The 478585-nt window shown below is 48.7% G+C and overlaps 4 protein-coding genes, 1 long non-coding RNA gene, 2 other non-coding genes and 1 pseudogene across 35 annotated transcripts; 5 read left to right on the top strand and 3 right to left on the bottom strand.

The window, feature by feature from the left end:
* Nucleotides 1-8936: 8936 nt before the first annotated feature.
* LOC111775352 (mitochondrial import inner membrane translocase subunit Tim22 pseudogene) lies at nucleotides 8937-9371 on the top strand (annotated as a pseudogene).
* A 6606-nt stretch (nucleotides 9372-15977) lies between these two features.
* Nucleotides 15978-28551, top strand: TIPIN (TIMELESS interacting protein). 10 transcript variants are annotated; one of them, XM_070271300.1, is made up of 9 exons: nucleotides 16042-16160; nucleotides 16470-17072; nucleotides 18791-18931; nucleotides 19057-19135; nucleotides 19357-19432; nucleotides 21866-21988; nucleotides 22223-22286; nucleotides 26179-26388; nucleotides 27948-28551. In XM_070271300.1, exons 3-9 carry the CDS (start codon nucleotides 18799-18801, stop codon nucleotides 28136-28138), a joined length of 876 nt encoding a protein of 291 aa, XP_070127401.1. In that variant the 5' UTR covers nucleotides 16042-16160; nucleotides 16470-17072; nucleotides 18791-18798; the 3' UTR covers nucleotides 28139-28551. The 10 variants fall into 10 exon arrangements, with proteins under 10 accessions (XP_070127536.1, XP_070127401.1, XP_070127356.1 ...); XM_070271255.1 differs by having other exon boundaries at nucleotides 16470-16901; XM_070271472.1 differs by lacking the exon at nucleotides 19357-19432 and having other exon boundaries at nucleotides 16045-16160.
* On the top strand, nucleotides 22731-22864 carry LOC111769755 (small Cajal body-specific RNA 14). The gene has a single exon (XR_002802565.1). It is a non-coding gene; the product is annotated as a small Cajal body-specific RNA 14 (non-coding RNA).
* Nucleotides 28552-30060: 1509 nt separating the features above from the next.
* Nucleotides 30061-58102, bottom strand: DIS3L (DIS3 like exosome 3'-5' exoribonuclease). Of its 7 annotated transcripts, none has more exons than XM_023655018.2 (17): nucleotides 57842-58102; nucleotides 56188-56341; nucleotides 47750-47878; nucleotides 45826-45961; nucleotides 43105-43281; nucleotides 42051-42129; nucleotides 40881-41060; nucleotides 40103-40272; nucleotides 38824-38985; nucleotides 36886-37133; nucleotides 36229-36321; nucleotides 34104-34637; nucleotides 32977-33131; nucleotides 32703-32881; nucleotides 31054-31199; nucleotides 30497-30671; nucleotides 30061-30409 (listed from the first exon to the last, which is right to left on the bottom strand). In XM_023655018.2, the coding sequence occupies exons 1-17, from the start codon at nucleotides 57978-57980 to the stop codon at nucleotides 30101-30103; spliced, it is 3165 nt and encodes a 1054-aa protein (XP_023510786.1). In that variant the 5' UTR covers nucleotides 57981-58102; the 3' UTR covers nucleotides 30061-30100. The 7 variants fall into 7 exon arrangements, with proteins under 7 accessions (XP_023510786.1, XP_070126364.1, XP_014589420.1 ...); XM_070270263.1 differs by lacking the exon at nucleotides 57842-58102 and adding an exon at nucleotides 57343-57571; XM_014733934.3 differs by lacking the exon at nucleotides 57842-58102 and adding an exon at nucleotides 56946-57512.
* A 32061-nt stretch (nucleotides 58103-90163) lies between these two features.
* On the top strand, nucleotides 90164-426920 carry MEGF11 (multiple EGF like domains 11). 14 transcript variants are annotated; one of them, XM_070270268.1, is made up of 27 exons: nucleotides 90247-90393; nucleotides 154009-154160; nucleotides 204671-204776; nucleotides 209397-209498; nucleotides 213637-213737; nucleotides 250748-250840; nucleotides 347831-348077; nucleotides 349361-349481; nucleotides 356575-356711; nucleotides 361386-361598; nucleotides 368656-368830; nucleotides 391629-391749; nucleotides 392622-392785; nucleotides 393885-393987; nucleotides 399170-399316; nucleotides 399691-399825; nucleotides 404696-404824; nucleotides 405825-405953; nucleotides 406422-406550; nucleotides 407055-407183; nucleotides 408721-408957; nucleotides 410517-410635; nucleotides 413070-413136; nucleotides 413762-413863; nucleotides 416385-416441; nucleotides 422994-423200; nucleotides 423820-426920. In XM_070270268.1, the coding sequence occupies exons 3-27, from the start codon at nucleotides 204679-204681 to the stop codon at nucleotides 423978-423980; spliced, it is 3423 nt and encodes a 1140-aa protein (XP_070126369.1). In that variant the 5' UTR covers nucleotides 90247-90393; nucleotides 154009-154160; nucleotides 204671-204678; the 3' UTR covers nucleotides 423981-426920. The 14 variants fall into 14 exon arrangements, 13 of the variants coding, with proteins under 13 accessions (XP_023510809.1, XP_023510801.1, XP_070126392.1 ...); XM_023655032.2 differs by lacking the exon at nucleotides 154009-154160 and having other exon boundaries at nucleotides 90194-90393; XM_070270270.1 differs by lacking the exons at nucleotides 90247-90393; nucleotides 154009-154160 and adding an exon at nucleotides 129422-129560.
* LOC111776163 (uncharacterized) lies at nucleotides 362975-411307 on the bottom strand. The gene is made up of 3 exons (XR_002812111.2): nucleotides 411145-411307; nucleotides 366775-366922; nucleotides 362975-365477 (listed from the first exon to the last, which is right to left on the bottom strand). It is a non-coding gene; the product is annotated as an uncharacterized lncRNA (long non-coding RNA).
* A 5133-nt stretch (nucleotides 426921-432053) lies between the features above and the next one.
* Nucleotides 432054-451033, bottom strand: RAB11A (RAB11A, member RAS oncogene family). The gene is made up of 5 exons (XM_023655053.2): nucleotides 450602-451033; nucleotides 443831-444026; nucleotides 443398-443591; nucleotides 442138-442218; nucleotides 432054-433822 (listed from the first exon to the last, which is right to left on the bottom strand). The coding sequence occupies exons 1-5, from the start codon at nucleotides 450639-450641 to the stop codon at nucleotides 433683-433685; spliced, it is 651 nt and encodes a 216-aa protein (XP_023510821.1). The 5' UTR covers nucleotides 450642-451033; the 3' UTR covers nucleotides 432054-433682.
* Nucleotides 451034-451091: 58 nt separating this feature from the next.
* On the top strand, nucleotides 451092-451163 carry TRNAQ-CUG (transfer RNA glutamine (anticodon CUG)). The gene has a single exon. It is a non-coding gene; the product is annotated as a tRNA-Gln (tRNA).
* Nucleotides 451164-478585: the final 27422 nt, after the last annotated feature.

The following is a 478585-nucleotide window of genomic DNA, read 5'->3' on the forward strand; positions in this document are numbered from 1 at the left end:
GATAAGGAATATAATCCATTGTCTAGATGTTTAAGCTCCTATGAATTTGGCAGCTGTTGCTATTGAGTATCGGAGTGAAGGGTCACGGTGTGAGGGGTAACACTACCCTCCCCTCTCCCTGCAGAGAAGATACATCCGCTTCCTCAGTTCTGGATGTCAGACATTCCAAACGCAATGAAACCACCGGGTTATTTTGGGAGCCACTTTTTATGGTCACTGCCCTCCATTTGAGGGAAAGGATGCCTCAACAAGGTGAAGGATGATGCAATTTCAATTGCTGTCTAAGGATGTGGCTTCGCCCAGACAGGATGTCAGATCTGGCACCTTTTTTTGGAGAGGAGTGTGGGTAGGCACCTCGCCCTGGCTTGGCATCAAGGAGGGGAGACATGCTACTTGGCTTTTCATTCAGGTCACGCAGTGAAAGAAGATATGCTTGGGACGCTTCAGCTTCCTAGAGGGCAGCTGTGGAGAAGGAAGTCTTGACTTCCTTTGGAATCACAGTCCAGGATTCCAGATACTCTTATTCTCAAATTTGGTCTGAGATTAAACAAGTCTCTTTCCCAGGACATTCATTTGAATGGTTGTCATCGTTGGTCTTTTTTTTCACGCTTTCTTCCACTCAGTGGAAAACCCCTGCATCATCCTTTTCCTGCCAAGTGCTTAGCAAAGATTACAGGCAGGAAATTTAAAATAAGAGTGACCATTTGACCTCCGGTGACCTGGGAGCTGTGATAAGAGCATATGGGGCCTACACAGGCAGGGTCATCTTAAGTCTATCAATCTTTTTTTATAATTCACGCTCTTGTTCAGAGGCCAGGTCAGCTTACAGAGAGCTGAGAATTTGCCTGAAAGAGTTTTGTCTCCAACAATGACACATACTCCTGGGTTTATGTATACATTAAGATATTGTAAACTACAGTTATGATATATAGATGTGTTTTGTAGTTCTATATATTCCTAGGGAGCAAGGGATCTCTTCTCTGCAATGTGCCAGATTATTTTAATTGTACAGTTTCATAAAATACAAAGTATAGTATTGTTATTTTAATGACAGCATTGTCATGTCATCTTAATTACTACTGAAGCATATGGCTGTGTATCCTTGCCCCTGTGTGTGCTTTCTCTGAATAGACAGACCTTTATAACAAGATCCTACACTGGCATCTGATATGGGGCTTCGGCATATGGAGAATGGGAGACTGAGTTCATTTTAGAATTATAGAGGTCAGGGTGTTTAATGGTGTCATTTTATAAAGGGGGAAAACTGAGCCTCAGAGGGTTCAGTGGTGTCCTTCGAGGTCACACAGCTGGTTAAGGGTAGAACAGGGACACATCTCCTGATTTCAAGGTCAATGATCTTTTAAAAAGTCTCGGTACCTTGCTCATAGCAGACAGGTGAACTTCGTTTTGTTGACAGTCCTCAGGCCACTTTGACCATGATATTTTCAGTTATCTCCAATTATAAAAACACTACAGATCTTGGTAATGCCATAAACAACAATAATATGATTTTTTTTCTTTATCTACCATCCCTTTCTCTAATTTTGATTACTTACCTTCAATTTAAGTGATATCAAAACTGTTTTTGGCATAAGTTCAATAGATTTGGGTAGATCATAATCCACACTACTTTTGAGTTCTGCGAATTTGGGGCCAAACTTAGAAGCTGACAAATCTAGGTGCCGTTCAAACTTAGTTTATAAACTGTTAAAAAAAAAAAAAAACACAATTTCATATAATGTCCATAATGCATAAGTTCAAATTTAGGAATTTATTTTAGGGAAATAATCAGAGATGCGCACAAAGGTTTATGTGCAGCAGGGATGTTTATTTCAGCATTACTCGTATTAACAAGATGTAGGCACAAATTAAATTTTCTTTTATACCCAACTTGTTTGGTCTCTTTTATTGAATACAATGTTTATTTTTTCTTGGAAGAAACTATAAGAATTTGTTAACAGTAATTATCTTTAGAAAGAAAAACTTGGGGCCGGCCCCGTGGACAAGTGGTTGAGTTTCTGCGCTCCCCTTCAGCTGCCCAGGGTTTCACCGGTTCAGACCCCAGGCACAGACCTAGCACCACTCATCAAGCCATGCCGAGGCAGCATCTCACAGAGCAGAGCCAGAAGGACCTACAACTAGAATATACAACTATATACTGGGAGGCTTTGGGGAGAAGAAGAAAACAAAAAGAAAGAAAGAAGATTGGCAATAGATGTTAGCTCGGGTGCCAATCTTGAAAAAAAAAAAAAAAAGAAAGACTTGTTGAGTGGAAAGAAAAGCTTTCACTTTTCATTTTGTACCTTTTTGTATTGTTTGATTTTTCTGTCCATGTAGATGTACTACTTTATTTTATTTTCCTCAAAAACATCAAAAGATCTTTCCTAGGTGGGAAGATTATGAACAATTTTTGCCTTCCTTCTTTGGATTTCTCTGTGTTAAAAAGTAATAAATTGGAGGCAGCCCTGTGGCATGATGGTTAAGTTCCTGCGCTCTGCTTTGGTGGCCCAGTGTTCTCTGGTTCGGATTCCAGGTGTGGACATAGCACTGCTCTTCAAACCATGCTGTGGTGGCATCCTACCTAAAATAGAGGAAGATTGGCGTAGACATTAGCTCAGCGACAATCTTCCTCAAGCAAAAAGAGGAAGATTGAGCTAACAGATGTTAGCTCAGGGCCAATCTTTCACACACACACAACAGTAATAAATTACATTATCTTAAAACATTTCATGTCTAAAAATATAGGATTTTATGACGTATCTACACGAAAGAATTCAATGTATCAGTTTAAAAATCTCTCTTTAAAAGAGTAATGGCAATGGCGTGGGAAAACGTTCCAAAAATAGTAAGTGAAAAAAGCACTTATAAAAAGTACGTACATATGAACACTATTTTATACTTAAATACAGTATGAACATGTATGGCAGAGAGAGAGATGGAGAGAGAGAAGATAAGGGAAGTATCTCAAAATGTTAACAGTGTTTATTTCTAGGAGGTGCAAGTACGGGTAAGACTATCTTTTTTTTTTATTTTGTGCTTTTCAGTATTTTCCAGATTTTGTTGGTTGAGCATTTATTGGTTGATAGTGCCTCAGACCTGGTCCCTTTTTTGCTGACACTCTCTGCTTGGGTGACCTCTACCTTCTGTACACTGATGAGCTCCCGATTTTATTCCTGCTGGTCTAGACCCCTCCTCCTGAGTTTCGGCTCCTGCCTCCTTGGAATTTCTACTTGGATGCATCAGTGGGCATCTCAGACTCAAAACATCTAAATTGGAGCATTGTATTCCACTCCGTCACCCACAGTAGCCACCTTCATGCTTCTCTTGCCAGCACAACTCACACTGAACCTGTCACAAAGCTCTGAGCAGTCCTCCTCTGAGCCCTGGGCTTCTGAGGCTCCACTCTGGCCCTCATCTGGCTACACTCCTCTCCATGTTGTGAGGAGTCCACAGGGCCAACGAGCCATGCTTGAACGGAGCCTGTGCTCCCCCTTCTAGACCAATCTCTGGTCACCCAAGACTCCAGAGTTCCCTGTCCGAACAATACAGGGAATCTAAGGCTTGCTCCCAGCGCCTGTAGGGTGCTCTCCCCCTGGTCCACCCTCCTGAAAGCAGAGTGGCAGACTGCACCCAGGCACAGACTCCCCTAGGTTCGAGGGGTGGCCGAGGGCCTATATGAGGAAGATGTGGACAGAGCTTGGCCGGTGGGCTGGATGTCCATGCACCGGCGGGTGAAGGTCTTTGCAGTGTGGGATAGGGTTGAAGATGGGAAGAGAAGGAGAAGCAGACAGAGGAAGGAAAGCTAGGGGCCACCTCTCCCCATGTTCCATTATGGCATTCCAAGGAATCTGAGAAATCTAAATTCTAATCTGGACTTCCACATTGTTATAAAAGTATATTTTTCAAGATAGGAGGATAGAACATATTTTATTTAGTGATCTGCAGGTTAATTTACAGCTTTACATATGTAAGCATTTGGTATTGGGCCTCCATTTGTTCTCTAGCTCTGTGTCCTGCAAACATTAGGGGTGGGCCTGCCTTTAAGTTCTATCTCCAAAACATGTCAGGAATCCTACCTGGCCCTCTGCTTTCCCTCTGGCCTCCTGATAGTCCATTCTCCACACAGCAGCTAGAAGATCTTAAAAGACAAACACACATTAATCTACTGCTTAGGGCCCACCAATAGATCCATCTCCAAAACCCTCATCAGAACTTCCCAGCTCTGCCTCCTCTTCCCTCACCTCATCCCACTTTCCCCTTGGTCACCAAATTCTGGGACGGTGACCTTCTTTCCTCCTTCGGAACACACCTGCTTGTTCCCAACTCAGGGTCTACGGGCTTCCTGTTTACTCAGCATAGGGCAGTCTTCCCTCAGGCCTTTGCTTGCCTGCCTACTTTTTGCCGTAAGGACTCTGCACAAATGTCACTTCCTCACTCTTTCTACATTGTCCCTCTAGTCACTCTCTGTCACATTACCACCTTATTTTCTCCTTTTATTCTTCTTTGTTTATTTATTTACTTATTGTCTGGTTCCCTGTTGGAAGAGCAGAACCTCATCTGTCTTGTTCACCATTTCATCACTGGCTCCAAGAACCATACTTGGCATATAGACAATCAGTAAATACTTGTTGAGTGAATAAATCTCTCCCTTCTCTTTCTGACCAGATCGTGTAAACAATATCTTGAAGCACATAAATTAAGTAGTATGACCTCTGTTTTATAGAAGATATTGGTACCCAGAAAAGTTTGGGTTGCACTATAAATCAGTAGCAGATATTGGATAGGACCCAGGCCTAGCATCTCGCTGGCCCCAGGCTCTTTCCACAGCAATGAGCCACTTACCTGAGAGCTCACTGAAACCAAAGAAGCCACCCTGTTCATGTGCTTTCCTGTGCTCTTTGTATAAATATCTGTAGAATCATACTATTTAAGAGAAGGAAAAATCTTTAGCGAGTTTCTGAAAAATTCTGTTACATGCTGCAATGTTACATATTATATTATATATTATATTACATATAATATATAATTATGTATATATAATATATATAATTATGTATATATACAAATATATATGTATATATTATATATATAATTACGTATATAATATAAAAAAGAAATATTCCCTGGCTTTTACTCAAAACTTTTTGTCACAACTTTTCAACCCTTAGCAGCAATAAAAAAATATGGTTTCTTTTCATGTGACATTTTGTTTTATTTCAAGCCATTTAGCTAGTTTGCAATGTAAAAATAAAAGGAAACGTTCTCACCTTGAAGTGTTAAGACTGCTGGAGAGAATAATTCTAAAATGAAATAACCAGCTAATTCACAAGGCCCTTTTTCTTCCTCTCCTAATAACTGTAGTACTTGTTTTTTTTGTTTGTCTGCTTTTTAATACAAAAAAATTAAAAATAACAATAAGAAGATAAAAAGTGATTACTCGTTCGATTCCTGTAAGGTAACAGATCCAAAATTCAGCGCTATATACCCTTAATAACTGGAAACTTTAAATATAAGCAAGTTAATTGAAATGCTATTGAGGGAATTTTCTTCCATATTTTAAAAACTTATCCTTTCAATCTTTCTTTTTACATATTTATTGAGGCATTATCACATAAGATAGATGACATACGTTTGAAAGTATAAAATTTGAACAGTTCTGACTTACGAGGAGAAACCACGAGCACAATCAAGGTAATGAACACGTGCATCACCCTCCAACAGTTTTCTCTGGCCCCTTTAGAATCTCTCCCTCATCTGTCCCTTGCCCCCACTATAGTTTGCACTCTCTAGAATTTTATATAAACGGAATTGGACAATGTATACACTTTAACGTGCCCCTTTTTGTCTGGCTTCTTTCATTCAGCATAATTACTGAGGTTCACCTATGTTGTTGTATATATCGATAGTCCATTGATTGCTGAGTAGTACGCCATTTTATGGAAATACCACAATTTATCGCTCCACCTTTTGATGGACATTTGCATCATTTCCGGTTTTTTGGCTATTCCAAATAATGCTGCTATGAAGATGTGTGTACAAGTCTTTATAAGGATATGTTTTCATTTCTCTTGGGTAGATATCTAAGAATAATATGGGCATATGTTTAACTTTTTAAGACACTTACGAACTATTTTCCAGAGCGTTTAAACTATTTTACATTCCCATCAGCAGTGTAGGAGAGTTCCATTTGTTCCACATCTTTGCCAGTATCTGGTATGATCAGTCTTTTTAAATTTTAGCCATTCTAGTGGATGCATAGTGGTTTCTCATTGTGGTTTTAATTTGCATTTCCCTATTGCCTTCTGATATTGAGCATTTTTTTGGTGAGGTCAATGTTTAAATCTTTTGCCCATTTTGAATTGAGTTGTTTGTCTTATATTGAATTGTAAGAGTTCTTTATATACCCTGGATACAACTCCTTTGTCTGATAATGACTTGCAACTATTTTCTTCCTAGTGGTGATTTGTCTTTTCATGTTCTTTGAAGAGCAAAAGTTTTTAATTTTTTTTTTAAGATTTTATTTTTCCTTTTTCTCCCCAAAGCCCCCTGGTACATAGTTGTATATTTTTAGCTGTGGGTTCTTCTAGTTGTGGCATGTGGGATGCCGCCTCAGCATGGCTTGATGAGCAGTGCCATGTCTGCACGCAGGATCCGAACCAGCGAAACCCTGGGCCGCAGAAGCAGAGCGTGGGAATTTAACCACTTGGCCATGAGGCCGGCCCCTTTTTTCTTTTTCTTTTCTTTTTAAAGGTTTTTTTTTTGATGAAGTCCAATTTATTGATCTTTTCCTTTTGTAGTTCATGTGTTTGGTATTCTAGCTAAGAAATGTGCCATTTGAATGCTATCAGGGAAAATTTCTCCCATATTTTGAATAATATCTCTTAAAATTTACACTTTAAAATATGCTCTTTAGTCACGAAAACGCTTAAGAAATGCTCCCCAGCTCCCTCACCTGGTGAGAGTGCTTTTATAAAACATTTGAACTCAAATATTTAAAATTGTGAGAATCAAAATAACCTGAAGTGTTTTTATTTTTTTTAATATTTTTCAGAATTGCAAAATATCTTACTACTGGGAACACAGAAGAAGTAATTAGAAAATGTGGGACATGAAAATCAGATAGTGCTGGCCTCAATCTGTCAGTTGGCTGAGTGCTTGCTTCTCCTCCACCCCACCTTGGGAATACTTTCTTATCACCCTTTGTTTCCATTAAATTCTATTTGGATGGAGATGAAGAACATTTCACTACCTTAATGGATAGCACTAAAGTCCTCTTAGGGAAAGAAATGTTCTTGTTGGAAAGAATGCTACATTTTAATTAGTGCTTAAAGTTGGTGAGCACCCACATGCACTGCCTTCTACTCCTATCCTGAGGCTATCAGTTCGCTCCAAGCTCAAGAAGATGGAAAAAATGGTCTGTATAACAGAGGAGAGGGGAAGGAGAGAGAAAAGTAGGGAAGGTGGCATGGAGATGAAGACTTTGCCAGACATGAGTGACCCTCTCTCCAAGGACCCCACAAAGTGTCTACATCTACTGAATGAGTGACTTTTATTGAAACTAGAGAAGGGGCCTGAGAGGAAATGGCCCAGGACAGAAAGAACATGTGAGATTCAGGAACTCAGAGGCCCAGGTGACCCTGAGAAACTAGGTCTCCCTGGGTGTTGACTAAAATCTTGGGAGGGCCCTCGAATTCCACAGGCAGTAGAAGTGATGGGGATTTGAGTCAACTGTACTTAACCTTTGACAAATAGAAATGGCAAGCAATGGGACATTGGAGTATATGAGGAAGCCATTTGGTGTAAACCTAATTCGGCCTGACCTTGTTTTTCCAAAAGGGCCTAACCGAGGCCGTTGAGCATTGTATATCTGCTTTAGACATTCCCTATGGCAAGAACAAAGGCCTGTGAGATAAAGGTGCAACTTCCCTCCCCCTCCCAACGTTGGCATTTCCTTAAAGATTAAGCATCTTTCCTTAGGCTAGGAACTGATTGCCCTGCGCACCTGTGACCACCCAGCTCGAGACAATAGACTTGCTTCCTGCTACGCCCACCAAGCAGACCCACCACCTGCTGTGTCCATCAAACGCTGTGCGGACAGGGCAATCTTGTGACTATTGTAAGTGGGACATTTCAATCATATGTGAAACGTCCTTTTTGAGGGTCTATAACCACCCCGCATACCCCTGCTTCTTTGGAGCGCTCCGTTCCTTTGTGGAGGGACTCTACCGGGCCATGGTCCTAACACTCTAGCTCAGAATAAACTCTCCCAAATTTTCATTTATAGATTGGTTATGGATTATTTTCGTTGACACCTTTAAGGAGTAGGGAGACCGCAGTTGATATCCTGAGGCTTTGCATGATTCTGAAATGGTACAACCTCCAATATCACAAATGTAAACACTCTACCCTTTGACCACAATGGGCTCGCTTGCTGAAGTGCTCTCCTGGAAACAAACCTTAGGTCCCATCCAGGGCTCAAATTCATTTAAGCCTCTGCCTTCACACAGTCTCCTCCTGTCTTTACTTTTTCCAGTTCAGATTCCAAGGTCCATCACTTCCTGCAAATACTTCATGCCCCAGTCCCTTGTCACTTTTTCTTTCCATTGTATTTTCCTGGGAAAACTTCAACAGTGAAGTGACTCAGTCATTTTTTCTGATCCTTAACTTCCTGTCACAAACGTAACAACACGCCTACATCTAAACTCTTTATCTTTCATAGGAGAATGGAGAGAAGTGCCGCACATCCTCCCAGAAAAAGCTATCCCTTTCACCTGTGATCTGGATCTCATTCCCTCCTATCTTCTCAAGGTCTTTGTTCCTCTGATTTATATATATATAGATATAGATAGATAGATAGATATGTATCAATCCATATATAACAATCAATACATATTTAACAACACCTCTCTAAGAATGCATATATAAAATACATATATATGAGAACACTCAGCTACAGTCATGGGGCAACTGCTCCCAGTGCCAGGGGCTCTGCGCCTGAAGTGGCGAAGTCATTCTGCAGTACAGCCTTCTTCCGCAATACCTGGTGGGTGACAAGCGTCAACCCCAGCTCCTGGAGCCTAGTAGCCTGGGCGAGATCCTAACTCTGACCAAGAGTGAGGAGCAGAAGATGATCGAGAGCTGTGCCTTCAAGGCAGCACTGGCCTGCGTGGGAGTACCGGGGAAAATCAGATTGGAAGAACTGTGTCATTAGCGTCCGCATCACTGGAGGAGCCGTTGCTTTCAGAGCTGGCTTAAAGGCTGGGGTCGTTGGTTGTGGAGGTTTTGCTTCTTTCTCCGCAGGATCGCTTATTACCTACAGTGAGAGCAATTGCTTCTGGGGAAGGACTATGCCAGCCCAGGATCAGAGCTGAATTGTGGAGGGCAGTTTCTGCACCACTCCAGGGCACTTGCTTCAGAGACTGAAGATATTTGTTTTCCCCTGTATAGTTGGTATCAGGAGGGAGCTGCCTGACTGCTGTCTGCCTCCATCCTCTGGGCAGCTACACTTTCTGCTCCTGGACTCCAGCCAGGCTGTGCAGGGGATGTGTCATGCCAGCCTCTCTCATTTGGGCAGATGAGGAGACAGTGCGTTGACTGACTTGTAGGAATTGAGCTCCACGAAGGTTCAGCCCTGACCACAACTGGCCCTCTGGTTGTTTGGTGCTGTGGGAACAAAGGTGACTTTACACATACCCAGGAAGCTGTTCTGCCTTGGAACTCCATGCTGTCATCCATCGCATGTATCAGTGCAGGGCAAAGTAAACGTATGCCCTCCAACCAATTATGTCATCTGGCTTAGCGTCCTGATGTCCTTGTTAAAAATACATAAACAAACAAAGAATGCTCAATAGCGCACTGTTCACAGTTGCAAAAAACTTCAAACCATCCCAAATGTTTATTGACAAGAGAATGATTAAATAAATTGTGCTAAATTCAATATCAGAATAGTATATAGCAATGAAAAATTTCCAAACCACAGCTGTATGAAACAATGGAAGAATCATGGAGCAAAATATGGAATGACGGGCTGCCCGGTGGCCGAGCAGTTAAATTCTCCAGCTCTGCTTCTGCGGCCCTGGGGTTTGCCAGTTCGGATCCTGGGCAAGGACACGACATCACTTGTCAGGCCATGCTGAGGGGGCATCCCACATAATTCAACTAGAAGGACGTACAACTACAATATACAACTATGTGCTTGGGGGCTTTGGGGAGAAAAAGAAGAAAAAAAGAAGATTGGCAACAGATGTTAGCTCAGGTGCCAATCTTTTTTTTTTTTTTTTTTAGGAATATTAGCCCTGAGCTGACTGCTCCCAATCCTCCTCTTTTTGCTGAGGAAGACTGGCCCTGAGCTAACATCCATGCCCATTTTCCTTTACTTTATATGTGGGACGTCTACCACAGCATGGCTTGCCAAGTGGTGCCATGTCCGCACCCAGGATCCAAACAAATGAATTCCAGGCTGTGAAGCGGAAGGTACACACTTAACCCCTGAGCAACCAGGCCGGCCCCTCAGGTGCCAATCTTTAAAAAAAAAAAAAGAATGAAAAAAACAAGCCCAAGCAGATTGTATACAGTTTGATACGATTTTTAAAGATTTTATTTTTCCTTTTTTCTCCCCAAAGTCCCCCAGTACATAGTTGTGTATTTTTAGTTGTGAGTTGTTCTAGTTGTGGCATGTGGGATGCTGCCTCAGCATGGCTTGATGAGCGGTGCCTTGTCCGCACCCAGGATCCGAACCAGTGAAACCTTGGGCCACTGAAGCAGAGCACGAGAACTTAACCACTCAGCCACGGCCCGGCCCCAAATACCATTTTTATAAAACTCAAAAACAAGTACTCTTAAACAACATATTGCTTATATTGTTTAGGGCTATACAAATATACTAAATTTATTTATTTATTTATTTTTGAGGAAGATTAGCCCTGAGCTAACATCTACCGCCAATCCTCCTCTTTTGCTGAGGGAGACTGGCCCGGAGCTAACATCGTGCCCATCTTCCTCTACTTTATATGTGGGACACCTACCTCAGCATGGCTCGCCAAGTGGTGCCATGTCTGCAACTGGGATCTGAACCAGTGAACCCTGGGCCACCAAAGCAGACTTAACTTAACGTGCGAATTTAACCGAACTTAACCGCTACGCCACCACACTGGCCCCTAAATTTATTTTTAAAAGGAATGGAAAATACAAGATTCAAGGTAGTGGTGATCTCAGCAGGGTGGGAAATAGAGCAGAATGGGAGAAGGATAAACATACAACTAGATGTAAGATATTGGCTAGTTCTTAGGTTGGACGGTATGTTCACATGTGTGTATATTCTATTGTGCTTTATAACGTAGATAAATATTACATGTTACTTTATAGGTATAAAATATTATATAAAAATAATATTTAAAACCTTTTAGGAGCTATAAAAAAAAGAATTTATGATGAGCCTTCTCTGTTCAAAATAGCTATGTTAACCTTTTCATTTTTTCCAACAATACAATCTGAGTTAAGGCAGTCTCCTTACTGACGCTTAATCATTTTTTTATGCTTTTGTTATTTCTCTTATTTTAGGGCACCTTCCCATACATCTATCCAAATCCCACCTAATTCCAAGATTCTGCTCAAGTTCCGGGTCTTTCCAGTCTTCCCTGAATATTCAAGCTCTTGTTTGTCTTTCTTTCCTCTAGCACTTGTCAACTTTTGAGTTTCAAGCAAATCAGCATTTAATTATATATTGCTTTACATCATTTACAATCAGTCAATGTGTATCACCCGAGGTTCTTCATTGCAAATAACAGAACGCAGTCTCATTACTAGTTTAAACAGAAAAGAAATTTATCAGAGGATACAGATGGCTTCTAGAATCTCTGGGTGGGCAGAAAATGAGGCTTGGCTGCTACACAGGACTAGCGCCAAAAGTGTGCTCTCCTGCTGCTCTGGTGGAGACCCTACTGGTACCACCACTGGGCAAAAGTGGACCTCCACTCTCACCACTGACAATGGCCGCTGAACATGACCACAAGCATGTCTAGCCCTGCTGCCTTTGGAAGCTGGTTGGGTTTTTTTTTTGCTAGAATGCATTGCCTTCATCTTCACTTTACTCTCTTCTGACCTGAAATCACATTCAGTTGTGGAACTGGGGTACCCTGTATCCGCCTAGCCATATGGAACCTGGGAAGGTGAGTTTTTCACTTCCATCTTAGGGATGAATTCATACAGTGGTGGTGATGCGGGGTCGGTGAGCCGAGGAGTCGAAAGAAAGATTTCTTAGACTCTCAAGATCTGGCAGTAGTGCTCTTTTATTTAGAGAATAGTGTGGAATAGCATGGGGACAGGACCCATGGGCAGGCAGAGCTCCTGCTGCTGCCACCGCTGGCATGGGGACAGGTCCCATGGGCAGGCAGAGCTCCTGCTGCTGCCCTGAGTTGAGGGTTAGGGCTAATTTTATAAGGCATGGGTACGTGACTTATTTTTACTGGAAAAAAAAGAAAAAGATGATGTAAAAAGTCATTAAATGATTTCAGTGCAGATGGGGTCTGGTTATTGTACGGTCATATAACTTTAGATACGAATCTGGCCATATAGATCGGCATGCAGGTGAGGATGCCCCGGGCTTCTCTCCCTGGGGCAGTCCTAATTCATACCATAAAAAAAGTCCACTGGGTCATATAGTTTGGCATGTAGGCCAGGTCACCTTGGGCTTCTCTAGCTGGGGCAGCCTTAATCCACATCAGTGGGAGTTCCCAAACATAGAAATGATGTTCAAAGGTTATCTTATCTTACCAATTTGGTTTGTTACCTAAAACACAGAATACTCAATAAATACCTATTGATTTATTACTCTTCAATCTCCTCCATTAAAATAGTACCTTTGGGATGATCTAATCCACACCTTTTGTATCACAAAAGAGCAAACAGACTCAGAGCAATAAACTGGTGTGCTCATGGTCAGACTTTTAGTTCTTCATAGAGCTGATATTGTGGTTTGAGGATGTATTCCAGGAAAGAGTCCCAAAGGCATAATACAACGTACAGTGATGTATTAGTCTTCTTGTGCTGAGAATTGCTTGTGGTGTTATTGTGAAAGTTCTGGCTATTCACATTCTTAATATTTATTTTTGGAAACACCCCCAAATTGTAGATTTGCAAAATTAATACATTAGTTTAGTTTTTTCTATTTTGTCATTTGTGGCAGTCTGCTAGTTGTCCCCCCACATCTTTTCACTCCTTCTTCCACAATAATAGAAACCCTGAACTAGTACTGGGCCGTGACCATCAAGAATAAAGACTATATTCCCAGCCTCTTCTGCAGCTGTGTATGGCCATGGGATTACATTCCGGATGTAATCAGCATTGTTGTGTGCACCTTCTGGGAAATGTTCTTTAAATGTGGGGCCATCTCCTTTTCTCTTTCCTCCTTCCTGCTGACTGGCATGCAGTTGGAGCTCTAGAAGCCATCCTGGACAATGAGGTGATCTTGAGAATGGAATGTTCACATGGTAAAGCAAGAAAACAGGAGACTGGATTCCTAACACCATGGAGCATCATTCCAACTGTGGACTTACTACCTCCAGACTTCTTGTATATGAGAGAAAAATTTTCTATCTTGTTTATTGTTATTTTATTTTAGTTTAGTTTTTTCTGTTATTTGTGGCTTAATCAGATCCTCTTTCATAATCCCTGGCCTGGCCACTCAATTGCTAATGCTAATGCAGACTTGACTGCATGATATGCTCCCAACTGTCATGTACAAGGCAGGAGCAAGTAGATGTCATAATCTTGAGATGTGGTCCTCAAGTACCCAGCAGACCACTACCACCAGCCAGCCCAGTAGTTAGCTAGGTGATAAGCCCGAATAACACCAGCCAATCAACGAGACTCAGAGACTCTTTTTTAATGTGGGATATAGTTCATGGTCTTTTGGCTTTCAAAGATTTACCCCATTTCTCTTCTTTCAAACCTCTTTTCTGGGGCCAGCCCCATGGCTGAGTGGTTAAGTTCGCGCACTCCGCTTTGGAGGCCCAGGGTTTCGCTGGTTCAAATCCTGGGCGCCGACATGGCACCGTTCATCAGGCCATGCTGAGGCGGCGTCCCACATGCCACAACTGGAAGGACCCACAACTAAAAATACACAACTATGTCCCAGGGGGCTTTGGGGAGAAAAAGGAAAAATAAAATCTTTAAAAAAAAAAAATCACCTCATTTCTATACTGGGTTCCCTGCTTGCCAGGAAAATTTTCATACTCCATACTCCATCTTTGGTTGTTAATAGACTATTTTTTTCTTTAACACTATTCACTTTCAAAAATATTAAACTGGTTCCGGCCCGGTGGTGCAGCAGTTAAGTGTGCACGTTCTGCTTCGGCGGCCCGGGGTCTGCCAGTTTGGATCTCAGGTGCAGACATGGCACCGCTTGGCAAGCCATGCTGTGGTAGGCATCCCACATATAAAGTAGAGGAAGATGGGCACAGATGTTAGCTCAGGGCTAGTCTTCCTCAGCAAAAAGAGGAGGATTGGCGGCAGATGTTAGCTCAGGGCTAATCCTCCTTAAAAAATAAAAAACCATTAAAGTGTCTTAAGAGCTTTAATGACATGGTCTACAGGAAAGCTATCTTATATATCTTTGGTGAAATTGCTAAGGAAAATATATTTCTAGTATTTCTCACATATAAAAAAAGAGACAGTCTTAAACAGTAATATGTCAATGGCTTACAAGTGTAGTTATATTCACATGGGCCCATAAACAATTACTTACCAAAATCTTTACATTTTCTAAAAGGATGAAAAATTTCTAAAAATTTTGTCGATAATAATAGTTAACATTTATTAAGTACTATCATTTAATCCTCTTCCTAATCCTATGAAGTAGGTACTGTTATTAATAATGAGGAAATCAAAGCAGAAAAGTCACTAAGTAGTAAACGATGGAACTGAGATTCAAACCCCAGAGCTTTGCTCTGGGCGTGTGTGTGTGTGTGTGTGTGTGTGTGTGTGTGTTTATGTTGGGAGGAGGGTTATATAACTTCTTAATTTCTCAAAGTGCTTTTATATTTACTTTATTAGACATTAAGTGGAGAATATAGATTGTTATCCAGATAATTAGAATGCCTCTTGCTTCAGTTATTCAGACTATTGAAGTTGACATATTTCCTGTTTGAATTAATTACATTTTGCTAATTGCTTAATATTAATGTTGTCTTGCATGTATAGAAATAAAGCCATAAAATTAAGAAAAATGTGATAGGTATACATATTTGCATACATAATTTTAGATAGAGCTTGCAATTTACCCCTCTTTATCATATTCTTTTCACACATTAGATGTATTCTCTTATAATTTTAATTAAATATTTCAAGCTACAGAAAAGTATTCATCTTCTTGGTTTGTCAAATCTTGGTGCTATATCTGCTGCAGATAACTTTTTTTTGAAGTTTTTTGAATAGTTAACGCATTTATATGTTCACAAAGGTATGGAGTTACGTCCCCATCCCGCCCTGTCCCATACGCCCAAGTCCCGTCCCCACAGGTGTTAGTTATATATTTATTTTCCCTGTTGCGTGTGCGTGTGTGTGTGTACCCGCGTGTATACAAGCACATACGAATATATGGACTCATCTTAAAAAAAACATTAAAGGTAACAAATTTTTGGCATTCTTCTTCGTGGCTACATTTTCTAACACTAACTTTTTACCACTTCTTTTCTCAGCTCATTATTCAGTAAACAATAAAACTACGTTCAAGGAATTCTTTTATTTACTCCGAGTAGGTAGTCTCTTATCAAATTCTGTTTGCCTCTGCCCTTTCTACTGCATCTGCAATCTAGCCTTCTAGAAAACCGAGACCTCTTTCCAAAGTCTAAAGTGCCCAGAGCATACAAGACCTTTAAGCAAATAAGGAAGTTTAACTCCCCTGGGGCACTCCGGTGGGCGGAGTCGGGTGGCGGGGCGTGGCGGGAGGGGCGCGGTGGGTGGGGAACCCCTGGGAAGGCGGGGCCGGGCTGGGTGGTCGGGATCTGGGAGAGGCGAGGCCGGCTGACACCGCCCAGGTCCCGCGCAGATTTGGCGCGAAACACACAGGGCTCTTCTCGCGGCGGGAACCTCCCGAGTCTCGCGAGAAGCGCGGTTCGCCCGCGCGTCCAGCCCCGCGCCGTGGTGGCTGCAGTCTGCGTGAGGTGAGAGTGGGCCGGCGTGCTCGCGAAGTTCCTGGCGGGGACAGGCGGCCCAGGGAGGCCGGCGGAGAAGCGGGGCAGCCGGGGAGCCGCAGGGAAGGACTGAGGAGGCTGGAGGACAGGCCCGAGGCGGAGCGGGGCTGGAGAGGAGGAGGCCTGCCCGCCGCCGTCCGCGGGGGAGGAGGCTGGGGACCAGTGGATGGGCACGTTGACTTCTCGGGCGGGTTTCTGGTCAGCGTCTCACGAGGGGGAGCGTTTTAGCGGGAGGGAGCGTGTGTCAAAGGCACGTTTCCATTGCCGTCTTCTGTCCAGGGCTCCTGAACGGACGCTGTCCCGTGAACGTGGCATGAATGAATGAAAGCGAAGCGGGACAGCGAGGACGAGGAGAAGGCGGGCGGAGCGGCATGGGCGGGACGTCGGGTGTCTTCAGGGTGGCCAGCAAGGGGGGACGTCGAGGCGGTCTGGTGGGACGCTCCTTGCCGCAAGGGCTTCTGTTGGATGACTCGGGAACCGTTAGACGTTGGACACCCAAGGGTCTGGGCGCCACTGTGGTTGCGATGTTAAATTCCTCGGGGAGTCTGAGGACTGGAGGAGGACGGAAGAGAATATCATCGATGTCCAGGAAGAGACAGTGTGCGACCGCGGTCAGGAGGGAGAGACGGCTGTCTTCTGCGCTGCCGGTTACGGACAGCCCGCCTCATGCTCGGCCGCTTCCTCCCACTGCATCTTGCTACACTTAGTGTGGTTCGTGCCCTGTCGTCGGCCTCAACCGTGAACCCCATTTCCTCCCAGGGTCTTAACTGGAAGGGGCCACACGCACTTAGTGTAGACACGAAGCTACGTTAGATTGTGTCACCTCTACCTGCCTTTGCAGTTTTGAAAATCTGTGGTTCTGCAACCTGACTCGAAGATACAGTGGGTCATCAGGAGTTGATACTTTGCTTTGTTTTCATGTACTTATGGTCATGGAAATTTAGAATTGGAGAGGGTTTAGAGATTATCTGGCTCCCGCAGTTTTATAGTTTTGGGGAAGCTTTGGAATTCTTTTCTTCATTCCTTCATTCAACAAATATTTATTGAGCACCTGCTGTGTACCGGCCGGGGCATACAGTGGTGGAGCACAGGGATCCCGCTGGCCTGCCCTTTTAGAGCTGCCATCTAGTAAGGGAGACAAACACTAATCGGATAATCACAAATAGAACCTGAGATTGAAACTGCCTAAGTGCTGTGAAAGTCATACTTGGCACTTTGGACGTGTATTGTAGGAGGATTTAATTTAGAGAAATTGAGGCAGACGTTTCTGAGGAGGTGGTAGTTGAGGTCTGAAAGAGATTAGTAGCTGGGAAGAGCCTTCAAGATAGGAAACAAGCCTTTGCAAAGGTCTAGTGGCCTGAGGGATTTGGCTGTTTCAAAGAACTGAAAGCAAAGGGCTCAGAGAGTGGTGTGGAGTGAGGCTGGAGAACTAGGAAGGTGACAACCCATGCAGGGCCTTGGAGTTTAATCATTAACAGCAGTAGGGAGCCTTTGAGATATTTGAGCCAAGTGATAATGTGATCAACTTTGTATTTGCAAAGGTTCAATCTAGCTATAAGATGGAGGATGGATTGAAAAAGGCGAAAGTGGATGGGAGTAATGGAGTAAATCCAAGCAAGGAATGTTAGGAAGTGGTTGTGGAGATCCGGAGAAATGGACGGACTCATGTTTAGGAAGTAAAAACGACTGGATATGGAGGGTGGGGGAAGGAAGTGTTAAGGATGACTTGTGGTTTCTGACTTGCATAGCTGGATAGATGTCTTTCAGTGAACTGGGAAAATTTAGAAGTTCGATTTTGTACATGATGAGTTATAGGTACCTTTGACAAATTTTAGAGAAGTAGAGATCTAGAGCTCAGATTTGATGCCTAGGGTGGGGGAAAAATTACTGAGTCATCTGTAAATGATTATTAAAGCCAAGGGCATAAATGAGTGAAGAGGGCCTAGGATGGAGTCTTGGGTACTAACTGACTAGGTTAGAGGAAGATGAGTCTGCAGAGAAGATGTAGGAGTGTCCAGAAAGGGAGGAAAGTCGGGTGAGTACTGTGTTTGAGAAGTCAAGGAAGATAACTTTTCGAGAAAAAGGAGCTCATGAAAAGTGTCAGATGTTGCTGAGAGGTCAGGTAAGATGGTATTGAAAAGCATTCTTTCAGGTGATCAACCTGAGGGTTATTTCCCTTTCTTCAAAGGAAACCTTACCTAGAAGACCAATATATAGACAGATTTTTTTAGAAAGCTGCTCTGGTTGAAGTGGGGGTGAGGTACCTGTGTTCTGCCTATTTTACATCCATTTGGACCACAGTTTGAAACCTTCTGAAAAGTCAGAATCACCATGGGGGAACTCAACAGTTGAGGTAAAATGGTTTGCTCAAAATCGTATAGTTCTTTAGTGGTAGAGTGTACATGAGAACTCACCACATCTCATTAATATATAGCCCAGTTCTTTTTTTCATAACTGTTATCGTCTCTACTTCTTTTCGTGATATGTGAGTTTGAAATATGGTTTAACTGACTGAAACATGCATTTTGCTGCAGGTAGAACTTGACTGTAATAAGAAGACTACTTGGATGAATAAACATGTTTCCTTTTTTTTCCTGTAGAGGAGAAGATGCTGGAACCACAGGAGCGTGGCTTGATTGACCTGCCAGATTATGAGCATGTAGAAGATGAAACTTTTCCTCCTTTTCCACCTCCGGCTTCTCCAGGGAGGGAAGATGGTGAAGGAGCCGAACCTGATGAAGGTCTGTATAGAGCTCCAAAAAAAGTGTCCACGTTCAGTTATCCATCTGTCAGCTTAGAAATGATGCATTTTATAAATGGGGCTTCGATTATTTGTACAATATTAACTCTTGGTATATTTCACCAGAGTCGGGGAGGGGAGCGCCTGTTCCTGTGCCTCCAAAGAGAACAGTTAAAAGGAACATACCCAAGCTGGATGCTCAGAGGTACATTTACTATTTCCTTAAAGTTATACTTTTCTTTACATCCTTTTTTTTTTTTAAATTTCTTCTCTTACAAGCTTTTGGTGGGATGATTTGGAGATCAGATATTTCTAAAGACCTTTTTTTTTTTTTTCAGTTCAGCAGATAGTATTTTTTCTTTTTATAGTCTTGGTTTGGCCTCAGTGGCTCTAGAAAACTTCAAATTCAAACATTTCTATTCACAGATTACTTTCAGAGAGAGGGCTTCCAGCATTAAGGCATGTGTTTGATAAGGCAAAATTCAAGGGTAAAGGTCATGAGGTAAGAAATGTCTGATTTTTATTTTAGACCTTTGTTTTTTAAAATATCGGTAAAACTGTGGGGCCATTATCGTGTTCTTAGGAATCTTAGAATGTTTCCCAAATACTGTCATTCATCGTCATCTCCCCTGAGAAACTGACTTAGTGCAAAGGGCACTGTTTGAGGAATCAGAAGACGTGTCTTATAGTCTCATTTTTGACACTGTGGCTTTAGGAAAGTCACATCTGGGTCTTTAAGCCTGAGTTTGTACTTTATAATTTCAAGGAGTAAAATTTACTTTGTCTACCTCAAAGAGTGATTTTAAGCTTTATGAGAGCAAGGACTTTACCTGTATTGATCACTTATGTGTCCCTAAGATATGACACAGTCCCTGGTTCATAATAAGTATCAGTTAAGTTTTGTTGAAAAATGAGGACATTTAAGAACTGTCAATCACTGTACAAATGTACATTTTAAAATTCTCTTATCTTTGAATGATGTGTAGTGGAGATTCAGTTTTTTGCAGATGGTATCTTTATAGAGCTTTGCAGTTTGTGAGGTATTTTCAAATATATTCTTTAATTCTCAACATGTGGGGTAGGTGTTGGTCCCAGTATCTAGTTAAGGAAACTGATTTTAGGGTTGTAAGTGTCCAATGCCAACAGTTAAGGGCAGAGCCTAGACTTCCTGTTTCATAGCCCAGTTAGAATAACGTTAATATAACAACAAGCACCATCTTGGTGTGATATGCAGGATAACTGAAAAGAGGGAAAAGGCTGGAGGCAGACAGCAGTTCAGAGGCTGTTGGTTTACCAGGGGAACAAGGTGAAAATACCCTGGAAGAGTAGTAGCAGAGAGATGAACAACATATAGTACTTCAGGTGACCGGATATAGGGAGGTAAAAAGGGAGTCAAAAATAGCCCCAAGATTTCAAACCTGGGAGGCTGAAGAATTATAGTACATTTGCTCATCTTCACTGGACAGGAAGAGAGAATATAGACTGTCCTGTTTTGCCATAAAACTGAGCGTAAATCAGGATATTTAAAAACCATAGCCAGCTCAGTTGATTCGTTGCCCTTTTTGGAATTTTCAGGTAATAATGATGAATTGGTGCTTTGAATTTATGAAGTTTTCCTCATTCTCATAATAAGTACTTTATTAAAATAAATAAACTTATATGAAGGATAAGTGTTTTGTGTTTCTTCACTGGGTGAGGGTAGGCTCTGAGAAAGTTTACTTTTATCTAGTCTTCTGTACTTTGCCCTTGAAAATTCTTACAGTTTATCACAAGGTTGAATCCTCACTGCTTTTTTCTTCATGTATGACTCAGCACTTGCCACTGTCTTTAGGTGTTTCTCTTCTTGTGTCCCTTGGGTCTAACAGGACATTGTGAGGTGGCTGACCAGCTTACCCCCAAAAATTGGAAAATGATCTTAAGTGATTGAATTTTTAAAAGAACTCTATCTTTATTAACAGAATGAGAATGATAAGACATTATTCTCTCAGCATTACATATTTAGTCATTGGTAGAGTTGATTGTCTCAGCCATTGTTGGCTTGTTAGACAAGCAAGATCATATAACAACAGCAATAACAGCCAACATTTGAGTGCCTGCTTTGTGTCAGGCACTTTACTTGTATTGCTTAATCCTCATAACAACCCTGTGGGTATGCATATTATTATTCTCATTTTGTACATGAAGAAAAAGGTACAGAGAGATAAAGTGATTTGTTGAAAGTCACACAGCTATTAAGTGGTAGAATTGAGATTTGAATCCATGCAGTCCTATCCAGAGCCTGTGCTTTTAACCACTCTCCTTTTTCAATACTGTTAAGAGAAGAATAAAATATTTTGCAATAAAACCAGGAATTTGGAACTTTTCTCATTCATTAGTCCCGTATATTAAACTTTGTTTTCCATTTTATTTTTTAAAAACTTTAATGTTAAATTGAAATTTCACGTGTAGAGATGTATTGTGGTCTGAGAATGTTTGAACTACTCTTGCTAGTGTTTGGTACTTTGACCTTGGGATTTTTAAATGTATTTTCACAGTGCTGAATTCTCAATGCTTTCTTCTCTATATGGTTTAGGGACCTGTCTCTTTGTTTAGTTATTCCTGAGAGCTATCTTGACATTTTATTAAAACTTATTCTCAAGTATTACTGTGCAGTTCTGAGAAGGCGCACCTGACTATCTTTTAACTTTTTAAGTTTTCGCACTGAGTTTTTTTCCTCTGATTTTTAAATATCTGTATCCAGTGCTCTTTTAGACTGCAGTCCTCTAACCCCTTAATAAATATTTTTCTTCATGAAGTTTCTTCTGAAAGTTTCTTGATCTTATAAAATATAAAATGACACCAGTGACTTTGGCATTACTATTCAATTCTAGAATCTGCTGACAAGGTCACTGTGAGAATGAGTCTTCTCTTTAGCATTTTTATTTTTATGTGCCAGGCTGAAGACTTGAAGACGCTCATCAGACACATGGAGCACTGGGCACATCGGCTATTCCCTAAACTGCAATTTGAGGATTTTATTGACAGAGTTGAATACCTGGGAAATAAAAAGGAAGTTCAGGTAGGTGTTGAGATTGTTATGAATATCATTCTCAGTGCTAAATAGTACAAGGAGAGATTTAGTTGAAGCCGAGTAGCTGTTTGGGGTCTTCATTTTGAAATTTGTCTTGGTAGAAAAAAGGAAAATTAATAGTAGTTACTTGAAGAACAACGTTTTTGAAACTAAGAGTTGATAAATAACCATTTTCCCCCAAATATTATTGGTGAAAATGTAAAAATATCTCTTTATTTGCAGACTTGTTTAAAACGAATTCGACTTGATCTCCCTATTTTACATGAAGATTTTATTAGCAATAATGGTAAGACTATAGGTTTGTCTGCTTGATAACAATCTTGCTTTTAGAAGTGGATCTAGTTGGGGTAGGCGGTACTACGGGACTGGGTTCCCAGTCTGTACTGAGTATACATTAAAATACAGTCAGTAGGAATGAGTTAAAATGCCCTGGCACATCTGGAGTGTTGTCTGTGGTATTTGTTTCTTAAAGACATGGCTGAAAGGCTATTAAGAGAGGTAGTAAAAATATATTCAGCCATAGAGCATAAGCTTTTGAGAACTCTGATGGTGACCCATTGGTCCTTTGTAGTGTTTGTTCATACAAATGAATGACAAGATAGAGTGTTCATATACATGCACACCGTTAAAAAAGTGGCTCTGGGCACTTAGGCAGAATAATTGGATGATGAATAGTTTACGTTTCACTTTGGGGCGTAGGGCTTGGACATGGGGCTTTGGGGGGAGCTCCGTGACTGGTCCTGGTGTTGATTGCTCTCGTCAGTTGTACGGTGCAACCATAGGCAGTCACACACATCAAAACATGGTTCCTGCCGACAGGGTCTGCAGAGTTATCAGATTCTCTGTGCGATGGCTCCATACATGTTTGTCTGTTTTTGTTTTTTAAACTTTTAATAGACGTGGTAAAAATACAGGCTGTATATAGAATCTCCCAAAGTTATTTATAAATTGCTTTTAAAAGTGTGGAGGATTGTCATTTAAGTAATCCAAGATTTAATTTTTTGGTAAGATATGGTGCGTTCTGATGGCATGGGATTTGGCATATGGAAAGGAGTTGGTTTTTTTTTAAATCCCTAAGCATACACCAATGGCATAGTTAGTTTATTCAGCAGCACTTTTGAGCTGCATACTGCGTGCTCAAGGTTCAGGGATAAAGGATGCAAGGATTTTTGTTGAAGTTTACTAGCAAATTTTCGTCTACCCTTTTTCAGTCAATTGATTTTCTTAAAAATTAATCAGGGCTTATATTTTTAAAAAATGTGTAGTCATATTACTCCTCAGCTCAAAGCCTTCTAGTGACTCCTTATTTCACTCAAAGTAAAGCCAAATTCCTTATAATGTCCCACTTGGCCCTACAGAATTTGTCCCTGTGTCCTCACCCCATTCCCCTTGCCGCTCTGACTGTATCTTTTACCGTTCCTCACTCGCAGTGCTTCAGCCGCACTTGCCTCCTGGCTGTGCCTTGAACCTTGCGGGCACATTTCTGTCCTAAGGCTTCTGCACTCTTGCACTCTGCCTTGGACACTGTCCTCGGTCCTAACTCCTGCCTCCAGATCTGCATGGCTAACTCTTAGCCTCTTCAAACTGTGCTTAAATGTCAACTCAGTGAAGTCTTCCCGACCACCCAGTTAAAGTTGTATCCCTTCCCTCATTCCTGGTTCCTCTATGCTTTTTTTTTCATAACACTTATTTCCTTTAATTATTATGTAGTTTGCTTCTCTACTAGTTTATGTATACCGAAGTGATGGCGTCCTATAGAGCATTGAATATTTTTGACTTGAGCTTCTTTGCCACAGTAGCTTGCCTATGAAGGTTGCCTTGAATTAATTTCAAGTGTGGTTCTAATTTTTTCTAATCCCACTTTTATCCTAGTCAATGCCCTATCAGTGGTTATATTTATATTGTTTTTCCATAAAACATTGTTATATTAAAGAGGTCATTTACTATTAAAGGTGTCTTTCCTTTCATGGCCCATAAAAGGAGTAGTTCTTTATTTATTTCATTACTATTAAATCAGAATCCTGTAAGGCGAAGCATATTAGGAATATATATAAAAATATATGCCCTATATATATATATATTGCATAATTGGTTCTAATACTTGTTTCTTAACTTCTCCAGCAATGTTCTCTACACGTACTCCATCCATATTTCCTGACAAAGGAATGCATTTTAGTTTCTTGCCACATTTTTTTCCATGTCAGGAAGGAAAAGTGTATGGCTTTTTTTGTTTTTGTTTTTTGAGGAAGATTAGCCCTGAGCTACCATCTGCTGCCAATCTTCCTCTTTTTGCTGAGGAAGACTGGCCCTGAGCTAACATCCCTGCCCATCTTCCTCTACTTTATATGTGGGACACCTACCACAGCATGACCTGATAAGTGGTGCGTAGGTCCACGCCTGCGATCTGAACAAGCGGACCCCGGGCCGCCAAAGCAGAGTGGTCGAATTTAACTGTTACGACACTGGGTTGGCCCCCAAACTGTATGGCTTTTTATCTTTCACTATTAAGGAAGAAACCTCAAAGGGATTTGGGTTGTAAAAGGCTGGTAAAAATATCCTATGATTTTTAAACCTCACTGGAATAATTGTAGAAGTTTATCTTTGTGTCTTAAATGTTTTGTTAGTTGTGATGGTTTTTACTGTCATTAGCTAGTACCTCAAGGCACAGTATATAGATTGGACAAGGATAATATGTATAAATTCGTATTTCAAATGGTGGTCTTAATGATATAAATCTTTTGTTTTGCCTACTTGTCAGATATGATGAGGTTATCATGTTTTTTAACCCCATAAAGTGAATGGTGTAGAGAGAAGGTGAAATGTCAGCTTTGCCATTTTCTTGGTCTTGCTTGTGCTTCTATTATCTTCTGCCAACAGGCGTTTCGTTTTTTGCAAAAATCTTTTTAAGCTACCACTTGTGCATTTCGTTGGGATTGTTTTGGTTAAAACTAGATAGTCTGTCAGTCTGCTTAACTGGGCAGTTAGAATCAGCTCTAAGTCTCAATGTGCTGAAATTAAAAAAGGAGTGAGGGCCCAACTCCCCCACCCTTGCACAGTGTGGAGCTGCCTTTAAGGTAGCTCACACACCAGACCATAACTGTCACATGGATAAGAGAGAGTTCATCAGTGTCAATCCTTATTTTAAAAATAAGCTAGTAAAACTTAATTTTTCTTAATTTTTTTTTTAAAGATTGGCACCTGAGCTAACATCTGTTGCCGGTCTTCTTTTCTTCTTCCTCTTCCTCCTCCTCCTCCTCTTTCTCTTCCTCCTCCTCCTCCTCTTCCTCCTCCGCCCTCCTCCCCCTCCCCCCCCACTCTCCCTCTCCCCCTCCTCCTCTTCCCCACCCAAAACCCCCCAGTACATAGTTGTATACCCTAATTGTGAGTGCCTCTGGCTGTGTTATGTGGGACACCACCTCAGCATGGCCTGATGAGTGGTGCCACATCCACACCCAGGATCTAAACCCATGAAACTCTGGGCTGCCGAAGCAGAGCACGTGAACTTAACCACTCGGCCACAGGGCCGGCCCCAATTTTTCTTAGTTCTTAAGTGAAATATAAGTTGATCTAATATTTACTTTCCATACCACTGTGGATCATTTTAGGGGCATTGTACTTTGAGATAACTGGTGTACAGGACTTTAAGAATTTATTAAGACTAATAATGTAGAGAGCACTGAATTTTAAAAAAATTAACTTGGAAATATGTCCACAGATCTCTAATTTCTCTTCCTTTTTCACTTTGTGTCTAGCTTTTACCCTATTAAGAAAAATAGCCTATATATAATTATTACTGTTTCATATAGACACTGTGGCAAGCTATTAAAATGCTTTTGTTTAATGCAAAACAAGAATATGCCTTGGATTCTTTAAGTTCTTTTATTAGCCCAAGCATAAAATATTTCTAATCATAACTCAGAACTTTTGCTTTCCATTCATGCATATTTTTAAACTATTATTTCCATTTGAGTTATAACGCCTCTTGAAAGTGATTTATAAATATTCCTTTTACTTGTTTGAATCAAACATGTATTTGTAATGTTCTCATACCTCACAAAGTGTTTCTTAAGGTCTGGCACCTTATCACTTTAAACTGGCTTTCAGTTAATAGCGGCATAAGCTCTTTTTCTGGCTAGTTTAACACTACAGATGTACTAACTTTTTCTTTTCTACTGCAGATGAAGTAAGGGAAAATAATGGCCATGATGTAACTGCTACTGAATTAGATCCCTTTTTGACAAACTCATCAGAAAGTGAGAAGTTTGCTTTTGAGTCCAGTAGAAGCCTAACAGAAGAGCAACAACAAAGAATTGAGAGAAACAAACAACTGGCCTTGGAAAGAAGGCAGGCGGCAAAGCTACTGAGTAATAGTCAGTCTCTAGGAAATGGTAAATTTTATGCTGGCTTTTATTTGCTAACATTAATATATCAAGGGCATGTTAGAACTGTTTACTTCTGTACTATCCCCCCAAATAAAATAATTCTAGGAATAGAAAAATGTGATGTAGATATTAAGTTTGTGTATATTAGAGAAGGAGGGAGGGAGGGTTAAATAAGTCTAATGGTTTTCTGGATAGCTGAATACCTCTTAAAAAATTATTTTGATCATTTAAAATTGATCCTGACACTTTCAAAAACATATTCTTCCCTGACTCCTTAAAGCATAGGACACATAATTTTATCTTTAGGATCATAATTACGAACATTAATTATTGTGGTGCTTTCCTAAACATAAAATGCCTTTGGCACCCATCAAGGATATTAGAACCATTTGCTGCCATGAATATGTCCTAAAATGCTTTATTTATTTATTTATTATTTTTTTTTTTTAAAGATTTTATTTTTTCCTTTTTCTCCCCAACGCCTCCCGGTACATAGTTGTGTATTCTTCGTTGTGGGTTCTTCTAGTTGTGGCATGTGGGACGCTGCCTCAGCGTGGTCTGATGAGCAGTGCCATGTCCGCACCCAGGCTTCGAACCAACGAAACACTGGGCCGCCTGCAGCGGAGCGCGCGAACTTAACCACTCAGCCACGGGGCCAGCCCCCTAAAATGCTTTTTATTGCATTGTGTCACTTTTGTTGTTAGCTGTCAGTTTGCTTATGTGTTACATTCCCTTCTTTCTATAAAACTGCCTTAAAATTTGCTGTTTTTAAAATAGATTATGGGTTTGGAAACTAGACAACCAAAGCTATATTTTAAAATAATTTTGTTAAAACTGTATTTAAAAATAACTGCAAATGGGTTTTGAAGGAAGCAGGATTGCTTACCTTTCTCAATTTCCAATACAGTTTTTCCTTCTGAAATGGGAAAATAAGAGTTACAGTAAGGAGTGAAGATACCATGTTATAAAACAAGTTTTGCCCACGATAATAATTCTCAAGTAAAAAAATTAGTGTGACTACATTATCATGATTTTTTCAATTAAAATGAAATTAATTTTTAATTTTAAAAATGAATGTTTTATTACTACCATGTGAAGAATTACATGAAGACACAACTATTGTTGATGGCAGTGTCTTCCTTGCTGTCGTTATCAAAGTATACCTGGCAATAAGCATTTTAAGGTTCATCTTCTATTTATAATATACAATCTTAAAATTTGCCCAAATAGAAGTATCTTAAATTTTTTTTACTCTACATCACTTTGACGTATAACTGTTAAGAGCATTTGATTTTAAAAAATTTTTGTCTAGTAGTTTTGATTTTGAATGAGAACAGTTGCATTTGGCTATGCGTTTGAGGTCAGTACCTTTCAACATTCTGGCATTTCTTAATGGATTTTATACATGTATAAAAATGGCTTTATTTGGAAGAAAGTGATCATAATTAACATTAACTAAAGTGACCATAGATTTCATTTCTACTGATGTAAGCTCCTGAAGAGATTTGTATTAGGTAAGACTGGATCAGCTGCTTATAATGAGTAATAATGATGAGTTCTTTCAGACTTGTTAGGGAACACACCCAGGGCACAGACGGATGAAGAGGTTAACACAGGTGAGGATCAAGGCGAGGAGCAGTCAGACGGCGTGGACAGAGGCCTTCTCGACAGTCCACTCAGTGCTGCTGCTGCCAATACTGTGAATGAGGAGGAGGAGCCAAAAGGGGAGGAAACGCAACTGGACCACACCTTTTAAAATGTACAGTAGTAATTTGACGCTTCATCCGGAAACGTACTTGAGGGTGGATAGGCCTCAACTAGAGGAAATGTATTAACTTGCTATCCTCCAAATTTGAGATTACTCTGTATTGTTTACTCTTAGTGAAAATCCTTATGTAGTAAAAACTTGTGCAAATGCCTGTTTAAAATCTGGTATTTATAATTATACTTGTTTCTTATTAACTTTAGTTAAGTCTATTTATTCTCTTTTGTATTTATTTTTATACAGATAGGACTTCATAAAAATGATTAGTAGTTAATAAACAGTTTCTGCTGCTAGTGTGCCATTGAATGCCTTGTTTTCACTAAATTGGGTGGTGTTTTAAGATGTAACTATATGATGAATATTAATTTCCATTTTTAAAAAAGAAATAAAAACCTTACAAACTATCTCTAGAGGCTTTATGAAAGTTTCTCATTGCTGTTCTGCAATTTTCACTTTGGTAAAATGTTTGTGGCTTTTATATATATTTTGAGGAGTCATTTTAATGTTTAGGGGGTCACCTGAAAGGCTGGTATATTGCCTGACCTGCCCAGGTGCTAGGGAAGTTCAGATGCTCTTTGGTACCTTATTGACTAGTTGGAGAGAAACTTGCAGTTTCATGGGGAACACAGAGCGCCCAGGGTGGATTCACAAGAGACCTTTGAGTTGGTGGAAGAGATTCCAAGGATTGGGAAAAACATGTACAATAATGATATAGAAATGAAAATCTAGGAAATAAGAAAGATTTGGGAATGGTGACTATGAGGCTAGAAGCGTTTGGCCAGATGGTGAGAAGACCTGACTGGAGTTTGTTCTTGCCTGAGTTTATTAACTTGGTGGAGGAGGTAATTCCAGATAAGAAAGTACCATGTTGACAACCAAGTTTAAAGAAGATCTAGTTCGTGGCAGGAGACAGATTCCCAGCCGGGAGAAGGAAAGGCAAAGCTAGTTTTTACAAACTAGGGGTTGGGAAACTTGCTTTTCGTGATGAAGATTGGCAGAGTGATGGTGCTAGAGTGGCTTCTATCCAAGAAGCTGGGACAAGCAGGCATCCTGTTCTCTTCAGGCATGCCGACTTCAGGTGGAAATGGAGAATGACAAGGATGTTTTGGCTGAAAGGCCAGGGTGTTGAGCACAAGAACATATGGGGCGAGGGGCGGTGTGCCCTGTAGGCTTGCTGGGGACTGGCATAGTGAAGGGCCAAGAGGCATAAGCCTCAGAGGATTGTGGTTTATTGCTCCTAATAGGGGATCAGCTAGAAGATGGAGCCCAGTCTCTTAAGATGCAACCAATGCCTAGAGAAACTGCTTCCTCAGAAGGGCCTGTTTTAGCCTCTGCTCACCCTCAAACTGGATTAGAAGAGAGGATTAAGAGAGGCCAATGCAACTCATCATGCGAGGAATACTCAGCAAAATGAGAAGGTGGAAAGGGAGGTTTCAAAGAACAGACCTTACCTGTGCATCCCACCCCACTCCCTATGCCCTGTCCCCAACTGGTGCTGGGGACAGCTGGGAAGGTTTGAGTCAAATAAAAACTATTTTTTAAAATGAGTTAGTGGACAGGACTAAGTCTTATTATCTGAAAGAGACTGAACAGGTAATCTGACAGATGTCAGAGGGGCCTACGATCCTAATGGCCCAGTGTAGCAATTACAGGAAAAATTAAAACTTAGTTTTAAAGAGCGGATTTCAGGCAAGTTAAGCAAAAGAGACTGGCAACCTGACTTAAAAACCCACCATTCACTATCCACTTCTGAAAAATCAGTTTTGGTAGTAATCTAATTGCACCCTATTTAAGGCAACTTTAATGATGAGAAAACATTTTACACGTATGTGAAATATCTATCCAATCTCAATTGACTAGAATACTGAGTGACACAGAAAATTAGATGTTAATGTTGAAAAGAAGGCAAAACATTCACATAAGACAAAGCTCCTTTAATGAAGTAAGAGTATTTCATACTCCAGAACTGTTTGAAACATCCAGGAGAGCCAGGTCCCTGATTTCCTCCAGAAGGAGGTACAGGCTTCTCCCCTTTGTTTGGCAGTATTTTTGGTAATCTTCCTGAATGACGTTTACTTGGACTTCTTGGGCAAGCTGAGCTTCCTCCACGGATCTAGTTACTTCTTTCACTAACTCACTCTTTAGCAAGAGGACGCTCTGTTGGAAACATTCTGTGTCTGGTATCATGTATGGTTTGTTGCTTATTATTTCAAGCCTGATCGTATCCGAATGGCAACGTGAGGCCTGTACAGATATTCTCACCTATCACAGAGGAGAAAATGCACATTACTAAATCAAATTCTTTGTTCTTTACATTGAAACCAATACTCAATCTAAATAGAGACTTACTGTTACATGGTCAAACAAATGGAAAGTCACAGATGCCCCTTCTGTTGTGGTTGAGGTGATTTTGTTTTGAAATCGTTGAAGGGATCCTGGTTTCCATTCAGAACGGCTGTCTGCGCCACATGAGATCACCAAACCATCTTTATTTTTTAGATAAGCAGCACCTTTGATTCCAAACCTGAATCATTGCCAGAATAAAAATGCAGAGGAAATGTATTCTTAGTATGCAGATCCCGTCTACTTATCTAGAATGTTAGTTTTTCTTCTAGATTAAAACTTTTCCTATGTTTTACCTTCAAATATTCATTTCATTCACCAGATAGAAACATATTTTGCTAAATAAGACAGTAAAATCCTATCCTAAGACTGATGCAGATGTGCTAGGCTCTAACCTTTTATACTTACATAGTGAATTGGATACTACATTATGAACGTGTGGTTAACTACAAACAGTTGCTAAAATAAATATCTTAATAAATTATATCTAATGTACTGTTTGTGTTCTACACTTTTAGTTTAACTATGATTTCTTAACAACGATTGTGTTAGACGTAACATACCTTGGTATAAACACAAGCACACCATTTGTTCTAATTGAATAAATGACCCCATCAGATATGCAACGCTCCTCCGTTTCTGGGTCTTTGTCTTTAAAATACATGCACTGGAACAGCTCTGTAGACTGCTTCTGAGAATGCTGGGCTGCCTGTAAGAAGCACCACCCCAAAGCATGATGACCCCAGAAGAAACAGGGTTCCCACAGAAACAACGTCTCTAAAAAGGCTAGATTCTAGGAAACTATTAATTCAAATATTCTTCTCTATTATGAATTAAATCAATTTTTGTGGGAACCTAACCATCCAGCATCATTCCCTCAAAAATGTCTTAGAAAATTAATTCATTAAAAAAACAAACTGTGGGGCCAGCCCGGTGGCGCAGTGGTTAAGTGCACACGTTCTGCTTCAGCAGCCCGGGGTTCACCAGTTCGGATCCCGGTACGGACATGGCCCGACTTGGCAAGCCATGTTGTGGCAGGCATCCCACATATAAAGTAGAGGAAGATGGGCACGGATGTTAGCTCAGGGCCAGTCTTCCTCAGCAAAAAGAGGAGGATTGACAGCAGTTAGCTCAGGGCTAATCCTCCTCAAAAAAACCCCCCAAAAAACCAAACTGTTATTTAGAACCCATTTACAGTTCATTCAGGTAGAGGAAAAGTATCCATATCTATGTCTCTACTGTCAAGTCTGTCCTACCAAAATCCTGTTGGTGGAAGTGTAAATTAGTACTACTATGCTGCGGGGCAATTGAGTAATACGTATCAAAGTTTCATTGGTGCACACCTTTGACTCAGCAATTCAGTATCGCCAGGAAGTTATCGAGGCAACGACACACAAGGATGTATACACAAGGACGGTTGTGAATTGGATTGCCTAGAACAGTGCTACCCAATTAGATTGCCTAGAACTTTCTGCAGTGATGGAAATGTTCTATATCTGTGTTGTCCCATAGGTACCAACTAGCCACACACGTCTGCTGAGTAGAAATGTGGCTAGTGTGCCTGAGGAACTGAATTTTTAATTTTTTTAAATTTTAATTCAAATAGCCAACATAGCTAGTGGTTATAGTGCATAGCACAGAACTAGAACACTGGGTATAGAAAATTATATTAAACATTTAGGTAGTTTCTACTTTTCTGTATCATCAAATTGTTTAGTTCTATGCTGTACAATATTGTAGCCACTAGCAACAATATGAAATAGAATGCAAAGCAGCTTCTAAAACAATCATGTAACTATATTAACATGGGGTGCTATCAATAACAGATGTGTTGAGTGAAAAAAGGCAGATTTCAAACAGCAGCTATGGTGTAATATTTTTATAAATAAAAAGCATTGTCTAGCATTGCTAATAATGGTTATCTCTGGGTGGTAAAATGATATATGGTCTTTTACATTTCTTTATTTTGAGAAAAACATCTAACCTATTGTTAAATCTCCCAAATCTACATTGTTACTTCAGAATATTTATAAATGTATTAAGAATTACTCAACAAACTATAATTTTTCATGTTATTTCATTGGTTAGAATAATTCTAGAATTTGCCAGAACTTGCCAGAACATTTGGTACTTCATTCTACTACAAATAATTAAGCTGATATTCTTTTAGCAAAAGAGATGAGGGGTAAGAGAATTTAAAATCCCTTCTTACTCGGTTTCTGTTGTTGATATGTCTGCATAATTCCTCAAGATCTTTGTTACTGAACAAATTTTCCTTAATTTCCATTTTCTTATCTTTTGAAATGGCTGCCATTAACAATCGGTGTACTATAATATCTGAATATCTTCTTATTGGAGAAGTAAAGTGAGTATATTTATCTAATGCAAGACCTTTAAAAAGAAACCAAAAGATAGAAATTTAAAAAATATACTTTCAGCAACTTGCTCAAGGTTATGGCCATGCAAAGGAAAATTTTAATATTTACCATAATGATGGAACTCTTCCTCTGCACATGATCCAGTGGAGAAATACAGTGCATTAGACATGGCCTGTGTAGCCATAGATCGTAGCAACCTGTTTACGATGGGGTCATTGGGGTCATTTGCCTTATCCAGAGAATCAGCCAGTGTTTTGTTGGACCTGACCAAAAAATGGAAAAACTTTTATTTAGCTCCCAGTAATAATTTATAAGTCAACACCCAGTCTGAATACTTCCATCTGCCTGTAGTTAAATTTATTTTGGACACCTGTCAGAAGCAACTCTTTTCAACTATAGAGATATGGTTTGCTTTTAAAGTTTAAACAAAGAAGGTGTGTCAAAATTTAAATATGTTGCTTAAACAGTATAGAGCAATGTGCTGATACCTACAAGGTTCAGTTAGTCTTGGCACATAGTAGGTGGTCAAATACTTGAATTGAATTCCTAACACCCTTAACCTTAAACATTCTGTACAGGTCAAAGAATGGAGTTTTTCTTTTTTTAAATCAAGAATTATTGAACCAGAGGGAGTTAAAAACACAACTAAACTATCCCTGAGGTACACAAAGTAAAAAACCTAAATGATTTTCCTTTTTTTAAAGAGAAAGAGAGATACGAAGGACTCTATTTACTCCCAAATAATAATTTTTTTTTTTAAAGACTGGCACCTGAGGTAACAAGTGTTGCCAATCTTTTTTTTCCCCCTGCTTTTTCTCCTCAAATCCCCCCAGTACACAGTTGTATATTTTAGTTGCGGGTCCTTCTAGTTGTGGCATATGGGATGCCGCCTCAGCACGTGAACTTAACCACTCCGCCATGGGGTCGGCCCCTGCATTTTTAAAGTACTGAAATAAATGGGATTACGTCTCAGTATTTGCCTAACGGGTAGATGAAATTAAACCGAGGATAATAGGTTCTTTTTCTGTATTACAAATTGTAGTACGTCAAAATTATGCCTAAATAAACTTGTGTAAATTTTAAGGCTCTATACCTACATTATAGTAAATGAAGAGAGCCAATAAGTTTTCTATTTTTGGTCAAAGATCTGGCTGTCACATTTAAGAACTACTGTAAGATAAATAAATCTCCAGCACTCCCTTCCATTCCTCTTGCCCCTAGGAAAGAGGAATTACCGTGTGTCTATGACGAAACCTTTTGCTTTAGCACATTCTCGGAGTTCGGAGAAAAACTCCTGGTGTGGCGGAGGGTGTTGGCGCAAGAGGGCTTGATGAGGGAAGCTCTCCCAGATCTTCTTGGCTACCCAGTGGTTGGCCAGGATCATGCACTCAGCCACCGTCTCGTGGACCTCCAAGGGCTGCTTGGGGATGAGGTCATGAATGTTCTTTTTCTCGTCTAGCTGGACGCGAACCTCCACCCCTTCCAGTTCCAGGGCACCACAGCGGTCTCGTTTAGCTCGGACGTGGCGTGCTATGTCAGTCAGCTTTCCGATTGCCCACACTAACTCCTTGAGCCTGGCTTCTCTGCTCTTCTCATCCAAGTTTCTGAATTCTGGAATATCATCAACAATGCTGACATTTCCATCCAGCAGTTCCTGGGCTGCTTCATAAAAGAGTTTATACGCTGATCGAATAATGGTTCTGCCATACCACACTTTCTTAATTTCATAGGAGGTTTTATCCAATTCCCACATGACGCTTACAGCATACCTACAAAACCAGTAACACTGACATCGTTATACAATTCTTCCATTTCTGAAGTGAGCAGACCTAGACCCTAAATGTAACTTGAAGGAAACGATATTGCTACAGGTTTCTGGTCTAATGTCTCAATCCAACACTAAATCAAAAAGTATTTAAAATTAAAACAACAAAGTTCGACTAGGGTCTGTTGAGCTCTGAGCAAATCTGCAATGAGTTTACATGTAATGTTACAAACCCTATCTTACAGTTCTCCATTTTCATTAGAAGAGCAGAGCACTCACAGAGGCGAGCCTGCTGGGCTCTCTAGTAAGGAATAACAAAGCCTTTCAAATCGCACAGGATGACAGTGAATTGCGATATCAGTGTTGATGGCAGGTTAATTAGCAAAAAGTTCATTTTGTAAAGAAGCATTTTGCCACGAAATCACTCTGTTTAAAAACATATACAACTCGTATAAAAAACAAAGGGCTAATTTTCCTAATATACAAAGAGCTCTCATAAATCAATTAGTAATAGATCAAGAACTCAAAGGAAAAATGGGCAAGGAAGGTGAAATCGTTCACAGAAAAAGATACATAAATGACTGTTGAATGTCCAAAAAAAGTTTCATTTTATTCATAGTAGGAAAAATGTAAATTAAAACCTCAAAGATAGCATTTTGTCTATCAAATTGGCAAAGATAAAAAAACCCAGGATATTGTCCTGGCAGGGCTGTGGGGACACAAGCACTCTCCTCCACTGATGGTGGGATAGAACTGGTGCAACCTCTGTCAGGGCAATTTGATTCTACCATCTAATCACAAATGCATTTACCCCTTGACACAGAAATTCCACTTCTGTGGATTTACCCTCTAGATATACTGTACTTTTAAAAATGTGAAATGACTTAAGTTTCAAGTAATTCAGTACAGTTTTGTTTGTAATAGCAAAAGATCGGAAACAATCCAAATTGCCATAGATAAGCAACTGTTATTAATGTGGAATGGTCTTCAAGATACATTGTTAAATTTAAAAAGATACGTGAACGGCATATATATGATGTTACCATTTGTGTAAAAAAGACCACATGTCCCTATTTGTATTATTATATCTAAAAACATATGTAAGAAACTGGTAACTGAGGAAAACTGGTAGGAGGGAGCCTTTCACTGAATAATTTTTGGAACCTATGAATTTTGGAGTATATGGTTTTATTACCCAGTCAAAGACAGATATAAACGTTAACTAAAACAAACAAAAAACACCCTAAGTTCATTATCCTCATGCAAAACAGCCTCAACAGGGAATACATACGCACAAAGTTGTAAGCATTTGGTCCCAGACTTCAGCTGACTTCAAAAAGCCAACAACAGAGAGAGAAGCAGCCTCACAGCTAGACAGAGAGAAGAGAGGAGAGGAAGGGAAGGGAAGGCTCGAGAAAGAAAGCTGCTGACAAATAAGTGGTGCAGGGGGATGTAGAGGGTGCAGGGGGCAGGGGGGTGGGGAGTGGGGTGGGAGAGCGTATTAGAGAGAAGAGAAAGAGGCCGGAAGCAAGGGCACCAGGCAGCGCGGAAGGGCCGAGACAAGCTCTGAAGATAAAAATAATGAACAAACTCACCTATCGACGCCTCCCAGGAGGGAGCACAAGTCAGCGCTGAGGACGGAGGGCAGCATGTCATAGCGACGGTCTGCTAAATAATAAGTGGTGGCCCTGTGAACGACACACATGCGAGTGCGTGACCTTCAGCGGCAAGAAGCAGAAGTGCTGACTGCGTGGGCTGCAGTGAGGTAAATGGCCAGGATGTCCGCACAAATTCCCCAAGGCTGTTGCCTTTTCATAAAGTGCAGCAGACTGGGTAATAAAGCCATTCCCACGGTCCCACTTCTCAGAGTGATACAGCTTTGGGCGGAATATTCTTCCACTGATATAAAAAGAAAGAAAAAGTGACATGAATCTTAGTCGTGTAAAAAAAATCAGAGTGTAGTGATCCAGTATTTATATAAAATAGTATATCATTGCAGGAAAAATTTAACCCATTTCAATTTAGAAGGAAACAACGTGTGAAATGTTGTTACAAAAGCAACGGTAAATTGATCAAGGTACTATTTTTCTAAAGGGAAAGGGGAAGTGAACCTCAATTATTTTTTTCTGGAAGGGATCTTCAGAATTGCACAAACGTGAACTCTTTGTTTTGAAAACCTGAAACTAACATAGTTACACAATACGTTACAGTCACATATACATAATTACAGTGCTGATTTCAAAGAGCATTACCTTGTTCTAGCTTCAATATCAATATAGGAATTTGGTGCCACAAAGTGAGTTACGTCTGCAATGTGGACCCCAAGTTCCAGATTGCCGTTATGTAAGGTTCTGACTGAGAGTGTGTCATCCACATCTTCACAACCTTTGGGGTCGATGCTGAATACAAGATGGGTTTTCCTCAAGTCTCTGCGTTCTCGTTCGTCTTCAGGATTCACCTTCCAGGGATTTTCGGGTGTGTTCACTGGCATCTCACACATCTGTACAACGAGAGGCCCAATATTCAGCAATTCACGCGCCACAAGTTTCCTATAAAAATCTATTCTCTAACATTCTCAATGTGACCTCATAGAAATCTCATTCATTCCCCATTACCTTCTGCAATTAACCTGTTTGCTTTTTGATCAATAACTATTTATTAGGTACCTAATATGTGTCAGGAACTGTGCTAGGCTCTGGAAAAGTCAGGAGTCAATAGGAAAGACACAATTCCCGGCCCTTGAGGACCCTGACAGTCTGACAGGAAATGTGCCACAACTTTCACGAGCCCCTTAGTTACAGGGGCTGGAGCAAGAACAAATGGGTGGTTTTTAAAGAGTCCAACATCTACCCCATTTTCAAATGATGAATTTGTTTAAATGTAGTTAAGCTCTTAATGCAAGTCAAGCCTTGAAAAAAATAATCAACAAGTCTCAAATATTAAAAGCTTATCTATCTTCCTTAAAGATAATTTAAGCAGGACCAATCTAGGGCATTTTCTCTCCATTATTACCTGTGTAAGCCATCAATTTGCAGTTAAGTAGGCTAAAAGAGAAGAGAGAATTCTAGTCCTGTGAAGTCTAATCCATGCTTTATTTTATTCTAACATTTTCACTTAAGTGCTGTCAAAACAAGTCAACAAGTAATTTCCAGAAACTAATGTTTTAAACATAAAAATTTAATAATGAAAATATTTGAAAATATTTTTCTATTATAGCTACTGTTCTGTCAAAAACTATAATGAAAATAAGAACAGCCATATGCTCTTGATGGCAATGCAAACTGGTCCAATTTTTCTGGAGAACAATCTGCCAATACATAACAAACAAAAGCTATTTAAATTTTTATGCCCTCTGACTTGGCAATCTCACTTCAAGGATTGCATTCCAAGGAAAATGATCAAAAAGAAAAAAAGCAATGTTTATAAAAATGTTTGAAGTAGCATTTTTTATAATACTGAAAAATTAAATGGTCCAATGTCCAACAACTGAGGAACGATTAAGAAAACTAGAATACATCAATACACTGTAATTTGCCATAACTATTAAAAATAAGTAGGCTAAGTCAATATACAGAAATAATTGTTAAGTAAAAGAAGCAGAACAGAAAATAGAATGTGCACACTATGAATATAGCTATGCAAGAATAATAAACACGATTTATAAGGATTTTAAAAGATCATAAAGTGATGGAAATAGCTAATGTTTTATGTCCATGGAATTTCTGTTTTCTGAAAAGCTTACGAAACTGTTTCATAATGAGCATGATTTTTTGATCTGTGGGTCAGAGATGCGTGGAACCCAGGAAGCAGCTCCCTGCAGCTTTCTGCAGATCTCTGGTGAAAGGATTACGACAGGGAGTGGAGCCCCGTGGGTCTGTAGCTAGGAACCCTTGTAGGTGCTGGGGATGGATGTATACTGACTATGAGACATTCACGTGCCATTTTCAAGCCCAGTTGGAAAATGTAAAAATTTAAGAGTTGTGAGTCTGTAGGAAACTAAGATTGCACTTGGAGCTGACTTCAGTCTGGTCCAAACACAGAAGAAAAGAGTGAGATTTTTCTATCATCTGTGGCTTCAGACAGTGGGTTGTTACATAGTACAAAGATTTTTCTTTCTTGGTGAAACAAACAACAACAAAAGCAGAAAGAAAATGTCTTTCACCAGAGCAAAGGACTTGGGGAAATCTGACCTGGGCTTCTGAGAAGGGGACAACTGAGATGCTGTTTTCCACCAGGATGGTTGCAATCTCCGCTTCCAGATCTCCGATTCTTCCTAAGACACGCACAAAATGTCCGTTTGGATACACGGATGTCGACTCCCAGGAATCTATGCGCACAACCACCCTGAAGTCCTGTAGAGGGAGGAAGAACACCACCAGCCGAGCACCAGGAGTTAAGTGGGTCCCTTAGAAGCACCAAACAAACAAGATACACAGCATCCGGCTCCAAAGAGAGTGGGCAATTCCTAAGTAGTGCGGTTTGTGTTTGTTTGATTGGTTCTTTCTGTTTTACTAAACTGCCAGACGGCTTGTGAATGCTTGGCCCAATGCGTTTTAGGGAGGCGTTACATCCCTACATCAATTAAGTGGGCTGGCAATTTTAGTCTGTTAAAGAAAGCCAATCGTAACACTGTCTAGTTAACCTTTGCAACACAAGGGAAAAACCCGATTATGCATAGTCCAAATTAAATTTCGAAACAGCAACCTCAATTTTTTGTGTGTGGGAGTTACTTTCTAATTCTAATTTCTTTTAAGTTACTTTCTAACTTCTTACAGCATCTTTTGGTGGGGAAGAAGGTATCAGTGTGAACTGAACCCCACTGCCCCCAAATTCCTGCAAACCATGGAGCTGGAAAGCAGTAGTTGCAACTGCCCTGGGAGAGGCTGCACAGGGCTTCAGGATGGAAAGGTCCACAATGACCAGGCTCCTGGCTGGGGACATCCTCCTTCAGTGTCTCATTAGCAAACTGCAAAACATCACGCAAATCAAATTGGGCGATGCCTGTACTCTTCGCTACAGTCAAGGTTAATTTTGAACTTTCTTGTTTATGTCTTCTCTCCAGGGCTATATATTCCTTTATGGATAATCGATTCTGTGAAGTACCACTATATCATCCCCACAGGGCAGAGCGATCGTATTTCTGTATCCCTTGCTGGAAGAAAGCTTGTTAGTGTTGGCAAAGTGTATCTATTGAAAGTTTCTGTGTTGGACAGCTGGATAATATATGTTCTCTCCAGTTGTCCTACACAGCTCTTTTTAGGACAGTTTCTCTCTGGCCTTCATTTATTAACCAAGGACTACTTAATAGATGGTTCTATATATTTAGAATTTCAAAAAAATAGGATCTCAGAATGCCAGATGCCATCTATAATTTATCCCTTCTTACGCAGAGGAATTAACAGTGTTTCCTGGTACTGCTCAGAAGCGGGCACAGACAGAAGGAGAACAGTAGAGCACAGTATCAGCTACCTGGAGGGCTTCTGCTTGCTGGGTGCTAATTCGGATTTTGGGAATTCTGTAATCCCAAGGCGTGACTAGGATTTTCTGAGCATTTTTGCCCTGAGATTGGACCTCTTCTTTGGATGGAAATGTCACCACATAATCCCGCCAGTTCTTCTGAAGGATGCCCACCACTCTGCCTTTAGGAAAACAAAACAAAATAAAGCCTTAACTGGTGAGATGTCACCTATCTGAATTTGACCAGTTCAGCAGTGAGGAAGAAAACAGGAAACACAATGCCCCATTTTTCAAGCACATCCACACAATTGAGAGATATTTAGACATTTGCCTTCCTAGCATTTTATTAAGATGGATAATTTTTTTAAGATAGATTTTTTTTTATAATGTCAGTATGCCCTTTCTTCTGTGGGGCCCGGTGTGATGTTTAGAATGCATTAGTCCCACTTTCTCTTTTGCCCTTACCTTATCAATCTCAGGTTTGGGTATGTTGGGAAAAGTCAATGATTTTCACTTTTTTTAACCTATGCCCTCTACTGTGCCATTTTCATTGTGTTTCTTGCCTTTTCCCACCAACCAAGATCATTTGGCCCAACGTTATATACAGAAAAGTGTACAAATCATAAGTCTGATGAGAATAGAATAAACCTGCAGAGAGGGGAAACTGACAATGTAGGGAAAGAAAGGATATCGTATATTAATAACGGCAGTATTTCTGGATTGTTAAGGAGAGGAAAAACAAACATTCCACAACAAAGATGGATAGCGGGTGACTCTCCGGTGGGCTCACCTGTGGGCATGGGCTCACTCGGGGGCTCGCCCGAGGCCTTGTCGTCACCGTCATTCTCGCACAGGGCGACGGTTCTCCCTTTCCAGTCATTTTTAGGGAGCAGCTCCACAACGACCACGTCCCCGTGAATCGAGCGGTTTCGAGCCTTCATCCCATGGATTAGGACGTCGCTGACTAAACCTGTGTTTGGGGCAGCACAGAGAAACCCCATAAAGCCAAGGGGGATGCCACAGCAGTGAGGCATTTCAAGCATCAAATATTTGAGGTCTAATCAGCATTCCTGCAAATAAAAGCTTCCTACTTTCAAAGGTGAAGGCAAACTGTTTGTTCCGTAGATTAGGAAGGAAGAACCATGGCCGCCGCGTCAGACTATGTAAGGTGCTTTCATAAAGGCCACCCTCAGCCATCTTTTTAAGTAGGTGACAGTTCCCTGCATGACACTATGTAAGCCTGTGCTGGAATTCTGTCCCACACCTGCAGGGGCCACCCAGCCAGGGAGTGGTCAGCAGGCTGAGGAACCGTGGACACTGCAGAGTTGAGAGGGGTAATTCTGAAGAGCAGAAGCCCAGAGAAAGCCATTGCTTCTCACTCTCCTTCAACCTAGCCATGCCCTCTCGACTATCAGGACTCTGTCACCTGCCATTGCAGAACTGAGAACCACACTCTATGATGATACAACTTACTTACACATTATTTTCATTTTTATTACTTTAGCAATGATTCCAATAAGGCAATCTAACAGACGGAGGCAGTACAGGGCAATGCCTCACAGTCTCAGCCAACTGCCACAGCGCAGGCTCGGCCCCACCACTCACCAGTTACTGCGCTTCTCTGTATGTTAGTTTCCTCGCCTGGAACCTTGTGCATCCTCATATACCAAAGGTGGAGAACAATAATAATGCCTACATTCAGTGCTTAGAACAGTACCGGATGTATAGTACGCACTCAATGAAATATTAGCTATTATCATTTTTTAAAGTTGATTACAATAAAGTCAGAAATTATAGACAAAAAGCTAGGGGAAAACCAACCCACGATCCCACATACCCAGTGGATGTGGGGACAAGTGACATGGCATATAGGATGTGACAATTTCAAATTTGCTTTCTTCATTGTGTAATATCAGAATATAAAAGTAGTATGGAAATTTATGTAAGGCTTATACTGAACCTGAATCTTTACTGCTGGCTCCTTGAAGTCGAACAAAAGCTTCTATTTGAGCTCTGTGTTTGTTGACGTTCAGAGTTCCCTAAAATCATAAGAAAAATCATGTGACCAATTTCTTTTCTGCCTGCTTTACCTCCAAAAGGTACAGTTTTTAAAGACTATAGGAAAACATCCTCATAATATTCTTATAAGGTTTGTGATCTCTTTCTTTAGGAATAGCATTCATTATGAAGGTTTCTATTCTCCAGAGAAGATACCGTTATTTGGAACTATTATTAGCTATACCTAGTGCTGAAAGTGCCAGGATTTATCTCAGCAAAGTGATGAGTGGTCTTTAAAAAATCTTCTTCCTCAAAATATCCTCCCAGGAACACTGTAAACTTTACCACCAAGTTGGCAAACCCCACTCTGGGCAGACTCATTTAACACACCCACACCTAGGGAGGGACGTTAGTGTGGCATCCTCAAACTTCAGCCTGCATGAACACCGTCTGAGCTGCTTGTCAACAGTGTAAAATCCAGGATGGAACAGTTCTGCATCTTGATTGTGGTAGGGGATACACAAATCTACACATGTGATAAAACTGAGTAGACACACTCACACACGAGTCTATATAAACAACTGCTGAAATCGGAATAATAATCTTATCTGACACCTTCTCAAGACCCTGACAGCATCTGGGTTCTGGGTCCTAGGAGATCACGAAGGGGCCCTGAAAGGAGCAGGAAAATGGCAAAGGAGTGAAGAAGCCAAATTTCACAATTTTGCCAAACCTCCAGAACTTGATTCAAAAATATATTCTCTTTCCCAGTGACAGGAGGCATTTACGAGGCTGCTTGTGTGATGCTCAGTATGCAGCCCAATTAAGAACATTACAGAGTAGCTCCAAACCGGACAGCAATGTCTACAGGAAGAACGAGTCCCAGTCACCTTAAATGCCGACGGCCCTCGCCTACTCACACCCATCTTGTTTCACAGCTTTTGAAATTAGAGGCTGTGACAGGAGGCAAGTGGAGAAGAGAAGAAAACACACCGGCTCCTTCCTCCTCACCTCACCTGGATATAGCGTCCAGATTTGATGCCGGCTTCTAACACTTCCAGGGGAAGATGTTCTGGGTACTCCTTGCCGTGGCCCTCCTGACTCTCATTCTCCCTTTCCCGTCGAGACTGAAGGATAGAATCACAAAGCTCATGGGCCGCCTTTAAATCAGGCCAAAAATTGTCCAGGTAATTCTGCATTTAATAAAAGCACAAGAGAAACACGGCCATTATAGTCAAATCACAAAAAGCCCTGCACAGGAAGTGCTGGCCTGCAGTTCTGAAGGGGTGTTAAATGAGCAGGACCGTCCCAAGCCTCAGCTACTGCTTCATTCTCTACCAGCTCTTTCACCCCCGAAGCCTCACCAAATGAACGCCAGGGACGCTGTTGCCACCACGGAACACGTCCATCTCCCTGACTACTCCGCACTTGCAAATCTCCCTCTCTCCACACCCCCCAACGTGTGCCCATACACACGTCGTCTGCCTGTCTTTACATTATCTCATTGCTAGACAATGGCAGATAGTGAATGGAGAGGAAAAGCTCCTATGTGTACATTCTTGTCCTTTTTTTTCCATCTGGAAATGTTTGAAATTTATAAGAAAAGAAATTTAAATAAGCATGCAAAAATGGCAAGGAGTAAAGTGCATAAGGAAATGTCTCCCCACCCCCAACCCACTGGCAATGTGAGGCGAGCTGGGGAAAGCAAAGATGTTTCATTCTGTGGTGTTAGGCTTTCTCCCCCTCATAAGCTCCCAGAGGACAGTCTTCTTGTTACTATGCACAGACTAGTAACACGCCCCATGCAGGTGACTCTCGATGTTGCTATTAGTGATGACCTAACTTTGAAACAAGCACTCAGGCTCCCCTCCCAGCAGACTATCACTGAGCATCACTGCGCCTCTTGGCGTAATTCTTTCAGAGAGGCCTCAGACAAAACACGGCGGCGACGCCTACAGAGGATGCTCTGGGGAGGCTGGCTGTCCGGCATCTACTTCCTGTGTCCAGAGTGCATGCCCTTGGATGGCTGACGCTCACTAAACAAAGTCAGATTTACGGGAGATTTTAACTCAGCTTTAAGCCTAAGGTACAGTCTAGCACGTTATCTTTTCTCAATTTAAAAAGAGAATACGTTATCCTGATTGTCAACTTCCGCATTCCTCCCACTAATTTCAGGGGCCTGTTCAAGCTGCTTCCTTTCTTTCCCTAGTCCTTCCAGAACTTCCGTCTGTGCTAACTAACATCAGCACCTCAACTCTGCGGTCACCCACCACGTCTCAACACCAAACTTGTGCCACTAGGAACTAGCTATTCAGGAAGGGTTTGCAGTCTTCACTCTTCCCCATCTCACTTCAAGTCCCCACAGAAAATTCTGGACTCCCCTCTCCTCTGAACCTCACACTATCTCTTTTTTCCTGCTATCACTCATCTCTGTGAAGCCCCCAGTCACAGTGTGCTTAGGAAGCACTGTACAAAACAAAACTGTACTACACTTCTGGGCTACAAAGAAAAGTAATTTCCACAAAAAGTAGAAAAATGTAATTTTAGTCAACTGTCTTCTGCAGGAACAAGACATGATGTATTACAGCAGAAAAAACAAGTGACACTGCCATTAATATCCAGGGCCCATGGAATTCTCTGGCATGCCAGAACACTTTTTCATAGCAGGGCCAAGAAAATTCTATTGGCAAATCTTTAGCAATGCACGCACCTGGGAACCCTTACAGAATCTACAATTCAAAATCTGTCTAGACTTTCTGTAAACTGACAGGGTAACGGAAGCCCTCGTTCTAGCTTCTGAGTCAAAAAATGATGTCAGCCACTAGAACTTGATTGACCAACTGGGCAGGCAGAAGAGACCAGTAACCTAGTGAGAGATGAACAGTCATCCTACTCTCCCAACAGGCACCTAAGAAATAGGGGAACTGAGTTGCTAAGATAGCCCAAGAAACTGTCACCGACTATGCTGCTCCCGTCTGACAGCCTTCACATTAAAATATCACATCGCGCCCCGTCCTTGACCCCTATTCACCCCCATGCACATTCACAAGCAGGAATGAGGGAGGAACAGCGAAGAAACAAGATCGGGCTTTCAAACTGTGTTTTCTGTGCATTCAGAAAAATAGTTTGGGAGGCAGTGAAGCATGGTGGTTAAGGGCCTTGGAGTCAGACTGCCTGGGTTCTAATCTCGGTTTTACCACTTTCTCCCTGTGTGATCTTGGGCAAGTTGCTTAGCCTTTCTGTGCTTTAGTTTTTTCATCAATGAAATGGGGATGATATAACACTCACCTCATAAGGTTGTTGTAAGAATTGGATGAAATAATACACCTAGAATAGTCCTGGTATAGATAAATGTTGGCGATTACTATCAGGTGGAACCTTGTAAAACTGCCATTTTCTAAGTCAAAAACAACAGAATATTGGCAATTTTATAAGATTTAACCTATCATCATCATTACTAATATTGTTATTGTTATAACTATAAACATGAGCTTACAGTCAACGGTAGTTTATTGGGCTGAAGTCTTGATGCTGTGGACCGTACAGTCACATGAAGTTTGCCCAAATTTGCTAAAGTCAAGATTAATTAGTTGGGGAGTAACAAAGACATGGAACTTCTTGAAGTCTGCCTTTTCTGTAATTTTCCCTTTTCTGTATCGTCAAAGGGATCTAGAGCCTTATGGGAAGTACTTAGGAAATGAACACACACACATTTATACACATAACACTGGAAATACCTTGAAAGAAATCACAAACACTCCTTCTGTTTCGCTTCCATACTGCTGGATTGCCTCCTCATCTTCTGTCACCATAACGATTGGCATCCTATCCTGGCAGTGGTGATAGTACCAAACGGCTGCATTGTAGATGCTCCTAGAAAAGCAAAGGGCACGTGAGCCCTCCCAAGGCACGCAAACACAAGCTATTGTTCAGAATTCCTCACCTGGCTTTTCATCTGCTGTCCTTTGATTCATGCAGACAACCACTCATTCATTCATTCAACAAATACTTCCTGAGCACCCATTATAAATACACCCTGGGTTGGGTGCTCTAGGGGTTACAAAGATGAATCAGAAAGCACTTGACATCTCTTCTTCCCTAAGACATCCAACCACCACAGCAGCCTTTTTTATTCCTCGACATGACCAAGAAACCATGAGGCTGTGCCACCTTTTAACAGCTTTTAATTGGAGAGTTGAGCCAAACAGCACCACACAGATGACAAGCTAAGCTATGAGGCTTCAGAGATGAAGAAACAAGCCTTTGGCTAAGAGAAATACCAGGTTGCGAGTAGCTGAAAATCATAATCCAATAAGGTCTGATATGGAATCACACGAAATGTCTGAAAATCTTCCTGAAAACAATCTGAATTGGAAACAGAGACTAGGTCTGGAGACGTGTGTTCAAGACTGGATTACGTTCCCAGTGAAGTGCACAAACTTGGACAGCCAATTTCTGTAGGTATCTCTCTCCCCTTCTGCAAATTAAGATGCTATGTAAACTTCCTTTAGTTCTAGAATTAAAAAAAAAATTCAGCCAACATATCCTGAGTACCTACTACGTGCAAGGCTGTGCAGTTAGTGTGATCATTCTGAGTACTCACGTGTGACCCAATCTAGAGAAAAATTTGCTTTTTCCTTTCTGGTACTGAGCCCTGTGGGAACTTGGGGCCTATAATCAAGAATTCAGTATGTATCAGTGCTTATTTTGCTCTAGGGAATTTAAATATTTAATGGCTATAGACATAAAGAATTACGAAAAAAAAGATGATTGGAATGTTTTGTATGGATAAGGCATTTTAAAGCTTAAGGCCTCTTTTGCCCTCTACAGAAGCGTGTAGCAGAGGCTATCAGTGCCTGGCAGCTGCACCCTAGGCCCACCTCTGACTTGAGCTACAGCTGGGCAGGCAGCTCCATCCCACCTCAGGGGCCCTCACCTCTAGGGAATGACCCCCAGCTAAAGGGGGGGACTGACTAAATGCCCCCGCCTCTGCCCTTGGAGGTGACTTCTGAGGCACACTCTCCACGGCTTCTCAGAGGTGCCCAGCAGGACCGGCCTTGGTTTCCCGCGGCAGGAACACATCCTTTACCGCTTCCTCTCTTCTCTGTCTGTCTCCCCACTTCCTCACTCTTGCTTCTGGGAATTACCTACCCTGTAAACAACCCACATCCACGTGCCTGCCTCAGGCTCTGCTTTTAGGTGGATCTAAACTACAGCACTGCTCTTCCTAAAACAGCTCTTCCGGAATCAACCTACCAGTTTCAGTTCAGTAAGATTGGGGGAGGATGTTAGAGCAACCTGTACCAGAAAAACTGAGATGATCTTAGCTTAGAAGTAGGATGCCCTCACCCCAAACACACACACAAGCAGTAAAGCTATGACATTAGGATCATTGGAATGATCCTGTTAGCTGTCAGGGTCTGGGGCAAACTTACTCTGGGTACCTGTATCTCCCTAGTTACAATTTCTAAAATACATCAATTATGTATTCAAATGGCATATCTAAAACACTGACGCAGTAAGCATTTCAGGATTAATCACGGCTCCCGAATAACTGTTGGCTCGTTTTGGCAGACTCCTTAGATCAACTCCCAAACAGCCAACAATAAAGAAGGCAGAGAAGATGCTCGCGTGAAGACTCGCAGCCACGTAGCGCCGTACCTGGTCTGCCACTTTTCCAAGGATTCTCCTCTCTCCCGAGGGAGATAGCAGTGCTGCTGGAATTCATTAGCAAAGAGAACGCAGTCATGACGCGCATCCTTCAGGAGGTTTCGCAATTTGTTATACTGTCTGTGACACAGAGGAGAAAAATAAATCTAACATCGCAGGTACTCATCTACCGCCAGCTCCTGCTAAGAATCACAAAAGATGGGGTATTTTAGAGCAAAAGATTGATTAGTTAAAACTCAAGAAGCCTTTATTTACACTGGCCTTAGCGTGTGCAGTGCTACTGGGCTGCGTGTCTCAGTTCTGCCTGCTGGAATGTGCTTCGGCAGGGCCTCGTTGACTAGTGTGCAGATCAAACGCTCCCCTCCCCTTTCCCCTTCCGAGGCTTCCGGCCATTTATTGTGTAATTATAGACCCTGCCCCACAGAGCCCCCTCTTCAGAGGCCCGCAGAGGACACAGAGGTTAGCACTTTAATTTTGTACCTCACTTTGTTCTATAAATGGCATTAGGCATTAGCACATTTTATACTTGCCGGCAGCCATAGAAAAGGACGTGTAAGGTAAATAAGCTTGGGGATTAATCTGTGAATTTTATTTATGCAGCCATCACATTTACACGAGTGAGGGCTAGCTTCATCTGCTAGGTAACTAACAGAAAGTTTCAATTTTTCCCATGGGGAGGTCCTTCCAGTAATGCCAGCCAAAGTCGCAAAGCAAATACGCAGTCTTGCATGGCTCAGCCTCTAAGGAGGGCTTTTTAATAGTCTAGGTGATATGAAACACAGAAAATATTCAGTTATTTTAAAGGAAGTCAATTGTTCATTTAAAAATGGATTGATGTTAAACCAGATGTTAAATTAACATATCAATTATCCAAGGCAGATGACTGGCATTAATATAACAAAATTTGTGCCCTTCCATTCCCACCTCCAACCTACCTCTATGGATTTAAAAAAATGAGTCTTTTCATTAAAGCAAAGGGAGAACTCTCCAACTTATCCTCTAAATAAATGCTAACCACCAATATCTGTGTTGTCTCAACACTTCATTAGAAAACAAGGAAACACTGATTTTAATTTCATAGGAATTCTAATTTTGAGCCATCTTGAAAAGAATCATCAAGTAATAGCAACTTGTAAAATTTCCTAAGAGACAAAAAGATTGTTTCATTTCTGTGAATGGCAGCTTTCCTTAACAGAATTCCACTTGTGGAAACAAATTTTTGCCGTGCCACAAAGTGCCTAGAACATATTAAATCGGTAATTTTCCCACCTTCACAAAGATACACGTAAAATCATTTTTATTTTAATTTTTCTTGGTGAGGAAGATCGTCACTGAGCTCACATCTGTGCCAATCTTCCTCTGTTTTGTATGTGAGATGCTGCACAGCATGGCTTGATGAGGGGCGTGTAGGTCTGTGCCCAGGATCCCAACCTGCGAACCTCGGGCCCCGAAGCGGAGCGCGTGAACTTAACCACTACGCCACAGGGCTGGCCCCTTGAAGTAATTTTTAAACCTCTCAGACTACGCATAGAGGAATCCACACCACCCTGTTAATGATGGTTGTCTCCAGTAAGGCAAAGACTTTCTGCTTTACACATTTCTGTCATGCGTGAGTGTTTTTTCAAATGAGCACTTATTTGTCAAGTAATAAAAAGATTTTAGAAGAGGCTTCATAAATATCTGTAATTTATTATTTCAGAGAAGACACTGAGAAACCGTTGCCTGTTTTCTGACCCTGTCCTCCCTAGTTCTTGCTCTTTTTGTCGCCCATCCTACTCTATACGCCCCTAACAAAGCACCCGAGCTCAGTGCCGCTGTGTGTTTACATACTAGCCCCCTTACTAAACATCCTTCATTCAGCACGTATTCACTGCACTCCTTCTATGCATCAGGTCTTTTCTCCACTGAATGCCCCCAAGGGACACCAGCTAGACATCCCACGGCTGCACTTGGGCAGCAGTCCTGCTCATGGGGACACAGCAGAAGCACCCATTCTTCAAAAAAATCAAAACTAGAACTACCTTATGACCCAACAATCCCACTTCTGGGCAGAGAACCCAAAGAATTGAAAGCAGGGTCTCCATAAGATATTCGTCCACCCAAGTTCATAGCAACGCTATTCACAATAGCCAAAAGGTGGAAGCAACCCAAGTGTCCATCGACAGACGAAGGGATAAACAAAATGTGGTGTATACACACAACAGAGTATTATTCAGCCTTAAAAAGGAAGGAAGTTCTGACACATGCTACTATATGGATGAACCCTGAAGATATTATGCTGAGTGAAATAAGCCAGTCACAAAAGGACAGATACTGTATGATTCCACCCATCCGAGCTATGTACAGGAGTCAAATTCCTAGAGACGGAAAGTAGAATGGTGGTTGCCAGAGGCTGGGGGAGGGGGAAATGGGGAGTCAGTGTTGAATGGGTGTAGAGTTTCAGTTTAGGAAGATGAAAAGAGTTCTGGAGATAGATAGTGGTGAGGGCTGCACAACAATGTGAATGTACTTAATGCCACTGAATTGTACACTTAACAATGCTTAAAATGGTAAATTTTATGTTATATATATTTTACCATAATTAAAAAAAATCACTATGTTAATTGACAAAACAAAATAAAACAAAAAACAGAACCACCCATTTCAGTGGGATAAGTGCCCTGACAGGAAGAGTGCAGGGTTTGACCAGGACGTGGGAGGGATGGGGAAGGCATGTGGGAGGAAGGGACACCTGGGACCTGAAGGACGAATGACAGCTGACGGCAGACAGTATGCTTTGTCTTTGCCTCTTTGGTGCTTAACCCACAGCAGGCACCCAGCAAACATTTTCCAAATGAGTAAAGGAACCCACAACCCTTTGTGACAACAGTGATCCAAATACCACACGGTAACGTCTCGGAACAAACCCTGGCATTTTTAGAACCCAGTGACTCCCTTGCTGAGCTCCACACCCGTCACCGCATTTGTTACCACACCCGCACTTCGGACCCAGGGGTTCTCGAATCCTGTCCTCCCCAAAAACTGATGTCCCACCAGCCAGACCCAGGGGGTTTACCACCAAATGAGAGTAAAGACAATCCTTCCCAATGTTTAGAAAAATATACAACTGAACAAAAAGAATTTTCTCCATTTTAAGTTTCACTCCCATAAATTTTCCTTAGACTTTAGTGTGTGCTTCCATTTGTCAGCTCCCTATCAGCCAGATAAAACAAATGAACAAATGGCACAGAATATTAATGGAGAAAGCGGAGACGAACAGCGAATCACTCTGCGTGTGACAGTCGGGTTGTCCTGTAGGCCTGGGCTCATGGCTATAATTTAATAGTGTACACACACCACACAGTCGTATTTTTTGCCACTCAGGGTTGGTGGTGCATATGATGGAATGAGATATACGAGCATCCTGCATGGAGCCGGCAAAGAACATCATGGTGCCTTGAACAAGTTTGGCCTAAATGACAGGAGGACAACAGATTCAGAGAGTCAAGTTCAATCAAATTATCTTTAAGTTTTTTAAAATTTCCGTCTTACAGACGAGTAGAGAGAGTAGAGGAAACTCTACTTTCCCTGAACTGACTTAAGTCTTTTCAAAATTTCCATTATCCAAACATCTCGAACAATTTCTTAGGGGGACAGCTAAACATACCTTCTTTAGATGGATTTTTTGCTATTTTCATTCAATGACGGCCTTACCTACAGATGCAACGTCCCTTCCCCTGCTGACTGTACTCTTTGGGGATTGGAAGTGGGTGGCCCTAAACCAGCAGGGAGATGCACAAGGAATGAGTCCTGTATCCAACATTGCATTTCTTCGACCAGTTTTCGCAGAGCCCTGGTAGGGTCTTGTAAACTTGCTTTCAGAGGTCCTTGAGTTTCCCACAAGAATTTTAAAAGTTTGTTTCCATTTATAATATGCGATAATTTTTAAGACATTTTTAATAGAGTATATTTTGGACAAGCTGAATGACTACCTTCTACCTGCAATGCCATTTGGTGTCAGTGCCCGACCTTTTGGAGTCTCAAGGACACCTAGACTCATGACCTCCACCCCTCCCCCTCAGACCTCCTGCAGCGTTCCCTCGCTATCCAGTTCTGTAAGCTAGAAACCTTTATCCCTGACACCACCTTCTCTCTCACCTCACTTACCTAAATCCATTACTAAGCTCTCGAGATTTAAAAAAAATAACAGCTTTACTGAGATACAATTTACATACCATAAAATTCACCCTTTGAAAATGCACAATTTAATGGTTTTTAGTATAGTCATAGAGTTATGCAACCATCACCACTATCTAATTCTAGAACATTTCATCACCCCAAAAAGAAACTTACACCCATTAAGCAGTCACTCCTCACTTCCCCTGACCCCCAACCCCTGGCAACCACTAATCTACTTTCTGTCTCTTGGATTTACCTGTTCTGGGCATTTCCTATAAACGGAACCATACAATATACGATGTTTTGTGTGGCTGGCTTCTTCAACTTAGCATATTTTCGAGGTTCATCCATGTTGTAGCATCTATCAGTACTTCATCCATTTTTACGGCTGAATATTTCATAGTGTGGATAAACATATTTTCTGCAACCATTATCAGTTGTTTCCATTTTTTTGCCTACTATGAAGAGAGCTGCTACGAGCATTTGTGTACAAGCTTTTGTGTGGGCATGTTTGCAGTTCTCTTGGTCACATATTTATGAAGTGCTATAGATTTTACTTACTAAACAGCTCCTGGAAATGTCTATTTCTCTCCTTCTCTAAGCTACCAACATCTCCTATCTAAACTAAAACAATAACCCCTTCTCTTCTTTTCTCTATGCCTCTTCTCTACTGGCCTGGTAATCTTTCCAAAATAGCAATCTGATCATGTTATCCCACCCTGTTACAACCCTTCACCGACATGCTGAGGTCCATGAGGCCCAGCATCCAATCCAGGGCCTTCTTTCAGGTCCTGAGCATGCCACATTCCTCTCCCCATGACCTTGCATGGCAGTTTCCTCGCCTGGATGGCTTTTCTCCTTCCTTTGCCTGGTTTACGCCTACTCATCCCCGAGAGCTCGGTATAGGCAGCTCTCCCAGGAAAGCCCTTCCTCGTCTCCCCAACTAGTTTCAGCTCTCCTGGAGCCGCACCTTCAGCACACTTGTCACAGCGCAGATCTCCATCTGCTTGTGCAATTACCCGATCGCTGCCTGTCTCCCGCTCAAGACCATGTCTGCTTCTGTTCACCACTGCACCCTCAGTGAAAGCACGGCCTCTGGCACATTAGTCTCTCAATACATATTTGTTGAAGAAAGGAACACCTGAATATATGAATGAATGAGGTGGACAAGACAGCCTGAAAGAGTTATCAAGTGACCCCTCATTAAATAACCATTTGAGGATTGTCAGATGGCAGCATGTGTGATTATCCTGAACAATTAAAAACCTGAGGGGCCGGCCCCATGGCCCAGAGATTAAGTTCATGTGTTCCGCTTCAGCAGCCCAGGGTTCGCCAGTTCGGATCCTGGGCGCGGACCTACACACTGCTCATCAAGCCATGCTGTGGCAGCGTCCCATGTAGAAGAACTAGAAGGACTTACAACTAGGATATACAACTATGGACTGCAGCTTTGGCGAGGAAAAAACCACACAAAAAAGAGGAAGATTGGCAACAGAGATTAGCTCATGACCAATTTTCCTCACCAAAATACCCCGACATTTTTCATACTGTTTTGTACAATATGAGAACAGGCATTGCTATTATTGAAATCAAATTAAAAATCATATTAAATACAGAATCAGATTAGAGGCTATGACTTTCTATTGTTAAACTCAACTCTGGTGATTTCATTTCAGTAAAATAATGTTATCTGTCACTTTAATGTTCATTTGCAGTCTTCTGATTTTGTAGCTTTGTTTATTTAATCTGAAGATTCAATTTGGTTTTAGGGTTGTATTAAATACTTAAGCATGAGGACCTATACCTAGATTTATGTTTAAACATGTTAGAGTAACAATACAATAAAATAATTTAAATTAATGCTGGGTGTCCATGAGAATTTTTTTCTCTTAGAAACAAAGCTGATAACATTACTCATGTTGAGTAACACTGACATATTGGATGGAGAGTTAGCTCATGTGGACCCCAGATCCTCTCTAAACCCGTGATAGTCTATGATTACAGTCTTATGTTACACACTGAGAAACTGAGGCACGAACCATGAACTTTTGACACTCTGAAGTTACACAGAAGAATTCAGGAGGGGGTCAAAAGTAGAAAGCAAGGCATCCTTACACCAGACACTGACCAGATGAGGTATTTCAACTGACAAAGCTTTCCTAAGCAATAACACTCCTAAAAGCATATCAAATAGGATGAATTATTTACTAGCATCTCAAAAATCTCCAAGGAAGGATTGAAAGACAAAATGTTCCCCAATACTAAATGAAGCAGAACACCACAGAGCCTCTGCTAGGCCACATTTGGTTAAACCTAAGAAGTCAAATCACTTACGCTTAACACTATGGAGGCCAAATTAATAAAGCAAATCTGGATGTTATATAGTCTATGGCTATCATCAATTCTAAAGTTAGCTTTCCACATATGACACTTTCTAGGGTTTAGGTAACTTTGGTCATTGAGCTGTTTTAACCTGTTTCATCAGTTGGTTGCTTAACAGGTAAACAAAACGCCCAGTCCCAAACCTGCCTGATTCCTTTCTTGTCTTTTCTTCCTCTTCATCAATCACATTCATTATCTTGTTTTAAGACCAGTCTCAAACCTATTTTCTTCACAGGGCTTTCTGGCCTAATTCCCACACCCCATATTTACTTCTGCACTTTGCATGGTCCACATTAAATTATCTTGCACATGTCCAAGGTGTGTCATAATTACCTTCTTGCGTCTAACCCCAATAAGACAACAGGTTTGTTAAAGAGAGGGATTAAGACTTCTTTTTCTAACTCCAGAAGGAACTAGGAGCTCAAAAAGTGCTTACCAAATAGGAAAACCAGGGTGTTATCATATGGGTCTATTTCATAACTCTTCATCTTTAGTTTTCACATTTAGTGTATTCAGAGACATGGTAAAGCAATGGAAAACCAATAGTTTTTCATCAAGTTAAGTATTTTTGAAATGTTCAGGAGAAAAAAACATTTAAATTTCAATTCTTTGCTTTTGAATGTCTCAGGAATTGGTTTTTAAAACAACCCTTAATATTAAAAATATGTTAGAAAACACAAGTTGAAAAGGCTCAGCAGTGTGTTAGCAATCCAAATGATAACAACAAATTGATTTTAGTAGCAGAAATTGAAATATGACACTTGGAGCAGCATTTAAACCTAGATATGCATAAACATCTATATCTTCGTGTCTGAACGAAATCAACTTCAAGCTCATTTAAAAATATTCTATCTGAAAAACCTGCACCCAATCTAGATAAACGCACATTTTTTTGAACTGAGCATACGACGACAACTTATCATTTTCATATACAAATAAACATACTTCATCTTTTACTACCAAGGTCTGAAAAAAACCACATTTAAAAAAGAATGAACACATAGTTTCTGCTTTTTAAATAACTTGGAGTGTTAAGAGGTTGAATATATAATTCTAATATGCTGTTTCCATACAGTCCTTAAGTTCAAATCATAAATCTTTCCCAATGTTAAATGAAGCAAAACCGCTTTGTGGAGCACAGTGGGCCCTCCATATCCGCGGGTTCCGCACCCGTGGTTTCAACCAACCGCGGATGGTACACGTACGTACCCTGTTCATGATCCGGGGTTGGTTGAACCGGCGGTTGGTGCCGGAACCAAACCCACACTGACAGCGAGGGCTGACTGCATTTGTTCAAAAGGTGAACAACTGTTCTTCATTGAGGTACAAGGCAAGCATTTTAGACTGATTTCAATCAGAAATCTTTTGTTTAGCAAATACAGTTTACTATGGTTGGAAGTTACACCAGTAATCTAAAAATAAAACAAGTTAATTCTGGTTTCACTGAATAAATCACTACAAGTACAATTTGCATGCACAATAAAGGAGTCTAAAATTTAAAAAATACTCTTTTTCCCAAGGGGGAAAAAAGTAAGCTTCTGAAACAATGTATCTATAAATAAGATTATACAATATGTGTTACCAACAAGAAATAAGCAATAACTCTGCTATTATAAAAATGCAAACCAAAGGCCAAGAACCTTAAATTCCACATTTTGGGGACACTGCAGTTTACTGATTTTCAGTCAGATCTTTTAGCCAGGTGTTGAAATAGAAATATAAAATGTTACTGCGTTCCTCACTAGCAAAGAGAAGACCAAATTAGTTCAAAAAGTCCTTTCTGACAAAATAATGAATTCTTCCCTTCCCCCTCCAACGAGGGACCTTTTCCAAAGGGGAAATGAAAATCTATGCCATAAGTAAATAAATAAATAACGCAAACCAGATACCTCCGGCCTCTTTGATGCTGCACAGCTTGACAAGCCGTTTGCATGAAAATAATCCCCTTCAATTCCGCAAACTCAAGGATCTCCAAGTAATCTTGAACAATTTTCCAATCTGGGATCACATAATGAGTCACGTCACTAGACAAGAGTTTCCCATCTGAAGAATAATCCAAAATGAAAGAGATTAGATGACACTTGCAAACCTGGTTTATTTACTATTTCAATGTCTTGGGGCCCCGGTGTGCAAAATAACTTCCAATCTTAACTACACGGTGAAGTTTTTAAAAGACAAGATCAATCTACTTTGGTAGAGGGTCAAAGTTCAGGTAGATTCAGCACCTTCATGTTTCCAAACTGCGAGAAATAAAAGCTCAACGTGGTTCATGGTGTTGCCAGTGGAGAAGGGGATGAGTGATTTTTTAAAACAACCAAATCGTCAGCACAACCTGAACATTTCTCTAACTCGCTGACATACACTCACATTCAAATGGGGCACCCCAAAATATACATGTTAACCACTTGTTTACGCCCAGCAATTTCAAGTCGGTTCTGTCTCAAGTTTGTGGACACGCTCAGAAGTCTCCAGGGACCAAAAAGACGGAATTGACTAGAAAAGATGTTCAGTGCAAGGAAGGGCAGTGGTAGGGTTTCCACCCCGCCCGTGCGTCAGGGGAGCTGGGTGGCCAAGCTGTAACTAAAACCTTCACCTTAACAGAAGCTGAGGATTCCAAATACTCGCTGACAAGGACCACCACGCTCACCTCCCACCAGGGGGAAGAGATCCAGGGACCTTCCTCGTTAAACCGGCCACCCTTGCGGCCTAGAAACCGACTGGGGAAGGTCTAGGGCACAGCAGCCCCAAGCCTAACTTCCCACGACCTTCCTGTACCACGAGGGCCCAGACCGTTCACAAATCCCGCATGAAGAGGGCCGTCCTCTTCTGAGGGGCACGACGTCTGAGGCATCGGCGCTGGCAGGTCAGAATATTTGTGGGGAGCAAAGCAATGTCAAGAGGGCGCCACCAGATCGCGTGCCGCCTCTCACTGCAGGGCCAACAGCTCAGGACCTCCCCATTTCGCCACCACACGGTGCCGGGGACAGCGGCGGGCGGGCTCCCTCGGGGCAGGGGGCGCCCGGCTCTCGGCCGCCTCACGTTACCGGGCGGGCCCGTGGGGGCGTCCGCGTGGAGGCCCCGCAGCAGCGACCAGGCCCGTCTCCGAAGCTCTGGAGCCGCCGGCCCCTCGTTCCCGGCCCGCAGCCGGGCAGGGTAAAGCCAGGGCGGCGCCGCGGGCCTCGCGCTCCGCCTCGGGCAGTGCCCTTCCGCCTCCGGGCGGACGCTCGACCCCGGCCCCGCCGCCCTCACTCCGCCCGGCCCGGCTCCCTCACTCCGTCCGGCCGCCCTCGCTCCCGGCCCGGCCGCCCTCACTCCGCCCGGCCCCCCTCACTCCGCCCGGCCCCCCTCACTCCGCCCGGCCGCCCTCGCTCCCGGCCCGGCCGCCCTCACTCCGCCCGGCCCCCCTCACTCCGCCCGGCCCGGCTCCCTCGCTCGGCCCGGCAGCCCTCACTCCGCCCGGCCCGGCTCCCTCGCTCCGCCCGGCCGCCCTCGCTCCCTGCCCGGCTCCCTCGCTCCGCCCGGCCCTTCCCGTTGGGCCCTCACCGCTGCGGCAGGCGGCGGGCCGCGGGCAGAGCGGGCTGTTGCAGGGCACGCTGGGCCGCAGGTAGTGCTCCCGCACGATCCGCAGCGTGCGGCCCCGGAAGGTCCTCAGGAGCAGCACTTTCTCCCGCTTCTGCAGCATGCTGGCGGCGCTCGGCCCGCAGCGCTCCGGCCCCGCGAGGCCGCCCCGAGCGAGCGGCCGGGAAGCGGCGGGCGCGGCGCGGCGGCGGCGCAGGCGAGGCCGAGGCTCCGGGCCCGCCCCCTGGGCCAGGCCGGCCTGGGCTACGCGGGCCCCGGGCCGGGCGGCTGCCTGAGCGCTCCGGGGCGAGCGGGGGCGCCGAAACCGCGGTAACGGCCCCGGTCCCCGCGTTGAGAGCAGGAGGAGGCCCGCGGGATGGGAGCTCCAGCCCTTCCCCGGCCGGCGCCCCCACCCCGCCTCAGTTTCTCCCCTCCCACCATTGCTTGAGGGCAGCGGGGGATGGAAACCACTCAAAGGATTTAGGGGAGATAAAGATATATGTGGAAGCTAGTGTGTGTAAAGTCTTGTGAAATAAGATTTGGTGCAACTCTAAAGGATTATTATATTTTGTTTCTACCCCCAGGAAATGGGGCTGCTGTACTAATATGGGTAATTATTAACGTTTCCTGTTGGTTTTTCTTGCTGTCTCTGAAAGAGCTAAAAGATTAAGCAAGTAAGCCAGCGACTCTGCCCGCCCATTTTTTTCCCTTAAAAAAGTTATATTTATTTTTAATTTCATGTATTTTTAATCCATATAAAAATGCAAACGATGCAGGTAAAATGAAGACCAATCCCTTCCCTTGAGGTAAACACGATTCAACCCCAACTTTATGGCCTTTGCAGCTTCTGGCAGAGGATTCTCCTTTAAAGTTGTTGGAGGCACATGGTTTCTTCTGAGATCACACGCTTGGGGTTGGACAGAAGCCACAGTTCTTCGAAGCACTCAATGAAGACTTTTAAGCTGCACCAGAAGCTTTGTGTACAAGCATCCCATTTAATTTCCACAAGTCAATGGAGTTGGGCATTATTATCCCCATTTTACAGATGATGAAACGGGATTTGGGAGGTTAAGAAGCCAGAGTTACCCAGTTATTAAGTGGGGGAATCAACATTCAAGCCAGAATCTGGCTGAACCCAAGCAGGCTCTTAACTAATTACTGGGCTATTCCCAGATGAATAAAATACAGCTCTTGTATCTCAGGAATTTACAGTCTGCTTGTTGAGCTCTGGTTAAGGCAGCTCAACCAGCTGGCTAGGAAGATCAAAGCTTCCTCTTACTCTGAAGTGAGCAGAACTAGGCTGTCCTGTTGGATCACTTACTTTAGGGGAACATGTTAAAAAGAGTTATGGTCCCTCACTCATCGTATTTTTATGTCAAGCTATCTGCAGCCCGGGATGATATGAGTGAGATCCGAGACAGAACTGCACAAGCTAGGAAAGCGTTACAGCGCTGGTTCACAGGCCAGAGCATTAGGAGGGCCCAAAGGCAACCAACTGTAGGGGAGGCCTGCCTAATTCAGGAGGTCAGTGCAGGAGGCCCTCCTTGATTCAGGTCAGTTCTAGAGATCCCAGAGGGCGAACCAGTAACCAAATTTGTGCCTTACATAAAAATACTCCAGACAGCTGCCTACAATTCCCTGCAAAGCTCACCCATTTTCATTTTTCTTTTACTTCTGATTGTATGCCCTTAACATCTCTCTAGCATTTTGTAGCTTTAAACTTTCTCTGAATTGGAACTAATTATCTTTTAAGGAAGAGAGTATGTCTGGGGCGCTATTGAAAGTTGATTTTATCAGTATTTAAAATAATCCAAGGTCCGTCAAACACTTCCTTTGCTTGCATTGAGGCCATAATGTACAAATTACGTTCTTAAAAGCATGATCCTTTAGTTCTTGGAACTCATGATCTAAAATGGACAAGAATGTCTTTTTGTTGGTTGGTTTGTTCACAGACCATCTGATGCCTCTTGCATGAAAAAAAGATTTCTATATCAATCAGAATAAACTAGGTTATGCTGCGGTGATAGACAACTTCAAAGATCCCAGTGACTTAAAACAAGATGTTGCCTGGGTGCCTCGAGGCTCCATACTGTGTTGTCCATCTCCAGGACCCAGGCTGAGGCGGACAGTCCTGTGTAATACTGTTTGCTGTTCACTGGCAGAGAGCAAGAAGACCTTTAGACAGCCTTACACCAGCAGTTAAAAGCTCAGTCCAGGAGTGATACATGTCACTTGTGCCTGTTGGCCAGAGCTAGTCACATGACCACACACCCAACAAGGGGAGTGGGTGGGTGAGAGAATGGGCATGGGGGTGGAGAGGTGGGGAATGCTGGCAGGAAGTGCATTCCCAAGTCATAGCCTGAAGGCATAGTGCTGAAACCCTTTGGCAAATAGCATTAGTGTCAAACCCCTTAGTCCTAAATCTGTCTGCTCTGCCGTCACCTTAACGCTTGTACCTGTGAATATTCCAGCTCAGCGTCTTCTTGGGCATTCTACTGCTCACCTCTTTTTACATCCTTGCCCCCCTCCCCAATAGCCCCAATGAGCCAAGCATACATCACACATCACCTTATTCCTTATCACAATCCCTTAAGGTAAACATGTGATTTCTTGCGGCAGAGACTGGCTCTCTGATCACTGAATGCATGTCCTCTTTTTCTCTGGGCACACAGATGAACCACATTTCCCAGCCTCCCTTTTGCACACAGATAGGTGTGGCCACAGAATGTAATGGCACCGTTTCCAGGTCTGGCCCATAAAAATCTCCCACAAACACTCTTCTTTCCTGTTCCACCAGCTGGGTGCCAAAGCCCAGGGGATCTTGGAAGCCAGCACTGAAGACAGCAGACCCCCTTCCCCAATCAACTTGGGTTCCAGAAGGACTGTGCAGAGCAGGACCCTGCCTCCCCACCCAAGAGCATGCACAGGGAACTCTTGTAAGGGGAAATAAACTTTCGTTTTAGCAGCTAGCATTACCGTAATTAATACACCCCCACTGTTCAAAGGAGATTAAGAAACTTGCTGAAGAGTTGCCTTCTTGTTTAAAAACCCCTCTGGACATACTAAACATCCTGATGCAGCTGCTTGAGGATTCTACAGCAGTTCTAAATCGTGCAGTCCTCTGGGAGGTGGGAGAGCGGCAGTGGTCTCCGGTGCTCTGGTTTGGTCTGGGCTATGGGGCCACAGCAGTGCCACACTGGGAAGGAGGCTTGGCGGCTGGCATCTCTTTTCAGTTTTCCCTTTCTTTGCCAGTCCAAGTGCAGATGGACAGCCTGGTGCCCAGATAGCAGAGTGCTGTGACAGCTTTCAGCCCTGTGTTGCAGATGGAAAACCCTGATTGTGGCTTGGTTTCCCTGGTGCATGACTGCAGTCTTCTCCAGGCTGAGCAGCAGCGGCGCGCTGCCACTGCAGGAGTTTGTAGCGTCTGCTGCGTGCCTTTTTGCAGATGCACTCTGGGAGTGCAGACATCAGCAACCACGGATTATAACCAAAAGTTTAGCCTAGAGAGGGCGGGGCATCTTTTCAAAGGGCTAAGAGGACAGGGAGGTTAAAGGTGTAGAAGAAATTCTAGAAGGTGAGCTCCAAAGGCTAGAGTGGATTACTGAAGCAGGCTTTGAAATATTGTCTCTATTTATTTACTTACAATAGTACAGCACACTTGTTGCCATGCATTCCAACAATACTGAAGTATGCCAAGTAAAAACGTTGACATCCACTCCTCCCAAGTAATTTACCATTGTTGATAGCTGGTATGCATCTTAGAAGTCTTTCAATATAACCCAAAGTTTGCAACTTTTTGAAGAGCTTGTCAATCTATGCAGTATCAGCTAATTACAGCTAATGTTTCTCAAGCTTTTACGAGGTGCCAGGCACTGCTCTAAGCACTTTTTCTGTTTTCTCATTTAATCCTCAAAACAATGCCTTGACTATGATACTTGTTACTGTGGGGACCTGAAATTGGCCACCCCAAGATATGTCTCTTTGGCATCAGGATTATTTGAGGCTCCTTGCTTTTGATAAACTGGGACAGGCAAGGAGGCTCTGAGGAATGGAACTTGCCCTTTGTTAGGACACATTTACGTTTGTAAGGTAATCTCTATCTGTAAAAGGTGCCTCCCTCTCTGTACCAGGAAGAAGAGAGGCGATGACCTTCTCTCTAAAAACTCTTAATCAATACCAAAGGCAAGGACATAAAAATCTGCATTTTATTGTGCTAGTCTGGTAACCTCCTGTAACTGACTTCCCTCCCCCTCCCAACTTTGGCATTTCTTTAAGGATTAAGCATCTTTCCTTAGGCTAGGAACCGATTGCTGCGCTCACCTGTGACCGCCCAGCTCCAGACAATCCACTTGCCTCCTGCTACGCCCACCGAGATAGCAGACCACTACTTGCTGTGTCCATCAAGCCCTGTGCCAACAGGGCAATCTTGTGACTATTGTGGGAGGGACATTTCAATCACATGTGAAACACCCCGTTTGGGGGTATATAACCACTATGTGCACCCCACTTCTTCGGTGCCCTTTCTTCCTTCGGGAAGAAAGGCCCCGGGCCATGGTTCCTCATAAAGCTTTGTTTAATTTTCTCTTGCTATTCTGTCTCATGTGAATTTAATTCGTTCTCCGGCCAGATGAACCCCCATTTGGGGAGAGGAAATGTCCTCCTCCCCTACATTACCAACTACATTTTACAGGCAGGAAAATGAAGTAACGAAGGACTGAATAATTGCCTCAGGCCACACACTCGATGTGTGGCAAAGCCAGACCTGGAACCCAAGCAGTCTGGCTACAGAGCCAGGCACTAATGACACAGTCCTGCCACCTTTCAGCTAGTGGAGGGTGAGAGTTGAAGATGGGGTACCTTCTATAGTGGAGCAGGCATGAACTCAGTTATTTTAGGTTTAGAGAATTGGAAATGATGACATTCAAATAGTGACCCCACTACTTTCCTAACTCCCACGAGCCTTAGTGATTTCAACTGTAAAAGACAGCCAGCAGGACAGATGTTGCTGAGTATCGGTATTAACCAGTCAATGATTCTAAAGGGTCATGGAAGAGTCTAAAATTATCCCATTTGTCTGAAGAATCAGCCTCCTTTCATTTATGCTCCATCTCAGTGGCAGAGTCATTGGAGGACAGACGGCTGCTGAGACTCCTCTGCTACTTGTATTAGGGATAATTTAATTTCCAATATGTTAAAGGCTGTTAATCCTTGATTTTCACTTTTCCCAGCAGATACAATGGCTCCCTTTTGGCTTTCTAAACACCCTGTGAATCCCCGTAATCCACTTTGCAATGATTACTCTAAAATGTTCCACTTAACTCTTTCTAATTTTTTAAAGAGAAATTATTTTGTGCTTACCAATTTACATCTCAGCAAGATTTTTGCTGAACTGTTAACCTACCAGTAATTTTGTCCTTCTACCACTAAGGGGTGCTGTTTCATTGATTTTGGGGGGAGGGGGCAGCAGGCGGTTGCTTCCGCTGATGCTTGGCCTTTCACACAGTACCATTAAAATGCAGCCAATTATTTGAGACAAACAAACAAACAAAAAAACCTTAGTATTACACAATACCTTTATCCAAGGAGCTCAAAGGTCCAGATGCTCCAAAATTAATTAGACACCAAGCTTCATTGATTAATAACGGAAAAGAAAAAGAAAATCCTTTAAGTCTTGAAGCTGACTAGAGGAAAATTCAGTTATATGGATAAGCCGTTTATAATTCAAAAATAGAAATGTTACTATTAGTCATTTATTTTTTTTGTATTGATGTTAATTTGATGAAATTAAATTTTTATCTATCTGGTAGGATTATTATTACCAGTGGAATACCATTCATGGTATATAGTTATTCATTGGATGATATATTGCAAGGAGTTTTCTGTTTATTTTACCATTTTGTTACTGCGTATGTTTGAATTTGGGAAAGTGAATTCCATTTTATATCTTATAATGATAGACTATGAATTCTAAAACCTTATAATTACAATAGAAAGGTTGTGAAAAAATGGAAGAGAGAATAAAGAGTGCTTAGCCATAAGCCTAACCTCTAGGAAACCTTCCAGATTTGGGATAAATATAAACAAAATATTAAATTTTTAAATTTAATTTTTATTGTTTAATAAGGAAAAGGCATATTACACTACACTTTTGTATCTGATTCTCAAGGAAGAAGAATGAGGGCTAAAATTAAAATTACATTTATATTTAACTTTCTTGACATTCGAGGCCAGAGCAATACTCTATATCTGCTTGTATTGGATTTCTGCTGCTGCATAACAAATTACCACAAGCTTAAAACACGCTCAGTTTTTATCTCAGTTTCTGTAAGTCAGAAGTCTGTTCCCTGGCGGAATTCAGTTCCTTGCAGTTGTAGGTCTGAGGGCTCTGTTCTCTTGCTGGCTGTTAGGCAGGGACCAGTCTAAGCTCCTAGAGGCCACTCACAGTTCCTTGCCACGTGGCCCCTCCATGTGCACTCTCATACTCCAAATCTCTTTCACCAGAAGAATCCAGTCCTTTGGAGGGCTCGCCTGATTAGCTCAGGCCCACTAATGTTCTATTTTAAGGTCAACTGATTTGGGAACATGATTGCATCTGAAAAATCTCTCCACAGCAGCATCTAAAGTAGTGTTTGATAGAATAACCTGGAGAAGATGTGTGTACACCAGGGCACAGGAGCCTTGGGGGCCATCTCAGAATTCTGCCTACCTGTCTTAGTCCATTTGGACTGCTATAACAAAATACTACAGGCTTGGTAGCTTATAAACAACAGAAATTTATTTCTCAGAGTTCTGGAGGCCGAAAGTCTGAGATCAGGGTGCCAGCAGGGTCGATGGGGGCCCTCTTCTGGGTCGCAGACTTTCCCTTGTATCCTCATATGGCAGAAGGGGCTAGGGATCTCTCTGGAACCTCTTTCCCAGTCATGGGCACTAATGGCACTAATCCCATTCATGAGGGTTCCACCCTCATGACTTAAACACTTCTCAAAGGCCCCACCTCCTAATACCATCACCTTTGGGGTTGGGATTCCAACATGCGAATTTTGAGAGGACACAAACATTCAGACCATAGCACTACCATAATGATTCATGATAAACATTTGAACTCAATAAACTATATTTAAAGCTAGGGTATTTATTAAGTATCTTGAGTGCAGCATAAATGATTTTCTTAAAAAAGAAGAGAGAGAAGCAAGCCAGTAATCCAGAGGCTGTATGAAAGTAAATGAATAGTAGTGCTGTCTTGGTTGTTCAAGCTAAGGAGGAGAAAACCCCACCCATACTAACTCAGTTCTATTAATCTTAAGTAGCACTGATTCACACTGGGCCCAGAATTCCCTCCAGAATCGCTGCATAGAGCCCAGCCTCTTTTGCTAACCCAGGATCAACTTGGAGAAGGCAGTGTGTCTTGGGGGTCTTATGGATAAGAACCATCTTTTGTTTTACCCCTCAGTTCCTACCTTAGAGGAGTGATGCTGTATCCCCCAGATCAGAATTCTCTCCTAAAACCTCACTGTGATGCCCTGGCATTTTTTGAAGATTTGAATTTTAAATTTAAAATGTCATCATCATCACAGACGTCCTTCATTGTGTGGCTGGCTGCTGTCATCAAACCCGGGAGAGTGGGTGGCTGCCGGTGTTTGCTGCCGTCTTCCGTGTAGAATTGTGATGGGGTCAGGGCCATGATGAAGGAAGCTTCTCTGATTGCAGTGTTTGGGTGGGGGAAAGCAGGAGGGCTTTCTTTTCATTTTTTTCTATTAAATCTGACATTTTAAGAGATATCATTAAAAAATATTCTTCTGCCCAGGAGAGAAAAGGCTTGGATCTTCGATATCTTTCGTTGGAACCATAAAGCTCTTGTTATGTTTATCATTTCAGCCTTCAAGGCCTTATCTTTGCTGACTTGGAGAACTGAGGGCATTTGGATCCTCTTGCAGTTCTACAAATAATGTTCTTTAATCACCTTGAGGCATCACTGTTGATCAGAGAACAGCATTTCCTCCCTCCCTAAAGCGAACAGCACCTGCCAATCCCCGCATCCGGAAGCAACAGAGAAGGGCTGTTCTTTGAGCCCACAGAGCACTGTTATTTCCAGTGTATGTGAAACTGTAGAAAATAACCTGAAACCTCTTGCCTTATTAATAGATGCAGAGCATAGTGTTGTTTATAGATTTAAAAGCAAGAGCATGGACCCACATATCCACCAAACATTTATTTCTTTATAGCTAGTGTGATTGTTGTGATATTGGAAACACGGTGTTTCATTCCCACTGGCATTAAGTTCATCATCTTAGTGAAAATGTAAAAGGGATAAATGACTAAACAGGAAGTAAAAGTGTATTGTGAATCATATTGTTGATTAACACTGAGCAAGCTCTAATAAACCACACTTTTCTCTTTGAAGCTTCTTGTGCACATTATATATATATATGTAAAATCAGTTATGATTAGCTGGGTTATGCTGCAGTAACAAACAGCCCTCAAATCGCAAAGGTTTAAAACAACAAAGGTTTATTTCTTGCTCACATTGTCTGTTCCTCTGCTCTGTGTCATCCTTACCAAGAGATCTAGGCTGATGGAGACTCCCTGTCAGTGTGTCTGCGAGCCCTTGGCAGGGGAAAAGACTGAGACAAATTGTGTTCTCACTCCTAAAGCTTCCAGTTGAAAATGACACAGCGACTTCTGCTCACATATCACGAGCCAAAGCAAGCCACTTGCTCACACTCAATTCCAAGGGCGGAAGATAGAGAGCCAGAAATATTTGGTGAGCAGAACTTATGACAGACACACACATATACATATATATTTTTTAATGTGTAGATTGAAAAGGGGGGAAATAACTTCAATCGCAGCCAAGTGAAGAGAGTCGACTTTGATTTATTGTTGTAATATTGTTAGCGCAATAAGTTTAGAATCGGTGAAAACAATGACATAGGTTACGTTCATGAGATATACTGCAGTCAGTGAGAAGGATAAGGCAGATCTTTATGTACAGACATGCAAATATCCCCCAGAAATGCTGAATTTAAAAAAGAACAAGTAGCAGAATACCATGGTCTTGTTTATTTTAAAAGACATAGAAATATATAAATCTGTTTATGTGCACATTTGTGTGTGTGTGTTGAGTGCATAGGACAAGGCCTAGAAGGGTTGTTACCAGTTACCATCCGCGGTGAATACAGAGGGATTTGTGTGGCATGGAGGAGAGTATCGCCCTTTTTACGTTACATGATCCGGTACTGTTTGAATTAATTACATCTATTTATTCATGTGCTACTTGTGTTAGCTTCCTAGGGCTGCCTTAACAAGTTACCACACACTTGGCAAAACAGAAATTTACTTTCACAGTTCTGGGGGCCCGAAGTCAGGAATCTGCCATGGTCGTGCTCCCTCCAAAGGCTCTAGAGGAGGATCCATTCCTTGCCTCTTCCAGCTGCTGGTGGATGTTGGCGTTCCTTGACTTGTGACCACGTCACTCCAATCTCTGCCTCCATGGTCACATGGCTTCCTCCTCCTCCATGTGTCTCTTAGAAGGATGTTTGTCGTTGGATTTAGGACCCACCTGGATAATCCAGGATGATTTTCTCCCCTCAAGATCCTTAAGACTCTTTTTCTAAATAAGGTCACATTCACAGTTTCCAGAGATTAGAATGTGGACACATTTTTTTTTTGTATGTCAGGAAGATTGGCCCTGAGCTAACATCTGTGCCAGTCTTCCTCTACTTTGTATGTGGGACACCGCCACAGCATGGCTGATAAGTAGAGTGGGTCTGTACCTGGGATCTCAACCTGTGAACCTGGGCTGCCGAAGTGGAGCGCACAGAACTTTAACCACTCAGCCACAGGGCCAGCCCCCACAATTTCTTTTGGGGGAGGGGGTGGTGGAAGGCATGATTCAAGCCACTACACTTGTGTAATGTGAAAAAAAAATAGGAAAAGATTGGAAAAAAGCAATCATTATTAACAATGATTACTTCTAGGAGGGAAAATTTGCCAAATTTTCTATAATAAACTTATGTAACATTTATATTCAGGAAAAAAACAAAGAGACAAAATCATAGAGCAATAACAACCACCACCACAACAAAAGAAAGACGTGTGCAGGTCCTAACTTACACACACCCTATGAACAAACGGCCCTGACACATCAGAGAGGAGTGGAAAGGTCATATCCCCAGACTCAGTGATGGGGCCAGGCGGAGGGCTTAGCTTTAGGGCCCGAGACACTATATCAGCCTTGGGTTCTTAGAACCCCAGAAACATTAGTCATCTCTAATAAAAGGTAGAGCCTTAACCTGGGATTAGAGCCTGGGAAGAGCCACCTACCTCTCCAGAAGAGGGGAAATACTTTCCTGCTGTTGGCTTGTAGAAATTAAAATGCTTTTTTTCCCCAAGGAAGCAACATTATGGAGTGGAGGTTGCAAGCAGAGGCCAATTTCAGCCCACCAACGTGTCTTGTTTCATCTGCACTGTGTATACAATTTTTTCAAATTAGTTGCCAACTATTTTCCCATAAAATTTTGGTTTTGGCTTCTCCTGTTCTGCTGCATTGGACCTGCATTCTCCCGTGGCAGCCGTCCGCTGCTGCTGGGGAGTGGCTGCCCTCTTGAGATGGGGCATGCGCAGGTGCAGCATAGTCTCCATCATTCTGTATTTTCCTGACCTGACTCTCCTCCTTTACATTGTCCACCTAGCCACTACAGGCATTTGAGAGGCATTGCAACCCCTTGATGAACAGGATAAAAATTGCTTTGTGATATTATAGTGTAGTATATTATGGGTTAAGTGGGTTTGTGCACACATTCTTGCTTCCAGGGAAAAACACGTTCTATGTTCCAAATAGCCAACAAATGAACTTGAAGCATGCAACCTGTTCATAAATTGGCAACTCCTCTACAGTGATATTTTATAGTCTGCCTAAACAAGTAATGGAAAATGCATATCCATATATGCACTCAGATATCAGAAATTCAATTCCACAGGCTATTTGGGAACGAAGTTTCAAAATTCTGCTGAGGATGGTTATGTCACGTGAGTCTGTGTGCAGGCGGGCATGTGTGCACCCACGGGGGCATGGACGAGCTTTCACACACTGGGGCCAGAATCTGTCCTCCTAACCTGAGTTGTGGGCATTACCAAGTCATGAGCTAAAACGAGCCTCAGCATTATTGGGGAAGAGCCAGGACCTCTACAGAATTTCCTCACTGGGATCTGCGTTGGCTCCTGGTGGTGTTTCCAGTGAAGCTCTTGAATTTTTAATTTGAGCTGAGCCGCGGAGGGAAGAGGAAGTGGGTCTCGTAGAGTGTCGCCTCACCCGGCCTGGAGCCTTTTGGAAGTCAGTCCTTTTCTGTAACTTCCAGAACAGATTGCTGACTTTCAAGATCTCCGTGGAGAAGAATGTTCTTAAGATTTTCCCCTTCTAAAATGATAAGTATTTGGTGAGCACCTGCTTTGCTCAGAGCACTAGGCTAGGGCGACAGAAATAGTGGGACGTGGACAGTGCTTGCAGACCAAGGAGCTTTCAACCTGATCAGGAAGTGGAGGCACAAAGGAGCAAATCATGAAATCACAGCTCAGTGTCGAGTAAAACAGACGAGATGCCACAGGTAATGAGTCACGAATTGCTAAGTAGATGATAGAGACTCTAAGTGTACTGTCTATACCTTCAGGGAAAAGAAGTATCATTGCAGGCCAGGGGATCGCCAAGCAGTGGAGGTGGTGGCCAGACTGAGTCTCAGCAGAGCAGAAGGTGAAACACCAAGAAGACACATGGCAATGGGAAAGTGGAAGGTGGCTTTGCCGTGACAGAAAATTAGGTCAGAAAGGTTAAGACAGCAGGATTGTGGAGGATCTTGAAGGACAGGATACCCAATCCTGGGCTTTGTTGCATAGGCAATGGGGAACCCTGGAAAGTTTTTGAGCAGAGGAGTGATACGATCCAAATAGTGTATTAGGAGATCAGTCTGGAGGTGATGTCGGGGTGGTTTGGAAGAAGAAAGAAATGAGAGCAGGAGGTAAGCTCCTGCAGAGGAGAAATGGTTTATACTTGGATAGGCACAGAGGCTTGAATAGAAGAGATAGATGGGGGAGAGTCTTAAAGGAGTTGGTGGCAGGCAGATTGCAGTGAGTGGGGAGAAGGAGGAGGAGAAGCAGTAACAGCATCGTGGAGGGATGGCCCCAGGTTTGGAGCCAGAAACTTGGATGATGGGGGTGCCACAGGCTAAAAGAGCCAAGCGAGGCTGGAGGTCCAGTGGGAGATGGCAAGAAGAGCAGATTGATTTGAGTCCTGCTTTGAGGCCGTGATGGGGCATGCAGATGCAAGGATCCAGCTCTGGTCCCACATTCTCAACTGCTTGCTTGTGCTTTCCTGGATATGTTCATCTCTTTACTCACACCCTATGGGCTCAACACTAGTAATCAGATAGGCCCTATTGTGGGTGCTGAAACTCACTTGGTAGACCTCTCAGCACCCCATGCCTCCTCCAGCTGGTGGTCAGTAGTCTCAGAATCCGCAGACCATTCACCACGCAGCCTTGCCTGGTTAAGTAAGTGTTTTGTACCTGAACGACGTGAAGGATGTGCAGTGGTCATTCTAGCCCATATCTCCACCTTCAGGAAGAGCCACACCTCCGAAAGTCAACGAGCTCCTTTGACTATGCTTCCAGGGTTCCCCACTCCCCATGGTCAGAAAGTCCTTCCTTACACTTACTTTACGTTGCTCACATTGAGCTTTGACCTTCACTATGGAGTTCCAGTGCGACCCCCTTTCCCAACGAGGCACCCTTGAAGTCCATGAGCTCATGTGTGTATGGGGAGAGTAACTCCATTAAAGGAAATACCAAGCTTGACATTATTATACTTCTGCTGAATACTCATTAAGTATTCACCAGAATGGGGAAAAGCAAAGAAATTGGCCCCCTGACTGTTTGGGATGGTGGCTATATGCAAAGACAAAATCACCAAGGGAAGCCTGAACTTAGGTACAAATGAGGATGCTCTGTTTAATAGGATTCTGAGTAAACCTCTGCTTATTCCTTTTTATTCGTCTTATTTCTTTGTCCTCTTCAATTTTCCCCCATCGGGCATCAAGTCCCTTTTCTCTGCCCTTTGTGCTCCTGCCACTTCAATATCCCCCTTTGTTGCTCCACAACCAGTCTGCATTGATATTCATTCCCAAAAAATTACCCAGCCCATTTCGTGGTAGAAAGCCGAGACTGGTGACTGGTGCAAATGTTGGAATATATAAATATGACTCTTTTTCAGGTAGCATCTAAGATGTCAGTCTTAGCAGCTTCATTTTAAAAACTATTTATATTCACAAAAGTCTATAATAGCCTTTTTATTGTGTACGCCTGTGATTTGGATGCATTTTTTTCCCCCATGCCTGTTTTTTATTATCGTTCAACACTGACTACAGCCTTAAATGATAATGAAAACAGAAACACTCTTTTTAAAAGGCGATGACTGCTTTCCACATCCGTTAGCCGTATGTATGTGCTCCCCTGCCTGAAGGGCCAGGTTAGCGTTTAAACTGTCTGCACCCGACGCCTTCAGAACCCAAGTTCATGTCCTTGCAGCATTGACTCAGTCTTTTATTCTTCTGCAGAGAATAAATTGAAAACCAGGCTGTTTAATGTGTGGGTGTCTTTGGGTTTTATAACCCAGAGCTCCTCTGTGGCCACTGGGCATGTTGGAGTTCTTGTCCTGCTGTCCTGGACCCGGGTTCTAGAACCTGACTTGGCTCCAGATGTCACACACTTGTTTTTGAAAAGAGGCGTTTATTTGCACCTTTCTTCCCTCAGCTCCTGTTATTTTTTGCTTCCATGATGTGACCTCCTGCATTCACCCTAGTTTTCCAGTGCGTTAAAAAAATCAAGTAACAGAACAGTTTCCCTCAAACTGCTACAAATATAAGCTTGTTATCTGTGTTCCATTATTATGAATAACTCGCCGACTCTCATGCCATGTGTATGATTGACTTGCAATTACGGGTTGTGTTTGACAGCAGCTCTGGTTGGTATTCTGCCCTGGCTGTTCCTTAAGCCGAGCCTGGAACCCCTGGGTCAAATGAGAAAGGGTGGATTTTATAGACTCCACCCTATTGTTGTTTTTTTTCTTTTTTACCCTAAGCCTAGATATGGGATCCGTAATTAGTGATGCAATAATAATACCTTCCATTTGCCATTTTATGCCTTTTCAAAAATGCTCTGCATGTTCTTGTGATTGACTCTCACAAAAATGCTTTTGGCACAGGCAGTGCAGATATTATGGCCTGGTTTTATAAGGAAACATACAAAACGAGGTTAAATGACTTGCCCAAGTTCTTACGGCAAGTCTAAGATGGATCTGGGACTGGAACTAGATTTCATGATTTCAAGGTGCGTGGTTTTCCTACGGCCACTGCATTTGTAACAAACTCAAGTCATTAGCTTTTACATAAAAGATTTCATTTGATCCTATGATGACGTCACAAGATAGGGTGAGCAGGTATTATTATCCTCATTTTCCAGGTCAGGAGATAGAAGCCCGGAGAGGTTGAGTTGCCAAAGTAATATGGTGATGAACAAAAGAGGCAGGATTCGACCTCAAGGCTCCAAGCCCATTGCTCTTGGTGACACTTTGCGGGCTGATTAATGACACCATCACTCATTCAATTGCCTTGGCCAGAAACTTAGACTCATCCTTGACTCCCTTTTCTCTCTTACCCCATGTCTGAGCCATCAGCAAATCTTACTGATTCAACCTTCAAAATATATTCCAGATCAACCATTTCTCACCACCTCTGCTGTTATTATCCTAGTCAAACCTTTGTTTTTTCTTACCTGGATTGCTGTAATAATCCTACACGGCTAATTTCCAAAGATGGTCCCCAGTGAACCATGCCTTCCAGAAGTTATTCCTGTGTGATTCTACGACATTGAATCTCAGCTAGTCTGTGACTCATTTTAATCAACAGGATGTGGAAGACGTATTTTGTGTCTTTCAGGCCTAAGCATCAAGAAGGCTCTTGTACTTCTGAGAGGCCTGAGCCATTCATAAGAAGGTCTAGCTACTCTGCTGGAGAGACAAAGAGAAGAGACCACATGGAGAGCCCACTGAGGGAGGAGAGGCCCTGTGACTGCATGGGGTGGGAGGGAGGCCCAGCGGTCAGTGTCCCAGCTTAGCCCAGCCTTTCACTGCCCACAAAGGTGCCAGACATGTGAGTGAGGGTCGTGGGCATTTCAGCCAGGTGTACCCTCATATGACTGCAACCCAGTTGATACCACATGTAGCAGAAGAACCATCCGGCTGAGCCCAGCTGACCCACGGAGTCATGAGAGATAATGAAAGGCTTGTTGGTTTCAGCCACTAAGTTTTGGGTTCGTTTGTTATGTAGCAATAGATGCCTGACACATCTAAGGGGTCTCCTTGCTTCCACTCTTAGTTGCCACCAGTCTGTTTTCCACACAGGTTTTTTTTTTTTTTAATTGTGGTAAAATACACATAACATAAAAGGTCACCATCTTAACCATTTTTAGGTATAGAGTTCAGTAGTTAAGTACTTTCCCATTGTTGTGCGACCAACCTCCAGAACTCTTTTCATCTTGCCAATTCCCCTCCTTTCCAGCCCCTAGCAGCCACTGTTCTACCTTCTGTTTCTGCGAATTTGGCTCGTCTAGGTACCTCAGATAAGTGGAATCGTACAGAATTGGTCTTTTTGTGACTGGCTTATTTCACTTACCGTAATGTCCTCAAGCTTCAACCATGCTGCAGCATGTTACAGAATCTCCTTCCTTGGGTTGTTTCCACCTTTTACCTATTGTGATCATGCTGCTATGAACACAGGTGTACAAACATCTCTTTGAGACCCTGCTTTCAGTTCTTTTGAGCACACACCCAGAAGTGGAATTGCTACATCATATGGTCATTCTATTTTTAATTTTTTGAGGCAGCACCCTACAGAGAAGATTTTAGAAACATAAATTTTGTCACTCCCTTGCTCAAAACCCTCTGTTGACTTCTTATTACTCAGAATAATAGCCCAGACCCCTGCTATGGCCTACAAGGGCTGCTATGACCAGGCCCGTGGCCGCCTCACCAGCCTCATTTCCTGCTGCTCCTCTCCCTCCCTCTGCTTTAGCCATTCTTAGTGTCTTGCTGCTCCTTGTCACCCCAAGCATGATCCTACTGTAGAGATTTCACACTTTCTATTCTCTCCACCTACAATATTCCTCCTTGGTTACTAACATGGCTCACACCCTCACCTCATTCAGGCTTCAGTTAAAATGTTCCCTCCTTCAGAAAGGCCATTCCTGACTGCCCAATTTTAAATAGCACCTCAATCATCTATGCCTTTATTTTTTTATTTTTGAGGAAGATTAGTCCTGAGCTAACATCTGCTGCCAATTCTCCTCTTTTTGCTGAGGAAGACTGGCCCTCAGCTAACATCCGTGCCCATCTTCCTCTACTTTATATGTGGGACGTCTACCACAGCATAGCTTGCCAAGCGGTGCCATGTCTGCATCGGGATCCGAACCCGTGAACCTCTGGCTGCCGAAGTGGAACGTGGGCACTTAACCGTTGTGTCACCAGGCCGGCCCCTCTATGTCTTTATTTTTAATTTGTCATTTTATTTTTACCTGATAAGTGGGAAATCTATATTAATGGCACACACATATAATACTGTATGCCTGGCACTGTTCTGAACACTTTACACATGTTGACGTAACTGATCTTAATGGCAACCTGTGAATTAGGTATTATTATTATCATCTCCATTTTACAGATGAGAAAACTCAGAGAGCAGATGTTAAATAACTTCCCTAAGGCTTTCCAGGTAGTAATTGACAGAGGTGGGATTGAACTAAGGCAGTCAGGATCAAGAATCCACTATATGGTACCCGTCTCATCATAAATGTATACGTGTAAAATATGTATACGGCATCGTGTACATGCTTGTTTATTGTACATGCTCTCCCACTGGGTGTAAGCTCCACAAGGACAGGAACGTTGTTTTGTTCACTGTTCTCAGGGCTCAGAACAATGTCTGGTATGTAAGTTTTCAATAAAAACGTGTTGAGTGAACGACTGAATGAATTCCTGTATTAGATGGCCATGGACACCTGTCAACACTTTCGTGTTCCAAAGACTTGTACTGATAAAATTTATTATGGAGTGGATCTTGTTTTTGAAGTGTATGTGGGGCTTTGTAAAGCTCTCAGTTGTTTTTCTCCATGAATCTAGTTGTGTCTGAAAAGCACCGCCTACCAAATAGAGCAGTGACATATAGTAGATGCTCCATAGCTATTTATTCAGTAACCATTTCGTGAGCTGCTTGGGGATAGAGACCTGTAGCTGTCTCACCTCTGTCTCCTCCGCAGCCCCTGGTCCACCGTTGGGCTGCCCAACCTTTGTGGCTGTCGTAGAAGAGAAGACTTCATTGAGTGACTCTAGACTCCTGTGTTGTGGCAGAGTTCTTGTTTTCACAGAAGTAGGTACAAGGAAACCAGCGCGCAAATTCCAAGCCGAAGGCTCTGTGGAAGAGAGACCATTTCCAGAATCTCTTATTTTGTTTTTTGTAATCCTACACATCAAAAGCATCATTTTTCATAGGATTTAGTGTCAGCTTGTTTTAGACACTAAAACAAGTTTCTAAAACTGTTTCTAAAACACTGTTTTAGAAAATACCCATGATTTCCTTCGTCATTCTTCTCCTTTTAAAGAACCTCCGTCAGGCAAAACCTGTTTCCTCATCTCAGCTTTTGGAAAAGTCAGGCTGCAGAGGTCTGCTCAGTGCCTCACCCCGAGAAATTGCCCCACAAACAAATGCTGCATTAATTAACTATTTAATTAAGCATTCTCTTCAGAAATAGATACGAGGAACTTGGTTCCATCATTGGTTAGCTTTCTAATTGGGAGCCAGCTGTAATTCAACATGTTATTTTTTTCTCTCTGGTTTCAAATCCACTTAGGAGAGTCCTTCCAGCTACTTTTTCCACCAGATTGTCATCAAAATGCAGGTCAGAAATAAAGAAGACCAGCGTCTATTGAAGAGGGTCGTCAATGCATTAAAAGTTACCCTGGTGGCCTTAAAGACTTACTGCAGCTCTTTAAAATGGCTAATTTATACACTGGGCTACTCCAGCTCGTCCTGGTGCACATCACATTATACAGAAAAGTAGATGGAACACACATATAGCAGGCGACGGCTGGGCTCACTTATGACCTTATTCTCACTGATAAAGACAAATCTCATAATTCACTCATAGCAATGTCAGTCTTTTATCTCTTCCTGGACTCATGAGGACACAAGTCACATCCACTGAGCCTGCTCTGTGTGTGACGAGGAAACCCAGGCGGCCAGTCACCACAAAGGTGATTCATTCATTTGCATTCAGAAATCCTGTTGGTTGAAAAGCATTAAAAGTGTTTGGGTCTTTTTTTTTTTTTTCACTCTATAAAAAGTGGCTTGCTGGTGAAATATACGCCTTCACTCATCTTGCAGAGCTGCAGTGAAAAATAACATTTGGCAGTGGGAAGTGGGACTTTTGCTTGAGGAACTGATATATATATATATAATATTTGTACATTTCTTCGATGGCCATGGACACTTGTCAGTCCTGTCATTTTCCTAAGACTTGTATGGTTAACATTTACTATGGTGTGGGTCTTGATTTTTAAAGTGTACACAAGGATTTGTAAAGTGCGAGATTGCAAGTTGAAGTGATGAGAGAAACAAGGGGATCGGAGCAGTAGGATGGTGACATTAAGTGAAGTGTTTAATCTGACTCACACCAGTCATGAGAAAACACTGTGTTTTCTGTCCCCCACATTCCCTGCCTGCTCGAGCTCCATTTCAGTCTTGGTTGCTCATGTCCGCTTCTGCTCTCTGCACTGTTTTTTGAGCCCTGACTTCGGCTGTGTTGACCAGTTGAGGGCCAAGCAACCCAGACAGGGAGGGTCTCAGAACACCGAGCATATTCCAGAGGACCCGAAGTTGCTCAAGGAAAACGAAGAAACAGCATCAGGCGGGTGGAGGGTGGAACGTTCCCATGTTGCCTGAGGCTGGTTCCCCCTGCTGGGGCATCAATCCAGTAGGGGAGCCTAGATGTTTACTTTCAAAGCAGGAGCTGCATCTTCCTTTATGCTCTGTGCTGTGCTAAGTACAATGTTGGCACTGGATAAATGTTAATAACAGCAGCCTTAATGATGATGACAATAACAATCTGGTAACCCCACCTCCTGCATGCCAAGGGGGTTTAAGAGACTCAACCATTTCTTGTGATTGATGTTAGTATAACCATGGGTAGCATTCCTTGTCCAGCAGACCCCGAACCCCTGGTGTTCTTCCTGTTCTCCCATCTGCTTGGAAAGACTCCGGGGAGGTAGGAAAGAGGTCCCAGAGACCAGGGCTCTCGCATGTTCCTCTTCAGAACAGTTACTCTGAGAATGAGCAAATGCCCCCACATGTCTTGTCTGCCAATCGGGACCTTCTGTCCGCTGAGACCCTTTAAAAAAACAATCACGATACCTCCATTTTAATTATTCTCTTTTTTGGTCCCACTCAGGATTATGCCTTTTAAATAAACTACATCAAGCTTTCTTCCTTCTCATCTCGCTCCTAATTAAGGACAGTGGGGGGTATTCTTTGGTCTTATTTTCTCATAATTTTAATTACACTGATCTTGGCTTAAAACGGGACCCATTTAAGTGCTGAGAAGATATGTATTTTATGGTTCAGTGAGGGTTTTCCCTTCCCATGCCTCTTAGAGGAGGACAAAGTTGAGAGATGGCCCTTCTTGGAGCACCGAACCTAACTAAGCCTTCCTTGCCCCGGATGAAGGACAGGGAGCCCCCATGGGGAGTCTAGCTGCTGCAGGAGAGAGCCCTGTATCCTCAGGAGGACTGGCATTTTGCCATAAGGAGCAGCCATCATGGTGGGAAGTCGGAGTTGGGAAGGCAGCTCCGGGAAATTTTCCAAGAGGAATGGAGTGGTGGCTGTCTCTGAAGGTGAACCATCTACTGGTTGCTCTTCCCTGCCCTCCATAGCACCTGGCCTGGTCTCGCTTAGAAGGACAGTCTTTGTGCCATTTGCCTTCCTCCTCCTCTGCCTTCTAGATCCTGGTCTGGCATGGTCTTCTTGAAGTATTGCCACTCTCTGCTTCCTAGGGTCCACGTGATTCAGTGGTAAGAGATTATGAGCCCTGGAGGCCAAGGCCGAAGCCAAGGTTTGAATCCCAGCCTGGCCAACACTGGTGATACAGTCTTGGGCAAACGATTTTCCTGTTGGGCTCTGGGGACCTCTTCAAAAAGAGGGGATCAGGATACCTACTTGGCAGTGTGGTTGGGAAGGATGCCTACGGTAATGAACTCAAGTGGAGAATGCCTCCTGGCACAGGTAAGTGGTCCATTAATGTTTGTGGCCCTTTTTCTTTGTTAGACAGATGTGGGCAAGTACCTGAAAGGGTGGGCACATATTTGAAGGGCTGGATAATAAAGATAATAATTCTTGATCACACACAAACACACACACACAAAATGCCCTATCCTGTCCTCTCTGCCTGTCCCGCATCCCATCCTTTTCTCATGCCTTTTTCCACCGCCTCCTCCATAAGGTTTACTCTGATTGTTTCCAGCCTACAATGATCCTGCCCAACTCTTTTGTCCTTATTGCCTCAACCACACACCTTAACATTACATTATAAACTGTCGTGGTTTGTATGTTAAGATCTTCTGTCTCTAATAAGATAAGCTCCTCCTCGGGAAGGGACTACGCATGATTTTTTTTCCTGTGTCTTTGCAGCGTCCAGCACAGTGCCCGGCATGCAGTAAATGTTTAATAATTGATTATTAAGTGCAGTGCCATTACTAGTCCTACCTGAGGGCAGAGACTGTATTTTGTGTTTTCTGCGTCTCCACAGCAGTTTGCCCAGTGCTAAGCATCCAGACATTCATAGGCACTCGAAACACATTTATCAGATTAAAGGTACCTTTTGGTTTGAGGGGTGGTCAGCCATTGATAGGAAAAGTATAGCAAGAGACCTGGGGAGTAAAGGCTGAATCGACAAGGTTCTGAAATGCCTGGGATTCGGGGAAGGCATAGCTTCCTTTATAGCAGCTTATAAATCATGTCCTGTGAGGGCAGAAAGAGCCCTGTGCAGGCAGTTTGGAGACTTGGCTTCTGGTCTCCACTGGGGCAATTTATTTGATATGGCCTCATAGGCCAGGTCTGGAACCAGGCGGCCCTCTGGCTTTCAGTGAAAAAGTAGGTTTCCTCTTGACTCCAGTCCTTTGGAAACTTGTCACCTCTCAGTGACCCTATTGACAGCTCCCGGTTTCTTCTGATAGGTTTGATCTTGGCCCATAATCCTTAAATAGATAAAACTTTCAAGGAAGCTGATTTGCATTGGACTGAAAGTCAATTGGACTGCCGTAAGAATATGAAATTAGACCTCAGGGGAAGGAAAGCACTTATTTTTCAATTATCCACAGATCGGAGGCCGCAGTGGGGCTGCTCATCCTGGAGTCGCCCCTGAGAAGGTGACCCTCTGCCTTCCGTAAGTGTGACCAGGAAACTCAGCTGGACCCTTCTCTGGGCTGCTCTCTGTCCATCCCCTGGCCTGTCATGAGGCTCGTCGTCCTTCCACGTGTGCACAGCCCTGGCTCCATCCCCTTCCAGGACCCTGGCTGAGGGACCCCTGTGGCTGGTGGCTGACATGTTCCCTGACCTCGGGAGCTCAGTTCTGTAGGCCTTTGTGCCTCTAAGTGTCCACCTGACACAGCGGACACTGCAGTAACTGTGAGATGTAGCCTTGAGGCTACAAAACCCAGCAACAGGGCAGCCCCAAATTCTGACCCTGAGCTAGCTTCATACTGCTCTCATGGCAACGTACAGGCGTGGCCTTAAACACAGAGCCAGGGGATAGGGAAGTCCTGCTTTGTTTGTGGTGTTTCACACAGCCCTGTTTCTCTTTCGCCCAGCCTGATTTCTTTTTTAGCTTCCTTCGAACTATCCCAACAGTGAAGGGCCGAAGCCTTCTCAGCTGAGCTCGACGAGAGCTCTAGGGCAGCAACGGAGTCATCCTGGAGGAGGCTGTCCGAGTGCACAGCCCGCACTCTTTCCAGTACTTCACAAAGCTCTCTCCACGTGGGAGCCAGACAGGCAGCACTATTGTTATCATCTATCACCCGCACTGAAGAAACTGAGGCAGCTCAGGGACAGGAGGGCTGCCAGAGTGGGCTCGTCCAATGGGAAGAGGGGGTGGAGGAAGCGCTGACGTAGGCGCAGGCAGCCTCGGCCTGGCTCCCTCCGCCAGGGGCTCAGAGCAGGGCAAAGGGGTGAAGGGGGGGCCTGTGGGAGGAGCGTTTCAAATCAGGCACCCCACCACGGCCGTTTGCTCTTTGGGTCCTAAATCGAATACATTTTGATTCAATTTGGACATTCTGGATTAGTGGAAGGGAATGAGGCTTAAAAGAGGTCAGCTCCATTACTCAGCATTATTAATGATGTTGTCCGCCGTTAAAATCTCAAAAAACTAGGAAACTAATAAATTTTACATATTGAAAAATCACAGATGGATCAGGCAAATGGATAAATTCTTAAAAGTATTTAATATCTGTTAAGAGGACAGAATGATAAATTCAATATTGAAAACCAATATCAGATTCACAATTACAGGCCATTTATCATAACCAACTGCATGGACAGCATCTTATTGTGGGGAGAACGCTGTGATTCATAAGCAGAGACCCGGAACAAGTCCATATGAAACGAGAAATAAATCTGCTTTACATATTGGAAACTTATTTCCACTTCCTATCTTTACTGCCAACAATAACGTTAGCTTTCAAGAACAAATTGTTACACATTAAACTTATGCATAATGAACCCAATTGAGTCACAAACTTCCCTAAAAAGAGCTTTAAATTATTCCAAATTGGGTTATTAGCTTTAACTCTAATTCCTCTGAGAGGGCCCACCAATCTTATACATGGTAAGTTTCAGCATTTAACCAGACTGTTAGTTTCCCAGGTCCGGCCCCAAAGTTCTGAATTTGTTCTTTCTTCTCCTTCCCCTGAAGAATTAACACTGTCAGACTAAAGAACAAACATGATCGCATTTAACAGAAGCATTAATTAAACAAATTGCTAGAACAATGCAATTTATATTTTTGATTTTAAGATGAATTATTCTGCTTTCCTTGAATATTTGAGTACCTATGAGCAAATGGAATGACTTGAATTCCAACCATTGTATGTCACAGCTGGGACACTAGCTCAGTCAATGTTTTGATCCCCAGGCATCCTGGGCTCAAGTGGCAGGGAGGTGGTTTGGCTGTGACATCTCTCATTTCACGGACTGCCCAGGCTGACCCAGCTGACAACACTCTAATCAAGACACAGAATGGATTTTTTTTAATTTCATTTTTTTCCTGATTTCAAGAATGAAGTACTCAAATGTAGAAAATTTGGATTGTGTAGGAGGAAAAAATCCTAACCCCCTCACAGAGGCCACTGCTAATTACATCTGACATGTGTCTCTTTCATTTTTGTTTTTTTTGTTGTGTATTTTTTTCTTTACACAGTTGAGATTACATATATATACAATTTTCTGTCCTATGCAGTCATAATCGCAATGGTTGTATAATACTCCATCATTTTATAATGGAACCTCTCCTGATGTTGGGCACTTAGGTTGCTTCCAACTTCTCTCTATTATAAATAACATTGCAATAATCATCTTTGTGCATGCATCTTTGGGTGAATTTCTGACTATTTCTTTAAGATTTATTCCCAGAAATTTCATTACCGGGTTAAGGACTGTGAACATTTTAAGACTTTTGATATATACTAAAGCTAAAAAGAGAATTTTATGTAAAGCCCTGATTCATGAGTTTGTTAATTGTTTAGACAAGCTGCAGCCGCAGCCTAGAGGTTGAAATCATGGATTTTGGAGTCATCCGTCTTCATTCAAGTTCCAGGTCTGCTACAGACCAGCCAGGAGATTTAACCACTCAGAACCGCCATCGCTGCATCTGTAAAATGGGCATCACGATACCTACATCTCAGGGTTGTTATGAAGATAAAATGTGACAAGGCCTATCAATGCCTGACACCCAGTAAACACTCCATAAAAGGCAGATGGTGAAAGTATAAATACTTTTGTGACTGAGTATTATAACACATGTCCTTATAACAGGTATAATATATGCATAAAGACATCACGTAATTTTAAAAACTTTAGGCTTTAATAATATCCTTCATTATCTCCAGAATCAAATTCTAACTTATCAGTCAATATCCTTCCCCATCAGAGCCCAGCTCACCCTTACAACCTTTTTGTCTCCCTTTCCCCTGCAGTTACGTTTGCTCCAATTGCCTAGGACATGTGTCCTTCATGAGTGTGCCATCTGCTTCCTATCACTGTGCCCATGTCACTTCTCTTTCCCTTCTTTTCACTGTTTGTCACTCTCCACTCATGGATTTAGGCTTGGCTCAGGCATCGCCACTTCCATCAAGTCTTCCTTGTTACCTTCCCAGGCAAAATGAGTGTGTGTGTGTCCTCTGTGCTCCCACAGCACCTTGTGTATACCTGGGTTGCAGCATTTCTCAGTCTCATGTGTTACAGTGGGTAAGGTACATTTTGGTCTCTTCCACTAACCTGCTAGCTCTGTAAAGGCCAAGATTGTGTCTTATTAATCTTGGTTTTCTTTAGCGCCTACTACAGTGCCTGACACAATAGAAGGACTCAATAAAAGTTTGTTAAGTGTAACACAGGTAGTGGGCATGATCTAAGAAATCCGTAAGTGGCATTTAAAGGCAAATTGAATTTCAACTGACTTAAAAGCTGATTGAACTTTAATTTTTTATTTATCATGGGATTTTAAATGCAAATGTACTTTGTGCAATTGTGAAGTGTTTTCTAAGCTTTGAAATACTTAATGCTATTTGCAAAGTGTTTCTAGGCAAATCATTGAGATTTAAAAATGTACAAAGAATTTCAGAAGACCCTGTATAAACATTTATCAAAATATCTCATGGGAGACTACTGGACGTGTGCGTTATATAGGTAGGGACATTGAAGCCCAGAAAAGAGAGACTATTGAATTATTGGGATCTTGAATTTCCTGCCTTATTCAAATAATATTATGGTTAAAGCTAACATTTAAAACGGTCTTTGTATTGACTCCAAACACCGCTTAACTAGCCTAGTAAAATATCTGGGTCATGTCTAAGGAACAGCACTATCGTCATCGTTATTTTTGTCTGTTTGGCCCAGCACTGGATCTCCAGTACCTAGACCAACGCTTGGCACATGGTAGGCACTCAATCAATATTTGCCAAATGACCAAATGAATCAGTGATCACATTTAGTATGACCCAATCTGCATCCGCTTTGGGTTGTTTAGTTCAACTTGACAAATCTTTATAGAGTGGCTTCTATGTTCCAGACACCTCGCCAAGGAGCTGAAGGATGAAGATGAATAGCATATGGTTCCTGTCTTCATGATCTCAAAGTCCAGAGTGGGAAGCAGACACATAGATAAATGCAGTATGCTGTGGTTAGTGCTAAGAGAGGCCTGTGCTCGGGGTGCCAGGAAACTCAGAGGAAGGGTGTTTGGTCCAGCCCGGGCACTGCAAGGAAGACTTCCTAGGGGAGAATAAGCCTGAGCTGCCTTGCTGGATGAGTAAGAATTAGATTGAAGAAAGATGGAAGGGCCTTCCAAACAGAGGAGACATCACTAGCAAAGACAAAGGTAAGACATCTCATTCATTAATTCATCCAAGAAACATTCACTGATGGCCTACTATGTTCCAAGTGCTGTATATATGGTGGCAAACAAAACAAAGTCGCTTTCCTCATGGAGCCTGTGTTCCCAGGACCCACAAGCCCTTTAGCGTCGCTGGAGGACCAGTGCAGGGCAGGGAGCGATGGCCGAGGAAACTGAAGAGGAGGAGGCAGTTTGTCTTATGCTTGAGAGTTGAATGGATACCCTACCTACTTTCACAAAGGATTTGAGGCATTTACAAAAAAGCAAAGGATTAGCCAAATCAAGCTACCACTCAGCAGGAGTCCTAGACCCCTTCCTGAGGTGCAGATTCTTCTGCTTCCCCCACGTCTCTTGGTTGCTGCAGGAAGATGGCTAATAGTACAAGAGAAAAGAGGCTGCTTCTGGACCCTGTGCGCTCCTAGAAATCCCTTTGGTTTGATTCAGTCATTTGCGTTGTGACTCAAGGCAGTGAGTGGAGAGCCTGGCACATAGTAAGAACTCCAAAAGTGTTTGTTGAATGAAAACATGAGGATGACGTATTTAAAACAAAGGAAGAGGCTAATCTCTTTAAGCTTTGACTTGAGTTGAAGAATGAGTGGCATTATGAGCTTCCTAGAAAGTAAGATGGTTTCTACACCAACACCCTGCTCGACTCAAGTCAAAGGATAAAAAGCCATAGTAAAACTCATGTGTCTTTATTTCCAACTCTGACCATCCATCCATCCAACATTAGGCCGGGGTCTGTGCTAGACACTGGAGATACTAAAATGACTTTATGGAATTCATTACCCAACAAGGGCAGGTAGACCTGTAAACAGACAGTGTTTACAGTGAGACAGTGAGAAAAGTGCTAATCGAGGTAGGTTAAACACGTAGGGTGAGGGGGCCAAGGAAGGCTTTGTCAATGGAGCAGACTTTTAAAGGATGAAACTGGGGTTTGCCAAGCTTGAAAGAGGATAGGAAGGGCGTTCCGGCTCTGAGAACAGCAGAAATAAAACCAGGGGTCCCAGAGCACTGTGTTGAATTCAGGATGTGCAGGTATCACAGGATGTGTGGCTATCAGGCGGGATGTAAAGGTTGACAGGTTATTGAAGACGGGGAGAGGGGCAAGTGTTTAGAGGTACACTTTTTCCAATTGTCTGTTGCAAATAAAAGAAAGATGGTATGCAAGGAGTTTGACTACACTGACTTGAGTCAGGCTTACTCTCCACCTGATGGGTTTATTGTCATTACTATTCCTTGAGCAGCATTCATTTACATTTGCTTTGGATCCCAAATCAAAGCAAATCAGAATATGACAAAGGTGTGTGAGTGAGATGAGTTATTTGATAAGGAATGCATTTGCTCTCTTTTGTAAGTAAGCAGTTTATATCCTGCTGGGTTGCAGCCTGCTGTGGCATAAGGACTATTTCCAAGGATTTGACTTTGGGTCCCTAACAAACCACATTTTATAATTACCGATTACCCAGAGAGCATCATTAATATAGCTGTAACATGTAAAATCTGCATATGTGGATATGCTATGTTCATTTATTAATTTCCAGAGTCTCAAATCCTCTAAGGACTTTCACGAACCTCCATGATGCCTCTGAAAGCTGTGTTTTGCATCTGATTTTCTTATTTCTGTAAAAAAGATTCAGAAATTCATGTTGCTTGTCTCTAGTCCACAAAGCAGAGTTCCTTCTCTTGGACAAATTGGTCTAGGACAAAGTATACCACATAAATTGCTTCCAGATTATTTTGTGCCTGTGGGAGGACTACAGGCTTGAGACAAGATGCAGTTCACACCATCATGTTTGGTCCTTTTTCCTGGTAAACATGGAGGAAAGAGAACAGAGACCCAATCCAAGTTTGCCTGGATGCAAGGAAGTTCAATGTCTAAATGTCACATTTCGTGGGACTGTGTAATAATCTATGTTATAATAGTGGAGCGTCATAACAAATAATGGTGGAATAATGTCAAGATGATAACCTATAATTTAAATAAACCCTTGAAAATGTAGATTGGAGAGATCTCCAACATAGCTTCTCAGAATGAGTCACAAACTCAATTCTCAATTCAAAGCAATTGGCACTTCTGACGTTTATACATAAATAGATTTCCACCGGTCTCATTAAATATTCAATCCATATTCAAAGTTATTAAATATTGAACACAATTTAATAAATACAACTAAGTTAATCAAGACTTTGATTGGTAGTTATAGGTTCATAAAAAGCTTGTGAAAAGAGTCATTCCACTTGGGGTTTATTCTGTTCCTCCATCTCCTTCCTCTGCTTTTGAGCACAGGAATTATACGTGTGTGGAGGCGCTTTGAGTTGTGTTGGTGTGTACGTAGGTGTGTTGGGTTGTTATCTCTTAGCAATTTGTGTATTGGGCAGGATTGTTGTATGTGGGTACGTTTGAGGAGGTGTCCAGGTGTACTCTGTTGGTGTGTGTTATGTGAGCAGATATAACACTAGTGAGTTACCTGAGATCCTGGCTGCTTGTTGGTTTCCTCTTTGCATCAGGTCAAAGGCTAGGACACAGGGATCCCACAGTCCCCTATAATTTTCTGGGGGGTATCCAAAGATTGCTTTTGCTCAGGGTTGTGCAAGGGCAGAGCTGGTGCCTGATTGTGAGTGTCTTCTGAAGCTTTGGCCCTAGGCCTTTTGCTTGCCATTTCCTAGTCCAGCCTTGCAGTACAAGACACTATAGCATAGAGGAAAGATTTTGAACTCAAAGACTTGAGTTCAAATTTGGTTTCTGTCACGTCCTGGCTATGTGGCCTTGGGTAAGTTTACCGTCTTGGTCCCTCAGTTTCCCCTCTTTGTGAAAGGGGGATAATAATGCCTGTCATATAGAATTGTTAGGAGGTTTAAATGAAGCCATGGGAATACCTTATTAACACCTGATAGATATTTATTATTTTAACGAGGCAAGGCCCTGTGCTAGGCTTTGTAAAAGATAGGAAGGTGAATAAGACCCCGGAAGACAGACATTTTCTCAAGCACCCTAATATGTCAGGTTATACTTGAGGAGTTTAAAAGATCCTACAGGTTCTGAAATCGTTCCATCACTCAGCAAATTTCCGTCATCCCCAGTGTTGTGTGCACATCCCTGGTGTGTCCTCTGTGGGTATTCCTCCCTGGGACTTTGAGCCAGAGCTCTGCAGAAAGAGGGAGGCAAAAAGGTGGTCCCTCAGCAAGGAGAGGAGGGTGAGGGGAGGAAAACAAAGGGCATGTCCTGGACATCTGAGACAAGAAAGGAAAGGACCATCATGGTCTGCGGCCTGGACGTTCTGTCCAGTGTCCTAGCCTTCTGATAATTTATTTCTAAGAAGGAGGAGGTCCTCCTACCTTGGTCATCAGAGTTTTGGCCTCCTCACCTCCCACCCCCATCCAGGCTAAAGTGTGTAAACGGAGCTGGGGTTCAGATGCCATTTCATTGGAGAAGAGACACCTGGCACCTTGCAGGAAGAAGAATTAGAGAGGCAGAGGGGAGCACGTAGAGGTGGGAGCAAGGCCTATGAACTCAATTCTGCTTGGGTTCTCTTGACTTTCTGTGTGATCTTGAGCCAGGTAATTCTTCTCTCTGAGCCTCAGTTTCCTCCTCTGTAAGATGGGGATAGTAGCAGTGAGATCTCATTATCATTCCCACGTCGCCGATGAGAACACCAAGGCATGGAGAAATTAAGTAACTCACTCGTGGTCACATAGCTAACAAGTGATGGAGCCAGGATTTGAACTCAGGCATCCTCTTCCAGAGCCCCTGCTCTCAATGACCTCACTCTACTCCTCTGTTTTACTCTCTTGTAGTCCCAGTTGGAAGGTAAGCTTTTTGAGAGCAGGGTTTATCACTCAGAATAGTGGACTTCTGTTTCAGATTATGCCCTCAGATGAGGAGCCCGGTCTTTGATGTTACCCTAACCTCCAGATAAACTTGTTGCGGCTGGGTTGAACATCTATACAGCCGTGGGATGTGCAAAGCAGTGTTTCCCATAAGCGGGCTCTCAGGGCCTGGCAAATGAACAATGAATCATGGGCTCCAACGTGACCCCCAGCCGACCCTCAGAGATGTTTGCTAAAAGTGTTCCTGGCTCAGTTGGGACATGTGTCCTTGGAGGTCTGCCATCTGGGTGGAGAAGGTGCAGCTTTATAGATCTGTGTGGCTTTTTAGAATATGGCAGAAAACCAGGCAATCCCCAGCCCAGCGTGGAGGGGCTCAGCAGCCCTCAGACACAACAATTCACGCCTGGCAGTGTGGGAGTGTGGGAGAGAGATGGGGGAACGAGTTGCTTTCCAGTGCCTTTGCTGGTTGAGATGGGGTGGAATGGTTACCCGGGAAGACCTGCCCATGTCACCACACCTATTAGAACTGGGGTTTGAGAATTATAAATGGATGGCTACCATACAGAAGTGGGGGAGGTGGGTGTTGGGAGTTGCAACTCATTATCAAAAAGGGAATGTGAAAATGAAGAAAAGAGATGCTAAAACCACCTTGTATAATATTAATTGCTAATGGTTATCAAGTGCTACTATGTGCATTATTTGGTTTAATCCTCACAGGGCTCACAGTACTGTTATCATTCCCATTTTACAGATATGCAAACTGAGGTTCGAGAGGTTAAGTCACAGTTAGTAAGTGGTGGAACAGGACTATAAACCTGGAAAGTTAGAGCTCACTCTCTTAGCCTTTGGAGTCTCTGATACCCAGAAACTATAGCACCTCAGAGCTGGAGAAACCCTCACAGAACATCAGTTTCAGCCTCTTCATAGTCAGGAGGGGGAACTGAAGACCAGAGAGGGACAGTGATGGACCAAGGTCACACAGCTGGTTAGTGACAGCCCTAAGATCTGACTGCAGTGTCAAGGTTAGGGTGAGGCTGGAAGTTACCTAGGGTGCAGAGTTTAAGGAGGTGCCCACGCTCAGATGCTGACCCTGCACTTGCAGACCCTGAGAGTGAGCGCCACCTTAAACTTTGTGTCAGTGGCACCTCTCTTGCTTCACCAGAGTCAGAGCTCTGACCAGATGCTTCTGGTTTTGTGGCGTGAACAACAGAAGCCCAGCACGGGTTTATTTATTTGATTTGATGTCCCAAGGCAGGGAGCTTGGTATATTTGGAGTATTGTCAATATTGGAGTTTCTACCCAGGAGCTAGATGGAGGGTCTGCTTCTGGTTGGTGCCATGGAAGGGACACTTCTGAAGGGGGACAAACTGGAGGGGCCCCAGGATTAGAGCTGCAGCAGGGCTGCAGAGTGGGGTCATGGGAACCAGAAGCCTACATCTCTCCTCTGGACCTCACTGGGCTGAAACGGGGAGGTGCCAGGAAAAGCTTCTGGGGTGGGACTTGCCCAGTCAGACCCAGAATGAAGCCGATTATACACGTGGACCCCGGGTACTGGGCGTCCAGACACATGTACAGACATGAATTTCCGCAAGCCTCAGAAAATGCATTCACTTTATTTGCAAAAAAATTCCTCCCTGGAGGTGTGTACAGCACCTTTTCCCGATCTGAGCCTTCCTGCTCTGGTAGTTCAAGGAGAAAAGGAGACATACCACACAGGCAAAGGCCCATGCTGCTCTCCAGCCCTGGGAAGCGGGAGTGCATTGGGAAGTCCGCATTGCTCCGAGGAGTGGGGGTGGGGAGAAGAGGTTCCCTTCCCCACGTTCGAGAGCCAGGTCCTCCCCCGCCCCTGGGCTTGGCCCCTCTAGCGTGTTGAGGGGCAGCGAGGAGGCCCAAGGTGCTGTCGCAGAGGGAGACGCCTTCCTCCTGGTGGCCCTGGGGCCTGGGGCTTGGGGCGGGCCGAGAGGATGAAGGAGCGAATCTGCCTCTGGCCCCCTCGCATTTTGTGCTGCGGGGAGCAGTGGTGGTCCAGGCCCTGCCTCTGGGGCAGACCTCGGCAAGGCAAATCCCTCGCTCTCTTCTCTCTGGGCCTCAGTTTCCTCGTCTTACCAGGCGTGGCTCTGCCCGGCTTGCCCAGGGGCCTGACATTCCGAGTTCTTTGCCTTCTTGCCCTTTCCCCAGGCTCAGATGGTTTCTCAAGCCCTTGTGTGGAGTCCCAGACTCCAGCCCTGGCCCTTCCCTCTCTGTCCTCAGCCTGTTAGCAGCAAGGCCCGGGGGCTTCCCTGGCCCCTAAGAAACCCCCATCCGGAGCGGAGAGGAGGAGGCGGCACGCAGACCACTCTGACCCACCCGGAGGGAGAGGGAGAGTAGGGATGAGAAAGGAGAGTAGAGACGGAAAAGGTTAAAAGGGGGAGAAAATAGCAAAGAGAGACAGAGAGGGGTTAGAGGCAGAAAGGACTGATCGCAGGGAAGCGAGAAAAAGAACGAAAGGGGAGGTAGGGAGGTGGGAAAAGATGCTGGAAAGGGTTGAATCAGAGAAAAATGAACCCAAAGGAAAGCTGGAGAGAGAGACTGAAAGAAAGGAAAAAGAGCGAGCGAGCGAGCCGAGCGAGAGAGCAGGGTCTGAAAAGACCGAAGAGGGAAAAAGAGAGAAAAAAAGGGGGTGGGGGGAGAACAGAGCGAGGGAGCCGCGAGCAGGGAGGAAGGAGGAGGGGAGGGACGGAGGGACGGAGGGAGGGAGGGACCGAGGGACGAAGCGGGTGGGGGCTGGCTCGGCAGCAGCCGCCGCGGCTCCAGCCGCCCGCCGGCTCGCTCACTCGCTCGCGGTGTCCGCCGCCCGCCGCCCGGCTCCGGGCTGCCCGCGGCTCCGGCTCCTGGCCCGGCGCTCCGGCGCGGCTCCGGCTCCGGAGGAACAGGACCGCGCGACTGGCCGGCCGAGCCCAGGGCCGGCCGCGGAAGCAGGTAGGTGGCGGGGCGGGGACAGCGAGGACGCGGAGCCTCGGAGCGCTGAGGGCACAGGGGGACGGGGGTCGGGGGTTCTGGCGGCGGTGAGGGGGCTTTGCAGCCCCGGGACTAACTTTCCACCCGCTCGGTGGATCCCCGCTTCCCTGCCCGGGTCCGGGCTGCGGAAGCCGAGTTGGGCGCGGGGAGGAGGTGAATGCCGAGGGTTAGGAGAACGCCAGGGGGTCCGGGCAGGACGTGGGGCGCACCGGCGTGGTCGGGTGCGGGCCCTCTGGCCGCAGTCGGGACGCAGCGCCCGCGGCGGGGAAGACCCGAGCGCAGCAGCGCGGCGTGGTTGTCCCGGGGAGGGCGCCCGCCCACCCCTCGCAGTCTGGGGACTCCCACCCGCCAGCCGCTCCGGACCGCCCCGGGCGCGCCGGCTGCACGCAATGCAACGGGCGCCCTCCCTGCAGGGGTCGGGGCGCAGAGCCTGCGGGGCGCGGCCAGGTCCCCCGCCATGGCTAGCCGAGCGCCTAGCTGCCGCCAAGCCCCAGCCGGTGCCATGCGCGCTTTTGCTTTTTGGAAGCGCGAAACCGAACATATACCCCCTTCATTTCTTTTTCATCCTGTCACCCCGACTCACTTCGGGGAAGTCCGGAATAGCCCTGTGGGTCGATTCCCCGGACGTCTCTCCTACTCTCGGCGGCGACCCCTGCTCACGAAGTTAAAAGAAAAGCGAGTCACTCCCAGTGCGCGCCTGGAGCGCGGTCCCGAAGTTCCCAACTTCTCGCTCGCCACGGCCGGTGGTGTTGGAGGTGGGGAAGCGGGTGGTCGTTGTGGCTCCTTGGAGCCGCAGAGCGCAGCCGCCTTCCACCTGGACTTGCTTTCTTTTCCCAATTTATTAGAAAAAAACGCGACTTAAAAATATGCAAAATCGTTCCTCTCCGGCGTCAAGGTCTGTGAGTGGGATGGAGCCAGCACCCGAGAGGAACCTGGGAGCGCGGAGCCTCGGCTTGACCATTCCCGGAGCCCCCGAGCCCTGGCTGCTTTCTCCCGCACCTGGACTCCTGGGCTCCATCCTACGGCAGCCGCTTCTTGGGATCCGTCTCCAGCTAGCCCGTGCTGCGAGGCTGGTCTGACTCTCTCCCGCGTGGTCGTGTTCTCTAGAAAAATATTTCAAAGTGGCTCCGCTTCAGGGTCTCGCACTCCGTCCCCCCAGGAGCGCATAGAGCAGAGCTTCCGGCAGGTTGGAGGAGGCCTTTGGCTGGTTTGGGCTCCCGGCCATCTCAGCTCGCTCTGGCAAGGGTACTCGTGCCCGGGTATCTGCGCCCTCCCGCGCTCTGCCGCGGCAGCAGGGGTGGATGGCCGGGGCTGTTGGAGCCTGCCGGGCGCGGGTCCGCTCGCTCCCGGAGTCCCCGAGGCTGGATTCGCCTCCCAGGGCGGCTTCCTCGCAGCTCGCGACCCAGCCTCGCAGCCCTCTGTGTTGGAGTGCTGTTGGAGAGGGACTCTGGAAAGGTTTAGAGCAGCATTAGTGGGACCGAGAGCTGGGGGCTTGGCGGAGAGGGTCCCAAGGCCGACTGGCTATTGTCCCCTGCAGGTTTGGCCCGGTTCCTGGAGGGCATTGAGCCCACCACCCTGAGCACACCATCCTCAGCTCCTTTGGCAGGTTTTCTGTGGTGCCCACCACACACGGGATCTCGATGCTGGTATTATTTAAGCTGCTAGCAATTCAAGGTCCACGACTGCAGTGTCCAACTCTTCCTCCCATCTCACAGATCAGCAAACCGAGGCCCAGAGAAGAGTGAAAGGACTCGCTTAGAGCTGGTTAATAGGGAGGAAGGGAACGTCAGCCAGGTCTCCAGACTCCTAGTTCGGGCTTTTTCTGGTATCTACGCTGATGGTATCAATTTCTTATCACAGGCCCAGCATTGCAGTCAGGCCCCAGCGTGCCCTGGGCGGCTTGATGTGTGTGAGGTTAGAGGAAAGGGACTGTCTGGATTCTCTTGTTAGATGCTGGGCTGTGATCATCTGCCAGGATAAGTCACTTTGGTGGCAGTTTGTGGCATACCTATCCTGTGCCTGCACTGAAGTCTTGGGGTAAAAGGAGCCCTTCCAACCCCAAAAGGTGCAATCCACGGGGAAAGAGCAGCCATTGCTTCCTAGCCCGGGACTGGAGTATAGACTTTCTCAGGTGAAGCCGATTAGGGAAGGGGCGGGATGAGGGACCGCCTTGGGAGAAGGGAGGATGGAATTGAGTCTTGGGTAGCTTTATAGTTGAGGGAGGAGGATTGTGGGGCACAAGCCTTGAGTACTAAGAGAGAGGCAGGAAAGCTCTTGACTTGTTAAGTGTCTGGTCAAAGGACGACAGAGTCAGGGCCAGAAGAGAATTTGGCCTTTGAGTGAGAAGCGCTGGGGCAGTTGAGTTGAATCTTGTCTCATTCAACAAGACCCAGCTGCTCAGAGCTCCAGCTCAGCGCTCGGCCCCGAGGTCTTCCAGTTCTAGAGCTGGGGCGAGCAATTGGCTGGGAAGTCAGCACCCCATGAGCTCCCTCTGGGAAATATTCAGGCTTTTGCTTCTCCTTTCGCTCTTTCTCATTGTTCCCTGGGGTTTCTAGTAGTTCCTTTGCCCGTTCCCAACCATAACTTTTAGAATTTAGAGACTTGAGAGTTTTGGACCTACTAGGGGCAGGGCATTTACTGTGCTGGGAATCTCGAGTCACCAAATGGTTCCTTAGCTCCTACTTTGTGCCAGGCACTGGCCTGGGCCTTGGGGACAGGCAGAGTCCCATACCTCATGATGCTGACATTCTAGGCTTCCGTCCTCCATAGGCTTAAAGTCCAGTTGTAGAATGGAGGCAAATACACAAAAGATGTCTGAAGACGTGCTGAAATAGGACAGTGTGACAAAGAGAATCCCGTCAAGGCTCTGGATGATAAGGCTTGAAGCTGTTGGCTATGAGATTTGGAGAGTCTGTGGCTTCCATGACCCAGCTCCTGGTTGCCAAGGGTAACCCAGAGACAGCTGCATTGATGACCTTAGCTATGGCATTGGAAAACTGCTCTGCAGAGCTTCTACCAGTCAGAGTACTGCTGGAGGGAGCAGGTGAGTGTTGGCCACCGTGAGCTTGCTAGGTATCCATAGAGACTGGTGCCAGGTAACCATGTGCCTCTTAAATTCCAGCATCCACAGATACTTGGTGAACTCTGTAGCCCCATTGTACAGAAGGGTAAATGGAGCCCGGACTCTGCAGACTAGGAGAGCTATGCAGAAAGGAGCCCAGGCCCTACAGAGTCCAGGTGTCCCTGACCTCTGATTCAACTTAAAATGATGCTGTCTCCTTCCTATTCTGTAGACCACTGGTTCTCGAACTTCGGTGTGGAAGGCTTGTTTAAACAGATTGCTGGGCTCCACCCCCGAGGTTTCTGATTCAGTGGGTCTGGAGTGGGCCTAGTAATTTGAATTTCTAACAAGTTCGCAAGTGACGCTGATGCTCTTGGTCCTGGGAACACACTTAGAGAACCACTGTGGCAGAACAAGTGGCTCTACAAGTGATTTCCTTGAGATGATGCGATGGGGAGCCTGGAGCAAAGGCTGTGATTTAGCTCCAGGAACTCCCAGAATTTGCTTAGGTTCAGTCCCCTCTCCCTTACCCCCAGGAGGCCATGGAATTAAAAGAATATTTTATCTTCATCAGCACACACACACAGAGAATACATTGTGGTATAATTAGGGAACAAATAGGTGTCGTGTGTTGGATGAGGACTCCATGCCCTGTGGCTCCGTGGGGGTTTATTATGGCAGTGTTATAATGGAAAAGGTGTCATCCACTCGGACAGCCCCTCATGAAACTTTCATGGCCTGGGCGGTCATTGTCCAAAAAGGCATGTCTTCTTCATTTAAAAGGAAGAAAGTCAGAGAGATGGCTTTTCCTGCTAATGGGACTATCTGTGCTTCATCTGACAGTAACTATGCCATGTGTTCTTAAGGGAGAGAGAAAAAAATCGAACAGCCAGTGTGAACAGAGAGGGTTGGAGGAAGTCCACATCCCAGGTTTACAGATCGGTTTGGTGAACGTTTCAAAATGTTTTGAAACTGTCTGTGTGTCTGTTTCACCTACATTTTTGGGGTGAAGCTGTGTCTCAGCAGGACCGAGGGAGAGTTTGTGTTTGACTTAGCTGGTTGGGTAAATGGAACAACACACTTTATCCCCCATGTGTTAATTAGACCCAAAAGAAAAGAACTATAAAAGAGTTGTTCTCCTAAATGCTGGTATTTTTCATCTGGATTCTATTTATTGATTATTTTACAGTTGAGAAGGAGCAAAAAATCTATGTTTTTATAGCAAATAAAGCTGGCTGCAGTAATTATGCAGGCTCAACATGTCTGTTCTGGAGCAGGAAGTTGGAATTCAGCCTGACTCTCAAACATTTGGGTGAGATCTAATTGAGAAAGACATTTCAAAGAACAAATATTTAGGAATGCAGAGTTTCGCTGATGGTCCCTCTGGGCCAAGCACAAGTACCTTGCTTTTAACTTGATCCTCAGAGGTGGGGGGAGGCGATGAGGAAGGAGCTGGTCAGTAAGTTGAGACCCCAGTCAAAACGTGAGGCTGAAACTTAGAGATAATCAGAGAAGCTTAGTAAAGGGAAAAAAGATGCCTTCGGGGAATATATCCCCTGTAACTCGTGAGCAAAGGGAAAATTGATTAATCAAATATAGATTGAACACGTATTGAATGTTCAGTCTTGGAATAGGCACAATGAAATAAGGCACCAGGACTTTTACTTGTTATATATCTCCCATAATGCTTGGTTTAGGTATCTACGGTGACAAAAGCCTTTGACTGGAGTGGGTATTAGTCAGGGCTGCAAGCAGCAGAAAACTTGAACTCAACTGGCTGAAATAATAAGCAACTTTGTATCTTTCATGACAAGAAATGTGGGTTGTGTCTGTCCCAAGCTTGGTTCTTTCATTTTTTCAACAGCATCATCAGAGATCCCAGTTTTTTTCATCTTTTTTTGTTCTCAAGGTCACAAGATGGCTGCAACAGTTCCAGGTATTACACCCTTACAATAAAGTGCCGAGGCAGAAAAGACAAGAGGGGAGCCTTTCCTAGAACCCCTCAGCACACTTTCCCTTGTGTCTCTTTGGCTGGAATTGTGAATCACCCGTCCATGCGTAAACCAGCCTTAGGCAAGGGAAGGAGACCATCATAATTGACTAGTTGGATCTCAGAGATGCTTTTGGAAAGAAGAAAGGAGCAACTAACAGGGCCTGCTAGCGTTTAAGACCTGGGTTTGAATTCTCTTTCTAGTCCTTTTTAACCCTGTGACCCTGGGCAAAGTATTTCACGTCTTTGTGCCTCAGTTTACTCATCTATGCAATGGACATTTATTGGGAAGATATATCTGAATTAACCCAATACTTATACTTGATTGGTATATGAGAAATGGAAGATTGATCTCCGACGTCAAAGAATTATAATCTAGTGCAGGAGACGTGTGAGGACTAGAGCATGTAGAGTACCAAAGAGTCAGAGGACAGAACCAGAGAATAAATAAATAATTATGATTGGCAGACCGCCCATGGTAGGAGGAGCATGACATCAGTGGGAGCCACAGTAGTCAGGGCCGGCTTCCTGGAGGAGCTGGTTCCTAGTGCATACTGGAACTCCAGCAGTTAGTTACAGATGAGTTATGTGCTGCTGCTGCCCGACTTGCTTCCTCTTGCTTTTCTTTTCTCAGTGGTAAAATGGGACTGTTAGGCCAAGATGAGCGCTTATCTCTACAGTCAGACCATTTTTGACAGTCCAAATATAGCCAGTTGTGGTTCTGTGAGGCAGGTCCCAGTGGCTTCCTTGCCAGTCTTGGATTCCTGGCTTTCATTCCTGGATGACCCATCAATTTTCACCTCTCAAACTACATTTCAGTTGCTGATTAGATATTATTATTATTTGGATGTCTGGCTGCCATTGTACAATCTATATGCCTGAAATGAAATTGAATGTCTTCCCGTCTCTCAAGCCATCTGCCCTTCTGGATCCTTCACTTTTTGTTGTTGGCAGCACCATCTTCCCAGATGCTTGGGCTCAAAACTTTAGCAACACTTTTGACGCCCACCTCCTTCCTCTATTTCCAATCTTCAAGCACTAGCTTTCTTTTGTCTTCATTGGGTTTCTTTGATATGAGTCCTCCTTTCTGACACGAGACATCCCCTTTGTTTGGGTTCTTCCCACGTCAAGCTGGGCGATGGCACTAGCCTCTGGCTCTGATCTCCCATCCTCAGGGGCATAGTGCATGGGGGTCATGGGGACGTGTGTCTCTAGGAGCAGTCTCTGGGGCTCTGCAAATAGGATGGTCTGTAACTCTGGTGCAGAGGTGGCAATGAGTCTGGAATCTGGGGCTGCAGACACATGATGCTGCTTGGGTGCCGTTTCCCAGCCTCTCATCTCTCCCTCCTTCAAGTCATCCTAAAACATCATTTTTATCTACTGGTTTCCTTACATTTTTTTCCATACTACTCACTGGATGAAGCCCAGACTCCTCAAATAGACCTTTGAAAGCCTCCACGACCTGCCATGCCCTGTCTCCCCATCCCTACCTGCTAGAACTCACCGCCACAGCAGACTCTGCTTCAAGTTCTGCCCTTCTCTGTGTTTAAGCCAAACGGCCCTTCCCTTCAATTCCAGTGTCAGAGCTGCATCCTCATTAGACATTCCCTGACCACCGGAGCCCACAGTGATCTCGAAGCATCGATCTTTCCTTCCCCTGAACTTCTGTAGCAATTATTGCCTACACCACAAATTCGGGACTGAATAGTATGCTGCTGGGGTCATTGTTCAGCGTTTCGTTGGAATGCTTCTTGTCTTCCCAATCGGATGTTAAGGGCATGGAGGTCCGAGATGGGGTGGATCCTTCTTTGTATCCAGCGTTGTGGCCACCAAGCACATGGCCCTTCAGTGAGTGTTTATTGAATTTATAAATCACAGGAATAGGGGAAATAAGGTTATTTACCTGAAAAGTCAGTTAATCTTCACCCTTTTTTCCTTAACCTCAATTTGGGGAAGGGACTAAATTTGATGAATGCTTGCTCTGTGCTGAGCCCTACTTTAGGGGATTTTTAGGGACTGTTTTAACTCAGCCTTGTCACAACCTTGCAAAGTCAGGATTATTGTCGTCATTTTACAGACGAGGAAGTGGAGGCTGGGCGAGGCGAAGTGGCTTGCCAAGCTCACTGGGCCAGCAGGAGTCAGAGCGCGGGGCAAGGTCAAGTTCTTTCCTCTCCATTTCATACATCTTCTTGAGGTCCTTCCGACCCTGTGGGTGCCCTCTTCTCTCAGTCTTCCTTTCCCCATTTGCTGTGTCCCCTGCCTCCTTCTGTCTCCTGTCTCTGCTGAGACTCAGGCTGTCTTTTGTCCCAAGAATGTGTGTGTTTGGGGGCTTTTTAAACTCCAGTGTTTACCGTGACTCTTTCCTGAGGCCTTTGCCTCCCGTCAGGTTGTGGCTCGTATTGATCACTCACCTTTTTACCTTGACTATCTTTCCTGCCTCCCTCAAGCCTGGACCAGAGATTCCTTTTAGAGCATAAAACATTCTGCTAGTGGAATCAAGCTGAGTCTGAGCCAGGTTTTCTGGACTCCTCTGCCCTTCCTTGTCCTCCATCTGACACTTCGTATCCTTCCACCCTCACTGCCACCACTCCTGTTCTGTGTCTCAGGGGTCTTACCTGTGGAAGGAAGACACTGCTGACTTATCAACAGGAAGGTGGTCTGTTGGAGGTCTCTGCCACCTCTAGGAGCTATGACTGGCATTCTTCCATGCTCTATGGAATTCTTTTTTCCTCTCAATCATTCATTCATTCGTTCTATAAATACACAACATTGGCCACATGCTCAGTATAGCAGGGGACAAAACAAAGCCCTTGCCTTCATGGGGCTTGCATTGAAGTGAGGGGAGACAGGTGGTAAGAACAAACACATTATGTAATATACTTTGTGATTGTTACAATGAAGAAAAATATCAAAGTAAAGGGGTATATATGGTGATAGGAGGCTGCTGTTTTACACAATGTGGTCAGGGAAGGCCTCTCTGATGGCGACATTTGAGCAGAGACTGAGAGGAAAGATGCCATGTGGATATCTGGGGGTAGAGGGCATTGAGCAGAGGGAAGAGTAAGTGCAAAGGCCCTGAGGTGAGAACTCCCTGGTAAGTCTGAGGATTAGCAAGAAGGTGGTGGTGGAGAGGGGGAGGGGAGCTTGGTAGGAGGTGAGGGCTGCTCACCTTCAGCCTCTTCACTGTCTCAGAAACACTGTTGCCCTTATCATAGCTGTTGCCACTGGCTGAAATGGCCACTTCCCTCCACTTAGCCAGGTCCCACTCCACCTTCACAGCTCAGCCCTGGTCTCCCACCTTCTAGGGGGCTGCCATCTCTGCCATTTCTCGTTGATCTACCTCTCCTTTTAGTTCCTACAACTCTCTCCTGTCCACTACACGCCTGAGCCCTTGATTACTTACTGGCTGGTTTCCCTTCACCTGGACTCTGCCCGTGTAGGTCTCACCTCCCTATCAAACCAGCTCCTCAAAACTGGTTTATTCCCCCTCCCCAGGACTCAGCACCTAGCTGGGCTCAGTGTCTACCCGTTGGTGATGCTGGTGTCAGAGACGGGAAAGAGGGGGGCTCTGCAGAGATCTGTGGCTGGAACCTTCTTCACACTATGCCCACTGTCCCTTCACATTGGAAGGAAATCTTTTCTTCCGGGCATTCTTGGAGCACTTTGAGCTGGAAGCCTCTGCTTGGAGCTGGGAGAGGAATCCACCTTTCCCCAGGACCTGGGTCCAGTTTTTTCTCTAACGGGAGAGGAAGGGGAGCTGGGATGCACAGAAAGCCACTTCTTTATTAGGCGTTATTCTCAGTCAAAGAGGAATAGGATGGTTCAGGAGCAACGGAGGAAGGAATTCACCCAAGATTCCAGAGACCTCCCTGCTGTTCAAGGTAGGAATCCTGAGTGGGGAGGTTGACCTGTGAATGACCTTGGACAAGTCACTTAACCTTCGCCTATTATGCTTTCTTCTCAGCCAAACCTCTCCTCTCTCCATCCATTGTAGAACAATAATCCTGATTTTTAGGGACCCTTGTTCCTCCTCAGGTTGGTCTCTGCATTAATTTTTAGGGCAATGGTTTTAAAACTGGAGAAATGTACAGCTGGTTCCATTTTAAAGGCAGGGGGCAGCTTCCCACAGACCTCCAATATTGTCTTCAATTATTAATGTAATAATATTTAGATATATATAAACACAAGAGTAGGCATAAACACCTTATGCTTTTAACTCTTCCACAAGCTTAAACTCTAAACAAGTTTATAAATTAAAATGCACACTACAAAGCCAATCCCTTTCAGATTAACACGATTAACGTGATAGATGCTGCTGTGGCCCTCGGACTCCATCAGCCCTTGCTATGCCGTCGTGATTTTGGCCCCGTGGAGCTTTTTGGCTGCTTCCTCCACCACGTGCCCGGTGGTGACTCAACCGTCTCACTACTTTTTTAAGTTGGAATGACTGTGCAACCTTTGCTCCTACAGCCTGCGGAGGTGTCATTTGGCCAGCACTCAGCACAAAAGCATTTGTGTGCTAGGCTGCCGCTTTTCCCTCATTAGCCCAAACAATTAAAGGAGCTCTGTTTAATTCTCATGCAACAACAGACCCTGACGCAGAGCTGGACTTGAGACTGGGTGTCACTGGTTGGTCCCTGGGATGAAACACAACACTGGTTCTTACCGAGCCTCCGGAACTCCGGCTTGAGAACAACTGTTGCGCTCCCTGAAACGGCGCCCCCGGTGGTCTGAAAGAGTTAACGCCAGAACCGCTGTGAATTATTCTGCAATGATAATAATAGAAACCGTCTTGTTGTGCACCATGAGCTCGAGAGGTGGGTGGAATAGTATTAACCCCACTGGACAGAGGAGAAGGTTGAGGCTCAGAGGGGTTGGCCAGTCAAGGTCCCATCGGTGATGGGCAGCATCTGGATTCCACCCGGGCTGTGTGACTCACAGCCGGGGAACTTCCCACTAGGCTCTAGGGCGCTTTGAGTTATCAGAGTACAAGGACTTGAGAGTAATTCGGGGCCTCTAGATTCTCCCATGGACTCAGAGCTTTCTGGAGCCGTTAAGATGTTATCTGGTGCAGAAAAGAGGAGTGAAGCCAGTAGAGAGCAGGATAGAACTTAATAATGGTCCTCAGATCCTCCGGAGGCTTTAGATGGCAGCGGGGGAATGGAGCCTCCCGTGAGGGCGCGGGAGCAGTGGGTGCTGTTACCCTGAGAGAGAGGCAGGTGCGATACCTTAACGAGGACGACCTTACAGGGCTTTACACTTCAGCAAGCATTTTTTTGGTGCAAGTGTTTTCAAGTTTGTGTGTTTTTTTTTTAATTTTATTTTTAATATGCCACAACTAGAAGGACCTGCAGCTAAGATATACAACTATGTACCAGGGGGAATTTGGGGAGATAAAGCAGAAAAAAAAATTTTTTTATTTTTATTGTAGTAAAATACACATAACATGAAATTTACCTCCTTACCATTTTAAGCGTACAGTTCGGTGGTATTAAATTCAGTCATAAGGTGGTGTGACCATCACCGTAATGCTCTAGTGTCTGTTTTACAACAACTTTGCAAAACAAGGTATTGTCCTCAGAGACAGGGGCTCCAGTGACTTGCTTAAAGTCATACCCCAAACCTGGTACTTGCCTCTCAATGGTGACCTTGAGTGACAGTGGCAGGCTTGGCTTCCCAGGGGCTTGTCAGGGCCCCGTGAGGCGGTCCGGCTTCCTGAGGTACAGGCTCAGTGGGCTGACCCTGGAAGGGCTGTCCTGGTTCATTCTTCGGGTCAGCGTAGGGGTGACTTGCTCCTGTGTATCTAGGACCCACCTCTCCTTGGAGCAAAAATGAGTTAAAACCCGCTCCTTCCCCTGCCTGACCTGCCTGGTTTATCATCCGAGCTTAGAATAAATACAATAATGAAAAACACCCCGAAACTTTTTTATCCTGCAGTGGATGAGCAACGATCTACATATGCAAATAAATGGCATGCCAGTCTCCATGAATATTAATTTGGAAAGAGAGTCTGCGGCCCTCAAATACACTGAAAACTAACAATTTGGCATTTTGCAACTCCTGCAGCCTGCTCCCAGAATCACAGCCTTATCAAACGTAAGGGTCCCCTGCTCCCAGCTGACCTCCAGGTTCCCAGGGGGATGTAGAGTGTCTCAGGGGGGCAAGCCAGAGCCCTGGGGCCACTGGGTGAGCCTGACCCCGGGGCTGTGGCTGGCCTTGCCCTTTCCTGGTGGGGCCCCAGGCCTTTGCTCCTCTAGGTCCTGACATAAGCACGGAGTCCCCGAGGCCGGGGCAGTGCTGGGGAACACTGGAGGGCAACCATCAGCCTCAGGCTCTTGTGCTGCCAGGGAGATGGAGGGGCCTCAGGACTCAGCTTGTCTTGGCTCTCACAGGCAAATGAGGAAACTGAGACCCTAGGATGGTAGGTGACTTGGCCAAGGTGACACAGTGAATTAATGGCAGGAAGCGAGAAATCTTACTCGTGCGTTGCCCTGAAAAGCACATTTCTTTTTGAGTGTGTGTGTGGGAAGGGGTGGGCATGGTGGCATTTAAGGTGCATATGCTTTCGGGGAGTCATTCTTCCAGTGTGAACATTCACCCAGAGGCAGGCAGTGACTGAAAAACTTGCCTTGTATCCCATGCGAGTTGAAAGAAATGATTTCCTTCCTCCCCCAGGAGGTTTCGGAGTAAGATTTTACATAGGCCAGAATTCACGGGAGGTCGCAGCACAGAGCTCTCCCCAGCTGAGAGATGGAAGGGTGGGACAGAGATGGGCCGGGGGGGTCCCTGAGGAAGCCAGAAGGGACTAATGACTGGCTGGGGAGGGCCATGAAGGGGAAGAGTAAGAACCAACGGTGATTTCTGTGTCCCACTGTAGGGGGAAGGCTCCCCGGCGGGAGGGGGCTGTTGCCGCCTTGTGGTACCACCTGAAGTTGGGTCCTGTGGCTTACTGGGTCAGCTTAAGTCTATGGCTTCACCTTTGGGCCTCTTTTCCCTTGTCAGTAAATATTGGGATAATCACCCCACTTCTCACTGTCACTTCGTGAAGATTAAATGAGGATTTAAAGTTCCTGCTTCGTGTGTGGTACAAAATGGGTATTCAGTACATCTTGAGTTTGTTCTTTTCCAGACAGGTTTATCTGACTGGCTGCACTGGGTCAGCGTGGCTAGGTGTGCATCTGTGTCTGTGTTTCCGTGTGGGTCTGTGTTGGTGTGTTTCTGTGTGCATTTGTGTGTGTATGTGTCTGCTTTCACCCGTGTGTGTTTTTGAGTGTGCAGTGGAGCGGGTAGGTGTGTCTGTGCATCTTTGTGTTTGTGAGAGGCTGTGTCAGAGTTTCCATGACTGTTTGTGCGTGTTTCTCTGGGGGTGCGTGTACTTTAATGTGTGTCCACATGGTGACAGTGGTTGTGTGAGTGTGCATGTGTGTGTATGTAGTGCAGGGCTGGTGTGACCGGAAGAGCTCCGTGGGGCTGGGAAGGCTCGAGGTGCACAGAGAGCCCTGGACCTGGGGTGCTTTCTAAGGTGCTCCCACCCAAAACACTCCCCAGTCGCTGACCCGGGTCCCCGGGCCCTCCCTAATTGCCCTCTGTCGCTTTCCTCTGTCTCTAGGGTGCTGGGCCTCAGCCATGCATACACCCCGACCCCGACCCATTTGCATTCGCGTTTGCATATCGCATGCATATCATTTGCATTATCTACCCAGACTCTGCTTTGAGTTCTGCAGTTTTCATGGTAAATGTAGTTGCTCTTCTTGAAGGTCATTATATTAAGAATTGCTGCTTTTTGTTTTATTCTTTCTGGTCCAGAACTCCCTTTCAGAAGTGATGGGCTGGGGGCCGATGGAAGCCCCAGAAACCTGTTTTTCCCTCCGTGGAGCAGAGGGACTGGTTCAGTGGGTGGAGGCCCTGGCACCCTGGGAGGAGCAGCTCACGGGAGAAGACTTTCTCATTCCACGGGTGGTTGCTTCTGAGAGTCAACTATGTCGTGTCAGCCAGGGACAAATACAGTCCAACTGGTGCTGTCGCCGGCTTCTCCAGCTCCCACGGACTCCCCCCTGCGGGGAGGAAAAGGAAGGGCCACCCTGGATGCTTCACCACCTCTGTCCCTGCCCCTGGCTGGGGAGGGACTGTGAGGCCAGGCCTGGCCTGTGGGAAACCAAGGAGCAAAGGATGTCTTTTCTTTTGAAACACCTAATGTATAATTAATGATATTTCTAACGCCACAGAAAATACCAACCCAAAGAACTTCCCCAGGAGGGCTGTGCCCCCAAAGTATCTTCCTTATGGGCTGCCACTGCGCTCCGTGTTTCCTCTTCAGATAGTCAGTTTGAGTCCTCGTTGCATGGTCTCTGACAAGTTACCTAACCTGTCTGAGCACCCATTTTCTCATCTGTAAAAGGGGGAATAATAATACTACTTAATGCTAATAATAGTACATAGGGTTGTTGTGAAAATTAAGTGAACAGTGCAGGTAAAGGGCTTAGCTTAGTACCTGGAACATAGCAAAGACCCAGTACGTGTGAGCATCGCCAGTCCTCACAGGCTCCGTTAGAAAACAGGGGTTCCAGAGCCAGCCCTGATGGCCTAGTGGTTAAAGTTCAGCACTCACCACTTCAGTGGCCCGGGTTCACTTCCTGGTCGTGGAACCACACCACCCATCTGTCAGTAGCCATGCTGTGGTGGCAGCCCATATAGGAGAACTAGATTGACTTACAACTAGGATATACAGCCATGCACTGGGGCTTTGAGGAAGAAAAAAAAAGAGGAAGACTGGCGACAGATGTTAGCTCAGGGCAAATCTTTCCCTGCAAAAAAAGAACGAAAAGAAAACAGAGATTCCATATTATGTCTTTTACACTCTAGTATAAATTGCTCATCAGACGCTCCTGGGACTAGCAACAGGCAACACTGGAATCCCCTCAGTGCCTTTCAAGAAGTCAAGTCCCCAGGGAACTTGGGCTGCTTTCCCCTCCCCATGGGTGGAAGGATCTGCAGAGGCAGCTCGGGAACAGGAGATCTTTTGTGTCTCCAAGGATTCAGGTCCCCACTCTCCCCCATCAAAGGGTCGGCAGTATCTCATTTCCTTCTCAAAGTCAAGTAATTCATCTTCTCTTGTGTGTCTTTACTCCGAGCAGGTCCCCCCAGGCATCAAGGCCATCCATGGCTGAGTGGATCTTGGCTTCCCCAGAAAACAGAGCTTCAGGCAAAACTTGGTGCTTTACTGGGGGTAGGGGTGCAGCCTCAGTCAAGGAGAGTGTGAGGGAAGGGGAAAGGAGGCACGGAAGGAGGAAAAGCACGTGCCGGCTTGCCGTGGCTTCATCAGGAAGGAAAGCTGCTGTGTAGGCGTGAGGGATGTCTGCGGTGGAGCGGCGAACCCGCTGTGACTCAGAACAGTTGCTGAGAAGGGGGAGAGCTCACCTGCCACCACCTTGGTGTCTCACTGGTCTAAGTTTTCCCCGTGGGACATTAACTGCCTTGCACTTCTGGGTCATGTCACCGGGTCCCCTGGGCACCCACTGGAGAAGTCAAATCCGTGCCCTGGGTCATGACAGCTCAGCTGAGTCCAGGAGCGGAGAGAACAGCCAGCACCTCTGTACGGGCAGGGGAAGGGCCCTGGGACTGGAGCTGCTGCGCCTGCTGTGGTGGGTGCAGAGGAGGCCGTGCCCCAGCCCCGCCCTCACCACAGGGGAGGTGGAGATGAAATCATGCAGTGGAGGCGGCCTGGCTCTCCCTCTGGGAGGCAGGTGGGGTGGAGCAAATCTGGGAAGGCACCTAGATAGGGTCTGATTCAGCCCCCTTTAGTCAATTAATTAATCAACAATTGGGATCAGGTGCTGGAGTCTGGCCCTTGCCCTGCAGGCAGTGTGGAGCCATCAGCATTCCTGAGCAGGTGAGAGACCCGCTCAGCACTCAGCAGTGACAGGGTCTGTTGTCTGCTCAGGCTGCCATCACACAATACCATAGACTGGGGGGCTTAAACGACAGAAATTCATTTTCTCACAGTCCTGGAGGCTGGAAGTCCGAAATCAAGCTCTCTTCCTGGCTTGCTGTGTGCTCACATGGCCTCCTGTCCTCCACAGGTGCTTGCTCCCACCTGGTGGCTTTTGTTTTTTTTTTTTTCAAAGATTTTATTTTTCCGTTTTTTTCTCCCAAAGCCCCTCGGTATGTAGTTGTGTATTTTTAGTTGTGGGTCCCTCTAGTTGTGGCATGTGGGATGCTGCCTCTGCATGGCCTGATGAGCGGTGCCATGTGCGCGCCCAGGATTCGAACTGGCGAAACCCTAGGCTGCCAAAGCAGAGCGTGTGAACTTAACCACTTGGCCACAGGGTGACCCCTGATGGCTTTTGTTATAACGACGATAATCCTATCGGATCAGGGCCCCACCCTTATGACTTCATTTAACCTTAATTACTTCCAAATACAACCACACTGGGGGTTAGGGGTTCAACACAGGAATTTTGGGGGAACACGGACAGGGCTTTGGAGAGGGTCTGTTTTCAGTCTGCTTGTCTTTGCCGCAAGCGGTCAGACAGGAGCTGTTCCAGAAGCCCTGGCATTCCCAGCTCAGACCAGGGGACAGACGAGGCTCAGAGTCACGGTTGCCCGTGGAGTTCCATTCGGCAGTGGGGAGGCTGGGTCCCCCTAAAACACAGGCCCTGATCCGCGAGGGGAATGAACCTCCTGGGGCGGTCAGAGCACTGGGTCAGGGACCAGAGTGCTGGCTTTGAGCCCCAGCTCTGCCATCTAAGAGCTGGGTGACCTTGGGCACGTGACTCAACCTCTCCTCATTCAACAAGTGTTTCTTGAGCCCCTGCTATATGCCGGGCTTTCTAGCCGTTGGGGACACTGTGGTGAACAACGCAAGACAGACAGACAGAGATCCCAGCCTCTGGGAAGCTTACATTCTTGTGGAGGCAGCCAGACCATAAACACAATGAGCTAGGAGATGATAGAGCGTATTTGAAGGTGATGAGTGATGTAGGGGGAAAGCATGAGGGTGAAGAGGGAGGGGTGGGGTGGGGCTGCAGGTTTTAGTAAAGTGGCCAAGGAAGGTCTCAATAGAAAGCTGACATTTGGGAAATAGCCCGAAGGAGATGAGGGAGTGAGCACTGCCATCTAGGGGAGATCCTTCCGTGCCTCAGTTTCTCACCTGGGCAGCGGGGTTGTGCTGGCTCCAACCACACAGAGCTGCGTCGAGGGTTGACTAAGTTAATCCATACAGTGGACTTAGACCTGGCCTGGCACTTAGTAGGCACTCATTAATGTGGCCTTTTATTATTGTCACTGCTGCTCAGGAAGGAGCCTGTCCTTGCTGCCGCCCACGGCCCACCTGGGTTCCAGACTACAGGGGCTTCGGTGGCCTTCATCTCCCCAGGAGTGGGAGCGCCTCTCCTCATCTCCTCATTAAAAGGGGACACACAGCCTGCAGTTTGAGAAGCAACACATGCATTTTCTTTTTACTCGAGCATCTAACTCCCAAAGGGACTCGCAGAAGAGCCTTCAGCAAAATCCAGGTTTGGGAAGCAGCTTCGAGCCTTTCTCTGGAGCATCTGCAGACGGAGGTGGGCAGGCACGTCTGGCCCAGCTCAGAGCTGGGCTCAGAGGAGGGGTCGCCCGCCTGGAAAACTGGACCCCCAGAAGTAGAGACACGGGCCCTGCCCTGCTGCCCCACTCCTGTCTGGGTGGCTGCCCAGCTCTCATCAGCAGGCGCCGAGTCCCTTCAGCAATTGGGACGCCATTATTTACTATCGCGGAGATTTTTGTGGCTGTAATTTACCACCACTGCGAAGCCCCGGGACCTGAATCCCAGTAGCCCTCAGTGTAGATATTGCATCTAATCAATCCTCTATTACTATGCAAATACATCCTATAGGCTACTGATGTCTTTTCCTTTCAAACACTTAATACATAATTAATGATACTTCTAATGCCACAGAAGACACCAACCCAAAGAGCTTCCTGCTATAATTTATATCCATCCAGACAAAAAGATTGGTTTATGGGTTCACTGATTATTCGGGAGTGTACCTCCTCCCACCCTCCCCAGGAAGGGCCCAGGGTCGGTGGGGGCAGGAAGCGCCGGGCGGGCAGCCTGCCCTCCAGACAGCATTGAGCTGAGCGGGATGGTGGCTCTGTGTGGGAGGGTACCACTTGCCAGCTCCTTTGTGAATTGTCTCCCTCGGTTCTCTCAAACCACGCCGTGAAGGAGCTCTTCCTGTGATCCCACTCCCCAGATGAGGAAACTGAGCCCAGAGAGATGACCCAACCCAAGGTCACACTTGGGCCTCTCTGCACACTAGTGGACTTTGCAGGAGAGCTTGGAGATGCAGGCTTGGACAGAGAGCTGTGTGACTTGGGCAAGTGGCTCAACTTCTCTGAGTCTCAGGTTCTTAACCTGTAAATTGGCAGCAACAGTTGTTCCTCGGCAGGATTATGTGAGAACTAAGGATAATGGCACGTGTTAGCCTCTGAAAATATGCTTGCTGATTTCCGTATTCGGAGGTGAAGTGGTGAGAATGTCGCTTTTAAGGGTTTTGTTGGGAGCTAGGTGATCTTTTGTGGTGGGGAGGGGGAGATATCTGGAAGGACACAAGAGGTCGGACCCCACTGGCGTCAGGAAGCACACCTTCTCTGGGCAGACTGGGTGTCCTGACGGAGTCCCCACGGGGAGCCTTATCATCGGGCTTTGGCAGCACCGGTCTTGGGAGTGAAGGAACTAGGTCCCTGTCCTCGAGGCACTGCGTCCAGTGGAAATGAACAGACTCAGTATCTGGTGTGGCAGGGCGTACTGGAGGTCAGCGCTCAGGCGCCAGGACCCCGACAGCTGGGGGCAGCCCGATGGTGTTGTCAGTGGGCAAAGGAGGGGGTGCCGAGTGGTGGGTGGGGTGTGGCTCAGGAGAGGCCTGAGAATGAGGATTGGGGTGAATTTCGAGAATGAGATGGCGGGGACAACAGTCCAGTCTTTCCCCGGGGTTGGGATGGGTGGCCCCTCTTGGCGCAGCCTGCTGCCCCTCCGTTCTGATGTAGGGAAGTGGACTGCGGACGGCAGAGCCTCCTCCCCACCCCAGGGCAGGAAGAGTGGCTGGAGGCTGAGCAGAGGCTGGAGGGGCCGGAGGGGCCTGGGGGTGATGGGCAGCTCCTGCAAACGGCCGTGTGGCCAGGAGGGCACAGAGCCTCACGGGACCCCTCCTGGGCAAAGGACTGGGGTTCGAGTTGCTTTCCTTCCCTCCAGCACAGCCCTTCCCGTGCCCCCACGGAGCCCCAGGGTGCCCCCTCACTCTTCCTCATCCTGCCCAGACCCCATCTGTGGCCTAATATAGTATCGAGGGTAGAGCTGCTTGTGCCCCCAGACCAGAGGGCTGCTTCTCCCCTCTCGTCCCTCCCCAGTCCACACGGCCTGTGGCCTGCCGGGGGACCTTTCTAAAGTGCAAACTGGACCATGTCCCTGTCCTTCGGAAACCCTTTAATGGTTCCCCATCGCCCTTGGGATAAAGTCAAAGCTCATTAGCACAGCAGTGAAGGCCCAGCTGCCTCTCCCTGTCCTTTCTCCATAATCCACCCTGTATTTTGTGCCTTGGTCACACCAACCTCCCCCAGAACACACAGTGCTGTGTCACACCTCCGCACGTTTGCTTATGTTGTTTTCTGACTGCAGTGCCCTTCCCTATTTCCTTAGTCCTATTGACTCTTACTCATCCTTCATGATTCAGCCTGGGCACCGCCTCCTCCAGGAAGCCTTCCCTGAACTCTCCTCCCTCGATTAGGCTAAGTGACCTGTGTTTCTGCTCCCTTGGCACTCTGCTTATTACAGTCTTATAACTTCAAGGCCACAGTGAGAGCCTCAGGAGCAGGGACCTGGCCAAACAGGGACCCAGTCCCTGGTGCTGTCCCTGGCACATAGTAGGACTAAAGATATGTTGTTATACCGAACTAGGGTAGTCCTTGCCCTTGATACGAGATCCTGAGGCTTGCTGTGGTTCTTCCTGACCTGCGGGGCAGAGGTGGGAGTGGGCAGCTCATTTTGGGGCGGACTGTGAGAGGCGGGAGTCTTGTCTGCCCCGGGACCCGTCCCGGCTTTTGTTCGGAGGATCCGGGCTCCGCTGGCCTTTAGAGAGCATCAGTGTTCTGAGGACCTGAGAACATATTTTGACATTTGAATCGTTTTAATCAGCTCCCACTTGTATGTCCCCAACTTGATTCACTGGCTCCCCCATCTGTGGCAAAAGGGATTTAAGAAGAGAAGAATCTTCAGAAAGCAGGAGACTCTGAAATGGGTCTTCGGGGGACAGTGGCACCTTCTCCCCCACTTCGTGCCGAGCAGGGGTGGAGAGGCACATGCGTACAGGCAAGGGCCCCTGGCTTCTTGGCCGTGGGGAGGACAATGCAGTGACATCCCGGAATCCTGATCCCCGAGGTGGGAGGGCGGAGAGGGCCTGGTGAGGGGCCGGGAATTGCTTGGGGGCTCCCCAGTGGAGGCTCCCTGTCCTTCTGGGTAATTTCCACCTTTAATTTCTCAGTGTTTTATGAACAGGGAGTAAATCAGGGCCCTGCGCCGACTGCTCCATGTAAAGGATTAATAAACCAGAGATTTATGGGGCAGCGCCAGAGGAAGGCGGTGGAAGTGGAGAGCGGGACGAGACTTGGTTCCCAAGGGGCAGGGGCTGGCTCCAGGACCTTCCCTCCATTGTGGGGTGTCTGCTGATGGCCCCTGTGGGACCCTTGTCCTTCAGGGCTGGGAGTCAGAGCTGGGTGGCCAGGCTGGGCCTGCACCCTGGCTTGTGTTTTCTATGTAGGATTGAGCCAGGCAGGCACATGGTTGAGGGGAGAGAACCAATTCTGGGTCTGTCTAGGTCGATAGCCTGGTATCCAGTCTTTTGAGTAGCACACAGATATGAGCTCTGGGCTTGGACTCAAGCAGTCAAGTTTTGAGTCTGGCGCCAGAGAGTTCACATTCCCTTTGGCTGTGTCAGTTAGGCTGCAAGTAACAGAGGATCATGACATCAGGGGCTTAAACAAGAAGAAGCCAAGTCCTTTCCTCCTCTCTGGCTGCTCTCCTCAGCATGTTGGCTCATCCTTGTGCTAACGCCTCATGGTGGTGAGATGGCTGCTGTAGTTCCAGTCATCACATTCAGAAATGACAACATCCAGTGGAAGAAGCAGGGTGCCCATCTCTTGCTGGGCATCTCCTTTTACAGGCAAGGACACTTTCTCCAGAAGCCCTCTAGCAGCTTTCCTCATGTCTTATTGGCCAGAACTGGGTCACATACTCCTTCCTAAACCAATCGCTGGCACGACAAAAGGGATTACCATGATAATACTTGGCTCCAGTAATGACCATTCACTTGGATTATGCTTCCCTGAGTCCTGTTGAGCAGGAGTGGGCACCTGGACAAAAGTGGGGTGCCCTGGGAATGAGGAGGGGGCATGGCTTCTGGGCAGGTATTTACTGTAGTGACTTTGGGTGGTTTTTTTTGCTCGCTAAGACTTAGTTTCCCCATCTGTAAAGTGAGAGTAAGAATAATAGTGCTTTTCCTGTGGCGTTGTGAGGATTAAATGTGCCAAGGTGTGTAAGTGCTGCGTAGGGCGCCTGGCACAGAGTTTCTGCTAAGTGAGGTGTTAGCGTTGGTAACAGCTGGGTGACCTTGAGCGCACTGTTTACCCTGTATGGTGTCAGTGCTGTGTGAAATGGAGGTGGTACTGTCTCCTCTGGGGTCACACCTGCCTGTGTTAGCACTAGTGGTGGTGTTAATTTAGTCATAACCCTGTGTGAGTCAGAGGTCAGGTCCCCAAGGACTGGGGTGCCAGTCAGCTAACAAGGCAGAGCTTCCATATTATAGAAGGAGCCAACAGGCAGGGGCAGAGGGAAGACCCGAGCTCAGATGGTCCAAGGTGGCCCAGAGCTCCCTGGGGACTTTAGATGCTGAGTCTCTGACAGCTCAGCTGATTCTGGCTGCCACCGTCTGCCCTGACTGGGGCTGGTCCAGCTGCAGGGAAAGGCCTCCCAAAGGCAGGTGACCAGGACTGAGCGTGGGGGTGGGGACAAAGGCAAATGGATAAGCCAAGGGGCCTGGGAAATTGCTGGGGTTGGTCTCTACGGCGTGGGGGTCTTGGTGCGGCCATGCTGGCTGCCCCGCATCATCCCCGACTCTCAAGACCTGCCAGTGGGGGATCAGCTGGGTAGGCTCCTGACCAGGGAGCACCAGCTGAGCCAGCTTAGTGGAGCGGTTCTGAGCAGGGCCTCCAGACTCCCCCTGCCTGGGGCCAAAGCTCGGCTCTGTCACTCAGTTTGCCCATCTGTACAATGGGGCGTAGAAGAGAACCTGCCTCCTAGGGCCGCTGAGGGGATTGTAAGTGGAACACCCCCAGCACGGGGCCGGGCACGCAGGAAGTGCTAGCGAGGATTAGTTATTTTGCTTGAGGATGATAAACAGATGCGTTTCCAGCTTTGACAAAGCAAATCGTGTTGTCTCTTACTCCTTCTTCTATGGCCCGAGGCCTCGCTACCGAGGGGGAGAAGCGTGGAGAGGAACGTGATAAAACTCATGCCTTATTAGTGATTAAGCATCAGTGTAGCTGCCCAAAGGGCCTGTGAACCTGCCAAAGAAGCTGGTGTGAGCACAAAAGGGGCCGGGGGTGGAGGATTAGCTGGGAAGGGAGGGGAGGAGCTCAGCTCAGGAGAGGGTTGGTGCATCTGTTCCTGTAGCGCGTGCAGGGGCAGCTCGTCCAGGAAGGACGACCCCGGCCCTCCTCCAGGAGGAAGCTTTGTGGGGCCCCAGCATAATTTGGGAGGCTGGAGGGCCTCCTGTGCCCTCTTGGCATTGTTGGCAACTCCCGCTCTGACCCAGCCATTATCCCAGAGCGTCATCACACCCCATAAGAGCCCCCAGCCTCTGCAGGTTATGTTTGTCTGACATCTGCCCCCAGCACTTCACATGCCCGGCAGGGTCCATCCTCAGCACACCGTTTCACGTGGGTTTCCCTTGGCCGGGATTCAGATTTCTGGAAAGCTCTGCTCTGGGCGCTGGTGGGGATCTGGATGCACAATAGGGCTCCTCTGCGCTGTGCGTCTGAGGCAGCTCGGTGATTCCCGACTGTGTTCTAGGAAACACTAGTTCTACAGAATGCTCTATAAAGGCTCTGACAAGTCCTGCAGGAAATGGACCCGATTGCTTTGTTTAACCCTTCGTTAAACTTCTTTAACCACGGGATCTTAGTCTCTGTCGAACCCTTTTAACATCCCAAGGAAATGATGTTTGTGGGACCTGCTTTGGGTGACAGTGACGTAGGAAAAGAGCCCTCGACAAGGAGTGGGGACGCTCCTTCTTTAGGCGTGCAGGTCCACACAAACTGAGGCACTGCGGCAAGCCCAGCCGCCCTCTGGGCTTCAGTTTCTTCAGCTTTAAAATAATGCTGGTGACGATCGTGCCTCTTACTTCCAGACAGAGTGTTTCTTGGGAAACTCTTTACAGTGGAAAATCCCCAATAGATCGCCAAGTAGAGAGAACGGTGTAGGCCCCGTGTCCACAACCCCCTCCTCAGCAGGAATTTGCATTTCACCTGTCTTGTTTCATCTGTTCCCCCCCAACTTTTTATAAGGATGATTTTGAAGATGATATAAAATTAAGTCTGTGAACATGCTTTCAAACTTCAAAGAGCTCTATGAATGTCAGTCATCTATCATTACTGTTATTAGGGTTATTAGTTCTTATTCCTAAAGTTCAAAGTGCTGTGTAAATGTCCGACGTCTGTCATCCTTATTATTATGCTTATAATTTCTTATTACTATCCAGTCGGGTCCCCCAAAATTCCCAGTGATGTGGGTATTTATGGAAATCTATTTGTAGGAAGCTGGGCTGAGCCTAGAGGGGATATAAAGTTTAAAACCCAGCCAGCTGCCAGGGTGCTTCTAGTGGAGTGGCAGGAGGGGAGGTGAGACAGGAGAGCTGAAAACCAGCCTCACAGAACCTGTGGTGCCTGGGCAGTGCCAGCCGGGGAAATCGACAGTTCTGGAGCAGTTCGGGGAAGGAAAGAAGCGGAAGGCTGAGGAAGGTCTGGCTGGAGGCGTTCCCTCGTTAGAGGGGTTTGCCTCTGCCCAGCAGGTTTGGGAGCTCGGCTGGGCCTGGAGGCAGCTGGCGGGAGAAGGTGCCCTTTCTGGGACATAGCCCCCTAAGCACCCAGTGATTTGATGGTCCTGAAGGAGGGCCTCCGTGAATGACGCTAATTTCCCCCTCTCCCGGGAGCTAAGGACGCTGCCATCACCTTCCCTGCTGTGGGGCATACGCACCACTGCCACTTTCAGATAGAACTTGGTGCAGCCTCAAAACAGACAGAGCTTGGTAACAAACAAACCAATGAATGAACAAGCAAAGCCCGAATAGCCCAAGCCTTTCTGAGGCCAGCTCATTGTCCAGGGGGTCCCTCACTTCTTTTTTTTTTTTTCTTCCCAAAGCACTACTACATAGCTGTGTGTCCTAATTGCAAGTCATTCTAGTTCTTCTCTGTGGGACGCCGCCTCAGCATGGACCGTGCTGGCCCTCTTCCTTCCAGGGTGGACACTCAGAGCGTGCAACCTTGGCAGGGCCATCAAAGCTGTCATCCCCTGAATTGTCTACGTAGAAGACGGAATTTCGGTATCAGAGGGTAACTCATGGGGGAACAAATAACTCTCTGTTGGCCGCGGATGCGTTTGGCTCGCATTTTGCTTTTAAAACGTGAGCCAAGAGAAGATTTCTCATAAAAATATGTATTTCCAATTCCTTTGAATAATTAGAAGACTCTGGGCCCGCCTGCCTGCCTGGCAACAGTGGAGGGAGCTGAGTGGTGGCCTCCTGTTCAGCCGGGTGCGTGCCCTCTGGGTCGCGTGGCTTCCTGGGGTGTCTCGGACTTACTGGTATTCCTGACTGGGTCCTGGTGGGCATTCAGGTTGGGGACCCCACTACAGAGAGCTCTGTTGCACTGAGAAACCACAAGGCCAGATAACCCCAAAGCTGTTTCTGCCTGACCGCCTTGTTTCTGGTCATGACAATTTTATTATCATTTGACCAAGAACATTTTCTCTGGGGTCCTGACAGGAAAGAGGTGGCATACTCAAGCTGGGTAATTTGACGAGAGTTTAATAAAGGGATTGTTTACAAAGGTGTGGGCAGAGTTTAGGAAAACTGACAAAAGTCAGCGCGACACCCTGAGGCTGGCAACGGTGGGGAGCAGTTAGCACCCCCTGGCCCGTGGGGACTGGGAGAGGGTACCGTGTAGAGAGGGCCACCTGATAGGAGCGTGGACCTTCTGGAAGGGACCAGCCAATCACAGTGATCCTGCTCACTCGCCTCCTGTTCTGCCATTACCTGTGGGCTGTCCCATTGGCCAAACCCAACTGGAAGGCGGAGGTCAAGGAAGCTTCTGACGCTTCTGATGCTGGTCAGCCTCCTGCGGCCCCGAGCAGAGGGAGAAGTGTGGAGGGAAGATATGCAGGAGTAAATGGAGAATATCCAGTACAGGCAACGTTATACCAGGTCGACAAAGCCTGATCCCTCAGCTGGCTGTGGTGGGAGGTGGTTCAGTGTGTGGGGAAGCTGGCCTGATAGTGGGGAGCAGTCCCCTTGGGGCGGGGGGCTGTTATTTCTGGGGGCTGAGGCGCTCCTCCCCTGCAGGCCTGCCTGGCCTGGCTTTCCGTCCTGTGGGGTGTGGCTGCTCTCAGTGTGTCTGTGTGTGAGTGGTGGGCACCCCGCGCCCCCCCAGCGACCCCTTTCTCTGGAGCTCCACAGGATCCCACAAGCAGCTCTACAAGGAAACTCAGAGCAGGAGGGGAGCGGGCCTGGCTGTCTGCGAGGGCTCACGTGGCCGTGCGGGGACAGCCTTCCTGTGAGCTCTCGGGCAGGGCAGTGTCTCTTTATTGACTCTGTTACTTGAACACCCTCTGCGTGTGGTATCTTCTGAAGAGCTTTCCTGCTGTGATATGATTTAAAAAGCTCCCTCGCCTCAAATTATCTTCCCTGCTAGACTGCCTTGGATTTTGAGATTCTATGCAGCTTCCCAGCCTGGAGAATGTTACAGCCTGAAGGACTGTCCGGTCCCCTGGTTTGGCAGAGAGCAAGCTGAGGTCCAGAGAGGGGAAGGGACTGGCCCAAGGTCACAGAGTGATCCAGGGTTAGAGGACGGGGAACCTGGACTGGCTCCTGGGCTCGGGGTCTTGGGCCTCCACCTTAAGCACCCCGACAGGTGTTTTAGGGGTAAAATCTGGTGGGAAGTGGGGCAGTCTCAGAGACTGGGTGGCTGGGCCCAGGTGGTCTTGGGAGGGGGGGTCTGAAGCATAACAGGATCTGCTGCCTACTGGGCCAGGGCTGGCCCTTCACGGGGGCCTCAGGCAGAGCGGAGATGAGGCAGTATAAGGTAGGAGCCATTTCAGAGCGTATCTCCAACGGTGGGACCTGGACCGGGTCCGTGGGATGGACTCAGGAAGGAAGACGCTGTCTGCTCCTTCTGCTCTTCTCTCCCCACCCCCACCCTTTCTGCAGGGAGATGTTGAGAAGCAGGGAGAAGCTCAAAATGTGGGGCCAGGCGGGGAGGAGCAGGTCCCAGTGTGCGATGGGCACGGGGAAGTGGAAGGACTTCCCCGGAGGCCTGAACCGCGTGGCGGTGTGATCGTGGGCACAGACCATCTAAAGGCTGGGCTTTTATTTTCATTTGCACAAAATGAGGAAAATAATGCTTCACAGGATTGCTGTAGGATTTATCGTTGTTAATATTCAGTGTTAGTAATAAAGCCGAGGATAAAAGCTGTCGTTTACTGAGGCTCACTCTGTGGCAGGCACTGGACTTGGCAGTTTGCGTGCATTATCTCATTTAATCCTCTCAGCGACTCCACGAGCAAACTGAGGCTTGAGATGAGCGGGGGTTAGCAGGGCTGCAGGGGTTTGAGGAGAGAGTGTAGGAAGACGTTCCCTATACACTGCAAAACCCCGATATGCTTTCTCTTGACCCAAGAAAAGGTATCGCACCACCATCCACATGCCCCCCTCGGGCCGTGGACTGCCGTGGAGACCTGCTCCAGCACGGGGGTTTTCAGCGGTCCCTGTGGACCTGTGCGTTGTCGCTCCTCATGCCACCTGTCTGGGAATCCTGCCCAGGGGATAATTTTCAGAAGGAGGAAAAGAGCCTGGCAGATGGGAAAACAGTCTTCTGACTTAACTGCTTGCCCCCTGCAACCCGTGCTCTCAGCAGAGCGTGGAGCCCTGGAGGGCTGAAGGGCTGCCGTGGGTACGTGCGTGAGTGTGTAAGTATGTGTGAACGTATGCATGTGATTGTATGTATGTGAGAGTGTGAGTATAGGTGTGCGTGAGGATGAATGTGGATGTGAGTGAATGTGTGCATATGGGCGTGTTTGCATGTGCATGAGTGTGTCTGTGCATGTCTGACTGTATGTAAGCTGTTTATGTGTGTGTGACCACATGTGTGTGCTTGCAAATGAATGCCTGTGTGTGAGTGTGTGAGTGTATATGTTTGTGTATAGGATAGTGTATTATGTGAATGTGTGCACGCTCGTGTGTGTGTGTGCATGAGTGTGTGTGGGTATGTTATGTGCATGTCTGTGATTGCATATGTCTCTGGGTTATTTATGAGAATGTGTGTATGCTCAAAAGTGTGTGACATTTGTGAGTGTGTGATGCAGACGTATGCCTGTGTGTGACCGTGTGTATACCAGTTGTGACCAGACTGGGTCCCTGCCTCCAAAGGGCAGTCATTAGGGAAGTGTTTTAATTATCCCAACCTGATAAGGAGCCTGGTGGGCGCAGAGCGGTGTCACCCCTAGTGCTGGTCTCCCACCTCCTCGCTGGGGCTCTAATGGCCACGGCGCCCTCAGCCATCACCTTCCTGGGGAGAGAGCTGGTCGTTATTGCCATTCTCAAGCAAAACGGAGCGTGGCTGATGGGCAAGCGAGCCGAAGAGGCCTCTCTTTCGGGCAGGGCTGCCTGCTCCCACTCCTGACGGGAGAGGGCTCCTGCAGGCTGGGCCTTGGCGCTGCTCCCTCATGGGCACTCCGGAGAGGTGCTGGGCTGTGACCAAGTGCGCATCCATGCCGGGCCACTCACCTCGGCTGGAGAGCAGATGGCGGGGCTGGGCCCTTCTGGCTGGCTGCTCCGCCGGCCCAGGCTCTCCCTGCTGCACACCTGCCTCCTCGTCTCAGGGCCCGAGGATGACAGAGCACGCTGCCAGGGTCTTTCTTGCATCCGTATCCTCCAGCACTCAAACGAGCCAAGATCCTTTGCACTGAGAGGAGAGGGGCTGGCATGTTTGGGCTGAAGGGAGAGAGGGCTGGGGGAAGCACCGTGCAACTCAAGGAGAAATGGGCGCTTGGAGGTGTTGAGTGAGATGAATATGAATTTTGTAAGACTTGCCCATCACTAAAACAATTACCGAGATTCCCTCCCCCATCTTGTATAGCACTTATACCGTGACAGGTACTTATATGTGTGAATTCATTTTATCCACACAAAAGCCTTATGGGGGAGATAATATTGTTATTCCTTCACTTTATAGATGGCAAAACCAAGGCTCAGAGAGGTGAAGTAACTTGCCTAAGATCACACAGCTGGTCACAGGCAGATCTGGGGTTTGATACCAAGTGGTCTCCTGCTTAGTAGGAGTACTGCTCTTAGCCGCTACACTGTATTATACTCGGAGCAGTAAGTTGTCCTGTTGTTGATTAAATTTCTCTCATGCCGGTCGATTCAAAGAAAGAGGTCAGTCACTGTCCTTGTTGGGCCGAGCTGGGCGCTAACATCTTGAGGGAGGATGTAATAGCAGAAGAAGGATGCTCTATACTCAATGACCCTGAGTGGAGGATGTTCAGGGACTCAGGCTCCTGGGGCTCAGTCCTTCTAGCACTTGCCCCTGCCACTCAAAGTAAATGCCCAACAAGTGATTTTTAAAATAAAAACATTTTGATAACAGCTTTATTGAAATATAATCCACATACCATATAATTCACTGTTTAAAAGTGTACAGTTCAATGGTTTTTGGCATATTATTATAATTCAATGTATTTAGTATATTCACAGAGTTGTGCAACCATCACCATAATCAATTGGTGATCACCATGATCACCCCAAAAATAAACCCCATACCCATCCAAGTCACTCCCCATTCTCCCTCTCCCCAGCCCCTGGCAGCCACTAATCTACTTTCTGTGTCTATGGACTTGACTGTCCGGACATTTCGTATAAGTGGAATCATATAATAGGTGGTCTTTAGTGACTGCCTTCTTTCACTTAGCATATTGTTTTCAAGGTTCATCCATGTTGTAGCTTGAACGAGTGCTTCATTCCTTTTTATTGCCAAATAGTACTCCACTGTATGGATATGCCACATTGTGTTTATCCGTTCATCAGTTGGTAGATATTTGAGTTGCTTCTGCTTCTTGGCTGCTGTGAATAATGCTGCTATGAAGCTTGTGTGTGAGTTTTGCATGGATATATGTTTTTCACTTATGTTGGGTGTATAGACAGGAGTGGAATTGCTGGGTCGTATAGGGTGACTCTATGTTTAACATTTGGGGAACTGCCGAACTATTTTCCAAAGTGGCTGCACCATTTTGCATTCCCACCAGCAGTATATGAGAGTCCCAGTCTCTCCGCATCCTCGTCAACGCTTTTATTATTTGCTGTTCTTTTGATAGTGGCCATCTTGACGGATGTGAGGTGATATTTCATTGTGGTTTTGATTTGCATTTCCCTGGTGATTAGTGATGTTGAGCATCTTTTCACGTGCTTCTTGGCCATTTGTATATCTTCTGTGTATATCTGTTGAGATCCTTTGCCCATTTTTTAATTGGGTTCCAACAAGTTTGTTGAAGGAAAGAATGAAGGAGTGAGTGAGCCAGCCTACCACATGTCAGGCACTGGGAATGCCAAGATGAATAGGACCCGGTCCTTGCCCTCGGGTAACTCACAGCCAAGAGCTGGAGACAAACACACAATTGAGGCATCAGATAGCTACGGTAGGTGCTTGAACAGCAGTAGGTGCAAGAGGCTGGGTCAAGGAAGGAAGGCTTCCTGGAGGAGGAGCCATTTGAGCTGGGTCTTCAAGGGAGATGTGGGAGAGCAGGGATGAGGAAGAGCCATTCAGGTGGGAGCACTTGCTCTGGGCGGAGGAGGCACAGGCGTGGTTGGGGAGCATCCAGGAAATAAAGGGCAGTGGAAGGACGAGGCTGGGGGGGTGGTGGGGGCAGGTGGCAGGCATCTAGAGAATGGTTCTGGATCCACAGAGAAAGAACCAAGAGAGGTGCCTGCGTGGCAGGGAGGTTGGAGTGGGGGGAGCTTCACATCGGTTTCAGTCTGCCCTCACAGCCGTGCTTGTCCTCGAGCCCTCTAACAGAATTGCTGAAGCTGCTGCCATGGTCCTGAGTGGGTCCTTTTATGTTTTAGTAATTATCCTGTCACCCACCAAAAATAATTTCATCCCAGGAAGAAGGAAGGTTTGGTGGTATTGAAAACTGCTGCCGTGTAAGTGCAAGTGGCCTAATTGGGATTCATAAATCCACTTTTTAACAAGCACAATTAGGAATACTTATTGCAGGCCAGCTTGAGGAAATCAGGAAAGTGCTGTTCACAGGAGCAGCTTTTATGTGGCTTTGTTTAATGGGATGGAAGCTTGGTTTGGTCCTGGCTTCTCACTTAGTCATGAGGGGAGCAAGTCTCAACTTAAAAGTGGAATTTTACCCCAAAGTTTAATTCTGGGTAGGCTATTAGGCAATATTAGAATGGGAAGAGGGGTGTTCTAGGTTGTTCTTTGGGAGAAAGTGGCAAATCCCGTAAGTTTGAGAAAAGATAAGAGAGATCCCCCATAAATAAGACTGATAATACAGACAAACACTCAAATAAGGAGGGTTCTATCCCTCGGCCCCCCCCCCCCCCCCGCCCCCGCTTTTTCTTTCTATTCACTCAGCTCCACTCAGCTGTGGGAGGGGCAGTGGTCTGGCCAGATGGTTGAATAAGACTCCTGACGGTTGTGAAATCATGTGAGTCTGAGGGTATGGGGAGAACGAAGCGTAGAAGCAGCGGTGGTCAACGGTGGGAGAGACCTTGCGGACAAGAATCATCTGGAAAGCTCTCAGGGTGGAAGCAGGATTGGGCTGGGGCTGGGAGGATGGGCGGGATTCAGGAGGGTGGAAGGAGAGGGGAGCTCGGGACCCACCGTGAGCCCCTGCCCTGGGCAGCCCCCTCCCAGGGAGAGGTGCAGGAGGAAGGCAGGCAGGCAGAGCCGTCAGCGGTGATGGAGTGCTGCTGCGGTGGGACCTGCGTGGAGAGGGCTGGACACGAGCTGGGAGGCGTGGGGGCTAGTCCTGGCCCTGCCACTATCTCACTGCGGGACTGGAGGCAAGTGTCTTCCCCTCTGTTGGGGATATCAGTGTTCTCTTGAATGCTCTCCGAGGGTCATTCCAGCCTTGACACTGTGGAACGTGGACAAGACTCTGGCTCTCTACAGAGCTGGGGGAGGTTGAGAAGGGATGGTGGTGGTGTTGCCTAAGGCAGGCAAAGGATGTTCCAGTGAATTCCCAGGGTGGAAACACATGATGAAATGTGAAAGGGTGGAGCATTTCAGGGGATGTAGTGTAAAATGAACATCTGAAGATCCTCATATGTGTGGGGCCAGAGCACTCATGGGTCTGGTCAATTCAGGAAAACCCCACAGAGAGAAAGGATTTCCTATTGCTTCTTGATAAAAATGAATGAGTAGATGAAAGCAGGATGGGCTTTGTGCCTGGTGTAAAGGAAGGATCCCTGCTTCGGAGTCGGGCAGGCTTGGTCTGATTCCTCTTCTGCCCTTACTGGCTGTGTGTCATTGCATATGTTAACCTTTCTGAACTGAGGTTTCTTTGTCTGCAAAATGGAGATTTAATATTACTTGTGTCATAACCTTGTAATAATCAAATGAAAGAAAATAAAGTGCCTGGCACACAGTAGGTGGTGATCATGCTGATTCCCTTCTCTCCTTCCTATTCCTCACCTGCCTCCCTAATGTGCACCCCTTTCCATTTGGAAAATTGGGATGCTTACACCTGCTCTGCCTCTAACTGGGTTCTTTTTGAGGCTCTAAGGAGGTATAACATGTGTGTAAAAATACTTTGTAAACTATACTTTGCAACCATAAAGGAGTAACTCTTGTTTTTGCAGGACTATTTGGAATGCTACTAGGGTAATGATGGAGGGGAAGGGAAGGAGAGATGGCAAATGAGGTCTCAGAGCAGGGGAGAGTTATTAGCTGCACCCTATTAACTCTGGGGGCGAACGGCAGGGGAACTTCGCAGAGCCTGGCCGGGGCTACCAGAGAGGGTGTTTCTGCGGAGGTCTGAGCTTCAGGGCAGCCAAGCCCTTAGGGGGGCCCAGGGGAGGAGATCTGGAAGGCTGGCCTTCTAGAGGGACCTAGGTCCCCGGGAGAACCTTGTTTGACCTTGAAGGGTGGAATCAAACACAACGGCAGGTCCAAAAGACAAATTGGAGGAATTGTGCTGGTCAGGGTAAAGATCGGAACTAAGATTACTCAGCACCATCCATGTTCTATTCGTGGCTTCAGATGGTTTTACACACACTGCCTCGTGTGTAATATGTGCACTGAGTGTCAGATTCCTGTGTGAGAATTTACGTGGGAGGAGCCTGAGGCTCAGAGAGGTGAGGTGACTTGCCCTAAGCTGCAGAGTTAGTAAATGGTGCGGCTGAAATGCCAGCCCAGGTTTGTCTGCCTCTAGAGCTGGCTGGGAGTCAATTTTGAATAGTAACATGTTTTTTTCTTTGCGCTTGTAAGACATGTTGAATCCTCCCAACACTCCTTTTTAAAAAAGTTATTATTTTGAAATAATTTCAGGCTCACATTGAAGTTGCAAAAATAGAGAGTTCTTGGGTTCTCTTCACCGGGTTGCCTGATGATAACATGTGATGTAACCATAGTGGAAAACCAGGAGTTGACGTTGGCACCGTGCTGTTAACGAAACCGCAGATCTCATTTGGGTTTCACCAGTTTTTACATGAATTCACTCCGCGTGTGTCTGTGTATCTCTCTGAATTTTGTCCTAGTTATTGACTCATGGAACCACTACCACAATCAGGATAGAGAACTATTCGATCACCCCCCAAAACTCCCTTGTGCTCCCCCTTTATAGTCCTACCCTTCCTTCCCCACGTGCCTGGTGACCACTGGTCTGGTTTCCATGCCTCTAATTTTGTCATTTTGAGAATGTCATATAAATGGAATCACACCGCGTGTAACCTTTTGAGATTGGCTTTTTTCACTCAGCACGATTCTCTGGAGATCCATCCAGGTTGCCGCGTGTGTCCGTTTGTTCCTTTTTACTGCTGAGTGGCATCCCATGGCGTGTTAGTTTCCTAGGGCCACGTAACAAAGTACCACCTGGGGAGACTTAAAACAACCGAATTTCTTCTCTCACAGTTCTGGAGGCGGAGGTCTGAAGGCAGGATGTCAGCAGGGCCACACTCCCCCCGGAGCCTCCAGGGAAGAATCTTTCCTTGCTTCTCCCTAGATTCTGCTGGCTGCCGGCCACGCTTGGTGCTCCTGGCTTGTGGGTGCACCTCTGCAGTCTCTGCCTCCGTCATCACATGTCCTTCTCAGAGGGACGCCAGTCATTGGATTTAGGGCCCACCTTAATCCAGTACGACCTCATCTTAACTTAAATAATTGTATCTGCAAAGACCCTATTTCCAAATCCGTCATCTTCTGAGGTTCTGGGTGGACAGGAATTTTGGAGGACACTCTTTGACCTAGTGCGCATGGTACGTGTGTACTACAGTGTGTTTAACCATTCACTCATTGAAGACATCTGAGCGGTTTCCATGTTTTGGCTGTTACAAATAAAGCTGCTATAAATATTCTTGTGTAGGTTTTTTCATGAACATAAGTTTTTATTTCTCTGGGATAAGTGCCCAGGAATGCAATTGCTGGGTCATCTGGTAGTTGCTTGTTTAGTTTTTAAAGAAACTGCCAAGCTGTACCCCATTACATTCCCACCAGCGATGCATGAGTGATCCAGTTTCTCTGCATCTTTGCCAGCATTTGGTGTTACCACTAATTTTTGTTTTAGCCATTCTGATGTGAGATCTGAGTGATCGCTCATTGTGATTTTAATTTGCATTCCCTTGATGGCTAAGGATGTTGAATATCTTTTCATGTGCTTATTTGCCATCTGTGTCCTCTTTGGTGAAGTATTTCAAGTTCAAGTATTTTACCCATTTTTAAATTGGATTGTTGATTTCTCACTGTTGGGTTTAGAGAGTTCATTGTATATTCTAGATACAAGTGCTTTGTTGGATATGTGATTTGCAAATATTTTCTTTCACTCTGTAACTTGATTTTTCATTCTCTTAACAGTGTCTTTATCAGAGCAAAAGATTTTCATTTTAATGAGGTCTAATTTATCAATTATTTCTTTTGGAGTCATGCCTAAGAACTCTTTGTCCTAGGAGATTTTCTCCTATGTTTTCTTCTAAAAGGTTTTACATTCTGTATTTGTGTCTATCCATTTTGAGTTTAAAAATATGTACCTTTATATCTCTCTCCATAGACATATCTATACCTATATCTATATATCTAGATAAGGTTTAGATCAAGCTTCAGTTTTTTGCCTATGGATTTCACATGGTTCTGACGCGGGATGTTGAAATGGTTTTCCTTTCTGTCCCAATACTTTCAGGCTTCAATATGGTGGGATAAACGGGCACTTTAGACAGATTCTGCTGCTGAGAGCTAAAATCCAGATAGGATGAAGGACTAATTTGAAGTTAACTGCAAGTTATCAACAGACTGGGAGCTAACATCCAGGTTTCCATTGTCCGAGGACATCCTCATTTTAAAGATGAGAAAATTGAGGCTAGTTGATGGCAAAACAGGCCCTGTCTTCCTGCCAGGGGCCACTATTCATAAAGCAAGCAGACAGGCAAACATACAGAATGAAAGACGAAAAGATCAACGTTTGGGGCTGGAACCCAGGACCTCTGTCCTACACCCATTGCCAACTGAGCCTCATCCAGCAAGGATCTGAGAAGTTGGTCCTAAATGAGGCAATCAGGTTCAAGTGCAGAGTCCGGGGATTCCCTCCTCCTTGGCTTTGAGAGCATCCTGACTCTTGCTGGAGAGCACTGCCTTGGAGGCTGGCATCCTGGCTGCTAGCAGTGTCTGGGAGCCATCGCTGTGGCCCTGAGAGCAGGCTTTTAGCTTAATTGAACCCTACTTTAAAATGGCAACTCATCAGTCAACTTTCATTTTGTTCCTTTTGTTTAATTGTATTTTCCTCTAGGGACTAACCAAATCAGTGAAAATGCTAGGTGATTGTTTTTGTTTTTTTTTCCCATTTTTAAATTTTGGGGACACATAGACAGGTGATTGTCAACTGTAATAACCCAGCTGGTAACAAAAAAAGTATCTCTTTAGTTGAAAAAGGCTCCCAGTAAATCTCGTAAAACGGCAGCGCTTATGCCCGGTTCTGAGAAGGTTGCTGGTGAGGTGCGCCAAGAGACGCTGAGAGACCACGGAGCGAGTTTTTGACTTAAGGGCCCACAGAGTGACAGAGTGACAGCTGGGCCGAGTAGGGACCAGGGAGTTACCTTCCTCAGTTACTCACTGTGAGCCGAGCCTCCTTGTGGGGTACAATGCTTGCAGCCTTCTGGAGGGTTCTGGGGGAAGCGTGGAGTCAGGAGGCCTGAGTTCCAGGGGCAGCTCTGCCAGGGACTGGCCACGTGGACAGGGACACGTCTCTTCCCCTCTCTGGGTGCCCTTGGCTCTGACATGAGGGACTAGACTAGACAAGGGATCTTGTGCCACCTCCACCTCTGTGGCACCTGCCACATCAGGGCTTGTCTCCCTTCTGCCCTCGATATCAACACGTGTGGGGAGTGAAGGCAGCAAAGCGGAGCACAGGTAGCCGCTAGGCTGCCAGGCAGTCACAGCAGGGCCCTCGCCCTCCCGTGGGAGCTCCATGGCGGGGCCAGGCCTGCAGAATTGTGGCCCCTTGAGGCAAGGGGACCAGGCCTTTAGACTAACTAACCAGGCATTGGATGCAGCTGCCCCAGGTTCGGGATGTGACCTTGAGCCAGGCTGAGGGCAATTCCCAGACAGGGACTAGGGAATGAAGGGGGGATCTGAGTGGCCCACCATAGACTTTAACATGTCCCCCCCGGCCCCCTCTCTAGGTACCCCAGACTGAGAGACATCAGTCTCTGGGGTGGAAAACCTAGATTTCTACACTCCTGACTGTTAGCTGCCTCTGGGCTGGACCAGGGTCTGGGCGGAACTGAGTTCCAGGACTTGCCCGTCCACTGCCTGCCCTCTGTGGCTGGCCTGGGACCTGTGTTGTGCCAGAGAAGGACGAGTTTGGAGTGAGTTTGCCCAGTGTGGCCCTGAGAAGACAGGCAGCATCTCGTCTGGTCTTCCACAAACGTGGCTGTGTACCAGCTGGGTGCCGTGCACCAGGATGCTGTTAGTGTGGGAGGTGCAGGGGTCTAAGTGTGACCTGGCTGTTTTGAAGCTCTGTGCCTCAGTGTCTCCTTCTTGGGGTGATGGGGTATCTTTTAGAACCAAAACCATCCTCCTAGCATGTGGGTCCCCCTACACTGGACAGTGCATGGATTTTAAGGGGGATCTGGAGTCCTTCCCCAAAGACCCCACCAGGCCAGCAGCTGCCACTGAACCTCCACCTTGCCTTAGCATCGATGGAAATTCCAATTTACGGATGGTGGTTTTGGAGAGACTTTGTGACAGAAGCCATCAATCTCTGCATTTCAAATTTATTTTATTTTATTTTTCCAGCCTGGGTGCCTGTTCTGCTGTGAACTCGATCTGTGTAATCAGCGTGCAGGCAGTAGAAGGAGAGTGGGTGTCCCCTTGATCTGGGGGGTTTATGTGCATAATTCCCTTTAATTCATCTCAGACAGGGCTTGGCGAGCCAGGGTTGAGAGTGATTTTCAAAGTCTCTCGCTGGAGTTCAAAGATGCATCTCTCCAGCCCGACTAGTAAATTACTGGGGCAATTTGCCACGAATTTCCAATGTGGAGCGATTCCCAGGTGCGCTGGTGGGGGGGGGGGGAGGTGCGGGGCGCAGCCGGGGGAGGTGCGGTCTGTGGCTCAGTGTGTGGAGAGCACCTCTTTCCCATGCTGACTGGACCCTAGGTGCCCCAGTCCTCTGGCCTTTGCTGGCCCCTGATCCTACAGACCCTCCCGCTGAGCGTTTCAGTCTCGTCTTGAGCCTGTGCTGATGCCTCGTTTGTGGGGGACTCCGGGTCACTTGTGCACTCCGGTGCTGACAGAACCTTTATCCTGAGTGTATGTCTTCACACTTTATTCGCCTGTATGATAAATGCAATTTCCGCCTCAAGACTATCAGTCATTTTCTGATGTGATCTGTGCAGCGCTGCCTGAATTGGATCAGCTCCTGTATTATTGTGACAGTTTATTTGGTAGGAAAATGAAATCAGATGTGTAAATTAAAGTGGGGGTGTGCTTGGTGTAATGGGGTGGTTCCGGGGACTCAGGTGCACCTGCTGGGGCGTTCCCCTTCTCCTCTGCCTCCTGCGTGGGGCTCCCAGCTCTGCTGCCCTTTAAGCTCAGCAAAGAGACCAATGCAAAGACACAAGTGATGATTAGCAGAGGTGAAGATGCTGGCATGTGTCAAGGGACAAGAGGTTAAAAAGTCAAATGCACTGAGACTGGAATTCGGGTTTAGCATTACAGTCTCAAAGCAGAGGGCTTGAGAGAGAGCGTGTTTGTCTGTGCGTGTGGGGGAAGCCTTATGACTCCGAACTGGAGGTTAATGATAAGTAGGATGTGGAGACCATTTCCCCAGATTCCCTGTGCGTCTGCCTTCCCCAGCCCTTGACAGGCAGGGCCATTGCTGACCCAAGGCGGCAGTCCTTTTCTTCTCTCTTCCCCTTCCCTCCCCTCTCCATCGTCCATCCCCACACACTCAATTCAGATGAACTCTGAGCTGGGCCTGGGCACGGTGTTACCTGGGAGGGAAGAGCGGCCTCTGTGTGTGCCATCTATGTAGGAAGGATGCCCACAGCACCATGAGCTCCCTGGAGGAGATGCCAGGCTTGGGGGTGGCATGGCCAGTGAGCAGACAAGATGCTGCAGCGAGGAGGAGGGCATGCGGGAGCTCGGAGGAGAGAGGCAGCCACTCTGCCCCAGTCTGTGGCAGCAGTGGGTTCTACCTGGCCGGCTTCACGTAGAAGTAATCTTAATTAACCATGCCACCATTTCTCTCCTCCCCGAGGCCCGCCCTTTTCCTTTCGCTGTGTCATTTCCAGCTGCTGTTGAGTAGGCCTAGGCCAACCCAGGAAAACCAGGGCTTGCCCTCTGCACAGGACCTCCCAGAACACATTCCAGGAATGCTGGCCCCCTGCAGTGTGAGGACCAGAACTGGGAGGGGTCAGGCCTCCTGGGCAGAGGGAGAACTTGCCAGAAGCAAGGAGAGAGGCAAAGTTTTACCCTCAGCAGTAGGCAGCTCATGCGCAGTCTCTGTCCCCCGGATATTGCCAGCTGCTTCTGAGTCTCAGGAAGAGGGGTGGGTCAGGGGCCATTTTCTCCATCTCGGACAGTGGCGGGGATGGTTGCCCTGGTTGGGGAGCCGCCTTGGGGCCTCTGAGAGTTCCATGGGACAGTCGCTGGTGGTATTGTCCTGGGTGGAGGAGCTGGTCTGCTTAGCTACTGGCAAAGTGGAGACAACTGATTAACTGAGCTCTCTATAATGGCACTGTCCAATATTGTGGCTACTAGCCACATGTGGTTATTTAAATTAGAATTAACTAAAATAAAATTAAAGATTCAGTTCCTGCATGGAAAAAGATGTACCACACAAATATGAATCAGCAGAAAGCATGAGTGGCTATATTATTATCAAAGTCCACTTCAGAGCAAAGAAAATTACCAGGGATGGAGAGGGATATTACATAACGATAAAAGAGCCAGTCCATCGTGAAGATAGAGCAATCCTAATATTATGCACCAAACAGCAGAGCTGCAAAACGTATGAAGCAAAAATTTTGTTCTTTGGTCACACCAGCCCGATTGCCAGGGCTCTAAAGCCACATGTGGCTATTGACTACTGTATTGGACAGCAAGGTTAGAACTTTTCCATCACTGCTGAAAGTTCTGTTGGACAGTGTTGCTCTAGACTGTTAACTCCTTGTCTGTATTATTCACTGCTGTGTCTCCACCATCTAGACGAGGCCCCAGCACAGAGGTGGTACTCAGTATTTGGAGACTTGAGGAGTTTTGGCCCTGTTGCTGCCACCATCTTGCTGTGTGACCTTGGACATGTTGCTTGCCCTCTCTGAGTCTCTTCATCCATAAATCAAAGGGTTGGCCTTATCTCTGAAGTCCCTTTCAGCTTTAATGAGCTAAGATCTTAAGGATCTAGTTGGATGATTTCATTTATTTTATTCACAAGGAGGGGTCAGAGAGAGCAGGAAAGGATGAGGGGGCAAGTTTGGGTTTTTTCTTTTTTTAAAGATTGGCACCTGAGCTAACAACTGTTGCCAATCTTTCTTTTCTTTCTTTTTTTAATGGCTTTTTCTCTCCAAATCCTTCCAGCACATAGTTGTATATATTTTAGTGCAGGTCCTTCTAGTTGTGGCATGTGGGATGCTGCCTCAACATGGCTTGATGAGCGGTGCCATGTTTGCGCCCAGGATCCGAACCAGTGAAACCCTGGGCTGCCAAAGTGGAGCGCATGAACTTAACTACTCGGCCATGGGGCCGACCCCACAAGTTTGGGTTTTAATTTCAGGTCTGAGTTAGCTGTGCTCACCAGCACTCCTCCAGTGCTGAGATTTGCAAGCGTTGCCTCCCCTGACTTTTCCTTCCTGCTCTTCTTTGTGCTACAATTTTCAGATATCACCACACAGCTTCTTGGCCCTCCCCAGCTCTGCCTTAAACCCCCAGCAGATCTGCAAGCTCAGGAAGCCGGAGAGGGCTCCAGGGGCTGACACCGGTCGCAGAGCTTGGCCCTCCCTCCCTCCAGCTGTCTGGGGCTTGTGGCTCTTTCTCCCTTTGGATACCTCCTGTGGTTCACGGCTTCAGGTAACCTGCTCAAGCCCTTGAGTCCTGGCTGCTGGTGCTCCCCATGGGGGCCAACGGGAGTCCCTAGCTGTGGGGACTCTGCTGGCTGCTGCCTCAGAACATCTGCCAGCAAGCCTCTGGGGACAGCCCCGGCCAGGGAGATGCCATGTTTGTGGGTGGAGACCAGGCAAAAAGCTGGCTGCGGGGGCTGGGAGGAAGGGCATCCTTGTATGGCTGGGGGAAAATGTGCCAAGAGGAGGAAAAGAAATGTAATTACCTTGAGTGCCGGGCTCCCGGCAGAGTGAAGGGCCAGCCCCACCTGGCTCTGGGGCTCTGCAGGCTGAGGGTCTGGCCATGCTGGGAAAAGAAGTGCTCCTTCACCAGCTCTCTGTCCGGGGGGCCTAGGGCAGGGGCGGGCAGGCCCCCTGGCCTCTCCGTGGCAGGCAGTCTGCCCAGGACACACTATGCCTGTGCGATGGGGACAGGAGGATCAGGGGACGTCTCTGAGAGGGGAGGTGGGTGCTGAGTCCTGCAGGTCTGAGCCAGGCCTGTGGTTCTGGGTCTTGGCGCATAAGTGGCTGTGTGTGATAGGTGTCCTCTGTCTCTGTGGGTCTCTGATCGCCTCTTTGTGCCTCTTAGATTGCCTGCTCTTCTCTGCCCTCTCTGCCTGGAGAAGCTTGCTTTTGCACGGGCCCCCTTGCTTTCTGCCTCCTGGTTGGGTTTGGCCAAGGGGAGGCATGTATGGGAGACAGAGGGCGAGAGGAGACAGAGGTGGGGGATTTCTCCCCTACTCCCTCCCTGCTTCTTTCTGGCAGTGGCTGTGTCCCTCCACAGCTATCGCTCCCCCTCCTCGGCCCCAGCTCTCACCACCTCCTGCCATCCTGGTTCTTCACTTTGCTCTTTCAGGACTTGGGGTGGTAATGTGTTCCCACCACTCCAAATCCCTGAGTTTTTCTTCTTCTTTTTTTTTTTTTGGTGAGGAGGATTGGCCCTGAGTGAACATCTGTTGCCAATCTTCCTCTTTTTGCTTGAGGAAGATTGTCCCTGAGCTAACATCTACAATCTTCTTCTATTTTGTATATGGGATGCTACCCCACCATGGATTGATGAGTACTGTGTAGGTTCACCCCTGGGAACTGAACCCGTGAATGCCAGGCTGCCAAAGCAGAGAATGTGAACTTAACCACCGGGCCGGCCCCAAATCCCTGAGTGTTTTATCATTCTTGGTGCGTTCCCCTAATCCTGCCCATGCCTCTGTAAATAGTCCCTTTCAGTAAACTGTGCTCAGTTAAACACTTCTGAGTGAAATTCTGATGGTCTCTTTGAGTCTATGCTTATCTCGGGATGTCTGATTTTGTTTCATTAAGTCTCTGCTGGGGGTCTGTATTAGTGATTTGGGTCCTTGGGGCAACAAGTCAGTGTGTTTTTCTATGACTTCTCTGGCAGGGGGAGTTACATAGGGAAGGGAACATATCCTGGCATTCTGAATATATCCAGAGTACGGTGAGGAGCTGCTTCCAAGAGGCTCCCTCATATCCCATGTGGGTCAGAAGAGTGTCTTACCCAGCGTTATAGGCAAAATATTTGGCAGTTAGTACATCGTAGCACTGACCAATCAGAATGAGACATTGGCCAATGGGAAAGGGCTCCTGGCAGAGTCCAGAAGAGATGTGGCCTTAACACAACTGCTGACGCTGGATCAGTGTAAACTGCTGATGACCATCCTGGAGTGTGTCTTGGCTTTGCTTTCTTTCCTGTAAAATGGGGCTGAGTCACACACTTAACAAGATGCTGCTTATGTTTGTCTAATTATAAAGCTCACAGAGAAGGGCATGCCCAAGGAGACAGATAGGGACAAAAGGAGACACACAAAGTTACCCCATCATCCCCACAGCACCCCCCACCCCGCCCCCGCTGGATTGAGATGTGCAGAGAGAAAGCCCAAGATTGCTCCGTGCCTCAAAGGATAACAGCCAAGGAGACCTTTCTTCTCTCTGTTTGGCCGACATTTCTAATTCCCCCAAAGGAGGTATCTTAGTCCTGGCCCTTAGAAAACAGAATTTGAAGTAAAAACTTACTGACACTTAGGGAGGAGTGCCGTCCTGGGGAAGTAGGAGGGAGGGAGACAAGAAGAGGGGCTGGGAAGGAAGGAGAGCAAAGATAAGGCGGTGAGTCAGGGAGCCGGCACTGCGCGAGCTGAGGTGGGTGCTCCATCTTGCCTTCCGAGAGGCCGTGTGAACCCCTGTGTCTGGGGGAAGGGTGTAACCCCAGCCCCCGTCTCCCTGTGGCTATTACCTTCCCACACTTCCGGATGGCCCGTGTGTGGGTGCTGAGTGGCCGCTGGGGTATCTCATACCTCAGTGCCAACAGGGGAGCCCCAGGGCGGGAGAGGGGCTCATCGCAGGGGCATGAGGCCAGCTGCTGCAGGTCAGCAGAGGCTGAGCAGAGCCTTCCTTCTGAGGGTTACTGAAGACAGGTGAGGCCAGGAGGATCTGAGCCGCTGATTAGAGGCGTGGGATACAAAGGGGGTCTGATTAGGCTGGCGTCCTGCTTCCCTCCTGGGTGTGCTCCTCCTGAGAAGGGAGCCCCAGCTGGCTGGGAGACCTTGACTTCCTGGAGTGCAGCTCCATAGGGTGAGTTCCTTTCTTATGGCAGAGCCTTGTCTTAGAGAAAAAAACTCTGAAGAGAGCAATTCAGCGCGTGTGTAATGCCTCCAGGGGAATGGATGGTGGCCGCGGGAGAGGAGGTGCCCAGGAGGTTGTCAGAAGTGGTGGCAGAGCTCAAACTGTACTCTAAAGTCATCCTTGACTGCCACTTCTTTCTCGCCACTTCTGACCTGCCCCTTCCCCTTGTCCTGGGGGTTCAAGTCCAGCTCTTCCTGGATCCAACGGCCCTGAAGATGTTTGTTGCTGGGAACTGTTACCTGGGAGGCAGAGATGCTGCCGTGTTTGCCTTTCATTCTGATGTGCTTTCTGCTCATGAGAGTTGGACGTGGAGTCGTGGTGAGAACCCCAGGGAGAGATGCAGCTGTGTGACTCTCCTGGGCCTCAGTTCTCCAGATATAAGGCCAGATGATCTTGAAAGCCTTTCCTCTCTTTAGAATTGGATGCACTTGGTTCCCCCTTAAGAGTGGTGGATCACCCCACTCATACTTCCTTACTGGCATCCACATACAACCGAGGTTGCTTGTTGCAAGACACTTGGACTACAATGGTTGGGAGGTGGGTGGTGTGGAACATCATTGTGTTCCTGGCCCCCTTAGGGATCAAACTTTGGTCCTCTAGTTCTAGAATTCTCCAAGTGGGCCTGAGAAAGCATCATTCCCAGGCAGGGCTGGTTCTAGAGTGAGGCAAGGGAGGCACCTACGGTCAACACTTAAGGAGGTGCTCACTGTCAGGTACTGACCTTGCACTTGCAAGACCCTGAGAGTGAGTGCCTCCTTAAATTTTTTTGAATTGAATTTCTATTTTGAGATACTTGTAGATTCACATACAGTTGTAAGAAATAATATGTTTTACTCAGTTTCCCCCAGTGGTAATATCTTACAAAACTATAGTACAAAGCACAGCCAGGATATTGACAGATATTGACAGGATATTTGTACAGTCAAGACACAGTGATAAAGTTTCTCCACATCCTTGGCAGCATTTGGTGTTGTCACTATTTTTTATTTTAGCCACTCGAGTTGGGACATGTTTTTTTAAACCACCCTGCCAATCTCAATCCCTCCTCCTCTCCTTTTGATTTTTTTCAATCTCTCTTTTAATTGGTGTATTTAGGCCATTTACATTTAATGTAATTATTGATATCTTAAGTCTTAAGTCTACCATTTTATTTTTGTTTGTTCTTTCTGTTTTTCATTTCTCTTTTATTTTTCCTGCCTTCTGAGGGTTACTTAAATTTTTTTGGAAATCCATGTTGATTTATCTACAGTGTTTTCCATGTATATCATTGTAAAGCCTTTTTAGGGATTGCTCTAGGTGTTTCATTATTTATACATAACTTATCACAGTTTTCTGGTGTCGTCACTTTCCCAGTTTGAGTGAAGTATAGAAACCTTACCTCCCTTTATATCCCTATAATTTCATTTATAATATAACACTTAATGCCAACTTAATGTCAATAGCATAAAAACTTTGCTGTTATATTGTATAGCTCCCTTCCCTCCCTCTGCTTTGTGCTGTTATTTGTCATACAAATTACAGCTTTATACATTGTGTGCCCATCAACATGGATTTATAATTATTGCTTTATGCTGTTGTCTTCAAAACCATATAGGAGCAAAAAAGTTACAAACAAAAATAGATTTAAACTATCTTTTAAAAACCCAGGGAGGTCACGATCATGTGAGGTCTTGAGGTCCCTCGTTGGTCTGCTTCTTCCTTCCCCCTTTCACAGTCTTCTTGTGATTGTTTTATGTAGTGTCTGGGGCTTTTATTTGTGCTTAGCAGGATGAATAGGGCAAAGTGCACTTATTTTATCTTCCTGGAAGTAGAAATCTGTAAATTTTGTATCTCATTGCCTCCTGCTGATCTTATCAAGTAGGGGAAATGCAGAGAAAGGACAAGAATGAACATTTATTGAGGCCGCACGGGGCATTATGTGCTTCTACATGTAGAAGTTCATTGAGTTCTCACGACTTGGTGAAGATGGTTTCATTATTCTTGCTTTACAAATAAGAGAAACCTGAGGCTCAAAGAACATACATTCAGACAGACAGGAGGGGCTGGGCTGGCCCTGAGCCCAGGCTCTCTGACTTCAGTGCACATGCCGTGTTTCCTGGAAGTCACTCAGCAGCTAAAATCTGGGTTTGGCACTGGCACCACGAGGCCTGGAAGTGTTCTTTGTGCCTCTTTCCTCCTCCTTTTAAAAGTGCGTGTTTTTTGATTTGTTCGCTTTTGTTTTAACTTTTTATTATGAGAATTTTCCAAGGCGTAGAAAAGTGGAAAGAATGGTACAATAAAAATCCATATACCACCACTAACATTCGACAGTTGTTAACATTTTCCTAAATTTGCTTCATCTAGTATCTTTTTTATAGAACCGCTTTGAAGTAAATTACAATATCATGATATTTACTCCTAACCATGGTAGCAGACATCTCCAAAAATTAAACACACTTTCCTACATGATTCCAAAAATATTATCATAACTAACAAAATTGATACTTTCCTAATATCTTCTAATACCTAGCCCATATTAAAGCTTTCTCTGTTGTCCCCCAAATGTCTCTTATAGCTGTTTTTTTCCCCCAAACCAAGCTCCGGTTAGGCATCATGCGTCGTTGCCCTGCTTGTTTGGTCTCTTTATCCTATTAATCTGGGTAAGTGTTTCTAACCTCTGAAGAGCTATGTTTTGGTTAACTTGGGTGGGGCGAGGAGGAAGGAGCAGAGGTGCTTTGGGTCAGAGCTGGGACTGCCTGACTCAGTTTCCCTCTGGGGTCAGAGTTCCCCTTGGGACCATAGCCTTCTCGTAAACAGGCAAGTTGTGGCACAGGAGGGGTCTGAGAGGTCACCCCTCGCATTCTCACAGTTTAGGTGCAGGACAACCCAGGCCTGTGTGCTAGCTCCTGCATGGGACCCCAGAGTCTGCCCTGAACGCCTGAGAGCCCCACCCGCTCCCCAGTGCCAGTTCCGAATGAAAGAACAAAACTCTGCCTCCTGAGAAACCAGACAGAGTGGTAGGTGCAATTCAAAGTCACTTTCCCCTGTGCTGCGGAGGATTTACCACGCCCCATAAATAACTGCCCGGCGCCTGCAGGTGAGGCTGGTCTTCCGAACCAACGGATTGATGCTCTGATCTCATGAAGGTCTTGGCGGCTGCCCCGCGTGGGGAGGGGGCTGCGCAGGCTCAGGCGGGTGGAATTGCAGAAGGCACTTTGGGGTTGCGGCCGCGGCCAGAGAGGCAGGGGCTGAGGCCTGCGGGAACTGGGCTGAGGTTTGGGAGCTAAGGCTCCCTGAGGCCCTTGCTGTGGAGTGACCTGAGAATGGGGCTTTCTCCAGGCAGGAGAGGGTGTGGGCTGGGTGGGGGATAGCGGCTGTCTCACGTGGCCAGATGCCTCAGGTCAGTTCCTTTAGGCCCCTGGCAAGCCTGAAAGAGGGTGGTGTCTTTCTCTGTCACTGTCACACGCGCTCTTCATATGTCCGCTTCATTGCCAGCAAGGCCTGGCCGTCTCCCTGACAGGACACTCACCTCCCCTTAGGGACCAGAGCTCCAGCAGAGGGGGGCACAGCCCTGCCTGGCAGTCAGTCCTGAAGGAAACCAACCATAGGCACGAAGGGAAGCTTCCAGAAAGGGAAGGAGCTCCTCAGATCTGCGTTGGGTGGGAAGTTGGGGACCGGGGGTGTTGCTGCTCAGAGACACTGAGGGAAGGGAGACGGCGGGGTGGCCGGGTGGGCGTGGTGGGCAGGCTATAGGGAGGCAGCGGTCAGGGCTGCCGTTAGGTGCTGGGAGATAGGGGAGCAGCTTGCGGCCGGCTGCAGCGTGCCCTCCCCTCTGAAGGGGTGGGGGCGCTCCCCCTACAGAGCAGAATAGGACTTGACCTTAGTGAGGAGGGCCGTTCTGCCCACTCACTGCGGGCGTGATTGCTCTTCATGGCCTCTAAATGTGTCGTTGTAAATACACAGGGGTCCACATGGGCTGCCAAGCTGGCACTGGGCGTTGATTGCTCTAATGGCTGCTGACTGTGTTGAGGGCATGTGTATGTGTGTGGTGTGTGCACATGTATGGTATTTGTGTATGTATGTGGCGAGTGTGAATGTGTGTGCTGCATATGTGCATGTGTGCTTGTGTGGTGTGTGTCTGTGATGTGTGTATGTGCACACGTGTGCTTGCACGTGCATTAGGTCTCAGCACTCACAATGGCTCCGCCCCATCTGCCATCTCCTTCTGGATGCTGAGGAAAGCCTCTACCCACACTGGGATAACGGCCAGGTCTGGATGCAGGTTTAAGCTCAGGAAACAGTTCAGGGTGTTAAAGGCATCATTTGGAAAGCGGTGTCTGGGCAGGGGTGTTCGCGGACGTCGAGGGTGACATTGATTCTTCTGGCAGAGCTTCCCCACAGCTTTCACAGCTCCTCACACCGCCCTCTGTCCTGTCAGCGCTCTTGCACGGCTCTGCTTGGCCTCGGCACCCTGTGCCCTCTGTGCCTTCTCCCGCCGTTTTTCCTTCTGGGGTCTCCTTCCCTCTCCGGGTCCATCCTCTCCCCCAACCCCATTCTGATAGCAGCTGCGGGGTGGGGCTCCCTCCTGAGCCTGGAACAGCCTCTCTAGCCCCACATTCAGCCTGGAGGCAGAGGAGGGAGCAGGGAGAGAGAAGGGAGGAAGGGGGGCTGTGTTACTGCAGCTGAGGCCTGGAGGAAGAAGGGGTCATGGGGGATGGGTGGACCCGGGCTGGGGTGGGGTCAGTGGGAAGTGTGGACCTCACTGGGGCCCAAGGAGTTATGAGTGCGGGTTACGCAAGGCGTGAGGGCTTCTGTCTGGGCCTGTCATCGAGCATCAGGTGCTGCCCCTTCAAAGACCCTTCTTCTGACCCTGAGTGGCCATCTGGTCCTGGCCACAGCCCCCTCCCAGATGAGGTGTGCACAAGGGGACAGCCCAGCCAGCAGCCTCGGGTTGGTGTCTGGACACTGCTGTTTGGCGGTGGGGAGGTTGAGGGTGCTTTGGCTCTGAGCGGCCGTTATCCCCAGGGACATGACCCTGCCCAGGACTCCGTAGGGGCACACTGGGGTCATGGCACTGGAGGGAGGCTCCAAGTGGCCTTGCTCTTTGCCAGCCCGCTCCTGACCCCCCTGGAGAAAGGAGCCGCCCCACTTCATGCTGAAAGGGAAGTTCTGGCTTCTGTCTAACCTCGCTCCTTCCTGTCGGAGTCATAATCCTTTCTTGTGTCTGGGTGCCAGTGGGGATGAGAATTGGCTGCTGTGTCACAGGCACTTTGCTGGCTAATTTGGGCTCAGTTACTAATGTTCCAGGGGCTCTGGAACTCAGGGTAGGGAGGGTAACTGATGACAAGAGGTAAGATGCCTGAATTCCTAGGGAGAGTAACTTCTCAGGAAAAGCACTCCCATTTCTCCAGAAGAAATAATACTCCATTATCCCCTTGAGACTTTTACAAGGATAAAAAAATGTCATAAGCAAGCACAATTCAGATTTTCAAAACAGTCTTTGGATTTACAGTATAAGCTTTCATAAGAAAAATACTGTTTGGTTCTGCTTTATTTTTGTAAATGTAGAAGCAAAATTTGTTCTTTGTAGAAAACCAGAAAAAACCCAGAAATGTATAAAATAGAAAACCAAAGTCATCCATGATCCCATAAATCAGAGCCTTGCTCACTCCCGGGTGCGTAAGGAGCATTGACGAATACTTGCTGAGTTGGTGAATGAAGGCAGAGAAAGCCTCTAGTAACGTTTTGCTCTGTTTCCTTCCAGGCTTTTTTCTCGTGCATGTTCATTCATAGTCGAGATTACACTTATTTTTCAGGAAGTGATGTGAGATGTGATGTGTCTCCTAGAACCCCACCCATAGCGGGTACTTTTATGAACAAAATTTATACGCTCAAAGCCAGTGATCAGAGGAGCAATTTTCATTCTGGAATCATGGTTTTTTTTTTTCTTCCCACCATTGACTATATATTTGGAGATTAAGATTGTCTTGGAAAACTCAGCCTGTGAGTCAGAGTGCATGTTTCCTACATCCTAGCTGAAGAGTGTCTTCTGATCTGGTTTTCTCTTTTTTTTTTTAAGTGCGATATGGTTGACATATAACATTCTATTAATTTTAGGTGTACAACATAATGATTTGAAATATGTATATATTGTGAAATGATTACCACAAAAGGTTTAGTTAACATCCATCACCAGACATAGTTACAATTATTTTTTCTTGTGATGAGAGCTTTTAAGATCTGCTTTCTGGGCCAGCCCCGTGGCCGGATGGTTAAGTTCACGAGTTCCACTTCTGCAGTCCAGGGTTTTGTGGTTTCGGATCCTGAGCGCGGACATGGCATCACTCATCAGGCCACACTGAGGCGGCATCCCACATGGCAGAGCCAGAGGCACTCACGACTAGAATATGCAGCTATGTACTGGGGCTTTGGGGAGAAGAAGAAGAAGAAGAAGAAGAAAAAGAAGATTGGCAATAGATGTTAGCTCAGGTGCCAATCTTTAAGAAAAAAAAAACACCTACTCTCTTAGCAACTTTCAAATATACAGTCTGGAATTGTTAACTATGGTCTCCAGGCTGCATTACATCTCAAGGACTTATTTATCTTATAACTGGAAGTTTGTTATACCTTTTAACCATCTTTACCTATTTTACTCACCCCTCTCCCCCGACCCCCCACCTCTGGCAACCACAAATCTGTTCTCTGCATCTATGAGTTTGGTTTTGTTGTTTTTAGATTCTGCATATAAGTGAGATCATGCAGTATTTGTCTTTCTCTGTCTGACTTATTTCACTTAGCATAATGCCCTCAAGGTCCACCCACATTGTCACAAATGGCACGACTTCCTTCTTTTTTATGGCTGAATAATATTCCATTGCATCTACATACCACATCTTGTTTATCCATTCATCTGTTGGTGGACTCTTGTTTCCATATCTTGATTGTTGCGAATAATGCTGCCATGAACACAGGGGTGCAGATATCTTTTTGAGTTGGTGTTTTCATTTCCTTCGAATAAATACCTAGAAGTGATGGAATTGCTGGATCACATGGTAGTTCTATTTTTAACTTGCTGGGGAACCTCCAAAGTGGCTGCACCAATTTTCATTGTCACCAACAGTGCACAAGGGTTTCCTTTTCTCCACATCCTCGCCAACACTTGTTATTTCTTGTCTTTGTGAGAATGGCCATTCTAACAGGTGTGAGGTGACATCTCATTGTGGTTTTGATTTGCGTTTCCCTGATGATTAATGATGCAGAGCATCTTTTCATGTGCCCATTGGCCATTTGTATCTTCTTTAGAGAGATTATACTTTATATAGATTTTGAGGCCTGCCTTTGTACTTGATCTTATAGCTTGAGAATTTCCCCATATTACTAAAAATTTCCGGACACTGTAATTTTTAATGGCTGCATATTAGACCATCATGTACATATACTATAATTTGTTTTCCCAAAACCCTCCTGGTAGGCGTTTAGATTTTTCTAGTTTGGACTACATTATATAACACTCAAGGGACATTTTTATATTGTTGGTATATCTCAACTACGTAATTACCCACGTAAGTAGCGGCCTGGGCTTTGAGCTGGGCTGTGGGCTCAGGAACCAGGTCTGGATGTGGGAGCCTCTGAGACTGGCCTGGGGAGCAGGGTCCAGGCCCAGCTGATGGACAGTGAGTATACAAGGGCCCTCAGAAACACCAGAAGACTGGACGGAGAGCAAGCCAGAGGTCTGAAGCAGACAGCAACAGAGTGGAGGTCTGAGGGAGGTGGAGGCCAGAGAAACACGCAGGCAAGAGGGCAGGGGGTGGGAGGAAGGCAGGAATAGTGAGGAGGGTAAATGAAGGGGGAGTATTTTCAGCAGCAGCATCTACATCTTTTTAATTGTCCACTGCTCTTTATGAAGCGTTTTGAACTCCATTCTAATATATGTAAATTTATGTAAAATAATCAATGCACACTAAGTATTTAATAATTATTTTTCTCCTTTTAGGTAAAGTAATACAAATAGGAGAGGGTTGCTGGGGCCCACAGCCTTTGGCAAGACATCCAGGTGGAGAGAAAAGCGCCCGTGGGTGGGTTCAGAGTCACACCGCATGGGGTACTCCCACTGGACATGGTTAGTGAACATTTTTACATGTGACTTGAAAGTCAATATTCATGGTGCGCTCCAGGCTTGCTGATGACATCAAGATCACGTGGGTGGGGAAGTAGGAAGCTGGGAGCAAATCAACTGGGGGAAAACTGAAGATCTTTACGAAGGGTCAGAGACAGCAGATAAGGAGCAAAGTGAATGAGAATAAAGGGATATGTGGCTGTCATTTCCAACCTGGGGTCCCTTTAAGACGTATCTCCAAAATTTCAAAAAGCATCTCCCTTCTTCCTCCCATTGAACATTTATCCATCTTAACAGACCCTTTTCTCTGCTTTTATCTGAAATGCTGTCAAGTCCACATGGTGGGAAGTTTCACACTGATCAGAAGCTCCCGACTGGTAGTGATGAATGTCTTCGATTAATTTAAAGCTGGAAAACTATTTTAACTATTGCTTGGTAAATGTAACTTGTTCCGTGGGCAAGATTTCCTGAAACCAGGAGGCCTTCTGGAAGGGAGGGGCTCAGGGAGCATTAGCAAGAGGGCTCCTTCCAGGAGCTCTGCTGGGCTGACAGGATGTGACTCAGCTACCCATTCGCACACAGCCCAGGACAAAGGAATTCTGGAGACTTTAGAGATGTAGTTGGAACCTAAAAACATCAGCTCTGTGAGAGACAGTGGCCCAGAAGGCAGAGAAAATTTAATGGACCTGGAGATGAGGCTGCGTATATTGTCCTACTGAGATGACACAAAGCATTGAATTGTCGAATCAGACTCATGAATCAGAGAGATCCTTACCCAGTATCAAGATTTACGAATAATTTCGAGAATACAGGCACAGAAGTGAAGCAGGGAGAGGTCTGGGACGGCTAAAGCAGCCCACCAAGTCCTTCTCCACCACGTGCAGACATGCTCTGCCCAGATTGACACCTGAGGGCTCTGAGAACTGTACGTGACTGCATCACTTCCACCCAAGGGAGCTATTGTGGCATTGAAACGTGTCCACCTTATACTCAGTGAGCTACATAGCTTCTGTGACAAAAGGGATCCACGCTCCACAGCTTCATAGATGTCCATGTTTTTTACCATAAGCAATCCTGACACCCAGGTAAACCAGGTACAGCTGCTAAAAGCATTCCACAGATAAGGACAAACACTGCTGGTTTATTGCCAGAGATCTGTCATTAGCAAGTTGACTAGGAGTTGGGCCAGTCATCTTCTTTCTTTCCCAGGAGGCATGCCCCCCACCTTCCCCTGCTTAACCGTTTCTTTCCCAGGAAACCATTTTAAACCAGGATATATCCACAGTTGCCACAGGCAATAGTTCAATAGTTTCTGGTCTTAGTCACCTTAATTGTTGGTTGAAAGTGGGTGGGATGAATGCTACACTTCAGGAAAGTCACAAAATAGCCATTCTTTCTATCCTAAACCTGTCTCCACCAAGTAGGTAAACTTTTTAAACACAAATTTGTTATGGGTCTCTCCCTACCCCTGCTTAAAACCCTTTGATAACTCCCATCCCTCTTAGGATAATGTTCCAAATCCTTAATATGAGCCTGTATAGTTTGGCATCTGCCTGCTTTCCCAGCCTCTTCTCCCACCACTGGTTCTCCGCCTGAACTCCAGCTACACTGGCCTTCTTTTAGTGTTTTGAATGTTCTATGTTCCCTCCTGCCCCAGGGCCTTTGCACATATTGTTTTTTCTGCTTGGAAAGCTCTTCCTGCCATTACCTGTCTCCAATTAACTCCTATTCATCCTGCAGCTCACAGCTTGTACCAACACCTTTTGGGCCTCACTTTATACCCTCTCATCCCCACATCTTACTTCAGCCCCTGCTGTAGTGACCAGTTCCATCCCGGCTTTAATCAGCTTTGCATAGATATACTTTGATAGGGTCTTACCTTGGCCCATTCCACAGGTCTCTTGCTTCCTGTCCCTGGAATTTTCTGACACTGAGCTGAGAGACCCCCAAGGGAACCCAGTGTGGAAGTGCAGAGGAGTTAACACCAGTGTGGCCGACCCTAGCCAGTGGGGACAACAGTGGTGAATAAATGCTTCCCCATTTTGTTTCCTGGCAGACACTTCTGAGATGCTCCTTAGGAGTCCCAGCAGAATGAGCCCAGTTGCCTGTAGCTTTAGCCGGCTCAAAATGGGTCCTTGTGTTGGCTCTCTGCCCTCTGTTTAACTCCTCTCGTGACTCTTTCCTGCCCTCTGGGGTCACCTCCAGATAAACTACCTGCCCCCATGCCTTTGTCTCGGCTCTGCCTTTGGGGAGTCCAGGCTAAGACTCAACTCAAATGTCACTTCCTCAGCGAGGCCTTTAAGGGTCCCCCAGATAAGTAGGGTCCCTGTTCTCTGCTCTCATTGTTATGTGCCCCTGAACGTTTATTTCTTAGAATATTGTTATGAGCTGAATTATGTGCCCCCCAAATCCATATATTGAAGCCCTAACCCCCAGACCTCAGAACGTGACCGTATTTGGAGACAGAGCCTTTAAAGAGGTGATTAAGGTAAAACGAGGTCATATGGGTGGCCTAACCCAATGTGACTGGTGTCCTTATAAAGAAGAGATTAGGACATGGAGGAAGGCATGTGAGGACACGGGGAGACGGTGGCCCTCTGCAAGCCGAGGAGAGGGGCCTCAGAAGAAACCAGCCCAGCCAGCACCTTGATCCGGAGCTTCCAGCCTCCTGAACTGTGAGGAATACATTTCTGTCGTTTAAGCCCCCAGTGTGCGGTGTTTGTTCTGGCAGCCCGAGCAGGCTAATATATTGTAGTCAGTACTTGTACACTTACGTGACTATTTTACTGGTATCTCCCTCCTAGAGGTCGGTCAGCTCCAGGAGTTTAGGGTCTGTACCTACTTTGCTTAATATTGTACCTCTTGTGCTTAACACCGTGCCTGGCACACAGCAGGCACTTAGATTTTTGTTGCATGAACGAATGAATGAAGTGGAGAATCATTGAAAGGACTAGGGGAGTCCCTGAGCGCAGCATAGGGGCAGACATATGAACACAAGTGAATCGGCTTCAGTCTGGACCACGGGCAGCTGGCGGAGGATGTGGTCGCAACATCGAGCATCCCAGTGGCTTTGGAGTGAAAGGACAGACTTTACCGTAGCCCAAAGTACCTAAAGTCTTCATGAAATGATGAAGCAGGGTTTCTAGCACAGGTCCTACCTTTCTCTGCTGACAGTGTGTTCACACGTGATACTGATCTGAAAACAGAAATGCATCTAAGGACTTACACTGACCTGAGGATTGTTTGGTTCATTCCGATGATCCAGGGACGGTTGGGGTGTTCCGGGATGTCCTCACTATTGCCTTGGTGCTGACTCATGGGAAGCCAGAGGGCTGCAGGTATTTCCTGGCCCTGGAGGGAGGGCTGGTGTGGGTGGATTTCTACCCCCTGCCATCCCTTAAGGCCAGCGCTGCACAAGTGCTCGCATGGTCATCACATCGCAGTCTTGACCGTGGGCTTTTCAGCAGGAACAAACTACTTTCACATATGTGATTTCATTTGATTTTCTCGTGCCTCATTATTATTATCACTCCCATTTTAAAGATGAGGAAACTGAGGCTTGGAGAGGTTAAGTAAATTGGCTTATGTTTCACAGCTGGCAGGTTAAGAAGGTAGGGTTCAACCCAGGTGTTCTGACTCTACGTTTTGTGTCCTGGTGTCTTAGAGCCGGTTCCTGAGCAGCAGAGCTCGAGACAGGGATCTGGGAGCAGGGGATGCACTGAGTGCCCCTGGGAGAGGGGAGTGAGCCATGATGTTTCCCGTGAAGTCTAGTTCAGCCTGACCCTGCGGGGAGCTCTGCAGTGGAAGCTCTGCAGAGCCTCTGTCTTGAAGAAGGGAGCTGGGCTTTTATGCCATGATCCTAGTCAGTCGTTACCCACTGCGGGGGGGGGGGTGCGCTTCCAAGAGTCGCCATAACAGCAGCTCCCATCACCGAGGACGGTTCCCAGAGCAGACAGGGGAGGGGAGGGGCATATTAAACGGGAAAGGGACTCTGGGGCTCTGGGAAGGGCACACTGTGATAAGGGGTCGGGGAAATGGCGGGCAGGCACAGGCGAGGTCCTCACGGAGCATGAGGCCCTGGTCGATGGGAATGTGTGAGGGCTTGGGGAGAAGTGAAGAGCGCCACTGGTCGTGCTCCTCCCACATTCGGGACTGAGGTGGCACCTGCCATTCTCAAGTATCCCAACCCCTTGACTTCCACGGTGTCCCTCGGCAGGCATGTGTGCGCACGTGTGCATGCACATACACGTGTGTGTATCACCGGTGGCATTCTAGCACGGGAGCACTGTTTTCTTTTTCAGATTAACACTGACACATGCCCACTCAAGTGACCGCATGTTCCCCGGTGAATCAGCTCGTTTGGTGGGACAAAGGTCCTCATGCCAGTTTGAAGAACAGAGCAGGAAGGCCACAGAGGGAGCTCAGGGGCCACGCCTGCCTCTGGGAAAGCTGAGTTACAATTCGGTGAGGAGCTCGCTCATCATCCCCTCTGTCTCTTTCACTCTCTTTCTACTTCTTTCTAAAAAACTCAGCCCTCTCCCTCTGTAGTTCTGGTTTGGCCCAGGTACTGCAAGGATCCCTGGATTGCACTATCTTCATGGATAGGAACCCCCCTCAGATTGGGGACCCCCTCCAAAGCGGGGCTGGGGACTGAGGCTCCCACATCAGGTCGGTAGCTATTTCAGGGCAAGGACTGGGTCTTCCTGTCTGGCAGGTGCTCTCCTAGGGCTGGAGATGCATCTCCCCCATCAGACAGGGAGCTGCCTAGAGGCAGGGGCTGTGTCTCCCCTGTCAGACAGGGAGCTGCCTGTGCAGGGGCTGTGTCTCCCCCCTCAGACAGGGAGCTCCCCGGAGGCAGGGGCTGTGTCTCCCCATCAGACTGGCATCTCTGGAAGGCAAGGCTGTCTCCTCTGTGAAACGGGCCCAGTTGGTGGTGGTGCTGACTGACTCGCTACTGTGCTTTCATCAGGATGTGAAAAACAGGGATGTTTATTTCCAAAGCCAACTCCTTTCCAGGTGAAGGAGGCTGTGAGCCATTTAATTGTTTCCAGAAGCAGAGTTTCACAGCCTTTGGGTCTTTCTGTGGATCAAGAAGCAGAAGAGAAAACAAACAGAAGTTCCCAGCATCCTTTGAAGGCAGACGACTGTGAATGGTCTCCTGCCTGCGGTAGCTCCTGGGACGCAGGGTGGGGGCTGGGTTCTGCACCATGATGTAGCACAGTGCTTTCCTGCTAGAAGGGGAGAGAGACCAGGATCATGGTCACTCAGAGAAATGGAAAATGGCCTTCTTACGAGAAACACTGCTACCCGGAGGTGGGGGTAGGCTAGGGGCGGCCCACTGAGAGAGCTTGGAAATATTCCAGTGAGCCTGGTGGGCGAGGGATGTCACGCCCCAGTCTTTCCCTTACTTCTTTCTCCTCATCTAAACTCGCCTGTTTCTCTCCTGTGGGTCTCAGAGTTCTGCTTTGTACTTCAATATCCTTCATGCTCCTCATCCTCTGAGGTCAATGGACAGGAGGTGTTCTCCCATTTTTCAGATGAGGAAACTGAGGGTCAGGGAGATTCAAGAACTTGTCCCATGGGAGACACAGCTAGGAAGGATCAGAGCTGGGAGCAGAACTCAGGTCTCCCTGAACCAAAGCCCATGCCGTTTCTCCATCACGCCACCTCCAAAGACCATTTTGACAAATGAATAGCTAGCACCAAATCACAGACTCGTGTGATATTTGTAATATTTAAAAAGGCAGGGCGGTACAGTGAAAAGGACCCACAGAATCAGAGGATTTTGCCTGCCAGCCAGTGATCTGAGGTGAGTCTCTCAGGGTCACTGGAACTCGTCCTTCTTGTCACTGACACCGTGGATCGTCCCCGCTTTGCAGGACAGCTGAGAGGCTTACCCGGAGTAACGTGGTGGTGAAGAGCCCCACAGGCGGAGGGCAAATACGAGCTCTGTTACCTTCCACCATGTGACCTGGGGCAAATCACGCAGGCTTTCTGAACCTCAGTTTTCTCCTCAGTGAATTGGGATAATTATAAAGCCTCTATCCTAGGATTGTTAGGAAGATTTTAGCATTCTGCCTTTTCCAGAATAAGCCCTCAACATCTCTGAGCTACCGTTTAGTAGGGCTTCTTATCAGGAGTGTAACCCAGGCATCAGCTGGGGTCTCCCAGGTCCCCGAGGTCTAGATAAGACACACTCTAATGCCACTCTCCTGCTCTCCTCAAGGCTTCTGGGAGTTCACAGTGGTAGGGGGCTCATCTGAACGGGGTTGCTGTCTCAGTCTGAAGCCACGTGGACATCGGGCACTCTCACTGTCCCCCACCCCTCATCAGCCCGAGGCCTCATCCCATCTTGCCTTTCTCTGTGCTTGAAGGAGTACAGCAGACGACCACCCTCCCTGTGGCACCCTCTCCGTGGCATCCTCTCCGTGGCATCCTCCCCATGGTGCCCTTTCTCCGGAACCATCTCTGTGGTGTCATCTCCGTGTTGCCCCCTCTGTGATTGCCTGACTTCAGTGCCCTCGGACCCTCAGGGTCCAGGTCCCACAAGCAGCATATCAAAGGCTTTTCTTCCCCGAGAGACATTCCCTCCCTAAGAGGAATTCTGGTGCGGCTGTCAAGATAATGGATTTTTCCACTCAACTCTGTGATGCAAAGCCTCAATTGAAACCCCTGTGTACGAGCTGAGAGGCAGGAAGGGACCTTAAAAGTCAGCTGCATCCTTTGTGCTTTGGCCTTGACAGTGTGTCTGTAGTAAATGAAATGACCATTCGGAAGAGCGGGCCTTCCTCCAGCCTGGGCTCAGACAGGACTGTGGACAGCCAACTCGGGTTTATGCTCTGGGGGGTGCAATTAAAACAGTGAAACTGCTTTGATCCTCCTTCAGAGGCAGCCCTCCGTCTTACCCCTGGCCTCATCTGGGGGGAGAAAACTACTTTTTCTCTCTCCCTGGAAGTGTAGCCAGGCTGTGTCATCCGCCCAGCAGGTCCTCCCCAGGCTGCAGCGTGTTAAAATCCCGATGATAGGTTGGAATACAATGGCAGCAGGAGGGACAATAAATAAGCCAATTTATTTTATCTCACCTGCTTGGAGTTGGGGTCTTTCTTGAATCGAAACAAGCAAATTTATGCAAATGACCTGCAAATTAGACCCTTCCCAGATTAATAGAAAGGAAATTGAAGCTCTGGTGCCCAGGGCCTGGCACTGTGTAGGGTGTATTGTGAATCGCAGTGTGCCGTATGGGGTGGGTGAATGGACTCACTCCCGGGATGATGTGCACGTCCTGAGGTTAAGAGTGGTGCTGGGGCTGCCAGGTCCTCTGGAGTGTCCCTCTGGGAGTCTCATGTGGGCAAGGATCTCTGACAGGTCTGGCATTTTGAAGGGTGCTATCTCCTGGTCACCCACAACCCCTCTGTCCTCACTTCTTGCCCACTCTCCTTACCAGGGACCTTGCTTGGTCCCGTTCATACGCATCGGGGGAGGGCCTCTGGAGGGCCCCCAGCCTCTTCTTGCTTCCTCCTTCAGTCACAAAGGGCTCATTTCTGCTCTTACCGATCCCCATATAGGGACATTCTACATCTTCCCTTGGATCTGCCTTCTAGAGTCCTTTAGAAAAGCTCCACTTAGCGTTTACCCTGAGTCTTTCCAGCTGCAGAATAATCCACGTCTTCATGTTATATCCGAAACGGAGACAGATTAGCATGAAGGCCCTTGACCGCGACTGCACACTGGAGTCACCAGAGAGCCTGTAACACACTGAGGTTCTGATTTGATTGCTCTGAGGGCCCACGTGGGCTTCGGGAATTTTAGAATCTTCCCGAGGCTTAGTGTGCAGGCTGGTTGAGAACTATGGGCCTACCAGGTCTGTATAGGATACCTTTAGAACGGAGGCAGACGGAAGGCCCCTTGCCTTCCGCAGGTGCCCCTTGGAGCTATGAAGGCCCTGTCACTGAGCACCTGCTAAGTCTCAGGTGCCTTGGACACACGGACTCCTGCGCCCCTCTCAACAGTCCTGTGAGGTCAGGAAATAGGCTCAGAGAGGTAAGGCGTCTTTCCCAAGATCACCCACCGGGGAAGCAGCAGAGGCAGGATCAGACCCGTGTCTGTCTGAGTCCAGCGGCCCCTGCTGCTGCTGTCCCCCCTCACTGTCCTCCTGAGGCTGGTCCACAGAGCAGGGAGGGCAAAGGGCCCCAGGGCAGGGCTTGTTAGCTTTGCGACCTTGAGCCTAACCCTCCCAGCCTTGGCATCTCCATGTGTATACGGGAGTAGCAATGCAGGGCCCTTGGGTGGCTGTGAGGATTAAATAAAAATGAGGTTCTTTGTAAACCATGAAATGCGATACCCACATTAATTATGTTTCTGATACTTGCCCCCTTGCTGTCATCTGTGCCACTGCCCACCTGTCTCCCAGCACCTCCCCCCAACCCCCCCAACCCACAGAGGTGCACTGAAACTTTGATTCTCCTGCCTCCCGTCCTCGGTGCAGAGAACCTGCTTAATCCTCTCCGCTCAACAGAACACAAGCAACTGTCTCCCCGGGAGAGTGGAGTGGTAATTAGGTTAAATAATTTAAAGTAACTTTTAATTTTTAAATAATTCTAATTTGCATTTGTGCAATTTACTTTTCCTCCTCCTCATTCCTCCTCCCTGGCCGCCTTCCTTGTCTTATTTGTTTTTTGTTTATTTATTTATTTATTTAAAAGTTTGGGTGTTTTTTTTCCTTGGATAACCAATTGGCTCCTAATGGCAGCCAGCCAGTTTGACTCAGAATAGTCACAGATTGTAAGGCGCAGGCAGGAGGCAAAATCTGCTGACTCGGAAACTTCGGGAAGGCAACTTTGCCCAGCCCGGCAACCCACCTTGGGAAAGGAGGGTAAAGAAAAAACGCACGTGCGGTTCCCTTTCGATTTTCTGCGAGCGAGTCCACATGGGAGGGAGTCCGCCCGGCTCTGCGGAGGCTGGGAGAAGCCCAGCGCCCGTCTGTGCTGAGGGCCAGAGGGGTAGGTCCCCGGGGTGATGAGCCAGCGATGGACTCTCCGGCCCTCACTCCCAGCCTTGGGCTCCAACTGCAGAGTGGGCTTCCCGCATCCTCCTCGCCGACAGGAGCCTTCACTGCGTGCGCGTGTTTGGACACGTTCGGCGTGATCCTGGCTGTGGGATCCCTGACCTGCGAGCAAAGCGACTTAGGTCTTTTGGGGTGGAGATAGAGAGCTGGTAACTGGGCAAGGTCTTTCTCTTTCTTCCTTTCTTTTTTTTTTTTTTTAAATAGATTTTTTTCGTGCTTGTAGAATTTTATTTTTTAAAGCTTTTTAATTGGAAATTATTTCAGATTCATAGGAAAGTTAAAAAATTAAGGTTAACATTTTACCACATTTTCTTTCTCTCTGGATCTCAACAGGAATCAATTTTGCTCCCATTTGGCAATGTCTGGAGACAATTTTCTTGTCACATTTAAGTGGGGGATGGGTGCTACTGGCATCTAATGGGTAGAGGCCAGGGATGCTGCTAAACATCCTACGATGCACAGGACGGTGGTCTCCCCGATCCCCGCAACAGAATTATCCAGCCAAAGATGTCCGAGGTGCTGAGGCTGAGAACACTGCCCTGTGTGTGTGTATCTGAACTGTTTGATCATTGGGTGCAGACGTGACACTCCTTTACCCCTAACTGTTTCAGTGTGCATTTCTGAAGAGCAAGGGCAATCTCTTACACAACCACAGCTCAGTTATCCAAATGTTATGGAATCGACATTGATACCAGGAGGCTTAGGTTTGCTGCTGGCTGGGGGTCCTCAGGGGGCATGCGGGACTCCGTGTAAAGGGCACTGGAAAAGGACGCCGAAGTGGACAGAAGCGTGGGCTCTGGTCTGTTGAGATCGGGCCCCATGACCCTGGACAGTCTTTTGTGATCTTCTTCTCTGTAAAATGGGGCTGAGCACTGCTCCGCTGCTCTGCTCCCAGGGCTGCGGGTGAAACAGATAACAGACGGGAGAGGAAGCGCGTTGCACGTGAGTACACAAGCCTGCTGTAATGTCACCAGCTCCACCTGGAGCCTTCCTGCCGGCATCAGAGATTGGGATGTGAGGAGCTGCCTCCCTCCTGCTGCTCCCTGACTGTGAAACTCCAGCTGGGGCCAGTCTTGGGGTTGTAGACAGACTTCTACCTTCAGGGGCGGACCTGGGCTCAGCCATTGAACCATGCAGAGCAGGTGGATGTGCCCCAGTGGACAGTGAACCGGGCTTCTGTGCATGTGCAGGGAGGGGAGGGGGACCTGGGAGGGCCTGCTCTATCTGCCCTGTCATAGGAGGGAGGGGGGAAAGAAAGCTGCAGCCCCCAGGTGGCTGAAGAGAGACTTGCTTGGCCAGATATGTTCCTAGATTCTGCTTTCTTGAGAACAGGCCTCCTTTTTCACTGAAAAGTCCCATGTAACCTCCATGTTGGAGCTGTCCCAAAACACTATGTTCTAGGATTTGGAATTGGAAAGAAGAAACAAACATTTATTAACTGCCTGCTATGTACCATCACTTTCATATATTTCATCTGTTTTATTCTCCCTTGTACCTTGTCAGATAGATAGTCATTAATGCTTTTGTTAGGAGAGGAAACCGAGGTTCAGAGAAGTTAAGTAACTTGCCCAAGGTCACACAGCTGGTAGGTGGCTGAGCTAGGATTATAACGTAGATGGGATTTACTTCAAAGCCAGTGTTGCCTCTGGTTTAAGCTCTGGCTCAGCCATCACCAGCTCTATGACCTTCAGCAAGTTTTTTAAACTCTCTGAGCCCCAGTTTCCTCTTCTGGGAAGGATGATAATCATGTCTGTCCTAGCTGTCAAGTGGGACAGAGAGAAAGTGTTTTATAAACTGTCCATCAGTTAGCATTTTGTCATTAGCACGAGTGGCATTCACCTGTGGGTTTTGTTCCCTGTCCACTGGGTGAATGGGTGGAAGCTCAGCAAGGTGGCTGTGCAGGGTCAGGACCACTCAGTGATGGACAGCCTGGTCCCTTAGTGATATAGACAGTGCACACACAACTAGATCCATGACAGGTGGTCCATGCTTTTCTCCAGGACGATCTCCCACTATGTGTAGTTACCTTGCCTGCTCCCTGTCCCCTGCCTCCTTTCTGGAAGCTTCCTTCAGTGACCTGTCAGCCTTCAGGGCATGAGGCCACTCCTTCAGCATGGAGACCAATTCTGATGGCTTGTGGCAGAGAAGGGATGCCCACAGCATCGCCACCCTCGGGGTCTTCAGGCACCAGCCAGGGAGAGAGAGGGCTGCTCGGCAGTCCAGGGGCAGAGTGGACAGAAGCCACTGTGGCTGCCCAGGTGTCAGCTGCTCCTCTTCAGAACTCTGGGCTCCAGAGCCATGCCCCAGACCTCAGGGGCTGCTCCCCATAAGTCCCTCCCTTTGCCTCTCAGAGAGTCTGTGCTGTGAATTCCTTCTCTTCCCCTGTGACATCTCAAGTGATGGAGAAGCCTGAGAATTATGGGGATGTGCTGGGGAGGCCCCTCAGCCTGGGTCTGGGGCTCACGCACAGCTCATTTATTTCCATGTCCCCTCTGGTTAGGCAGAGCCGAACCTATGAGGGAAGGTCCAGAGGGCTGCCCTCCACGTCCCCCAGGTCGCTGCTGGGGTGGTCCTGACCCTGGACAGGACTGGGGCAGAGAAATGACCAGGGTGCTAAGTGGGAGGGGGCAGTGCTGTGGCAGAGAAGAGCAGGAGTGACGGTGGCTCAGGGGCTGCTTGGGGTTGGTCTACTGGGACTCTGCCTGCCTGGCTGTCTGCTCAACCCTTTGAGCCCAGCCTTGCCCTGCCTCTTTAATTCCTAGGGCTCCTCGGGTGGCCCTGCTGCCTGGCTCTGCTTCCGATGAGGTGGTCTACCTGGTGCTGGGCTGACCTTTGCTCCCATTCCTCTCCTGGTGCCTCTTCTCCTGACCCCTCCCCTACCACCACCCATCTTTAGGGTGACCTCCTCTGGTCTCCTGAGGCTTTGCCCTGGGCAGGGAGCCAGTCTGGAGGCCTGACTGCCTCCCCTCCTCAGCCAGGGAGCCTGCCTCGCTTGCAGGGACTTTGTTTGGGTCCAGATTGTCCTCTGAAACTTATCTTCCTCCTCTCACGGGCACTGGCAGAGATTGGGATGCAAGCCCAGAAAGGAAACGATTATATCCAAACACAGCAGTGTTGAAATCTTGGGAAGAAAAAAGCCCACAAAAGCAGATGTGCTGTCGACCTCATGCAAAGTGTTCTTTGAAAGGAGGGTCAAGTATCAGGTCGGACGGGAACTTTCAGACTACCTGCATTCCTCGGGGACACGTGGTACCTTGGGGCCCGCAGGGGCTGGCAGGGGGCAGTTCAGGGAGGGGGGTCAATGAGCTGCTGTCCCCAAATCCTAGGAATGTCTTTGCCTAGGGATGGCCAAAGGCCCTTTTGGAGGGTTCACTAAATGTTCTCTCTACCACCCCCTCCTGTGTGTCAGGCAGGCACCATGTTAGGTGCTGAGCAGAGAGGTGAGCGAAATAGACGCAGCAGCCCCTGCCCAGGCTTACAGTGCGGGGAAGAGACGAGCATGAATCAAGCACCCATCCTGGTGAGTGCAGGGGGACAGACCGAGGACATGCTTGGAAGGAAAGGAATGTGGTCCTAGGAAAGTGTGGAGCAAAGGAGCCTGGACGGGGTGGGGGGCAGTCCAGGGTGACTCTTGAGGAAGGGACACCTGAGCTGGGACTGAAAGATGTGTAGGAGTTCCAGGGAAGATGGGTGGGGGTGTGGGATAAGCGTTGTAGACAGGGATTGGGGGGGGGGGTGCTTTGGGAGAACTGAAAGACAGGCGGCATGGCAGGGGTGGAGAGTGAGAGGAGGGGGTGCTGGGGAGTCAAGGGAGTAGGTAGGAGGCCCTCAGGGCAGGGGCTGCCTTTTGGTGTTTATACCCTTCCATCCTGGAGGATTTTAAGGTGATGGTGGGAGGTAGAACGGATGAGGCGAGGAGGACAGGGGTGGGATGGGGTCTGGATTCCTAAGCAGGCTTGGGCTGGGATGGTGGCCCCTGGCCTAGGGCGGGAGCTATGGAGGAGACAGAAGGATGCGTTCCGGCCATGGAGCGCATTAGCTAGCTCAGCTTGAAATGCAAACAGGGCATCTTCAGTGTGGCATGGGGGGAGGAGGGACACAGATCCTTTTTTGTTTGCATTCAGTTTTGTTGAGGAAAAACCAATGCATAGGAAACTGTACGTATTTATTTAAAGTGTACAATTTGGTGAGTTTTGACATATGTATACACCTGGAAAACCCACACCATGGTCAAGAGGGTGAATATATCCATTATCCCCAAAAGTTTCCTTTGTAATCCATCCATCCTCCCAGCGCCACATCCAGGCAATCACTGGTCTGCCATTTGTCATTATAGATTAGTGTGCATGTTCTAGAAGTTTATATATGTGGAAGCATACATTATGATAATGTACTTTTTTTTGGTCTTTCACGCAGCACGATTATTTGAAATTTATCTATGTTGGACATGTAGACTCTTTCTTGGACTTGGCTGTTCAGTTTTCCTCTTGGGTAAATCTCTTAAGTCCTTGCAGCTCAAAGTGAGGTCCATGAAGCAGCGGCATCTGCGTCCCCCGGGAGCTTGTTAGCAATGCAGAACCTGGGACCCCACGCAGCCCTGCTGACCCAGGACCTGCATTTTCACAGGGTCCCCAGGACATCTGTGTGCACACTGATGTGCGAGGAGCCCTGTCTTCAGCTCTGTAGACTGTTTGCTGCTTTTCTTCCCGTGTTGGTGGAATGCAGACGCAGGGAGTTGAGTTAGTTACGCTCAGCGAATAGCTCATCGTCAGCATCAGGTTTGTATGGCCTTTCTGTGCGTATTTTTTCCTTCCCCCATCCTCACTCTCATTACCCGCCCCCGTCCGGAGTCACCCACTCTAATGTGTTTGGAATATGTCCTAAAATATGCGTGGATCGTTGTAAAATATGTAGTGTCATTCTGTGTGAGAGTGCTTTAAATTTACATACTTTTTTTGTGCTACAAACCTCCTTCCACTCCCAACTTTTCCCACTCAACCCCCTCTTTTGGGATCCAACATATTGCTCTAGGTACTTCAATCCATGCTTTCTTACTGCTGCTGACTTCTCTGTAGTGTTTCCACCACCCTATGCATCCTCCCGGTGGTGGGTGCAGGAACCCCCGGGGATGCCTCCAGCTCCCCTCTACCACAAGTGGCTTCCTCCTTGTAGGCTGACCCTGTGTCTCCATCTTCATGAAAGAAGTGCCTTTGACTAAACGACCCACGTTACCTGCGGTTCTGACTCCGGACGCTTATTTTGTCAGTGGAAAGACCTCAGCGAGTTGCAGGCCCCCAAACTGTCAGGCAGAAGATCTGAATGGTTATGTTTTCCTTTGAGTTAAGTTTCCGGCTGACACCGTCGATGGTCTGCAATCCTTTGATAGTCAGAGTCCCTGAGACCTTCTCTTTTCCCCTGAGCTCGTGAGGCGCCTTAACTTCTGAATTTTTTTCCCTGTGAATAACACACCAGCTGCTCCAGGGAGCTGAGTGTTGCACTAGTTTGCAGCTCTGTTTAAAATCCCGATTCTGCAAACTCCTTAGAAGGGAGTGACAGTTCCTACTCCTGTGTAATCATTTATAGATCAGGTAATGATTTCCCTCTTGGCTTAATGACAGTGCTATTCTCGGGAGGGCCGGTCAGCTTGTCAAATACTGCTGATGTTCCCTCTGATGTGGGCCCAGTGGAGCAAGCACCGTAGCTCTGTCTGCCATTCCTTCTCAGCCCTGGCACCTACAAGGGGCAGGAGAAGTCACTTCTTTCAAAGGAGTCTCAGGACCGGGGAGAGCCTGGGGAGCAAGCTCGTGGCGGGGCATGAGGAATGCAGACTCTATTTGCCTTTGGTTCTGAGTCACTGAAAGGCATGCCTGCCTCCCTCCCTAGTCGGCATGCTGGTTGTTCTTAGAGGGGCTGCCTTGCAGAAGAGGAGGCTGGGAATACCAAGGGGGGGGGGTCCTCTGTGGATGAGGGGGCCACCAGTGACTTTTCAATGGAATTCATCAACTAAGTGAGATTCTACCACGTGCCGGGCCCCGTGCTGGTTTTGTGGGGCTTAGGGCAGGAGGCCTGGCTGGTTGCCCAAGAGGACGTTCCTCTAGGAGAACTTCAGTGGTGCTCCACCTCATTGTGGGGCAAATGGGCCAGCACTGGAGGAGCACAAAGGATGCAAGCTTGGTTCTTCTGGACCGTCGTGAAAGTGAGCTCTGCTCTCAACCACCTGGGCTGATGGCGGCGAGCAGAGACAGCACCCCTCTCCCAGCATCATCCTTCAATGAAAATTTAATTAAGAAAAATCAGTCTATGCTAGTGGTTCCCAAGGGTCGACTGTGGACTGGGGCTAGACTGTGACCAAGTTTTCGCAGATGAGATTAGGAGAATGAGAACAATGTAGTGAGTTCTTCATGAAGCCAAATTTATTCACTATTAAGGGCTATTCTTTAAGATTTTCACCCTGTATCCCTGGTGTTCATGAAATTGGGATGATAGTAGAAATTATAGTAGAAGATAATACAAGATGACTGCCAAGTCCTTATGGGGCTAGATAAAAGGTTGGCAAATCTCTGCCAGGCCCCTAATGTATGATGTGTGTGTGCACATGTGCATGGGTGTGTGCACGTGGGCATGCAACTCTGCATAAATTTCACTTGTCTGTGAACATGCAAAGCCGGAGGAGCACATGGCAACTCTGGAACCATAGACTTTGATAGGTAGCTTCTCCCCAGAACAAATATCTAACACATTGTATCCAACTGTGCCTAAGTAATATGCGTTACTTTGTTTCTAATAATACCAAAGTTTGTTAAGATCAAATCTTGCCTTTGGAAAAGGAGCAAACTCCATAAATCAGGTTAATTTAGCGAACATTTATATTTTAACGAATATATTCTGTTAAAAATTGCATAAAATGTAAATGAGCGGCAGCCTGGAGGAGCTGCTGAGTGGTCAGCTGAGGCTAATTGAGATTCACGTGGCTCTTCTGCTGTGGGTGTGGGGACACTATCGCCAGGTGCTGCCGAGCCGGTGCTGGGCCCTGGGAGCCTCCGCCGGCCGGTTCCTCTAGTGTGTTTAAATGGAGAGTCAGAGTGAGTTGGTAATTAAATTGTGGTGGTAGAGCTAGACAGCTTAACTAGAGCCCCCTCACGCTACACGCTCCAGAATTTAATTTTCCAAATAAACTCAGTGTGGCTTTGATGCCCAGGGAAGATCAATAGAATGGAAATTGCTTGCAGTTTCCCCTAAAGTGTTACAATGGATTACTGCTCTCACATTTCCCCTTCGCGCTCCTTATTCCTGCCAGAGAGAGCCTGGTATTCATTCTGGGCACATACAGTTTGAGGAAACAGAAAGAAATAAATGACTAAAAAAGAAAACTACAAACCATGCTCAGGAGGAGGATGAGGCCGTGTCCTCCCGCCTGCGAGGTGACTGAGGGCTCCTGGGTCACCGTGAAGGAAAAAGTTGGTGTAAAGGAGAAAAGCATCCCCATCCCGTTCTGTGGGGCTTGGGAGGGGGTTGTGGGGGCTCAGGTGCTCCGAGAAGGGATATAGAGGGTCTGCCTCCCATCAGGTCATCTTCCCAAGGAGGCCACCCAAGAAGGTGTGCCAAACCTCAGGTCCCAACTGAGGGTGCTGCTGCCTAGGACCTCACCACCTGCTGATCCACTCTGGGATCTTGGGGAAGGTTCTAGCTCTTTCATATCCTCTCAGAATAGTCGGGGCAGGGAAGGGGCCTGGTGACACTGGCTTGCTAGTTCCTTTGGGGTTCAAATTGTGCAGGATGCCTGCAGCCCACAGACTATCTGGACTTGTAATCTGGCATGGAGGTAACATCGCAGGGTCAAGTCTCAGGTCCCTTTCTGCTCATTTAGGGAGGTACCAGTGAGCTTGTACAGTTGGCAGGAAGAAGGGGCAAGGTTCCAGGGTCCTAGGCCCCTGCAGTGAGGCCTTGGAAACCCTTCCCTGGTTTGGTGATGGTGGACAGGCTGGGAGCAGGAGAGCAGGAGGCTGCGTGCATTACCTGGTAGACCTTTATTAGGCATGTTCTGTGTGTGACAGTGTCAGGCACTGTGCACTGTGGGGGGGGTGGGGGGTGGGCATGGGCCAGAGTCTTTGCCCTCAAGGAGTCTATAGATTAGACAGGTACCCACATGGGTTTAATGCTTGGCAGGGTAACATGAGTTCAGGAATCTGAAACCGGAATGAGCACAATCTCCTTATTTTGCATTTGGGGAAACCAAGGCAGAGAGGTTGTTTTTCCCTGTTGCGTGCATTGTTTTGCGTGCATTGTTCTGTGTGCTAGCATGCTGTTTCTCTCAGCTGGAGCAGGTGCAGGGATATGGTCGCAGAGCAGGTCAGGGATGGGGGAGCCTGGCCCTGAGGCTCCCTGAGCTTGCTGTGTGCTCCTCTGCTCCCCTCTTCCCCTGAGTGGCACAGGTTCCAGAAGCACCAACCCCCTACAGCAGGTTCTGGCAGTGCCTCCCGGGGCTGACAGATTAACCATGTTTTGAGACAGCCAGAGAGTGAAAGTTCTAGAAAATTAATTAGTGGCAGTAGACACTGGCTACCCAAAGGCTGCAGGAATTTATGGGGTTTTGTTTCTTTTTTGTCATGGAATAAGTTATCAGCATGTGTGTTGATTGATTTCTTGCTAAATTCCTCTCTGTCTTAAAAAAAACAACGCTCTCGCAGTTTGGAGTCCCTTGAAGCATTTTAATGAACTCCCTTCCTGAGTCACTTGTTCTTCATGGTGTTGAGTCCCCCCACCTCCCGTCTGTCTTTCCTGGTTCTAACTCCCAGACCTGTCAGGAGTTGGTCCTTCAGAAGGGCCAGGACTCGGGTGAGGCAAGCAATGCACCTACGGCTGAAAAAGTTAAGGAGGCGCTGGCTCTCAGGGTCGGCACGGGCAGGGCTGGCACCTGAGAGCCAGAGCCGCCTTAAATTTTTATCCCTTCCGTGCTCACTTGCCTCATGAGGTGCTCCCCTTGCTCTCCTGACTCCTGTCCACCCCTTCACATCCGAGGGAGAAGCAAAGGCAACCTCCATTTGTTTAGACCCAGAGGCCGCGTGGAGAACCGGAGAGCGGGCAGTGATCTGAATAGACCGGGGTGGTGTCAGCAGGAGAGCCTCATGACCTCCACTGAGGGGGATGGGACATGCCAGCTGCTCTCTCTCCTCTAGCCTCTTGGGTTCCTGAGGCACATCCTGTCCTCTGAGCCCCCTGCAAGGCTGCTGAGTTGGGGACCAGGGCGCCCCACGTTGCTTTTTGGAGCTCACGATATTTACAGGGCATCTTCGGAGGTGAAATAGAAAAAACAAAAACACAGCTGTTACTAATTTAAAATGTGACATTCCCCTCATCTCACCCCCCTGGAACCGGAGGAGAGGAATTATTGAATATGTGACATAGAAGGAGAAAGATTACTGTGCATATTAAGCAAGGAGAAGAGTGATTGCTGAATACATGATGTAAAAGGAGATAGTCACCACAAAATTAAATACAAAAAAATTCAGTGGAAAATAATTATTGTCTATACATTACAGGCTTGACATATGGTAAGTTTTCTACTTTTAAAAGCCTTTTGTAATTTCTGGGTAATCCATTTAGCTGTCTGGTTCCCACTACCCCACCCCCACCCCTGCCAGGCTTCTGTGCTGTCAGAGAAGGTATTTTCTTGGCTTTTAACCCCTTGTGGGGATTTTCCCAACCATATATATGAATAATTTCTGGGAAGGTGAGGCCCCCAAAATTCTCTCTGAGGTTTTCTGAGCTTCCTTTAATCATGTCAGGGGAAATCTACCCGATCCTGGGGCCACACAGGTGTTCTCTGGCTCTTTCTCCTCTGCCCCTCCCAAGGGTTAGCATCCTTGAACAGGGGGAATTACCAAAGGACAGGTCAAATGGGGAAGGAGGAGGTGTCTGGCTAGGGGATGGTCAGTGATCCTTGTCATTGCTTGAAGCTTAATGTCTGTGAGTAAATTCTCTCGGGTGCTGGATGATGTTAGCTTGACCATGTCCTTCTTAGGTTCTGGTGACTGAAGTGTCCAGGGCCATCTCTCAGGCAGACAGGAACCCCCACCGCATGGTCACTTGTAGCCAAGCTTCACTCTAAAACCACCTAGCATCTTCCCCAGAGCAGAGGACTGGAGAAAGTGGGCTGACGCTGCAGCAGGAAGGAGTCAGGCAAGCTAGAGGAAGCTCTTTGCAAAAGCAAAGGTTGACTTCTAGACCAGCACTGTCCAAAAGAACTTTCTGCACTGATGGAAACGTTCTGTATCTGCTCTGCCCAATGTGGTAGCCGCTAGTCACGTGTGGCCATTGGGCACTTGAAATGTGGCTGGTGTGGCTGAGGATCTGAGTTTTAAATTTTATTTGATTTTGATTAATTTAGGTTTAAATAGCCACAGGGCTACCAGATTGAACAGTGCAGTTCTAGATAATTTGAGCTTGAAAGAGGACAGTGTGGAGAAGGGAGGGGAGGCTGGGAGAGGAGGCGTCTGCCAGGGCTTGGGGGCTTTGCGTTCTTTAGGGATAAGCTGTGCTAGCTCCTCAGAGCAGCTTCTTCTAACAGCCGAGACAGGCCCGGGGTGGGGCTGGGCTGGGTTGCCTCCCTGTGGCTCTGTTTCAGGAAGGGCATTAGGGAATTCTGGTTGTCCAGGGTGCAGAACCAGGGTTAGGCCACTGTTATTCCTTTTCCCTGGAAAGATGCACAGAGTTACATCACTTACAGCACATCTGATTCAACCCCTCGTTTTACAGAAGAGGCCAGAATGGGGAAGGGCTCAGTGGCAGGCTGGGGGAAAGACCAGGTCTCCTGATGCAGGTGACCCATTACCAAGAGCCATGTGGTCTGGGGAGAGGATCCTGGCTCAAGGAGAGAGCACTCACGTGCATGTGTGTCTTAGGATCTGGGAGGGAGTGTGGTTAGTCCCTTCAAGAACTGTTCTGGGTGAGAGGCCCCTGGCAACCAATGGAATACTGGCTTGATCTGTGGGGAGGGGTTGTTGGTTTGTGGCAGACTGTCCAAGGGTGGTCTCTGCAGGTGGCAGGTGGCCAGGGCCTTTTCCCTGCCCTGTGTGGGCTCCCTTGGGGCTCAGCAGGCAGGTGGGTTGGATCCTTCTTGAACAGCTCACAGGGCTAGGAGCTGTCCCTCTGGACCTCACTGGTCCCCTTCCAAGGGGGTCAGGGGGAACAAGTCCATCATTCATCCTCAGACGTGTAGATCTTATTTCATTCCACCGGGAGCTGCAGTTGGCTGTCTATGCCCCACTAGACTAACTCCAGTGCCAGCCTCATCCCAGCCCCTAGGAGAAGCTGGAATAGAAATTTATGGCTGAACTACTGTCTTCTGTAATGAAGGACTTGTGTAAGAAGAGAGGCCTAGGTGGAAATTTGGGCCTCCCTCTGTTGACTGGGTTGGGGTTTGATTGTGGTGGAGATGGCTGGGGGCTCAGCATTTTCTAGAGGAGGTGCACTGCTGCCTGAGGGGCACATATAAAGACTGGAGGAGAAGGCATCCCAGGCCACAGAGCGACCAGAGGCGGATGGCGAGGAGGGGAGCGTCCGAATGTGTTGATGCTGCCTTCTCTGGCAGGGCAGGCTCTGTGAGCCCCGGTGACACCTTGAACATCCTCCTCCCGGTGTGGCCCAAATAAAAAGAAAGGTGTACTCCAGTTAGGCAGGGACGAACAGGAATGCAGGAGGTCAGGTGGGTCAAGTCTCATCGATGCAGTCAGAGACCTGCGTTCTGCAGCCATCCCCGCCATAACTCACTGCAGGACCTCGGGGGAGCCCTGGTTCTCTGAGTCTCAGCTCACTCACAGAGAAAATGAGGTGTATTGGTCGGGGTCCTAATGGGGTCCCAACAGGAAACAGGTGGCACATTCAAGTTGAGTAATTTGAGAGGAGCTAAATAAAGGGACTGTTTATAAGAGTGGGGGCAGAGAGAGCACAGGGACAGCACAGGGGATGGGCAGTGCCCTGGGGTGAGTGACAGTGGGGCTCTTTCCAGCCCTAGACCTGAAGGGACGAGGAAGGGAGCATTCAGGGAGGGAGAAGCAGGGCTGGGGGCATCACCTGATAGGAGCTGGGACCTTTAGGACACAGCCAGCTCAAGGCGGCCCTGCAGGGAGGGGCCAGTCCAACAAACACCCCCATCTCACTCTCTCCCCTCCTGTCTGCTGCTGGGCTCCCACTGCAGAACACTAGCGGAGGCAGAGGGCAAGGCTGCCCACTGATGCCGTCCATGCAGGTCTGCCTCCCGGGCCACAGAGCGCTGGACAGTGGGTGTGGGGAGGGAATGGGCAACATCGCCGTGAGGGAGTGGACGGGATGCCCAGCCCTCAGATAGACGTCAGGGGGGCGGGGCGAGGGGCAGGCGTTTGTTGATTCCCGCCTGATGTCTGTTCTTTGAGGACAGTGGCTCCCCTCTGCCCAGATGAAGGTGGCAGTCCTTCTCCCGCGGAGCAAACTTCCGACTCCAGCCTGGCCGCGGAGCAGGCGGAGGGCCACCTCCCTCCCGCGCCGGCCACGGCCGCCATCCGTCACCCTGCCAGCCGCGTGAAGTGATGATAGATTAGTGCACATTAGGCCTCCCATCCTGCGGGCCCAAAAGCCGGGGCTTTACCAGTCAGCGCGGGGCCCAGCAGCGCGAGGCGAGCGCGGCTCCGCGCAGGGAGCAGGAGGCGCGGGGAATTAATAAGCACTTGGAGACGGCGGGGATATTGAACTCGTTCCTCAGATCAATCCTTAACCAAGAAGAATGAGGGAATGAAATTTCGGACAATTAGTGGGTAATGACGACCTTGTGAAAGGAGCTGTTGACAAAGGAACGAAGGTGGGAGGGGGTGGGCGCCGTGAGGGGAGTAGAAGAAAGAGCAAATGGTGGTGAATCCGCAGGTAGGGACCCTTTGGGATGGGGGTCTTGGGGCGCGGCTGCTCCCACACTGGGTTCGGGGAGCCCTGCGAGGATGTCTCCGTGTGGTCTTCTCACTGGGTGGAAAAAGAGACGCAGAGAGAGCGCAGAGAGTTGGACAAGGTGACCCAACACCCACCGTTGCCCCTCCTCCTCCCATCTTGCCACCCCCGTCTCCTGGGACCCCCACCCCATGTGCAGTGCAGGGTGAGGGTCCCTGCATCCTGGGCAGACTCCAGCTGCCTCTGGGGTGAGGGAACCGCAGTCCTCTCTGTCTTCAGAATCTCAGGGGCTTTGTGGCAAGGGGCTTTCTCCCCATCTCTAGTCAGCGCTGGTGTTACAGGAGCAGGACCAGGGGCCCAGAGGTGAGGGCCTCCCCCGGACATTGGTGGGAGCCCAGTCCTCCTCCCAGCCCTGGCTTTTCTTCTCCTCTTGTCTTTTGGCCTCCTCTCTGGCTGCACTGGTGTCTGTCTGGCCTGGCCTGAGGGGTCTGGCAGAAACATCAGCTGTCTTCCCTGCCGGGCCTCTGCCATGGGTCCCACCTCGGTGCTGTAGTCCCCATGACTCCAACAGCAGCCACAGCTGCATCAGGGCCCTCCCTTCAAAGGAGGCTTCTTCAGCAGCTTCCTCAGAAAGCAGAGCCTGAGACAGGGATTCAGAACAGTGACACGGTTCTTCCGAAAGCAACCTGAGAAGGAGGGAGGGAAACAGGGTAGGGAAGGGGGAGGAGCTGAGCAGGGATGTGGCCTCAGGTAAAGCCTAGCCTGGGCCTGTCGCATGGGGGAGGGTTCTGGAGCCTGAACCTGAACTCAGAATGATCCTCTGGTGGGAGGGGGCCAGCCTTTTGTATTAGTCAGTCACTGAGAGCTGTCAGGAAGGGGCATGTAGAACCCCCTGGGCAGGTGGCTCAGTCAGCTGGGGGCTGTGTGTGGTGGTGGACGGTGGGGGTGGGGAGCAGTGAGCTTTTAGCAGCCCATCCTACCACAGAGGGCATCTCAGAGAGTCCACTGCAAAGGCATTTCAGAGCCGCTGGGCCACCCCTCTCCTTCTGTAAGGGATGATAATAATCAGAATCCCTTACATTTGTGCAATCCTTCACAAGCTGCTGGACGCTTTCAAGAAATTATCTCATTTTATCCTACAACTCAACTTGCTTTGCAAGGAAGGTTTGATCTCCATTTTATAGACAGGAAGCTGAAGCCCCGAGAGGCCGAATGGTGCCCCCAAAGGTCACCCTTCTAGTAGGAAAGGAGGCTGGGACCCAGCCCCCAGAGTCGCTGTGTCGATTCAGCTCAGACTGTCCTCCGTGGAGGCGTTCCCTGTTAGAGACTCTGCTCACTTAAGGAGGAAGAGACGACCCTAAACAGAGTATGTTCTTAGTGTCTTGCACACACTCCCCACCCCACCATCCCCACCTCGCACTCTTAGCCTCCTCTGCAGGATGCAGGAATCTGAGAGCCTCCCTCCTCTGGACAAGACCCCACAGGCTGAGAGGAAGGAGGCGTCGTCTCAGGGCCTTTCTCTCCCCAGGTTCCCTCCATCTGCCTCATCTCTCCCTGTAGCCCACCCCAGTTCTTGACTCAAGCCTCAGTTATTGCTATTGGGATTACAGAGGAGAGGCCACTGCAGCTTTAATGCAGCCTTTGAGGTAGAAAGATGCCACACTTAATTTAAAATGACAAGTTAGGTTTCCTTCTGGATTTTTTTTTCTTTTTTTGGCAGACGGTCTCTTAGTAAATTACATCTGACAACTCAAAATAAATTGTGCCCAAGATTTATGCTTTCTGTGGGCTTACAGAGCCCAGCTCCTGAGATGGCAGGGTGAAGCCAGCCTCGAGAAGGACTGGCTAATTGCAAAAATTATCTGTGTGTGACTTACTCGGTTGGTCCGGATGCTGCCCGTCTGGCTCCCGTGCTGCCTGCGGGTGGGAAGGCGCAGAACAGTGCTGCCAGAGTCCTGCCAACGACACAGTGTCGGGATGGAGTTATTCTGGTCTGGGCTGCCTTCTTCTCAAGTGCTAACCACAAAACATAAAATGAAACAAAATGGGACAAGGAAGCTTTAGATAAGGAACCAAGGACGTGGGATCTTTGAAAGTTTTCCCAAAGGAGATGTCATTGTTCACTGAGACCGCCAGAATTTACTTTAGCTATTACTATGGATGAATAATTATGGTCAAGCCGGCAAGTGCCGTGGGTTCATGGCAGGTTAATTGGGAATAATGGCTTTCATTCCAAACTGTGAGAAATGATATTTCGGAGAGAGAGAAACAGGGACGGAGAGAGAGGCCTTGCTCACCCTCCCTGAGTTCCAGGGCTGTCCTTTGCTCACACACTGGCTCTTCCTGTCCTGGCCAAGCCTCTAGAGAGCAGACATCTGGGCCTGGGTCTTTGTTGGGCCGAGGGTGGGGGGTGATGAGGGGATGGGGGCTGAAGCCAGAGAGATCAAGTGGCTTATTTGCATTGCTTCCCCATCCTGAAATCAGGATGGGCAGCCTGGTGTTGACTCATTCAGCAAATGGCTTTTGAGTGTCTGTGCTGGGCGAGACCCCATGCAAGGCGCCTGGCCTCTGTGAGACTGCGCTCCGGGGAGCGGGCGCGGTGCGGAGCGGTGGAGGCGGGCATCGACCAGAGCAGTGCAGTCCCAGATGTAGACAACGCCAGCCACAAACATAATTTCAAATTTTCTAAAAGTCTTGTTAAAAAAGGTAAAAAGAATAGGTGACATTAATTTTAATAATATATCTTATTTAACCCTGTGCATCCAAAATATTATCGTTTCAACATGTAATAATATAAAAATTATTAATGAGGTATTTTACACTTTATAGCACATCTTAATTCATGCCAGTTGAATTTCCAGTAGTGCATGTGGCCAATGGCTCCTGTACTGGCTGGTGCAGGATCAGAGCATCACTAATATGCACACATGCGTGCGTGCACACACAGACACACACGCGTGCGCACACACACACGGCTGTGGTGAGTGCTGCAAAGGAGAGGTTTGCAGAGTGTCCAGCAGGCAGGCGTGGCAGTTGGGCAGGGGCTGGAGGGGTCAGAGAAATAATCACTTGAGCTTCAGTCTGCAGGACAGGCAGCAGTTACCAAGGCGAGGGGGTTAAGGGAAAAGCATTTCAGGCAGAGGGAACTGCATGTGCAAAGGTCATGTTGGGGGAGATGAGGGAACTGAGAAGGCCACACGGCTGGAGGGCGGTGAGCAAGGGACAGAAGAGCTGTTGGTGAGGCTGCTGGGGTGGGTGGAGCTTGCAGCATCTTGTAGGTACCCTGAGGGTTTTGGTCTAATTGTCAGAGGGGAACCGGGGAGGCATTGCAAGCAGGGAGAGCCAGGGTCAGACCTCCCTCTCCTGGAGCTCACTCTGGCTGCTGGGAGGAACCTGGCTCGGGGGATGCAGGATGTCCATCTAGCAGCCGTCACAGCAAGCTGCCTGCTGAGGGGCTCCAGAGGGCCAGAGGCTGCTTCCCCCAGAGGCCAGGTCCACCATGGGCTGCTCAGGGGTGCCACTGGGCCTCCCCTGGCCCAGAAACAGGCTGAGAGGCCCCGGTGTGGGAAAACCTTACCGTACTGGGAGCAGATCAGTGTGGTTTGTCCTGCCTGGAAGTCAGGGCTCCAGATGGGGATATTGACTCCACTCTGGGCTGTGCAACCCCAGCCACACCTCCCTCCCTCTGGGGGCTTCTTTAGCTGTAAAACTGAAGTGGGAGAAGGGTGTGTGGACCAAGGTCTCTGAAACTTCACAGCAGTAGGAGAGGGTCCCCCTCTGGGTTGTTTTGGGGCACGAACTCCTCTGTTCTGGCTGGCCCTAGACTGGGACAGTTTCTTTTTCTGCCCCCAGCAGTGGGAGTGGTAGTCCATTAGCCTGGAGCTGTTGGTGCCTGTCAAGATGCCCGGGCTCCGTTGTGGCTCTGTGCTTGTGCCTGTGAAAGGCAGCGCTGGGGCTGTGACGCAGCATGCATGGGAGGAGAGAGGATGCTCCTCTGGCCTCTGCACTGGCTGCAGCCGCAGGGGCCATGACCAAGTTCAGTGTGTCCAAGGGAGGGAGGAGGGGATGGCAGGGAACCGGAAAGCCACCTCCTGAAGAGCAATTTTGCCTGCCCCTGCTGTGTCCTCCACCCTGCAGTTATAGCAGTCTCCAACTTCATTCACTTACACATTCATTCGGCAGATATTCATCCAGGATTGCACTGTGCCAGGTGGCATAGCAGGTGCTGGAGATGCTGAGGTAAGTGCGGATAGGGTCAAGGACAGCATCTCGGAGGAGATGACTTGAGTGATGAGAAGGAGGCAGACGTGGGGAGATCTGGGGAAAGAGCTTTCCAAGCAGAAAGGACTGCACGTGCAAAGGCCCTGAGGTGGGAATGAGCCCTGCTTGCTGGAGGAACAGACAGAAGGTGCATCAGGCTGGAGCGAAGAGAACAAGGAGGGCATGATACAAGATGAAGCCAGAGAGACGGGCAGGAGCTGGATGGTGGAGACCTCCTGGGCCTGGGAAGGAATTTGGATTTTATTCCAGTTGTGAATGGAAGATGCCAGAGGGTTTAAAACAGTGGAGCAGTGGGATCTGATTTATATTTTTAGAAGCTCCCTGGCTGCTGGGTGGAGAGTAGACTGAATGGGCAGGAGGCCCGTTAGGAAGCTTCCGCAGGTGAGAGGTGCTGGGGCGCGGGGCCGCCTGGGAGCCATGGCGGGATTCCGCGTACATCAGGAGGCAGAGCCAACAGGATTTGCTGAGGGACTGGAGGTCTGGGAGGAGAGGAATGAGAATGACTCCAGCATCGGGAGGAATGGCGGTCCTCCCCAAGGCGGCAAACCCTGGGGCAGAGGGGAGGGGAGGCCAGGGGAGGCCCGAGTTCTGTTTGTTGGTGTTGAGTTTGAGAGGCTGGCTGTCCATCCAAGGGAAGACGTCAAGTGGGCAGTTGTCGGTACGGATCTGGAGCTCGGGGCGAGGGCCCTGCTGCCGTGAGTCTGGGTGCTGTCGGTGGGCTGATGGTGTTTGAAGCCGGGATGGACGAGATCACTCAGGGAGGGGATGCATGGACAGCTGGAGGGACTTCGTGGCGTCCACCTCTTGCTCTGCCAGGCAGGGCCACCCTGGCACCCGGAGCAGTGTTGCCAGGGTCCTGGGTTCCAGTCACGCCTCTTCTCCAGGTGCAGGAGTCCACGGCCATTCCTGATCGGAACGGAGGCTGGCCTGGCAGGACTCAGAGAAGAGGGGAGACCGACCACCACCTTGGTCCTCTGAGTCCCTCCCGGTGCTCCCTTCGGCATCGTAGGGGCCTAGCTCAGCGCAGAGTGGGGCTGGGAGCTTGTCTTCCTGACCTTTCCCTGTGAGTCCCTGCTACTCTGGGAGACAGGGACACAGGGAGGGGCAAGAGGAGAGGAGACGGAGAAGCAGAGACTGAGAGGGGCAGGGGACGGTCCCAGAAGGGGCTACCGAGGGGCCAGAGTGAGCTGGGGGAGGACAGATGTAACAAGAAAGGGACGGAGAGAGAGAGAAAAAAAATGTTCCTTTCCCTCTCTGGTGCTTGGGCGGGGGACTAGTTCTCTTTTCCTACCTGGGAGGTGAACAGAGTCCCTAATCTCAAAAAGTGGACTGAAGCCTTTGGACAAGGTCAGCTGCCCTCAGGACGCCCACCTTATGCCGGGAACTTGACCTACCCTCTCAACTCCACCCACCCCACCCCGCGAGTGGGTAGCATCACCTCCGTTTCACAGACGGCAGACCCGAAGCTCAGGAGGTTGATAGGATCCACCTGAGCTCACGGGTTTTGGGTGCTGGGGGTCGGCTTCAAACCCACGTCGGCCGGATGCCAAGTCCGGGCCCCTGTGCCAACCACCACCCGATTTTGGTTTATTTCTCTCAGCAGCTGAGCCAAAATTCTTGAAAAATTGTGGTATGACTTTCGGGGAAAAGATCGTTTCTAAAGTGCTATGAGGGGAAGGCCAGAGGTGCTCTCTGGTTCGAGAGCATGAGCCCACACACTCTCAGAGAGGGCAACCAGCCCTCCCGAATCACCCAGCCAGTCAGAGATGGAGTTGGGCTGGGAAAGCTTGCTCGTGCTCTGCCGTACCTCCTGTCCCCAGACTCTTCCTGGGGGCCCAGCTGTTGGCAGCTGCGGTCACCTGCCTGGGATTGGCAAACAGATGGCCCTGGGTTTCTGGGACAGTTCCAATTTCAAATGTTCTCCTGGTTGTCAGACAATGTACCGCTTTTTAGTTCAGAAATTATAGACCGCCTTCTGCATGGCCATAAATCCTGTCAGCTCTTGTAGGTTCTGTCCCAGAAAGGTGTGGCTCCTAGAAAGGCAGCATGGTGATGTTTAAGGGCTGGTGAAGAAGAACTGGGATTGGGGTCTGAATGGACATTGCAAGGGTCGTCTATAAAAGTTGCCCTCGGTTCAAAACTCCACAAAGCCCACAGGAGACATGCCAGAGCTGGTGAGAAAAATCCAGTGGGACAGGAATTATTGTGCCCATTTTTTGGGTGAGGAAAATAAGTTTTGGTGAAGCTATGCACTTGCCCATGGCTCTCGACAAGTCTGAGATGAAGGTAGAAATTGTACCTAGGTCCCCTAACTCTTGGGTTAGTATTCTCCCCATTATTCCATCTTTAAGAAGAAAGCCCTCTGATGTAGATTCAGCAGGACTGCCACGTATAGTCATCCAGGCTGTGCACTGCACAATTCCATTCACATTGGCAATGATATGAAATTCCATCCACATTAGCAGTGCAACAACTCTGGGTCTAGGGTAGTCTGGCCCTTCTCTGTCCATCCATTGCACTTCTGCCTCAGTCCTTCCTGGCACTACAATAGAAGATGTAGAAAGGGTGTCCACTCCCAGCCTCCAGAAGTAGCTGTGATGGTTCCACCGTGATGTTTTTAGTCTTGTTCAGGCCACACTAAGTCCCCCACCCGAGTCCACCTGCCCTGCTCCCAGGTGTGTGATCCTTTCTCATCTGCTCACTCAGCACCATTTGCTTAGGGATGGGGCTGGAGGGAGGTGGGTTTGGGGGTTCTGGTGGGAGGTGAGGCCAGCTGAAGGCTACGTTTAGGGCTGCTTCCTCCTCACTCTCTCCCACCCCCACATGCACCCCTGGAATTAAACCCAGGGCACCAGCTCTTCTTAAACGTGACACATCTGCTCCTGTGCTGGGAGGGAGAATTTATAAGTGAGAAAGCAGCAGACTGATCTTCACTCTGCTCCACTGGTCAGGCTGTCCCTGATTGATGCTCCGTGCTCCGCGCAGCCTGGACGGCTCCTTTTTATAGGCTCTGCCCGCCCTCCCATAACTCAGGACGGAGGCTGTAAATCCCCAGAGCAATCCTCCATCAGGACAGCCACCTGGAGCTCCTGGCAGGTCCCTCTCGCCAGCTCCACATCTCATTGTCGAGGCAGCTGTGAGCTGAGGGGACGTGCCCAGCACAGGAAGCCAGGAGGTCTGGCCAGCTCAGATGCTCCGGGCTGGAAGGGGCCTCTACGGGTCACCTGGTCCCACAAGTCTTCAGCTTATGCATTCCCTCTGCAGACGGAGAACTCACTGTCCACCCGCCCATCCATCTTTGGGAAGCTGCTACACTTCACTTCACAAGCTCTTCCTTCTCTCGAGCTGGGATCTCCTCCCTAGTGCTTCCATCTTATTTCTCTTCCTTGGGGCCAAAGAGAGAGAACCTAGAGACAGAGTAATGGCTGTGTTTAACTTCTCTGCTCACTTCAGAACCCAGCTCATTTAACTCTCACTACAACAAACAAATCATTTTACAGTGACTTAATATTAAGGCCGAATGGGACAAGCCTGGACGGGTGGGCAGAAGCCCTCTCGATTTCTCTCTCCCTGCCCTGCTCCCCAACACAATGTGACAGTCACTGTAAACACGGATGGCTGCGGGCTCTGGCATCCGCGCCTCAGTTTTCCCTTTGTTCTAGTCGTTGTCAAACGTAGTCTTTTGCAAACTTCTGAGTGCACAAGCGTCATATAACAGGGTTGTATACACCCAGACATGTGGATCTTCATGGGTGATTTAAGAGATTTGCAAGGGTCGTTCTGACTATATGCAATGTTTCTCTTGTGTGATGACTTGGAACTTGACCTCCACCCAAGAAGTGGTTTGATCATGTTTATTTTCTTTTTTTTTTTTCATTTCTTTTCCTTTCAAAAATGGGTTCCTTTCTTTCCTTTCCTATTGAGGTGTAACTTACAAGCAGTAAAGCGTGTCAATCTCAAGTGGACAGCTCAATGAATTTGTACAAATGGCTACACCTGTGTGGCTCCCGCCCAGATGAAGGTATAGAACATTTTTATCGCTCCGGGTGGTTACCCATGCTCCTGCTCAGTCAGTCCCATCTCCGCTCCCAGAGGCGACTCTCACTTTCTGCTCCTGTTGCCATCTGTTGGCTTGCCTGTTCTTGAACCTCTTACGGGTGGAATCACACAGCGAGCACTCTGTCTGGCTCCTGTGCTCGGCAAAATGCCGTGTTGCTGTGTGGGGCAGTGGTTCCTTCTTTTACAGGGCTGCATAGTATTCCCGAAGTGACACAACTCTACATTATTGAAAGGCAGTGACTATGGTCCATTCTCTCTCTCTTTCTTTTTTTAAGTCTAAATAATTTTTAGTTGTGGTAAAGTATACATTTCACAAAATTGACTGTCTGGACCGTTTTTAATTGTCCAGTTCAGCAGTACTAAAGCATCATCCCAGTGTTGTGCAGCCGTCTCCACTCTCAGGCCATTCTCTCAGAAAGAGCTGTCCGCTCATCTCCCAGGCCCTCTTCTGGTCTCACCTTACTTCTCGGCGTGGTCAGCCCTGAGCCCTGCTCTTTGCTCTGCAGCACCTGTTTGTCCCACATCTGGCACTGGGCACCAGGTAGTTCAGTGTTTTCCACGTTGCTGGTGGCACGTCATGAGTGGGTCATCAAATCAGCTCAGTGGGCCCCAACCCACATTTTAAAAACAGGAGAATGGAAAATATTAGCTCGCCTTGTGTGGTAAAGGTAAATACAGCTTTGTGGGGCTTTCGTCTCAGTGTTACACGTATACGCGTGTACATGTTTGTGTCTAGTGGTTCGTGTGTCAAGTGTCCTTCTTAGTGTGGTTCTTTTTCTTTTTTTTTCTTGAGGAAGATTAGCCCTGAGCTAACATCTGCTGCCAGTCCTCCTCTTTTTGCTGAGGAAGACTGGCCCTGAGGTAACATCCGTGCCCATCTTCCTCCACTTTGTATGTGGGATGCCTGCCACAGCATGGTGTGCCAAGCCGTGTCATGTCCGCACCCGGGATCCGAACCGGCAAACTCCGGGCCACCAAAGGGGAATGTGTGCACTTAACCGCTGTGCCACTAGGCCGGCCCCAATGTGTGGTTGTTTCTTGATGTGTGGAAGCCACTGGTGGTTTGATTGCTGGTGTGATGGCCTCCAAGGGCACGTCTGTATTCCCAGGACCAGCAACAGTGATGGGCCCCTAGCAGCTGCTCAGCGAGTATCGGTGAGGAGGAGAATGGATTACGTCCATCCAGGTGTCTGCTCCTCCAGCTCCCCAGGCCTGTCCTCGGCCTGGCCTCGCACCCCGGGCAGCTTCCAGCTTGTCTGTGTCTTTCAGCTTGGCCTCCGGGGGCGTCTGCTCTGCCCCGTGCACAGAGTGGGGCCAGCATGCTCGTTTAGAACACGTCTGTTCCAGGGTAGGTGGAGGCTGTGGTGTTAGCTTTCCAAGTGAACGCACGCTTCTGTTGAATTTCCAGCCATGGAGCCCTCCTGGGCTCTCTTCGCCCACGTGACTGCCACTTCTTTCCCCATCCAGGGCTGTGCTGTTGATATTTTGGATCAAGAGCGTAGCCCCTCACATTCGTCCCTGTTACATTGCATCTTCTCTCGTTCAGTCTGTTAGCTCCAGCCTGTCAAGATCTTTTGAGACCCTCTTCCAGTTCTGTCGCACTTCATATGTTCAAGGACCTTGTGAGCCTGGACTCCAGGTGTTTGTCCGGGTTACTGAGAAATAAGTTGAAGAGCCTGGGGCTGGGGCGAGCCCTGCGACCCAGTGCCACGAGCCCAGCCGAGGATGCCGTGCTGTGCTCGTCAGTGTGTGCGGGCTGCTCTCCCTCTGCCTGGAACGCCCCTCCCCTGATGGCTGTGTGGCTGCCCCCTGCTCCTTGGAGCCTGTGCTCACATATCACAGCGAGGTCGTCCAGACCCCTCCAGTTCAAGCTGCAGCCCCCTCCCCCAGCTCTGGCGTTCCATACCCGCTTCTTGCTTTAGTGCTCGGCGTAGCACTTATCACCATGTGACGCAGATATCATGCACCTATTTATTTTCTTCATCACCTCTTCCTCCCCACTAGGATCTAGGTGCCTCCAGGGCAGGAGTGTGTGCGTGTGTGTGTGTGCGCATTGTGTGTGCGTGTCCTTTTAGTGCCTAGGACAGTGCCAGGGATGTGGTGGGCTCTCCACAAATACTTGTGGAATGAATGAATGAATGACATTAGTAATTATATTTCTATCTTACCTACATGTATATTATATCAGCACAGAGTTCCACTTCAAGAAAGGGGAAAAAAACCACTCAGAGTATTTTAAACAAATAGAGGTATTTATTTCCCACATAGCAAGATTTCTGAAGGTTGAGTATCTGATGCTGGCACAGTGATTCCACAGTGTCATTGAAGAACTAGGTTTTTTATCTCCTTTGACTCTACCATCCTTTGTATGTTGGCTTGCTGCCTCATGGTTATAAAATGGCTGCTGAATCCTCAGGTATCACATCCATGTTCCAGGCAGGAAGTGGAGAGACAGGGAGGGCTTTTCCTCAGGAGGCTTTGCCCTTTGATTTAGGAAAGAAAGTTTTCCCCAGCTGACTTCTTGACTCACTTTCTGACCAGAATAGTAACATGTGCCCACCCTTACACCAATCACTAGCCGAGGGGGATGAGATCACTGATCTTAACTTATTCTGGGGCTCGTGCTCCTCCTGTGGTGCAAGGGTCTCCACCTATCATATAAACAAATTCGAGTTGCATTAGCAAAGAAAAAGGGGGAGAGGGAGTGACTGTATCATGAGAGATATCGAAAGGCTTTCAGAAGATCCCTTTCTGTTTCCTGCCTTTTCCTGATCTGGAAGAATTGGGATTGGTCTGCCATGCCTTGTCTGCAGGGAGCCTGCATCGGGTCCTGGTGACCACCCTGCCCTCTTCTGGGGCCTCACCAGCCCCCTGGACTAACCCTCTGGAGTCCAGCCCCGGTGCGAGGTCCTGATAACCTTCCTGCCAAAGCTCGCCCTCCACATCCTCAGCTCTTTACTGCCCCTGAACCGTCCCACAGGGTACCAGCCACCACCACCTGTGTCCCCAGCTCTGTCTCCGTGGTCTTTCTGGCATCAGTGCTCCAGCCTGAATCTTCCCCTTCCATCCTTCCCTGTGCTGTGAGGTCACTGAGGGTCCAGCTGGGGTGGGGAGTGCTGGCTGGGTTGTGTGAAATGTGGCCACAGTTGTAGGCTAAGTCAGGGGGCTGAGAAACCTGAGAGGCTTTTCCCTCCAAACTCCAAACAATGGATTCAAAGCATCTTAAGTGGCTTGGGGATGGGGCATTCATTCCTGGGGGTTCTTGGTCCTTCTTTGGGCTCTGGGGCTCCTGTGCACAGCTCTGGGTGGAGGATGAGGAGAAAAGTGTGCCAGCCCAACCTGGCATCAGCCATCAGGTGTAAAATGGGACCCAGTGGGCATTGTGTGAGTCACTAACTCACCAGCCCTTGCTGCCCCCATCACTGCCGCCTCAGAGCTGATGCTCTCCTGGGCTCCCTGCTTTGTATGAAGTAGTCTTCTATCACCTGAGTGGGAAGATTGGACCAGCCCTGGAAAGCAGTGAGTTCCTCATCACTGGAGATATTCAAGCAGAGACTTTGCAACCACTGGGCCGGAGTATTATAGGGCAGGTTCCCGCATCTGGGGAGAAGTGCTCCTTGCAGTGGAAAGAGCATTGGGCCACCGGTCCCACGGCCTGAGCGCTACTCCCAGCTGGAGCACTTTCTGGCTGCAGGTCTTGGAGCAAACCTCTTAAACTCTCTGACCCTCAGTTTTCTCATCTAGAAAGTGGAGGCAGTAACAACTGTGAGAGGATTGCTTGAAATCAGATGAGATCATGGCCATGGAAACATTTCATAAACCTGAGAGATTTAGAATCATTATTGCTCAAGCTAAGTTCAGGTGCATGGAGAGTCTGCAAGAGCAACTCTCAAAGAAAAAATTCAACCCTCATTCAGACTCAGGTGTAAACAACAGCTTAGCTTAAAATGTCCCTTAGGAGTAGCGGCATTAAAAATTTTTTTTCCAGCTTTCCTAAGATATAATTGACATGTAACAGTGTGTAAGTTTAAGGTGTACAATGTGATGATTTGATACGTGTATATAATGTGAAATGATTACCACAATAAGGTTAGTTAACATCTCCATCATCTCAATAATTACTTGTGCGTGAGTGTGTGTGTGTGTGTGGAGAACCTTGAAGACCTGCTCTCTGCGCAGCTTTCAAGTATATGATACAGTGTTGCTGACTCTAGTCACCGGGCTGTGCGTTACTGCCCCAGAACTTACTCGTCTTCTAATTGCAAGTTTGTACTTTGAGACCAGCATCTCCCCATTCCCCACCCCCAGCCCCTGGCAACCGCTGTTCTACTCTCTGTTTCTACGAGTTTGGCTTTTTTATATTCCACATGTAAATGAGATCAAACAGTATTTGTCTTTCTCTGTCTGACTTATTTCACTCAGTATAACGCCCTCAAGTTCCATCCACATTGTGGCAAATGGTAGGATTTCCTTCTTTTTATGGCTGAATAATATTTATATAGAGATGTAGACATATATCATGTTTTCTTCATCTGTTCATCTCTCGATGGACACATAGGTTGTTTCCATATCTTGGCTATTGTAAATAATGCTGCAATGAACATGGAGGTGCAGATATTTTTTCAAGATAGTGATTTTGTCTCCTTCAGATATATTCCCAGAAGTGGTTGTATTTTTGACTTTTTTGAGGAATCCCCATATTGTTTTCCAATATGGAGTGGCTGCACCAATTTCCATTCCCACCAGCGATGCACAAGGGTTCCCTTTTCTCCGCATCCTCGCTGGTACTTGTTACTTGTTGTCATTTTGATAATATCCCTTCTAACAGGTGTGAGGTGATCTTTCATTGCGGTTCTGATTTGCATTTCTCTGTTTAGTGATGCTGAGCACCTTTTCACGTACCTGTTGGCTATTTGGATGTCTTCTTTGGGAAAATATCTATTCCTGTCCTTTGCCCATTTTTACATTGGATTATTTGTTCTTTTAGCTATTGAGTTGTGTGAGTTCCTTATGTATTTTGGATATTAGCCCCTTATCAGAGATATGGTTTGCAAATATTTTCTCCCATTCCATTAAGGGCGTTTTAAAAGAGATGCAATCCAGACTTATCTGAAAACAGTTCAGAAGCCACAGTGTGGAGAACTTAGAAATATTTAAGTAGAAACTGGAGCTGGTTACCTGGCCTGTCTTAAAATGCGGGTTCGTGCTTGAGTGGGGAGTGCTGGAGCAGGGGGCCTCTCTCTGCAAGGGAGCATCAGGCCCCCGGAGGCAAAGGAAATACTTGAAGAGCAGCGATTCTTCTGCTATTTCCCTTATCAGGGCTGCTGAGGTCCCTGCCTCCCAAGCCTGGCTGCTCATCAGGATCCTGGAGAAACTTTCAAAAACTCAGCTTCCTGGGCTCCACCAGTGGAGATTCCCTTCAGTGCGGCCGGGTAGGGGCCCAGGAACCAGCATCTTCTAAAGTCTCCTTGCCTCCCTGTCATCCCAGGTCGTTCTAATGTGCAGCCCGATTTTGGACCCTGATCCAGAGGTGGGTGCCAAGGGCTGTCTGTGCTCAAGGCGAGCAGCTGCTGCCGGAACCTGGCACCCCCGGTCCTGTTCTCAGCCCGAGGGGCAGCGGGCCTTTGAGAAACGTCCAGATGGTTCCATCTGACGGGAAGAGGGGGCTGTGTGTGTGAAACTCGCCTTTGGAGAAGGAGAACTTTAAATGGTTGGCTGCAGGGAAACCAAATTTCATTAGCTTTCCACACAAAGCTTCTGACTGTTGACTCTGCACACGAGAAGGGGAAGGCTCATGGGTGACACCAGCTCGGGACCCACAGACGTTCCCAACAGTCCTTCCGGTTACGGGGATGAAAACGACGCAGGGCTTAAAAGTGACATTTTAAATATTCAGTCCCTTTTCTGGCAATGTATTTATCAAAAATGAATCTTGGGAATCTGCAGCCACACGCATTTTTAGCCCATTTGCAAGTCGTTCACGCAAGCGAGCATTTCATCAGACAAATGGGAACCGCTGTGCGTCACCCAGAGAGCAAAACGTTTCAGAGGGGCACCAGCAGGAGGGGCATCTGGGGATTAATTTAAAATAAAATCGCATTCCCGTGTTCCCATTACCACCTCGGAGCTTGGCGTGTATATACAATCTCACACCCCTCTTTCATTTAAAATTAAAAAAAATATATTTTGCAGCACAACTTTAACCTTCCCTTTAGAAATTGGTCCAAAAGGTCAGAGCTGTGCTCCTGTAGATTTCCTGGGCTCAGCTGGGAACTGATTAAAGCTGCCAGGCCTGGCTTGTCAGCTTTGTCAGAGACAACCATATAAATTCTTTGTTATTCACTTTGCTGTATATTATAAATATATTTATCTTCCCCTGTCAGGCATCTGCAGGACAGGTGCTAGGGGCCTGGGAGTCCTGCTTAAGTGCTGCCAACAGTGTCCTCTCTTCGTGACGTTAGTGCAGGGAACAGGGGCAAAGATGGCAGGAGATTCTGGACCCAGAGCGGCTGCAGGGTGGTGGGTGGGGATGCTGGGGGGGCGGGAGGGGAGGGAATACCTGGCACAAAGTCTTGCTTGCAGTAGGCGCCCCCCACCCCCCGCCAAGGATTTGATTTCCTGTGGCCGGATTGGTGGGATCCAGTGGTGGGCTCTTCAGCTGCCATAACATGGGATGTGTGAGGTGACGTTGATGGGACAAGACGCTTGTGCCTCTTTACTCACTTTGACTAATGAAAGCAAAGCTGACTTTTTTTTCTCATTGAAGGATTAATACTGTTCTGCCAGTTGTGATCGGGAAAGTGGAGAGCAGAAGAGATGGTCCCCTGGGGCAGGGAGGAGGGAGGGTGGCAGTGGCTGTCCGTGGAGATGTTGCTAAATATGACATAGATGCCTCGCCCATGTGTGATGTGTAAATACAGAGTCGAGGCTTCCCCTGGCATGTGGCATATGAAGGCTTGAGGTGCAGGAGCTCACGCTGGAAGCACGGCTCATGGTTCCCGAGGCCTTGTGGGAAGTGATAGGCTGGGGTTTAGAGGGGTCTCGCCTTGACTCTGTGACCTCCAGCAGGTTTCTGGGTACAGAGAGAATTGGACTGTGAGGGTGAGGTCCTCTTGGCTTGGACACCACCCACATCTGGGATGCCTGACTTCCGCGGAGGCGGTTGGGGCCTCCTGTGAGCTCCTGGACCAGGGAGGAATTGAAATTCCTGTTTTAGTCAATAGCCGGGATTAACCAAGGCAGAGGGAACTGGAAGGGGACAGGGACAGGGGTGCACAGCCATAGCGGCGAGAAGGCTCCCAGACACAGGGGCTGGCAGGAGACAGGTGAGGAGGCTGCTGACAGGTGCGAGATGGTGTGGCTGGGACCGGGGTGGGAGCAGTGAGGGTGGGGAGAAGAAATCAGACTGGGGATACATTTCTGAAGGTAGAGCCAGCAGAACTTGCTGAGAGGTGGGATGGGGGGTGTGAGAGAAAGAGGAGAATCAAGGATGGCTCTTAAGTATCCCGGCCCAAGTGCCTGAAATGGGGAGGGCGGGAGGAGGGGCAGGCTTCTCGGGGGACCTCAGGTTCAGGGTGGGTTAAATTAGAGATGTCTGTTAGACATCCACGCAGAGAGATTGAGCAGGAAGGTGGAAACACAGATCAGAAGTTCATGGGCAATTTTGAGAGTGGTCGTGTCTAATAGATGCTACTTAAGGCCGTGGGGCTGGAGGAAACCAGCGAGGATATAAATGTCTGACTTCTGACCCCTTAACCTCTGGTTGCATCACGTCCTGAATTTGGGGTGCCCTTTCTTCCCAAGACACAGAGCCCAGTGTCTTAGGGTCTGCCCAACCTCCTCCTGCCCCACTCTCCCTGCCCTCACCCCAAGGCAGGCATGTGCTAATTCTCTAGCCGGGGGCTCTCCCTCCGTGGTCCTGCCTCTGAGCTCTTACCCAAGAAGGTGGGCCTCACTGCGCATGTACCACCCACCTGATTACTGCACAGTGCGGTGACCTGTGACCCCAGGGCTCAGCTCGGGTGACAGGTGGCACAGTGAGTACTATGTGGGCCGGAGTCCTCTTCAGGCCCCGCCCTTAAGTCCCAGAGGGACTGAGAGCAGCCTCAGTTTCCACATCTGTCAACAAAAGGGTTGGACAAGATCATCTCAGTGGTCCCCTTCCAGCTCCGCCGTCCTGACTGTGTGATTCTGGTTTGGCCCTTGGTTTCCCCTGAAGGGGAGCTTGTTGGCTGTCAGAGAACTGGATGGTTCCCTGGGGAGAGACTATGACAGGGAGTTTCCGCTGGACTAACCGAGGGAGGAAGAGGTGTGTGTGTGTGTGTGTGTGTGTGCATGCGTGCTGGTTGTTAAAATATTGAAATACTTCCATACTGGCTGGTCAATAGCTGAGCTGCTTCCCCAGGTCCCCTGAGACTGTCCCCCCTGCCACCCCAGGCTTTCCCCTGGGACCGATCCCCACTGTGATCCATCAGCTTAAAGGGGAGCCTCCCAGCCCAACAGGAGGGTGATTGGTCAGTTCGTCTGCCCCCCTAGTTGTTAAAGATTTGACCATAACTCCGAGCATGTGTGTCTTTCTCTGGCAGGTCCCCAACAAACGGGTGTCATTTTAGATTTGCCTCTGTCTCTCACATCCCTCCAGCACTTTGCCTCTCATTTTAGGAAAATAAATATGATCTCAGTAAATAAAAATTAATAACTGCATCTTTAGGACCGAGAGTCAGACGCAGTCTAACGCTGGAATCCCTGTTAAATCCCTGGATTATTATACCCCAGATGTTGACAGATGCTGGATCGGGGATCTGAGTGTGTGGGCCTTTCCTTTCCTCTCTTCTCTGAAGACCCTGTAAGCTGATCAATTCTTTAGCCCCTTGGCTCTTGGGGACAAACAGTTTGCCACTGACTCCAGAAGAGATGTCTCTGAGCTGGCCAACTTCAGCGCAGCGAGATGGAGAGAGAGAGAGCGAGCGCGCGAGCGTGAGCCTGGAGGTGGGGGGAGGAGGGAGTGCAGCAACAGTTTAGGTGTTAAACCACTGAGGTGGAAAATTGCTCTGACAGTTATGATGTTGTTGTTTCGGGCAGCAAGGGTTACACTATCATTTACTCCAGCCACGCCTGCTGCTGGCGCTGCCGGGCTGCCCGCCTCATGTAAAGCTGCTCCTTGCCTGGTATCAGAGACGGGTTTTCACTTGTCTTTGGAGAAACAGGCCACTGGGGAGCTGGTGGGCAGCCCAGCTCCAGGGGTGGCCATCCTCAGGGAGCTGGGGTTGGCAGGACCTTGTGCATCGCTCCCCTGGGCTCCTGATATCCGTCACTGGGGCCTGGATTGGAACCCAGAGCCAGCCAGTGGGAGGAGGAGGGGAGCTGGCATTTAGGGAGCACCCTCTGTGGGCCGGGCCCTGCCTGCCAGGTGCTCAAATGCGTGAGTCCCCATGCCCCTATCTGCTGCCCTGCCAGGTGAGGTGACTGAGCTTGAGAAGCCGCAGCCTGCTCAGGGAGCACAACAGGAGCACAGAACCAGAGTGTGGGCCCAGTCCCCTGATTCCAGAGCCCCAGGCCTGTGACTTCTCTGTGCTCCAGGCGCCTCCTGAAGAGCTTGGTGAGCAGTGGCCCCTCTGTACCAGGGAGCACCTGGGAGTCAGGTGCGATGGCCAAAGGGAGCAGGAAGTGCTTCTTTCCATCCCTCCATGAGTTGGAGCTGGTTTCTCTCATGGGCACTGGGTAAGCCCAGGGGAACCTGCCTCCCCCTTCCCATCAGCCCGTCCACTACAAGCTTTATGAATCACCTGTTTGGCTGTCAGTGCTGCAGGGAATGTGGGAGCCACGTCAGCCTGGGCCCTTTCCTCTGGAGAGTTTGGAGCCTGGGTGGGAAGCAATGAGGAATGGGTGTGAAAGGACAGCCTGGCGGGTTCCGGGTTCTCCACAGGGACTGAGGGCAGAGGTGTCTAGAGGAGGAGGGAGAGGAGAGGAGAGGTGAGGACACTCCAGGCAGGGGATGGTCGTGGGTGGCGTGTGCTCCCACAAAGAAGATCTGCCTATGAGCAGGGCAAGGCTCGGGGGGGAGGGGGAGGCCTCCTCTGAGACCTTGAACTCCCTGCCATGACCCGGCTCTGGGGGGCCCATGGGGCTCTGGGTCACTGCTGCCACTTGGACAGGCTGGCCCCTGGGATACTCGCTGGTCACTATGGATGTGCCCTCTTGCATGGGGGCAGGCAGTCTGGCTTGTGACCACCTGCTGCCCCAAGGGCCAGGTGCATCCGTAAGGCCACAACGGGAGAACAGCGGGAAGGTGCCCCCTCGGTCTGCAGTCTCCTGTCAAGAAAGGGAGATTTCCAGAAGCCAGTGGTTCTCTCTCTGGAGTCTTCGAGCACAGGAATAGTCGAGAGAGAAGCTTGGTCGGGCCCCTACTGGGTGAGAAGCTAGGGTTTGTGGAGGATGAGCCCTGTCCTGTCCTCAGAGGGTCCCAGGCAGGGCCCCTCAGATGTCAGGGGTCAGATATCAGGGGTCAGACCAGGCTCTGGGTAAGCAAGCTGCAGAATAATTTCTATTTTCTCTGCCTTGGAAGGTGATGCTGGAAGGTGACTTACACAACAAAGGAAAGGTCGTGAATCAGTTGGAGGTTGGGTGAGGAGGCAGGGGCAAGTCTAGGTTTCAATCCTGGCTCCTGCATCCAGCCGCTCATGCTTTTTGTGTCTTTATTTTGTCCCTGAAAAATAGGGACCCTCCTTCTAGCCCTTCCTACCCCGTGAGAGCACTAAAGATGTGTTGAAGAGAAAGGTGCGACTTGAAAGCAAAGCAGGTTTTTATTGAACAAATGGGGACACTGAGACACAGGAGCATGCTCGCCAGTCATTCTGTTGCCATTTTTGGTGACAGGCCCACGTTTCCTGGGGTCCCAGCAGTGCCCAAGCTGGGCTGGGGGCTGGAGGAGTGGGTGGGTCAGGTGGTGCTTCCGAGCTGGGCCTCCTGGAGCAAAAATCCAGGAAGCAGGCAGGGGGCTGCCAAGGCTGGGGCCTTGGAAACTGGAGCTGGGCAGGTGGGAGGGGTGAGGGGTGTCATGCAGCAGCATCTGCCTGCATCTCCTCACCCCACCCCTGTGTCAGGCCATTGCACCACTCAATGCCTGTGATTGCTTTTGGCATGGGAGCCAGGCACTGAAGAGCATCTGAACAGCAATGGGGTGTGGGTGGGGGGTGGCCAACCCCTACTCCGCATCCTGTCCTACTCTCCCAGAGCCTGCTTCTGGCCCTGCTGAGAATGGAGCTGGGAGCTCCGCTCAGGCCCCCAGGGAGAGGGGAGAAGCGAGGCTCTCCCGCAGCTGCTGGGAGCTCTTCTCTGCTGGAAACTGGGGACCCATCAGACCTAATGACCTGTTTTCCCTGGGAGACGCATTTGATGTAGGAAGCAAGGAACTCCTGAGGGAGCAGGAGGGGAAACTGAGGACTCCTCAGAAGAGTAGGAGGAGGCTGGGTTTCTCCCCGTTGTTTCAGAAGCTGGGGATATAGGCCTGAAAGGAGGCGTGGTGATCATCTGGGTGGTAAGCAACCTTGACAGATAAGAACCCAGACCCATGGTGGGGGTGGGGCATGGGCTGTCCATTATTGCTGGCACAGCAGGACCTGAAGCCGGTGTCCTGGCCCCTGGTCTCTGCCTTCCCTCTGTAGAGCTCAATCTGGGGAATGAGGCCTCAGTTCTCCCAGAGGACTCAGCCCCAGATGGTGCAGGAAGAAGCCAGCAATGGTTGTGGGTGCTGAGGAGTGGGGTGCTGCTCCTCTCTTTTCTGTCCTTCCTTCTGCACTTGGTAGGAGTCTGAGGGGCAGGAGACCTTCTCTGGGGCCCCTGATCAGGGCTCCACAGTTTCCCGGCATGCAGCTTGCGTTTGGGGGGCTGTCTCAGCTGACTGGGACGTTCCTCCCCAACTTGGGGAATTCCGAGCAGGTCAGAGATGTGAGGCCGGACACTCCTGAAATATTCCCCGTGCATTTCAAGGCAGAAAGGGTACTTCCCTGAACCCTAAGACATTCCTTCCTCCTCCTTTAACCTTTCCTAACTTCCACCAAGGAACTAAGCAGGGTGGTGGTGGTGGAAAGGGGATGGCACCAATTGTCTGACGCCTGAGTTTTCATCACAACTTAGTCACTGACAAGGGGTGTGGCTTTGGAAAGTTTCTTCCTCTCTTTGAGACTCAGTTTCCCCATTTGAAAAAGGGGATTGGATTATGATTCAAGGTGTTCTTGCCCTCCTATCCTAAGAGCCTAATAGATTCCCAGGTGAACCTCTTCATTCATTCATCCATTCTTTCATTCAGCCAACAAGTCTTTATAGCATGCCTACTATGTGTAAGTCACTCTCTTCTTAAGATAGGCCTGCCCACCCATAGACAAGGGGGGTGGGGTTCCTGAGGTTGCTAAGTCACCACAACCGGGGGGGAAAAAAAGACCCCCTCCCAGGCTGTTTGACTCCTCAAAGAATATTAATTATTTTCCGAGGAAGTCTTCCTTCTGAGTAGTTCCCCTTCTCCGGTAATTAACATTACATGTCATTAACAGTCAGGGAACATTGTATGATCAAAGACAGCGTAATTCGTAGCAAGATTCTGAGGAATAGCACAATATTTGTTAATTATGTCATTGATTCTTATGGTCTGGAGTGCCCTAATTATTCCCGATCCCAACTGGACCCCACCATGCCTGCCAGGCTGGCTTTGAACTGCTGTCCTCCCCTGGGTGGGCGGCTCCCTGCTCCGGGGCTGGTGGGACTACAGCTTTCAAAGGGATCAGAGAAGCTTTGTCTCCCCAGAGCCACATGAAACGGGGAGCTGTTTGGGACGTGGGGGCTGCTTCTCCCAGGCTCCTGCCGCAGCTCCGACTGAGTCAACGAGTGAAATGTAACATCTTGTTTTAATTAGCCAGATGCTGTTAATTGACTTCTTGGGGGCTCAGCAGGCACTGCTTCAAGGGGGCAGCAGGATGGGCGTTCTTCTAGGCCCAAGGCCACTTGCTGCTTCTGAAGAACGCAGCCCCGGGTGATGTTCCCGAGGCCTGGTGGGGTCTGGGAAGCCCCTGGGGGTGGGTACCAGTGGAAGTATCTCGCGTGAACCTCCCCACCCAACTCTAAAACTAAGTGGGATAGTGGATTTCTATAAGTGACATAAATTACAAAATGATGCTTGTTTCTTAATCGGCTGTATTTATGAGTGGGCCGAGCTCCCTCCCTCTTGTTGAATCCTGCAATTAACCTTTGTAATTGCGTGACAGCCAGCTTCCCACTCCATGTTTTGTCTGAACCCCAAAGGGCTGTGTTCTGAGTGATGCTGACGGGGGTGTGGTCTGGCCAGCTTAGGAAGGTGCCTGGAGGTGGGGACAGCGCTGGGAAGATGGACTTAGCCTGAAGAGATCCATGGACACCGCCAACAGTGATATAAAAACAACTCCTCGCCGACTCACTCAGTCCTCACAGCGACCGCTTGAAGTAGGGTCTGTTAATATCCCCACTTTGCAAATGGGGAAACTGGGGATCCGAGAGATCAAGTGACTGTCAAGGTCACACGGCTGGGCGGAATCAGGAATCAAGCCTGTCGAGATAGTCTGGTGTTATGACCCGCCATTCCATGGAGGGTTTTTCCTAAGTGGCTTTTGGGGCATTTCTGGACAGTTTACTGAGGCACTGATCCCACGTTCCCCATCAGTGGAGCTCCAGGGTGCCTGTGTCTGTGGTTGTGGTTATTTGGGAAAGGATCCGGGAAAGAGAGCCCAGGGCAGTGGGGAGAGGAGGAGGCTGCGTGAGCTACTCCGTCAGGCACAGACCCTTGATGCCATCCTTTCTCGGGCACCTGCCTCGCCTGCTCTTGCCTGGTCTTCTCAGCATCTCCTTACAGCTCTGGACACTGAGACCCTGAATGGTGAGGTCACCCGACAAGGGCCTCCCATTACTCACGGTGAAGCCGTGTCTGGGAACCAGCCATTATTCACTGAGTGCCCTGGGGGAGTGAAGTGGCATGCCGGACCCAGGTGTGGTCAGTCCCCGGGACAGGTGTGGGGCCGGCTGGTGTGGTGGAAGTTTGACCACAGAGAGACATTGCGCCCTGGGGCCCACTATAGCCCCCCACGATTCTGTCTGCCCCAACCCCTCCCCGTCTGATCCCTTCTCTTCACATCTCAGCCAAGTGGGAGATTGCTTGCTTTTCTTTTTCGTTGTTTCTTGTTACATTCTGGGGCCACTGCCACGGGAACCTGAGAAGGGGCACTGGTCAGAGGAAGGGGCGGATGAGCCGAGACCCGAGGTCTCCCTGTAAACGATTTCACATGAATGTGATCATATTATACTTGGTTTTTAGCTCATTCTTTAGAAATCTTTTTAACTTGCTTCCCTCCTCCTTTTCCCCTGCATCAGGGCCTTACCTCCTGCCCACTCAGGGAATCCCTGCCAACATCCCACTCTGTACCCTTCCATTCCATGTCTCTCTAAGCAGACACAAACATGTATGTGTGTGTATGGATTGTTTGCTTTAGAAAAACAGGAGTATACGCTCCAGCCTTTGACTTTTTCCCTTCCCACTGCTCCTGGCAATCCCTCCAACTCAGCCGGTGTTGCTCTCATTCATGCCTTTTAATGGCTGCCAAACATTCCATGGTGTGGACATCCATCCATCATTAAAAAAAATATTTCCCTACTAATAAGCATTCACTTTCTTTCCACTTAAAAAAAAATCAGAAAAGGATCTTTTGAAAATACAACTCTGGCCAAATTGATCCCTTGCTTAAAACCTTCCAATGGCTGCCCGTTTATCTCGGGACAAAGTGGTGGGTCACGGGCGCGTGGAGTTCTGGGGCTGACCCCTCTCCCACTCAGCCTCTGCTCCAGCCAGACGAGCCAGTTTTACTTCTGCAGATGCACCTGCTCTTTCCCCCTCTGCCTGGAGCACTCCCGCCCCACCTGGCTAACTCTTCTGCCTCCTTCAGGTCTCAGCGTACATGCCCCTTCTTCTGGCCAGTGCCCGTCTCCATGTCCCTTGACAACGGCCAGTGACCCCTGAGTCTGGGTCTTCTCACAGGCACTGTAGCTTCCCGGTCACGTGTTGTTCTCTGTGCCGTTAGCGTCTGACTTGATGTGTCTAGCACCTACTAGGTGCTTCTGTGTTGAATCAATGATTGGACAAAGGGCCAGGCTTCAGGCCCAGTGAGGAGGCCGGCAGGAACCCTGGGCTGGGTCACCACTTAAGCGCTTGGAGAAGGGCAGCAAGTCCGCATCTAGGAGCAGGGAGCTGGGCAGATGCCAGAGTGTTAGGCTGGGGCCTCCCCGGGAGGCAGGGGTTGGGGAGGGCAGTGTCAGGCTGGGGCTGCGGAACAGACGGACACCTGAGGGTCACCGTTGGGTCTCCCTGGCAGCCGAGGAGACTCAGGACAATCCAGGGGCCTCGCAGCTTTGACTCAGCTGTGACACCCACCCCTCACCCCAGGTCCGGAAGGGTGTCCACATGGTGCCTGCCTCGGAAAGGATGGCTTCAGGAGCGGGACTGAGTTTTCAGGTGGGAGCACTGTGGGGGGGCCGTAGGAAGTAGTTAGAAAGAGCAAAAGCAGACGAAACAGGTGCAGGGGGCAGGTGGGTGAGAAGGAGGTAGGACGTTCCTCCTTGAGCACATGCTGACCTTTGTAAACAATGCAGGACCAAGGGGGCCGAGAACTCTGGCTCGTTCCTCAGTTCCCACTGCCTTCCACCTTCTCACAGTGAGCTCCGTGGACAGATGCCGGCCCACAGGCTGTTAGGTCTGCAGTGAGATAAGTACAGAAATTGAGAGAAAGCACTAGAAACTCATAGCAGCTTGACATTGATACAGTCAGTGGACTCCTCTCATCGGGCAGGGCAGAGACCCGTGTGGGGGGTGGGGATGGTGAGTCCTACCCTGCGTGAGCCGCATGAAGCGGAGGACCACAGAGCAGGCCATGTCTTATTGGAATCAGAAACAAACTGTTCTAGACGCTGAGGAACCCCCATCCAAACGGTGACCATTGGCTTGTCTCTCTCTCTCCCGAGGGCAGAGCAAGAAGACCCGTGCTGTCCCAGTAGCCAGCAGGAAGGACTTCAGCTAGACAGCTGTAGGAGTTAAAAGTTACAATCTGTCGTCTAGAAGAAACGTAGACTTTTTTCCTCTGAGGTCTTGAAAGAGACTGTCCTTGCTGCCTGGGGAAGGGAGGCCACCCTTGGCATCTAGAATAGCTTTCCTATTGGAGGTCAACCATGATAATTCCTTTCACTTGTGTCATTTATTATACATATCAAAGCCCTTTCACTTGCATTATCTTTTTTATCTTGACAACCACCCTGCAGATGGATTAAAGCAGGAATTATCATCCTCACTTTGTAGAATAGTCAAGAATCAGAGAGGTTAAGTCAGTTTCCCAAAGTTACCCAGCAAATTACAAACAAAAAAGGATAGGGGACGATGCCCAGGTTGGTTGGTTGGTTGGTTGGTTTTCTATCGGAGGCAATGAAGAGGGTGAGGGGGGAACTGAAGGAGACAGCAGTGTAAACAGCAGCTACTGTTTACTGGGTGCCCAATAGTGATAGCAGCTACATTTGTTGCATTTTTACAGTGTATCAGATACTGTATGTGATCACCTCATTTAATTTGTACAGTGGGTAGGATTACCAACTCCATTTGAGGATGAGGAAACAGAGCCTCTGTGACTGTCCAAAGTCACTCAGCTGGTAATTCACAGAGCTGCTTCTTCCTTCAGACCAGCTGACCCCAGAGCGTATTTCCCTGCTGCTCTGCGGGATGCCAGACAACATCCACACACGGTCCTTCCAGGAGCCCAGCATGTATACATGCTCCTGCCAATCTCACAGCTAGAAACTGAGGCTTGGTCACATTAGGAACTTGTCCTAGAGCCACACACCTACTGGACAACCCCACCTAGCTGGGGTTCATGGTGGGCCTTGCAGATTCCTGAGCCTTGCCCTTCTGGCACATTCCGCAGCCTCTCACCACTGTGAGCTGGTTCCAGGGCCCGCAGGTGGGCGCGCTGCGCATGGGTGCCACGCTGCGCATGGGTCGGCCCGCGTTGGACCTAGTCTGCGCCTCCCCCCTCTCTCCATGCAGCAAGGACTAGAAAGTCAAACCCATTCAGCTCAGCCCCTGGCAACTGCTAATTATTAACGCCTGAGCCGCTGGCAGCTCCTCCTTACGTCATGTCACGCGGAAGATTTATGGCCACTTTGAAAGTGGCTTTGAAATGAGACAAAACTCAATATTGAATTTTTTCTGTCTCCTTCTCCCTTTGGGGCTTCAGGGCATATGATATCAGCTTCCTCTCCATTAGCATATTTCTAACGAGCGCTTATTAAGGCGAATTTCCTTGCAGCCCTCAGAGTTTTCATTAGAGGAGGGAGCGGGAGGGAGGGTGAGACACAGCCAGAGGCGGGGACCTCTGGGCTCTCTGGCCAGGGCCTGCGCTCGGCTCCAGCCTCCTCCGAGTGAGCTCGCCACTCCGGGAAGGGGGCTTCCTGCGGCTCTTCACTGTGGGATTCCGCAAGAGGAGCGTGGGTGTTATATGGGGGGCTCACCACGGCCTCGGGCCTCGGTTGGCTCAGCCACTGCCCAGGGACGGGCAGGCCATCACTCTTCTTTGAGCCTCAGTCCCCTCACCTGTATAATGGAGACTATGGTACCTGCCACGTGGCTAAGCCCTGTGGGGAGAAACGGTGTCTGCTTTGTTCACTGCTGTATCCTGAGCACCTGGCACATCAGAGTTGCTCAGTCGACAACGGCTGCATAGATAGGTGGGTGGAGAGGAGAATGACAGGGTTGTCCCACAAATGGGATGGGCCCTGGATGCTAGGGCACCTGCCTGTGGGGGTGCTAGTAAGGGTTTGCTCGTTCACCATCTATGGTTGGGCTCCAGTGGTGGTGATTGGTGCCCTAGGGTGGGCGAGGGGGCTACCAGCCCTGGGATGGGTGGGGGGGCTATAAGCCCCTCTGCCCTGTGTCTATTGCCATAGAGATGTGCTATGGGGAGGGGTCGATGGGCATTCCTGGTACAGCAGCTTTGTTCTCCCCTTTCACCTGGGCCTGGCAGGTAACTTCACTGAGGCTTAGTGGACCCCTGTTTCTGCCACCCAGAGACACTTGGATGGGGTGGAGGAGCCCGGAGAGTCCAGGGCAGGACCAGGATCTTGGCAGGAAGGGGATACCGGGCTAGGTACCTGTACTCTGGGGCGAGAAGGGAGAAAGAGATAAAGGACAAGGTCACCTGCTCCACAGGTTTTCATCTCCATGGGGAGCCCAGCGCCTGCCTTGGGGAGGGGGGTTCCTAGTGGGTGGTCCTCAACCCTGGCTGCTCATTAGAATCACCTGGGGAGCTTTAGGAAGTACTGATGCCCAGCTCTCACCTACAGAAATTTGGTTCTAATTGGCCTAGAGTGAGGTCCCAAACATGGATGTTTTAGAATGTTCCTAGGTGATTCTAACGTGCAGCCAGGGTGGGTACCACTGCTTAGTGTGTGGATGTTGGGAGTGGGAGTTAGATGTCCTGCCCGGAAGGAGTGTGTCTCCCGCCTGCCACTGCCCTGAGCTCTCTGACTGGAGCGCCCTGATTTCTGCCTTAGCAGTTCCCCAGGAACAGAGGAGGTGCCAGAGGAAAGGGTGAGGTGCCTATTGCCACCTCTGGCCAAGTGTCAGCCTTCTGTCCCTGTGCCACCTGGTCCCCACTCTGCTACTGAAACTTTGGGACCCTCCTCACCCTGCTGAGTCCCCCTTCAGAGTCCTCATTTCTAACAGGCTCTTCTAGGGTCAAATGAGACAGTAGATGAGGACGTGCTTTGTAAAAAGCCCGTGAGAAGCTGAGGGATGGTTAAGACTGGGGAGACTCTACAGAGGCCGTTCCCTCCGTCTGGGGAGAGAGGGCTGGTGCAGAGTTCCTGAGGGCCCGGGGAAGCAGGGCCGAGAGCAGAGAGTGGGGTCAGGCTGTGGCCTCCCAGCAGAGGCCTCTGGGGAGCAGAAAGTCAAATTCTGGAAGCTTTCCTGCAGCACCCCGCTCTGCCTCTCTAGTTAGTTGTCTCTTCTGTGCCCCTCTTTGGAGGAGGAAAATAAATACCTGCACAACAGGCTGAAGGAGGTGGCAGGGGGAGACCCTGGCCAGCCACCGGCAGTCCTTCTCTCTGCTCCTGAAGCCCCTTTAGGAGAGGGCTTGGGGAATGGGCTGGAAGGGCCGCAGACATGGGGGTTGACTGAGGGGCTGGGAGATTCAAGGTGCCCAGAACCCAGTGTGCCCCGAGGGCCGTCTCACCATCCGCGGTCCCCAGGCTGCCTTGCCCTGCCCGCCCCCAAGAAGGCTCTACTCAAGGGCCCCCCTTTCCTTTCCCGGTAGCACGGCAGAGTGGGAGGGGCATTGGGTTTGGGGTCTGAAGACCTGGGACTGGAGGTCGGCTCTGTCTGCTATCAGCCATGTGACCTTGGGCAGGTCTCTTTCCTCGCAGCCTCAGTTCTTTCACGCAAAAACAGAGACCTGCTCTTGACCCACTGATCCAGGCATTGGCTAGTTATCAAACCTTTATTGACACCTAGCACTGTGCCAGGTGCCGAGAGCCCCGGGAGGGACACCCTCCTCCCTGTCATCGGCTCTTGCTGCAGAGAATCACTGTAGAACTTATTAGAGCTGAAGGGCCCAATAGTTCAAGTTTGGCTCTAAAATTACAGGACTGTCAGTCAAGGTCCTTTTATAAATGGGGAAACCGAGGCTTAGAGAAGCTGTTGAGAGTCTTCCCGTGGTCCCTTGGCTGGTGGGTGATGCTGGGAAGCTCAACCTCAGGCCTTAGGCCCATGTCCTCTCCTCAGGCGAGACCACCCACTCGAGAAGTTATTCTAGCTCTGCCTTATCAGGAAACAGCCCAGAGAGGTGCAGTGACTCATTCAGGGTCACACAGTGATTATTGGCAGACCTGGGGCGAGAGACCTGGTTCTGGGTTTCTCTGTCTCTGGCCTGGTTATCCGGGCCTTTGGCCAGGTGCTCAGCTCAGGCCATCCTTGGAGCGCTGTCAGCAGATTGTGCCCTCTCCCAGCTCCTCCCCACAGCAACTGCTGAGTTGCTCTTCCCACATTTCTATGCCGCGACACATAGACCCACAGCTCTACCATTTGGCTTTAGTGATTGCTCCACAGCGGGTGAAATTGGTTTGAAATAAATGTCTCCCCTGCCTTCCTCCCTCAGGGTGATTTTATCCTCGGCTCACTCCGTGGAGTGATCGAGAGTCTGGCATGCGCCTGTTCCATCTAGATATGTCCTCTTTGATGCAAAGATGTTGCCACGGCTACTGCTGAGCCAGATGTTTCTTGAGAGCCGCGCTGAGGTGGCTGCCGAATTCCACGACACGCTGCCCCTTCGCAGCTGCCTTGGGATGCAGCCCAACATCTCGGGGCGCAAGGAGCAGAGCTGAAATTTATGAAGGGCTAGAAGTGCTCTCACTTTGTAAGGTATTAGAATATTTCTGGCTGGGGCCCTGCTCACTCCTGGAGCCCAGACCCCTGTCTGCCTTGCTGGGGAAGTGGCCCCTCTATAATCAAATCCACTCCACATCCTCTGAGGGCAGGGGAGGTGCAGGGGGTCACGTGCTCAATGATTGATCCCATTCAGATCTCTCACCAGTTATTACTGCCCCCCTCAAGCTAGCCCGAAGGGTAAGGGGTGGGGCTTATCCCCTTAAAGCCCTGTCCCCGACCTCTCCCTTGATTCCTCAAAGCACAACTGAGGCAAGATTGGCACATTTAAAGAAGGTTGTTAGGCTGAGAAACGACACAAGGGAAACACATACAGAGGACGTTGGAAACTAAGGGAATCCGGTCTAGGGGGTCTGCATCCCCATCTGCAGCCTGGTCTGTGCTCAGGAGCATCACCCGGCCCAGTTTCTGCAGTGGAGGCACGCAGCCTCCTGACCTATCTCCGACGTCAGAGCCATAGGGACCTTCAAGACCGTCTAGTACTTTCTCAGCCAAGTTCAAGAGTGAGTTCAGCCCTAATGCCCTGTGCCGTCCACTGTATGTAATAGGCGGGCTTTTCTCCTATGCATCTAGAACCATATGAGTCATGTACCATCCTTGGGAGAGTTGACACAATAGTCCCTGAAATTATTTTCTGGGTTCAGATGATGAAGCTCGGCTAAGGAGGGCTTCCTCTCAGCTAACAGGGGACAGTGAAGTAAGGAGGCAGGAGATTTGCTCAAAGTCACCCAGCCAGCCCAAGCCAGCCCTTTTCTCACGTGGCATAGTGCCCTCCTTTCCTCTGCTCAATCTGAGCATGGAGGAAGCTCTGGTCCAAAGGGATGACCCCATCCCTCCCCTACACATCACACAGCACACGTGCACACACATGTACACACACACTGGCTCCTGAGTCTGAAGGACAAAGACATCCCTGGAAGCATAGTGATGGACAGGCAGGTGGTCCTGAGTTCGGATCTAATTCATCAGCTTCCCAATTGTGAGTCTGTTTTGTCACCTGTGAGTGGAGATCGTGATCCGTGCTTCATAGGGCCACTGTGAAGACTGAGATGGGCCAGGCCCCCAGCGCGGGGCAGGCGCTCAGAAACATGCATTTCCTTCCTTCTTCCGGTGCTCAGTAAGATGCTCCGGGGCTGGTGAGTGAATGAATGTTCACTGTTTGACTCCGCTGTTTGTCTACATCTGGGTTCTCATCCAGCGAGGGATATTGACAGAGTCTTCTTAGGAGGTGCTCTCAAAGCACCAAAGGTGGCATTACTCACAAGGCTCACTTGAGCTTGGATTTGAGACCCGATTTGCTAGCCGGCTGTGCACACTCAGGCCCCCAGACCCAGCTCCTACCCATCCGCTCCTCTTCTATTTCTTCTCCTCCTCTTGGCACAGCCAAACGTCGGTGTATGAGAGGCCTACCATGGTTTCGCAAGCTTGTGGGCTGCCTCCCGTTCCTCCCACCCCACTGAGTCCCTGTATGTGTTTTGGCAAATTTAGAAATTTGTGGGCACACCACAGAGTTAGATGGTTGGGGAAGCATGGTTTAGACTTGGCACAAGCTTCTCCATTCCTACAGAGTGGGGATTCAGTGTATTGGAGGCTAGCATCTCAAGGGCCGGCCTGCCTGGAGAAGGGAGAGGCAGAAAGCCACCGGGAGAAGCTGGAGTCCCAGGGGGATCCTGCCCCTGCCTCTGTTTCACCTTGAGGAGTGGGCAGTTCAGATTTCTGAATTTCCTCTTGGGTTAGAAGCTAAGCAGAAAAGACCTTCCTGTGGTTTCAAGGCCTGCAACCAAAACCCTTTTGCGATTGTGCCTTTTCCTTTCCTGCCTTGGTAAGTGGCTTATGATGAGTGGGATTCAATCCCTCTGGATTTATTGGGGTTTTGCATGATTTCAGGGTCATCATTCCTAAAGGCCTTGTCCTTGTTCAGGAGTGGATATGAAGCGAGGGAAATGAAGCTGAATAAATTATCAGCAAAGAAGCTAGTCCTGGAAACTGCTTTTCAGGAGAAAAAAAAAAAAATCTCTCTGGCTCTGGGGTGGGAATGCGCCAGTGAGAACCAAGCCTGCCTGGCACAAGTGGGTGTGGCCAGCTGCTTTGGTGGCGTTCCGGTTAATTGCAGGTTCCAGTTAATTGAGCTCTGGTTACATTTTCTCTTGGACCCTGGTGCTCAGGATGGCTGTGCCTGGCTGGGCCTGACTCAGTGACACGGCTCAAATCCTCCTCACCTCCTCCTCATAACCTGCCAGGCCTCTCTCAAGCCTAAATGCGTCCGTCGGCATTGTTCCATGGAACCCTCAGAAGGAACCGCTCTGACATGTTAAGCTTTTTAATTTAGCACGTACCGCGCGTGTATGCCCCCAGACAAAACAGAATTGATTTATAATTCTCTTAATGGAAGCACAGGCTTCAGTTGCTCCAGAAATAGATCATTACCTCTGCCACCTTTTGTAATTTTTTCCCTCCCGTTTTTTTTTTTTTTTAACACCATTGTGGTCTAAAAATATGACGTTTCGTTTCAGCCCTCTCTCGTAATCCACTAAATGGCAGACATTTCTTTTTAGACCTTTAATTTATAGCGTGTTTGTTGGGTTCACTTCATTAATTAATGTTCTTCCGAGGCCCCTGTGCCAGAGTCTTTGTGTAATCCTCTCTTACAGTAAGCAGGTGCTTTTATCCTTAATGAACAATTTCCTGGAAAATACTGAAACAAACAACGAATAATCAGGCCAGGAACACGATGAATCTGGGAGTTGTGCACCACTCTGCAAATTAAACCCGGGAGATGGGGGACAAATTTTTATCAGCCACAGCGCTGTTTTAGTGGCTTCTTCTTCAGGGAGGGGGCGAGGGGTGCTGAAATTCTGGAAGGTGAGCGAGCTGCTTGCTCCCCCAGGAAACCAGAGTTCAGACGACCTGTTTTATCGCAATGGCGTGTGGCTGTGAGGATGGCAGTCAGACAGCCTAGGCCAGAAACTCAGCCAAATTGGCCTCCGGTTCCAGACTTGGAATCGTCTCCAGCTTAGACTGTGGGTCGGCAGGGCCTGGGCTGGGCCGAATTGTAAACTTATTGAAATTCATCTTCAGTCTTTCTCTCTGTTCTGGAAGGCTTGCCCCGCCCCAGCGAGGGAGTCCTTATGGGAGGACCCTAAGAAACTCATTCTCTCTCTGCGCACACACCCCCAGGAGTATTTGTACCGCATCCCCCTACCCCTAGCAAGAGGGCAATGACTGTATTTCACGCAGTGTTGTGCTGTTTACAGGTCCTTCTCCTAATGCTTATCTCTTTGGCCTCTCTCCACCCTGTGAGTCAGATTTTCTAACTGTTCCCACTTGACAGAAGAGGAAGCAGGGACTCCCAGAGCTTTGTGACCTCCCCAAGGTCACACATTTGGCAAGAGGCGGAGCTGGGATTAGGACCCAGGAACTGAGATTCCAGGGCTCAGGTGCCAGTTACCCTTGGAGGGGCAGAGCCTGTGGGGGTGCGGGGGACAGAGCGAGCCCTGGAGTGGGGTGAGGCACTCCCGCCGACCTGGCTGGACTTCGAGCCAGAATTCATCAGTGTCATGGACCAAGGGCTGCAATAAATTTCTTTTAAAATCTGAATACTTGATTCATTTATTATACTGGATAGAGCTGACAAAAATCATACATTATCCATCCATTTTCCTGTGTGGTAAGATCATTTTGGGTCTTTGAAATGGCATAATGTTTTTAATCACAGCACGGATACAATCGCAGTGCGGTCACGTGCCGTACGACTGTAATGGCAATTCCCCCCAGGGCTCCAAGAGCTGCATGGGATGCTCCAGAGAGTGGCCTGTGTCCCTGGGGTATCAGGCTCTGGCTAGGAATCCCTGTTCTTTGGGAGGATGCACCCTGAGGAGCGGTGGGGGAGGTCCTGGGGTGGAGGAGGGTCAGCTGTGGGGGACCTGTCCAAAGGGGCCTGCCCTCTTTGTTTGCAAAACGAAGATAGTTTTATTGTGGTCTTCCAAATTTTAAATTTGAGATCAGCTCATCATAGAAAATGTAAACAGACAGACAAGTTAGAGAAGAAAGTTAGTCTCCTAAAACATTGTCACCCGGAACCCTTGTCAACATTTTTAACATCCTCTGGACATCTTTCTGTTCTCGCTCACTCTAAACACACACTCTCCACACACACGCACAGAACATTCTATATAAATGTGATCATAGTGTTCATGCTGTTCGGTAACCTGTATTTTTCACGTAATAATCCATCATGGTCATCTTTCCTTGTCGGTGAACTTATATCTATTATCATAAAATGTCTTTGCTTTTCTGATTATAGTGACAATGATGCTCACTCTAAGAAACACTAAATAGCAGCGTAATGTTTGACTTAGAAAGCACGGGTCCTATGATACTGCTCCCTCCCCGCTTAAAGATGATCACTATTAACGCTCCAGTGAGTAGGCTTCCCTATTTCTCCACACATTAATATTTTTAATGTTTGCATAATGTTTTGTTATGTAGATACGGTAGAATTTATTTAGCAAGGGCTCCACTGATTTAGGCATTTCGGTTGTTTCACTGCTGCAACAAATATCTCTTTATTAAGAGATGATGCAGAAAACATTCTCGAACCTCTCCTTGGCCTTGTCAATTTTTCAAAGTTAAATCGCAGAAGTGGAAAGCTGGGTTAAAGATATACACTAAAACATGGTGTTGTGTATTGTCGAGCTGCTTTCCAGAACACACTGATGTGCATTTCCACTACCAGTGCACAGGCATAGAACCCTTCAGGCTTTGGGATGGTTGGTGTCTGACTTCAGAATCTCCTGGCTTAGATACATACAGAAGGTCCCAGAAGGAAACCTGGAGAGGCTGCCCTAGTCTGATGCCCACGATTATGGGCCGACAGCCAGGCCTCCTGTTTAGCTCCTCACTAGTGGCCCCCGAGGTGTGATGGGACAGAGGCTGCCCTGGGGTGGGCACTGGGCTATAATAGCACAATGTAAGAGGCCAGTCTTGCAAAGGATGCTGAGGACTGGACAGAGAGGTGGGCGGGAGCTAAGGGGCCCAACCATCACAGTGCTGCTGATGCCTGCATTTCCACTTCTGGGCTGCAGTTTAACTCCCAGGAGAACCTGTTTTTCTCTCATCCTTCCCATATAGCAAGTAGGAAAAGGAGGCTCAGAGCAGTGAAATGAGTTCTCCAGGATCCAAGACTAGAATCCAGTTCTTCTGCCTGCTCTGCTTTATCTCGCTGCTGGGAGATGAGGTAAACCCAAGGTTGGGAGGGGAGTGAAGACAGAGAAGAATGTGAGGAGGGGAAGGGCAGCGAAGGAGACACATTGTAGATGAGCTTGTAGAGCTGGAAGGGTCCAGGAGGCAATGTGGTCTGAGCCCAGCCTCTAGGACAAGCAGAGAGTGAAACTCAGAGAGGGAAAGCAACCTTTCTTAGGTCACACAGCAAGTTAGTGACTTAGCAGACAGAGGGGAAGAATGGGGCCCATGGGAAGCTGAGCTGCTCCTGAGCTGAGCTGGAACTCAGAAGACCCAAGGGGGAGAGAGGAAGTGCAGCTGCTCTGAGTCCTGACAGAAGGGAGCTGGGAGGCTGGACAAGCCTGTGAACTGGCTGCTCTCCCTTCAGAAGCGGCAGCCCTGATCAAGCGTGGATTCAGAGGCAACCGGAATGGAGATGGGCCAGATTCAACGTGGGGGCGACCTGCAGGCATGTTAAGGATCCATTCCTTCAGGGGTCTCTGATATCCCATCACATTTGCCCCAGGCTTCCTGCCGGGGAAAGGCCTCGTGCTTTGAATTAAGCCATATCCTGCGTCCCCTGCCCTCTGTCCCCTGCCCTCTCTTGGCTCTTCCCACACACCCTTCAGCAGTGTTTGGGGTCTTGGGGGCGGGGTCTGCCTGAGTCATCTTTCTGTCCCACAGCAACTGGAAAGTGTTCAATAAGTGTTTGCTGAATGAATGGATGAAAGATGGGACCTGTCTTGATAATTGTACAGTTAAGACTCACCCAGGAGTCAGCAAATAGATACAGCCAGCCTAGATTTTCCAGCAGAGGGTTTTTCCATCAGTTTTTTATCTTCCCCCAGCTCCTTAGAAATTCTGGAGTTCAGAATTAGAGAGTTGGAAGGGTTTTTAAGGTGGGAAATATGGATTGGGAGGAAACATTTTGGTGAGCATCTTCTATGTGCCAGACGCTGGGCCAAGTGCTCTACCTGCTGACTCATTTACTGTCCTAACAGCCCTGTGAGGTTGGTCTTACCTAACGTGATCCACTGAGCCCCAGAGCAGGTACATGATTTTATCCAGGTGACGCAGCCAGGAAGGCGGAGTCAGGATCTGAACCCAGGCCAGTGGACTCCACCATTTCCTTCACACGAGCCCCGCCATCAACATGTCATGTGACCTTGAGGGAGTCACCTGGGGACAGTTTCCCCTCCTGTGGGACAAGGCATATTGGACGGTGGATGCTCACAGGTCTGTCCCGGTGCCAGTTCTGGTACCATGCATCTTGCCCTTTAGCCCAGGTGGGAGACGGACCTTCCATTGATGGGTGGTTCTCCAGGACCCCATCCCTCAGCGATCTGTTCCCATCCGGGCACTTGTGGTTGCCTCTTGTGGTCTGAGAAACGTTTTTTTCAGAGTGGGCAGGAATGGGGACTAATCCCCATGGGGCTGTGTGATCCTGAGTGACTGACTTGTCTTTGGGGATTTTGTGGATGTCGCGGGGATTTAATGCCGGGCGTGAGGGCCTCCCACAGTTCCGAGAACCCCGCAGCCCTGGGAGGGGTGGGAGGGGCAGGCAGAGCAGGCCTGGAGTGGGCTGGGTTGGGGGAGGGAAAGGCAGCCTCGAGGTTGGCCAGGCCAGCTGAGTGTGCCCTGATTTGCAAAGAAATGGAAAGATGGAGATAATTGCTTTGTGAGAAATGGAATGGCCTAAGAACACAGATAAGTTCTCTCCCTTCATCTTCGGAGGCTGGGGGTACGGTGGCTGCTTGCTGGGAATGGGAGGATTGAGGGTCTGGCACCCAGAGGCAGCACATAATGGGGGCCCTAAGGCGGTGCTTTATTACTTTGGCATTTCTATACGGCGCCCTCCCCCCACTCCTCCCCACCCCCCGGTCCCGCACCCCCGCCCTGGGGATGCGCTGTGGTTTCTCTGGGAGCCTGCTGACGTCAGGGCCACTTCGTCTTTGCAGGGCTGGAGGGTGCAGGGGACAGGACAGTTTTTGACCCTGATTGATGGGCATGGCAGGCCTCCCTGGTGCCATTTTCAGGATTTGCAGCCGGAGGCTTCCTGGGCGAGGAGAAAGCAGGATTTATCGGCGTGAGGAGCCCGCGTCAGAGGAGGACGTGTCCCACGTCGTCGCAGGAGTGACTCCGGTCCCCTCTGATTTATCCGGCGGGCGGGCACGTGGCGGCCCTCCGCGCTGGCGCGGGAGCGTCTGCTGCGCTCCTGCAGTCAGGGAATCAGGCTCTTGGAGATTAAGAGCTGTGGGTTTATTTTTTAAACTCGTGTTTTAAGCGCAGGGTGATTAGAAGGCGTTCAACATAAACCCAGCCCGGGTGGGATTGCTGGAGGCTAGAGGCCTCATCCAGGCAAAGGGCGATGCTGCTTAATCAGGGGGCTGATCTGGCTCCTCTTTCCAGCTCACACTGATCAGACCCCAGCAAGGCCAGGGGACAGAGCGGGTCTCGCAGACTGGGAGCCACGGAGGGAACGGCAGGCGGATGAAGGGGAAGGGCCCCCCCCCCCCCCCCGGGATGCTGACCTTGGCATTTGCCCCATTATGTGCACACTTGGCTTTTTTGTTTTATTCAGGAAAAGATAGAGAAGTGTGTGCGTGTGTGTGTGTGTGTGTGTGTGTGTGTATCTTCTATAAATAGAAGACAGAAACCTCTCTCTCCCCCCGCACGCTGGGAGGGGTGTGAGGTGTCGCTCTATCACTCCCAGCGAGGCGTTTGCTTCTGCTGCTTCCCGGGCCTGAAAGCGCCCTTTCATGAGGCGCGAGGAGCACCAGTCAGTCCCCCAACTGCAGCTCGAGCTATTGAGTGGCCTTCAATGCCTGCCTTGTGCCGGTCCCTGGAGCAGATGTACCCCGGTGCTGCTGGGGTGGCCAAGGCAGGAATCTTTGAACTGCTCTCAGAACGTCGTGGTGCCCACTGTGCCCATCACCAACAGATTTGTGTTTCCGCAGTGCAGTGTTAACGCAGCGTGGAACGTCCCATGCAGTATGACCTGCTGTCGCCACAGGTCTTGGGTGGCCTCTGTCAGGCCAGACACAAGTGATGTGGCTGGGCCTGAGGCTGGAGGTGGCTGAGAGGTGGGAGCAGGTGGCTGGCTGTAGAGACAGTAGTCAGTTGACATCGATGAATTGAGCCCCCTTTACATGCGGGTGATGCTCTGGGTGCTGGAGACAGCAGTGAACACACAGACCAAACCCCTGCCCTCGTGAAGTGTGTTTTGGTGGTGTGATACAAAGGGAAGGAAGAAGATGGGGGGCAGTTCTCAGCCCCAAAGGGAAGAGCTGATACCACGTGTAGATGGAGAAAGCCCCCTGCTGCCTGGTCCTCCAACACCACCGGCACGTTCCTGCCTCCGTGCGCTTGCTTGTGCTGTCCCTGCCCCTGAAATGCCGTTTCTCTGCCCTCTGCCTTTCATATTCTGTTCATCCTAAGTCCCATCCACTCCACAGGGTCTTCCCTATAGGAGAGGAGCAATTTCCAGAGTCCGTAACAACTGTTCAGCAATGTAGGACAAGGACAACAGGTGCATGGCCCCTGTGTGTCCCTCTCCACCCAGTGCCCACAAGAGGCGTTACTAATTAATCCTGGCACACCTTCCTGCTCAGTCCCAGTTTCGCATCGTAGCGTTCCAAGCAGCCACGACCAGTCGATCCCCAGTGTTGTGTGAGTAGAAACCTCCCAGGGCCCACAGAATAGTGCCTGACCACCGCCACCCCTGCCACCAGTGCAAATTTGTTGAGAAGGAAGGGCTAAAAGAGACTGGGATGGACAGAGAGCGGTTCTGGGTACACGGATCAGGCTGTAGTGTCCAAGATTTTGGCACAGGCAGGAGGACTAGGCAGGTGGAGGAGGCAAAGCAGGTGGGGGAGGAATTTTGCACAGATGGACTGTGAGGTCATAACAACTGATCCCAGGGCAGAGGCCATCTGTTTGTCTGTCTGCCCTCTGCCCCAGTTTTATGTATCTTGGCTAATGTGAGCAGCTGGTGTCTGGCCAGGTGTGTGCTGCCACCAGAGAGACAGGCTGCACTCTACAGGTGCTGGTGCTGGTGCTGGCAGGGCCCCAGCGAAGGCAAGGGCCTCTAGAGGATGCTGCCATCTCTAAGATCTGCTCAGCCTGCAGGGCCACCGAGGCCAGAACAAAGGCCCAGGCTAGGAGGAGGGATCCTTGGCTATGATGTCAGTGTCTCTTGAATACCAAGTGGCAGATTCTCTTTACCACCACCTGCTAGGCACAGAAAGCTGTCAAGTTTTAGAATAAACAAGGAAATACAAACTGTAAAGATGCAGATTGACAGGACCAGGCCTCTGCTCAGACTAGATCTTGATGGAGAGGAGCATTTTCCCGAGCGGGTATCCTGAGGACCCCTGCTCCTCGAGCAGCCACTGGGAAGTTTGATGGGAAACACTGGGTGAAACAGGGTCGAGCAGGTCTTCCCAGATTCTACGGTACGCTGCTGTGAATGTTTAAGATGAGGACACTGCAGGCCGCATTTCCTGAACTTATTCACACATAAACCTTTGGGAGAGTTCTATAAGCATTTCATGTGACTAGAGTTCTAGAGAACTCGATTTTGGGAGATGCCTCCCAGAGGGTCTCACATCCCCACCAGTGCTCCACAGTGAAAGCCCCCTGCTGCCTGGTCCTCCAACACCACCGGCACGTTCCTGCCTCCGTGCGCTTGCTTGTGCTGTCCCTGAAATGCCGTTTCTTTGCCCTCTGCCTTTCATATTCTGTTCATCCTAAGTCCCATCCACTCGTCAGGGTCTTCCCCACGCCCCGCAGTGGGACTTAACCGCTTGCTGCTTTAGTCTCCTCCACCAGACAGCAGCTGACTTGTGACTCCGTCGTGTCCTCCCCAGCACAGCCCAGGGCTGGGCAGGCGGTGCTCCAGGAGTGCTCGGTGATGAGTTCAGGCCACAGCAGGTGTGCAGACTGACTGCGCCTGGGGGCAGGTGCGAGAGGCTCGCCCCCTGGCCACTTTCTCTCCCCTTGACCCCTCTGCCCAGTTGATGGGGTGTAAAACGCTCATACCCCCAGTCGGGAAAGAAGTCTCTCCACCTCTGGAACTTGGCTCCCTTCCTCTGCTCCTTAATATGCAGGGAGCACGGACAAGAGGGACGGGAACCAGCTGATCTATTTATATGCTCTCTTCCTCCGAAGTGAAACCAGGGGCATTTTCTTATTTAATTATTAATGCCCTAAATCAGATGGTGGCCGCCGTGTTAACCTCTGTCACTCCGAATGGAGTTGGACTAATAACCGCCGCGGCGGGATTGATTCTCCCTCAGTCAGCTCATGAGCATATGTCTTTGGGATCTGTCCTCTGGGAGACAGCCTGGGGGAGCCCCATTAAAGCTAACGGCGATGAGTTGTGCCCACGTGGGGACGGCTCTCTGCTGACTGCTCTTTGCTCTGCCTCAGTGAAGTGTCTGAGACAAGTAGAAACACTGTTTCTAAAATCGCTTCCTAAAAGGAACTGACTAGTTCAGCTTAGGACTCGACCCCACCTTCAAGGTGCTACAGACACTTTGGAAAGATAAAGTAAACACGCTGGAGAGATGTCAGTGCAAGATGGGGAGTGGTAAGTGCTGGGCCATGTGGTCCAAACTGGAAGCTAGAGGAGTGTCAAGCCCTGCAGCGGAGGAGGGGGCTGGGGGCCGGAGCTGGATCTCAAGTGGATGGTCTTTGGATATGCAGAGTTGAGAAGGAAGGGCATTGAGGGCAGGGGAGCAGGGTGAGCAAGGCTGAGAAGTAAGAAAGAGCAGGAGGGAAGACCAGCCTGGAGGGGAGGAGGAGTGGGGGATAAGGCTGCATCCCTTAGGTTGGGCCAGGTTCAAGAAAAAGTCTGAGGGCTGAAGGGGTCTGAGAGGAGTCAGCTCATCTGCCCTCAGGCTGGACGTCCTCCCCAGGAGCCCCCTGCTCTGCCAGCCTTAGCGCCATCACACTGATGGAGGAGTGGGGCCTCATACCGCCAGGTCCCCCTCCACTTCCTGTGTGCTCATCCAAACACCTATGACTCCCCCTGTGCCCTGGTATCCGGGTACCTGACTGTCAGTGGGAGTCAGTCAGCTAAACTGTCCTGCCCAGACCCGACTCTCAGAGAAAGAGATTTTCGTGAAGATTTAAAAAGATCTCCCAAATTATAGCAGTGATCCAAGTCACCTCCGTCTCCTACTTCTCTCTCATCACCTTGGATCAAAAGGGACCAGAGGAACAATCTCCTCTTGTCCAGATGGCCTCATCCTTTGATGTTCTAAGCTTCATAAGTTTGCAGATGTGGGCAGGGGGGGCCTCTGGGGAGAATGCCGGAGATTATGGGAGCATCCGAGGTAGTGAGTCAGGGCCATGGAGAGAACCGAGGCAAGCCATCCTCTGCAGTCAGCATTCAGACTCTGCCTCCAGAGCGCTGTGTCTGTTTGTTTATTTCTTTATTTGGTTTATTTGATGCTTGATCAGCCCAGAGCCCACCTGGAAGAAGATGCTCACCCCCAAAACTCAGTGCCACGTCCTGGGCAGGCTCTTTCTCGTTGGAGTTATGTCTGACAGAGTTATGTCTTTGAGGAGAATGGGTTGAAATGGCCTGCAGCCCTAGTGCTGGACAGGGTCCCGCTCAGGCGCTGGTTAGGTCTCCGAGGACTGGGCTGGGGTGGGGTGAGTGGGTAGGGGAGATGTGAGCGGCTGTGGCTTGCGTCCTCCTGGACGCTGCCAGTTGAGCAGAAACACCAATTCTCTTTCCTAATTGATTTTCAGAATGCATTTAGCCAGATTATTTCCAGATCTCAAATAGAGAGAAAAACCTCATTAATCATTAATTTGGACCCCCACGGTTATACAGAATTTGTGACAATTTGTTTACTTTTGAAGGAACTGCTAAGAAGGAGTTTAACAAGGAAATTATTGGGGATGGAGAGAGAGTGTTTAACCTTCCACGAAGCCAGGAGCTCCATTTAGCTTCCCTCTGGGTACGGATGGGGGCGTGTGCCACATCCATGCCACTCTGCTCTGTGCCGGGAAGAGCGGGTGCTTCCTCACCTGTAAACTCTGGGCCAACGGACTAGAAATCCTCAACCATTTCAAGCCTGGGGGGAACCCCTTTCCAATGTCAAAATATTGTCTATACCATCCCCGCCCCCAGTTATTAGAAGTTGCTTTTTTTTTTTTTTATAGTGTGGCTGATTGAAAAGAAAAGCTACTCTCAATTCAGTAAAGCTTTTAAGCAAATCACGATAGCATCTATGTACACATGAAGAATAGTGCTATCTTTCTGAGTCACGGTGTTCATGCAGTCTGTAGCTGATGTCTGAGCACATATGAATTCCAGGTCCCTTGGAGGTGGCTCTGGGTCCCCGGGATTCCACCGGGTGGCAATCCTTGGGCAGTTCTCTAAGGCTATAGGACCCTGGAGTCCTGGGGTGTTAGGGCAGGAAGGAGCCTTGGGGGTCATTTCAGCCACTCCTACCTTAATGGTTCTCTGCCTCTATGAGGAGCCCTTTGTTGGGGAATCCTCGGTTTAGAGGACCAGGGGGTTAGTGTTCTGCATAGGCACACTTCACACCTGTCACAGGCTGTCACTTCAGAGCCTGGATCAAACTCTATAAGCTGCTTCCTTGAAGGCCCCTAAAGGCTGCTCAAGCCCTTCATCCACGGTGGGAATGACGTACAGTGACTTGCTTCCCTCTGGGTGTCAGTGAGTAACACCCCATTGGAGCAAGAGAAACCAGGCCCAGCCTTCTGGGTGGCTTGCTTGATCAGAGCTGCCTGGAAGGGTTTGCTCAGCTCAGCTGCCCCGAGGGCCACAACAGACACCTTTCTTCTCCTTCGTCATGGCAGGAGGAGTAGGGAGAGGAGGTGAATGGGAAAGCGCATCGCAGATGAGAGAACAGGGCGTTGCCTTTAAAGTAGTCTAGATCAGGGGTTCTTGGTCCAAGGATGGGCTCAGGGGCCTGAGGACACCCTGAAATCATAGCCAAATGTTGTACATGTGGGCATTTTTCTGGGGAAAAAGTCTCTAACTTTCATTAGATTCTCAAAGCAGTCCACGAGCCAAAAAACTTTCAGAAGCCCTGGCGTGGAATTTCGACTTTTCCCTGACTCGGGCTTCCCACTCCCGGTTACTCAGAGCTGGAGAAGTGCTGCCGTGTTAGTGGAAGGCTGCAGTGTAAAATATCAAGTGCTTGTTACACCGCGAGGGTGGGAAACTTCGTCTGCCGAGCGAGTCTGTTCTGCCGCTTCCTGGGAGATGTCTCAGCGCCAAACAGATGCCTGGGAAGACGGTCTGATTAACGATGCTGCCTCTTCTGTTCTCCTGCACAGGGCCTGCGATGGCGCTCTCAGTGACAGGGCTCATTGGCTTCTCCCTCCTGCAAACCATCCTCTCTCTGAACCCCGAGGACCCCAATGTGTGCAGTCACTGGGAGAGGTAAGATGTGGGTCTCAGATGGCCAGGCACTCCCCGGGGGCCTCGCCCTGGGTTTGGCACTGTTGGGATGCAAGCAGAAGCAGGAGGTAGAGAAGCTGTCCACCAAGTCCCACTGGGGAGACAGCAAGATGCTGAAAGACAGGACAAAGCAGTACAGATTCTGTCTGAGACTCAGCCCTGTGGCAGCTCACGGTGGTGGGGTGAGGGACAGGCCACTTAAATGATGCAGTCTGAGGGCTGACAATGCACCCCAGTTCCTCCCTGCATTCACGTTTCCCAGCCATTTTACAGAGAAGGAAGTAGAGGCCCAGCGGGGCTCAGTGCCTGTCCGCAGCCAGGTGCAGTGCCGTGAGTGACTATGGTCCAAATGTGTTGTTCTCGATGCTGCGATGTCATTCCTGGTCTCCCAGACTGGCAACAGTGCAGCAGCTCAGATGCGTGGGGCGGCCAGCAGCTTGCCCTGAGGAGGATAGGTGAGGGGCCCTTGCTGCTTTTGATCTGGTAGGGATCGGGGGGCTGCCAGGGGAAGGGCAGCCAAGGACCACTGCAGAAGAGCTGGCTGCATTCTGGCTACGGCACTATGTCCAGGGAGAACAGGCCCGGGCCCTGCAGACGGCCTGACTTTGAAGCACAAGGTCAAAGTATTGATTTTGGTGAGCAGAAAGACAGTGACCAGAGACCCAATCAGGAAAAACTGAATTAAACCGTGGAATTGATTGGCCGTGCTGACCAGGACGACTCTGCCACTTAGATGTTAATAAATCAAATGAATAAAATTAAGATGAGGGCCTGATGGGGGAAGCGGATGGTAGAGGAGGCCAGGTGAGTGGGACCATGCCCGTGAGGGTGAATGTCTCAGCCCCATGCAGGGAAAGGCACCTCACCCAGGGCCCCGGATGGACTGGCTGGGGAGGCAGAGGCACGGGGCCTATGCTGGCGTGAACTCTGGTCACTGGGCGCTCTACTAGGAGTCCTACAATGTCGAAGCAGGAGCGAGGGCAGTGCTGTCGTGTGCCCCTTTTTGGTGAAGTGGGAAGAACTCACTGTCTGTGATGGAAGACCTTGCTTCATTCTGGCCTGGATTTTTCCACCTGTTAGCCCTAAGACTTTGGGGAGGTCTCTGAACCTCTCTGAGCCTACTGCCACCTCTGTACAGTGGGGAAATAATGACTCCTGCCTCACAGGCTTGTTGGACGACCAGGGGACCAGTTGCATGAAAGTGCTTTGAAGATCATAAAGCTCCATTGTTGTCTTTCCTTGTTGACAACTCTGGCTTTGCAGGAATGGTTATCACAGACTTGAATGCACATCAGTCTCACTGAGAGAGTGGATGAAAAGTGGGGTCTCCTGGATCCTCTCCCCAGAGACTCTGATCACACAGGTCTGGGGTAGAGCCTAGGAATATGCTTTCTTTTTTTTCAGGAAGATTGGCCCTGAGCTAACATCTGCCACCAATACTCCTCTTTTTTGCTGAGGAAGACTGGCCCTGAGCTAACATCTGTGCCCATCTTCCTCTACTTTATACGTGGGATGCCTGCCACAGCATGGCTTGACAAGCAGTGTATAGGTCCAAACCCAGGATCCAAACTGGTGAACCCTGGGCCTCCAAAGCAGAATGTGTGAACTTAACCACTGTGCCACCAGGCCGGCCCCGGAATATGCTTTTTAAATAAGATTTCCATGTGATTCTAAGGTGACTCAGGCCCCTTGCCCCTTCTGGTCTTGGTGAGTTTACACCTTTATTTCCCAGAGAGTGAGAGAGACATCAGGTGGAATTCCACATTAGTCTCTGGTTTGCGACTGCAGTCTCAGCAGCCTCCTCTCATCCACCTGTCCCAGCTGAGGCACAGTTGCTTCCTGCCGATGTCGGTGCTGTATCCCAGTCCCCAGAATGCCTCCCCCCTATTTGCTCACCTCTGCCTTTTCCAGTGCCTCCAACTAGGTCCCTCTCCTCCAGGAAGCCTTCCCTGATGGCACTGCCCACCCTGACTTCCCTCTTCTCTGAGTCCCATTTGCACTGGTGGATCAGCTCAAACTTAAACCAAGCTCTCTAATTTTCTAAACCTGCCCAACATGAATCTGTTTGGAATGTGAAAATATTCTAAACCAAGACTGCACTGAGCTGGCATTTCAGGCCAATTGGGCTCTCAGCTTAAGTTATAGCTTTGATGAGAGGACAAGGAGTGACCCTAACAGCTAAAATGAGGTCTGGGGACCCCTGGGCTTCCCTGGGCCCGAGGGAGGAGGCCTCGCAGTGATGCCCCGTGACACGAGATGCCTCCTTCTTCTTGACTTTTCCAACTGAGCTGCATCCAATTACACACGGATGGGTCTAGTCTGCATCATTCCAAAAGCCCACCCCAGTCCCCAGAGACTGCTTAGGGAAAATCTCCCAGCTGGATAAATGCTCCTGGCAGGCTCCTCATTAATTACGTCCCTTCACCACAAAGCCCAGTGGAAAGACCACCGACCCCAGCTAGTAAAGCCCAGCTCTACAGGGTTAATCTGGCCGTTTATTAGCATGTTGGCAAATGAGCGTGTTAAACCACCCAGCCATGAAACCAGGGGCACACACTTCGCCCTGAGACTTGGAGTTAGTTCAAGATCTCATTGCCAGACTCGCTCAGCTCAGGGCACCCCCACAGAGCCGGATCTGTCCCCACCACCTCCTCCCCACCCCTCTGTTGGGCTGATGCCTTTTCTCTGAGCACCCCCTGTCCCCATCAGTGCTGGGAGGGGCACCTGAACCCCTGAGTGCTTAGCAAAGGCAGGGCGTCTGTTCTGTGTGTGAGTCTTGCTCCCTCATCCCTGCTGTGGTCAGGGAGGAACGATCCCCCAGTGCCTAGCACAGGAGGTGAACCGTTGCCAGTCGTACAATAATGGTGGCCAGCGTGAATTAGACACTTACCGTGTACCTGTTAACATTTTACATGTATTATCTTGTGTTAAGCATCTTACATGTGTTATCTTGCTTTATCTTCCTACAAGCCTGAGAGATAGATACTGCTCTTGCCCTCCTTAATCCTCCCCAGAGCTACATGGAGTCCCTGGTAATATTTCATAGATTTACAGGTGAGGAAACGGAGGCTTATGTGAGTTAAATAACATGTCTAAGGACATGCTGCTAGCAAGTGACAGGTTCGAACTCGATCCAGAGCCCGTGCACTGTTATCCGTTCATTCTCCTGCCTCCAAGTGAGGCGCTCAGGCAGCGTGTTGGAGCACAGGGTCATGGAATTTCCAAGTTGGAAAGGGCCTTTGGGAAACCAGGGTGGGTGTCGAGCTGCCTCAGTTTCTCTAAGCCTGGAGATAAAACAGGGGTTTGGGCCATGTTTGCACAGCTCTGTGCCTCTGAGGCACCTCTCTGATGTACTGACTGGTGGAGGCTCTCCAAGGGCCCTGCTTACATCCTCAGTGCTTCAGAGAAGCAGAATTTCCCGCCACCCTCAGTCCCTGCACACTGCTGACTGCTCCTGGCCTCCTCTTTCTCACTTCTAGACCTTGAACCTTTTGGGCATCAGAGAGCCTGCTGTGGACCCACTGGAGGAGGTGGCCTGCCCAGCCCCCTTGCAAGTAAACCAACGGTTTCCTCAGGCAAAGCAGACTGGCTTTTATAGCCTGGACCTGGCCATCTGGCCCAGGTCAGGGAGCCTTCTGGGGGAAAACACTGAATAACACCAACCTCCATAAAGATTAATTCCTGACATCTCAGCTGAGGTCCTCTCCCAGCCTGCACAGGAAGGATGAGTCCTCACTTTGCATCACGGGTTGACTGCCTTTTCATGAAACCCCTGCCAGGGGACGGGCAGGTGGAAGGGCTTATTTTGGTGAAGCTGAGACCTGCTTCCCTGTGGCTTCCGCCCACTGGTCCAGGTTTACAGCTAACAGGCAGGATGGCAAGATGCCACCTCGATCAGGAGGTCTGGGGGCAGGTCCTCGATGCACCCCCAGGTATACTAGAGACATAGCAGAGCCTAAGGTAACTGGTGACCTTGGGGACGTCACTTATCCTCTCTGATGCTCAGTCTCCTCATCTGTAAAGTGAGGATAACAATGCCAACTACCTTAAAGATCGTGGGAGGATTAAAAGGGATTAAAACACTTAACATGGGCACTCATATTAGCAGTTATTGCTACCAGCTGTGTGATGTGGGCAAGCCGCCTCTCTCAGAGCCTGTTTCTTCATCTATAAATAATGGGACCACTTACTTCATAGCATTGCTGCAAAGACCAGCTTCCATGCATGTGCTTTAAAAACCATAAAGATCTGAACAAACATAGAGTATTTTAAAACTTGCTGGCTCTGCCTTCCAGAGCTTCATAGAATAAACCTAAACCCTCTTTTATTCATTCTCTATTAAATGAACAAATGAACTAGAATTTCAGAAAATGAGCTGGGCCAAAGGGCAGTAGGGGTTGTGTGTCCTGGATCCAGCTGGGGGGTCAGGAGGTTTGAATGCCGAGGGCATCCATGGGTGGAAGGGTCGTGGGTCAGGAAGAGGTTGGAGCTCCTGGACACTTGGCTGTGGGTCTGGCTTCCCTGGGGAGGGAGACCCTAACCTGATATCAGCTCAGCCTCCCAAGGGCTGACCACAGCTTCCGTTTCCTGTCTGGTTCTCAGCTATGCCGTGACCGTCCAGGAATCGTACGCACACCCCTTTGACCAGATCTACTACACGCGATGCACAGACATCCTTAACTGGTTCAAGTGCACCCGGCACCGGTGAGTATCTCTCGCAGACGATGGGGCAGGGAGAAAGTGCTGGGCCCTCAGGGCTTGCCTTGTGCACGTGGGTAAAAGACCCCTATAGTAGAGGTGGTTGGTGCACCAGCTATAGCCCCTCGGTACTCACTCTTCACGCAACACCTGAGATGCTCTCCCGAGAGCTTCTTTCTGGTCCGAGGAGCTTATGGGCATGGCTGGCCAGAAGTGCCAGAGAATTAATGCCCTTGGGGGCATCCCTCAACCAATGACTGATGGGGAGTTGGTGGATAAATACCCCAGCTTCCTCCCCCTCAGGGTAGAGGGGACCATTCTGAGCAAGTTCTACACTGTATCCCAGTGGTCCCCAGGGGGATGGAACCCCAGTAAACTCATACCAGTAACCTGCTCAGTAGCACACCCTGTATTGGCTGCCTTTACTTCCCTGTCTCATTTTTCTACTCCCTCCCCGCCCCCCCCCCCCCCCCCCAGCCCCACCGAGCGCTTCCTAGGATCACCTCCCAAATAAACTGCTTGGCCTTGAATCCTTGCCTTAGGGTCTGCTTCTGGGGGCAAAACCCAACCTAAGACAGCTGCTCTCCGAGCAGATGTAGCCCATGCCAGGGCATCTGGCTTGGAGGACAGAGTTCAGGCTGGGATTCAGCAGCCTTCAGGCACCTTGGCCAGGCTGCCCACGGAAAGCGCTCAACCTGAACGATTGTGTATGGGAATCCTGCTCCCTTGTCTGCAGCCCTCCTGCAAATCATTCCATGCTGTCATGCCACTCGGGGAGAGAGAAGAGGAAGAAGAGAGAACATGTTTTGTTGGATGACCCTGAGCAAGTCACTTTATTTTGGGATTCCCAGTGTATTCATCAAACATGTAGTGATCTTTGCCCTACTTACCTGCAGGGTCCAGTGAGGTCAGGAATGTGAAAATACTTTGAAAAGTGTAGGGGGAAATGGAAAAAAGTGAGCTATTAGATAGAGGAAATGTGACTTTGTTATTTGAGGGGTGAAAGACCGTGGCTGAGGGTAAGTGAGGGAATGAGGGAGAGGCTGCTGGTAGGCCTGTTTCCTAGTTGCTGAGTGTCTGTGTTGGTTCCAGTTTCTTTTGCTTCCTTCTTGTGGGCCTAGTCCCTTTTTGGAGTTTGTGCAGGAATCATGGTGGGTAGCAATGTGGATGGGGAAACTCTCTTAAGCTGAAAAGCCAAAGTCCTGGTTTTCTTTGAGGTTTTGCGAGTAATGTGCTGTGAGACACCGAGCATAGCTATAATAGCTGCTTTGAAATCCTTGACTGCTAATTCTAACATCTAAGTCATCTCAGGGTTGGTCTTCATTGATTGCCTTTTCGCTTATACAGGTAATATTTCTAGTTTTTTTTAAATAAGTCTAGTAATTTCGGATTGCATTCTGGGCATTGAGAATAACAGCAACTGTGGAGACTGAATTCTCTGTTCCTACAGAGAGTATTGATCTGTTGTTTGTTTGTTTTAGCAGCCAGTTAACTTCGTTAAACTCAAATTCCAAACTCTGAAAGTTCAGGATTTTTAGCCTTAGCTGACAGCTTGGAACCTGCCCTCCACACACATAATTCAGGTGCCAGAAGTTCGGGCAGAGATTTTGCAAAGAATATGGGGCTTCCTCTTCATGCCTCTCTCCTTTCTGGGGTTTCCCTTTTCGCTTTCTAGTTGCTGGGTCCACCCTGGACTTGTCCTGTGGTTCTTCAAACACATAAGGATATGTGTCTTCTGTCTGAATTTTAGCCACCTGGAGGATTGTTGCCTGGAGTCTGCCCTTGGGCTCACCTTGCCCAGTGTCATTCCTTTCTTCCCAGTGTCTACTTCCGTCCAGCATCCGCCTTTGTCCTCTCTCTAGTGCCTTCAGGTAGTTGTTTTTTACATGTGTCCCAGATTGTATAGTTATTTGCAGGAGGGTTGATAAATAGGAGCTACTCAGCCATTATTGCATTCCCTTCCTCTAGCCCTTGACTGTGAAATGAGGAGGTGGGAACAAATGCCCTCTTCTGACTTCCCCAATTGTGCCAAGTTAGCTGCCTGTGGCCCTGGTCAGAGGTGGAGGCAGAAATAGGAGTCCTGCTCCCCATGAGCCCTGTCAGGCCCCGCGCCAAAGCCGAGTTTGCTCTGAGGTGTGGCTGTGTTGGGTACTTGGAGGCTGGGGCTGCCGCCCATCACCACTGGGGAAGGATGAGTGAGTGGCTGCTTATTAAAATAGGCTGCATTCCTGAAACGTGAATTATTTTGCTGAATGATTGAGTCACCCTGCAGCTTTCCTGATGACCCAGGGTGTGCATGCTGACAGCCACACCATCAGTCTGCTTTGGAGTGGAATGGCTTGTTTGAACATGGCATCCTTCTCCTGACAGCCACCTGGCCCCTGGCCCCTTCCCTCTCCTGCTTCCACCCCAGTACAAGGAGCAAGCAAGGATGGGAAAGCCGGAAGTGAGGGGGGACACCTCTCCCCTCAGAGGCTTTTATGATGCTGAGACCACCCCTCCACTGGAAGGCTTGGAGATAACCCTGTTTAGTGAGAGGAATGGACTGGATGACCTCTGAGTCAACCCTGAGTCATTCTTCATCTGAGAAGCTTACACACCCCCTGAGATTGCCAGGGGCTGCCTTCCTGGCCGGGGAAGCGGCTTCACTTTGAGGCCGGCTTACCTTCCGTTATGGGCTTTTGACAAAGTGGAATGACCTTAGTTTATGACATGCCCAAATATCACAAATTTCCCCAGAGCCCTGCACTGTCATTTGTCTTTAAGGACGGGGAGGACTGGCCCGGCCGGTGCTGCAGGACGCCCTTCCCAAGTTGGCCTGACCGTCCATGGAAGGCAGGCTGCAGGCATCACCAGGGACCGGCCCCTGCTGCTCTGCCCCCCGGGTAGGGGTCCACAGGGCAGGCTCCCCTGGGGGGGCTGCTGGGGAGGTGAAAGAGCTCTGGCCTCAGGGGTTGAGTCCTAGTTAAACCTTGACCTTGGGAAGTCCCTTCCTCTCTCTGGTCTTTAATGGCCGCTTCAGATCTCCTCCATTTGACCCTATGTGTGAGGAAGGGGCTTTGCCTTCCAAGACCCCATTTCGACTCCCTCTTAAGGACTCAGTCCTCACACCATCCCTTTCCTTTCTCTTACCCCTTCACTATGGCCATCCCGTGAGCCCAGCAAGCCACTGGCTGGGAACTGGCAGGGCAGTAGGTTAAGCCTGGTGGCTTTGAAATTAGAGTGACTTGGGTTTGAATCCTGGCTCTGAAACTTACTAGCTGTGTGACCTCAAGCAAGTCAGTAACTTCTCTGAATCTCAGTTTTCTCATCCATAAAACAAAGGGGGATAGGTACATAAAATAATAATAAAAACTCTAAAATATAAAATGAAATAAAAGGGGCATAATAATGCTACCTGCCTCAGGTGGAGAATGGAATGAGATTATCCTATAAATCTCCCTGGCACAGGGTGAAGTCTCCGCACCCATGTCAGCATAAGAACTGGAACCCAGGTCTCCGACTCCCTGTCCAGAGCTTCTTCTGCTCTCTGACCTTAGTTTCTTCCTCTGCAGAGCCAGAGATCAGTTCTGAGCCTCCCCAGGGATGGCATGCAAAGCCCTTCCCCAGGAGGTGTGATTGTGGTGTGAGGGAGATTAATCCACTCTCTGGGACTGAGTCAGACTCAGCGGGGCCTTTGCTGACTCTGCCTCTCCAAGTGGGTGGACCAGTTCCCAGGGGCCGTCAGCAGTCTGCTTGTTGAGGGGGTGGGGATGGGAACTCTTGGGCCCGACTCTTGTCCAGGTCCCCCCGTGGGCAACTCCAGCCCAGGGTCTGGGGGTTTAAAGGAGAAGCCCCTCCATTACCCTCCACAACGTCACCTGGGAAACTATCTTCTGTTACCCTTCTAAATATCACACTGAAGAGACTGGGGAAAAGCCAGCAGGTGTAACATGAATGCCACCATATCAGTAACACATTCTGCATCACAACAGGCCAGATCCCGCCATTGATTTTTCTCTATTGTGTTCCTTCACATTCAAGCCGCCATGCATTTTAAAGTAATTATTGAATGGCATCCTCGATATAGCTTAACACAAATATCATTCTAACGGGAGTGATTGATTTTCAATACTTTCAAGTGGCTTTCTCCCTTGTGCCTTAGGATCAGTTATAAGACAGCATATCGGCGCGGCCTGCGGACCATGTACCGGCGGAGGTCCCAGTGCTGCCCCGGCTACTACGAGAACGGAGACTTCTGCATACGTATGTAGGGGCTGCTGCTATTCTGGCCTGGTGGGGAGGGGAGGGGAGGGGAGGAGATGTAAAGAGGGGTAGGGCTGTCATCTAGGCCCTGGGCAGCAGGCCTCGGCTAGCCTAGGGCTCCAAAAGTCCCTGCCCGCTGCCAGCTCTGAGGGGATAAAGAGTCTGGTGCAAACACATTAGCACAGATTTGTCCATCAGATCAACCTCCTAAGAGGGGGATGGAAGCAGGTCAGTTCTAGGCTTTGCTGGCGTCAGGAGAGAAGGGGGTGCTCTGAGGAGCAATGGGGAAGAAGTGTTGAGAGTCTGGCACAGAGCTGAGGTGCTCAAGGAGGCTTTGTTGGATGGAAGGAGAGGTGAATGGATAAATGATGGAGAAATGGGTGGATGGATGGAAGAGAGGAAGGAAGGAAGGCTGGGTCATTGGAGGACAAGATCATAGTACCATGGAGGATGGCAAGAGCAAGACAGATCACAAGGGACCAGTTCCAGGAAGTAGGAGGATTTCCAAAAGGGGTTGGGAGACACTGAAGAAAAGGTGAATGCGTGAAGGATACATGTTACTTCTTTCCCTGTTTGTCTGCCGTGGCTCAGAAAACTGAAGCCTTAGTGTCCCCAGAGAGACAAGGGCTAAGTTGCTGGCAGCTGCCGGCCCTCTGGGTGGGAGGCAGTGTAGTGCAGTGGGAGGCAGTGTAGTGTAGTGGGAGACACCCAGGAACCTGCAGATCTGGGTTCTGGTCCCGGCTTCCCAGACATGCTTTGGGCAAGTCACTTAACTTCTCTGGGAGAATGAGCATAGACCTGTAGAGTCTAATGGACTCTTTCCCCACTCACCTCTGACCAGTGGGATGGGGTCAGCATGGGACTTTCCAGAGGGCATGAGAGGGTTCCCTCAACTGCAGGAGAGGGTCAGAGAAGCTGGGAGCCCCTGTGTAATGACTGAGAGGAGAAGCCACCCCCAAGGACTGCCTCTTCATTCGGAGAGTGATTTTCCTTGTTAGTATTCTCCTTGCCGTTCAGGTGGGTAGAGCGAGCTAGCACCAGAGAGAGAATCTGGGCAGAGTGGGCGTGTTGATGTTGGGAATGAAATGACAATTTTCCCTACTGATGTTACATCTCCCCTAATGCTGGAGAAACTCGATTCTAATTGCATTATAGGAGGGAATGAAAAATGCTCCTGCAAATGGGTTCAATAGTGATGGGTTTGCAGGAAAAATACAAAGATATTTACCCATGGCAAACCCCAAAAGGCTGTTTCTCAGGAGCAGGGCGGAGGGCAAGGCCTTGGTCAGTGCCTCACCTGGGATGGGGTTACCATGGGGACCTGAGTATAGAAGCGATGTCAGGACCAAGGCTTAACTTCTGCTGCTCTGTCTTCTTGGAGGGGAGTGAGAGTAAGGCCAGGGGTGGGACATGGGACTCATAAAGCTTGAGCAGGATGGATGTGAGTGGCCCTTCGGAGCTCAGGGCACAGTGATGGACTCAGGGAAATTATAAAGGGAGTTCGGACGTCAGCCTGGGGCTCCAGGAATGGATGAGCACGTTTGCTTTCTAATTTCCATTAGTGGGTGTTGGTAAAGCTCTTGGAAAATGAAGAGCAGGGCAGAAGCGCTGAGTGTCCTGATTGTGCGGGCTCCATGTTGCTGACTGGAAAGGGCAGCTTATCACCTCCCACCTACTCCTTATGTAACAGCCAGGTACTACCTGCTGAGCTGGTGGCCACGGCCCAGGCCATCTCCAGGAAGCCAAGCTAGAAAAGCCACTTTCAGGACTGAAGCCTTTTTCTAGGAGGGGACAGAAGGGCAGCGGGATGGGGCATTGTGGCATGCTGGGTGTGGTAGTGATGACACAGAGGGGCAAGAGTCATACAGGCCTGGGTTTGAATCTCAGCTCTGCCACCCCACCTTCCTCCTCTTTATCATCATCATCATCATCATCTTCAGCGTACACACCCCACACCAGGCACTGTTCTGATCACTTTACATACATCCATGCAACAACTCCTCACAACAGACCTATGAGGTAGGTACCCTTATTTCTCCCATTTTACAGATGGGAAAACTGAGTCACTGAGCGACTGAGGAACTTGACCGAGATCACACAGCTAGAAAGTGGTAGAGCTGGGATTTGAACCCAGACTACCTGGCTCAGAGTCTGCTCTGAACCACTTGGATCAGCTGCTTCTCTTCAGGAGCCTAGATAAGACGTCACCTCGCCAAACCTCAGTTTCCACTCATGTAAAATGGGGAGTGTAATATCTACACCACCAGGCACAGGGCAGAGACTTCATAAATGCCAGGTCCCTACTCCATGGCTTTGGGTCTTGACATATTTTCAGTCTTGACTTTTGTTTTAATTTCTCAGAGCTCCATGGACCCGTTCCCTGAGAAAATGCACACTATATATGTAAACTTATACATCCACACAGCCCTTTGCATGCAATTTCAGTGGGTTCATGGATTCCTTTACAGTGTCTCTAGGATCCATGGTAAATAGTTTCTGCCATATACTCATGTTTATCCATTCGACTTATACTTGTTGCTTCCTATTATGCAAATGTGGGGGCTACATAGATGCGGATGAGAAATGGCTGCTGCCTCAAGGAGCTTGCAGCCTAGTGGAAGGAGGTGGTCTGGTACACAAATATGCGCCACGAGTGTTACAGATGCTTTGACAGGCATTCTTATAAAGTAGGCAGGAGTAAAGAGAGGAGAGGCTGTCTTTTTGGCCACGCCCACTTACCGAGTGTTAATGAGAAATAGCTACAGGCTGAAGAGCGAAGAGGGAGTCCTCGATGGATGTTTCAGCCCAGTGATGCAGTTATTACCCGCCTACTGCGGCCCACCCACAGTGCTGTGCTGCCCTCGAGGGACCTCTAGTCTTGTTGGGAAGGCAAGACTGACACGCAGGAAAATCCTCAGATAACGGCCCAGACAGGAATGTGAGACAGACTACACAGGGACTGGACAGGCTCAAGCAGGAGAGAATGCCGTGACCTGCCATCCCTCGGGAGGCCTCGTGGGGGTTTGGGCTTGATAGAAGGGCATCTTTAGCGGGGGGTGGGAGAGGGAACCCCATCAGGAAAGACATGGAGGTGGGCCTGAGCGTGGTGGGGGGGTGCAGAGGCTGCCTGACCGCAGTGGGAGGATCTAGGCTGGGAGATGGGGTGCTGAGGCTGGCTGGGTGAGGCAGGTATTAATTTCCCTGGGCAGCTGTTAGCAAACACCACAGCCTGAGCGGCTTAAACAACAGGATTTTATTGTCTCTCCGTTCTGGAGGCCGGAAGTCCAAAATCAAGGTGTCGGCAGGGTTGGTTGGTTCCTTCAAAGAGCTGTGACAGAAGATCTGTTCCAGCCCTCCCTCCTTGCTTCTGGTGGTTCCCTGGCTTGTGGCAGCGTGACTGCGTCCTTCACATGGCATTCTCCCTGTATGTGTGTCGGTCTCCAAATTTTCCCTTTTTAAAAGGACACCTGTCCTACTGGATCAGGGCCCAGCCTATTGACCCATTTTAACTTGATTACTGCTGTAAGACCCTATCTCCAGATGAGGTCTCCTTCTGTGGGACTGGGGCTGAGTTGGGACTTCAACGCAGGAATTTTAGAAGGACACAATTCAACCCATGGCTGGGGGGTGTCAGCCATTACCAGTACTCTCTTGTTCCTGCTTATTGTGAGGGAGGAGAGGGAGGGGGCACCAGCCAGCCCCCCACAGGCTTTGTCACTTGTCTGTGAGAGAATGGAGACCCTAGGGTTGGGGAACTTGTGAGAGGGAGAAGGTTGTGCCCAGGGAGCTGGGTGCCAGAGAAGCTGTAAGCCTGGGAGCATTCGGAAGCTGATGGCCTGCAGTCTTCCCTCCCCACCTGGGAGGCCAGAGAACCTGCAAGTTCACCAGAAGCTGCGAGGAACCCACCTGATGCCGAGAGTGCTCAGGACCTGCACTAGAACTTGCTACAACACACACTCCTTGTTCCCAGCCTCAGTCTGGGTTTCAGAAGATTTGGGGTGGGGCTGGAGAATTTGCATTTCTAGCAAGTTCCCAGAAGATGCTCATGCTGCTGGAATGGGAGCCACACTTTGAAATCACTGGTCTTTGTTATCCCAGGGCCTGGTTGCTGTGCTGACCACAGCCTCCCAGTAAATTGCAAGGAGCCCAGGAGGTTGCTTAACAGGTGCATCTGCTTGGTATTCAGGGCTTCTGATGGGCAACAGAGAATAGCCAGCAAGGAGAGGGAATTTCTCTGTACAACGCCCCGTCTCCCATTTCCTGTTGGCAGAATTTCCCCCATGGGGAGGTGACTCCCCCAAACTTCCAGGTGGTGTCCTCTAGCCCTCATAGGGACTGCTTGGAATGCCAGAGCACGCATCCTGCAGTGTGGCTTTCATCCAGATCCAGAAGTGGCGGCATTAGCCAGAAGCTCAGGTCTGTGGCTGATGGGCCCAGCTGGGCTGTGGCCTGGAGGGCGCCCAGCTTACTTGAGCATCTAGTCAGGTCGGCTTCAGAAGAGGGACTGATGCGGCCCAGTGGGGTCAGTCTGCATGGGGGTGGCCAAGGGGGAGCCAGCGGCTGAAGGTCTGGGAGACGGGCTGCACGGAAGGAACCTGAGGCGTGCGTAAGATTTGGCTCCAGTGAAACGCCTCTCACCCTTTCTGGGATTTAGGTATTTCCGTTTTATTATTGCACTTGTTTCACACAGTTGATTACTTGAGTTTAAATTTGACTCCTATGTTTACTGATTTCTTTGCTCCTCATCTCTTCTTGAGTCTCACTTCTTCCTTCTCAGTTCGGCTTCATTCTCCTTGAAGGGTCTTTTTGAGTAATTCTTTCCGGGAAGGTCTACGAGGGGTCGACTCGTATGTTTGCTTGTCTGAAAATGCCTTATTTTTCCCTCACTCTTGAAAGATGCTTTGGTTGCCTGTGAGATTCTAGGTCCTCAGTCCTGTTCTTCGGCAGTTCGAGGATGCTTTCCGTGGCGTTCTGGACTTTGTCAGTGCCGTGCTCTGCGGTGTCCCTAGGACGTCTGGATGTGGATTATTTTTATTCATACTGTTTGCTCCTTAGAGGTGTACATCTTCTTCAAGCTAAGGATTCATGTCCTTTATCAGTTCTGGAAGATTCTCAGCCACATCTCTTCAAAGATCTCCTTACCTTCATTCTCTCAGTTCTCTCCGATTGGAGCTCCAAAATGCTGGACTCTCTCCTTCCATCCTCTCTCTCCTGGGCTCTCATTTTTCATCTCTTTATCTCCCTGTGCTGTATCTTGGACATTTTCCTCAGATCCATTTTTCAAATCCTTTAGCTCTGCTAATTAACCTGTCTGTTGAGGTCTTAATTTCAATGACTACATGTTTCAGTTCTAGGCGTTCTATTGGTTCTTTTTCAGATCTGCTTGTTTTTTTCTGTAGTGTCTTATTCTCTCATTATGAATTCTAATCCTTCTGTTATTGCTTTAATTATTTTAAACATATTTCTTTTACGGTCTCTTCCGGATGGTTCTCTAGTGCTCTTAGTTCTATTAGCCCAAGTGCCTAGAGCATCAATACTGTTTGTGGAAACTGCGCATTCTCCCTTATGGAGGGTTGTTTCCTTGTACAGGTCCTAATTTCTTTTCCTTTTTTCTGTTTTTTGTTTTTTGTTTTTTTTGCCAAAATAGCCTTTTTTCCCCTCCCGCATGCACTGAGTTGTGCAAGAGCCATACACACTAGTTTGCATTTTCTTATTAGGCACACTAACGGTTTTTGCTGGCTCAGGACCAGTCTTTGCATTGCTGACTTGGTTTGGGACTCCATGCTGCATGTGGTGAAGGCTCACGGTTTTTTCCCCCATTTTTTAAAAAAATTGATGTGAAATTCACATAACAATATTAAACATTTTGAAGTGTACAATTCAGTGGCATTTAGTGCGTTCACAGTGTTGTACAACCATCACCTCTATCTACTTCTAAAACATTCTCCTCGCCCCTAAAGGAGACCTCGTACCCGTTAATCAGTCATTCCCCTTTCCCCCCTCCTGGTTTTTTGTTTCTTGTGGGAGACATTTTCCCTTATCCAGAATCCCTTGTTTTTTCCCTAGGCTAGGGGGCAGCATTTTCAAGTTTACCCTACGTGGACCAGCAATTCCCAAGGCCAAGTCTGCCCCCGGGGGTGTGAAACCCCAGGCTCCCAGCCTGGGCGGGGCTAGGGCCACAGCTAGCCATGGCGCATGGGTCCTGGGCCCCCTCAGCTTCAGCATCTGACCCTCTGCAGCTCCTATAAACCCCCACCCTTTTTCTCACACATGGGGATTTACCTTTCCTTAGTGCTCAGCTACATATTTAAAAAATATTTCTGTTATATTTTGGGGGCATTTTTGTAGGAGAAGGGGCCTGCGTTAGCACTTTCTGCCGTGTCACTGGACTGGCCCCTGTTTTATAGTGAGTGGTGGAGTGGGGGGCTTTATAACCAGAGCCTCTGAGGTTTAATTCAGTGCTCTCTTGGACTGATTGCTGACTTCCAACACCAGTGTAACATCTGGTGGTTTACCCCTGCTCTTCCTGATACAATGTATCCCTTGCTCTCCACAGACTGGAGAAGTGAGTGTTATTATTACCGCCTCTGCACAGTAGAGGAAGTGAAGCTGGGTGAGGCCAAGTGACTTGTCAGCGTGGATCGGCGCAGCCCAGGGATTGAGATGGGGGCTACTTCCAGTCCTGTACTTTCCCCTCCTACAGTGGGTTTTCTCTCAGCAGGAGGGACCCATGGCCAGAAGAGAGAAGTGGGGTCGGACAGAGGGCAAGTGAAGAGCACGTAGGGAGAGGAAGGGACTGGAGACAAACTGGTTTGATTTCAAAATGTGGCTAAGGTGGGTCCTGAGAGGTGCCGGGATTAAGGTGGTGGGTGGGGATGCTGTGCGTGTGAGTGTGTGTGAACAGAGCTGTGGGTCCTGTCTGCAACTCGGCCTCTCCACACGGCTACTAGGTAAACGAATTCCCACCTGGCCCTCTAGGAGGCTCCCCGGGAACCCTGCTGACTGCCATCCCCAGAAACAGCGTGGATGCTGCTCCCCTGGGTCACAAACACCTGCTGAGCTTCACTGCCCAGAGCAACATCCATCCTTCCATCTGTCCATCCATCCATCAACATTTATTAGGTACCTTAGCCTTGAAGGTACTGCTGAGTCCTGGGGATACACAAATGAATGAGAAACATGTGGTATAGTGGGAAAAAATGTTTATACAGTCATGCATCGCTTAACAACAGGGATAGTTCCGAGAAATGCATCGTTAGGCAGTTTTGTCATTGTGTGAACATCACAGAGTGCACTTACACAAGCCTAGAAGGTACAGCTTACTACATACCTAGGCTACATGGTGCTAATCGTAGGGGACCACCGTTGTATATGTGGTGTGTCATTGACCAAAATGTCATTAATGTGGTGTATGACTGTGTGTGTGTAAGTGTATATTATATATATATATGTATATGTATACACATATAGACAATCTCTTGAGGTCACTGAAGAGTTTAAGCAGCCAGTGCCGTGCTCACAGTGGTGTTAGGACTGTGCTCTGGGGGCAGCAGCATGCAGGACTGTTGAAGGGCTGAAGGACAACTTAGGAGGGGTGTGCAGGGATGGGTGAGGCGTGGATGACCGTGCTCAGGCACCTGGGCTGGGGGAACACCAGAGATCGGGGGTCTGGCCGGCAGCGTTTTGCTGGGCTAGCCCTAAACCTTCCTGCTGGGCCTCACCCGCAGCGAGTGCCAGCAGGGTCCTGTGTGCTGACGCAGCCACGGAAGGATCCAGGAGCCGCTTGATTGCCAGCTGCAGCTGTAATTAAGCCTCTGCCATCCGGGCTGGGCAGCCTCAGAGGGGAAGCCTTTATTAGAGTCAGAGCAGTCGGGCACTTATGCAAGTCCCCATCCTGGGTGTCCTGGGCCAGGTAAAGCCTAAGAAGTAGCTCCCCCAGCCTAGCCCCCCCTTTCTCTGTGGAAGCCTCCATCTTCTGAACTCCCTCGGCGTCTGGAGTACCACCTCTGGTTCTGGTCCTGGCTGGCTGTTTGCTGCTTCTCTGACCTTCTTGCTGTGCCGCAGGTCCCATGTGGCCTGGCACCAGCCAACCCTGACCCACCTCCTCCCACTCCCTCCGTCTCCTGTGCTAGCCCCCTTCCCACCCCAGCACACGGGAAACCTTGGGTGCTGTTCCCTCTGCCGAATGCTTTCCCCCCCGGATCTCCATGTGGCTCACTCCCTTATTTCACTTAGTCTCTTCTCGAACGTCATATTAGCAGTCTTTCCGGACCGTGCTATCGGAAACAGCAGTCCCCTCCCTGGCGTCTTTCTGTACCCCCTTATCCTGTTTTTATTGATTAGCGCAATCACTGCCTGACACAGAGGTGTATAGAAGTACGCAGACATCGAGCACTGTGTGCTCGACAGGGCCAAGGGACTTGGATCTGTTCCTAGCTGGTTCCTCGACTCCTAGACCAGCACCTGGTGTCTAGGAGGTGTTCAGTAAATGATGAATGATGACTGAACAACACAGGAATCGTAAGCTCCTGAGGGCAGGGGCACCCTTTTAAAAACACGTCGTTGTGTGGTCTGCAGCGGCTCACAATGTGCCGGGCACACAGGGGCTCGGAAAATACTGAGGGATCAGCTTCCACCAATCCCTTTCAATTCCACTTCCAACTGCCACCCCTCCATATTTTTGGACTCTTCCCTCCCGTGCCCCGCCCTGCCACTTATTGCAAATGCTGTACCCAGGCTCCTCCATGCTGAGACCCACCACTTTGTGTCTCGCTTCCCCAGGGTCCCATTGCTGATCCTCTGTGCGCCACCCAGTCACCTGAATTCTCCACAGTCTCTCGGGGCCTTCGTACAGGCTGCCCCTGCTTCCTAGAACCCCTGGTCCTGCTTTCCCCAGCTTCTGTCTAGTGGCTCTTAGAGACTCAGTGCAAAGCTGCATGGTCTCTGGGAAGCCCCACCCAATGCCTCCCTCTCCCCTCCCAGTGCTCACCTCAGCCCCTTTCACCTCCACCTGCCCTGACCATTCTCAGCTTATTTATTCTCTCCCTGGACGTGAGCTCCTTGAGAGCCGAGGCTGCGGGACCTCTCTGTATCCCTAGCCCCCAGCACAGAGCCCAGCAGGGACACATGCTTTGTGCAGCCTTGATGACTAGAAGAAGGACACTTGGGCTGGCTTTTCCTGGGGACCCTCAAAGGACACCCAAAGGAGTGGTCTCTGGGCAGGGCTCTGAGACCCCAGAGTGGAGGGTTGCCTGCTCAGATAGGGTCCTCGCCCCCTTGGGTTCCCAGAGCTGCTCCCAGAGTTCTGGTGTTTGTAGCCGGTGTCCCACTTGTGTGAAGAGTCTGGGGACCCTGCTCTGAGGCTCGGTGGGGACTGAGCCCACTGTCCCAGTACCCAGCAGGCTAACCCTCTGGGTCGGAGGTGAGCTTCCAGAACACGGGCAGACGGTGAAATTCCTCGTACAATGCCTCCTGGTTTGTCGAGCTCCTCCTTCCCTCCTGGCTCCTGGCCTTTGTAGCAGAGACATTTCAAAAAATGGCCATTAACAGGGTTTGTGGACGATGGACATGCCAGTCCTCAGGGCTCCTCTGATGCTGCTCATTGACTAAGAGAAGCCAAGCGGCTTCAGTGAGACTCCGAGCTGCCCTCTGCCTCCCAACGGCATCCAGTACTCTTGTCTTTGAAGAGCCTTGATCAGCTGCCCAGCAAGTTGGGGAGGGGAAGACTGGCTGGGAGCACTGAGCCCCCTTCATACCATGCTGGCCGGGCTGTGGCCGAGACTCACTGAGGCCCCAAGAGCCTGGTCCCGTCACCTTGTTGCAGGCACACATCCCACTGTCCCATCTCATCTATACCTGGGCGTAAGAATGAGAATTTTTTTTTTTTTATTGAGTTAATTATAGGTTACAATCTTGTGAAATTTCAGTTGACATTAATGTTTGTCAGTCATGTTGTAGGTGCACCACTTCACCCTTTGTGCCCACCCCCCACCCCACCTTTCCCCTGGTATCCACTAAACTGTTCTTAGTCCGTAATTTTAAATTCCAAGAATGAGAATATTTAACTACAGGTATGGTACTCCTACCAATAGGTTAGAAGGGAATGGGGTCCTGGAGGCCACTTGTGGTGCCTGTAGGTGCTGGATTATGGGAAGGTGGGGGGCTGGGAGAGGGAAAGGGGTGGCAACCACCTACCCACCAGAGCAGAAGTATTTTAATATTTTCATATTCAGTGCCTTTCTGCCCAGGCTAAGTCTTGGCCTGAACTGGGGTGCCTGGTCTCATCTTCCCCTGGAGATGTGGTGTGTCTGGGCCTCTGAGGAATGGTGTCCCAGCTGGAGCATCTGGCTGCATGTATGCGTGTGTGCGTGTGGCCTCGTGAGTCTGCACGTTTGGACGTGGCTCCCAACCATGAGAGGGACGTCTGTGCGGCATGTACCGGACAATGAAAGGTCAAGCTCACAGACCCTAGGACCAGCCTGCTGCCTCCTCCTGTGTGGCTGTCGCTCCTCTGTGCCTCAGTTTACTCAGTTGTAAAGTAGCAACAGTACCTTCCCCATGGATTGTTGTGAGGAATTAGTAAGTGCATGTATGTAAACCACACGCATGGTAAGTGCGGTGGATGTGTTAGCTCTTATTAGTGTGTGTGCACAGGTATATTCATGAGTGTTAGGTTTCTCTGTGTGCGAAGAGCTCCCCCTCTTACATGTCATGTGCACACACGTGTTCTGTGCATATACTGGCTGTATGTGCATGTTGCGTATCTGCCAGTGAAAAAGGCCCCAGAACCCGCTTGTGAGTTTCGAGAGTTTGTGTGCTCACGTCCCCTCGGTTCTCCTGAGAGTCAGCTTCCCCGTCATCCTTTCCCACTTTGCTTTCTCTTTCTCTTTTTCAAGCAGCCAGTGGTGCCGAATTGTCACCAAGGGAGCCAGAATCACATCTTTGCTCTGCATGGGGTGGGAAGGGGGAGCCACATGACACCATCAATCTCGTTCTTGGGGTGGAGGCAGACCTGGAACCAAGGGCGAAAGCCAGAGAGGCCTCCTCCTGCCCCCGGCCAGTCAAAGAACTGCCCTGCTGGCCACCTTTACCCCAGGCTGAGCTGGACTGGAAGGAAAGGGAAAGTCCCAAATCTGGGACCCAGGGGAGCCCCAACTTCAAGGCAGCCCCCATCCCTTTGGTCGTCCAGGTGGAAGGACCAAAGCCTTGGCCTCTGTTTATCCACGAGTTTCCATCCCCAGACAGACTGCGGAGGCCTGACAGTCAGTCAGCAGCCGTTGTGATTTAAAGGATGCTGTTTGTTTGCTCAGCTAAGCTTTTGGCAAGGTAAACGCATAAGCTGCAGAAAATCTCTTTGAAACAGCTGCAGGGCTCGAACGCCCTTCAGTCCTCCATAAAGGATTCTCAAAATTATATGGACTAGATTAGTATCTCTATTACATAAAACCATTGCAGTGCCTGCTCAGGGTTTTGAGAATAAAGTTACTGGCCAGACCTTTTGTCGCTCTGCCCCGCCAGCGCACGGTAATTGAAGATTTCCCTTTAAAAGTGTGTCAGGTGGAAAGAGCTCCTAATTTACTAAGTGGAGGGGCCTTTGTTAGGGAGACTGATGCTTTGTTCTGCCTGTCCCTTTTAATCTTGTTTTTGCACAATAGACTTACATAAAGCACTATCGGAAGATTTGATGCTAGAGAGGCAGGAGGGGAGAGGCAGGCCTCGCAGAAGGAGGCCAGGCAGGGTCTCCATTCCCTCTTCTATCTGCCTTTCTCTTCCTCCTCCTCTTGCTTTTCCCTTCCCTCTTCTCGGCTCCTACCTCCCATGGGGCAGGTACAAGCCCTGGGACAAACAGTGTGGCTCCCTGGCAGTGGCTGCCCCTGTCTTTTCTCTAATCAGAGCACACCCTCCTCTTTTTTAATTGCCTCTCTGCATGGAAACCCCAGAGGCAAGATCCAAGTTTGGGGCTACATTCTCTGCTGGTTGCCGGATTTGAGTCTAGCTGAGGTCTTCAGCCCCAAAGTCAAGTGCCATCTGGTGCTTGATGGGCCGGTTTTGGTTGGAGGGCCTCCACCATCCCGGGGCGCTAAGCAGCATTTGTTGTCTGAGAGTCCCCCCGACGCTGCCTTCTGACTCTGAGGAGGTCACCGAACCCTGACTGAGAGGACTTGGGTTTTTCCTCCAGCAGGGAGCCACGCCCTAGGGGCCTGAGGCCACCGTGGTGCTGTCAGATGTGAGCCCTGACCTGGCTTTCAGTGATGGAGTTCTCATTACCTGCGTGGCCATCATCTTGCTGTGCAGCTGGGCACAGGATCCCACCTCTCTGGGCCTTAGCTTCCTCATCTGTAATGTCAGAGGACCTGTCAGCGCTGAACTTTGATGAAACATGAGTTCCGATTATGGGGACTGTGGGGCAGAGGTTTTTCTCATTTTGCCGTCCATGGGCAAAGTTAACATGAGACCCAAAACCAATGGAATAGTTGAGAATGGAAACATGCGGTTGCAGTTCTCAGTGAAATGAATTGCAGGGACAGCCAGACAGAGGCGATTTGGTTGGCAAAGAATCATGAAACGGTCATGGAGATCTCTGGACATGCTGTCTGGTTGGTTTCAAGGTGGTGGACATACACGTCTCTGGGATTATCCTGACAAGTTTCATGTGGGCGAGAGGTCCATAGCTTCCCAAGGGCAGGACCTTCCTGGCCCGCGTCCCCAAAGGGGCTGGCACAGGCCTCTGCAGACCCTCCTCGAGACTTAGCTCCTTGTGGGGGTGGGGCGAGGGGAAGGAGGAGCTGATGGTGACTCCAGATGAGGCAGAGAAGCTCGATGGGGCACAGCAAGGCCGTCTGGGACACACCTCCCCTGGACGACATTCACCTTCACAAAGAGCGGGACTAAGGGAGGAGCTCACGTTTTTGGGGTCAGGCCTTCACATATCTTAGCTCATTTTATTCTCAAGATGACTTTCCAGGAACTCTTCCTCTCCGTACACGTGTAAAAGTGAGACTTGGAGGAGGGCAATGCTTTGCCCAAGGGCCCCCGCCAGGAAGTGGTGGAGCGGGCCTTCCAGTGCCCTGACGAGGGAGCCGGGGCTGAGACATCCACAGGAACCTTAGGTCTAACAGAATGGGGCCCACGCCTGGCTGCGGTCTCCTTGTCGTTCGTGCTCAGGCTCTGTGCAGTACACGCCCAGCTCTGGCTTGGGGTTGGGAGGCTGGGCTGCAGCCCTCCTTTGCACTTTAACGAGCTGAGTGACTCAGACATGGCATTCCCCTCTTGGAGCTTTTCTTGTCTATAAAAAAGAGCATCAGCCGTGTCCTACCAGACAATGTGATGGGGCTTCGTAATCACCAGCCCCTGCCGACACCCACCTCCCCCATCTGGCAGTAGAAATAACCATCCTCTTCTCCTTCTCCTGCGCCTCCTCTCTTCCTCCTCCTCCTGCTGCTGCTTTATCATCGTCATAGCTAACACTTATACAGCACAAACTATATGCTAGGCCTCATTTCTGTGTTAAACCATTTAGTCCTCACAACACCACTATAAAGTAGGTACTATTAACGTTCTCATTTTATACATGGGGGAAATGGAGGCACAGAATGGTTACATACCTTGCCCAAGGCCACACAGCAATGAAGTGATACAGTAGGAAGTCAACCCCAGGCATCTGGTGTCAGTTTCATGCTCATAACCATTCTGTTACAGCCAGTGGCCTGTAGGCTCAGCTGCTGCAAGGCTACATTCAGCAGCTTCTAGGTCTGGTATCTCTGGAGGTTGAGGGTCATTTTTAGCTGATAGGGTGTTAACTGCAGTTGCCTGTCTGACCCCTGCAGCATGATGTCACTCCACCCCTCAACCTGGCCATCTGTCCTGCTCAGTTCCCATTTCCTGCTGGGGTGAAGCCTGGTCTGAGGAACTCTGCTATTTGTCCTCTCTGTGCCTCACTTTCCTCATCTGTGTAATGGGGATGATAACAGTACCTTCCACGTAGGCCTGTGAGGATTAGGTGAGCGCATTCGTGTAAAATGCTTGGAACCGTGCCTGGCACACAGTAAGTGCCTAATAAGCATCAGATCTTCTTGTACAGAATGGTGGCATAAGGCAGAGAGAGCTTCCCCACGGAGCCGAGGGCAGAAGGACCCAGTTTTCAGATGTGGGAAGGAGCCCTGCGTGTGTCAGTGCAGGGTTGGGGTGGGGCACACAGGCCCCCTCCCCTGACTTCCTCAAGAAAACGTTTGAAACTGTCAGAAGAGAAAATAAATATTCCTGAGCTCCTGGTGTGCATCCCAGAAATGAGGCGGATCTGTTGAGTGTGCAGGACAGCAGCTCTTGTAAACGACGAGGCGCCAGTCACGGCTCTGCTGGTTCCAGGACAGTGTGCAGACTGCAGCATTTCTGCCCAGACCGTGAAGACAGACAGTCTCCATCTGCATCCTCAGGGCCCCGGGGTTCAGCCTGCAGGTGTCCCAAGGGAGAAACAATGATTTGAACCCCAGAAGAGGTCCCCTAGAAAGGGGTCAGGGGACCCAGCCTGCTGGTGACAGGAAGCGTCTCTGCCAGCCGTGCTCTTTATTTTCCACTGAGAAGGTCAGTGTGTTCCTAAATCACAAGCTAGTCTTAAAGGTCTTTCTTAATAACTTTACAACTCAAACGGTGAGAAGGTGTGCGTGAGATTCATCTGTCTCCATCTGAGCTGAAACAAGCCTCTGTCAAAGGGTGGGCAGTACGACCTCTGCAGGTCCCTTCCAGCCCGGAATTCCAGGGCACCTCTAAGTGGGGTGAGGGCTCGCCCTGCCCGGCACAGACGAACGGCGAGCTGATTTCTGGACGGCTTCTCTCTCTCAGTCTGTGACGGAAGACACTCCCTTGAGAAGTAGGCAAGGCAGCCATGCCTCGCCCACCTGTATTTACCTTGACGGAGCTTTAAAACACGGCTCTGACATGTGTACAAACCACACATGAGCCTCAGCTGGAGGTCTTAATTACCTGCGGAGAAGAAGAGCTGGTTCTAAGATCTGAGAAGCTGCCTGTGGAAAATGGTTCCATTCGCAGGGCAGGGTGCAGAGCAGAGGGAGCCAGATGGCCCAGTGGTGGAACAGCTGTCTCTCGAGAAGGAACAATTCGGGAGCTTCCACCATCTGGGTGAATTACGAGACTTGCAATTTTCATGCATATGTTGCGGCAACCCACCAACACAGCAGTCAAGCGGGTGGATGATGGAGAGAGATGGAACGTCCCTGTGCTCTGTGCCCTGGCCCGCTGCACAGCCATCCATTCCCAGAAACCCTGACTCAGCGGCCTCCTCCTTGCCAGGCTGCCCTGCCAGGACCTGCCTCTGAGGTCCGGTGGGACGTTGCCCTGCCCGTTCCCCTGGGATCCCTACTGCCACCACTGGGCAGATAGGCCTTTGACTTCTTCCAGAAAATATACACATCATTCCTCTAACTGTGGCTGCTGCGTGCATCCTTGGCAGGGCTGGGAAAATCTAGTTGAAGAGTGCTTAGTGGTTTGGGGCTGTTATATTTTCTCTGCTCTATGATCCGTGTTAGGTTAAAAGGGCCAGAGCTGCTTTTCCTTCCCACAGAAGATAACTCAACCTGGACAGCCTCCCTCTGGGAGAATTAAAGGTGATGAGGAACTTCTGGTTGGCTGGAATCGTTAATATCCTTTCCCTAAAGTGGCTCTCTCCCATCCGCAGCTGGTTGGAGTGATGAATATATTCCAGTGTGTTCTCATTCCAAGTGACAGCTCTTTTCCTTTGCACGTGCTGCATATCCGGGGTGGGGGAGGAGGGCAGAAGGAGAATCACGTGGTGGGGCCCACGGTGTGCCCGCACCAGGATGGGTGCTCCTCTGATCTGCCAGCAGTCCTTCGCGGTAGGTTGTGTTATTGCCGGTTCACGGATGAGGAAGCAGAAGCACAGAGAGGTCAAGTAACTGGCCAGAGGTCCTGTCTGACTCCAAAGCCAAGGATCTTCCCTGGAGACTGGCCAGACCTGGGCAGAGGCAGGTCCCCCCACGGGGAGGCAGCCGAGGGTGTGCACCTTAGGAAAGAGGCATTGCGCACATTGCTGTGGCGCAGGGCCTCGCGATCTTTCTCCCACCAACAAGTCAGGGATTGTCACGTGAGAGAGTCTCCTGCATGATTTTCTGGTCTCCAGCAGGTTCCTACTAACATGGGGCTCTGTTCCGCAAGGAGGTAATGTGTTAGTCTCCAAGCTCCCCAGGATGGAGGGAGGCCGATGCAGGCGAGAGGGGAGGGGAGACCGGGGCGGAGGACACTGCCTTCTCCCCTTGAAGACTTGATGCGAAGCCAGCTCTGCCCCATCCTGATCACCCCACGCCTCTTGATAGGATACCCCAACTTAGGTCTCCCAAACCGAGACACACAGCTGATCTCAGCTGGGTGGCCTTAGGTCAAGATTGCCTGAGTCCATTGCCAGGGAGTCCTAGCAGGACGGGAGCATGGGCTGTGGCCCCCTCCGTGGGCAGGGGACACAGCTTTAAGGCCCCATCTCTACAGCCAGAAGAAAGTGCTCTCCTCAGAAGCCCAGGGCAAGCTCTGGGTGCTCTGCCGTTTTACCTGCTGTGCTCTGTGTCACATTATGTCACTGTTACCTGTTCTCCTTCCTTGATCCCCTTGGGGAAGTTGCCCTGAAGGCCCCTAAGGCGGGGTTTGGGTCTGAATGTCTCTGTCTCCTTGGGGCTAACAGGCAGTTAGCAGGGTTTCTTGACCATTTCAATGTCTGCCAGGAGGGTACTTTGGGGAAGTCAAACCAGCCCCTCCCAAAAGAGGCTGGAGGCCTTCCTCATTAATCTCCAGTAGCAGAAGGGCTGATCCTGGCTCTTAGGGGGCATTTTCTTTTGGTTTCCCCTCCCTGCAGACAGGAAGACCTGGCCCTGGGAGTTGGTGAGCTGATCCAAGCCCAGCGGGCTTTGTGCTGGAGCTGGTGTGGCAGTGACCTCTGACCGGTAAAGCTGAGGCCGGAAAGAACTTCTTTCCTGCTTGGCTTCCCCTTCTCCCACCCGCACTTCTTCCTCCTTCAGGAATTTCCCTTTTCCTTGGGTGGAGGCCTCTGAAAGTTCTCCTCTTGTCATGCCCACTGAGAGGGGAGGACTGGAGCAGTGACAGCTGCATCAAAGGACCTCCAGAGGCAGCCAGAAGCAGGCGTCTGGTTCCTGAGATGGCTGCCTCTTCTCCTGTGTCTCTGGGTCCAGCAGGGACCTCCTTCCAGCCGCACCCTCGTTCTCCCACCCCAGGGCTCCTACGGTGCTGGGGGATGGCTCTCGGGGAGGCAGCCACCCCAGCACCCTGGGCTGGAATTTTGGGGGTTGTGTGTGAGTGAGATTGTGCCCAGATGGTGGAGGGAGAGGAAGATACACCAAGGGGACAGTGGGCATCAGGGAACTCACACTTGGGGGTCGAGTGTTCTGATCTCCAGCAAAGTCATATTGGGAGAGCAAAGAACAAAAGTGGAATAGAGTAGCTGAGGCTTAGAGCTGAGTGGGGAACCCTCTGGTCCAGAACCCCACGCCTCCTGTGCCGTGGAGCTGGGAGCTGCAAATCCGGAGACATGGGAGCGGATCCTGATCCTTCTCTACAGTCAGATCAGGGAATCACACATTCTCAAGGTTAGGTGGGACCCTGCAGACCACTGACCCTGGACTCACCTCTCTAGATGCTAATCTCTACCTGGGCCCCTGGGCCATCATTCACGCGTTCTTGATATGTAAATGGAGCCCCAGGGAGCTGTGCAACATGGAGGCCCTGCTGCTATCACAGCCAGAGATGGTTGTTTAAGCTCAGTTTGATTACCTTGGTTGACAGGGAACTCACTCTCACATAAGGAAGCCCAAGTGTGGACTACTCTCAGTGGAAGAAAGGTATTTATGTTGGTCCAGGAACAAGTATCTCTCTTTCATACAACTGTCTCCTCTCTTGCCCCCCCCCTTTTTTTTTTCCAGGTGAGATATCACTTGTTGATTTAGCAGTTGATTTTTAAGTACCTCTTATGTACCAGGCTCTAGGCTAGATGATGGAGAGACAGGAACTAATAAAATGGACATGGCCCTTCACTCAGGGAGCTCACAGCCCAGCAAGGTATCATTCCCAGATTTCTCAATTCTCCTCTTGAATGTAGGAAGGGCTGCAGGTCTGGCTTGATCAGGACAGAGGTGACACAGCCCTGCTTTGCTCTCCATACTTCTGTCAACCTCCGTGTGAAGCAGGGGAAATCACTTAGCCTTCCTGGGCACCAGCCTGAGGACAGCAGCATTTGCCTTCCTACCTCACAAGGTTAACGTGTAGGGTCCGACAGGAATAGAGATTTTTACCTTGTTACATGCAAATGCAAAGCATTGTTTACATCCAATCCCATGAAAGCACGGGGAGGGGCAGGAAAAGGAACGTGTTTATTTTGGTAGTGTCCTTATGACAGTAATTACTGCACCTTTTCAAAAGAAGGATCATCCGTTTAACAAACATTTATTGCCTGCCTACTCAAATGTCTAAACAATGCATTCATTTGCTTTTTATTCAGGCAGCACGTACTGGGTGCTGCCTGTACTCAGTGCTGGGGCCAGGGGGTGGATGTTCAGGGGCGAACAAAAGAGATGGGGGTCTACCCCCATGAAGCTAATAGCCTAGTGAGAAACAGGCTTTCAACAGTCACCCCCCAGATAAATCAAGGATGACATTTTCCATGAGTGCCGTGAAGGAGAAGAACATGGGGTAATGAGGGCCAATGCCAGGGAGACCTCCTTCCGATGGAGGATAGGGACTTCCAGGAACAGGATGTGGAGCTGGGACTGAAGGATGAGTAGTGAAGCCTGGGGATGGGAGGGAGCTCCTGGCAGAAGAAACTGCCAGGTGAAGACCCTGAGGTGGCACGGAGCTTTATGCATCTAGGAAAGGAGAAGATGGTGATGGGCAGGGGGCTGGAGGAGGAGGTGGCAGGGGATAGCATTAGAAGAGGTGGGTTGGGCCAGATCCTGTGTGGCTCCCATGGGAATAGAACCCCTGGCCTTGGCATCCCCAGCTGACCGGAGCCAACGCAGGCAAGAGCCTGGCGCAGAGCTCAGGAGTGTGGAGGCATCATTGTTGCTGCAGATAGGAGTGCTCTGCCCTGAGACTGCCAGGCTGGGGAGTGGTGGCTGCTGCTCTGTGCACTCCTGGGGGGCTCACCCCTTCCCTTTATGGGAATAGGACTCGTGCTGTGGGGCAATGCCCCCTTGACCTCTGGCTCCCTCTCTATCGTGACTTTTCCAGGATGTTCTGGTACCTCTGTGCCCAGCACATGGTCCAGCTAAAGTAGGCTTTGCTGGACTGAGTTCTGGCTGTGACCTTGCTCTTAACTTGTTGTGTGACCTTGGCCAAGTCAGCTGTCTCCTCTGAGCTGCTTGGGGTTCTCATCCATCTCCACCTGACAAACAATCCTGGCTATGAACTGTAGGTGGGGAGGGGAGCAGAAAAACACGGGAGATCATGGGAAAGAAGGGTCTTTGGAAACTGTGAAGTGCTGGGAAGATATGTGCTACTCTGGTAACTGAGACCTACCCTCAGGCTGTCTTCCACCCCATCCCTTCCCCTCCCTTTGCTGAAGCTGGGGTCTGCCTTTACCTAAAGTGCCTGCCAGCGGCTTGTTCTTACAAGCATGTAGAGAAAGAAGGCAGCCAGCAGTTCGGTGAGTTGCCCTAGTAACTAGCTAGTTGCCTAGCTGGTGAGCGGTGGAGTTGAAATTTGAACACAAGAACCCCAGCTCCAGGGCCCACAATCTAACCACTGTGCTGTCCTACCACACCTTGTATTTTCTGCAAAGCACTTATTATTCTATCCGTGTACCTTGTGGCAAGCAAGACCTCATCCTCATTTTCCAGATGAGAAAATTGGGGCTCAGAGAAGCATTCACCCAAGGTCACACAGCCCGGTCTCCTGACTCTGGGTTGGTTGGTCTTACCTTCTGGGAGGCCTGAGTCTGGGCCTGGAGGAAGGTGGAGCAGGGGCCGTGGACTGTGTTTGCACGTGGGTGTGTGGGGAGCCACGGAAGCACGTGAACTGCAGCCCTGACTGCCGCCTTCCGAGGGCTTGTTGGACTCCATGGCAACCCACACATCACCACTCTGGGCCCGAGCTTGTTTCTTGTTGTTTTGGTGAAATGTTTTGTTGAGTGTATGCCGTTTGTGCCCTCTGTGGGCGCTCTGGGACAGAGGGTAGAAGAAGCAACAGTATTTATGTGTTTAAGGGGCTGAATTCCTTGTCACTCTGCCTACACTTTTCTCCCCTCAGGGGAAAGTAAGTGTCCTGCCTTTACAGGCTTCCTGGTTTCTGGAAGCAGGTGTCCTCAGCATCAGGGGAGCCAGACGTGCTGTGGGCCCACTCCCACAGCGGGAGGCATGGGCTCCTGGCCTCCATTCCAGCACAGCGCCCTGCCCAGGGGTCCTTCCAGCAGGGCCTGCGTTCAGAGCTCAGCAACCAGCAAGCATCCCCTTGGCCACTATGCAGTGCGAGGCTCTGGGCTGCATCTCTGCCCTGGAAGGAACATCATGTGGGGGTCTCTGCCCTCCGGTGGCTGATAGCCCAGCCTGTGAGATGAGCCCCCTGCATGCAAGGCGATAATTAATCATGCCAGCTGTGCTAGGAGTCAGGCCAAGAGAATGCTACAGGTAAGGAGAGGGGCTGAGCCGAGTGCCAGGGGCGTGGAGCGGGGAGAACTGGGCTCTCGGCCAGCTCAGGCTTGGGTGACCTTGGGCAAGTGCCTTCACGTCTTTGAGCCTCAGTCTCCCCATCTCTAAAGTGGGTATGATAACAGACCTGGCTTGCCTACCTTTTAGGGGAGTTAGAAAAGCAGATGAAATGGAAACATGAATGTGCATTAGACATTCTAAAGTGCTAGATGAATAGTAACTATCATATGCTCGGAAAATTCAGAGGCAGAGATCTGTTTTGTCTTTCTTCAGTTCCTCCCTCCCCCATTTCTTTCTTCCTTCCATCCCACCCTCCATCCTTTTTCTCCTTCCTTTCTGTAAATACCTGCCAAATTTCTTCCCTTTGTAAATACTGTGCTAGGTGGCAGATCAGGGCTGGGGGAGAGAGCAGGGCATAGATGAAAAGGCCTGGGTCCACCTTGTAAGGAGTCTGAGCTGGTTAGGAGCCAGGTGTCACCGGAACTGTGATCCAAAGTTGAGTGTGCCCTCCCTGCCAGCTGGGTTCCAGGCAGGACGCCTCCAGAGCAGGGGCCTGGGCTGACCCTTGAAGAAAAGGTTGGAAGGTGGATGCACAGCAGGAGGGGAAGGATCGGCCCACATCCCATGGAGGGGATTTGCTCCTCCCTGGGATGCAGAGAGGAAGGGGTACAGGGACCCAAAGAAGATGCTCACCCCGCTGTGAGCTCACCAGCAGTGTCGCCCCGCTGCTCTCGGCTGGAATGCAGTGTCCCTTCCTGCTGATGCTGACCACGCTGGGGCTCCTATCAGCTGCCTCCCCTGCAGGTTCCCCTGGGTGCTTTGACCTGAAATGACAGGGCCAGCCCGGCACATCCTGCAGCCTCTGCCCTGCTTCTCTTCTCTCCTTTTGTCCCAATCCAAACCCCACAAAGAGTGGGAGTGACCAGGGCTGGATGCCGAGATCGTCGCGGAGACGGAAGGAAGAAGGAAGCTTGTGACTTCTGGGCCTGAGCAGATGCTTAGAGCAGGGCTGTAAATTAAGTAATTAATGAAGAAAGAAAGTGGAAAAAAGGAAAGTGGGAGAGTAAACGAGAGCAGTGGGAGAGAAGGAAATACTCAAAAAGGAAGGAGGAAGGAGGAAGGGAGAAAGAAGGGGTCTGAAGAAGGAAGTCTTCTTATAAGATGAGATTAATGAAGCTTGGAATGAGGGAGAAAAGGCTCTTATTTGCAAGTATCAGTGCTCCTCTCAGTGATACAGGAGTGACGTCATCTCGGGGAATGTGTGCGGTTGTGTGTTATTGGCGCTCTCCGGGTTGTGCTGAGACCAGCAGCTGCTGGGAAGTTGGAGCAGGTGCCACTGCCCTGGCTCTGCGGCCTCACGCCTCCCCCAGGCCTGCAGAGACCCTGGGGGGCCTCCTGTTATCCTGGGCGGGGTTGGGGGGTGACAGAGACCAGGTGATTACTGGAGAGGTGATTTCTCGGGCCCTAACTCAGCAGCAGAACGACCCTAAGGCAGTGGCCGAGGTTTGGCCCCTGACTTGAATAAACCTTCTTCATAGCTTGTCACTCCCGAGTCCCATCCCGCAGGGCCCCGCTGTGCTAACAGTCACTGTCACTTGGGGCTAATAAGTTTGACACTAATGTGTTTCCTCTACCAGAAGATTCTGTGGTATGTTAGCAGAGGCTTTTTGCAGAGTGTGCCTTATTTTTGACAGTTTTGAAGGTATTTATTTTCTGCACAGAAAACACATTCACAGTTACAAAAGGAGATGCAATATAAAGGCCTTCTCGGTCCCCCCTTCCTGGAGGAAGCCAGTGGTACTAGTTTTTGTGTATCTTTCCAGACGCTTTTTATGCATATATAAGGAAATATGTATATACATTCTTTTTTATTTATTTATTTTTTTATTTTTTTTAAAGATTTTATTTTTTTCCCTTTTATCCCCAAAGCCCCCCAGTACATAGTTCTATATTCTTCGTTGTGGGTCCTTCTAGTTGTGGCATGTGGGACGCTGCCTCAGCGTGGCCTGATGAGCAGTGCCATGTCCATGCCCAGGACTCGAACCAACGAAACACTGGGCTGCCTGCAGCGGAGCGCGCGAACTTAACCACTCGGCCATGGGGCCAGCCCCTGTATATACATTCTTTCCCTATACTTTTTCATTTTTACACCAGTGGTAGCATATTCTAAACCCTGTGTTGCTTTTACTTTTTGCATTTTAGCTCTAGCTTTGTGTTTATCACTATGCAAAGAGCTCTCTGATTCCTTTTTATGGCCACGTGGTATTCCACTGAGAGGCTGTACCATACTTTGTTTACCCTTTCCCTTGTGAATGGACATTTAGGTTATTGCCAAGCTTTTGCTGTCACTGACAGTGCTGCCGTAAGTGACCTTGGTGTTTGTCATTTTCTCAAGCACAAGCATATTGAATAGTGCTTCTTCCCAAAGATTTAGAGACAAGCCTGTGCGTGAAATATTTGGGAGAGCACAGAGTCCCTGCCCATTCTTATCTCAGCTATTTCTTTGCAAAGCTTAGGGCTGCTCCAGGGCAGGGTGGGGTGAGGAGAGTGGAGGGGAGGCGGGGCAGGGTGGGAAGGAAAGAAGGGGAAGTCTGCTCCCCATCCCAGGTCACCAGGGCCAGGATGATGGCCTGTTGTTTGCCCTGGAACTGGGAGAGGCAGGTGAGTCTGCTCTGACCACTGGAGTCAGAGGAGAGAGCCAGTCGGGACTGTGTTGCCAAGACCTCGGTCTGTCCAGGTCCACCCACCCCACTGGGGGTTTCCTCCTCCACAGGGAAGCCTTCCCGGCTCCCCCAGCCCACGTGCCAGCCCTGCTCCATTGTCCGGCCACCCTGCAGGCCTGGTCTGCTAGAGAGGCCGTGTGGGAGAGTGGACAGGAGCACCAGCTCTGGGCCTGCACAGCCAGGCGCTTGAGTCCTGCCTTCGCCACTTAGAAGCTGTGGGCCAGGCGATGGTGATTTGAAAAGTGAGGTTATTTTAAAAAAACATTTCCCCCTAGTTACTAAAGCATTAAATGTTCAAATAGAGTTTTGAAATGTAAGGAAACACTCAGGACCCTGGATCAGGGGATGGTTCTGGTCAGGGGGATAGGAATGCACATCTCTAAACTGCCAACTGCCCGCCCACAGGACGTCAGACGGAGAGGCTCCAAGAGAGAGTCCACCTTATCCAGGTGGAGGGTGTGAGTGGTCCATGTGACAAATTGACCACCGAGCTGGAACCGAGTCAGAGGCCTCAGGACGCTCGGGCCAGGGATGTTAGAGTCCCTCCACAAAGAGAGGTGTTGAATCCAGAGATGGCGGGAAATTCCTAAACATGACTCAGGGAGAGACGAATCAGCCTAGGCTGTCAAGGAATGCGATTCTGATGAGGACTTATTCATAAAGCACCAGCTCTGTCGTTTGTGGGATTCAAGGAGTCCCCAGGCTGGGAAAAGTTGCTAGCAGGGAAGGCAGGAGCGAGACGGGGTGGGGAACAGCAGCTGACAGTGACCTTCACAGCCGCCTTTCCCACCCGCTTTGCATGATTTTTATTAAAGTCTTAAATCAGTGGTGCTAAGTAGCTCCTGATTTAGCTGCTCCGTTGGAATGAGATTTAAAACCAGCGGGACCGCGGGCTGCTCGCTGCTGGGGCGGGGAGCAGTGACGGCGCTCACAGACCCTGGGGTGGGCTTCCTCATGGCGGTCACTGGCAGCAGCCTGGCCGCAGTCCCCAGGACAAAAGCCTGACTTGGAAGGAAGGAAGGACACTGCTCCGTGGGTGGGCAGGAGCTGTGGGTTCCTGTCACTCTGTCTCCCATCTGCTTCGGTCTCATCAGAGAAAAGCCCCCTACAGGCTTGTCCCATGGAATCAGGATGAGATGTCCATTGGGAAGCGGGAAAGGGCAGACGGCACAAACCCAGGCAGATCTCGAGGAGGCAGCTTACAGCTCAGAAGCAAAAAGCTTTCTAGTAATCAGAGCTGTTCATAAATGGAAGGGGCTTCACTGAGTCACACATTCAGCAGATGTTTATTAAGCTTCTTCTCCGTGCTGGACCTGAGGATTCAATGAGGAAAGAGAGAGAGACAGCATCCTCCTTCCACAGGCTCCTGGTCCAGTGTTCAAGACAGTGAAACAAGCAAATCAGTGACACGTGACCTGTGCTGTGATGGGGAAGGCGGGTGCTAGGGGAGCACGTACCAGGAGCACGTAACCAATCCATGGTGGCCAAGGATGGCTTTTTAAATAGGCAACATTTAAGGTGAATGATGAATTAGCCAGGCAAGGAGGAGGGGGAAGAGAGTCTTTGGGAGGAGAATGGCATGTGCAAAGCCCCGGAGGTTGGAGAGGGCCTTTCTCACTTGAGAACGTGGATGCAGTTGAGTGAGGTTGGAGTAGGGTGGCTGCGTTCCCTGCTAGTGGAAGTGTGTCGGTAAAGGTTTGGTGCAGGATGTGGGAGAGGGGCTCCAAGCACCTGACAGGGTGGTGGAAGTAGGACTCTTACTACTTGGCCCCTCCTGCCCTGGGACGCTGTGGTTCTGGGTACGTGCCGAGGCTCCTGAGTTCAGCATGTTTGAGTGTTGAGAATGTGCTGCCTCCTCCAAAACCAACCACAGTGGTAAGAGCTGGGGTTTATGGGGCCCTTGCTCAGAGCCCACTCTGCCAAGCACGGACACGCATTATCTTCTTTAGCCCCTCACAACAACCTATTATTTAATTGATGCTATTGGTCCAGGTTCGCAGATGGAGAACCTGAGGCTTCTCATTGTTAGGTCATTTTAATTGACTCGAGGCCACAGAGCTGCCAAGTGGAAGAGCCAGGACTTGAACCCAGGTCTGTCCCACCTGAAGCCCAGGTGCTTAATCACCTCCCTCTGCCTGGGGCCTCCCTAACAGAGGGCAAGTGGTGGACCCCATCCATCCGTCTGCCCGTCTTCCCAGCGCCCCCTCCTTTGGGACTCGGTCACATGCATCCGTGAGAAGAGGCCAGCTGCTTCCTCAGGGAGGGCAAGTCTCAAGGCAGAACCAGGGCACTGGTTTTTAAATTAGAGCATTCAAAAAAATGCTCAACAAGCCTCATGTTTTGCTTTCCTTGTAGGTGGTGAGGATCAATTTCCCAAAAGAAAAAATCAATCAGTTGGAATGTGTCTTTCTGGAGAAAGCCTGGCATCTGTCAAATGGGGAAAAAAAGACCTAGAAAAAGAGATTTTGTTGGGTCGTGTGCTGGGGGTTGCTGACTCAGGCAGTATGCTCCAACATCATTAACAAGTTGAAAAGCTGTTGCTCCTTGCAGGAATGCAGAATTGGTGGTTTGAACAACTCAGCCGGGAAAATCCTTTACAAACTAGGAAGGCTGAGGGTACCAGGCGCATCCACAGGCAAATCTGGGGCCTGCGGCATCGATTAAGGGAATTGACTGCGATGCTGGGGCTTTTATCAGCCCCAGTGGTTGGACGTAATTGCTTTATGTGGAAACCTGATAGGGACGTTCTGACAAGTTGACCATTTTAATTGATAAACAATTATTAACAGTTAAGCTATGCCGAGGCAAGCCACGGGAGGCAGGCTAATATCTTGAGATGATTGGTAGTGGTACAAGAGAGGTCCCCAGGGGAGTTTGTGATCTGACACTGGCGTTTGGTGATAGATGGCCCCCAGGACTCCAGGCTGGAATAGGAAGGCCCAAATTCCAGACTGAAATCCTTCTGGTTGGGTTTTGCTGGAACAGTCCTTGTCTATTAGCTGGAGAGTCACTGGACTTTTTCTAAAGAGCATTTCACTGTCCTACCATGGGGGGATTTGGGGCTGGGCATTTAGTCTCTTGGCTGAATTACGTATTCAACCCTGACCAGACAGGCATGGCCCACGTTAGTGACAGGTGAGGCTCCGGGTGAAGGGAGAGGGGAGAGATCCTTTGCAGATGCAGATACTTATTCATTCAATATGTAGTTACTGAGCGCTTGTCATGTGCCAGGCACTGTGCTAGGTGCTGGGACACAAGGATGAACTACAGAGGCCCATTCTTTGCCTTTATGGAGCTTATAGGAGACAGACAAGCAGCACGTAGAAGTCAGCACTGTGGCCTATAGGATGAACTGGATGCTGTGGAAGCAGGAAGGGGACCTAACGCAGCCTGGTGGCAGGAGGGTGGGTAGTGCAATCAGAGAATGCTTCCTGGAGGAAGTGGCATCCGAGTTATTATGAAGGGCAAGCAGAAGTAAGTGGTGGGAGAGCTAGAGAGCTGGGCTGTGGAAGGCGTTCTAGGCTGTGTGAAGGCCCAGGGTGGGGAGGGTTGGGGCTCATTCACAGCCAGAAGAAGTTCCATGTGTCCAGGAGGAAGGGGCAGGAGGGGGGGCCAAGGCAGGAGAGGTGAGAGGGCCAGGAGAAGGAAGGTGAAGGAAGTTTTCTTCCTGCAGGAAACCCTAAGAGGCAAGATTTCCATGGTCTGTGGGAGTCGGGGTGGGGGGAGCTGTGCTGTATCTGGCCCATGGTAGGAGCTCAATGAATGTGTTGTGAATGAACGTCCAGGTGAGCACCACTTTCTCTGTGAAGCCCTTCCCCTGTCCCCAACTTACAGAAGGTTGCCTACCTTCTCTTGGGGCCCACCCTGGACTCTGAACCGCTGTGACTGCAGCACCGGTAACATTCTAGTGCCCTTGCTCGCCGCCTCACTCATTCGCCCACCCACCCACTCAGGTGCTGCCTCCCTTTCCCACTGTCACGTTGTGGTACCAAGAAAGCAGGGACTGTCACTTATCTATGGTATTCCTAGCACTTAGCACAGTGGCTGGCACATAGTAGGTGCTTAATAAATGCTTTCGAAATGAGTGTCTACTCAGAGGCAGGGCGATGGAACAGATGACCTTGAAAAAACTAATAGCTAGGCTCCCCTGTGCCAGGCACCGTTCTAAGCAGTTTACCTGTATTAATGATTTAGCTTTGCAACCAACTTATAAAGCAGAGGACCATTGTCCCCATTTTAAAGATGAAAAAACTGAGAGAAGCTAAGTAACTTGCCTGAGGTCAGACAACTAGGAGGTGGCAGAGCCAACACTTCAATCCAGACCAGCTGGCTCCCGAGTCTGTTGTCTGAACTCCCAGGCCTAGCCCGTGGGAATCGGAGCGCAGCCCTCACCTCTCTGAGCACAGTTCTCTGAGGGACGCTTCAGGCTCCTATGGGCCGGGGGTGGGGTGCTCATCGGGCGGCAGGGCTCAAGAGGAGGCAGATGGCGTAGTCACTGCTTGGGAGCCCCAGGAGCAGGGCAAGGCCTGGCCCTTTCTGCGTTTTGGACTCCTCTCCATCAGCCCCGCTCAGGGAGCCCAGCGCATGGCAGGAGCTGGGGGAGCACTTGTCAAGAGGATGCAAGTGTGGATAGGTATCTACACACATAAACAGAGGGTGCACAGGAGCGGGGGGACATGAGGCTACAGGTCCCCCACCCTGCCCAGGTTCACATTCCACCGCAGAAGCACAGCCAGCAGTCCTCTATGAGAGAAGGGGCTGGCAGCCGGACCGTGGCTCCTTTTGCTCTGTGCTCCTCTTCTCTGAACAGAAGAGGAAGCAGGCAGCAGGGCGCTCCCCTGGGTAAGTTATAATTCCCCAGAGAGCTGAACCAGGACTGTGTCTCCTCCGTCCTCGCCCCCAGTCCCTGACCTCCACTGTTCCCAGGGCTACCTACTCCCCTCCCTGCCCTGCCCGGGTGAGTGAGGAATCCCTTTCAGTTCTAACTCAGGCCATTCCTTCATCTTCTGCAATGAACCTGAGGATGCTCTGGGGCCATGGCATCCCAGCTCCCCTGGCCGGTGCTGGGAAGAGGAATATAAATAACAGCAGCATGAGAAAATCAGCCCACCAGCAACAATTACAGCTAACCTCTGGTCCTAGGTGCTTCACATAGAATTAACTCATCTACTCTTTGCAGTAACCCTCCAAGTCAACAGCCATTTTATAGATGAGGAAACTGAGGACCAGACAGGTTTCTCAAGGACATGCAGCTAATAAGTGGCAGAATACTGACACAAGCTTTCAGATAACGCTCCACTGCCAAAGAATAAAACTCAGCAAGGGCGCCTCCCGAATTGAGATGAGTGGCTATGGGCCAGCTTGGCAGGTTGGGTGGGGGTGGCACACCCCTGGTTATCCATCCTGAGTCGCCTGCGAGCCTCCCCAGAACCTCCTACTAGGAAGAAGGGGGGACCAGCAGGCCCGCAGGCCCCAGGCCAGGAGAGCGCTTGGCTCTTAATGTCCTGCAGGTGAAGTGATTTTTTCTGTTCACGTCTTAGAGCCAGATGTGACCACAGCAATTAAAAGCCAACTCGAGACATGCTGAGAGGAAAGGCCAGCCGTTTTGGCTCTTGCCGGCTGTGGAGGGGAGACCAGGCTGGTAATTATAAATGGAACGAATGATGCACATCTGATGAGTTGTTTTAGAACTCCCTGTGGTGACTCTCTGACACACACACACCCCCCCACATACACACCCACCCCCCACACGTGCCATTCCACCTTGGCTGTGGCAGAATCACTTGTGTTAGGTGTGTCACTTTGGCATCGGCACTTGGGCCCACTTGGATGTAGGTCATTTTATTTCCAAGCTGAATCAAATGACAGCCTGATCTGAGGCTCCTGCCAAGAATGCTAATGGAGGACTGAGCAATGGGCCTCGGAGCACCGGGGAAGCTGGGTTCCGGGGAAGCACCAGAAGCCATACGCTGCAGAATTCTGGGAGGCCACACCTCCTTTCCCTGGCTCCCGAGCCGCCTTTTGTCCTAGCTGGTATCAGGCTGGTTGGCCAGGGAGCATGGAAGTTGTCTTTATTTATCTTGACCTTTTCATGTAAGTAATTTTTATAGTTCCATTAACCAGTGAGAACATTTGCAAACGCCGGGCAAAATACATTACCATGAACACCTCAGAGGCTGAGGGTTGTCTTTGTGGAATGCTAATAGGATCGAGGATTTATTCAGAGGGTCCACCACCAGCCAGGGACGGCAGACTGGACACCTTGGTCAGGGCCGGGCCAGTGTTGTCTCGGCGGTTTGCTGGCAGAGGAGACCCCAAGTCTGACCGAGCCCCCTTTGCTCCACGCCCAGATCCCCACAGTGGCTCCTGGGCTGCTGTGCAGGCTCACCCCTGCCCCAGGCCTGACGCCCTGGCCTCAAATCTGCACCTCAGAACACGTTTGTTCCCTTGTCAAGCTCTGTGCCTGCATTTGTGGAATGGATTCTCCTCAAACTTGGCTTGAGACAGTGAGCGAAAAAGTCAGTCACCGCTGCAGTGGAGGCCTAGACTCCTAGGGCTGGAAGGAATATTCGGATCATGTCATCAGACCCCTTCATCTCACAGACAGAGAAACTGAGGCCCAGAGGAGGGAGGGGACTTGGCCAAGTTCTCACAGCAAGCTGGTGACAGATCTGGCCTTCGAACCTACTTATCTCAACCTGTGGTCCAGTGGTGGTAGAGCATGTGGTTAAGAGCAGGCCCTTTAGCAACACACACATGTGGGTTCAAACCTCGGCTTGGCCACTGGATCAGTTTGGGTTCCGGCAAGAAACAGATGGCACGTTAACTGGAGAGAGGTTGTTTATAAAGACGTGGGAAGGGACAAGGGACCCCAACAGGAGATGGTGCAGCAGTAAGGGCTAGCAACTGAGGAAAGCCACTGCCAGAAGAAGCCCCCTGGGACCTTGAGCGGCGGGGTGGGGGGGGGGGGCGCCCACCACCACTGCCACCCTCTGGCCCTGCCTCACCTTCTGCCCAGCCTCCCATCTCCTGCTGGTGTTTCCTATTGACCAAACCCATCCGGAAGCCAGAGGGCAAGGAGGCCCCTTAATGCAGTCCATGGAGGTCAGCTTCTCAGGGCACAGAGAAGGGTGGAGGAGAGCAGGGAGTGACCTGGAGGGACAAATGAAAGTGTCCAACACATGCGTTCTCACAGGGTGAAAACTGGTTCTCAGTCCGTTTACGTGTAAAGCACAGATGTACATATAGCACATAAACGGACATACAGTATTAGAGAATCTGTGGTATTAGAATTTCACAGGAGGGGTGATTAAGGAAAAATGTTTCAAACGGCTCCTGGGGGCAGGGGGTGATAAGGGAAAAAGGTTGAGAAACACCCGTCTCGCACAGCCTCTTGGTAGCTCTGGGAATTGGCACGAATTATTTAGCCCTTTCTGTGGTTTGGATCTCCAGCTGTAAATGGGGTAGTAATAACCCCTGCCTGGAGGATGAAACGGGGCCTGGACGCTGAGTGCCTAGCAAGGAGAAAGGATTTGTCACATGGGCTGTTTTTCACTCACACGATTACTAGTGTCTACTCGAGTGAGACTATCGATGGAACACAAGTGGTCATTAAATCATCCATACTCCTTGTCCCCAGCCCCCAGGAGGAACCAGGGGCTGAAATAAGGTGCTGAGTCAGCATGTGTGGCAGCTGCAGGGTTATGCTCCCCAGCTTGACGGCCCTTGTTCCTTGGGTGGACCCAGAGTACCACTTCTGAAAGGAGGGTGGCACCGTCTAGTATTTCCTAAGCACGTTTTGGGCTCTGTTTTACATCTGGTCATACTGGGGAGTGAGTAAATGATAGAAGGATGAAGTGGAGAAGGGACCTTAAAGGACCCACAATGTCCAATTTCCCACCGAACCAGGAACCCTCTAGAGCGGGAGGCCCCTCCGCCCATAAAGCCCCAGGTAGTAGAGGTTTTGGTCTTTGCTGACCGTCAGTCTCTGCGGTCACTCACCTCTGTCCTTGTAGTGAAAAGCAGCTGTGGACGGTATGTCAATGCATGGGTGTGACTGTGCGCCCACAAGACTTTATTTGCAGAAATAGGCAGCTGGCAGGCTTTGACCCGAGCGCCATAGTTTGCCTGCTGACTGAGCCCTGCCCTCCAGCATTTGTACGTCCCCTATGCTCTGCTTGAGCGTTCCCAGTGACAGGTTGCTCCTACCTATAGAAACAGCCATTTCAACTGCTGAACTCATTCAGGTGTTAGAAGGTCTTGCCTTAGGTTAAGCTGAAATCTGCCCCCATGTCCCATGCGCCCCTTGGTCCCTATTCTGTCTGGGACAGAGTGGCTCCCACCTCTCCTTAGCAGCCTTTCAGTGGGTCAGCTGACTGTGACCTGCCCCCACCCCCCAGTATCTCCTTCTCCAGGCTAAACAGCCCCCCAGTCCCACCTTCCCGTGAGCCTCACAGGTCACGTGTGCACACTCTCTGCATCCTGAGCCTTCTCCCCTGGCTTCTCAGTGTCCCTTGCAAAGCATGGGCGCTCACAAGCATCACCAAAGCCACACGTGGAGTATCTGTAAGGCATGGCCCCTGGGGAGACCTGGAGATGTTAAGACCTGGATTTACCCTCAAGGGGCTCACGGTCTACTTGCGGAGACCAGATGAACCCATGCTAAAGGGGGAAGTGGCAGGAGGCCAAATGCGTGACATACCACCAAATGCCCGTCTGCCCCTGCCCCGCCCTCCCCCCCCACCCCCAATCACGGGATTCAGAGGAATAAGAGGCCTCCATGGGCTGGGCTGGTCAGGAGGAACCTTGTGTGGATGGGGGGGGGTTCTGATGGGAAAATATTTCACCCTCCGGAATATACAAACTGGGGTGGCTGAAGCCCTCCTGGCTTCTTGGTGGAGCTGGGTGATGGAGGCTGTGCCTGGTCTTGGTGACCCAGGTGACTCAGGGCTAGGGAGCCCAGTGGAATCGTTTCAAGCTTCTGGCTGCTATAAGGTGGCATGGGGGAGCCAGAACAGCCCTGGGTCCGAGAGGAGCATCAAGGGTTGTCAGCAGTGGGTGGAGCCTTAAGGGTGTCGTGTTTTACAGAGGAGAAAGAGGGGAAGCCACCTGCTGAGTCGTGTGTCAGGTAGTACAGAGCCTGAACGCACACTCAGGTCCCCTGGCTCCTAATCCAGTGCCCTTTCCAAAGGAATGGGGGGCAGGAACCAGGGTCCCTGTGACGTCAAGAGTTGAGGTTTACTAGGCCATAGAAAGGGGATGGGGCTTGGGGGCCAGGAAGGGGGACTAGAGTAATGGCAGCAATCCAGGCATTTCCTGGAGGTGGTGGGTGGGATGACAGCCACGGGGGCAGGGCGGGTGGAGAGGGGAGATTCTTAGCCAAGCGGGACTTCAGACCTCATCTAGTCTATCTCCATTTATAGGTGAGGTTGCGGGGCCCCGGGAGGAAAGTGAGTTGTTTGACATCGTTGAGATAGGTGCTGGTAGACACAAATCCAGGTGTCCTCACCCCCACACCTCCATCCCTCAAGACCCCCATCACCGGGAAACAGCCTGAGCCAAGGGTCAGGGTCCAGAGATTTGGTGACCTCTCTGTGACTGAGCTCAGGGAAGATAGTCACTACCTCCCTGCATGCGCTTTGGTGCTCTCTCCCGGGGCAGGAGGCTCTCTCATGGGACCCACAAACAGCACCTACTGTGTATCAGGTAGCGTGAGGGGCTGGAGATCCTCAAAGGAGAGACAGGTGCTGACATAGCCAATTCCCACAAGGCGTGCTGGGATGGCCTATGAGGTAGCATGCATGACAGCCCCAGGGCCCAGCACATAGTAGGTCCTCAGAAAATGGTAGTGCACAGGAAGCAGCAATAAATGGTAGCAGCTGTCATCTGTCTTAGACATCAAGTCCGGGCCCAGTAGATGAGGCTGCTCTCCAGGGAACCGTCCCCAAGCAGGGATCTGTCATCAGGGCCCTACAGCCCACCCCATGTGTCTAGGACCTTGGGGAAGAGTGGGAGTGGGGGAGACGGCCCGAGTCTGGAGGCTAAGAGAGGCTCAGGCATCACAAGGCCCCTGCCTCGGGTCTGAGGAGACCCTCCTATAACAATAGCAAGACTCGTAAAGCACGTACCACACCCCAGGCACCACTCCAGGTACTTCGTCAAGTCCTGTCACGGTCCCCCATTGAACAGATGGGGACTGACACAGAGATGGCAGTAACTTGCCCGAGGTCTAGAGCTACTAAGTGGCATCGCTGGGTCCAGACCTGGCTTTCCAGATGCAGTCTGTGCTCTTAACCACCGTGCTGTGCTGTTTCTGGCTGAAAATGCCTCTAGATGTTAGATGTTCTAGGCAGGGTGGTAGGTGGGGCAAGCTGACAGCAGTGGTTCAAGTTTCTCCGTGGGGCAGGGAGGGGCCTGGCCCTCAGTGACACAGCCTGTCATGTCAGAGCTGGCCTCTGATTCTGTCCACGACAGCAGGTGGGTGTGCAGCGTGGAAAGAGACTCTATGAAATGTCCCCATTTAGAGTTACAGGAGCCAGAGAAGAAAGAGGCAGAACTCTAACTCAGCCCCTCCGAGGGGCTCGGCTGGCACAAGAGGCTGGGGTCAGAAAGAACTTAAGGGACCTGCACGCTGTAGGAATGGCTGGGTGTAAACCCCAGCCCTCTGTGGAGGGGCTGACCCTGCTGGGCTACACTGGGGTCTGGGGTCAGCGTGGCACCCCTGCCCCAGGGAGAGTCTCACCTCCATCCTTCCTCAGGAGACTCTCCTTGCAGCAGCCCTGTCCCGCGCTCCCCTCTCCCCCAGGTACACAAACATAGGCCCAGTTGCCACATGTGGCCAGCTGAGCCTCAATTTGCTGTCTCAGACAACGCCTATGAAGTATGAGTGGGTTGAAGTTTTGACAAGCACATAGCCCAGGCATGATACCAGGGTGACGAGGAGGAGTGGGGGACAAGGAGATCTGGAGGGACCACAGGGACAGCAACCGCATCCCTGGAGTCAGGCCCAGCGTTGGTGGGATGGCTGTCCTCTCTGTGTAGGGTCGCCAGGAGCCAGTGTGCTGGATACAGGGCTGAGCCAGGGCCCCTGGGACTTGGGGAGGGACCAGCACAGAGCCTGCTCAGAGCACCCAAAGGCCCCTTCAGCTAGGAAGAGGGGGCAGGAGGTAGCAGTGGTCAGGTCACTAGGGTCAGAGGGCCAGAGAGAAGAGAGGGTTGGTGGGGCACCGGGTGGTTGTCCTCTGTCCTCCTGCCCTTGGCTTCCCTCCCTCCTCCCTTGAGCTGCTCCAAGCCCCACCCTGCAGGGCCCTCAATGAGTTGAAGCAGCTCCTCTGGCCTCTGTCTCCAGCTCTCACCCTCCTGGGGTCAATCATAGCACCCCTACGCTGTTCCCTCTGGCCGGTCTCCCCCCTCCCCACCCCGAGCTGTCTAGGCAGGGGAGGATGTCCAGCCTGGGGCTAACATGGCGGCTCCATAGTCTTGGGCTCCTCTCACCTCCCTCCACTTTCAGAGGCCTCTGTCTCCACGAGTCTTTTCCCTGAGCTCCTTCCTCCCTGGCCTAGAGGCCACACGCTGTCCATGAGGCCCCACATACTCGGGCCTCAGTTTCTCCCTGTATAAAATGAAGGGGTTGGACCTGATTTTCTTGAGGTATCTTCGAGCCCTGACACTCGGCAGGTTCACGGTTCACTGCCTGCTCCCTCTGCTCCCCCAGGATCAAGGTGTTGCTCTCTGCAGGCAGAAAGCAACTGGAGGTGTGGTGAGCTCATTGACAAGCTGAGGGAGGGGTCTGCTAGAAGGTGGGCAGGCCCAGCTGTGGAGCATGCTGGGACCTCAGCCTACAGGGGTGGGATGGGGGAAGGAGGGAGCAACTGAGGCCAGGGCTGGGAGCTGGCTGGGCCGAGGGGCTGGCCTCCGATGGGGAGCCAGGGGATGGACGCCTATTGTCCAGTGCATACTGGGAACATTGACCCATTTGAGTTTGTTTGGAAAGTCCAGAGGGAACCAGGGCAGTGGGGGTGACCAGCTGGGGCCTTGCTAGCAGCTGGGTGAGCAGCTCATTGTGGCTTTAAATGGAGCTGGTCACTGGGGTCCGGGTCCAGCCTGGTTCCCCAGCAAGAGGTGGATTTAGTTGGTAGTCCCAGCTGCTCCCTGGAGCTGCAAGTGAGGGGCTGTGGAAGTCTTCAGCGCAAACCAGAACTCTCTCCAAAAGCCACTTGTACAAATGGGAAGGACTCAGGTGCCAGTGCTCTCCCCAGACACACTACATCCCAGGCTTGCAGAGGACAAGCTGACTGCAGCCCATTGAACACTGGGGCATCTGAAATGGCTCTTCTGAGTCTGCCTGGGGGCTTGGGCAAAGCTAAGGCAACAGCTTCAGGGTAAACGTCTGTGTTTGGGAGGGAACAGAGGACCCCACACCAACCATAAAATGGACTTTGTTGTCCACCCTAACAGTGCCCTCCCAGGGGGCATTCAGGCCAGGCAGTGGACATGGCAGCAGGGTGGGTGTTTGAAGGTCAGTGGCTAGCCCTCACTATCAGGGGCCACCTGCTCCCCCAACCCAGGCCAGACCAAGCAGAGAGGAGGGCTCTACTGGCGCCATGCTGACCTGAGACCCCAGTGTGGCCCAGCAGGGGACAGATAACAAAATAGATAACAAAGATGATGAACAAAGATGATGTCTAAGAAACTGACAGTGTTGATGGTAGCCGCCAATTTCCCCAGCTTGCAGAGGTGGCAAATGGGGTTTTTCTGTACTCCTTCACTGACGGATTAGATGATGGGGCAGACCTCTGAGGAGCAGGGGATGACCTTGAGAAAATGTGGATGTCAGAGGAAGAGAGAAATAATCTCCCTTCCCCACACTGCTGCCAGTGAGCCTTCTCGGCGCTGGAGCAGTTGCTGGAAACTTTGCTGCTCTTGTCTCCCCACTCGGGAGGCTGCAGCATTTGACTGGGTGATAAGAAATTGCCAGGCGCTTTCTAATTACAATTATCATCATCGTGGATGTCTCTCTTAATTACTTTCTTATAATTAGCTGTTGCTTTTTCCTCGGCATTTGTGTACTTTGCAAATTTGCTGACATTTGAGAGCCCCAAAATAGGGAGTTTTGGGGAGGAGGGCAGGAAGGTGAGGGAGGAGGGCGGGAAAGTGAGGGAAACGGGAGGGGAACCTGTTCTTTTCGGGCAACCTGATAAATTTCAGGACCTTTGCGGAGAGAAGTTGGGGAAAGCAAAAGATGGACAGGACAGGTCATTTCCTGAGCTGATGGGAAGAGCGGGAGCGTGGATTTAGGGGGCGGGGTTGTGGAAGGTCTCCGAGTGTTAGACTTTGGAGGAGATAGTCTTGAAAAGTCACCAAGGCTGCCATTTCTCAGGCTGGGGTTTCGTTTTAGGAAACGGGGCTGGGATGAAGCACACTCTTGTTGGATGTATTTTGGAGTTAATTAAATGACTCAGGTCAGGAGTAGCCTGATTTTCCCCAAAGCCAGTGATGCGTTCTGAGCAACCCTGGGCCCCGGGGAGTGGTTGCCAAGTGGTTTATGCTCCTTGACCAAATGGTTGGTTTTCACTGTCTGTCTCTGTTCTTCCTCCCTCCCTGCCCCTTGCAGCCCTGTGTACGGAGGAATGTGTGCATGGCCGCTGCGTTTCCCCAGACACCTGCCACTGCGAGCCCGGCTGGGGAGGGCCCGACTGCTCCAGCGGTGAGTCTGGGGTCTTCGGGGGTTGGGTGGCACCCTGGCTCTGGGTCGGGTCGGGCTGTGCCGTGTGCATTCTGAATCCTTTGTGTTGGGCTGGGGCTGCCTCGGCGAGCTTGGGCATCTGGGAGGACACATACCTGCAGTTTAGTACAGGGTGGAGGGCTCTGGGGGTAATGTTTCAGGGGTCTGGAGGGACATGGTGTGTGTGGGGAGTTGTGGAGTCATCTGTACAACTCTGACTTTGATGAAATACCTCTAGATATGGTCTTTGAGGGTTGATGTGAAATTGAGATACCACCCAAGGGAGCAGACTCAGGAGGTCACTGTGATCAAAGCCTGGTCCTCAGCTTTGCTGGTCCAAAGACTCAGTTTTGTGGGTGCTCACAGAGGCTTGGGGCTGATTCATGAGATTGACAGGCAGTGAGATGCCTCTGTGTCCCCAAAGGTAGGAGAATGGGACACTCGTGTGGGTGGGTCACCGTGTTCCTACATCTCTCTAGGCAGACAGTTCATATTCCCTGGGGAAGGCTTACTGGTGAGTTTGGAGTGAGGTGGATGCTCTTGGGACGGACCTAGCGACCCACAGCAGCCTGGGACATCGTCTCTACTGTGAGGCTGGCCACCGAGACCACAGGGTACACTCGGCAGCTGCTCGGGGAATTCTCTGCCAAGAGCCTAGTTAAAGACAAATCCTTTCCTTCTGGCTCATTTCCCCTGAATACTCACAGATGACACCCTTTCCTTTGCACATTTTGCAATCAATGGTTGGTTAACATCATGGTCTTATTTGATTTTCAAAGAGCCCTTGCTTGGCGTTGCTGCCCAGTTTTCTTCCTTCCTTGAGCTGGAGTAGAGTCTTTTTCATTGTCCCTCAAGTAGGTAACAAAGCTAAGCTGATCCATGAGGGCTCTAACCCCCATTATGTACCCATCTTTGGGAGCCACCTCCGTGCTCCTTGTCCCATAGTGACTGGAGTGGTCAGGATAACTTGGAAGGTAATGGTGTGTCCCTGTTGGCCCAATGTGGTGCCCTTGCCCTCTCCCACTCTCTCTGCTGGAGTGGAAACATCTCATTATGGTCTTTTTTCCCAAGGCCTTGACCGGAGCCTCCCTGTCTATATAGTGCATGAGAACCTACCAGGCAAAGCAAGGCTATTGGATGTGGTTTTGTCTTGAGCCTGAGTGGTTATCTCAGCTCGGGGAGTCCAAGATCTATTTGGGTGCTCATGTGACTCTCTCCAATGCACTGGGACCCCCAGTGACCATGGTGGCCTCCTCCTCCCACCTGTTTCACTGCTTCAAGGTGGCCTGAGAAACAGGCCAGGGACTCCTCCAGACAATGAAAAGTAAACCTGAGGGACACCTGGGTTAAAGGAATGTGTTCAAGGTGGCTTTTTGTGAACTTGAACTACAGGAAACACGTTGGCTTAAATGTTTGAGAGCTTTTTCTCCCTTGTCTGTGTTTTGTTTTGTGTAACTTTGCTTACAATGAGTCCTTGATGAAGAACCATCTAGCCTGGATTAGGTGAGCCCACCTGGGACAGGTGTGCTGGCTGCTGCTGGATTATTATCCAGCCTGTTGGAGGTTGAAATACAGCCTGAGTCCTGGGGGTCCCGAGTGCATATAAACCACCAGTGAGTGCAAGTGTGTTTGGTGCTCACTCTGTGCTGGACTGTGCTGGATAGTGGGGTGGGCCCTGGAGGGTCTTTCAGATGTGGTCTCTCTCTCTCAGCGCTTCCAGTCTAGCGAAGGAGGTGGAATGAAGGCGGCACTCGATGAACAGGACTAGGAGGTTAGACTAAGTCCGGCCTCCAGAGTGAGTTTACCATGCAAGTGGGGAAGAAGCTTTGCTAACTTGCAGTACCAAACTGGGCTGCCTGATTTCACCCCCCATTCACTCATTAAACTTGGTGCTGAGCAACCTACCATGACATTCTTGCCGTGTCTGGAATTCTCCCAAGGAACTCAGTGGACAAGGCCACAGACTGTGTGTGGGAAGCCAGTCATCTTAGAGCAGTTGATAATAGCCATTGAGGCCACACTGAGAAGAAATCAGAATCCCTTTTCATGAGTCAGCCCATCGGGTATCGGAAGACAGTGATCACTTCCTTCCCCAAGTTTTTGTTCTCCTTTATTTCTCACGTGATGTGGTCTGAACTGCCTTCCCCATTAGGTTTCTCTCCACTTTGGCTGGGGCCTTCATTCCTCTTAAACTATCATTCTTAGATCTGACTATGCAACTGCAGGCTTGTATGGAAAAGTAATGAAAGAGATAGATACTGCTTATTGAATTTTACTGCACACTGGATGCTTTATATTCTCCTCTAGTCTTCACAATAACCCTATGGTGAAGGAATTATTATTAGCCCCATTTTACAGATAAGAAAGTTGAAGCACAGAAAGCTTAAAGAACTTTCATCAGACACACAGCCAGTAAATGATGAAACTGGGACTATTGACCAAGCAAAAGCTTGGGTCCTAAACCTGAACTCATAATGATTATGTTCTCCTTCCTTCTGGATGCTCAACCTCTGTTAATACAGCTTAAGGTTGAAATAGGACTTTGATGAGAAGACATAGTTGCTCACACGGGAAGGAGGGATCTGCTTGAAAGATGCGGCCCCAAGATATTGTTGTGGAGGTAGATGATCAGCCGTGGGACACAAGTTGTGACTGGGTTTACTCCAAGAAATCTGAGCCTGCTTGCCATTGTGCCACTGGATGCCTGTGTGCCTGTGTGCACTCTGCAGTGCCTAGGGGCTTTGTGGGGCCCGTGCCCAGGGGATGGGTGCCCTGCTCAGTGCAGAGTGTATCTGGAGATTTCTGAATGGGATCTGTCCGTATACATGTCTACACATGTGACACTCTTACAGGGAAGTCTTGATCGTTATTTAATTGAAAGCATCATCCTTGTTGTTATTTTTTTTTCTGAGTTGAAAATTATGTCATTAAAAAAATTCAAACTGCACCAAGAGTATAGACGAAAGGTGAAATACACACCCCCTCCTGGCATGGGGGTGCTTGCCCTCCCTGTTATTTCTCTACACGTTTGCACTGAGAGCTAGACCTGTATACAACTTCTATTGTTTAGATCAAATGTATGTGCTATTCTATAACTTACACTCATTTACGTCATGTACTCACTTCCTTGTCAATAACATGAATCTCCCTTTAAATTTTTAATGCCCTTAGGGAATTTCAGTCTATGGATTACCAAAAGTATTTCATTAGTCTCTTGTTGATGGGCATTTAGGTTGTTTCTAATTTTTCAGTTTTAGGCCCACCATCCTTTATCCAAGATCCTTGGGGCCTGTTGGTTTCAGAATTTAGATTTTTTCAGAGTTTGGAAAGGCATATGGTGACTATATCATATATGACATATACCCCTGGTGGGGCCTGGGCAGCCCCCTGGGATGAAACATGGTCATATTTCTGAATTGACATGTGACTGATCACATCTAGAGACATATAGACGATATATAACAACAGATCAGTTCCATGAAGATTTTGCCTCTAAATGAATTTTGGTGCCAAACTTTAGAAATGAATTCCTTTTGGACTTTTTAGAGATTTTTGTATGGTGGACATGTGGATGAGGGACGGTGGCCCTGAGTAAAAATGCCGCAATGATTCTTCTTGTGTATCTATCTTTGCCCACTTGTCCCAATTTCTTCTTAGGATCAATTCCTGGAAGAGGCAGGAGGGTTATAAAGATCCATCATCCCGCAGCCCGCCCCTGCCCTGCCCTTTGTGGCTGCCAGGGGATTTACGACTTTGAGAGTTAAAGGGGACAGACCCAGTACTGTGGTGGGGGTGGGGGACTTTTCATTTTTATACAGACTTAACCCCACAACCTAATTTCTTTAAGACCTGGACTAATTTCTTTCTGCTCCATAAAGGAAGTGAGGTGATGCTGATTTGCCTGGTAGGTAAACATGTCAGCTAATGTGGATAATTCTGAGATGTTAGATGGACCAATGTGGGGAAACAGAGTAGCTGCATGCTTGGTCATAAACCTCCATCCCATATAATAATGAAGAGTGAAAGGATGAAATGTCAGTTTACACTGAATAAAGACGACAGAGTGACTCTTATTAAATCGCACTAATCTCACAAGTGGAGATAAAAAGAAAAAAGTTTTCCTATATTGAATATCTAGCTTTTTAAAGTAATTAGGAATATTAAACCACTGACAATGATTGAGATAGAAACATTATTCATAACTTTTATTTCCGCACTGGGCAATGATCCAGTATATTTCATTTATGAGGTTTCAGCTGTAAGGAGAAGGACGTGAGCCAATTCCTAAATTAAATATGTCCTGTTAACTTTTATAAATGATACCCAAGAATCAACTTGGAAATTTAAGCCTTCATTGTATTATTTAATTGTTGTATTTCCTGGGTCCTGCCTCTCTGCCTTCCATCCCATGGTGCTTTGCAGTTTGGGTTCTGGGCCATAGAATGGTGTTTTGGTTTTCGTCTCTGGCTTCCCCAGAAGGGCTGGGGTAGACATGAGAGAGAAGCTGCTCCTCCATGTTTCCACCGTCTCCTACATTCTTAGATTCCACTGAACTGGTTTTATCCACGTGCAAGGAGAATGTGCAGGACAGTAAATGCTTGCTACACAGTGTCTTGCTGTATGGCCACCGCCTACCCCCGATGCTGGACACGAGGCAGGATTGCACAGCAGGCCTGAGTAACGAAGGCAGCAGGAACCACGTTGGGTCACAACCAAGAGCAGTTTCTACCAAGTCAAATGTGTTCTTGTCTTGAATGGTGTGTGGGACCCCTGGCTGACTAGGCTTTCAGCTCTCCTTGCAGATGAAAATTAAGTGTTTACCAGCTCAGAAATATACCTGCACTCTTAAATGAGCCTGGGACCCTTTAGGTCAGTGCTTTCAAAGCTAAGGTATGTGTTTGCTAGAGATTTGTGTGGTAAAATGTAAATAACATGGCGTTTGCCATTTTAACTATTTTTTTGTTTTGTTTTGTTTTGTAATGGATAAATCTTTTTTTTTATTTTTTTTTATTAATGTTATGATAGATTACAACCTTGTGAGATTTCAGTTGTACATTTTTGTTAGTCATGTTGTGGGTACACCACTTCCCCCTCCGTACCCTCCCCCCACCCCCCCTTTTCCCTGGTAACCACCGATCAGATCTCATTTTAACTATTTTTAAGTGTACAGTTCTGTGGCAAGAAGTACATCCACATTGTTGCACAGCCGTCATTACCATCCATCTAGAGAATTTTTTCATCTTCCCCAACTGCAACTCTGCACCCATTAAACACTAGCTCCACATTCCCCCTCCCCCAGCCCCTGGCAACCGCCATTCTGTTTTCTGTCTCTATGAATCTGACCCCTCTAGGTACTTCATATAAGTGGACTCATACAATATTTGTCTTTCTGTGACTGGCTTATTTCACTTAGCACAATGTCTTCAAGGTTCATCCATGTTGTAGCATGTGTCAGAACTTCTTTGCTTTTTAAGGCTGAATAATATTTCATTGCATATATACCTCATTTTGTTTATCTATTCATCTATCAATGGCCACTTGAGTTGCTTCCACCTTTTGACGATTGTAAATAAGCTGCTGTGAACGTGGGTGTGCAAACGTCTCTTCGAGTCCTTCTTTCACTTCTTTTGGGTCTATACCCAAAAGTGGACGGCTGGATCATATGGTGATATGTTTAAGTTTTTGAGGAATCACTATATCTTTTTCCACAGTGTCTGCACCATTTTACGTTCCCATCAGCAATGCACAAGGGCTCTAATTTCACGTCCTTGCCAAAACTTGTTATTTTCTGGTTATTTGGAGTTTTTGGGTTTTTTTTAAGATTGGCACCTGAGCTAACAACTGTTGCCAATCTTTTATTTTTTCTTCTTGCTTTTTCTCCCCAACCCCCGTCCCCTCCCCAGTACATAGTTGTATATTTAGTTGTGAGTCCTTCTAGTTGTCCTATGTGGGACACCGCCTCAGCATGGCCTGACAAGCGGTGCCATGTCCGCGCCCAGGATCCAAACCAGCCAAACCCTGGGCTGCCGAAGCGGAGCACGTAAACTTAACCACTCGGCCAGCAGGCCAGCCCTTGGTTTTTTTATACTTGCCATCCTAATGGGTGTGAAGTGATATCTCATTCTGGTTTTGATTTGCATTGCCCTAGTGATTAGTGATGTCGAGCATCTTTTCATGTGCTCATTGGCCATCTGTAATGTCTACTTTGGAGAAATGTCTATTCAAGTCATTTGCCCATTTTTAAGTTGGGTTGTTTGGTTTTTTGTTGTTGAGTTGTAGGAGTTCTTTATATATTTTGGATATTAATCCCTTATCAGATATATGAATTGAAAACATTTTCTCCCATTCTGTGGGTTGCCTTTTCAGTCCAATAGAGTCCTTTGATGCACAAAAGTTTTTGATTTTGATGAAGTCCAGTTTATCCATCTTTTCTTTTGTTGCCTGTGCCTTTGGTGTCACATCCAAGAAATCATTGCTAAATCCAATGTCATGAAGCTTTTCCCCTATGTTTTCATCTAAGAGTTTTATAGTTTTAGCTCTTTGATCCATTTTGAGTTAATTTTTGCATATGATATAAGGTAGGGGTCCAACTTCAGGGGTTTTTTTGCACATACATATCAAGTTTCCCCAGCATCATTTGTTGAAAAGATTTTTGCTGAAAATTCTTAAAGCCATAGAGATGAATTTTTTTTTTACCATGTAATGGTACATTAGTTATCTGATAAATAATGTAGACATTGCTCCTTATATTAAAACAAATACAGATTTATTATAGAAGTAAATGCAGAATTAGCATTTATTTAAAAAAACCAAAAATGTGATAACTTGAGCATTTGGTGGACCTTTTGGGGCTATGCCACCAGGCCTCCCTAGGGGCAGGGCTGTTTTAGGGGTGAAGGTTGAGAGGCAGTAGAAAAGGCAATAACTGGAATTAGACCTCCCAGGGCTAGTGACTGTTTGCAAGGATGGTTTAGAGAGGGATCAGGGCTCGAAGCCCTCTCTCCACTGCATTCTTGGGGACTCTCTCTTCCCTCCACCATGCTAGGCTGTCTGCAATAGCCCCTCTGTCTGTGCCGGGGCTCCTTGGTTCTAGATTGGCACAAGGGCTCTGGCCCAGCCCACACTACCTCATCTTGGGTGTTCCAAGGTCTCTGCATCTTTCCACGGTGCTCGGTACTGACCCTCCGGAGCTGTGCGTCATATGAATCCCATATTGCTGTGGCTTAGGCGTCCTGTTCTCCTGAAGATCTCTTCACCTATCTTTTATATATGTACATATTCCTGGAATGGAGTGCTAGGAAGTATGGTCTTGGATCCCAGAACTGAATTTCTGGTTACTGAGATCTGATTCAATGGTTACTGAAACCACTGAATCCAGAGCTGGGAGGGACCTCAGAAACTGTCTGGTCTAGTCCTTGCATTTTACAGATGGGCAAACCCAGGTCCCGAGAAGGGAAACTGCTTGCCTGAAGTTACCCAGGGAGGCAGTGGCAGAGCTGTAACTTGGTCCTGAGTCTCCTCACTCCCATGACCTTCGTCTCCCACCAGCTTCTGGGAAATTCCAAGCTGGACTTGTCTTAGAAGCAGATGGGTCTCATTATATCAAAGCAAATAGGCCAAGTTGTTCTACAGACTTTTGTGCAGATGATCTAAAGGTTCAAGACCATCCTGGTTTCTTCTCTCCCCAGGCTGGGGGACAGACTCATGATGATAGGTCAGGCCAGGGAACTGGGACTGGGGACTTCCAGAGGGGTCCACCCTGCCACCTGCCTGTCTCAAAAAGTACATGAGGGAAGAGTTCCCATCTCAGGGGCCCCTGGACAGGCTTCTCACTGACGAGCATGGGGACATCACGGTCTGACAGCACAGGATGTGGGAGCAAAACAAAGGGATGCGATGTGGGCTGGGGTTCCTGCCTCTGTCCGGGGGGCAGGTGAGGGGGCCCAAAAGGAGATGAGCAGGGCCAGAAGGGGTCTTCAGTGGGCCCGGCTATATAGGTCTGCAGAAAGGGCCACTGCCAAAATGTTGGGGATCCTTCCCAGCGAAGGAGGAAGGAGCCTGAGCGTGAGTAGTGAGAGAGGCGAGAGGAGGAGGTCAGAAAGGAGCGAGAGGGGCCATACCGTCTGAGGAGGGAGGTGAATGGGGACTCCTGCACCCACCGTGTGCAGGTGCCTCACATAGATGACCTCATTTACTCTCCCAGCAGCTTGGAGAGGTTGTGCGTGTTGTATCCTAGGCTCCGGGACGTGGAGCAACTTCTGATATTCACTTGGTTAACAAGTGGCAGATCCGGGATTAGAACCCAGAACTTGTTTTCTTCCCACAGCTCCATGCTGCCCTGAAAGTCCTGTGCCATAACCCATAGGAAAGCTGGCTCTGGGTCATACCTCTGCCTGGTGACCCTAGCTCATTCCTTCCCTTTCTGTGGGCCTCAGTTTTCTCATCTGTAGAATGGGAAGGTTAGTGTGGCTTTTCCAGCTCTAAAATCCTGTGATGCTCTGTTTCTGGGAAGTCAAAATCCAGCGTGGTTTCACCTGATCAAGGGCCCGGGTGACCTTCCCGCTGACCTCTGGGAGAGGGAGTCTCCTGCCCCCCACCCCCATGCATGGCCCTCCTGTGAATCTCTGCCTTCATTCCGGGACCTGGAAAAGAAGTGGGGAGGGGACAGCCACGGGTGGGGGCAGCCTTGTGACTCACATCCTGGCCTCCCCCGGGTGGGGTCTCCTGGTGAGCCCTGGATTGTCTCATGTGGGGGCGGTGTGCAGAGGGGCGTCACGCTAACCGGACGGCCGCAGCCGTAGGGTGGTTTTTTTCACTACACCGAGCCTGCTGTCAAGGTTAAAGCAACTTCAGATGAATCGCCACAAAGCAATTACACTCGCTGTTCCTCACGTGCGCTCTGCCCTGCCCGAGGCCCCTCGCCGAACCGCCTGGGCTGCCTTCTGCTGGCATCTGGTGTGCCTGTGGGCCTCCCCAGGACAGTGGGCTCTGTGTCAGCTCCGCACACTGGGGCTCAGTCACCATGACGAGGACAGAAGGGAGCTGTGGATGCGGCTGCAAATGCTTTTTCAAGGTCTGTGCGTAAGAAGAGCTGCTATTCACCCCAGAATTCTAATTTTGAACAACAAAGAATTCCATAGCCAGGGCCACTGGCCTCATGACGCTCTCTGTCCCTTGAGTTCCATTCAATGTGCATTTAGTGAGCGCTTTTCAGAGGCCAACCCTGCCAGGGGTCCAGGGCTGAAGGGGGGATTTAGGGACGAGGAGGGTAGAGCACCCATCCTCAGGGGACTTTGAGCAGAAGTCAGAACCACCAGCACAGAGAGGAGGGAGGAGGAAGAGTCCGAGGAGAGAGAAGCCCCTGGCTTTTATGGGGCAGGGCCTGATGGCTCAGGAGAGCCATCATGGGAAGGTGGAAGGAGGAAGGAACCAGGTGTGTGCCATGGTCCCATTATAGGTGAAGAAACTGAGGCACAGAAGGTTAGGCAATGGCCTGGGGTCCTACAGCTGGTGAGCATCAGAGCTGGGTCTGTCTGACTCTCTCCACAGGCCACAGGTAAGAAATGTGAGAAAGAACTGTGAGGAGCCTGTGCTGGAGGTGGAGAGGGGCCCTGGAGAGGGACGGTGGAGCGTGTTAAGAGACCTCAGCCCAGTCTGAGTCCTGGGGCAGGAGCTGCAGGGGAGGACAGCAGGAAGGCTGGCCTCTGTCCGTCTCGTAGCCCATGCCCATCGCCTTCCCCCACGCCCTCCTCCCTCTTTCTGAGACACTCCAGCCTTGGCTCTGCTCTGGAAGCCATGAAGAGGTTCATTTCCTCCCTGCTGGTGTTTTCTTCCAAAGGCACCTCCCAGGAGGAATGAGAGGTGAGAGGGGGCAGATGCTGGGGTGCCCCGCCCTGCTGCGGGCCCAGACAGCTGTGTGGATGAGAATGAGGCTGGGTGGGGGCAGCCTGTGGAGACCCCAGCACATGGGACTGAAGGCAACTGGTCCCCTACCACATCTCTGCCCTTGGACTGGGTCTTGCTCCTGTGCTGACGCCCACCAGGAAAGGAAGGGAGAACTCCTGAGAACCTGCTTCCCAGGTCCAAGGGAGGTAGGCGTGGGCAGAAGGGAGCCTGGGGCCGCTGCTCCTCTAGTTCCTTGAGAGATGCAGCCTCCCAAAGTTTCACCACTTCCCCCTCTGCCCCTCTGCCCAGAGGAGGTATTGAGACCAGTCCCATCTGAATAGGGTCAGGGGTTAGGCATCTGTGGCCCATCCTGAAAGTCAATTTTTGTGGAAAGCCAGAAACTGCATACCTGGGGTCTGTGTGTGAGCTGCTTGTTCCAGGGGGCTGTTGTAGGGTGGGGAAGGGAGGTAAATTCTGCACGACTCGGCTCCGGCCATCTGCTCCCTGAGAACAAAATTAATAAATAAATGACACTCAGGGAGTCTCAAGAACTGGGGGGAGGGAGGAGGGTGGGAGAATCCGCCCAAATGTGACGAAAGCAGAAACGAGTGGCGGGAGTCAAGCTGGCGTCATCGTGTGGGGCTGGCAGGCAGCGCTGCCATCCTTCCCCCCCCAGCCCCACTTGGGCATGAAAAGGACACTGTACCGCCCCCACCCCCCACACACATGGCAGGTCCTTCCAGGGTGGGCGCATGGGCTGGGCCTGCATGGGAAACATGGTCCTGGGGAAGGGAATGCTGAACTGCTCCCACCTGTGCCCCACCACCTGGAGGACTGGCCTGGGGCTCTGACGGGGAAGCGAGGAAGGAGGTGCGTCCTCTCTGTGGCCGAGAGGGGCCCACTGATGGCAGGTCCCACTCTCTAAGACCTGCCCCTGCCCCCGAGGACTTTCCCTTCAGTCCCAGTCAGCCCAGACCTGCTGTGTGCCGGGCACCACGTGGGGGATGGACGTGAGGATCTCATCTCATCCTCCCGCTGCCCCGCCAGGTGGGGATTACGACCCCTGCTTTGCAGTTGAGGAAGCCGAGGTCTGGGGAGGTTTAGTCCTTCTGCAAGGTCACTCAGCTGCCCCAGAGGGTGTGCTCTTTTCCCTCTGACCTCTTTCTACTGGAATACAGGCTGTGGAGAGGCGGCATTCGAGGCTGAAAGGCAGGGACCTCTGGGCTTTGCTCCCGCTTATTAGACTTCTCCCCTAACTCATACCCAGCACTCAGTCTACATGCTGTCCTGTAGTAATTCATCATTATTGTACCCACATGACAGATGAGCAAACTGAGGCTCAGGGGGGTTAAGTCCTGGCCCAAGGGCACATGGCTAGTAGGTAGCAGAACCAGGATTTGAACCCAGGCAGTCTGTCTCTGGTGACCACACTTGCAACTCTGCTTGACACTGTTTTATAGGGCTTTCTGCAGGCCTTCTCCAGCCCTTCCCACGGTTGGGAGGTGGGGCAGTGCCTAAAATGCAAACCAGGTCATGTCACTTCCCTGCTCCCCTTTGCCTGCCAGGAAGTGCCCTAGCTCCTTGGCCAGGCCTCCAAGTCTCCTCTGGGGCTAATGCCTGCCCAGTTTTCAGCCTCATCTCCCATCGCCCCACCACCACCCTTCCCTCTGGAGGTCACACCTAGTTGGAGAAATGGGAAAGGTGGCAAGAAGGCAGAGGAGCCAGAGCTCAAGGGCGGATGAGATTTGGTTTCAATGGTCAGCTGTGGAAAGAGAGGGTGTTTCAGGCAGATAGACCCACGTGTGCAAAGGGACTGCATGGTGAGCATGTTCGTGTGGCTGAAGCAGAGGAGGCCTGGTGTGGAGGAGTAGGGGCCAGGCTGCACTGCGAGGCCAGGCCAGGTGGTGTGGTGCTCTTATACCAACAGCCTGAGGAGCTTAGACATTATCCCATGGGCCACGCGGAGCCCCTGAAGGCTCATTTTGCATTGTTTCTTGGTAAGGCCACTTCCTGACTCTTTCTTCTCCCAAGTAACCTGTGACTAGGTGTGGGCCTAGGTATGGAAATTTAGGGAACGCTGGAGGCTCTGATCTGCCCCTCCAGTCCTGGCTAGTCCCTCCGGGCTAGCTGGGCCCTGCTGTCCTTCCCTTGTCCCTGACTGGAGGCCACCGAAGAACATATGGCAGGCGATCTTGGCATTGTATGGGAAACAGATTGCATGGAAGGAGACCGCCATGATTAAGAGTTGGTGAATGGATCTGGGCAGCGGGTGGCCCACAGAGGCCAGCTTGAACGTGCTCTGATACCCTCCTGTCTCCCTGTCTGGGCCAGGGGAGGCAGACCTGATGTCCAGTGGGATGTCCATGCGGAGCGCCTACAGCTGCCTTACTGGCCCCCAGGCTCTCTGACTCCCATCCTGCCTCTCAGTGACAGCCCTCCCTCCACCTCCAGTCCTCAGACACCAGTGGGCCCCAAGGCAGGCAGCAACTGCCCAACATTGCCACAGCAGCAGAAGCAGCAGCAGAAGTGGGGAATCTGTCACCCTCTAATAAGGAAAGCCCATTCTGGCAGGCTGGGTAATAGGCCTCAAATTGAATAATTAATAAAGTTATAAAAATGTGTCTACTATATGGCCAGAATAATTCAGCCCAATTAGAAGCAATTATTTCTTGCAGTTATGCCACTCGGTATTTTTTATGAACAGCTCTAGCATCTAGACAGGATTCCCAGGGTTGGCTGCCTGCTTGAGAGTTTCTGTTGAGATCAGTTCTCCCCTGGGGCTTCTTGCCGATGAGGAACATCCATCTGTCCATCCATTCATCCATCCATGCATCTATCCAACTATGTATCAGTTTATTCATCCATCTGTCCATTCATCTGTCCATCCCTTCCTCCATCCTTTCATCCATCTGTCCATCTGTGAGTGCATGCATCCCTTTGTGTATCTATTCATCTATCCATCCATCCATTCATTCAACAGATACTTCTTGAGCCCCTTCCATGTGCCAAACACGGCTAGGTTCTGGGCATGCAGAGAGAGTTAGACTGCCCCTGCCCCTGCCCCAAGGAGAGCCCAGCCCAGGCAAGTGGACCTCTGAGTCATGCAAGCTGTGGTTCCTGTTCTTCAGAGGTCCTGCCAAATACGATTTTTGTCCTTCATCTCTTTCCCTGTATTCCAGGGATACATACATAGATATTTGGACTTAAACCTGGCCTTCAGCTAGGTAATATGCTCCTTCCCAAGATGGTTCAGCTTGTGCCCCTACATTTGAGAGCTTAGGGCTCTGCTGGCTTCAAAACACCCACTGCTCTGGGTCCCAAACTTTTATCAAGTGGAGGTCAGGTGATGCGGGATCTCAGCTCCGCCCTGGCCTCTCTGCCTTCAATGTGACCTGGACAAGACAGTTACTTTTTTTTGGTCTATCTATAAAATATGAAGCATCGCTGTTACCACTGTGAGCTCACAGGGATGAGGTGAGTCAAGAGGCTTGGGGCCGCCTGTTGGAGACCCAAGTTTGCTTCCTAGAACAGTGGATGTGAGTTGAATTTTGAGTCAAATGAACTAATCCTTTGTAGGCATCCTACAGGAAATCCTTCCATAAAGCCAATGCTCTTTGTGCACTGAAGATATACTCCTTCTGATTTCTCTGCCTGGACATTGAGACTTTTCTTAGAGTGAAGCAAGACCATGGCTCGATTCTTTAAGTCTCCACAGAGCCCTTGCTGTAAGCCTAGCTCTGTGCTGGATTAATCTGATAGAATTTCCTAGTTGAGTTATACTACAGTCACCGAACGCTTATTAGGGGTCTGCTCTCTTTAGGCTCTGGGGATGCAGAAAGACTTAAGCCTTCACTCTGCCCTAGAGTTGGCCTGTCTGACATGGCTTTCCTTTTGCCTCGTTGTGAATCAGGATGTCAGAGCTGGCAAAACAAAGCGAAAAGGCAGGCCACAGACTGGGAGAAGATATTTGCAGCATGTATCACCCACAAAGGATTAATACCCAGAATATATGTATTTTTAAATCCTGCAAATCAGTAAGATCAACCCAATTCAAACATTGGCAAAGAATATCAATATATTTGTGCACTTCACAGAAAAGGCTATTTTGGGGCAATAAGCATATGAAAAGATGCTCACCTCACTGGTAATCAAGGAAATGCAAATTAAAACTTAGAGATGCCCCTTTTCACACCCAAGAAATTGGGGTAAATCAACTCCTGATAATACCAAGTGTTAGGATGCAGGCAAATGGACACTCAAATGCTGCTGGTGAGAGTGAATCGGCAGTACCATTTTGGGGGACAATTTGGGTAATTTTAAATAAAGCTGAAGATGATACCAACCATCACTCTATGTTTCTCAAACATTTTTTTCTACCACAACCTAGGTTAAGAAATACATTCCCTATTGTGTCCCAGAACATACATTTGCGCACACTGATATTTTCAAAATCTCTTCTATTTAATTTTTAAAAATCAAAGTCGTGACCTTTTACATTGATTTCATGACTCTCTTCTGGGTTACAACCTGCAGTTTGAAAAGCTCTGCTCCGAAGAGCCCCTCCCAAAGGCACATCCCTGCGTCCTTGTTTGTAATGCTGCAAAGCTGCAGGTAACCTGGAGCTCCCTCAAGAGGAGAGATGAACTGTAATACATTCACACGGTGGCCCCCCCCCCCCCCCCCCCCCGGCAGTTAAAAGGAATGAATAGCGCTACCTCTGTCCACGTGGATGAATCTCAAATACATAATATCGAGTGGAAGAAGCAAGCTGCAGAGGGCTACATATGTACCATAAGATATCATTTATGTAATGTTTAAAAGCATGCAAAATAATGACTATGTTCTTTATGGGTACATTCAGACATAGTAAAAGTATGAAAAGAGACATGGAAATAATCAACATTAAAGTCAGGCTTAGGTTTCCCCTGGGGAGCGGGGAGCAAGGGATACACGATTTATCTTGAAATAAAAACGTCTGTAGCAAAAATGGGGGAAGGTTAAGATTTGTTTGATGAGTACACTGTTTTAATTTTCTCTAAGCTTGACACCATGCTTGAAATATTCCATGTGCAAAAGAAAAGGCTTTGTCACCTCTTTCTCCACCTGTCCAGCACCAAAGCTCGTGAAGAAAAAAATGTGTTCATTTGTGCTAACAACTCAGGGGTTAATTTCATTTAGTTTAATTCAACAAATATTTATTGAACATCTACTGTGGGTCTGACCAGGCCAGATGTGAGGAGTGGGGTAGGCAGGTGGGTGGGGGAGGATTTTGGAAGGGAAAATGTGGAGTCCAGCCAGGGCACAGGCTGCCCGCCCATCTTTGCCATAAAAAGCAGATAAACATTTGTGCCACAAAGAGGGGCTCGAAGTTCAGAGCCTGTGTCTCCCTGGGGAATTAGGAAAATCTCCCTGGAGGAGGTGAGGACTCAGATGCGCCTGGAGGATCGACAGGGATGGTCAGTTAGAGCCTCTGGAAAGGAAAGGAACCTTGAGCTCCAGAAAGGTCAGGGCCTGCATGGGAACGAGGGGGCGACAGGGCAGCTCAGGCTTCTGAACTGGAGCACTGCAGCTCAGATGGTGACCTGCGCCCTTGACAGCAGTGGCCAGCAGGAGGCAGACAGATGGAGTGGAGAGGTGGGTCTCATTCATCACGGGGCTTAGGAGAGCCGGGTTCCCAGAAGCTGCAGGAGTTGGAGACAGCCTGCCCACCGCAGAAGGGCACAGCTCCTCAGGGACAGCCCGCTCCACGGCTCCTTCTCGGACGAGAGCCCCAGTGGGGGAGAAGGGGAACAAGATTCTGCTCAAATCCCAGACTTCATATTTATTTGACCAGCTCCCAATAAATTTCTCATGCCTGAGGCCTCACCATCCATCTCAGGGTGTGGGACAGAGGTGGGGCTGGACTGAGCAGGAAGTGTCTGTCTGAGATTGCTTGGGGACACGGCCACATGTCTTCCAGGAGGCAAGGCCCTAAATCCTCCTCTGACTTGCTCCCCTCCTAGTAAATCTGAATAGTTTAAAATAACTCCCCCCGACCTTGAGGCTGGTGCCAACTTTGTGTCATCCATCAGCCCTGGCCGATTTCTTATTAAGGTTCTGCTGTTCTCTTGGAAAAGTCGCCACCTTAAATCAAAGGGCTGATGGGGCCAAGGAGAGACAGAGGAGCTGGAGGGTGGGGGTGGGGTGACAGCAAGTCAGGGGGACAAGGTTCTAGGCCTACTGCTGGGGCGAGCCGGGCCCCCTTCCCAGGACTGGCTCTGCAGCTGGCCCGAGGGCCTAAGGATGTCAGTTGTCTGAGCTCTACCTGGCTCAAAAAGGCTGCCTGTGGACAAACTCAGAGGTGAGCACCTTCCTGAGGTTTTCCCAAGAGGGAGAAGGCTCGGGGATGGGGACTTCGAGCCCTGATTGCCCTCACTCATCCATTCATTCAGCGCTGATGAGTACATTTCACTTATTTAACACTTTGCTGTAGGATGCCCCCTCTCGGCCTGTTCTAGGTGTGGGGGAGGCAGCAGTAAGCAAGACTGAGAGCGGTGCCTCCCTGGAGCTTACCTTCTAGGGAGGGAAACGACAAGTGCTTGAATAAATATGGTAATTTCAGGTGCGGGTGTGAAGAAAGTAAAGCGGTAACGAGTTAGGGTGAGTGGTCAGGAGGCCTCCCTGAGGAGAGGACATTTGAGCCGAGACCTGAAGGATCAGAAAAAGCAGAGAGCGGAGGGTCCGTGTGTCGGTGAACCTTGACGCTTGGGCTGTTTTTGACTCAGCAGAACAGAATTCGTTTGATGCATGGAGGACAGTTGCCGAGCAGGCTCTGCTGAGGATGTGTAAATGGACAGGCAGGTTCCTGACCACACAGCGCTTTCAGTCTCGTAGCTGTGAGAACACGGCTGCCCCAGGAAGCATAGGGCAGGGTGCTTTGGGACCACAGCGTTGTGCTGGAAGCTCAGAGAAGGCGCAGGTCCCTTCCAACTGGGATGAACACCAAGGGGCATCCTGAGGGCAGAGCGCCTACAAGGAGCTGTCTACAGGACGTGGGCTGTGCCAGCAGCGCTGGGCTGGGATAGTGCTCATTTATCCCCTCTGGTGCCGGGCCTGGGAGAGTGGGTGTGTCCCATTAAGTACTACTGAAGCGAGCGAGTTGTTTCTTGGGGTGTACGGAATGCAGATGACACATATTGCCTCATCAGCAAAAGAATTACGGGCAGGGAGCAACTGGGAGTTGGACCCAGCTTGCTTTGAATAATTGGCTGCGGGATGAGTGACATGGCTTGTTTTTTCCTTGCTGTTGCTGCCGAAGAAGGAAACCACTGAGGTTTCCCCTCATTTTTGCATTACATGTCTCTGGGCTCCGGGTCACAGCCCTGACTGGGAACCAGGAGCCCTGGATGGTCCAGATCACGGGGAATGACAGGTCTCCAATCGGCTTCAGGGCTTCTCTGGGGAGAACACAAACCACACAGGCAGGTCTGCTCTTGACATGAGCAACTCTCTTCCTTAAGTCAATACAATTTGCTTAGCAAATAAAGATTAGCAGGACAGACTTCTCTGCATTTACTCTCAGATCTACACATCTCTTGACATCTGTCACAGCCAGAGGGTCCAGAAGACAGCCAAGAAATGCAGGGACTCTCCATGTAGCTTAGAAGCCGATTGGCTGATGTCTTCAGAGGCCGGCACTGTATCCTGCTGTGGGAACTCTCGGGGAGCCGCTCCGGGCTGGGCACTGGGGAGACAAGGCAGTAAGATGCGGCCTCTTCCCGTACGTAACGGAGAGTCCAATGGAGGGAGGCAGGCAGGTGAGTGGGAGTGTGAGAGTGTTGTAGGTGCTACCTCAGACCTGTGTTCAGGGCAGGGATGGGGCATGGGGGGCAATTCCATAAGGTGGACCTTGAGTGGAACACAGAGTAGAACAAGTGATGTGAGACACCGCAGCTGAAATGAATGACGGCAGTCTTTTTCTTAGTTCTTGGGGGCGGGGGAGATCAAGCTAATGCATAATTTTCTCTCAATTGTGTATTTTTCTTTTCAAGATCTTCCTATAGCCTTTGATTTCTACAGTTGCTTGACCACACAACAATCTAGGGATGGGGATTGAATATTATTAAGCACCTACTATGTGGCAGGTTCTGGGCTGGGCGCTCAGAGACATTGGTCTGGTTTAATCCTCCCGGCAGCCTTGCAAATTATCCTCGTTCTACAGATGGGTGAACTGAGAGGCGGGGTTGCCAGGGCCTCACGGCTGCTGGGGGAGAGGCAGATTAATTTGAAAGAGCACGCCTGTGTGAGGTGATATTCGCCTTAGCGCAGGATGCTCTAATTAGCTCTGCAGTAACTTAGTAAATGGTGTTCTACAAAGACACCCTGTCACTGGATCCAGCCTCCTGTCCCATACGGAGTTACAAACCTCTGCACCAAAGATTGTCGGGCACCATTTTTCCTTGCTCATTGGTCATCCCGTAACGCTCAGTATTCTGCCTTTCCTGCCAAAGTGGACCTCGTTGTCAGGTCAGACACCCACAGCCCAGCCAGGCAGGTGTGGGCACTTGGGGCTTGGTCACCAATGAGTCCCGGTGCAGCAGGTAACATCAGGGCAGAGGTGCCTTGGAAGTTTCCAGAGCCCAGCTGTCTGACTAAAGGGAGAACCAGGCCTGATGCAGTTCCCACAGCCCCCAGGCTCTGTTTCTAAACATGAAGTCTCCGAGGACTTTTGCCAAAGCTGGGCTTCCCAAGCCCTCACCACCTGCAGGGGCCGCCTTGGGGCTGACCCCTGCCCCAGAGTCCAGACAAGTGACCTTTACTCCAGCCTTCCCTGAATGTCCTCCCCAGACCGCTGGAGTCATTTCCTCTGGGCCGGGGAAAAGAGAGAGAGGCATCTGGGCACTCTTCCTGGGTAAAGCAATTCTCTTAAAACAGGTGTGAGCCAACTACAGCCCATGGCCCATGTCTGTTCCATTGCCTACTTTTGTAAATAAAGTTTTATTGGGACACAGCCATGCCCATCGGTTTCTGGCTATCTGTGACTGCTTGTTCACTGCCATGGCAGAGTTGAGTAGTTGTGACAGGGACTGTTTTGCCTGTAAAGCAAAAAATATTGACTGTCTGGCCCTGTGCAGAAAATCTTTGCCAATTTCTATCTTAGAACGTTAGAATTTTTGCCCCACTGTTTTTCCCCCACGGAAAGTATTAAATGCCTTAGAGGCGGGATCACCCAAGCTTTTCATCGCCAGCATAACATAACAACAATGATAAGAAGAGCAACAGCGGTGCTGGGCTGGATGCTCACCCTGTGGGGGCTCAGAGCTCAGGTTCTGGAAGCAGACTGGCTCATACCCTGGCTTCACCACTTCGTCTTCTGTAAAATGGTGCCTTGTTTTGGGGGTCCCTGTGTGAGCTGAATAAGGTATTCCATGTAAAGTGCTGGATGGTGCCTCGACGGAGCCTTCGGTCTACTCACATAATCCTCATGCAAACCCTTTATCACTGGCAGTGCAGGACCTGCCCCTCCAGACCCGTGCAGTCCAAGGTCAGAAACAGGAAAGAGAGGTATGAAGTTTGGGATCAATTACTCACCATGACGGCTTCCTCTCTGAACTTGGCTAGACGTGGACGGTGAGGGACACTTGTGCTTGTGATCTTTAGGCTGGTGTCATCATCATTCCCATTTGACAGACGCAGAAGCTGATGTTGAGACAGGGTAAGGGGCCATGAGGAGCAGGACTTGACCCAGGCTGACCTTGGAGCACCCAGGAACCAAGCGCCTGCCGCTCCCTGGTGACTCTTGGCTGACTGAGTCCCTGTCTCATAGGAGGTGCCCATGCTTGATGAGTGAATTCATGAGTGAGGGACACTGTAGGAGCAGGCTGACCACAGAGGTGGCTGTGTCCCATGCATTGTCACCCTGACAGGGGACCTTGTACAACTGGCTACCCAGGCCTCTTTGTGATCAGCACTCACATTACAGGATGACTGAAGAACAGCACAGCAGCAGTAGCCACCTCTGGGTTGGAGCCCATGACCACAGCCTAGAGGGAGGGGCTGCGACAATGAGCCATTGAAGATAAGGGTGAAGGGGGAGGAGCGCTGGGCTTGCAACTGGGACACCTGGGTTTGAATCCCAGCCCTGCCACTAACTTGCTGTGTGACTTCTGAAAGTCACTTTCCCCCTCTGGGCCTTGACTGCCTCGTTTTTCAAATGCGAGCATTAGATTTCACTAGATCAGTGGTTCTTAACGAGGAGGTGTGGGTTGCCTCTCAGGCGACATTCGACAACATCTCCAGACATTTTTGGTTGTCATGACTGGGGGAGAGGGTGCTCCTGGTATCGAGTGGGTGGGAGCCAGGGATGCTACTAAACATCCTACAGTGTGCAGGACAGCTCCCACAACAAAGAGTTAGCAGTGTCAAGTGCTGATAGTGCCACTGGGGAGAAATCCTGCCGCCTATAAATCTTTACGGGCCCATCCAGCTTAGAATTGTACCCTTATTATTCATAAAGACGTATTTCTCAGCTGCCTATCATGTGCCAGACAGCAAACAGGACCAACTCCCTGCCCTCTTGGGGCCCCAGATTTGGAAGGATAATGATGATAATAAGAGTTCACGATGGCTGAGTGCTAACTATATACCAAGTTCTTTACATAAACTGGCACTCTTGACCCTCATAAACTATCATTTATTACTCCCATTTGACAGATGAAGAAACTGAGGCTCAGTGAAGTCAAGCAGCTTGCCTCAGGCCACACAGCTATTGAGTGGTGGCCTCAGCATTTACTCCAGATCCCGTGCTCCTAACCAGACAGACCCTTGACTGTCCCAAAGCGAGGGGAGGGAGGGTGGGTCCCTGCCCGCTACACAGATGCCGACTCCAGAAGAAAGGCAGCTCAGCTGCTGAGACCTGGTGGTCTCTTCATCATGCAAACCGTTTAGTGGACTGGAAAAGGGCCTCATGACCATAAACCAACTGGTAATGACCTGACAGGCAGAGGGGGCTGGAGAAGTGTTAGGGCCATGGAAACATTAATCTGCTTCCAGCCCCTACTGCTGGAAAGACATTTGTTCCCGCGGTCGTGGGAGCTGTCAAAGGCTATTTGATGCAGCCCTCCCTGCGGCGGGCACCTCGGTGACTGGAAAAGGGGCCCCTCAGGGTCAGGTGCTACAGGGCCTGTTGGCCAGAGGCAAGTGCTCTCACCTGTCACAGGTAGGATGCTGTGGAGGTGACACGAAAGAGCGTGGGGCTGCCCCAGGAGAGCTGGGTTCTGGCCCCTTGTATGACTTCTATGTTTTAGACAGCCTCAAGGCCTCCAGCAAGTCCTGTAATTGCTCTGGGCCTCAGTTTCTCTAAAATGGAGACATTAACGTTTATCTCACCGGGCTGTTTTGAGGCACTAATGAGGCCACCGATGTGACAGTGGGTGTGAACGGATGGCACCTCTCCTTCCTGGGGGCCTCCACTGCCTCCTGATTGCTGGGGCCACAGGCATCTCTGATCTCAGCCCCCCAGCAAGGAAGTGACAGCACACTGGTTCATTTTTGTGGGTTTTGACTTTTCCTGGGCAGTGGGATGACTCTGAGCCTCAGCTGAAGGTGCGGTGGGTTGACCTAGGGGGTGCCTTCAGGAGGCAGGGCTCAGCCCTCTGCTGATACCCAGAGGGGACGTCTCAGCCCCACTAGGGGCCTGGCAAGGAGATGGCAGGGCCTTACCTCAGGGGGGCCTAGAGGTCTGGGCGGTTTCTGTCATTGGAGCCTGTGTGAGGACAGTGCCGCAGGCTTGTCTTGGACTGGGACACATAGGGGACAGAGGTCTCCACTTGGGAGCAAGCCAGGAGCATAGCAGAGGGGGGCTCCACCCCGGATAGACAGAGGGGAGAGCGGGGAGGCCAGCCTCCTGCTGAGTTACAACGTGGTTGTCCAAGTTTTGCACAACAATCCAGGTTTTGCTGATGTTTGGTTTTTTTAATATGATCATTGAAAGACACACATAAAAATTTAAAATTCCTGTAGATTCCTTCTGGGCCTCCAGCAGTGCTATGAAGCATTCCCCTGGATGGATCTGGAGCCCACGTGGGTGATGAGAAGGCCTGGAAGGAGAGGAAGGGTCAGTGACGAGGGAAGTGGCCCGGCAGGCTCTGGTGCTGATGCTGGGACCTTAAGGTCCATGCTCCCCAGACCCCTGTCCCTGGTGTCTCCCTGCGTCCCCTCGCCTCCCCTGCTTCTGCCCTCAGGGAAACGGCCTCAGTACCCATCTCGTGATCTTGCTCACGAGCTGTCAGAAACCCCATTTGGCAGGTTCCCTCTTTGAGGCACTTTATTTCTAGGGTTTGGGAAGTTCTTAGGCAGAGGCCGAATCCCACAGAGCTGTCCAGTGCCTTCCCTTCCATGTTCCTCTCCTTTGGATCCCTGTTCAGAAGTGCTGGGAATGGCAGATGGACAGAATGGCTTTTTCCACCCCCAAATCCTGCTAACTTGGGGGTCTCTTTGCAAGACACGAGGGCAGAGGGCTCAGCCCAGCCCTCAGGCATGTTCCTGACCCCTGGGCCCCAGCCCCTCTGCAGCAGGACGTCCGGGCCGAGGTTCCCACGTTCCTTAGAAGAGAGTGAGGGGAACCCCAGCTGCTCCCCCCTCTTACTGTGCCCTCCTCAAGTACCCTCTGCAGTGAGAAGTCAGGGGAAATCTTGGTGTTTGCCAAGTAGACAAGATGGGAAAATCAATAGAGGGAAAAAAATCTCATTTTCAAGCTTCCAAGCAGGTATTGCAATCAATAATGCAGAGAGCCATGGGAGGCCATTAAGCCACACTTGGCAGCGTCCTCCTGCCTGGGAAATGTTTGCTAAGCAGCGAACCTCAAGGGCGCCTTGGCACCCAAACCCACCTGCCCACCAGACAGGGTCTCTTAGGGGAGCCAGTCAGAGGCTCCATGGGGGAAACGCCACTGGGAAGTGAGTTAACCAGTCCCCTGACCCCGGTGTGGACCCTAGTGTGGTGGACCCTCAGATTCAGAGCTGCAGAGCCAAGGGAGACCAAAATAGGGAGGGGCTCCAGGCTGCCTCGCGGGGTGGGGCTCTCGCCAGGAGAGGCCCTTGCCATTTTCCCCTTTGTTTTCGTCTCAGTCCTGGCAATAAACTTGACTTGTTTTTCACCATCAGTCTAAATAGACTCATAGTTTACGTTCCGTAATTTCCTAGCTTGTTTGTTATACTGCAGAGTTTCATTTTTAAGTCGTATTTCTGACCATTGCCAAAAAACGTTAGGTGCCATGGTGGGGTGTTGGGAGGTGCCCCGACGGTGGGCACATCCCCCTCCTGCCTCACCCATGGCAGCGTTCCCTTCTCCTCTTGCCTCTGTCAGCTGGTACTGTGCTGCTAAAACCGGTGGGGTCTGTGTGGACGTGAGGGCCCAGTGCATGCGGGCTTGTGGAGGGGGCTCAGTGGGCCGGGCTGGTGGTCTGGGGGAAGGGGCGTGGTCTGGTCTCTCCAGAAGCTCCCAGGTTGGTGTGGGAGCCCCAGGCTCTGACTCACAGGGCTCCCAGTCTGTTGGAGGAGTCTAGTCTGGATTCCTGTCTGTAAGACAATGGGATAACGGCACTTAAAAAAAACCACATCAATATGTCATTTCACAAACCCATACTCTCCCAAGTCGTGGTCCTAATTCATTCATTGTCCTGGGATGCTATTGCACTAGGTATTGCTTGGGAAAAGTGGGTGATTTGCTGGGGTTTGGAGTTGTTCTATGCAGTGTTTTATTTTCTCACAATGGCATTGCATCAAAGCGCTAGGTGGCTGGCGTGGTGGGGGGTTCTAAACATGGACTTTGGAGTCAGACGACTGGGTTCAAATCCCAGCTGCAGAGCTGACAGTTCCTGTGCCACCTTGGGCCTTTTACTTGACGTTTCTGAGCTGGTTTCCTCATTAAAAAAAAATGAAGACAGGCATGCCAATCATATGCTTCACTTAAGAAAGAAACGCTCCCAGCACTCTGCCTGACAAGTAGTGGGTTCTTACGAAATGTTTATTTTACTCCCTTTATCTCTTTCACCTCTGGATTTCAGTCTGACTGATGAAAATCTAATGGAGAACTCCCAAGTGTGGAGAGCTTGAAGGCAGAGGCATGCTCCAAGTTTGGGGGGTTAATCAAGAAAGGCCCCCCAAAGAAAGCTCAGTGTCTCCCCCAAGCCCAACATGGGGTCCTCCTAACCTAAACAGAAAAGCTGAAATGAGGAGCTGTGGACCCTGACACAGGCTTGCACACAGTAGGTGCTCAAGCAGGCCTGAGGGCTTGCAGCCTGGTTTTGGGCTGAAGCCATGGCCTGGAGTTTCTGCTGCCCAAGGATGAGGACCAGGCTGTGTCGTTTCCCCAGCCTTTGCAGGCCACCCCAGGGGCCCACTGGAGACAAGCCTGGGCGGGCTGGCAGGAAGGGACCACAGTAAGGTCTCTCATGACTCACCAAGAACGGTGCGGTCATCCCTACCTGGCCACCCCGTGCCTGTCCTTGCCCCCGTCAGCCTGTTCTCCACCCAGCAGCCAGCGTGGACTCTAGCACATGAGTCAGATCAGGTCCCTCTTCTGCTCAAAACCTCCGGAGCGACTTAGAAATGATATTTAAAGCTTCAAGCGTGTCCTGGAGTATTTCCAAATAAAGGTATCAATTTATCTAAGTACAAAGCCTTTGGTTTGAAATTATGTAACTTGTCAGCATTTGAGTAAAAGTGAAACTTTGGGGCAGTGGATATATATACCTTTTTACCACCTTAACTGTGGTGCAGGGGACATCTTAATTGCTCTGAATACGTATGTCTGTCCTGGTTGTTTTTGTAGATTGTGTATTTAAAATTCACATCTTAAAATATACTTTTTCATAATTCAGAGAGATTGTTTGACAAAAATGTCTCACACTAAAAACAAAAAAAAACCCTCCATGTCACTCAGTCATGTTATTCAATTTCATCTACAACTGCTCCCTTGTATATCTGCCATTCTGACCTCCTTGAGGTTCCTCTCCTGCCTCAGGGCCTTTGCACTGACTATACCCTCTTTCTGGAATTGTCTTCCCCCAAATATCTACACAGCTCACTCTCTCACCTTATTTTGTTTTCTATCGCTGCGTAACAAATTACCACAAGTTTAGTGGCCTAAACCAACACAAATTTATTATCTCATAGTTTCTGTGGGTTAGGAGTTAGAGCATGGCTTAGCTGAGTCCTCTACTCAAGGTCTCACAAGGCTGCAACCAAAATGTCAGTGGGCTGCAGTCTCATCAGAGGCTCCATTGGGGAAGATCTGCTTCCAAGCTGCCTCCAACTGTTGCAGAACTCATCTCTTTGCAGCCATTAGACCGAGGCCCTGTTCTCCTGCTGGCTGTTAGCTGGGAGCTCCTCTCAACCCCTAGAAGCCACCCACAGTTCCTTGCCATGTGGCCTTCTCCATAGGCCTTCTCACAACATGGCAACTTACTTCTTCAAGCCAGCAAGGGAGAAAAGTCTTTCTAGTGCTTGCCAGCAAAATGGAGCCTCATGCATATTGTAATGTAACATGGGAGTGCCAGCCCGTTGTCTTTGCTGTATTCTGCTAGTTACAAGCAGGTCACAGGTCCAACTTACACTCAAGATTGGAGGGGATTTCACAGGCTTACACGCGGGCCACCCTAGGGTCTATCCATCACATTCACCTTCTTCAAGTCTTTTCTCAAAGACCATGTTCTCAGGGAGTTCTTCCTTTTAATTGCAATTGTGGAATTACACCCCTCTTCTTGTCCCCCAGCATTTCCAATCTCCCTTTCCTGCTGTTTTTCTCATAGCACAATATGTTTTGCTGTGACATATAATCTACATATTTATTCCATCTGTTCTCTGTCTCCTCTACTAGACAGTAAGCTCCACGAGGACAGGGCTTTGTGTCTGTTTGGTTCTTTTTTTTCTTTTTTTTTTTTTGAGGAAGATTGGCCCTGAGCTAACATCTGTGCCCATCTTCCTCTACTTTATGTGTGGGAGGCCTGCCACAGCATGGCTTGCCAAGTGGTGCCATGTCTGCACCGGGGATCCAAACCGGTGAACCCCAGGCCACCAAAGCGGAACGTGTGCATGCTGTGCCACCAGGCTGGCTTCTATTTGATTCACTGATGAGTCTCCAGGGCCGAGAACAGTGCCTGGCACACAGTAGGTGCTCCATAAGTATTGGCTGAAAAAATGAATTAGATCTTGTCCCACCTGCTACAATCCTCCAGTGGCCCCCCCATTTTCCTTAGAAAAAATCCAGACTCTTGGTTGTGCTGACAAGACCCGGCATGCCCTGGCCCTAGGCTGCCTCTCCACTCCCCCAGCCTCGCCCCTGCAGGCTCACACAGTCCACACTGGCCTCCTGCTGTCAAGCATGTAAAGCCTTTTCCTGACCCGGGGCCTTTGCTCTCACTGATCCCTCTGCCTAGAAGGAGCTTCCACTGATCTTTGCAGAGCTGGCTCCTCTTGATCCCTCATGAATCAAATGTCACCTTCCAGAGAGGCCTTCCCCGACCACCTGACCCAAAGGAGGCTCCAGCACCTCCGCCCTGTGCACTGTGCCCCCGACCCGCCACCCAGGCCCTGGTGACAATCTGTGATCGTTGCGTTGCCCAGGCTCGGTTGCTGTCTTTCTCTCCTGCAGATCCTAAGCCCACCGAGGAGCCTCCTCTAGTCTTCACCAGTGTATCCCCAGTGCATGCAGCAGTGCCCTGTATGCAAGAAATATGGGGATGAACGAATGAGTGGGGCTGAGATGTGGTTAGAGAAGCCTTCCCAGGTATGGGACGGGCAGGAAGTTGAGGTGTTAGGGGAAGGGGACACTGTGGCAGGAAATCTGCTTTGGCCTGAATGCCTGCGATGGCCTGGGGTGACTCCCTTCACCTCCCTGGGCCTCAGTCTCCTCCTCTGTAGTCGGGGTGGAGCTCTGGGTTCCCTGGTCCTCTGAGCAGAACCAGCGTTTAACCCCTTGGCCTTACCCCCAGGTTTGAGAGGGTGGGGGTGGGAAGGCAGCTTTCAGTCACCCTAATTCAGTGATATTCCTGTAAGTCCATCCTTTAGTCCCTCCTGAGGCTCCAGTATCTATGGCCAGCACACCCCACCCCGACTTCTTGGGATCCCCATATTCTACCCTGGCCCTGGCTGAGGGCTCCCTGCTTCCTATAGTCCCCAGTCTGGCCCCCACCTCCTCCGGGGGACTGGGAGCCACTGCCATAGGCCCTGGGCACCACCGGGTGGGCTTGCCCAAGCTGGAGGCGAGCCAGTTGGGCCCCAAGGGCTCTCAGTGTCTCTCTCGTAATTCCTAGGTCTTGTTCCGCCTTCAGTTCAATTCCACAGATCTTTACCACTCACTCACCGTGCTAGGCACTGGGGACAGTATGATGGACAGGCATGGTCTTTCCTGGGAGCTCAGTCTGAGGGGAGGGACAGGCGCTCCCAGATAACCAAGGGGCTGAAGCCAGTGGGCGGGCAGAGCTCCTTGGGGGCCCCAGAGGACAGAGGGTCATTTGCCTGGAGAACACACTCTGCAGAGGATGTGGCATTGGAAATGGGTGAAGGAGGTGCTGTGAAAGGAGACGGCTGCATTGGTGGAGGGTTCTGCACAAGCAAAGGTATCAAGCTGGGATGCTTAGGGTCACGCAGGAGCAGGGGACAGTTTGGAACAGCAGGTGCCTTGGGCATCAAGATGAGTCTGGGAGGGAAGAGACTTGTCGGGTCAGGGGCCTTAACGAGTGCCCACACCCCCATTGTCTCTTTCCCGGTCCCCACTCAGATCCTCCTCTGTCCTTCCCTGCTGCCAACCTCTCAAGAACCCGAGCAGGGAGGTGGAGCTACATTTTGAACAAGAGCGTCAGTCTGCCTTAGTTTCCAGCTTGTTTGTTTTACTATAATTAGGTTAATAAATCAGCACATTAGCTCCCTGCTTAGGAGCCTGACTTCTAGAAGGAGCGGCTCTGTCGTACACACAGTGCGGGCAGGGGAGTCCCTGGGGGTCTGGGACGTGTACTCAGCATTTCTTGAAGGCTGGCCAGCCTGCTGGACTCTCCTGGGTCCCTGCCTCTCCCCGCCCTCTACTCCCGAGCCTGCATGACTCATGTTTCTCCACTTTAAGAGCCTGGAACAAGTGGCTTGCTAGTCCTGTGGGGGTCTCTGGGGCTGGGCAGGGGCTCTGCTGAGTCAGACGCAAGTGGGTCATGAGGGCTGCAGGTGTTGCTCATTAAGCCACATTCCTGTTTTTTCCTGACTCCCCACCTGGACGGGGGCCAAACGTGGCGGCCAATGAGCTGCTGTCCCCTCTGCCCAGGACCATTAAAACCCAATTAGCAGCAAGTGGACCTGCTGAGCAGGGCGCCATCCTCCTCTGCAGGAATGCCAGGCTTTAGGGGAAGGGGAGTATGGGGCTCTAATGAGGCTGGCAGGACTGAACCAGAGGAAGTGGTGCCCGGGAGCAGCAAAGCCTTGAGTCAGAGCTGGGGAAGGACGGGCGAGGGGGTTCACCCCGGCTGTGCTGTCAGTCACACCCTCTCACTGCTCCTCTGAGAGAGTTAAGGGGCTTAGAAGGATGGTTTCCAAGTGTGGCCAGGTCCAGAGCCGCTTCTCCAAGATAATCAGGGGCGATGTTGGAAACGTGTGTGGTGGAGGGTACTGAGCCACCCACCCCAAGCTGCCAAGAGGAGGCAGGAAGGACCCTTCAATTGCTGAGTGTCTGGGAGCCCTGGAGGGGGAGGTCCCAGTGAGGGACTAGGATGGCTGGGGCAGGGGGCTGGGGAGTCAAGGGCTCAGCGAAATGGCTCTTTTCCAACTAGTACAGAAATATGTCAGGGTTTAGTAACTGGAACAGACACGCCAACATGTACAGCTGAGTAACAGCACTGCCTGTAATCAAAGGGGGCAGCACCACCTTTGTTTCTTTCCTGAGAAGGGGGTGGGAGTTGCACTGGAGTGGGCCACCCCGGAAGGAGGGGGCAGGATGCAGTGACCTTGTGATGCCACCCTTCTGCGCAGAGGGGATATGGCTGGAACACCCAGAGCTACTTTTTATCCCTTCCTCAGGGCCTCTGGAACTGTGGACTGGGTGTGTGTGGGGGGCACCTAATGGGATGTCCCTGCCATGCCCCACATCTGCCCCTGCCTCACAGCAGTGGGGGCCCCAGAGCCCAGCCCAAAGCTGCCCCTCAACTCCTTGCAGGGATGTTTTCAACGGCTCCCGAAACTGCTTCCTCAGCTCCTGGCTTGTCTCCGCCTAAGTAGGCCTTTTGGATTTATTAGTTCTGGGGGTGGAAAGAAAACAGCTTCTCGAAGAAGTATGTTTAATGCCACATTTCAAACTTCCAGGCTTGATTGAGATGGTAGTTAAAACATTTTAAGGCTCCTAGGTAAAGCTGTATTTGCCTTGCGCACGGCCTGGATGCTGATAGTATGTTTATTGCGGTTGCCCTGTTGCATTGCTGAGAGGCAGCACTTTATTGAGAGCTGTCAGCCCATCTGGCAGGGATGTGGCCCCAGCTTCCGTCTGCGAGCCCATCTCATTGAAGCCACCAAGAAGAAAAAAGTCGTGGAATAATTGTGCATTTTAATTAAGCCTCAGTGTGCACCCTATTGTGGAGATGCTAATATTAAAGAATTCTTTTCACGTGACAGGAAGCTGTAATATTTGTTCCCCACGTCATTTTTATATTCCTTTTGTGTGGCAATTCATATTTAACTCCTGGGAAATAAAGCTGCCACCTGATACTGTCTTTATGGCCTGGTATTAAAATAACTGTTCCTGATAAACTCTTGTTGTAAAGTATCGGGAAGACCCTACTGGCAGGGGATTTAGTTCAGATATTAATTCTACTCAAGGAGCTGGGCCCTGAACAAGTCTTTTATCCTGGTTCATTTCGTTTTTCATGGTGACGCGTCAATGAGCCTAAACAATCATAATGACCGAGGGGAAGAGAATAAGGTGTATTTAAGGGATGGGGGACTCGGTTTGCCTTCTTCTCTCCCATAAAGGTATTTCCAATTAGCGTGATCGCTCTGCAAATATGGTGCCTATAACTTAGCCTTCCTCTGCTCGCATCACCTGGAGCCGGAGCGTGTCCTTGACGTAATAGAGAAGGTGAAAGCCGCACATTTGCAGTCATTGGTAGGAGCCCAGCTCTACCTGATATCAAGAGTATTTAACTGGGAGACCTAATTTGAGTTTACAAGTGATTACAAGCTGTCCTGTGGGACTCCGCTTACCAATGAATTCTCAAATAAGTTGCAAAACAGTGACGAATTAACTTGTTATGCTGTCAAAATCAATTACTGCAGAAGACAGCTTAACTTCCCAGCCTGTCCTCAGGCCCCTGAGCCAGCGCCACTCCCCTCTGCCTGCGAGAGCCCATCCAGGGAACGGGCCTGCCCCAGCCTCCTGTCACGCCATGCCCCCCCCCCTCCCCCCCGCCTCACCGTGCTTTGGTCAGAGTCTCCAGTTTGAATTTCGGAAAGTGAATTCTCAAAAGCAAGGGGTGGAGGAAAGGGAGCGGCGAGTCAGCCTGACATGTGGTCCCCCGTGAAATGATGTTCTCTCCCGTGAAGGCTGGGGGAGATTGATTCTAGCTGGGGCTTTAAGTAAGATAAACATCTGAGGGCCCCAAGATCTTTACTCCGCAGCATTGAATGGAAGGTGCTATTTATAAATGTTCCCTTAATACTTCTGAAACAGATCAGCCAGTAATTTATAGACCGCAACAGTGAGGACTGAATTAATTTTCCTGGTGAGAAAAGTGTACATGCAGTTTGGCGGGAGCAGTTCCCTGCGTCTCCAAGCAGCATCAGAGAACGAGAGAGTTAGGAGGGACCTTGGAGGTAGTGAATTCCACCCTCTCTGTGGCACAAGTGGGGAAACTGAGGCCTAAACTCACGCAGTACATTTTTGGCTGAGTCAGGTCTGGAGCCCCAGTCTCCTAAGTCCTAGCCGGGTTCTTCACTCTGTGCCCTTCTGGGTAAGTGCTGTCTCTTTGTGGAACTCATCTTTCTGTGTTGCTGGTACCTATGGTCTGAGAACCCTGAGGGATCTGGCTTGCTCCTCTGTCTTTTATTTCCTTTCTTCTCAGGAGATGAAGCCTTCCTTGCCTGCATTAGGAGTTGTAGGCCTAATGCTCAAGTTTGGGGCAGGCTAAGGCCCTTGCCTGCATGGCTGTCCACTGGATATGTGGGGTTCACATGGGGAACTAATATCTATTGAACACCTACTGTGTGTCAGACAGTAGGTAGGCACCAGATCTCCACTGTTTATAATCTTCACAACAACTCTTAGTGGGGCATGTATTTTGATCTCCCAGTTTACAGATGGGAAAAATGAGGCTCAGGAGGTTGTCCTGCTTCCTCTTCCCACCCCCCACCTGCCCCGTGCGCAGCTCCTCCCCCTTCTTAGGCCCAGAACAGCAAAAACTGAAATGGGTCTGAGATTTCCAGCATTTGGGGGGATTCAGAGGGGCATTAACAAGACCAATGTCTCTCACGTTGTAATGCGCACATGAGTCACCTGGGGATCTTGCTAAAATGCAGGTTCTGATTCAGTAGCTGGGAAGGGCGTGGAATTGGGGGCCTGAAATTCTGCATTTCTAACAAGCTCATGTTTGATGCCCATGCTGCTGCTCTGGGGCCACATTTCGAGTGCTAAGGGTCTGGATCATCCTGTCAGAGCCTTCTGTCCCCAGGCTTTCCGGAAGCCTTTGACCTAGTGTCATACAGTGGCACACCCCTGCAACTAGCAATGCCTTCCAGTGGTCCATTCTCCTGCCTCTGGGATTTGGGGCTTTCTTTCTATCATGGGCAGTCTCTAGGAAAGAGATAGAAACTCCCTCAGAGATTCCTGAATCGTATTGAAGCTGTGCTGTGTTTAAAACCTAAGTGGTGCGGCCATGTAAGGCCGCCCACCATTGTGATTTAACAACTAGTAATTGAACAACAAATCGGTCCCTTACATTTCCTTGGTCTTTGAATCACAGAGCTTGCTTCAGGGGCAAGATATTTACTGTGAAAATTGAGTCGAGACCAGAAGGTTACCAAACATTATAAATAGCACCGAGTTTATTTTCCAAATGCTCCATACTCTGAAATGAGAAAAGAAATTCGCAGAGCGGCGGAATCCAAGAGGCCACCGCCTTCCTCCTGGCTCTCAGGCACCAGCGCAAATACGCGCCACCGAATGAGGGTCCCTTGTGCAATTACGTTGTGGATCACGTCTGAATATCTCCTTGTACATGACATTTATGGAGAAAAACACTTGCAAATTAAATGTTTGATTAACATTACATCTTTTACAGTTTAAAATGGGCGAGCATAATTGAAAGCTGCATTAGCTGAAGAATATGAACTTTATATGAGCTTTATCCCAGGCCTGTGAGTCGCAATAGTTTTACTGAATCCTTAGGGCCGATGGCCCAGAGTATTTGCATCATGTTTCATGAAATAGTCTAAAAGTTCAGGAGTTCGAAGCCTACCAGAGGAAAATTGGCACAGTTTGAGCGTGAAGCTTGTCCAGGGGCAGTGGAGTTCATGTTGGAATTTTGGGTGTATTTTATCAAGGCTGAGTTGGTAAAACGTACTCTTTCTGTGTAGTTCGATACAGGAGGGGTGGTTACTCAGTTATCCAGATTCTATGTCTACACGCACTGCTTATCCAGATTCTCTGTCTACACCAGTTATGTGACCTGCGTTTATTGCCTGCTTCTAGAGAATAGCGTCTTTTATAACCTCAAGATACAGACACACACTTTCTGGACTATTCCCTTCTTCCCTTTTATATCTCATCCTCTTTCCTTTTCTTTTTTCTTTTCCTTCCTTCTTTCCCTCTTCCTCTTCCCACCACCATAGACCTGGCCATGCCTCAAGCTTGAGGCGTGCATCAAATCTTTGAAAGGAGTTCCTTATTTAAGAGCATCCCACAGTGACTGTGTTTTAAATGAAGAATTTTATAAAGTGGAGTGAAGCCCCAATTACATTATTTGGACTTTCCTCTATTGAGATTTTTTAAAGACACACTTGAAGCCCTTGTCCACTCACTCAGTATTCTCCAGGCCACTTATTCTGCCCAGGCCAATGGAGGAAAATCTTCATCCAGGTGACCCTGGAGGTGCTTTTTAAAGTCTGAGTTGAAGTTGGTCAAGTGAAGAGGCTGGAATAGGGAAGGGGCATTCCAGGCAGTGGGAATAGCACATGCAAAGGCCTGGCGTTGGAAAAGGGCCCAGTGTGTCTGGGAAATGCTGAAAAATCCATGTGGCAGAAGCACAGGCCAGGGAGAGGTAAGGGGCTGGAGCTGGAACTGGAGGGGCCTGTTAGGATCGGGCTGTAAGGACCCCTCAGGGAGGAGCCCACAGAGAATTTTAAACCAGAAGGGGACCTGATCAGCTTTGTGTTTTCAAGGTACCATGGATGGCCAGAGTGCAGGATGGACCACATCCCGGGAGACAGGGACTGGTTAGCAGCTGCCACATCAGCCCATCAGGCTGGCACGTTGGAGTCAGGGCCAGGCTGGGCAGCACTGCCAGGAAGCCTGCTGGGGACTGAGCCGGGCTGGGAGCTGAGGACCTGAAGGGAACAGGGATGCTGGCTGGGAGGGTAAAACTGGTGAGAGAAAGGCTAAGGCCTCAGGCGGAGATCAGAGATGCCAGGTGGCTGAGTTGTGACCCCCTCAGCTGGGAATGGGGTCAGTGTTAGGTTTCAAGGACTCTCAGAATGTCTGGGCCCGTGTCTCCATGAGTGGGGCCTGGACCCTGAGGGTGGCCGCTAAAATGCCACCAATAGCAGGATGGCCACTGACTACAAGCAATGCAAGGAAGGTTGGGAACACTGCTGTCGAGTTGGGAAACTAAATATTAGGGATAATGATGATAATAATAAGACCATTCCCTGGTGCATACTACACTTTAAAATTTTTCTGAGCCACTTGACCTCGCCAAGTTGACAGGGTAATTATTACCATTATTGTTGTTGTTAACTAGCACTATGAAAAATCTAAGGCAGGTTGATTTGACTAAAGTCACAATAAATGAAGCATGCAATATTTAAATCCCTATCTTCTCCTAGTCTAGTGTTTTGACCATGCAAGGATGTTAGGACTCCTTTGAGCACTGGTTGTACCTGGCTCTATGCTGAGCATTGTGGGGGAACATCAAGGATGTGAAAATCCTTGCCCTAAGGAAGCTCATAGTCTTGATGAAAAGAGGAGGTCAACCCAATGGAAGTAGCAAATGATTGCAAGGAAATATCCATTTATCACCCACCCAATCCACCTATCTACCCACTGTCCTTCCACCCATCTACCTATCCATCCACCATCCGTGCACCCATCTACCCATGCATCTATCCATTCACCTACCCATCCATTCACCTACCCATCCATCCACCCATCCACCCATCCATCCATCCATCCTTCCACCCATCCATCCATCCATCCATCCATGTAGTCGCCAACCTGTCCACCTATCCACCCACATATCCACCCGTCTATCTATGCATCCATCCATTTAGCATTCATTATAATAAATATAAATTGGGTTATCCACATCCCGAGTGCGTTCTCCCAACTCTGGCCAGATATTAGAATAATGTAGACCTTCGAAAATACTGATGCCCAAGCCCCACTCCAGAGATTCTGATTTGTTTTGTCAGGGCTGGAGCTGGGCTTTGGAATTTATTTACAGCTCCCTGGGGATTCCAGATGTAGCCAAGGATGAGAATGCTCTAAAGCGGTTCAGCAGTTCAAAGGTAGAAGGCCAGTCAAGACTGGGACACTCAGTGAACTTCAGAGCTGGCAAGGTCCTAGAAGTCCTTTGTGCAGCCACCCATTTTAAAGATGAGGAAACGGAGTCCCACTGAGGGGAGGCCTGGTTACTGTGGAGCCAGGGCTTGGCTCCTCATCCTGGTGCTCTCAGCTCAGGGTACCTTGTCTTACCCCTCTCTGCCAGCAGTCAAGGAAAGCACTGAGGAGGAGGCATGATTTGAGCTGGGCTTTGAGGAACGGGGAGGCCTGGGATACACAGAAGGGGAAAGGCATTTTAAGTGGGAGTAACGGCACGGCCAGGGGTCTGGACCAGGAATGAGGATGGTGTGCATGCTTTTGAGCGCTCTTTCAATCCACAAAACAAGCATCTTCCCACACACTCAAGCATTCCTTCTGTGGAGCACCCTGACTGTGGTCCCATGCCTTCCTTTTGGGGGAGGTAACAGCACCGCTGGGCCGCTCATCACCTCACTGTCATAATTTACCGTGGATTCTGCTGTTCTCCGAGCAAATGCCATGCCCCCAGCCCCTCTACGCCGCCTCACCTGGAGAGCAGTGGGGAGAGATGAGCCTGTTGCAGGAAGGAAGTTGAAACAGTTACTTTGTCTCCTTTAAAGTTCCCAGCTCAAAGTGCTGATTAAGAAGGGTAATGGCTCTCTTTGAGCAGCAGCATTACTGCGAAAGTGGAGATGATGGATGCTCACCCCTCCCCCGCCCACATAAATCTCACCTGCGTGCCTTTGTTGCCTCCTCATGATGCATGTATGAGATAAATTCTCCAAATCTATTTTTGTGCCATTGCCAGCAGCCTGCTGATGGAGTAAATAAGAGTTATGGCTGCCATAATGGCATCACTTATGAGGGGCTAAAAAAAAGCAAACATGTCCACACAGTTCTTATAAATCTATTATAAATGTAGGCTCAAGTCTCCAAGGAAGTTCCACCGGACTGCACAGCACCCTCGCTCTCCCTGGAGTCCAAATGAATGACTGAGCAGGCAGGTGCCAGAGAGGGCCACAGGTGGCCCAAAATGACCACTGATCGCTTCCCTGTCGCTTCCTCGCTCCCTGAGTTCTAAGCTCTGGTTAGCCACGAGAGTGCGAGCCACACAGCCATGCACAGCCACGCACAGCCACAGAGCCATGCCCCAGAGGCTCCAGCCCCTAAGGGCTGAAGGGCTGCCATCAGCGCCTTCACTGGACAGCTCTGGGTCAGACCGGAGGAGGCCAGGCCAAACCCTCTCATTTGCTGGGCCAGCACGAAGAACCTTTGAGAGAGGGCTGGCTTGGGATGAGCCGACCCTCATCTTCCTCCTGCACCTTTTTCTCCTGAGTGGAGTTGAGCCAGGCTCCCCTGTGGAAAAGGGGGTCTTGGACCGATCAGGTCTCAGAGTCACCTCCTGAAAGTCCAATGTCCGTGGCCAGAGGAAAACTGCCTTTTTTCTTGCTTCCCATCCCAGCCTTTAGGGAGAAGGGGCTCACGTGACATGGGGGGTAGAAGGCAGCGAGACTCAGGGCCCTCTGGAGTCTGGCCCCCTCCCCACCCCAGACTCATCTCCCAGTCTCTCCTTCCTGTCCTCACTCTCTTCTCCTCAGTTTCTTCATCGGCAAAGTAGGAACAATAGCAAGGATAAAATAATAGCACCTAACTTGTAGGGTTGTGGTGAGATGCCCACGAGCTCCTGCGCATGGAAGTGCTTTGTGAGTGTTAAAGTGCTGGAGGCGGAGGGTTGGTGTGGTTACTGTGGTGCAGGGCTCACGTCCGTCCGTCCATCCATCCATCCGGGAAAGATGCCTGAGCCCTTCTCCTCTGAGCAGGATGCCCTCGGTGATTCCCCTGGGGACAGCTCTCAGCAGACGCTGCCGGGCCAGGCTAATTAACTGAACGCCGGTGACTTCTCGCCCCAAGATAGGCTTTGAGTCCCCAGAGGGCGGTGCTGGCCTCTGAAATGGCCTGGCAATTCCCGCTGAGCACACCACCCCCACCCCGTGCACCTGTTGGAGAACTTCCTGGTGGTCAGGATGGGGAGAGTTGGTGGACTCATTTTCTCTGGGGACCCATGAGGACCTCACACCTGGATTACAGCCACAGCATCCTCACTGCTCTCCATCCAGTCTCTCTCACAGCTGCCGGGGGCTGGGGGGGGGGGGAGTGCGGGGGAGGGAGGGAGTGCTTGTAAAACGCTGCTCAGATCATGTCCTTCCTCCAGTGGCTCCCCATGGCCCTCAGAGTAAGAGCCCAAGCCCCTTTGGAGGCATCTATGGCTCTGCGTGATCCTTGCCTGTCTCTCCCCACCTTGCTCACTCATCTCCAGCCACACTAACCTCCTTGCTGTCCCCTGCACGTGGCAGGTCTCTCTTGGAAACCTCAGGGCCTTTGCACTGGCTGTTCCCCCTGCCTCCATGTGACTCTCTCCTCACAGCTTCGGGTCTTTGCTCAAATGTCTTCTTGGTGAGGCTTTTCCTGACCACCGTACTAAAACTGCTGGTCTCCTACCCCAACCCTCCCTCTTCTCCTTCCCTGCTGTATTGTTCCCCCAAGCACATTGCACAATTGATGTTCCCCATATCACAGTTATTAATTTTGTTTATCCTCCGTCTTCTCCACTAGAATGTGGGCCCCATGAGGACAGGGACTGGGTCTGTCCTATCCTCTGGGGCATCCCTGGTGCCAAGAACACCGCCAGCACATACTAAGCACTTGGTGGGTGATAGTTGCTTGAATGAATAAATGGATGGATGGATGGATGGAAGGACAGATGGACTAAAGAATCAAAGAGCCCACTGGCTGGACTGGAGGAAGCTGACCACACTGTCTGGAGGCAGGAGGCTGGACACAGTGACCATTGGAAGGCACGGTCTGCCCTGGGAGGAGGGTGGAATGATTCTTGGCCAGAATCTTTTAGTTCCTTAGATTGTGAGAGTGAAGCCTGGGGCCCACCCCAGAATGGAGCCCTCTCTTCCTTCTACCCTTCCTGGCATGGACCAGAGCAGAGAGAGCGTGTCCGGATGCAAAGACAGCTGCATCTGGAAACCACATGCGTCACAATTCCCACAGTCACTGGCACTCACTTGTCCAGAAAGCCAACAAACCGGGCGGGCCCAGTGACACAGCGGTTAAGTTCGCACATTCTGCTTCTTGGCGGCCTGGGGTTTGCTGGTTCGAATCCTGGGTGTGGACATGGCACCGCTTGGCACGCCATGCTGTGGTATGCATCCCACATACAAAGTAGAGGAAGATGGGCACGGATGTTAGCTCAGGGCCAGGCTTCCTCAGCAAAAAAGAGGAGGACCGTCAGTAGCTAGCTTAGGGCTAATCTTCCTCAAAAAAAAAAAAAAGCCAACAAACCTGTTAAAATGCAGCACGACCTGCACCTGGTGAGGAATGCAAATGGCACAGGGCGGGGAGACCGCATCCACAGCTCGGCTTGGAGTCCCCATTAAGAAAACATCACCTCCCTTGTGCAGCACTTGGCTTGCAGATTCTAAATGTCAATAGTTCCCCCAGTGGAGGTGGGCAGAAGGTTGAAAGGTTAGCCATCGTAGGAAGGTAATTGCCATCGGTAAACTATGAACACACCAGCCCTCCTCCTTTGTCACCTCTCCCCCCATCACGACCTTGTCCCTGGCCCAGGGGCCCCAGGAACGACACAATTTAAAACCCAGAGTTGCAACCAAGAGTGCAGTTTTTCTGTGATGAGGATGGTAAGGGGAATAAATTCCCACCTTCCTCAAAATAAGTGGATCCTGGTGCGATTTGCAGGCAGTCCAGACGTCAACCCTTGCCAGTCCCAAAGGCAGGGCTGGCTCTGGCTCTTGCCCCTGGTTTTGTGGGGTGGAGCCCGTGGAGGGTGCGGCATGCTGTTGGGACGTGTGGTGGCCCCTGAGGACCCGCAGCTCTCTTCTGCAGCCCTTCTCTCCTGTCTCGAGAAGCACCCTGATGGTCTCTTCTTAGGGGAGGCCAGCTGGGCTGAGAGTCATCCAGCACCTCAGGGTCCCTGACTGTAAAATGGGGAGGATGAGAGTGTGTTCCCACGGGGCTGTTTTGAAGTCCACAGCGGGTAAGGCCTGGAGTGCTCAGCACAGGCCCAGGAAGCTTGCATAAGTGGTAGCAATTAGAATTTAGCCTGTTAGTTCTGGTGCCGCCTAGAACTTACAGCATCGCTTGTGGGTCGAGTTTGCCTCCTCTGGTCTCGCTTGCCCACCCGGGCCCCTAGGATGGCCAGGCCTTCCTCTCCCTGTCTGCTGCCCACCAGGGCGGCAGGGCAGGCAGGAGGCTCAGTCCATCAGCCAGCATAGGCCGGACGCTGTGTGTCAGGGGTTCAGCCTATGGATGTTTCCACGCGTCATCTCCTTTGATCGGCACAGTGACCTGGGTGGCAGGTGCTATGGGGAGGTGGGGTGCTGAGGCTCGGAAGTTGACTTGCCCACAGTGACAGGGCTGCTGTGCTCCCTTGTCAAGATCCACACACGTGGCTGTCTCTTTTGCTTTGAACCTCTCAGGGGAGGGCACCTTCCCGGTCCCCCCTTGGTGACGCCGTGCAAGATCTGAAAACTTGGAGAGAGCCACGAAGCTCCCCTTGGGCCGACGGACCCCACTCCTCTGAGGCGGCTCCAAAAAACACTCCTGTGGAGCTGACTTAATTCCCCTCAGGCTCTTATCCTCCCGCCTGGGCCCAGCATGGCCCCCTCCTACTCAGGCCACACGGCTGCCCCACTGGAGGGCACATAGCCATCCATCGCAGCCTGTCCCAGAGGACACCCTGCAGGGACAGCAGCCTGGCTGGCATCTTGCGAGACCTGCTCTGCCAAGACTCTCCGGGCTCCGCGGGGTTCCTACCTGCTGTCTGCTCCTTTGTTCTCATCTTTTCAATCAGCTTCACTGGAGTTTGAATGGAGCTTGCGGGCCAGGAATAAAGGGATCCAGAACAGAGAAGACATGAAAGGAACCGAGGAACGTGTCTATTCTAGATACTGGATATTATTCTTTGTGGAATGGAACGGGCCCCTAATAGGTCATAGTAAAGAAGGGGAGCCAACGTTGATTGTGCCCAGTGCTGTGTGTGTGCTCAGATTTCATTTGATCCTTAAAACCAGCCCTGAGGACAGTAGAATCAGTTCCCTTTTTCAGATGAGGAAACTAAGGCTCAGAGAAGATAAATAAGTTGCCTGGCTAGCAAATGGAAGAAACAGAGGTTCAGAGATATTTAGTAACTGACTCAAGGTCACACATGTAGTAAAATACAGAGCTGGGATTCAAACCCAGTTCTGTCTGTTGGGGAAAAAAAAGACTCTTTTCATTATGCCGTGCTACCAACAACCATACCACAGCCGTTCAGCCTGTTCTAAACAGCAGGCATTTAGAAAGGACCTAATGGAATCCTTCCTCTCTGGGTAGGGGTTTTTGCCTCCCAGGTCCATCCCTTGAAGGGCACAGGAACAGCACAGCGCCCAGTGTGGCTCCCTTTGGACCCAGCATTTTGGAATCTGTTGAGCTGAGAGTCAGATAACTGCCTGAGACACAGTGAAACCCACATTTATTGATTTTGTGCCTCCACTGATAACATCACGTCCCCTGCAGAGGGGCCCTGGGGAAGAGGAGCCTCCCCGCCTCGTTTTCTCCATTCCTGACAGGTGACCATGGGGAGTGGGGTGTGGCGTTAACTGGCCGATTGTACACATGTGAGCTCTGGGCAGAACCCACCAGACAGAGGCGAGGGAAGGGTATTTCTGGTAGAGGGAACAGCCTGGGCAAAGATATGGAGGTGAACAAGTGCCTCATGCGTGTGTTGGCAGAGCCGGCCTGGGGCGGGTGGTGAGGGCGAGGGGCTTCCCATTAGCATTTCTCTTCGCTGCTGCCCCAGGATTCCTCTTTAGAAGTGGGCATGGTGTACGCGATGAATGAACAGATCCCTTAAGATCAAAGCAAACGTGGAAGCCCCCGACCCCGACCCTCCAACTAAAGCCTGTGCAAGAAGCTGAGCCGGAAGCGGAGGCCTCTGCTCACGGCAGCTGCAGACAAGCTGCAGGATGCTTACTCTGCCCGCCAGAGTCCGGCTCTCTTCCCAGATCCGTTTCAACGGCCCTCTCGAGAGAGCCTGACCGCCAAGCCCACTGTGAGACCCATGCACTGCAGGCCGAATGCCCACCTTCTGGAGTCTGACTTCCCGAGCCAGGATGGGACCTCCTCTGTTAGATTAGGTTATCTGGGTATTTGATCCAAAGGTGATCTGGGGTATTTGGTTATTTGGGATAGTGGGTGTGTGTTGAGGGGTGGCGAGATAGAAGACAAGCTGGAGGGAAAGGGAACGACAAAATAAGACGGGAAAGAAAGTGGAGAGACAGCCCCTGCTGCTGAGCTGCTGTGTGACCTGGAGCAGATCACTCACTTCTCTGAGCCTCAGTTGCTGCAACTACAAAATGAGGGCATGATAATCCTTGATGCACAGGGTTGTGGTAAAGGCTCGAATGAGATCGCAGTGGGGAAAGTGCCTTGCAAACTGTAAAGCCCCGTGTCCACATGAAGCACTGCTGTTGTTAGAGAACAAGGGAGCCAGGGTGCATGCCAGAATCACACCTACTCTTCTCTGCTTCAGTCAGAGGAGACACCAGTCACTCTCCTAACAGCCCACTGCCCAGCACTAGTCGCTGGCCCCTTCTGGCTGGGGGCTGAGAAACATGGCGGAGCACCTGGATATTGGGTGGGCATTAATCTCTCTGCTGCAAATGGTCAAGCTGATATGCAGCCAAGGGGTCCTGACTCAGGGGAAACTTATGCAGAGGGAGGTTCAGGTCACGGAATCGGCAGGTGACCCTGGGAAAGTGCCTTGAGCAGACCAGCTGGCTCCCCCTCCCTCTGCTCTCTCCTGCTACCCTTGGAGTCCTGTGGCCCAGGACCCTATACAAAAGCCCTGCTGGGCTCTACAGCCATAGGACTGCAGGCGGGGACAGGAGAGAGAGAAGGTGTTGGCGGGTGGGCGCTCTCCCCTGCTGTGGCAGACATGAAAGCCTTGTGTGGAGACGGTGGAGCCACCAAATTGGAGCTGCCTGGATTGTTGACTCACTGCATGAGGGCCAACTGCCCTGGACAGCTGCCTGGACCCACCATAGACTTTGTATGAGCAAAATATAAATCTTTGTTGTGTTAATCCTCTTAGATTTGGGAGTAGTTTGTCACAGCAACATGACCCAGCCTATCCGTACTGATACACTTCCTCGTCTTGGACTGTTTGCGCTTCATAATTCAGACCGTCCCCTCTGCAGGGCACTGCTGTTAAGACTTTATTCCAGTTCCACATTCTGTGGACACAGCCTCCTGGTTAATACACCACCCCTCCATTCTCCTCATCCTCTGGCTTAACCAGTGGCCCCTAACGCAGACAAAGAGAAGTTTCCATCACCCACTTACTCTTGTGAAGAGACTCATGGGGCGCGTTCTGGGACACTGGCCCTGTGTGTGGCATCAGGGATATGAAGATGTATACTATCCCTTTCTGCCTTGAAGGAGTTCCCAGTGTAGAGTGGAGCACAGAGAGAATACAGTGTGATGGATGGATGGATGGGTAGATGGATCAGTGGATGGATGAGTGGGTAGATAGATGGTGGATGAATGGATGGGTAGATGGATGGATAATGGATGGATGGATGGGTAGATGGATGGATGGATGGGTAGATGGATCAGTGGATGGATGAGTGGGTAGATAGATGGTGGATGAATGGATGGGTAGATGGATGGATAATGGATGGATGTGTAGATGGATGATAGATGGATGGAGATTGATGGTTGATTGATGGATGAACAGATACGGATGGATGATAGATGGTTGGGTGGGTAGATGGACGATAGATGGATGGATGGATGATGGATAGATGCATCAATGGGTAGAGAGATGGATGAAATGATCATTGATTCAGTGCCTATTGTGGGCAAGGCCCCTTCTCGTCCATTACCTTCCTTAATGCTACTCTGTAAGGTAGGTATTATTTTCTCAAATTTATGGGTAGGATTTGACTCATGTCTGGGTGATGCTGGAAGCCATCTTTCTTCTATGTCATCTTGCTATGCAGAGATGTCTGTTTGCTTTGTATAAGCTCCCAAGGGCAGAAGGTTCCTCTCCTCTCCCAGATTAGGCCCAGATCACTGCCTCCTCTGGGAGATATTATTCTTAATACTCTTTCCTCCACCCACTCCCACTGTACCAAGTGCCTCTTGCATCTTTTCTTTTTAATTATTATTTCTTAAAACTTTTCTTATGGAATATTTCAAATATATATAAAAGTAGAAGAGCAATATAATGAATCCCACGTAACCATCACCCAGCTTCAATAAGTATCAGCTTCTGGCCAGTATGTTTCATCTACATCCTAACCTTTCTCCTTGTCCAGGTATCATATTAGTTTATCTGTAAATATTTCAGCATATAGTTAACTATTGCTGCGTATCTTTCCCCCTCTGGGGCTGGTATTGGGGTCTTTTTCATCCTTAGTGCTTGGGTGACTAGAAGCTGTGCCTGGTGTGTTTGTTGAGTGAATAAGTGGGTGAGTCCTGTGTGGGGTCATTAGTAAGTGGCTGGTGCAACTTACTGCCTGCAAATCAGCTCCTAAAGAGTCTTGCTGCCCAGCAGGGTCTGCCCTGCAGCCAGCACTTCTGGATGGAACGCTCCTTAGACTGCGTGTGTGTGAGAACCTTTCCGGTGCAGTAATCTGGGATTTTTGGGGTAGCTGATAAGGCCTTCTCAAATATGGCTCTTTTTGTGTCAACATCCCACGGGCATGATTACATTGGCTGTGCAAACACGTGGGTGAAGAGCCACTGGGCTGTGTGTCATTTGGCATTAATGTGGCCTCTGGCCAGACGTCCCTCAGAAGCCCTGCCAGGACGGCAGATTGGGGCCCGTTCAGGACCCTCCTACCCCAGGACGCCCCCAGCATTTCGGCTGACCTGGCAATGCCCGGTTTATTTGCATCTGTTTTCAGCCCAAGGGGAGCCGCAGAGCCGGTCAGCCCTGTGGCCTTGTGGCCCAGCTACTTTTCCAACAGAGGCCTTGAGGGAAGTTGGACCTGATCATTGGGTTGCCAGCTACTATTGAACACCTACTGTGTGGACCCAGAGGGAATAAGACCCAGCCCCAGCCTCAAGGAGCTCTCAATCTATATGGACGAGGAAAGCCCTAGAAGAGGACATTTGTGATGGAAATGGCCCTGAACTCACCCCACCCTGTTGTCTTCAGGCCTCTGTTCCCTCTCTCTGTCTCTGGCTGGCTCCCCCGACTCAGGGAAGTGTTGGGACAGCCCCCTCAGAGTTTGAGATGTCCTTTGTTATGGCCGAATTGTGTCCTCTCAAAAAAGGCATGTGGAAGTCCTGACCCCCAGTGCCTCAGAATGAGAGCTTCCTGCGAAGTGGCGTCATTGCAGATGTAATTACTTAAATCAAAATGAGGTCCTACTGGACTGGTGTCCATATAAAAAGATGGCCACGTGAAGACAGAGACACACAGGGAGAACGCCGTGTGACCACGAGGGCGGGGACTGAAGGGCGGCAGCTGTAAGCCAAGAAACGCCAAGGATGCCGGCAAACCGGCAGAAGCCAGGGAGAGGAAGGGAGGGCTCCCTCAGTTCCCAGAGGGAGCACGGCCCTGCCGGCATCCTGATTTCAGACTTCTGGCCTCCAGAACCGGGAGAGAATGATTTCTCCTGTATAAACCACCCAGTTTGTGTTACTTTAGTTACGGCAGTGCTGGGAAACTGGTACATTCTCCCAGTGCTCTGAGCTCCCCTGGAAATAAGTCTGCTCCTGAGAAGTTTATCTGAACTTTTCCTGGCCTCATTTCCCACCTCAGCCCCGACCAGCTCTCCTGCTAGTGAGATCTGTGCGTTCTCTCCCTTGCAGGAGCACGGACTGCCTTCTATTCGGCTTTAAGCTGTTGCCCTCAAGCCCCTGCTTGTCCTTGGGGTCTAGGACCTTGCAAATTGACCCCTGCTTTAGGGACAAGAGAATAATTTTGTTTTAAAGAGCATGGACTCAGGCCCCTGCCCACCCTGATTTGAATCCCAGCTCTGCCACTTTCCTGCTGTGTGACCCTGGGGAAGTTACTTGACTGGTCTGTGTCTCAGTTTTTTCATCTGTAAAATGGGGGTGATAGTCTTAGTACTTAACTCATAGGGTGGTTAGAAAGCTTACATAAGTTAACACAGGGTGGGCAAACTTTTTTCTGTGAAGGGCCAGATAGTAAATATTTTAGGCTTTGTGAGCCACAGGAAAGATTTCTGTTACAACTACTCAACTGCCGTTGTAAGTGAAAGCAACCAGACGATACACAACGAATGGCATGGTTGTGGTTCAATAAAACTTTATTTATAAAAACAGGTGGTGATGAGGCCAGCCCCACAGCATAGTGGTTAAGTCGGGCGCGTTCCACTTCGGCAGCCCAGGTTGGCAGGTTTGGATCTCAGGTGTGGACCTACACCACTTGTTAAGCCATGCTGTGGCAGCATCCCATATACCAAATACAAGAAGATTGGCACAATGTTAGCTCAGAGCAAATCTTCCTCACCAAAAAAAAAAAAAAAAACCCACACCACCACCAGGTGGTGGGCCAGATTTGGCCCACGGGCCATAGTTTGCCAACCTTTGAAGGATGTGTGGAAGCACTTAGTCCAGAGTGTAGCACAAAGCTGCCCTCAAGGCACGGGAGCTGTTCTTATGTAGCACTTCAGAAGTTACAAAACGCTTTCTCATACGTAATGTCATTTGCTCTCACAGAAACCCTGTGAGATAGGGATTGTGGGTATCCCCACTTCACAGACAAGGAAACTGAGGTCCAGAGAGTTGTCCGTCTTGCTCTGTAGGAAGCCTGCAGTGGAGAGCCTGTGTCTTCTGCATAAGGGCACTTGCTTGTTCACTCTGCCGGCTCACGATGTGCCTTACAGACACAAGTTCATCTCTCTCCTGGTCGACCAGTTTACCGAGGCCCTGTGTGTGCCCCGAGCTGTGTTTAGCTCAGAGAGGGAGAACGGGGGACGCAGGGAAATACCCAAGGAAAGCATAAGCCACAGGTCCTGCCCCAACTTTCTGGAAGCTAGATGCTGCTTTGTGGAATAACAAACCTGCCCATCTCAGAGCTATTCTTCCTTCCTTGCAGGCATTCTTAGAGTCTTGCTTATTTTCCTGCATTTATTGATGAAACAAACATGTACTGAGGACCTACTATGTGCCCAGTACTGTGCTGGGGGACAGGGACACAGCTGGGAATAAGAGGCACAGTATCAGGCAGAGACACCGCCCCCTGTCAGGCTCCCTTTGTGAAATCTGCCGGAAGGCAGCCCTTCCTCTGATTGGATGCAGCCCCCGTGGCAAGTTGCCAGGAGACTGGATTTCAGCCCAGTTCCCACTGGCCGAGTACCTTGAGCAGTACACAACTCTCAGAACCCTACATGATGTTCCTGTTCCCTTGTTTCCTGGAGCTTCAGTCTAACGGAGGTTTGAGGCGTGGAAGGGAGTGATTACAGCAATGATATTAGTGCTGCAAAGGAGAGAGGAATCAGATGCTCTGGGATGCCCTCAACTTCCCTCCACGTCTGCCGGCTCCACACTCCCCATTTGGAGCTGCCACCCCTCCGCCCACATAACCAGCCCTCAGCCTGGGCCTGCATCCCCACCCCCTCTAAAGAGTGTCTGTCTCACCTTGAGGGCTCGGAAGGGGCACTACCTGAAGGACTGAGTGCACATTTGCTCAGTGAAATAGACTTCCCGACGTACCCAATTTGCATTAATGTGTGCCATTAAAAGATAATTATCGTGTGGGAAAGAGGCCCGGGAAGCATCAGTGAAACATCTGGAATTGTTTTAGAGGCCTGATGGGGAGAGCCAGTCTGAAGTGCCACACTTTTGCAGCCACCGCCGCCACTGGCATTGACTCTGAGCACCACAGACCCGTGCGTCCCCTGTGTCTGTTCCCAGAAAGTCCTCGCAAGCTGCCTCAGGTCACACTGATCTCTCTCTCCCCTCTCTGAACTGCTAAGCCGTTCACATGGTATTTAACCACTTGCGGTCTGGCATTGGTAACTGTTTCATTTGGGTCGCATTCGTCCCCCGAGTTGGACACTAAGCCTCACTGAACGTTGCGAGGTGAGTGGCTCAACCCCACCCTGAAACAGGGGCGTCACTGAGAGGTGGAGGCTGGAGAGAGCAGCCTCTTGTCTGGTGCTCACCTGACACGGCACAGAGCCCTCAGCCAGGTGGCTCAGCTCTGCCCTCTCTGGAGGCACCCGGCTTTGGGGCAGAGCTGGCTTCCAGACTCCGTACTCCAGGAGAGAGCAGGGGTGGGAGCACCGGAATCATCGAGACCTGGGTTCGAACGGAAACCCGGGTGCAGCCCTTTAGCATAGTGTGTGTCAACTTGGGCAGTCTGCGCAAGCTCTCTGGGCCCGCTTCCCCATCCGTGAAATGGGGAGAATGCCACCTGCCTTTCGTTTGTGAGAACTAAATGAAGCAAGGAAAGTAAAATGTCTAGCTCGGTGCTGAGCGCATTGGAGAGCCACACACATCCACGCTTTTCCCTTAGTCAGTAGCTCGGCTCGGAGGCTGGAGTTAGGCCGAGTGTGAGAAATGCTGACCTCCTCTGCCCTGACTGTCAACACGTGCTCTGGGCGGAGCCCCTCCACCACCCGTCTCTCTCTCTCTCTCTCTCCCTCTCTCTTTCCCTCTCTCTCTCTGTCTCGGAGCGGGTGGGTCCCTGTGCTCCTGGAGCATTTATCCTGTGGCCTCCGCACAGTGCCCTGAGAGCCTGCTCCCTCCTCTTCCTCGCCTCACATCTGCTCAAGGGAGGTGTCTCTCAGTGGAGTAATGAGTCCTGGCATCTCTGAAACTATATCAAGTAGATAGCCACCTCATGACCTTGCACAACATGGGCCCATTTATCATTCACTTCTGATTCAGTAGGTCTAAGGTGGAGCCTGAGACTTCGCACATCCAGTGAGCTCCAGGAGACAGCCATGCTGGTGCTGCTATATGGGGACCACACTCCGAGCGCCCTGGCCTGGACAGCGCCAGCAGGCGTCTGTGCCGTGAATGAGCTGTCACGCCCCGCAGGTGCTGAGGGGTTAAACCAAGCCTTCCTTGCCACTCCCATGTCCTTTTTTCCCTCTGCTTTGGATCCAGGTGCTGCTAAGCACAGGTGCCCCTGAGACCCAGGGGATTGGGTTAGTGAATTTGGCTAGATCGCCTGTCATCTGTCTGAGAAACCACATCATCTGGTGGGGAGAACCTAGGCTTGGACGCAGAACCGGGTGCAGCCTGGCATCTGTTCCATAACAGGTGTGACCTTGAACCGCTAGTAGCTGTGAGTGAAGCGGTGGTGGCCTAGCTCATCTGGGCCTCAGTTATCTCATCTTTAAAAGGGAGACAATAATGTTCTCCTGGCTCATCTCCCATGATCTTACAGGATGTGCTTGAAAAGGCTTGGTCAAACTAAAAGGCCAAACAAAACTATAATCTTCATGTCCCAGGTGTGAAAGAAGAGGAAAGAGTGAAAAATTAATTTTTACACAAAGATGCAAAGCCTTAGCCACGTAGGGGTCTTGGGGGGGGCGGGTGTCATTCCCTTAAACATCTCCCCATTTTACAGAGGAGGAAACTGAGGCTCAGAGGCGGGGAAGCGACATACCCATGGTCAAATAGCAATACCAGGAGAAGAATTCGGCTTTCCCCTGAGCCCCGCTCTCTCCTCCATGCCGGAGCATGAACATCCCCCAGAACCGGACTCAGAACCTCTTCCTGTCACCCCATCTTTGAAGAGATGTGTGTGTGCCTCAGTTTTTCATCCCTGACCCTCTTAGGACGTTTCCATTATTAATCTTCTTAATTATTCCTTTCTTTTCTCCCCCTGGTCCTGGGCTTGTCTCCTTTTCTTCCTCTCCAAGCCAAGACTGAGACAATAAAAAGTTTTATTACATATAAAACTGCTCTGGTACGTGCTGCCATTAGCTGATAATAAAAAGAATCTTTCGAATGTTGCGATCAGGTTTTTTTTACCTTTCCTGTTAATTGCTCAGATCTCCAGGTGTGGTGCGGCCATGGGGATGTCGGGTTGAGGGTGCCTCCTGTCCATGTCCCCAACACCTGCCCCTCCAGGGAGGGGGCCGTGGGCCAGACACTGGGGGCAGCAGCCAGGTGTTAAGTCACCTGCCTTGTTGTACCCTGGATACCCCTGATCTGATAAGGGAGGTGAACTTGTCCTTCCTCACCTTGGGGAAAATGTGATCTCGAGGGGGAATGCAGGCCCTGCCTTCAGAGGGCTCCCAGACGATGGGAGGGATCTGGAGGGACTGGGGGGTTTATCCACCGTTCAGAGGGAAGAGACTCTTTCCTGAGTTTGAGAGCTGCCCCCACCCCCGCCACCACCACCTCATCATGGGGTGGGAGAATTTCCAGGCTGCAACCTTCCTGTATGCCAGGCACGGGTCTAGGTTCTTACTCTTGCAAACTCATTTTGTCGTCACAACGGCTCTGTGAGGTGGGGACTGTTCTCATCGTGAGGCACCGAGGGGTTGCCACCTGCCTGAAGCCAGCCACCAAGGAAGCAGCAAAGCTCAGACATGGCCACTGGCAGGCAGATAGTGAGTTCGTTCGTCCCCTGACTACAGTAGATGCTCAATAAATGCTGATTGCGTTGTTGACTCATAGCAAGTATGAGACAGAGGTGCTAAATGCTACAGGATGTGGTGCCTGGGAGAGTCGGGAAGGCCTTCCCAGAGCACGTGGGTTTTGATTGGCGGGCTGCATGCTCCTGCACACCCGCCCAGCATCTCCCAGGCCTGACCAGTAGCAAGAATGTGGAACTGCTGCCTGCAGGCCATCTGCAGGCAGGTTAACAGGCCACGAACTGTCATGTCATTCTAAGAAATAGCTCAGGTTATTGCTGGCAAAACTAGCAGGTACAAGCTGTGCTGGGCCGGAGGTGGTGGGGAGGAGGGCCAGGCAGCCTTTGCGGGTGCCTGTGGCCTGGGAGGACACCCTGGGAGGCAGGAATGGAAAAGGGAGAAGAGGAAGGGAGAAGGACGAAATGCAGGGAGGAATTAGAGGAAGGGGAAGTTGATGGAGGCGTGACCCCACCTAACGTGCCTGGCACATAAATACTGACTGTGAATGAATGGGTGATCATCCAAGTAGATGGTGATCTCCAGCTGGGTGGGGGATGGCTTGCAGGCCACCAGCTCTCCTTGAGTTTATTTGGTGAGTTAACTTCCCTCCTCCCTTCCTTCCTCTGCCTTCTGTGGCTCGCCTTTCCTCAGGGAGATGTGGACTCCGAAGAGGTAAAGGGCCATACATGGTGGAATGTGACCAGGGGTCAGAGAGCCTGGTGGAAACCACGGGGCTGTCAGCAAGCATGAGGGGAGGCTCACAGCAGTGCTGTTTGTCATGGGGAACCACAGGAGGCCACAGGAGTGGCCTCAACTGGAGACGGGGTATATATTCCCACCTGTTCATTCTGTGGAATACTGTGGGGCAGGGAAAACCAATGAGATAGAGTCATATGTAACAACGTGGGTAATTCTCCAAAGCGACATTGAGAGTGGAAGCAACCCTGCCTTAGCTTGGGTTCCCTGAGAGCAGGGCCTGAGTGCAGGGAGCTACTGTGGGAGCCGTCCCAGGAGGGAGAAGGAGAGGACCGGGAAGGGACAAGCCAGTCAGCGGGGACTACTGAGCAGGTCACTGTGGGGGCAGCTGCGGGCCCTCGGAGGAACCAGGGAGCATACATATCAGAGATGGCCTCTGACTGGGGAACTGGGGCGTTTTTCCACTGACTCCCATCCTCCAGTAGTTGGGGGTTGCCCCCCAGGGATGCCTGCTCCTGGCGTGTCTGGCTGTGCCTGCACAGGCTGAGCAGCCTTCAAGGACTGAGGAGGAAGCCCTGGGGCAGGAGAGCAGAGACACCGCGGGGCTGAAGTGGGAGGCTGGCGGGTGCCCCGAGTGGTTCCCACCGCTGTGCTGAAGGCAGCGGGCTGAGGACGTGTGGCACAGGGTGCAGAGAGCACCTGCTACAGGTTCCACACATACGCATTAATTTTGGAAACATGCAAACCTGCAACTTAGATCGATAAGGGATATAGATGTGGCACAATCGTACAGACACTCCTGACGATGATGAACGTACATGCAGGACGCCACTTACCTCTGGGAAGAGGACGACAGGGAGCGCGCTGGGCGGCTTCAGCGGTTTCTGTGACTTCTTTTCTTGTTTAAGCTAAGTGGTGGGTACATGAGTGTTTGTTTCATTACTTTGTGTATGTTTTAAATATTTCATAATAATAAACACCATAGAAATGGAGGGACCTCAGGATGAGCGGTGAGAGGGTGGTTCATGGTGGAAGCTGGTAAGAGCTTTGTCTCTGAAGGGAGTAAGATTCATCTAGATGGGGGCAGAAGGGCTTCCGGGTGAGGGGACCTCAGGAGCAAAGGCGCGGAGGTGGGAATGAGCGTGGAGACCAGGCCAGTCGCTGGAGGGAAACAGTAGTGCTGGGGAGCTGGCGGTGGAATGTGCAGAGCGAGGCCCCGCTGTGCAGGGTGCTCAGGGCCACGCTGAGGAGTTTAGACTCCACGACGGGAATATCAGCGTGGCAGGAGCAGTAATAGTAGTAGCAGCAGAAATAATAATAATAACATACTACCAGTAAAACAGCTGCATACTACGTGTTAAGCCCTTACTCTGTGCCAGGCACTTTGCTGCTTACTCTGTGCACATCAGCTCATTTAAATTGCACAACAACAACCCCGTGAGGAGTGTATTCTTATCCTATTTTACACATTTGGAAACTGAGGCCCAGAGACGATAAGAGGTTGCCCAAGGTCACATGCTTAACCAGTGGCAGAGCGTGAATCTGAGTCCACTCAGCTTGGCCACTCTTCCTGACTGCCTTTCCACTGAGATTTGCATATGGATGCTCTCTCCCCAACCCCCCAACCCCAGTGAATTCCTGAGCATGGTGCAGTGCTTCTCTTGGAACGGCATGTAGTTCGCATCCCGCACACCGCCTCTGATCTGTTGGTGCAGGGCTGGGTTGAGAGAGAACCCCAGCCCGGGCTCAGCAGGGGAGAGTGGGGTGATCAGAAAGCAGTGTTTGCCAAGACGGTCTTGCATTTTCCAACCCTGCACCTGGCCTACCCTCCAAAGGCACCAGCCTTGCCTGTTCTATGCTGTATCTCACGGAGGGAAACCAGCCTGGGCGTAGAAGGTCCTGACTGTGCACAAAAGGGCAAACCACCCCCACCCATCAAGGAACAAGCACCGGGGAGTATCAGATGTTCCTGGGGGCTGAGAAGGGGCTCCTCTCCATGTAGAAGTGAGGGGACCTGTACTCAGGTAGAGCACAGAACCCATCAAATGGTGCTCATAAGACATTCTGAGTTTGAGGATTTGGTCCTGGTGCTTCAGAAAGGTGGTCAGAAAGGAGATTCAGCTTCCCTCCGCCTGAACGAGGTCTGCTGTTCTCACATCAGATCTAAGTGGGCCCTAAGTCCTCCTAACCCAGGACATGAGCCCTTTTAGCTCTCCATTTGTTTTTCCCGGAATGGAAACCAGGCCCCAGGTGAGATCCTCAAACCCAGCCTGGGGATTAATTAGGCATGTAATGCTCGTTAGCAGTAACGAACTCTCCTGCTGAAGTCCTTGTGCAGCTTAGCGGGGGACGTGGCCTCTGTGGCAAGAATTGAGCATTTTTCCTGAGCGGGATCTTGACACTGCAGGAGCCCCAAAGCCTTCGTGGGAGGTGTGTGTATGCGTATGTGTGAGAATGTGTGAGTAGAGTGTGTAATGGATGTGTGCTGAGGCATGTATACGACATATATGGGATCTATGTCATATGTGTTGTTTGCATAGCATGAGTCTAGAAGGGGTGGGCATTATGTACTAAGTTTTTGATATATGTGTGGTGTGTGTGCGATGTGGGAATGCTGGATCTGCTGGACATGTAGTGTAAATGAGTGCAATTTTACTTACGACACACATGTATCATGTGTATTGCAGACATGTGGCATGGGTACAGGAAGGCAGTGCCTGAATCTCTCTGTGAGTGTGTGCTCAGGCATCTGAGCCTGAAGGACTTTGTCACTGTCAGAAGCAATAGATTGCGGAGAATTCCCATGACACTGGGCAGAATTATGATCCCGCTTAGCGCTGAGATAACATTGGTTGGAAAAAGGACGGGTGAAAAATGTCCCCAGGAATAGAGAAAGGAATTTGACTGCTCAGCAGAGGATGAGCTAGGGCTGGGAGACAGGAAAAATACCTGATTGAAACTGAAAATCTCTCTTAGCAGGAGAGAGAGGTCCAGAGGAGAGAAAGGGACAGCTCAGCCTAAAAGAATGCAGGAGGAAAGAGACACAGTCATTGGAAACAGGAGGCCCCAGGAGGCCATTAATGTTGGTGGAGAGATGTGGAAAGAGGATGTTCCGGGAGGGGAGAATGAAGGCATGGGTGTCCCCCATGAAGTCCCCAGGACAGAGACAACACATAGGAGCTATGAAATAGCGGGGGAGTGGGTGAACCAAGGCCCACCTAAAACATTTCTTGACATCTCTGGGTCTGGGCTCCCCTGATGAAAAACGCTCCCCTGCCCCATTTGTCAGTCACAGAAGCAACTCCTCTCCTCTTTTCCTGCTTGAATGTCGTTTGGGTAATGTGACCATGTCCCATTTGGGACACTTTAGAGACTAAAAGGGGCAATTGATAATTATGCCAGGACAGCAGGTGAAAACATCCTGTCTCAGGCACCCAGAAGGTAGTTTCTCAAAGCTTGGAGGTAAGGGTGGGTGGGTGTAGAGAGAAAGGCTTCTCATTCCTCATCAGGCTCAGCCGGTCTCCCATGGGCGAGGCCCTGGCGGGGAAGACCCGGTGAGCCATCAGCCCCTTGAACTTGAATGTCCTCTGGACCCCTCCCTGGTGCAGCCCCCGTAGGTGCACTGCAGGGCAGCACAGGCTTCTGGGAGACTGAGAAAATCTAACCTTCCTATAAAGCTACCCAAATCATTTAGGAGCACCCAAAAAGGCAGGGTCATTCTGTGTTTGCATGGCCACGCTTCTCTAAGTCTCAGCCCCATCCAGAATTCCACTGTTTATTTAGACCACAGGGAATCTGGCCCAAGCGACTGTGGGATAGAGACGAAGCTGGATCCAGAGCGCCCCAGACATTACCCCCTCTCCCTCCCCCCCTCCCCTTGCTCTCATTGAACATTTATTATTTGGCTACTTAACTTTTGCATTATGAAAATGGCATTATAACACTCTTATAGAAACGGTTTAAAAGTACAAATAAATCACCTCTAGTCCTACCACCTTAACATAGTAATTAATTTCATTTTGCCTGGTCTCTTCTGATCCTTGCCAGCACTCCCACATTTTTATTACGTAGTTATAATGCACATATAATTTTACATTCTGAGTTTTTTATTTCACATTTTATCATAAGCATTTTTCCATGTTACATAGTTTTCATAAATATTTTAAATGGCTACATAATAGTTTGTTGAGTTTATATACTATAATTTACTTAACAATTCCCCTATTGTTGAACATTTAGGTTGTTTTCCGTTTGAGGCTATTATAGATAATGTTGCAATGACTATCTTCATGCATATCTAACACTTGTTATTCTTTTGAAGGATTTTCTTTGGATATAGCATTAGGAGTGGGATTATTGGGTCAAAGAGAATGAGCGTTTTTATAACCCTTGATATATATTACCATACTGCTTTCCAAAATGATCATTCCAATTTTCAGCATGATCAGTAATGTGTGTACCAATTGCAACATAACATTGTCAGTGGTGCATGTTACATTTTTCCCTATATTGCTAATTTAGGAAGTATAAAATAGGACCTCCATATTGCATTAATTTGCATTTATTGGCTTTCTAGCAAAGGCACACATGTTCGGTACAAAAGACTTTTATTGGGTCTGTGCTGGGTGCTGTGGGGGCTACAGAGATGCTAAGACAAGGTCCCTGTCCTCAGAGAGCTCGTAGTCCAGTACAGGCCTGTGTACAAATGGCTGCCAGGAAAAGGAGACTGGGCACAGTAAGGGACATCTTCCTGGAGAAGGTGCCGTTGCGGTGGCTCTGGAAGGGTGGCTGAGCTTCACACCTGAGCAGGGAGGAGCAGAACCCGGTGCAGAGGTTACAGTTTGAACAAAGGCACGGAGGTGGGAAAGCACAGTGTGTGTACCTGGAGCTGGGATGGAGGGTGGGGAGAGACCCGGCTGCGAAAGCGAGGCTCAGTCAGCAGAGGAAGCCTGCACTGTCAGGCCAGGGACCCGTGGAGGGACTGTGGTTGGCGCTGGCTGGCTGGGCCTAGGGCCTTGCCGAGGCCAGGACTCCGGGAGGATGCTGGTGGGTGCCCTGGCACCACAGTTCTCAGAGAACCTTGAGTTTGTGTGGCACACCATCTTATCAAAGTGTTTCCACACTCTTGATCTTTTTTCACCCTGATTATTCCTCTAAGACAATTGGCTTCACTATCCCCATTTTGCAGATGAGGAAATTGAGGTCCAGCTCTGTTAAGTGGCTCATATTAGGTCACAGCTTAAGGTGCAGAGCCAGAGCTTAAACCTGGCATTTCTGATTCTAAACCCAGTGTTGTCTAATGGCATCAGCATGAGGAGAGGAGAGTGTGGAGGGCAGTGGTTCCCAGCACTGACCATGCATCAGCACCACAGGAAACTTAAAAAAAAAAAAGGTAGATTCTGGCTACCCCCACCCAAGACCTGCTCAGTCTGAATCGTGGTCTGAGGCACTGCTGAGTTTGTGGCCGCTGACAGAAGGTGCAACGGGGTGGGAGGTGGGCCCCCCAGTGGGACAGAGGGTGGAGTTGGGGCTCTGCCACTGTGAATGGGGGAGAGTGAGTGGCACCTGTCAGCTCAGTAAACGGTTGTGGTTCAGAGTGATAGAGAAGAATGAGTTCCAGGTGGCCTTGCCTCCTCATGGGTCCCACCTGCGCTGCCTTCCTGCCTGTCTGCCGGCGGGGTCAGCTTCAAGAGACACTGGTTGGTGTGCAGGCACCACAGCCCGGGCTCCATCAGAAGAGGTTGGTTTGGAGGCTGGTTGTTTGCAAGGCTACCGGGAGCCTGAATGTCGGTCGTGACGAAGGGGCAAAGCCGGGATTTGAACCCAGCTCCTCCTGGTCTTGGTGTGTTTATAAATGCGGAAGTATGCTTGTTTCTGAGTGAGCCGCCTGGCCAGGCCTCTGAAGCTGGGTGGGGAGATGCAGGAGGGTCAGCATAGCCAGCATGTCCAGTGCATACTTGATTTCAGGGATGTAGGGCTGCTGGTGCGTGAGGGTTGCCAAAGATAATTGGCCAGATTAGAGGCACTGAGAGGTCACTGAGAGTGGGATGCGCCATGTGTGCCCTTCGGAGGCATGTAAAAGAAGAAGAAACAATATTAATATCAATTTGTTTCATATACATGATGCCATTTTATTCTCCTACTGATCCTATAAAGACTCTTGGGGCAGTAACAGCATACCAGTTTCACAGATGCAAATACTGAGGTCCATGGTTGCTAAGTGCCTTGCCTAATCCACAGAGCTAGAACAGTGAAACTAGGATTCGAATGCAGGCCTCCAGGCTCCAAATCCATTGCTGTCTCGATTATGGGTGCTTCGAGTTTCACAAGTGTTTGCTGAGAGCATCCACCGTGTGAAGCCTGTTCGGGCTGGCAATGCACAGAGATGATAAAGCCACGGTGCCTTCATCAGGGCAGTGTGACTCCAAGTGCGGTCCCTGGACCTGCAGCATCAGTATCATCCAGCGCTTGTAGAAACACAGAATCTCAGGCTCCACCCAGGCCTCGTGAATCAGAATCTGCATTTTAACCAGACCTCCCAGGTGATTCTCATGCACATTAAAGTGCACAAAGCCTTGTCTCTAGACAGAGGTCACATTAGAATCACCTAGGGAGGAAAACTCCCTGCCCAGTCCCCCCGACCCTGGAGATCTGAATCAAGCTCTGGGGCTGGGCCTCGGTGTGGACCTTTATAAGTTCTCCAGGGGATCCCAGGGTACAACCAGGTGAGGAGACTGGTCCTGGCTCTCCAACCAATTCTGGGCAGGCCTCTCTTCCCCGACTACCCTGCTGTGTTCACCTTCTCAGCATCCCGTGCGATGTGCTATGTGGTTGTGAGGCTTTGCTGTTAATTATCATCTCAGGGAATTCCCCATCATTGTGGGGTTTAGAGTGGTTGATCCCAGACCCTGGGAAGCAGGTGCTGGAGGCTTGGGTCAGAGGCTTACAACAGCTTAAGTCTGCAAGCACAGTCTGGGTCTCGGGGATGCCGGAGAGCTCCCAGAGGCCTGCAGGGCCGAAGGCGGTCCGTCACTTCACGATTCACGCAGCACTGCCCAGCATGGTCTGGGTGGTATAGATTAGGAAATTGAGGCCTGGAGATTTTTAGGTTTTAGCTCGAGGTCACTTGGGCTTGTAAGAGCTAGACTTGAACCCAGATCTGACTCTGCTGTGCTACCCTTGTCGTCAAGGTAAAAACAGGACACCTAGTGACCCTCATTGCATCAAGCCCCTCCATTGGAGCTTTCTGCATCCCAGCCCCTCCCCTCTCCTCCCTGCCTCTAGGCTGACTCCAGGGCCCAGCATGAGTTTCCGTAAGCCGAGCTGGCTTGGGCCAGGAGGAGGCCCCCACCCAGGAGTCAGCATGGAACCAGCCCCTCCTAGAGGTGGCTGCCAGCCACCAGGGATGCGGGCAAGAGAGAATGAATGTGTGTGTGCATATGTGTGCGTGTGCCGGCGTGTGTGTGTTCCCCCTTTCTTGGGCACCGGCCCAAGTTTTTCATCTTCGTGCTGGAAGGGAGAGTTCAATTTGGCCCCGATACAAACTCCACAGTCACTGAACTGCCATCTTCATTTAGTTAACGTTCTTTCTGGGCAGACCTGGCTGGGATTCATCTTCATTATCCAGCGAGGGGGCTCACTCCGGGCCAGGCTTTGATCTCGGAGCAGCAGAAAATCGCCTCTTGCAGACAATTTCCCCTGAAGGCCATTATCAGGGGTAGTGGGAGGCTGAATTACCGGGAGGGGCCTGCCACAATCCCCCAACACACACCCCACTCTACCCGGAAAGGCGTCCCATCCACCTCCAGCAAGACCCGTTAGCCTCTGACCTCACTTAGCTAAGTGGAGAGGATGGAGATCCTGGCATACTCCTCTCTGCTCCCCGCAGTCCCCCCTGCCCAGTCCCAGCACTGGTAACTAACACCCACAAAGCACTTTACAAAGTCCCTTCCCATTGGATTTTTACAAGCTCCAAAGCCACACCCATCAGGGCTCAAATCCTGGCTTGGCTACTGGCACACTGTGTGAACTTAGGCAAGTTACTTCACCTCTCTGAGCTACAATTTCCACATCTGCAAAATGGGGTAATACCACTAGCCTGCAGCATTCTTGAAATGACTCTACGACACACTGCACGTTTAAGGGCTTGACACAGGGCCCAACATACAGTAAATGCCAGAGCTCATGATCACTTCTGTGGGGCCGATACAGCCACACCTGTTTCTCAATCAGGGAAACTGGGGTTCCTGGGGGCACCCCTGACCAGCTGTGTGACTCTGGGAAAGTGACTTCTTTCTGAGCCTCGGTGTCCTCCCCTGTGAGGTCCCAGTGGTAACAGCCCCTCCTCGGGGCTTGCTGTGACGGTCAGGGGAGATCGTATGTGGGAAGGCCTAGGAACCTAGCTGGCTGGAGCAGCTTCAGAATTCTGGAGAGGTGGGGCTGCCCTCGTGGGGGGATTTGTTCTGGGCAACCATGCTCCCAAAGCACCCCAACTCTAAATGGTGGCCTGGGGCCCCAGGAGACTTTGTGGCTCTTAAAATTTCTTCCAGCGTTGCCTTGGGCTCCAGGAGCACAGACAACGCTGGGTCAGCGAGATTCAGAGCATGGTTCCCAAATCTGTTCATGGCTCCCCAGGAATAATCCCGCCCTACCCTGAGCCATCACTTTTCCCCCCCGTCCCCCTCCTTGCTTTTGCAGGTGACCTCCATCCCCTCTGTCCCAACCCTTTCCCGCCCTGGTCCCAGCCCCAGCCTCCTTCATCCTCAGCCCGCCAAGGGCAGCCCTGTGCACCTCCCCCAAGGCCTCCAGGCTGGACCACTGCCCGCCCACCCGCCACCCCCGCCCCCACCCCCACCCCCAGCCTCATTCTTGGCTGCTAGCCCAGCCTCAGGCCTTTCTCCTGGGGACTGTGCCCCCAGCTGGTTTTAATCCCCTGTGATTGGCACTTTCTGACAGTTCTGGGTAGGGCCATTTGGTCTGAGCAAGTGGCCGCCTCGCCGCTATTATCTGCCGGCTGCGGCAGGGTCTGTAATGCAGCCATCGATTCGGCAGCTTCTCTTCTGCACAGGCGCCTGGGCGCTCCGACCCCACTTCGATTTCTGTAAACTCTGCCGCGGAGACAGGGGAGCGTTTTTGGACTAGGGCTGTGAGTCTTCTCCATTCAGAAGGGCAGCCGGGGGAGCGTTCATAAAGTGCCTCACAGATCCAAACAAACGCCTTGTGTTCCCCAGCACGGCGCCTTGGCCCGCTTCCCCACACCTGACCACCCATTAATCTGCCTTTTAACTGGGTCTGCATGTGGCCGAGGCCCATGGTTACATTCTCCAGCCCCAGCTGGGCCTCTGACAAACTGGGTCGCCCTGCAGGGCCACGTTGAGTGGCTCTCATGGATGCAGCCCTGCTTCTTCCAGGAGGCTCCAGCCCCCGGCCCTGGGCTATCAGACAGTTTACTGCAATCTGGAATTGAGGGCAAGAAGCAGCTGCCCCTGGGGTCTGTCCAGAGGATGCTGAAAGAATAGGGTCTCCGTCTGGGCTTTTCACTGAGCCCAGAGGTCCTAGAAATTCAAATTCTTAAGCAGGAGTCTGTGGACCTGGGCCCATGAACTGCTTGAAATTATGTGCAAAATTGTGTGGGCGTGTGTGAGTGTGTGTGCATTTTGATGGGGATAGTTCGCAGCTTTCAGCAGAGTCTTAAAAGGGTCTGAGACCCAACGCTGTAGTCAAAGCACAGCTGCCTTAGACCATCGGTCGTGACCAACAGCCCTAGAGGGGAGCGCAGAGGTCACACAGGCCAAGCCTTTGCTTCACAGATGAACCAAGTGGACTAGGGGCCAAGTCCAGGGCACCACCAGGAGGGCAGAGGCAATGAGCTAGTTGTGAAAAGGCAGGGCCTGAAGAAAGGCGATTGGGCGTGCAAAGGGAGGCACTGAGGAGTTTGGGGGAACAGGATCAACGGAACTCGTGCCTGGTTAGTTCCAGAGGGTAAGGAAGAGGAGGATATCTACAATGGTTTCCAGATTTCTAGCTGGGATTTGGGAGTTAGGGGCTACCGAGGTGGTACTGAGAGGAGGAGAGGAGAGGAGGAGGAGATTTTGTAAATTGGATTGCCCTTTTATTTATTTTCTTTAATCTTGTGCCCACCATGAGCAAGGACAGCCAGGAATTATCAGTACTGGGAAGTAGGCCCCACCCCAGGCCAAATGGAAGTTGGGCGGCAGGCCCTTCTCTTCCCCTGGCTGAGTTTCCCCGTTGCACTGGGGCCAGGCGGGAATGCATTTGTAGGAGTGGTGAGAGGTGGGGGCTGGCTCAGAGTTTGCCTGTGGGGGGACGGAGTCCCTAAGTCTGGATGGACAGGGGAGGGGAGCGTGGGTGTGTGCTCAGGAGAGGGCCACAGTCCAGCTCAGCCTCAGAGAGCCTGGAAACTTACTTGTGGTCCTGGAGCTGGCTCTGCAGAGCCCACGCCCAGGTCAGGGCAGAGCCTCTTCATCTTGGCCCCAGCACTTTCCGTCTTCAGAAAGCCTTCTCCTGCCCCTGGAAAGACAGTATGGGGCCCATGCCCGTGGCTCCTCTCCCTCTGGATGGACCTAGCCCCAGGCCAGGGCGCACGACCTGGTGAGTGACGTTCAGCCCCCATGTCCCCTCACTGGGCACCCTTTTGCTGCGATGTATCACATGGTGGCCCAAGAGAGTGCTTGTGATAGAATAGCCAGCAGATCTGGAGCCCCTGCACCTGCCACCGCATCCAGGTGCCACGCAGCCAGGCCCTACCTACAAGAAGGAGCTGTGAGCTCAGCTGGCTGAAGCCCAGGGCCAGGGTGGCACTGTGTTCTGGTTGCAGGGACCTTTATGTCTGACCTCTTGCTTGTCCCTGACCCTGAACCTTGAGGGAATCTCCAGACCAGACCGCCTGCCTGGCTAGCCCTAGCCTCCCCATTTGCCCTTTGCCCTGATCCCAGCCGAGCCAAGAGCCCTCCCTCGCCTTTCTCTCTGAGCGCCAGCCCTTTCCTGGACCACCCCTCCCCCTACTCCAGCCTCAAGGCGCCCTCTGACTCTGGAGAATCACATTTTCTCTCTTGCCAGAAGCCACTTTGAAATTTGCAAACTCTTGCAAATGGGAGAAACATGAACTGAGAGCAGAAGGGAGCTCCCCATAACTGCTTGTGCTCCCCCCGTCCTCCCTTCTCCCTCCTCTTTGTGAGCTGTCACACCTGCCCACCTGGGTCTTGGTTCCACACTTGGCCAAGGCCTCTGGGAACCACCTCCCCCTTCTGATGTCCAGAATCTCCTGTAGAAAACCATTCAGGCTTGAGGCCCTGGGTGCTGGCTGCTGAGTTTTTGTCTCCCTGAGACACAGCCTGTTTCCTTTTCACGAATTCTCAGGGCCAGGAAGGAGCCTACGGACCCCCCTGTCCAGTTCTCCTCTACTTCAGATTTTGCCCTGAGGATGGCATTATTGATTTGTGGGTTGTTTTTTTTTTTTTTTTGCTTTATTTTAATGTGCGTCTTCTATTCCTAAAGAGATGGTGAGGTTGAGGACAGAGTCTTGTCTTTATTTTTATTCCCCAAGTGTCTAAAACATAGTAAAGACTCATAAATATGAATGATAGAGCTAGGTTTGAGTTCATCTTGTCCAACCCCCTCATCCCACTGACAGGGAAACTGAGGCTCAGAGGGACTTCTGACCTGCCCGAGGCTTCCTGATCCTGAGCTCTTCCTTCCACTACACATTTGTTGATTGATTAATTGATTGATTGGTTGATTGAGCAACATTCAGGAACAAGGGCTGCAAGTGAGGGAGGGGTGGGCCAACCCCAAGAGTTGTCCCTGTGGGACCTACACCAGCTCCCTGGGGGATGCTGGGAATTTCTCAGGGGAGCCAGCACTGCAGGCCCTGATTGCATCTGAATTCTTAAAGGTGCCTCCAGGGGTAAAGGGACTGGGACCAGCCAGCACAAAGCCCCACCGGTTCTTCCATCCGATGCGCCGCTTTCCCCAGATACCTCCCTGAGGAGGAAGAAGGTTTTAACTAGTGCAATAAAAAGACATGCTTCAGATCCCAAGCATTAACCAGTGCTTTTCTATTGCGAGCAGCAGAAACCCAACCTAAGGTGCCTTAGGCAGAAAAGGGGATTTGTTGTTCTTACAACTGGAAAGAACAGAGGTGCATGTTGCCCTGGACAGAGCTGTGTCATGGGGCTCCAGTGATGTCAGTAATCTGTCTCCACCTGGGCTCTCTTTTCCTCTGTGTTGGCTTCATTCCCAAGTGTCTCTTCTCGAGGAATGGCAGAGATGGACACCAGCAGCTGCAGGGTCACAGCCTCTCAGCCTGACGTCCCCAGTGAAGAGAGAGCACCTTTTCACCTAAGCGTTCCTGCAAAAGTCCCAGGATTGAGTCTCATTGGCCTGATTGGGTCACATGCCCATCCTGGAACAAATTACTGTGGCCAGGGAATGGAATGTTCCAATTGGTTGGCTCGGGTCACGTGCCCTCCCTCTGGATCCAGGAGTGGAATCAGCCCCACCCATTGCACAGGGCCTGAGCCTGGAGAAAGGGAGTAGTGCTTTTGTGCTGTCGAAACAACAGATGCCCACTACCCCCTCCCCAGTTTCGCCCCCCAACCCCTCCTGGGTTTTCTTACTGGACGTGGCATGGGCTGGAGGGTAAAGGATTCAAGCAGAGACATAGCAGTGGAAATGGCTGAGAAGCATGGACTCAGAACAGGGGAGGCTGTCGAGGGGTTAAACATTTCTGGATAACTCCTACCTTGGCTCTCAATCCACGGGAAGGATAATAACTGATGTATGTAAAGTTGTTCATGTCCATTGTGTCTTTATTGATCCTCATAAGAATGTCGTAAAGTAGGGAGAAGAAACTGAGAATCAGAGAGTGAGATAATGTGACCAAGGTCACCCAGCAAGTCAGCGTAGGTGCAAGTATTTGAACCTAGTTCTCCATCTCAAGCTCCCGGCGTTGCCCTATTCTTGACACAGGGCCAGGCCCCCTGAGGAGCTGGTCTGGTGATGACTGGGAGGCGTGGGGGCCTGCCACTGCCTGTCCACTCTGAGAGCTTCCCAGGGCCCTGGAACAGGGGCCTGAGCTGCCCCGGGGTGCGGGGAGGAGGACGGAGGGCAAAATTGGCCTGAGGCCAGTGCAGGCTGCAGGAGGGGGCAGCCTCTTGCATATGAAATATTCATGGTGGTGATTGAATCAAGTTTTATTGGAATAAAAATACACTTGATGAATACATTTATTTCCCCTGGTTCCTTTCAGCCCCCTTCCCTCCCTGAGTGATTTGATTTGGGGGCCAGGGAAGTTTCTTCCCCAAGTAAATTAGACGGAGGTCAGCAGAATAAGCGTGTGATGTCGGGATTGGTGCCTGGCTGGAGAGGAGCCCACTGGGGGCTGTGGGGGATCCAGGACGACTGAGGGGTGGAGGGATGCAGGTAGAGGGGCGGGAGGACGGGGCCAGGCCTTTCTGCAGGGCGTGCTCCTGCTTCATACACACAGGCCCTGCCCACCGAAGCCATCCCCACCTTCACAAACATGGTGCTTTCCCCTCCCTCAGCCTCCTCTCTTCCCCTCGATGATTAGGAGGGGCCGAGGCCAACATTTGGAATCAGAGAGAGCCCCACAGGCCTGGGGTTGCAGTGATAGATCTCACTGTTGGGCCGACCCTCCAGTCCATCTTAGGGGGCCCCCATCTAGGGGGATACACAGGCGTCACTGACTCTGCCATCTCTGCCCTCCCTGCTGAATGGGTTTCCTTTAATGCTTTTCTTCTTCAACTTACCTCTTCCTGTTTCTGTCTCTTGTCTCCATCTCCGCAGATCTGCCTTTCTCTTCATCAGTTCTTCAGTGTTCTCAGCTTCTCCAGGGGCCTCTGTCTCTCCAGGTGCCTCTCTTGATCCCAGCCCTGTGTGTCTGCCCGACTCTGTCTGTAAAGGTCTCTTTGCCTCTCTAACCTCACATTCAGAACTGTCCCACAACCACACACAGTCTCACACGCACCCCGTGACACGCTCTTACACTCTGACACGTTCACAGCTACAGCTTCACAAACATGTGTGCACACTCCTACACACACAAGCACTTAGTCACCCCTGCTCTCTTACAGGTTCACACCCACACCCTCACGCACGGTCGCAGGCTGCTGGCTGACTCGGCAGATAGAACCGGGGTCCTCTGTCTCCCCTCTCCACCCTGGGGTGGGCGTCTGGGGCTCACGCACCACTCTGCATCCACTCCACCGAAACCATAGGGTGGCTCTGAGGCCGGCCCAGCCCTGGGCCACCTGTACACAACGCTCTTCTTCCACAGGGAGGTGTCCAAGGTGAGAGCCAAGAGGATGGTGCCCAGGCGGTGTTATGGGTCCTGCAGGGCACAGTGGGATGAGGAAGAAGGTCCCTCCTGACTGGGCAGTGCCTCCTGGGTGGTCCACACCCTGCTCAGTCACTGGAATGAGATGGGAGGGGCAGACCCTGAGCTGTGCTGGGGGCTTCATGTGGCCCTGAGACTAGACTGTTGAGCACCCAAGGGAGACAGACATTCCTGTGAGCAGAGCCTGGCTTCCCTTGCTGTCCGTCCATGACCATTGCCTCTGTGACCCACCCAGCCTTGTCCTGCAGGCAGCCGTGTGACCTGAGGCCTGGGGGACCCTTCTCAGGATTGAAAGGCCCTGCAGGGTGAGCACTACTTGGGTGTGGCTCCTTGGGGACTGCTGCTTCCTTATCCCTGGTCTTGTCCACACTCTCCCATCACACATCCTCGCACCTCTGGTGCCCTTTCTCTCACCTTCACTGGCCGGACTGTTTCATTTCAACCCTACCCAGCTCTTCTCTGGAGAAGTCTGAAAGTCAGGCTCTTTTCCTTCCCAGAAAACCTTTCAAGTCTTATCTCTGAGGGCCTGTCCCATCTCTCTCTTCCTAGGATTTAAGTCCAGTGTCCCCTTGGGTCAGACTCCAAGTCTTACTGTGCTCTTCAGACTGGCTGGCAAGTCGAGTTCTCCCCACCCCACCCCCCTACGCCTCTCTGCATCGATCTGACCGGCAGGCCTTGGAGGGTAGGGAGTCCAGCCCAGTCATTTCTGTGCCCGGGGCAAAGATAGCAGCAACAATGCCCTTTGGGCTTCAGCTGCCCAGAGACCTCTAGCAGGTGGAGCCTTGTGGGCACTGAGGAGAAGGGTGTGACCCACAGGCAGCAGGGAGCAAGCAAGCACCTCCTGGGGGGAGGCACTCTGAGGAGGGGAGAAAGGATGGGCCTGGCCAGCAGGGTCAGAGGATGCTGGATGGCAAGCGCAAAAAAATCCAGCTTTTTCTGAGAGGGAAAAAGACAGACCTGGCCCTATTCCAGCTTCTTCACTTTGCTAGCTGTGTGACCTTGAGTAAATCACCTAACATTTCTGACTGTCAGTTTCCCCTTCTGGAAAATGGGCACAGTACTCCCATTTAGGTGCTAAAGGATGAAACGTGCATGGTCCACAGAAGGAGCTCAGTTAATCGCAGTTGCTATCATCACCATCATGAGCAGCAGCATCCTGAGGACCTGTGGGTGCCAACAATTCCCTGAGGTGGTACCAAGGCCTCCTGTCAATCTGACCGTCTCTGCCAGGCCTGACATGCTCTCTCTGTTGGCAGATGACAGCTCCATTGTGGTAATAATGGGCCTGGCTTGTGAGTCCTCCCCTCCTCCACCCCCTGCTGCTTATGATAATTTAATTGATCAGCTCACACTGGCTGTGCATCTCCAGCAGCTCTTCTTGGCTTAACTCAGAAAGGAAAGGAAAAAAAAGAACCCCTGTCCAACATCCCTGTAATTAGGAGGTTGGCTCAGCCCTGAGTCAGGTGACCATGGGTGAACCAGAGGGGGCCGCAGAGTCTCCCCTGTCGGGAGGTGTTGGAGGAGGAGAGAAATCAGCCCTGCCCCAGCTACACCACCTTTGGGACAACTTCCTGTCTCCATCGACATCCCTTTCCCCTTTCACAGGGAGCGGATAATTAAACCGGAGAGTAATGAAGACTCATTCATTGCTAATTCCTGTAGAGTTGAAGCGAATTTACATTCCTGTGCAAAGGAAAAAAGAATTAAAAATTTGGAAATAAAACTTCAAATACTCTATAGTGCTTACTATGTGCTAGACTCTCTTCTAAGCCCCTTACAAATAATAACTCATTTAAACTTGTCGTTTTGAAGGTGATATTTGGCTGTCAGCCTGGATTTGTGGCTGAAAGCTTTGTAAAAGAAGGCAGTTTGGATCAGAGACAATTTGTCAATGTTGCAGGTTGTCAAGGGCGTTGCTAAGAGGAATCACTGTGTTTAAATTTTAACTCCTTGCTTCCAGAAAAAAAAAACGGGATGGATGGGAAGGAGGTTCTTTTTTTAAAGAATAGACTGACAGATTGTTTTTATTGGAAAATTCAGCGTTGTGATTCCGATGGAAGTCGCTGAACCATGTAAATGAGACAGCCTGCTGCCCTCTGGTGGCAGCATGCGAGTATTGCAGGAAAAGTACTCAAGAGGAGGTTATTTTGCCAACTTGGAACGATGCAGGGAGCAGCAAAAGCTCAACCAATCCCAACTGATCATTGAAGGAAAAAATCATAGTCGGGGCAAGGATGATAAGTCCAAACAAGACTGGCCATAGGCTGATGATTACTGAAGCTGAGAAAAAGGGTTTTTTAAATTAATTAAGTAGGAGGAAAAGATAATTCTATAAATAAGTAGCAAATTCTTTGCCCTGTCTTATTCTATGATTTGAGGCTGAGAAATATGGAAGGATACATCTCCCATCACAATGACAGTGATCTCCTGCCCAGCCCCGTGACCCCCCTCAAGTGGGTGGATTCTGATGAATCTGCAGAGGCTCCACCCTCCCCTATTCCCCTAACCCCTTCAGCAGAACAGGGAAAGAAGACAACCACTGATGAGCAGAGATTCAGGGCCAGGGAAAAGGGGGCCTTCCCAACATCCTCCTGGGCTGTAGCCCAGCGGCCGCCTTTGCAGTCCCCGGAGCTTTTAGTGTGGCACCTCACCTGGAGCAGGTGCGGGCCATCCATTTGATGATTTCCTGCTGCAGATTCACTTCCCTAAATTTACAAAACTTTTTCTGAGCCCCTACTCTGTTTCCAGGTACCATGTTGGGAGCTTTCTATGTGTGTTCTCATTCTATTTTCTGGGGTAGACCCCTTACTCCCATAGATGAGGAAATTGATACTGACCCCATGATATTATCAGTTTTATGACTCCCTTCTCTACCAGATTGTGAGTTTCTTGACCCAGGGACTGCGTTTTATTTTTCATCTTTATTTCCCTATCATCCTATAACAGTGAAGATTCGATGATTATTGAATGAATGATTAATCATTTAACAAAAGTTTATATGACTTACTCAGGTTATAGACTAGCAAATAGCAGCATCTGCATTCAAATCTAGCCCAGAACACTTTTTGCAGCACCTCAGCTGCCGAAATGATGCTCAACTTCCCCAATTAAGAAGGAATCTGCAACTTCTAAACTCCTATCAGTTGGCTGATGCCCACTGAAGAAGTGACTAATCCAAAAAGGGTGCTGGCTGGTGGGGAGAGGGGTTGGGTGTGTAGACCCTTCCTCATGGCTCCCTGGGCCCCAGAGAACTGTGCAGTGGTGTTCCAGAGCTGCCTCACGCTAGCTCACAAGAGCTGATCACGCGCTTCTCTTCCCAACTCTTCGTTCTGTTACTTCATATTGGTAGCTTGAAATCGGCCATCGTAGGAGTATTTACACCATGGAAATCAAATGCTACAAATCAGGGCTTTTCTCTCTCTGTCTCTCTCTCTCTCTCTCCCTCTCTCCCCCCCCCCCTCTCTGAAGAGCTGGTTGTTAAGCATTTACAAGCACCCCATTGACTAGGTTATAGCTGGTATAGGAAGCTTCTGGAGTGACTTGTGAACATAAGGTGCTCATCTCCATGTGGTTATTTTCTCTCGGGAGGGCTGGTCGACCTCATAGTTCACCCTCTGGCACTTGCTACAGATTGCTCCGTGTGCTGTGATGCTGATGGTAAGTCCATGAAGATGAACGAAGAGAACTCTCAGCTGCTTTGACTCACTTGTTTCTCTCAGGACTTGGCATCTCCATGGGGGGGATGAGGGGCTCCCCAGGGCATTTGATGAGTGATGGGCTACCCTAGTCCTTGTTCCTGGGTTGCCCAGGGAATCTCAAGGCAGTTTTTGGTGACGATCGCTCTCCCTTCTGGATTTGTCCTTCCAGGTAGTCTTTCTAAGGCTTCCTGGTTGGGGATTTTAAAGCAAACGCTGCCTAGAAGAAGAAAAATGGAAGTCAGGTAGTTGTTTGGCATAATCATATCTCATTTAGACCTAGAAAAGAACTACCCTATGAGGTAGATAGACTATTCTCTCGTGTACTAGATTGAATACCGACCCCCAAATTCATGTCCACCTAGAGCCTGGGAATGTGACCTTGTCTGGAAATAGAGTCTTTGCAGATGTAATCAAGTTAAGATGAGATCGTATTGACACACCAGTCTCCCAAATGCAAAGTCTAGGAGTCCCCACTTTCCATCGATTGCAGGTGCAATCAACCCCACTCAAATTTTCATGTTGCTGTCTTCCCCATTCCCATCACCACTGCCTGAATTCCAGGTCTCCTTAGCCTGTGCCTGGACCATTGTGGTAACTTGCTAATGGTCTGTGCTTCGTCTGGTCTGTCCCCACTCAGACCCACCCTAATCAGATCCCTGAACCACCACCCACAGCCCTCCTTGGTTCAAAGCCTGTAGCCATTCTTATTGGCTCCAAAGTGGAAGTCCAGATCTCCTCCTGGAATTCACAAGTCCTGCTTGATCTGGCCCAACCTATTCCTCTAGCCTGGACTCCCCCCAGCCCTTTGCTCCTTCACTTGCCCTAAGCCATCCTGTATCCAAATTGAATTACTCTTGTTCTTTCCCCATACTTCCCTACCTTTGCTGGGTTCAAAGTGTCACTCCTCTGTTTATTGACGAGGTGTCCTCTCTGGACCCACTCCACAGTGCTTTTATGAGGACTACACACAGCCTATGCGGTCTCCACTGTTATGTGCCCCTCCTGCTTTCTTTCCTTCCTTCCTCCTGCCAATGAATCATGATGGCTTTGGCATAAGACAGTCCCAGGTTCAAATCTTTGCCCTTATTCACTGTGGGAATGTGGCAAGTTACTTTCTCTCTCTGAGCCTTAGTTTCCTCATACATCAATTCTTCAGTGAGTTATGGAGACTAAGTTAGATCATGGGTGTAAGGTGCCCAGCACAGAGAAGGCACTTAGGAAATAGGGGCTCATCTGGGTCCCCATGGACTCTGAATTGCAGGTGTGTAACATAAGTCACCATGTTGATATCAAGAGTGGGTGTGGAGTCTGGAGAACTGGGGCAGGAGAGAGAGGCCTAAATTCTCAAGGCCCATGAGGATAATAACAGGAGCCAAGCACAGAGCCAGGGTGGGAGGGTAAGGCCAAGAACAGACAAGGTTGGCTCACCAAGACCACACTGGGTACCAAGCTTCTCTGCCTGATGACAGGCCCCGTGGTAGAAGACAGACAAAAGATAAAACCTGTCCCCACCCGCCAGTCTCCCCCAGCTCAGCTCAGCAGACTTTCTTCTCCACGTGGGTGGGAAAGGACATGGAGGCCAAAGACTTGAGTTCCCACCCCAGCTGTGCAGTGACTCAGTGGGCCATCTTGGGCAAGACCCTGCTCCTCCAGGGGCTTCAGTTTCCTCATCTATAAAATGACAAGACAGGAGAGGAGGATCTCCAAGGTTCTTACTACAAAAGGAACAGTGAGTTGGAAGTTAGTCTCTACCCACTGACACAGCAGAATTCTAAACAGATTCTACACAAAGCCCAGAGCCGCTGTCTGGCACTCGCAGAGTTGACCCTTGCTATACAGCCTGCTGCGCCAGGGCTGGCCTGTCATCAGTCACCTTCTCTGCTTCCTTAGGGGAGCTAACAAGGGCTGGGGTCGTCCCCCAGGGCTCCTAAGGGAAGCACTGCTGCCGGTGGCTGTGGTTGCTGGGGAGTGGGGGTGGGACAGCAGCTCTGGGCCTGGTTTAGGGCATGACAGAGATGACAGCCGCATCTGCCCTACGTGTGTTTTCTTATTTGTTCCCAGCAGGAAATCGATGATGTCAGAAACTGTGGGATAACTCTGCATCCCCAATCAATAGACCCTGATTAATTCAGTCATGGCCGTTGGGTAAATTTGCTGCATCATAATTAGAATTATTAATTAAAAATAGGAAATCAATTGACACAAATTAAGCAAAGGAGGAGTCAGTTGGGCCACTTTGACATTGCTCAGGCAGGTGCTTGAGGACACTCCATGGTCGCTCGAGCTTTGGGGTCCAGCATCCCATGTGACCCTCAGACTCCCCCAGAGTGTAGGAGTCCAGCCTCCAGGCCCGACAACTAACAAGGAAGCAGAGAGAGCCCCTAGGCCTCCGGATGCCAGAGTTGGAGGCCTCCCGGGACCATCTCACCCAATACCCTTATTCTTTAACATTGAAAAAAAGAATTTGGGGAGAAAAAAAATCTTTATTTCTGCTCATTATTTTGCATTCTCTGTTCACGTGTGTACATCATTTTATCATCATGATGTATACGTATGGTATGTGATAGTGTGTTCTTTCTTCTCTCAACAGCCTGGCACAATCACTCTTTCATTTGCCGCATAATTATCATTTTGAATGGCTGGATAGTATGCCATGGAGGTACCGTAATTTGCCCAACCAGTTCCTTCTTGTTAGCCATTGAGTTGTTTAATAATAATTGTAGCAAACGCAGTGGGGGTCCCTTCTCACAGCTTGCTTGTTATTTCTCCAAATGACATTTTACAGATGGGGAAACTGAGGTCTGAAGCAATTTGGTCCAAGTGCCACAGCTGGCCTATGGCATATCCAGGACGGGAGCCAGGCCTCCTGCCTCGCTGGTTAGGACTCTGTCTACTCTCCCTACGGTGCCACCTTCCTCTTTGGTCCCCTCCCTCCTCATAGCTCCCTCAGGGGTCTCTGAAATCTTATGGTGGCCACTTCTGGTCAAAGCAGTCCCTGAGAACATGTGTCCTCAACTGAATACAGAGGCTGGAGCTGCTGCAGGAGCAGACAGGCCTGGTCCTGCTGCCTCTGGGCATTTCTCTACCAGCTATGGGGTAGTCACCACTTGTGACTGCTTCTGCCAGGCCCCTTTAAGCACACCCCCATATCATGTCACATGGAGAGCTGCGGGGACCCCAGCACCCCGTAGCTAAGGAATTTTCTCCCTCCACCTTCTGCCGCACCCCTGCTGCCACACCTGATGGCTCCCCACCTGTCGGGAGCCGACTATCTGACCATGTCCCCAAGAGCCATTTTCTCAGCCTTGATTCCACCGAGACGCAGTTCATGTGGGCTGGGACCAAGATAAATTGGCTGTGATTATGGGCAATCTCTGTGGCTCCTGGTGGTGGAACCTTACCCTTTCTCCCCCATTTAAGAAATGCAAATAACACAGAGGGAAGTTATCATGCACTTACAACCTTGACACTTCTGTTATTTAGTATGAAAAATAAATTATTTACCACGTTTGTACTACATTAGTAGCAAGTCACTTGTGACAAACCTCACGCTCTGTTGTGTGACGTTGGTTTGTCATGCATGACACAGCAGTAAGAGCACCTAGCTAGAATACACAGACTGCTCTGCACTGGTACCAAAAACTGTTTTCTAAAACACCTACAGCTGTGGGCACTCCTCCAAGGCTCCTTTTTTCCCCTTTTGTTTAGAAGACCAAATATGACCCAGCATTTTCGCTCACTAGATTCTGCTCAGTGGCCCCAACCTCTGCTTTTGAAATGCCACACTCTGCCACTTTCCTTCACTCTGACAGCCCTCCTCCCAGGACAGAGACACTGGGTCTTGGGGAAGATAGTCTTGAGTCTTGTGTCACAGACGTGAACCTGCCTGACAGCCTTCTGGCTCTGCTTACATCTCCACTCCCTCCTCTGCCATTTCTTCCCATTCCCACAATCTGCAGCGCCCCAGCCCCTAGGAAGGGGCCCCCAAGGACCCTCCCTCCTCTCAGAATGAGGTGCGTGGCCCCTCCTGACTCTCAAGAAGTACCGTTAAGGGACTGGTCTTCCTTCTACTGGTAATTTACAGCACTTGTGTGCCATAAAAAAAGTTTGAAGTGTTCTCTAACCAACTTAATTACCACGAGCCTCCTTCTGAAGCTCGTTCCAGCTAGTTGAATATTAATCTGCAATTCAAAGAGTCCCCAGGCACAGATTGCAAGATCTCATACATGCAAGTAATTAAGACCATAAGTAGACAGACTCCAAAGAACCGGGAATTCTCTCCCAGACGCAAGAGCGACAAGCTCTCATAAACTTAAGGTTACGTTGCTGTCCTTCCCACCAGCCTCCCGGCTCACCTGGCAGGCCAGGATGGGAAAGGAATTCAGGTTTTGGTGTTTCATGGGTTCTAGAAGAAGGGGATGTTGTTAGATAGAGGCAGGATTATGTAGTAGAAAGAGCACTGGACTGGGAGTCCAGGGACCTAGTTTATAGCCTCTGTGACTCTTTGACCTTGGGCAAATCACTGTCCCTCTCTACGTAAGAGCACCTTCATCTATAAAAGAAGGGAGTCAGACCAGACTGTATGCCCTGTGAGGCAGGGATCGTGTGTGGGTCTGTGTCTGTGTGTGTCTTTATTTTCCTACAGTTGTCCCAAGTATGAGCTTGGCTATTACTTGAGGCTAAACTTTGCATAAGCCTCATGCTGATAATGATGCATGTTAACTCTTCCATGAGCGTGAGGAGGCAGCCAGGGCTGGCAGAAGTGCCTGGTGACTCACCTGTGTTGACCTGTGAGCCTTCCTAAGTTAGCTCACTCAGTGCTGGCACTGTGGATCCCTCGGCCCCAGGTGGGTCAGCAGTGTGCTGCCATTGAATCAGAACCTGAATTGGCCTTACCGATAGCCACTGAGCCAAGAGAGAAAGGATTCAAAACGGGATAGTAGAAAGAATGTGGTGAGGTGCAGCCCCCCGGGTGAGGAAGAGTGAGGGGCTTGCGTTGGCTTGCAAGGCTGTGTTAGCAGGCTCCACTTCCTCTGCTTCCCAGGAAAGCATGAAGGTCCCTCTCCCATTGTGTGTCCACAGGCACAGGCTCCCCTTTCTTGAAGACTGGACAGGCTGCCAGTAGGGAGCTGTCCTTGGCTGTCTCCCAGCCCTGAGCCCACCTCTCTGTGCTTCCTGCTCTGGCCTTTAGAAAGGGCTTTTATGTACAGGTTATCTAATGTCATTCAGATATCTTATTCCTGGAGTATAGACTGGAACAAAAAACAGAATGACAACAGCAATTAATTTTCCCGTCAAGGATGCCAGCAGCAGGGAGGGAGCCAGAGCTGGGGAGCTGAGCAGAACACCAAGATTTTGAATTCACAACCCAGAGTGTCTGGAGTCTCGGGGGCCCACCGTATATAAATCATGCCCACTTTGGGGCTCAGCCACACATGGAGGAGAGAGGGGGAGGGAAGTCTATTTACTCTCTGAACCTTGATGCTTGGCCCTTCTAATCAGAGATGAAATGGAAATGAAAGTTGTTGGCTCAGCCCCTCCTCCTCTCCTCAGAGAGCTCTAGGCCAGCATTGCTTTGGTTCTGTGGGCCCAGAGAACTCAGGGAGAAGCCCAGTGCTTGGGTGTGTAGGACATTCTTCCTGGTAGCGACCAAGTCCCTTCCTTCATTTTAGAGATGTGGAAGCTAAGGTCATGCGGTTGAATAGTGGTAGAGCACAGACTAGAATCCCAGTCTTGACTTTCAGCTCACCGTCTCTCCTCTGCCCCATCCTGCCTCCCTTCTTCCCTCACAATGATAACAAAATGGGTGTGGATGTATGATTCTTCTCCTCATCCTTATCCTGCTTATAAGGTCAAGACTTATTGTCTCCATTTTGCAGATGAGGAATACTAAGGCTCAGAAAGGTTAAATAGCAACCATCATACAGTGCTGCAGGTTAGCAAGCCCTTTGTCATCCAAGACTTCATTCTACTTTATAACCATCCTGGTGGGTGGATTGTAGTATACCCATTTTTCACCAGAGAAAACTGAGGGCTGAAGAAGTGAAGCAACTTTCTCAAGGTCCCACAGCTAGTCAGTGGGTAAGTTGAACTTGAGCCCAGCTGCTTTCCATTATGTGAACAGGTTAGCGACAGAGCCAGGACTAGAATGTGGCCCTGACATTAAGCCCTCAAGCCCTTAATATTGTCTGAGGAGGACCCCATTTCCCTACGCACTGAGTCTGCCCCTCAGCTCAGTGAGTACAAATGACAGCACACCATCCTTTCCACTTAGAGATGCTTCACAACCCACCTCCTCTGTGAAATTCTGTGATGCTTGCAAATGTCACCAGGCACCATCTGAAAAGGTTTTCATTGACCCACAGGGAAGCCAACTGAACAGTTTTTCTCAAAACTTTCTCAAGAGTTCTCTTAGCTTGACTCAACCCCCCATACTCACGGCCTCCTTTTCTTCCCACCCTGAGAGATAGTTCCACTTCATACTTACTGAAGCAGAATCATAATAGTATTACCAATTAATCATTATATTGCACTTAAGTGTTTTTGCAAGCATGTTTTCAAGCATTTACCACCTGGTGCAATTGTTTCCACTTGACAGATGAAGAATCAGAAGCTCACTTTAGTGAAGGGATTTTCCCTGGGTCAGCCTGTCAGTAACTGAGCTAGAACTCAATCCCAAACTTTCTGCTTCCCAGTTCTATGCTTTTCAGCAGAAGGTTGGGAAAGAACAAGCAAATACTAGCAGAAAGTTGGAGTGGGAAAAGAAATTTCAGGAGGGTAAATGCCAGGAGCCTCTCTAAGAAGGGCTCTTCCTATCATTTTGACCATCAGAATATTATGGAAATTGAAGCATTAATTTGTTTCGTAGAGTGACAAGAAAGGAAGGAATTATTGTTCTGCTTTTCACGGTCTGTGCTGAGCAGTTCATTGGTATGGAATTCAGCACCAAGGACAGTGCCTCTGGCCCCACAGCCCTGGCATTGTAAGACCTGAGAGAAGTAGAAGGGTCCTCTGAGGTCGCAGAGTGCAACCTTCACCCTCTGTACAAACCACTTCTGCATTATTTAGAGCCCATCTGACCTCTGCTTGAATGCCTCCTGCTATGGAGGATCTTACCACTCCCAAATTCAGTCCTTTCCATTGGTGTATGGTTTGCGCTTAGAGATGACACCTCCTATTGCAAGTGGAAGAAGTCAGGGAGATCTTACTGCTGAGAAGAGGATCACCAAATTCTTTTAAAAATTATTAAGTACTTGTGACATATAGAAAAACAGAGAAAATAGTATTAAAAACACCCACCACTCAGACTGAAAAAATATTAACATTTACTGTATTTGCCTCAGATCCTTTTTAAAGAAAGAAAACATTACAAAAATATTTGAAGGCCTCTTTGTGCCCCTCCCTGATTGAGTTCTCCTCTCCCCAGGGATCATCAGTATGGTTGTTAAGACTCCTTAATCCTGAAAGTTATGTCAGAGCCGAAAGGGGTCCTGGAGACCTCCTTTTCCAAACCCCTCACTTAGCAGGTGAGGAAACCAAGACCTGGAGAGAGGACTTGACTTAAGATCTCAGTGGTGGTCCTAAGCCTTTTCATGGCCATTATCTTCTCTTTCATTTCATCCCAGTCTTTGATGTGGGGTGGGACATGGATTAGTATATCCATTTTACAGGCCTTTGTGTTGTCTGTCTGCCTTCTTAGCTCTCCACTTCAACTGGAAGATATCAAATTACCCTCTGTTGCATGTGGAAATACCAGGGCATCATAGGTGGAAGATTTCCTTGGCTCACCCCTTGTTTTCCGTATGAGAAATTTGAGTCATGGTAAAGATAACTGAATCGTAAGGGAAATTGACTTTCCCTGTGGGGTCTAGAATGGGATTAAGTGGAGCAGGACTCTGGGTGATGGGGCCGGGGAATAGCTTCAGCAAAGTGTGAGCACACGAAGGCAGAGTCTGCTGGGAACCTGGGCGTGAAGGGAAGGCTAGGCCTGCATGTGGAGGGCTTTGAATGCCAGGTCCCCATGCATCTGGACTTGAGCCTCAACTCACTGTGGAGCCATGGAAGGGCTCTATGTAGGGCAGTGACCTCATCAGATTGGTCATTTGGAAAGATCACTCTGGAAGTTAGACAGAGGTGGGGTGGGGGAAGAGGATAAAAGTGGGGCACTGATTTGGCCACTTGTTACAACAATCTACAGCCACCCATGGCTGCTTTTTCTCCTGGTGCTGGTGGGTTATTTGACAGGTAACGGGTAACCCTCAGGCCCTGATGGCTTATCCTGGGCCAGCTGCGCCCCATCCCCGCTCCCCCCGCCCATTCAGCCACTCCCAGGGATAGAAAATTTGTCTTCATAAGACATGAGAAGATGGCATATAGGGGAAGCCACCATAGCCCACTCTCACGTGGGAGGACAAGATGAGTAAAGGGGCATGTTTTGCACTATTCATTTCTGACTTGCATCTGTGGTTCAGCTCTGATGCTGTGGTAGAAGCAGCCCAGGGCCTCTGGAGACCTGTTTCAGGCTCAGCATTGCCCCTAGGTCGTCGTGTGACCTTGAACAAACCACTTTCCCTTTCTGGGCCTCTGATTCTTCACCTGCAAAAGGGGAGGACTGGATCAGCTGATCGCTAAGGTGTCTGAGGTTCTAGTACTTTGTAATTAATCCTCCTCTTCACTTTTGTGAGTCATGTATGGGATTCTTAACTGAGGCCTGCACAAACAGTCATGAATCGATTAACACTGGGGATCCATTCTGAGAAATGCATCAGGTGATTTTGTTGTGCGAATATCACAGAGCGCACTTACACAAACCTAGATGGTACAGCCTACTGCACAGCTAGGCTATACGGTACTAATCTAATGGGACCACTGTCGTGTATGCAGTCTGTTGTTGACTGTAACGTCGTTATGCGGTGCATGACTGCAATCTACTTAGCCCTGGTCCTCCATAATCGTAACTGCTACAATTCATTGTCCCTTTATTGGGCGCTTGGCACTGTGCTAAGCTCTGTGTAGTTGCGTTTAATTACTACAACTACCCTACCAAGGTGCTATAATTGTTTTCGTTTTACAGATGGGGGAAACTGAGGCAAAGGATGTTTTTTAATAAGTAGCCCAAGGTTACCCTATAGAACCAGAAATTGAACCCAGGTCTGTTAGCCTCCACAGCTGTGCTCTGAATTCCCACACCTTAATACCCAGCCCCAAGCTCAGGCCCAGGCCAGGTCCCCATAGTAGTGCCTTTCAAGTTCTCCTTGGTCCACATCAAACCCTGAGAGAAAAACTTCTCTGGGGCTCTCCTGGGCTTTGTGAGTTACCAGCCCCACCCCTACCTGGAGAGCTCTGCTGAGGAGCTTGCTTCCTGTTTGCTCATTTTAATAAGATTGGTCTCTCTCCCAAGCCTGAGTGATGACAGGTAGCCAACTAGAACTAACTACAGCGTTAACTTTGCCTTGAAATCCTCCGCAGGCTCCCCAGCTGGAGACAGCTTGAGCCATGAGCTCATTAAGCAACAGAAGCCTGTCTCCCTATTGCCTAGATGCCAGCAAGAAAACCCCTAATACACCTGCTTTTACACTGAGTTGAAAAGAGCTGCGCTCACCCAATCCCAACGCCTTGTTGCAGCCCCCATTCCACTCCCCGCTCCTGGTATTCAATTAGCCACCAATTAGGCATCGAGGGTTCCCCAGCCCCCTGCCAGCCCCTGACCAGAGCCGGAGAGGATCACAGAGCTCTCAGCCCAGGTTCAAAGGCATTTTGATTGTGTTCCTGTGTTTATCCCGCTCCCTTCACGTGGGCCTGGCTTCCTTTGAAAGTGAAATGCTTTAAAAGGAGAAAAAAAAAGAAAACCCCACACACTGGGGAGGCCCACTGGGACCCCCATTCGTTCAAACATCCAGTTCAGATGGCCTCCCCACCGCCCTCCCACGCATCTCCCAGCACGTCCTGGGCCTCAGCCTCACCTCGTCCTCCCACCCCAACCCCTTTGGGTCCCAGCCATTGAGGGGAGGGAGATAAGAGAGAAAAATGGGTAGGGTAGAGGAAAAGGAGGTGAGAGCAGGGAGAGAGGCAGCAAAGATAGAAATGGAGACAGGTGGAGAGAGATGGAGGGACATCAGGGGAAGCGGCTGCTAAGTCACCTATCCTCCCAGAGGGAGGCTGAGCTGTGAATGAGAACCACCTTGGTAGTGCTTCAGCTCCCAGGAAATCCTATTTTGATAGTGACAGCGTCCTCTGCTGGGCCCTGGAGTGCTGAGGCAGAATCCCAGTCAATCCAGCCTGGGCAAGTGTCCCCTCTTCCTCAGTTTCTAAGTGTTTCTTATGCCTCTCTCCTCCTTATACCAGCCAGACAGGGCTGCTAGGTACAGATGTTCGGGTTGTGCACTGCATAGAGCAGACATAGAGAAACTTTTATGGGAAGCACGTGGGTGGGTGTTGGGGACTCCAGCCCTCCCAGCAGTCCTGGAGGAGCCTCTCCCACACACACTCACTGGCACACACTGCCTGGAGGCTGCTCCCAATCCTGATTCTTCCTGGACAAGCCCTGAGGTCCCTTCTCTTGTGAGCTCTCTGGGGCCAAATTTCTGTCCCCACCCCTCAACTCTAACCCTGACAAGGTTAGAGAACCTAGAGACGCTCCCTAGACACCTGCAATGACTTTCCTGCCTCAGGCCTTTGCTTACGCTGTTCCCTCAGCCTCCCCCGCTGTTCCCTCAGCCTCCCCCACTCCTCGTGGGCTTTTCCTTCAAGCCTAGCAAGTCGTGTCCTCCTTCAAGCCTCCCAGCCCCAGGGGCCCTGCTCTGCGACCCTCAGGTTCACAGTGTGCCTCCCTGGTCCTTTGTCTTGTTCTTGTGTCATTGTGCCACCCCCATCCCCACCCCCAGGTCATGAGGACCTGAGGGCAGGGGCCATGTCATCTTTTATCCCCAGCTCCTCTAACTATTTCTTATGTAGATTTGTTGATGAATCATTCATTGAATTAACAAGTATTAGCATCGAGCACCTGATGCCTAGCGGACAGCGTGTCAGGAACCGTGTTTGCAGTGGGGAATGAAACGGACTTGTCCTTGCAGCAAATGCTCTCGGTTCCCCAGACCTCCCAGCACTCACCTCTGTACACAAAAGGCTGCCTGTGACTCTGCCACGGGCACCATGCACAGCCAGCGGGGAGTGCTGGAGAGCGGATGGTCCTGCCGGCCGCCCTCCGCAAGAAGTTAATGGACAGATGCCCTGGCCTCCTTGCCCCGTGATTGGGGTAACTCTGAGCAGTGTTCTTCATTGTCTCCCGGAGGTCCAGGCAGATTAAGCTCCAGTTGTGCTTTCTCTCCCTTCCCTTCCCTTCCCGGTGGAATCCCGTCAGTCTGCTTCTGGGGAAGCCCAAACCTATCCTTTCCCAGAGGAGTTTCCGGCCTGGTGATGATGATGATGACCTATTGTTAATCCAGCTCAACGTTCAGCTCCCTCGTGAGTTTGCCCTTGCACATAGCACGATGCCTTGAACGATGACTTTGTTCATGCATTTATCTCCACGTTTCCTTGAAGGGTTTGTTGAATGGTACTGAGCGCCTCCTACTTGAGCACTGACTGAGGTGCGTTTTCACCATATCCTGACCACAACCCTCTAAGGCCTGTAAGAGCCCCATTTTATAGGTGAGATGAGGACGCGAAACCTCAAGGGGCAGCATAGCTGGCCCAGGGTCACACAGGTGGTAAGAGGCAGAGACGGGATTCGAGCTCAGGTCTGTGTGATTCCAAAGCTCAGGGGCCTGATGGGTCAGCATCCACCTCAACACAAGGCAATGAGCGGCAGGCACGACGCGTTTAGAATGAGGTGGAGAGCAGGAAGGTTCTGGAAAGCTTCTCTAAGGAGGAGGCATTTAATCTGAGCCTTAATGGGTAAGGGGAATTCAGAGGTTGGAGAAGCCCCTGCCCTGTGTGGGGTCTTCGGAGCCTTAAGGAGTGAATCCCACGTGGAGGACGCAGATAGATGCTCTGGAGGAGGCTGAGTGCCCCCAGACAGAATGAGGGGTGCTGAGGCATGGGCCATGTCTGCTGAGCGAAGCTCATCAGATTCCTTCTGAAGTCCCAGCCTCCTAAGAGCTCAAGGGACATCCTTGAAGTATAAGATGTGGATGTCCTGCTTAATGAAGGCACCTGCTGCTGCCCACTCTGGGCCATGCCTGTGGTCATCAGAAATCCGAAGGGTCATTAACCCCATCCCTTTTGCTCATGTGCTGGTCATGTTCCTTGCCTGGGTACTAACTGGGTAATCAGCTCCCAGCGGTCCTGGCCTGCCCCGTGTGCCCCAGTCTCTTCTTCATGGTTCCCAGCTGCACAGGGGGACCCACCACCCCTGGGACCTGCCCTCTCACCTCTCCAACTTGTGGCAGACACAACACCTACATTTAGTGATGGGTGGGCCAAGCTTCAGGAGTCAGTGCTTGACACCCAGAGACACAAATAGCAATAAGGAGAACTGTATTTAGCGAGGCCTCCGCCTCTCCTAGAGGGGGCATGTAATTTATGAGATCCCAGCTTGGGTACAACTGTCTGCACATTATCTGAATCACCTGGATGCCAACGCGCCCTGAGGTGCCCCCACCGATTCTCCTGCCCTTTCATTCCCCCTCCCCGGCTGTCTTCTGCCTGGCATGGGGTCAGGGGAGGGCATCTCACCGGCACCAAGCAGTGCTATGAGCAACTCTGTGGAGTGTAAAGGCCAGTGCTCGCTCACGCGCACTCTCTCGCTCGCTCGCTCTCTCACTCTCTCCTTCTAAGCTAGGAGGTCCTGGCCTACCTAGGATAAAGATGGGATGCAGAGAGGGACCGTGTCCCTCTGGGTCCAGGGCTGTAAGTCCCATCCACAGGGAAGCCCTGCTTTATTACTGTCATGGAGTCACGACAGAACCCTTCAAGAGCTTCCCATTGCTCTTAAAATAAAACCCCAGCTCCCTGCCCCGGCCACGTGTGATCTGGCCCCGTCTGCCTTGTCTAGAGCCCTTCCCTCTCTCATTTCTCTCACAATGTCCTGACTGTGCTGCCTGCCTCAGTGCCTTGACCCTGTCAGCCTTTCTCCACCATGGGACGTCCACCACATTCTTCCTTCTACCTGGAAGGCTCTTACCTCTTGCTCTTCCCACGGCTGCCTCCTCCTCCTTCACCTCCCAGCGTAAATGTCAGCTCTTCAGGGAGGCCTTCCTTGACTTCCCAATTGAGAGGAAGCCCCCTCATTGTTTTCTATCAAGCTTTTATTTGCACTTTCATTCCCTTACTGCAACTTTTAGTTATATATTTCCTTGTTAATTCACTTGCAAATATTTATTGAGCATCTACTATCTGACAGACACTGTTCTAGGTGCTGGGGATACAGCAGTGAATGAAACAAGGCCCCTGCCCCCATGGAGTGGACATTCTAGTGGGAGTCACAGACAATAAGCCAAAAGGTGAAAATAAATATATGTTGCAGTGGTTACATAATATCAGACTGAGTAAGTTCCAGAGAGAAAAAATAAAGCCAGGAGATGGGAAGAGAACTCAGACAGGGTGGCCCAAGAAGGCTCTGCGGGATGCCGTCTGAGCAGAGGCCAGAATAGAGGCCTTCATTTGCTTCTTGTCTCTATGCTGCTAGACTCTTAGCTCCAGGAAGGTCCCATGGGCGCTTTATTCCCCACTTGATCCCCAGTGCTGGTACAGAGTAGGCAGTCAGTAAAGTTTTATGGCCGAGTGAACAAATGGACAGCTAACCAGACCTCCTGCAGCTGCAGCATGAGTGTCTTTTCTTGACTTCATCCTTAGCAGATCCCAGGAGAAGCTGAGATAACATAGCAGCCCCACCATTCGATAATTCTTAATAGATGAGAAGGCCATTTGTCACTCGCCCTCAGGCCTCCTCTCTCCAGGGAAACCAGAGGTCCTCACCCAACATTGATGGATGGAGGATCCTCGGACTGGCAGGCCCAGCTGGGAGCTGCTCTCAAAGTCCCTCCTTACACAGGGAAAAATGGACACGAATGACACAAATGGCAAGAGAGAGTTGAGCAGGAGACCCCCAATACCAGAGATACGGCCTCCTGATGATCAGTGGGCCCTGTATGAAGTGACCCCACTGGGGAAGCAGTGCCATGGAGAAGGTGGCTGGGGTCAGAGCCTGAACACCTGGAGTCTTGATTCTCCTGGTGACTAGACCACTGACCTTGGGCAAGCTGCTTCACTTCTCTGGGCCTTGATCTGTCTGAGCAATGAGAATGCCAATCTTTGCTTCAGTGACCTATAAGCATAGAGGTGCTTTGGAAGGTCAAAGGTATATGATAAACAGGGTTACTCTAAAGAGCAAGTTAATCGCACAGGACTTGGGAGAATTGTCATATCAAGTGAGGCAAAGCTGTGTTTGTTGTCTTGGTTGTGAAAATTCTATTTATGCCTAGAATTCAGTGGGCGCCTGTGAGCAAAATTCAGAGCACACACTTGTGCTCCAAGACTCAACGCTTTGCTTCCTCCTTTGGGTTCACTGTCCTCCACGTGCCTGAGTCTTTGTCTCTGATCCCCCAGGTGACTGAGAGAGCCCAGCACGTCTGGGATGGAAGGAATCTTTGGAATCGTCTAGTGCTACCCTCTTCATTTTACAGTGGGGAAACCGAGATTCAGAGAGGGCATGTGACTTGCCTAAGGCCACATAGAAAGTCAGCAGGGGGACCTGGACTGTATCCGCGGAGTCCATAACTCCCAGATGGGGCCAGAGGCAGGGAGGGGATGGAGAGCCGAGGCAACATCCGGATGCGCTCCTTAGGCGGGATGTTACCTCTCTGTGTCTGTTTCCCCATCTGAAAATGGAGATTATGGGGTTGTTGGGAGAGTTCAATAAGATACAACCCATAAAGAGCCCAGAGAGAGCTTCATCTAGGTGAGCTCCCAGCATGCTGACTGCTACTGTCCTGGACACAACAGGCACCAGCAGAGCCACACAGCCACTCTGATCAGCAGGTGCCCTGCTCTACCAGTGGGGAAGTATTTTGAATGTCACCCTTGGTTATATTCATCATTCCCAAGTTCCTTGTCCCTTAGGTAGCACAGCAGCCTCTGGGAGTTCCGGGATTTCCCAAAGGAGACAGAGAGGACAGAAGTCTTGCGCAGCTGGATCGCCAGTAAAACTGCCTGTAAACCTGTCTTGGTCTAGACTTCATCCCTCCTCTGAGCTGTATTCTAGCCCAGTGCCATTCAGAGTGGTCTGTGGCCCCAAAATCCAGGAGTTGTCACTGGCCAGTGATGAGCTAAGTAAGAAACTGAGAGTCAATGTTTAGAAACTTAGAGTAATTTTGGCATTGCTGTGACAGCCGCGCCCGTGGTTGGTGGGCTCCCCTGCTGGACAGGGCAGAGCCTAGACTGGGTGTGGCCTGAGCCTCACGGTGAGTCCCACCTGGAGTGAGCTGCATGCTCAGTTAGGACCGGGTATCTGTCTGTCATGGACTGGAAAACAAAACAAAACTGTCCCTTCCCCACAGGCAGTTTGAGAAGCGGAGGTCTACCCTTCTATCAATGAGACAAACTCAGCCTGCTTCCTGGGCCCTGGGCCACCAGAGCTGTGTGCCCCCTTATTCCAGACCGCTTCCACCCTGAGCCCTCCCTCCCTTTGCCTTTGCTGTCTTCTCTACTCAGACTATCTTCCCGTGCTTTCCCACCTATTGAAATCCTATCCCTCCTCCTAGATCCTAAATCAAATCCCATCTTTTCCACAGGCTCTCCTGGGCAGACGGAGCCCTGCCCTCCCCGTGCACTGTCACCTCCCACAAGCGCCTCTCTCAGTCTGTCTCGTAGGACCCATGACGATGGCACACGTGCCTGACTTTGATCAATCTGTGGCCCCGAGGACCAACCAGGCCCTCCCACCCTTTTTAAGCCCCACCCAGTCCCGGCCTTACATCCAATCATTCTCAAGCAATGTCAGCCAAGCTGATCCAAAGCACTGGGGCACCAGTGGGCTCCAGATACTGCTTTTGCCAAAAGAAAAAGTGGCTCAGACGTAAATGCCTTTCATTGGGACAATCGCGGTAAACCCTGCAGGACAACCAGAGGAGCGGGTGTGTCTGCTGGTGAGAAGAGCCTTCCACCAGGCCCCTGGGGTGCAGCATTAACTCGCAGGATGAGTGGCTGGGGCGGAGGGTTCCAGGTCCGTCCTGCCCCCAGTCCACAGCCTTCTTCTGGCTGACTCTCGCCGTGACTCCAGGCTTCCCTGGTCCCAATTACCCCTGCTTGCTTTGCCTCTCCCTGGGGCCTGTGAACCCACCAATGAGTTGCTGGGGCAGCTGCAACACAACAACCACCCCGCTGTCTTCTCCTTCCCACCTGATGAGAAAGACCCCCGGCTCCATCATGAACAGGGCAAAAGCTGGGCCAGGCCTGAGTTCAAAAATGCCCTGTGGGCCCACGAAGGAGCCAGCCCCCTGCAGGGCCTCCACTTTCACTGCCTCTGTTCTGCTTCCTGCATTTTCCCTGTGGGAGTTTGGCCGCAGTGCCACACAGGAAGTTGTGGAAGGACAGAGACCCTGAGCATCACTTGACTGCCTCCCCATGAGCATCCATTGCCGTGCTGGGCCTGAAGTGGCTGCTCAAGGGGTGAGCAGAGGAAGGAAAAAAATTAAATTACAGCAAGAAATTCCTCAGTTAGACCTATGGAAGAACTTTCCGACTCTGACAAGGAATTAAACACAGACTTTTAAAGGCAGAAAGGATCTTAGAAATTGGGTTTTCATGCCCCCCCCCAACGCCGCTGACCCTACACACACTTTTCGCTGCTTAATCCTTTGTCCTTATGTAAGAACCCAAAAGAAAACTCAGCAGCTCTGGAGCTGTGGAAATGAGGGGTCCAGAGCCCCTGCCATGGCCTCAAGTGCCACCCCAGGTGTGGGACCCCTTTGGACTCCATGGGTCACTGTTTGTCTCATCTGGGCTAATCCTGTCACTTTGCCAAGGGGCACACTGAGGACTCGAAGGGTGGTGCCTGCTCAAGGCCCATAACAGGGCCAGAGAGAGGTTCTTTCCACCAGACCAGACGTCACTGTCTGAAGCAAGTTGGGGGGAAGTGGGATGATGGGACGCTGGTAGAGAATGTTGCGGAATGAGTTAATTCCTCACAAGAAACAGGCTGGGACCCCGTGACCTTCCTGTGTCCTTTCCCTCAGAGCACATCTGGGGGGTCCCACCCCCACACGGTGGAGCTTCACCAGACTCCCTTCGATCCCCCCACCCCACCGCCCAGGGTTTGCTCAGGAGCTTTGAAAGGGAGGTGAGGGACGGCCATGCTGGAGAGGGCGCAGGGCCGAGGCAGCGGCCCCCTGGTGGGTCTGCGGTGTCTTTGCCGGCTGCCTTTGAAAGGCTTTTCCAAAGAGGTAATTCCTTTGTGCACAGACATGATTTATGAGGCTTTCTAGGCAAATTGTGGAGATAAATGGTCTTTGGGGCTGGGAAGTTTCAAAGGCAGTGATGCAGGCAGATCAGAGGGAGCTGGGCAGCCGGGAGCTGGGCCCTCATTAAAAGCCTGTTGGGGAGGGGTGGGGGCTGAACAGAGCTGAGGACGGACCAGCTCTGGCTGGTCCCTGGGTCCATTTAGGGCAGCACCCAGCTTGCCTCTCACCCTGGGCCTCACTGACCCCGATGATGCTGAAGTGTATAAGGCAAAAATGCTGGGGCTGTTGAGATGCATTTATCCCACAGCTGGGTGCAGACTCGGGCAGAGGTTTAGAGGCTGGAGGGGGTGATGCCTGAGCTCCGACTTGGATTCTGGAAGTACAGGGAATGACAGCATGGGCACTCCTGCAGGAAGCCCATGGTGTCTGCCCCAGCTGTGCTCAGGGTGGCCCAGAGACCTTGCCACCCTCTCCTGTCTCTCACTGATGACCCAGACAGGTCCCTTCCCTCTCTGGCCCTTGATGTCCTCTCTGGACAAGGAAAGCACAGGCGTGAGCGAGCTCCGGCACTCCAGCTCTGCAGTGACTCCCAGCCCGACACTCTGCAGGATGAGGTTGTTAAATGTCCCCGTTTGAGAAGCAGGCCAGAGGTCACACTGGCTGTGAGGTTGGGCGTGAGTCATCTAACCACACGGAACCTTGGTTGTTCCTCTGTAGAATGGGGAGAATTATGGCAACCCTGAGGAGTCATGCCATGGATGGAACGAGTTCGGTCCTACAAAGACCGAATGACTAGTTTTCTTTCCCATCACCTGTCCACACGATATTGTGGCATTCTACACCCGGAGCAGTCCCGGTGAAGGTGATAAGTTTGACTTTCACACCATCTCCTCTCTCCAAAAGCAGTTAACAAACACACGCACGCACACCCTTCCTAATCCGGCTCCCAGGTCTGCTAATTGCCACTTGGATATTAACAGATAATTGGGGAATTAATGGCTGATAATGCCTCATGGTGTGACAACACCACCATCCCCCAACCCCCCTACATGAACATGGGATGACGTACGTTTTAATAGGGGATTCCTTATTAAGAAATGGAGTCCTCATGGTGAAATGCCAGGAAGGCATAGCAATATCTTGAAGCAAGGGCCCGGTGCTGCTTTCCAGATCATCCATCCACAGAGATGCAGGGCTCTGAGAAAATGGAGTTGCTGGGTCTCCCTGCTCCCTCCTGATACTGTGATGGTGTGGCATCTGGTTATAATGGACTTGGTGGCCTAGAGCCATGATTGAGGCTGTGGCAATGGAGATGAGGAAGGAAATGAGCCAAAGAGACTGACTCTGCTTAGGACATTTAATGTACCCACTGGCTTCATTGCCTCCTCCTGCCCTGCTGCCCTGAGGCCCTGACAGCTCCGGGCCCCCTGACCCCTGACCTGACGGTGGGACACTCTTCCTAGCTGTGGCTGTCCCAGCAGAGCTTTCCCAGCGCCCTCCAGCCATCCTGTGTTTCCTGTTTGCATGTCTGTTTTTCAAACCGACTGTGGGCTTCTCAGGCCCTGGAACACAGTGGGTGCTCAATAATTGTTTGAGAAGCCAGTAAATGAGCCTAATTCATCTCCTGAAAGTTGGTGTGGTGGTATGGAATAAGCCTTAGATTGACATAGCCAGCTAGTTTCAAGTCTAGCTCTCCAGCACATTAGCTGTGTGGTCACAGGCAAGTCACTCAGCCTCTCTGACCCAGTTTCCTGACCTGTAAAATGTGGGGGTTACATGAGATGACCTCTAGAGCCTAGGAGTAAGAAAACTAGTCTCTGACTCTCAACTCTGCCTTTTGCAGTCCCGGTGATTTTGCCCCCAAGGGGACATTTGTCAATATCTGGAAACATCTTTGGTTGTCACAACTGGGAGGGTGGGTGCTGCTGGCCTCTAGTGGGTAGAGGCCAAGGATGCTGTTAAATATCCTACAATGCACAAGACAACCACCACTTCAAAGGATTTTCTGGCCCAAAATGTCAATCGTGTCGAGGTTGAGAAACCTGATTTGTTATTTAATGTTTCTGAACCTCAGTTTCTTACTCGGAAAATGGAGTAATAATCCCACCTCACATGGTTTGCCTCAAATGCTCTTTGGAACAAGGCACAGTAGGAATAAATGGCACAGGGTTCATAAGAGGATTAAATGAAATAAGCATGAGAGGATGCAGCGAGTCCACAGTCGGCTCCCAGGGTTAGAGGTGTTTTCTGCCGTGTGTGTTGACTCCACCACCCCTGCTGCTGGGAGACGAGTGGACACTGCGGTCCACGCAGTTGCTGTGGATCCCGCCTCCCCTTGGAGGTTTGGGGAGATACAGCTAGTGTGGTTGAATAACACAGAGTAAGGAACAAGTGTAATAAATAGATCACTAAGAGCTAATGATGCATCATTATAATCCTGTGCTGTCAGCATCTCCTAGGTTTAGGGACTGTGCCAGGAGATTTGGATTTTAATCTACAGCACCTTGGCCTATTAATATTTAATTCCAACAATCTGAGTGGTGGAAAGATAGGGAGCTGAGCGGTGGCTCAGCTCAGAGCCTGGGTAACCACCTCGAATCTTTCTTTTCCACACAAGGACAAACACGCCTCCGACCCCGTTCCTCTGGCCTCTTTCTCACATGGGGACATTTAGCAACAGAGCATAGAATCACACAATGTCAGAATAGGAGGAGACCCCAGCATTTACCTGCTGGTGTTTCTTAGTGAGGAAACCACTGGCATTTGGAGAGCATAGTTCTTCATTGGGCAGGACCGTCCCTGATCATGTGTGACAACCTTATCCCCCTCCCCCCATCTCCAGGTGCCCTCTTGGGGAGGGTGACTTACTCCAGGCAAGAATCACTGATCCAAATATGTCACTTTACACATGTGAAAACAGAGGCCCAGAGAGGGGAGGGGACTGCCCAAGATTGCACAGCATTGCCGCTGACCCATCCTTCCTTGCTCCCTCAGAATTGCAGCTTAGGTCTGAAAGAGTGGAGGGGCTCAGCCTCTGAGATTTTCCTGTGCTTTTATTGGGGCAAGTCAGTTGACAAATGGGCTCACTCACTGGGAAGTCACTTTATTTATCAGCTGGAACGGTTTCAGGCGGCTCCTGCTCCATCTCTGCCTCCTTGCCTGCCGCTTTGTAAACTCAGGAGCAATCCCATGACCTGTCAGCTCTCCCTACTTCTTCCTGGGGCTGTGGGACATGAGGAGCAGACTTGGGGGCCACGGGCCATGCTTGGGAGGTGCCCTGACTGCGTCAAGCATTTCCATGGCTGCAGGGGTGCTGCAGGGCCTCGGCCCCGGCTCCAGCGCAGGCCTGGGCAGCTCAGGGTCCATGGACTCCAGCTTCGTTTCTACCCCTGACCTTCAGTTCTGAGCCCACGCCCCCTCCTTGCTGAGTCTCGGAGTTCCTGGCTGTGGAATGGGAGGACTCAGCCCTTGCTGACATCCCCGCCTCAGACCCAGGTCCTCCCGCCCGTGGCTCTGAGAGGACTGGTGAGAATGCAATCACCAGAAGGATGGAGGTTCTCACCTGCTGGGCTTTTTAGAAGGACCTATGCTTGGGCCCGCCTCCCCAGGATAACTAAATCAGAATGTCCAGGAGTGAAGCCCAGGCCTGACTGTTTTATAAAACCTCTGGGGTGAAGCTACTGGGCAGCAGGCCGAGAGTCACTGTCTGAGGAAGTGCGTCCCCATGAGTGGCTGGGAGGGGCCTCTGTGGTCACTGGAAAAGGACTGGCCAAGCACCCTTGTCAGCACAGCTCACGGCTCTTCCTATTCCCAGCTCTGGGCTAGACGCTGGGTGAAACTGTGTGCATGTGGGGGACAGGGGCAGCTATAAACAAGGACACCCCCAGCTCCCCCAGCTGCAGCCCATGGAGACTCCAAGGCTAATGGAGGAGACTGGACACCTGCCGATATGGAAGTGGTGACAAAGAAGTGATCAGCCAAGTTATTGTTCCTCATAGGGAAAGTCAATAAAGGCATAAAAGCGTAGTTAGTTGTGCCTTTAATAAATGATCTTCAGGGGGCTGGCTCCATGGTTGAGTGGTTGGGTTCACGCATTCCACTTTAGCTGCCCAGGGTTTACAGGTTCAGATCCTGGGCCTGGACCTACACACAGCTCATCAGGCCATGCTGTGGTGGTATCCCACATAGAAGAGCTAGAATGACCTACAGTAGGATATACAACTACGTACTGGGGCTTTGGGGAGGAAAAAAAAGAGGAAGATTGGCAACAGATATTAGCTCAGGGCCAATCTTCCTCACCAAAAAAAAAGCATTAAAGGGGTCAGCCCAGTGGCATAGTAGTTAGTACGCATGTTCCACTTCCATGGCCAGTTCGGATCCCGGGTGCAGACATGGCACTGCTTGGCAAGCCAGGCTGTGGTAGGCATCCCACATATAAAATAGAGGAAGATGGGTACAGATGTTAGCTCAGGGCCAGTCTTCCTCAGCAAAAAGCTGAGGATTGGCAGCAGATGTTTGCTCAGGGCTAATCTTCCTCAAAAAAAAAAAAAAAGCATTAAAAAAATGATCTTCAGGGACTCAAAAAGATACTTGTACACCCATGTTCATAGCAGTATTATTTACGATAGCCTAAAGGTGGGAACAACCCAGGGTCCATGAAGACACGAATGGATAAACAAAGTGTGGCATATTTGTACAATAGAATAGTATTTGGCCATAAAAGGGAATGAAGTACTGACACATGCCACAACGTGGATGAACCTTGATAACATTATGCAAAGTGAAAGAAGCCAGACACAAAAGACTTATATTGTATGATTCCACTTACGTGAAATATCTAGAATAGGCAAATTCATGGAGACAGGAAGTAGATTAGAGGTTGCTAGAGGCTGGAGGGAGGAGGGAACGGGGAGTTAACCCTTAATGATTCTGGAGCTCCTGTTTGAGGTGATGGAGGAGTTTTGGAAATAGAGGTGATGGTTGCACAACGCTGTGAATGTAATTAATGCCACTGAATTAATGGTACACTGAAAAATGATTAAAATGGCAAAATGTATGATATATATATTTTATCACAGTCGAAGAAGTTCTGAATAAATAGTCTTAACTGAAGAGAATAAAATTATGAGAAATAGGGTCAGTCATAGAAAACCTGGGACATATGAACACCGTTCACACAGAGACCGATCCCGGAAGAAGAAGTCTGTGAAACGAGCCTCTCCTTCCTCGTCTCCTTGTGAGTTACCCAAGGTGGCTGCTTAAGCCCAGGCCGGTTGCCTACATCCCATGCCCGCTCTTCCATCAACACCAGACCACACCCAGTAGGACAGCAGGGGTTAGGGGCTCAGACACCCCATCACTCCCCAGCTGTGTGACCTTGGACAAGTTATTTAACCTCACTGAGCCTTTGTTTCCTGATCTGCAAAATGGGGGTACTAATATGACCCATTGCAAATGGGTTGTTGTGATCATTAAATGAGAAAATTTGCTTTATGGCTTTATCTCATGGCCTGGCACATAATAACTGCTCGATCAACTGTAGTTACAAATTGAAAAGCATGTCTGTGGTGAAGGGTGGGGGGAAGGGAGTGGTGAAGCTGCTCGCCCTTGTGCAGAGCAAGGAGCACAGCAGGCCTGGCCTGGAAGTCTGAAGGGGTCAGGGGGGACATGCACTGGCCGGGAAGGGGAGTGAGCTGGCCAGCTAAAAGGAGCCAAACAAGCCAGGCCACACACTTCTGGGTGCCCCTTGAGCCCAGGGAAGATACTTGAAAAACCAGCCAAAGCCAAATATAATTAGGAAGGAGCATCTGTGACAGAAGGAAGAGAAAGTGCATGAGGGGTGACATTCCAAGCCCAAACTGGAGAGTTTGTGATTCCCTGTGAAAGAACGCAGAGTCCTGTTGTACTTTTAACGACGATAGTTTTTATTCACCTTCAACAGGGTGGGTAAGTGGCGCACTGTAGCCGCGCCTCATTTCTCTGTCGTTGCTGGGGAATGAGGTGTTTTTAAGTGGATTTTCTAGATAACTGAAGCTTATCCCTGTGCACTCTTTTTTTTTTTCATTTAATCACTCTGCGGCAGGGGAGGGGGATGTCTATGGAACGGATTACACACTTCCCTGCTTCCTTAATCAGAATATTCTAAATGGAATGTAACCTCTCCCTGTCAATTTGAATATGAGGGCCCGTTTACCTCTATATTAATAGCTCCAAGTTGCTTTGTCTTTTTAGTCTGCAAATGTTTTCTGTTTATTTCCATGGTTTCCTACTGTGGCACAGAGCTCTTGCTACTTATTTTTAGGAGCCCCATAAAGCACAGGCACACACGTAGACACAAACACACACATACGCGTATGCACACGCACTCACACACCAATCCGTGGTCTGAGAACCCAGACTGTCAGACTTGACAGAACTATGTTTGCATGTGCCTCTCGAATGCCCCGAACTGCCTATTATTGCCCTTTCACAGTGTGCCTTAAGGGCTCCTCCAACGGCTCTGTCCCCACTGGACTGCACTCTCAGAGGGCAGGATGCTTTCTGGCAGTAACAGGTGCTGGGTAAATGTTGAAGGGACCGGTAGAAGAATGAAATCGCGCAAGTGTTACTGTATCAGTTAAGTGGTAAGTGTGTGGGTTTTGAATGGCTTCCCAGATGTCCTTTAGACACCTCAAATCCAACAACCAAAATTAACCTCATTCTCTTTCCCTAGTATTTGCTCTAGCCGTTGTGTTTCCCATAAAGAATGTGGAACCAGTATGCCCCCAGCAGCCTACGTCGGAGCTGGGGTGACATCTTCCTCCCTCCTCTTCCTTCCCTTAGCACCCTGTCAATCACCAAGTCCTTGCTGATGCTACCTCATAAATACGGCGGGAGTCTGTCCCCTTCTCTCCATCCCAAATGCTACTACCTCAGTCACGGCCGCACCCTCTCTCTCCTATTATAACAGCGGTCCCCCTGACTCCGCTCTCACTCTCTCTCTCACAAATCTGTTCTCACCAGGGCAGCGTTTCTGCAGCCACAGCTGATCACGTCAGCCGTCTGCTGCGAGCACACTCAGAGCTTCCGGCCCCGTGGGAAGTCCGCACCCCTGCACATGGCTCACAAAGCCCTCGGACCCGGGACTCTGCCCGGGACTCTGCCTCACCTTCTACCTTGCTCTCCCTTAAAGTCTGCACTCCAGACACCCATAGCTTTTTTTCATTTTCTCTCACATGTCATGCTTTTTCCCAGCTCCAAGCTTTTACATATATTATTTCCTCTGCCTCGATCCATTCCTCACCCTCACCCCTCCTTCAGGTGCCTTCTTTGAAGATCTTCCCTAACCCCCTAGTCTGGGTTCAGACCTGCCTGTGTCCTTCTCTAATGTGCTGAATGACCCCTAGTGTACCCTTTCACAACGTGCCTTAAGTGCTCCTCCAGCAGCTCTGTCCCCACTAGACTGTCCACTCCAAGGAGGCAGGACACTTTCTGGCACTAACAGGTGAATGTTTGTTGAAGGGATGGGTGAGAGAATGAAAGCACCCAAGTGTCAGTGCATGAACTTTGTGACAATATTCCAGCTCCCTTTTCAGAGGCGTAGTTTTGCTTCCCCCTGGGTTTCAGCTGTGCCACAGAGAATGGAGGTCACCTCTGATAGGCAAATCATAACTGGATGCCCTGGGTGCACCAAGGACAAACTTGCCTGGACTCCAACAGTTTATCACAGAGCCAACGTCTGAGAGCAGGAACCATGACCCTAACAATGAGGGCAATCCCTTATTCCAGACCCCAGGGTTGCTCACCGTGATGAGCGGAGAGGATGTGGCCAGTCTCCGTAGTGTCACTGCCCTTGTGCTCTGCAGCTGCCACCTTGTCCCCAGTGGCACCCCTAAGTTTCTCTCCTTAGAATCGTCTTCCAGAAAGTGTCTCATTTACCTGCAGTGGAGAGAGCCAGAGCCAGAAGACCTGGGCCTGCCCTTGACTATAACCTTGGGCAATCACTTAACCTCCCTGACCCTTTATTTCCCCATCTGTAAAATGGAGAATAATAAAACATAATTCAGAGGGTTTTAAATGTCACAAGTGAGCATTTAACACGTGGTTGTTATTATTGTTACAATGGAGTCATGTCATGTGTACATTAAACTTATGCAAATTCAACTACATGTACTTGGCGACAGAAAGAGATAGAGAAATGGAACAATAGGTAATTCTGCTAGTCCCTCCATTCACAGAGTATATATCCCAGAGAGAGGGTGGGGTGGAAGATGCTGGACGGCTGGGTCTCTGTCACTCTCTGTCCTATGAGCCTCTGTCAGTGTGAGTGGAGGTTGTAGCTGTAACTGGACTCAATTTTTTTTATTGAGGTATAATTGACATATAACATTGTATTAGTCTCACAGGTACAATACAATGATTCGATATTTGGATACATTGTGAAATGATCACCACAGTAAGTCTAGTTAACATCTATCACCACACATAGTTACAAATTTTTTTTCTTGTGATGAGAACTTTTAAAATCTACTCTCTTAGCAACTTTCAAATATACAATACAGAATTGTTAACTATAGTCACCATGCTGTACATCACAAAGTTCATTTATCTTATAACTCATTTATCTTATAACTGAAAGTTTGTACCTTTTGACCCCCTTCACCCATTTTGCCCACCCCCCTCCCCCCGCCAGCCTCTGGTAACCACCAATCTCTTCTTTGAATCTATGAGTTCACTTTTTGTTTGTTTTTTAGATTCCAGATATAAGTGACATCATATGTTATTTATCTTTCTCTGTCTGGCTTATTTTACTTTGCATAAATGCCCTCAAGGTCCGTCCATGTTGTCACAAATGGCAAGATTTCCTTCTTCTTTATGGCTGAATAATGTTCTATTATATACGCATACCATATTTTATTTATCAATTCATCCATCAATGGATACTTAGGTTGCTTCTGTGTCTTGCTATTATAAATAATGCTGCAATGAACATGGGGGTGCATGTATCTTTTCGAGTTAGTGTTTTCATTTCTTTCAGATAAATACCCGGAAGTGTAATTGCTGGATCATATTGTAGTTCTATTTTTAATTTTTTGAGGAAACTCTATACTGTTTTCCACAGTGGCTGCATCAATTTCTATTCCCACCAACAGTGCACAAGGGTTCCCTTTTCTCTACATCCTTGCCAACACTTGTTATTTCTTGTCTTTTTGTGAGAATTGCCATCCTAACAAGTGTAAGATGATATCTCATTGTGGTTTTGACTTGCATTTCCCTGATGATTAGTAATCTTGAGCATCTTTTCATGTACCTGTTGGCCATCTGTATGTCCTCTTTGTAAAAATGTGTATTCTGATCCTCTGCCCATTTTTTCAATTGGATTGTTTGGTTTTTTGCTATTGAGTTGTATGAGTTCTTTATACATTTTGGATATTAACCCCTTATCATATATATGATTTGCAAATATTTTTTCCCATTCACTAGGCTGCCTTTCGTTTTGTTAATGGTTTCCTTTGCTGTGCAGAAGCTTTTTACTTTGACGTAGTCCCACTTATTTATTTTTGCTTTTGTAGCTTTTGTTTTTGGTGTCAAATCCAAAAAATTACCATGAATACCAATGTCAAGGAGCTTACCACCTATGTTTTCTTTCAGGAGTTTTATGGTTTCAGGTCTTCCATTCCAGTCTTTAATCCATTTTGAATTAATTTTTGTGTATGGTTTAAGATAATGGTCCAGTTTCATTCTTTTGCGTGTGGCTGTCCAGTTTTCCCAACACCATATATTGAAGAATCCTTTCCCCGTTGTATATTCTTGCCTCCTCTGTTGTAAATTAATTGACTGTATATGTGCGGGCTTATTTCTGGGTGCCATATTCTCTTCTATTGATCTATGTGGCTGTTTTTATGCCAATATCATACTGTTTGGATTACGATAGCTTTGTAATTTGGTTGGAATCCGGTAGTGTGATGCATCCAGCTTTGTTCTTCTTTCTCAAAATTGCTTTGGCTATTAGACTTGATTTTTGCCTCACTTATGTAGTACCAGGTGGAAAACGCAGGGTGAGGCTCACTCATAATTTGGCAGTTCAGTTTGTGTATATGAATACTTAGGGCACAGATGAAGAAGAGATGAAGCAAGATAGGGTGATTCTGGGCCTAGGGTGGTTCCATCTACTAAAGGATGACAGACAGGCTCCATGACATTGACCACTTGACCCTGGGCAGCAAGTGGGAGGTACGTGCAGGGGCGTTGGTGGGGCTGATGGAGTGATTCCTACATCAGCCCTTTAGTCCCCAAAGATCCCATGTACTCACTAGCCTCACTAGAACCTTGTGCTCTTGTCCATGCTCAACACTCACGTGCCACCGTCTCTTTGCTCATACTGAGTTCCCCCAACGACACCTTCCTGATCCCACTCACCTGCCCCTTCTCCTCTCTGAGCGTCTAAACCCTAGAATCACTGGAGCACAAAGGTCATTTAATCATCTCCTGGTCTCTAGGCAGTAAGGTGACTAGCCACTCCAGTTTGCCCAAAACTGAGGGATTTCTTGGAATGTGGGAGTTTCAGCGCTGGAAACAGGACAGCTGGTCACCGTGATAGGCAGAGAAGTGAGACATCTTTTACAGCCCACTTCAGATGGCTTCTCTTCTAGGAAGTCTTGCCTGCGTTCCTTAGCTGGGAGCAATCTTTCTCTCCACTGAACATGCCCTAGAACATTACTTGTGGCTGTGGATGCCTGAACTCCACATCCACCTTACCACGGGATTCAAGCGAATGAGGCTATAGTTTGAGGACATCTAGTTGTTGTGTCCTGTATGTACCAGGACGGGTCAGAGTGGGAGGTGGCAGCAGGCTGGATGCCCTACCTGGGGGTCTGCCGTTCAGTCCCTTTCTGTAGCTGCAGAGTGTGAATTTCTGCAAAGCTGGCTCAGATGTCACTCTTTGAAACATTTAATTACATATAAGGATCTTGAAGGCTGTCTGCCACCTCCCAGGGAAACATTTCTTTTTCCTGCTCCTTCTGAAGTTGGCTGCTTGGAAAGTAATAAAATTGAACTGCAGATGAAGCAACCAGGGGCGTAGGCATTACTGAAAGGAAGAAGCCTCGGAAGAGAGATGGGAAAGGTGACTGGGAGATGGGGGGCGGGGGGAGTTAGAAGACTGTTCATGGAGAGTGAGGTGCGAGAGGTGAGAAAACTAATGAGTTTCAAGAAGAAAGGAAAAGAGGAAGGAAAGATGGAGCGGTGGGAGCTAGGCTGGGGAGGCACCAAGAAGGAAGGTGGGGTCACAGAGAAGAGGGGTGGCAGACGGGAAGAGAAAGAGCCTGGCTAAGGGGAACAGAGACAGTCAATCAAGAACTTAGCAAAGGCAGAGAGAGGTAAATAGCTTGCCGGTCCAGAATTTCGACAGAGGAGAGAGGGCTCTGGGAGGCACTGGTTGGAAGGGAATGGCCTGAGAGGAAATGCGCTTCTTAGTGTGTATGATTATTTGGGTGGCTTGGTGGAGAGCTGATGGAGGTCAGCACCAAAGCCGACAGTCTCCTCTCTTGCAGGCTGCGACAGCGACCACTGGGGCCCCCACTGCAGCAACCGGTGCCAGTGCCAGAACGGTGCCCTGTGCAACCCCATCACGGGCGCCTGCGTGTGCGCTGCCGGCTTCCGTGGCTGGCGGTGCGAGGAGCTCTGCGCGCCCGGCACCCACGGCAAGGGCTGCCAGCTGCCGTGCCAGTGCCACCACGGCGCCGGCTGCGACCCCCGCACTGGCGAGTGCCTCTGCGCGCCCGGCTACACCGGCGTCTAGTGAGTACAGGCCCGCAGGCGCGGAGGGGCGGGCGGGGCCGGCTGCCCTCTCCCCGGGAGCTGCGCGCCAGCCGGCCTCCGTGGGACTGGGCGGGGCTGTGGCATCTCCTCGCTCTGCCCACAAGAGCTGCGGAAGATGAATGCCCAGGCCTCCCTCACGCAGGTCTCAGATCCCCGCCATCCAGGCCCCGGGGTGACTGGTGCGGACCCGAGAGTTTGCACAGATGGGCGCGCCCATGGCCAGAGGCGCTCATTCAACTCCTCCCAGGAGGCCCTTCCTGGTCGGAGCCCCAGACCTTAGCCTGGACTTCTCTTCTGATCTTAACCCAAATGCGGCTGCTCACCTGGCACCTGACCCCTCCAGGCCATTTGAGGCAGAACCGGGTGAGGGCCCTGGGCAGATAGCCTGCGTAGATTCCGGGGGTATACTGTGCCTGTCCCTCTGCCCTACCTTCTCCCGCCACACCCCAAACAGCGCCTCACTCTGGTTCCCTGGAAAGTCTATTGACTTCGGAGCTGTTTGGTTCAGACCCCCTCAGAGGCAAGATTGACATTCTCCTCCCTGCTATGTTGAAAACTCAGCAGGCTTCCCAACAGCCCTAGATCCTGAGGGGGTGCCCAAGGACTCTGACCACAGACACATTCCTGAATGAGGGTGCTCCCTGGGCTGATGTGTGGCCAGCTCCAGCTAGCTGCCGGAGCCCCCGGACTGAGGCCCAAGGCGAAGACCCCGTGCCAATCCTCCCCTGCATCTCCTCAGTGCCCGGTCCCCACACTTGAGCCTGTCAGGGGAGCTGAGAGCCTGGAAGGCGTCACACCCCAGATGCTCGCTCTCTTCAATCCAGGTAGATTCCTGAAGGCTGGATCCATGGCCACTTAGTGCCTTTGCTCATGCTGTTCCTTCTGCCTGGCATGCCCTTCTCTCATTCTCCTGGTGAAAGGAACTTCACCTTCAAGACTCATGTAAAATGTCCCCCTCTTAAGGAAGCCTTCCTCAGCTTCTCTTCCCCAGAACCACACTCTTCTTTACCCTAAAGACTCTTGAGTCATCCCACAAGTACTGGCCCAAGTACCCGCCGTTCCAGTTCATTATATCTGAGCCCTGCTGCCCCCTCCTGGCAGGAGGCAGGACTGCATCTCAGCTGACCTTGTGCCTAATATGGTTCACATTGACTGAACTCGCTAAATCCTGGGGAACCCTGGAGCCTGGGGACTGGCAGCCCCTGGGCCCTGCCGTCTGAGCTGAATGCTGCTGCATCTAACACCTCTGCTTCCCCATGCAGCTGCGAGGAGCTGTGCCCACCTGGGAGCCATGGGGCTCACTGTGAGCTGCGCTGCCCCTGCCAGAATGGAGGCACCTGCCACCACATCACTGGCGAGTGTGCCTGTCCCCCAGGCTGGACGGTAGGTGGACCTGCAGGATCTGGGTAGGGTGCTATAAGAGGTCTGAACATCCGTCACTCACACCCACCCAGGAGGCTAAATTCCTCGCCCTCCCTGAATACTCTCCCTCCTATTTATGGTCATGGGCATCATTAGACACTGCCACTGGTGCCATGGACAAAGCTTTGAATCTCAGGTCTGCCGTCTAAGTGCTGTGTGACCTGAGGCAAGTTATTTACCACTCTGAGCCTGTGGTCCCTCATGTGCAAAGGAGTTGAATTGTTCTCATAGATTGGCTCTGGCTTTGGGCATAGGTATTCACTTGAGCTGCCATGGGCTCTGGGCCAGATGTGGCAGAAAGAATGTGCTGTAAGGACGGGGGGAGGAGGAAACGCAGCAAGGTCTGGATCACCAGCGTTCATAGAACTTCAGATTCCCAGCCTTCACCACTTTCACTCACATGCACACATTCTGATTCTGTGGGCCCCAGAATCTGTATTTTAACAAGTGCTCCAGGTGATTCTGGTGCAGCCTCAACCAATCCAGGTCTCGTCTCTGGGAACCACCATTGTGGGAAAGGGGCATAGGGTTTATAACCTCACAGGCCTAAATTCAGGTCTCACGTCCAATGTTGACCCTGAAGAAGCCCTCGGTTACTCTAGTCTCTGCCTCCCCATCTGCAAAACTGACATAATGGCAGTCAGCCCTGCCCCGTGCGGCTGCCGCGCTGGCAGGAGGCTCAGATGGGGCAGTGCACATGCCAAGTAATTCACAAACCCGGACATGCTGTACGATTGCTTGTTTTCTGTATCCCGGGTTGCCACAGACAACCCGCAAGCCTCCTTTTAGCCGTTGCTCCACCTGTCCATGCCCCTCCTCATCCTCCGCAGACCCCAGCTCTTCCAAAGCAGCGAGTCCCTGAGGCTGACTCCTGTTTCGGGGGAAGCTCAGTGACACAGCTGGCTGCCTCCCTCTGGAGCCTGAAGCTTTGTAAAGCCAGGGAGGACAGGAGCAGGGTATTTTGGACGGCTGTGAACATCGAGGTCACGGGAGGCAGGCAGGAGGGACGTCTGCAGGGCCCGCTGGTGCAGGCACAGGTTTCCCAGGATTTTTTTAGAGCAGGAAAGGACCCTGGGGATCATCTGGTCCAGCAGCGTCCAAACCTGGCTGCACGCCAGAGTCATGGAGGGGTGGGAGTGGGGGTTAAATACAGATGCCCAGGCTCCACCCGCGACCTCTGGGACCCTGGATGTCTATTTTTTGTTTTTTTTGTGAGGAAGATTGGCCCTGAGCTAACATCTGTGCCAGTCTTTCTCTACTTCATGTGGGACACCGCCACAGCATGGCTTCACAAGAGGTGCTGGGTTTGCACCTGGGAAGTGAACCTGCGAACCCCAGGCCGCCAAAGCAGAGTGTGCAAGATTAACTGCTACACCACTGGGCTGGGCCCCCGGGATTTCTATTTTTAATAAGCTCCCCAGATGATTCTGAGGCAGCCAACCTTGTCTGCAGGTCTGCATTTGGAAATCATTAATTGAGATGGTAGGATTTTCTTCTGTGTTTCTCAGAACCCTAGGGTTTCTTGGGGGCAAGGGTAGGGGTGGGGAGCCTAATAATTAGGGCTGTGGCTCCCACACACCCTCACTTCTCCATTTTAATTTACTTTCTATCCTGAGGTTCTAGGTAAGATTTCACATTAAAAAAACAGGGTCTCTCAGCTTTAAGAGGCTTGAACACCACAGCTCTATCCATTCCTTCCTTTTCTCAGATGAGGGAGCTGAGGCCCAGGGAGGCTAAGTGGCCTGCCCAAGGCCACGCTGCTGGCTAAGAGGGAGGTGGGGCTCGGATCCAGGTCTCCTGAGCCCTAAATCCCAGCCCTTGGAGTCAGTCTGTCTCTTCTGAGGAGGACAAAGGGGCTTCTGTCGCCTCTCCCACACCTGCCCATTTCTCCCACCCTGAACCACTCTCTGGAAAGGCCCTCCCATCTCCAGCCAGCTTCCGGAATTCCACCTCCCACGGGCTGGGTCCTTACAGGCCAGCGGCAGGCAGTGGGTTGGATCAGGAGGTGATAGGGGGAGAACAGGCCACAGGCAGGCTCTGTACCTGTGAAGCCCTTTCTGGAGAGACTGGTGGAGGCTGGTGGTCGAAGAGGCTGGAGGGGGGCAGGGAGCCAACACGTGGAGGGATTTTTTTTCTCTCCAACACAGTGAGAGTTTTGTTCTTCCAGATGACAGGAAACTCTGTCAATAGAAGCCTTTAGACTCGGGGACTTTATGTTTTTAATTTTATTGTAGACAATTGCATTTCTATTTTTGACACAGTATTTAACTTGCAGATTTGTATGAATTATTAATACCCCTTGTGCATGCAGAGTCACAGTGTAATGAAGCTGCAGCGCAGGCCTAAGGCCCCTCCCAGGAAGGGCTGGGGCCCGGGAGAGGGTGCTGGGCAGAGGGGTCCTCCCTTTGTCATCCCCCATTGCCTCACTTGCCTGCTGGCCCCGGGGGGCTTCATCCACACTCAGAGATCTAAAGGATACGATTGCTAACTCACGTGGGGCAGCCCCCCAAAGGATGGAGGCATTGTGCAGAGCTGGAGAGGAGCCGCCAGGGACTCTGGCCCTCCAGGCCCCTCCTCAGAGAGTCCTGCCACTGGGCGCTGAGTGTGCCCACAGGACACTCCACTTGCCCAGCTGTGGTGAGCCTGTTCCAGGAGGGGCCTCTGCAAAGGGCCTGGGGAATTAGTTCCTCTCTTTTTCTGGGCTCTTAGACCTTGCAGGAGAGAAAAACCAGGTGTGAGTAGTTTGATGAGAGTGGGCACTGCAGCTGGAGGGGGAGGGGGAGATGTGACCGGCCCTCTTAGGAGTTCCCAGTCTGATGGCGGATGCTAGATGTAGAGTATGCATGTGTCCACACACACACACACACACACACACACAAAGGAAACCACAGGCCCAAAGAGCAGGGAACCAGGAGGACTCTCGTGGAGGGCCAAGAGGAGTTTGAGGCTGAGGCTGTGGAGTCGTGGAAGCTCAGGCTTGGGAAGAATGATGCGTGGAGCCCCGCGCCCCGGCCTGTAACTGGGTCATTTCCACAGCACCCACACCAACCACCGTTCACTGCTGTTCAGTGTCCTTTCTGGGCATCCATGCCACCTGGGACTGCAGCGATCATTAGAAATGCCTACAGATGCTTGGAGAGGCTGTGTGGTCTCCTTGGCATGGCCCAAGGCCTTTCACCATCTTGGCCTCCTCCTTTCTTATCTTCCATTTCCATGGGCTTCTTAAAGTGCGGCTAGTTTCCCAGATTTTGACAAAGCATTTGGTCTAACCAGTTCTGAGAGGAGCAGGACTATGGCCTCACATCATCTCTAACCGTCTAGATGCCACACAGCACAAGAGCCCACTACAATGGGAGACGCGCACTCAGGTGACCATGGGGCAGATGGGTGAGGGCGTCACAGCAAAGTAGCACAGACTGGGCAGCGTGAACAACACAAGTGTAGTGCCTCACAGTGTGTGCTGCTTTGCCATGACAGCCCTAAGCCATGTGCCCCAGGGTCTGAGGTCCAGGGATCAGCAGGGCTGGTTCCTTCCGAGCCCTCTCTCCTCGGCTTACGGATGGCCGTCTTCTCCCTGTGTCTTCACGTGCTCTTCCCTCTGTGTCCTGATCTGCTCTTCTTATGAGGACATCAGTCATACTGGATTAGGACCCCCCCAATGACCTCATTGTAACTTTATTACCTTTATAAAGTTGCTGTCTCCAAATGCAGTCACATTCTGAGGAGCTGGGGGTTAGGATATGTGACTCTAGGGGGACACAATTCAGCCCATAACAGCAAGAGAGAAACCATGAGGCCACAGCCCTGTCTTAACCTGATGCTTTCCTGCCTGCTTTCTCCCCCTGCCTCTCCCCAAAAGTCTGTTCTTCCAACAGCAGTAATGAATTAGGTATGTGGCTCTCTTCACCCATCTCAGTCCCAGGTTACACTGGCCTCCTACCACAGGCCACCTCATCAGGTGTCCACTCGGATTGAATTAATATTCATGAAGGACCTGCTCTTTAAGGCCCTGTACCCGGTTCCTTCACAGCTCTAATCTCACTTAATCTTTACAACCACCTGGGAGACTGGGGCTTACCACTCCCATTTTATAGATGAGGAAACTGAGGCTCAGAACGATCACACGACTTGTCCTAGCTCAGCCATCTGGGCGGAGGTGGAACTGGGATTTGAGCCCAAGTCCTGACCATGAGTCCATGTTCTTTCCACCCCACCAGGCTTGAGGGCAGACTCCCGTCTTCTCTCAAGAACCCCTAGAGTTCGTGGGGTGCAGTGAGAAAGGCAGGCCCCTGCCACACCTGGGGTACCCCCACCACCTCCAGGAGGAGGGGACCCCTCCTCTGAGTAGCTTTTCCCTGCCCCTCTCCTCGCAGGCACACATTGTCCTCAGCTGCTGCTCTGCCCTCTCAGTCGCCCCTTCCTTTCCCCCTCTGAGCCCCCCTCTCAGCTCCTCCACTGTCTCACTTGTGTGTGGAAGCGAAATCTGAGCTAACAGGTCTCCAACTTAATTCATTACAAGTAAATTGGATGATATTGAAGGGTGATTCTGGTCAGCAGGATTTTCCTGACTAAGCCAGCCTCCTCAGGGTTGGCAATTATTGGTGGTTAATAATTGTGTGTTGAACTAATTGATTAATTAATTGTAGGAAGGTCCTTGATCTGCATAAGAGAAATGACTGTCTCTGGTGTGAGAGGCAGAAGGGCAGCAGGAGACAAGTGCACGTTCAGATTTCTGTTTGAAAAAGACCCAAGATTTCTATTCATCATTTTAAAAGTTATCTAATACCACAAGGCTAATACCGAGGGAGGGTAAAGCAGTCCCCTGCCCCACTCACAAACACCACTCCTGAAAGGAACCATGTTCAAATCTTCTAGGTTTCTTCTGGCACGTCCCTCCGTATTTCCACATAACATGCCTTCCTGCCACTTCCTGACTCCCCCATCGTAGATATTTGCTGAATCTATTGGCTCCCTCCTGTAGAATAAGGCTCAGCTCTGTCATTCACACCCGTACAAACACAGCTGCGCTTCCCCTTCCCTCTCAATGGGGTTTTATTACAATTTTTGGTTAAATCATTTTTTACTGTTTATGTTAATATGCCCACATATGTGTTGTTACTAATTTATCCCTAAAACTCTCTGCAGACACATCTGAAATCTCTCAGTTTGGTTTCCGTTTGTTTTGTTTTTGAGGCCACACTTGCAGAACCCTGAAGGCCTCTGCTCCTGCCACGCAGGTGTCATCCTAGGACCTCCTTTCACCACCATCCTGCAATGCCTTTGCCTCTTGCTTCAGTTGGATTCCCTGTTTCCAGGAATCTGCATCTTTCTTTTCTTGAATAATTCTCTTTGATGGAAAAAATCCTCCAGTAGCTTTCCTGAGAAAGTGTTCATGGAAAGTTAATTTTTGAGGCTGTTCTCCCTCTTGAGAGTTAGTTTAGCTGGGTATAGAATTCTAGGTTGGAAATGATTTTCCTCTGAATTTTTGAGGCATTGGCTCCATTGTCTTTTAGCTTCGAGTTAAGATGTCTGATATCTTGGGCCAGCCCCATGGCTGAGTGGTTAAGTTTGCACACTCTGCTTCAGCAGCCCAGGGTTTCACCAGTTGGATCCTGGGCATGGACATGGCACCACTTGTCAGGCCACTTTGAGGCGGTGTCCCACATGCCACAGCTAGAAGGACCCATAACTAAAAATACACAGCTATGTACTGGGGGGATTTGGGGAGAAAAAGCAGGAAAAAAAAAGATGTCTGATACCTTTTGATTCCTCTTTTTTTGTACATGAGTCTCTAAAAACTTTGAGGCTCATTTCTTTATCCATGGAAATATAAAACTTTACAGTGATAAGCCTTAATGTGGGTCTTTTTTTCATTTTTCGTGCTGGATACGCTATAGGCACTTTCAGTTCAGAAATCAATGCTTTCCATCCTTCCATTCTGGGAAATTTTCTTGTATTATATTTCTCATTCAATTTACTCACCTCCATTTGCTCTGTTCCACTGTCTGGAACCCCTGTTAATTAGACGTCAGAATGCCTGGACCGATCCTCTAATTCTATTACATTTTTCTCTACTGTTTTCAATCCCTCTCTCTCCCCCTCCCTCTCTCATTCTACTTTTGGGTGATTTCTTTACCTTTATCTTCCAGCTCTTCTGCAATTTTTAAAAATTTCTGTCATCTTATTTTTAATTTTCAAGAACTCTTTACTGTTCTCTGGAATCCTCCAGAATCCTGCCAGAGGGAGTATAGTCTGGTAATCTGCATTCTAGGAGCTGAGCAGGGGAAGAGAGCAGAGTCTGATGACCCAGCAGGCGGAGTTCCATATAATCCCCATTCTCGTGGCACCCCCACCCTCAGCTGTGCTTGGTCTCCAGTGTCCAAAGCCTGTGTGGGTCAGCCTTTCTAAAAGTCATGGCCAGTCCTGGGGAGTCAGCTTTTCTGCCATCACAAAGCAGCCTGATGTCTTCCCACCTCAGCAGTTACTGCCCCTCCATTTCCTCTTCCACCTTCCAACTTGTGACGTCTCTTGTCCTCTGCGGTCTCCTCTCCCATTCCTTTCCCCTAGTACACTCATGTTAGCTGGGTTTGGGAAAGAAGTGGAGATAAATGTATGCTTCCAGACCCTCACGTTTAGTCACAGTCTCTTCTTTGTTTTTCCTCAACACTTTGTTATGTACCGTGTGAGAGCACTTGGCACCTGGCACTGTACTTACCTGTTTTCTCATCTCTCTCCCCAGTAGACTGGGAGGGCAGGAATCGAGTCTCACTCATGTTTTTGTATCCCTAACACAGGGCCTGGTATACCACAGCCACTCACTAAATGTTTGCTGAATAATTGGATGAGCAAGTTGGCCTCAGTCTCCTCATCTGTAAAATGGGGCTTTGGAGCCATGATGTCAGCTTTCTCTGCTTCTGTGATTGAGGAGAAAGTCCCGCTGAGGGGTTGGGGTGGTCTCTTGGGCCATGGCAGCTGTGCCACTTCTAGGAGAGAGGGGCCTCCAGTTTGCACCTCAGAAGCACCACCTATGTGTGTCTTCCCTCTTCTGTTGCAGGGAGCAGTGTGTGCCCAGCCCTGCCCACCAGGGACGTTTGGCCAGAATTGCAGCCAGGACTGTCCTTGCCACCACGGAGGGCAGTGTGACCATGTGACTGGGCAGTGCCACTGCACAGCCGGATACATGGGGGACAGGTAAGGATGGTGTTGACTATTGCCGTTACTGTTCATGTCGCTCATTTTTCCCAGCAGCCTTGCAGAGATGAGCTGAGGTTTACCAGCCCAAGCATTCTTCTGCCAGTTCTCCCGTTCCTTTTGCAGAAAGCATTCTGAGTCCTCCTGCCAGGGCAATTCATCCCCTCATCCAGCCCAGTGCCCCACGCCCTGAACTTGCATTCAGTCACCTGCGGAAGGAGGCGAGCCCCTAAAACCCACTGTCTGGTTTCTGCCTTCCCAGAGGGAGGCAGCGGCACTGACAGTCTAATGAAGCTGAGAGTGTAACCTCAGGTCACACATTCTGCATGATTTCTTCTAGTGTGGATTTTTATTCCTAATATGAGTGCTGCCATTAGTTTGCGTCCTCTGAAGCCCTATGGCTGAGAGCAGACTGAACAAGGGCACCAATGTCCTGGAATCAAGCCAGCCTTGCAGAGTGGATAATCCACAGAACACCTAACTGGGGAATTACTGTACGTGCACATTTGCCACAGCAGGAAGAAGGATGCCATGATGATCGGGTAGGAAGAGGGAGAAGCAATAACCAGGGTGTCTGATGGTGAGTGAGTTCCGGCTGGAAGAGGACATTTGCCCACAGGACCAGGCCAAGTCTCCTCCCTCTCACTGTTGACCCTAGGTGTCTCCTGGAGCAGAGAGAGGGGCAGTAAAGAGGGGGCTCTCATGCCCCTTGCCTGGTTCTGTGGGATCCATGTCTCATCTCTGGCTCTGGATTTTGTTACTGTGCTCAGAAGGTGAGGGAGAGGAATATTTATTCGCCGTCCCTCTACCTTCCCTGCCCAGGTAACATCAGGGAGCAGGGATTGGGCTGAATCAACCAGCGAATCCTTCTGGCTCTGACCCACATAACTGGGCTCCTCCAGATCTCACTGGAGTCAGCCCCAAATCCTTGGTGATGTCCAGAAAAGAGATTTCCCACTTTTTTCCTTGGGCTTGCTTACCCCTAGCTGGAAGTCTTTTCAGCCAGATCTGATCTCTGTGTGAGCCAGTGTTCATCTCCATGAGTTTCCCAGGCACAGAATATGGGGTGTGGCATCTGGGGATCCACCCTCCCTGGCCTCTGTCAGAGACTGGGTCCCTCAGGGGAGCAGGGGTGGAAAGACTCAAGCAGTGAATCCACCTTCCCACCCTCACCATCTCCCTCAAAAAGGAAAGCTCAGGATGAGCCACAGGGACAGGAGCCAGAAGACCCCAGAACCAGAACAGGACCCCTTTGTTTCAGTCCACTTTCACGTGAGAGGGCGTACAGCCCCCTTGTTGTTGGAGACGAGCAGGCCCAGGTCTCCAACTGGCTGGACTCAACGCCAGTAGACCCTACCTCATTGGCACTCTTGATTTTCACTGCCAAGATATACCAAATGGAGAAGTAATCCTAATCCTTCTTCTTGTTGGGGCCCAGCCCACGATCCTGGGGCAGAGAGAAATCCCAAAAGCCTGAGGGTCCTCTAGCAAGCTGTGCCAATTAAATACAGAGGAGAGTTCAATAGAAGGGCCGGGTAGCATTTGGGTTTCCCAACAAATGGGCCGCCTGGTGTTTAATATTTTGTAAAATTGCCTCCATTAATTTTGTAGGTGACAGCTACATTAACCCACCCCAAATCATGGCGAGCATATTAAAGTTGAGTGGGTGTAATAACGCAGGCCTCCCCGGATAGGCAGAATCCAGTGCAAATTAAACACGAAATGTAACGAGGGCTTTGCAGCTCATTTTGTAATTTAATTGAGCAATGTATCTGGTTGTTAATGGCAATATCGGACACATTAGATTGATATGTTGCAAAGGAAGGATGTTTAAGTAGAAAACTAATTCCTGCTGTGATTACCCTTCTGTTCCACGGGCCCCGTTATTAGCGTGCTTTGTGTAAAATTCATTAGCAGTCGTTGCTTGATCTCTAAATAAATAAGTTGTTTAAATTGTGAGTAGGAAAAAAAAAAGAGGCTGATTATGTAAATGGATTAGGTTGTCAATATTTCATTTCCAGATTCTGTTTCTGGGGCTACAGTCAGTTGCTTCATAAATATGGCGGCATGGGGAAGAGCCCTTTGGTAGGAGCTGGCTGTCCAGGGCTCTGCCTGGTCCTGCTGGATGGCGCCCAGCAGGAATGTTCCAGGGAAAGGGAGGAGCCGCCAGGTGTCTCCTGGCTTGAGTTTCTTCCCCTGACATCTGAACATCCAAGGAGAGCCAAACTGAGTGACTTCTGGGGGGACCCATACTGAGGCTGAGCAGGCACTGGCAGTTCAGACGGTGATTTTCCAGCTCTTCCTCGCTCTGTGTCCTCCCCTTCTGCCTCAGTCTGCCTCCTTACCTCCCCCATCCTACTTCCCCTCCTCGTTCCTGTCTTCCACTGGCCATTCCTTCTTCATCCCCGCCTTTCTTTCCTTTCCCTCCCGCTGTTTTCAGTTCTCCTTCTTTTCATGAGGCCTCAGACTGGCTAAAATGCAGCAAGATGATCTGGGGTCATCCGGGCCACTTGCAGGCTGCGTGAGCTCGTACAGTCACCTCACCTGTCTGCATCTCAGCCTCCTCAACTCCAGAGTCAGGGTGATGAGCCATCTGCTGCTTCAGGGCCTGGGGACAGGGTTTGGGGCCTGAGCCCCTCTCCATGGGTGCCTGGGGCTGTAGCCACGAGTGCTCTTGCATTCTACCAGATTCCTCCTTTTGCCACCGTGGCTGTGAGAGGGGAGAGTGAGTGGCATTTCCTGTGAGGGAGTCAGCAAGGCTAGCCCCCAGTCACCCTCCTCCTCTCCCTGTCATTGTGGGCGCAAGGCAACAAAGAGAGAGAGGAGAGAAAGAGACCCCCCAGTGGAGAGTCATCGAGGCTCATGCCTGACACACAGCTGCCCTCACCCCCAGGCGCTCACAGGCTGGCCCTACCACATCACTGGGGTCTGGCCACTCACCCTCATCATGGGCAACTGAAGGCACCCAGACATGGGTCTCCCCACCCTGTTGTGGAGAAGAACACTGGTTCCAACTCCAGACTGTCTGAGGTTTAATGAAGAAGCTAGGGTTGTGGGTTTTTAAACATCTTTTATGGCCCCACCCCCATCCCCGACAGATTATTGTAGAAGGCGTATAGAAAACCGGGAAAATGGGAAAACATGACAATTGAAACACTTGTAATTCTTCAAGTTCACTCCATTGTTAGTATTTTGGAATTCTTCCCTTTGAGCTTTTTCATGCGAGAATCTGAAGCAGAAGGTAGGATGGGCTCTGTTATGAGAACCATAGAAAACAATACTGACAAGAGTAATAATAATAACTAACATTTCTTCTTGAGCCCTTACCATGCGCCGGGCACTTTTCTAAACATTTACACACATTGTTTCATTTAATCCTCAAACAACCTGGTGAGGTTGCATTCTTCTCATCCCATTTTGTGATGAGAAAGCGGATGTCAGAGCTGTAAGATCAGTTCTCCATTTTCCACATTGTTGAAGCAGTGCTGGGACACAGATAATCCAAAACTCCCAAGTCCAGAGATTATTTCCGTTTGTCTCTGGGACACAAGAGTCGCCCACCTCTTTACCCCTTATGGCCCCAGTTTACCCCTTAACTTGACAGGATCCTGTTGCTGTGACAATGAATTTGCACCCCTGAGACATAGCTCTGAGCTGGGGTGAGGGGTGTCTGGGCACATCCAGGAAACCAGGTGATCAAAAGTGGGGTCACAGCCACTCACACCGGATCCACAACCGAGGGCTACGAGTCCATGAGGTCTAATAACCATCAATATGCTGGGAGCTCCAGGCACCAGCATGGGTGGAGGCAGGAGGCAAAGACCCAGTTCTCCTCCTCGAGGGGCCCAGAGGCTGACGGGAGAGCCTTAGCCCCACCCTTGAGGGGACCCCTGGTCCAAGGAAGAGGAAATAGCCGACTCATGGAGGGTTCTCCAGTCCAGTGAAGGAAGAGGCCTCTGTACTCAGGGAGAAATTCCACACTGGGGAAGGAGACACATCTCCCAATATGACACGGGAGGCTGTACATCTCCCAAAAGACTCAAAAATAGAAACAATGAGTGGCAATGAAATTACCCCATTTCATTAAATCTAAGATGCCACCAATTGTAAGATGCATTGTTATTTTGTATACTGCTAAGAATGAAAAACACTGGTAAGGTTTTATCAGTGACATGCCATCAGTTAAAAGACTTAACAGATTTCGGATGTGTTAAAATGTATTTTAAGGAGAAAAGATTTACTGTGTAGTGGGTACGGAAGTTTCAGTTTGGGAAGATGAAAAGGTTCTGGAGATGGATGGTGGTGATGGTTGCTCAACAATATGAATGTACTTAATGCCCCCGTACGTTAAAAATGGTTAAATTGGTAAATTTCATATTATGTATATTTTACCACCATCAAAAAATTTAAAAATATGGTTTAGAATCAATGAAATATGATGGTACAAACTCCTTGCTGGGGGACTGAGGACACCTGGCATGAAGGTGGAACTGACTGGGGTGACTAAACCATGGCACACTTCCTGGAGGAGGAGAGGGAAGAGGGGAGGAGGCCGTGAGGCGGGTGCAGCACACCAGGCCCAGGCCTAGAGGCAGGGGGTACAAGCTGGATGGATCTGGAGGGGCAGGGCAGGGGACCCAGCCGCAGCCTCAGCTGCGCTCTGCTATCCCACAGGTGCCAAGAGGAATGCCCCTTCGGGACCTTCGGCTTCCAGTGCTCGCAGCGCTGTGACTGCCACAACGGGGGCCAGTGTTCACCCACCACGGGCGTCTGCGAGTGCGAGCCTGGCTACAAGGGCCCGCGCTGTCAGGAGCGGCTGTGCCCCGAGGGCCTGCACGGCCCGGGCTGCACCTCGCCCTGCCCCTGTGACGCGGACAACACCATCAGGTATGAGCTGGGGACAGGTGAGCCCAGGGACAGGGGTAGGGTGGACATAGGTGGAGAGGGGGCTTCTCAAGGCACAGACCCCTCCCCCACCTCCAGCCTGACCATCCAGGCAGGGCAGAGAAAGAGCTAGGACATCAGCTCTCACCTTCGGTAACCACTTTGATGAAAAGAAGAGAAGACCAAGGCCACACAGAGTCAGGACAAGGACCTAGGCCACCTGCCTCTGTCCACTGCACTGGGCTGCCAGCATTGAAAATGGGCCAGTCTGGGACCACAAATACAGGAGTAAGGAGGGAGCTTGGTGACCCTCAGGGGAGCTGGGGTGGGAGTGGGGCCACACAGACCGGGGGGCTGAGGTGGATGGGCTCAGAGTGCCACAGGCTCTGGGGGCATTGTCCTGGAGAACATTTCCTCTCCACATGCTCTGCATCTAACCAAGCCCTCCCTGACCCCAAGGGACCCAGAGTCATGACCACCAGGGCAGAAGCAGGGGCTTGAGCCACAGAAGGGACCTTAAAATCAGTATGGCTCACCCTGGGGCCTGCACCAGCAGGCCCTGCCTAGGGTGGAGGAGCAGGATGGTTGAAGTGCAGGCCCTTCGTCAGGGCCTCAACTTAAGGCCAGCCTCCCGCTTCACTCTGTGTCCTTTGGGGCTTGAGGACAGTGGAGCTGAAGCTGGCCCCACCTGCTTCCTGAGGAGCCTGAATCTGGGAAGTGGAGAAGCCGGGCTTCCCTGGGCCCCCTCTCCCAGCTCCCTTCCCTTCCTGCTTCCTGCACCAGCTGGCACCGCCCTCTGGTCATCAGTGAGGCTGTGGGCCCCAGACAAACACCTCCACAGCCCTGTATGTGGCTGCCTCTTATCTGTGAGGGAGTCTCCCTTCTCCCCTCGGGCCCGGGGGGCGTGGTGCTGCTGCTGGCTGTAGGCTAGACAGAGACGCCTCTGTTTGCAGCCCTGTCGCTGGGACAACTCGGATTTGGTCTCGGCCCCTCTTCATTTCCAGCTTTTGATTCTCCACAAAATCACTTGGTCACTGCAAGCAGAGGCGTCTTAGCAAGTGTTATGACTTAGACGGAAGTGGTCCTTGGTCCTCAGTGCCTGGAGCTGAGCGGCGGGGGGTCGTACTGTCTGCAAGGGAGGAGGGTTGGAAAGGAGACTATCAAGAGGGGGCCCTGGAGCCAGTGCAGCTGGCTGGTATATAACCTGAGCATTCGTTCGCTCGTTTGTTCATTCAACAAACACCGAGTGCCTTCAGGGCTGGACCTCATGGAGGAAATGAAGGGTCCCTCAGCACCAATCCAGCTCTCAGGAACTAGGGTCTGGAACGCTCACAGGCACTGAGCACCTTCTACCGTATTTCTTCAAATACAAGACAACATTGGTAGTGAGGCAAAACTTTATTTTATGTACTCTCACAAAGAAAACACTGTCAATGGAACCATGCTGTGCCACCGACAGTTTATATCAGCGGTGTGAAAATGTGGGGGAAAGTGCATCTTAGAATCATTGAAATATATACAGCTGGCCCTGCTGGGTCCCAACGTGTGCCCAAGTAACAGTGACCCAGGGTTGTGTGCAGAAAACACCGTAGGAGACTGCTATGCTGGTCAGGGAAGGCTTCCTGGAGGAGCTGACATCTGAGCTGGGTCTGGAGGGCAGGTTGAGAGCTCTAAGGCTCTAAACACAAGTGTCCCACATGGCTGGCCAGGGGACTAGGCAGCTGCCTCAGATGGTTCCATGGTGGGGGACAGCACCAGGAATCCCCACCTGTGCTGGGAAGCCAAGGGAGGACCTTCTCAGGGACAGGAAGTGAGGCCGCCATTGAGGCCCAAAGCAGAGAGAGTCCCTGCCCCTGAGATCTAACCAGCCCCGAATTAAAGAGCTATTGTTTTCCTCCCGTGCCGAGCAGCATGCCCTGCATAATTTATCCTTCCTCAGAAGGAGTCCTCGATGCATTATTAATCTGGAAGGACTCCCTCTTCTCCGTCGCTAATCTCAGCCCATCCAATATTGATGATTATTTGCTTTACCGTCTTTAACGCGAGTCGTGTTTCAGGGATTGGGAGGCAGTAGCGCTTCTTAGGAGGGGGGCTCCTCAGTGTCTGCGTCCGCCTCCTGGCAGGGAGCTGCGTCACAGCCCCGGCTCCATGAGGCAGGAGGAGCCTGGCTTTACCATGTCTGCAGCCTCAGCATTGCATGGCACCCGGCACAGAGCAGCCCTTTAGTAAAAACAATCACTCAACTCATCTTAGATAGCCCATTCCTCTAGGTGGTTCTGCCCCTGAGCTGATAGCTACCCTATTTCTTTTTAAATATTTCATCCCTTTCTCTTGGCACACTGCCCCACTGACTGAGACCCCAACATTCATACGAAGTTTTCCTTCAGTCTAACTCAGAGTTTCTCAACCTCGCCACTGTTGACATTTGGGGCTGGATAATTCTTCATTGTGAGGGTCCGTCCTGTGCTTTGGAGGATGTTCAGCAGTATCCCTGGCCTCCCATCTACGTGCCAGATGCCAGTAGCAGCACCCTACTCCAAGTTCTGACAAACAAAAATGTTTCCTGGGCGGGGGGGCAAACTGCCCGAGGTGGGGAGCCTCTGGTCTCACTCTGGTCTCTCTCTCGAGCTGCACTTCGCTTTCTTCTCATGGACACAAAGAGCAGCTCTCTCCCTCTCTGTGGACACAGGTCACTCCTCTCTTCCCATGAGCTTTTGTCTGCTACAGAGCTTTCTCTTGGGATCCAAGAAAAGCAGAGAGACAACTCTAAGACTCCTAATCTCAAGGCAGTTAAGCTGCAGGTTCTGGGTGGGGTCTGGCGCCCTGAGTCCTGCCCTCAGAACTACCTCTGTAGTCTCAAATATGCACTTCTCTCTTTGTCTCAGTTTCCCAATCTGTCCATCATCTTTCATCAGCTCAGTGGGGGTAGAAGTTCTGTTATGGCCTTTGAAGGAAGCATCCATTCAACTCCCCAAGAAATGGAGTGTGGGATCCCCAGAAGCCTAGCTACATTTCCCCCCTGACTTCTGCAAGAGCTTGCAACAGAGGCTTGTAGCATCTTTCCTAGGGAGACAAAGTACTCCCAACCCCCAACCAAAGAAAGCCCAGCCCTCTTAGCCTCAGCCTCTCTCTGCTCTGTGCCCCTGCGGCTTCAAAGAGGTCGAATCCACTGCCCTGGGAAGGAAGGAAGTGGCTGGTGAGATTCCCCACACTTTATTCCCTTTACAGACACTTTGTAGCACACACAAAGAAGTCATCCCCTTCATAAAGGAATAACCTTGAGAAAGACAGTGCCTGTGTGTCAGGCATCTTCCGTGTCCCCTCCACAACTGGATTGTCATAGACGAATCCCAGCAGCCATGATCATGTGTTACCTTTGAAAGATTTGATTTAGCCAACAGATGCAGCATTGATAGAAATCTCAGAGCAGCCAAAAGAAAGGCAGAAAAATCCGCCCCGAAAACATTCCGCTATTGTTGAGCTTTCGGCTCCTATTAACTTGTGATTAATCTATGTCTGGGGAAAATGGACAACAGGGGAGGGGAACAGAGCAAAGAGAACCAGCCTAAACGCCAGTGATGGTGACTTTTGCCTGAACCTAACCAGCAGTCGCCTGCCCGCCATCGAATGGCTCTGCCGCCGCCAGGGAGAAGGAGAGCAGGGAACAGGGGACGCCTGGGAGAGGGAGATGTGACGAAGGTGCCCAGAGCATGGTGATTGCGGTCCTCAGTCATAATCACTCAGCCGTCATTCTCCGCCCTCTCCTCAAAGGGGTTTTGATGGAAAGTAGGAAATGCAGGAGTGCTTACAAGAAAGCATTTGCTGGCTCACTGTGTGTCCCGTATGCTTTTTGCAGGGTGGTGTTCCCGCCAGAGCGAGGACCTGTAAAGGGAGAAGCTGTTGATAGGAAAGGCCGAAGGGTGCCTGAGACCCTGTAGAACCCCTGGGGCTAGGCAGAGCTGCAGCCAACACGCCTGGTCATTCCCTGGGTCCCGCCTTGTCCATCTCCATGTCTGTGACTGAGCGGGCCTGCTAACCCTGAACCACATCCTCAGAGGAGGCCCCTGGGAGGTTGGGACTGAGGAACGCCGTGCCTAACGGCTTTGCTCAGAGTGTTGAGACAGAGAGTAGTGCCCCATGCCTTCTGGCTGAGGGTCAGGGCACCAAGTGGGGCCACCCACCTTCAAGGCACCCATGTAGGCCACTGTATCTATCCCCTTACAGTGTGGGACTCAGGGAAGAATTTTTCTGGAACCATAAAGGTCAGGAAGTCTTCAAACACTCATCCCTTACACTCATTCTTTTCTTTTTACATATTTACAATTTTTATTGCTTTACTTATGTTTATAGATATAATAGATGCTTAGTTTGGGAAAGTTAGAGAATATGTGGAAATTTAAAGAAAAAACAGAATCGCTCAAAAAATCATTTTCTTGTAATTTGTTCATTCTCCATCCATATCTGTGTATATCTCCATGACTTTTTTTCATATTTTAGATCATGACTTTCTATACGCTTATTTCACTTAATGCTATATCATTAAATAATTTGGAAAATATTTCAGTATTTCCCTAACATTCCTTCGTATTAATTGCCACAATTCGTTTACCAAGTACCCTGTTGTCGGAGGCGGCAATTGGCCGTGGGCAGAACATGGGCAGCTGGGCCTGGCTTTGAATCCCAGCCGCTGCTGACGGAGCTGTGTGACCTTGGGCAGGTCACATAACCTCCAAGTGCCATCTGTAGAATAGAGGCTGTAGTGCCTAAGTCACGGGCTTATTTGAAAATTAGAAGTATATGTGCAAAGTACCTAGTGCTTTAATAGCCCAGTGACATATTATTTATTATTATTTAAATTGCTTCCATTTTCCACTGTTATAAATAATACTTCAGGGAACATCTCTGCATAAATCTTTCTCCACAACTCTGATTATTTCCTTAGGATAGATTCTTAGAAATGGAATTACAAGACCCAAGGGTCTGAATATTTTTAGGACTCCTGATACATAACCCCGAATTGTTTTCCAAAAACCTTTACCAGCATTGAATATTGTCCTTTTATTTTTTTCTAAATCTTTACTGTTTTGATAGAGAAAAAGTGATATCCAGTTGTTATTTAGACTTCATGATTAATGAGACTAAACATGGTCCAAAATGATTATTAGCTACTTGCTCTTACTATTCAGGAACTGTCTGCTCCTGTCCATCCCTCGTTTTCCATGAGAAAATCCAGGGCTTGGCTGGGCTTCATACAATCAGTTTGTTCATTAATTCATTCGCCAAAGATGTGCTGAGCACCTCCAGTGTGTCAGGGACTCTGCTGGGCCCTGGGGTACAATACAGAGGTTAATCAGACAGACAAAGTGCCTGCCCCCGTGGAGCTGCCACCTGGCTGGGGAGACAGATGAGAAACAAGTCAGCAGACGCAGAAAGTAATTACACATAGTGAAAGTACTATTTATTCCCCAATATTAAATTGGGCAGTGAATATGAGCCAGGCACTGGGGATCCAGCAATGACCCAGGGAGACAAGGCACACATCTTTGTGGAACTTCAGAACCAAGACTTGTACCCAGGAGCCAGCCCGGTGGCACAGCGGTTAAGTTTGCACATTCTGCTTTGGTGGCCTGGGTTCACTGGTTTGGATCCTGGGTGCGGACCTACACACTGCTTGTCAAGCCATGCTGTGGCAGGTGTCCCACATATAAAGTGGAGGAAGATGGGCATGGATGTTAGCTCAGGGCCAATCTTCCTCAAAAAAAAAAAAAAAAAAAAAAAAGACTTGTACCCAGCATCCTCCTACCAACCCAGAGCAGGCTTCTTTCGACATATCCCGTGAGCTAAACTCTGGAGCAGGGAAGCAAGTGACATGGGGAATCTAAGAGCCTTGTCTTTACCATTCAGCGTCTTCTCTAGAATGTTAGTCTGGGTCCTCCCAGAAGCAGACGCCAAGTGCAAGAGATTTACGGGGGAAACAACTGTGAGGGGGAAATGGGGAGGGTGCTGGGGAGGCTGGGAGAGCATCAGATCACAATGCAGGTCTGCCTTGGGGGAAGGAGAGAGGGAAGGAAGGCTGGGTGGAAAGTCTTAGACTGCAGCACAAGTCTAAGAAAGTTTGGCAAGAAGGAGAGTCTTTAAGCCAAAGCCACCCGTCAGAGGAGTCCCAGATCCCCCAGGAATGTGCCCACCTTAATAGGCCTGCTGTGCTCTAGCTGGGAGCAGCCCAAGGGAAGTGTGGCCTCTGAGCAAATGTAGTGATGGATTTCAGACATAGCAGCTGGGGCCATCAGTCAAGTTCACTTCCGCAGAAGCTCTTGAGAAGTACATTGTCACCACACCTGTCATCCCCCCGATCATGAATTATTGGCTGTTGGATCAGACCTTGCCAGCCAGAGATTGCCCAGTCTCTAGAGGTCGTGCCAGGCAGCCCTGCCTCCAGCCAAGTGGTCCTTTCTCTGGCCTAGACAGACAGGAGATGGAGACGAGCTTGCTCCCTCTTAAAGAGCCCTGGCAAAGCACAGATGGAGGGGATCCTCTCCAATGCAACATTGCCAGAGAGGGGAGGCCACGCCTGCCCTGAGGTCTCATTTTAACTCAGCAAATGTGCACTGGCACCTATGATATGCAGAGCCACTGGGGCTCACTGCGCCCGCTCCCACCCTGGCATCTGCCTTGGGTGAGGGGTGAGTGAAGCTCTTGATCCCATTGTTCGCAAGGCATGGGACTGAAGAGGCTGCCTTCCGCTTGTGTCTCTGTATATTTGTGTTATAAAGAGCACTTGTTTTGGAGTCAGGAAACCTGTGTTCTGGTCCTGACTTTGCCACTTCCTTGCTGTGCGACTTTAGGCAAGTCATATAACCACCATGAGCTTCAGTTTCTTGGGGCTAATAAGACATGTGGCCTTTGTGTCTTCTGACAAACAAACAAGGCATTGAGCAGCTTAAGCTCAGAGGCCCTTTGATTGTGCTACCCTGGGCAGACCAGACTCAGGGTGGGCAGAGGGTGGGACATGGCCACCTCCCTGACTAGACTGTCTTCTCATCGTTCTCTCATCTTTCAGCTGCCACCCAGTGACTGGAGCTTGCACCTGCCAACCGGGCTGGTCTGGCCATCACTGCAATGAGTCCTGCCCTGCTGGCTACTATGGCGATGGCTGCCAGCTGCCCTGCACCTGTCAGAACGGCGCCGACTGCCACAGCATCACTGGGAGCTGCGCTTGTGCCCCAGGCTTCATGGTAAGACGGGAGGGGTCTCCCATGGCCTCTCTGCCCCCCACCCCCACACAGGAGAGGAGAGGCCAGCTCCTCCCACCTCTGGGTGGAATTGAAGAGTGTGGCCTTGTGCCCAGGGATGAAGAATAGGAAGTGTCTCTGCGTCCCCCTCAGAGATAGATTCCCCGACTAGAGAGCCCCCAAGGCTGTTCTCAAAGGGCCAGTTCTGCTGGGGTTTGTGACTGTAAAAGTAATAGAAGGAGGAGGTCTCTCCATTGTCCCCTCACCCTGAAACACCAGTTGTCCTCTCTGAGCCCGGCTCCTCCCTGTCCATGTCCTCATGCACACAGTATTTTTATAACAGGTGACCACCGTGCACACAGACAGTTCTGCATTCTGCTTTCTTTCACCCACATCTACTGCTTGGGCTGCTTAATTATCATTTTAAATGGCTGCATGACACTTCAGGAGCTCATGTACCCCGGTTTACTCAGCCATTCTCTCCCTGCTAAATATTGAGTTGTCTCCAACGTTCACAGCAAATGTCGCAATGAGCGTCTTCCCACAAACAGCCTTTCCTCTCCCATTGAATAGCTTCCTTAGGGTGGATTCCCAGGGTCAGTGGGCATAATGTATTTACACCTCCTGATGGATGTTGCCATATTACTTTCCTCAAGGGTTATATAACTCTATATACCGCTACCAGCCGTGTATGAATGTACCTATTTCAAAACAACTTTGCTAATATTCTTTTTTTTTAATTCTTGCTAATTATATAGGTAGAAAATGGCTCCTCCATTTTGCTCTAATTTGCATTTCTCTGATTACTAGGGAGAGTGAACCTTTTCCCCACGTGTTTGTTTACTATTTGTATTTCCTCATGAATTATGCTGGTCTTTATGAGGTTTGATTCTACGGAATTTGACACTGGAAGTGGAATCCTGTTCAAAGGTGGGGTGTGCCCAGTGGGTCTGAGGACCCAACACTCAGAGGTCCCCTGTGGCCGTATTTTTTATTGTGCAGTAGAAAGTGTGGCCTTTGGAACCAGATCGGGGTCACGTCCTGGTGTCCTGCTGACTCGCTGCGTGACCTCGGGCTAGCGAGCTAACCTCCCTCAGGATCAGTTTCCTCACTGTGGAATGGAACAGCCGCCTTGCAAAGTTGTTGTCAGGTGTGGAGATGGCATGTGTACAGTGCCTGGCCTCAGCACTCCTCAGACTTCAGGGAACTTGGGAATCACTTGTTAAAGTGCAGATTCTGATCCAGTAGATCTGGGGAAGGGCCTGAGGTTCCACATCTCTAACAAGCTCCCGGGTGATGCCAGCGCTGCTGGTCAGTGGCCTCACTTCCAATAGGAAGGGGATGGTGCTCAACTTGGGCTGCCCTTTGGAAACACTTGGGGAGCTTTACAAACACTGATGCCTGTGCCCCCCTCCCAGAGATGCTGATGTATTTAGTCTAGCTGTGGTCTGGTTGAGGCCAATGTGCTGCCAAGGTGGAGATCCACTGAAGTACAAGGAAGCATTTGTCATGATATAGGAATGTGGTTGGCCCAGTGACAATGTCTTTTGTGGTCTATAGAAGGAAACTGTTCAGCTCCTTCTTCCTCCTCCCCAGTGCAGATAAAACTGGGTGAAAATGACCTCCAGGGGCCTCTTTGAAAGAGAAAGAAGTCTGTTCCTCCTGCAGGTTTCCTTTCTAATTTACCTTTATTGATGTGAGCCTTGTCCGTAACTTCATAGAAAAATGGTGTGCCCTAGGTTTTGGGTTTGGGTAGGAGAGAATAGTTGTTTCGGATTAAAGATCTCACATAGCAAAGTGATCAGGTGACTGAAGCTGAAGTGAACAGACCACAGCAGACTGCTGGTGGGGCCTCCTGACCCCAGTCCCAGCTTAGCTACCAGAGCTATTCTATGAGTTAGGGCAGGGGGCTTCCCCTCTCAGTGTCCCAGTTCCTTCATCTGTAAATGGTGAGTGTGCAGGAGGAGATGAACCAACTGATTTCTAAGATGGTCTGTTATGTGGACTCCATGGACCAAGTCAGGAAACACACCCTTCTGGGGGAAATGAGGGAAAGTAGGAGCAAGGAGGTGTGTGCGTGTATATTGGCTGGGGGAGAGGGGCTCACTGAGGTTGTTATGGTCTGATTGCAGACATTGTCTGTGGGCCTGCTGAGAGTTCCACCTTCCTGTTCCCCCTTCTTCACCCCCAGCTGCCTGCCTGGTCACTGCTCCTCAAAGGACGGGGAAATCAGGGCCCTGGGAGGGCCTAGGAGGGTCCTAGGGAGGCTAGTGTCTATGTGTCCTGAGGCCAGGGCTCCAACAGTCTGCAGGCCAGGCCACGGCCTTTCTTCCTCCCATCTGGGTGCAAATGACTTCCTGCCCTTGAACTTTGGGGGACCTGGTGCTTCTGTGGAGTCCTGGCTGCCTGGGGCTCAGGGCTAAAACAGATTGTGAGCCAAGCTGCCCTGGTGGGACCCTGTGTACTCCCATCCATCTCCTCCTGCCCAGCCTCATTATACCTGGAAAGGCTCTTCTGGGGCCCTGCCGGGTGTTGAACAGGAGCCTTGAGCAGGAGCCGCTCAAGGTGATTACAGAACAGTCAATTGTTCTCATCCAGCGTGACTCATTCCTGCATGCGCCAAGGGGGAAATTATTACTGTCGCCCTCTTCCCAGCTTCTGAATGAATGCAACTTCCTGGCTCTGGTCAGGGTGGTTGGTTTGTGAATGTATGCGCCTGCCTTTTTCCTTGAAAGATATTTAGGATGGGCAATTAATTAGAGAATAATTAAAAGAGTCCTTTTCTGAGTGTTTTGAGCCCTTGATCCTAGGCTCAGCAACCTTAGACGTGTCCTCACCTTGCTAGGCCTCAGTTTCCTCATCTGTAAGATGGGAGTCACATCAGGTCCTGCCTGCTATTGGATGTGAGTAGCCAACATGGTAATGGATGTGAGGCCACATCCTCAGCTGTCCCCTCCCACCAGAGCCCTCAATGCCAAGAGCTCTTTAGGGAGGACGTTGGGATAACTTTATGAAAGCAGAGTCTCTGAGGACTGAGAAAGGCCTCAGGCTCAACATAAATGTGAGGAGTGCTGATGAGGTAGTGCAGAGCCACCCCTGGGAGCCCACTGACATGCCTGCTTCAGCCTGGTGGTCCCCACCCCCTGAGGCCTTGAGAATATGGGACAGAAGCCAGCCCTGCCTGGCACTCTGGGTGTGCTGGCCCTCGCACTCTTTCTCCTTCCTTCCCAGGATACTGGATATTTAGGCTGCTAAGGACTTGGGGAGCTGCTGGGGGCATGGAAAGGCTAATCAGACACCCATCCAGCCTTCAAAGAGCTTGTGCCCAATAATAATCATATTCACCCTAGCAGCAAACACTTATTGAGTCCTTGCTGCGTGCTTCATCTCTATCCCTCACAAGAGTCCTACAGAGGTGTACTTTCATGTTCCTCAATGTGAAAACGAGGGGCTGAAGTTCAAACAGGATAAGTGACTTGCCCAGGATCACAAAGCCAGTAGTGGCGGGAGCCCTGAACTCTCGTATGTTAGATGATAGACTTTGATTGACGGGTCACTGTGGAACCACACAAATCTCAGTTCAAATCCTGGCCCTCCAGTCCTCACCCTGCCTACTGGCAAGTCACTTATTCTGCCTAAGCCTGAATTTCCTTATCTGTTAAGAGGAGACTTTGCCACGAGAGTGAGAAACTTCATATGGAAAGTTCATGGCTCAGTGCCTGGAACACAATAGACACCCAGCAAAATGGTAGTAATTAGTGATAAAATGAGACTAGTGGGGGAATGTTACTTCCCCCAACCCCAGCACTCTCCTCGTCCCAGGGAGAGGGTCAGAGTGAGCTACACCCAGGGGTTCCCTTTGGAGCAGAGCCATGAACATGCACAGTTGCTGTTACAAGCAAGTCCTTCCAAGCACCTGCAGAGGCACTGTGGGGTGAACACACCTGTCAGTGTTTGTGGAAATGGACATAGGCATGGAGGTAGGAAGGGAGTCTGGGCATTCGTGTGTTAGCTTGGCCACAGCAGTGCATTCACTCAGGGTATGCATTACTGAATTACACGGGGGCTCCTGGGTGGGGGAAAAGAGATGAAAAGCCAAGAAGCCAAGTTCCTAGCTCTGGTTCTGCTTAATTTTGGGGCTTCTATTTCTCATCTATAAAATGGGAATGAGATTCTCTGCCAAACAGAAACAGTGGTGTGGGAGCCAGTCCTTAAATTGGGATTGCTCGAAATTGGAGGGAGGACATTGTTTCAGCACCTTGGACAGTTCCCATGAGCCTGTGCTCCAAGGTTGCTCTTGCCTTGTTAGAACCCAGGGTCCTCACCCAGTCAGAACACCAGGGTGGACAGGGATGGAGGAGGGCAGAGGGAGAGTCATGTGACAGGGGCCTCCAGAGTCCTGGGAGTGTCCATGTGAGGGGAGATCCAGGAAATGAGGAGGGATTCGCAGACTTGTGGTTGAGGGAACCAAGTGGAGTCGTCCATCCCCTTGGGGCTTGGAGTCACATCACCCCTTTCCATGGCTTCTCGTTACCCACCAAATAAAGCTCAAACTCCAATCCTCTGTAACCTGCCCTTAAAACTAATTAGGCCACCCTGACCTTATCTCCTGCTAAGTCCTGCCACAAACCTATGCTGGGGCCACACAAAACTCACTTCTCCCTAAACAATGTCTGCTTTGAGGCCTCTGCTTATGCCTTTTCTCAAGTTTTTCCCTCTTCCTAGAATGCGGTCCCCACTGTCCTTATCTCAGTCTATGAAAATTCTTCTCAGCTTTTCAGGCTAAGATCAAAGGCTGCCTCTTCCATGAAGCCTTCCCTGAATATTCCTCTCTTTCGTCCTCTCTGTCTGCACAGCACATGGCTTATACTCAGAGTCTGTCTCTCTCCAACTCTGCACCTCCTACTGCCCCCCCCCCCCAATGCCTACCATGTGAACATCTTGCTCAGTATACTCTTTGAAATGAATCAAATTCTTGGGAAGAGCAATGAATGCCATTAAGCAGAAGGAAATTCATGGCATTTCTCAAAGGACCTTGCCAGCAGGTCTGGGGCTTGAATCTACCCATTGGCTTCTCTGCAGTTCAGATAAACAGCTGCAGTGGCACTGGAGCATCTGTCCCTCAACCTCGTCTCTGGGTTCTTTGGGCAAATAATGTAATACTGTGTAATGGTTACTCAGAGGCTCTGAAGACAGATTCCCTGCCTTCAAGTACCAGCTTTGCTGCTTATTAGCTGTGTGTCCTTGGGCAAGATACTTTACCTCTCTGTGCCTCTGTTTTCTCATATGTGAAAGGGGAATAATAATAAACTCCATGGGATATTACACTGATTAAATTAGTTCATATATATAAAATAAGTAGAATACCTGACATATTAGTAATCTTTCAACAAGTGTTAGCTATTGTTATCATTATTGTTGTTGTTGATGCTGCCACTGCTATCGTTGTTATTTACCCCAAGGGGTCCCCCACTTGAAGAGGCTGACTGGTCCTGGCCTGAGTGCCCTGTTTGAGGGTACAGGTAGAAAGGGGGATGAGAGGAAGAGAGCAGAATTAGTAGAGACTTCCTCCTGGCTGGGAGCTGCAGGGTTGCCAAGGGCTCTGGCGTTCCCAAGGGCAGCCACAGAGCCAAGTATAGACTTTCTCATCACAGGGGGGAGAAGGCCATTTTCTCAGTCTTCCATGCTCCTCTGTTGACCAGCTTTCCTTAATTAAGGCCTCACCTGGGTGGCCAGACTGATGAAGCCTCCTCTGCTGCTCCAGGACTAATTGCTGCCATCTTGGCACCGGGAACAAACAGCCTGTGAGGTCACTGCCAGAGCTGCAAAGACTTGATTTCCCAGACCTCCTCCCCCTGTGGAACCCAGGGCTAAGAGATAAGGGGCCTCTGGTCATTCCTCAGCACAGATGCTCCCTTTCAGCTCTGGCTATAATGGGGATGGGGAGCAGGACAGGCGCAGGAGGGGGCCTGGTGTCCCCTCCCATGGGATTCGGGGCCAATATTTCTCCCCTGGTTGACAGAATTTCTATTACCTTAAAGGGCTCATCTATTTATGCTGCAATTTTTTGAAGCCCTGTCTGCCATTATTGAACCCTGCATGCCAGCGAGGGGAGCGGGCACTCCATCACCAAAATGAACAAACTCGTTTCCACATTTTTCTCTCCTTTCTCCGTGCTGTCGGTGGCTCATACGCAAACCTCAGCTGCTCTGGCTGGGGAAGGCGGGAGCGGATAAGAGTTATGAAAATCCACATCAGTGGAGCAGTGATTGAATTTTCCTTCAAGGCTTCCGATGTGCTTTAAGACGTCACCCTCCCCCCACCGACCTCCCCCAAGCTGGGCAAAGTGTGTGTCTGCCTCTCGTGCGGCTCCTGAGCTGGAGCTAGGGAGCAAGGGCAGCTGGGGGGCCAGAAGAGAATGTGGACTGGAAATTATAGCCAGGTGACATGTATATAACGTGCGCACTGTCCCTGTCCTAGTTGTTTTGTTCTTCATCAAAATGCGGTCTGCAGACTGTTCGTGCTAAGGGAAGAAGAGCAGTTTCTCATCCCCGCCCCCACCCCCACCCCCCTCACCCCCCCCCCCACCCGCCCCCCCCCCCCCCTCGTTGACTAACTTCCTAATTATTGTAGTAAAAGATTCTCCTGGATGCTGCTCTGGGGGTGAGGAATTCACCCTGTAGCTGCCATGCCCGTGTGAGCAGAGGAGCACAGGTAGTGCAAAATAGCAGAAATGACCCAAAACTATAAACACATCCACACAGGTACTCCAGTACTCAAATCCCGTTTCTGCCGTCACCTGCTGGGTGGCTTGGGCCCAGTCACCCAAGCTTCTCAAGCCTCAGTTTTTCATCTACAAAACAGGGTGGATAATGGTACTATGTGAGGGTGTTATTCTTAGGACTGAATTAGATCGAATATGCAGAGTGCTTAGAACAAAGCCTGGCGTGTAGCCAATGCTCAGTAAATGATAGTTGAGGTTTCTTATGTAGTTGTGTGGAGATGACACACTGGAAGCAAAAGGCGTGGACTTTGGGGTCAGACAGGCCTGAACTGAAATCTCAGGGCTGTCACCCAATAGCTGTGTGGCCTTCGGCGATGTGCTCAGCCTCTTTCTTTAAAGACTGGCACCTGAGCTAACGTCTGTTGCCAATCTTTTTTTCCTCCTTCTTCTCCCCAAAGCCCCCCGGTACATAGCTGTATATTCTAGTTGTACGTGCCTCTGGTTGTGCTGTGTGGGACGCTCCCTCACTGTGGCCTGACGAGCCGTACCATGTCTGCGCCCGGGAGCCAAACCAGCAAAACCCCGGGCCGCTGAAACAGAGCACGTGAACTTAACCACTCGGCCACAGGGCCGGCCCCCATACTCAGCCTCTTTGAGCTCCAGTTTCCCAACCATAAAATAGGTTAATAATGCCTGCCCTGTGAGCACAACATGGGAATTATTCTTCATAATGGCAGAGTTAGAAGAATGCTCAGTGCTTCCCTAGTGCAACCTCTCATTTTACAAAGAAAGAAACCAAGATCCAGAGAGGGATAGTGACTTATCTCAGGTCACACAGCAAATCTTTGGCAGAACTGGGATGGAAAGCAGGTGACAGAACTCCCAAGCTGATGCTATTTCCCCCTTCGCCTCCATCTCATGAGTTTGCTATCCCCAGAGCAGACACCTACTGATTTTTCCCAGGGCAGAGAGAGAAGAGGGGGGAGGTCACCAGACGGTTAAATCACATTGGCAATTAATCCACAGAGCAAAGTAGGGAAAATTGGTTTTATCTCACTGAGGCTGAGTCCAACCTTCCCCCTCGGGGACACTGTGGTTTGTGGTTTTATTGGGGAAAACTGCTGACTCTTCCATCCGAAAAAAGAGACGTTCCCCGTGTCACACTGCCCTCTCCCTGCTGTGCTCCTCAGGCCCTCCTATCAACGCCCTCATCTCCAGGGTCTGGCGCTGGGGCTTCCGTCTCTCCATGCCGCAGCAGAGGCGGTCGGGGCACGTCTGGGGCGTCCATGCTTTAAGCACGCCCAGTCTTCTTTTTGTCCAGGTCTCTGGCATTGTTGCGGTTTCTGCCTCTGCCAGGTCCCAGTCCTGGCCACCCCACAGACGTGGCAGAGGGAGGCCAGGGCGGGGAGTCAGAGGAGCTTTCCTGAAAGGTCTGAATGGGATGGCCGAGTGGGGATGCTGATGGCCCATACTGGGAGCACTGAGTCCCGGGGGCCCGGGCCAGGCACCCTGCTCCTCATATGTTCTTGTACTTCATCCTCCAACAAGCCTGAGGTAGGGGCCGTTGGGATCCGTACTTGGCAGATGAGGAAACTGAGGCTCAGAGAGGTGACGTAACCTCCCCTAGTTGCTAACTGGCCACCAGGAGCTGAGCCTATGGCTGTTTGAACCCAGAGCCTGCCCTTTTAGCCACAAACCAAAATTGTCTGGAGAGGAGAAGGCTGTGGATCCGTGTTAAATAACCAGCTTTAGACTCTCTGGCCTTTTCCTAGGAAAGTGGACAACGCCTGGCAACCTCATTTCTCAGCTGGAGCCAGTGAGCTCCCACCCCTTGTCTTCAAGGGGAGGTAGGCTGAGACCCTCAGTCCCCCTCCCTTACTTTGGGGCAGCACTTTACAGTTTACCCAGCCATCTCACACCTGAGCTTGTTAGTCCTTACAGCTCCCCTGTGAGGAAAGCAGGGTGAGTATCATTAGCTGTATTTCACAGATGAGGAAACCGAAGCTCAGAGTGGTTACGAGTCTTGTCCAAGATGATGTGACTTGTGAGGACATCAAGCTGGGCCTAGAACCCAGGGCTCATGGCTCTAGGCCAAGCTCACCTCAGGACAGCCAAGTAGGGAGGGGAGGTCAGTGCTGAGGAGGGGCCAGCTGGGAGTCAGACCTGGGCTCCGACCCTGGCTCTGCCAACCTACTTGCTGTTAGACTTTGCCCAAGTCACTTCACCTCTCTGTGCTTTAACTTTATCTTCTGCAAAATGGGGCACAAACCCTACTCCCTGTATCCTGGGGCTGGTGTAAAGCTGAGAGGAAACACGTTGTTGGGAAGAACTGGAAGTAGGGCCAGGGTGTGTGCACCCAGAGGCACGCGGGGAAGCAGTGGGCCCCAGGCCCACAGACTAACTCCCCCCACCAAGGCTGTGGGTCTGGAACAAAGGAAGATCCCACTATCGCCCTGCTACCTCTGCCCTCAAGCTCCGAGACCCCACCAGCACGGCCCCTCCCCAGCCATCTCCCCCTTAGTCATTAGCACCGCTACTCCCATCTGCAGGAGTAATTATGGACCCCAGGAGGGGAAGGAATTCCTGCCAGAAGATGTGATTATGTCTGGAAAGTGAAAGATGTTGCAGAAAAAGGTCATGAATAAATTACTTCAAGGTGGGGCTAATAGGAAACTAACAATGGGGGTAAATGCAAAAACAAAACACAAAACAAACAAGCGTTCTCTCCAAAGACACCACTAAAGAATTGCTCTCACCTCTCCTAAAAGTTCAGAGGGGGAGTGTTACTGCCCTGAGACAGGCACAGGGAAGCCGGGCAGGGCTGCTCAGCCACCAGGCACAGAGGACCCAAAGAGCAGGGGTGTAGGGAATGTGAAGGAAAATAGTGGGAGCGGGGCAGCCTGGGCCCTGCATGCCGGGGTGGGGACTTGTGACGAGGGAGCCATTGCAGTCTTGAGCAGGGGCAGGTGTGACAAAACGGTGCTGCAAGTTGACCTCCATACCCTGTGCAGGGAGATGGTGACATCACCATCTAAGAACCCAGCATGCAGTAGGCACTCAATAGATGCTGGTTCCCTTCACTCCCTGTGGTTCCTCAGTGGAGGCCGCTTGGCGGAGTGGGGAGAGCGTGGGCTTTGAGTCAGGGAAACCTGACTTCGAATTCAGCCCTGCCACCTGCCAGGTGGGTGACTGACAGCAGCTTCCCCTCTGGCGCCTGACTTTGCTCCCCTGGCACGTGGAGTACCTTGCAGGATGGTTGTGGGAGGGAAACAGGACAAGCAGTGAAAGTGACAGTGAAATGGACAGAGCAAGAGGGTAAATCTTAGTTTCTTTTCTTACATCTGTGGTGGGCCTAGGCTCTTACTGGGCCACGTGTAATAATCAAAATGCCTAAAGCGTTTATAGCACTTCCTCTGGGCCAGGCACTGTTGTGAGAATATTACGTACGTTAATTTGTTTAATCTTTACCACTACCCTTGGAGGAAAGTACTACTGTAATCCCCATTTTGCAGACAGGGTAACTGAGACACAGAGGGGTTCATAACTTGCCCAAAGTTTGTCAATTAAACCCCAATAAAGCTGAAAAAATAAAATAAGTTGCCCAAGGTCCCATAAGCGTCAGAACCAGTACCTGAGCCCAGTAGGCAGGTTCCAGAGCCCATGGGCTTGACGTGGCCTTCTGCTACCTCTTTGTGACCTGCCTCCTCTGTGGGCAAACCCCGAGAAACCCTCGCTGCCTCCAACCAGGAGGAAACCCTAACCATGGCCACAGGGCTGCTCCGGGCAAGAGAGCTGAATTTGGAGGTGGCGTCAAACTACGGGGCAATCCGGCACCCGTCAGTTAGCTCAGGGCAAGTGTCTATTTCCCAGGTGGTGGCGTGGATGGAGCGCCCAGTCGTCACCCTGGCACACGTCTGTATCACAGTTCTGCCACTACACAATGCTCTCATGTCCATCGTCGCACGTGTCCTCACGGCCCTCTGAGATTACATGTCACTGTTGCCATTTTACACACAAGGAAATAGGCTCAGCGAGGTTCCACAGCTCTGAGCATCTCAGCCCTCCCCACTCACAAGCCCAGGGCTAACAGGAGGAACCCTTCCTGCCTCATCTCCCTCCCCCTGGGACCTGCAGCCCCAGACAGGCCCTGCCCCAGGCAGGAGTCACCAGTCCTTCCTATGGGGAGGTCTGAGCTGAGCTCCCTTCACACCTGGCCGCCTGAGGCCTCGCGGGGAGCACAGTCCGGGTCCACATTATATGTAGTGAAGCATTCTATGACAACTTGGCTGAGAAACCTCTGGGAGCCAGAAGAATCCAGAGGAAACCAACTTTATAAAGACTTGGGTAATTTAACTTGGGTAAGGTGGGGGTTGGGAGGGACGGGCGGCCTCCACAGGCAGGGGCAGCCTTTCTCATCTCCTCTCCTTTTCGTTCCCTGGTAAAGCTGCTCAGGTTTCATCTTCTGGGCTTTCTTTGTGTTCAGTCTGTAGTTGTTTTTTTTTAAATGATTCCACAATCGATAAGCGATCGGATTTTCCTGAGTTTGGCCTCTCAGCCTCTCTGAAACAGAAAGGAGTGGCCCACATACCTGCCTTTGGGGGAGGGGGTTCCTAAAATAGGCTGGAACACTGAGTCACTTGCTTGGTCTCAGGGACCCACCTTTGTCTTCGGGGCAAAATTTGAGGCCAGGCATTCAAGGCCTTCATGGCTGGGCCAAGTGTGAGCTCCAGGCCCCTGTCCCACTGCTGCCCATCGTCCCTGGTGCTCCAGCAAATGCCTTACCCTGGAGACCCCCTCACCCATGGACAGCCCCACCTCCATCCCTTTGTTCTATGTGTCCCTTCCCTGAGATGCCCCAGCTCTCTGTCCTCCTGGCCACACCCTGCCGGAGCACCTCTAGGCTCCGCTCAGAAGCCTTCTTGCTTTCTTCCTGTCAGGGCGTAACCTTTCCGTAGTACACTGGCACGCCCACTCTGGTGGCACGTTGTGGATGTTTCTGTCCTCTCTGCTGTACGGAAAGCTGTGGGGGTCAGGTCTGTCTGATTCAAGCCTGTGTCCCTACCCTTTTCCTCATCCTGCCGCCCTCCTGACCCCAGCCCACTCCCAGGCTGGCACAGTCTCCTGCACAGAGTGTGATCAGTAACTATTCACTGAATAAATGCACAGGTGGTTTAGAGCATCCCCTAAATCGTGAATGTGCCACACTTTTTTTGAACCTAGTAAACACCTCCCATCAGCCTCTGCAGGCCCCTCTGTCCCCTACAATCTGGTGCCCACTTGGGACATTGTCACCATCACTATAGTCAGATTCTGCCTTTGCAGGCCACTGCCCTGGGCCCACACCACCCAGCTGCCACCCCAGAGGAGCTGGGTTCTGCAGTGCACAGGCACGCACGCCCTCTCCTATATATCCAACCCCCGCAACGTGGACCCAGCATGCCCACACCATGCACACCATGTTCAAAGCCTCCGTGATCAAATCACCCTTGAGGCTCTCTGGCCAGGATCGGCCCAAATGTCCAACATGCTGAGCTTACTCCACAGCTGTCACACCACTGACACAGAGCATTTAGACACACCAAACTCCCACACCATATGGACCACGCATGGGGGTACCCTATAGCTGCCATCCAAATCAGGACACTGGGACAACAAGCCTAAATCCTATCCCTAACCTGCTCTTCTACAAGTGCAAAACGCATTGTACCTCGCAAAATGCATAGGGCCCACATGTATTATTCGTATGACGTACATCACACACACGCACGCACAGGCTCACCAAGAACAGCGTCTGGAAGTAGGGAGGGAGCCCGCCCACACCCCTCCCGGGCCACAGTCTCATCTTGTGCCCTGCCCCCTCCACATGCCGCTCACACACTCCTCTAAATGCTCATGAAAGCTTCCCCTAATGTCCAACATCGGCTTTCCCAGCAGTTCAGAGACACTTTTTTAAACCACTAAGGAAATCGTGAAACCTCATGTGGAGTGACTGGGGCCTTATGCTGTCAGTGTTTGCCCAGAAACTCCCAAAGATGGCAGCCCAGCCTTGGCAAGGAAGCCTGGTTCTGTTCTCAGAGGGAGTGGGACCCAGAAGGCCTGCGAGAGATGCTCTGATCCTCTGTGGCTGGAACCCTCCCCACCCCCAGCGCCTCAGGGAGCACAGGAGCTCTGGACGGGGCCCAGCCCCGGGAGCAGGGAGAGCTCCAAGGCCTGGAGTGGAAAGCAGGAAAGCGCAGGTGTCATGGGAAGCTGTCTCCTTTAGCTAAGGGCTGAGGCCTGCCTGTGTGCACAGAGCTGATAGCATACCCAGTCATCATCAGCACCAGCAGCGGCGGCGGCATCATCACTATCATCTTCGCTATCGCCAGCTTTATCTCTTTCAGAGGATGTGCATTATTTGAAGGATGTCAACAGCCTAACTCTCGCTCGCACTGCCTGTTATTCCACCATCTTAGCCTTATTCCTTCAAGTCTTGAAACCCTTTGGACTTTAAGAGCCTCCTAACATTAGAAACAAATGCCCCCTGAGAGTTCCTACCATAAGCCCCTTTAGCCATTTCTGCCTCCACTGTCAGCACGCGTTTAACAGATGTGTGGGAAGGCACCTGCCAGAGGGCCTGGCATATGGTAGGTGCAGGGACATTTGGGTCCCGTCACTGCTGCCCTGTGGGGAGACAGCTTGGGCTGTGGAGTCAGTCGGCCCCTTCCCCACCTGTGACTTGGGGCACGCTGACCGCGCCTCTCTCTAGGATGGCCCCTCTCTAGGAAGGTAATTCCTTCCCTGCAGGGCTGTTGTCAGAACAAAAGGAGATAAGGGACAGGCTGGCACCAAGGAGGTGGTTAAAATCTGAGTTTCCTTCCTCCTGTCTCCGGCACTGGGGATGGTCAATCTGTCCCAAGCCAAAGGGTCGGCGTGTCTGTAGGGTGGGAGGGCGTGGACAGTGGTGAGGAGGGTCCTGCCCGCCTCCGCTCCCCGTTCTCTGCATGGACCCAACACACACATACGTCTCCAGGGATCTCAGACTCGGGAGTCACCTGAGAAGACAAGAATTCCTCCTGAGTGCTGAGCAAGCCATTATCAGCCAGTGGTGCCTTCTCTGAACTCAGGAGAGACTCTTGGAGGAAGGAACAGTTGGAGAAATGGAAGAGGCTACAGATAGGACAAGGGCATCGGTGGGGAGGAGAAAAGAAACTTTGTTTCACCAAGACAGTAGCTGAGTCTCCAGGAAGACCCCAGGTCATGCAGCCAAGTGAAACAGGCTAAACTTGACCCCAAATGTCCTTCCTTGGCCATACTCACTGTCTCACGTCTCTCTGAAATGTCTTGGTATCTGTTTGGGATCTATTAGAAGGTGTCTCTGCTCCTCAAGAGGCCTCTTGAGATATCAGAGTCATAGAACATATTTGTGCAAATTAGAAAACGGTACCCCTTTCTCAAGACATTCTACTGACATCTACCAGAAAACTGATGTAATATATACACAAACTATGACTATAATGTGACTGGCACCTCTAGAGTTGTGCAGTACACAGCCTGCACAGCTGTACAGAGCAGCCTCAGGTCACTGACAGCGCATTCATTTTGGACAGGCGTAGGGCTTCCAGGCCTAACTTTTAGCCCTTCTGCACCCATCCCCCATGGGAGCCACACAGAATGACTCAGCCGCATAAGCCCAGGGCATTCCCCCCTCAGCACAGGAGGCAGGGATGGGGATGAACGTGACAAGTGGCCTCCATCCCTCTCTCCCTCTCACCTCTCTGGCCCTCTGCTCCTCATGCCTTATGCAGAGTTTCTTTTCCCCAGCATGCCTCTTCTGTCAGTTGCTGCTTTATCAGTGACACACTAATTAGGTCCAGTGAGGTTTGCTCTGCATTGGAGAGGCCTCCGTGGCTGGCGTTCTGTCCAAGCTGTTCTCTCTTTGCTTTGTGGGCCACGTGTTACTCTTTCTCCCTGGAAACTCACAAATGAGGCTCCCCATCTGGGAGTCCCACTACCTGAGCCCTTGGAGCCAGGAGTGGGGTGACTGAGAAGGGTGGGGAGGGGGAGTGCAGCAGCCCTGGGCTGGCGCTCTCCTTGCCAGAGCAGACGCTTGCCTTGCAAGGGGCTTTGTAAACAGTAAAGCACACTCCACATGTGTGCCGCTGGCGCTGAGGTGACATTGGACACCAAAATCAGGCTGCTTTGGTGCCTCTAAAACTCCTGGAATAGCAGGGGAGTGAGCAGAGCATTGGGAGGCCCCTGAAGGCAGCCTGCAGAACATCTGGAAGTAGGGAGGGGACCAGCCTGCTCTCCTCTCACGCCACAGCCTCATCTGTGCCTCCCCGCCGCCAGCCACTAGGCGGTGAGCTCTGCGAGGGCAGGGACAAGCTCTGTTCCGCTCACCATGTGTCCCCTGGCCTAGCACAGTGTCCGACACATACTAGTGCTTGAAAACCATCTCCTGAACGACTGAATGAATTCAGTATGTGTGCACCGAGCACCCACTGGGCGAGGCACTGTGCCAGGGCCGGGGCCCCAGGGTCGAACACAGCCAACCCCCTCCTTACCCTCATGGAACTAACAAGCTAGTGAATGAGAGCTGATTTTTTAAAACTCCTTACAACTGTGGTGAGGGCCGCAAAAGAGCCGGGAACAGGGAAACCTGCTCTGCAAGGGGGAGGGCAGGGAGAAAGTTAAAGAATAGGGGAGCGGAAGGGGACCTCAGGGGACCTCTAGTCTAGGGTAATGGTTAGGAGACCCAGGGCCCATCACGGCACCTGGCCTATGGTAGATGCTCGACAGACATTTGTCACTTTGAGCCAGTGCTTTTGCCTGACTTGGATCCATGTACTCTGACCCCAGGTCCAGGGCCCTTTCTTGCCTAAACCATCTCTACTCCTCCAACAAGAAAACTTGTGGGCCAGGGCGATGACCTGGTTGCCTGTCCCAGAGTCCTGCCTGCTGAGCTCCCACAGGCTGGCAGGAGCACGCTCACCGCCTCGGCTGAATCCAGAGAACCCCATTCCACTCTGTTTACACTGCCTCCTACCCACAGAACATATGTAAGGGGACTCAGAGATGAGCTTGCACAATTGCCTCTCTCTTTTGTGTGAGGGAGGGTCAACCACTTTCCATCCTCCTCTTTCTTCCACTCCAGAAAATACTTATTAACCTCCTCCATTGCAAGGAAAACAGATGATCAACCCAAGAAGCCCAGCTGTTGATTAATTTTCCCAAACAGGGCCAAACTACAAAGCAGCATATTGCAAGGGAGAAAATTCAATAAACAGCATTTGAAACAAATGTAATAGAACATATAACTCACTACCCACTGGGATCCGGGCCTGTGCTGCCACTTTGTGCAAGGAGGCAGGTGGAAGGCAGAGGGGAGATTTGCGTCTCTTTAGCGGGACCAGCTCCGGGGGTTCCATTCCGCCAGTAGCTCTTTCAGATTAAGTTCAAGATGTTAATAGCCAATGCTGCATCTATAATTAACAGGCCTTTGGACGGGAGGAAGAGTTCACAACCATCTTCTACTCACAGAATGAAAACGCTGAGCTGCACTGACAGGCTTCCTCTGGCAGAAGCTGGAGCCTCAGGGACCGGCCCCTGTGGGAGGTGGAGGGCTCCCTTTCCTGGACTGGGGGGTGTGGGCTGTGGAGGCGAGATGGGGATAGATAAGCATACATAAAAACACCCAGACATCAACTTCCAGGTGTTGAAAAAGGGCCAAAGCATCTGGGCCTCAGCAGGTAGCCCCTCCTCAAGGTCAGGGCCCTATCTTCTGGATCCTCTGTGCGTAGTTGGTGAGTGTACTATCAATATGATCAGGGGCAGCGTAGGCTATCCCAGAGTTTTACCACATCTGAGCTGTTAGCATCCTGGGCTTAAAATGGGAGCCAGGAGATGCCATCTCTGCCTAGCACTGGCTGTGTGACCTTGGGCAAGTCACTTTCACTCTCTTGGCCTAAGTTTCCACACCTGTGAAACAAGGCAGCTGGACCAGGTGATTCCCAACATCCTTTCCAGCTCTGGCACAATGGGCTGTCTTCCCACTGTTAGGAATGGGCATGTGGCCAGTCCCAGGCCATGAAATAGCAGAGTGGGTGGCCACACAGCTGGTGTGTGACGCTTAGAGGCCCAGGAGGGCTCCCCACCACTGGGCCTGCATTCCCACCGCTCCTCACTCCTTTGGGGTAAGATCCCTACTGCAGGCAAGAAGATGCTCGGAGAGTCAGAGCTGAAGGGCCCTCAGAGACGACCCAGCCAGTGGTTCCCAGCTAGACACCTGCAAAGGCTGCAGCAAGTTGCCTGCCAGGAGGGTTCTGAACATTTCATCAAGGTTCCGGGCCATTGTCCATTCCCTCTGATGAAGCCGACTAAAACACCAAGGGCTTTTGGTTTTTTGCTTTTAATTAGAATTAAATTAACTCTATGTGATGTCCCAGGTTAGCGTGCACGGATCAGAAGCTCTGACTGGTTGTAGGTGACATCACAGGAATTTCTAGGTCATGGTTGGTGGACAAGATGCTGCCACCAAATTCACATGGTGTGCAGTCACTGGCCAAACTGTACCTGTTCCATACGTGCCTGGTCTTAGACACTAGCACAGAGTGACAGCAGTGTCTTTCAAGTGAGAGGGCTTTATAGAAGGAGGACACTGACAAGGGTTCCTGGTGTAAAAGGCTGGGGAAACTGATGGCTTTCAACAGCCGCATGTAATTGATAAGGAAACCAAGGTCTGTCTATTACCCAGCATGAGCATCGGTCTAGCAGAAGAGAAGGCTGTTTTCCGAGTAAGATGTATAGGATCTCTGGACGGAGATCTCGGGGAACAGCTTCAGTAAAGGCTCCTTAGGGTCTCCTGGCTGAGGGAGTGGGTGGAGGTGCCAGGAGGTGGAAAAGCACGTGAGATGCCACATGCAAACTCCCCAGCTTTGCAGCTGATCTGAGCTCACAGCCCTGGGCTCTCAGCCTGTCCTTCTCCCCAGAGTGTGAAAAGATCCCAGGCACCAGCTGGGGGAGGCGGGGTGGATAAGACATGGTCCCTACAGCCGGTCCCCTGAGGAGCACTGGCCTGCAAGTCTCAGCTCTGCCTCGTGGGTCCACTCTGACTTTCGGTCTCCTTCTCATGAAGGATGGATTTGATCATCTAAGGTCCTGTTCAGCTCCGAGGGTCTTGTCTCCCTTAGTGGATGCACTAGAGGCCAACAGTAATTTTCTGGCTGTGCGTCTGACCCTCAGCCTGGCTGGGCAGGGTTTGGGCAGGGGGTAACAGGGGGAGGTGTGGAACCATAGACCAGGATCTGGCCTGGCTTTCCCCTTTCTCAAGAGCCCCCAGGGAGGCCCAGAGACCGTGTGGTAGCATGGGACCCATCCTTAGACCAGACAATATTCTGCTCCCTGTGTGTGACGGGAGCCACAGAACCCCAGCCCACAGGGGCCCCTCACTCATTTGTTCAACATTATTTATGGAACGCCTCTACTCTGTGCTGGGTACTGAGCGAGGGATACTGGGGCAACCCAGACAAGTGACATACCTATTCTCACAAAGCTTCTAGTCTAACTCGGGGTGGGGGGGGATGGGGGGAGACAGTAAATAAGTGGACAAATAAACACATCTGCATGCAGGCATGAGTGTGCCTGGGTGGACACTGCCTGGGAGTTGCCCAAGGGCAGAGACTGGGTCTCAGGCTCCTGTGTGCCCCTGGTGCCCACCACCAGGGCTGGCCCAGAGCTGGCCCCCGTTCAGCAAACATTTGTTGAAGTGCCTGGCATGAGAGAGAAAGCATATGGAAAGTGCCCAGTCCTGGTTCTGTCCACAGTAGAAGCAGTTTGTACACACAAACATCTCATTTCAATTAAACAACATTTATCAAGGACCCATTATATACCAGCAAGGTCCCAAGCCCTGAGACTCTAGACGTGAATAAAATCAGATCCCCGTCTCCCAGAGCTCACAGCTAGGGGCGGAGGCAGGCACGTGAGCCAGCCAGGACCCCTGGTGTGCTAGGATGGTGGTGGCTGTGTGTGCACGCCATTCTCATCAGCGCAGGGCTAGGGGCTGGGGAGGGAACAGACCAGGAAAGAAGGATGAGGAAGGAGTCACAAATTTATACCCAAACCCACACAGATGGGTCAACAGATACCCCCAGAGACAAACACACAGACTCACAGGTGTGTATGCCAACTACCTAAGCATGTGTAGACACAGATACTGACCCCTGTAGACTTGGGCACCACCTAGGCCATCATGATTGAGGCCTGTTAGGGGTGCCCCAAATCGGGGAGCTGTGTAGGTGAGAGAAGGGCCTGTGTGTTGGGGTTGGCCCCTGGGGCACCTTGGGAATCACCAGACCTTGGCCAGGGGACGCCCTGAGGGGGGCAGAGCTGTTAGGCTAACCCTGAGGAGTTAGGCTGATTATTGGCTTTCCATGCATGTCAATCACCAGAGACAGCCAATCAACTATGCACCAGGCCTGAGCCTCAGATCAGAGGCCAGAGGTAGGGAATTTGACAAGAGTTTACCTGTTAGGACTTGTGCTGGTTGAGGAGTTTGAACCAAGTCGGGGTCAGAACAGTGAGGTGGAGGAGCGGGTGTCCGGAGCTAGCTGCACCAGGCTCCCATTCCTTCAGGGCAGAACTGTGCACTTTAGAAACTTCCCACTTCCCTCTTTGGAATTTTTGCTATCAGGAGGTAACAAATGGGAAGGGTTTGGAACACTCTTGGCATGGGGTAGCCCCTCAGTGAGTGGTCATTCCGTCCCCCAAGACCACACCCTTGGTACGTGGTGGTGAAAGTTCCGGCCTGTTCAGCTGTGAGGAGGGGAACCAGGAAGCCAGCCTGGAGGAGGTGGCCGGAAGGTGACCTGGAGTGTGAGGTGAGGCCTCCTGCTCCCCGAGCACCAGCCCTCCTCTCCTGCCCAGGGCCCTGCATTCGTTTACTGAGTGAGCAATGGGTCCCTCCTCCAGAGCCACCTTCTGCTGAAACGTTGGAGGGTTTTGTGTGTTCTTTTCGTAAGAGATACTATTTCTTTGCAGTAATAATAGCTTTTGTAGTGCTTTCTGCCTGCCAGGCACTATTCGGTCTGCTTCATGTATAATAACTAATTTAATCTTTTTAACAATCCTATGAAGTAGGGATGTTATCATTCCCCTTTTACAGACGGAGGAACTGAGTCCCGAGGGGTTAGTAAATTGTGCAAGCGCGCACAGTGAGTAGTGGAAGCGGGATGGCGCTCTTCTCGAAGCACTGGGCTCTGCCATCTCTCTGGAAGGAAGGCCTCGTTCTTCCTCTTCACCCTCGCTGACACACCGCGGGGCCCTGGAGAACTCACTGCCCCTCTTAAGTCTCCATTTCCTTCTCTGGGATGCAGAAAGTCCTCTGTACCTGGTGGCCTCCCAGGGCCGTTGAGAGACCAAGCTGCCTGTCCATGCGCCTGCACGGGCTGCGCCGGGAGAAAACGATGCCCTGGCACAGTGTTCTGGGAGCAGATGCTTCATGCTGGGCACTCTGCATCTTGGCCCCTGGAGCAGGGCCAGGTGGAGAGTCCTCTCTGAGCCTCACCAGCATACCCACAGCTGGGCCCACAGGCCCTTGAGGCCTCCCAGGAGGCCCGGGTTTGGGGTCACTAATGAGGATGCCAGGAGAGAAACCGCTCTTTCTTAAATTCACACAGAGAAATCATAAACTGTGTGTGCAATTTGCACCCGGGCCAAGGCCCTCAGAGCTTAAATATATTCTTATGGGCTATTTATAGTCTTGGAGAAATTAGAGTTTCCTGGGTAATGCGAGTGCTGACAGACTCCAGCTGGTCAGGGCCTGCCAGGGACTGGCAGGGGAACCAGAAGTAACCTTGGAATCTTCTGGGGCAGGACTCCGTGCTCCCCACTCTCTTCTCCCTGACCCAGCTGGTGCAAGCGGGACAGGAGGAGAAAAGAGCTCGAGAGGGGTCTCCCTTCACCGAGGGCCCACAATCTCTGGTCTCTCTGTGGCCTAAATGGGGGTGAGACAGCTGCCTGGGACCCTTAGAGTTGAGAGGGGAGCTCCTCTACTTTAAGCCTGTCATTTCACAGATGCTGGAACTGAGGCTCAGAGAGGGGCAGGAACCTATCCAATGTCACACAGCTGGTGGGGCCCAGATGAGCTCTGAATTCCTGGCTCAATCTATGCATCAGCATTGCCGCAGTAAGCCTAGGCATAAGACCAGAGAAACTGGCTGGAGAGACTCCCTAGGGGAACACAGTGGGAATTCAGCATCCAGTGACCACATGCTCCCGAGCAGACAGCCCCAAAGTGGGTTCTTGAGTAGGGAAGGAGGCATGTCCTGGAGGACTCAGGGAAGAAAGCCCAAACTCCCTTACCTGGCATTCAAGGCTCCCAACTCCCCTTTTAAACATCTCTCTGGCCCCTCCCTAGGTAAGCTCCTCCCTCCAGCGCCCCTAGAACATCCCAGCTCTCATACCCCTCTGCACTCTCGTCCACACTCTCCCACCTGGACTGCTTTTACCCGACTCTTCTCTGATCAACTGAACGTTCCACCCCTCAAGGCCTCTGAAGTCCCCATTCCTGGTCCCCCCTGCCCTGTGACTTACCCTCACTCTGAGCTCTTTGCTGGAGCCGGTGTAGTGGATGCTGTCGTGAGCCACCAGACTCACAGTTCAGGACGCAGGCACTCCTTTCTCCCCAGCTGCAGGGAACTTAAGGGCTCCCAAAATTGCCCTCAAAGAACACAATGCACCTGAAGTCACACCCCCTTCCCTGAGGCAGTGGCTAGCCGATGACTGGTGGGGGTATAAGGGCTCTCCCTCCCTTCCCTGGGGGGACAGTTCTAAGGGCCACCCTCCAGAGCCTCCTGGCACATCAGCTGAGGCCTCAGTTCAATTTCTCCCTCTGCCCAGTCCTGCTTCCTTTCCTCCTCACTGGGAAGGTTCTGAAGATCTCGCTGGTCTCCGTCTCTGAGAACGCTTTCCAGAGACGCCGGTTTGTGACGCCTGGTAACAGAATGGTTGAGCAGCCAGCCTGGGTTCCAATAGAGATCAACCATTGTTAGCCCCATGACCTGGGCTGAGTTACCTGACTTCTCCATACAATTGCTTTCTCCATTAAGTGGGAATAATGCTGAGGCAATGGTTCCTGTCTCCTGAGAGTATTGTGAGCTTTAAATGAGATGATGCATGCATGGTGCCTGATACTGAGAAAGCCTCCATAAGCATCAGCTATTGTTATTTATGTTTAACTCCTTGGAGGTTCGGGTAAATGGGGATAGATGTTATTATCTGTGTTGTGGGATTGTTGGTGAGAATCAAATAAGACTGAGAAGCAAGGGTTAAATTCTTTGCTGGCGTGACCTAATACAGACTCAGGGGTCAAGTTCCCTGGGGGCTTTGCCCATCCTGGAGCTGTAGTCTGGAATCTCTGTAGTAGTTTCCTGTCACTGGGGGCTTTGCCCATCCTGGAGCTGTAGTCTGGAATCTCTGTAGTAGTTTCCTGTCACTGCTCTAACAAACGCGGTGGCTTAGGACAACACAAATTTATTCTCTCACACTTCTGTAGTCAGAAGCCTGGTGTGATCCCGCGGGACTAAAGTCAAGGCGTTGGCAGGCTCTGTTCCTTTGGAGGTGCTAGGGGAGAACCCATTTCCTGCTCACTGGGGTTGTCAGCGGAGATCAATTCCTAGGGTTGTAGGACCAAGCTCCCCATTTTCTTGCTGGCTGTAAAAGGAGGGTTGATCTTAGCTTCCAGAGGCCACTGCATTCCTTGGCTCGTGACCTCTTACTCCATCTTCCAAGTGAGCGCAGGCAGGGGGAGGACTCCTCATGGCGTCTCTCTCTGACCAGCCTCTTTGGTTATGTTCTGCATGTAAGGACTCATGTGATTACTTCAGGCCCACCCGGACAATCCAAATACTCTTCCCACCTCAAGGTCCTTAATCACATCTGCAAAGTCTCTTCTGCCATGTAAGGTCACATATTCACAGGTTCCGGGCATTAGAACACTGACGTCCTGGGTAGGGAGTGGGGGGTCGTTATTCTGCCTCCCACAGCCACCCAGCATGGGGCAGCCTCTGATCCACAATCCACCTCCTCCTTTTCCAGGGAGAGGTCTGTGCGGTTCCCTGTGCAGTGGGGACCTATGGCCCCAACTGCTCGTCCGTTTGCAGCTGTAACAACGGTGGCACCTGCTCCCCGGTGGATGGGTCCTGCACCTGCAAGGAGGGTAATGTGCTCTTTCCCAATCCCATCCACCTCAGATGTGGACACCGCCCAGGTGGCTGCTGGATGAGGGGTCTGGGCTGCTCCTGCCCTGCCCACCCACATGCAGGGTCAAGGAGCTCATATGTCAGGTTGCAGCCAAGGAAACCTGTGCCAGGGACTTCAACAGCAGGAATGTGAGACTAGCAACTGTGGGGAAGCTGCTACCACCCGAGGCAGGAGAGTCAAAGGGAGGAAGTGGACTTCCCTGAGCCTGGAGTGAGGGCCACCTGGCGGGAGCTGGGACATGGACAGAGGGCTGCATGGTAGTGCTGGAGCATGAGGGAGACACAGCCACCACCAGAGGCCCTGCCCAAGGCAGAGAGAGAAGAGGAGATAATGTTGTCTCTCCTGCTCCCGCCCTCCGGTCTGCGGGCCACGTCTCCCACTGGCAAGCACTGTGGGAGTCAGCTTAGGGGGGCCCGGGGTACGCAGCTGCAGGGGTTGGCCCCCTGTGACACAGAACAGAGCAAATGAAGGGAGAAATGGATCTGAGAGCAAGCAGGCTAGTGATCAGCCTCAGAATGGGAAACCAGCCTGTCCTGAAAACAAAGGGTCCTGAGATAAGCTGCCTGACTCCACTTTGGCTGGGGGTCCCAGGTGGGATCATCCACCTACAGCAAAAACAGTGAGAACGGAGAGGCAGGAGACCGGGTTCAAGGCCCAGCTCTCTTAACAGCTGTGCTGTGTTTCTGAGCAGACTGTGTGGAATGTGTTCTAACCCAGCGATCAGAGGAGCCATGGTTAGGGTGGGATGCCTTGTGCAGAGCTGGGAGATGGGCAGAAAGCTCTGCTGGGCCCGGATGGAGAGATGACAGCCCCTTTCCCTCCCCGCAGGGTGGCAGGGTGTCGACTGCACCCATCCGTGCCCCAGTGGGACTTGGGGCCTGAACTGCAATGAGAGCTGCATCTGTGCCAATGGGGCGGCCTGCAGCCCCACAGATGGCTCCTGCTCCTGCACGCCCGGCTGGCTGGGGGACACCTGTGAACTGCCCTGCCCAGTGAGTGCCCAGGACGGGGAAGGCCTGGTAGGCCCAGCATCCCGCAGGTCCTTTCCCTATGGTGACTTTGTCCGCAGAGGTACACGGAGAAGAGCACTGAACGAGATGGTGGGACACTTGGATTCAGGGCTCAGCCCTAGTTCTGACCTCTCTGTGGCCACTTTCCTACTTTGGGCCTCAGCCCCCTCATCTGTAAAATGGCAAATACTTGGCAGATGTAGCAATGTGGCATCACTTTCCCCTTGCTGCTCTAACGTTATTGACTCTGACACGCGTACCTGAGCCCAAATGCAGCTTCAGAATCCTTCATTACACAGTGCTACAGGGCAGCCCTTACTAATCCATCAGAGTTACCATTCCTTGATAGATAACATCTAAGCTTCTTTTTGTTCCAACAGTCTATAATTTTATGATTAGGGTGTGGGAGGACAAAATCAAGCATTATCCAGCAATAAGCACCCAGACTTAATCACTGGATCTTAATCTAAAACACAAATAAATTAATTAATGTGATATTGTTGAATGAGTCCTACAGTCCTGGGTTCAAATCCTGGCTTTCCCACATTCTAACTGTTACCTTGAGAACATTACTTCACCTCTCTAACCCTATTTCTCATCTTTAATGCAATCATCTCATAGAGTTGTTATGAGAATTAAGAGAAATGAGTAATGTAAGGCTCTTGGCACCTAGTGAGCATGCAACAAATGTTGGTTGCAACCTTCTTTCCCAGCAACAAAGAATAAATATAGCCATTCCTCACATATGATCAATGTATTACGATTTGCAAAGTATATTTTCATTTACAATTTTAATTAGCGATCAGTACAATCCTCTGAGCTTGATCATTGAGAAGTGCGGCAGGACCATCACCTCCCTCCTTCCAAGCCCCATCCTCTTGTTAATGCAACCAAAGAATTATTTGCAGTGGCTTCATGGCCATGTTGATCCCCAGTTATAAAAAGTGCTCCCACCATGCTCCAGCCCCGGGCTCTCTGCATTCTTGTGGGGCAGTGGCTCAGTTTTCTCATCAAAATCCAACCAAAGTGTGTAAACCGGGGTCTAGGTCTGAGCAGTTCTCTCTCCCCCTTCTCTCCACAGGATGGCACATTTGGGCTGAACTGCAGTGAGCGCTGTGACTGCAGCCACGCCGATGGCTGCGACCCCATCACAGGCCACTGCTGCTGCCTGTCTGGATGGACAGGTAACCCCCTCTGCCTCTCCACCACCAGGGCCTGTGGAGCCTGGTCCTTGGTATCCTCCTGCTTCTCCTGACCGTTCTCTCCCTCCTTCACTTCTGCTTCTCCCTGCATATGCACCTTTCCCTCCACTTCCTCTGGGGGCTCTGTTCTAAGGGGTAGGGGGACACCAGTGAAAAATCAGACAAAGGTCTAGGTGCTTAATCTGTGTTTGCAGAGGATATGGTGGAAGGGGACAAGGGACTTTCTCCTTAGCCCAGGCTCAGACTCCTGGTCCCTACATGTGTCCTGGCAGCCTACCTCCTAAACACCTAGCGAATCCATCCACTTCTCTCCATCCCACTGCCACCATCCTGGTCCACCGAGCACCATCTCTCAGCCGGCACTGCCTCGGCCTCCTACTTGGCCCCTGGGCCTCCTCTGTTGCCCAGCTGCATCCATTCTGCACGTGGTGGCCAGAGTGAACTTTCCAAAACCTAGATCTGTTCACATCAGCCCCTGCTCAGAGAACACCTCACTGGCTTCCCAAGGCACTCACATAAAATCTGAAATCCTTCCAGTGGCCGGGGCCCACAGGATTGGGCCCTGCACAACTCCTCCACCTCTCTTTTGCCCCCTCCCATCACTCTACACTCCAGCCACCCAGGCCAACCACCTTCCTGACTCCAGGCCTTCGTATGTGCATTCCCTCTGCCGGCATCACTCTCTCCTTTCCTCTTCACTTGATAATGCTTTCTCATCCCCCAGATTTCAACTGACAGCTTCCTTCCTCTGGGAGGCCTCTCTCCCCCTGCTACATCCCACCTCCCTAACCTGGCCAAGACGATGTAAGAGCCCCTTTTATTAATTCGTATAATACCCTACACTTTTCCCCAATTGTCACTGAAATCTGATTTGAGTAACTATTTATTTATTGTCTGCCTCCCCAACTTGACCATCAGCTCTCTGGAGCCCATTGCCATGAACCACATCTGTCTTGTTTACCACTGTATTCACTGCTTGCCACCCACTGAGATATAGATGACACAGTGGTTAAGAACATGGAGCTGGAGCCAGACTGCCTGGATTTGTGGCCTTGGGCAAGTCATTTAACCACTCAGGGCCTGAATTCTCCATCCATAAAATGCAGATAATTATAATCCTTGCAACCACAGGGTCATTTTGAAGTTTAAATGAGTTAATACCTGTAAGTGCTAACAGTGCCTGGCACATAGGAAGTGCTCAGTAAATGTAAGCCCTGAATACAGGAAGTGGTTAATAATGATGTGCTGTGTGAATGAATCCAGTCCCACAGTGGTGGACAGCAAGGAGAAAGAAATACAGGCATTGCTGGCAGTGTAGGTCCTCAGATAAATAATTCACACTATGTTACTGAGCAGCCTCTGTTCTCCATAACCAGAAAGTTTCTGAGCAGCTGAGGGCCAGGGACATTGCTTCCTCTGTAGCATCTCCGGCCTCACTCCCCTGCCCTGCCCCTTAGTACAGAGCAAGGCTCCACCCTGGTCACCAGTACCCTAGACTCTTAGCTGGAGCCAAGTGGAAATCCACTTCAATTTTTCGTTGCCTTAATTTCGAGTGAGCCGGTAAGATTTCAATGACATCTGGTGCTTAAAAATTCCCTCTTTGATGGACAACCTTTCAGCAAGGCCTCTGCTGTTCTAAAGCTAATTTCCCCAAACAAGGTCCTGAAGTCATTTCAAAGGAGCGATTGATGTCCTGAGGTTTGTCATGCAAATAGAGACCAAGGAGGGATAGGGAGGGGAGGGGGTCCAGGCCTGGCCTCCTGCTCAGTAAGTGCTCCCCACCCTCCGCTGCCCCCAGAAGTCTGTCCCAGCTCCTGGCATATGGCTTGCACCTTGGCTCAACACCGGTTTTGCTCTGCCCTAAGGGTGTGCCTGTCTTCTCCCCTCGCCCCCATAAGCTACAGGCTTCTTGACGACTGACATCATGTCTCATTCCCCCTGCCCTGCACATAGTAGATGCTTATTAAATGTCTATTGAAATGAATTGAAAGAAGCTGGGCTATAACCATATTTGGCTCTTCCCCTGGAAGTGAAGGAGACCTGAGAGATGATCTACTCCAACCTCCTCACACTGCAGACGAGGAAAGGGAGTTGCCCCAGGTCTCAGGACATTAGTGCTAATAGGATGCGAGACACAGGATTGTCTTGTAAAGGGGAGCCATTTATTCCTTCAATTAGCATTTATTCACTCCAGCAATCGTCAAGTCTTTATTTGGCAGCTACCATGCCCAGCACCATGTTGGGCCCAGCAATAAATGGCAAAATTCACTAACAGCAATAGTTCTTGAGTACCTACGTGTCAGACACTGTGCTGGGCACTGTAGATGCAAAAATGACCAAGATGGCATCCTTATCCATTAGAAGCACCAAATAAGGAGGGTCAGAAGTATCAGTAAACCATGGTCCCTGTCTTCAAATTGCTAGTAAGGGAGACAGGACTCATATGTATGAAACATTCAAATAATAGGTAGAGAAAAAGCTGTATGCCACTGACTATCAAAGAGATGTTTGAATCCCTGGGCAGACATCTGGGAGGGCTTCCTGGAGAAGGAGGGCCCTAAGCAGACCCAGAAGGATGTGGGCTGCTGAGTTGCTGCTGGCCTTGTGGCATGAACTAGAGCTCACAATATATGGATTCTTAGCTTAGCTTTACCCACCAATACAGATGTGTAGGGGGTCCTGAAAAATAAAGCAGGGAGATTCCCTAGGGGTCAGAAGGGAAGGGACCTCTACAGGGGATTATGATCCCCATTCAACTATAGGGAAAGCAGGGCCTAGAGAAGGTCACTGGTGAAGCTGTGCCTCTTCAGAAGCTGTGGTCAGAGAGTGTCCCACCAGGCCACCGTCAGCCCCTGTGACCACACCTGAAGAAGTAGGGCACTCCATGCAGGGGGAAACCCTGGACCATTCTCCCCACTTAGGCCCCAGTGTCTTAAGTTCCAGAGAGCCCTTAGAATGTATAAGAACCTCAGACAGGAGCCCCACTCCCACAGAGCCAGCCCTGGAATAAAATAATTGCCAAACCCTAGAACCCAGTGGGCCCTTGCAGCCACCTGCAATCTGACCATAGTCACCTTCCACCCACGGTTCTCAATCTCCAAGAAAGAGGACCCCTTTTTCACATGAAAACATTTTGAGGATTCCACACATGAGTGTGTGTCCATCAGTTGGAAGAAAACATAATAGCAACAGGCTGCCATGAATTCAGGGGTGCTTTTGTATGCATTGTGTTTTATTAATCACAGTAATATCTGCATATAGTTTCAGGAAAGAGCAGTGTTGATGTGTGACACATGTGCCTTGGTCAGCCTACAGAGTGCTGGAGGCACAGGTGGGATCAGAGGCCCCTGTCAGACAGTGGCGCTCGGCCTTCGTCCTGCGTGCCTCCCAAGAATGGCAGAGTCCCTCGGCCTGCAGTCTGATCCTGGGTTTTCAGCCACTACAGGCAAAACAATTCCTTGGGGCAGATCACAGCTTTTGGTGTGCCTAGAGAAGGGGAAACTTGGAGAGGGAGCCAAAGCTTTGAACAGCTTCATGGGTTCCCCTTCCCCAGGCTCCCCTTGGGTCAGTCCATGCTGCTTGTCCAGGGTTCACCTTTTGAGCACCTGAAACTCGACAGCAAGAGACCTACATCGACGGGTGAAATGTGCCCCCTAGATTCTCACTGGGGAAAGATCCCATTCCCTGGGGAGGAGGTCCCCGCTCCCTCCTTACAGAGGCCTCATTTGCTGGACAGCGTCATCTGAAGGCCCACCTTGCTGCACAATTGATATGTCACAGGGAGGGAGGCCCAGGGAGGGAGCGCGGGCGCCAGACTAGACTGAGCACTGGAGGATGAGTGAAGCCTGTTGCATCCCCTCCCTCTCCGCTCTCTCCCGGCTGTTCTGCACGCCCGCCCCGCCTTCCCCAACAGCTCAGGTGGACTTGTACAATTCCAGCCTGCCTCTAAATTGGTCCCACTGCTCTCCTTCCGCTGCTTGGGCTGGCTCTGTTCACTGGGTCTGAATGTCTTCCTCCCTCTTTCTTTCTCTTTTTCACAATCCCTGTCCTTATAACAAGGCAGACATGATTTTTAAACTAATTCTGCTCCTCTTTGAGCCTCTGATATTCACCTTCCAAAGCCAAGCCGGTCTCCTGGGTCCACACGGTCCATTCACCTAATGCATGTCAGCCTGGAAGCCTTTGCTGCCCGAGAGGAAACTTCACCCAGAGCTGGGGCCTTCAGCCTCAGGCCTTCTGAAATTCCTTCCTAGCCTTTGGGCTGTAATCACCCCAGTACACATTTCCTCTATCTCAGCTCAAAAAGACTAGGTAGGCCTTTCCTCCTCCTGCTTATTGAGAAATTCCGTCCATTCCCCCATAGACCACTGTTTGTCAAACTGAGGGTCATTAAGTCAATTTCTTGGGTCACAACTAGTTTTTTTTTTTATTAATAGAATACATCACAGTGCACAGAAAACATCAGAGTACATCACACACAGTGACAGAAAATGTCGTTTTGCAAACTGTCGGTTTCTATTATACATATGTGTGCACGTATGATGTAAAATACATATTGCACTGAGGACTGTGGTCAAAAGAGTCTGAAAAGAGCCGCCCACTCTCTGGGCCCCCACCCCGGGGCTGGTTGGCTGGGACCCGGCAAGGACCAGTCCCTCCTGGACTTATGCGGGTGTCACAGAGCTCACTCCCAGCTTGTGCAGCCCCCAGTAACGCCACTCACCTGCCCCATTGTTGGTTTCTCCCAAGCCTAACCTTGGATAACCAACTAAGATGTCCAAACAAAAGAGGCCTTTCATGATCTGGTCCCCTCTTAGTCACCCAGTCTCCTCTCTTGCCATACCCCATTTTGTGCTTTATGGTTCAGCCACACTGCGTTAGTTTTTCTTTCAAGGCACGATTCTCTCTCCTGCTTCCTGCTCTTTGCACATAGAGTTTCCTTGACCTTGTCAATTCCTCCTTGGCCCTTAAGACTCAGTTTGGGTATCACCCCTTTCTGGAAGCCCTCCTTGACCAGCCAGGCCTCGTCTAGGGCTTTCCTCCATGTTCCCGGCTGCACTGTGCTTGCCTCCCCCTCTTCATACTGCACGGTGCCCCCTTCCCATCAGTCTTCCTTTTGCCCTCACCCCATCACCTCTGACCTGAGTCTGCCTCTGGCCCACAGGCATCCGCTGTGACAGCACATGTCCGCCCGGTCGCTGGGGTCCCAACTGCTCCGTCTCCTGCAGCTGTGAGAACGGTGGCTCCTGCTCCCCAGAGGATGGGAGCTGCGAGTGTGCCCCTGGCTTCCGAGGACCCTTATGCCAGAGAAGTAAGGCTGAGCACCCCCATCTCACAGACCTTGGACGGCTCCTCCTCCCAACCCCTTCCCAGTTGGAACTAGTCCTGCCCTGAGAGAGGCTGGGCTCTGAGTCAGCCACCATCAAATTTCTCCCTCTATTCCCCTCGCTCCCTGCCCTGGCTTTTCCATCCCCAAGCTCAAGGCCCAGCCCTGCTCCTCAGTGGAAACAGGACCAGACCACAGGTCCTCTCTGCAGAAAGGGACGGGCCCTCCAAGTTGTGGGGCGGGTACGGCTCTCCCCATACTTTTGAGGAACCTCCCTTCATCACTATGCGGGACCAGAGGGGTAGCCAGGCTGGCTGGGGCCCCTTGAGCTGTTGACCACATCTCCCCTTCACCCCCAGTCTGCCCCCCCGGGTTCTATGGCCATGGCTGCGCCCAGCCGTGCCCTCTCTGCGTGCACAGCAGTGGGCCCTGCCACCATGTCAGCGGCATCTGTGAGTGCCTCCCTGGATTCTCTGGAGCCCTCTGCAACCAAGGTACTGTCTCCTGGTGGAAGGCATGGACCTGGGAGGTGGGGAGTCCTGGGAGGGAAGTGGCAGGGAAGGAAGGGTGTGAGGATTCTCACCAAACTCTGGGGGCAGCTCTTTGCCTCTGCAGGGCTTGGGACTACCTTTCTAAGAATTGGGTCACCAGAGGGAGTGAGACAAAGCTGTTATGCAGTTAAAGGAACAGGCTCAGAGAGGTCGAATGACTTCTCCATGATCTCACAGCTAGCAAGTGGCAGAGCTGAGAAACAAATTCTGACTCCAAAGCCCATGCTAAATGGATGAAAAATGAAATAAGTGCAGATGAGGTCCACATAAGAAGTGGCCCCAAATGGCTTATGCTGAGTGCCAAGTGGTAAAGGCAGAGAATGCGGTGGGAGCTCAGAGGAGACAGATCTGGCTTCAGCTGGAGATGGCAACTTCCTGGCCCCTTCTCCTCGCACTCAGGCCGACAGCACTAATCCCTCACCGCCTGCTCTCCTGTCTCAAATGCAGAATCCTTCACAACACCAACTCCAGCCAACCTCTAGCACTCAACAGCAGTTGAAAAGGGAGACAAAGCTTATTTGCATTGGTGTGCTGCTAAACTGGCTCTCTGTGGGAGAAAAGCCCTGATTTGTAACATTTGCAGATTTCTATGATGTAAATATTCCCACCATGACTGATCCCAAGGTACCAATGGTTTAACACTGGACACAAAACTCCTGAATATTCAACAACCAGTGCAGAGACAGAAGCTGGCTCCAGCACACACCATTGCTTATTGCCATCCTTGGCTTAGTTGGGCCAAGGCAGTGTGGATTTGGGGGCCGGCTCCATGCTGTGCAGGACTTCACCTGGGCCTGAGCCTAAAAGACGAAGAAGGAACAAAGGTGCTCCAGGTAGAGGAAACAGCCTGGGCAAAGCACAGGGCCTGGACATGCAACTGTTCAGCAGTAGGGAATGGCTGAAGGAGGCGGGGACTGGGGATGCAAAAGCGGACTGAGAAGGTGCTCTGGAGCCTTCAGGACAGCTTTGAAAACAAGGTTGCAGAATTTGCATTCTAACCTATAAGAAGCAAAGGGATCTTAGACCAAGGTAAACTTAGAGCTAAAAGCAACTTCAAGGTCATCTGTGCAAGAATCTCATCTGGCCTCTGTTTAAATACTTCCGTTGAGAGCTCACTACCTCCCAGGGGAACCGATTCTTTTGATGAAGAATCACTGAGCTGGGCTATTTTTGTAAGTGTATGGGCCGTTAATATGTATGAGCAGAAAGTTTACTCTATGATGCTTTGAGGTCATGAGAAGTTTGGGCCCCAGGGAAACATATGTGACAGTTTCATTTGCTTGCAGCCCTCCTAGGACAGTTTAATCATAATCTGACACATCGAGGTTTACTTATTAAACATCGGAGACTCAGCCGTCAATACAGATAGGCCGGGTCTAAATTGGGACCTAAGCCGCCCGAGGAGTAACTCTCAGATCTTGCAATGTCTGATTTATCGCCCGCTGGCCTAATGAGTATTTTCCACATATAGATCTAATAGAGTTTGCTATTAATGGCAACTGCCCTGGTTAAGTCTCACACCTTGTAAAAAATTGAACTGACACTTTCTAATGACCGGTTTTCCAGAGAGTTACAAATTACAGACACTGCTTATGCAGAATCATTAAACATAGATTAAATATAACCAGATGTTTTCTTTTCACCAGCCCCCCTTCTCTCCACCACCCCTCTTTGCCTCTCTTCATTCAGCCAAGAAGTCGACCAATTAATGTATTAGACTGATCACATTAGCAGTTCCATGGGTGAATTAGTCAGCCTTGTATATGTGAGAAAGACTTCAAAGATAAGACTGTCTTGTTAGAGAAGCTCAGAGCTGGGGGTGGGGGTAGGTGGAGCAGCTCTGGCACCCCACTTCCCACAGAGGGCCAGGGCTGGGGATGGGTTCCCCAAAGCAAGCACCTCCCAGTGGCAGGGAAGAGGAGGCCGGGCTACATGCTTTTCAGGAAGCTCAAGTTGCAAACAGGTGAGATGCATGTCATCCTCCTGGCAGTGGACCTGGAAGGAGCTAAGGTTTTTGCCAGAGGACATGTAGGGCCCAAATCAGCCAGCCTGCTCATAGCTGTTAACCATGGCCTGCAGCCAGTGGGTGAGAGTTATCATCCCCATTTCAAAGATGAGGAAACAGAGACTAAGAGGGGTGATGTGGTTTGCTCAAAGGTACTTAGCCAGTAAGTGGCAGAACATTCTAGCTGTGTGACCTTGGGCAAGCTACTTAACCTCTCAGTCCCTCAGCTTCCTCATTTGTAAAGTAGAGTTAATAATAGAGAGTAATAACGAATGTATATAATATTGAGAGTGTTACAAGGTTAATTGAACGAATATTTGTAACGCATTTGAACAGTATCCAGTGCATATAAGCTCCACAGAAGTGTTTGTTGAATACATAAATAAAACTAGGGCCCAAACCCAAGCCTTTGGACTGGAGATCCCGGTACACCATGTTGCCTTCCTTATTGTCCCAACCGCTAATCATGTCCAGGAGAGGCACAGAGAGGACACGGGATGCTAGGCACCAGGTGCCCACAATCTGGTTGGGGAAGGACTGGCAATATGAGGCAGTGTGGCATAAAGGAGAGGGTACCAGCCCAAGGTTTGAGAGACCTGGGCCCTGGGGAAGGGGAACTTCACAAATCAACGTTTTCCCATGATGCTGCATGTGGCTCGGCCAACTGAGGGCCTCAGAGATTCAAGGAATTCCTCCCCCATAACAGATGCAAGGAAGCCTTCTTTGAGGAGCTTGGGCTGGCTAGAACTGGGCTTTGAGGGGGGCAAGGTGAACAGAGAGGAGCTTGAAAGGACAGAAGTCACTGATCCCAGAAGAACCCACTGGAAGGTCACTGCTCCTGTGGCGTGTTTTCACCATTTTGGAACAATTCCTGAGTGTTCGCTATACTCAGGCACTGTGCTGGGCACTCAGACAACAAAGAACAAGCGAGCCAAGTTCCCTGTCCTCACAAAGCCTATAGACTAGGGGACAATTCTGAGCTCAGCCTTTCCAGCAGAACTTGGGAGTGAAGTGGGAGGAAAGGGCAGCCAGTTTATTTCCATACATTCAGCCACCATGCCTTGAGTCCGTGTGGTTTTTCCAGGCATTGTAGGGGACACAGACATAGGCGGGACACAGGCCTGGCCTGAAAACAGATTCACAAGTCACAGTAACAGAAGACCAGGGAAGAAACTAACAGAGGGTTCTGGAAGCTCAAACAGGGACACAGACCCCCAGGACAAAGAAGAGGGATGAATTAGTTAGGATTAAGTTCAGCTATAAGTGACATAAAAACACCAAAAAACTAGCTTGAAAATGACAAGCATTATTTCCCCCTCACACATTAAAAAGAAAAGATCCAGAAGTAGGCCATTGGGGAATGGCAGGGTAGCGTACAAAGATGTCAGGGACCCAGGCTCCTTCTCTCTCGTTATTCTGCCATCCTCAGCATATGGCTTCCACCTCTGATGAAAGATAGCTGCTTGAGCTCCAGTCATTTTGTCCACAGTTCTTATCTATAATCTACATTATCCCTCAACAAGGAGGAATGGGCAAATAAAGTCATGCATTTCCACTCACCATTGGCCAGAACGTAGTCACGTGGCCACACCCAGCTGTACAGGAGCCCAAGAAATTCCAGGAAATTCCAGGTGGCCATAAGCCCAGCTAAAACTCGAGATTCTACTTCTAAGGAAGAAGAGACTTGATATTGAAGGAGTAGCAGTCTACTAGAGAGGGATCATGGGGGACGTGGCAGTTGAGTCTTATAGGCAGAGTAGGATTTCCACAGCTGGACATGAGGGTCAGGGAAATTTTGGAAGGGAAGAGCTGGAGTGAAGGCATAGAGGAGGAAATACAAGGCATGTATTTGGAAGGTGGTGTGTGGTCCGGTGACTGATGGGTCTGAGTGAGGCAGGTTAAGTGCTGATCTCTAGGATCCAGATTTCAGTGTGAGGCAATGGGCAGCCACTTGAGGCCATCCGGGCAGGCACAGGAGTGCTCCAGCTGTAGGAAGCAGGTGGGGGATGAGCTGCAGGGGCAGTGAGAGCTAGCTAGTCAGTTAACACTCAGACCTAGTCCTAAGGGAGCTTGAAGTCTGGCTAAGGAAACCAGGCCTTCCTCCAGGGACCAAGGAGTGACTCCTTCAGGAGGGACTGGGACCAAAATCCTACAAGTGACTCAAAGTGCAAATGCCATGGGAACCCAGTGGAAGAGAGCACCTTGTGGACTGAGGAGGGCTCTCCTGAGGAGGGGGCTGAGCTGAGGCTTGAGGAACAGGTTGGATTCGGAGAGACAGAGGAAATAGATGGACAAGGAGAGACATTCAGGAATAGTCCTCCAACAGTTTCTCTGCAGACAGACCTGCTACCCTGCATTTGTCCCTCTCCTTCCAGCTATAAACATTCTCTGCCCTTGTGGCTATGGGATCAGTGATGCTGGCAAAAGCGTGGTAATGGAAGGCAGAAGGCTGTGGAGCAGGGCAGGGAGCAGTGGACTGAGAGTGCAGAAGTGGGATTCCCAGTCTACCACTTCTGTTCGTGAGACCTAAGTGGAGTGATCTACCCCTATGAGCCTCAGTCTCTTCCTCTATCAAAGGGTATCATTAATAGAGCCTCTCCAGAAATGCAGCTGTGGGCACAAGAGGGGAACTCATTTATGTGCAAATGGAGAGGGGTGTTGGGGGTACTGAGATGGGCACTTCCCACCCAGATCTGTGACCCTAGGGTGGTCATGGCCGTGGCCCGGAACTCTTAGGTGTGCAGCTATGGATGGTGGTCTGAGGAGTACAGATGGGAGGGCAGGTGCCAGGCTGTCCTGTGCCCACAGTGTGTGCTGGAGGACACTTTGGGCAGGACTGTGCCCAGCTGTGCTCCTGTGCCAACAATGGGACCTGCAGCCCCATCGATGGCTCCTGCCAGTGTTTCCCCGGATGGATTGGCAAGGACTGCTCACAGGGTAAGCTGCCCCTTGGGAATGTCCCCCACCCAGGGTTAGGCCCTCCTTGCCCAGAAACTCTGTCCCTGGCACCTCCACCTCCCACAGCTGAAATTTCCTGTAGATAGAAATGTCCACCTGGGTCCCATTTAGCTATTTAGCTAACATGATGAATTATTAGGACTGATCACTGGCATTATTAACTGCTGGTGTTAAAGGTATTGACTTTGTTGATAGTACTATTAATACTGAGAATTAATACTCCATTAGCACCTGAGCAAGGAGTAGCCCCTAAGTTTAGATGGGGAAGTAGAGGGGCAGGGACTGACATGCTGGAGTTTGGGAGTGGGGAAGTGAGGTGAGGCCAGAGCAGTCCCCTCAAAGGGGCGAGGGTGTCCTCTGGGTGGCCCATGTGAATGATGTCCTGGGCATCATAAGCCTGGACAGGGTATTGCAGGGGTTGTTCATTTAAGGTGTACCCAATCTGATGCAGAGGTAACAGAGACCCATTCTCTGCCCCGTGGAGCTCATGGGTGAGGACCAGTCCGTACGCCTAAGGAGGTCCCAGTTAGATGACCTGGCCTGAGGGAATTTTCATTCTGATGGAGGACACACAGATGCCATAGTCAGGGCGCTCACCAGCGGAAATAAGAGAGTCCCTGCTCTGGGAAAGTCCCCATCCTCATGGGAAGCTAGCACACACAGTATTCACACCTTAAACCACAATGTTTACAGTTTATCACACACCCACACTCTCCAAATCACAGTGCCAAGAGGGAAGGTTCAGGAGCCCTCAGAGCTGGGAGTGGGCAGAGATGCTGAGCTTAATGGGAATCTTGGGTGACTGAGCCAAGAGGTGAGTGAAGGAAATCTGTGAACAGTGTGTTAAGCCCCCTGAAAGCCAGGAAGTGCCACCGGGGTGCATCCTGGCAACTTGGCTCTGACTCCCCCTTCCTCTCCCTCCCTTTCTGTCTGCCCCTCTCTGCCTTGCCCTCACCCTCTGCATCCCACCCACCTCCAGCTTGCCCATCTGGGTTCTGGGGCCCTGCCTGCTTCCACACATGCAGCTGCCACAACGGGGCGAGCTGCAGCGCTGAGGATGGAGCCTGCCACTGCACCCCTGGCTGGACTGGACTCTTCTGCACGCAGCGTAAGCTCCACCTCCCAGCTATTCGGAATCTCATGCTGCAGCCTGCTGGCTGCCATAGGCATCGTCTGGCCTCAACGGAGGGAAGGAGGAGGCGGGCCCCAGGGCCAGAAGCTCCCCACTAAAGGACTGGGGGGCCTAGCTGGATTCAGGGCCCAAATTCCTGGAAGGTCAGGGCTATAAGGTACCCCAGCAATCAAGACCAGACTCTTCCTTAGCTAGTGAGGCCCAGAGTGGGGAAGAGTGAGCTTTGATTGCACAGTAAGGAGACACCAGCCCAGCCTCTGGTTCCAGGGCAGCTTTGTCCAAAGGACTGCCCCGCCAACACCAACCCCCTCAGCATGAGTGGTCAGAGCGGGGAGATGGCTCAGCTGCAGTCTTGCTAGTCCTCACCCGATGCCCAAAGAGGCAGCAGAAGACAGGTTTGGTCCCAGCTGCACCTCTGCAGTTGCCCCCACCCTGTTTCTCCAGGCTGCCCAGCAGCGTTTTATGGGAAGGACTGTGGGCGCGTGTGCCAGTGTCAGAATGGCGCCAGCTGTGACCACATCAGCGGCAAGTGTACCTGCCGCACTGGCTTCACGGGGCGACACTGCGAGCAGAGTAAGCTGTCCCAACCCCTGACCCTAGGTGTCAGTGCCAGGCCTCAGCCTCCTGCAGGGAAAGCCTCCCCCCATTTCAAGGCCCACCCATTCAGGGCTCTGCACCCCCTGCTCCCTTGACTTTTGGAGCAACTCCCAAGGACATTGGTGTTTGAAGAGTTTCTTCTTCCAGTTGGGGTGGCAATGGGGGATGCTGAGGTAGAGCAGAGGCCTGAGGGAGTAAAGAGGGAGGCAGATCTTGTTTGATTCTTCTTTGAAGCCCTTATGGCACCCAGCTCAGGGCCTGGCACACAGAGGATGCTGTGTAAATATGCGTCAAGTAAGGACAAAGCAGGGGTAGGTGCTCTCTCTACCCCAGGTATCAAACCAACACACCTCAGGAGCTACAGGGAAATAGGATTCATTCAGGGAGACCGAACTGGCTCTCACAGCTGTCCACATATGGGGGCGAGGGGTGGAGAGCGGGTGCATCTCACTGTCTACCCCAACTCTTCGTGCTGCACAGGATGTGCCCCAGGAACCTTTGGCTATGGGTGTCAGCAGCTATGTGAGTGCATGAACAATGCCACCTGTGACCACGTCACCGGCACCTGTTATTGCAGCTCTGGATTCAAAGGAATCAGGTGTGACCAAGGTAATAGGTGGCAGAGCCCCGGGGCAGGGGGCTGTAGAAAGGGCCCCATGGAGGCGGGCTCCAGGGAAGATTCCAACAGGGACAACTGGATTTTATAAGGATGCTTTGTGACTTTCCTTTATGCACGTTTGGGGGCAGAGTGGGAGTGGGGTGGGCTACAGAGGTCGAGGCTCCAGGCGCTGGAGAGGCAGATGGAGCAGGCAGCCTCTCGGTCACGGCTTCCCCATGCTCATCTTGGCAAGCTTCCTGTGAGCCAAGCGAGGGTAAGCACAAGCTAGTGCTGTGGATAGACCACCGGACAGAAGATCTGCCAAATCCTGGTTCTGCCATTACCTGCTAGGTATCCTTGGGCAGGTCATTTCCTTTTGCTGGGCCTGTTAATCCACATGCAAAGTGGAAAGAGAAGATTAATCCTTGTCTTCCACCACATCACAAGGTTGTGCTGAGGGCCAAGGACCCCAAAGGGGCTCAACCTTGGCCCCAGCTCTACAGTCAGACAACACCCCATAGTGCAGTTCTGAGAACCAAGTTGACATAATGTGAGTAAAGGACTCAGCACACTGCCCGGCACATAAGTGAGACCTTGATAAAGGGTTTTGTATGCATAAAAACCCTTTGTAAAGTGCTGCACACATGTGTAAGGTATTATATTGGTGGTGGTTGTAGGAGATGGAGGATCAGTGTGTGCTCTCAATTATCCATATTACAGAAAAGGGGCCAAAAGACATTTCCATTGCATTCTGACGATATGTCATTGAGCAGGATCATGCAGCACATTTACTTCCCTGGTGATGTTGGCTGGCTCTGTTCAGCCCACTGCTCACAGCCCAGGAGGGGCCTAGAAGCTGCCAGACCAGCAGGATGTCCCCCTGGGCTGAGCATCAGCTCGGAGGGGGTTGGCTCACACATATATCATCGAGAGGAGTTTTGTGGGCAGTAATTCTGGGCACACTGGCACAGTGCTCACAGCTTTCCTTGCCATATGGTGCTCACAGTCTCCTGGGGAGGGTGGGATTACTGTCCCCAGATTACAAATGAGCAAACTGAGGACTGAGTTACACAGCTGGTAAGAGAGACAGAGGCTGAGTCCAGTCTTTTTCAGACACTTTGAGAGACCTGACTACCAATTACTGGTTGTGTGATCTTGGGCAAGTTACCTAAACTTTTGGTGACTCAGTTTCGTCATCTGTGAAAGGGAAATAATTACATAATTCCTATTTCATAGGGCTGCTGGGAAGATCAAACGAGTTAATATCTGTACTGCATTTTTAGAATAGGGTAAAATACTCAATGAACATTCGTTATCATTTTGTTTCCCATCCACGATTGCATTTGTTCTGGTCATGACTCCGGGACTCCGTCCCCTTCAGGCAGTTGAAGAAACAGGCACAGTGAGGGTTGGGATCACACAGGGATTGAAGGATAGGGCCAAAACCAGAACCCAGGCTCCTAATGATAGAGGCTTCTAGGCCCCGGGCCGAGGAGATCTGAAGAGAAGCAGGCCTGCTCCAGGCTCAGGCCTTCCCTCCACCTGCAGCTGCCCTTATGATGGAGGAGCTGAATCCCTACACCAAGATCAGCCCAGCACTGGGTGTAGAGCGGCACTCGGTGGGTGCTATCACAGGCATCGTCCTCCTGTTGTTCCTCATTGTGGTGCTTCTGGGCCTGTTCGCCTGGCGCCGCAGGCGGCAGAAAGAGAAGGGCCGTGACCTGGCTCCCCGAGTCTCCTACACACCTGCCATGAGGATGACCAGCACTGACTACTCCCTCTCAGGTAAGGGCTCTGCCCCCAGCATCCCCCTTCTCCCCCTCCACACACACACAACACAGGCAGAGCCACACAGTATCCTTGGGGACAGCCGGGGCTATTGTTGAAGGTGGGTGGTCATGCAGAGTTGGTAACTGGGGCTGGATGCTCAAGACTCTGCTAGAGAGACAGTGGGGGTGGGGAGCAGAAGCCTACTTGGGAAAGGTAGATGGGCTTCCACAGGGGTGTTGTTTCCTGGGCCCCCAGCTCTGGGTGCCTAGGATTAGGAGCGTCCTCCACTTCCCCACAGCTTCCCAGCCTTCTCACCAGGCGTCGGCCATAGGAGCACTCACACTAAGCAGAACTGTCCTAAACTCGCCAGGGGAACCTTTTCCCAGCCTGATGCCTGTGCCACCTCAGGAAACTGGCCTTGAAGCCCAGTGTCCAGGCCCCGTTCCATTATTGCTTCCTTCATGAAGGCCTCAGAGCAACCCTCCCTCCCACTTCCCAGATTAGAAGGGCCCTATAGGTACAGTGGAAGGGGATGGTACTTGACTTGGGGGAGTCTGAAAGTTTGGGCAATGTCCCTCTGGCCCAGCCTGCTGGAACCCAGTCTGTCAGAAATGTGCTAACAACTCCTGTGAGCATTCTATCTGTAAGTCTGACTGCAGTGGGGTAGGGCTGTTGGGCTGGATCTTTCCTCTCCCTTGAACCCTGGACTGCTGCCTTAGGAATAAGAAAGGCTTTTTGCTTCATATTTAAACACAAGAGGCCAAAATGCTCTGAAACTGCCCATAGCCCTGGGCCACAAGAGGCTGGGTCTGTCTGAGCACCAGGATGACAGCTCTCTCCAGCTGGCTCCATAGCTCATGGCTGACCTGCAGCCTCCTGCTCCTTGTGCTTAAAAACCAAGATCATGTCAGCCCACTCCCAACTAAGTGTTGCCTACTGTGTGCCCAGCTCCATGCTGAGTGCTACAAGATAGACAGAGGTGGCCCAGGGGCAGACCCCGCCTTCAGAGTTCCTGGCCCGCATGCCCTGCTGGGTTTCAGCCAAAGATATCTGCTGATGAAATCTCAAGTCCACAGAGAAGATTTGGGGATTTTCTTCTATGACTATAATGAGCAAGCTGGGCCATGTTTTTCCATGTCATTCCACTGGAATTCCCCCAACTTTGTGGAGAACAAATCCTAGAATCCACAGGAGGGCAGGACTGGGGCCAAGAGGTGTGGGGTTCGCTTTATAGCCTCACTACTGGGATCTGCCCCTGAGGGGAGGCAAAGGAGAGTCAGCACAGGGACATCTGAGGCTGTCAAAGCCAACACTCCTCATCCATGCTCCAGCTGCTGGTGCCACCCTCCACACTGGCAACCTGTATCCTGAGGGAGGGCCACTGAGATGGAAGGGCAAAGCAGGCTCTGCAGATTTCTGTGGGGGCTGTGGATGCCAGGAAGCTTGGGGGATGGGGGACTTGGCTGTCCCTCTGCAGAGCACTCTCAAGACTGCCCAGCCCAAACGTTAGTATTGGGGAGTCTCATGCCAGGAGCAGGAGTTTGATGGTATGTGGCACCTTGTTCTCTTCCCAGATTTATCTCAAAGTAGCAGCCATGCCCAGTGCTTTTCCAATTCCAGCTACCACGCACTGGCGTGCGGGGGGCCTGCCACCAGCCAGGCCAGCACTCTGGACAGGAACAGCCCCACCAAGGTACCGGGCCCCTGACTCCCCAGCCCCCATCCACTGTCCTCCCATTCAGCCCTCACCTCTGCCCAAGAAGGAACTGCACCCCCCCACCTGGAGGGTGCGTGTGGAACCAACTACCAATGCATTAAATGCAGCCCTGTGATCCATGGGACGTGTAAACACTTGGTAAACCAGGTAACTGGGAGCCAGCAGATTACATTGAGCCAACAAATGCTGGTAACCAACCTCAGCATCACTTAATATAACATATACCCCCACACCCTGTGTGTAACCAACTGGTACCAAGTCATAATCCCGTGTATCCTTGTCACACATAATCATGCACACCATGTAGCCACTTTTGCCATGTTATTAACATGTAATCAAAACACTACACCACCTACCACCAAGCACTGCAGTACATTGCCAACACCATGAGTACAACCAGCGTATTATAGAGTAACCACTATTAACTTAGGTAACCACCTGATATCTTTGTATCTGGACATACCACGTCATCAATACATACTCACAAGTATCTGTTACAATCAGAACCAACGGGGCCGGCCCGGGGTTCACCGGTTCGGATCCTGGGTGCAGACATGGCACCGCTTGGCAAAAAGCCATGCTGTGGTAGGCGTCCCACATATAAAGTAGAGGAAGATGGGCACAGATGTTAGCTCAGGGCCAGTCTTCCTAAGCAAAAAGAGGAGGATTGGCAGTAGTTAGCTCAGGGCTAATCTTCCTCAAAAACAAAAACAAAAACAAAAAAACCCCAGAACCAACACAAGGGACATGGAACCCACACATCATCCATAGCCAGGGTTCTTGTTGATAGTGAGTCCTGTGAGCCTTCCTTCACAGCATAACCCTGGCTAATGGCAAGATGTCCTCTTACAGGCCCTTGGGCAAGGTTGTCTCAGAACACATGTGTAGAGTGCCAGGACCCATACTGGGCAGAGTGAGAGGTTCAGAAATGAAGAACAGCCTCAAGGACCACAAGGTCTGACAAGTTCATGCTGCACACCTCCTGACACCTACCTAAGTATGTGCGCGTGCATGCATGCATGCACACACACACACAATATAGCAGGACCATTAGGGATGTAATATCCATCCTGAGTGAGGAACATGGATAGGAGCAGTTTTCATCCTCCAGGCCTCTGCCCTAGAGCTCTGGTAATCCTTTCTCCATCTGCCCCACGGACAATGTCCACCAGCCCACAGACCATGCCTGCTGCCACAGACCTGGTGGCAGCGTAGCCCGAACCCCCTAACAATAATAACACTATACAGCCCCAAGGGCAACCACTGTTGTTTCATATATATGAAACATAGCCCCCCTGATTGTTCTCTTCAGGGGCTTTCAGCCTCAGATTTCCTATGAAACGGGAGTGCTGCATACAGGATGCCTTGAGGCCCATATGCAAAGTCTGTGCCCATCAGCCCCGTAGACAGCACCCCTGTAGCTTTAGCCACTCTTTCTGTATATCTCCTCAGTTCAGACCCTCATTCCCATCTTCAGCTTTAGGCTTGTCTGAGGAGCTGGAGGCTGAGGGAAAGGATCTTCCCAGTAGGCCCTTGATTAACTAGAACCACATTATCAAGGCTGCAGCAGGTTAGAGGCAAAGGATGACAAGGAGGAGAGGCAAAGGCCCCCTGTGGCCATGTCATTCTTGGTCTCACCCTCTTTCGTTAAGGGTCAGAGTTACTGCAGAGCTGCCCACTTGGTCACCCTCTGGCTCACTTAACCCAAGGACCCCTCAGCCTGGGAGATAGGGCATGTGTAGCAGAGGCAAGCAGCTGTGATGACATGGAAAGGACATGGGTCTGAATGCTGAGACCTGAGTTCTAGACCCAGCTTTGCCACTGAAGGCCCACAGGCAGGACTCAGGTCCCTAGCTGTGAAATGAGGACAACCATCCTTGCCTCTTATGAAGGCTGTGAGAATGCAGGAGGATAGATAGGGACACCCTATCCTGAAGCTTCCCCTTGGTCACACAAAAGTAAGATTCACACTCAGCTCAGGCCAGGTGGCAGAGGTGACAGTGATGTTGCAGACAGCCTCAGCACCTCCCTCCCTACTGGAGATGGCTGTGCAGCTGAGACACAACCAGAACCCCCTCTCCTGGAGCTTAGCCCCACCAGCTGACCTGTTTTCCCTGTCAGGGCCAGCTTGGCTCAGGCCACTTCTTGGCTCTCAGGAGGCTCTGCCCCAGGGGCCTGGGAACCCTACAACTTCAGTCAGACAGCTTAGACAGGGGTATGTTTTGCTCCCACTGGCCTCAGCCACCCCATGGTGGCCTGTCCTGAACACCTAGCTGTCCCTTTCCCTCAACAACCTAGGACCTAAGTGAGTCAGGATCGTCACAGGGGTGGGAGAACAAGGCAGTGAAGGCTGGGCAGGGGCACCTCGGTATTAGGTGGTATTAACTGGCTCTCCTAACTCTCCAAACAGCTCAGTAACAAGTCCCTTGACAGAGACACAGCAGGCTGGACCCCCTACAGCTATGTGAACGTGTTAGGTCAGTAGTGGTTTGAGTCTGGTCCCCTGCCATCATGTCCCACCCTGTTCTCCTTCCACGTTGAGAGGGGCCCTGTCCCAGCTCCAAACAAGAGGGTTAGTAGATGAATCCTGAGCATGGTTTCCCACAGGGAGAAGGGGTCTGGGGAGGAAGCCCAAGTCCCATTTCAGCTCTCATAAGCAAATGAGGCCCAGGACCCCCTTTATTCCTATAGAGACGATAGGGAGAGGATGGCTATGACTCAGGGACCACAAGGGAGACAGCTAGGGGCCGACGTGGGGATTGCAGAAAGAGGCAAAAGATGTACTCACCATCTGGGAATGGGATCCCTGCCTGACCCAGGCCCTACCAAGGTGCCCCTTTCAAGGGTTCCTTCTCTCTGCCCCAATGCCTTGTGGGCACCAGTTCCTATAGGAGTGGGGGTGGGGGTGGGGAATGAGGGGAAGCAGGGCAGGTGGCCTCAGCTCTAGCAAATCCCCCTGGCCCTGCTGGCCCCAAACCCCTTTGGACACTATAGAGAGGCCCTAATTCCTTCAGCCTGTCCCACCCTGACCCTCATGTCCTCCTCCCCTGCCGTACCAGGGCCCTGGGAATAATGGCTCCTCCCTGTCATTCCTCTCACTAGACTCCCATTTCCAGATCAGTGCCCTGGAGGCCAGATACCCGCCCGAGGACTTCTACATTGAACTTAGACACCTCAGCCGCCCCGCTGAGCCACACTCACCAGGTTAGACCCCCAGCCCTACCCTCAATCCCCCAGGTCCCTGAGGCTCTCATACCAATCCAGACCCAGCACCTGCCCTACACCCGATTCCTGCCCCTTGACCACCCTCACTGGCCTCAGAACTGTCCCCATTGAGTCCCCTCCCTCCTGACATGAGTAGTCTACAAGCCCAATCCCTTATCTAAAGAAAGAAACCGGTCTGCATCCCCCATCACCCCTTCTGCTCCCATCATAGTCAGTGGATGTGAACAAACTATGACTGGTATTAGGTGAAGGGGAACAAGATAACTGCACTCTGTGCGGGCCACAGAATACAACCCCAAACGATTGAGAAATGACTTGGGGATGGTGACAGCTTTGGGGTTCTCTGGGCCCTGTGGGTGTGGATGACAGAGAGTTGGCTCTTTGGCCAAAAAGCCCAGTGTCCCCCAGACCCACCAGTGGCAGGCAAGCGCTCTCAGATCATAGGGTAGGGTTGTTGAGCAGGGCTCTGGAGAGGTTGGGGCAAGATGTGTCACCAACATCCTCTGTGCTCATGTATTAGACTCAAACCTGGTGGCTTGGGAAAGATGCAAAAAGGAGACTTGCAAAGTCAGCCCTGCCATGGGAGGATATGAGTAGGAGTTACAGAAGTAGGAGTGAGGAGTGCCCACAGGAGTGAGAGCAATGAATGAACAGAGAATGTGGCCTCCCTACAAAGTGGCCCCTCTAAGGCAGGGCCTTAGCACACTGGACAACCTGGGCCTGAGTTTCTCAAGTTCAAGGGAAATGTAGGTCCCTGGGTCCAGCAGCACTAAGAAAAACAAAGGTTCTGAATTCATCTGCTGGCTGAGCAGGCATGGGCTGCAAAGACCCTAAGCCTGTACCCAAGAGGCTATGCTCTTGGCTATGGGTCCCCTGGGCAGTGTCTAGGACATTCAATAACCTCACCAAATACAACCACACACACATACACTACCACCACCCTGTATCTCGTTCCACATGGGAGCATCTCTGGGCTCAGTCCAGATTTATCCCTACTTTGAGATCTCACTCTTCAACCAGTGTAGCCAGGGCCACCACATGCTGTCCTTTTTTGCTCACACTCAGGCAGGCTGGTGGCCAATGGGAGAGAATACTTGGGGAGATCTGGGCTCTAGTTGCAACTCAACTTCTCACTTGCGTGATCTCAGGCAAGTCACACCCTCTCTTTGGGCCTTGTTTTCTGTTATATAAAATGGGAAAAAGTTAACAGCCCAGGCTCCCTCCCTCAGGAAGGGCAAAGGAAGCCGTTGTCTGGTATAAAGTGCTGAACTGATGCCAGAGATACAGATTGTTGAAGTCATGTTTCTGAAGGGCACAGATACCGATAGGAGAATAGTGAACTTGAGAAAAACTTGGACCTGATTCTGCCCTGTCACTCAGTACTGTGGGGAAGGCAGGCGGACAGGAGTAGACTCCTGCAGATTCAACTTGGGAACTCTATGTGGAGAAGGTACGGGAGGCATCTAAATAGCAATGGGCTGCTCTTCAGTGTCAGAAACTGGGGAGAGTCAAGTGGAGCAAAACTGTATTTTAGTACACACTCCTGCATGCCTTGCCCAGTGTTGTGTCCTCAGTTAAAAGCTGGGGAAAAGAAAGAATGACTTTGACTCTGAGCCAGAGTCATTACTGTCTCAACCTAAAAATGTCAGACAATTTCTTTTCTGGGATCCCCAGCAGCAAAGAGCCTGAGCTTGTTCCCTGAAGCTTTATGTCCTGCCTATGGCTGGGGCTCAGGACTGTGCACTGTGGCAGCCTAGCATAAACTATGACAGCCAAAAGGGAGAACAATTCTTGGGATTGAAAAACACTGGTAATACTTTTCAAAGACAACTCTCAATTATGTGCAAATGGTCCACCCAAAAGAATGGGTAACGGAGAGAGCTGACTGTAGATGGGAATGACTGTACATCTTGTCAAGGTGACTAATCAAGAACCTCAGCCACCTGTCCACTTCCCTCTCTGGGTCCCCTCAGTCAAGCTTCAGATCCAGGAGCAAAGAGGCAGACCCAGAGCTGAGAGGTGAGAAACGGTCTTCAAGCCCATTCCAAAATCCAACAGAACTAGGATTTGGAATGTTACCCATCCTTCCCCCAGGCTAAGAAGTGCTTCGGATTCATTCCTTATCCTATACTTTTGGAGACTGGAACTTCACCTACAGTGACTGCGGATGGCATAAGAACCGACTTTGATCACCTCCTGGAAGGCATTCCCCTCAAACATTCCCCTCAGAGTGAAGGTTAAAGAGGAGGAGTGCTGAATATGCCAGGGGGTGCTGTAGCTCACTGTTAATGCTTATGAGCCTTTTAAGAATTCCTGTGTGGTCAAAATGATTTAGAGTAGATTAAACCCAGAATAATTTTCTAGCACTAAAAGACTATTATCAGGGTAGGGGAGAAAGAAAAAAAAACCAAGCAAAAAAAACCCCAAAGCAACAACACATGCAGTCTAAGTAACCTTACTCACCCGCATATCTGTCTTTCCTTATACTATTTTTATGCAGGTGCTTGTGGAATGGATAGACGTCAAAACACATACATTATGGACAAAGGCTTCAAAGGTAGAGTATCCAATCCTGCCGTCCCATTAGAAAGGGCTTAGCAAGATAAAGAGTGCAGATCTGAAATGGCCAGGAATTCTACCAGAGAGGAACTGCGCATCTCTTCCCCCACCCCCCAAAAAGCTAACAGACCACAGGACCTGGGGCTGCTGCCCAGGAGGAGCAATCATAATAATAATGAATTCATCTTTCAATTTCAGTTGCACCTGCTCAGCAAACACTTGTGGGTTTTTTATAGATGCCAACTAAATGTCTTCAGAAATGTAGAACGTCATTATCCAACCAATTAGTATGAGTTAAATTGATTATAAAATCCGAAATAAAGTCAATCTACCTGCCCCAGAGGCCTATTGTTGTTGCGCTGGCGACGAATGTCACCCTGCACGTGCTGGCTTTCTGGGGCACAAGGACTGAAAATGACACCAGTGTTAACAGTGTACAGCACTCCTCCCTCAACAGATCTCTGCCCCCGAGAGCAGGGAAGCCAGGACTAATCCCTAACATACGGGAAGTGCAAGTCCTCCTCCTTCTAGGAGGACTACAGGTGAAGCCAAAGATGAAAGGCCAGGTCTCGCCCCTGGGCTTAGGCCCTAGGTTTAAATGACAGTCAAACAGGCAGCTTTGGAACTATATCACTTATTAACTGTGACCTCTCCAAGGCCCACCTTCTTGATCGGCAAGGTTGTCCTATTGTCTACCACCTGTCCTGTTATCTAACAAGGTTATCATGAGTATCCAATAAAATCACAGATGGGAAGTGTTTTTGCATATTGTAAAGGGTTGTACTAATGTAACAGGGCTGTCCTTTTGTCTCTGAGGTCTATTTAAGTCTCAGCCAAACTGAAAAAGATACGACAGCAAAGGTCCCAAAGGATATCCTAAATCTAGCAGTGCACCAGAATCACCTGGAAACCTTGCTAAAAATACAGATGTTCACACCCCATCTACTCACGCCTCTGCTGTAGATCTAGAGTTGGGCCCTGGAATCTACATTTGTGATGAGTACCCTGATGCATTTGTGCTGAGTACCTCAGGGTATCCTTATGCAGCTTATCACCAACTAACACTTAGAAACCACTGGTCTAGACTAACCCAGATTTCTCAGATTACTGTTCTGGTCCTTCAGACTTAACCTTAGATAATACCTTTAGTGGGGCAGCAAACAGAAGTAAAGTGAGCTAGAGGTGGGTTGTGGTGGTGAGTATTGTGTTCTGAGCAAGAGAGCAGGAAGGGCAAGTCTCCGCTAGTGTGTGTGAGGATGTACAGTGCCCAAGAAGACGATCTGAGGACAGGAGGTCACCCCGAGGCTCCTGGCCAGCCAAAGGACACTATTCCCTTGGGAGTATCATTCTGGCAATTTTCTGAGTTTTGACTTAAACCATCCAAATAAAGGCAAGCATCATTACAGTAGGTGAGGCTAAAAACAGAAAAGACAGCTCTACTGTTTTGTCACTGTGATTTGGGACCTCAGTTTCTTTCTCAAAGAGGCATGGGGATCGGGCAGAAAGATTTCTAAGGGCCTTTCCAGGTGAGAATGTGCATGACTCAAGTGTGAATAAGCTCAGACAGGCCCAGACAGCTCAGTAAGTGAGCATACAACTTTCCTATGCACTTTGTTGTCCTACAGCTGCCCACTGTGATTAGGGGAGCTACTTTCAGACTTGCAACCATAAATGTAAAACAAACCTAAGGAGAACAATGTCTCTGCCTCAGCGTCATTCATTCCTGTTTTGTGGGATCATATATCTGAGCCTCTGAGTGCGGGGAAGGCCTTAGCAGGCTAGCAGCCAGATTTAGTTTCACCACTCTGGATGTAATCATCCTCTAGAGAGAAAAGAAGACCGTATAGGCAAACATACCGCAGGTGTTGGGAACCAGCACATCAGAACAAGAGAATTCAAAATGAGGAAAACAGAACGTCACAGTTCAGAACTCTACAGAAATACTTATCAAAGACATGGAATAAACCCCACTAACTGACTGAACTCCCAAATAAACATTCAATAAACGAGTTTGTACCAGGAATGAAATTATTTCCTAAAACTACTGGGCCAAACCAAATCAGAACTGCTAAGAGTAAAGAATCGAAGTGTTCTTCGAACTCAATGGGAAAGAGCCCTGGCCTGGGGGTTAAAGGATTTGGGTCCCAGTTCTTGCTATGTGACACCAACTAGGTCATAGTGTTGTTTGCTGCATCTTAGTTTCTTCCCCTACTAGAAGGATGGGGTTGTAGTAGCACCATCTCCAAGGCCCCTTCCAGCTCAGACATTCTAAAAGTCATCAATTCGGCCAATGCTCCCTTTCCCGTTACTTACTGAAGACCTCCATTCACTGTCATCCTGGAGGTTGCATGAGACCAGTCACACTGCTGTGCTAATCTCATTAACTTTTCTCTAAACACTTTTCATCTCCCCTTCCCCTTCTCCCCCTCAGCACAAGGATTCTGCAAAAAAACTGCCTCATGTTCAATTCCTTGTCTGTCAAGCTTTTCAAAGTCCTCTAAAGAAATCCTCCCCACTGCTTTCCATCATCTTTATGATCCTAAAATCCTGGATCCCACTGTTGCTGCCATTTTCCCCACCTGTATGTTCCTTGGTAATCTAACTGCCACATCTCTCCTTGCAGTCAGCTTGGGTTCCAAGGCAGTTAGGACCCCACTGACATCCTGAAAACTTTTTTCAGCTGGTGTGGTTCTCCTTCTGACCCTGAGATCTCCACTCTTCTCCCTATATCCGTGTCTCTCAATCAGAAGGATGCTAACTAGGGCCAGAAAGAGAAAAGGCAGTGTAGGCTAAGATGCAAGAGATGGATGTTTAGTGCCTAGGTTTTCCCCAACAGTGAAATACTGGCCTTAACTAGATGTTAATATGAATCTAAAAGCCTGGGTAAGTTCAGATCTCACTCACAAGGTGGCCTTGGAGAGTCATTTCCCCTCTCTGGATTTGCTGCTTCCTTTATCAAATGAAGATGTTTAGCTCATTTCAGAGGCCCCTTCTGCCTCTAATAGTAAATGACTGTTTGTGATTTTGGGGAGGTAGGAACTAGATGAGAGCAAATGCCAGGGCATTATAGGGCTAAGCCTTTAGTACTGATACTAATTATAGGCCTTGGAGGAGTGACACCTAGAGCTTCGGTAGCCTGCATCGAAGCTTCCCCTTTCTTTGCAAAATGCCCTGAAGTGTAAGGACTGGTGTGGGGGTGGGGCTGCAAAAGGATGAGGAAGTGTCTTAGAGAAGCTAGTTATTCTTCCCCTTACCCCGCCCTCCCTCAGGCCGGGCAGGTAGATGACTCAACTGGAGAAAAGAGGAGCTTCCTTAAGTAGGGTTTTCCAGCACGCCTTGCCCTTCCCCAACCTCCAGTTCCCAGAAATAGAATCCAGATTATTCTATAATTCAACAGTCTCCCCTCACCATCTACACACACACACACACACACACACACACACACACTTCTCCATCCTTTATCTTTACCTCTGGCCCTTTTACGGAAGATAGAGCTTCTCCCGGAGACTAATCCCCTCCCCCTCCCCCAACTTCTCTTTTGTCCATTTAGGTGCATCCCCTGCTGCAGAGCAGCCAATTTATTCCCCAAACCTTGAAAGCAGCCCTGACTTTTCTGGTGGAAATCAGAAGGGGGGCACTCTTGGCTGACTGAGGCTCATTTTAGGCATGGAGCTGGAGCTTCAAGGCTCTCCCACTGCCATAACTGAATCAGTCATGGGACATCCACAGAAAGCTTAGAGCTTGGCCTTTCTCTCAGCAGGGTTTGGCCTCATAGATGAAGGGTTTTCCTTGTTAAGGGTAAGGTGAAGCTGTTGCAGACATAATGTGTATTTAGACACACAGAACAGGAGCACAGGTAACAAGATGTAAGGGGAAAACACCTTGACTGGGAATCAGAGAAGACGGGCGTTGAGTCCTAACTGCTTATAACATTAGGCAAACTTTGAACTTCAGCTTCCTCATTTCTAAAGTAGTAATAATAGTCCTTCCTGCCCAGCCCCCTTCACAGATGTTACAAGTTTCAGATGACCTAACCTGAGTGAAGACTGGCTGAAAGTGCCACACAAAGTGAGCTATTGCTATTCCTCAAGTTTTAGAAAACATGCAGCTGAGGCAGCTGCCAATCAAAGTAAAAGGATGTGTCTGGGTGGGGAGGAGGAGAGAGGTGTGAGGACTTTCCACTCAGGAGACAGCCCTTCTTTAAGCAATACTAGTCGTCAGCTTCCAAACAAGCAGCTCTGAGTCATACTGGCGAGTTCCGAGAACCCAAAGTGGGACCAATGGGCCATGCTAGGGTTCCTGGACCTACCTCCGCTCCCTTGTAATGAGAAACAAAGTACTCGGTAGAGGCATGTATGCGGCTTGGGGCAGGTCATGGTCCAGGACCCACAGCCACCTTTTCCCATGTGAGCCTCACCAGCAGCTGGGCCAACCCAGCATCCCTTTAATCCTTGCTGGGGCTGGCTGGGACTGTTCACTGTCTAGCAATGAATGTTCTCTCCTTCTCTCTAGGCTTCTATGCTAGAAAGAGGCCACAATCTAAGATGGGACCAAGACCAACATCCCCCTCTACTTGTGGGCTACGTTGTGATAGAAAATGCCCTGAGCCTGGTTCTAAAGCTTGCTCTGCTACTGATGAGCAGTGTAACTCTGAGAAAGCCACTTCCCCACTCTAAGCCTCAATTTCCTCCTAAGTGAAAAAGGGCGGCAGGGGTGGGGGGGGACAATAATTTTTGCTCTACCTACACCACAGGGTGTTGTGAACACTTGAAGGAGCTAATGGATCGATGTACTTTTGTACAAGTTTGAGGAAATGTTACCTGCTAAAACAAACATCATAAACCCTACACTGGGGCCAACCCAGTGGCACACTGGTTAAGTGCGCATGTTCCACTTCGGCGGCCCGGGGTTCGCCGGTCTAGATCCTGGGTGCAGATATGGCACCACTTGGCAGGCCATGCTGCGGAAGGCGTCCCGCATATAAAGTAGAGGAAGATTGGCATGGATGAGGGCTCAGGGCCAGTCTTCCTCAGCCAAAAGAGGAGGACTGGCAGCAGTTAGCTCAGGGCTAATCTTCCTCAAAAAAAAAAAAAAAAAAACCCTACACTAACAGAAAAGCAACCCCACCCAACAGTTACCTGTTATGGGAGAAAAGAGTACTTGTGGTGGCACACATCTCAACTACTTCAGCCATGTGGAGTGTTCTGCTCTCAGTGGACCAAGGTACATCTAGTCACCCCTTGAGTTACATCATCGCTTTCACTTTTTTACATTTCCATCAATCTCCCAAGTTGGAGGGAGAAAGAATAGATAGACAAACAGCAGCCAAAAGTAGAATTCATGGTGGTTCTAGTGAAAGATCATCCAAGAATTCTGCCATCTGCTACCACTAATAGAAACTCAGAGGCCACTTAGATCACTTTTGCCTACCTAGCCCAGTGCTTGTTTCCAGAGCCCCTGGCTAGCAAAGCCTCACAGATGGATGACAGGCAGAGCTGCCAGATTACAGAGTCTGCTGCTTTTTGCAGGCAAGTCCTGCCTCATTTGGGAAAATCTACAGGAGGCAGTGATCTTCTCCAAAAGGGGAATGGCACAGAGGTTGAAGGAAGGGCTCCCCTTTCCTCCCATGTCTCCCAGTCACAAAGAGAACTTTCTTCCTCCAGTGGAACTAGTTACCTCGCTTCATATTTGCAAACTAATTTGCATCCTTTTGTACCCTAACATACCCTGAAGTCTTGGGGATGATGCACCTGAAAGGCAATAGGAGAGGAAGAATGCGTTCTCCTAGTATCAGAGAAGGGTCCTGCTAAAACAGGTTTCAGTTAGCATTCATGAGAGCTGGGTAAGTGACTCCAGAGACACACTGCAGACTTGCTAGAAAACAGGAACTTTCCAAAGGCCAGCTTGAGACCAAGGTGCTTTTTACACCTTTACTACACTTCAGTCTGCCTCACCTCTGATCACGAGCTTCTGGAGAGCAGGGATGCCACCAGAGTTTGCTGCCTAAAGGTTACCATACTGCCGACACCTGTGCCAAAACACACAGACACACCTACTTCTTCAGAACCTAAGCTTCTTAGTCATCAAGAAGAATGATATCACAGAAAACACACAGGCCAAGGAGTCACAAGGCACGGATTTAAGGCTTGGCACTGACATTTATGAGCTGTGTGACCTTAGCCAAGTTACTTCATTTCTCTGGGCCTCCATCCTATAAAATGTAACCAACTATCCTTGCAGGATTTTGTAAAAATTAAATAACAGATGTGAAAGCATATTATAAATATCTTGAATTAATCCCTTTCTAATGCTATACCTGACTACTAAAAACAAAAATGTTCCTCTCTCTCCAAAAACATAAGTTTCTTTGGAAAAAGAACTCTGCCTACCAAGGAAAAGACTCTTCAACATATTTAATAAGTAAATCTTAGATTATCATAGGCTTTTACAGTTCCAGGATCCTGAAGACACATGAATTCAAGTGCAGTCTGCTTCTGGTACTTAAATCTTATGTCCTTGCTTGTCCTAAGAAATCTCTCTTGCCTTGCAGATTACATGAAAGAATCCGTGTGCAGTTCTAGCACTTGCTCCTTGAATAGCAGTGAAAACCCTTACGCCACAATTAAGGACCCACCCATCCTCACCTGCAAACTTCCAGAAAGCAGCTATGTAGAAATGAAGTCGCCTGTGCACAGGGGGTCTCCGTACACAGATGTGCCATCCTTGTCGACATCTAATAAAAATATATATGAAGTTGGTAGGTGTCTCAAATAAGTAACTTAGTGAAATCAGGGCAACAGTGCAGCATCTGAAGCCCTCTCCACTCACCCTGTCTTGAAAACACACCCTTCTTTGGTTGCTTTTTAAGGAATCCAAGGTGAACTGTCTTTTCCACAACTGCCCTCCTCTCTCATGCAGGAAATCAAATTCTTGTGCCAACTCTGCTTTAAAAAAACACCAGGACTAGTATGAAGCAGAAGTACTCGGGGTGGGGAGTGGGTACACACACAGACACTTCAACTGACTGTTGATACAAATTCCAGTTTAAAAAAGAAAACAATCAGACAGATATTTGCAAGTTTCTAAATCACCCTCTTCTACCTTCTCCTAGTTTAACCTGTCCCTGGGCTCAATGATAAGATCCCTACCTCGAGGAGATTTTAAATCTCTTGATTTTGACCAGAGCTTGGGATTCTGACAGCACACTCCCTCAGGTTTTCCATCTTTTTAGCAAGCCTCAGTCCTAACCCTCATGTTTACCACAGATTTATAAATCCTTGGCTTCTCTCCCCACCCAGTTAAATAGAACTCTTCCCCACAACAAGGCAACCAAAGCTAATCTGTTCTCTGAACTCATTTTTCACTATATTCCTTAGAACCCACAGTCAGTGTGGTCCAAGAAGGCCGCGGTCATAACTCCAGCTATATCCAGAATCCATACGACCTACCTAAGAACAGCCATATTCCTGGTCATTATGACCTCCTCCCAGTAAGACAGAGCCCTGCCAATGGGCCCTCCCAGGACAAGCAGACTTAGGAGGGATAAGCCTCTCTCTTGCAATGTGCTCTGCTGAATATTCTCTGACTCTGAAAGAAGACAATCCCTTGACTTGAAATAATGGTACAGACTGACTCCAGCTGCGTGTTAGTTGTTATTCACCTGGAACTAAAGAAGAGCTTCCAACGGGACTGGGGTAATTGTAATTGCTCAAAAGGTCTGTTCACAAAGGCAAAGCCTATCACGCACCCACCCCCAACCCCAAATGTCCCGGATTATATGATCTTTTAAAACATTTAAGATACAACTATTGATCAACATCAGCTAAATATATATACTTATATATTTAATTACTTGAATCGATGCTTTAGAAAGCATGCAGAACAGGTTTTCCAACCTTCCTAGGGGGAAAAGAGGACTGGGGAGGGGACAGGATTACTTTAAAGCACCTGGAATGTATATGTACTTTTGATTGCTGTTACCATCAACATCTGTTTGATTACCTAAGATAATTAGTACATAGATTCAAACTGTGCTAATATCAGTCCTAAAGTACTCATACATATATGTCTGGTCCATCAAATTACAACAGTCAAGATTACAGAGTTTAATGTATAGTCTAATGCTGACAAATTCAATTTTTTAAAATAAGACTTTAATAAATACAAATTAACTTTCCCTCTTCTGCCCCTGCTGGTAGGAGGAGAAAAAAAAGTTTCCAAAGCATAACAGCCTCTTTCAGTCTATGACAATAATTTCCAGGGGCCGGCCCCATGGCTGAGTGGTTAGGTTCACGCGCTCCACTTCGGCGGCCCAGGGTTTCACCAGTTCAGATCCTGGGCGTGGACATGGCACCACTCATCAGGCCATGCTGAGGCAGTATCCCACATGCCACAACTAGAAGGACCCACAACTAAAATATACAACTATGTGCTGGGGGATTTGGGGAGAAAAAGCAATTCAAAAAAAAAAAGATTGACAATGCTTGTTAGTTCAGGTGCCAATCTTTAAAAAATAATAATAATAATAATTTCTAGGCCAGCTTTACCAAATCTTGCCCATTAAAAGTTCAAGAATATTGCAAGTCAGCCCTGGCCTTGTCACATTTCCTTAGTCCATCCAACACTTGAGTCATATGTGAAACAGAACTCTGAGATGATGCTTTTAAGCAAGCAGTCACAGACTGATAAGAATTAAGTATCTCTAAAAATGGCTATTTGGTTCCCCAAATTTACTTGGTTGGCATTCCTTGACTTAGAAGAGTACTTTCTTTCAAACATTTCTTCATAAATCTTGAGCTTGCCATAATATGGTACCTAAAAGTCTAGAGGAAGTTAGACAAAAGTGGATATACCAAGTTTAAGTTGCTTAAGTACATTATGCTTTTTGATGGAACTAAGTGAAATGATGAAGAATGGACTGTAATCAGTTGCTATAACATGATGTAAAAACTTTATAGTAAACAGCATATAAGGCTATGAAAATACTTCTACCTTCTACTTTAAAGCCATCACCTACTTAGACAGCCAAAAATGTATTACAATAAGCTAATACTCTAGATCCCAGTATTCAGATGTGTCTATACTTTCCACTACTAATGAACATAAGTAAACACAGGCTCAGATGAGTCAAAATGGAGCCACCCCCAAGCCCTAAAGAGGACCTCATCACAAGAATTAAAGACCAAGTGGGTAAACAGAGGAAACTAATGGCCACCCTATACCGCTCCATTCTCTGGTACAGTCCACCCAATAAAAATACTTCCGAAAAGGTATAGAGAAGAGAAACTAAATGACTGCAAAGCTGGAACAGCTGTTACAACAAGTGTGGGAGTTCTGAAGCCCTTGATACAAATTGGAAGTCTGCCATGGACCCATTAGTTTGGGCAATAACCAGCAAAAGCAAGAAAATAAACAAATGATAAATCTTCCCTCCCCCACTTCACACAAGGCTTAAGCAAATTTTATTGTTAGGGGAAAATATTTGATATGTGAATGCTGCATGTGTGCATGGGAGCAAGTGATCAGCAATAGCAAATTTACTTTCCAAAAAAGCCTTATTAAAATATAAATACTAGAAAATTACCTTGTAGACCCAAGTAAATATTTCTCATACATATGTAGAAAGAAATATAGATAAGAGACTTACCTCAGTATTTCAGGGCAGCAAGCGCTCAAGTATCTTTGTGAAGCAAGAATTGAGAAGCAAGGCAAAGTCAGATCAGCAAGGAGAAACTTCATCTCACTCCTAGGTTTTATCTTCTTCCCTTACCCTGCATGTACAATAACTGTGGCGTGGCAAACTGCAAACAAGCAGCATCACTCAAGTTTCAAATTCCACCTCTTTTTTGCCAGCTATCTTCTGGGAAAAATTCAGCAGGAGGTGGCATGGCGGAATTGCTAAAGCATATTCACATCAAGAGATTTGAGTGTTGCTTGCCCTCTCTGAGCTTTTTACCCCATGTATAAAAGAAGGGAGAAGCAGAGACGGGTAAGGGAGCTCTAACAACCCTTCAGCTCTAGCATTCTATGATGTTTAAAGAAATGTAATACAACTCAAATCAGGCAATACAGAGGAGAAGGGCAAGGCAGAGGGTGTGACTGATCTATAGTAACAGCTGCCTTCACGTATCTAAGAGTTACTGGTGAAAGACACTTCAATCTTACAGAGCAACTGTTAGAGCTTCTGTGTAGCACTGTCACAAATAGGTTCGTGGTCAACCTAAACATGTGTACTCTGCATTTTATTGGCAACTTGGAAAGACCTGTCCAATTATTTTACAGAAACCAAGTTTTCACTCAAAGTGATATGCATACAATTCAAATCAATAAAGAAAACACAATTATTGTACAATATAGCATAAGTGAGACTATGAAATGGCAATACTTTTTTAAAAACAACCCAGATTTGTAATATATTTGTTCACTGTGCAGAGGGATCATACCTTGTACAAAATAAAATAAATTTCTCAAACTAATTTAACAAGAATGCGTACTGTTGTGCTGCAGACTGAAAATGTGTCGTTAATCTACACCTCAGGTTTAAAGGCAGAAATAACCTACATTTTGTGTGGTCACTTTAGAGCCTGAAAAGTGAGAATTATCCCAAGAGATGCTTGAAAATAAAGTGAAAACATTCTATCAAATTTATAACAGAGTCTCCTCCTTTAAAGTAATGAATGGGAGCAACATATTCATGTCCAAAAATTACTGAAAAATCTCATAGACATTAGTATACTCTAATAGAGAATTTCTCTGCTTTCAAAAAGATTTGGACTCAAAGACAACTATTACAGCTTGTGCTCAATTCCAGAGACACAAAGGTACTTCTGTGGAATGGAATAAAGGCAACTCTAAGGGCCACCTCATTTGCATAAGTGCAATGAATAGTTTTCCACTAGGACAAGTTATCACCCAGTACAGTACTCTGGGTCCATCTGTTTTAGGACCCTTTAAAACACAACCTTGTGACCTAAGTGGTAAAGCAGCAACAGGATTAATTTTGTAATAAAATACAGATGTTAAAAATAGCTTACTGTATGTATTCAATGGTATAAGTTTAAAATTTCTCCTTCATACTTTCAAAGGTTTGTATGTAATCTTCATATTTAAGTCAAACTAAACCCTTTCAACTTGTCAGTTCACAAGGCTTATGTGATACTGAAAAGTTACTCCCATTTTAACAAAATATTTAACCAAGAGTAATACATTTTGCTAGTTAGAGATTAAGACTCATTAAGAAAAGATCTTACTAACAGATAATTCTCTAAGATGTCATGGGCTGGAGCTTGACATTTCAGTGAAAGACAAAACACAATCAAGAGTTATAAGGCTAAAAAAGGTATTTACTGAGAATAGTGTAAGATTGTGACTTAGCAGGCTCAGAATACTACCCAATACCATAAATAATAACCAAAGGCTGCAGGTTGTGCACTCAGTACAGAAGATTCAAGAATGATACATTCTATTAGCATTCATCTAACCAGAAGGAAGACAGAAGAGGTCCATTTAATTAGTATGTGGCAAAAGGAGATGGAGAATCTTTCTCAGAAGGGATGAATGGATACATAGGGATTCACTATACTTTTGTATAATAATTATTTATATATTCTAATTTTATATAATTTTTAATGAAAAAAATTTTAACCTGAATGGTAATTCTCAGACTATAGCTCCCCAAGCTAACCTAGAAAGAACTCTAGGATTAGTCCCCTCCCTCTTTTAGATAGTCCTTCCTTATTGTTCTGACATGGGGTTGTAAGGAGGAAGAGATAGTGGAACGTAAATATGAACAAAGCATATTCCCTGCTCTGTGGATTTTACAATATAGCAATAACAAAAGGGCAGGGATACACGGAGGGCCCTGGTGATTGGTGAGGTGCTGATTACACAATTTCTTCCCTGATTGGCAGAGGTGGAAAGACTGAGCAGTGATACAAACCAAACCCATAGAAGGTAGCAGCTCTGGTCTGTAGCTACAGTTGTTAGATTTCCTCCTCATTCCAGCTTCTGCCTCCCAAGCCACTGTGCAGCCCAGGCAGATGGCCCTTCACAGCCATGGGTAAGAGAAAGCACGGGGACCTGAGATCTTACAAAGTACTGTTATTTAGGCATCCACTTAAATGTGAACCAAAACCAGTAAGTGAGAACCCTAACATTCTCCTCCAGAGTTGGTTTAACATCAAAGATAGCCTCCAGAAAAAGGGTTGCTTCCTGGGGCTTCCCAGACTGCCCCATTTCAGGCATGACCTTCTTCTATAATATTCTCAGGCCAGCATGATGAAATGCTTTGGCATAGAGGCTAGAAGTACAATGGTCAGCAACTTCTTAAAGATACCATACCACTTCCCTAGAGAGATTTGAGAAAATGTTATGCTGAGAGACTAGAGGTTGTCAGTAAGGGAATGGGTGCTAAAAGCAGTACACTTCTCATTGGGATGGGGATAACAGGATCTGAGATTTTGTGGTCTGGGGCAAGGTTAAATTCCACTGACTCAAACATAGGAAAGGAATCCTGTTGGCTACTAATTTTCATTACCATCACTAGTACTGGTAACAGAGTTGTTAACAGCCAATATACATGACATTTGTGCCAGAACCTATCAATTCTATGCTTAATAATGTTAAATAATTAAATTCAAACTTTAGACTACTAATAGATTACTACACTAACAGCCAAATAATGCCGTTTATATCACGTGTGTACACACATAAACCTATACACTTGGATTTAATCATTGGTTCTAAGTGGGAGGCTAGCTCTGCGGACTGATCTACTTTCTGGATTGATCTACCCTTCTGGTAGATTCCTATTGGAGATAATTTTAAAAAATTAAACACAAGATGCTTTTAAAAGTTCTCTCTCCCAGACATGAATATATTTGAAAGTATACAGTAAATGCCAGCAGAACTTCTTTAACAGTAAAAGGCAAAAACAAGCAGTTCTCAACTTACAGTTGACATAGCAGCCCATAAGTGCTTCTCCCCTCTTAGCATATATGGTACTTTGATGCATGTTGTTGAAATTGACAGTCATTTTGCAAATATTCTGAAAGCTTTCACCTTATTTAATGGGATTAACATGGAAATAAAGATAACATTTTAATCAAGTTACTATGATAAGACCAAAAACATCTTGCAGGGCCTGGCCCCAAGGCCGAGTGGTTCTGTTTGCACTCTCTGCTTTGTTGGCCCAGGGTTTTGCAGGTTTGGATCCTGGGTGCAGACATGGCACCGCTCATCAAGCTATGCTGAGGCGGCGTCCTGCATAGCTCAACTAGAAGGACCTACAACTAAAATATACAACTACGTACAGGGGGGCTTTGGAGAGAACAAGGAAGAAAAACAAAAAAAGAAGATTGGCAACAGACGTTAGCTCAGGTGCCAAGTTAAAAAAAAAAAAAAAAACTTGCCAGTGTACACCTGATTTTTACTTATCTATTAAATTTGAGTTAGAATGTATAATAATTTGGCTCTAGTATCTGAGAGTTCATTCACAGAATTACTAAATTAGAGCTGGGATAAATCCCAGAAATTATCTAATCCAGTCTCCTCATTAATTGGAAGAAGGTGAGGTTCAGAGACAAAATGACCAGAAGAGCCATGACCAGAATCCAAGTCTCTGTTACTCAGTCCACTGCTCTATTATACCTGCCGCTTTCAACCTTTTAACTCACAGAGCTTAACATACTTTCTAATATACACCTAGTATCAATGTCCTTTCAAATATTCTTTCTCTATCCTCCAATTCAACTTTCAGGGAAATGGATACTTCTGTTAAAATTCTCTCTCAGTCTAATGGTCTCTTTTATGTAAGTTGTACTGACATTAGCATTTTGTACTATTTCATTGTTACCATCAGCCTCCTACAGTTTGGGGAAACACAGTGTTTAAAATGTTAGAGGGGGTGGCCCAGTGGCATAGTGGTTAAGTTTGTGCTCTGCTTGGGCAGCCTAGGGTTCACAGGTTCAGATACCAGGTGCGAACCTACATACCACTCATCAAGCCATGCCGTGGCAGTGTTCCACATACAAAATAGAGGAAGACTGGTGCAGACGTTAGCTCAGGGCCAATCTTCCTCAAACAAAAAGAGGAAGATTGGCAACAGATGTTAGCTTAGGGCCAATCTTCCTCACCAAAAAAACCCCCACAAAAAAACAAAAAGACGTTAGAATGACAACTCCAGTTTATCTGGCATATTGCATAGGTGAGTGGAAAAGGTGACCTGTCAAATCCCAGAGGGCAGTGTAGCATCAGTACTGCCCCAACCAGGAGAACAAAAGTCAGCCCTCTTCTCTTCAGCATTAGTCTGACTGGTATGCTAACCCATTAAATGATATGGTGGAAGAGGGTCCTTTCATCGTCTTTGTTCATTCATTTTTTTTCTCACACAGGGAATGGGCGTCATGCACAGCCCTTATATAAAATTCACATTTTGTTTTGAATTTTTTCAGGCTTATGATGTTTGTGAGACATCAAATAATGAATTTCTATTTTTTTCCTCTGTTGAAAAAAAAGAAAGCTCCATAAACTGAAACTTAACAGGTTGGAATAAGTTCTTAGTTATCTGCCCAGCTTTGAATTATTCTGCTTCTGGTGTTGGCCAAAATTGTCTAAACAGTTTTTTCTCTCATTAAGGTAGATGGAAGAGATTATCATAATAGCTCAAACCATTGAGAGCGTTTCATTTTGTAAATACAAGTCCCTGAAGACAAAAATTAAGATGTTCATTTTCCCAATGATGAAATAAATATGACTAGCTCTGCTAGGCAATCCAAACTCTGAAGTCTAATTTCTCTGCAGAACTCTTCAGAACTTACGAGCCCTCTGACCTAAGTCAGTGGCTAGCACCCCTTCTTAGAATTAGAATTTAGCATACTCAATGCAATGGCTAAAGATAATTTACCCTTACAACGTAACTACTATTAGAGAAATCACAGACAGCGTTTGAGAACAATGACATACAAGTTTAAATCAAGTCAAAATGGCTAACTGACTTTTCAGGAGAATACAATAGTTTAAAAAAAAAACATTCAGAGTTAAAATAATTGAAAAGCAGGGTCAAGCAGAAAAATATTTCTAAACGGCCTTGAGCCCTAAATAACCATAATATTTAAAAACTAATTATTTCTTACTTGAAACAGTTTGTCTCCAGATAGTATTCAGAATGAAGACACTTGTTGAAAGGCAATCAAAGCCATTTTCTACTGCTTAAGGTTTTTTGGAATTCTCCTAAGATCCAACCATGCCGAAAATTCAAAGTTAATTTACTTATTTTCAGTTCACTACCTAGTTTCTCCGTCTCTTAAATAATTTTGTAAGAAGTTTACTACCAATTTTGAGTAAAATAAATAGTGATGGGGCCTCTTCCTGGGTCTGGTGACACTGTTATGTATGAAAATACAGAGATTACTTCCCTAATGTTTTCGGTAATAGTTTTCCTAAGAAAAGCATAATTGAACTACATGTCTGAAATCAAAGCTCATCACACAATGATGCTTCCAATTCAATGTTTACTCTGTAATGCAAGGACCTATGCTCTTACTCATCAGAACTGAATATTCCATGGCTGCATCCGAAGCACTCAAACAAAAATGTAATCTGACAACATAAAGAATAGTCCCCCTATAACTGTTTATTAGAATGTGAATATATTCCAAATCAATAACTAAAAAAAAAAAGAAATCAAGTTACAGAGCATGCATAAAATACAAAGTAGCGATTTACAAATAGATAATAGTATTTTCATAACCAACACTAAAATAATAAAATGGCTACAGAAGAAAACCAAAATGATTGACCACAGCAATGCCTTCCGTGCGCCCCACACGTCATGAGCACCGCAAAAGACAGAAGATTAACTATGAAACATAGTAATCTACGCAAACTCACACACATATATATTTTGGGGATATTCCACCATCCTGAATAGTATTCACTTCAGTTGAAACGACTTTCAGAACACTGCAGAGTAAGTGCTTAATATTATCCACAATAAAGTAAAACTAAACATTAGTGTGCACATTTCTGAATGAGAAACTAGTTGCTCCATTGATTTCAATAATGTAGTGGAAGAAAACTATTTCAGGTTTGTATAATGCCTAAATGCATTCTATTTAAACTCAAGGTACTATTTTATCCTACCTACTAAAAGAATACATGCCTTTAAGTGGTACCACTTAAGCAGAAACTAACCTCTCACTGTATTCTTTAGACATACTTGAAACCAGATATTTAACTGGACTATATTCCATAACATACTGCAAAAATCAAAAATCAGCATTGTTAAGATAATTATCCATGCCTGCTGGTGGAAATAGTGACAAAACTAGGTTGCATTTCATTTACTGGGAAGTTTTAAGACAAAATTAATACTTTACAATTTGATACTAAGACCATTAAACCAGTTATTGCCTGAGCAATAAATTGCCGCATAATCTACTGCTGGGAAATTAGATAAATTAAATGACTTGGGCTGCCTGATCATCGCAACAGAGGCACCTCAGATGGAATTCCACCAGTCTCCCAGGTTCCCAGCCTGCCAGGCAGCGTTGTTTACCATATGGTCCCATTACCATAATGCTACTGAAACCGTAAGTCTTTCACGCTTAAGATAATTCTTGTCCAGAAAAAAGTGTCCCCCTCTCTAATCAACTTTGATGCTTACAAAAATTAAAAACCAAAATTTACTAAACTATATAACCCTATTAAGGCATTTTAGAAATTGACTTCCAGAATAATGGAAAGTTTTCAAGTTCTCAAAATCCTGCTATGTTTATAGGGCAATTCCTCAATTTGTGGAAATATATACTGCACTGAGAGAAGAGTGTATGAATTATAAGCTGCTCATTATAAGCTGCTCTGTGGCAAAATGATAGCTTATTTCTTAAGTCTTCTTAGTTTGATTTGATCAAGACGAATAGGTCTGAGCTTCAAGTGATCAAGTTCTATTATGTCCTACAATGACAGGCTTCCATGATGAAAAGTAAACAATAACTGAGGAATCCAAACATTCAGTTTATTAAACTAAGGCTAGTGAAGCCATAGCATGAAAAAAAGCTGCAGTCATTCGGGACAAGTGGATGATTTTATAAAGCTAAAATCAAGACTTAAGACATGGAAAAATTCATAATTATGAGGAAGTAATAAAACACAAAAGTGACCACAAGAATTACAAATATATTTAAATCTCAGACCTGGGAAATGGACTATACACAGCCTTCTAGGGGAGAAGAGAAACACCTTATATGTTCTGACAGCACTGCACCTTTGGCTTGTTTTCAGTGGTTGGTGGAACATGAATAGGAACCACATTGTTGCTTGGAGACATGTCATTTTCACGTCTGTCTGACATTTGCTTCTGGGAAACAATGCGGTATATCTCTGAGTGAAAAAAAGAAACAGCAACACTCAGTGTGAACAGATCCATCAGTAGTGGCTATAAAAGATGCACAGAGGTAGAAGGTACATTTGCAGCAAAGACTGCAAATAAAATGAACAGAGAATGCATAAATTTAAAGTTTTATTTTCAAACAGCTACTGATTAGCATCAACTCAATATTTTAACAATTTCCCTTAGGGTAAGAAGAGAAACAAAGGTTTTCCATTTCAGAGAGAAAGGTTTACCAGTCAGTTAAATAAATCTTGGTCTAAAGAGATGACACAGTTTATGGGCTTAGATCTAAATTAAACCATGAGAATATTTTCAGTCTACTCTTGCCAAAAGAAGCTACATACATTGACACTGTACCACAGAAAAATAAAAATGAATTTGTACTATCAGACATATTAGGTATTTTTCTTGGCTGTGTAGGGAAGAGCATAACTTTGTAACATGCCAAACTCTCAAAGGACTCTTGGAAGGGGAGGGAAAGATAATGTTTTTCAGTACCTTCTGAACTAAAGTTAAACTGTAATTAAATAATTATTAAAAACAGGCAAATTAAGATTTTATATGACACTTATCAAAACTAACTGTTTAGTGCCTACCTCTTCCACTAAATGCTAAACTACATAAGGACCAAAACTGTGTCTACTTTATTCACAGCGCTATCTGCAGCACGTAGCATATACTAGGGGTTTGATAAGTAATTGCATGAATAAATGTTATTAAATTCCTCTACAGCAAGTATCTTTATTTAACACATTTTATTTGGTCTTATATTGCATTGCCTAAGTGTAGTTCTCTCTGACTAGATTACAGAGAATGGATATCTTTGTTTTCCAGTGCTCCCTCCAAAAAAAAAAAGGAAAACCCTCAAAAGGTAAAGGAATTCTAAAAATGGGACTAAGTGACATGATATGCCTCCCATTATGATGTACTATGAAGAACACAATGTATTCCTATGAAGGACATCTATGTATTCCTACCAAAAATGTTGAAAATGAACTTATCACGAGGAAACAATTAGAGGAATCCAGATTGAGGGATATTCTACAAGACAACTTGTTGAGACTCTTCAAAAAATTATCATAAAATACATTTAAAAGATGGGGATAAATGTTCCAGATCTGTGCTGTCCAATACAGTAACCACCTATTTAAGTCAAACAAAATTTAAAATCCAATTCTTTAGTCCGCTAGCCATATTTTAAGGGCTTATTAACAACCTGTGGCCAGTGGCCACTCTATTTGATATTCCAGATATAAAACAATTTCCTCAAAGCAATGTGTGATTCTTGATCGGATCCTAGACCTAAAAGGTAATAACCAAGTCTATAAAGGACATTTGACTACACTTGGAGAAATCTGACTGTGAACTGCACATTAGATAAAACTGTATAAACATAAATTTCTTGGATATGATATACGGTATACAGATAATGCAGGAGAATACCCTCTTCTTAGGAGATAAAATGCTCAAATATCTAGCAGTAAAGTGCCACAATGTCTACAATTTATTTTCCAAAGATTGAACAAAGGGGAAGGAAGTATATACACATGTAGAAATAAACTAAATGTGGCCAATTGATGATTCTAGATGAAGGGTATGTGGATGTTCACGGTATTATTTTTGCAATACTTGAAATTTTTAAAAATATCAAATTATGGGGTAGGGGCCAGCCTGGTGGCTCAGCAGTTAAGTGCGCACGTTCTGCTTTGGCGGCCCGGGGTTTGCCGGTTTGGATGCCGGGTACAGACATGGCACCGCATGGCACGCCATGCTGTGGCAGGCGTCCCACATATAAAGTAGAGGAAGATGGGCACAGATGTTAGCTCAGGGCCAGCATTCCTCAGAAAAAAGAGGAGGATTGGCAGTAGTTAGCTGAGGGCTAATCTTCCTCAAAAAAAAAAAATTATGGGGTAAAAAAGAGAAAGGGGAACTCTATTTTCAAAACGCTCTAAAAACATATCGACCAACTGCAATGTATGGACATCATTTGGATTCCAACTTGAACTGTAAAAAAAAAGTTTGACACAGGAAATTTTAAAAGTTTTACTTTTCCTTTTTCTCCCCAAAGCCCCCCAGCACATAGTTGTATATTTTCAGTTGTGGGTCCTTCTAGTTGTGACATGTGGGATGCCACCTCAGCATGGCTTGATAAGCGGTGTCACGTCTGCGCCCAGGATCCAAATCGGTGAAACTCTGGGACGCAGAAGGGGAGCATGCGAACTTAACCACTAGGCCACGGGGCTGCCCCGATAGAGGAAATTTTAATATTGTTTGCATAACAGATGGTAATAAGGAATTACTGCCAATTTTTAAGTGGTTTTGTTCTTATGCGTTTAAATCCTACTCTTTTAGATATATATTATATTAGATATACATGTATATCTATTAGATCTACATATATATTTTATATATATGCTATATATTAGATATACATGTATGTATATCAGATATACATTAAGTCCTAATCTTTTAGATACACATTATGAAACGTTTACAAATTAAATGATATAATATCTGGGATTTGTTTCAAAGTGACGGGAGAGGGAACAGGTGAAGGAAAGACTGGCCGTAAACTGATGGTTGTTGATGTTACATGGGAGTTTATACTACCCTACTTTTGGTAAGTTGGAAACTTTCCATAACAAAATGTTAAAGAAATGTATTAACTGAATTAATGCATTTTCTCCAAATTAAAAACTAATTTCCCTGAAGCTGAACAGCAGCAAGCTGTAGTCAACCGAATATGTAAACTAACAAAAATGCTGACAGCTAGTATATCTTTCTTACAGTTTTTGGGGGCGAGGGGGATGTGCTAAGATTCATGTTTGATGGGGCCGGCCCGGTGGCGCAGCGGTTAAGTGTGCATGTTCCGCTCCGGCGGCCCAGGGTTCCCCAGCTGGGATCCCAAGTGCGGACATGGCACCGCTTGGCAAGCCATGCTGTGGTAGGCGTCCCACATGTAAAGTAGAGGAAGATGGGCACAGATGTTAGCTCAGGGCCAGTCTTCCTCAGCAAAAAGAGGAGGATTAGCAGCAGTTAGCTCAGGGCTAATCTTCCTCAAAAAAAAGAAAAATTCATGTTTGAGAAGGCTGACAGTGGTTCAAAGCTGAAGAAGCATCAAGGGGAAAAATTAGATTACAATAAAGAAAAGCTACTGACTAGAATAAAAAAAAACACAGGATATGAGTCTTCATTTAGATTCTTTTCATTGAAAAGGGATGAGACCAGAGTGGGAGGGTCAAGGGTAAAGGGAAAGACAGTCATTCAACCAGGCTAGTGGCTAAGGAATAAAGATAATCATCAATTTACTGTAAAACTATACCATTCATTCTTTTTTATATTTTCTCTCTAATCTCAAACTGGATGGCTTTTCTTTTTCAAGTACAAATGATTAAACGTGACTGATCCTCCACAAATTTTAAATTCTTTACAAGTTGTTTTTAAGATTAAGTTAGAGGAACCAAACAAAAAATATTTTGAAGGTTTTGTGAAAAGCAAATACTAGAAGAGGGGAAAAGGGAGAGTACTCAGAGAACATAAAAAGGTAAATAATTAAAGAGATCCCATTACAAGGCGAGAAATTTGAGCAGTGTAGTATAACTGTCTCCAAGAACTGTATACTGTTTTACAGAAATGGATTATGGCTACATTCGCTCCAGTCACCAAAAAGATGTCTGCTAATAAAAATGCCAAGAAGGCAATAAAGAAAAAGGAAAGCGTTGATGAGAAAATTAGGAGAAAATTTTTCTTTCAGGTAGAATGGGCACTAAGAGGCCACACAAGTAATTTACTTAACATCTCTTGTGGCGGGGTGTTATCGCTTAAAAAAAAACCACAAAAACTTTGATAAGAAAATAGGAAGCAGGTGCTTTCTAGCCGGTATCTGAGAGGTTATTTGGGGGGGAGGGAGCAGGACTAGTAACTTGCTGAAGTGGATGCAAATGTTTCCCTCTTTCAAGGGCATGTTCTCCTTTCGAGCCCAGTGTATGTGGTACACTAATCCCTGTGCTGCAGTTCCTTTTCAAGATGTCCAAAAAATAGGCAAGGTTAAAAAGAAAAGCAATTCTGCCTTCTCATTCTTATATCAGGATCTCTTGTAGAAGGTAATAAGATAAAACATTAACATAAAATAGCTTTAACCAGGTAAAGTTAAATAAAAAAGAGAGATGCCGATTTCTACTCTAACGGAAGCATGGATCAATTTGCAAAGTAAATTCTAAGGAAATCAAATGCAACTACTCCAAACTGGGAAGAAAAACAGCTGAAGCTCTTCAGTCCCTCCAAAATCAAGAGAACAGCAGAGACCCGAGTTACTCCACTACAGCCTAGGTCAGAATTCGTTAGGTCTTCTTCAAACCCACTGCTCACCATGAAAGTTCCTCAAAGGTCAAGAAATGCTCCGATTTGATATACTGGCATGTATTTAAAAGGTTGCCACATGCAAAGAACAAAGCTACTACACCTAATTAAAAGATTCTTACTATTCTAATAAACTTAATGCCTGAAAACCCTAGCCCCACTTTTAACAGTCAATATGCTAAGTGAATTAAAATTCTTTCAACCACAGAATTAAGAATTTAGTCTTCATATTAAAAAGATGGCTAGACTTATTAATTACATGGAGAAACCTGGCAGATATCACCTTAAACCAAGTGATCAAAGTTAACATCACCAGTAATGAATAAGACAAACCACTATCACAAGCCTCACGATATGATGCACTGAGAACATTTTGTGGTGTTCCTGCTGAGCGTGCATAACATGAATTCAATCATGAAGAACCACCAGAAAACCCAAATGCAGGGACACGGCAAAATAACTGACCTGTACCCTTCAAAAAAGGTCAATAAACAAAAGAAAGACGAGGAACTGTTCCAGATTAGAGGAGACTAAAGAGATAAAACAGCTGAATGCAGTAAAGTGACTGGATCCCAGACTTTCTTTTGCTAATAAGGACCTAATTGGAACAACTGACAAAATTTGAGTAAGGTCAGTAGCTAAACACTGATGTGGCAGTATTATCTAACACCCTGATTTTGATAATTGTACTATGCTTATGAAAGAGAAATATCCTTATTTTTAGGAGAAACACAGAGAAAGTACTCAGGTATAAGGGGTAACATGTCTGTCACTCTCAAATTGTGCAGAAAAAAAGTATGTACACATTTAGAGGGAGGAAGAAAAAAAGCAGATGTGGTAAAATATCAACATTTGAAGGACGTGCAAATTCTTTGTACTATTATTGCAACCTTTCTTTAAGCCTGAAATTAGCAAAATTAAAAGAAAAAAATAATAAAGTATGGAAAGTATGGATTAAAAACATCCCTTAATAAACTTGAGGATCAAAGAAAACAAAGCTGCACTGAAATGCAGAAGGTGGGCCATCTATCAGGCTCACTGAATGTGCCAGCTAACTACCTCTACAAATACCATCAGCAAAATTATGTCATAGTTACTGTTAAATTCACGGGTGTCAAGAATGCCATGGGTCTATTCTAAAACAAGGAAGACAATTAACTTGGGAGCAATAATGTAGATACATTTTCCAATATATAATTTTGCATCTTAAAAATTAAAAAGTTATTTTTTCCTTCCAGTAACATCAAAAGACAGTGTAAATGCTCCCTTAATACTGTTAACATTTAAGGTAAAATTAAGCCTAATGTGATCACTATTCTCTTTCCTGTTTTTTCTGTGCATAAATAGTCCCACTGGTATATAGAAGAAAAGTTCATAACAAACATCCTAACACTTGCAAAAGAACACAGCTGTCTGCTGCCATATGCAGTGATCGCTGATCCCACAGATCAACACTGAGATTTACGCAGGAAGCTGAGGAAATAGTGAATATAGAGAGGAAAAGTTGTAGTAAATTAAGCTAAAGTCTTCTTTGCTTTCAAGCAACATTAATCAAGCAGTAACAAAAGTTTAATCTAGAATGAATTTTAAGAAAAATAGCCAGATGTTCTTCATCTTTAAGGACAAAACAGCTCAATGCCAAGTATATATCACTGCTTATTGATTAATTTATAGAGTGGATCATAAGTTCAATGTCACAAAATGATACATAGAATAGTTAACTGCAGATAGAAGAGAAGACTTGGCCTCATCTTCACTTAATATCACAATAAATGGGCTAGAAATTGAGAGCCGAACAAATGGGCTAGAATTATAGCAGAGGAGATTTGACAGGACATAAAAAATATCCCAACAACAAGGATTGACTAAAAAGTTTTTTCAAGCGAGGTTTTCAGAGCCCTGAAGAGACTCACAGACCTTCAAGACGACTTGTCTCACTCATTTTAAGACACTATGAATCTGAGGACCAGGGAGGTTCAGGGACTTCAGTTACACAGGGAGTGGAAGCAACGCGATAGAAAATAAAAGAACTACAACTCCTGGGTCTAAATTGTGTACTCTACATGTTGACTCAATAGAATCCACACAAGTGGTTATAAAGAAGAAAAAGAGGATTTGCAGACATCCTGCATATTTTATCAAATATGCAGGAAAGAATCTGCAATGAACTCGACACAGAGTAGACCCTAAAGGAAGCTAAGTTCCAAAGACCATTTATCCAACCCTAGCACCAGGTTTTTAGTCCCTATTTTTCTGAGAACAGAAAAGAATTCTAATAAAATAGGCATGAGAATCACTAATATTTAGTTTATTTTTAATGCGTCATTATTTTTTCATGCATCAACTATTTAGTTACTAACTTATCAAATGTTCCCTATGTACCAGGGATAGCTAAGCATTTTACATGTATGAACTCTTGTACTCATTTTCGAATCAGGAGTAGATGTCTAGTGACAGACAGTTCTTTTTTATGGGTTATAGAGACAAGAACCTTTAAGCCACAACTTAACAGTGAAGTCCTATCACAAGGTATTTATAAATACAAGCCCTCTCTCAAAAAGAAAAGAACTCCCCAAAACATATTTAAAATTTTACAGACAAAGAAATTAAGGCCTGGAAAAGTTAAGTAACTTGCCTAAGATCATAGCGCTAACAACAATAGTGGAAGAGCCAGGACTAGAACCCAAGTCAGCCTTCTAAGTCCATGATCTTAAATCCTAGGCTTTATTCCCCACATTTTTACAGTAAAATAAGATAGCATTTAAAAGTTAAAATCTGTTCGCCTCTAATTCAAGTACTGCATACAAAGAATAAATTAAAATCTTTTTATATTATAATTGGCAACTAATTTAACCATTTCTCCATATAGACTTTTTAGAACACCACATAAGACTCTATTTTGTATTAAGACTATACTCTAAATCATGAGTTATTAAAAGTAATGTACAATTTTAAAGTACTTAAAAACACAGTGAAGTACTTATTAGAGGGTTAAGATTAAATTTACTGATAAATTCATCATTCTAAGAAAGTCAGGGTAAATATGAGTCTTCTTATCCCTGAGGTTGACCTTGTCTGCACATCCACATTCCAAAACAGCATGAACTTTGTTCCTTTCCCATTACTTATTTAAACTTTTCTATATGTAATCACTGGATGATTTTCTCCACAGGTGACACCTTGCTTCTTCTACAATATATCATGTGAGGATTTTACTTTGTGTTTCTTCATTTAAATTTTTAAGAACTGGAGGCTGGCCCTGTGGCTGAGTGGTTAAGTTCGCGCACTCCGCTTCGGCAGCCCAGGGTTTCACCTGTTCGGATCCCGGGCGCGGACATAGCACCGCTCATCAGGTCATGCTGAAGTGGCGTCCCACATGCCACAACTAGAAGGACCCACAACTAAAATATACAACTGTGTACTGGAGGGATTAGGGGAGAAAAAGTGGGGCAGGGGGAGAAGATTGGCAACAGTTCTTAGCTCAGGTGCCAATCTTTATAAACATTTTTAAGAATGTATTTTTCCCCAGCTGTTTCATTAACCATCAGAACCAAGAATGCCTTCTTTACTGAATTTCAAAAAGGCATTTATATCTTTCCATAGTCAGGATTTAAAAATTTATCTTATGAAAATACATTTAAGCAGTACTTTGTGCTTGTGACCATAAAGTATGGAATATGTGGACTTACATAATAATAGAAATGAACAAATTATTTTCAAAGTATTTTTCCCACTATAAACCAGATGAATTAGCATGATTAAAGCTCAGCAAGCAAAGGTTGTAACTAATTTTGTCCTGTAAACAGCTCTTGCTATATAGTAGCTCTCAAATTATAGTCATTCTCAGATAGAGTGACATATAGTTTAGCTTCCTGATTAATCTGTTTAAATTATCTTTCTAAAACTTCCAATTCCCACTGGTATAATCTGAAAATCTAAGTCTTACCTGTCAGAATTGTCTGAAAAGCAGCTTCTACATTTGTGGAGTCTAGAGCAGATGTCTCAATGAATGACAAACCATTCTTTTCTGTGGGGAGACACAAAAACCTCAGTCTCATCAAATTTTAATACAAGGGATGTGATACGCTCAAGCCTTCAAAAGGAAAACCAGGGGCGGGCCCCATGGCCTAGTGGTTAAGTTTGCATGCTCCACTTCGGCGACCAGGGTTCGGTTCCCAGGCATGGACCTACACTACTAGGCAGCCATGCTGTGGTGGCCAACCAAACACAAAATAGAAAAGACTGGCACAGATGTTAGCTCAGGGCCAATCTTTCTCAGCCAAAAAAACAAAAAGAAAAACAAAAAACCTTTCTAAAACTTAAGACCTCCCCCAACTTCTTGGGCAGTTAGGGCACCTTTTTACATACACTCCAATAAGTTAAAAATAACAGTGAGAAATTTTTATTGGCTTCTTAATTAAAATAAATGTGTTACATCTAAATACTACCACTAGCAACAAAAGACACTACTCAAAATGTAGTAAATTTATCAAATAGCCAGCTATTTCCACCCCTTACTGTCCTTCTCCCCATCAACCACATAGCTAAGGCATGAATATGGATAGGTCTATGTGATTCACCTAAAATTCTGTTAACTATATTATTTAAAATAAAGCTTCATCCCTGGGAAACTAAAGAACAGTGATAGAAAACTTTATTCACAGCATAATCAGTAATGGAAGGTCACAACTTTCACTGCCCAAGAATGTACGATGGGCCTTCCGGTAGGCCAGCCCTACCAGACACGTGCAAGAGAGAGGCGACCTTCTATAAAGCCAGAAAAGTTACGAGCCCTAAGCAGCTACAACTCTACTGGACCTGCACGCTCCCTGGGCCACTATTTTTCAGATCCACGTAGAACAGCCTCGGTAAAAGACAGAGACATAATGAGAAAAGAGACAGGGAGCACAGAATAAACTGATAGATTTCTCTACCACTTTCCGGGAGAGAAAAAACCAACAGTACTTATATTCAATTTTTGGCAGCAAAAATTCAAAATACTACAGTGTTTTAATGACTCAAAGTTAAGCAAAAGAGCCATACAGTCATCACACACTTTCAGAACAATAATCCTTGCTGAGCATTCATATTTACCTTTCCGAAACTACTGTAACCAATTACCCTCCTTGGAAAGGTTATCAAAACTGTAAGCTATAACACTAAGAAATACAGAATCACTGTATATCAAAGAATTTATATCACTAACCTGCAAAAGCTCTTGCTTCATCTGTAGGAACTGCCCTGAGATGACGCAAATCACTCTTATTGCCCACAAGCATGATAACAATGTTACTATCAGCATGATCTCTGAGTTCTTTCAGCCATCGCTCTACATTTTCATATGTGAGATGTTTAGCAATGTCATAAACCAATAAGGCACCTACAGCTCCACGATAGTAACTGAAAACAGAAAAAAGTAACCATTAGAAAACAAACACAAGATAGAAGGGGACACCAGGAAGAACTAAATATATGGATTATATATTTTTTAAAACACACTTACAAATAAATTTCAAAATCCTATAATCATGGAATTCTTAAAAGGAAAGAAAAAAAACAGTACCTTTTCCAATACCAAAAGTTAGCTAATTCACTTGATGGCAAGCCTATTTCACAGAACTATAAACTACGAGACTTACGCTGATGTTATAGCTCGGTATCGCTCTTGCCCTGCTGTGTCCCATATCTGTGCCTTTATTGTTTTCCCATCAACCTGGATGCTTCTGGTTGCAAACTCTACTCCAATGGTGCTCTTGCTTTCGAGATTAAACTCATTTCGAGTAAATCGAGACAGGAGATTACTCTTTCCAACACCAGAATCTCCAATAAGGACAACTGAAAAGACAAAGAACTTAATGTCATATGAATGAGGCAAACACATTCAGAATACCACCACGGTTTAAAGCAAGAAAGACAGGGCATCTGATGTTTAAAAAGGGACTGGGGTGGGGAGGAGCTGAGTAGCTCATGTTCTTGACCTGTTACCAATCGATAAAACCAATGTATTCTTTTAACCTGTTTCTACCTGCATAATGACTACCACACATCATCTGCTTAACACAGATATAGTATCCTGTCTTACACATGCAATTTTAATCATGGGTCTACTAGGCACTGATGATAGGCTAATGCATTAATTAACCATCAATGCTGTACCAGCTTTACTACCTTAGAAGGTAATAACTTGAAAGATAAATCCTAAACCAAACGAACAATTTGTGATATTAAAATGTATCAGACATGAAAGCAATAAAGCATGTTGGCAGGTGATGGGAAGGGAAAGAATATGTTCTACTTAGTTTCATCAAAGACTGGGTGTGACCTCAGGACTCATACCTAGCAAAATGAAACACATTTAACACATGAGGCAACGGGTTTATAAACTTTGTCACCCAGGTCACAGAAACTACAATGACTCCTCAATAGTGGAATTTATCAGACTGGCAGGAAGCTAGAGACCTCTCCAAAAACAAACACCCCACTAAGTTTAACAGGGGACCTAGAAGCTGACTAATAATCCTGACTGACTTTGAGTCAAGGCCAGAGAGAGGTGGGCATACACTTACACTTCACGAATTTTTTTAAAACAGGTTTTGATTAGATGAATTTATTTCTTCTGGCTACTATAGGAGGCAGTTTATTTACTAACTAAATACATGGGGATTTTTTTCACTCAAGGTGATACTGCACTTAAGAATTTCAAAAACAATGAGGAAATAAGCAGTTAACTTGTTTTAAAGCATTTCTATCTGAATTTAAAGGACAAAATGAGTTCACAGGTTTACAGAATCTGAGCTTGACAACATTTTTTTCTTTGTAAAAATTTTTATTGGTATTTCAGAACATATTATGCTTATTTCTACTGTTGACTACTAATGCTTCTTCTTACTAGCTAACTGATTTAGACACCAGAACTTGAAAATCAAAAACGCAAGAATAACACCAAGGAAGAAGACCATGCCTTACTCACGAGACTGGAAATTGGGGTGGGGGTGGAGAGGGAGGTGAAAACTGCACTCTGGTCAGAGGGCAAAAAAGTCCATTCTGCATTCTTTCCTTGCCACAAGACTAGATATAAGCTGGCCTCTGGACAGTCTTGGAGGGAGTACACTATCAAACACATATCTTTCCGGCTTCCTCTATTAGCTGTTTCAGCAAGAAATCATCCAGGCCGCAGAGACTCCACACTGCACAACAAGTAGTTATTTCTAGCTACACAGTCAGTTAGAGGTGTCACAGGTATTGTGGCAAACACAGGTATTACAGTAAATGCTTTAACCTGGACACTAGAGAAGATGTTAAGATCATGAAGGTAACATACAAACCCAACGCACTTCCGATTTTACAGGATGGTTGGTTGATATGTTAGTTTCCAAGGTCCACCACCCTGGATGTGAGGTCAAATCCCTGTTCCAGTAACAGAGTCTACCTGTTGCCTCTTAGTGCAAGAGGCCAGATGTTCTGCTGAGGAAATCTCCTTTGCATCAATTCTGGCCCCATACTGTCACTGAGGCATAAAAGCCTCACTTGAAGTGGGAATACGAAGGAAGGGAAAAACCAAAAAGTTCGACATTTCTAGTTCACAGGCACTCAGATATCAATCAGTAATTCATGAGCCAGTCACTGAGTTTAAAGCCAAAGAGCAAGACATCTAGAATGATGATGCCTTTGGAAAATTAAATAAATAACTCAGAGAATACTTTCTCCCTCCCACAAAAACTCCAGCACTTTCAAGTTTTGGTTTCCTCCCTCTGGACCTCCAGTTTTACTAATAACTATGTTCACTGTCTCCCCGTCCTCAAATCTTTATGCCGTCATAAAGATAGTTAGTGAGGGCATTTTTTCCCTCAACGTAACCAATTAACTTTAACATCATAAAAAATAGCACCCTTATCTGAAAATAGTTCAAGACTCATGAATGCTTTATACTATATAAAATAGTTATCTCAAATAGACATGGACAAGGTTGCCAGAATTAAGACTGGCAACTTGTTAAACGATTATATCTTAAAGGACAACAGAAGATATCGGCTCTTTAAGAACAGTGCTGCCAACATGATGCTGAGAAATGACACAATAAGGAAAGCTGCTTCTATTCAGTTACCAAATGAGAAACCAAACCAAGAAGGGTTACATTTATGCTCACTAAAAAAATCAACTAGAATGGACTAAATTACCTAAGCAAGAGAATTTATTGGCTATGAAATAAAAAACAAACCAAAAAACCAAAAGTTCATGGACTCAAACTTAACTTCCAATCAAAATAGCTTCTCTCATTAAAATGACAATATTTAACTGCTTTTTAAAAATGCAACAAACTATATAATCACATCATTCGGTTCAAGAAAGGCATTTGCAGCGACCTTCTCATGTTTTCCTAACTAGTATCTTAGGTTAAAAGTACTTTAAACGTTTTATAACTATAGCCCTCTATACAATACACATGCGTGTGTATAAATTAAATTACAGCATCTATATATGAAACATCTACAGCACTTCTAAAATAACCTGATATTTATTACCACTTGATAAACCTCAACTGCTGAATCTTATCATCTCTAAGACCTAATACTAAATTTGGTTCATTATATATTAAATATTAGGCTACTAAATGCCATAAAAACAGAATATACATATTAAGCATTATTTAATAAAAATTGCCACCTCTTCAATCACATTTAGTTTTTTACGCTCTCTTGCAAACTAATGTACTGGACTAAAATTTAATTCAACAAATCAATCATAGTAAATCAGACCTGAAAGTTATCACCTGAGGGAATAACTGATAATTTCCATACTGGTTTTTATAAATAAACTTGGAGATGTTTCTACTGTTTCAACTATATTCACTGTCCAATATCACCAAAACAGTCTTTAAAATAAAATGCATTCAATAAGGCTGAAGTCTAGTCAAGCTTCTCCAGATTCAGCAGAATCCGAGTTGCTCAATCAAAAGTTGTGAAAGACAAACTACCAAGATGTAAGACAGCAAAATTCCTGCAATTGTTCCCACTGACAACCAGCTGATAGTTAATTACTACTGATGTTCAATGAGATTGAAAAGAAAATGGTGTAGATTACATCTCCCGATATTTTCAGAAAATGTGACTTTGACTCGCGTCTACCACAATATTTGTAGATAGGAATTATAATTGATGCTTACTTCACTTATGTGTCCCACAGGGCCTTAACCACATTGTGTATAAATATTTATGGAATTAAAGTTTTTAAAATAAAATGTCAAGTTTTAAAAAATAAAATTAGGGGCCAGCCCCGTGGCCAAGTGGTTAAGTTTGTGCACTCCACTTTGGCGGCCCAGAGTTTCGCAGGTTCGGATCCTGGGTGCAGACATGGCACCACTCGTCACAGTGAGGTGGCATCCCACATGCCACAACTAGAAGGACCCACAACTAAAATACACAACTATGTACTGGGGGGATTTGAGAAAGAAAAAGCAGAAAGAAAAAAAATTTAAATTAAATTTAAAAAAGAAGATTGGCAACAGTTGTTAGCTCAGGTGCCAATCTTTAAAATAATGAATTAAATTAAATTAAATTAATTCCTCCCCATCAAAAGTTACTGTTGAGTTTAACTAAAGATTAACGTTCAAGAACAAATACGTAATTTAGAATAATTGTCCTGCTCTCCTCACATTACATTCCCATTTGGACCACTCCATCCTATACTAAGCAAAATATCCTTTCATTTTCAACTGGTTAGAGTTACAAACTACGTTCCAATTCCCTCAACTATCAAGTTTGCTGGGCAAGCCTTCTTCCGAGAAGAGAGCTGCAGCTCATCTCAGTGAATAAATCTCTGTAGCATTAAACCATTTTAAAATGAAGTTATTGTTGCTTCACTTTAAACTATGACAATTGTATAAATAAGAAAGTGGCTAAATAATCAGCATTGAAGTAAAAAAAAACAAGTGACTCATATCCTGTAAGAGCTTTTAAAAAAGTGGAAATCCTTCTCAGCAGAATTTTTTAAACACCCTATCTTAAACTGCAAAATGTACAACAAAATGAAACCATAACCCATGGAAATATAAAATCCTTTACAAGTTCCAAGTTTTAAGTTTCTTTACTAATACTTAAATGCTCTTACATGTATAAAGATTTAAGGTTAAAAAAACTGACAAGAACCACAGTAACCTCTTTCATATTACTAACATTTATTGAGTCCTCACAGAAGCTAAAATTTTACCACCAGTCTCATTTACCTCTCACAAGAGCCCTGAGACCTAGGTATTATCTCCCTTTTATAGATAGGGACCTGAGACTTTAAAAGTTAACCTTCCCAAGGTCACAAAGCAAATTTAAGACCTGAGTCAGGATTTGAATCCAGGCCTCTGTGTTTCCAAAGCCCTGTGCTCTCAATCATTGTCAGCAGGATGGTCTAATCCCAAAGTTAAATTAAAATTCCTTAAACCAATCCAGGATAATTAATATCCTTAGTGACAAAATAAATGGCTTCTATAACCAATATTCAAGTTCCAAACCAAACAGGAGAAATACTCTGATAGTCTATCTCATTCTTAATTACTTCAAAGGTAGCTAGCTGCCACCTGCCATTGTACCTTATTTAAAAAAACAAGTCTCCCTTTAATGACTAAACCCTAGTCTCCAGGGTCTCACTAAGTAATTTCACATGACCTCAGATGCCTTCAGCAAACTATGCAAAGTAATCCACGTTTCCTTTTTGTATCTGTAAAATGCATTAAGTACCCTCTCCTCTGTAAAGAACTTTTCACCATGGGAGGTGGGGGTGGATACTGAGGGTACTCACCCTGTCTATCAGACTATTCTAGCCAGGGGAGTATCATCAGCTAAGATGTGCAAAGTACTGGTAAAGCTAAAGAGATGTGTCCTGCTTCGTTTAGTCAATCATTCTTAGGACCCAATGGCAAAGTCAGAAACAATCACCATGCTCTACACTCTTTTTAAACTCCACCCCCCACTGTACAGCTTTAATAGCAATGGCTTCTTCCTCCCTGGTAATGATCTTTGTTCAGCACACTACTGATGGCTGCCCTCCTAATTCAGGAATAGAGAAAGAGCAGCACAGAGCGCATTCACTGAACAAAAAAAGCATTTACTGTACTCTTGACCTTCGTTGATTAAAAAAACTATTCGGATTCTTCCTGGACTAACCAACAAGCAATTCTTTCTATCCACCCCCCCCCCCCCCATCCTCCAATATGTTTTGTTCAAGGGCACTAAATGTTTCCCTATTTTATAATAAATATTTAATTTAAGCAAAGAGCACAAAACTCCCCCCACCCCCCCCCACCCCCCCCCGCCCTCCACCTTTTGGGAAAGGTATGTGGCCAACTAGGGCCCTTCCTTTCCTGTTCTAAAAACACCAAAAGGATGGATCCTCCCAGTGTTGCAGCAGGAAGCAACCAGTCCATAGTGATAAAGCAGGCTAGTATTTGTGCAGCGCACAACCTTTCCTGCTCAGGAACTGGGCCTTCAGGTCTGGCAAGGATAACAGCCACCACCCATCCGCAACCCCTTCTCGCGAGCAGAGTCAAGAGTTATCCGGGGCTGGCCGCCGCTGGGTGGGGAACCTAGGAGAAAAAAGGCTAGGTGGGAAGTCACATCAGTCGGTCGGGTCACTGCGACAAGTGCGCGCGTGGGTGACAGCCAATCCCTCTCGCCCTACCCCCTACCCTGGGGGTCGCACAGGAGACGTGGGAGAGTCTAAACTATGTGGGGAGGGAAGGTAGACGGGGAAGAACTACCAATCCCGGGGGCAGTGCGAGGAGGTTATTGGCCGGGAGCACGGCGGGGCGGATGGGGGTGGGGGCGGCCGGCCCGCTCGGATTTTAACCAGGGCCGAGCCCGGGGATGGAAGACGACGGCTAGCAGGGGCGTCGGGCCGAGGGGAGGGGCTGCGAGGACACGCAGAGGAGAAGCTCGCGGAGGGGAAAGGGGGCCAGATAAGAAAAAGACCTGTAGTGGGAGTCTGCGCCGAGGGAGAGGTGGGGAGCTGAGGAGCTGAGGGAAGGGCCTGTCAGGGGCTCGGGGAGGGGGTGGGTCAGGAAGGGTATACAGGGAGGGGCGCCAGACCCGAAAAGACAGACGGTGGGTGGGGCGGGCCCCTTGAAGGGGCCACGGAACCGGGGAAAGGAAGACGACGATCTGGGAGAAGGACCCTCCGTGAGGGGCCCTGAGGCTACAGAAGGCCTACGGGGAGGTCGCGAAGAGACCGGTGTATGGCGAGGAGCCCCTGTCCGAAGGGAGGAAAAGGGGCTGAGCTGGGAGACCCCAGGACAAACCCCAGAGACAGGCAGGGCTGAGGCAGGCCAATTTCAGGGCAGGGGTGGCCGGCACGCGGGTCCCCCGGGAGTGTCCCGGGCCCCCGATCGGGGACTCGGTGGAGAGCGGGCGAGCCCGTGGCCTCACCTTTGAAGAGGTAGTCGTACTCGTCGTCGCGGGTGCCCATGGCGCGGCCGAGGAGCGAAGGGGCGGGAGCAGCAGTGGTATCGGTGGGACCAGGGGGCGTCGCTGCAGGGGTAACCCGAGCGCCGAGCTCCAGCTGCCGGACCGGGTAAAGAACCCCTCCCTACCATACGCCACTTCCGGCAGGCCCCAGCCCCTTAGTGGAAGTACTTCCGGGGAGGCGGCGCCCCGCCCCTGAACCCAAAAAGGGCGGTGCGCGCGGCTGTCGTGTAGGGGTTCCAATTGTCACCCCCTCAAGGAGGCTCGTGGGGGAAACCAAGCCCTGGACTCCCGGCTGGCTGCACTCCCAGCGGCCTCTCTCATTCCTGGCGCCGCCTCGCCGGCAAGCGGGGCGCTGGGGAGCTCGTCAGCCCCGCCTGGTTGAGCTGTGTCTGTGGATGGGGGCGGGGGTGTCTAAGGATTAGAGAGCCGAAGGCGGCCGTCTGAGTGTGGCGGTTCCATGGTGTAATGGTTAGCACTCTGGACTCTGAATCCAGCGATCCGAGTTCAAATCTCGGTGGAACCTGCAGTGTTTGCTTTTGTTTTTTTCCCTGGCCACACTTTAAATACGTTTATTCATTTAGTGATTGTTGTCCAACTACGATATATATGGCCTTGGACTAAGTAGGGAGGGAATTTCACAAAGTATAATCTTTGCCTACGAAGACCTCACAAATTACCACGGTCAATTCCGTACTCTGTCACCTGGATGGCTCTTAAGGAGCCTCTTCATTTCGCCCTTTTTTAACCTGGGCCCTCTGCCTCAAACCTTAATTCAAAACTTCCATGAAACTTGATTCCTTTTGCTAGAATTTTCAGCCTCCAACTTTATTCAAGGGCAGACTCCTTTTCTCCGGAAATCACTCAAACTATCTCCGTATGTCATTCAGAGAACTTCACCCACCCTCCTCATCAAGATTCATCAAGAACTTCTTGAGCCCTATTTGTCATCCTCTAAGCTGAACCCCTTTACGTAATTATTTCATTTAACACACAGAGCAAAGGATGGCAATTTCTGTTTTAGCAGAACTGTGGATACTGAGACTGAAGTGATTTGCCAAAGATCATGCAGCAGGGCATCCTTGTATTTGAAGAGAGTTTTGTTATTCCGAAAAGCGTTTCCCATTTATTGTCACAGCCCCTACTACCTATATGCAAACCCTCAATGTAGTCTTTTGGGGAAGAGTGCCTGTAGTGAGCAGAATAATGGCTTCCCAAAGATATCCACTTCCCATCCCTGGGTACTGTGAATATGTTAGGTTGTGTGGCAAAGGGGAATCAAGGTTGCAGATGGAATTAAGGTTGCAAATCAACTGACTTTAAAGTAGAGAGATTATCCTGGATTCTCTTGGTGGGCCTAAGGTCACAAGCGTCCTTAAAGTGGAAAAGGGAGGCAGAGGAGGTCAGAGTGAAGTGATGTGAGAAGCCTTCAATCAGCGCTTGTGGCTTTGAAGATGGGGGAAGGGGGCCAAGAGCCTAGGAATGCAGAGGCTTCTAGAAGATGGAAAAGGCAAGGAAATGGATTCTTCCTGGGCCCCAGAAGAAACACAGCCCTGCTGACACCTTGATTTTAGTCCAGTGAAACCCATGTCAGACTTCTGATCTGCAGAACTATAAAATAATAAATTTGTGTTAAGTCACCAAGTTTGTGGTAATTTGTTATAGCAGCAGTAGAAAACTAATACAGTGCCATTTTCAGGGCTTTCTCAGTGTAAAGCAGTAGAAGTTTTATTTAAGGTCTAAATACTGCCTCGTGTAGGGGTGAACATTATCCACGTTGGGGGAGATGCACAATATTACTCAAGCAGCTGAATATTATGTGTACTACAGATTATTTGTAAGACACAGTCCCAGGACTACTCAGGTGGGTAGACAAGATGGGCCCAAGAAAAGGGGAATATCAATAACTATACATTGTGAAGGAGTAACTAATGAGAGTTCTGGTGATAAGTGCCGCTGTTCAGAAAGACTGAGATAATTATGAAGAACTCCCGGGAGGAGGAGGAACTAGCATTGACCCCTGAAGGAAGAAGCAAGGAAGGAAACTCTTTTTCGGAAGCGGAGGAAGTTAGAGGACAAGAAGATGTTGAGCAAGGCCTTAATGCCGGAAGAATAATTATAACTTTTTTCCTTAAGTCACTATTTCTCAGTGTGCATCCTGAGAAGGTCAGTAGTGTTCCTCAAAAGCAGGGTTGCATGGTCAAATAAATTGAGAAGAACTGCACACTGTCTCCCCCTCTTAGACGTTCCCCTGGCACACTGGCATGTTCAAGTCTAGATATTCCACTCTGAAGAAATCTTTTTTTAACTGTGTTGAACTCAGCATTTCCGAGGTTCACCGGAGCCCAGGACCCTTTTCCCAAGGAACACCTGTTAGCATCCCTCTGAACACTTAGGGGGAGCCATAAAAAATCTGTGGACAGAGAAGTGATTGAAGTAAACGGGTCTTAGGAAAAGTAACTTCGCTGGCTGTGGACTGCAGGACTAGGGTGAAGAAAGACTAGAGGTGGGGGTGTCAGAAGGCTACTGCAATTAACCAGGCACAGACTAATAGAAATGGGGCGTAGGAATGCGAACAGAGAAGAAAGACAAATCAAAGGCTGTTGTGGAAAAAATGGTGAATGGATTCCACGGACAAAGAAGAGAATTAGGGTTTCACTTTCTTTGGGGAGAAGGGGTAGTAATTGCTTGCTATATCTTTTTTTTAATCTTTCAACAAATATAGGTACTTAGTGTAAATTACTTAAATAATACAGAAATAGAGAGTAAATCCCAAAGTCTTCCTCCACTTCAATTCCTCTTCCAACCCTAGAGATAGCTGCCACATTTTCTGTTAATAAAATCACGTACTGTTTCTCATCTTGAAAAGTCTTTCCACATCAGTCCATACAGATTTAACTCATTTGCTGCATACTTTTCCTTAAGAAGGATGTACCATCATTTGTTCAACCATTCCCATTCTGTTACCCATGGATATGGCAGATACTGAGGGTCACTAAATTAAAACCTGTTCCAAAGCCATTTCTTCCTTGCCCACTTCCCCTTTAGAGGCTGGACAAGCCAGATAGTCATTTTCCCAGCTATTCTGCAATATTTTATATACTAGTAAAAATATACTAGTAATATATTTAATTTTTGCCCATCTGATTTGCCCAATAATTTCTACTTCTCTGATAACCAGTGAGTGTAAACATTTTCTCCTGTGTTTATTAGCCATTTATATTTCTTCTATGAATTTCCTGCCCATATCCCTGAGCATTTTCTTGTTGGGTTGTTTATCTTTTCTTGTTAATGTGGAGGATCTCTTTATATATTCTACCTTTTAGTCTTTTGCCTGTTAGATATAGCACAAATATTTTCTCTAAATAAGTCACTTGATTTTTAATTTTATTAATGATACTTTTTTCCATACAGAAGTTTTAAATTTTTATTTAATCAAATCTCTCTCAGTCATTTCTTCTGTGGCTTCTAGTATTCCATTTTGCATAAGAAGGCTTCTCCACACCAAGATTATTCAAAAATTTTCTTTTCTTTAAATATTTTTATAATTTTTTTCTCCATCTGGATTTTATTTATATTGAGAATGTTGTGAAGTAGGGGGTCTAAATTAATTCTTTCCAAATGGATAGCCAGTTATTTCAATATGTACTTGAATCGTCTGTCTTTTTCCCACTGATTTGAAAGGCCTAATTTTTTGTAAATGAATTTCACATTTATAAATGAGTCTGTTCTTGAATCTTTGCACCCTACCTCTGGCTACCACAGAGGAACACTGCTCAGATGTCCTTTGAAGAGAGGGCTTATTGTGAGAAACGTCGTTGACTGACAGTCTCCGGCTGCCACACCTCCGAGATCCGCTCCTGTGTTCACGCGGAAGCCACGCTCTCCCTGGACTGTCCCAGACAGCGACTGAGCACAGCGGAGGATCTAGAGCTGGGCCAGTTCTGTAGAGAGTGGGGCTCTTCTCGTGGGCAGTCGTGGCTCCAGAGCTCTCCATTGGCCTGACTGAGATTTTCTCAGAATCGCAATTACAGTCTGAGGCTCTTCCTACCCAATCCTTCTTCCTTCCCTCTCTCCTGCGTAGGTATTAGACCTGCATTGTGGTCTAAAGGCCCCACTTCTCCCTCTTGTCCATCACAGGCACTCCCCCCAAATGAATCTCTTACACTTCCAATTCACGGGGTATCTGCTTACAGAGGACCTGACCCTGTAAATGCGTTTATTCCTATGCCAATGTCACACTGCTTTACTTATTATAGCCTTGTAGTCTATTTTGATGTCTCCTACGTGGTATTAAATGAGTAAATATTGGTATAGTGCTTAGAATAGTGTCTCACATAGTAGGAACCATATGCATTTGATAAATAAAAATTAATATGGCAATTCCCTCTCACTATTTTTTCTTTCTAAACTTTGACTATTTTTAGGGACTCTCTTTTTCAGGTGAACCTTAGAGTAAACTTAAGTTCCAAAAAGATTCATATTACTAATCATTAAAAATACTTTTTTCAGAAGTGAAATATAGAATTTGGACAGAATGTACAGAAATATGAGATTCTGCCTATGAAGGTACAAAAAGAATCAGAGAGGTCTGAGGTTTAATATCTATTTGGGAAAATGATCAATAGAAAAATAGAAGTGAGGAGAAAAAGCAGAAAAAGAGCAAAAATGTTAACGTGAGTTTCAGGCATGGCTAATTTAAACAGTTAGTAGGAAAACCAAAACGAAATATCCAGCAAAGAGCCTGGAAATACAGATTTAGAATATCTTAGCCTCAGAATATGTGGAAGAAGCAAGATCTGGAATATATCCCATCCTCTAGAGCCTGGGAGGCAACGTTACATGGTTATTGAAAATAAAATGGAGACTGACAGGTCTGTGTTTAACTCCAGCTCAGCCACTCACTTACTGTATCTTAATAATTTACCTAATCCTGCTGAAGCTCAGCTCCTTATGTGCAAAATGGGGACAAATGTGAAGACTGAAATAATATATGTACAGCTCTTGGCACAGTGCCTGGCACATAGTAAATGTTCAGTTAATGCTTTGGGTCTCAATAGGGGTCAATTTTGCCCCCAGGGAATTTGATAATGTCTGGAGACCTTTTTAGTGTACAACTGGGAAGTGCTACTGGCGTCTAGTGGGTAGAAACCAAGGGTGCTACTAAACTTCCTATAATACGCAGGACAGCTCCCCCACAACAAAGAATTATCTGGCCCAAAAGATCAGTAGTGCCAAGGTTGAGAACCATGAGTTAATAGTAAGGATTAGCCAGAGGGCAGGCTAGGGCTTATGATGGGAAAAGGGTAGGATGCCCATGAACATCATCTCTCCATCCTAGCTCATTTTTGAAAGGCTGAACATACTCCCCAGGCTTCAGGAAGAATGCCCAGGACAGACATACCTCCCCGCTTCAGTATCCCATAAAGCAGAGCTTGGGTATCCACCAGCCCAACACAAACTACTTCCATATGTGTTCCTATTTGTTAAGTAAACAGACCTCAGGGTTCTATTTCTTGACCCAAAAGGATTTTTACAGTGTCATTCACTTTATAACTATTTGTTAACTCTACATATCAGTTTCATGCATTTTTTTGTAATGATATTAGGTTTATTTCACAATAAAAAGAATTTTTGGGGAGAGAAAAGTAAACAGACCTTATGAAGTGGTGAAATTTGTTTTCTGTGCTTTTTATCTTTTCTACTGAGTATATTGTAAGGTAACAAATTGTACACAAGATCAGGAAATTCTCAACTTTGGTTATCTGTTTATAGTCACTAGAGCACCAACTAGTTTTAAAGAAAGAAATGGTAAAAAAATATTTACTTGTATATAAATACATTTAAATTATAAATGTATGTTTACATATAAATAAAGTACATGTATATTATAAACAGCTTATTATTTATACCCAAATGCTATGTAGCTCAATATAGGGGTTTTTTTCCGTATCATGAAACCTGAATCAGAATAATTTTTTTTAAAGATTGGCACCTGAGCTAACATCTGTTGCCAATCTTCTCCTCCTCCTCCACCTCCTCTCCCCCTCGCCCGAAGCCCACAGTCCATAGTTGTATATTTTAGTTGTAAGTCCTTCTAGTTGTGCTATGTGCGATGCCACCCCAACATGGCCCGATGAGCAGTGCCGTGTCTGCACGCAGGATCCGAACTGGCGAAACCCTGGGCCACCGAAGCAGCACACGCGAACCCAACCACTCAGCCATGGGGCCAGCCCCAACTTCCAACTTTAATTATAACAGTTTACTCTTCACATGTTCTTAGCCTTCTAGATCTGGTACTCATAGATCACAAATCATATGGTATAGCCATCTTTCAAAAAGTAAAAGGAGGGGCCAGCCCAGTCGCACAGTGGTTAAGTGCACACATTCTGCTTTGGCGGCCAGGGTTTCACTGGTTCAGATCCTGGGCATGGACATGGCACCTCTCGTCAGGCCATGTTGAGGTGGCGTCTCCCATGCCACAACTAGAAGGACCCACAACTGAAAATACACAACTATGTGCTGGGAGGATTTGGGGAGAAAAAAGCGGGAAAAAAATTAAAAGGAAGGACACTATCAAGAGAGTGAAAAGATAACTCACAGAGTAGAGAAAATACTTACAAATCATATCTGATAAGCAATTAATATCCAGAATATATAAAGAATTCCTACAACGCAAGAATAACAAAGAAACAAACAATCCAATTCAAAAATGGGCAAAGGACTTGAATAGACATTTCTCCAAAGAAGGTATACAAATGGCAAATAATCACATGAAAAGATGCTCAACATCATTGGTTATTAGGGAAACACAAATCAAAACCACATGAAATATGACATTGCACTCATTAGGAAGACTATTATTAAAAAGCAAAATAGAAAATAACAAGTGTTGGAGAAGATAAGAAGAAATTAGAAACCTTATACGTTGCTGGCAAGGATGTTTAATGGTGTAGCTGCTATGTTAAACAGTTTGGTGGTTCTTTAAAAAGTTAAACATATAGGGACTGGCCCAGTGGCATAGTGGTTAAGTTTGCGCACTCTGCTTCAGTGGCCCAGGGTCTGTGGATTCAGATCCCAGGCGTGGACTTACACACCGCCCATCAAGCCATGCTTGTCAGTGTCCCACATCCAAAATAGAGAAAGACTGGCAACAGATGTTAGCCCAGAGCCAATCTTCCTCACCAAAAAAAAAAAGTTAAACATACAATTGCTATATGACACAGCAATTCTACTCCTAGGTATATACCCAAAAGAAGTGAAAGCAGGGCGTCAAACAGATACACATACACTAATATTCATAGCAGCATTATTCACAATAGACAAAAGGTGGCTACAACACAAGTTCCATCAACATGATACCAGCTCAATACAAGGTTGACATAGGGAAGCCACACTGTAGAAAAGAAACCGTATTGCAACTTTGAATGACCTCTGATTAACTAACGCAGACATGCTCTGTAGGTTTTAGGGCCCCTCCCAGCTGCTATAAGTTGATAACTTTGTTCTTTTGAGTTCCTTAGGAATGTGATGACCCACGGGCAGAGAGTCTATGCTGATAGCCATCATCAATGACAACCAAAAGATCTGGGTATAGGGCGTTGCTCCAGCTCTGATGCATATCCAGCAAAACAAAAGACTACCAGGAACTGAGACCAGATGTCTGCCTCCACCTGGAGACCAGATGGAGGCCCTAGTGGGATTAGGTCTATTTTTCAGGGATTGTTAGAATTTGGGTTGTCTATACTTCTTATCCTTCTGGTCTGATACTTGATTATAAAATGTGCCTTTAGATGTTGTTCCAAAACTGTTGAGCAAGGTACAAAATTCTAATCACGCAAAATATCAACCTGAAGCCCGGAACAAGAGAATATTTCCAAATGAGTGCTAAACAGTTTCATTCCTCTAAGCCAGATCTACGCCCCAATTCAGCAGGAAGTAGCTAGATCAGTCGTCACCCTGAATGCCTCAAGAATGAGAAATGACTAGAGAATAGGAGGGATTGAAACCAGCAGTTAGCCATTGATGATGAAGTAACTAGTAACTAAAGTTTTTTTCCTTTTTGCAATTACTGATTATAGCTTTTAGCTGTTTAACTCACCCATTGTTAACTGTGCTGTGTAGGCAATATGCTATCTGACTCCCACTAGGTTCCTATAGATAACATCTCCCTGGAGCCTAGGGCACAATGGTAATGAGTGTGTGAGCTGTTCTTCAGGAATTAGAACTCCTTGTCCACTTCAGGCCAGTTGGGACTGATGCAGACTCGGTGAGTCAAGGAGTCAAGAAAGAAAGATTTCTTGGACTCTCAAGGTCTTGCAGTAGTGCTCTTTTATTCAGAGAATAGCATGGAGTAGCATGGGGACAGGACCCATGGGCAGTAAAGAGCTGCAGGCATCGGGACAGGACCCATAGGCAGTAAGAGCTGCAATGTGTTGAGGGTTAGGGCTAAATTTATAAGGCATGCGTATGTACCTGACTTATTTTTACCAAAGGAAAGATGATGTAAAAAGTCTTTAAAATGGTATCAGTGCATGTGGCGTCTGGTTATTGGGTGGTCCTATAACTTTAGATAAGAGTCAGATCGGATTAATTCAGGACATCCTAGGCTTCCTGGAGGATGATATAGGTCAGTATGTAGGGCGGGGCACCTTGGGCTTCTCTCCTTGGGGCAGGGGCAGCCTTGATCTTCATCAGGGACCACCAACCCATCAACTGGGCCCACGCAGATGTCCCATAGGTGACCTTTTGATGTCAAGAGGCTAAAAACTCCACCCTCAGATCATGCTAACGCCGCCACTTCATGAACCTGCATCCTGTGAAGAGGCATGGAGTCTGACTACGCTTGTGCAGATCATTAATTATCTCACCTCTCCTCACCTCCAAACATCTGTCTCACATTTCAGACCACCTTGCCCCCATCCCATAAATATCCCTGAGTCCCTGTTTTAGGAAAACGGATTTGAGACTCATTCTCTCGCTTCCTCACTTGGCTGGCTTGTGATTAAGCCCTCGCTCTGCTGCAATCTCACTGTTTCGGTGTTTTGCTTTCCGGGCAACAGGCAAAAATGAACCTGGTTCAGTAACAAACAGACACATGGATAAACAAAATGACAAAATGTGGTATATACTCATAATGGAATATTATTCAGCCTTAAAAAGGAATGAAATTCTGGGCCAGCCCGGTGGCATGGCAGTTAAGTTGGCACATTCTGCTTTTGCAGCCCAGGGTTCGCCGGTTCAGATTCCAGGTGCAGACCTACCCACCGCTTGGCGAGCCATGCTGTGGCAGGTGTCCCACTTATTATTAATTTACTTTTTTGAGGAAGATTAGCCCTGAGCTAACATCTGCTGCCAATCCTCCTCTTTTTGCTGAGGAAGACTGGCCCTGAGCTAACATCTGTGCCCATCTTCCTCTACTTCATATGTGGGACACCTGCCACAGCATGGCTTGCCAAGCAGTGCCATGTCCACACCGGGGATCTGAACCGGCGGACCCTAGGCCGCCAAAGCGGAACGTGCAAACTTAACGGCTGCGCCACCGGGCCAGCCTGGCATCCCATTTATAAAGTAGAGGAAGATGGGCACGGATGTCAGCTCAGGGCCAATCTTCCTCAGCAAAAAGAGGAGGATTGGCAGTGGATGTTAGCTCAGAGCTAATCTCCCTAAAAAAAAAAAAAAAAAAAAGAATGAAATTCTGATACATGATGCAACATGGGTGAACCCTGAAAACATGCTAAGTGAAATAAGCCAGACACAAAAAGACCAATACTGTATGATTCCACTTATATGAGGTACCTAGAATGTGTAAATTCTTAGAGATAGAAAGGGAATGGGGAGCTATTTTTTAATGCATACAGAGTTTCTGTTTGGGATGATGAAAAGTTCTGGAAATGGATAGTGGTGATGGTTGCACAACATTGTGAATGTATTTAATGCCACCAAACCACTTAAAATGGTTAAAATGGCAAATTTTATGTCATATATATTTTAACACACACACAAAGCTAAAAGGAACTGGATCTCAGTTTTTAAAAAATGGATAAAAACAGGAAACAGAAGGTCAGGATAAAAGAGCAGATGGTGGTGCAAGACTGGGACAGTCTGAGTTCCTCAGTTTTCCCAGGATCCCTGTCATTCTGTGGCTGCATGCCTCTTTCTTGACAGCCTCCCGGAATTCCTGTGGGCTTGCTAGCTTTCTAAACCAAAGTTAGCTTGTTCATCCTCATCCACATCTGGCCCATAAAGGACACCTCCTATGGCCTCTGAAATTCCACCATTACAGATCATTTCTTTGCGTGAGTACTGATTACCAGCCCCCTGCCTTCCCCACACTCCTACCCTGAGCCTCCCCATGCTCACTCAAAAGAGAAGAAAAACTAGCAGACCACCAGAGTCTCATTTTTGTTTCTCAATCATTTATTTGGAAAAAACTAGACCTTTTAGTAATTTAAAAAACCACAATACTAAATTGGTCAGTATGAGCAAAAAGAAAATAAAGGTGACAATTTTACTTTTTTTTTAATTGCTTTTTCTCCTCAAATCTCCCCAGTACCTACTTGTACATTTTAGTTGTGGGTCCTTCCAGTTGTGGCATGTGGGATGCCGCCTCAGCATGGCCTGATGAGCGGTGCCATGTCTGCGCCCAGGATCCGAACCAGCAAAACCTTGGACCACCAAAGCGGAGTGCGCAACTTAACCACTTGGCCACGGGGCCAGCCCCACGGTGACACTTTTAAATGTAGAGCCAAAGCTTAGAACAGACAATAATTACAGAATGACCTAGTCAATACACTCCTAGGTATTTATCTGAAAGACATGAAGACACATATCCATACAAAAACCTGTTCATGAATATTTATATCAGACTTACTTGTAAATGGCAAAAACCTGGAAATAGCCCAAATATCCATTAACAGGTGACTGGATAAGCAAATTTTGGTATATCCACACAATGGAATACTACTCAGCAATAAAAAGAAACAAACTACTGATACACACAACAAAGCACGACAAAGCGGATGAATCTCAAAATAATCATGTTGAATGAAAGAAGCCAGAGGAAAAAAAAGAGTCCATATTGTATGATTCCATTTATATAAAATTCTACAAAATGCAAGCTGATGTATATAAAGCAGATTTGTAGTCTAGAAGGGAGAGAGGGATTAAAAGATATGAGGACGTTTGTGGGGATGATGGATATGTTCGTTATTTTGATCGTGGTGATAGTTTTACAGGTGTATACATACCCCGAAACTCAGCAAATTTCACACCTCACAGTGCAGTCTATTGCTTTTTTAGAGAGAGAGAGCAAGAGAGAAAAAGTGAGCACAAAAGCAGACAAAGGGTCCTCCCTCATTTCCAATATTCTCGAATGCAAGGTTGGAATACGTAGATTCCAAAAAAAAAAAAAAAAATGCTGCCCTCACACACACTAATCACTAAGTCCCCCGCATGTTTCTTTTACAATATCTCTGAGTAATGTCCCTTTCTAGTCCCACAGCCACTGGTCAGGTCTCATCCGTCCTTCCCTATTATTAGGTTACAAACTAGCCTTGCCCTCAGTCCAACATGCAGGTGGCTCCCAGAATAACCTTGACAAAGGACATCTCCAACCATATGCCTCCTATTTCCAGAGCCATCATTGGAAAATCTATGTGTGTACACCCTTGCCTGAAAACAAAAGGTTGCAAAATAAAATGTTAGCAGTGGTTATCCCTGGGGAGTGGAATTACAGCAGTAATCCCAAAACTATTTTGTACTGGGTTTTTAAATAAAAATACCCTTATTGGTTTTGCTTGTTACAAAAAGAATGAATACTCACTGTAAAATATTCAAATAATACGAACAATATGGGAGTACAGTAAAGTTGGAAAGTGAAGTTTGTTTCCTCCTGGTGGCCAACATTGTGGTTACCTCCCCACCATCCACCCCACCCCTCCCATCCAGGAAGCAGCCAGGCAGTTTGGGTGGAATTTATCTCTACCCACAGCTCCAGGAGTGGCTTCTGGAATGGTCTAAACGAGCAGTTCTCAACCCTAACATCCAAACCCTGATATCATAACAAACGTTTCATAGCACTGCCTTACCATCCTGACTCACAAAATCAATAAATCTTACATTATGACATGATGCTAAAAGCATAATATAAAGGAGAAATGATAGGAAAATAATTCATTATAAGATGATATGTACTTCAGTATGTAAATGATTAGACACAGCTATAATAGAAGATGCGATGACGTAGTTCGATGCTTGCACCTAATGGCAGAATCACCATTCATTCAACAAATAGTTTGTGAGCACTGTCCTCAAGTTTACTGCGGATACAGACAGAAATCCCTGGCTCATGGAGCTCACATTGTAACACGGTGGTGAGATATAGACAAGAAACAATCAACATACTACAGAAGTAAATTATATATTATATTAGAAGGGGATGAGTGTAATTATTGGGAAAAAATAGAACAGGGTAAGGGGAGATCAGAGTGCGGGGCAACAGGCAAGCAGGTAGTGGGCTGCAGTTTAAAACTGAGTGGGCAAGGCAGGCCTCACTAGAAGGCAACATCTGAGCAAAGACTTGAAGGAGGTAAGGGAATGAACCATGCAGAGATCTAGGGGAAGTTATCCAGGCAGAGGGAACAGCCAGTGCAAGGGCCCTAAGGCAGAAGCTTGTCTGGTGAGTGTGTGGGCTGTAAGCAGCCAGTGAGGTGGATTGGAGGGAGTCGTATAAGAAAAAGCAGAGGTAGGAGATGAGTCTGAGGGAACAGAGCCACATCTTGAGGGCCTCACAGGACATCATAAGGCTTGTACTCTGAGTAAAATGGTGCATCATTAGAAGTTTTTGAGCAGGGGGTGACATGATCTGACCAACATTTTAAAAGGAACAATCTGGCTGTGTTGAGAATAGAGTGTAGGGTGGAAGCAGAGAGACCAGTTGGCAGATTGTTACAAGAATCCAGGCATGAAATGAACACAAGAACTACAAATGCAGACTAATATTTAGTATGGTATTTCATAGAATCCAAGATGTCAGTGATTGTAGGAAACATCCGGGTTTCAGAGATGAAATATGCAGTGTGGATTGCATTATGCAGTGAGAATTGCATTATGCCGGCTGAACCAGTGACTCAAACACCACAGTGGTGCTGCTTGTTGGAAACAGGATTTTCTGAAGTAGTGAACAACTCTTGGTAAAGTTCCAAATGAAACAAAGTACTATTTTCTCTCAATTTACCCATAATTCTTACATCTTGAAGTTCAGTTTATATTAAGATCACGAAAAATAGTCCGTTTATATATAAAATGGAGTTACGGTCTAGGTTCAGATTATTATAAACAGGGTTTTAAAATCTACATTAATGTCAAGTGAGACATTAAAAGTCATGCAAGATATGGGAAAATTCTGTAATGTATTTGACTGTCCTATGCATTATCAGAAATCTAGGGGCCGGCCCAGTGGTGCAGCAGTTAAGTTCACAGGTTCTGCTTCTTGGCGGCCCAGGGTTCGCTGATTCGGATCCTGGATGTGGACATGGCACAGCTTGGCAAAAGTCATGCTGTGGTAGGTGTCCCACATATAAAGTAAAGGAAGATGGGCATGGATGTTAGCTCAGGGCCAGTCTTCCTCAGCAAAAAGAGGAGGCTTGGCAGTAGTTAGCTCAGGGCTAATCTTCCTCAAAACAAAAAAAAAAGAAAGAAATCTAACATTTCTGGTGCACGTTCTCTAAATGCCCAATCAATGTGACAACCAAAATTGCTCCCTAAATTTGCAAAGAGGTCCCTAGAATGTGATGTCAGCATAGCGCATGATTCAGGAACAGGCAGATGACCATACTATTATGGTTCAATCAGAGGGAAGCCGGGGCGGCTGTGTGACAAGTGAAGGGAGCCACCGATCCTCAGGGAGCCTGAGTGAAGAAGCCCAGAGCCCCAGAACATGCCAGCAATCCTCCCACCATGGGGGGAAGCCAGCCTTGGGATGAGACTTTTAATCTTCTTTTTATTTATTTATTTATGTTTTTTTTTTTTTAAGGTTATAAAAGTTGACATCCTTGTGAAATTACAGTTGTACATTATTATTAGCCATGTTGTAGTTACACCACTTCACCCCTAGTGCCCTCCCCCCACCCCTCTTTCCCCTGGCAACCACTGATCTGTTCTCTTTGTCCATACATTAACTACCACCTATAAGTGGAGTCATACAGAGTTCGTCTTTCTCTGTCTGGCTTACTTCACTCAACATAATACTCTCAAGGTCTATCCATGTTGTTGTGAATGGGACGACTTTGTCCTTTTTTATGGCTGAGTAGTATTCCATTGTATATATATACCATATCTTCTTTATCCAATCATCAGTTGCTGGGCACTTAGGTTGGTTCCATGACTTGGTTATTGTGAATAATGCTGCAATGAAGATAGGGGTGCATAGAGCTTCTGAAATTGCTGATTTCAGGTTCTTAGGATAGATACCCAGCAGTGGGATGGCTGGGTCATAAGGTATTTCTATTCTTAACTTTTTGAGGAATCTCCATACTGTTTTCCATAGTGGCTGCCCCAGTTTGCATTCCCACCAACAGTGTATGAGGGTTCCCTTTTCTCCACAGCCTCTCCAACATTTGTCACTCTTGGTTTTGGATATTTTTGCCATTCTAACAGGTGTAAGGTGATATCTTAGTGTAGTTTTGATTTGCATTTCCCTGATGATTAGTGATGATGAGCATCTTTTCATGTGTCTATTGGCCATCCGTATATCTTCTTTGGAGAAATGTCTGTTCATGTCCCCTGCCCATTTTGTAATTGGGTTGTTTGATTTTTTTATTGTTGAGTTGTGTGAGTTCTTTGTATATTACGGAGATTAACCCTTTGTCGGATAAATAACTTGTGAATATTTTTTCCCAATTAGTGGGCTGTTTTTTTGTTTCAATCCTGTTTTCCCTTGCCTTGAAGAAGCTCTTTAGTCTGATGAAGTCCCATTTGTTTATTCTTTCTATTGTTTCCCTCATGTGAGGGGTTATGGTGTCTGAAAAGATTCTTTTGAAGCTGATGTCAAAGAGTGTACTGCTGATATTCTCTTCTAGAAGACTTATTGTTTCAGGCCTAATCTTTAGGTCTTTGATCCATTTTGAGTTTATTTTAGTAAATGGTGAAAAAGAATGGTTGATTTTCATTCTTTTACATGTGGCTGTCCAGTTTTCCCAGCACCATTTGTTGAAGAGATTTTCTTTCCTCCATTGTAGGCCCTCAGCTCCTTTGTCAAAGATTAGCTGTTTTTAATCTACTTTTTAATGGAACATTTTTGTAAATGGTGGTAAACCATACATAAAATCGACCATCCTAACCATTTTTAAGTGTACGTTCACATTATTGGGCAACCAACCTCCAGAATTCATCATCTTGCAAAAAGAAACTCTAGACCTATTAAATCACAATTCTTCATTCTCCTCCCCCCTCAGTCCCCGGCAACCACCATTCTACTTTCTGTCTCTATGAGTTTGACCATTCCAGGTACCTCATATAAGTGGAATCACACAGTACTTGTCCTTTGTGTCTGGCTTATGTCACTTAACATAATGTCATCAAGAAGCTTTTACCTTTGAAGGCAAAGTGCAAAATGGAGTAAAAGCTGGCAGCTGAAGGACACTGTTGAACCCACGCATCAGCCCTTCACCAAAGCCACGTTACCTCTGAGCATTTTCGTTACTTGGCCAATATATTCCGCTTATTACTGAGGTATATTTGTATCTAATTTCCTATTACTTGCAACTGAAAACACAATAACTGATACCCTTTCCTTCTTTCCTCAAATAGTATTAACAGTTTGGTATATATTCTTTCAGCCTCTTTAATATACAAATAAAGATGTGTATATTATTTTTACGTAAGTGAAATCCTACAATACTGTTAAGCAACCTAATTTTTTCTCTGACATCTCTCAATGTTAATAAATATAGATATAGCTTAAATTCTTTTGGAGTGCCATTGTATGGATGAACCACAGTTTATTTAACCAACCTGCCATTGATAAACATTTTTGATACTAATAACAAGCTGTAATGAACATCCTTCTGCACACGTATTTCCTTTGAATACATTTCTAAAAGAAATGCCTTCCTAATGGTTGTACCAATTTCTATTTCTAATAGTAATTTATGAGAGTTCCTGATTCTCTATATTCTTAAAAATATGTAGTATTGTCCATTGTTTTCATCTTTGCTAATATAATATATAAAAATAATATCTAAATTTTATTGTTATTAGAAGTTGTCTCTTGCAAATGAAGTTGAGAATTTTTTAAATGTTTATTGGGCACTTCCAAATCTTTTTTTTGTGAAATGTCTGTTCAACTCCTTTGTCCATTTGTCTACCAGGGTATTCATCATTTGCCTAATGATTCATAAAAGTTGTGTATAAAATTAGGGATATTTAATCCTTATCAATCATATATGTTTGCAAATATTTCCCCCAGTTTATTATTTGTATCTTAACTTTTTAAATGGAACCTTTCCATATAGAAGGGGTTTTTTTAGCATTATTCTTTTCTTATATGAATATCCAGTTGTCCCAAAATCATGTGCCAGCTGCTTCTCATAGTTCTTTTCTTTCTTTCAAAATTTTCTTGGCTTATCTTGCATTTGTGTTTTCCAGAAGAACTTTAGAAACAATTTGAGAAATTCCAAAGAATCAACTGGAATTTTGTTTGGAATTGTATTGCAATTATAATTTGTGAAGAAATTATTTATTTTTTTTTTGAGGAAGATTAGGCCTGAGCTAACTGCTGCCAATCTCCCTCTTTTTGCTGAGGAAGACTGGCCCTGAGCTAACATCCATGCCCATCTTCCACTAGTTTATATATGGGACGCCTACCACAGCATAGCTTGCCAAGCGGTACTATGTCTGCACCGGGATTGTAACCGGTAAACCCTGGGCCACCAAAGCGGAACACGTGCACTTAACTGCTGCGCCAGTAGGCTGGGCCTGAAATGATTTATTTTTGATATTGAGTTTTCCCTTCCATGAACATATATATTTATTATTCATTTTATTTTATGTATGTTAGTAAAATTTTATAGTTTTCTCTGAAAAAACCCTACACTTTTTAGATTAAGTTTATTTCAAGGTATTTCATAGACTTTGTTATTACTGGGAATCAATTATTTTTCTAAACTGGCATATATATTATTGTCTGTGTGTGTTGGTGTGTGTGTGTGCATGTGCATTTACATACATACCTATATAGCATATATCCCCTGAGCCGCCTTACTGAACTCTCTCAAATGTTTTCTTCCTGGGGCCAGCCCCGTGGCCGAGTGCTTGGGTTCGAGCGCTCTGCTTCAGCGACCCAGCGTTTTGCTGGTTTGGGTCCTGGGCACGGACGTGGCACCGCTCATCAGGCCATGCTGGGGCAGCATCCCACATGCCACAGCTAGAGGGACCCACAACTAAAGATGTGCAACTATGTACCGAGGGGCTTTGGGGAGAAAAAGGAAAAATAAAATCTTTAAAAAAAATTTTTCTTCCTTCTTGGATTTATGTCAATAGACAATAAAATAGTCTTCAAATAATAATTTTTAAAAATCTCTCTCCAAAGTTATACCTTTTAGGGGCCAGTTTGTGTGCTCTGCTTCAGCACCCCAGGGTTCACCAGTTCAGATCCTGGGCATGGACGAAAGCACTGCTCATCAGGCCATGCTGTGGTGGCATCCCACATGGAAGAACTAGAATGACCTACAACTAGGATGTACAACTATATATTGGGGCCTTAAGGAGGAAAAAAAAAAAAAAAGACGACGGTTGACCACAGACGTTAGCTCAGGACTAGTCTTCCTCAAAAAAAAAAAAGTTATACTTTTTATTTATTTTTCTTGTTCTACTGCATTAGATAGGACTCCCAGAAAAACATTAAACAGTAGAAGTAGTGACTGACATCTTTGTCTTGTTTCTTTTTTTAAATAACAGTTTTTTTGAGATATAATTCATGTACCATAAGGTTCACACTGTCAAAGTGTTACAACTCAGTGTATGTACACTTAGAAAGCTAAGGTGGATCCTAACAGTACTAAGAGCGGGAGGCTGTCAGCCAACTACAGTCCTTGCAGCTGACGGAGCATGGCACTTCCACAGTTGCCATATATGTCTTGTAATCCCTTATGTATATAGCACCTCACAAAGTTTAGAATATCCTTCTCTTCTTTAAATAATACTTTGTATCCCCCCAAGTGCCTAGCACAGCTTCTTGCCCATGGTAGGACCTCATTAAATATGTGAAGAATAAATTAATAAGTACCTACCCATTAATTTCAGGATCTTAAGATAGTTCTGGGCAGGAAAGTATATGACATAGTCCTTACCAGTGATGTGCTGGTGAATGTTTAACAACTGATTTCTACTGTTTGTTGATTTGTAAAGAATAAATATTCCCACCATGGTTGATTTCAATATCATGTGATGTTAACTAGGATGCAAAATGCCTAAAAATTTAATAATAAGTCCTCTCAATCTGATATAAGCCAGCTCCAGGACACTGCTGGTCCTTATTTTCAAAGAGGTTTTTTTCTTCTTCTTCTCCCCAAAGTCCCCCAGTACATAGTTGTATATTCTAGTTGTAGGTCCTTCTAGCTCTGCTATTTGGGACACCGCCTCAGCATGGCCTGATGAGTGGCGCTAGGTCTGCGCCCAGGATCTGAACCGGTGAAACCCTGGGCCACCAAGGCAGAGTGCACAAACTCAACCAGTTGGCCACGGGGCTGGCCCCTCAAAGGGATTTTTTGCTTTTTCTTTCATTTGCAGTTTTATTTCTTGAAAGATAAAGTTAGAATAACATTAAATGAAATTCTAAAAAATAATTCACTCAGGGGCCAGCCCTATGGTGTAGTGGTTAAGTTCAGTGCACTTCACTACAGTGGCCCAGGTTCACAGGTTCAGATCCTGGGCATGGACCTACACCACTCATCAGCCATGCTGTGGCGGCAACCCACATACAAAATAGAGACAGATTGGCACAGATGTTAGCTCAGGGCTAATCTTCCTCAAGCCAAAAAAGAGGAAGATTGGCAATGGATGTTAGCTCAGGGCCAATTTTCCTCACCAAAAAAAGAAACTTAAAAAAAAAATTCACTCCTAATTCAACTACTCCAACAGCTAACATAACACTTCATTTTTCCATATTCTCTCCCAGTCTTTGCTTTATGGATATGTATTTTAACTAGTTGTAATCACCCAATTTTAGAAAATTTTTATTGTAACAAATTTTAAACATATACAAAGTAGAATAAAATAATGAACCCCATGTACCATTACCCAGCCCCCCAAAACATTAACCTATGGCCAAACCTGTCACATCTACATCACTAGCTACTTGCCCCCACCCACATTTTTTGAAACAAATCCCAGACGTGATATCCTTCCATCTGTAAATATTTCAGTAGTAACCATTCAATTTTTCATTCAGCTTTTTCACTTGTAGTCTAAGGAGACAAAGACATAAATAATTCAACTAAAAAAAACATTTAAGTATTCTGATGTTGGCATCGAGGATTGATTTGGGGGCAAGAGAGGAGTGTCTAAAAGCTACAGCATCTGAAGAACTCTATTAATGAATCTTCTCTCTTTTTTTTTCCCCATCCTTCATCCTTCTTTTTGTGGTAAAATGAAATAGAACCCAATTAAAATTCTACATGTTGTCATATACACACCAAATCACATGTAACATGGACCAAATCACAGTGTCTCCATACATAAAAAATTCCCATCAAAACAAATTTTATTTAATACAAATAAATCCCAAGGCAGTTATTAGTCATCTTCTCCGATATTAGCAATTTTTAAGGATTTCACTCTAAACCCCCTTGGACATATTTTATTTTTTGAACTTTACATCTGACTACCCATCGGTCCAACATTTCTTGGAAGACAGATGACTATCTCTTTCCCTCATTCCATTAATTGATGCTACAGTGTCGTGAATGGCGTCACCCCTCAGCCCTTTAGGGAAGAGCATATAGAGGAGGCAACAATGAAGGCCAGTCCCAAATAGAAAGTTGGCAAACAAGAAATCCTCATTATTCTCACATGTACCATACACGGCATTTCATATTCTAGTAGAATAACTCAGTGTAATCTGGTGGGGCCAGAGACTGTCTTTATTAGTTTTATGACCCCTTTAGACTATTAGTGACAATTCTGGGCACACATGCTGTTTCTTACCCCAGATCTATCCTACAAGGTAGATTTTGTTGTACCAAACTTGCACATGAGAAAACCAAGACTCAGAGAGACGTACTCAAGATCAAATACTTAAATGTGGTGGAGCCAGGATCTGAACCCTAGTGCATCAACTGGGGTTACTTGGCTGCAAGCAAAAGAAATTGGCTAAGTTCAGCCAAAAAAGGGACATTAATTAGGGGGATTGAGCAGCTCCCAGAATGAATGGGAAGCTGGAGGAGATAGGGCTGGAACCAGGGCAACGGGGATGACTCATGCTCTAGTTGGCAAAGTATGAACATTACCCTTTTTCTTCATCCATCTGTCATTTTGTTTAAGATTCGAAGTTCACGGAAAAAGACCTCAATTGGTCTTTAACTTCAGGAGGAGGGCAGAATATGTAATTTACTATCCCATGAAGAAGTCTTGTGCTGTAGAAGAAGTTAGTCCTTGAAAGGAATTCGGGGTGCAGTTTTGAAGGGTGAAATGGATGCTGGGTGGCAAAATAAAGAAGTTGTGTGGTGACATCTTGAAGGCACTGTGCAGGTCTCCCTTGCAGGAAGGCCCTGTGGCCGAGCTGCAGGAGTGTCGTTTCATACCGCCTTCAGCCGTCAGCCCTTTGGAAACTGCCTTGGCAGCAGGGAGCCGTGTCATCTGTGGTTACGCCCTTCCAGGGACAGCCCAGGTTACTGAAGTTGGGGGATAGAGGCCTGGCCATTTCAGCTCAGCACTGGGACAACTCTTTAGTGCCATTTTTGCTCCAGGGCTCCCTGCGGGCTTGATCGGGGCTGTTCCAGAGCCTGTAGCACAGCTCAGTTCTTCCCTGTACCCAGATTCCAAGAGATTTTAAAAAAATAAACAATCTGAATGCTAAACTTAGTCTCAGAGTCTGCTTCCTGGGGAACCCAACCTGTGACATCTCTGCTCACCAATTCTATCTCCGAAGTCCCACATTCTTACCCCACCAAATATAAGTATGCTTCACTATGACTTTTTTTTTAAATTGTGGTCCCCTCTGCTTCTCCCAGGCAGGCATCTCTCCATGTGGAGGGTGACTGTGAACCTAAGACTGTATTTTGCTGTCACACTGCACCAAACACAAACCAGCTACTTCATCTGGTCTCAGTAAAAAAAACAGTGATCTGCCCTAGGACTAGAGAAAAAATCGTCTGGGTGGCACTTAATAAAAGATGATGTGTCAGGGACAGCTTGAGGCCTTCCTTAAGGATTTTCAAGGGTGATTTGGACAATATCCAATTTTTACCTCATACGCTGACCTTAGAACCTCACCCAGGTGAGATACAACCCTCTTTACCTTTGCCTCCATTGCAGGAATGCAGCATTAACTTATATCAAAAATTGTAAAAAAAAAAACAAAAAAACAAAAAACGGTGAATGGAAGTACAGGAAAAAAAGGACAAACTGAAAGAAGTTCTTCTTGGAGTACTTATGGGGGCCGGCCCAGTGGTGCAGTGGTTAAGTTCGCACGTTCCACTTCTCGGCGGCCCGGGGTTCGCCAGCCCGGATCCCAGGTGCGGACATGACACCGCTTGGCAAAAGCCATGCTGTGGTAGGCATCCCACATATAAAGTAGAGGAAGATGGGCATGGATGTTAGCTCAGGGCCAGTCTTCCTGAGCAAAAAGAGGAGGATTGGCAGCAGTTAGCTCAGGGCTAATCTTCCTCAAACAACAACAACAACAACAAAAAGAGTACTTATGGATTTCCCTGTTCCTAGGACTCTATAGCAGTGCTGTCCAACAGAAATGCAATGCTAGCCTGCTACCCTCATAAGTCATTTAAAATTTTCTAGTTAGCCACATCTTTCAAAAAGTAAAAAGAAACAGGTGACATTAACATAATTCATTTAACCCAATATATATCTAAAATATTGTCATTTCAATGTGGAATCAGTATAACAATTATTAATGACATACTTTACATTTTTGTCATGCTGTGTATTTTGCACTTACAATGCATCTCAGATTTGAACCGACCACATTCAAGCACTCAAAGGTCACATATGGTTAGTGACTTCCTTATTGGACGGGACAGGCCTCAAACATATTCTCCGATAACAGAGAAATTTCTTATTTCTCTGGAAAGTTTGGTGTAATTGGGTAACATTTGAGGGAAAGACATGCAAATATAAGTAACTCTGCATCAAAACTTTACCCGCCAGAGCTGGGGAAGACTTTCATGCATCCTAGACTACGAAGCGGACAACAATCTGCCTCTTGGCAGGGTGAAAACCCAAACCCAGCCCAAGAATGCACCCTGAGCAGAGAGAAGCAATGTCTCCAGGGGCACAACATGAATCAATAGTTTCCAATTCCCCAACAAGCGGTGAATTATTAAGGTTTCTCAAGGATAAGTGACAGTGCATTCCAATCGAGTCTGTAAATTATAGACAAGAAGTCTATTCTTCAAGCCTGGCTGCCTTCCGTCTCGGAGGAGAAAACAGCAACAGCTAAGAGATAAGGCATGAAAAAAGTACCCAAGTATTGAACCGTTGATTTAATTTAAAACAACAAACTCTGCTTTTTACAGCAACATAAACGAATGGAAGTAAGAAGCTCAATTTTTACTGCTTTGAAATGAAATTGAAATATGGAACTAGAAACAGCTTTAAGAAAAATGAGACAGATTTAAAAACTTTCAGCTCCATTCTACTAATTCCATGTCTACATAATACCAAACAAAAGGACTGGTTTATTCATATACCCTTAGGCAGATCACACACACACATATGCACACGCACAAATTTGCATCTGATGCAGAAATCTTGAACTAAAAATTCAACATAAAAACTCTTCCATAATTAGTGAAAACTGCAGGGTCTTGGCAGCAGCAAACTGTGACCTGTTAGAAACACCTTCAACATCCATGGTACACAAAACTCCAGGGAAACAACCTGGCTGCAGATAAGCCCAAAGTCAAAAATTACAAACCAAATAAGGAAAGGAATCCCTAAGAGGGAGATTAAAAGGGGGAGAGATGGAAACAACAAAAAGGAAAAGAATGTACCTCCAAAACTCAAGATAGCAGAATAATCTAAAGGGATTTTTAAATAAGTTCCTTTAAAAATTTTAAGAAATAGCTATCTTATGGAAAACAGGACACTATATAAAAATACCAAGATGGCAGAAGAATTAATCAGAAATTTCAGAAACAAAAAATACAATCATTGTGAAAAACACTTAATGGACAGATCACACAGTATATTAGACATAGCTGAAAAGAAATTAATGAATTGGAAGCTGGATATAAAGAAATCATCCAAAATGCAGCACAAACAGATAACGAGATTAAAAAAAAACACCTCTTAAAAATAAATTGGGGACATGGAGGATAAAATGAGAAGATCTCGCATACATCCAAAAGAAGTTACAAACAAAGAAAATGGAGGAGAGACAGTATTTGGAGAAATACGGATGAAATTTTAAAGATTTTGTTCTTTAAATTGAAGAAGCTCACCAGCCAAGCAGGAAAAATAACAACACACCCTCAGCCAGAAACATTGGAGTGAAACTGTAGAACATCAAAGTCAAAGAGAAAAGTCTCAAAACTACCAGAGAAGGGCTGGCCTGTTGGTTGGGTTTGTGCACTCTACTTCAGCAGCCTGGCATTCATGGGTTTGGATCCTGGGCACAGACCTACACACTGCTCATTGGGCCATGCTTTGGCAGCATCGCACATACAAAATGGAGGAAGATTGACACAGATGTTAGCTCATGGACAATCTTCCTCACCCAAAAAAACTACCAGAGAGATGATAAAGCTTATCTTCGAAGGCATGACTATTTTTAGACTTATAGCAGATTTCTCGTGAGCAACAATAGGTGTCAAAGACTGGAATATCATTTCCAAAGTGCTGAGGGACAATGACTTAGAATATCAGACTCTTCCACACTCCCGCTCAAAACATTTCCAGACATAAACACTGAGAGTTTACTTTTTACAGGTTTTCACTGAAAGAGCTATTAAAGGATCTGCTCAAGAAGAAAGAAACCAAACTCTGAAGGAAGGAGTGGGTGCCAAAAGCAATTATGAGCAAAGGAACTGGTAAACATATTGGTAAACCTACAAATGGTTTAAAGAAAGAATAACTAGCTGATAACATATTAGCAATTAAAAGTTAAAAAGAAAGAGGCAAATATTCTGACAGTTGGACACAGTTGTAAAATAACCCATGGTGCAAAAGTTACAAATACATAAACAAGTGAAAAGGCATAATTTTCCTTAATTCTTCATTTCAACAAAGTTATTTTCTATCAAATTGTTTTTTAACATGTCTTTAGCCAAATCACTCTGTATCCCCTACCTCCACTCCTGTCTCCAAAGACCTTTAGTTATAAAGGAGCAAAAGGAATCAACAGTCTCATTTCAAAAGCATAAATTTTAAACATCATTCTGGGTGCTGCACAAAGCACATTATCTAGATACAATCCCAACATTTTAGAAAAGGGGAAAAGAATCCTTTTCCACTCCCAAGTCAGATTCAGCTCTTAATTCCATCTAATACACAGAGCAAATATCAGATCAGATCTCCTGACTACTAATCTCAATAACAGCATCTGACTTTAAAAGTCTTTATTATTAGTATCAGAAGAGCCCTCAAGCTAAGAATGATTTTCTGAGACCATTTTTTCCTATGGAATGTGGCATTCTCTATTTCCTGAGAATAACAGTAGAGATTTTTCTAACCCAAAATTCAGGAAGATAGGATTTCAAGAACATCTGTACTTTCCAGCTTGAGCTAGGGAATTAAAATATTGTCACTGATGATTTTACCTATGTTTACTTTTGAGATTACTAACTCAAAGGTCTACATTTTTAAAAGAGGGATATCTTTGTGTAAACGTCAGCTTCTATGTTTCTGTCTCTGTATGCAAAACCCTAGGAATTGTGTTTGAGTTTTTAAAAGATATATATCTAGGGGCTAGCCCGGTGGCACAGCCGTTAAGTTCACACATTCGGCACCCCCGGCTTCACTGGTTTGGATCCCAGGTGTGGCATGGCACCGCTTGGCAAGCCATGCTGTGGTAGGCATCCCACATATAAAGTAGAGGAAGATGGGCATGGATGTGAGCTCAGGGCCCGTCTTCCTCAGCAAAAAGAGGAGGATTGGTGGCAGATGTTAGCTCACGGCTAATCTTCCTCAAAAAAAAAAAAGAAAAAAATATATATATATATGTCTATCTCTGTGCCTTTCTTTCTTTGTACAATTCCATGTCCCCATCTTAAGACAAACCAATCAAGGCTTTCTTTCTTGGTTCCTCTGTCTGCCTTTCCCTTTCTTGCCTTTTTTCTATCTCTTTCTTCTCTCATTTTCTTTCCTTATCTTATCTTCCCTCTATTTCTTTCCCTTAACTTTCCAATCTTGAAACACATTTTTAAATAATCTGTTTGAGAAGTGACATAGAGGAAAGAGCTTCAGATCAGATCAGATGGACCAGGATTTAAGTCCTAGTTCCTTACTTCCGAGTACTCTCGACCTTGAGCAAATTATTTTCCCCTCTAAGCTTCCATTTCCTCACCTGTGAAGAGGGGCAATGATGTCTACCCGAGAGTGGCTGCCAGGATTACTTGAGATATAATCTCAAGTATGTGAAATAGACAACACAGAGTAAGTATCCAATAAATACTGGCTCACCTTTTCACTCATATAGAGTTTTACGATCTTTGTTCCTAATTTTGAAGCAAATAAATGAAATGCTTTCTATTTCTTCAAAAAATTACTTTATACTTAGCAGACCTGAATTTGCTTTCTTCCGTTAGTAATTAGCGGGCTTTTTGATGGAAAACCATTTCCCACCCATCAGTGTTTCCCAATTACGTTCCATGGAACATTAATATCCTATCAGACATAATAGAGGTCAAATAAGTTTGCATACAGTATCTTCTTCTTGTAGATGCATGGTGCACACTAGCCTATTAAAAATAACTCTTCGACCCTTTCCATAAGCAACTGTAACTCAGTGTTTTCCATCATTAGTTGACCATACCCATTTTTCATGTAAAACCTATTACCATCCTGCACAACATCCAAGCAACTTCTTTCAGGAAATGCTAATCTAGAGAGATGGATGGACTTCTGTATACTTCAATCAATTTCCATACATATAACTCCTTTCAACAGAGAGATAAGAGCTAAATAGCATCCAATTAAAGTATAGTCTTTGGCAAGGGCCTAAGGAATTTTAATTTGGTGTTTTAGATTGTTTTGGTTTTGATTGCTTTATTCTATTTTCTTCAAATGTGGCCATCAGTCAAAGGCCACCAGCTAAGTGTACCCACAGAGTACAGATTACAAAGACAAATCACACACACTCTTTCTTTAAACCTCAGTTTTCTTGTCACTAATATGGGATAGTAGAGGCTTTTTTGCTTGGCTTGCAGTGAGAACCCAATGAGATTCCCCATGTGAAAGTATGGTCTATACCAGAGCAGCATGGGCTGGGTAAAAGATAACACCCTCGGGATACTGTCGATTGTGGGGGTGGAAGTGAGGGAGGGACATCTAATGGTTCTAAACAGAAATAATCATCACTGCTCAACTGGGCAGGGGGAGCTATTTGAGCTCAGACCCAACCAGGGTATGATTTTTCTTCCCAAAGGAATTGGAAGAGACACAAAACTCTCAGATTAGATGACCCAGCCCTGGAGATCTGGGCAAGTTGGAGGAAGGAAAGAAAACACACTACTACCTACCTCAGAGGGTTCTTGTGAGGGCACAGTAAACATACAATAAATGTCAGCTATTATTAGAGAGCAGTAAATACTGTATTATTTGGGAAAGATATATCCGAGCATATAATGAAAGGCACAAATGCCCACTTATAGAACTAAAAGCAGGCAAAATACCCTCGAAATTACCAGAAAGAAAAGAAGGCATAGAGAATCTACTGAAAGACAGAAAAATAAAGATATGCCAAAGAAGCATAAAAATAGAAAACAAAATAAGATTACAGAACTGAAAGTATACATAATAATTAAAATACACATAAATAGGATTAACTTATTGAAAGAAAAATACTCAAATTGATTAAACAAACTGAATCAGTCTACAAAAACCACGTATAAAACCAGAATTTGATAAAATCCAATGTTGGTGACAGTGGGGCAGAGATGTCCTTAAATCCAGTGTTGGTGGGAAAATAAATTGGTATATTTCTGGAAGGAAGTTAGCCTGATTGTATTGTGGGGACCTGGAATTGGCCACCCCAAGGTATGTCTCTTTGGCATCAGGATTATTTGAGGCTGATGCTTTTGATAAACTGGGACAGGGAAGGAGGCTCTGAGGAATGGAACTTGCCCTTCGTTAGGACACATTTACATTTGTAAGGTAAATCTCTATCTGTAAAAGGTGCCTCCCTCTCTGTACCAGGAATAAGAAAGGAGATGACCTTCTCTCTAGAAACTCTTAATCAATACCAAAGGCAAAGACTTAAATCTGCGTTTTATTGTGCTTCTCTGGTAACCTCCTGTAACTGACTTCCCTCCCCCTCCCAACTTTGGCATTTCTTTAAGGATTAAGCATCTTTCCTTAGGCTAGGAACTGATTGCTGCGCTCACCTGTGACCGCCCAGCTCCAGACAATCGACTTGCCTCCTGCTACGCCCACCGAGATAGCAGACCATTACCTGCTGTGTCCATCAAGCACTGTGCTGACAGGGCAATCTTGTGACTATTGTGGGAGGGACATTTCAATCACATGTGAAACATCTTGTTTGGGGGTATATAA

Source organism: Equus caballus, chromosome 1 (genome assembly GCF_041296265.1).
Source record: "Equus caballus isolate H_3958 breed thoroughbred chromosome 1, TB-T2T, whole genome shotgun sequence".
Taxonomy (NCBI): Eukaryota; Metazoa; Chordata; class Mammalia; order Perissodactyla; family Equidae; genus Equus; species Equus caballus.

What these genes read in the sequence shown, in the direction of transcription:
- DIS3L (XM_023655018.2), bottom strand. Translation starts at nt 57,980, where the DNA reads ATGCTGCAGAAGCGGGAGAAAGTGCTGCTCCTGAGGACCTTCCGGGGC. An exon ending in GGTTTCGTCATAGACACACG is followed by an intron (nt 33,132 to 34,103) that starts GTAATTCCTCTT and finishes TTTTTTGGTCAG; the next exon opens with GTCCAACAAAACACTGGCTG. An exon ending in GTGCTTGTGTTTATACCAAG is followed by an intron (nt 30,672 to 31,053) that starts GTATGTTACGTC and finishes GCAATGATTCAG; the next exon opens with GTTTGGAATCAAAGGTGCTG.
- RAB11A (XM_023655053.2), bottom strand. Translation starts at nt 450,641, where the DNA reads ATGGGCACCCGCGACGACGAGTACGACTACCTCTTCAAAG. An exon ending in GTACGACTACCTCTTCAAAG is followed by an intron (nt 444,027 to 450,601) that starts GTGAGGCCACGG and finishes TTGTCTTTTCAG; the next exon opens with TTGTCCTTATTGGAGATTCT. An exon ending in TTTTCAGACAATTCTGACAG is followed by an intron (nt 433,823 to 442,137) that starts GTAAGACTTAGA and finishes TTTTTCACTCAG; the next exon opens with AGATATACCGCATTGTTTCC.
- MEGF11 (XM_023655032.2), top strand. Translation starts at nt 204,679, where the DNA reads ATGGCGCTCTCAGTGACAGGGCTCATTGGCTTCTCCCTCCTGCAAACC. An exon ending in TTCAAGTGCACCCGGCACCG is followed by an intron (nt 209,499 to 213,636) that starts GTGAGTATCTCT and finishes CTTGTGCCTTAG; the next exon opens with GATCAGTTATAAGACAGCAT. An exon ending in CACTGACTACTCCCTCTCAG is followed by an intron (nt 408,958 to 410,516) that starts GTAAGGGCTCTG and finishes TTCTCTTCCCAG; the next exon opens with ATTTATCTCAAAGTAGCAGC.
- TIPIN (XM_070271300.1), top strand. Translation starts at nt 18,799, where the DNA reads ATGCTGGAACCACAGGAGCGTGGCTTGATTGACCTGCCAGATTATGAG. An exon ending in GAAATAAAAAGGAAGTTCAG is followed by an intron (nt 21,989 to 22,222) that starts GTAGGTGTTGAG and finishes CTTTATTTGCAG; the next exon opens with ACTTGTTTAAAACGAATTCG. An exon ending in TAGTCAGTCTCTAGGAAATG is followed by an intron (nt 26,389 to 27,947) that starts GTAAATTTTATG and finishes GAGTTCTTTCAG; the next exon opens with ACTTGTTAGGGAACACACCC.